Source organism: Emydura macquarii, unplaced genomic scaffold, assembly GCF_026122565.2.
Source record: "Emydura macquarii macquarii isolate MOO-44397 ecotype Brisbane River unplaced genomic scaffold, CSIRO-AGI_Emac_v2 contig_1692, whole genome shotgun sequence".
Lineage (NCBI taxonomy): Eukaryota > Metazoa > Chordata > Testudines > Chelidae > Emydura > Emydura macquarii.
Genome location: NW_027131829.1, coordinates 1,834,449 through 2,408,943, shown reverse-complemented (window position 1 = coordinate 2,408,943; position 574,495 = coordinate 1,834,449). Strand labels below are relative to the sequence as shown.

The 574,495-nt window shown below is 47.1% G+C and overlaps 6 protein-coding genes and 2 long non-coding RNA genes across 10 annotated transcripts; 4 read left to right on the top strand and 4 right to left on the bottom strand.

Annotated features, from left to right (window-relative positions):
• Nucleotides 1-952: 952 nt before the first annotated feature.
• On the bottom strand, nt 953-28,229 carry ITGA2B (integrin subunit alpha 2b). Its single transcript, XM_067556271.1, has 30 exons — nt 28,033-28,229; nt 26,286-26,416; nt 25,839-25,936; nt 25,229-25,394; nt 24,985-25,034; nt 24,703-24,748; nt 24,153-24,278; nt 23,694-23,741; nt 23,104-23,147; nt 22,592-22,651; nt 21,897-21,949; nt 20,897-21,108; nt 20,079-20,252; nt 19,664-19,709; nt 19,098-19,202; nt 18,899-18,954; nt 18,455-18,606; nt 17,905-18,030; nt 17,618-17,685; nt 17,114-17,261; nt 16,546-16,638; nt 16,039-16,118; nt 15,399-15,479; nt 15,010-15,097; nt 11,485-11,637; nt 10,311-10,439; nt 9,698-9,811; nt 8,123-8,224; nt 7,235-7,357; nt 953-1,954 (listed from the first exon to the last, which is right to left on the bottom strand). The coding sequence occupies exons 1-30, from the start codon at nt 28,227-28,229 to the stop codon at nt 1,853-1,855; spliced, it is 3,171 nt and encodes a 1,056-aa protein (XP_067412372.1). The 3' UTR covers nt 953-1,852.
• Nucleotides 28,230-35,800: 7,571 nt separating this feature from the next.
• On the bottom strand, nt 35,801-115,160 carry GPATCH8 (G-patch domain containing 8). Its single transcript, XM_067556270.1, is given in 9 exon segments — nt 35,801-41,014; nt 41,016-42,387; nt 42,883-43,013; nt 53,941-54,084; nt 59,577-59,663; nt 60,132-60,199; nt 74,583-74,655; nt 84,895-84,969; nt 114,956-115,160. Coding segments are annotated over 9 exon segments (4,479 nt in total). The 5' UTR covers nt 115,001-115,160; the 3' UTR covers nt 35,801-38,530.
• A 39,960-nt stretch (nt 115,161-155,120) lies between these two features.
• Nucleotides 155,121-156,417, bottom strand: LOC137158492 (uncharacterized). The gene is made up of 2 exons (XR_010921434.1): nt 156,245-156,417; nt 155,121-155,710 (listed from the first exon to the last, which is right to left on the bottom strand). It is a non-coding gene; the product is annotated as an uncharacterized lncRNA (long non-coding RNA).
• An 857-nt stretch (nt 156,418-157,274) lies between these two features.
• On the top strand, nt 157,275-159,394 carry FZD2 (frizzled class receptor 2). Its single transcript, XM_067556269.1, has one exon. The coding sequence runs from the start codon at nt 157,588-157,590 to the stop codon at nt 159,268-159,270; it is 1,683 nt and encodes a 560-aa protein (XP_067412370.1). The 5' UTR covers nt 157,275-157,587; the 3' UTR covers nt 159,271-159,394.
• Nucleotides 159,395-256,932: 97,538 nt separating this feature from the next.
• PSMD11 (proteasome 26S subunit, non-ATPase 11) lies at nt 256,933-281,575 on the top strand. Its single transcript, XM_067556268.1, has 14 exons — nt 256,933-257,090; nt 260,451-260,552; nt 265,865-265,989; nt 268,317-268,388; nt 268,758-268,815; nt 269,257-269,451; nt 270,547-270,691; nt 271,067-271,127; nt 273,255-273,317; nt 274,536-274,661; nt 275,496-275,531; nt 277,818-277,869; nt 279,915-280,057; nt 280,192-281,575. Exons 1-13 carry the CDS (start codon nt 257,000-257,002, stop codon nt 280,055-280,057), a joined length of 1,269 nt encoding a protein of 422 aa, XP_067412369.1. The 5' UTR covers nt 256,933-256,999; the 3' UTR covers nt 280,192-281,575.
• A 12,117-nt stretch (nt 281,576-293,692) lies between these two features.
• Nucleotides 293,693-298,341, top strand: CDK5R1 (cyclin dependent kinase 5 regulatory subunit 1). The gene has a single exon (XM_067556267.1). The coding sequence runs from the start codon at nt 294,076-294,078 to the stop codon at nt 294,976-294,978; it is 903 nt and encodes a 300-aa protein (XP_067412368.1). The 5' UTR covers nt 293,693-294,075; the 3' UTR covers nt 294,979-298,341.
• A 121-nt stretch (nt 298,342-298,462) lies between these two features.
• On the bottom strand, nt 298,463-564,938 carry MYO1D (myosin ID). 3 transcript variants are annotated; one of them, XM_067556265.1, is made up of 22 exons: nt 564,674-564,938; nt 500,521-500,729; nt 499,570-499,663; nt 497,712-497,877; nt 495,714-495,767; nt 489,475-489,570; nt 487,150-487,266; nt 486,185-486,388; nt 484,525-484,670; nt 484,319-484,433; nt 482,809-482,979; nt 471,999-472,069; nt 470,711-470,785; nt 466,633-466,765; nt 453,845-454,011; nt 449,382-449,589; nt 428,251-428,474; nt 427,516-427,660; nt 426,730-426,834; nt 409,489-409,602; nt 403,715-403,869; nt 298,463-302,158 (listed from the first exon to the last, which is right to left on the bottom strand). In XM_067556265.1, the coding sequence occupies exons 1-22, from the start codon at nt 564,766-564,768 to the stop codon at nt 302,002-302,004; spliced, it is 3,021 nt and encodes a 1,006-aa protein (XP_067412366.1). In that variant the 5' UTR covers nt 564,769-564,938; the 3' UTR covers nt 298,463-302,001. The 3 variants fall into 3 exon arrangements, with proteins under 3 accessions (XP_067412366.1, XP_067412365.1, XP_067412367.1); XM_067556264.1 differs by lacking the exon at nt 298,463-302,158 and adding an exon at nt 383,731-384,000; XM_067556266.1 differs by lacking the exons at nt 298,463-302,158; nt 403,715-403,869; nt 409,489-409,602; ... (1 more) ...; nt 427,516-427,660; nt 428,251-428,474 and adding an exon at nt 447,354-447,601.
• LOC137158488 (uncharacterized) lies at nt 392,258-401,536 on the top strand. The gene is made up of 3 exons (XR_010921433.1): nt 392,258-392,390; nt 396,756-396,861; nt 401,400-401,536. It is a non-coding gene; the product is annotated as an uncharacterized lncRNA (long non-coding RNA).
• Nucleotides 564,939-574,495: the final 9,557 nt, after the last annotated feature.

Sequence of the window (574,495 nt, the reverse complement as noted above, 5' to 3'; positions counted from 1 at the left end):
AGCGGGATGGGTTACCTTTGCGTTGTCGTGGGCGGCATCAGGGCTGTTCTCACTCTGGGCGCTGCTGTTTGAGGTGCTCTGGACAAGCGTTCATGATTTCTGGCAGGGCTGAGCACACCCCCCTCCCTCCCAGGCACTGACAGCTGTGGGCTCCCCCGGCCCCGGGACGGGGGGAGGCCGTGGCATCAGCTGGAGCCCTGGAAATGGGGACAGGTGGACGCAGAGGCCGCCGGGCAGCGTGGTGGCCGCAGTTTGCCGCTTGGGCTCACGGCCCTTGTGCCAGCGGCCGGGACTCGGCGGCAGGTTGCCGCGGCGAAGGATGAATGCCCGGACCCATGGCAACCCAAAGCTAGGCCCGGAGCCAATCCCAGCCCTTGCCACCAGCCCAGCCCCAGGCCCTCTGGTCGCTAAGGGGCAGGCCTGGCCACGCTGCCACGCAGCCCTTGTGCAGGGCAGCCAGCCCTGCGCCCCAGCACTGACTAGCGCCACCCTGCAGCTTCCTGCCCAGCCCCTGGCGTAGTGGGGGGGGGGGTCACTGCTCCCGAACAGGGCCGAGCCGTCCCGCTCAGAAAGGGCCCGTGGTGGAGCTTGAGGAGGGCAGACCTCCATGTGGGGCCTGGAGTGGGGCTCGGCTTTCCCCCCAACTCCCCACTTTCCCTTGGGCCTGAGCAGGGTTTAGCCTTGGCCCCCCCACTTCCATCCCCCTCCCTCACTCCCCGGCCTCCATCCCAGCATGCAGTGGGGGCTGGTGACAAAGGGCTGAGGAAAAGCCTCGGCTCCCTCTGGATGCTAGCACCGCTGCCCTGCCCGGGAGGGTCCCACCGGCACCCCCACGACACCCCACTCCCAGCCAGGCTGCACCGTGATCTGCTCCCCCCGCCCGCAGGGCAGGAAAGGACGCAGAGGGAGAGGGTGCTGGGAGCACGTTTATTGCAAGCCGGAAGCCGCAGGAGGGAGGCGATAATTCCCCGCTCCCCAGGAACAGGGCCTGTGATGTAGGAGCAGTGGGTGGGGGGATGGGAGAGGCCCCCCTGGCTCCCCAAAGAGGGCAGCTGGGGGCGTGGGGCTCTGCCTTCCATGGGTGGGGCCTCGTCTGCTATTTGACTCCCCTAGGGCTGATTGAGCATCTGCCAGGGGTGGAAATGGCCGTGCGGCTCTAAGGAGAGGCGTGCTGGGGCGCCAGCTGCCTTGCTCAGGGCACCGGCTCCAGGTCCAGCTGGTCTGCCAGGTTTGGGGTCAGGAAGGAATTTCCCCCAGGGCAGATGGGCAGGGACCCTGGGGGTTTTCCACCTTCCTCTGCAGCATGGGGGGGGGTGGATCTGTCACCTCGTCAATTCCCTGCCACACCTCAGGGGCCCCTTGGTCTCTCCTGGTCTCTGCCAGCTCTGGGCTCAGGGATGCCTTTTTCCTTTGCCTCTGTGACGCTGTCTCAGCCCCCCCCGTGGTCCCACACCCCTGAATGCTGGGGGGCAGGACTGAGACCCCAGCTGGGAGGGCGTTCCCAGGGGCTGAGCTGCATGGCATGGCGGGCAGGCAGGTCCCTCCAGTACCAGGACACGGCCTAGGGCAGGGTCCAGCCCAGGCCCCTGGGCTCATCGCTGCCCTTGGCAGAGTGTGGCAGTGGGGAGAGGAGATGGCTGTAGACGGGACCCCCTCGGGCATGGGAGCAGCAGCTGGTGGGGGCAGGGGGGCGCATATTACAGGAGGAGCTGGGGGGCAGGAGCTGTCTGTCTGTTGCAGGCATCAGCTCTGCTTGTCCTTGCTGCTCAGGGAAGGGGTCCTGGGCAGGGTCTGGATGGGCAGGAGGCAGTGACGGGAGCACAATGGGGGGACCAGTCCAGAGGGGCGCCCCCTACTGGCCCCTCTCTGTGCATGGCTCCCCAGTCTCATCTCTCGTTAGCTCCTCCTCCTCATCATCATCCATGGGCGGCCGGGTCCTCTTGAAAAACCCCATCTGGGAGAGAGGGAACCAGTGACGTCAGGGCCCTGAAAACGGCCCAGATCCCCCCACAACACCCCCAAACAGCTCAGCCCCTCTACAACAACCCCCCACACAGCCCAGCCCTCTGAACAACACCCCCCCACACACTCACACCCCCACAGCTCAGTCCCTCAACAACATCCCCACAGCCCAGCCCCCTGCAACACCCCCAAACAGCTCAGCCCCCCACGACACCCCACACACAGCCCAGCCCCCAAGCAGCCCCCCAATGGCCTGCTCCCCCAAACGGCCCAGACCCCCAGACCTTCCAAATGATGTGCCTCCCCCCAATGCCCACAAACACCTCTCCAAGAGCAGCCCCCCAACGCCCCCACTGCAGATCCTGGCCTGGAATCTGACTATGAACTCCTCTGCCACTCCCATCCTCAGGTTTGTCCTGCTCTGACCCTTGGCCCTGACTGCCCTTGCCCGGATCCGGACAGTTTGCCTGGACCACCCTGACCTATGGTGAAGGCTTTTCCCTGGGGGGACATGGAGGCAGCAGCATGCCCAGGGGGCACTGGAGATGCCCGAAGGGGCCAACCTCTCCCAGGGGGAGATCCCCGCACTTGGAGCCCAACTACCGCAGCTCACAACAGAGAGCCAAGCTCCACCCAGCTGCATGCTGCAAACGCGGCACTGCGGGCCCAGCTGGCACAGCACGCCGCCGAGAACAAGAGGCTGTGGGAGCGGGCGGCCCAGCTGCAGGACGAGCACGCTGCCTTATGGGCACGCTCTGTGGCCGCACACCCAGGTCCAGTTCCCCAGCCCCCCTCCCAGATGTCTCAATGGGGACTACCAAACATTCAGGAGTGTTGGTAATCAATGGAACCTGCTGTTTCTACTCAGCCCCATCCTACCCCACTGACCATGCAAAAGCAGGACTGATGGAGATGCGTTGGACTGGGCCTCGCCCCTACTAGAACGATCAAGCCTGATGCTTTTACATGGGGATGCCTTCCTCCAGGCGTTTTCTACCATATTTGCTGATCCCCACCAGGTCTGCACAGCAGAGGCAGCCCTGTGCCAACTCCAGCAGGAGCAGGGACCGGCCTCCTCCTACGCCGCCTGCTTTTGGTCACTTGTCTCCAACGCTGAGTGGAATGAAGCAGCCCAGCTCTACCGGTTTTTGTGGGGGCTGTGTAAAAAGAAGCTAGCTGGTGTGGGGGGACCCCGACTGACCGAGATGGCTTCATCAGCCTTGTCATATGCATCAACAACAGGCTCAGCGAGCGACGTGAGGAAAGAAAGGGTCCGTGTTACTGCCTGACCGGTAACCCTTGGTACCTGTCGCCAACCTGGACCCCATCCCCGACCATGTGGCTCCTGAGGAAGCGGAGCGTGATTGCCAACACAGGCTGGGTTTCTACTGTGGAGGGTCTGCCCATGTTCTTGCCCACTCCAAGTGCTGGCATGACGCAGTTCAGGAAATGACCATGCCAGTGGCCAGCAGAGAGGGTTGGCCTGGGTGAGCCGCAAGTTAATGCCCCCTACTCCTCACCGAGGCATGTCCCAGCACCCCTTGCATCTTAACCTCCAGTGCCTCTGTGTCCTGGAGAACCTCACCGAACCCCAATTCCTGAGCAGCGGACAACTTCATGGATGCTGCTGCAGCCCAAGCCCTGGGTATTCCAGTTCAACCAAAGACTGTCCTCAACCTAGTGCAAACTACGGATGGCTCACTCCATCATCGGTGTCATCGGAGCCAATGACACAGGCGATGGTGCCTCTGGAAGTTGCCTTTCAGGACCACCGGGAGATCCTCCAGTTTGGGACAATCTGCTCACCACACTTCCACATAATCCTTGGCATTTCATGGCTGGTGGCTCATAATGACACACACACCCTTTGGCATGAGCACCAGGTTAGCTTCTGCTCCAAGATCTGCCAGCAAGTCTGCCTACGGGCACCATCTGACAAACCCCAGAACCTAGACACATGTCCCTGGGGCCTGGCCATGGTTCAGGTGGCACCACCACCAGAGTTAACTTTGGCACTGTCCCCTAAATACAGCAACTATGGAGACATCTTCGAGAAGAAGAATGCCAACACCACACTGCACCACTCTACGGGATAATGACTGCCCGATTGAGCTGCAACCAGGGGCCAAGGAGCCATTTGGCCATATCTACATGATATTGGAACCCTACCTGGCTGATCTGCATTCCTGTCTCCAGGAGAATCCAGCCAAGGGCTTCATATGGCCATCTACCTCTCCTGCCAGGGCCCCAGTTCTACTTGTTAAAAACAAAGGTGGAACCCTCGCCTATGCATAGATTACTGGCCCTCAATCATGTTACCATCAGGAATCAATACCGCTTCCACTCAACCCAGAACTACTGGATTGTGTGCAATCAGCCCAGGTATTCACAGAACTCGACCTATAGGGGGCTTATAACCTGGTTTGTATCCAAGCTGGGAATGAGTGGAAAATGGCTTTTCGAATCCAGTACAGCCACTATGAATACCTGGTAATGCCATTTGGCCTTACAAACGCCCCTGCAGCATTTCAGCATTTTGTGACCGAAGTCTTCCATGACATTCTAGTCCAGTACCGCACAGTCTACCTAGATGATAACCTCATCTTCTCTGAGGATCCTGAGAAACACGCCCAGCATGTCTGTTGAGTCCTGAAATAGCTCTGCCAACATGACCTGTATGCAAAGCTGGAAATGTGCTGCTTCGACCAAGAGTGGAGTTCCTAGGCTACATCTTGTCCCCCAAGGGCCTCGGAATGGATCCCAAGAAGGTGGGGCGGTATGGACCTGGGTGCTCTTCCAAAACATGAAGGACCTGCAATGCTTCCTGAGGTTCACTAACCTTTATAAATGCATCAGCTCTGGGTTTTCAGGCCACCTTGCCCCATTGACAGTACTTTGCAAAAACACCACCTCCACCTGGTCTCCGGAGGCCCCACAAGCATATGACTGGCTTATGATAACCTTTAAAAGTGCTCCAATCCCGATCCCTTCTGACCCATCCTGACCCTTGGTCATCAAGACTGATGCCTCCAATGTGGCAATTAGGGCCATGCTTTCTCAAAAACATGGTCCCCAACAGCACCTCAACCCTTGCACCTGCTATTTATGGAGACTCACTCCAGCCAAACAGAATTACAAAATTCTATATAAGTTGCTTCCAACCATCAAGGTAGCCTTCGAAGAGTGGCACTGCTATCTGGAGGGTGCTTGGTATCCACTGCAGGTCTACACGGAACAGAAAAACATAGAGTGCCTCTGCCGACCCAAAGCATTGAACCAGAGGCAGCTTCGCTGGGCCCTGTTCTTTACACGCTTCAGTTTCACCATCACATGCCTCCAGGGAATCCAGACCAAGACCGCTGAGGCCTTGTCCTGAAAAGGGGAATATCTCACCAGCCAGGAGCCCCCCATGTGGCTTGTCTCCATGTGTTCTTAAGCTGCAGAACTTTCTGGATGCTATAATTCCCCAGAACCTCATGTCACTGATCCACTCAGCTATGGAGAAGGAACTCAAGATAGCAAGCGAGGGCTAACACCAGGTCCAGGACAGTTTGCTCTATGTCAAGGGCCGCTTGGATATTATATCCTCCCACCCCACCAGTTAGAGGTCCTGTGGCTCTATCATGGCTCACCACTAGCAGGCCATCTGCGGTGCCTCAAGACTCTCTGTTTGGCCGCTCACTCCTTCCGATGGCCTCGAATGCACACTGCCGTAACTGCACTCGGTTGTTGATTCCTGTGAGACGTGCACCTGCCCCAAGATGCTGTGCTCAAAACCCTATGACACCTGACTGCCTTCTGAGACCTCACAGCCATTACCCTGGACTTCATAGTTGAGTTCCCCATGGCTAACAGGCACACTGTAGTCCTCATTGTGGTCGATCAGTTGGCAAAAATGGCCCATGACATCCCCACTGTGCACCTGCCCTCTGCAGAAGAGACAGCCCAGCTCCTGGTGACTCATATCATCTGCCTCCATGGGCTCCCAGAGCACATCACAACTGACCGGGGTCCGCAGTTCATGTCACGGTTTTGCTTGTGGCCTGCACTTACACATCCAATGCCTGTCGCCCACAAACTGACAGCCAGTCCGAGCGAGGGACTTGGCCATTAGAACAATACTTGCACTGCTTCATGAATTTCCATCCACACAAATGCTCAAGCCTCCTACCACACGCAGAGTTTGCTCACAACGCTGACCATGTCTCCCCAGGCAGAGTCAGTTCTATGCCGACTGTGGCTTCCACCCTCATCTCCACCCAGCCATGCCCATCAACTCCACCAATCCTGCAGCCGCTGATGGCATGCAGCAGATCCATAAGGTCCAAGAACTCCAGGCCCACCTGGACAAGGCCAAGGAGGACTGGAAGTGGTATGCTAACCGCCAGTGTCCAGAAGGCCCTGCATTCACCTCTGGGCAAAAAGTGTAACTCTCAGCCCAAAACCTCCAGACCAGCCGGTCGTGTCTGGACCTCCGATGCCTCAGGCCACACTCCAGCAGCCAGACAATCAGCCCAGGGACCGGGACGCTTCAGTTACCTAGATCCCTCAAAATACACCCAGTGTTTTGTGATCCTCGCTACATCCCTACGCTGACAGCCCTTTCGCTCACCGGGCTCAACCCCTGCCCTCTCCAGCGTGCAAGGACGTGAGGAGTATGTGGTCCATGAGACGCTGGAGTCCAGAATCAGACACGGCTCTCTCTGGTGCCTCATCGACTGAGGGCTGCGGCCCAGATGGGCGATCCCGGGAGCCCACGTCCGTGCCCCCAACCTTGTGGCAGCCTCCCAACAAACCCAGGCTGGCAGGGGGCACCCCTACCAGGCTGGGGGTAGAACGTAAAGCCCTGCAGGTCTAGAACCCAGACTGCCAGGCGGCTGTCATCTCCAGGCTGTCACCCGGCAGCAGCTGTAACCAGCTTGCGTGCTGCTGCCCACGACCCGCTGTGGACACTGGCCACAGGCAGTCCTGCCTCAGGGGGTCTGGTAGGCAGAGCCTGAGGGGCTCCCTGCCCTATATAACCCCAAGGGGCGCCCCAGGAAACAGCCTGGATCTCCCGCAGCTGCCCCAACCGTCTCTGCTCCTAACTGCTGGCTTTGACCCAGACCTTGACCCCTGGTATCGACCCTGGCCTGGAGCCTGACTGCAAACTCCTCCGCTTCTCCCAGCCCCAGGTTTGGCCCTGCTCTGACCCTTGGGCCTGACTGACGCCGGGAGCCCAGCCCCGGCTGGGCTAATATGGCTGTGCTGGCAGCTGGCGCCGGGCCCTCACCTTCCACATGGCGCAGATGAAGATGGCCAGGAGCAAGAGCCCGGCCAGCCCGGCCAGCACCACCCACCAGGTGGGAATCTCCTTCTCCGCATCCGGGCTTATGCGAACCACCTCCGTGTCGGCCTGGGGAGGGACAGCCATGTCAGTGCCCTGTGGAGGGGGCAGAGAGGCGGGGGGCCAAGAGGGGCCTGGGCCCTGAGAGGGGCTGCAAGGGGGACGCCCCACCAGCCCAAATGACCACAGTTACCATGACGACAGGCTGGGCTCCCCCATCCCCAGCCGGCTTAGCAGGTGGCTCAGAGTCTCTGCTCCGTTCCCCACATGCAATATGGTACCAGGCACCCCCCAATCTGCCCCACGGTGCAGGCACTGGGGAACTGCAGGCAGTGCAGACCGCAGGACGGGGTGCTCTCGCCCACGCCCTCTGTGCCCCACTCATTTGTCCCCGGGTCCAGCCCGAGGTGCTAGTTATGCTCTCTGCCAGCCCACCATGCCCTGGGCCTTAGAGACCTCGGCTCCCCCTGCCCATGGGGCCACCCCGTCACCGCCAGCTCCCCCATGAGTCTTCGGGGTGGGGCCCCAGCCCTAGGTCCGTCCCGACAGCACCCCCTTGCCAAGTGCTGGGGTGTGTGGCTCTCTTGGTCGGCCTTCGGTCTCTGGCTGCCAGGAGCCAGGTGCGGAGCAAGGGGCACCAGAGCAAATCGGTATCTGCGGGGCCCCAGGGTCAGCCCCAGCAGGGTGCTCTAGGTCTAACAGAACCAGCCCAGCTGAGCCAGACTGGCGCTCGGCCAGCCCATCCCCCAGCCCAGAGCAGGGGGCCACCAGTGGCTCCTCCCACTGGCCATGCCCCCCCGGCCTCCGGCAACCCATCCTCCCCCCAGGCCATACCGTGGCATGTCCGCTGGGCAGCACTTCGGGCTGGATCCGGTAGGGCATGGCGGAGACGTTGAACCAGGCCCGCGACTGGATGATGAACTGGTCCAGGGGCCGCTGTGCAGGAGAGAGCCCCGGGGGGCAGCAGGAGTGGCCCATCGGTCACTGGCAAGGCTGGCGTGCCAGGGACCTGCCCAGGCCTGCCGTGACTGAGTGCCTGCGAGGGGCTGAATGCCCGCCACGGCAGTTCGGTGCTGGGCCCAGGAGGCAGCTGGCTCTGGGGTGGGCTGACACTGGAGCAGGGCTGTGACTCCACCAGCCTCCAATGCCCTGTGCCATGCTGTGCAAGGGAAGCCGGGCAGCCAGGCCTCTGCCAATCCAAAGGGAGATGACGGGGCATCTCCAAGCACCAGGGGACTCGCTCCCCCAGAGCTGCTGCCCAGCGCATCCTGCCCTGCTGCATGATATTGCAGCAGGGAGCCCGGACTCCTGGGTTCTATCCCCAGCTCGGCAACAGACTCGCTGTGTGAGCATGGGCCAGTCACCTAAACCTGGTCCTTGGGACCTGCCAGGTACCAGCAGCCGGAACGATGGGTGCCAGCGTTCCTGAAAACCCGGCCTGTCACTGCTCGGTGACTCAGTTTCCCCCGCTGCCAGCCTCCACCCCAGGGCCCCTGACAAAGCAGGTGTGTGCAGCACGTCTGGCTCTGCGATTCCCAGAGGGCCAGAGCTCGGGGAGCCGTACTGCCGGGCGGGGCTCACATGCCAGCAGCGGGCACCGGTCCCAGAGGCATCCGCTTCCTGGGACAAACCTCGAGGGCCCATTCTGCTCCCCCCTCAGTCCAGGGAGCCTCCAGCACAGTTCCGGGGCCCTCTGGACTGAGACGGCCGCCCAAACCCGATCACCTGGAATTCCATGGCCTGTAAACACTGGGCCGAGGTGGACTAATGTCCTGTGCAGCCTTGGAGCGGTACTGGGGGGCCCTGCTGTGCTCAGGCAGCATGTTCAGCCTGGAGGGGACCCCACTCACCCTGGGGGGGGGAGGCAGGCGGATAGGTAGATGGATCCTACTTCCCCTGATGGGGCCGGGCGAGCAGGGAGACCCTGCTCATATGAGGGCTCTGAGCGGAGCAAATCGTTGATTTTTTGGCCTGGGAGCCAAACTGCAAAAATCGGGGGCGGGGGGAGATTAGTTTTGGGCTGGAGCAAAGCTGAAGTTTTGGGCGTTTCTTACCAAAACGAGAAACACCAAGCGCAGGGCGTGTCCAGACGGACACCTGCCCCCGGCCTGGCTGCTGCAGAGTGGCACTGACGCAGGCACGTCAATTTCACACACCAGGAACCGGGGCACCAGGGGTTGCGGTTCTGAGCCAAGCCTGGCTTGGGGACTGCCTGGGGCTGGGAAAACCAGGCCTGCCTGCCGGACTCCAGCTGGGGTCCTCAGGGCTCCCAGGCTCCCTGCCGCAGAGCTGTGGACCCTGGACAGCCAGCAGATTTCCAACAGACTCTCGCCTCGACTGGGTCAGGTCTGCAATAGAGTCGACAAAACCTTTCACGTTTCCGACCGGAGCCACTGCCACGGCGCCCACCTTCCTGAGGCTCTGCATCCACACGACGGAGCGCACGGTCACCATGGCGCGCTGCTCCTTCTCCAGCATCTCCACCTTGCATAGCACGCTGGCACAGGCCTGGCTGCTGCAGTTCTGCGACAAGATGGAGCGACTCACCCCTTGTTGTGCCCCTGGCCCCGCCCCCTGTGCCCCTGGCCCCGCGCCCCTGTGCCCCTGACCCCGCCCCCTGTGCCTTGGCCCCGCCCCCTGCACCACGAGCCCCGCCTCTGCACCACTGGCCAGCTGCAGGGTTTAGATCCAGAGCCTGCGGCTGGGAGCTAACTTGTCCCCATCCATATCTACATCCTCCTCCCCTCTGAAACAGGGAGATCTCAGATGTTGCTCCAGCATCGGAGCTGGCCTTGAGGTGCGTGGCCGCTGGGGGTGCAGACACGTAGCTGTCTCCCCTGACAGCACGGTCCCTCCTGCCCACACCATCTGCCTGGTCTCCCAACCATGCTAGGTGCAGGCCCCAAACTGCCCTCTGACCTACACCCACGCCTCTCGTGATTGTCTCTGCACAGCCCTGGGCCGGGCAGGCACCCGCTGGGGCAGGATCTCCTGGCAGAGACACCCCCTTCTCCTTGCTTACCACCAGGGTGGGCTCCCTCAGAGTGGCTGGGCCTGGCTCAGCCTTGTCCACCTCCCGTCTCTCCCGTCGGTGGGACAGCAGGTAGCTCGCGTTGTGGTCAGGGGGGACCGTGGGCTTCCAGATCTCCAGCTGGAATGAGAGGAGACACAGCCTCATCTCTGCATCCCAGTGACATGGCGATGGACCCTATGGACTTGCCTCCATGCAAAGCCAGCTCTGGGATTTCTCGGTCCCCCTCTGCCCCAGCACACACACACACACACACACACACACACACCCCCCCCCGGCCTGGGAAGACCCACCGGAAGCGGCCCAGTGGCACCTGAGCTGGGCGAAATGCGGGATTTCCAGTTCATGGGGATTTTTGATATTTGGAAATTTCCCTCAAACTGCAAATTGCTAGTTGCTAAAAAATGCCAGTGCTGGGTTTCCAAACCAAAATCTGCTCCCCAACCGCAGCCCCTGACTGAAACTGACAGGCCAGTTGTCAGTTTCACAGCTGCTGTTCAGAGGTGAGCAGCAGGGAAAGTGACAAGACTCATGTCCATCTATTTCTCTCAGCAGCTGCCACATGGACTGCCCCAGGGCTGGGGACCCCGGGGCTCCCCCGTTCTGGGGCTAGTCCACCTGGCAGGGCTACTGCAGGACTGCCAAGCCTGGGCTCCTTACCAACCCACTGGGAATCCACCAGCTTTCTGTGGAAACACTGCCTCCAACAAATCAGCATTTGCCATCTAAACTCGGCTTCATCACAAACCTCCGACCAGCTCCACTCAGGGCTCTCCCCCGTGGCACAGTGGGGACAGGATGGCTCTGCCAGCTCCACATCTCGGCCTTATGGGCTGGCGGCTGGCTGGGAGTGTGAGATTGGAGCCGCTTTGCCTGCTGGCGCCTGGGACCGTCCCAGGGCAGATCCTGCACCAGAGCCTGGCAGGTGCATTCTGGCCACACGCTCCAGCTCATCTGTCCCCACCTCCCTTTGGGCCCCACGCAGCCTGCGCTGCCCCCACTGTGGCTCGTGGAGGGGCAGGCGCCTGACAACAGATCTGGAAGCTGGGGTGGCCGAGAGCGGCGAGGGGCCTCTCTGCTAGTGCTGGAGCCCATGGCCTGGCTGGGACCGTCACCCCCCCACCCCTGGTGCAGCGGCTTGCCCGGGCGGGATCCCCGCTCCTACCCCCAGAGGGTTGAGCCCCGTGGGGCTGGAGCAGTTGATCTTCCCCTCCGTGCTGAGCTCCAACATGTACAGCAGGAAGTCGTCGTCGAGCTGGCTCGGGAACTCCACCTGCAGCTCCACCCGGCTCACGGTGCCCGGGCCCTGGTTGTGCAGCTTCAGAGAGGAGAGGGGAAGGGACGAGAGAGGATTCAGGCTGGTCAGGGAGTGGGGGGGGGGGGGCTGCGCTGGAGTGTGGGGTGGGGGGGTCCCAGCCATGCCGTGCCTGTGCCGTGTCAGTGTTTCGCAGCCCTTTGTGCAACCCTGAAACACCTGTTTGCTCAGCTCTGCGCAGCGTGTGCCCGGGGAGCTACGAATGGCTGGGAGCGGGGGGAGGGCATTGGAGAGCCAGGGGCGGAGGGGGGTGCGCAGTGTGGACGGGGTATGGACATGGCTCCCCCAGCCACAGCCCTGCAGCGAGCGGTAAAAGGGGGGAACACTGCAGGGGAGCCAGGAGTCGAGGAAGGATTGCCTCCTCCTTCTCTAATGGGGTCCTTCCCCACCCGAGTTGGGGGCGTCTACACTGCAAAACAACCCCTTGGCAGCGAGCCGCAGAGCCCAGATCAGGCTCTGGGCCGAAAGTAGCAGTGTAGCCGTTGGGGCGGAGCTGGAGCCTGGGCTGTGAAATCCAGCGAAGGGGTGAGCTCAGAGCGGGAACATCCACGACCCTCTTTAGCCCCATAGCACGTGCTGGAGTCAGTTGACTCAGACTCAGACTCGCTGCTGCGTGGGTTTGGGGGGGAGTAGAGGGTTTGCTGTGTAGACGTAAGATCGGCCACACTGGGTCAGAGCCATTTTCTGTCTAGTCCAGGATCCTGTCTCTGACTGTGGCCAGAGAGGCTCCCGGGGAATAAACAGAACAGGGCAATTAGTGAGTGATCTGTCTCATCATCCAGGGTCAGCTTCTGGCCGCCTGAGGTTTAGGGACACCCAGAGCCTGGGGTTGCGTCCCTGACTGGCTTGGCTAACAGCCACTGATGGAGCTGTCCTCCATTCACTTATCTCCTTCTTCTCTGAACCCTGCTATACTTTTGGCCTTCACAACGTCCCCTGGCAGTGAGTTCCACAGGTTGACTGTGCGTCCGGTGAAGAAATACTTCCTTCTGTTTGTTTCAAACCTGCTGCCTAGTCATGTCATTAGGTGACCCCTGGTTTGTGTGTTATGAGAAGGAGTAAATAACATTTCCCTATTCACTTTCTCCACACCAGTCAAGATTTTATATAGCGGCACTGTGATATCTTCTGTCATCATCTCTCCATTTCCTAATGATTCCCAACATTCTGGTCGTTTTTTTGCCTGCCGCTGCACATGGAGTGGCTGTTGTCAGAGAACTAACCACAATGACTCCAAGATCTCTTGCTTGAGCGGTAACCGCTAATTTAGACCCTGTCGTTTTATATGTTTAGTTGGGATTATGTTTCCTAATGTGCAGCACTTTGCATTTATCAGCACTGAATTTCATCTGCCGTTTCGTTGCCCAGTCACCCAGTTCTGTCAGATCCCTTTGTGACTCTGCGCAGTCTGCTTTGGACTTAACTGTCTTGAGTAATTTTGTATCATCTGCAAATTTTGCCATCTCACTGTTTACCTCTTTTTCTAGACTAAGGTGAACAGCCTTGGTAAGGCCACATTTGGAGTATTGTGTCCAGTTATGGGGCCCCCACTACAGGAAGGATGTGAACAAGTTGGAGAGAGTCCAGCGAAGGGTAACAATAATGATTAGGGGGCTGGAGCACAAGACGTATGAGGAGAGGCTGAGGGAAGTAGGCTTGTTTAGTCTGCAGAAGAGAAGAGTGAGGGGGGATTTGATAGCAGCCTTTAACTACCGGAAAGGGGGTTCCAGGGAGGATGGGGCTAGGCTATTCTCGGTGGTGGCAGATGACAGAACAAGGAGCAACGGTCTCTAGTTGCAGTGGGGGAAGGTCTAGGTTGGACATTAGGAAAAGGTTTTTCCCTAGGCGGGTGGTGAAGCACTGGAATGGGTTACCTAGGGAGGTGGTGGCATCTCCATTGTTAGAGGTTTTTAAGGCCCGGCCTGATAAAGCCTGGCTGGGATGGTTTAGCTGGGGTTGGTCCTGCTTTGAGCAGGGGGTTGGACTAGATACCTCCTGGGGTCCCTTCCAACCCTCATCTTCTATGAGTCTGTGATTCTATGGTCCCAGTACAGACCCCTGGGGGACCCTGCAATTTACCTCTCTCCGTTCTGAAAACGGACCATTTATTCCTACCCTTTCTTTCCTGTTCTGAACCAGTCACTGAGCCAGGAGCGACCTTCCCTCTTGTCCCAGGACAGCTTGTTTTGCTTAACAGCCCTTGCTGAGGGAGCTTGTGCCATGACCTCCCCTGGGGGCTGAGCTCTGTCTACACCACAGCTGCCCCCCCCCCCGGCGGCAAATACTGCCTTCTCGCCCCCGTGCTGAGTGGGCGCAGCCTAGGGCTGGCGTGCTGTGCTGGGCACTTCGTGAACAGCCTGCATGGGCGGGGCAGAGAAATGTGCAGGGCAGGACGATGAACCGGTTATCAAGGGCAGCCAGCGCGTCACTGGGGGCTGTGAACTGGGAGAAGGAAGGGGGGGTCTGGACGCCCAGGGTCCCAGCGGGGTGACACCTTCCTCCCTCCCCTCCACACCTGGGGCTGGCTGGGCGATGCTGCTGCTTGGGAAAAGCTTTACAGGGCCGGGACACGAAGCTGCTGTAAATAACATGCCCTGGGGGGGGCGTGCGGCCGAGCGGTGAGGATGGCTCGTGACGGGACAGCCAGGGAAAGGGGGCGTGCCCGGGCCACTGCCCCAGCACTGACAGTGCCAGCGGGTGCATGCGAGGGCAGGATGGTTCAGAGCATGTGCGCAAGCGCATGAGTGTGTGTGCGTGGGGGGGTGTGTCAGCACGTGTGTGTAGGTGAACCAGTGCATGTGTGAGTGTAACAGCACGTGTGGGTGTCAACCAGCCTGGGTGTGTACCAGCGCGTGTGTGCGTACCAATGCACGTGGGTGTGTGTAGCAGTGCATGTGTGCGGTGTGCACCAGTGTGTGTGAGGAGGGGTGTGTGTGCAGGAGGCTGACACTTGGAGTCAGGCCGGCCGGGCGTGGGGGAGGCTCTTTGAGCAGCCTGTTCCCAGCTGGCTCCGTGGGGCACGGTGGTGCCAGGGCCCCGGTGCCAGGCTCTGCTCTGCGCTGGCTGGGCACAAACCCAGCCTGGCCGCCAGCTCCCCCACCTGCCTGCCCGGCTTCCGCTGCCCTTCTGCATCCCTGGCTGAGCCTGGTCGCCCCCCACAAGCCCAGCCCCTTTGCCGGCCCTCGAAGCCAGGTGCCCCCGGGCCACCCCAGGCACCAGCGGGGCAGGGGCAGCGTTTGCCCCAGGGGCCGGTGTTGTAACTTGCTGCCATGGGCGGTGGGGCCTGGCTGTGGGTGCCTCCGGCAGGGCCACTCAGGGGGGCAGGACTGGGGGTCACTGGGGGGAAGGAGGCCCCCCCACGCTGTGGGACCGTACCTGGTAGACGTGTTCCACCTTGGGCCCGGGCCCCTCCAGCTGCGCCGAGCCCTCCAGGGGCAGCACCACGGTGGCTGGCAGCGAGTTCCTGCGGGAGCCAAGGGGGGCAGGCTGAGGACACCCCCTTCCGAGCGCCGGGCACCTGCTCGTCCCCCCCCCACACACACGCGGCGTGGACCCCAGCCCAGACGGGCAGCTGGAGGGCACCGGCTGGCACTGAAGGGGGCGCACAGACAGTACCACCGCATGGGCCCCACGTGCCAGACCAGGCAGGCTCAGCCACGGCCCATCCTGCCACGCCCCGTGTCCCAGCCGCGCCAGGGAACCCCCCCCCCAGGGCACCAGGACCCGTATGCCCACCCCATGCCCCGGGACCGCTGCCCGCTCACCCTCGCAGGTCTAGCTGCGCCGCCGCCTTGATGGGGATCTGCACCTGCTCCACGTTGCTGTGGGGGTTGTGGCTGTTCTTGCTGCGACCACAGAGGGGGAAAAGGCAGGTGAGCCGCGGCGCCGGGCGCGGGGCACTGCTGGGAAGGAGCCGGGCAGAGGCGACGGGAGCTAGTGGGCACAGCAGGGGAGGGGGACTCCTGGGTCCTGGTCCTGTCCTGGGAGGGAGCACGGGCTAGTGGCCCGAGTGGGCCCCTGGGCCCCAGGACTCCTGGGTTCTATTCCTGGTTCCTCCGCTCCCAGCCCTGAGACAGCCCAGCTCCCAGGAGCCTCGCGGGGTAACGTTCGCAAAGCGCGTTGTGATCCCAAGCCAGGGACAGCCCATGCCCCGGGAACCTTCCCGCGCTCCGGGCTCAGGGCCTGGGGCAGGGGGGCGGGAGCAGAGCAGGCTGATCTAGCTGGGCCCCCCTGCCCTGGCTCTGCCCCGGCGTGAGCGAGGACAAGGAGGGGGGGTGAAAGGATCTTCCGCCTCCATGAGCTCTTCCCAGGCGGGCCCGCAGGGGCTGGTGCAACGTTTCAGGGAGCCAGGCGCTCGCCAGGCCCCGCCACTCCACGTGGGGGGCCGGGGGGTGGCTCCGTCACCTCCTCAACTGCAGCTGGAAGTCGATGGCGTTGCCGGCGTCCTCGAGGTTACTGACGCTGAGCACCATGTCCACGGCGATCTGCGGGGGGAGCGGGGAGCTGGGGTCGGCCTGGCCAGAGAGCACGCTGCGGGCACAGGCCACGCCTTGGCCGGGCAAACACGCCAAGCCTCTTCCCAGCGACCCAGGGCAGCTCCCGGGTGTGCGGACGCCACGGTGACGGGCACCACAGACACGCCCCAGGGGACGTGCTATGTCCGGGCAGGGAGCCCCGGGCTGGAGTGTGGGGCCAAGCCAGGGCAATCCCAGTTGTGGGGCAGGAGTTCGGGGCACCAGGGCATTACCTCCACCCCCGACGGGCAGCTCCAGGCACCGGGAGCCCGGTGTGTTATCACCAGCTGGACGGGGGGGGGTCCTTCTGCCAGGGGCACGTCACCCGAGGGAGGGGCAGCCCAGAGGGGGTGGCCACGATGGGCAGCGCATGTGGCAGGGAGGAACTGCCCCCTACCTTGGCACCGCTCTTCATGGGGTTCCCCACCTCGCAGATCACCACGTGCGTCTCGTTTTCCTTCTTGGGGTTACAGATCAGCTTCTCCAGACCCTGCGGCCAGGCGGGGTGCAAGGCAGAGGGTCACCGTGGGGCTAGTGGGGAGGGCTGGGGGCATTCACCAGGGGAGATGGGGAGCATGGTGCTACACGGGGCCCGGACACACCGGTGGGGGGAGCTCCCCCTCCCAGGTGCGGCCTGCTCGGGACCACTTCACATCATGTAGAGTGAGTGCAGCGTTCCCAGCAGGATAACAGCCTACCACTGCAGCCGGCTAAGGGAGCGGCGGAGGGGGAAGCCGGAGGTGCAGGGTTCAAACCCTGCTGACGACCCGGGGCAGATGCAGCGGCAGAGCCTGTCTGCCCCAGGTGATGGAGGCGCCCAGGGGGCCTGTGAATGCACCTGCAGTGGGGCATCACCAGGGGCCGCTGGAGAGCGGCGGCAAGTGGCGGTGCCCCCAGGGGCAAGCAGATCCCTGCACCCAGATTCTCTGCCGCAGGGGGAGGTGCCACGGGGAGCCCGCCCGTACCTGGACGTTGCTGGTGGCTTTCTGGTAGTGGGCATCGCGCGGCAGCTGCACCCGCAGCTCGACCTCAAAGGCGCCTTCGCCCGTGTTGGTGGCATTGGCCACGATGTGAACCAGGTTCTCAGCGCCCAGGAACAGCTGCTGCACGGGCCTGGGAGACGGAGGGAAGCAGCCTGAGCCCGGGCCTGACGCAGGGGGATCAAGGGCTGGGCCAGTGGGAGCCGCCTACGCTGCGCGGCAGCCAACAGAAGCAGCCCAAAAGGGGACCAGGGCCAATGGCAAAGGGGCCATTCCAAGTCCTAGGGAGCGGCTGGTTGGCTCGGCCCATCGGCCACCTGTCCTGCCACTGCCGGCCGAATCGCCCCCAGGGCACCAAATTCTGCAAGGTGCCAGGGAAGGAAATTCCTTCCTGACCCCCAGCCAGTGCCCAGCGCCTGCCCGGCAGCCTGAGGATTGAACTTGGCTTGATCCCGGCCTGAGCCTGCAGTAGCCCGGAGAGGCACTTACGTGTGGGCCGAGAGCCGCAGATCTGGGATGCAGACGTTGTCCTCGCCGCAGTCCAGCACGATGCGCGTCTGGGGGCGAAGCGGAACACAAAGCAGCTGGTCAGCCTCACACGCAGCGGTGCCAAATGGCACCAGCCCTGGCACCTCTCGGGCCGGGAGAGCCCAGAGTGGGCGAGGGAAGGCAGAGGGCAGGGCAGGATTGAGGGGCACTGGCAGAGCTGGGGGGAGCCCAGGGCTGGGATAGCCGGGGTACGGGTGGGGAGTGAGGGGGACGCTGGGCTGACACACCTGCTCCTGAACCACCGTCTGCCCAGACAGCGCCAGCCCCAGCTCTTCAGCGCCCGGCCCAGCCGCTAGGGTCAGCGTCAGGCTTATGACGATGGGGCTCAGCTTATCCTTGAAATCAGCCTCGTCCTGGAGCGGGAGAGAGCGATGAGGAAGGCCTGGGAGATTCCCGGGTCTGGCCCTGGGAGACCAGCCCTCCCTCCCCCTGCAGCTCTCAGCCCAGGCACACTCGTCAACCCTTCCTGCTGGGCCTCCCCGGCCCAGCCCCCGTCCCGCCGGCAGCCGCAGCCCGGGCTCTGGGCCTCAGTTACCTCCCTGCTGGCCAGGAGGACAGAATAGTGACCACGTGGGAATTCTTGGTAATATTTGTGTCCCCGAGACGTGCCTCAGTTTCCCCTGGAGGCTGCAGGGCTGCCTGGTTGTGTGAGAGCTGGGGCCCGGCACCAACCCTGTGGGGCCCTGAGCAGGGGACTGGACAGGAGCCGCCCTGAGACGCCTGCAGGAGCCCTGGCTACGGAGCAGCCCCCGCCCCGAGCCCGTCGTGCTGCCGTACCCGCAGGTAGGCCATGAGGCTGTGGCAGACGTGCGGCGCCTCCCGCGACAGCAGCAGCTGCAGGCTCTGGTTTGCCTGGCGCGTCTCCAGCATGGCTACCCGTCGCCCCGACCGCGGCTTCAGCCGGTCCAGCTGCAGGTCGCCCGCCAGCCCTGCGGAGCGGAGGGTCAGGGCGGGAGGGGCAGCCCCAGTGCCCCTCATCACCTGGTTCCCGATGCCAACATCCCCGGACCCCCGGCTCCCACACCACCCCCTGACCCCCAGCCCCACAGCGCCCCCAGCACCCAGCCCTTGCACTCATGCCACATCCTGACCCCCAGCCCCACAGCGCCCCCGGCACCCAGCCCCACAGCGCCCCCGGCACCAGCCCTGGCACCCACGCCACACCCTGACCCCCGGCCCCCAGCCCCACGCCGCCCCCTGGCCCCCAGCGCTGGCACTTACGGACAGTGTCCGGGAGGCTCTTCCCTGAGACGCCGACGCACAGCTTGACAGGGAAGCTGCGGGGAATGACACGGGCTGGTGAGGCCTTTGCCAGGGATTTGTGGGGCAGGGGCGCACAGGGCAGACCCGGCAGCCACCTGGGCCCTCAGCCCCACCCCAGCACCTGTGGCGGCCCCCCCCCCCGTCCCCCTTTGCTCACCAGCTGAGAAGGGTCCTGGAGCCGGGCACGGTGCACGTCTTCTCCTCGGGGTTCAGCACGTCGGGCACAGACAGCTGGCTCCCGGCCACCACCACGGGCTGGGCTCTGCGGGCACCAAGCGAGTCAAACCCAGGGGCAGCGGCTCCTTGGGGCTGTTACATGCCAGGGGCCAGGCGGGCAGGGAGAGGGCCGTGCCAGCCCTGGGGTAGGCAGGAAGGACTCCCCTGGGGTCAGAGCTGGGCCCAGCCCAGCCGTGAGGAGCAACAACCCCCGGGCTTGAAGGCTGGCACAGACCTTGCCCGCTGGCAGAGCAGACGCTCCGTGGGGCAGGCAGCAGCAGCAGTAGGTTGTTATCCCCACAGGGCGAGACAGGTGCCGTGTGGAGGCTGGCAGGGCCTGCCCGCGCCAAGGGGAGGGTGTGGGGAGAAGGAGCTGGGTCTGTGCCAGCCGCCTGCCCTGCAGCTGGGAGCCCAGGCACCAGGGGGGAGGCACAGAGCCAGCCCCGGGCACTCGCCCACCCAGCCAGCCCCGGGCACTCGCCCACCCAGCCAGCCCCGGGCACTCACCTGTACACGGCCACCTGGCCAGCCCCGAACGCCCCGACCAGCACATCTGGGGGCACAAACCAAGGGTCACGCGGGGCTGCACGGGGCGGGCACAAGCTCCTGCAGGCTCAGCCGTGTGGCAGCGCTGCCGGCAGGGGTCATGGGCGGGAGCAAGCAGGGTGGCACCCGCCCGCCGGGCCCAGAGCCCCACCTGCCAGGGACGGGTGCTCAGCATTTCTCGGGGGACAGCGCCCGGCATGGGAGGGGGGCCCAGAGGGCAGGGACCAGCCCGGGAGGGGGGCCCAGAGGGCAGGCAACAGTGCCTGGCACGGGAGAGGGCCCAGAGGCAACTGAGGGCGGTGGAGGCTGGGTCCCCTTCCCCCTCCCAACACGCTCAGCTCCCTCCCCGAGGGGCCCGTGCCCGGGGCTGCCGTACCCGGGTACCCGTTGGCGTCGATGTCGGTGGCTCCCCGCACAGCGAAGCCGAAGGCGGCAGGGCCGGGGAAGGGGCTTTCCAGGACCTGGGCCGGGGCCGTCTGCAGCCCCTCGCTCTGCCCGCGGAAGATGAGCACACGGCCGCTCCCAGCGAAGGGAGCCCCCACCGCCACGTCTGGGGGGAAAAACACGGCGGTGCCCACGAGCCGGGCCCGGCCAGAGCCGCTGAGCACCGGGCACGGCTGGTTCGGGGCCAAGTCGCTCCTTGCGTTGGGGGGCAGGATCCCACCCTCGGGGGCAGTGACCGGCCCCAGACGTTACACATGCACTGGGATGGGATCCAGAGCTCAGGGTGTCATGTCTAGTGGTTAGAGCGGGGACAGGGCGGGGAGCCAGGATGCCTGGGTTCTATCCCCGGCTCTGGGAGGGGCGTGGAGCCTGGTGGGTTAGAGCAGGGGGAGGGGCTGAGAGTCAGGACCGTCCCCGGCTCTGCTACTGACTGCGGCCAGGAGCAGCTCATCGCTCTTTGCCTCAGTTTCCCCAGCTACACAGTGGGGCTCAGAGCATCTCTGCCACCTCCCGACCTCCCAGTGATTCTGTCCCACAGACGCCGCTTGGCCGTCGCCCCACTCTGTCCCGCCAGCTCCCCTGGGGTCAGCCTTGGGTTGACTGGCCCCCTGCCCCAGACCCACCCAGTCTCATATCCCGTGGGGGGGTTTCTGTGCAAACCCCCTGCCCCACGGAGCTAAGGGAGCAGCTCCCCTCGCCAGCAGCATTAGCAGGCTGGCATCCCGGGGGCCGCGCCAGGCTGGGCGTTACCGACGTAACCGTCCTGGTCCAGGTCTCCCACGGGCGCGATGGACATGCCGAAGCGGCCATAGACGTCTGTGCCAGTCAGGGTCTGCCAAGGGGTGTGGTAGGGGTGGGGCCCCCAGCGCCGCAGGTACAGGTAGACGCGCCCCACCTCGTAGAGTTTGCGGTCGGCGCGGCGCTCCATGTACAGCGGGGCCCCCACCAGGACGTCGTCCTTCCTGGGGACAGAGGGGGCAGGTCTCACGCACGGGGGGGGGGCCCTGCCCGTCCCGCTCCGGGCTCTGCCCCCCGCAAGGGGCCGTGGGAGGGGAGAGCAGGCGAGGATGGTCTCCGGCCCTCGGGGTGCGGCTAACACTAGTTTGGGTTGATGCCCCTGGGCGTGGCCGCGCCCTGGACTCTGTCCGTCTGTCTGTCCCCCGCCCACTCAGGCCCCAGGTTCCCGCCAGGCCAAGCCGGGCCTTATGCTGGGGGCTGGGGTTACCCCTCAACCCGGCTCTTCTCTTGGGGAGCTGGGGTGCCCCTGCCCGCCCCCCCCCCCCGGCGCCAGGCTTTGCCAGCCGCAGTGCAGGCTGGTGGGCACCAGGTGGCGGCAGAAGCCCAGTGTGGGGGGAAGTGGGGAGCCGGACAAGCCCCGTTGGCGACCTGGGGCCAGGCCAGGCGGGCGAGCGGTGCCTGCAGCTCTCTGGGCCGGGCCAAGGGGCGCCAGGGAGTGCCCGGCGATGCCCCCGGCCCCGGCGCTGAAGGAAGGAGGCGGGCGGGGGTCCGGCGCCGCAGGGCGGTGCTGCGGGCATGGGCACAGCGGGGCGGGAAAGCTCCTGGGAGCGCCGGGTCCCTGAGCCGGGCTGGATCCCGGCACCCCTCCCGCACGGGGCCGGGTGCCCCTGCCAGTGCCCAGGGCGGGCGAGCTGAGGGAAGGGGCCTCGCCGCTGCGCCTCCGGGGACCCGCGCCCGGGCCGTGCTTGGGGGGGACTGGCTGAGTGCCAGCGCGCGCCAGCCTCCGCCTTACCCGTCGCCGTTAACGTCCGCGACTGCCACCGTGTGACCGAAGTAGGACGCCAGCTGCAAGACATGGGGGGGAAGGTGGGGGCCATGCTGGGCTGGCCCAGGCCCAGGCCCCCAGCCCCATGGCCCCCCAGCCCCGCGGCCCCCCAGCGCTGCGCCGATTCTTGGATTTCCGTGTTTCCAGTGCGGGGGGACGGACGCTCGCTGCGGTACAGACGGGCACCACGCAGGCAGGGGCCAGGCGAGCTGCCCCACCCCCGACCTGCAGCCCCTGTCCCAGCCGGGGCCTCTCTCGCTCACAGACTGGTAGCCAAGGGCCAACTTTTCGAGGTGATTCGGGAGCCCGAGTTTTTGGGGAGCCCAGTGGGAGACCCCGGACTGGGAGCGGGGCCCTTTGGGGCTGGATCTCCCTTGGGGCAGTGTGGGGGAAGGGCCCCACCGGATGGCCTGCGAGGCCTAGCACCCGTCTGTTGGGGGGATGCTGTGCCCTGCCCCTCGGGATCCAGCCCCCGGCCCGGCCCCCAACTCCCATCCACCCAACACCCTGAGGGGGGCCAGACGGGGCCGAGCCACCCACCTGCCACACGGGCTGAGGCACAAAGCTGGCGCAGAGGGCACCGGTGGGGGGTGGATGCCGGGGGGTGGTGGTGAAGGGGGGTGGATGTGTGGGGCAGTGGGGGGTGGGGAGGGCGGTGGTACCTGCTCACTCGGGATGCTCTGCACCAGCTGCAGGGACTTCCTGACGCTGAAGATCTCGACCTGCCGTGGGGAGACACAAATCAGCCCGGAGGGAGATGGGGGCTGCTCCCCGCGGCAGTGGGGAGATGTGGGGCTGTTCTTCTCGTGTCTCCCTGTCAGCTCCCTGGGGGGCCTGTTCCGGGCGGAGGAGCCGGGAGCCCAGCAGAGGGGCCGGCCCAGCCACTTGCCCCCCAACACAGGGCGCTGGGGGTTGAGGGGTCTCTGGGCCCCCCATGGTTGCAGGAAGGAACCTGCTGCCCCCCAACCTGGAGCCTGCGGCGCCACCTGCAGGGCAGGGCAGGAATTACACCCATGAGAGCAGGGACCCTGGGAGCTCTGCGCCCCCAGTCGGACACAGCGGGGGGAGGGGGGGAAATGCCCCCGACTCAGACCTCCTGGACCAGGCAGGGAAGCAGCCAGTGCTTGGGCAGGGATGGTGCCAGCACGTGGCTGGGCCCTGCCCCGACACTCACCTCGCCCAAGGTCGTCCTCTTATTGGGGACACCCACCACAATCTCTGCGAAGGAAACACAAGAGTCCCCACGTCTCTGGCACAGCGAGCCCCGCCCTCCACCCCCTGAGTCCCCCCTGGGGGGGGGCTGAAAGGAGCATACGGGGGCCGGGGGGGTGCAGGGACAGGTGTGGCCCCTCTCCGGGCAGGGCTGGCGCTGGCTGGCTCCGCCAAGCCCTGCTCGGCTCTGGGCCGTGACACAGATCTGCCTCGTCAGGCAGCCCTGGCCATGCAGCGAGCCGGGCAGCCGGGGGCATGGGGCGCCCCGGGCAAGGCTGGGATGGGAAGGCGGGTACAATCGGATGCAGCCCTGGGACTGGAGGGCTGTGCCCAGCTGGCGGGCGCGATGGGCAGAGACTCCCTGGCTCTAAGCCATTGCTGGGGGCACAGGCTCCCTTTGCCCGGGGGCGGCAGCTGGCGAGGAGGTGCCCTGGCCCACCCTTCTGCCAGCCCTGAGATGGTCACTGTGGGCATGGCTGGGCGCTCTACTGTTGCCCACAGAGCCCAGCTGGCGGCCTTGGGGTGGGGGGGGCACAGAGCAGATCCCCGTACCTGGGGTGGCGGGGTCCCCGTCGAACTCCCCCACGGCCACCGAGTACCCTGCAGAGAGAGGCAGCGGGTTAACCCTTGGAGCGCCCCTGACTGGCACACGGGGGAGCCGCCAGCGGCTAGAGGAGGGGGGCTGGGAGCCAGGACTCCTGGGTTCTCTCCCGGGTTCTGGGAGGGGAGTGGGTCTGGTGGTTAGAGCGGGGGTGGGGCTGGGAGCCAGGACTCCTGGGTTCTCTCCCGGGTTCTGGGAGGAGAGTGGGGCCTGGTGGTTAGAGTGGGGGGGGGGCTGGGAGCCAGGACTCCTGGGTTCTCTCCCGGGTTCTGGGAGGGGAGTGGGGCCTGGTGGTTAGAGCGGGGCACCTGGCCTCTGCCAATGCCCTCCTGGGCGCCCCGGGGCGGGCGGTCGGTCTCTGCCATGCCCAGGCGCGAGGCAGGCAGGCTGCTGGGGGTGGCTGCGCTCACCTCGGTAGGCGTCGTCGTAGTCCTGGTACACGTCCTCTGTGACCCACTCCGGGGCCACCGACCGCAGCAGGGCGCTCCTGGGGATGTGGGACACGACCGACGACAGATTGGCCGAGTAGATCAGCCCTGGGGGAACGGCCAGGATCAGCCAGCTGGTGGGAGGGGGGGAACTCCAGGGCTGGGGGTCACCGAGCAAGGGGGGCTGCTTTGACTGGCATTTCCCACGTGCCACGGGCAGCTCCCTGCCGGGAAGGCAACGCTCCAAGCGTTGGGGGTCTGGAGCTCGTCCCCCACCAGGGCCCTAGGCCCAGCCGGCCACGACGGGCCCCCACGAGGCCCACGCCCTCGGACGGGCTGGCCTCGGAGCCGTGCAGGAGGCCAGGGTCGGTGCCAGCCCCCTGCCCCCGGGGCACAGGCAGCCGGGGTGCCCCCAGGGAGCTGAGGTGAGGAGGGGGCAGTTGCCACGGCACCACAGGCGTGGTAGCCATGCCAAGGGGCACTGGGCTCCCCAAAGCCCCCCGGATCCCTCCAGGGCCCAGGGAGCCCTTACCCACGAAGTAGTATCCTCCTGGGGCGCCCAGCACCAGCCTGCCAGCCTGCAAGGGAACGGCACAGCCCGAGTCAGCGCCCGCCCGGAGACACCCCAGGGGCACCCGGCATGCCCCCCATGGGCACGCGCACCCCCCCTCCATGGATGCGCACACACCTCCACAGGTACGTGCACACACACACCTCCATGCACACACAACCCCATGGGCACAACACCCAGACGCACACCGCCAGGGACACACACACACACCTGTGCACCGCCCCCCCGCCTGGCCACACTCACCTGGGTGATGGCAGCACTGAAGCCGACCTCGCAGTACCGCTTGTCGTTGGCTGTGGAGAGGGGCGCGGGGCAGCGTTAGCGCCACGCTCCATGGGGCCGGGGGGGCTCCGGCCTCAGGGGCAGGGAATTGCCATGGCCACGGGAGGGTGGGCGTCGGGGGTGGGGGTCCGGCATGGCCGAGGGGTGGGCGTCGGGGGCAGGGGACCGGCGTGGCCGAGGGGGGCAGGGGCCAGCCATCGCTCACCGTTGTTCATCTGCCGGTAGGCGGCCGTCATGAGGAGGCTGCGGCAGGGCGAGTACTCGACAAAGCTGCGCAGGCCCTCGGTGGCCACGAAGCAGGTGCCCACGGGCGTCTTGGAGGCCTGGGCCTGGCCTTCAAAGGCATTCCAGTGCTGCAGGGGGGCGCAGGCCTGGCAGGGCGACAGGACACTCAGTGCCACCCAGCTTCCTGCCCCTCACCCGGCCAGGCCCCGCTGCCCCCCAGTGCTGCTGGGGTCCCAGGGCGGGGCGGGGAGGGAACTTCCCATCACTGGGCACAGCTCCCCCTGCCCTGGCCTCCAGCCCACAACTAACCACCAGCGCCCACGGCACTAAGGGCAGGACAGACGCAGCACTGAAATGCAGCCACCTCTGGGGCAGAGCGTGGCAGAAAGTTAACAGCACACAGTAACTGAGCACCAGAAGAACTGGACCCCCCCAAGCAGCCAGGGCACGTTCGCTCCCACGCCCTCCGGGATGCCCCCAAAGGCCTCCCAGCCCAGCCCGACCCTGCGAAGCGGTGGGTCGCCAGGCTGCATTGGCACAGTCAGCAGCACGGGCCGGGCCCCGGATCACCCGCCCGCCCGGGCACCCACCACAACGTTTCCGTTCCAGCTGCTCACGGAGGCTCCGAACCACTGGTGAGATTTGTAGTTCTGCAGCTGCAGGGATCCCCTGGTCTTGGTCTGGTCCCCTGGGGGCGCAGGTAGGTCAGCGCGGGCCAGGCCGCAGCCCCCCGACAAACACTGGGGAGCTCCCTCGTGCCCCCCCAGATCCACCACCCACCCCGTCCCCGCCTGAGAGCCCCACCCTCCAATCTCCACCCTGCCCCACTCCTTCCCCTGAGCCCTGGGGGGGGCAGCCCTTCTCTGGACCCCCCCGTCTCCACACACACACACCCTAGCACACCCTCCGCCCCACAGCCTTCCCCCCAGTGCTCCCTCTGCCCTATGGCAGGAGGGGCCATCCCCCACCTTCCCCCCCCCAGCGCCCCCTCTGCCCGCCCGGAGCCGGGCGTCTCTGCCCGCCCGGAGCGCCTTCACCTTTCGGATCAAACGCGATGACGCTGCACTGGCTCCCGCCGGCTGCCCAGGGGCACAGGTACACGGCTCCGGCCTCCGCCACGCCCGGCTGTGAGGTGTTGGCCCGGGGCGCGCCCACCACCAGGTTCATGCTGTGGGCACGGGGGGGGGCGGCTGTCAGGGCAGGGCCCCTGGCGCAGGTGGGTGTGGGCTGGGCTCCGGGCACCTGGCTTTGGGGTGTCAGCTAGCTCGGCTCCCCCTCCCGCAGCCCGTTGCCTCGGACAGAGACTGTCCGAAGCCCCCAGAGTGTCACAGCTGGGATCGTCCCGTCACCCTCACAGCGCCGGCTCCGCCTCAGCTCCCAGGACCCCCCTGATCTCCCCCAGGGCATCCCATGGCCTGGGAGCAGCCCCGGGGACGCCTGACCCCTCCCAGCTGCTGGGACACTGAGCGACCTGCCCTGGGGCTCGGCCCTGGGCCGGGGGCCACTGCTCTGAGCCCAACGAGCCCCGGCCGGCCAGGACGCCATCAGCAGCGGGAGCCACAGGAGGGAAAGGGCAGGAGCTTAGTGTTAGACACGTGCACACACGCCACACACACGTGTGCATGCAGCTCACACACACATTCCACGCGTGCACACACACAGCTCACACACGTGCACGCACACATTACACGCATGCACACACACAGCTCATACACGTGCACGCGGGCACGCACACATTACACGCATACAGCTCACACACGTGCACGCACACATTACACGCATGCCCACACATCACACATGCACATGCCACACGTGCAGGCACACATCAGACCTGTGCGCACACAGCCATGCATGCATCACATGCACAAACACACGCCCACATCACACACACACATGCACAGACACACACACACGTCACATGCATGCGTTTGTACACACCACACCGAGGCAGCAGTGCCACTGGCGCACACGGGTGTGGGTCTTTGTGTAGGAGCATTTCACACCCATGAAAGGCAGGAGACCCACGGGGGTGGGGGAGCCCAGGAGGCTGCGAAGGCTGGGGGGGGGCACACTCTGGGGGGGCTGATTTGTGTGCTTGCAGTTTGCCAGGGGAAGGCAGGCGTGATCCTGGGGGCAGAGCGTGGGGAGGGTGTGGGGGCAGCAGAGGCCCCAGCAGAGGGGGCAGGGGAGGGAGGAGCCATTGTCCCAGCCTAGCAGTGAGCGTGGGGGGGGGGGGGGAGAGCAACGGGGAGCAAGCCTGGGGGGGCGCCCCCTCTTGCCGGCTGAGCCAGGGCTCAGAGGCAGCGACGGGGCTGGCGCGGTGCCAACAGCGGGCATGTGCTGCCAAGGCCCCGGGCACAGGGGGGCTAGAAATGGGCCACGCCAACGCCCCACACCTGGCCAGTCGCCGTCCTGAACCCTTTGCTGGCCAGGTGTAAACACCCCTTGGGCCACAAACCGGAGCGACCGGACTCGCTCAGAAGGGGCAGAGCCAGAAACTCCCGGCGCACCGGCGTTCCCTGGGGGGGCGGGATGCAGGGCGCGGGGGGGCCTGGACCCCCTACGGGGCTTTGGACGGGAACAGAAATCCACCCTCGTCTCCCCTCTCTCCTGACCCATCCCACGCCCTCGTCCCCCATTTACTCTACTCAACTTACGCCCCATCCCCCACCCCTTCACCCCCGTTCCCACGCTCAACACCGCCCCCCCCCCCTGACATTCCCGCGCTTGCCTCGGGCAGGTGGGGGCAGGTGGGGCGGGCAGGGCCCAGCCCCTGGCACTCACCCGCCTTTGCTGTCCTGGACGAAGTCCAGGGCGAAGCCGAAGTAGCTGCGGGCGGGCCCGGTGTAGACGGTGGGACGGTCCGAGCGCAAGTTGAGGGCTCGGGCCGGCCGCAGCCCCGGGGGAGCCAGCAGCACCTGGGCCCAGCACCAGAGCCAGAGCGGTGGCAGTGCCAGCCACGGTCCCTGGGCTCCAGCCATCGCCCTGGCACCGTCCCTCCTGTGCGTCGATGCCCTGGGCAGCGCCTCCGAGAGAACGGCCCAGCCAGCCCCGGCTCCAGCCCTTATCAGGCCAGGCCCAGCCCCAACCCCCCGGGGCCCTTATCAGAGGGGAAGCAGCCGCGTCCGGCAGGCCCTGGGGGCGCCCGTCTGAGGGGAGCTGCCCGGCCGCGGCCCAGGGAAGTGGAAGCAGGAGGCAGGGCCCGTGGGTGTTCCCTGGCGCTGGGGGCCCGGGCAGCGCACGGCACGGACAGGGAGCCCGGGGCCAAGGCTGCCCCGTGGGGCGGAGACCGACACGGGACCTGGCGCGGGTCTATCGCACGGACCCGTCTAGCGCAGGGAGCGTCTGCACCCTGGAATCCCGACGGGGGATCCAAACCCACCCCAAGAAACGCCCCGCGTGGGACGTCGCCGGGCCCGGGGCGTGACACGCTTCAGCAAGCGTTTCTCGAGGGACCCGGCCAAGCCAGAGCTGGGCTAGTCCCGGCTGAGGCACGTCGGGGGCCAGCCGGAGGGGAAACCTGCTGCAGGGGCCGAGCCAGACTCTGCCCGGCAGAGATGGGGTGGGACGTGTGGGGTGATTATCCCACAGCCGAGCCTGCAGTGTCAGAGCCGGGCCGGGGGCTGCCCTCCTGAGTAGATCAGCCCCAGGCGCCGCCTCTCGCACTCGCCACAGGGCGGCGCCACCGCACGGGGCCGGCGGAGGAGCGTTGCCCCGAGCCCCCGGTGATTTGGGGTCCCCAGCTTGAGGCACCCCCAGGGGCCTGCTCTGGCCAGCAGGCCTGGCTCCTTGTCCCCCGAGGGAGCCAGGCTCACCCAGCCCCATCTCCCCGTCCCATGGCTCTCAGCGCCCTGCGGGGGGGGGCATTCCCGGCGGGCACTGGAGGCAGGGGCTTGCTCAAGGTCACACGGGGCCGAGCCGGGAACCGCTCCCCGTAGCTCCTGGACCCAGGCGAGACTAGCCCCCAGGCCTGGCCTGGCCTTCCCCCGGGAACACCGCCAGCGCGGACAGCAGGGGCGGCCTGGAGACCCTTCCCTGGAGCAGCAGCACCCGGCTCCGGGGGCAGGCGAGCTGCCGGCCGGGCAGGGGACAGGCTGCCCCGGTGCCCTGGGATCCCGGCTCAGGACCAGGCTCTCGCACCAGGAGTCACACGAGGCCCCTGGGCCGGGGAGAAGCCACTGGCCCAGCAGCTACCATCCCGGCAGGCCCAGAGCAGGCTGGGTCTTCGCAGATGCACCAAGGCAAAGCCTGAGGCTGGAGTCGGGGTGTCCCTGTCGTCATCCCGGCCCCCCCCCAGGCAGCTGCATTGCTGCCAGCACTAGAGGTCCCGCAGCACCGTGTGCGGGGCAAAGGGGCCGCTGTGCCAATCAGGTTCTCCTTCCCCTCCCAGCCCAAAGAACCCCCTGATCTCATGCTCCACCCCAGAGGTGGCTGAGTCTCAGGGGGGTTGTGTCTATGGGGTGAGGCTGTGTCTAGGGGGTACTCTCACGCTCCGCCCCAGAGGTGGCTGAGTCTCAGGGGGGTTGTGTCTATGGGGTGAGGCTGTGTCTAGGGGGTACTCTCACGCTCCGCCCCAGAGGTGGCTGTGTTTCAGGGGTCAGATCAAACCCCCACAGCCGAGGCTGAAGCACACCAAGGACACAGAGCCCGGCACATGGACAGTGCTATGGGCTGAGTTGTGGGTTTGGAGCCCTGGCGCCTGGGTGGCCTCGTGCCCCGAGCGGGACGGGGGTTATGGGGCAGGAGAGCTGACTCCCACTGCCCTGGAAGCTGCAGGGAGGATTCTCCAGCCAAGGCAGGGGGAGGCAATCGCTCTCGGGCCTGTAAAACCCAGCGGGGCTGATGATTCCCTCTAAGGCGCCCAGTTCCTGTGCCAGCCCCAGTTAACTATAACCCCTGCACCCCCCGCCCGGCTGGTGAGAGATAGCACAGCACGGGACGCCTATCGCTCCACTCCAGCCGGCTTCTGCGTAGGCAAAGCGGAAACCTCAGTGCAGCGGGGAAGGCAGGAGCGACTGGCCCAGCACCAGTAGTTGCTGGAGGAATCGGTTCTGTTTTTAAATAGGTCCCCCTCGTGCTGTGCACGTCCCCGTTTTCCAGCTGGGTCACTCGGAGCAGCCAAGCCCCATGGGCAGGACCCCGGACCAGGAGAAAGAGACTTGGGCTCTATCCCAGCTGTGCCACTGACCTACCGGGTGACCTTGGGCAAGTCCCTTCACCTCCCTGAGCTCTTATTTCTACTCCCACCCTGGGCGTGTGGGGAGGACACCCTGTGCAGTGTGGCCTGATCACACGGGGGACTTCCACTGCCAGGCTTTTGTGTAGTAATAAAAAGGTGCTTGTGCCGGGGGAAACTAAGGCACAGAGTGGGGCAGTGACTTGCCTTGTGTCACGCAGCAGGCCCGGGGCAGAGCAAGGAACAGACCCCACGAGCGTGGATTTCTAGTCCCCTGCTAACCCAGCGATGCAGCACACGCAGCAGCATGGGCGAAAGAGCAACCGGGACCAGCCCTGCCCCTGCCCCTCTCCATGCTGGCCCCCTTCCCCCATGCATGGCCGGGCCGGTCAATCTGCCAGGGCAGGCAGGGGGCGGCTCGAAACCACCATAACAGACGCCAGCCGCCCAACAGGCTAAGCCAGGGCTGCTGAGCCGCGGGGACAAGCCGTGCGCCCTGCAGGGTGCCCCGGTCCCGCCGTGCGAGGAGCTGCCCAGCCGACGTGCTGCCACCCCCTGCCTGGAGCACCGTGCGGGGACTCGCCCGCCCTGGGCCCAGCACAGCAGCTCCCCGCGCTGGGCGCCAGGGTGGGACCAAGGCCCAGGTCCTGCTGCAGCGACCGAGGGAGGGCCCGGCCCAGGGACGGGGGGTCACTTTCCTCCCCCCACTCGCCAGCGCTGGGAAATGCTGGCTTCCCCGCCAGCAAGCGCCAAGCGGACTCTGCACAGCCCGCGCCGGGGCAAATGGGACCCAGGAGACGGCGGGCGGGTACCAGGCACAAGGTGCCCATGAGACGCCCGGGGCAGCCAGGCCTTTGCAGGAGAGCGGAAGGACAGGGAGGTTGTGGGGCGCTCCCCCGCCCCAGGGCTGGGCTAAGGCATGCCGCTGCTTGCTGGGAAACATGGCAAAGCGGAGCAGGGGCCGGTGGGCGGCCAGCGTGTAGGAGCTGCGAGCAGGGGGCCGGAGGGCGCAGGGTGGAGGCAGCCGGCAGGCGAGGACCTGAGGCTACGGCACTTATGAGAGCGCAGGGGGCCTGGCCGTTGCCCGGGGGCGTGCAGAGGCTGCAGTCGGTACAGACAGCCTGAGGGGCTGAGATGCCCTCCCCCCCCCTTCCCTGCTCCCGCAAGAGGCAGCAGCCGGGCCCACGCAGCCGGCACTGTTCTAGTGCTCAGCCAGAACCCAGCCCTTCGCCCCCGGCCTGAGCGCCAAGCTGGGCACCGAAGGGGGGATTGAAAAGCAGCAGCGTAATGCAGGAGGGATAGTGCCAGCCTGAGCCATGGCACAGCCCAGCAGACAAGCAAGGGGCTGGTTTTCTTTCCCAGGGGATGGAGGGAGCTTTGGCTGCAAACTCCCCGTCCACGTGCGTACGCGGGAGGGACGGCAGGAGAACGGGATGCAAACGAGGCCCGTGGCCAGTGCGAGGCGCAGCCATGCTGCCTATGCAGGGTGCGACTGGGGCGTCCTGGCGCCATGGGGCGGCTGCTGGCATCGCCGAGCCGGGGCAGAAACGAGCTCTCCGGCACGGGCCTGGTGACGTGACTGTGCAATGGAGGCAGGCGGCTGCAGGCCAGCCCGAGTCTCTCCCCACCGCCCCCGCCCCCCGAGAACGGTTTTTATTTAGGAGAGATTAAACTCCGCCCCCCTCCCCTCCTTCCCCACATGCAGGCAGGCCAGGCTTCCCGCAGCAGGGAGGCCGGAGGCAGGCTGGAACTGAGACGGGAACCCAGGCAGGTTGCTTTACCCGCAGGCAGCAGCTACCCGCAGGCGGTGCCAGGGATGCAGCTGGGGGAGCGTCTGGGCCTGACGCTTTCTATACACTCCCTGTGACGGCCCGGGCCCAGCGGCTGCGTGTGCAAAGGCAGCTCTGTGGGGCCAGCTGGGACCGTGGCCTGGGCTTCGGTAAGAGGCAAAGAACGTCTCACCCCCCCCTTAGCCCGGGACCAAGTGCCCCGAGCGAGAGCAGCGAACTATTCAGCAGCGCCTCTGCCGGGGTCAAGCTCCCCAGCCCGGGTGCATCTGTTCCTGCATGTGAAGCTGCCCGGGCATGGCCCTCGCCTACACGCAGAGGCTGAGACAGGGGGACTCGTGGCGGAGATCTCAGCCTCCCCGTGGTGGGCTCTGAACTGGACGTGAACGCCTCGGGTGCCCGATCCACCCCACGCCTGGGCCTGCACTCAGCCACGGAGCAGCCTACAGCCCCCCCGCCCCAGGCCACGTTCAGGCGCTTTAGGTGCAGACGGCAGCAATTCATTCCACTTCCCCCATCCCACCCACCAACATCCCTTAGGGAAACCGGTCCTCGCCTCGGGAACAAGCTTCGCATGGGAGCGGCCGCAGCAGCGAGAAAGGCGGCTCTCCACCCTCGCACTCCAGGCCCTGCACCGGCCACACCATTACCAGCCCGTGACAAACGGCCGAGGGGAAGGCTGGTGAGAACGGCGCCATTAGAGAGGGGTGGGGCAACTCACCTACGGGGGGGCAGGAAAAAGCGGCGTTAAGCAGAACCTGGTTTCTGGAAGACAACACTCCTTCCTGGGAGCTGTCATTCCAGGGAGCAGCAATTTGTATCTTCACTGTTTATTATCAACCTGGAGCAGCCATTTCGCCTGGACTCCCTGCGTGGGTTGTTTTAAATGGCAATGAGCAACTCTTTGGGCAGTAAACCCTGACTGTAGACGTCTGGCAGGCGTGGTCTAGAGCACGAGTCTCCAACCTTTCTCCAGCTGAAGACCCCTGAACAAGTTTGAATGGAGATGTGGAGCCCTTTGGTCTAGAGCCTCCAGAAACGCCCTCAAAGAATAGGAACATAAAGCCTGAGGGGTTCAGATAAGCAACGAAACTTGGAAACTGACCCACGCTTGGAGGAAGATGAGAAGCAATTGCTAAAAGCCAAGATGATGTGAGAATTACCACTTCCATGGCACCCTTGGGGAATAAAGGAAATCACACTTGTCTGCACCTTCTTCCAGCCCAACCATCTGGATCTGGCTCCTACTCCAGATTAAGTACACCACACGGCTCTGGCAAGTACTGAATGCAACTGGAACATATTGCAACAGCTCTCTCCCCTTCAGCCGGGCTGTTTGCATGGTCACTTGGTCATAGAGATGGAAATCTCTGTTCATCAATTTAATGCACCAAGTCAGGAGCTGCTGGGAACAGCCCTTCCAAAATGGTTTGAAAGGCTGCCCACTGAAAGCAACATCTGTGGCTAAGGAATGATCCTCTCTACCGGCTCGGCCCAAAGACGACGTGAAAGGCCCACGCTTGTGTAGGATCATGGTAAATCTCTACTGAAACGGGGGTTGTGCTAAAGGTCTGGAACTGCAGGAGCCACACGCCCACTTCACACACACATTGTGCTACAGGGTAAGGCCAAGGCAGCGTCTCACGCCTTCCCCAGCTGCTGAACACATGAGCCATAGCCTCCCCTGCTCCAGAGTGGGAGGATGGACTGAACAGCCTCATTTTGAAGCCTGATCTGGATGAGACATTTCTGACATGCTGGGACCGGTGTGAAGCTGGAGACAGCCCATAAAAAAACGCTAGCACATTTCTCCAAACAAGCCACCCTTCAGAGGAATTTCCATCTTTCTCAGCTGCATTTGGCCACATTAAAAACTGGGCATCTGACCACCATGCTCTCATCTGAGTCCCACCACTGGACTAATGCTGGGTGCCTGAAGACATCTCGCTCCGTACTAAGCTTTGAGCTGGCTGTTTCTCCCCCCATACAGGAGGGAACCCAGCTCTGCCCCTAATCTAAGGTTTGCCTGCCATCACGTAGCAGCTGGCTCAAGCCTTCCATAAACTTCCAGAACCTGAGGGCTGTAATTTAGAGCCAGCCTGGCCCGGTGGAGGGTGTGACCATGAGGGGCATTTTCAGAAGGAAAATCTCTCCCCCTCTGCAGCCTAACGTACTAAGAAACAGGAGCAGCTGAAAGCCTAAAGAAAGCAACATCTTTGGTTAAGGAATGATCAGTTTGGGCTTGTTATCTGTCGCCTCCCCATCTCTACACACCAGAGACAAACACATTAATGGTAGGAAGTGTGGCGGTGTTACATGTGTGGAAAAGATTCACACCTCCATCTGTTGTAAAGTGGTAGCAGGGCACCAATCAGGCAGGGCACCAATCAGTATGGAGACTGCAGCTGAGATTTTTCTGCACGTGGAATTTCAGCATAAATTTGGACGGGTATGAAGAACGCCTTCCCTTCCCCCTTCATGCCAAGGAGGCCAGAGACCACATTTACCAACTGCATCCTACAACATGCGGTAGGAAACACTTGTGCTCACTGAACAGCGAGCACTGGAACTCAGGTGTGGCTTGACAAAGCCCTGGCTGGGATGATTTGGATGGGGTTGGTCCTGCTTTGAGCAGGGGGTTGGACTAGATACCTCCTGAGGGCCCTTCCACTTCTGATCTTCTATGATTCTATGAACGAGCAGTTCTTCTTTCTAGCAGTGGTCTCAATACAGCTCTGTTGCAATGAACATTTAAAATAGATGAATTTCAGACTACCGAGAATGCTAAAGGACAACCAAAATTCCTTCCCCCCTCTCAAATTGCTCCATTTTCATCTCTTGCGATGCCATTGCATTACTCCTCCATTCAGCCAGTCTCAGAGTCATCAAAAGCTGAAATTGTAATGAAATGTAAGATGAAAACCCCAAACTTTTAGGTCTTTATACAATAAAACTGCCAGAAAGGGCAGCACCCCAATTTTCTTTTGTGTCACCTTTAACCCAAGCAAAGAGGGTGGGTTAATTTAGAGGGCAGAATCCCAGCTAAGCATCTCTTTGTAAACCATATTCCTGCTTAACAAGTCAGGCCTACAAAGTCATGGCATTAGAGTCAAAGCAGCGAGCCACGAGATGGAGAAAGGGGTCTGCGAAATCCTCGATACGACACACGGTAATTAAAGGACAAACCAACAGTTAGGAAAACTGGATGGCTGAGAGGAAGTGTGCTAAGGCACAGATCCATCCAATCTTCTCAATTGCGAGCTCCAATCTCACCCAGGTAAGGGAAAACTACTCTAGTCTCATGGACGTTAGAACAAAAACTCCCTCCACACAGGTCACTAACGCCAGTGGCTAAAACCATCACGTTAAGTGGCAAGGTCTTTTGGCAATTTCAGGGTAATGGAGACCAAACACTGCTCTCTGCTTCAGAGCTGGTTTCTCCATGTCAAGATTGTCACAGCCTGATGCAATCTTGCTGCACCTGTCCTGTTGATTGAAGAAATCCGATTTCATGTCACCTTGTCAGGCTTCTTTCATCAGTCCCGAGGTGCTCAGAAAACAAGGGTATCTGGCTGAAACTTGATTTTGACTAAAAATTTTCCAATTAACTAAAAAAATAATGTCCTTGTTGGGTGAGTCAATTCCGAGCGGTCTGAGAGGATCTTCCCTTTAGGAAAGCAATGGCAATGTGCTACGCCCTACTAAGATTAACCATCAGCCGCAAGAGCTTGTCCTGCGTTTTGAGGAAGGACTGAACCATTTTTCCACAAATCATTGGTTTATTAGAAAGTTTCTTTCCCCTCATTGTACAGCATATATATATATCTTATGTGACAAAGTTAAATACAGCCTGTTTTATGCTTGGTGAGTAATGATAGGGTAATTATTTTTTAGCACTATTCTGGAAGTCAAACCACCCCCCGCCCCCCAACTGCAATGTGTAAGGTGCAAGAACTGAATCTAGAAGCTAATGAAGCTCAGCATGGAAACATTAATACTGTATGATAAATATTTACATACATTAAAAAATTGAGTCCCTTTATTTTAACAGGTAATTTTTCCAGTGCTCTTTGTTCACAATGCAAACCTCTCTCTTTTAAATAGTGAGGAATCTCAGGGCTTCAAATCCTTTGAATTGACAACCAGGTGTCCCAGTTCTACAGTTCTCAGGGAAGCGGGGAGGCCAGGGAAGAACAGGAATGCTAGTTGCTTCCTCTCAGAGCACACTTGCCTTGCTTTGGGTCTGACAGAGCACAGCATGAAATCTGGCCGCATTTCCAATCCTGACCACAAGGTAGTTACTGTGAACTGTGCTGGAAAGCAGGGCTCCATGCTCTCACACGTCTGAAAACGGCACTAAAATAAAGAGACCAAACTTTAACTCCTCCAAACCAAGCAGGCGAGGAGCCCCTGTTTTAGGGTTGATGCAATGGGAATAGCTATTCAGCTCAGGGTCATAACTTCCATAGTTAGGAGTCCCTAAAGTAAAGGGGGTGATATGTGAATGAACGAAGAAATCCCTTCAGAAAAAAAAAAAATCACAGGCAGAAGGAGTCTGAATGAATTAGTGATCAACCAAAAACCTCTCTCTAAAAATAAAAAGGCATATTTTTTAAGCTAAAGGTTTTTTTCTCATTGGAATAGTGGACTTGTGCTTGAACAGCAGCTAGGGTGACATCTGCAAGTCAGTGGTTCAAACCCAGGAATGAACATGGCATTTTGTTCTATATGGGACATAACCCAATTTCCTGACACTCCTGAATCTTCTATCAGTGTCAGTTCCTATGAAGCTGGCAGCTTAGCCACACCACAAGCATGCAATATATGCCTATGTTGCTTCCATCTGTACAGCATTTTACAAATCCAGCAATCACCACCTTCCAATGTGATGCACTTCATTAGCTGTTAGCATCAGTGTTTTCAATGCACCTCATTTATTCCAAATCTCACATTTTTCTTCTGCAAAATGCTAAATGAAGATTTTTTTTTTACATTTTATAGTACATAAAAACTTCAAAAATACATGAGCTTGATAAAATATACATGCTTAGTCATTTTGTATCTAGCCGAAACGATAAGTTTAACCTTTACAAGTGTCTTATTTCAACTACAGCTAACATATTTACACAAAAGCCACCAGAACAAGTACCACTAAAAGAACTGGTTGTAAAAAATATTATTGCAGTATACTACAAATATGTAACCTTTGTTATGAGAGCTACAAAAAGCAGCATTTTTACGTTTACAGAGTTCAGTGCAAGTCTTTACATTTAAAAAAATCCTATAAATTAATAAAGAAACATCAATATTACAGAGGAAAGAATACACTTTACATAGTCTGGTTAATTTCTCCAGATTGTTATTGGTTCCAGTCCTCCATATTGCTTCAACTAATGAAGGGATTTTTCCTTTCATTCTCTTTCAAATGCATCTTTTTTACAATACTTCAGGAGACAGGAGTATGACACACCTCTCTCAGGAGTACAGTGGTCAAAGCCTAGACCAAAGTCACAAGCTAGCAATCTGAAAACACCTCTCTGTTTCACAATATACAAAAGGCTTCGTTCAGCATGCGAACCTCACCTGGGCGCAGAATGTTAGCGCAGGATGGAGAAGTGTTCCAAGCTTTGAACATATTTAGCTCTTTTGTTCAGTTAAGTTTTAAAACTAAATCCTATTTCCACCTCACTGCTCACGTACGACAGTGGTGTATCTGACATCAGGTACCGAGGACTCTTCTGCCATGTCTGCAGACTGGTCACTGCCCCAGCAAAACCAAGAGTGGCCATGCCCTTCCAGCGAACTCCCCTCGGCAGGACACACAGCTGTCAGTTATTGAATGTTTTACACATGCTGCATCACTGATTACGACCAGGATTCAATCATGTAGACCATTTTAATTAGATGACCTCATTAAACGGATTTGAGAGAGAGACTGCCATTAGAGCCAGAGTAGAAACATTGTATGTAATTTACAAGAAGGCAGAAAGAAGATGAATAAAAATGTAAGAATACAGGGGAAAAAGCCTTTCACAAAGCATCTTGTCTGTCTGAATTTGAGATGATTCATCTGGGACATGATGGTGCTACATAAATGTTCTCTCCACTGTGGGAACGTGAGAAAATCCCTAATAGTAAAGAAATGCACACAACACTCACAAAACTAGACTGCTGCACCATCTGTATGGCTTTCAAGCCATACCCCACTTCCTTGGCTGTGAAGAGTGAAAGGAAATTCTCAGGTCTCACCTGTCAGCTGGATCCCCTTCACCCCCTTTTCGAAATGCGCAAAGTTCTCTGAGGTTGGTTCACTTTCTTTTCATGTGCCATGACTGGGAGGGTGCTGTAAGTCCTGACCTGAGAAAATGGGGTGCAGCAAAGGGTGAAGATGTAAAGCAGTAGCAGCTGCAGCAGCAGCTGGTCGAGGGGCAAGAAGTGTGGGATAAAGAGCGTGTGGAACGGGGTGAAAGGTAAAGGGACCTGGATGGATAGCAGATGCAGGAATGATATGGATGGGATGACTGGTTAGAAACGTAGCAGGGTGTCCTGGAATAATGGAGTGGGTTAAATGAGACAACGAAATGGGTGTCAAGTGTGGCTGGGGTATATGATGAACCTGAGCAAGCGGCTGGGGGTGAGGGTGTGGGTGAATCCCGATGGCTGCGGCGGCGGCAGCAGCATGGTGCTGCAGGATGGCATGCTGCACAGTGGTGATTGAGGTTGCAGAGGCAGCTGCCGGCTGCTGAATGTGGATAGGTTGCAGAGCAGGTGCTGCTGGCGCCAGCGCTGCTGAAGCAGGAAAGGTCTTGACCTGCTTGGCTAGAAGCTGTTGCTGGATGTGCTGCTGAGCTGCTTGCTGAAGCTTACTGTACTTCTCCATTTCTTCAGGTGTGAAAGTGATTGGCTGGCTCTCAAGCGGTGCCAGGGAGGAATCTTCTGCTCCTTCTGGTTCTCCTTCAGCGCTTGGCTCCCCACACTGAGTCACGTAACCAGGAAAGTGGTCAACATCTGGAACTAATGGCAGCATGCTGGTTTCTACAGGGACAGGCTGATTCCCACTGTCCACTGGTTCTAGAGCATCGCCATCACTGGGATCAGAGAGAGAGTTGTGCGGCACAATTAGATCTCCAGAACTGCAGCACTTGGGAAGCGCCTGTGGCTCGAGAGGAATTGGTGGCATTTCCACACAAGGTTCGTCGTGTTTCTTTTCTTCCAGAGGTTTGTCCTGCAGCACCATCACCACCTCCTCCAGCAGAGCCTGGCCTGCTAGCTGACTCTCTCCGCTGCCCTGCGAAACTTCCTCAGCCTCTGACAGCTCCTGTTCCCCACCTCTCTCTAGTCCAGACTCGTCAGATCTCTTTGTGTTTGGTTTTCGGATTGTAGGGAGCTTTCCAATTAAAGGGAGGACTGGTTTGTTGCCTAACGAGGGAGGAAGCTTAGGGCCAAAGTACCCCTGTGGAGGGTCTTTAAGTTTTATCCCAACCTTGTTTGCCCCTGCGAGCATTTCATCATTAGCATTGGGCTTCTTTTCAACCTTCCTGGACTGGACCTTCTCTAGCAGAAGTTTTGCTGTGACGGAGTTCTTTTCTTCTAGACCACAGTCACCCTCAGAAGCTTTCCCCAAGCCAGAACTGCAGCTATTTTGGGGGAGGAAGCTGGCTGCCTTTGTTTCATCTCCCCTGCTCTCTTTTTTCAAAGACCCTTCGCCTCGGCCTGCTCTGAAATAGTGAGGAGACTGTGAGCGATATATTTTGGATCTGATGAAGTCTCTTCGCCCAGATCTCCTATCTTCCGGGCTCTCGTGGTCTCGAGAGCCCTTTCTTGAGAGAGACCTCTGCGAATGGCTCCTAGTGCTACGGCTGCGTTCTCTGCTGTAGCTCCGGCTCCGTTTCCAGCTGCGTCCAGTTATGCTTCGACTTCTCTTGCTTCGACTGCGACTGCAACTGCTGCTCCGTGTTCTACCCCGGCTTCTTGTTCTTGACCGTCCCCTAGTGTGGGTTCGGCTCCTGCTTCGACTTCTAGACCTGCTTCTACTTAGACTGTAGTCATCTTCGGAGGAGGAGTACTTGTGCCTTTTTGATCTGCGTTTTGAGCTGTTGTAGTCAGAATCATCCTCTGAGTCATGAGACCTCTTTGAATGACACCTTGATCTGTCACTGTAGTCACTATAGCTATCGTCTGAATAACTTCTCCTGTGACTATACCTACTGTGGTCTGAAGAAGCATCAGAACTCGTTGAGTACGACCTTCTAGAAGAATGCCTTCGCCCTGATCTGGAACGGCTTCTGGAGTGATCGCTACCGGAATCATAGTCATCACTGTATTGTGACACTGATTTCTGTCGAAAGTGTTTCCGGTGAGAGCCTTCATCACTGTCATAGTCCCCACTACTCTGTCGGCTCCTGTGGCTGGGCCTGCCAAGAGAAGGAGCAGAACACCGCCTCCTGGAGGCAGAAGACAATTGCTGCAGGTCAGCCTTGTGTTTTTTGCTGCTGTGCTCTTGGGAAGAGTTACTAGTGTCTTCTTTTTTGCTACTGGTCCCCTCTTCTGCAGAAAGAACCTTTCTCTGAGGGTCCTGGGAGCAGTGTTTTCTCTTCTGTAAATGGCTCCCATCGTCAGGCACTTCAGGTTTCAGCACCTGCTCAGATTCAGTAGGAAGAGCGGTTTTGCTTCTTTTGTGTTTGTGTTTTTTCCGTTTCTTGGGTTTCTCCTCCCCCATGTCAGTTTTTCGGCTTTTCTCTTCAGCTTCTTCTTTGTGTTTACGTTTGTGCCTGCTGGACTTTTTGTGCTTCTTTTTTTTTTTTATGTTTGTGGGATTTCCCAGCCTTGTCTTTTTTGTTGGTTAGAGTTTTATTACTGTCATCTGCGTCTTCCAGTTTGCTAGCACCTGCCAAGTTGAACTCCTGCTTGCTCTGGGTACCACAGACAGACATGGGTTTATTGTCTGGTTTTACAGCTGAGCTGTTAGCTGTGCTTCCTCTTTCCTTGCTTTTGCTTACATCACTAAACTCTGTGGACTGTAGATTTTCCTTAGAAAGACCTAATGTGTCCTTAGGTTTTTCTGCCCCTTTAGCTTTAGCATCTTTGTTACGTGACAGCTTAAAATCAAAATACAGGGGATTACAACTGTACGAAACAGACGGCTCTGCCCTAGTGAATATCAGCAGTTCTGAAGGCCACTGCAAAGTGGTGCTTTCATCTTTACTCAAAACTGGGAAAAAGGGTCCCACTGGATGCTTTGGTCCCTTGATGACTTCTTTACCACTTGGGACAGGCTGAATGGCTTCTTCAGCAGTGTCTTCTTCTGGGGGGTTGCTTTCTGTAGCCTGCTTGCTTTCCTGTACACTTGCATTTTCTGAAATTTCTTTTTTTTCTAATTTGCTTCTCTGATCCGTAAGTTCAGTTGTATTTGGCTCCTTCGGCAGCACAGTGCATTCAGCAACTTTTTCGATGTGCCTGCCAGCTTTGGGTTTTGGAGAATTACTCTTTTTACTTTCACGTACAATTTTTTTGCTCGCATTTTCTGCTTCCATTTGCTCTGTGGACTTCATGAAAAGCAGGAACTGAAAGTTAGGTTTTACTTTACAATGAGCCGGGGGAATATAATGATAATATTCTGGCTCTACCGGCATTGGCCCATCTTCTCTTCTCATCTTTTTTAACTTAGATAGTGTAGTGGCAAGAGAGCCGTTGTCTTTTTCGTGCTGGTCATCGTCTTCAACTCTGTTTTCAGGACTGTGTGTGTTCTCGGCCTCACCAGCCTTCTGCAAAGTTCCTTGATCGGAGGAGGCTCTATCATCAGTTTTTGTTCCATCTGTAGGACTTGATTCCTCCACATGGTCCTTGAAAACAGATGCTATTGACTCGAGCTTTACTGGAGCCTTCTTGGCAAATGAGAATGACACTCCTATCTTCTGCAGTGGAGTTCCCAAATTATTCTTAATGCCAAAACTGATTGCCTGTGTTGCCTGGACTGGCATTTGACCTGACGCAACAGTGCTGCTGACTTGTCCAGTATTAAGAATGATCCCTCTGTCCAGGGGTATTTCTGTGGCCTGGCTAGAAGTTGTTTGGATGGAAGAACTGCTGTTAGCTGCCAAATCATTATCATCATCACCACCTTCTTCATCTACAGCCACAGTGGTAGGTTTGAACATGGGCCCACTTCCAGGAGCACTACAGAATTGTTTAAAATAGAGGGGGAAGGCTGATTAGAGAGATTCACACAAGATTAATAGGTGGCTTCATGCCTCAATGTCAATAATCTCGCTCCTACCCAGGCTTAATTTTTAATGCCCCCTATGCCTGTTATTAGCATAATTAAGTATATGGTAAATATATTAAAACAATGGCTTTACTCCCTTTACAAGGTAATTTTTACCCAATACTGCCTAATGTCTTGCATTATATGTAGTACTATAAAGAGTTGTGGGATACAACTGGTATGAAAGACAAATACAACTGTTTTGCATAGTGATTAATTTACTCATCTGAAGGTTAATGGAAAAAGGCAATCTGAGGTGCAAATTCGCAAATACATCACTTAGCACTTGGGTTCAGCTACACAGCAGCAAGAATGATGTCACAAGCAGTAGTTTCTGTAACCTTTTTGTCTCAGACGAAACCCATTCGTGCGCTGTCTAGCCATGGCCAGAGAGCTCTACCACTCACCATTCCAGCTGCTTTCTCTGCTCAGCCAGTTCGTGTAGACGCCGGAGAGCTCTCTCTTGCTTCTTCTCATCTTTACGTGATCTTGAAGAGACATTGCGAGCAAATTCCCTTTGCTTGAGATCTTTCAATCTCTGCGGTAAAAGACAATACGAGAGATTCAGATGAAAATGGTAACCGAATCAGTGCCTTAAAGTGTTTCTCTGGTGTAGCACTGGAAAGTGTTTTATCATCCCACCCCACCACCAATCAGTAAAAATGTATTGAGCTAGGATGGAGTGACACTATCCCAGCTTAACAAGCCAAATGGAACACATTGCCATCCTCCCAGAAGCTAAATGGAAAGACAACTGTTGATCACTTTTGGCTACTACTTCACATCTCATATCTGCATTTCCAATCAGTGTTTATACATTTTCTTTAGCATGTACAATAAAGCTGATTTCAAAGCAACAAGCAAATTCTGGAAGGAAAAGAATGACTTTACTCTGCCGTTCTTGCAGGGTGCAAATATATTTGACAGTGCATTACAGAAGTCTTGATAGTATGCGCCAAAGAACGAAAAGGGATTAGCTAGTGTAGAACAGTTATTCAGGTACATATCTCGAAAAGCAATGTACAAATTACAGTGGTGTATGTGTGCGCACCAGAACTGTACTCATTATGAAAGTGATTGTTTAATCATACAAAATGGAATACACCTTTCTAGCATGAGCAGTAACTCACTTTCCTGTATATAGTGTTTGGACAGTGTGCAAAAACTTCCAATATTAGCAAGAATGAAGCATAGCCTTGCCAGTTGCTTAGTAAGTCCACTGAAAAAAGAATCAGAAGTGGCACTGGCTACCCGAGAGGCACGGACTCGAAGCTTGGGGTGGAATGGGGAAATAGAGCTAAGTCCAAGTAGTTTAACATTTTCGACATAGCATGCGACTTTCAAAGCCCCTAAGGGAGCTTGATTCCCAAAGCCCATTAGTTTTAGCAGGAATTGGGTATCCAAATCTCTTGGGCAGCTTTGAAAGATCTCAGTCAAACCTTAGGGGAAAAAATTTCCACTGATTAGCATGTAAAAATACATAAATTAGTTTAGGAGTCTTGTCCTGATCAACAGAGGAAAAACAACATGTTGTGGCCAAGATTTTCAAAAGGGACTAGTGATTTTGGCTACCTGTTTTTTGGTGCCCAGTTTGAGATTTTAAAAAGACCTGATTTTCAGAAGGTGCTGTGCATTTGCCCTCTGAAAAACAGACCCCTGGAAACTGTGTCACGTTGAGCGCCTAAAAATTGGGGCCCTCAAGAATCAGTAGTCACTTTTGAAAATTCTTGGCCTACAAGTTAACAACAATTGTTTAATTCAAAATATAACCTTTACAAAAGGCAATTTCTTGATTAGAACAGAACTGCATATAAATATTCTTCACATGCTAGGATCTGAAAATCCATCAAACGGATCAAGTTTGAGGAATTGATCTGACCCAATGTAAAGTGAACATTGCTTTGTGAAAAAGATGAAGATTTGACAAGACAGGGGCATTCTCTTACCTAATATTTACTAAATGTGATTGAGCATTACCAAAATCAGAAGGGAGGACACGCGCACACACACACAAAATAAAAAAAAAGAAAGAAAGAGAAATACAGCTACAGACACTAGTAGAAAGAAACTCACTCTTGTGATCTGGACTCCAAAATTAGAAGGATTTGCTTTCAACACATCAGCTGAAAATGTCACATCACAAAGAAAAAAGAAAGTAAAAATATAACAAGAGTGGAAAAGAGGAAAAAATAAAAGCAAGCATTACTACACAAGCTCTCAGTGCATCTGCACACTATTATATTGAATAAGGAGCTGATCCATCAAAGCGAAAAGGTTGTTTCAGGGATAAGAGGGAGGGAAGGCACGTACATACACACAGACATAGCAATGATCCCACCTGGAATGATGACTACTTTTGCCAGGATGAAAAGGGCTTAGGGTTTTTTCAGGAGGTATGTTAATAATTTAATGGTAAATTTCTTTCTAAAGGAAGAACAGGCTAAGCAATGGTATCAGCTTTTTCATGCCTATTTAAACTATTTATCTAAATTCTCCAGGAAGTTAAAAGTCACCAACAGCTGGCAAAACAATTTAACTGGGGTTTGATGCCAAGTTTTGGGATTTTTCATCCATTTGGAGAAAAAATGATCCAACTATTTACAATAAAACAAATTACAACTTTTCACTTTGTATGAGTAAATGGAGGGTGCAAACCAGAAACCCACTGCCATTCTCCAGATGTGGCTTTAACCCACCTTTGGAATGTAAAGAAGGCTCACTAGAGTCACAGTTCAAATCTGATGCAGTTGCTTACAGCATAATCCTGTTTTCATTACATCATACTATTTAAGCAGAACAACTACTGCTTCCTTCAACGTTGCTCCTTTCCACCACACCACCACTTTTGATTTTGAAGTGAAAAATACTCAACTTGGATGAAGAGTGTGAATATTTGCATCTGTGATTTAGGTCTTGAATCTGTGCCCACAGAAGTCAATGGCAAAACTCCCACTGATTTCAACGGGGCATGATCAGAACAGGAAGTGCAATATCACTATATTATACTAATATATTGCAGACTATGTAAAGAAAGGCAATTACAGCTAGATGACCTGATCCTTTAGCTGTGATTTGGGTAGACGACTGTAATTAACAACTCTGTTTTCAAGAGTCAAACCTACAGTGTCCTAAAAACTGTACTCCCCCAACCTTCAGAATAAGGGCTTGTTCACACTTACCCGGAAATTCAGCGGCAGTCGACGGGAGTTACGCAAACCACGCAGAGTAGTTTGCGTAACTCCCGTCGACTGCTTTTGCGCGCTGTTCACATTGCTCAGGGCTACGCTAGTTGAGGGGGTGGACTTATTCGGGTCTCACTGACTGCTCAATCAATCATGAAAGATCGATCTGGCGGCGGCAAATAAAAACTTCTGTGTATTGTCAACTATTCTCAACCAGCGAGAAATTCTAAGCAAATATTAGTGCACTGGGACATTCGTTTACAGTATGTTCTTGATACTGTAACCTGTGAATACTGGACTACAGAACATGTGCATACTTCCTTTAATACCAACAAACTATGGCCATGTTAATCTTAATGTAATTCAGCAACTCTACAAATTTACTTTATTAGCTGGATGTGAGGATGATCTAACACATAGCTTTAGCATTTTAAACTCTCCCACAATAGCACTGTACCACCCCTCTCCAGGACTGTACCGAATGAGATGTAAAATGAGGAACATTATGTAGTTAGTTTCTCTGGCTGACCTAATATGTATTAGTAAATTATGAAAGATGCTTTTTCAAGCAAAAACAAAGTTTGGAAGTAGTCAAATGCCAAGAAACCTAGGTAAATTGCTAACAAGTTTACTTGCATACAAGTAACTAAGGAAAAAACAAAAGACCAATTTGTAAACCTCTAAAAACAAATTACTATAGAAACAAGATCCAAAAGTCCTGGTTCACAGGCAGTTTGGTAAGTGCAGAGCAACTTGTGGAGTGGTCTTATACAAAGTCCTGACATGGAAAGAACAATTAGCCCTTCCTTTCCAAGTCCAGAACTGAACTAGGTAGCACTTATGAACGCAACAATGGATGATCAGTCAATGGAATTACAATACTAATAAAGCCACCCACCCAAACAAATAATTGGGTTAGGGAAAAACAAAAATGTCTAGGCCTAATTCTAAGGGAATCCATTATTATGGGATGCCAATTTAAATTTTTCAACATGCAAGGGCTCAACTTTCAGAGAAAGCTATTCAATAAACAATCTGCCTTATACTAAAGCAAACATTTTCCCCCTCTAAAATCCCTAAACAAATGTTCATCTTAATTCGAATGTCCCTAAACTGCAATGTGTGTATGCTCATCAACAAGAACATCACTCCTTTCTTTAATACTGATTAATGACAGAGACTTTTCTGTTGTGAGCTTTACTAAACCAAATTACAATTCCATGCTGTAAGAGGATTTAGAGATCAGGAAATAATTTTTTCCTGAAAAAAGGCACCATTTGAGGAACTGGCTTTCCAAAGAACCAGAAATGCTTTCCAAGGAGCAATACACTTAGTGACCTACTTCAGAATGAAAGTTCAGAGTATTAAACTAAGAGTATTATTCATCACTTTATTAATTAAACTGCAGTAATGGTTATACTGAGAGACCACTTTCACAAAATCGCACAAACTGGCCAGTCAAAAAACACACAAGTCCCCAGGCCTTGAAATGAATTCTACCGGAATTTATTTACTTCAGCTGAATAAGGCACTCAGACTGGACTGAGGAGAACATCACAATACATTTTGAAATGCTTCTTCATCCCATGGGTTTGGTGCTGTTTTCATCCACAGTCACTAGGCTCATCTTGGATGAAGACTGTGAATATTTGCATCTGTGATTTAGGTCTTGCATCTGTGCCCACAGAAGGCAATGGCAAAACTCCCACTGATTTCAATGTGGCATGATCAGAACAGATTTATTAGAGCTCGATAGCTACCATAGTAACCTGATGTAGAGAGAGAAGCATGGTAAAGGAGTGTGTCTTAGGACGCCATGAGATCCCGGCACTTAAAGCAACTAACATTTCTACAAAATATGCCCAGAGACTTCTCAAACTAGCTCAAACAGGCTGCATTCCTGGATGATTTTAAATTTATGCTACATACAAGATTCTGGATATATGCCCATCACAGACATATAAAGAAGAGTGAGTCAAGGCAAACAGCTGCTCAGCAGAGTATATAAGAAGGAATAGTAAAATCAGAATTCTTACTCATTAAGTTACTAAAACATTCCAGGCTGAAGTTTACTTTACACCATTTAATCTGATATTTATCTTATTACGGCACAAAGACACTTGGACCAAAACAATTTGTTTAGTCTGCTGAGGATTTATTTTCAGATTAGAACACTTAGGACAGAAGAAACTGGAGATCAAGAAAATGCTTCCATGTAACTGAGGTCCCTGAAGATGCTGATGAGAAAATGTCTGCAAAAGCAGTTCCCTGACACTGAACTCAAATAATAAAAAAAACGGGGAACTGAAGTTTAAAGTGCACTGTTTCTTAGCTTCAAGCCCAATGCTAAATGAATTCTCTGACCAATTTTTGTTGACCAGCCTACACAATTTCATTGATTAAAACCCCATTTAACTGGTGTTAAATACTAAGGAAAATGATAAATGTTAGTAGAGCAGAAAGACCACTGCACCACGCAGCAGAAAGAAACGTGCTCCATGTGCAGTGTCCTAAAAGGACAGGATCATAGAATCATAGATGATGAAGGCTGGAAGGGACCCCAAGTGGTCATCTAGTCCCACCCCCTGCTCAAAGCTCAGGATAGTTGAGTATTCCATGGCAAGTCTTGTCTTCAAAAGGGAGGGCCCCAAAATGTTCATGTGAGGACTGCACTGAAATTTGCAGATTTACTTAAAACAGAAGGCAACTCATGCAACAGTATGATCTGATTAGAGCACCTACTCCTCCCAGGCTGCCTTCATCGCTCTGCCAACCGCTATTAAATAAAATCAGTGTACTTTTCAGTATATGCCAGCAGATACTGGTTTTCTGAATCTTTCACCCGGGTTCTCTTGTTTGTTCTGTATTATAGAAGCTTCCGGGAGAGAACTACATTCTCTGTCAGTCATTGTGCATCTGTTTAGAGGTTCTGTGTATCATTTCAGAAAAATGATTATAACATTGTACTTGTTATTTCACACTCATCTAACAAGACAGGTATTTTTGCATCAACTCGTGTGTTAGACTAGACTTCAGTGGTGGCACAGACAAGGTGTCACGGAAGTGGATTTTTGTTTCAACTCAATCTCTCCCTTCACATCTCATTTTCAATTTATGAAAATTACTCCTAAGGCTAAGGGAATACACACACTGTGACACTGAAAGCTACTGTCCCTCAAGAAGCAGATATTCTTAGTATTCACAAAGCAACAAATTCCACATGTTGCATAGACTATGTCATAGTTCTGTTGTATGCCCAGACCAGTGGGGGATCCAATTCTGCTAAAAAAATTCCCATTTTATATATGGAATAAAATGCAGAGACACAGAGGGAAGAGCATCAGTGCATTGACAGAACTAACAAAATAGCCTTCCAAAATGTGTTTATTCATAACCCTTCTTTCACACACCCTCTTCCCCCACAGTTGGTTCCAAGATACTTGTTTCGTTTTGAGAGCAATCAATTACTGTTTGCCAGAGTTTCTACTTTATAACATACAATATTGAGTATCTTCAGGATATTCTCTTCACTGTGTGAAGTCCTCTGCACTTGAGTTCTATTTGAAAGCAGATACATGCGAAAGAGCATGAGTAAACTTTTCTCCTCTCTCTCCACAACTGAGATGCATGCATGATTTTGCTTCAGATTATTCAAGCCATCATGAAATTGAATGGTAATGCAAGCACAAGAAAATTACATACACAAACTCATTTCCAGCATCTGAAACAAATAAGAGATTGACTCATGGACAAAATCTTCTACAGAATTTCACTTTTGTTAAGTTTTTTCCTTTTGCAATCAGAGCTCCTCATGGAAATGTATTCCCTATGACTTCTTGTAAATCAATTGAAATTAAGAGGTGAATCCAAACAAGGCATAAGTAAATATTTATACAGCACTTTACATCTCCAAAATGTCACGAGACTATTTAATAGAAAAAGGTAAACAAGGGAGACATCTAGGAATATATTCTGATGAAACTTAGAACTCCTATAGTTGGCTCAGCCCAAATCCTCAAGCGAATTCACCTACAATGTTTTCTACATGTTGAACAATTTTACCCAGGAGGGCAACAAAACCAGTAAAATGCTTTCCCTCTTACTCGGCATACTGGCGATGGAAAACTGACTAGTAGATATTAGAGTTCAGGAAATATGTTACAAGTATCATGAAGCATGATAAATGCTATGTTACAGAAGTTAAAAGTTCCTGGAGTCAAATGAGAGGATGATTTAAAAAAAAGTGCAGAAATGATGTAAGATTTAAGAGGGTTCCAGGGTCAGGCATTTTGAAAAGCTGTAGTGTATGATCATACACAATTCAGAAGATGGAGGATCCTTGTCTGATCTGATGGTCATCAATCTTCCATGACTTATTAAAATAGGGATAGGGCCCTACGAAAGCAGAACATAGTCCATTTTTGCTTCTTAATGTAAATAAAAAATATTTCACCTCAGAGGCTAGACAGCTACATGCACCATGCCAAGCCACAGAAAACTGGTTTAATTCAAAGGTGACTGATGTAACCGCAGAAAAAGAAATCTGCCACCTCCATAAAACACAAGGGTTTTGGTGAGCTCCCTAGAATGCCTAATGGCATTGAGTTAAAATGAATTCTATGATGGGTTCTTCTTCTATATTAACCTAAGTCAGCCGCTAACCACTACAAAAGTTTTTCTTTCATCTACCCTCTCTTTTTTAATCTGAACTTGTAATAAAAGGCTGTCGTCAGGATGTCTACAGCTTCAGAGCTGGGGCAGTTCGCAAGTTACCATTTACTTCTGGTTGCCAAACCTAACAGCTCTCCCCTCATTTAAAAATCTCCATTAAAAATGACAGTAGCTTTCTGTGGTACAAAGCAAAATTGACATATCTATGGTAATAACCCTTTTTAACTGCACTTTGAATGTACACAAAGAGGCTTAATTTATTGTCATTTTCTCCCTTCTGTATGCATATAGGTTGCCATAAGAAGTCTTCTCAAACTTTTCCTCAGAGGAATTTATTACTCTAAGGATGGGGTTATACTCTTTAAAATATCCATTACATCTTTTCTTATTTTCAAATGTTAACCTTATTTTTAAGGACAAAGTGTCAAAGCCTTTAAGTGTTACTTCCCAGATATTCTGGTTAAAAATGTAGGGAATTAAACTGGTCAATGGGCTTTGGCAGTAACAGGAACATGTATTTCAAAATTTAATGCACGATTCAAAATCTGAAAAACTGCCGTTTCCAGATAGAGAATTCCTGGTGTTCTGAAGTTGGTTGTGCTGTTAGAGAAGTCAAATATATCCCCCCATTAACAAATCAACATAACCAGGACTTCCCCTTTAGAGTTTTAATGTTGACAACTTGGTGGTAGGTCCACAATTTACTGGGTAGGGATCAATACACTTACCTATTGTCCCTGATTCGCAATAATCCTGAGTTCCTTCCTGGAATACAAGACAGTGTCTTTATATCTTGGGAATAGCAGGGGATTTAGGGATGGAAGATCTATTTAATAGGAATAAACTAATGTCCACTGAGCAGTTTAAGAAATAACCAAACTGCCATCTTAAAGCAAAGACTACTCCCAAAGGAATTACATTATGGAAAATGTAAACTAAAGTTACTCTCAAGAATTTCTCCCTCTCATACATCCGTTCACTGCTGCCAGATATTGTCAGGCATACCAAACTCCAGTGACAATAGTAGCTTGGCATGTTTATCACTAATGATGCTGTGGGGTCTTGTTTTCCCAGCAATAAAGCTAATGGAAAATACAAGTTCTCAGCCTATGTTTTATACTCAAGTTTTAGTTGAGAAGAAAAATGATCCAAAGCAAGTCTGGATTAGGAATTCAAGTCTGCAAGTGCTTTATTTAATCTCTGTCCTCTACATATTCTGGAAATAGGCAGAAGGTGATTCACCTGAACTGTATCAGAATCTAATTCCCCTTGAGTCTTCTCTTTTCCTATTGGAATCTCTCCGCTTTATGGAATCAGACAATAATAAGTCAATCACCATTCTTAATAATCACATGCACAAGTCAATGTTCAAGAAGAATATTTGCTTTGATCTTCTTTACATCACTTTGCTTCCTTGACTGATCAAAGACGATTCTAGGAAATCTGAACTGGCAATATACCTTATACTGTGACATCAAAACCACAGACTAGTACTTTAAAAGCTATCTCAGAATTAAGGATAAATCTGTCTATTAGAAGTGACCTCACCTTCAATTGTAATTAATAAAGGCAATGGGCCATGCTTAGATATAGTTATCTAATTTCAATTATTCCCAGGCAGTTTCAAGTTCACTGCTACACTCAGATCTTCTAACATGATCACCTGCACTTTAACACTGCACAAGCTGAACAAGCCAATCTCCTAAATGCAGCTTGATTTCTTCTGTCCTTAACTTTCTATAGATGACTTGCCAAGCTGTTTATTAGATGATTTCCCATAAAAAACAAAAAAATCTGAAGGCTCATGAGCTCCAGGACCCATTTAATACTGGTGTAACAGCTGCAGATTATCCAGTGGTATCATCCATTCAGATGACCAACACCAAAGAGTTTATCACCAAAAGCAGAAATCCATTTGTCTGGATGAGAAGACTGGGCCAGCATAAAGTTTCCCCAAGAACTTTTGCTTCTGCCATCTTGTTCTCGCACACCTAGGTGGACAGTTCTTCCACCAGCATGAGGTTGGCCTGTGCTCTGCAGGTCAGTTTTTCCTTCATAAGTATCTCTAAGCAGTGGCTGAAACATACACTGTCAATTCAGTCACTCTCCTGTAGATCTCTCTGCTGTTAATTGTTCAGATACACGGTTATCAAGAGCTGCCATTAATAAGATATCATCATATTGAAAGATATGGTATTAAACGGGTCCTTCCAGCTGCCATACTAATGCATGCCATGCACTCAAATTTCAGCCAAACTGATGAAAAGTCCAAACTATATTAAATCAGAAGATTGCAACAACTCCATCTATTAGCAGGTTTGTGTGTCTAGTAACTTAGTCAAAATAGCCCTTGTATAGCTGTTTTCCATGATACAGTTGAAACTCACTAATTTGTACTTGGTTAGCCTGTAAACCTCATAATTCACTGCGATTCTTTGCTATTGTTTTCTGAGAATTGAGGAGTGCTGTGGTGGGGGTCTTATATTATTGAGACTTCATTACTTTTTAAAAAAATATACTGAATTTATTAAGTATCATCAAATTCTACACTTAAATGAACAAAGTATATTTTGTGATGCAGTCTTCTTAGTTTTAAAATTGTATTTGTCTCTCACTTGCTCTTTTATAAAAGCCAGTGATCCACAATATACCCCCAACCATCAGCACAAATTAATGATGTTCTATTAGATGTAATATTACAGAAGACAAGAAACTCTTCCCTCTGACAAATTATATCTATACACAGAGTTGTTGTTGTAGCTGTGTTGGTCCCAAGATATTAAAAAGAGAAGGTGGGTGAGGTAGTACCTTTTATTGGACCAACTTCTGTTGATGAGACAGAGAGGCTTTCGAGATACACAGAGCTCTTCTTCAGCTTGTCTCTTTCACCAACAGAAGTTGGTTCAATATATTACCTCACCCACCTGATCCATCTATAGACAAGACATTTAAAACAGAAAGTTATGCAATGCCTAAAACTCAGTAATCAGTCAAAAGTGTCTGAAGATACTGTTAGGCCTGAACTTTTAGTAATAAATGTACAGCAAGATATCTATACATATCACAACAACACAGGCTGCCTTTTGAAATTCAGTCTGTTTCAACATAGAAAATTGTTTAGTATTGGCCAACTCAGTGGAGTTACAGGACTTGGATATTACTTTTAATGCCTTTTTCCTTGCTGCAGTGGCCATTCTTTTGATAAAACCTATGATGATCTCCCAAATTCACTATTTTCTATTCCATTTTCAGTCTAGTATGTGAAACAAGATATCCCAATGATTGGAACTTGCCATAGGGCCTATTACTTGGACTTCAGAAGTGCCAATGCTCATTCCAAAGCATGGATGAATTCAGTGGGAACCATTCATATCCATCTAATCTAGTCTAACTGCAGCCTGCTCCTGAACATGGCTAGCTCAAAGCTTAGCCATTTGAAGCAAGCAGTTACATTTCTTTCAATGACTATTCCATTGTTGGCAATGGGACACATCACAACCAATGCAGCAAGCAGCTACTCCTGGAGAGAGAGGGATATTCACGATATTAACCCGCAAGAGCTCTGCAATGAGAATATCATGGTATTTATTTGCACTGCCAACAGCAGTTTACCTGTTTGTGAGCATGGTCATAAGAGTTTATGTGGTTGTCAAACTCTTGATGTTTTTGATACTGTTTATCGCAGAGTTCACAGTAAAAGTTTGCTCGGAGGTCTTCCAGGGCCTTGGCAATTGCCTTTTCTTTGTCGACATAATCCTGCAATATTAATGATTGTATCGTTAAGTATCGTTAAGTGTCCTGTAAAATAAACAATGAAGCTGTATATTTCCATTAAGGAAAAAAGCCTTTGTATGAAAACCTTAACATGATGCTGATTGAAGTATAAACTTTGTTTGAGAGCTATGTAATGGTACACCCCAGGCTCTCCTACAAACTAAAAGATACGTGAGGACTTTAATTAATAATTTTTTTTAAAAATCTGGCCTTTATATGTGCCACATCAGAAACCAGTATTCTTATAAAGCACTGCATGCCTTATTTGTTAATCAGTCACATGCTCACCACTGTACAGAACAGCACTTTCATTGAGGAATTTACCATTTAGAAGAGGGAACAAACATTTGCAGTTCTGTAGCAGGGACAGACAAATCAATCACAACAGATGGTCTAAGCTCAGAGGATGGTTGTTTTTTGCACTGGGATAGAGCCCACTGTACCAGGTTCTCTCCTCTCATAATACAAATCCTAATCAAGCCAATTAATCTCACAGCTCAAAACCCACTGCAAAGACCATGTTTAACTCCATGGTGCTCCACTCAGGGTCTGCTGGGAACAGCCTTCAAGGCAGCTTTCGTACTATACATCAGTGATTTGGTCACCAGTTATTTGATGGCTAGCCAAAGTGGCCGCAGTATTTATTCTGAAATGTAGTTTTGAGCTGGACCTTCTACTGGAAATGAAAGGCCAATCTGTGATTAATTAAAACCCTGGGCCTAAACCATCCTACTTCACAGACTAAATTATTTCAGTTGGTACATTTAATACCAATACCAAAACCAAGAATGATTTTAAGAAGTTTTGCCCTTTAGGAGCTGAAAAGAATGTGTTTATTTCAAGCAAGACTGATTGGAAACTTTTGTACTACCATATATTGAAGAATTTATTTCCCATACGTTACAGGACAAAGCACGCAATATCAACAATATTGTACCTGGTATATTCACTGTAACTACTAAAAACTGGGATAAAACAAACCATAAGCTTTCTGAAGAGTGAAAGTGCACTGTAACACCTTGGAAACGGTACCTGCAAAAACTTAATCGGCATAAAATGAAATCCAAAGTCTAATGCAAATTTCTGCATTATAGCACAAGCTTTAGCACCACTAGAGAGTAGGGTTTGCTGGCATTTCCGAAAATGAAATCCTATTTTTCACTGTTTTAAAAAAAAAACCCACCTCTGTCCTGCATTCAAAGTTAGTATAAAAATCTCTGTCTGGGAGCAATGGCTGCAGTTGGCTAGACTGCCAATTAGTTTGTACTTTCATCATGTTCTGAATGATAACAAATGTATATGTGCATTTTTGTTAATATCTAGTGAAGTTATTACGTCTAAAACTAATACTGGAGCATGAGAGACTAGTGCTCAAACTGAATTTCGATTTCACGAAGGATTCCCGGTAACAATCGACTTTTTAACCACCAGCTAAGGGATTCGAAATATCAGTTTTAAATTAGAAACACTGGGCTAAGTTCACCACTGGAATAAGCAGGCACTACTCCACTGAAGTTACTGAAATTGTGCCTGCCAATGCATGTGGACTTCTAGGGCTTACACCGTTCAAAACATCATGTCAAATTTATGCTGGGTCCTGTCCATAGTGAGCAGTGGCCACCAACCTTCCCCAGCAAAGCAACTCTCTTCAGCTGTTACAGATTTGTGAGAGGGTAAAATAATGGAAGAAATATTAAGATTATTATATGTCAGAGTGCTATATGCCTAAGTGTATCCAGGGAAGAAAATGGCCACTGGAGTTCAGGATTGAGGGATGCAACCCAGCACAATTCAAATGAAAGCTTATTCTCATTTGATTAATTATAAACTTGAACCAGGAACGTTGCATCACAAAACAGTAGCTTCACTTAATGATCTGACACAGATTCTCCATAGCTGTAAGAACCAGGAAGCCAGATATTCTCTTGAATGTCCATCAACTACAGTACGGTGGATAGATTATTGCATTCCCTCAATCCTGACCTGCAAATGTCATCCACAATGTGCTTATACACACACGCATTCTATTTTGCTTATCAAGCTTTATATATTATACATAAAAATGACATTAAAAGAACATTAAGGTCGCAACTTAATGAGGCCTCATTATGATTAAATCTTTTCATGACCGAAACCTCAGTCAGTGCACAGGATGGATGGTGCACAGTGAATAGGCAGCTATGCAATATTTGTTTTTATCCTCATCATTCAGTTTGTAACCCTATGTCTTATTTACTGCACAACATCCAAAACCTGTTCTAAATATGGAAGTAATTGTCTCATTGGGTTTTATCATCACTTTAGTATCTGAGTTCTTCACTAACATTAATGAAATTATCTTTAAAATACCTCTGTCAAGTAAAAATAGCATTACCCACATTTTACAGATACAGAATTGAGGAAACAGAGATTAAGGCTATAAATGTTAACTGTCCACTGATTTTGGATGCCCAATCTGAGACACATAGGGCCTGATTTTTTTTTTTTTTTTTTTTTTTTTTTTTTTTTTAAGAGTACTTGATATTTTTACAGCACTTTATATGCTCAAAGCAGTTTTCATCTTGAAAGATTATTTTTGCCAAAATTATAACTTCAAGATTGAGAAGGGGTTTCTAAACAAAGCTTCCATTCTGAACTACAGTGAGTCTAATGCCCTGCGATAATCATGCATTTATTTATTTATGTGAGAAGAGAAACCTTCTCAGACTTCATCTGCACCAGCTGTTTGCTCCCGCTCTGAAGTTAAATTTGTAACCTCAATCCTTTCTACCACAAACCAGTTATGATGTCACTAAACAAGCTTATGATTCTTTACGGGGAATAAACACCTGGTGCAGATGAGCTCGGAGTCCTTATGCTAATATCCTTGAAGAACAGAAAACATAGGAAATACAAAAACCACCAGTATACTTGCAAAACTGCTTCTAAATACACTGGCTAAAATTTTCAGCAACAAAAATTGACTCCTGATGTGTGAATTATGTTTTTTAAACTGTTAAAGGTGAGCATTATACAGCTTGACATGTTACTATATTGCAAGATTAAGTTCAAATATTTCTTAGAGCACATGGGAAAAAATCCTCACTAAGACCTTATTGTTACAAGGTATTAGGATTTCTTTTTAAAAGGGATTTTGAACATTTAGGTAAACATCTAAGTCCCAGCTTCAATATGAAGAATGTGTCTATTATCTAAGGCCACTGATAATGAAAAAAGAAAGGGTTTCAGTTGGGAGCTGTTCAATATGAAGACACTAGAAAAGGAAAGCAACACAACATGAGGTTTGGAAAACAATAGCATTTAAAGTTCTGCTTCTGAAGCCATGAGCACACTTCCTCCTCTGAATAAAAATGTTTAAAAAAGGTTAAAAAGTATCCTGTGGGCAAACAATATAATTCTTCAAATAGTCCTGTTCAGAATCTACACCAGGGAAAAAAGTAAACAAGAGTTTCTTGCTTCACTTTTGGATGGAGAGCTATCTAAAATTCCTTTGGGACTCCATGAACGGCTAATAATAATATGGCCACAGTTGGCAATTACATAATGGCTTACGCTAAAGCAGTGAAACAATTGTCCTTGGGAAGACTTCCACTGATTAATTCAGAAATGCAATGGCCTAGCGACAAAGCATGCTAATAAAACAAATCTGTTGGGAGAAACTGTCAGCGCTCTCGATAACTGTTTCTTAAAGAACATGCTCTGAATGTTGGCAAAAAGATAGATTTAAAAGTGTTACAAAAGCAATACACATTCAATTGCAAAAGCAACACATGCATTCAATTGCATTTGTAAAGATAATAAGAAAAACTCTAGCTAAGAACTCTGCTATAAAAACGGCAATGCAGAATAAGACAAGACATCATTACACATAATTCAAAGAGAAGGGCTTCCTACCCACCAATTTGTAATGAAGATATAAATTGTAGCCTACAGCTATTGCTGCCTGCAGATCCTTGGCAGCACAACTTGGGGTATATTGTAGGGAAACCACCACCCAGGAAAACAGACTCCAGTTTTTAGTCACACATTGCTAATGTCTGCACTGAAACTCCACTCCTTGTGCAGTGTGCGAATGCTTTGTCAGACAGCATGACACACCAAAATGAAAGACGAGGACTTTTTTACTATATTAAAGTAGAAATTTGCCAAACGGACATAACAAAACAACATACTGTTTACCATAATCTGCATCTGACCATTTAAAAACAAACTATCCTTTTAAATATGACAAAAGACATGTTTAACTCCACTTCAGTTCAGAACTTACAGTCATTTTAAAATATAATTAACATGCCATTCATTTTTTATAATGATCAAATATCACAGCAGTTTGTGTAACAGGCACGTTACGGTCTTAATTTAGTAAAGAAAAACAATGAAAGAGGGAGCATACAGCTATTACAGTTGAATAAACTAATTTCAGTGTTACCTATCTCACCAATGAAGTGATAAATATTTTATAATTGACATGGCTTTGTTTTACTTTGATGCAGTTGGAACTCTGTCCACCACTCCCAAAAGCATCAAACTTTAGGTAAAATTGATGCCTTAACTCTAGCATCTGCTACTTTTCTTCCTCCTCATCACCTCTGATGTCCCAGGACAGCTGAATGAGCAAGCTTCTCCAAGATTTAATGTGCTACACAGGAAAGTAAGCAGAAGAAGGGATATGGAACAGCACAATACCTTGGAGACAACACACTATCCACTGGCCTCAAAACAGGAAAGTTAGTTGTTGCTCCTGAACCCAGATACACTGTAAGGCAGCATGTTCAGTGCCAGTAGGGTGGTCCAATTTTATTATTAAAAACACAGCAGCTCCTTGGCTTGCTAAACACACAGGCTTTTGCAGACTACATAACAGGAAAAGTTCTTGCTTCAGAACTGACTGTTTATTGGCAGCATATAAACATTCAATAAATGTTTAGTACACCAGAGCAGTGTGCTGACTTCTAAATAAAAACAGCGTTTATGCTACATTACAGTGATATTCCATCTACTGAGGGAATCAGAGGTAATACAAAGATCTACTCTGTTTCCCAGTTGACAAATGTTAATATAAACTCCACCTGTTGATTTTGCACTAATCAGCCCTCTGGTGGCATGTTCAGCAGAAAGGCCAAGGGCTACTAAACGGACACTTCTTTTTTACAGATGGGCCTTCCAGGTCAGGGATGAGGCACAGTGGTAGGGGCTGTGTTGTGAAAGCTTGCATTGCTGCTGCTCATGCTGTAGCTGTTCTGTGACTAAACAGAGGACCTTAAATTGGCAATGCAGCCAGTACAACACTTTTCAGCAGAACAGCATTTATATTAAAGAAAAAGGTATCAGCAAAGCACAAGTTTTTATACAAGCAAGGGGTAAACTAACTAAACTAACTAGTGCCGAATGACCAGACTGCTGTGTCCTAGCAGAACTAAGTCTCTCCCATTTGGCCCATAGAAACTCAGGCATCAGTGTGTTCATTTAAGTACCTTGTACTTCTGCCTCAGCTCTTCGGTGTCTTCTTTCTCCACCTCCAGTACACGCCTCCGTTCAGTGGCATCTTCGGCATAATCAAGCTTAGCAACAAGAACAGATGCAATTACTCCTAGAAATTCCTGGTGGTACCCAAATAGCCAAGAAATTGTCATTTATTCAACTGTTTGAAAACACAACCTTTGTGAGCGTTGTGCTTTACTTTCCTTGCTTTGTCATCCCTTCGTCTACAAAACAGTTCTTTCATCTTTCCCATGCTGGTGGTTCCCAGCAGACACATCCACTGCCAGTGATGGACTTAGCTTTATGGAAATCCATCTCTCACAGTCAAGGAATTACAGAAAAGACTCCAGGCCTCAAAAATCAGGTAACCACGGGTGACTAGAGGATGTGTTTTGAGGAGAAAACTTTTCCTACAATGCAGATTTTAGGCTTTTCTCCAGCTTTGTTGCTCGAAGTTCTTACTTTTACACCACTCTCCAGTTGCACGCATGGAGCAAATGTAAATTGAGCAATGCATTTTAGAATAAGATGGATCAGGATCAACTTACCTCCATTTCCATCCGGCCCATGCCCATGACATCATACTTGACGACGATAGGGATTGGATCTGTTCTACCTGTAACAGGAACACACAAACAAGGTGAGAGGCCAAGCCCATGCCAACATGGGCTCACTTTACACATTAGGTTTGGGTGGTTAGAGATCTTGCCTTGGAGTGCAGAGACCAGAAAGCTACAGTGAACCAAACACAAGCCATTCTCACAGCTTACATCCAAACCTGCTTCTCTTAGCTCCAAACCTGTTATGGTTAAGTGTACTCATGAGCTCTCCGGTGCTTGTTACTGGGATTCTCAGAACATTAACCAGTTATGCAAAATGAACTTGTGGTTAATGTTGAACATTGCCAAGTCCTGGCACCAGGAGTTTAAAAGGATCTAAAAATGAACTTTTCCTCATTACTCTGACACTATTATATCATAATCTTGATCTCCTGACCCACCAGTGGAAAAACAAGTACTAAACATGATTTATTGTACAACCACATTAATAGACACTTAAGACTTAGTAAAAATTGAAAAAAATCTCCCTCCCACCAAGTTTCACACCTTACTAAGTCAAAAAAATTAACTGATGCCATGGTAGGCCAGAATTCTTTCATCAGAAAATGAACACTAGTTCCAGAACAGGTATTTAATCACAACTGCTTCCTAATGTTCCCACTAAGAACTGTTCCATCACTTACTGTGTAATCTGTAAGCTGTGAAAAGGACTAGTTGCGAAGAAAATTGACTTTGAACTAATCAAACTATGCTGGAGATTTTTACATATCTTTAATCCACTCATAACCAGCCAAACAAAGCAAAATGGGGCAGACAAGCACTTTACTACCACAGCTTTTTTACATCACAACTTGCGCTGTTTGTTGTGATGTAAGCCCACTGAAAAATACTTACCTTATCCGGTGCATACCTTGAGTAAAAAAACAGAATGTTTACTTCCCTTATTATTATTCTTGGGTCGGTGTAAACAATTGTTTTGTTATACACACATATACACATATTATACCTTTGGGCTAAAAGTTCTACAGTTTTAATCATGCCATAATTAAGACGCTATTTCAATCCACATGCACAAGATAAGGCTTAGTTTTTAAAACCACCTCAAAAAAGCCTTTGATTTACATCAAGTTTCTCTGTACTCCAAGGGAAACTCTTTTTAGCTCCTTCAAAAACTATTAATCCATGGATCTCCAACTCCACAGGGACATCAAAGAGACCCTAAGGATTGTTAAAGACATGTATTTTTAATAATTAAACAAGGAAATAAGTATGAGTAATTTTAGACGTGTCTTTAATGTTAACTGCGTTTTTAAGTACATAAGCCCAGAGATTGTTTATATTGGCACATTACAAGTCCAAAGATAAAAATATTTATTAAGCCATCTCAGCTAGCCCAAAATAGCTTTTAAAATGCAACTTTCATGTACGAATTTAACAGTAAAATTTTCACCCTGAAAATGTCTCTCTTACGCCCAATGGTATAATAAGTAAGCAGTGACTGCAATCTTTAGCAAAAGGACCAAATTAAAGACAGGTTATAAAAATGACTTCCTAGGTGTAATATCACTTTCATAACGTCTCAGCCAGGGATTTACTGGTAAACGGTAGACCCAATAGAATGATTGAGAACAAGAATTTTTTTGTTTTGTTTTCCAGTTTTTGTTTTGCTTCTGCAAGAATCGTGATCTTTATCTGCAAACTTATTACCTCGGTAAACCCCTGTATACAAACAATGAATCAGTACTTTTGCCTTCTAAGGCAGTCAAAGTTTTTAAAATTCATAAATTGCAGTAGCAAGTGCTAGTGCCCGTCATGTTGGGGAAAATCACGTTTGGACAGTATTAATTTTATGTTTAAACTGATTTTTTGGCAGTTCTAACACAAACAGAAACAACCCTTCTTAGCAATACCCTTTAATGAACAAGGATCAGACAAGTGCGCATAAAGAAAGGAAAGGAAATGAAAGACCAAGCAGAAGGATGAAGGCTACAACAGAGAAAGTAAGCCTAACATATTGGTGCACTGATGACAAAGGAGTAATTCAGTCTGAAAATAAAAAATTACCACTGCTAAGTTTACCATCACCACAACAAGTCCAGGATCAAAACGCTGTAAAAAAGAAACACCATTTGTTAGGCAGAAACCATTAGGGGCAGAAAATAGGCCGTTTGTAGTAGGCAGACAGGATGGGTTAACGGCTTCTTCCTCACCCCTCCAACCAGCCCCACTGCCACACTTCTTCCTGTGGAATGGGGAGATGAGAGGTGCTCACTTTTGAGCCACTACTGATTGTTTTCACAACTGCTCTCACCTACGATTTACCAGGTGGGGGAAGACATTTAGCTCCTGGTGATGAATCAATTTTAAACGATGCAGCATTTTTTCAAATTAAAAAGTGCAGATCAGATAATTAAAATATTTTAAAGGGCATCCCATAAAGGTATGGTGTGTTCATACAAGAGAAGGGAGAGTGATGCCTTGGTTTAAATGTAACCATGCTATTTCATTAGGCATGAGTGCTTGCTGCTTCTGGCAGCTGGCCAATCAGGCTGAGCAGCTTGGGGTCTGACTGGCAAGCGCCAGGTACCAGAGTTTGAGCACAAACTGTAACTAGGTGCAATGGTGACTGCTTCGATCGCCCAAATAATAAAGGCATGACCAATGGTTTAGGGGGAGTGCAACATGCTGCCAGGTAGAAGCCCAGCATTTGGCGCCCCAGCTCTGAGCCCGCAGGAGCTAGGAGAGACTTGTTGCATGTCCCAGTAAGCCACTTTGGCTGACGGCAGAGAAATGTACTGACTAGCTTGGGAACAAAAACACATCTAACCACGCTGACTGCCATGTGGAGCCTGGTGGGAACGGGGCAGAGAACAGTCAAAGGGGAAAAGTGAAGGATCGCTGACGACCAGCTCAAGACAAATAAACGCGTCATAGGCTAGCTCACACCATGTGATCTTAACTCAAATCTATGACTGCTTGTGAAATGGTTATCTCCTTAGATCTGCTTTTAGTTCCTCCCCTGAACCATTTCTAGATAGGCCAGTACCACTTCAAAGGGATTGCTGTTGACCTTTCAAGAAAGTGCAGGAACTCAAGCTGTTATATCGCTATCTAGGATTGAAACAGCTACCACACCAACAACTAGTTCACTCCAGAAGGTAAATCATACAGAAGACAAAATCTTACATCCTCCCCAAACAAACAGAAAAGTTGTAGCATCTCCAGAACTAAGTCACGATCCCTTGTCTTTCAGATTGGTCACATCTTCCTTGCTATGAATCCTAAACCACAATAGGGCATAGGAACGCCCTGGCACAGGTTTACTGCAGAATTCCCAATGGAGGAAGGGAAAAGCAAATAATGTTCAAGAGCTATACTCTAGAAAGGTCAATCTCTTAAATTAAAGTAAATGCTAGATGTTTAATTATTTCCTTGTTTCAAGAATGCAAGTGGCATTTCAGAACTGGTTAGGAAAGCCAAAGATTTGGGGTCCTCTCCCGCAAAAGAACAGGACTTCACTCCACACCTCTGAAAATTGCTCATCCTTTAAATCTGTACTGCAAGTTACATTTCTTACTGAGGCACTGCATCTGCTCAGTGATCTGCAAATGTCTGAAAGATAGTCCAACAAGCGTGGGGGGGAGGAAATGGATTGAAGGAAGACACCTTGCAGAGTCTCAGTAGGTGTTTCAATTCCTCTGAATTCAGTATTTATTTCTTAAAGGAATAAATAAAGTCACTAGCAAACTATCTAATACCGTTTACTAGTATGACTTTTGTTCAACAAAAATTTTGGAAGGGATATTAAATCTTATGCTTCAAGGTTTAAGCCACTCTCTTAATTAACCAGGATGAGACCTGTTGTCGGGGGCAGGCAGATTACCCCCATATCTGATACTGGAGGGTTCCTGCATCTTCCTCTGAAGCACTTGGTGCTGGCCACTGTCGGAGACCAGATACTTGACTAGATGACCTCGAGACTGATCCAGCCTGGCAATTCCTGTGTTCCTAATATTATGCTGATTTATTTCTAACATATCAGTGAGAACCATTGCAGCTAATGGATAAAAATATCCCCTCAACGTTTTGCACTGAAACACTGACTGGTATTAACCTACTAGAGGTTCAAAAAATGAGATACCCCATGGGAACTAACTCAGATCCCACCAGGTCTTGTAAATAATTTTTATAGTAATATGCAATGTCTGATGGCTTCCATTAAAAAAATTAGGTTTAATATAAAAATCAGGATGTTCCAGCTAGCATACATGAAAATATCAGGAGAGCTATTCCTGATCAGGTTTTCATGCCACTTAATCAAATATGGTCTCATTATAAACCCTTTAATGCCTGGTATGATCATCATCATATTCAGCAAAAGGTTACTGACCTGGTCCTGATTGCCATATGCCACTCTTAAGTAGACTTTCTGTTAACCACTTGATACCAAGAGTCTAGGATTTCTGCCACAAAGTGCATTAGTAGTTCATACCATAAGTCTTCTCCACACAGGATAATTTTAAAAAATAACCAATGTGCATAGCTATACTATAAAACAGAAGATGAACACATTGAGTACAGAAGATTTTTTGCTTTTGTTAATTCTCATACAACTAATTAAAACAAAACTGGAGATCAGATGTGTTTTTCAGGGAGTTCTAAATTGCATGTTCTTAAAAAGTATTAAAACTTGGAAACATGGTGAAAGCTAAGAAGCAAAACTGTCTAAAGGTAGCTTTGAAAACTGTAGTGTGCTTGAAAATGGTATCATTAGGTTCTATGTTTATTGTGTCAATTAACTGAATTGAATTTGCACAACCCAGAAGTTTTGAACTACTCATGCCACAAACTCAACGTGGTTCTGAAAGCCAAACTAGCTGTCACAGTCATGCATGAGCACTAGTATTAATGATTCTTTGGGATTAGACCACTAACTACTAGGCCACCCTGCCACTAAAATAAGATTTGAAAGAGTAAAGAAGGATTTTATTTTCATCGCTGCAGAGAGATTTTATTTTTTTATTCTAATATAAGGATTTTGCAAGCACTTAGGACTCGTGTGTCTGTAATACTTATATGACCACAAATGTGCTGCTAATTCCGATTCTCTCATCTTGCCAGTAAGGGACAAACGGGGGGTGGCGGGGTGGCACAGTCCATTCTTGCTGCAGGGCAAGCCTTCAGATATTCAACTCCTCCTCCTGCTGGTCAACAAGAAGCAGTATTACTGAGTTCAGAAGAGCACCATTTACTTCATTAACTCTTGGTGTGGTCAGTGAAACACAAAGAAGCAGATTTTAAAAAGGCAAACCTTTTTTAATAAGGTGCACAGATATGATCTAGCCCAAGCATGAGCTCCAGTCCAAATCACAAAACCCTGCAATGAAGGTCATATAACCTGGGAGGCATACCACAGTAGGCATGCATGTCTATTTGGAGTGTATTGAGTATTCTTTTGCCTATATAGAATATAAGCTCTTCGGGGAAGCAGCAGGGTCTTCCTTTGTGTCTTGTACAATTGTGAGCACCTTGCTGATACTTGGTAAGTACAGAGCCAAACCATGGCTGTGTGGGTTTGAGACTACTTTGCAGGGGTGTGGGGCACTTCATCTGTGGCCAAAACCAGCCATTTGCAAAATTTTACTGTACTATGAATGGCTCTGACAGGCCCAAAGAACAACCATGTCTAATATTAGGACAAGAGACGATATTTCTCTCCATTATGATGTACTCATGTCACTAAAAGAATAATGGTTCATTTAGTATACTGTGTTCAGAGGATCCACAAAACCATTACTCCTAGGGGAATTCTGTGCCAAAAAACTAAAAATTCTGCATATTTTATTTGTCAAAATAACACTACATAATCATGTCAGTTTCAATTATTTTGGCAATTTATTTCAAAATACCTGTCAGCAAGCACATCTGCAACAATACAGACAGAAAAGATTCCCCCAGGAGTCAAGAGTTAAAGAAACCCCTATGACAACCCAGTTCCTGTTTCTCTGCCCCCTTGCCGCGGGGCCCTCCCCAGGCCCAGACACCTGCACCTCCTCCGCCCCAGAGCCCAGTCGCAGGGCCAGCAACTCGCACCCTTCCCCACACCCCCAGAGCCCTGCCATCCATACCCCTTTCCACTGTAACCTAGAGACTTGCACCCCCTCCCTCCACAGAGGGAGAAACAGCCTGATGCTGGGTCCTGGGCTTGTATGGACTTTCCTGCACACCGCCTCCTTCCTTCAGGGTGTGTTGGAAATTGCAGCTGCCGTGAATCTTCCAGCTCCATCTCCCTCCCCCTGGCATCCTCGTCTATTTGTGAGCTGGGCCCTGCTGACTCCAGCAGCCCCTAATGGCGGCCAGCAGCTCTGCAGTGGTAATTCTACGGGGAAAAAGGAAATTCTGCACAGGACATTAAGTCTGCATAAATTCTGCACTGTGCAGTGGCACAGAATTCCCCCAGGAGTAAACCATACTCCATCATTAAGAGAAGGGTCTTGTACATTATTAACCAAACAACAGTGCCAGTAGTTCTGCTCGCATAAGGGGGCTCAGACCTGATGCATCAAGTCAAATCTCCCTTTGGGCCCTGTAATAGCTCATGTATTTTGACACAGTAATGGAGACAGCTATTGTAATAGGAAATTTTCAAAGTTGTATTTTCTAGTATCTTTACTTCCTAATTTTAAACAGGAATCTATTAAAAGCATTTAGGTTGCAATGTCACGCACCTGGAAATTAGAATATGCCAGAATTTAGGCTGCCCTCACAACCTTAATTCTGCTGCTGGAGATATGCCTTTTGATACAGTTCTTCATTACATACTATTTCTTTTCCTACAAGTCCTCTGCCTCATTTAGTGCCCAGGAAAGACAATGCTCTGGGAATAAGGCAGCAGTTTAATATTTTTATCCTCATAATTCATAATTAAGGATCCGATTTGGTCACGGAGATCATGGATTCCGTGACTTTCTGTGACTTCTAGGGCAAGGCTGGAATCACTGACCGGCCCCAGCCAGCCCTGGGGCCGCTGATCAGCTGGCCAGCCGTAGAGCCATTTATTGTCCATGACCTGTCCATACTTTTACTAAAAATACCTGTGACAGAATCTTAACCTTATTCATAATGCATGCTTTATTTATTTCACAGCAGAGCAGCAACAAGTACTAAATTATTCATTGCCTCGTGGTCTTTTTCTAGGGAGCTCATCACTCTAGTATTTGAGGACCTCACAAACTTTTTCCCCCGTTGTGAGATGACAGTATTTTTACCTCCATTTTACACATGGGAAGCTGAGAAATACTTTCCTGACACCATTCAATGAATCAGTGACAGAGCCAGGACTAGAATTCAGGACCTCTGGCCTCATTTCGGCAGACCACACTACTTTACTGTCAGATGTGATGAGCATCCACAGCTCCCATTACTTGCGAAGAGCAAGAGTTGTTCCAGCAACCGTCACAGGCAGAAAGAAGGAACTGAGCAGCGCCTCATATACCGCAGCATGTGCGCGGGGCTCCAGGAGGCACCAGAGCCGACCCTACGGGGTCTGCTAAGGGGAAAAAAGTTCCGGGAACCGTGCACTCTGGCATGCGCTCACCTATATTGGAATGGACATGAGCAATCACTTGAAGTAGAATGTGGCATTAGTGACTTGTGGACCAAAAGATGGGAGGCAGGCAGAGAACTGATTTCTCCTGTGAAGCATTCACCTACCTTAATCACAAGACCTTCTTTCTCTTCCTGCAGTTCCACCTTGCTCTCTATACAACTTTTGATCTACTCGTGTTAATAAAAGCTTCAATCAATACACAACGGCAATTCTTTCCTTTAGCACCATTCTCCCAGTGCTCTGAATGAGAAAAGGGTCCTGTACAAAAACCAGGCCTCGTCTATACACAGTTTTTGTACTGACTTAGTAGCAATCTTGTATATAAAAACTATCATAATGCATATGCACAATGGGCAGAAGTTAGGTTGCACAGGCAACCTAAATCCTGACATTTTCTAACTTTCAAGTGCTTGACTTTGCAACCTAAATAGCATTCTTTTAACAGTTGTATATGTAATTTACTAGGTCTTTATAAAAGGAAAAAGCTAAAAATGCTTTGTTATGTGCCGCTGTAACACCCCCCCCCCCCTCCCCACTCCATGCAACATCACTAAGGTTTGAACCATGAACCTTCAGCACAAATTGAGCTACAGGAATATTAGCGGGGCAGCTGGCGAAGGCAATTTTTCCTGGGGAAAGGAGTGGAACTCTGGTGAAGGAGCTCATGGCCCAAAGATGAGGATTGGTTACGAGGTGCTACGTGCTAGGGCCAGAACAGTGGGCTATCTAAGGGAGCCCAGCATGGTGGCTCTTTCCCCAGATACCAGAGAGGCAGTCTGCTCCTGGGATTCCCAGTGCAGTGTGTGCTGCTGCTGCGAAGGCAGGTATGTCTGGCCTTTTAGAATATTCATATTCAGTTATTTTGACATGATGCCAAAATGTTGCTGATAACAAGCAACAAAAATAAAATGATTTTCCACAGTATCTCAACTAAACTGAATGGAATTTCATGGGAAACAGAAAAGGCATTTCTCAGGGCCCAGGGCTTTCTCCCTATTGCATGCAAAGAAGGTGTTGGAGCTTCCCCTCGCTGGCAAAAGGTCTCCATTTTATAACAAAGTATTAGGAAACCTAAATACTACTAGTTCCTTCTATAATAACTGAACAATGAACTGACTTAAGCAAGGAACCTTGAAGTTATAAGGCTGCACTTTCCTCAATGCATCCCCCATCAATTATAACCACCAAATATTTGAGCCACCTAGGTAACCGACTTGAGAAGAGACACATCACTAGGTGCTGCGAAGTCACCTTTAAATGATCACCTGCATATTAAACCCATTCTCCGTTTTCTATAGCGTCTTCCCACAGAATCTCAAATCAAGTTCAAGCTCTTGGTTCTTATTTTCAAGGCACTCGCCAGTTTAGATGAAGACTGGTTGAAAATTTTGCTCCTCTGGCCCAATGGAACTCTGCAAGAAGGGTAGCTCATCTGTATGAGGGTCAGAACTTTCCTAAGGGTTGGTCCAAGATAGTGAAATTAACACCTTCCTCCCCCTGCAAGAATGAAGGACCATCACAAACTTTACCGCCGTCTGGCCCCAGCGTGTGACATTTCCTTGACAGTGTTTTTTCTAACAAATACATAGCAACATACATATTTTAAAAAACACCCTACCAAAACAAGACACTCTACTGCACATACGTCTTCAGGGGAGGGGATGAGAGAACACGCAAAACATGACGTGTTTGTCACTTCATGCACACTACTGGAAGGCACTCAGACACTATGGTGATGAGCACAGTATAAGAAACTATATGGGACAGAATGTAGCTAACTATTTCCATGGCAACATCAAAAGAGCACAAAGGAGCTGCCTCAGCCTCACACAAGACTATTTGAGAAGCAAATATACTTAAGCACTCCAGAGGCCCATATTTTTAATAGACAAAACTCCCTTCTCAACCAAACAAGCAAAACCAAAATGATTTGACTAAGCAGAAAGGTATTAACTTACACTAACAACTGTTACACTGACAAAGTTATCAGTTAGCTAATGATTAGCACAGCAAGATACTAAATTCTGATTCATGTATCTCTAAGAGGCACTAGATTAATATTCTCTTGTACAAAACATATGAAAGTCAACAGCTAGATCTGGTATTTATAATTGAGTGGGAACTGTTTAAACCAACACTATTACAAACTTCAGGGTTGCTAGCTACTCAAATTGCAATACTATGTGTAAATGTAGGCAGTTTTTAGTGAAGAGAAGCTTAACATGACTGGAACCTTGAATATTTTTCTTGAAGACATTAATTTCTGTGTGCTGCATAGAAAGCAGTTAAGAAAATCCATGTGCTGCTAATAAAAATACTTAAAATAGGTAAATCTATTAAAGAAATGTTGAAAGATCGTTATAATTATGACACTGTGCTCACAAAAGCAACTGGACAATGGCAAAGTTATTCAGGCATAAACCTGTGGCAGGTACTCTCTAGGCAAAGTCAGTAAATACTTCTGTAGAATCAACATTTATATGACAAGAACAGATCACCTGAGCCATCCAGACTGATTATCTGCATTTTCCAGATTGCTCAGAGCATTTCAGCCAGTATTTTACTCACTGGTTCTCAACCTCTTCCATTCCATGATCCCATGTTACTACAGAAATGTTTTGCTACCCCTGAATTGAGTATTTTCTCTCAAACTGCTTTTGTGATCCTATACACCCTCTAACAGAATAGATTCTCAACTTCGCGGAGACAGCGCACTGTTCCTCTGAGATGGTTAGTTGGCTTCAAGCATTCACTACCACTGGGAAAACCTGTTCTTCCCTCTCTAGATTCCACTTAGCCTCCGCACAGTCCTGTTCTGGATCTCATGCTTTGCTTTTCTGATTAATTCTGAATCCTTCATCTGTGCTTAGTCCTCTCCTATTCAGTCTCACTTAGCACTTTTTCAATGTCTCAAAATGACAATCAGCGGGAGCCCCTGTCATATTCCTATTTTGTATCTTTATGGAGATTTGTTCCTGTTCTGAGTTTACTGACTAGGTATTTATTGGTGATCTAACTTCTTTTCAACTAGCCCAAGTCCCTGAGTCATCTCCTACGCACACCCACACCTCACTCCTCTCTCTCCAAGAAAAAAAAGGAGAAATGGCTTACAATTGCCACGATGTTGCTCATGACAAAACCACCCTTATTCAATCTTGGCAGCAAACTACCTCCCAAAGTCACTCTTCGCTTTCAGTTCTGAAGATGCTGCTAGGCAACTGATGGGCTCTATTCTGGTTTGTTTTTCGTGTTTGCTGGCTATTGGTCTGGCTAACATGCCATTACTGTGTATAATAATGAAACCTGTTTGCCAAAAGATATGTCAGCATGAGAGAGATATAGGGATGAGGGGACAAATGCCCCTGCTGAATCTGTATATGTATTCTTTGAGCCAAACAAGTGTTAAATGGTCAGCTTTATAACGTCAACAGGCTCAGAGGTGGCAGCCCTATTGATGGCAGATATTTGATATATCCAGTATGTTTTCTTATTTTAAATCTAATATTTTAAATACTTAAATTAAGAAAAGATATATTCTAACCTTATGAAAGTCTTTTCAGGACAGTACTCTTCGAACACTAAACTTGTGAACTGTCACTTTAATGGGGACATCTGACAGAAATGTTTGCTCATGCAAGCAATTCGGGATTTCCTATCAGCATTACAAAAACAGCTGCTGAGGTAGTTGCCAAGGAGCTGATATCTTGTAACTGTCATTTTATAACTCCACTGTGCACAGTGTTGTCCTGTTTTAGGAACTTTGTGGACAATGATCTATCATATGGAAGAACTGGTACTACAACAGCTGCAGTTAATTCCACCACTGGCAATTGGCAAGTGTGAATCTGAGGACTCCCAGATACTATCCAGGCAGGGAAGATGCAAAATTATGCACTCTCAACTTGCTAGTTTTGAACCATGTTACAAACAGAGGAAGCCAACAAATCTCAGAGGCACAACTCTATAGAAGCATATAAAACTGTTCTTAAAGGAACTCGGGAGGAAGGGATGGGTGAAAATAATTTAATGACCCCACCTGAGGAGGTATAACATTTAATGATTGGCAGGGATATTGTGACATACACCTATTCCCCACTTTGTTAACTGGACGTGAGGGGAAGCTCTTGCTCAGAGGCCTAGAATCAGACTTCTAAAAACTACATAAAAATGAAAACGCATGTTGCTAAATATCAACTTTGTAACCTGCAGAAGTCAATACAGACAGAAAGTCGTCCCAGCTGATAATACATGCAAAGTTAGCCTGGCAATATGGTTAGGTTTATTAGTTCTCAAGTGTTTCTTAGAGCCTTAGACAATGTAAAAGCCACTGAACATGTTATGCACTTTCACGATGTGCTGTCGTGTCCTGAGCCAAATCTGGTGTATCACAGGGTAGGATGCCTATGAAGGACAGGTGTCTGTTGACACAATCCAGCCATCGTGTTTTAGGTCTTCCAGGGGGTATTTTTCATCCTGCTTTCATTGGGTCAAAGTCAAAGATGATTCTTGCAGGGAGGTTGCCTAGGCATTCAGAGTAGATGGCCTCAGAGAGTGTTGGGTGACCATTTGAGAGAGCGGGACTTGGCAGTAGAAGCAAAAGAAATATTCAAAAACCTTTGAGAGCTGGTCCCTTCTAAAAATGCCAAATACAGGTGTGTTAAGCTGCACCCATAACTGCTCATGGTAAGGGACAGTCAAAAACTGGATCGCCTCTGACTATTTCAGCTAAACCTGATGATGGCCATAGAATGTCATTATAACGTTTAGTTCCATTTACAAATTGGTTTAGCTGCTAAACTCTGCACTAAGCAAAGAGTCAGCATAGATAAGGTAACCAGCGCTCTGTTTCTCTTATCCCTAACATGCTTGGAAACCTGCTCCGCTCATTTTTGTCTGTCTGTTTTTCTAGTGATTCTCCTTCCATCTTCAGTGGTTTTACTTCTGAAGCTTACAAAGCAAGTTTGAAGGTAGGCCCTGCCACTTCTTTTCCTGGATGTTCCTATTTAATTTTTGGATGATCTAAAATTCAAGTAAAAACAAAGGAAAAAAAATAATTTGACAGTGAGATAAAAATACTCAAAATGAACAGTGTCAGTGCCATGGACGCTTTGTACAAGTTTTTGTTAGCCATCGCCATGAGGGAGGGACATTAATATCACCATCATATATCGATCAAGCGAAATGAGCAAAAAGCTCTCCTCCCCTCCACTACCAGAGCTCCTGTTTATGTTCTCAATAGACAACAATTCTTTGCACTTCTATAGCACTTTCAGCCACGAATTTCCACTTGCTCAGAAAAGCATGCATTAAGACTCACCACCACCAGACATGGCTCAGACTGGGTAGGATGGTTTTCCCCCTTCACTTTAATTACAAAGGAAGAGGGAGATGTGAGAGTAGCCCCATGACTTAGATCCACAATTTCCCTGCAACTCCAAATGTCAGTTTCAATTACCACCTGAGATTTGAATATACATCAGCAAAAGGCAGGGAGAAGATTCAAAGGCTCACAATCTATGCTGTCCAAATCTCAGTCTACATAAGAATTAAAAAGTTAAGATGCATGTGGGAAACCTATGGAGGCCCCAGTCCACCGTGGCACCCCCTCCCCTACTCCTAGGCATCTACTTTTAAACTCAATGGCAGTGGGGGGTATATCTAGCTTCATCTCTGAGCCCTGGAGTCTCTATTTATTTGTGAAACACAATGAAGTCTTGGGCATAACAGGAACAGATTAGATCAAAACTTTTGTGTGAACTCCATTCCAATATGAAGCCCATGGTATGTCAATTACAACAGGTTCCTGAACTGTGGCTACAACACTATCACAAGAGGATTGTATAAATACCATGCTGTAACTAGAGAAAACTGAGTTTAAACTGAAACCATGTTAGAGAAAATGAAAAGGATTTTGATCACTGGATGCAGCCTTGTTTATGTACACATCGTAGAAATGAAAGGGTTCTAACTTCCCCAGGCTTTTAGTATTCATTTCCACAGTTCAAAAGGACTTAATTCCTCCCCAATAGCCTCCAGCAGCAAAGAACACTTATCTCTAGTGGGGTAATTGTACAGATATGGGGCCCCAAACTGCAAAATCCTAGGTCTTTACCAAATTAATAAGGACCTTGGCAAACCACATAAGTAGCTAGAGCCAATTTTTCCCCTCAATTAAACAGGCTTCTCTAATGTAACTGGTGAAAGAATTTGGACTAGGCACAGCAAGAGAACTAAAGAAGCTTATTGGTACCAACTAGCACCAAAAATATCTGAAACAGACTTGTTATTCCCATAGCAACTATATCGCTTGAATTATGGAAATTAGTAAAGTTCTTGAAAGAAATAAGCATCTCCCCTCCATATGCAACCTCTGCCACCATTTCAATCTTCAGTGGGCCCCTTCACTTGCCTTCTAATGGCTTCTGACTCCATTGTGAAATGTTCACAGAAGTCATTACATCTAATTTTTATTTGCAAGTTCCCTTTAACACCAAACATCTGCATGCTCCAGCCATACAAATATCGATGTAATTTTAGAAGCTGCACAAACTACCTGTGACTAGGTAGGAAGTTAATTCCTCTCCCTCCAAAAACATCAAAATAAGGTGATTCACACAAACCTACATCACACACACACCTGTAGATTTAAGTGAAGGAGCAGCTTTCATTTGCAAATTGCTAAACATGAAAATTTAACAATGCATTTCTTTTGGATACATTACCATTTGGGGGCAAAAATCTAAACTAGAAACAAACAGCAGAAATAATTAACAATTAAAAAAATAATCTGGTGTTGAATTGGTTTCTCAAATACAAACTTTAGAACTTACCCTGCATTGATTTTCCCAATCCCTGGCCCAGCTTCCACCCATGTTTCTGGAGTAAGCGGTGTCCAATATTGTCCTGACAGACAGAACAGAGAAAACAAACCAAAAATATTCCAATAATATATTCTTCCCTTCCCACTGACATTTAAACATGAGACGAGCAAGAGATTTTCTACGTATGTGCATGCAAAAAAAATAAATAAATGCTACTAAAAAGGCAATATATGCCCAATAAAAGGGAAGACAATGTCAAAAAATTGCTGGCTAGAATTTTTCAAGGGGGACAGGGTATTGGGGAGGGTCACTTTCTGATGGTGTGCTGGGCAACTTTTGTGCATAACATTTAAAATAAAAAAAGCAATGTGGGAGAAAATAAAGTGTACCAATAAAAAAATTGACACTAAAAAGCATTAAAAAGCATAAAATCAAGCTATTTATACAATTATATCCATCACCTAGACAGCACCACTTTAAGATTGTTTTTGTAAAGAAAATCTACATCGTGTTTAGTCATTTTGTTTGTGTGTCAGGCTTTTATAATACTGAGTAAGTTGTAAGTGCAAGACTGCCCCACCACTAGAAACCAAAACACAATCATAGCAAAATCCAGGCTAGACTTGATTGGGTTTTTTTTTATATATATGTATATATATAAACTAGCATGCAGCCAATATTAAACTGAAAAAAACAGTGAGGTTAGTAAAACAAAAAAAGATCAATTAAATAAAATAAAATGAGCTCAAGCACAGACTGGGTGATGCATTTCACATGTACTCTAACAAAAATACTACGATGTTAGAATGAAACAGGCCTAGCAATAAGTTAACAGCAAGGAACCATTAGTGCATGTAGGGGAACCAATAAGCATAATGTCTCATCTTCCTAAAGAAAAAAGCTATTTCATGATGAAATAAAGTGAAAGGTATGGGTGCAGCAATAAATGTCAGCTTTTGACTGGGGCTAAAGAAAAAGTGTTCATTATGTTTTACAAAAGAGTCATTCCCAGAAAAGGAAATACAAGAAAGAACATAAGAATGGCCATATTGGGTCAGAGCAATGGTCCGTCTAGCCCAGTATCCTTCTTCTGAAGCGTCTGGCACTGTCGGAGGGAATAAACAGAACAGGCAATTTATCGAGTGATCCATCTCCCTGTCATACAGGCCAGCTTCTAAAAGTCATATGTTTAGAGACACCCAGAGCATGGGGTTCAGTCCCTGACTATCCTGGCTAATAGCTACTGATGGACTTATCCTCCATGAACTTAAGTAATTCTTTTTTGAATCCAGTTATACCTTTGGCCTGAACAACATCCCCTGGCAGTGAGTTCCACAGGTTGATTGTGTGTTGTGTGAAAATGTACTTCCTTATGTTTGTTTTAAACCTGCTGTCTATTAATTTCATTGGGCGACCCCGGTTCGTGTGTGATGTGAAGGGGTAAACAATACTTCTTTATTCACTCTCTCCACACTATACATGATTTTATAGACCTCATATCTAGTCATCTCTTTTCTAAATTGAACAGTCCCAGTCTTTTCAATCTCTCCTCATTTGGAAGTTGTTCCTTACCCCATATCATTCTGTTGCCCTTCTCTGAACTTTTTCCAATTCTAATATATCTTTTTTGAGATGGGGTGACCAGAACTGCATGCAGTATTCAAGGCATGAGTGCACCTTGGGTTTATATAGTGGCCTTATGATATTTTTTCATCTTACTATCTATCCCTTTACTAATGGTTTCTAACATTGTTAGATTTTTTGATTGCCACAGCACACTGAGCAGATGTTTTTAGAGAACTATCCATGATGACTCCAAAATCTCTTTCCTGAATGGTAACAGCTAATTTAGACCCCATCATTTTGTATGTAGAGGTGGGATTATGTTTCCCAATGTGCATTATTTTGCATTTACCAACATTGAAATTCATTTGCCATTTTCTTGCCCAGTCACCCAGTTAAGTGAGATCCCTTTGTAACTCTTTGCAGTCAGCTTTGGACTTAACTATCTTGAGTAATTCTGTATCGTCTGCCAACTGTGCCATCTCACTGTTTATCCCCTTTTCCAGATTATCTCTGAATATGGTGAACAGCACTGGTCCTAGTACAGATCCGTGGAGGACCCTGCTATTGACCTCTCTCCATTGTGAAAACTGACCATTTATTCATACCCTTTGCTTCCTATATTTTAACCAGTTACTGATCCATGAGCAGACCTTCCCTCTTACTCCATCACTGCTTACTTTGCTTAAGAGCCTTTGGTGAGTGACCTGGTTAAATGCTTTCTGAAAGTCCAAATACACTATTGTTCACTCGATCCCTTTTGTCCACATATTTGTGGACACTCTCAAAGAATTCTAATAGATTGGTGAGGCACGATTTCCCTTTACAAAAGCCACGTTGACTCTCTCCCAATGTATTGTGTTCCTTTGATAATTCTGTTCTTTACTATAGTTTCAATCAATTTGCCTGGTAATGAAGTTAGGCCTACTGGCCTGTAATTGCCAGGATCACCTCTAGAACCTTTTACAAAAAAATTCTTTAAACTCAATACGCTGTTTGCTGACAAATTCTTTAACTATGCAACAACCCTTTACAACTCATGATATTACAGAATATCTTGAGTTGTAATGAGTTGTCTGGTTGTGACACTGAATGATGCATTGTATCCTAAAGAGAACTAATAAAAATGCTACCATTTTAGTTTAATTCAATAATAAAGTATTAAACAAAAACCCCAAGTCAGAACAGCAGTGTTTTACACTCATTCCTCACTGGTGTAAATGATTGAATAATGTGCACGCCAATGATGCATCAGACCTAAAGAGCACAAGAGTTTGAGATTTACAGTGTGCATGGATGCATTTCCCACCCCCTCAAAAAATTCTAGTGAATAGAACCCTTTGTCTTCTGTTCTGTGGGTAAAACGAGACATTTTAGTCTCACTTGTGTTTTTTCAAGACAAGAATGTACAACAATGTCCTTCCCACCCTATGGGATCTCTCTACTACTACTGAAGCAGTAGTTAGTACTACATTAAAAAACAAGGGAGAGGAGTATGATATGCCAGGATATAAATGTTTAAATCGGTATGAGTGAAAGAGAAAATGAACAACAAATATGGTTTCTAACTATGAATACTACAAAAGAGCATTTTAGACTTTAAGGTTTATAAAAACTTACCTGTGAGTGTAACTGCTGCAGATCATTTATGCCACAGACACACAATTGCATGTTCCTCTTGTAAAATGGGGCCACAGGTCAATTATTTTGTGGATTATTACACTCTAATTGTTCTTTCTACGGTAACATATTAACTGTATCTGACAAAGGATTATGGGAATCAGATTTAAAAAACTGATGCTGACAAAAATGGCTGCATTTTTAAAAAGGACAAGAACTACCATACAATCTTTTGTTAAGAGGAGATGAGACATTGTGCTGACTGTGTTGTGTTATGAATGCACTAAAATAAACAGACAGATGAAGCAGTATGCTATTTCCAAAAGCAGTGCAAGTGGAGTGAAAGCATTTCCATACGAACCTGGCTTTAAAAACTGGGCTGTCAAAAGAACAGTTAAATGTAACACAAAGTAAGAAACTGTCCAATCACTAATGGTAGTTTTTCTTTTGCTTTGTTTTCAATTCACTGCTTGCAAGTAATGAATTTATTAAAAAAGAGTGAAAGCATAAAATAAATTTAACAAGTCAAGACCGGCTGGGAGATTCAAGAGTGGTGTGTTGTGACTGACACAGTGAAGGGGTAAACAAATGTTAAAGGGGAAAAAAGAAAAATTCAGAAGGGTTATACACATTAGCACCACTTTTACAAAAACCACTCAAGAGGATGGTCATGTTTATTCAACTTGCAACAAGCTGAAAATTATGACTTCAAGCCTACATCTTACTGTATCTCAGTTCCCAGGAAAAAGGTGGCATTTTCCCCCAATACCATCAAATGTCTAGATATCTTCTGATATAAAATTATTTAAATTCACAATTTTTGGCACTGAATAAGCAGTGAAATTGCTGGACAGTTAAAAACAGTCAACTGAAAGGGCATCTTTCCTTTTGCAGTTGTGAAGATAACATTCCTACGGGTCAGATATTAAATTCCAGTGGGGCCTACACCCTGAAGAGATTATTGATGATCCCCTCCCATTTTTCACCTATCCCTTCATTGCACTAGAGCTGAGGAAGACTGGCAGGAACTCTCTTCACAGTTTAAATGCTGCCCTTAAAATTAGCGGTTGAATTGCTAGGGTCAGAAATGGGATCCGAGCTAGTGTAGCTTTGCAGAGCTACTAGCTCTTATTGGCCTCTGGAGCGAGAGGCAATACTAATCAGATCGGAAGCTCTCACAGAACATTGTAGATAGGCTGTTGGCTTGTGATCTTCTTCTGGAATAATAATATATTAACTTTGTTCACCTCTAGGGGAATCCCTTTTACTTACAGAGGTCTTCTAAGCAGTTGCACTGGTTCCCAAATATGCCATTGGCCAGTCTAAGGAAACAACTCCGTCCTCAGAGCACAGGCAGACCTTACTCTTATAACTCACTAGCGATGTCACTTGAGAGCTCCTTGTAGCAGTCACATTAAAAGCTGTCAAGTCGGCCAAATGAACAAAATCAATCAATATGTGTTGGAGTTCACTGATACAGTAGAATCCACACAGGCAACTAAGACCTAGAGTAACTAGTTTTGTATGCAACAGCCAGGCTAATTATTTTCTTAGTAGCCAATTATGTGGTGCCACATGTAACAGATTAGTGAATGGTTGACAGTATCTCTTAATGTCTTTTCTGCTAAGGTATTTTAACATTACTTTGACACTTATACAGCACATTTCACCCCAAGATCAGAAATCTCTAACAAAAGAGTGATCATTCCCATTTCTCAGATGGGGAACTATTTTCAAAGGGGCTTAAATGATTTAGAACCCTACATCTCACTGAAAGTCAATGGAACTAAGTCACTTGGCTAAAATCACTTTTAAAATTTTTATCTCAAATGACTTGTCCAAGAGGAAACAGTCAGGAGTGCCCCACAGAACAGAGCCCAGGTTTCCCAATTCCGTCTTGTGCTCAAACCACTGAACAAGACTGCCTTATTTAATTACTTTTCACGTGTCCCACTGATTTTTGATCATGGTTCCTGTAGTCAGAGTTTCCAGCAGTGGTCCCGGCAGATATAAAGTGACTCGAAGGATTTTGACAGCATTGTGTGAGAAATATTATAACTAATGATTTCAACTAATAGATGTTGAACTGTTCAACTGTTACAAATATGCCAAAAGTTAATTTTGCCTAACACTGCTTCCTCCTCCCAAGGTTTCCCCCCCCCTCCAGAGCCATTCCTTTTTTACTATTAACCTTTCAGCATAGACAAGAACCATACATCACTTGAGTGGATTGTAAGCTGTGCTGACTGTGTATGAAGTTATCTATAAGCAAGGACTGGGTGCCACTGTGTGAACCCATGCAAACAAGAGGTTGTAAAGATTCCCAACACAAAACCTATAGCTCACTACAGATGACACAATGAAAACTAGAGAGAAAAGCCAAACAGTAATGCTACACCATTCAGCTTCAATACGCACATTATTTATAGCGCTGGTCACATATGGCTACTGCTAAATGTCAAATCAGCAGCCTTATCAGGTTACACTTTGGAACGAGTGGAGTCCACAGATCTGCACAGATATGCAATGTGACAAAAGCCAACTTCACAAGCTATTGTAGACTTCTAGATGAGAGGACTGAATTGTGATCTTCAACAAGTAACAACTGGAGTCTGAACCCCTGCAGTTTTAAAGAGCCTATTTAGGCAACTGAACAGAACTATATAGGAAAAGGATATTCGTTAGTTATGACAAGGACAAACTAACAAAAAGCTTAAGAGTAAGTGAATGATGTGCAGTCTCACTTCCAACCTGTTACAAAGACAACTTGATTTAACTCTGACGTTCTGCATACTGTGTGTAGTGGGAGAGGAGGATGGGTTTTTATGTAGTCACTAAGGCTACTACTGAACTCCTGAAGTCATATTACCATGACAAAAAACGAAAATTGTCTTCAACAAGTTTCCTTAGTAAAGCATAACTAGTATAAAGACAATAAGGATTCTAGTAAATCAGCAGTACTTGGTAACTGCCCACTCCACAACCTGGACATAGTGCACTTTCCTAGAATGTTTCACATCAAATGTGTGCAGCTCATTATGTAGCTGAAAATCAGACTGCTTGTTTCAAAACTTAGAAGATGCTGAGCGCAAAAGTTCCCATTCACTTTAGCAGGAGTTGTGAGTGCCCAGAAACTTTTAAAACAGGACAAAAGTTTTGTAAAAAGTTAACCGCTTCTCTTTTTTTTTTTTTTTTAATCTGATTACAGTTCCATAGCCACTAGATTTGTAAATATGACCAATGACTACCTGCACTTTTTCATAAATCTATACTGAATATTTTCTTCCTTTTATGAAACAGAATAGTTGGTTCTCATTTAGCCCAACAAAAATTATTTTTCTTTAAAAAATGTCTTCTAATAAAAAAAACTTTCAAGTAATTAAATATTATAAATATATTTTCCTGTTTTAGTTTGAAGGAAAAATAAACCTTGATATCGTCTCACTAACTTGTAACATTTTGGAACCTGAAGTCCTCTTAAGGCTTTATCTTTATTGTTCTATCTCTGACTTCCAAACCTCTAGCTTGCTCTAATTCTACTTTTCCATAAGAAGAAATATCTTGGTTACATTCTTATCATGCCACGGTCTAGAGACATCTCTGGCCTACAATAGCAGTACAATGCAGGATTTCCATGTTCACTAGCTGCTGCAGACAGCTTTTTTTAAATATCTAGTACAGTAATTCAAAACACAGTTAAACAGTGTAATGATCTGTAGACTCCCAAACCTATGAGATTCCAGCCACCTTTGAGTTGCATGCTGTAGCAGTACAGTCAGCATCTCTCAACAGATAATGCTGCAGAGATGGATCTAAATTCAGCAGTGATAATCAAAATGTATGCTCCAAACAAAGCCTTTCTTCCTAGGGATTTCCAAAAGTGGTCTACAGTTACTAGGTTTCAAATAGTTTTCAGATTCCTAGAAGATCTGAAAAGCTTTTAAAGAAATCCACTTATTTTTAGTAGGATGTACTTAAACTACTGCTAAAAACAAGAGTTTTCTTTTCTTTTTAAAGACACTTAGAGGTTCATGTGCAGTTTCCATTGTAATAAATGGCAAAACTTGCATTGACTTAGTGGTGCAGGATTGGGTTCTTAGTGTTGCTACCAGCTAAATTTCTTTCTGAAAGATGAGTTGAAACACTAACAGAGAATTGTCTAAGATCATAAATCATGAATACAACACATGGGTAAACTTCAAAATTGCAAATACAGCACATTTTAAAATTAAATATTTGAAAATTATTTCCTCGTACTTACCTCTCATGATCTAAGTTCATGGTTGTTACTCTTTCTTCTGGAAGAGCTAATGATATAACACACCCAAAGCAGAGAAAGAAATATGATGCCCCACACTGCTTTAGGTGTGAGATCCAACTCTTGCAGGAGGAATACAGAATCCTAAACTCTGGGTTTAGCAGGTAAAAAACCCACTACATTTCCTTAAAATGTATTTGTAATTTTGCAATTTGAAGGTTTACAAATGTACTCAGTTAAACAATTTGGGAGTTTAAGGAATTTTTAATAATTTCAGCCTATGTAACAAATTATATTAAACTTAATAGCCGAAGATCGTCTTAAACACCAACAACATATTTAGTGGAGAGGACAGAAATATGATCTACTTCTTTGAAAAGTTTAAACGAGAGTCCTGTGTTGCAGCCCACAAAAGCTTATGCCCGCAGGAATTTGTTAGTCTTTAAGGTGCTACAGGACTCATGTTGTTTTTGCTGTAAACAGACTAACACGGCTACCCCTTTGAAAAGTTTGGTTCTTAACCTAAAAACAGGTCCTTTAATTTTCCCTTTTTTAAAATTCCTGTCTCCATAAAAAAAAATTTTTTTTAAAGCCTATCTCCCCAAAAATAATTACTACCCAGTCCTCTCATAAAGATAAACTATGAAGATACAGTATCAGACAATTGCTAAATATTTTTGGGGCAATAAATATTTTATTATAAAAACACACACCTAACCCAATATACTATCATACATTTTTTTTTAGTAGTCTGTCTTCTAAAGTATATATTTTTCTCTCTTTGATGCTACATAACCCAATTCCTGCATTCCCAAATATTTAAGCTTTTTTTTTAAGCCTAGCTTCCTACAGATGGAAGAAAAAAATGTAACCAACTGGGTCCTAGGGTAAGAACCATTTTGGGGTTTTTTGGTCCGTTCTCCCCCATTCCTCCAATCCCTCAAAAAAGGCAGATGATGTTCTTGTCTTCTCCACCAAATGTGTTCTTAAATTTTAGTCATGAGACTTAGAATTGAGTTCATTTTATATATTAATATAAAAATCTGCCCATGTTAAAGTATTTAGATTTGATCATGTCCCTATATTTGGACTACAATGTGTGCAAGAATAATAAATACTTGTGCTGTAATTTAACCTAAGTTTTCTGCTGCTGTTCAAAACCCTTAAACTTCAGCAGATGATCATATACACTGTCACCCAGAGTAACTTTATTCCTAGGCATTGTGTACATCATATGCTTACATTTTCTGTATAATTTTATATGTCTGACTATTCCATAATAATGGTCAGAAGAGGTTTAAATTGTGAACATACATGCACTATTTTAATTCGTCACCCACAGGTTTTGTTCCTCTATTGTGGAATAAAACACTTGTAAAAATAAGATTTTGATCGAGTCTGTAGCTAACATTTGACTAATCTGTCTAGTGATAATTCCCAATGTAGTACAGAATAGAGCACCAGCTCTTCCTCATGACAGTTACACAGGGAAGTATGCCTGGCATGTCAATTAAGATTCTCATGTCACAATACAAGATTGAACTATTCAGCAGAACCTCGAATGCAAATTCCCCCCTCTGCAGCATTATCTCATGCGTCATCAATTACTGCCATGCCTAAATCTAGCATCATGCCAGCACATTAAGACAATAGGTACTGTATGCAGTGTTCACTGGACCAGAAGAACAGAAATAAGAAGGGGAAAAGGAAACCCTAAAGAAATTAAAAAAGGCAGACCGTGCAATACAAACCAGATCATGGCTGCTTAGCTAATATGGGCCAACTGCTGCGGAAGAAAAATGTCGAACACCCCAAGTTGTGTAAATTTCTGTAAACATCTAAACACGCACACAGACACACACAACACCAACCTACATAGGAATGTAAATATATATTGATCCTTTGCTAACATGATGGTTTAAAAAGTGCACATTAAAGTGATGAAACTTCAGAGACAATTTTAGTTTCTTTAGGGAAAAAGGTATATGAAAAGTGCTAATCTTTAACAAACATCTAGCCTATATCAGAACACCATTAAGCTTCCCTTTATTTTTCCAACAAAGGCTTCATGCCACTAAGAGTATAGCTGAATATTTGCAGCTAAGCACTAATGTTAAATGCTGAGCTTCCAGGAGACATTTAGGCAGCATAATAAAATGTATTACTGTACATCTGAAACTAGTAAATGATACTGTGCAAAGAAAAAGTTAAAAGATCCAGAAGCTTATAAGAAAAGCTACTCAAAAAGCAACCTTTCCCCATTCTACAGTTTGATATTATTAATCACCATACCTAATTCAACAAAATAAAATGACATTTTAAAAACTGCACGGGAATGTTGTTTTTATGTGAAATACAATTTTCTGGGCAAGTTTAATATATTAGTACTGAAGCATATCAATTAAAATTCAGTTCTCCTCATTGCTAATGCTAATTCTAGCATTTATTAAGTTGTTATGCACACTAGTTGATAATCTGACTATTCAGGAAATGTAAGATAAAAGGATCAAAATATATTTTACTCCTGTCTTTCATTAGGTTCATAAAAATAAACTAACTTCTCAATAAAAAATTAATATTTAACAAACTAACTTTCCACAAATCATGTATTATTTCAATTAGTTTCTCAAATATCAAGATGAACTTTTTTTTTTTTTTTTTTTTACAGTACCCTGGATTATAGAAAGCACTATTGAACGATTAAAGTCCAGGCCCACTTAACATTAATGCAGGACATGCAAGCATATTAGAAAAGAATATCCCTGAACTGCTATTTCCACACTAGTGCCTGCCCTGACAAATTTAACTGCATTCACATCAATTCCCATCCAATCACTGCCTAGTCTGCTGGTGGGCTGACGGTGATTATGTTTATCTTACCGATTCTATTGGCTTGTCTAGGGATGCCTGTTCAATCTCCAAGTGTCCTTCTTCATATTGATCAAAATGATTACCCTGCAAAAGAAGATTTTTGTTATTTCTCTATAGTAATCAAGACATTTCCCAAAACTATGCCATTCCCACTCTTACGATATAAATTGAGCCCCAAACTAATTATACTTTATATAGATTAGACAGCAAAAGAAATCAACTAATTAAATAAGACTCAATTAGAACATAAAAATGACAATCAGATGTAAACCTAGCTATGCTGGACTGATGACCTTCATAAACTAGGAAGGTTTCCAAATGCCAGACAACTATTTAAGCTGACACCACATGCTACTTTTACTAAAATAAGTGAAAATGCTGATATCGAGAAACGTTGTGATGGAGAAAATAACGTGGGATAAAAATCACAGGAAAATTAAAATGACTTTTACAAACAATGGATACAGTCCACAAAGGCACAGATGGAGTGCATCACTGAAATCTGCAACTGGATGAATCTAAACTGCTTGAAATTGAATCTCAGCTGAAACAAAGTTACACACATTGTTTCAAATAGAAAATGTGAGCTAAAAACCATCTCCAATCTTTGTGAGTCACTTCAGAAAACTAACATAGGTCATTATCGTCAAAAGGCTACTGTTAGAAATTCAAGTATCCGTTCTCATCAAGGCAAGATTTTGTTCTTCTAAAGCAAATCACCAGGTTAAAGCTGTATCTCTTCTCTTGTGGATCCGACCACCATACCACTTGCCCTTTTTGACATCAGGATTGAACTGCTACAATGTACCTTGTGGGCTACCAAAGAGGCTGATTTGTTGCCTGCAGATAGATCAGAATGATACCTCAATTGCCTGGGGTTGGCAGAAGGGCTTATCTGTCTACCTACCATTTCCTCCTCTGCACTGCCTGCCAAGACATGGATAAAGTGTAACAGTTTGGTTATCAAGGGAAATGGTCAACTTGAAATCTAGTCAATTTCACAAGAACTTCCCCTTCCAACTATATTTTCCTATAGTTAAAAACGACCCTCCACCCTGCAGCTGTATGAAAAACCCATAAGAACACGGGAAACACTGACTATGCAGAGAGTGTTATCAAATATGATGAAAAATAAAGAAAAATACTAGTCCAATCTCCGTTGCAGTAACCCCAGCTATTAGCTACTAATTTGTAAAAAAGTTTTAAAAATCCAAGTGAAGTGTAATTTTTAAGATGACTGTTACCCATCGATATTTGAAGCTTTTAACAGACAGAATCCCATGTCATCTTGAACTCCCGGACAACTAAATACTCATTGCCTTAGATGTTACGGGGCTTTCAGACTTGCAGGAGTAGAAGCAGCACTGTTCATCTCTTTGCCTGCACAGCCCTGGAATTGGTTGAATACCCTGACTACTGACTTTGCAACAGCGGGGCGGGGCGTGTGTGTGTGTGGAAATCAACCTCAATCTGGTTTTTATTTCCAAAACCCTTCAACATGGCACATTAAACTGATATATTTTATACTTCTGTTTTTACTGCATCTAGGATCAGTCACAGACATCAAATATCATAACATTAAATCTTTAATGAAAGTACACAAACTTTTTTAATTATACCATAAACAACAATTTACACACACATTCCAAATAATTGACATTTGTGGCAACCTGGTAAAAAGGCAACATTAAACTGACCATATTTTATCTGAATTCTCTCCCTATCTTCTGTTGACTCAAGCTGTGTCACAAAGGGCGCTTTTCCTATTTTATAGCGCCATTTAATTACCTCTGATTAAAGCTTCACTGTAAATGAGCTCCAAAGTGACAAAATAAAGGCTGTGTATAAAAAGCAACATTATTCGACTCATAACCACCAAATCCTAATCCCACACTTCCTCTTCTTATAAAGATCATTAACATGCAAAGCTAGCATGATAGTGTGGCCCCATTAAAGCAATGACAAAATTCCCATCTACTTCAATGGCTCCAGGATTTCACACCTAGTGTCAAAATCCACCGAGATCCCATCTGATGAAATATCCTACATCCAACTCTTTCTTATCCCTTCTCCTGTCTGGTCTTTCTAAAGACTCAGACTTTAAGGCCAGATGGGACCACTGTGATCATCTAGTTGACCTCCTGCACATCACAGACCACAGTTTTCTATAAGACTCACTCCTCACTCCTCAACTGGGCTGTAAACCACTGTTGCTGCTGCAGCCTAAAATGTTTCCTCACCCCTGGAGGAGTTTACAGCCAGGAGCGAAACATGGCCCTCAAATCCTTAAGGCCATGCAACCTGACATCCGTCTGGTCAGAGAAGAGAGTCATGCGATCAAAGGGGAGGTCCTGGATGGATTGCTGGACCTCCGCCGACAGGCCAGATGATTGCAACCATGGGGCCCTCCTCATGGACACCACCGACACCATGGCTCTGGCGGCTGAGTCTGCAGCGTCAGAGGCCGCCTGGAGAGAGGCCCAGGCTACTGATTCGCCCTCCACAAGGATGGTCAAGAACTCTTTTTTCCGACTCCTGGGGCAAGGAGCCCACAAACTCAGCCATTGAGTGCCATATGTTAAAATCATATCTCCCCAGAAATGCTTGCTGGTTCCATATGCAAAGTCGGAGGCTAGCAGCTGAATAAATTTTGCATCCAAAGAGATCCAGTTTCTTTGCCTCCTTAGAGGTTGAGCTCGACTGCCCCATCTATCCCTCTCATTGGCTGCTGACACTACCAACAATCCTGGGGACGGGTGGGAGTAGAGATACTCAAAGCCTTTAGCAGGCACACAGTATTTTTTCTCCACCTGTTTGGATGTTGGGGGCAATGAAGAGGGTTCTGCCATAGGGCCTTCATCAATTTGATGACCCTTCGTGGATAGGGAGGGCCACTCTAGAGGGGGCCATTGCTGCTAGTCAGCCAGCTCCTTTAGCTCCTCCACCTCCAAGCCCAGATTGGCTGCTACCTGTTTGAGAAGCTCTTGGTGGGCACTAAAATAATTCTGGGGAAACTGTGGTGGAAGGTCCCATTACTGCCTCATCAGGTAATGAGGATGCCAGTAGGGGAAGAGTAGGTGACTGTTCTCCTGCCACCAGGGTCTCCTCCTCCAGACAGAAGAAACACCGGTCACCTGTCTGGCCCAGCTCATCATCAGAATCTGGGGGCAGGTGAGACACCGTTGCAGAGCGTATTTCTGAAGTCCTTGAAACAGACCTATGCTGGACCCCCAGAACTGTTGGAAACCCCCATGGGTTCCAAAATTGCCAAGATCCAGTCCATTGAGTTGGCAGCCAGGAGCCCAGTGGTGGGGCATGGAGAAACCTGGTGGCTGTGGCTGGGTACCCATGGTCTCTGCGGGAGGTCCTTCATCTTCCTCCAACTCCAAACCAGAGGACCATGGCGGTGCTGATCTTGCCTCTGGTTCGTTGGGGAGCCAGACACGGTGCTCCGATGCTATGGAGCAGCCCCGAGATTCTGGTGATTGGTACCAGGATTCCCTGGGCTGCCAATGTGCTGGCAAACACCACCTCAAGTCCAGGGATCGGTGCCGGGATCCCAATGTTCTCTACTGGAGGTCTGGTGACCAGTACTGAGAGTCTGGAAAGCTGCACGTGGAGTCCAGTCTGTGGCTACTGCGCAGCGGTGATTGATTAGGTGCCAACAACTGTTGTTGAGGCATCTGTGGGCACCACAGAGATGGTAAGTGGCACTGGAGATCTGAGTGGGCCATCATGGGCTTGCCCTAGGACCCTCTCTTGGCCAATTGGCTCGGCACGGTGTCTCAGTGTGCGGGTCTGTCATCCCGAGGGGTGGGCAGTACTGGGAGTACCAGTAAGACTGCTGCTGCCTGGAAGACTTTGGGGGTGGAAATCACTATTAGGTGCCGAGGGACTCAGCCACTACCAGGTATAGAAAGTGGGTCCTGAGGTGGGCTGGGAGCTCTATGGGATAAGGCCACAGCTGCCCTGAGTTCCGGAGAAGACAAGCAACCCAACATGGGTCCACTCCCAAATTGCTCCACTTAAGTGGGGAGCACCCTCTTTCGGCATGTGTAGTCTTCTTATGCTGTTTCTTCAGCACCAGTGATGGTGATTGGTGCTGTCTTGAGCTTGGTGCCAGGGGAGTGCTTCAGATAGTCACAGATGTACCAGGCGCTGAATCCGAGTGGCCAGGCTCAGACATCGGTCTGAGGGCCGACTCCATCAGGAGCGCTCTCACCCTGATGTCTCAGGCCTTCTTTATATGGAGTCTAAAATTTCTGCAGATCCTGCACTTGTTCCGAAGATGAACCTCACCCAGGCACTTGAGACAGCTCTGGTGATGGTCGTTCACAGCCATAGGTTTTCTGCAGGATAGGCAAGGCTTGAAGCCCATGAACCAGGGCATGCCCTGTCTCCAGGCCTGGCCCGTGAGTGAGGAGCACTCTAGAAACTACTAAAACTAATAAATACTAAACAACTAAAAGTCTATCTAATTTCTGAAACTATATACGCTAGTACAAGAACCACTGGGACTGCTTGCCAAGGCAAGGATGTTCTAGCACCATCATATGCAGTAAGAAGGAACTGGGGTGAAGGGGGGAGGCAGCAGCAGCATCCTATATAACAGCACAAACCTGCCACTGCAGAGAGCACTAGAACCGGCCATACAGTTAGTACTAAGGGAAAAATATCTGACACTGGTGCATGTGGCATGCACACACCCATGCCCCAGGAGAAAGGTGAAAAATCCCCAGGGGCCTGAAGGAAAATTCCTTCCTGACCCCAAACATAGCAATCAGTTAGACCCTATCATTTTTTATGTATAGTTGGGATTATGTTTTCCAATGTGCATTGCTTTGCATTTACCAGCATTGAATTTCATCTGCCATTTTCTTGCCCAGTTACCCAGTTAAGTGAGATCTCTTTGTAGTCAGCTTTGGACTTAACTATCTTGAGAATTTTGTATCATCTGCACCTCACTGTTTACCCTCTTTTCCAGATCATTTATGAAAATGCTGAACAGCACTGGTCCCTGTACAGATCCTTGGTGGACCCTGCTATTGACGTCTCTCCATAAACTGACCATTTATTCCTACCCTTTGTTTCCTATATTTTAGCCAGTTACTAATTCATGAGAGGATCTCCCCTCTTATCCCATGACTGCTTACTTTGCTTAACAGCCTTTGTTGTGGGATCTTGTCAAAGGCTTTCCAAAAGTCCAAGTACACCATATCCACTGAATCACCCTTATCCACATGTTTGAATGTCTCTAAGAAATAGACTGGTGAGGCATCATTTCCCTATACAAAAGCCGTGCTGACTCTTCCTCAGTGTGTCCTCTTCCTCTTCAAGTGTTCCTCACATCTTTCAAGTGTCATCACATCATTCAAACATCTGATACTTCTGTTTTTTACTGTAGTTTCAACCATTTTGCATGGTACTGAAGTTAGGCTTATTGGCCTGCAATTGCCAGGATTGCCTCCGGAGTCTTTTTGAAACACTGGCGTTACATTAGCTACCTTCCATTCATCTGGGATAGTGGCTGATTTAAGCGGTAGGTTACATACCACAGTTAGTAGTTTTGCAATTTTATAGGTGTTCCTTCAGGACTCTTGGGTGAATACCATCTGTCCTGGTGATTTATTACTGTTTAATTAATCAATTTGTTCCAAAACCTTCTCCACTGACACCTCAATCTGGGACTGTTCCTCAAATTTGTCCCCAAAAAGAATGGCTCAGGTGTAGAAATTTCCTTCATATCCATTACCGCATTAGGTCCTGGTTCAACATAATACTTAAGCACATACTCAATTTTAGCACAAGAAGTCCTGTTGACTTTTGTGGGACTAGGAACCAAGGTGAATTGATTTAAATCACCAATTTTAACCATGATTTAAATCACCAAGAAGGAAACCTCTATTTTAAATAATCTATTTCATTAGTGCTATATTTATATTACAGTTATTTTACCAAAGATATGTTGATTCTCATTCATTATTAATAATCATTAAAACATGTTGATTTGCAACTAAATATAGACTTTACACGGGTTCTTCTTTAGATGTATCTTCTCTAGAAGGATATACTATGTCTATACACTCTATTTTAACTACATCATCTAACATACATTTATTCAGTTTCTTAATTGTTTACATTTTTGATATTTTTATTTACTAGATTGTTTAATTTTTTATTTGTGATTTGCATCAAGTTTAATTTGGATGGAAATTCAAATTCAATTAAAAATGCACAAAAACAGCATTTTAAAAACATTTTTATTAGTGAACTAAACTACCTTAAATGTGCTAGAACATAAGAAAAAAACTTATAAAAAAGTTTATAAAAACGTATTTTACATTTAAAATTAAGGAAGTATCATCTATAGTTGGTCACCATGTCCTTCAAGACGTTAAAAGTAGTTGACCTCACCCTCACACCTAATTTTTATGCGTAGATTGGAAAAGGAAAACAAGCTTTATTGCTTTCTTCACCACCAGTTGGTTTCTTAACTTTGAATGAACTAGCCATTGAGATGAACTAGTTGAATAAACTGAAATGAAGAAAATATTTTCTCTGCACCTGTAGAAGAGGCCACTGCTATCAAAAGCTGGTTTAGCACTTCAAACTCCGATTCCAGGTGCTTAGCCGGTGACTTCCAGCACTTCAGTGGTTGACTTTTTTAAAGACTTGCAGCAAATATGTACTACTATTTAATATTATTTCATTTAAATTATTGTAATAGATTATAATGTTAGGCCTTAACATAGGTTGTTATAATTTCACATTTAATTTTAAATAAGTTTATTAAAAACCTAAAAATACAAAAAATACAAAAACTTGTATTTAATGTAAATTTTAATATCTGGATTTTTTTTATCACTGATTTTTATCCATCCTGCTAGGTATGTAACTATGGTACCTTGCTTAGTTAGGGCCTTAATTTCTGAGTCTCTTCGCAGTACCTGAAGTCAGCATCTATGTGACTTGTGTTGTAATGTGATGGACATTTTTTCCTCAGGTATTCTCTGTCCACTCACTTCAGATCTAATGTCCTTGCAACGTCAATCAAACTTTGTCATTAATCAGAACATTCATGTAAATGTGAGCTCTGGAGTTGAATGAAGGTCAGCTAAATGAAGAAATTTAAAACTGACAAAAGAGATTTGACATTTTGCTTTCACATCCTGCATGATCATTCCTTTTTGTTATGGGTTTCTCACTTATAAATGAGAGAAACTATGCTTCAAGGCTAGACATCGCCGGTTAAAGTCAGAATGACAACATTTAAAACATTTTTCCTTTTGAGACAAAGCACTTCTGAAATAACATTTGGACAATATAAGAGCATTAATTTAAGAAATCACTCATTCACATCACTTAAATGTGCATTATATTATGTTCAGAATAGTTATAACATTTTAATATAATATATGTTTAGGCAGGATATAAAAAACAATACAGTCACTAATAGCCAAACGATCCAGATAGCCCTGAAGCAGTCAGAGGAGAATACCTACTTCACCCATTCAATTAATGGCACTGAGCCCAGGGGCCAGACTTGGTGCTGGACAAATGCAAGGGGAGAAAATGCCTAAGTGTGAGAGAGGGGGAGGTGTATTTTCCCTTTCCACCATGGTTTTGGAGACATTTCTGAGAGGCTAGTCAAGCCTAATGGTATTTGTGTAGCAGTGGATTCTTCAGCTGTGCTCCCTTGCATATTACTGTGAAAGCAGCTGTCATAATTCAGGGCTTTGTAACTTAGTGGAGCAGCACCAGTTGATCTACCAAGGGGCCTGCTACAGCTATGAGAGATGGGGCTGAATTTATTTCATGGCATATACAGAGTCAATTAAGGTGGTTCACTGATAAATGGACTTAGACCAACAAATTCCCGTCACATAGCCATTTCCTGGCAACAGTTTTGTCACTACTAATAAAAGATCTTGGAGTCATCGGGGATAGTTCTGTGAAAACATCTGCAGTAGCAGTCAAAAAAGCTAACAATGTTAAGAACCATAAGCCAGAAAATATTAAATGACACTATATAAATCTTTGAATGCTGTGTATAGTTCTGGTCCTCCCATCTCAAAAAGAGATATTACGACTGGAAAAAGTATAGAGAAGGGCAACAAACAATTAGGGGTATGGAACATCTTCCATTTGAGGAGAGATTAAAAAGACTGGGACTGTTCATCTTAGAAAAGAGACCATTAAGGGGGGATATCATGGAGGTCTATAAAATCATGAATGGTGTGGATGAAGTGAATAGGGAAGTGTTTTTATCCCTTCACATAACACAAGAACCAGAGGTCACCCAATGAAATTAATAAGCAGCAGTTTTAAAACAAATTTAAGGAAGTACTTCACACAACACACAGTCAACTTGTGAAATCTATTGTCAGAGACTATTGTGAAGGCCAAAAGCATAGCTAGGTTCAAAAAAGAATTAGACAAGTTCATGGGGTATAGGTCCATCAATGCCTATTAGTCAAGACAGTCAGGGAAACAAACCCATGTTCTGGGTGTCCCTAAACTCTGACTGCTAGAAGCTGGGACTAGACGACAGGAGATGGATCATTCGATAATTGCCCTGTTCTGTTCATTCCCTCTGAATCACCTGGCACTGGCCACTGTCAGAAGACAGGATACTGGGCTAGATGGACCATTGGTCTGACCCAGCATGGCAATTCTTGTAGTTCTTATGTTCTTAATGCAAAGCAGGGTAAATAACATAGTGCTGAGCTGGTAAAACAGCCATAATTGATGTTCTACAAATTGCAATGGCTTGCCTTCACAGTAATCAGCAGAAGAAAAGCCTTTTCCTGCAAAAAAGCCTCACCAGGCTCATCATCACTATTTTCTACATCGCACGGGAAAGGAACATATAACTGGCAACCTAAAAACCTACTACAGAACCACTGCACCTGGAGTATCAGAAAAAGAACACTGCAGAACTACAAAAATTCTATTTTAAAAAATAGAATTAAAAAAACTTTAGTAAAATTAGTAAAAAAAAAACCAGTGTACCTTTTAAACGGACGTTAACTATCCATTAGTTCAACACAAATAAACCGCAAACTGCCATGGATGAATTCCTACCACATCCTTCTGGCTGCCAAACTGGCAAATTAGCAGTCACCAAAAGGCAAAAATTCACACATTTTTTTAACCAGACTTGTTACTCCACCTATCACTTAACCAAATCTATTTATTGCTTCTGAAAAAATCCAGGTTAAATAATGTTGCAAGATGGGGGTCGTATCAAATACCTTCACATCATGACCCCGTTAATCTCTGACTGCAATTAACCACGTGAGAGACCAAATCTGACAATATGCACTGAGACTGTAATAGAAGATAAATGTCAACACAAACAGCTCCTTTCATGGCCTCAGCCAAAGACGTCACTCATCAGTTTCAGTGTGAGGAAGGATTGTCTGCAGAGAAGGCTGGCATTCTTGCTGACATGAAAGCAGACATCATGTGCTTGCTAAAGAGAGAGAGACACACACACACACACACACAAAACAGCAGCAAACATTCCCTTGTATGTATATTGCTGCAAACAGACAAACATTTATGGCAGTAAGACACTTATACATGACAAAAGACTGGTGAAAAACCCTGCAGTAAGCCACCGTGAAATTTATCATGGCTGAACTTGATCAAAGATCAGTAGTCTGTTTACAAACCACCAAGTGAACAGTTTGCATGACCAAGTGACTTTCCTCTTCCAGAAAAACCCTATCTTGTCATAGGCGACTTCAACAGTCACACCACTATCTCGGGATACCCTAATAGGAAAGAAGCTGAAAAGTGAGCAACAAACAACTTGACTTTGCTCTATGATTTCCAAGACATATGTACCTTCCAAAGCACAAAATGGAACAATCCTGACCTAGCCTATGTTACTTCTGAAAATGCAGGCAACTTCAGAAGCGATCCCAGATCACAGCATAGACCAGTGCAAGTGACAATAGGGGCTGCAGAAAAACCCAGGAAAACAAAGGCTGAGATTCAGCTTCAGAAACGCTGACTGGGAAGGTTTTACCTTTGAATTGGATGAATCCGTCTATAACATTACTCTGACACATGAGCACTGTGGAGAATTTGTTCCCCTGGCATGGAAGGCTGCCCAAAAGCACATCCATAGGGGATGTTGGACACTATATGTACCTGAGCTTTCAAAACAGACAAGCCAACAATGAGAGAGATACTCAGAAATGTTTGACCTGGATATCTTCAGTGAAGAAGCCACCACTGGGCTCAGGGAATGCTTATGAGAAAGACTGGAAGGAAGCAGCACAACCACTGGAAAGAGTTGATTGAAACATCAAACCCGTGCCATAATAGCAAAAAAGCATGGGCCAGTATTCACAAGCTGAATCCTAATGGACAGCCACCAAGCTGCATTGCTGAAGTCTCTCCCATCCAAGTGGTACACCAACTCATCCTAAATGGTAAATCAGCCCCTAAAGCAAAGCACAGAATGAAACACGTTAAGCAGTAACTTTGCTCACTCTTCAGAGACTGCAAAGTCCACAATGAGCCCATGAACTCACAGAAGCTGTCAATGACACTCCTGACATGTGGAAAGGCAGCTGGTATATCTAAAACTATTACTACACTTTGGGATGAGAGCAGGGAGGTGGCTGCTTGACTTCAATTCCTTCATGAAACAATGCAGAAACCCAGGCTGTGGAGACAAACCAACGCACTACTCAAACAACATCAAGTCCTAACTCTGTAGAGTTATCACTCAACATCCTTATTCTATTTTATAGCTTGCGGGCTGAGCAGAACGGTTACTTACCTTGTAACTGTTGTTCTTCAAGATGTGTTGCTCATGTCCATTCTGAATGTAGGTGTGCGCACACCACATGCACCAGTGCTGGAAGCTTTTTCCCCTAGCGGTACCCATAGGGCCGGCTCTAATGCCCTCTGCAGCAGCATGCGTATGCACTCGCATATATGGCGCTACCTCCCCCTTCCTCTCAGTTCCTTCTTGCCAGAACTCCGACAGAGGGGATGGAGGGTGGGTTGTGGAATGGACAGGAGCAACACATCTCGAAGAACAGTTACGAGGTAAGTAACCATTCTGTTTTTCGAGTGCTTGCTCATGTCCATTCTGAATGTAGGTGACTCACCAGCTGTACCTCCAGAGGTGGGCGGAGTTCGTGGCTGTGAAGACTGCAGAATCGCTCTCTCGAATCCCGCGTCATCTCGAGCTTGCTGCGTGGTGGCATAGTGGGATGTGAAGGTATGCACAGACGACCACATAGTGGCCCAACAAATATCCTTAATAGGTACATGTGCCAGGTAGGCCGCCGAAGACACCTGAGCTCTAGTGGAATGAGCTGACAGGAATGCTGGAGGCACGGCCCTGGCATGTTCATAACAGGCGCGAATGCAGGCTGTGATCCAGGATGACATTTGCTGCGAGGAAACGGGTTTGCACTTCATCCTATCTGCAACTGCCACACAGAACTGTGTGGAGGGGCGGAATGATCTGGTCCTATCGATGTAGAAGGCCAGAGCCCTCCTTACATCAAGTGAGTGCAGACGCATCTCTTTATCAGAGCTATGAGGTTTAGGGAAGAATACCGGCAAAAAGATGTCCTGGTTAACATAAAAGTAGGAGATGACCTTAGGGAGGAATGCCGGGTGGGGGCAGAGCCGGACTTTATCCTTGAAAAACACCATATAAGGCAGCTCTGAGGTCAGAGCCTTAATCTCCGAAACACTGTGTGCAGAAGTGATTGCTACCAAGAACGCCACCTTCCACGAGAGATGCATGAGCAAGCAGGAGGCCAACAATTTGAAGGGCAGAGCTGTGAGCCAAGACAGGACAAGGTTCAGGTCCCATTGGGCAACTGGCTCCCTAATCTGAAGGAAGAGTCTTTCCAGCCCTTGAGAAATCTAGAAATCATTGTATGAGAGAAGACCAATCTGCCCTGAATCGGTGGGTGGAATGCCGATATTGCTGCTAGGTGGACTTTCACCGATGAAAAGGCTAATCTCCCTTTTTCAAATGAAGCAGGTAGTCCAGGATCATCTGTATAGAAGACTTCGTCGGCGACACCTTGTGATTGGCCGCCCAGCAGTTGAAGTGTTTCCACTTTGCTAGGCAGGACGCTCTAGTGGAAGGCTTTCTGCTTTCCAGCAGCACTCTGGACCTGGGCCAAACAGTGTCGCTTTTCTCCGCACAGCCACGCAGCAGCCAAGCTGTCAGATGTAAGGAGGCTAGGTCTGGGTGAAGCAGTCGGCCGTTTTTCTGGGAGATGAGATCCAGGCGCAGCAGTAGAGACCACGGCTGAGCCACAGAGAGATCTAGCAGCATCCCAAACCAGTGCTGGCGAGGCCACTCCAGGGCTACCAGAATGATTCGAGCTTTGTCTCTCTTGACTTTCCTCAGGACTCTGTGCACCAACAGTATCAGGGGAAATCCTTACATGAACCCCACCCCCCGACCACGAGAGTAGAAACGCATCTGACAGGGAGCCATCCTCCGACCCCATCAGAGAACAGAAGCGGGCACATTTTCTGTTCACCCTGTGGCAAACAGGTCACCCAGGAAACTCTCCATCTTTGGAAGATGCAGTTGGCTACCTCCTGGTGGAGTGACCAATCATGGTGAGAGCAAAAGGATCTGCTCAAACAATCTTCCAGGATATTCTTCAGATCCGGCAGATGGACCGTTTCCAGGATAATGTTGTGCTCCACACAAAAGTCCCAGAGACATATGGCTTCCTGGCATAGGGCTGGGGACCTGGCTCCTCCTTGCCTGTTGATATAATACATTGCTGCTGTGTTGTCCATGAGTACTCTCATTATCCTGTTGGACAGATGAGGCCGAAACACCTCGCATGCCAGCCTGATGGCTCTGAGCTCCTTGACATTTATATGCACACTCAGCTCCTCCCTGGACCAGCGACCTGGCGGTCCCCATCCGAGGTCCGAGGCATCCGAGACCAGGGACCGTGTCGGCCTCGGAGCCACAAAGGGAATTCCTGCAAGTACCTGACTGGGGTTTGTCCGCCACTCTAGAGAGGTAAGTATGTGGGAGGGGATTGTGACCACCCTGTCCAGGGGATGTCTTGACAGAGAATATACCACAGCCAGCCACATCTGGAGCGGCCACAAGCATAGCCTCGCATGACAGATCACGTAGGTACAAGCCACCATATGTCCTAGCAGGCTGAGGCATACCCTCGCCATGTAACCAGGTAGCCACTTAGGCAGGCTATAATCTTTGTCATTGCTTGGAATCTGGTGGCAGGCAGCAGTGCTCTGGCTTGTACAGAGCCTAGATTGGCCCCACAAACTCTATTCTCTGAACCAGAATGAGTAATGACTTCTGTTCATTTATTAACAGGCCCAGCAACTGGCACGTCTCTCACAATCTGCACGTTTCAATGGACTTCCTCCCTCGAGCGGCCTCTGATCAGCCTATTGTCCAGGTACGGGGAAAACCTGCACCCTTTTGCACCAGAGGTGGGCCCCTGCCACTGCCATACACTTGGTAAAAACGCAGGGAGCAGTGCAAAGACCAAATGATAGAACCGCAAATTGGAAATGCTGCACACTTACTGTACACCACAGGAACCTCCTGTGGCCTGGGAAGATGGTGATATGGAAGTAAGCGTCCTTTAAATCGAGGGCAGCAAACCAGTCGCCCAGATCCAGCGAGAGAATGATGGCTGCTAAGGAGACCATGCTAAACTTTAACCTTTTGAGAAACTTGTTCAGGGCCCGCAGGTCTAATAGGGGCCTGAGGCCCCCTTTCGCTTTGGGGATCAGAAAGTACCTTGAGTAGAACCCTTTTCCCCTCAGGTTGTGATGAACTTTCTCCACCGCCCCTAACTGTATGAAGGCTTGAACCTCCTGGACGAGGAGTTGCTCGTGAGAGGGGTCCCTGAAGAGGCACAGGGAAGGAGGGTGGGATCGAAGTGAACTGAAGCATGTAGCCAGTAGCCACCATGTTCAAAACCCAGAGGTCTGACGTAATTGCCCTGCAGGCCAGGAGGAAGAGGCAAGGTGGGGGGCAAACTGGATCTCAGATATGAACTGCTCAGTCGTCCTCGGGCGCACCTTCAAAAGCATTTCTTTCCACCTGAGGAATGGCAGCTTGGGCCTGGCTTCGAGAATGATGCCGGTGAATTCCCCACCGGCGCTTGTAACCTCTGTTTTGTCTCCTCTAGGGCTTTCCTCTGGACTGTCCTCTGAAGCACTGCTGCTGTGAAGGCCTGAAGTGCCTTCTTGATCAGGAAGGGGTATAAAGGCCCAAAAATCGCAACAAGGCCCTAGAGTACTCTAGACCATGCAGCCTGGAGTCAGTTTGGTCTGCGAACAGAGCAGCAGCATCACACGGGAGGTCCTGGATGGAGTGTTGTACCTCCGTCGAGAGACCAGATGACTGGAGCCACGAGGCCCTCCTCATAGACATTGAGGAAGCCATCGCCCATGCTGCCAAGTCCGCTGCGTCTGAAGCTGCCTGTAGTGAGGCCCTGGCCACAGTCCTACCCTCCTCCAGGATGGCCTTGAACTCCTGCTTTGAGGGCTGGGGGAGGGAATCTGTGAATTTCTTGAGCAACTACCATATGTTAAGGTGGTATTGCCCCAGCAACGCCTGATGGTTAGCTACCCTTCGCTGCAAGCTTGCCGTTGAATAAATTTTCCGTCCAAATAAGTCCATCTTTTTTGTCTCTTTATTCTTTGGCGTAGAGCTCATTTGCCCTTGCCTGTCTCACTCGTTTGCCATCATGACCACCAACGAGCCCGGAGCCAGATGGGAATACAAATATTCAAATCCCTTAGTGAGCACATAATATTTTTCTGTGCCTGCTTGGATGTGGGGGGCAGAGACGCTGGAGTTTGCCACAAGGCCTTAGCCAGTTTGACCACTCCACCATGCACAGGGAGGGCCACTCTAGAAGGAGTTGCGGATACCAGGACTCCAAAGAGTTCATCCACCAGTTCTTTGAGCACCTCAATCTTAAGGCCCAGGTTAGCCGCTACCCTTCTCAGCAGGTCCCGACGTGCCCTATCATCATCCAGGCCCCAGGAAGGATGAGGCTGGCAGTTGAGGGGGTGTGGGCACCTCTTCCCAAGATGGGGTAGCCATCGATGGGCTGCCTGACAACAATGCCTCATAGTTTGGGTCAACGTCTACAGTCAGTGCCGTAGTGATGTCCTTTGAGGAATGTGGCACCGAAGCGCCCATAAAGGAGAGTGGATATGGTATCATGGGGTGGGGGAACCCCCGGGGTTCCAGTACTGCCAGGGTCCAGACCACTGTCCTTGCATCCATCCCCCCTTCTATGGCAGCAGGGGGGCAGGCATAGGTGGCTTCATAGCTTGTCTCCTCAGGAGAAGTACTACTTCATCTCCCGAGCTCGAGGAAGAACACTCCAGTGACCACTGGGGTGCCGACCTAGTTTGTTTATCTGACTCCCGGCGTCAAAAATCCGGTGCTAGGGAGCAGTGACCGGAGCCGGATCATTGTTGATGCCGCGATCTCATCTTGTCCTTGGATTTCCTATAAGGACTCGCGCAGTGCCGCAGCTTCGGTGCTCTGATGCGTGCTGGCGATACACAACACCTGGGGCTCGGAGAGCTTCAGGATCCCGAAGAGTGCCGACACTCGGTGGATCGGTGCTGATGTCCCAGGGATTGGGGCCTATTACTCAGCAACCAGTGGCTCGACCTGGATCAGTCCTGGGGCGACTCCGGTGACTGGTGCCAAGAGCTTGACGAGCACCTGGAGGCCTGCAAAAAGCAGCCTGCAGATGAGGGCCAGGGCCGTTATGCCAATGTCTGCATCCCCCTCTGTGAACCCTCGGTTGTGGTGTCCACTCCTTGGTGCACTGCTCTACCCTCTCGTGGCATAGGCGGCACCAGCGAGACCAACAGGTTCCTCATCGTCCGGAACGCCTCAGGTGTGGAAGGGACCAACAAGTAGTGCGGGCCTCTGCCGCTCCCCAGAGTCAGCGCGAGTACCCATCCAGGCGAAGACCCTTTCTGGGCTAACTCCGGCTTCTTTGAGGCTCTCTCAGCCAGCTTCGGCACTGGCAAATGCTCCCTCTCCAAGTGCATCTTCTTCTGGCACTTCTTCGGCACTGGGGATGACAAATGGTGTCGGGGGAGCTCCGACACCAGCAGAGTATTTTCAACAAGGCCACGGTACTCGATCCAGAGTCCAATCTCGGCTCCGATGCCGGTCTGAGTGCTGCTTCCATCAGCAGGGCCTTAAGTCTTATATCTCGGTCCTTCTTGGTACTCTTACAAATTTTGTACTTAGCAGAGAGGTGGGCTTTCCCCAAGCACCTCAGACAACTTTGATGTGGGTCGCTCAGTGGCATAAGCTTCTTACAAGCAGCGCATGGCTTGAATCACGGGGACTGGGGCATGCCCCGACCCTAGGAGCTTCCTTAGCTGCGAACCTAGCTAAATAATAACTTTCTAGAACTTTAGAACCAGTGTATATAGTTTCAAATAGATAGAAAATCACTAGGAAGACGGAGGCTTGCGAGAGCAAGAGAGTCGTTCCAGCACCATCACAGGCAGTAAGAAGGAACTGAGAGGGAGGAGGCTGGCAGCGCCATATATGCGAGTTTATTATTTTGTTCCAGTTCTGAGGATATTTTGATACGTCTACTGCAGCTTCCATCTAGCACTCTAGCTCTGTGGTAGAGAGCAGGCTCAGTGTGATTAGCATGTAGAGCGTTCTGTGGGGCTGGAGAACGGTCAGTGCAGATGGAACGTTCAGGGATTTTGATACCAAGCCTCTAATGAGCACTATTGAGCATTTGCAAATGACAATTTTCAGAGGCCTTGTATCTCAGGAAAAACAAGGTGCATTTCCTTGGGTATACCAAAAGGTACCTCTGACCCAGGACCATGTTTGCCAAGTTTCAACTTCCTGCTCCAGACCCTAGATATAGAGTTCTTCAAAGAAATGGCTGAAAGAACTTTCCAACATTGGTGAGGCAACCTATTTTTTAAACAACTTAATTCTCAGAAATCGCTGAAATGGTTTTGCAGTCTCAAAAGGATCTAGTCTTTGAAGATGCTCTCTCAACTAGTTTCTTTGAGCTTTGTGAATGGTGCTTAGCCCAAGACGAACGGAGTGTCCAAAAGAGACTGACAAGGAGCAGCCATTTTGAGAAGATCTGATAGAGTCTAAATGATTCCATTCTAGTTCAGAGGGCTAACAAACCCAAGGCCTGTGGGTTTTCAGTCTGGTCAACGGCTATCATGTCTCACCTAATTTACCACTATAAATTAATAATTGCAGCTGAGGGATGCATATCATAGACTCATAGAAATGTGGGGCTGAAAGGAACCTTGAGAACTCAAGTCCAGCCACCTGCGCTGAGGCAGGCTAATAAACCTAGACCATCCCTGACAGGTGTTTGTCCAACCTGTTCTTAAAAACCTCCAGTAAACACCCTTGGAAGCCTGGTTCAGAGATTAGTTACCCATAGAGTCAGAAAATTGTTCTTAATACAGCCTAAATCTCCCTTACTGCAGATTAAGCCTAATACTTCTTGCCCTACCTTCAGCGGACATGGAGAACAATCATTCACAGCCCTCTTTATAACAGCCCTTAACATATCTGAATACTGTTAACTGGTCCCCCTCAATAGTCTTTTCTGAAGACTAAACATGCCCAGTTGTTTTAATCTTTCCTCACAGGTTGAGTTTTCTAAGCCTTTTATCACTTTTTTCTTGCTCTCCTCTGGACTCTCCCCCATTTGTCCACAACCTTCTTAATGTCTGGCACCCAGAACTGGACACAGTCCTGCAGCTGAGGCCACACCAGTGCTGAGTAGATTGGGATAATTACTTCCCACGTCTTACATATGACGTCCCTGTTAAAATATCCCAGAATATTAGCCTTTTTGGCAACTGCATCACATTGTTGACTCTCATTCAATTTTGTGATCCCAGAGACCCTTTTTCAGAGGTACTACCACCTAGTCAATTATTCTCCCATTTTGTAGTTGTGCATTTGATTTTTTATTCCTAGATGAACTACTCTGCAATTGTCTGTGTTGAATTTCATCTTGTTGAATTCAGACCAATTCGGCAGCGTTATTCTGAATTCTAATCCTGTCCTCCAAAGTACTTGCAACCCTTCCCAATTTGGTGCTACCTGCAACTTTTATAAGTTCCAGAGAGGCAGCCATGTTAGTCTGTATACAGCAAAAACAACAGGAGTCCTATAGCACCTCAAAGACTAACAAATTTCTGCGGGCATAAGCTTTTGTGGGCTGCAACTGATGCATCTGATGAAGTGGGTTGCAGCCCACGAAAGCTTATGCCCGCAGAAATTTGTTAGTCTAAGGTGCTACAGGACTCTCATTGTTTTAACTTTTATAAGGATACTCCCCACTTCATTATCAAAGTCAATAATGAAAATATTGACTAGTAGCAGACCCAAGACTGACCCTTGTGGGACCCCACTAGATTCACTATCAAACTGGGAGAGTGTATCATTCATAATTATTCTGAGTGTAGTCTTTCAACTAGTTATGCACTCACCTTAAAGTAATTTCACCTAGCCTACATTTCTTTAGTTTACTTATGAGAATGTCACGTGGGACTGTGTCAAAAGCCTTACTAAAAATCAAGATGTATCATTTCTACTGCTTCCCTCCATCCATCTGCAGGGCCAGAAACCCTGTCAAAGAAGGAAATTAGATGGGTCATGATTTGTTCCTGAAAAATTCATGTTGCCTATTGCTTACAAACCTATTATCCTCTAGCTGCTTATAACCGATTGTTTAATAATTTGTTCCAGTATCTTTCCAGGTATCGAACTTAGGTTGACTGGTCTAAAATTCCTCAGGTCCTTTGTTTCCCTTTTTAAAGACAGGTACAAGGTTAGTCCTTCTCAAGTCCTCTGGGACCTAACCCATCCTCCATGAGCTCTCCAAGATAACTGCTTATGATTCTAGGATTGCTTCAGCTAGTTCTTAAGTACCCTACGATGAATTTTTTCAGGCCCCACTGTCTTGAATACATATAACTTACCTAAATACCTGTTCTCTCCTTATTTTAGCTTGTGTTCCTTCCTCCATGTTGTTACTAATATTAATTGATGAGTATCCTGTCACCGTTAACCTTTTTAGTGAAGATTGAAGCAAAATGGGCATTATTTTGGCCCCTCAGCCTTCTTGATGTCATCAGTTATCTCTCTCTTGCCGTGGAAGTAGAGGACCTACATTTTCCTGGGGGGGGGGGAGGGGAGACTCCTAATCTATTTAAAGAATCTCTTCTTACCGCCTTTTGTGTCCCTAGCTAGTGTCACTCATTTGATGCCTCAGCCATTCAGATTTTCTCCCTACATTCTTGTGCTACTCTTGACTTCCTCTTTAACGATTTGTCCATGTTTCTACTTTTTGTAGGATTTCTTTTTGATTTTCAGGTGATTAGAGCTCCTGTGCTATATTGGCCTCTCACTATTCTTCCTATCTTTCTCTCATATCAGAATAGTTTGCAGTTATGCCTTTAATATTGTTTACCTAAGAAACTGCCAGCTCTCCTGAACTCCTTTTTCCCCTTAGATTCGCTTCCCATGGGAACTTTACCTACTAGTTCCGATTTTGCTGATGTCTGCTTTTTCGAAGTCCTTTGTTCTTATTCTGCTGCTCTCACTCCTTCCTTTCCTTAGAATCATGAAATCTATCGCTGCATGATCACTTTCACCCAATTTGTCTTCCACCTTCAGGATTCACAACATTCCCCCTTCTTGGCCAGAATCAAGTCTAAAATGGCAGTTCCCTGGTTACTTGCTCCATCTTCTGAAACAAAAAGTTATCCTCAATACATTCCAAGAATTTACTGGAAATTTTGTGCTTTGCCACATGACTTTTCCAACTGCTGTCCAAGACGTTCAAGTCCCCCATTACTACCACATATTGTGTTTTGGTTATTTCTGCTATTTGTTCTAGAAATGTCTCACCTACCTCCTTGTTCTGATTTGGTGGTCTATAGTAGACCCCTATTGTGGTATCACCCCTATTTTTTTTTAATCCCTTCAACTGGTCTGCCTCCTCTCCTTCTGGACCTCAGAACAACTAATACTTTTGATAAATGATGCAACACCTCCTCCCTTTTCAGGACAATTCTCTTCTGATCCTAGGGAAGAGAGATAAGACCATAAATCTGCATCCAGGAGAGCAGAGTTCCAAGGGGGTGAAACTTTTTTCTTTCTTTTTTTTTTTAAGTCAGACAGAGAGCAAGTATGGATAATTTCAGGTTAAAGGAGACAAGTGATGGAAAACAGGGGCTTATAATGGAAAGCATTAAGTTATATTAACTGTGAGCATCTCTATGAGCTCTATTATATATGAAGCCCTCTTGAAAGTAGTTTTTGGGCTGATTTATACTTAAAGAAGATGGCTAAAACTAGTGAATTACAATAATTAGTCAGCTCTTTATCACACAGACACACACCAGAATAAAAAACTACTGGTTTTACAACTTCACCTGTTAAGTGCAAGCTACCTGTTTAAAACAACTGCCTGCAATTTCAAAATTAACAGAGCTTTATGCAGCTCCTACAAGCTAAGTCAGATCATGATGGTCCACAGTTGGATGGGAGATCTCCAAAAACCTAACTGATGCAGGAAGTAGTGGTGGTGTTATATAAATATGTCACATCTAGAGACGTGTGAAATAACCTACTTCTAGACATTGTTTTCCTTGTGAGTCTTCTGGAACACTAGTTATCTAGTCAGAGTAATAGATATTACTCTTTAAAAAGAAAAATTAAACTCAACCAATGAAGGCAAATGTATCTCATTCATCGCCTGCATTAGAACTACTCAGTATTCTTAAAAGCCAAGTAACTTCTATTGTTATATATAAAAACATAATAAAAGGCATCTATGCTAAGATTGCATTGGGACCTGGAAATATTTTGGTAAAGCCTCACAGAATAATACTGGACATCTCTTTCCTTTAGTCTCCTGAAATCATGTGAATATACCAGATGGCTTAACTTGTCCTTTTCTAACATAGAAAAAAAAAAAACAATGCAGAAGGCAACAGCTAGTTTTCTTATGCCCTCCAGGGCATTTTTTATTAAAATACATTGCTTTGTTTCGGTTGTAAATAAACAGTGTACAAGTATTGACAATGCATACCTATGGACAAAAAAATTAAAAATATACATGCAGTCAGGTTTTATTGAAAGCTGCAGCAAGCATTTGAATGTTAGGTAAGTGTATATACCATAATTACATTTTGAGAGTGCTTAAAACTCAAGAGAATTGTAATACAACAAAAGCAATCAAATCACTTAAGATTCAGTATGAATTTAAAATGCCAGTTTCTTTGGGAGCACCTTGTAATTACCTATTTAAGATGATGACACTGTTGAAATTACAAAACAATCTGAAGTAAAAAACGACCATGTGATGAACTGAAGAAATTAAATTTCAGTGAATAAGCAGCAAGAGAAATCAGCACTATTAGAACAGACTCATATGTTGAAAAAGGTTGAGACCCATAGGCTAGAAAAATGCATTATTACACATATTCAGGTACAAAACTGTCCAGATGAAAAAAGCAACTTATAGTCTATTTGAGACATGCAGGAGCTTCTGAGCAAGGGACTGGAAGCCAGGACCTTGAGTACGTTTCTTTGCCTCTCTATGGTTCAACTACCATAGTGTAAAATGGTGATAATGCTTTGTCTTGACAAATACCCACCCTTCACTTACCAATTGCAAGACAGTATTTGCAACTGGTGTGTGCAGCAAGGTAGATCAAAATTGACTTTAAAAAAAAGATTTTTAAAGGATTTTTTTTTTAAATTAGGTGTGTTTTTTTAACTTAAATCTGATATTTTATTGAAATTAAATATATTTTTCTTTTTCAAAATGAACCTACTTAATTAAATTCATTTTAGTTTATTCAGCTAGTTTAATGAGAAGTTGACTGGGAGTTGAAAAAAGCAAGAATCCTCACTTTCCTCTTTCAACCAACAAATAAAAATGAGGGGTGTGAGGGTGAAATCTACTAGTTCTAAAATGATAAGTTCTAAAAAATCCACATTGCCACACTGGATTACTGATCTATGGGGAACATGCCAGGAAGAGAGGCTGTTTCTTGTCCTTCCCTCAGTCCTGTCCCTGAACTTTCAGAGACATAACTCTGCACAGCTCAAGTACAGGGGGAGCCACTCCACTTGCCCATGTCTGTGGCCTATGCTGGGACCTAATTATGTCCTCTCAGTTTGTAGATGCAGACTGGAGAAAATTATCCTGTGAATTTCCTTGCAGTAGCAGCCTGGAGAAAAGCTATCAATGGATGTTCCAACACATAATCCATGATCAGTCACGAGCTGTTCAAGGATATAAAAATCAAATGTTTGGTTTCGTCAGCACAGCCGCTAAGAACTAAACAAAAATTCAAGCCACTTACAACGTTAAAACATTAAAAGACTAGATTCAAAACTAAAGGGTGCTCAACTCTTACTGATGTCCAGAAAATAAGACTGCCTGAGCCACTTGGAAACAAAATGAATCGCTGCTTCTTGTACTCTTGACAAATCTGTCCATTTAAAAAAAAAAAATCTAATATCCATTCATATATGGTCAATGTCTTGTGTTTTACTGAATCTTCTAAAATCAGCAGGTCTGGCAGAAGTAGAGAAAGTAAGAACAGTTCTGTTCTCAGATGGCTCAGACATCTTATCTCAGGACAGATTCAATCATCTCAGCCTCAGCGTGACAATGAAAATTGAAACAAATTAACCACATTTCTACAAAATGATGAAAACTTTCGTTCTGATTAATGAAAAGACGTGTTCTGATAACAGAGCATATCTGATTGCCTCTTTTGAAGGAGCAAGGAGACGTGTCAAACAACTTGTGTAGTCTATCGGGCTAGTGATGGAGGTAGGCTAGTTATGTAAGTAATACCTATAAGCAAAGGAAATTATTCTAGAGGCGCACCCAGGATTACATGGCCTGCAATTCCTGAGCTTCAGTGGGGAGTGAAAAGGAGAATACAGGAAAATGAATTCACTGAAAATCTGTGCATAATTTAAAGCTCTCAGGCAGAGTAATTTCTGGTGATATGGAAGCATACGTCTTATCAGTTTTTCGACTTATATAGTATCTATCATTCACAGACAGATTCACAACCATTAATTAAATCCCTGTACCACCTTTTATTTGTGTCACTCCAGTAGAAGTACAAGAACTGTGTTTCATATATATAATTACTGCAACAGGATTGGGTATTCTAAAGGCTATCAACCATAAAATCCTTTTAAGGTACAAGTTAGCATAATCGACAGCTACAACTGCATGGTTACCACAAAATACAATAGTTTGCAAGTTTATCTCCACTTTGGGGAAGCCCTGTCGGCTAAGACCACCATGCATTTTGGGAAATTAAAAATTCAGTGATTCCACAACAGCATGGCACACCTTATTGTGACTTTCTGCTATAACCACAGAACCCAACTTGTCAATAGCCCAGTCTAAAATAATGCCCTTGGGAGAAGAAAAATAAAAGTTTTAGGGAGAAAAAGCAAATAATCTGCTTTACAAGAGGATCTTCATATCTTATAGGAAAATGTGATCTATTAAGGCTACTTTGCCCTTTAATAGCCTATTTGCGCAAATAAATTCCATAAAATATTCCCAAATAAATGTGTAACTAGTATACTACTATACATTCATATTTGCCGGCCCACCCTAGCCTGCACTGGTCAAACAAATCACATTAGCACTACTCTATCAACAATGCTTAAACATGTTTCATGGGAGAAGTGATAAGATGTAGCATTTGCAGGGCTGAGATCTGGAGGATGGAGGTTACACCTCCTGGGGCACCCTTACAGGGGTAAACCCACCTTTCACCCACCCTCCACTCTGCTCCCAACTGGACACTTTCCATCACCTGTAACAGGCAGTGGGAGTGGCTGTCACTGGCAATGAAGGGCTGCACTGGGAGGAAGTGAATCCTTTTTACTATTTCCCCTGCACTGCCTAGTTCTCGTAAGTCTGTTTTGCTGATACTGTTATAGTGGCTTTATGTCTGGAAGGCTTTTTTGCAAAATCTCTAGGGATATCCTTTCTTTTCACTCCAATACCATTTCCACTCTGAGCTGAGGGGGCAGGGTCTCTTCCCATCCCCTTCTTAGCTATCTTCTGGGAGAAAGAGAGGTCTAAGTGATAAAATTAAGGGAACTGGGACTCCTTAATTTTATTCTCAGCTCTTCAAGTTCTGCGTCCTTGGCCAAGTCACTTAACTTGGAGCACCATTTCCCTGTTTCTGAAATTAGTAATATTTTGGCTCCATTACCCTTAACCAACAAATCCCCTCAGTTTCATTTCCTGATTTTTTTCTGAGCGGGGCATTGGGAATACTTTGAGAATACAAAGTAGTTGATCTGCACCTTTTGTGCAAATTTCCATGCTACCCTACAAAATGCAGAAATGATATACTATGAAATATTTTGTTTAGAAATGCAAGAGTCAAATGTAGCCGTCTTGGAATTATTTACATTACATTGCATAGATAAACCTCTGCGAACACACTCACCTCACTAGTTTCATTCTTAACAGCCTAAATCCCAGACTATACCTGTGCTGTGTCATCCCTCAGCCCCACAACCATTTCCTGCCCTCTCTGGAATTTCTGCCCTATTTTCAATAAAACCATTAAAGTTTATAATCTACGTTTATCATTCTTTCAGTCCCCTTGACAGCTTCCCCAGCAACTCTCCTCTCTCTCCTGCCCTGACGGATGCAGGAGCCATTTCAGGCCCTATTTTCCTGCAGTTCCCAATGCCTTCCTCCCTTCTCTCATCCCACAATACTTCCTCGAACTGATGCTTGGCTCTGTCTTCGTCACACCAGCTGCCAACCACCCTTTTTTTCCTCCCCTCCAGGTTACTTCTACTTCCATTCCAATCAGCTCTGGGCCTGCTCCTGCAGCCATCACCTTAGTCACACTCAAATTCATCTTCATCCAGCACCATGCTCCCTCTAACCAATTTCTGAGTTGATACCCATCTCTCTCAGCAACCCTGCTCCACAGACCCCATTAGCCATTTTCCACAGCCTCCAGTTTATTAATATCTATTCCTCTCCTGCTCTCAGCCCACTCCTTCCTGAACTGACCTCACTCCAATCTTTAACTGTTTTCTACCACCCAGTCAACAATTTTGCTTCACTTTCTCACTGTGCGCATCTAACCAATCCCCAACTCCAACCCTCCTCTGTAATCCATTTCCTCTGCAGAGTATCTACAAAGAAAGTCCAGACACCACGCAGACTTCCTCTAAATTTCCTCCTTTGTCAATTGTGAATTGCTAAGCAGCTCTCTTGACTTATCCCAACTGGAGAGTCCCTCCAATTTCTTTCCAAGAAAAAGCCTTACCATTTACAGAGAATTTCCCTATACTGTTTCTCTTCATATACCCTTTGGCCTCATCCCTATCTCCAAAGTATCCCTCCTACTCTCTTCCAAACCATTAAGTATTCCCTTGACCTTCTTACATACTCCCACTGCCTCCACTTCCTCTACCAACTCTTTTTCAGGATCTTCTGCAATGCAGCGTCTGCTTCCTCCATTTGAAGACTATCACCAAGATCCCAAATAAGGTGCTCACAGCCAAGTCTCAGGACCGCCTCCATGACCCCTCTGTCATTTTTATCATCCCATGTGGTAAAATGCCTATTTTAGATTGTATGATCTTTGGAGAAAAGTCTTGCCTTTATCAAGCTCATTGATGGCACCACAGACTAGTAATAATGACAAGAGACCAAAGTAACAGCTGTTATTAGCTGACAAACTACATTGATGGCTATGGTGATGCACCTTCTTACATTACTAGAAAATTTGGCCCCAAATCTCTAAAATATTTTTTTAAACATTAACTGATTCGACAGCAGTCCACACTTAAAGGCATTCAGCAAAAATCCAGGCATCTGCTTTCTAAATTACCAAGCAATCCAATGCTCAACAAAATAAATTAGATTTTTACCCTTATACACTACAGAAATTCATAGATCCTGACACTAAATTTGTTCTGGTTGCTGCAACCTGTATGAAAAATACTTTTAAAATAGCCATCGGAAACCATTTGAGAAGTCTTAGTGTAGATTAGCTTCTAAGGAAAATATTTCCAAAAAATTAATTTAGCTACCACACTAAAGTATTCAGGGAAGGAGGTTATTTTCATTTTGATTTTAAGATCATTACTGCATATTGCTTATTAAAAAAATGAATAAAGTGCAGGCTGGCACGTTTTTATATATACACTCAACTACAATGTAACTTTTCACTGTAATTTGCAATTAAAACATTCAAAATATTGAGTTGCTTCCGCTTCTACTGACTTTACTCCACTTTAATCTTATACCTGGACTGGCCCTAATCAGAGATCTGCTCTCTTTTTGACATTACTGGCTATACATTCTCCCAGCCTGGCCAGATCCGAGGAATGAGGTGGTAAGAGGATGTGTTGAGACAATTTTCATAAATGAAAATGTCTCACCAATCTACAAAATTCCTTCCTTAACAGGAAAACAAGAAAACTGCAAGGATCGAAAAAGTTGTAGAACCCATGATTTTAGGGTCTGAGCAATTTCTTTGGCTGAATTCTGCAATATTCATGTTCCAGACTGTTTTCAAAAGACATCAACAAATAGAAATCTGCCTCAAACCAAAAGGTAGAAATCCACCCCAACGCATCCCATTCCCCTCAGAAAGGAACTTCAAAGCCTAATTGTATCATTTAAATATTAGGTATTTCCAATTTTTTTTAAATGGAGAAAGAAAACGAGGAAATTATGCAAAAAACCTGTGTTAAGGCAGTATTAAGAGCACATGATTAAAATTCACAGTCAAAAAATGCAAGAGCTGACAATCCAACAGCCAAGTCAAGTCAACTAGGTTTGCCCATTTTATTTTCCATTCCTATTGTTACTATCTAAACACACAACTTAACATGTTTTATGTAGTAAAACATATATAATTACATATAGGATACACAGCATGACTGAATTACTGTTGTATTTCCTGGGTGTTTTTAAGTTTGTAATCTTAATGATGCATTAACTAGATTTGTGTGGGTTTTGATTTGTTGTTTGTACACAGTCTTCAGGCTACTTGGATGAAAGGCACTATATAAGTGCAAAACATCATTTCAAGAACCTTAAATCAACGTAAAGATGACCTCATAAGTAAAAGCTAATCAATACATGCTCTCTAATTGACATTCACCATCAATAATTCTTACATTGTATGTTTTATTATAAACTAGAATCTGTCGTCATGCTTTGGCTAGGGGATACAAATTGTTATTCCCTGCAAAACAGTAATGCCAATTCCTTTTTAAAATACATCTTCATTTACTTTCAAACTGTATTAAAAATTCAGTGTAACATATAGCAGCAAATGTTAATTTTACAGAAGTATCAATGAATTTTTATACTAATTAAAGGATGCTCTTTCCCTATATGGTTAGGGACCTTAGCACATGCTGAAGACAGCTGGAGAACAGTGGAGGTTTCTTTTTGCTTTCCCCAAATAGAACTGTGAATACCATTCTGTAAGAAAGCAGGAAACAAGTTCAGAAGCAGATGAGAATGTTAGGTAATCCAGTCAGGAAACTGAACAGCCTCTCATTAGAAATCCTGATCTGTTGTAGCATTCATCATGAACAACAGAATCAAAATGACCAAAGAAGAAAGCCAGTTTAGACACATACTGGTTTGTTGTTTTGAAGGAGAAACTAAGATGAGTGAATTTCTGAATATCTTCATTGTCAGTGTTTAGGTCTTCTCTTCACAATGTTTACCTATCCTTAATTGTTTCGGTATGTGTGTTGATGGTCACGTGGAAATGTATTCCACGTTTGCTAACATGAGTTTAAAGAATTCTATCTTAACTCCTCGATACTCAATTTCCTATTATTTAAATTGTACCCATTCCTAGTTTAACTTCCTTCCACCTGCAATGTTAAATTCCTCAAGTCTTGTTCCACTTCATAATTTGAATTCTTTCATTAGGTCACCTTGTCAGCCTCTAGAAACATCTTTAGCCTTTAAGTATGCTGTTAAAAACTACAATCATCCCAAATTACAACTTCTCCACAAAATATTCCCCATGCCTCCCAATGAAAAACTGAAAAGTGAAAGACCATATTCTACATTAGGGAAAAAAGCACAGTAATTTCTTTTGAACTGAATTCTCCGTTAATAAATCCCAGTATGCCTTTACATAAGGCTCATGGCTGCAAGGATTTTTAACAATTGTTTTCCTGCTCAATATGCTGTATAAATGTTCCTGTGTACGCTCTATTTTGTCTACTGCGCTCAGACTTATTTTACAGTTATCTATGCTAAACTGCATTTTCCATTTACTGCCCCAGTTACCTAAAGATCCCAAATCCCTCTTAATCTGGTTGCCTGCACACAGCTATTTTCATACTTCACTAAAAAAGGACCTGCAGTCCTATGAAAAACACTGAGTGCCAGTATTGATCCCCGACCCAAATTACTGTTGCCAGGATATGCAGCAGTAATGCAGTAGTTTCTTTGAGATTCAGAGGGTTCATTTTATGCAGGGAACAGGCAAACTCTCTTTAGTCTTATTATTCAATATTTTCCACAGTGACATTGCTCAACAGAAAGATATTTGAAAGAGCAAGTGTTGACAGATTTTAAGGCTCACTTCAGAAAGATATCTAGCTAATATACAATGTTTTGTACATGAATACTTAATATTTCCAAGAAAAAAACAATTGTAAATTATTTACCCCTATTCCAGAAACATCAAAATACACATACCCAATTACAGTTTCCCTGTGGAAATTTCAACGCCTGTCCTCAGATTATGTTCAGTGTTCATTAGAATTTTATTCATAAAGCATCTCACTACCATGGCAATCCAGCAAACATTTAAAACAATATAAAAATCAAGAACTAAACAGCCAAACAAAGCATCAAGTAAATCATTAATTAGCCAGATCAGGTAACACATTTCTGAAGCACCATTTCTAAACCCCTCCTGCCTCACATCAACACTGACCCTCTCCAGGTAGCTATGCCCCTGCTGTAGGCACAACCACATCCTGGGAGGCAGGTGGTATTTCTCTGAGGACTGGAAATCAGGATTTGGAAAGGTGACATGGGTGTTCTCAAGCCACTGCAGCTGACAAGGATCCCAACTTCCAGTATCATGGCCTGGAGGGAAGCGATGGGGGCACAGGCTGGTGATACCTGGACACACCCGCGCTAGGCTCCGGGCGGGGGGGGGGGAAGGGCGCAGAAGCCGGTGCCCCCCCCCCCCGCTGGGCTCCTGGGGGGGGGGGGCGCAGAAGGGCGCAGGAAGGGCGCGGGCCGGTGCCCCCCCCGGGCTGGGCCCGCAGAGGCCGGTGCCCCCCCCGCTGAGCTCCTGGGGGGAGGAAGGGCGCAGAGGCCGGTGCCCCCCCCGCTAAGCTCCTGGGGGGGAGGAAGGGCGCAGAGGCCGGTGCCCCCCCCGGGCTGGGCTCCTGGGGGGAGGAGGAAGGGCGCAGAGGCCGGTGCCCCCCCCGCTGGGCTGGGGGGAGGAAGGGCGCTCCTGGGGGGGCTAGAAGGGCGCAGAGGCCGGTGCCCCCCCCGGGCTGGGCTCCTGGGGGGATGAAGGGCGCAGAGGCCGGTGCCCCCCCGGGCTGGGCTCCTGGGGGGAGGAAGGGCGCAGAGGCCGGTGCCCCCCCCGGGCTGGGCTCCGGGGGGGAGGAAGGGCGCAGAGGCCGGTGCCCCCCCCCCCGCGCTGGGCTCCTGGGGGGAGGAAGGGCGCAGAGGCCGGTGCCCCCCCCGGGCTGGGCTCCTGGGGGTTGGAAGGGCGCAGAGGCCGGTGCCCCCCCCCCCCGCGCTGGGCTCCTGGGGCTCCGCAGGGGGTGCCCCCCCCCCCCGCGCTGGGCTCCTGGGGGGGAAGGGCGCAGAGGCCGGTGCCCCCCCCCGGCTGCGGCAAGGCGCCCATGCCAGGACCAGTCCCCCCGCAATCGCCACGATCCGCCCACAAAACGCCCCCCGCCGGGTGGGGGGAGGGGCGGGCCGGGCGTTACCTGGAAGTCCCTGTCCTCGTTGAAGCGGGAGAACCTGTCCGCCATTTTCTGCTGCCGTCTCCTCCGCAGCCAGGCCGCCGCCTCCGCCCGGCTCGCTCGGCCCCTCAGCGCCGCCCCGCCCGCTCGCGAGAGCGCGCCTGCGCGGCCCGAGCGCCTCTCTCCAGCTTCTGTGCGCAAGCGCGCTGAGCGTAGGGGCTGCCGCAGGAGCTGGGGGTGGGGGCGGTGTTGCTCTCCTGCCCTGGGGGGGAGCTGGCTGGGGCGAGGGAGTGGGAAGCAGAGGGAGGGGAATAGGGGAAGTGGTTACTGGGCAGTGTGGCCTTGTCTGGCTTTCACAGCTCCACCTTCCCGTTGCAGTTGTCAGTGGTGTTATTACAAATCATCTGTAGCATTTAGCACCCCAGCTGTAGACGTGGGCCCACTGCGCTAGGTGCTGTACAAACAGAACAAAAAGGCAGGCCCTGCCCCGAAGGGCTGACAATCTAGCGCTAGTCTGGGTTGCTGCTCTGATTTTTTTTTTTTACTATCGTATCTAATGCTGACCAGTCTAGATGACACAGTGGAAATGTGTGGAAAGCCTGAATGTAGACACAGCCTGCATGCTAAGTTGTTTAAGGTGGAAGGAAATGAGAGAGCAAAGTAAACTGATAATGGATCTATGCACCTTAAAATCATTTGTGTAAAAAAAAAAAAAAAGATGGGAGAGAAAATGTTGATGGTGAAAGCAGATGGTGAAGCCGACTCAGGAATAGAAACTGTCTTGAGGAGAGAGAAAGGGAGGGAGGGCAATATGCTCTCCCAACCATCCGAAAGCTGGCTGGGGAGGGGCACCAAGAGAAGAGGAGGAACCTGCTGCCCAGTACAGTAACACACATTTGAGCTGATAAACTGAAGATAAGAGGCTTATTGCTAGGCAGAGCTTTCTGGCCTATGAGCTTTGGAGACACCTGCAGGTGCTGTGCAGAGGAAGGAATTGGAGGCTGTTAAGGTCCTGTCTCATTGGCATAAGGCTGTATCTGTGTGCTCTTCTGCCAAGATTTTCAGGGGGCCTCTGGTGCTGAAGAAAGATGCCAGGATCCCTGATGTTCAGCTGCGGAGGGAACAACCCAGAACCTTTGGACCACATGCCCATTATTAGTAGTAGTAGTAGTAGTGTGTCATTGCATATCTTTGTCAGTCCAGCACAATGCCCGGCCGTATATGTTGTAAATTGCTGTCTATCCAGAAGTGATCAGCTTACTTCCCTGCCTTCACTCAAGTCTCTCCACAAGACACTTCTGAGATAACTCAGCACTGATAAGATACCCAGGCAGCCAAGGTAACCCTGTGATTGTACTGCTGCCGTTCCAGCTGACACTCTCATTGGATCTGGGGATTGTGCCCTTAGTTTTATTTCCTAAGGTGCCTGCAACCACAGCACACAGGCCGTATGGCAGCACTGAGGTAAATATTCAGCTGCAGCTCCCATATCTGGTGAGTCCCAGAGACGGTGTTAACGATCACAGGGGGGGTGAGAGGTGCAGGACTATTTCCAGCACTCCTCTGTATGGTATTTCAGAGGGTCTGTGCTGCTACACAACCTCAGCTCGGGCTGCTGCAGGAGGCCAACTGGGAGGCAGGAACTGGCAGCCTGGAGATCCGGTCACTCCCATGTCCCGCCTGTGACAGCGCCAGGCGCTGCAGAGGGAGGGCCGCAGACCCTGCATTGGGCAGGCGGGCGATAACTGCCCCCCCCCCCCCCAACACGCTGGCGCCGCCCCCCGCAGGGGAATAAAAGCCGTGAGGTGATGCGGGGCTGCCTGGTGCGCATGAGCAACGCTTCCGTGACTGTGCACATGCGCAGCGGCGCGCGGCCTCACTGCAGGGCTATCTAACGTACGGCAACTGCGCGCGCGACGGGAAGAGACGCGCACGCGCGTTAGGCGGTTCTTCCGACCACGACGCGAGCTGATAGGGCCTGCTGCTGTCTCCTGCGCGTGCGCAGCACGGGCTAGACGAAGGGGCAAGGGAGGATAGGTTAGGGTTACGTTCCAAGTACGGAGGCCGTGCTGAGGCCGGGCGGCGGGCGGGAAAGCGCAGCTTCGCCCCGTGTCGCCCCACTGGCCTGAGGAACCGACTCAAGCCGCGTCACGAGCGCGACCCCGGCTCTGGCTCTGTCACGTGCACGAGCCAATCGGGCTCCTCTACGGTTTGAGTGATAGCAGTAAAACCCAATAGGCGGCTGGGATTGGTCGGCAGCCCTTGGGACCAGGCGGTTGGCCCCGCCCCTCGGTGCGTGGGGAGCGAACTCGTTTGCGGGGGGAGTGCGCATGCGCACACTCACCCTCTGGTCTGACGGGCTTTCACAAGGGACAAAGAGGTCAAAGGTCATCCCCCTACTGAGGTGGGGGGGGGAAAGAACCCAGGCGTCCCGGCATCTGACTTCCCATCCCCCCCACCTCTGATCTCTAATCCCTGCTCCCCTCCTTGGAGTATGAGAGAACCCAGGCGTCCGACCCCCCATCCTCTGCCCCCACAGCACAGAGAACCCAGGCGTCCTGCTTAGGGCAGCTCCGCTTCCCTTCCAGCCAGTGGCTCGCAAGGGAGGGACGGGCTGGCCTTTGGCTGCCCTACCCCAGCTGGGGCCAGGTGTGCGCCTTGCAGCCTGGTGAATGGGAGGTGACCTTTCCCCTGCCTCCGAGCACGACTCCAGCCCACGGCCTGCAGCCTAAGGCAGCCTGGCAGGTTACGCTCCCGCCGGACCAGGACAAGGGACCCTTTTCTGATGAGCCCCTGATGGCTTTTTTCTTGGTGTTCTTTCAGTTTCATTTCCGCCATGATCAAGGTGGGAAGGAAGAGTTTGGACCAGGCTTGGAGACACGTGACCGTTCCCCGATTTGTACAGTGCAGTGTTCTGTGCTGCACTCCCTTCCTGTGCTGGGTGGGGGATCAAATCATCTTTGAGTTTTTATTTTATTTATTATGTTTCTTACAGCAGTGCTTAGGGGCCAGATGAGATTGGGCCTGCTGTGCTGAGCACTGTGTGATCATCCCAACGCTTTACAACAAATAGAATGGTCTTCTGCATGTGACATCTCCGTTTCTCCCTTTCACTATGCAGGCTGTTTGTTTCCAGGACGCTGCAAGCTCCCATTGTGTCTGTCTGTCTCTTCTGAGTCCACGGCAGCAGGACACTCAGATTCCATCTGTTTCTCCCGAAAGAGGGAAACTGGATGAGGGACTTGACAGAAACCCTGCTTCCTAAATTGCACTTGCAGGTCACCCCTCGTGGCTTTGCTGAGGAATGGCATGTACAGGCTATTACACCGAATAAATACTCTGCTACCTTTTTAAGAAATCTGCAGGGCCAGTCCCTTGTGCCAGTTGTCTTGTTTGAAAAAACAACACCTTTTTGAAATCTCTGGCCCACAGCACATAACTCACCTGCATTACAAAATCGCCTTTCACTGCATGGTCACTGTGGTGGACCCCCTGCCTTCGGTGCACGGGTGGCAGCCTAAATAATATTCTTCTTTGTCTTTGTAATTATTTATTTCCTCAGTGCCCCAAACCCTAGATCTTGGACACGCTGCTGAAGCTTTAACAAGTCTGGCGGGAACATTTCCTGCCTTGTCAGTGAGTGAGATTCTCCCTGGGAGAATCTTCTCTTCTTCTCCTCCCCTCCCCATCCTTCCCAGTACCAGCTCTTCAGACTTCTCACTGAAACTGGGCAGGCTCTGGTGGGAGGTGGGGGACAGTTCAGCCCTGTTTCTGAGTGCTGCTAGAGCAGCTGGCTGGGAGGACAGACTGTGTCAGACTCAGGACCACTCTACCTAATGCAGCCCCCACAATGATAGGAGGAACCAGCCTGCGTGAGCTAAATCCTGACCTGTGGTTACCACCCTTCTCTTACCAGGCCTCTGCATTTCTGGGGGGATCTGCAGAGCAACAGTCTGCAGCACAGCCCAAAGAGTTGAGGGTGGGGTGGGGAGCAGATGCCCCACGTGTAACAGACTCAGTCTGCATTAATGGGTGTGTGACAGAGATCTCTGGGCCAGTAAGGCCCCGCTGCCACCACCGCACAGGTAGAGACTAACTGTTTGCTTCTTGCAGCCCTGGCTAGGAGCTCATATTGGCCTCTGTGTCTGAGGCTCTTCCTACACTTTATTTTGAATCTTGGGAGATTTCCATTCGAGGGGCCCAAGCTTTGGCTCTCTGAGCAAGAGGCTCGCCCAAGCCACCTCCAGCTGCTCAGTGAGCTAGGCGCTTTACTGCGGCGCTTGGGAGACAAGACATGGCCCCAACCTTATGAGATTACAGCCTGGGCATGCAAACGTGAAGGCCTGCAGGCCCAGATCCCCAAAGATATTTAGGCTCTTAGTTCCCACAGAAATCAATGGGAGTTGGGCACATCAGTACCACCAAGGATCTGGGCTGCAGTTCTTAATGCTGAAAGCAGGACCATCCAAGCCAGTGGAAGCCTCTGAGGGGTTGTGAGTGGTGTTCTCAGTCATGACGGTTTGTGGGATTTGACCAACAGAAAGAAGAGAGAACAGAGAGAAGAGGGGACGGGGCAAGGAGGGCCGAGGGTTACGGCAGTAAGATCCACTGAGGCATCTGAACTCCAGACGATGGCAGTAAAGGTGACTTTCAAAGTCCCATTTCTTCTTAAACTGTGTCTGCTCACAAGGCTGGCCTGTCTGCCCAGCACGTGGATAAATGGCTACACAGGGCACCAGGCAGGAGTGAATTAGCTCCTAGCAGTTCAAAGGAAGCCCTCCCCACTACCCCATTGCCCTGCTTTCCCCAGAGCCTTCCTGTGGGGCTATAGGTAACAACACTGATCTTGCTAACGCATTGTTCACCTCCTGGAATAGCTGTGCCGTGCTGGCACACCCTCCCCTGGTTCGAAGGGGGCGCAATGTGTCTACCCTAGGGGGTTGCTCCGTTTTCGCTGCAGCAGCATAGCTGTGTCAGTGCGAACAGAGCCAGAGGCGGCACTTTGGATGTTCTGCCACTACAGCCTTTAGCTACTCAGCAAATTATGCCCCAGAGCCTGCCCACGGCAGGGAGAGTCGTCTGAACGGCTGGTGCCAGAGAAGCTGCTTCTTCCCATTCGGGTAGTCAAGGATTTCTGGGGAAAAACCTAACCGCAGCTGCTTCCCTCCCTCTCTGCCAGCGCCAGGAGAGCTGCACTCAGGAGCGGACTGTGGTGCCAAAGGGAGAAGCACCCACCTACTTACAGAAATGAGGGTTTTCATGTTTTCAGTCACACACGTTACTGGAAGTCCAGAACACTATTGAACGTTATAGGACTGTTTGTGTACAGACTCCTTGGGAGAAGGAACGTAAGAAGTGTGAAGCTAGTGCCCCCTAAGGACTCGGAAACAAAAAAGCAAATGAAAAGAACCCAGCATTTTTCTTTTCTTTCCTTCTCTTCATTTCATGACTGTCAGGTGCAGAACTCAGGTTTTTGACTATTTGTGGCCATCGATCTGTTTTCGGGTCGTATAACTTTATCTAGTAACAATTGCCATAGAAATGTACCTTTGGGAAGGATTTCATACAAGACAGATACTCAAAGGCATCTGGTGGGATTTTTCAAAAGCACCCGGCTGCTTTGAGCCTTGAAAACTCTGTCCGGCGGTGACCATTTGGGAACCAAATTCTACACACAAGTGATGACATGAATAAGAACAAGGGTGCTGGATAGCAAGGGAAAATAACAGTTGACAAAGGCAATCCCCATTGGTGGATTAAAGGAAACTGACAACGTTTTGACATCAGCCCAGGCAAGCAGTCAGCCTCGGCGTCATCTGATCCCAAAGAATAAACTTGTGCATTAAAAAAAATGAAAAAAGCACAAAAATGGAGCATTAAAGCCCAGTGTGGCCGTACGAGCAGGAAGGGCTGTCCCAGGAAAACTGAGCGGTGAGTGTTCAAGCTACGAGCAGCGGTTCACACTGTAAATGACTCTTGCTGTTCGAAACCCCAGTTAACGAGCACGCCGCCATCGAGCAGCACAATGCTGGTAGGTGAAGGGTGAAGTGCGAGGAGTAAAACAAAGAACATTTCCAAAAGTCAGTCTTTTAAAGGCGTGGAACTCCGTTTCCAGCAGCTTGCAGGGAAAGATCATCATAGAATCACAGGGTTGGAAGGGACCTCAGGAGGTATCTAATCCAACCCCTGCTCAAAGATGTCTGGCTCGGGCAAAGAGAACAGCAGCCGAGGCTGTGAGGGTGGCACAGACACGTCGCCTGATGAGGGATCTTGTTAACCGCTGACCAGGGCCGTTTTCGGAGGGGGTGGATGCCAAATATTTCACTGACTCAAGCTTCCGTTAGCAGCTCAGTGCATCCCACCAGGCAGGGAAGCGTGGCCTGGTCCAGCCTTGAGATGAGCCATGCCCCTGGGAAGCAGCTGCTCGGTTGCACGGCCCTGTCCCCGACACCGTTTTTTTGCAGCCGATTTAGGTGGCGCCCCCGTCTGTGGTAAGCGTTAGCCCCTCTGCCCTGCCCTGGCCTGCTCTCCCCTCTGCCACCGTCTGGCAGCGCATCTCCCCATTGGTAACCCCACCTTCTGCCCTGGTCCCTGATGTCGCCCCTCGGCCCCTTTCCGTCCCCTGTCGCCGGCTCTTTGACCCGCCTGGGCAGTCAGTCTTGCCCTGCACAGACTCTGCCCGTCCCTCCCTCCGATGTGCCCGCGGCCCCCTCCAGCCCCAGGAGCATCGGGGAGCAGATTGTAATCCTAGGACACGGCAGGGTGAGGGCAGCGGCTTGGGCAGACGTTACTGAGCATGCTTAGAAGGCAGCAAATTCTGCCAGGCAGGGCTTTGTGACACCCAGCACCCAGCAAGACCAGCCCCCCCCCAGCCCCCCGCTTTCCCAGCACCAAGACGCCTTCGCCACCAGAGGGGGCTGTTGGTCCACCATGGGCCCTCCCGCCTGCAGACGGCACCGCCTACCCGGGAGACGGCCAGTGTGCGACCCTGGGCTTGCCTGGACGGGACCCTGCCCGCTCCCCTGGGAGGTCACGGCCAGCTGTCTGAGCAGCCCCGCTCCCAGAAAGCGGCGGATCGACCCAGGCCGTGCCCTTCGCCCCCGAGGCAGGCTGGGCACTGAACGGGCATCACACCTTTGTTCCTGCGTGACGAGGGGCCCCGGTGCCTCTGGGATCCAGCCGGTGCCACCCGGAAGCAGGAGGGAGCAGCGTGCCGGGTCCAGGACTCTGCTGCCGGGAGAGGAGTCCGTCTGCACAGCTGGGCTGCTCGGTGCAGACAGGGCCCGTAGCCCAGGCGCCGGGCAGCTCATGGTTATATGCTTGGTCCACGCCGCAGCCGGGCGGGAGCTGAGAATGAATCTGGCCCATGTCTCCAGAGTGGCAAAGACTGGGACATGCGTGCCCGGCCCGCCCTAGGAGAGGCCCCAGCTGGGGGGCTGTGGGTCGGGTTGAGGAGTGCGGGCAGAGCCCTGTGTGTGGCAGGCTCCAGGATGGACAGAGCAGTGGGGCTGCAGGTCAGGACTGAGGAAGGACTGCACACGCCCTGCCGAGCAGCTCCCCACTTTTATAAACACCTGCTGAGAGGATCCCTTGGTAGCTCTGAACTTTCTCTTCTGTCCCAGGTCAGAGACGCCCAGGCTCCGGGTGTTCCTAAACCTCAGGCTGCCCGAAGCTGGGACGGGACGCCGGGGGATGGGCTCGCTCGCTAATTCCCCTGCTCTGTTCACTGCCTCTGAAGCACACGGGGCATTGGCCGCAGGCAGGACACGGGGCTAGCTGGACCATTGGTCTCACCTCGTGTGGCCATTCTTCCGAGACGAGAACAGTGACCATGGGAGATCAAACCCCCGCCAGATGCTGAGGCCATGGTGATCCAGCCACGGGCAGGAGCTGACCCTGCTCTGCCCAGCGGCTGCTCCCGTTCACGCAGCATCATGATTTTAGCATGAGTCTCCCCAGAGCTGGTGTGAACGGCCCCGCTCCGGGAGTCGGCGACTGTTTCGTTTCAATGCAGGGGAGCTGCTACCCCAGTGGGTCCAGAGTAGAGCTGGAACCCATGAGGGACACAAGCAGGCCCCAGATGTATTGTTTTCATCCATTTCTGGATTTTCTGGGCCCAGCGGGTGATTTGGGAGCTCTGGGGCCGGCGCCCAGGCGAGTCGGGAGGGGCGGCTTTGGCATCAGAGCAGCTGGAGCAGCACAAGCGATGCTGGGATCAGGCCAGGGACAGGTTGGCTGGATGGAAGGGCTGGACGGGTTAACTCAGCGGCAAAGACTCCATGAAGGAAATCAGGCCAACGGGCGGCTGAGTTGGAGCAGGAGGACGGGGAGCGAAGGAGGGTCTGGGCTGACCCAGGGGAGGCAGTTTCCTAAGCAAAGACGCCGACGGAGCCATTGAAAGGCCGGCTGACTGCCCGGTGCCGTGCGGTGCAGCAGGGAGCGACCTGCCCTGCCGGGAAGGGAAAGGGGCGCAGGCATTGCACGCTCCGATCCCTTTGGTTCCTTGCCCACGGCCCATCCAGCGCCTTTCCAGCAGGGATCTCAAAGCTCTTGACAGCAAGTGTCTCCCCCTCCCAGGGCCTCAGTTTCCCCCACTGTAGAGGGGGTGAATGGGGCTCAGCAGGGAGCAGTGAAGGGTCGTCCCCCAGGCTGAGTCCCCTGCACTGGAGCCAGGGCTCCTGGCCAGTGACCCCTTGGGCTGCCCCAGGGCAGGAGCACCTGTTACTGCCCTTTGTACCCTGATAGCCGAGATCTCCTGGCCTCCCACCCCCCTCCAGCACCCTTGGGCCCAGGAGATCCCCTCCCCGGCCCCCAGGCGTTCCCAGTCTATGAATTACCCTGCTGGAGGCAAAGTAACAGGCGATTTTCTGCTCTGCACAGAGGCTCCCCCCATGCCCAGCGCTGCCGCAGCTCTGCCCAGCGCCCCTCTGCAGAGACGGGAATGGGGGGTGAGGGGGGCTGCCCAGCAGGGACCGGGGTAAGCCAAGCGGAGCTCACACCCCATCCCCTAAATGTACTGGTATTTAGCACCCAGCACCTTGGATTTCTGCCCAAAGCCCCCCCATGGCACAGCGCCACCGGTCCACCCTGTTGGCAGGAACCCCTCCCGCCCAGCCCCATCCCCGCAGCACCTCGGCTTCCCGGCAGGACTGCCCCACAAGGGCTGACCCAGTGAGCCTGCCTAGCTTGTCAGAGCGGGGGCAAGATGCAGCTTCCCCGAGGGGCTGGTGCTCAGGTACCCCAGAGCGGAGCATGGTGGAAATAACTAGAGACAGAGCTCGGAGCAGCCCCCACCCGCCTGCCCCACCAGGGCCAGGCCACCCTTGGGGGGTGGGGGAGACATGGGGTACCCAGCTGGGGCCCCCGCTGTGCACGGCAAAACCACCCTTCGCTGGGCCAGGACTCGCCACACGCCCAGGTGAGTTTGCCCTGTGAGTGTGCATGTGCGTGTGTGTGCACTTGGCATGGCCACGTGTGTGCACCTTGTGTATCCGTTTCTGTGAGATGGGGCTGAGCAGTGGGTGTGTTTGGGGAGATCTTTCTATCCCACACAGCCACCTGCCCACCCAGCCACCGCCTGTCTCCTACCCCTTGCACACCCACCCATCTAGCTACCTACCCCGGCACGCCCACCCATCTAGCTACCTACCCCTTGCACACCCACCCATCTAGCTACCTACCCCTTGCACACCCACCCATCGATCTGCCCACCCCTTGCACACCCGCCTGCCGGAGCGCATCGCCTCGCTGGATCTGCATCCTGGTTTATGCTGCAGTTCGGCTCCTTTCACACTCGCCCTGCCCGCCGGTGGGGGTCACTCAGAAGAAAGGTCCATCCACCCCCCCCCCCCCATCAGTGCTCTGCCACTCCCCTGCTGCAGGGCTGCGGGGGTAACGCCGAGGGCGCCCGTCAGGAGGGGCCCGCGGGGGGCAAAGCTCCAGGGAGATGCACAGAACTGCTAACTGCGAGGCAATGACGCCCCTTTGTCCAGCGGAGGGGGAGCCGGATCTGCGCTGCCACAGGCTGAGGGACCTTTGAGCCGAGGCCGGGGTCTGTGAGGCCTGGCGAGACCCCTCTTTCCAGGGAGAGCCCTCGTGTGGGGCCAGGAGTGCGGCCGGGCGGGGGCCGGAGCCATGAGCAGCTCGTGTTTGCTGCTGTCTGCGGGGGAGGGCTGGGGGGCTGGGCAAGGCCACGAAATGAAGGCCTTACCTCTGCCCCCCCCACCCCTCCTCCACCCACTTTGCCATCCCCTCCCCACGCGCCTCCTTGCGGGCCCCATGCCCCAGTGCCCCCTCCCCAGAGTTCCCTGGCCCAGGCCCCTGTGCCCCCCAGGCCCTCGTTCCCCCTCCCCACACCCCCTCCTCCCCACAGCCCCTGACACTTTACAGGGCTCCAGCTCTGCAACTGGTCTGCCCCACAGCGCTGGGGGCGGTGTGTGGGGGGGGTTCCAACCCATGAGCTCTCCTGCCTGGCGGGGGGCAGTGGCAGTGTGTGTGTCACTCGTTCCCTCCTCCCCCCCCCGTCCCTTCCTGTGAGAAAATGCCTGGGCCGAATGGGGGGAGGCTGGGTCCTCTCTGGCCCAGCAAGGAGACCCCCCAGGAGGCAGCTCAGGGCCCCACACCCCAGCCGTCTGCAGTGGGCTCAGGTCTCCCCATGTCATGCCGGGCCCTGGCTCCCTTCTGCCCCGGCTGACTCGGCTCTGCGGAGGCTGCGCCAGCCGGAATAGGTGGGACGCCCTCGCCCGGGCCTGCAGCGCCTCCTCTCACCGCTCTCGCCCTTGCGGGTGGGACGGGGCACGTCCCAGCCCGGCCACACCAGTTCTCAGAGCATCAGGTCCCGCTGGTGCGGGGCCCTTACTGGTCATTGTGACGGGCTGCCCAGTGAGCTCCCAGCAACACTTGGTCGGGAGCAGCGTGTCCCCATAGCCCCTGTTTGCAGACGGAGAAACTGAGGCACAGAGGCTCACTAACTCACTCCAACGTCACTGAACCCCAGGCAATGCCAGAGCTGGGAACAGAACCCAGGAGTCTGACTCCCAGTCCCCTGCCCGAACCACTGGGCACCACTGCCCAGCTCTCTGGAGACAGCCCGTTGTCTCGGAAGGCCGTGTGCCCACATGCATGCAGCACAAGGTACGTGCCAGCTGCACCCATCTCCCAGCCTGACCCTGCCCCGGGCACAGGCCGGACAGGGACAAAGAGCGGTGGTGACATGTCATGAGGCCAGTTTCCCACTCCCCCACCCACCAATCCCCCCATGACCTCCCTCCTGACCCCCCCACCCACCAACACCCCGACCTCCCTCCTGACCCCCACAACAACCCTCTGACCTACCTCCTGACCCACCCACCCACCCACGACCTCCCTCCTGACCCCCCACCTACCGATTTCCCCCCGAACTGCCCCCCACCTCCTAACCTACCTCCCTACCCCAGCCCATCAGTGTAGCGTCAGGCCACCAGGACAACGCTAACGCTCTTGGGGCTCCTGTGCCGCCCTGCGAGCCTCTGCCACCAGCACTCAGCTGGGTCATGTACCCAGGCTGCAGCTGGCAGGGCTGACCCGGTTTTCACCTCCCTTGTCTGCCCCTATTTACGGCTGTGATGCTGGCGAGCGCCAGGGCAGATGTGTTGCACCTCAGAGAGCCGGGGGAGGGAGCCGTCCCATGGGCCAGAGATGGCCCTGCCCTCCGGCCCACTCGTTCCCATCAGCCCCGAGCAGCCCACATGGAAAGCTTGATTGCACGTGGCTGGGCCCTGGACGCATCCGGTTCCCCCAACCCCTTCCGAGACTTGCCCCAGGTCCCAGAGCGCCTGTGCCCAGCAGGGCTGGGGCTGGAAGCCAGGCCTCTGTGCTCCACCCATTAGTCAAGCCAGCCCCTGCTCGTCCGTTTGCATCTGTCCTGTTGGTTCAGGAACGCAGCCCCTATGTGAAGAGCTGTTGGCGTCGCCCCCCGCCTCGCGCCAGGGCTCTCCACACTGCCAGGAACGGGAGAGAGGCAGCCAGCCGCCCACTGCATAGTCCCGCGGCGCCGGGGACAGCGCCGGCTCCGAGCAGGACGTAGGCAGATGGGACTTGTGGGCAGTCTGCGCTCCGCTGGAATACGTGGGGACACAGCTCTACCGGCTCCGGGACAGTCCCAGGCGGCTCGTCTCGCTCATGCTCGGCTTTGGCTGCTGGTTTGTTCCAAGGGTCCAGGAAGGTGGGTGTGGGCAGGGCGCCGGGCTGGCCCGTGGCTGCCCCGGGGTCACTTCCCTGGTCTGCCCTGGCCTCCCTGCACGACGGGCAAACCAGGGGCCCTCTCTGCGCTTACAGGTTTTGCTGGCATCGCTGTTGGTTAGGAGCGTGAGATCCCCCCCCCCCTCGCCCCGACCAAGTCCCGCTCTGCTGGCAAACGCCCCAGTGTAGACACAGTTATGCCGGGCGGGTAAAAGCTCTGTGGCCAAAGCACACCTGCCACCCCGGCTGAGTCTCCACGCGAAGGGACCCTTGCCAGTGCAGACCGGGCCTTAGCGTCTGCGGCCCTTAGCCCCCCCGATCTCCCCTAGGAGATCCCCCGCCACCTTGCAGAACATCTTCCAGGAAGCAGCAGCTCGGTCCTTACTCACCTGGGCTGGATCAGAACCGGCAGCCTGCTAAAGAGTGGGGGAACCTCCCCCGATCCCAGCGACAATTCCCCGGGCCGCCCGCTCTCCTTCAGCCCTTTGGGGAATGGTTCCCACATGGAGGTGAAACAGGGAGACGAGACGTTCCTTCCGCCAGCTGCTCGGGAAACACGGGCAGGTTTGCGGCACGTCTTTGTCATGAAAACCCCCAGCAAACCCACCGCGGGCTGCCTGGCAGCTCCCTCGCCCCAAACCTCCCCATCTTCACGTGCAAAACCCGTCAGAGCCCCAGCCTGTCGGTCCCTCCTGGGCAGGACTGAAAATAACGTGGCCTTCTGACAGCAACAGCTGTGGCCCCGGGGCCAGTGAATGCAAAGGGGAAAAGGGCAGGAGAGATTTCTGCAATCTCTTTAACTAGCCCCAGGGGCCTCTCCTGCTCCCAGCTCTTTGTTCTCGCCCTCGGTGGCCCCCTCCCGGAGAGCCAGCTCGCATCCCCCGGGTGTTTCGGCTCACGGGTCCCTGCTCTGGTGCACAATGTTGCTGCGGTTGGGTTTCCCCGAACGCAGCTTTTGAATCCAAGCACGTCTCCGGCGCAGTTCCCAAGGGAGCCCAGCCCCACGCCCGCGTCTCCCCTGCTACGGGTGTTGTCGCTGTGATTTGCGTGTGACGTGGCGGGGCCGGTTCCTGGGGTGCCCCACCCGACAGCAGGGTGCTGCCTGCCTTTCCTGGGCCCGATCCGCAGCCCCGGGTAGTCAACGGGAGCCTTTCCGCTGAGCCCCCCCCCGTGGACTTTGAATCGGGGCCTCCTCGCAGGAGGGCAGCCCCAGCCCAGCGCCGAGATCAGGGCCATGGCAGGCAGATGAGGGGTCAGAAGGTCTGGCCGTACCCCGCCCTCCGGCCCTCTCGCCTTCCCAGGCAAGCCCCACGCCCAGCATGCAGCAGCATGGAGGCCAGGGCCGAGCCTGCGCTAATTAGGCCTCGGCGGCTGCCTCTCTCGCTGGTCCCCCCGGCCCTCCCCAAAGGCCCCTAATCCATCCCTCGCAGCGGGAGGCGCCTAAGCTGCCTTTTCAATCCCCTTCCTCCGCACGCCAGGCTCTGGGCACTTTCAATGCCGGCCCTGGCAGGAGACGTGTCAGACAAGCTGGAGGGATCCCTCCCCTGCCAGGAAGGTCAAGGTGTGCTTAAGCCAGCTTCCCTCTCACACAATCCCCGGGCGGGGAGCGCGGGCGCCAGCGTGCCAGCCCCTCCTGGCTGGAGGCTCACCCCGCTGGGCTGGCGGGGCAGGGAAGGACAAACAACAGCGGCAGCCCGAAGAAAGCTGGTTTGTTCCCCTCCAGGATGGGCTGGAGAGGATCCCGCCAAGCTGGCGATGGGGCCTGAGCCCTGTTCTGAGCTGCCCCCCGAGAACTGGGGTTTCTGCACAGCCAGCTGCCCAGGGCACAGCGTCGGCAGGACGGGCCATCTCTCGGGGAGGGGTGTCACCGAACGCCCACCCGCCCAGCGCTGCGGGGGAGGCAGGCCGGGCAGGGCATGCGGGGGGCCTCCGTCAGGACTACTGGGCAAAAGAGGCAGCCCCGGGTCGGGGAAGCTGGGGAGCAGGTCTGGGAGGAGTTACCGTTAACATAAGGGAGAACGGATACGGGAAGGGAGGGGCCTGCCATGAACCCACACCCCTGCAAGCCCTGGTGTGGAGCAGCCCTGAGACGGGGGTGATGCGCCCACCCTCTGTCCCTTTCGCCCGTCCCCTGCCTGGCATCGACCGCAGAGGAAAGGGACTGTAAAATCACAGCGACAATTAACACTGCTGGGGACAGGGCTTGGGAGGGTGGGGTCGTGCAGAGCTTTGTTTACGTGTAGGACCTAGAGTAATGGCTGTGCTTTGTTTTGACTGAGCTGTTCTGTGCTGGGATTGGAAGGAGTAAGGGCACTCTGCTGCTAAGAACTTCCTTAGTCCAGGTACCATGAACTCCCCCCAGGACGGGCTGGCCAGCGTGAGCTCTGGGCCATCTAGCAATGCCCAGGATCACCGCCGTCTCAGGGTCCATCCCAGGCCGCGGAAGGACTGGACACACTCTGGGGATGATGATGTTTTAATCCCCCTCTCAGCCCCGGCACAGCCACCCCCATCATCCCGCCTGGGACTCTCCATGGAGACCAGCAGACGTGGCTGCAGATCAGCCAGAGAAGCTACAGAGAAGCCGGCCCTGGTGCAGCACTCAGAGCCAGGGTATGGGGCGGAGGGGGGATTCGGAGGGTAATTCCCACCGCAACAATTTACCCAGGGACTTGCTGCACTCTCCATCACTTGGGAACTAAGGCTGGCCTGGAAGTCTTTCTCTCACTCTGTGCAGGATCCAGTTTGATACAAACTCCATCCCAGTGCAGTCCACTCCCACGCAAGGCTCTGGGCACCCCTGGCACTTCAGCTGCATTTCAAGTCAATTCGAGGAGTCGGCCTAGGCAGGGCGAGCGCTGCAGCTGCGAGCAGGGTCTGAATGAGTTCTCCCCTGCCATCCAGCGATGAGCTGGGGGAGACGACTGCAGGGACTGGCCTGGTTTGCGCAGACACCACGCCCGCTCTGCCTCGGTGCGCAGCATGACGGGGCTGCTTTGCCACATCTGGCTGGTGCTGGGTTGCAAGTCCCTGTGTTACTGGGGGGCTGGGGTAATAAGGGTTGTTACCTTTGTGTGAATAAAGGGCAGCAGAACTGTGCTTGGCATGCCTAGACTGAGGGACTCACCCTCACGTGAACTGCGCTTGCTAGGCGGGGGGCAGAGGTGCCAAGGCCCAGCGGAAGGCGGGGGAGGCAAGTGTTTTTATCTGGTGGCGTGGGGTCTGTCTAAGGTTTTGGGCACCTTTGACCCTCCTGACTGTGTAATGACCGAGCTGCTTAGGACTCTTCAAGTGTCTTTTGTTGTCGATCATTAGAGCTGAGATCACCGATAACCAGGTCTGAGCATCAGACCTGCTAAGGGACAGTGTCTTCGGTGAAAGAGACTCCCCACTGCCCAGCCTGCACTAGCAGGGAGGGACCCCCACTCACTGCTCAAATCACCCAGAGCTGCGTCAAGCCGTGGGATCTCAAGAGACTGCAGAGGCTGCGGTGGCAGAGCAGCGGATGGCGAGCGAGCAGGTGGCGGAGTGGCTGATGGCGTGGTGAGCAGGCAGCTGGCGAAGCAGGCGGCTGACCAGTGGAGCGAGCTAGGTGCCTTCCTCCCCTAACCCTCCCCCCGGGTGGGAGGCGAACTCACACAGATGCACCTCTGAACTCTGGGTCTTCACTGACCAAGGACAGCAACTGGGAGTGGGGTGGGGTGGAGGGAGACGGGAGGGGCACGTTGAAGGAACTTTTGTTGGTTGGACTTTCTCACAGCAAGGTGAGAACTGAGGCAAAGGACACTGCCCAGCGTACTCGGTGGTGGCTGCTTTGCTCATGGTTTTATGCTTCTGAATCCTGCGTGCGGTGTTTTCCCCAAGTTAATGCCGGGTTACTTTCCCCTTTTTACGACAAGTTTCTTTTCTACACGCACACTCAGTGCTTGCGAGAGGGGAAGTCTGCCCAGCGGATGGTGTGTCATCGTCCCAGGTTACTGGGCGGGGGCTGGTTCTGTGTTGTTTTGATGAAATGGAACTGCTAGATATTGAACCCGGCCCCGGTTGCCACTGACTCCACTTGGCAGAAGGGTTACACGAGCGTTCCCACCTTGCCAACCAGCTCCGGTGTCTGTCAGAGGCAGGTAAGGCCCAGCAATGGCCAGGGTGTACATGGCTTGGGTTTGGTCCTGTGTCCATACGTCATTCCTGTCTGCTCCTGACCTGGCTGGTCTATTCTGGGCCTCAGGAACCTCCAGTTTCTCAGGGCTGTCAGGCTGGGGACATCACCCCTGCTCTAGACCGTGGGAACTGGCTCGCGGCTCTCAGCTAACGAGACATGGGGCAGCCACACTTCCCCATCAAGTAGCCGAGGTACGGTGGGGGGCCAATATGCCGCCCAGGTCAGAGTCCTTCCTGCCGACTTGCCCACAGCCCGGCGAGCGTTGTGGTGCCAGCTGCATATCTCACATGCCCAGGAGTGTTCCTCTGCCCACGCCTGGGCACCTGGCCACCTCCCAGCAGGTCATCTGCGCCGCGCCTCAACACGGGCAACCTCTGCCAGGCTGTGGGCTGGCATTCAGCTGCTCCTCAGCCTGCACAGAGGATCCTCTTTGTCGGAGCCGTCCTGGCCTGCCCCGGGCCGGAGCTGTTCATGGCTCCCTGACAGATCCCAGGGCGCAGCAGGGGCAGACCAGGCCATTCTCACTCGGAGCTCTTGGTTTGCGGGCCTTGTCACTCCGCGGTGCAGCCTGTGTCTGCCAGAAGGTGAGACTTCGCAGGGCTACGTGGCGGGCCCGACACCGCCCTGACTGTGCAGAGTCTGCCCGGGGGACCCGCCTTGCGTGCTCCAACAGCTGCACTGGTGGAGAACAGCCACTGTCCTCTGGGCTGGGGTCTCCCCTCCCCACCCCCTGACACAGCCACCGCTGGGCCTGCATTGCCAAGACCTCCAGCTACATGGACAACAGGATGAAAGACAAGTGCAAAGTACTTCGCTTGGCACAGCTGCAAATGGGGAATGACCGGCCAGAGGCAGGACTGCGGGAAAGGGCCTGGGGCCGACAGTGGGTCACGAACTGTGCATGAGCCAGCGCTGCGATGCGGTTGTGACGAAGTCTAATGCCATTCTGGGGTGTGTTAGCCAGAGTGGTGCATGAAAGACCCGGCAGGTCAATGTCCTGCTCTGCTCGGCACTGGTGAGGCCTCAGCTGGAGTCTGGGGTCCAGTGGTGGGTACCGCACTTTGGGAGAGACATGGACACACTGGAGAGCAACAAAAACGATCAAAGGTTTAATAAACCCGACCTGTCAGGAAAGGCTGAAAAACCTGGGCATGTTTAGTCTTGAGAAGAGAAGACTGAGGGGGGACGTGAGAACCGTCTTCAGCAGCGTGAAGGGCTGTTGTAAAGAGGACGGTGATCAACTGTCCTCCACGTCCACTGGAGGTAGGACAGGAAGCGATGGGCTTAATCTGCAGCAAGGGAGATTTAGGTAAGACATTAGGAAGAACTTCCTGATCGAAGGGGAGTTAAGCTCTGGACCAGGCTTCCAGGGGAGGTTGGGGGATCCCCGTCACTGGAGGTTTCTAAGAACCGGCTGGACAAACCCCTGTCAGGGACGGTTTAGCTTTACTTGGTCCTGCCTCAGCGCGGGGGCTGCGCTTGGTGGCCCCTCGAGGGCCCTCCAGCCCCACGTTTCTGTGGCATCTGGAACAGCAGGGAGTCCAGGCTCTGTATCCGCTCCCTGGAGCTCAGGGCAGTGCGAGGGGTCCTCTCACCTGCCCCATAGCATCCCGTGGTGCTCACAGACACCAGCCCGGCCAGAGATAGCGCTGCCGAGCAGGGGGGAGCACGCTCTTGGCTTGTATCCAGAAGCGCAACAACATGTCGGCTGCGGTACATCCCGAACCAGCACACGCAGCAGCGCTGTACTGTGCAGAGGAGGACGTGGGGGGAACTTGCTCGGCGGGAGACCTCAGGAGACCTCAGCGGTGGCCCGTGCACAGTTTCACAAAAGGAGCCGCTTCTTCGTCTCCACACCCAGCCCCAGGGAGCATTCGGAGACGAGCAGTCTCAGCTATGTTTCTGCCGGCCTGGAGCCATCACCTGCCGTCCTCCTGCCCTCCCATCCCCAGGTGCCCAGGGTCCGGCCGGACGGAGCCAGCATCACATCACCAGCCCCGCAGTGCAGCTCGTACCCCCAACAGGAGACACGGTGCTGGCAAAATCCCCCTAGCCCACGTAGCTGCCTCTGCTCTGGGGCTTTTGCTATCACAGCGGTGTCGGCTGGGGGTGGGAGGCGGGTCACACTCTAACACAAGTCAGCAAGGCTGGCAAAACGCTCCAGTGGAGGACAATTACTGGAGAGGAATCTCACAATTCCACAACCGGGGACGCTGCACCCCCTGCCCCCAAACATGTCTTACACTCACACACACACGCACTGCACACACGGCCATGCCACACACACGCACACACGCACCACACACATGGCCATGCCACATGCACCGCACACACATATATGCCACACACACACGCACCGCACACACACACACACACACACACACGTGCCACACACCTCCCTCACACAAAGGCCTGCCTTTCCTGAGGGTCTGCATACATCTCCTTCACAGATTTCTTACACACACACACACATCCACGTCCAGGCCACACACACACATCACACAAAAGGGTCCTTTCCTGAGGGGCGGCACACACGTGCCACACTCACACACAAACACATGCATCACGCACACACGCACACAAACCTTCTATACACTCACACACACATGCATCGCACACGCACACGCACCCTCCCAACATTTCCTGCACACCCCCCCCACACCTGACACTGCCCCTCCTCCCCGACTCCCATTAGCCCCTATGTTTGTTAGCAGCACTGTCCCTTGGGGGTGGCAGTGGGAGAGGGGGCCAGGAGCTGTTCCCTGTGGCTCCGGGTCACGGTGGGGCCCGCTGAAGGCCCGGCATGTCTCCTCATTTCCATAGCAATGAGCCCCATTCTCCGCCGCCCTGGCACACACAGCTGGCCAGGCCTTTTGTGATGGGTTTTAATTAAAGGCTCTTAAGTAGGAGACAAAGGCGGTGGGGGGGGGTCGCTCTCCTCCCAGGGACCGGCACCAGAAATGTGGGGAACCACCCAGCGCACCTCACATGCCACTTTCCTCCCCGGCCCAGCCCACCGGTGCGGCCCCGGTGAAGGCCCCCCCCCTGCCCCAGGGCAGAGCAGCACGGGAGGCACCTGCCGTCCAGGTTGCCGCAGGCAGGGGCGGCGTTGGAGGTGCCCACCTGGGCATTCCCTGCCCCGGGACGTTCTGCCGCTGAGCCGGGGACCCCGTGCACCATGCCAAGCTGATGTGGCTGGTTCCCCCCCAGCCCCTTGCCTCACCCTGCAGGGGGGTGCTGATGGATTTGGTATGGGCCGCCCCTCTCCAGGCAGAGGAGAGGCAAGATCTGACCGGCCTCCCCCCACCACGCCCTCGCCCCTGCCTCCACGGCTCCTCTGTCGCTTCCAAGCACAGTGACAATTGTCTGCTCCAGCGTGTCTCATCTGGAGTCTGGGGAGGGGCACCAGACAGGCCGGGGTGCACTGCATTGCCCCAGGCGGCCCACACCCAGTTCTCCGTGGCGGGGGATCTCGGAGCAGCTGCTTCCTCTTTCGGGACCAAGCAGAGGGGAAGGGGGGCAGGAAGGGGATTGTTGAGTTGGGGGGCTGGATTCCCTGCCCTGCCTCCTGGGGGCGCTGCAGGCAGAGGGGTGGAGATAGGACAGGGATGTGGGGGAGCTGGTTCTATGGGGGAGACACAGAAGGACGTTTTGAGAGGCAGTAAGTCGTGGTCCATGCTTCCGCCCCAGAGCAGTTTGAGAGGGAGCGGGGGGCTGGGCATCAGGACTTCTGGGCTGTCTTCTCAGCTCTCCCATTCCCCCTCTGTGCCTCAGTTTACCCCCTGGAGTTGAAGTGAATGACTGGATGCTTGCATAGCGCTCCGAGCTCCGGCCTGCCCTGCAGAGGGAAAAGGATGGCTGTGAAAGGCAGACGGAAACTCGGTGCCAGGCGCCCATTCCTGGGCATGTCCCTGTGGGGCTACGCAGCGCCCCCAGTATGCAGGAAAGTGCCCCCTCACCAGAAGGCTGGCCACTGACTGCTTACCCTGGTGACAGTGCCATGGGCGAGCTCACCAAGCAGGATGGCTACTGCCGGCCAGGGGCACTGAGATGCCCAGCCTTAGCCGCCCCCAATCCCGGGCCCTCCTGGGAGAGAGATCTCAGGGCAGCGGCACTCATGTTTCAGTCGTGGGTTGCTCTTCTCCCTGATTCAGCAGTGAGTGAGCGGTGGGTCCCGGCACATCCCGGCCTGGCCTCCTCTTCACAGGACGCTGCGGGAACCCCTTCTGCTTAGCGCTGTGGGAAGCACTGGGTGGCCGTGCGGGATCTGGCCAGAACCCAGTGAGGGGGCGTCAGCCGTTGTCCCAGCCCACGGAAGCGGTGGCGGGGTGGTGCTGTGCACACATAACATTCTCGGAATTCCTTTGCACTTCCTGTCCCAACCTGACGTTGCTGTGTGCGGTTCCACAGAGGCTGCCTCCCACCCCAGATGCAGCTTCATGGCAGTGAGTCTCCTCTCTCCGGGCTGGAGATTGCATGATGAAAGATGCCATCGGGCTGGCAGAGGGTCACGTTCTCTTTCCCTTTGCTCCCAGACACTGTCAGCATTGTGGCAGCCCTCAATTAACCCGCCTCCGGGGGCTGCCAGAATCAAAGCGCTCTTCAAATCCGGTCCAGCCCCTGGTAACTCAGGGCTGGGGAGTCCCAATGCAAATAGACGGCTCTGCTTTCACGCTCCAAAGAGTCGGGGAGGGGGCGTCTCTGCTGCAGGTGAGAAAGTGGCCGGCACCCCAACATTGAAACAGAATCAAAACTCAGACACTCCCCTTGGCATTAAAAATCTACTGCCTGCAAACTGGGAGAGCTGTGTTCTGGTCACTGCCCCGCACTGTGCCTCAGTTTCCCCAGCTATGAACTAGGGAGGATGCTTGCCCACTGCTGGGGTGTCGATGGCTGTAAAGTGCGTGGAGGCCTCTGGATGGAAGGTGCAGGGCATATGCAAAGACCTGTGCTACGCAGACAGGGGTAGAACAGGTGAGATCAGACACCCGGGAACACCTCCCTCTGCGCCGCAGCCCCATGTCCCATTGGTCGCTTTCTCCTCTTCACACCTCCCCCTCAGCAACATCCCCCTTCACACACCCCCACTGGAGCGTGGGGGAGGCACTGGTCCTGGCCACTTCTTATTTCACCCACACCGCTTCGCCACGTCCCGCGCGAGGGGCTGGCCTGGCAGCATGGCACCATCATCGGGGAGCCAAGCCCTTTTGTTCTTCCTGGGGTGCCCAGTCCCCAGACTCCAGCTGGCGGGAAGAAAACAGCCCTGACGGAGATCAAAGCCCGCTCCAAGCCCGCAGGCTCTCAGCCACGCAGAGGAGTGGCGAGAGAATGTGACCCGGGGGATGGAGACACCATGGTACACAGCAGGGAGGAAAGTTCAGGGCATCTCCCGGGGCTGATAAGGACTTGTTTTGTTCTTGCCTTTCATCCCTGGATCAGGAGGCAGAAGCCGGCCTGTTTTCCTTCTTCAGCGCATGGATTTCTGATAGCATGCCCCTGGGTGACCCAGCTTCTCCCCCACCCTGGGGGCGATACCAGCCCTGGGCGTTGCTGTGACACAAGGTGTCTTGCTAAGGAACCTACTAGAAGGGAAACGGGTGGGAGCGAGGGGCAGGGGTGATTTCCTCCCGACGGTTCAGATTCAGCCCCCTGAGGTGGGCTGGGGTTTTACCAGCCCAAGAGACACACAATTCACAGGCCCACCGGCCCAACAGGGAGCCAGTGGCAGGTAGACAGCACGTCTGGTCCAGCTCCCCTGGGCATAGCCTGGATGCCCTTCTCAGCCCCACAGAATGGGGAGGCTGCTGATGGAGCTACAGCCATTTGAGGGGGCAGCGCAGGGCTGAGGGGGGAAGGGACTGTGGTGGAAGCAGGCAAAGCATCATGCCATAGACTCCGCTTGTACATCCTACCCCTCTCCCCCACCCCTGCCTGCCTCCTCTGCTCAGACTGCCAGCTCATTCTGGCGGTGTGCAGCACCAAGCACAAAGGGGCCGTGATCTCAGCTGACCCTAAGCATAGCCGTAATTAACATACTAATAATAAATGCAGCCACCTCTGGGAGTTCGACCCAGCACTCGGTGTTACAGTGGGCAGAGGACACTCCTGCTCTCACAGAGGGACTTCTAGTTAGAGAGCCCAGCCCTATCACTGGACTGGGATCCCGCGGGTCCTGCAGGACCTGTTGCCATAACAACGGGAGCAGGTAAAATGTGTTTTGTTGCGGGCGGGATGGGGTGGCCAAAAAACCCAGGCTGAGGGATTTTGTGGGAAAACGCAAAATCTTGTGTCAGTTTGTCCTAAAGAGAATTTCAGCAATGTCAAGCGAGTTTTAATTTCTTTTGAAATAAAGGTTTTAATACTTAAATGTAAGCAAGGGATAGACAGAGAGTTGATGTCTTTTACAAGAGGAGTTAAAGTATTTTAACTTGGTTTAAGCAAAGTTTGTTTTATTCTTTTAGTGGTAAAAATTGTGTCTGAATTCCGTCTGTATATATAATATATGAACTGAGCGGGTTGGGGGTTTTGGGGTGGTTTTTTTTTGAGTAGCATGGGGGAATCTGTCTCTCTTGTGGGATTAGCAGGATCTAAGGTTTTTGGGGGTGGAAGTGGAATAAAAGTGCAAGAAACAATGTGGAAGCAGGTGGGCATGTGAGTGGGTATCACGGGGCGGGAGCGGGATTTAAAAACTAGTCCCATGAAGAGATCTACTTCTAATGTCTGCACAGGAACTCAAGAAGTGCCGGACTAGATCAGACCTGAGATCCTCCCACTCCAGGATCCTGCCTCTGACAGTGGCCAGCACTAAATGCTTCAAGGAAAGGTGCAAGAACCCACACTGGGCAGCTGTGAGGTAATGCGCTCCCCACAGTAGGCCTCATCCCAGTGTCTGGTAGTTCAGAGATGGGTTTGAGTCCTGAAGCAGGATGTTTAATATCCCTTCCAAGGTGGAGATTCTTGCATTCAGAGAAATGTCCGATCCCCTTTTGAATCATGCTATGCTCTTGGCCTCATTGGCGTCCTACGGCAAGGAGTTCCACAGGTGAATTACACTTGGAGTGACAGAATATTTCCTTTCATTGGCTTTGGATGTCTCGTCTTTTAAGGTCACCGAATGTGCCTTTGTTCTTGTGCTGTGAGAGGGGAGAACAGAGACTCCCAATCTCCCTTCTCTAGGCTGGTCATTATTTATAGAATTTTACCACGTCCCCTCATTCATCTCCTTTCTAAGGTAACAATCCCAGTTGTTTCCATCTCTCTGCACAGGAGAGTTTTCCCAGGCCCTTCTCTGAACTCTTCCTGTTCTGCAATGTCCTCTTGGAGAAGGGGTGACCCATGCTGCAGTGTGCAGGCCAGGCTGCCCCATTGCGTAGACTAATGGCGTTTTAACATTCTCTGTATTGTTCTTCAGCTCACTCCTGATGCATCTCGTTTGCTTTTGCACCCCCAGCCGCACATGGAGTGGAGGTCTCTATGGAGCTGCCGACAGGGGGCCCAGGTCCCCTCCCTGAATTGAAGCAAGCCCCCCAGTCGGTGGGTGAGAAGCGCATGGCGACGGTTGACAAGTTCCAGGCTGAGAGGCCCATATGGGCCGACCTGGGTCCATCTATCACCCCGGGATGAGTGTGCCCTGCATGTCTCGTGGTTCTAGCGGACAGAGAGACAGGACTCCCGGTACCGGAAGGGGGTGGGGTAGTGGGGGGGATGGGAGGCTCAGGACTCCTGGGTTCTCATCTCAGCGCTGGTAATGGTCTTTCTTAAAGACTCTCTGCAGAGCAGGGCTGACACAGAGGGTCCTTCCGGGGGCAATGTTACCTATAAAACTCCTGGAGCCCTTCGGCTGAGAAGGACAAAGGGCTGTTATTTGAGCCTTCACACCAGTTTCATATTCAGCCCCCCCAGTCCCAGGGACATTGCCCCCCGCCCCAGTACAGGCTGGCTCTGGCATCCTGGAGTCCCAGCTCCTGGACCCCCTCTTCCCCCCGCTCCGCTGCTTTCTCTCCCCTGCACAGCATCACTTCCCACCGGATTCTCTGGGAAACCCTGCCTTGGCAGAGGAGACCTTGCCACTGGAGCTTGGATCTGTTGCTCCCTTCCCCCCCCAGTCCCCAAATCCCCCTGCTCCCCTCCCCCTCTCTGCCCCTGCCCCTGGCAGAGGCCTGGCCCCAGGAAGTCACCCTTTTGCTGGGAGCTGTTAAGCGAGCCCAGGGGGCAGGGAGCCAGGGGTGGGGCGGGCGCAGGCTCTGGGCGTTAATCCCTGATGAGGTCTGTTTGTAGTTCAGATGCTTGTAATTCCAGACCCAGCGGGCCTGCTCCGAGGGGGAGGGAGGGTGCCTCCGGCTCCAGTGTAAACGCTGCTCTCCAAGGGCAGGGGCAGGGCCCGGGCCCCACTGAAATCAGCCACCTGCAGCTCAGAGACGGACCCTGTCTGGGGGGTGATGGAGTCCAATGGACCCGGCGCTGGGCTGAGCGTCTGGAAACCTGAGCTCTAGGCCTGGCTCCGGCCTGCCGGGCGACCCTGGGCCAGTCCCTTCCCCCTCTGGGCCTTTGTCCCACCCGCCTGGTGGGCTGGGAGCTCCTGGGCAGGGCCTGGCTCTGCCAGGGTGCACGTGCAGTGCCTGGCACAACCTGGCCTGATCTCAGCTGGGGGCGGCTGGGTGCCATGGCAATAGCTGAATGCTTGGCCCTCACTCACCCCCATTGCTAACCCAGCCTGAGCCCCTGGGGGCAGCCATGTCAGCAGCTTTAGCAACACCCACGAGCTGCTGCCATCCTCTGCATCCCCGGGCGCAGGCCTGCTCAGGACAGGGATGTTACGGGCGGGCCCAGAGGCTCCAGTCATGGCGCGGGCCCCCATCACCATCATGTCTGAGCCCCCATAACGTGCCCCCTGCTAGTCCCATTGCACAGAGGGGCCCCTGAGCCCAGGGAGACGTGCTCAGGCAGTCTGTGACAGACAGGGAACTGGCCCAGCTCTGACAAGTCCCAGGTTAACAGGCTCGGCGCTGGGCCATCCTTCCGCCGTGCTGGGAGCCGCTCAGACATCGAATAAAATGTCCCTGCCCCAAAGGGAAAACGCCTGAGCCTTGACTGCCCGTAACCCTTCCCTCCGAGCACTCCCAGCCTGGGTAAAACAACGGGCGGGGGGCTGCCTCCGACTCGTGGGTAACCTTGGACAAAGGGGCTCCTGTCTGTGCCTCCACGCCTGAGCTGAGCTCCCAGGGCGCTAGGGGCAGCTGCCCCAGGGCTGAGGGCTGTCTAGGAACCTCCACGTCATGGTCTGGTCAGGCCGTGAGCTCCCCAGGGCAGGGCCAGTCTCCTCGACCCGGTTTACACGCAGCCTTCGCACTCGGCTTGTCGTCTCTTCCACGGATGTAGTTACGCTGGTACATGCCTAGCGTGGCTGTGGTTTATACCAGGATAAAGGCGCCTGTGAGCAGAATACCTTATTCTCCATCCTGAGGGGAATCCCTGTTCCAGAATGCGGCACCTTTATACGATATAACGGCCTCCGCTCGAGGGGCATTGTACCGCGTTCATTGGGCTGGGTCCAGTTAAAGCAGTGCCCTTCATGTGTGCAGACAAGGCCTTACAATTTGCGGGTGTGCAGCTCCCATCACAACAGGGGCCTGGTCTCAGCCAGGGCCTCCGTATGCTGATACCAACGATAGATTCGTTGACAGAGTCCAAGGCAGAGGGGACCATCATAATCGGCCTGTCTGATCTCTTTACAGCACAAGCCAGAGAGCCCCACCGAGGGGTTCTAGCATCAACTCATGTACTAGTTTGGCCAGAAGGTACCTTTGAGGCAACTTTCAGCATCAGGTCTTTAATCCACACAGTGTCATACGCAGCTGACAGGCCGACAAATACTGCGCCCGTCTTTAATGACACTGAGTCGCGGGATATCTCACAGATAAGAGATGACTTCAGGGAACTCAGAACCATGCCGAAGAAGATTGTCCAACTGATCTTCTCTGAGACCCTTCCTGTCCCATGAGCTAAGGAAGACAAAAGGCAGAAGATTCTGGGAGTGAAGCACAGGCTAGGTGAGTGATGGAGGGTTTGGGTTTGGTGGAACATTGGTCCACCTTCTATGGGGAGAGGAGGTGGCAGAGTTTGGATGACCTCCACCTCATTAGAAGGGGAATGAGTCTCCTGGGGGCCAGGCTGGCTAGAGAAGTCAGGAGGGGATTAGACTAATAGCAACCAGGGAGGGGAAAGGAGGAAAGATCTGAGCACTCAGCACAAAATCAAGATGTTGAAAACAAAATTATGGGAGGAACCAAAGGACACGAAGAGAAGAAATTCCTGAGCTGCCTCTACACCAGTGCGAGGAGCCTGCAAAACAAAGCAGAGGAAGTGGAATTTCTCGTTTATGAGCATAACTGCGGTGTCGCTGGTATCGCTGACACCTGATGGGATGATTCACGTGACTGGACTGTTCATCTCAGTGGCTGTTTGCGGTGTAGTTGTAGCCATGTCGGTCCCGGGATATTAAAGAGACAAGGTGGGTGAGGAAACATCTGTCATTGGACCAACTTCTGTTGGTGAGAGAGATAAATACCCCGAGAGAACTTGCTTCAGTATGGAAATAAAACCCTCTGACCACACCCCCAACCCACACTTCATGGGGACCCCATCCTGAATGAAATCTCTCCTGAACCCCCATTTCAAGCCTTCAAAAAAAACCCACTTCTCCAAGCTCATCATCAGAAGCAAGCTCCCCACAGACCAGGAGACACCAATTCAACACAGCACCAGACCTGGCCAGAACAAGAGGTGCAAAACCTGCAGCCCTATCTCCACTGCTACGATGATCAGCACCCCCCACCACATACCTTTCAGGATCTATGGATCTATCCCACCAGAGAGATGGACCTCATCTAGTGCACTCAATGTCCCAGTGACAAGTATGCGGGTGAAACCAGACAAGCACGACGCACAGGAAAACGATAAAAGATAAAAACACCCTGTCACCTGTGGGCAAACGCTTTTCACAGAGCGATCACTCTGTCCCTTTCAGTCCTCGTCCTCAAAGGAAACCCGCACAACACTTTCAAAAGACGAGCCTGGGAGCTTAAATTTATAACTTTGCTCCACACCAAAAATCATGGACTCAACAGAGGTACTGGATTTATGGCTTATTGCAACAATCTGTAGCTGACCCCTTCTTTTTGTTCTGTGACTACAGAGGTGTTAACGGGCCACTCTACCTCGAATGGTCCCTTACAACACGTGCTAACCACTCACATTAAACACTCTGTTCCACCTTGCATTTAGCTGATGCTCGGAGCACCTTTCCCAATGGAAGAGCTCAGAAACCTTGTCTCACAACAGAAGTCGGGCCATTAAAAGATATTCCCTTCCCCTGCTGGTCTCTCTAATATCCTATATAACCTATTTAGGAAGGATTGCTTGGAGGAAGAGGGGTGGATGGGAGGGGAGAGGCATTCTACCAAAAATGGCATTATCTGCTTCTGAGTCATTGAAAACTCGGGAGAAAATGATCCTGAATGCTTGAACTTAGGATCAATGTCCTAACAGAGCAAGCACAGGATGGGGGTACTAGTTGGTGTCTGCGTCAGACCACCGAGTCACACTAGGGAACGGGATGACCAGCTCCTTATCCACCTATCTACAATGTGTAGGAAACAAAAGCTACCTGATGATGGGGACTTCAATCTGAGTGACACGTGCTGGAGGTTTCATGCTGCCAGGACTAAAACATCCTTGGAATTTCTAAACGTTAATTGGAAGGCCTCAAAGCACATTACAGAGCTGGGTAGGTGTCATCATTAATCCCCTTTTACAGATGGGGAAACTGAGGCACGGAGAGGGCTGTGACTTGCCCAGGATCACACAGGGAGTCACTGCAGAGCCAGAAATAGAACCCAGGAGTCCTGACTCCCAGTCTCTCCTGCTGAACCCCCTAGGCACCACTGCTTCCCAGACCGTGACCCCACTGCTGCATGTGGCTGGGGTTCTTAAACAGCCCCCGGGTGCCAGTCTACACCAGGCTGGAGTGTCACAGATCTCCACGCAGCTTTGCTGCAGGTGCGCCTCAGCGCCAGGGCCTGCCACAGCCACACAATGTGACGGGGCCTGAGGCTTCCAGCGAGCAAAAAGAGAAGCAACTCTTGGTGCAGGACCCCGCTGAGCACGATTGTAACTCCGCTGGACTCTGCAACCGCAGTGAGCTAACGTCAGATCTGTGCAGGGCTCACGTGTCCAGTGCTTACAGCAGGGGATCGGGCGCCAGGTCTCCTGGGTTCTAGTCCCCGCTCTCACGAACTCACTGTGTGACTTTGGCCAGGTTGCTCCCTCTCTCTGTGGCGTAGCTACCCTGTCTGTAAACGGGCATGATACAGGGATTCAGCGGGCAGGTGCTGGGCAGGGGGCTGTGCCCGGGGTAAGAGTTGATTTCCAGAGAGTAGCTGTTGCTGAAGTATGTGGAACTGCCCAAAGCCTTTTCCAGCCTATAAATAGTTCCCTCTAATCTGCCCTTGGGTGTTTGTGTCTCTGTGTACTTTACAAAACTGAGCACAGAGGAATTTCACTGGGAAGCCTGGTGTGGGGTGGGGGTGGGGCAATTTTCTGCCATATGGGACAGGAAAAATGGGCTGGGGCTGGGCCTGGGCCTGGACTCCAATCCCTACTGCCAACAGCCCCCAAACAAGCCAGGCTGGGACGCGCGTGGCTCTGGCCCAGCTGGCACTGGATCCACACGCGGCAAACCCGGCTCCCCCCACAGCCACTCGCTGGAAGGCCGAGGTCGCCACCACGCACGGCATCACTTCGGTTCCATGCCCTCCCGGTTTGTCTCTGCGTCCTGGCAAGCCCCGTTCCCCCCCCGAGTCAGGCACCCCCTGGTGCACAGCGTGGCCTGCCCTGGATGCCCCGTCTCCGGCCCATCCCTACTTCACCCAGAGAAAGGAGCTGTCACCCTTACTGGAAACATTACTGCAGCTGTGCTCCCCCCACCCCCACCCTTCCCTGTGCTCCCCACACCCCCCACTCCGGCCGGCCACCACACCAGGGTCAGGGAGGGCCCTGCCCTTGCACAGTGGAGATACCAGTGGGGAGCTGAGCCTGGGGAGCTGAGCCTGGGGAGCTGCCCTTCCAGCCCCCATTTCACATGCATCCCCCGCCACACCCCAGGCATCTCCCCATTCCCCCCCCCCCCATCCCAGGTCTCTCCCTGCCCTGTCTGCAGATTCAAGGCCAGGGTGGGGCTGTGGAGGAACAAGCCCGGGGCCAGGACTCCATGCCCACCCCAGGACCAAGGCCTGGGCTCAGACATTCCCTCGAGCTGGCAGGTTAGGCTCACACGGGGTAGAGCAGTGCGCTCTCTCCCAGGCCCCCCAGCCACCCCCCACTGGCTCCGTGTCTCCCTGACTCACAGCCCCGTCCTGCCCTGGCAGAACAAGAGACCAGGGGTCTGAGCTCCCGCCTCATGGGGAAAAGCCCATCTCGGTCCAGCAGCCAGCTCGGAAGGAGCAGGAGGCCCCCACACCATGGCCGGAGTCGTTCCTGGCCTGCAGGAGAAGCCGCGGACCCCACCACCATCCTGATCAAGGGGCAGCAGAGAAAAGACAGTGTCAAATCCCTGTAGCATGAAGGATTTCGCTGACCCAGTTCTGCCCCCAGAATCCCCCCCCAGTCCCTATCCCCGTCCCCTTACTACTCAGCGAGGGTCAGTGGAGTTCCACAAGGTAGACGCCAGCAAGGAGGCAGCGTTTCCTAGTGGTTGGAACAGTGGCCTGGAAACCAGGCTCTCCTGGCTTCCGCTCCCAGCTCTGGAGGAGGGGCTCGCAGACAAGCGCTGAAAACAAGTGAATTCTGGGTTGGGCCGAAACGTCCCGTGGGCGGAAAGTTCCGACAAACCCATTTAGAAACAAGACTGAGCCCAGGAGCCCGAGCTCCAGGGCTTCCAGTTCAGCCTTAGGCCCCCGGTTCCCCATCAGCACGAGATCCCAGGGCTCCCTGCTGCCGAGGCGGGAGCCAAGCCAGGGCTTCCAGGTGCCCAATTGGGCAGCAGTGAGCCCAGAAGCGCTGGAGGCCCAAGCCCGGGGCATTCCACGTGGTGGGGTTGGCCTAGAGCCACAGCCCCTGGCAGCCCCGGCTCCTGGTGAGCTGGCCCGGAGCCAGGCAGGTTTCCAACGGCGTCTTGCCCGTTTTCCACTGGAAGTTCGTTGACACGGGAACATCCCCAGCCAGTTCTGCTGTGCAGGGATCAGCCAGAGTTCTGTTCCTGGCGCTGCCACATACCCCCCCCCCTCCGTGGCCTTGAGCAAATCCTTGCCACCTGCTGTGTGCCTCAGTTTCCCCGGGAGCCCCTTGGGGGGGATGGCACTTCCCCCGCCTTTGTAAGGCGCTCAGAGGCTGATGGCAGAAGAGCGTGAGATTGGCACAAAGCGTTAATCATTTACACAGCCCTGCTTCCCCCGCGCTGCCGGGGACGATGCTGCGCCTGGCGTGCGGAGAAGCCGACGTTAGCTGGCTCGCTGTGCTCTTACACCGGGGGAGCCGTCGCACTCACCGCCTGCACAGCACCACCTTCGCTCCTGCCCCCTTCCCGCAGCTGCCGAGCAGCCGCGCATCCGCTCGCATGGTTTATTTATAGCCCCAGGCGAGGGAGGGGGAATTCCTCCAGGGCCCGTTCCCTCCGCGCGGTGGGATCCTTTCAGAGGCAGACAGGATCTGGGAATGCCTGGGAAGGGATTCCCGGCCATTTGCCCAGAGATTCCTGGGTGTGTTTCCTGGCCCATGGAGTGGGGCATGTTAAGGGGTCCTGCTGGAGGGCACCTCTTGTTGTTCTTTAGACTGAGGAAGCCCCCAAGCTGGGACGCAGATGGCCCAGCCGCCTGCTCTCCGGACCGTGGTCCTTCAGCTTGAGCCTTTCCCTGGAAAGCTGGTCTTGCCCTGAAATTGAATCTCCTCCCCACCCCACGCCAGCCGCCCACTCCCAAGTTCCCGTGCCCCAGGGCTGCTCCACCCCACCAGTGCTTGCCCCACGCCAGCCGCCCCAGGCCCAGGTTCCCGTGGCCCAGGGCTATTCCAGTTGGATTGCATTGGACAGCGTTAGGCCAGGGTACAAAGCAGTCACATGACCGCCGTTAGGTTATTAAAGGTTTTGGCTCTTTAAAACTCGGCTGAGCAAATTTGATCTCGGCAGGGAGGATGCAGAGCTGACTAACTCCTTTAATTAGGACCTCCAGCCCTCCCCCCCGGCTCCCAATTTCCCATCATCCCACCCCTCCCAGCCTGAGCTCCCCTCCCCCAAAAGAAATGTCCGTTTCCCTGATCTCTCCAGGGCTGGCAGCGGGGGAGAGAATTCCAGGGCCTCGCCGGACAAGCGCAGCTGCCTGCCCACAGCAAAGGGCTGGCTTGTCCCTCGCTTTCTGTCCGGCAGCCTCGACTGGGTCATATGAGGCCCCTCAGCTGTTCTGCTGAGCCAGGACAGCAACTGGGGCAGGGGGTGAGACGGTAAATTTGATTAACTAGTCGCATGGAGATTAATCTCGCCGCTGACTCACAGCCACAGGGCTGTGGTTAGAGGAAATGTGGGCAGACGACCAGAACCCCAGATCCAAACGCTCCCAACGCTCCGGGAGCTTGGATCCAGAGTTGAACTTTCACAGCTGGGCTCCGGGCCGACGTCAGGATGGACGGGTGGGTCGGCTAAAGCTGCCTGCAAGGAGATTCCTTCCGATCCACACACAGACGGCCCAATTCCCCAGAGTTCAGCGCCCATTTAGGCACCTAAATAAAGGCGGGTTTTGCCAAAGGAGCTCAGCTCCCAACCTGCACCTGGACGGGCTGAGATCTCCGGCGAAATCTGGCCTCTGATTTACGTGCCTAAAAGGGAGTTGAAGTGTTTGGAAAAGTCTGGCCTTAGTGAGCATAATGTGGGATAAGGGGGTGGGAGTGGAGTTTGCGTCAGTCTTTCGGGAGGAGAGCTATTACCAGCAAAAGGCACTGAGCAGCCTTCAGCTTCCAGTCATGGCGGGGCTTCCCCGGCTCTCCCTGGTCCCTGCTGGAGCAGGTGAGTTATGTCTCATGAAAGTAAGAAGCATCCAAGTAAAGGGGTAACCCCCCCTTGCCTCGGCCTGTGATGCTGCTTTCCTCCATGCAGCCTTTCTCTCTGGGGCTCCTGGTCGAGCTGGGCTGGACCTTTTCGGTTTGCCTCGCCCGTGTGGTTGGTGTCTCCAGGGAGGTTTGGTGTTTAGGGGGCCTGACTGGGGGGGAAAAGGTGGGAAGTCACCTGGCAGCACTGGGGCGGGGGACAGCTTGTTAGAAAATGGAAAACAAGGGGAAAAAATTAGCTACGCCCCAAACCCAACCATCTGTCAGTCTCTTTCAATAAATAGGATCATTTTGTACCTTCTTCACTCGCAAACCAACCCCCCAAGGATCCTGTTCTCCAGGGAGGGGAGTTGAAACCTTTACGGAAAGTTTGCGATGCAAAGTTCTTTGCAGCCGACAATCGAGTCCCGTGAGAAGCAGGCACCAGGTCCTGCCTCGTGTGTTGCCAGAGTAAAAGAAGCACAGCTTGGGAAATGCCCTGGGACATGGGATCTCCTGTGACCGAACAGAGCCGGGTTTTATCAGCCAGGGCGTTTCAGACAACAGGGGCTTAGTGCGGCCTGTCTGATCATGAGTCACCCTCTCTGCTTTCCTTTGTCTGTGCAGATCTAGTAGCTCGTCCTAAAGACAACAGGAGAATCTGCCAGTATTTTCGCTTCTGGGAGCTAGACTGACCTGGACTTGAGGGGGGCTGAACTTGATGACCTCTCGAGTTTCCTTCCAGTCCCACATTTCTATGGTCGCGTGAAAGTGAATGTAGGCCCGCCCACTGAGTGTGTCTTGCAGATGATGCCACAAAAGCCAAGGTACCTGCTCTGCATGGACATTTTTAGGGCACTTTTGGTGAAGGCTGCGGTTTACCCCAGTGGCCCTAGCGTCCCAGCGTCCTTAGCCACGCTGCCCCCATTCTCACCTCCCCTTTATGCACTTTGCAAACTGCCACTTCCCGCGGCGGAGGTGGCTGCAGCGGTGCCATGTCCAGCCTGCTCAGTGCAAGCCTGACTTTTGCCAGGATTGTTTCTGGGTCCTCCCCCACACCGTTGTCTGTAAGAACTCTGGGCTCAGTGGGGTGAAAGGTGCAAGACTGGCTGAAACCAGAAACTTTTCTCCGACCCCCACTGAACTGTGGATTATTGGACTGGATGGAGCCCGGATCTTACCCACACCTGGGTTCTGGGTTCTGTAAAACCAGATCCAGCATCCCCGGCTCCTCTCTACAATATATTCTTGGTGTGAAAATCCATTGCATTGGACAGAAAATGTGGATTTAGGGTTAATATGCTTTGATTAAACAATAGGAGCTGGATTTCTCTTTCAGGAGCTATTACTTAGATTGTCAGCTCATGGGGGCAGGGCCATTGTTCTGTGTCCGTACAGCGCCTAGCACAGTAACTGAGGCTCCTAGGCATTACTGCAATTCAAATTAACTAATTAATTAATAATCTTTGAAAGCAGAGCTGTAATCATGTCATTTGCTAATCACCAGACAGCAACGTTCAGCATAGAGATCCCCACTACAATTTGCAAGCAATGGCTGCAGGAATCGCTTTGTTCCTCATTGAAACGCCAACTGCTCTGGGGTGGAAAGGAACAGCTGCTTAAAGATGAGTTTGTGGTGGACAATCTAGATTTGTGGCCTTTTTTGCTTCTTTGTTGTACATAAAGAAACACTCAAAAGTGTGGTTTTTTTAAACCTTGGAATTATTAGTAACACTGAGTCTGGTCTTGCTGCCTATTGCAGGACTTTTCCTTGCAGGACCCAGAGAAATGGCCTGAGAGCTTTCTCTCCTCTCTGAGGGGCATATGGGGGAGCTTCAGTTTTTAACACAGTGAACTTTTCTTCCAAGTGTTTCTTGGGCATTTGAGTTATGAATGAGTTAAAAACCAAACTGCATTTTAGACAGTCTGAACAAGAAAATCCCTCCCCATCTCAGTTAACCAGTTTTCACTTCCTGGGGAGCCATGATGTTATAGTCCCACCAGCTCTCTTCCAGGAAAAACAAGACTCAGATTTCTCATGAAAAACAACATGTTTTGGGTTTTATTTATGCATCATGAAGAAGCAAAAAGGGACAATCCACACCCCCACCCCGATCTTCTTCTCTTCCCCTATACTCCCATTCACAGCAGTACTTCACAGGGGTTTAAAGCTAGGAATTCCAGAGGCGCGGCGGCAGCTAATTGTCCAAACCCCATTGAAATGCAGTGGAAGTTGGACACCTGACCTGACTCCTTTAGGTCCCTCTGAAAACTTCAGCCTAAAATACCAAGGTCCTGGTGTTTCTGGGTGGCTAGTGATTGTGGGTGCCTCAGTATTAGCATGTCCAACCGGAGGGACCTTAAAGGGGCCTTGTTTTCAGAGGGCAGGTGCCCAGCACCCCTACAATCCAGGATTCAAACGAGGCAGGAATCTTGTATCCAGCTGGAACTGTAGGAGAAGGGGCTATGAGGGAGGCAACATGTGTATAGCTGGGAATTTTGCCATCCCACGTCCCCCAAAAAGAAGCAAGCAAGCTCTTCCCCCTTCCGCCGGGGGGTTGCATTAGACTAACGTGCAAGGCAGCAGCTGCTGGGGGATGGGGCGGGCTGACACCAGCCAGAATCTGCTCTGGGAGCTGCTGTTGTTTGTCTGATCGGGGAGCAGCCCTCAGTGGGGCAAGCGGACACGGGGCCGCGGGCGTTGCCACCACCGGCATGGCTCTGGGCTGGCATTTCAGGCTCTCTTTGACAATCGCATGCCAACCGGCAGGTTTGAGCCAGGGCCGCAGCACACGGCTGGCTTGCAGGGGAGCCAGGGGCTGGGCGAACGGGATCAGAGCAGAACCCCGGGCTCCTGCACAGTGTCCTGCGGAAACATGAGCAGCCTTGAAATGCAGCCGGGGGGCCGCGGGAGGATGTGGAGCGCCCGCCCCTCCTCCCACAGGAAGCAGGCCCCCACCAGCGGTAACGTGGACAGGGTCGCTAATCCGCGGGGTGCAAGCCTCTCTCCAGTCCTCACATGGCGAGCCCCGGGAGGGAAGCAAACCCAGCAGCTCTGCCTCCACACAGCGGGAGCGGGCCCATCCCAGGAGCCAGCCGGGATCCAGAGCCTGCTCCCGCTCTGCCCCTGCACGGCCGGTGACTAGCTTCTTCCAGCAGCCAGCCGTCAGTCCAGCCCCAAGTCACCGGGGTGGGTCTGACCGGGATTTGCCCCGTGGCCAAGCCCTGTCCCCAGTGCGGTCAGCAGGGCCAGGATCTGCCCTGAGGTCCATGTCCTTCCTCGGGGCATCTCCGCTGCATCCCCCTTTGCTCCCTGAGGCCAGGGACTTTCTGTCTGTGCCAGGCCACACCCCGGCTGAGCTCCAAGGGGGGCCCCGCGACCCTCTCCCATCCCCGGAGCTGACAGCTCTCCTGCTGGGACGCTGGGCACGGCAGGGTAAGGCGGTGCCATTGCCAGGGGCCGGAGGTGCACTAGCGGGGTGGCCGTCTCTGCACGGAGCCTGGGGTGGGTGCGTGTAACGATGGCCATGGGCCCTCAGAGGAAGGGGCCTGGCCCCTCTGTCGTCCCCCCCTGCGGGCACCCCCAGGCCGGTGTCTTCTGCCCCCTCACGGCCTGGCAAGCCTCTGGCTCCCTGGAAACAGGTCTCCTGCGTCAGCGCTCGGAGGAGTGCAGCCACGTGCACACGACGCCAAGCGCGGCTCAGGGACCAGGGGCCGGGCGAGAGCGTCGCCTGGGCCCCGGGAGGAACAGCAGGGAGTGGGGGGAGGGAGTGGGGGATCCCCTCCCCCGGCCTGGCCCATCACCCCCTACTCCAGTAACGCGGGGGAGGGGATCCTCTCTGCAATGGCTCTCTTGCCCCACACTCTGACCGCACCGGCGAAGCGAGGTGCTAGGGGTGTCGCGTCATTGCAGCTCCCACGCCCGGGGACTCTCCACGTTCCCCCCCAGGTCTGAGGGGGCTGTGGGGCGCCAGGGGGCAGAGCCCCTCTGGAGCGGAGCTGGCCGGCGGGCGGGGGGCAGCGCGCGGCTCCAGCCGTAAATCAGAGTTTGTCTCGAAGTATCGAGTTCCCCGCGTCTTTGATTTCTGGAGCCCCCCCTCTCCCCTCTGCCCCTCCCCCAGGAGCCGCACGATGGTTTCAATTACTCTCTGAAAAGCAGTGGGGCCTCTTTTTCAAGCCAGCCTGGGTTTCTCTGACTCACAACAAAAGCTTAAGTTACAGGAAAGAGAGAGGCAGGGAGGGAGGGAGGCAGAGAGAGAAAAGTTAGGAGAGAAAGAAACAGGCGAGGAGGAAAGGAAAGGAAAGGACCCCCCCCCCTCCAAAAAAAAAAAAAAAAGAAAGAAAGAAAAAGAACAGAAAGCAAAGGCTCTGCTGAAGCAAACAAATAACCAGGTGCCTGAATGAGCTAAAGCGGCCGCTTTAAACCCCGGCGACGCAGGGGGGAGAGGGGAAAGCCGTGCCCGTTTGTTTGCAAACTGTCCTGATGTCCAAGAGGCAAAACTACGATGCAACAGAAAACTCCAGCCCTCAGAAAGGCCTCGGCCGGCAGCCTCCTGGCTTCCCTCCCCCTCCCCACTTGCAGCCTGGGCAGCAGCAACAGTTACGGCCCGTGCCCAGGGTGTGGGCATGCAGCTGCATCACCGGGATCTCCACCCACCACAAAACAGCATCAGCCGCCAGCCGCCACGATGCAGCCCAGACAGTGAGCTGCTGCACGGACTGGAGAAAACCCTGGTGCCCGCCATGCCTCTGCCCATCACACCCCCTCCTCACTGCAGTCACTTTGCTCTGGCATGACCGGGGCAGGGAGCCCTGCAGGCTCCTCTCAGCCCATCATGCTGCTGCAGGCACAAAGTCAGCTCGGCACAGCCCTAGCCTCGAGGGCCCTGCCTCGGGATGTGCTTCGGGGGCAGGAAGCAGCGTGGCCAGCGTCCCCAGGCTAGGCGAGGCGCAAACCCTACCCCAGCCAGGGGCTGCGCTGCCACAGAGAGGGCTGTGGCCTGGGAGCTCACCTGGCCAGTCTTCCTGCTCCCATGGAAACCAAGGGGCCCTTTGTCATTGATGTCACCAGAGGCCAGGCCCTGCCCTGATGTCCAAGAGACAGAACGCAATGGAGAATAACTCCTCCGGTCCTGATGCTGCTCTCTGAGCCAGTGCCAGGGCCAGCTTTGAGTTCTCCGGTGAATGCAGTGCCTGTGCAAAGCACGGGCCTGACCGCTCCTCTAGCCACAGACCGGTACAGCATCGGCAGCTGCAGCACCTAGGCTGGCGGCTCTCTGGGGCAAGGACCATTGGTGTTCTGTGTTTGTACAGCACCTAGCACAGTGGAGCCCTGGTCTGGGGCCCCCAGGTGCTACCGCAATACACATAATAGATAATGTACAGCACCTAGCACAGGCGGGCCCTGTTCCATGACTGAGCCACCCAGGCGCTACCGTGGTACACCTAATAGATAACGTACAGCACCCAGCACCATTAATAATAACAGTTGTGCCAGTGTTCCCCTGCTGCCCTGCCCAGGAACCCGCCTCTGTGGCAGAGCCCCTTCCAGAGACCAGGCTCCGTGGCCAATCCAGTCTGCAGCTCACCTGCTGAAACTGCCAGCCAGGATTCCTAGTCACGGTGGAGAGGGCGAGTCAGCTAGGGACTGGTCCATGAGCCCTGACCCTTTTCAGCTTTGGATTCCTTGACTCGGGGGGCTTTGTCCCATCTCCGTCCAGTGGGACTGTGGTCCCTAAATTACCCGTTGGAAAGAGAAAGGCCCTTGAAGCGTATCCATCAGAGAGTCTCTCAGCAGCAAGTTCTTGATGTACGGAGTCACACCATGATTTCTGGGTAAGGTTAAATTATAAACTCTTTGCTCGTCATTTGCCAGACGCTTGTGCAGAGCCCAGCACAGAGGGGCCCAGAGCTGATGTGAGGTTCATCTGCAGTATAAATGTTTACTAGTGATAGGGGCGGTGGTAAGAGATCTCGGGTAACATTAGTGGAAACAGAAGTGCTCATCTGTGTGTCATAGACTCTGTATGGTTAACAGAAATTCTCCTTTAGCTCAAGTGGCTGGGGACTGTGCTCTTGGAGCGGGAGGATCTGAGTTTTACCCCCATGGCTGCTGTGAAATCCTGAGTGGCCACAGTGCCTACCCCAGACGTGCTGACGGGAGACTCGCCGGAGGGTTACGTCAGGGCTGTGACGTGGGTCTCAGATCCTTGGGTAAAATGGGGTGATTAGACACTGACCTGCAATTTCCCAAACTCCCAGTCCACCCCCTGGCGGACAATGAAACAGGTTGGGCTGGTGAGTCCGGCATTAGACTGAGATGGCTTCAATTCCCAGCTCTGAGCCAGCTTCCCCGTGGGACCTCGGGCACATCAGGTGGGGCCAGCTTTTCAAAGGAGCTCGGCAGACGACGCCTGCCCACCTGGAGCCAGAAGAGCTCAGCTCCCAACTAGGCGCCCACACAAGGGCCCGAGGTGCCAAAGAGCCGACCACCCAGCGGGCTGGTTCGGACGCCCGGCCCCGGCTCTCTCGGCCCCCCACTCCAGCAGAGGGATGGGGACACATCCTTGGTCTCTCTCATCTCTTTGGGGCAGGGAGTGTCTCTTACACACCAGAGTCTTGATCTCCTTGGGGCTGCTGCTGTTCAGCTTAATAACGAGGCCTGGAGAACAGAAAACGTGCCTTCGCTGGCTGAGCCTGGCTCCCGAGTCGCGGTAGCAGGGAACGTGGTCCATCTTCAGCTGTGGATCAGAGGAGACCTGGAGGAAAAGGGAAGGCGCCTGCGTGAGGGGCGAGGGCTGAGTGGCCACAGTGCTTGGAGGCTTAAAGAGAGTCAAGTTGCAAGGGGCAAAAACAGGCTGAGAAAATGATCGGCCCCAGCCCTGCCCCGAGGGTGGAGAAGGGGGAGTTTGGGAACGTGGCTAGGGGAGGAGGAAGGCGAGAAGGCACGTTGCAGCCATGGAGATGCTGAATGGGGGCGCGAAGAAGCAAGAGACAAGGATGAAGCGCTGGGTCCGTCAGTGGGGGGGCGCAGGGGGCCCTCGGCGAGGTGCCTTTCTACACACACCAGGGGAAGGCAAATGAGCCCAGCCTCCAGCAGAGCCTTCTGGCCAGGTCCTGAGATCTGCGCCCAGCCCCAGGCACTTGTGAAAGGGAGCGATGCTTGGAAATCCGGGCGCCTGCCAAGGCCTGCAGCACCTCTGAGGGGTCCTGCTGCACGCCCGCCCTCCCCCCCGAGGGCTGAAATTTCACTCCAAAACGAGCCATGGGAAAAGTTTTCCCCACATAAACCTCACCCCTGGGGTAAAACACCCAGCAACCCGCGCAGCCAGCTCCTGTCATCCTGCGAGTGCCGGAACAGGCAACTCTGCTCCACTCGGCAATGGCTCAACTAAATCAGTACAAATCCCGAAGGGGCCGGCTCCCCGCTGGAGAAGGCAGAGCACCCCTCTGCAGGGACTCCCCCGGGTCCTGACCAGTGTGGGGAGCAGGCGGGAGGGGGTCACTGTAGGACTGCTCCCCCCAGGCACTGTTCACCGGTAAGAGAAGGGTTCAGAGTAGGGTGACCAGATGTCCCGATTTTATAGGGACAGTACCAATATTCGGGTGCCTGTTACCCCCCACCCCCAACTCCATTTTTCACACTTGCTCTCCTCGCCACTGGACACAGCTTCACTATCTGGACCAGCGTGATTTGGCCCCGTTTAGGAGACGGATAAACCAGAGCCAGAAACTAGTCTGAAAACGCAGGGGCTTCCTTTCTCCACCCCGTTTGCAATCGGGAGCTCCTCTGGATGCGGAGCTCCGAGTCCAGACAGAATTTCTATGCCAAAGCGGCTGCCCCTCGGCACCTTCCGAGTGAAAGCGCCAAGGAAAAGAAACGGCGCAAACACCTCATGTTGGGCTGTGGGTCTGGGGCGCTAAAAGCTCAGCCTGGAGTGGGCTGGCACAACTCGAGGTGAGAGTGATTCCCAGACTCCTCTTTACAGAGGCGATAGAGGGAGATAATAAGGAGCAATGCAAGGAGATTGCGAGGAGATAAACCAGAGACCCTTCATTACTGAAAGCTCCATTGCATCCTTTCCCCCCGCCCCCCCATTTAAAATAATCCCCATTACTCGGAGTGTCTTTGCAAAGTTGGGCAATCAGTACATTCACAGTGCCAGTTAATCCTGTCAGATCGCAGGGCAGACATCCCCTTAGCAGAAACCCGACCAATATCAGATGTAGGATTGATTCATTTCTTGCAGCAAAAATCCCCCAGACTCAAAGGCTTTGCTCCCAGATGCGGACAGGCTCCCGCAGTAAAACTTTTCACAGCCCTCAACTGCCTAGAAAAAAAAGGAGAAGTGATTAACTTTAGTTTAAGACCTACTTGTTAATGTGCCTAAACTTTGCTTTGCATAATTAAGATTTACTCTGGGAGCAGCAGTCTCTTTCCTTTAAGGCTGTGTCCCAACCCTCCTCCCCCCTCTGCCCCCAAGCTCTCCAGCTTGCTCACAGCAACATGGTAAAGAATTTTCTCACTTTGAGGTGCCACCGAAAAAAAGGGACCATAATGGAGTTCTTTGTTAGCGAAAAGGGACAATTATGTGGCAGTGAACAACCTAGCCATTAAAGAGAGTCTTAAAGAGACAGAGCCCCATTTCACAGAGGGCTTTTGGGGGGGTGAGGCTCGAGTATAAACACTTCCAAAATGTTTTAAAATAAATAATTATATCTGATATGGAGGTATAGATCATCAGGCACGTGCGTCTTTACACACAGACACACATCCAATTCTCCCTCTGTGTTTACATCTGTTAGGTTAGCGATATAAGAACCATGCAGACTCCGGTCTATATGGTCCAGATCCTGCAACGTACATTGCTTCACGGATCATCCCCTGCACAGTCCCGGGTCAGGCCAGCATGTAGAGCTAGTTCTGCTTCTCCAAAGGTAGGTGCTTAACTTTCTCCCTGGCTCTCCCAGTGCAGCACGTTAAGCACGTGCCCAGTCTCTGCAGAATCAGGACCTAAAATAGTGATCTTTTTAAAAAAAAAAAAAATCTGTGAGCTGTCCCAATATTTTATAATCCCCCAATAATTTAAGAAAAATATATACAATTGTGTGTGTGTGTGTATATATATATATATATACAATTGTAAACCTGGATGCTGGGGGGGGGGGAAGGTGAATGATGATTTCAAAGGGATTTTACAAATGGATTTTCCTACAAATGTCGCTCTTTAAAGGGTGCAGGCCGAAATCCAGTCGGTGTGTGGAAGGGTTTTATCCCTAGGGAAAGCAGCACAGGGAGAGACAGAGAAAGCGAAAAAAAACCAGCCAGCCCCGAAAGAGGAAACTTGGGAAAGGGGGAACTGACAGTGTCTGTGGGTCTGTCTCTGCAGCGAGAGAGCTGAGCCGACTGGGATGGTGGCGAAGGACTGAAAACACCCAAACTTCTGCTGCAATTCACGGACGCCCTGGCCCGGCGCTGGCAACGTGCGGGCTGGTGTGTGCTGTCGCTAGGAAAGTTTGCGTGTGTGTGTGTGTGTGTGTCTGCGCGCGTTTCGCAACGTGCAGCTCAGGACCCCGTCTCCAGTGGCGGGGCAGGGGCGTTTCCGGCCCGGGCGATCAGTGGAGCTGCAAAAATCACCATCGGGCCGGCGCTTGATACGAACTCGCCCCTTTAAAGAAGCCGAGTCGAGGGGCGGCGTTCCCGGCCTCTCCTCTCCGAGCTCATTAGGCTGCGGTTGACCAATCCTGCCCTCGGGGCTGGGCCCGGCGTTTGAATCTGATTGGGCCAGAGGAAATTTTGGGAAGGGGCTTGAGGGCCCGGGCCAGGCTGTTTCAAGGCCCCCGGGGGGGCGGAAAGGGAGGCGGGGGCTGGCCGGCCGGGCGGGGGCGGGTGGATTCTGCGCGCTCCGGGCTGGGGGGCCCCCTTGAAACCGGCTAATTGGGGCTGAGGGGGGCTGGAGGGAGCCGCACAAAGGAGGCAGGCAGCGCCGGGACTGGGCTCGCCGCTCCGGCTGCGGGCAGGGCAGGGCAGGGCAGGGCAGGGCGCCCGGCGGCTGTCCCGGGACTCGGCTGCAGACTCCAGCCCCAACTTGGCCGGGCCCAGGAGCGGCGCGGCTGGAGGCTCGGCTCGGCTGGGCTCGGCGCGGCGCAGCGCTCGTCTGTCCTGCCGGCGGCGGCCGCGTTCGCTGAGCTCCGGGGCGGCGGCACCATGCGCCCGTCCAGCGTCCTGCACCGCCTGGCCTCGCTGCTGCTCTGGTTGAACGTGCTGGGTCGGGGCCGGGGCCAGTTCCACGGCGAGAAGGGCATCTCCATCCCGGACCACGGCTTCTGCCAGCCCATCTCCATCCCGCTCTGCACCGACATCGCCTACAACCAGACCATCATGCCCAACCTGCTGGGCCACACCAACCAGGAGGACGCCGGCCTGGAGGTGCACCAGTTCTACCCGCTGGTCAAGGTGCAGTGCTCGCCCGAGCTCAAGTTCTTCCTCTGCTCCATGTACGCGCCGGTGTGCACGGTGCTGGAGCAGGCCATCCCGCCCTGCCGCTCCATCTGCGAGCGGGCCCGCCAGGGCTGCGAGGCGCTGATGAACAAGTTCGGCTTCCAGTGGCCCGAGCGGCTGCGCTGCGAGAACTTCCCCCGCCACGGGGCCGAGCAGATCTGCGTGGGGCAGAACCACTCGGAGGAAGGCGGCGGCGGCGGCTCTCCGGCCCTGCTCACCAGCGCCGCCCCGCTGGCCGGCCAAGGTACTGCCGGCGCGCCGCGCTACGCCAGCGCCGAGCACCCCTTCCACTGCCCGCGGGCCCTCAAAGTGCCGGCCTACCTCAACTACCAGTTCCTGGGCGAGAAGGACTGCGCCGCCCCCTGCGAGCCGGCCCGGCCGGACGGCTACATGTTCTTCACCCAGGACGAGGTGCGCTTCGCCCGCCTCTGGATCCTGGTCTGGTCCGTCCTCTGCTGCGCCTCCACCTTCTTCACCGTCACCACCTACCTGGTGGACATGCAGCGCTTCCGCTACCCGGAGCGGCCCATCATCTTCCTGTCGGGCTGCTACACCATGGTCTCGGTGGCCTACATCGCCGGCTTCGTGCTGCAGGAGCGGGCCGTCTGCAACGAGCGCTTCGCCGAGGACGGCTACCGCACGGTGGTGCAGGGCACCAAGAAGGAAGGCTGCACCATCCTCTTCATGATGCTCTACTTCTTCGGCATGGCCAGCTCCATCTGGTGGGTCATCCTCTCGCTCACCTGGTTCCTGGCCGCCGGCATGAAGTGGGGCCACGAGGCCATCGAGGCCAACTCGCAGTACTTCCACCTGGCCGCCTGGGCCGTGCCGGCCGTCAAGACCATCACCATCCTGGCGCTGGGGCAGGTGGACGGCGACCTGCTGAGCGGCGTCTGCTTCGTCGGCCTGCACGGCCTGGACCCGCTGCGCGGCTTCGTGCTGGCCCCGCTCTTCGTCTACCTCTTCATCGGCACCTCCTTCCTGCTGGCCGGCTTCGTCTCGCTCTTCCGCATCCGCACCATCATGAAGCACGGCGGCACCAAGACGGAGAAGCTGGAGCGGCTGATGGTGCGCATCGGCGTCTTCAGCGTCCTCTACACGGTCCCCGCCACCATCGTCATCGCCTGCTACTTCTACGAGCAGGCCTTCCGCGAGCACTGGGAGCGCAGCTGGGTCAGCCAACACTGCAAGGGCCTGGCCATCCCCTGCCCGCTGCACTACACGGCCCGCATGAGCCCGGACTTCACCGTCTACATGATCAAGTACCTCATGACCCTCATCGTGGGCATCACCTCCGGCTTCTGGATCTGGTCCGGCAAGACGCTGCACTCCTGGAGGAAGTTCTACACCCGCCTCACCAACAGCAAGCACGGCGAGACCACGGTGTGAAGAAGGGGGCTCGGAGAGGGACTGGCCCCCACGCCCAGGCAGGAGCCGGTGGGGAGACGCTGACCCAGGCAGAAGGGGGGAGAAGGGGAGAGAGAGGGGGAGGGAAAAGTATTTAAAACAAACTTTTTTTTTTTTAAATTAAAATCTAAACCACCTTTGATTTAGGTTTATTAACGTCTAAGGGTGTCTTGTAATTAAAACTTGTAAATAGCCTTTGTAAATTTAATTATATATTTCTATTTAAAAAACAAAACAAAACACACCGAGATCCAGAAACTCTCCGGCAGGAGGAGGATGGCTCTCCCCCTCTCTTTGGTACTAAAGTATTGGGGGTTTAGTTTTTTGTTTTTTTTTCTTTCTCTGACTTGGCAATATCTTCCCTCTAAATGGAGCCATAGAGACTGATTTTCTGTTTGTGTTGGCTGTGGGGGAACATTTTCAGTTGAACTTCCATAAAAGCCAGATCTGTAATCACTTTTCCCCTGATGTGGAGATTATGGAAGCTGTTCTGTATTAAAGGCAGACTTGGATACGTTTTAAAAAAAAAAAATTCCCCTTTTTTCTCTTTTGGAAGTTTACCAAGAAGTTTTTTTTATATATGAAGAGACTTATTAAGGGGTTGCCTCCCCCTTTTATCCCAGCAGCGGACCGGAGAGAGTGGGGTGGACTGGCTATGAAGATCTTTTAATGGTTATTTTTCTAAAGCTCTCATTCTGCCCAACTAGAAACTCCACTGAAGGCACATGGAATTGATTCAGGAAGAAATCAAACCCCAGTTCAGTGCTTTTTTTTTTTTTTTTAAATCAACACCCTCTGTTTAACTAGAGGTGCCTCCCTTTCTCCTCAAAACTACTTTTTACATTGTACGTTTCTTTATTCCAAAAGGCTCTGTACAGAAGTTTTTTTTCCTAAACTACATTTCCTTATTAAGCAGTTGTGTTCTTTGCAAGTACAAGTGAGTTTTAAAAAAAAGTCAAAAAGCCCAAACCCCGCTTCTGAGGTTCCCCCCCTAAATCAAGAGCTGTAATCCAAATGATAAACATTAGCAACTGAAAGTCAAGATTTTTGTGCTCTGGTGCTTTCATTCAGGTAGGCATCATTTTAAGCAATCAGTGGGTTGAAAAGGATCATTTTACTTATTTGGGGGGGTGGGGGAAGGGGAAGTGAGATCTCTTTTTAAAGTTAGTGCTCGCAAAAAAAAACAAAAACCCAGAAGGGTTACTGTGCCTTTTAAATGTTTGCTGAAGTGTTCTGGAATCCTCCTATATCTGAAAACTCATAGAAAGTTTAACAGATTTTTCTGTGAAATAAAGGTGAAACTCTCTTTTGTAACTCCATGTTTAGAAGTGATGTGGTGGGTAAATGCCTGTTGCAGAATTCCAAATCTGTCCTTTTATGACTTAAAAAAAAAAAGTTCTGGGATTTGCAAACATATTACAACTTTTTAAAAATTCTAACCATTTTTGTGGCTTACTGCACAAACCATCACCCAAGAAGAAAAATATATAGTCTTAGATTTTAAAAATTCCACTGCATACTTAGAACGCTTTCCCTAATAACTACAGTTTTAGAACCGAGATGGAAGCATTAAAATTAAATGTATGGACACTGCCCCTCTTATCAAAAAATGTTGGCTTCAGTCCTATTTTCCACTAATCGGAGAACATATAAATGTTTTCATGTGGAAGATTTTTAATTCTCTTGCCTTGTTTTTACAATTTTTAAGGGGAAGGGAATTTGATTTATTTCTTTGCCACCATATCAACTATACTAGTTTGCTAGCCTCTCTGTGTATTTTGGAGAGGAATTGGGAGGGGGAGTGTATGGGGTGGCAATCAAGACATTGTAATGGACTGTACTGATAAGAGGAATATTTATATGAAATTCCTTACCTCTTAGGTTTAAAAATAAAAACAAAAACCCAAACGTATACTAGAAATAACTGGCTCCTAGCTTGAACTCTCCTTAATTTTACTTGGTAGATTTCAGATCCTTAGGGCTGGTTTGATCAAAATCAACAAAAATTGGCTTCCCTCCGCACAATTAAGTGTCTCAATGGTAAATGGAGTCTGTTCGCCAAACAGCTTTAATCACACAGTGTATAAGATCATAGTTAAAACAACACAAAGCTGGGGTAGGATACAAAATAGTTAAACTGCAAAACTGTGTGTGTCTCCACTATAGATTGCGGGGGAAGGAAAACACTCCTTGGACCTGGTTTAATTTTCCAATGACATGTAGGGGAAATATCAGGGCTTTTTTTGTTTTTGTTTTTTCCCCCTTTTTTTTTTTTCCCTTTTTGTGGTTTGGAAAAGGGATCTGAAGAGCAGGCTCAAGTATTTAAAAAGTATGTGAAGAGTCAACACGTTCGTGTGTTGGTTGTCTGCTGCTGTTAATATCTACCGAAAATTTTTAATCACGGTGGTTTTGATTTACTTATATTCCTTCCTGCAGGGGGAAGAGTGCCCGTGGAGGCACCTAGATGCCAGTGTAAGCCGGGAGAGAGGGTGGTGAGGACACTGACATAAAAAGAAGGGGTGTTGAGGCTGGTAAATTTTAACCTCCATATTTGATTTTTAACCTATTTAACTTCACCCTCCTGGGTTGAAGAGGACTGTAGGCAGGAGTTTGGGAACATCTTGTAATGGCATGTGTGCTTGTCTCAAACGCCAAAGTAAGGGGGGAGACTGTCCTAAAGGGAACCAGATGAGAATGGTAAGCTGTGAACATGTGTCCTGTATCAAACTGGTCCTGGTAGATAAAGGAGAAATACATTCCAGCTGTCTTTTGTGCCCTGGTCATTATTAAAGAGAAGGGGAGGGAGGGTGGCTCGCTCCTGGAAATGCAACCTTCCATGTGGCTTAGATGGTTTTTCCTGAGCCAGCACAAGTATATCCCTTGACTAAAAGCCAGATCCGTGGTGGCCAAGACTTTCAGAAGTCACTAGTGATTCGGGGGGAGGGGGTTTCCACACCTTCTGGGGGCCTGATTTTTGGAACCACCCTCTGAAAATGGGGGGCCTTGTCAGGTGTCTTCCAGGAGGCCCCCCCAAATCACCAGTCATTTAAAAATCCTGCCCCGAGCCCCTGGATTTGCCTGTTGAAAGGGAACGGTTTAAAACTGGCTCCTCCCTTCGCGGCCAAGGTTCTGTGCTGCTGACACTAGGAATGCAGCTCTTTGCTGTGCTGAGGTGTCAGCGGTATCCTGGGCCCCGGGGCCTGAGCTCTGCTGTTGACAGATGAGGAGCCTTCCCCTTCACTCTTGGAAAATGCCTGTGTTTGTGCACTTTGAAAGCAGCCATGTTCATCAGCTGATCTCCCAGGCAGCTGGTTCTTGTTGTTCTGTTGCAGGAAGGCATTTCGGTTTACCCCTAAGAAGATAGATTACACCCAACCCCGCTTTCACATCCTTTGTTTTTCCACAGACAAAATGTCCTGTGCCAATCACTAGGGGAGGTAGGGAGATGCAAACTCTTCGCCCAAGGATCGCAGGATCTGTGGTGGTGGTGGTGGGGGGGTTAAAGCTTTCTAGGGCCCCAGCTTAGAAAAGCAGACCAGGAAGGGCTGTTTCTTCAGAAAAGTTTGCATTGTGCTACCTTCTTTGTGATCTTTATTGGGCCGCCCCTGCAGCCTCCTCTTGGGGTTTGGCTAGTGAATTCAGTTGCACCATCATTTCCACCCCACAAGACTCAGTGCCAGCAGGGCCCATAGTTCTCAATGGACGCTGCTGGGTGCTGAGGACTGTGAAAACCTGTCCCAAAACTGCAGGGCTGGGAAGGAAGCCGCTTCAGTCCTTGCTTACCAGTTTTCTGTAAACACTTCTCATGTTCTAGGGCTCTTAGCCATCTAATTTTAACCAAATCATTCATTATGGAGCTGAAGTTTGCCATGGACCGACCCTACCTTGTGACTAAATACAAGGGCCTTTCACATGAACTTTTTTTTTTTTTTTTTGGAAAGGTTAAAGTTGAATTGGATGGCTTCCTTTTTTTAATGGGAACGGGGGAGGGTTTGTTCCCTGTTAAGTGTGGAAAGTTGACAGCCTGGCTTTGAAATGGAGATTTTTCCCTTAAAACTCTCAAGACAAGCAGAAATCTGCTCAATGCATTAAAGATCCCAGCTGTTGTGGAGTAGGAAAAGACTAGAAAGTTTCATCTAGTCTTGGAAGAAATGTCCCCCGATTCACTGGGCGGGGAAGGGGAGCGTCGGTCGGTCTCTGTGCTATCCGGGCGCTGCACAGGCCAGGAATGATTTTAAATAAATAAATAAATTCCTTTGCACCAGACGGGAGACTGCCCAGGCGGGCAGACAAAAAGCCCTTCTTTAAATGACTCGGTTACGAATCGGTGCTCGGAGGCTCAGGAGGGCAATCTGATCTGTTTAATAAACACACCACTTTTTTTTCCAGACAGAAAAAAACTGGCTCTGGGCTGGGAGGAACCTCAACCCTGACGTGAAGTTGCCAGTGCTGTGAGCAGCTGCAATGGGGGGGGGGGTGTGGTTGGGGGGGTTTGATAACGGGAAGTTGGAATTCAACCCTTACTACCTAGGATTTTGTTTGATGTCATTGTCACAGCATCCAAGGGCCTAGATAGCAGCCTGGTGCATCTGTCTCCTATATAGGGCTCCATTCCTGCCAGCTTCCCCACTTCAGTGGGGCTCCCCCCAGGGGCACAGGGGGCCGGCCCTGGGAAGCAGTTTGCGGGACTAGCCCTAAAAGGTCTATGTGGAGCCATCAGTCTTTCAGCCAGAGCCCTCCCCTGAAATAAAGTTGAGGACGTGAGTGGCCAACGCTCAGTGCTGCTGCTTCAATAAATAAAAATAACACCATGGGGGTAGGTGGGGGAGGGGATGGGGCCTCTTGTTTGCATGGTGGGGGAGGGCAGCCTGGGGAATGGGGGTGGAGGGGGGATGCACCATGTGCGTTGCTTTTTTTTAAACCAGAGTGGGAGAGACAGGGATGCTGCACTCCAGCGCCTGCCGAAGTGGGGTCCCTTTGATGTGAACTAATTAGGCCTGCTATGTTTTCACAGCTGGTTTAGTATGGCTGGGCTCTGCAGAAGTCAATTAAAGTGTGCCTTCAACCCCCCCCCCCTTCCAAATCAAATACCCTGACTGATACTAAACACCCCCCCACAGGCCCACGGAGAACCTCCAACTCATCACACAGTTGTTCATAATGAAAGAAACTAACCACTCGAGCGGAAAGACCCAGCAGGTTTTTCTGCGGCTGAATATTTGAATCCAGATAATGTATGTAAATTGTAACCTTTTTATCTAATCTGTGGGAGGGACGTATTGAGTTCTTAAAGAGATGGGGTCAGGATGAGGGGAGCTGTAAAGGAGTGCAGCTGTATATTTACCTAAAAGTGTTTTAGAGCAGAAATCCTTCTCCAACGAGAAGACCGTGTATCTATCATAACCCAGTGGTAACAATTCATCACAGGCTGACACTGTGCCTAGAACATTTTAATGAGTGCTATTTTTTTAATTAGTAAGTGTGATTGTCTTTAAATGACACAAGTGTGTGTTTAAAAAAATAAATAAGTTTCCCCGTGTCCTGCTCCGTGTTATTTCGTGGTTCTCCAACTCTCCAAGAGCTGCAGGCTGGAATGATCACCCAGTGTGCAGCAGCAATTAGACCATGATGTGGCTTGTGGCATGCTGCAGACTCTTCAGAGTGTGGGTAGCTTTATGCAGGAGAGCAGCTGCTTACATGAGTAAAGTTCTGTGGATGTTTAAGGGCTTATCCACACGGGCAGAGCTAGACTGGCCCACGTACTGCTTGGCTAGAGCTGTACTGGTATAACGTGGGTAGTTATTGTGTTCTAGCTAGACTGGCTAATTACCCAGTGTAGACAGACTCTGAGTGTTTGCAAGGTTGGCACTTTATGCTTGCGAGTACCTCCGGTGGGGTGTATAAATATAGTTAGTTCTGTGTAAGTGTTTGCAGGATCATGGTCTGTATTTGTGCAATAAAACCCTTCTCTTCCCCCACAAAGGAATTTCTTACAGAGATAGATAGGTCATAACATCTAATAGGTCTATCAGTGCCTGAAATAACTTGAATGGCAGGGACTGACTAGTAAACGTAAGATGCATTTCCCAAATACATGTTTCCATGGTAAAGGGCAGCAATCTAATCCGTTGTGTCGGTTCTCACCTCCTGCCAGGTAAGGCGCTCTCTTTTTTTTTTTTTGGTGTAATAAGCGCCTGAGCTCAGGCTCATTGACATCAGTAAGCGTCAGTACTGCCTTTGGATCAGGCCCTAAGGGAGATTCACACACGCTGTCCTGAGCGCTCAATCCAGTTGCCATAGAAAAGTTCAGCTGACTTCAAATGGGAGTGGGATCTGGCTCGGAGAACACTGGAGAGAGACAACACTAAAAGGGTCAGATCCATCCCTGATATAATTCTAGTCATAAGTTCATTAATTCCAAGGCCAGAAAGAACCATTGTGATCATTCAATCTGACCTCCTGTGTAACGCAGGCCATAGTTCTGCTCCAAAATAATTCCCAGAGCAGATCTTTTAGAAAAACATCCAATCTTGATTTTAAAATTGCCAGCGATGGAGAATCCACTATGACCCTTGGTAGGTTGTTGCAATGGTTAATTACCCTCCCTCTTAACAAATTACACCTTATTTCCAGTCCTAATTTGTCTAGCTTCAATTTCCAGCCATTGGATCATGTGAGACCTTTGCTAGATTGAAGAGCCCATTATCAAATATTTATTCCCAATGCAGCTACTTATAAACTGTGATCACATCACAGTTAAACTAAACAGATCTAATCCTTTAGTCATTCTCACGGTTCTTCTCTGAATCCTCTTCAATTTATCAATATTCTTCTTGAATTGTGGATGCCACAACTGGACACAATATTCCATTAGCAATTGCATCCATGCTGAATACAGAGGTAAAATAACCTCTGCTAGTCAAGATTCCCTGTTTATGCATCCCAGGTTCACATTAGCTGTCTTGGCCACATCACACCAGGAGATCATGTTCAGCTGGTTACCCATTACCACCCCCAGATCTTTTTCAGAGGCGCTGCTTCCCAGGATAGAGTCCCCCATCCTGTAAGTACGGCCTACATTCTTTGTTCCTAGATGTGTACATTTACATTTAACCATATTAAAATGCATATTGTTTACTTTCACCCCGCTCACCAGGCAATCCAGATTACTTTGTATCAGTGAGCTGTCCTCTTCATTATTTACCACTCTCTCAATGTTTGTGTCATTTGCAAACTTTATCAGTGATGATTTTGGTTTTTTTTCCAGGTCATTAATAAAAAGGTTAAATAGTATATGGCCAAGTATCGATCCCTGCAGGACCACACTGCAAACACACCCACTCAATGATGATTCTGTTTACAGTTGCATTTGGAGACCTATCAGTTAGCCAGTTTTTAATCCATTTAATGTGTGCTATGTTAATTTTGTATCATTTAGTTTTCTAATCAAACTTTTGTGCAGTACCAAGTCAAATGTCTTTCAGAAGTCTGAGGCCTGGTCTACACTAGCAAATTAGGTCAGTATAACTAAGTTGCTCAGGAGTGTAGATTTTTCACACTGAATGACTCAGTTAAACCGATCTAACCTTTGGTGTAGACAGCCCTAGATTGATGGAAGAATTCTCCCAATCTTGTAATCTCATCAAAAAAGGATATCCAGTTAGGCTGCCAGGATCTGTTTTCTATAAACCTATATCGATTGGCATTACTTACATTACCCTCCTTTAATTCTTTATTTATCAATTCCCATACCAGCTGCTCCATTATCTTGCCCGAGAGTGATGTCAGACTGACAGGCCTATAATTATCTGGGTCATCCCATTTACCCTTTATAAATATTGGCACAACATTAGCTTCCAGTCTTCTGGAATTTTCAGTGTTCCAAGACTTATTGAAAATCAGCATTAATGGTCCAGCGAGCTTCTCAGCCCGCTCTTTTAAAACTCTTGGATGCAAATTATCAGGACCTGCTGGTTTTAAAATGTTTAACTTGAGAGCTGCTATTTAACATCCTCCCAAGATACGATTGGAATGGAGAGAGTTTTACCATCCTCATCATCACCACATGATATCCACTTTGAAACTGGATTAAGCTAAACAGTTTTTCCAGATTAGCTGCTCTGCTTTAAATTCACACCCTATGTTATTCCAGAATAACTTTCTTGTGTAGACCCACAATCACTAGGAAACTTTTGAAAGTTTTGGCCAGTCTGGCTTTTCTTAATTCCTGCTATATACTTGGTGCTTTCATGTGTCTCTAACCATTATACACTATTAGCTGGTTAATTCTCCCACTACTCCGGGATGGTGGGCAGTCTTTATGAGAGAACAGGGCTAGATTGTGTCTGTGTGAATCTCTGGCTCACGGTCCTTATCAAACCCCTACTGCCAGCAGATGATGATTTGAGCAGTCGGCAGTGACTGATTGTTCGGAGGTGAGGGGTGGGCAGAAAGCCCTGCGAGCTTTTTTAAGTCCCTCTCTGGAAATAAGACCCATGGAATAGGGCTGTCCTTTTGCCCCTTTGTTATCAATAATGACCTTTCCCCCAACTCGGTCTGTGTGGGAGCGTCACTGCTGAGCATCTGAGGGCGTTCTCCCGCCGCGGCTAGCCAAGTAGACCGGTCACGGCTATTTCTACATGTGAATATTAGTCATGTGTTGATGTGTTAATTAACACAATTGCAGATTCGAGTGTCGACATATCCAGGAGCAAACAGTTATGGAAATCCGCACAATTTACAATCAGGTTAATTAATATGTGTTAATTAACAAATCAGGGCATAGCTAGAAGTTCCCTTGTGTTATCTACGGTTTCTCAGGGCAGGTCTGACAGACATGTTTGTAAAAACAAACCCTCGCTCTTCACAAAGGTGGTCAGTGTCGTTAGCCATTATTTCACTGGGGGAAACTGAGGCACGGAGCAAGGCAGGGACTTGCCCCAGGTCACCCTACGGGCCCGTGGCAGGGCTGGGAATAGACTCCAGCTCTCTGGAGTCCCAGTCTACCCCACTAGGCTGTACTACTGCTCATTCTGCTGCCAGCTCCGGGGGGGAAGGACTCCTCATGTCTCAGTGTAGACAAGACCACAGCGAGTCCATAGCTATTGACATCCCACTGGGAGCAGAGTGAAAATCTCAGACTGTTTTGGTGCTTCTCACCTCCAGCTGCTGCGGACCATCGCAGGGGAGTTAGACCAGAAATCTCCCCTTGGCTTTAGCCCCCCAAAGGTGAAAACTGCTATGCTAGTTAACTGGAGACTTTGCTTGGGAAATCTGGCTCCACTCAGCGATGCAGGGCGTACCAACCCCTGCCCAAGCGCCTTCCACCCTAACCCCGCCGAGATCGGAAGGAGGGTTGGAGGGCTCTGCCGAAGGGCTAGGAGAGTAGGAGGAAATGCGACCAGGTTTGGAGCTAGAAACCAGCCTTTGGGAAAGGTGGGGAAAGAATCAGCGCTTTGGGGTGGGGCACAGTTGAAATCTCACTGCACCGCTTCCTTCAGAGCAAGCAAACTGGCATTTTTTAATGGTGCAGAGAAACAATAGGGGGCAGATGGTGGCAGGGTTAAACCCTATTCCTCTCCAGCACCCGAGTTGAGTCCTGTCCTCCACCCAGTGTCCCTTATGTCTGTGCAACGAATGCGTTGAGACCTGGTCTGTCTGGACTTCCAGCTCCATCCACTCCAGAGCAACGCCTCCCAGCCCAAGAAACCCAGGCCTTTGTCTGTAGAAGCTACAGAGCTTCAGGCAGCCTGATGGTCGTGGATGCAGCTGGCCTGTCCCGTCACAGAGGCCTTTAATGTGACATGGACTTGCTGAGACGCTAAACTCCCCAAGTTTGCTTAATCTAAGTCAGGGCGGCACTCTCCAGGAAACCTCCCCATGCCCCCCCTGTCCTGTCCCGGCCCCCTCCCTGCGCAGTGATGTTCAGAGGCAGTGTAGAGAATAGCGAAAGAGACCCACACAACCCAGCTAAGCAGCAGAACCAGCCCAGCAACAGAAGAAGCATGGCTTCACGATGTGGAATGCCACCAGCTCCAGTGGCCTGGATTGTCTGCACCCACCCAGGGGGCGACTGACTCCATGAGGGTGATGGCAGCGGGGGGGCTGGGTAGGAACCAGAGCTGTGATAAGAGATCCCATCTCGCCTGAGAGGGGATGGGGTTTGAAAACAATCTCTGCAGATAAGATGCCTGTTTACTTTGTCAGACTGGATCTGACCCCACATTGTGACGGTCACAGGCAGTTTTCACAGCAATCAGCGAGGATCCAAAGCCTGACCCCCCAGTAGCTAGCCGTTGGCTTAAGCGCTGAAGCTGGGGGCTTTCTAGCCCAGCCACATCTCTGAGCGTCTCCTGATATTTGCTGTTATAGAACTAGCTGCGCTGGCTCTCCATGGACACACGCGATCCCAGCATGTGACTTCAATGCAGCTAGATCCTAGACACGTGGCAATGTGGGGCTGGAAGGGATCTCAAGAGGTCACCAAGTCCAGGTCCCTGTGCTGAGGCAAGGGTGCAGCCTGGTTCGGAGCATGGCTGCCCGGCACGTTTGAGGTCTAGAGCTATTCCCAGCAGCTGAGAATCACGTCCAGATTCTTCAAAAGCAGAAACCCCAGCCCGTGTCTCTGATGAACGTGACTCCACTGCTCTCCGGAGCACATCCCCCGACTTGGGGGCAGGGCAGTGTTTTCTAGCTGTCCGTACTGCAGCCGATCCTGGCTGGGTCCCCCAGACGCCACAGCGGTGCAAAGACTAGTAGCAGTACAACGAAGGGCCGGGTGCCGAGCCGGATTCTGTTCTGCAGAGCTGGATCTGAATCCTCGCAGGTAACTGGAGCTCACGTTGTGTTTGTCTCATTGTTGGCTTCCCAGCCAGCTGGGCTCCAAATGCCTGTGCAGAGAACGGGGGGACTCGTTACACAGGTAAGAGCAACTTGTTAGAATGCTATGCCCTCCACAGGCTAATCCATGCTTCCTGGAGTCAGTGGCAGAGATGGAAAGAAACCTGGGACTCCAGATGCTTCTGCTCTAACCACCAGCCCCCACTCCCCTCCCAGAGCTGGAGACAGGACCTCCTAGGGCCTCATACTCCCGGCTCTAACTGCAGGATAATTGTAAGTAACACTAGGTGACAGGGCCCGTTAAGTAGAGCAGGGTTTGGTTCATGTCCTCTGCATTGGCTAAGCAGTGCAACAGACCCTTTGATTGCATTTTCCTTGTGGGGAGAGAGGGGACTGGCACTTGGGGTGGAGTTAGGACCCCAGGCTCGCTTCTCCAGTCTGTCAGGGGGCGGGTGTCTAGTGGTTAAAGCAATGGAGTAGGCGTCGGGACGCCAGGGCCTATTCTTGGCTCAGTCACGGGCTTGCTGTGTGGTCTTTGGCAGGTCTCTGTGGCCCAGATTTGCAGAATGCAGCACCCCCGCTGGAGTCAATGAGAGTGTCTGAAAAATCAGGCTGGGTGCCGCTTTGTGCCTCAGTTTCCCCCTCTTTACAGTGGGACTCATGAGAGCTCTTCCCCTTCGGGAAATGCTTTGCAACCCTTAGGTGAGTGGCCATGTATAGAACAGCTGGGATTTGTCACTTTCCCCAGGAGAGGGATGGGTCCCTGAAAGCCCCGTCTGGAGGCGCTCCAAGGGCCCCTTTGAAAAGGCATCACACCCTGGTGCATAAAATGCATCCCCCCTCCCCTGAGTTAGCTGAAGGGCGTGTCCACACTGCAGCTGGGAGTGAGCGCCCCTGCCCGGGGCGACAGACACATGCCATCTGTTTCAGCTAGCACACCAAACCGGGCAGAGTGGAGGCTGCGGTCTGGGCGGTGGCACGGCTAGCGGCTGGAGCTCACCCAGGGGGCTGGGGGAGCTGGAACTGGGGCAGCTGGCCAGTTGCCACAACCTCTTTTTGGCCCACTAGTTCACCTGGGTCCCTCTACACGAGCCGGGAGGCACGCTCGGCGCTGCAGGGGTAGCCGTCCCCGAAGCACCATCCGCCCTGCCCTGGGCTTACGGGGGCCCAGGCCTTTCAGCCAGCTCCCGACCACAACTGGCCTGGGGAAATTGCATCCGATTGTGACTTTGCTTTTGTGTGCTGGGGGCTGTGCTGACTCAGCTGCAGGGGCGAAGCCCAGGCTGTGAACCCCACCCCCCTCCAGCAACCTGGTCCTGGTCCTGTCTCTTTAAATATGTAAAGTAGCTCATCACCCAGGACAATGCGCTGCTGTTAATCCCTTCACAAAAGGTGTCAATGGGCTGCATGACAGGGGGGGAGCAGAATAGAGCTACCTGGGGGGGGGGGGGGGCTGGGCAAGCAGCCCCGAGGCTAGTGGCCTGGATCTCCTTGCACAGGGCCAGCTGGTGTGTAACACAGGGGAGCGGAGGCTTTGTGGAGCAGGGGGAAGGCAGGGCCAGTCAGACTCCGGCCAGAGCCCCAGGATATCTTGCTTTGGTGCACGCCTGGGAACCCCAGAGTGAAAGGCGCAGCGAGCCCCTCGGGTGCTTAGCCCCTCGCCCGCTGAGGTCAGCGCCACTACCCGGTTTTTACAGATGGGGAAACCGAGGCACAGAGCAGGGCAGAGACTTGCCTTCAGTCACCTGGTGAGTCAGTGGCAGCGTTTGGAGCACGAGCCCTTGTACCGCAGCAGTGCCTGGAGATCCCAGCTGCACTGGGCCGGGCCCCGTACGGACTCAGCGGGGGACAGCCCCTGCCCCAAAGAACTCACGATCCAAACGGACCGAGCGTGGAAGGGAACCCAGGCTCGCACACAGTGACATGCCAGATGTCACGCAGTCCGTCAGTGGCGGAGCTGGGAAGAGAACCCAGGAGTCCTGCCTCCCACTTCTCCCCTTCAGATACAAGCCAGGGGCGCAGAGGCCCGTGGCGCTGTTTGGAGCCGAGCGGGGTAGCGCAGACACGGCGTGCGGAGGTTCCTGTTGCTCTGTAACATGCTGCACTGCAAGAGTGACCGTTGTGCCCGGCCGAGGGGCAAGGTAGGCCGTACACGTGAGCAGGGCTGGAAGGAGCCGGAGCTCGGACTGTGTGTGTGACGGGGCCTGTCCATGTGCTCCCCACGGCGTGGATGGGTGTGACTCAGGGTCTGCGTAATTTGGGATTCAGCCACACTGCGGCAATCAAAGACCCACGGCTGGCCCGGGTCAGCTCACGGGACTTGGGGCTGAGGGGCTGTCCAACGGCAGTGTAGGGCTGGAGCCTGGGTTTTAAGACCCCACGCGGATCCCAATGCTGAGCTGACCCGGGCCAGCCGCAGCTGTGCCCTGGGTCTTTTATTGCAGTGCAGATGGACCCGTAGCGTCACACACGTCTCTCTGCCGAGGTGCATAAGGGCCCCGCTCACTGTAGATCTCAGCATCTTCCTCCCAGTACTGGACAGCATTTTATGTGTTACCCTAGACGGTGAATTCTTCGGAGTCAGGCCTGAATCATGTCCCGTGTGTTTGTACAGGGCCCAGGGGGCCTCTGGCTGCTCCTGGTAAGAATTCTTAATGAAGCATTGCAACGCCTACTGAGGTGGGTCAGAACTGTCCCCATTGAATAGATGGGGAAACTGAGGCACAGACATACAGCGAGGCCTTGGCAGAGCTAGGAATAGAACTCAGGAGTCCTGGCTCTTGCTGCCCAGCTCTAACCACTAGGCCACATTCCTGTCCAGAGCCAGGAATAGAATGCAGAAGCTTTCATGGACAATCTCTGAACTTACCACTAGCCCACGCTCCCTCCCAGACATAGAACCCAGGACACAAGCTGGACACACTCCCGGTCCGGCCTACATCGACTTCTCCCAGTGCAGTGGCTGTGCAGAGCATGGGGCTGCGCGGGGTCGGGGTCCCGTCTCGGGGAAAGGGCTGGAAGGGGGAGACGAGTGGGGGGCATCAAGCTCCAGCCGAGCAGCGAGTGAAAGTAACTGTCCAGAGGGAGCGTTGCACAAGGTGCTGCCTGTCTGGGTAAATAGCCTGGCGCAGACTGGGCAGTTCTCCAGTCCGTGCAGGACAGAAACCTGCCTGGCACAGCACGTGGAACCAAGGGCCTGTCTGCCCCGGCGCGTGAAGCTGCCGATCCCCTAGGTGCCAAATCAGCTACCCAGCCCCTGCCCACCTGCTGCTAGCGGCACTGCCGCTGGGGAGCCAGCGCCACCGGGTGACGACGGGGCCTCGGACAGCTCATCCGGGCCTGAGGCTGCTTCTGGGGGCACCAGTGCCAGCCCCTCCGGGCGATCCAGGCCTACACCCACCAGGGAGGGACCCGCGCCCCAGGCAGACGGGTGCTGTTCCCAACACTCCTGGGGCGATAGGAGAGCCCGTTGGGGGGCAGAGGAATGGGAGGGTCGCCAGTACCCCTCAGGGAACGCTGCCTCCACGGAGCCTGGCTGCCAGGGGAGGGGCTCACCTTCCTCGCCCCGAATTCTCCTGCGCTGCCTGCTCTCTCTGGTCTCACTTTCTTTTTCTCATTCTCTCTCTTTGTTTCTCTCCCCCTCCTTCCCCCTCTTCTCTTTCACCCAGGCCCCCTCCTTTCCCGGGATCCCCCCCTCCCGTTCCAAATTTTGCACAGAGCTGAGCCAAGGATAGCATCAGCAAGTGGGGAGGGGGGGGGAGCTGAGAACAAAGCCTTTTGGGGGGGACTGTTTCCTTTCCTCAAACAGCTCCAGACGCCAACGCGCTCTCGCACGCCGCGTGCACTTCGCTGGAGCACGGCTCGGCCGCGGGAGCGGGCTCACACCTCGGGGAGGGGGAGGGGTGTCAGTCTGCCCTGGGCCGGGCGTGTGAGGCGTGTTTGGGGGTCCGGGGGGTGGAGGAGGGGGTGGAAGTGAGGGAGGAAGAAGAGAGAGGCAGTGGCGTGGAGGGGCGCGTGGGCGCTGGGGATCCGGCAGCAGAAGGGAAGCGGGGATGGGGCAGAGCGGGAGGACGTGTCCACATTCCAGAGCGTGTTCCCCAGAGCAGCCGCAGGCCGGAGCCGGGCAGAGGAGGCGTGTGCCTCAGATGGCCAGCACTGTGTGAACGTGCACAAAGCCACACGCGCTCACAGAGGGGCACACGCATGGACACACAACTCACAGAGACACACCCAGACACACAACTCACAGAGACGTATATATACTCAGACACAACACACAGACAGACACACACAGACAGACACACACACACACATACACCGAGACATACAACTCACAGAGAGGCACATGGAGACACACACACAGACACACCTAGACATACACCTCACAGACATACACACACACACACGCACACACAGAGACACACACAAATGCACAACTCACAGAGACACACACAGACACACACACATACACCGAGACATACAACTCACAGAGAGGCACATGGAGACACACACAGACACACCTAGACATACACCTCACAGACATACACACATGCACACACAGAGACGCACACAAATGCACAACTCACAGAGACACACACAGACACACACACATACACCGAGACATACAACTCACAGAGAGGCACATGGAGACACACACACAGACACACCTAGACATACACCTCACAGACATACACACACACACAGACATACCTAGGCACCCAACTCACAGAGACATGTGCACAATGATACCTTGGAACACAGCAAGACACAAAACTGAGCTGAACACACACAGGGACACATTATAACACACCCTAAACCAGACACACGCACATGCACAAACTCTGACACATCCGGGCAGAGAAAAAATCTTACATGTGGTCACCAAACACAACCAGGGCCTTCCCCTGTGTGCGCACACACACACACACACACACACACACACACACACACACACACACACACACACACACACACACACACGCTGGTGTTAAAGGCTGCCCCACATGGCAAAGCAGAGGGTTCAGTCTCCGACTCCGAGTTATGCCCCTGGCTCTGGGTCCAGCTGCTCAGTGGCTCCATCTCTGTGAATCGCAGGCCGGCCCCTCTGCTCCGGCAGCCTGCTCCCCCCGCTGCAGATCCTGCCGCCCCTGCCTCCAAGTGCCCCCGGATTCCACAGCAGCAATAAAAAGCCTCCCCACCTTCCAGGCATGCTGCCCTCTGTGTCCCACCACCTGCCTAGCCTGCGGTAATAGGGCTGGAGTTCCCCAGGGGGCCTGGCAAGGCCCTATTGTCAGGAGCGCGGGGCTTGTATGTGACCTAGGCAGTACGGCCCAATGGCTAGAGCCCGAGAGCCAGGACACCTGGGTTCTGTTCCTAGCTGTGGGAAAAGAGGGAGGTCGAGGGGTTAAAGCGAGCGACAGAGAGCCAGGAATGCTGGGCTCTGCTCCCAGCCCTTGCCCTGGTGTCCTTGGGCAAGTCCCGCGCCGGCTGTGAAAAGGGGCGACTGGTACTTCTCCACCTCCGCGGAGCGCCGGGCGTGCTTGGGAAGCACAGCGCTAGCTGCCTGGGAGCCTCGTCGCAGGACATCAAAGCCGATCTGTCCGGCCCTAGCGTTTGCTCACGAGATTATTGCATTGTGGCGCATCAGCACGCTGCAGGCGGGGGAGTACAAGGTCCTGCCCTGAAGCCCTTACGGGCCAAACACCGGCGTCTCCCCAAGGCGGTGACTGCAGCCGCGAATGAATTCCCCAGGGCCCCGCTCTGACCGTTTCCGTGCTGCTGGTGCACAGACGCCCCAGAAAGCGAGCGTGAAACCTGCCTGTTCGAGGGACTTGGCTGACAGCAGTTTGGACAGCCTGCACCCCTTGCCGGAGCCCTGGGACAGATGGAGCCAGACGAGGGGATCCCCAGCAGGTCCCACGTGAGTCCCGCTGCCCGTCATGAATTGGAACGTTAACAAGCAGGGACAGGCCCCCAGGCCCCTCACCATGGGGCTGGCATGGAGGCAGCAAAATGAGCCAGGGTCCTGACACACGCTACCGTGCTCAGGAGGAACAGGAGCCCCCCGCATCTCACAGCAAGGCTGCGCGTGGGGCCCAGAACGGCAAAGGTTCAACAATGATGATGCTCCACTGATCTTACTTAGTTGTTCCGGACCCCAAAACGGCTCCTTCCCAAATCCCCTCCAGCAGCTCCTGGATAGGCGCTCTGCCCTCATCCAGCTGCTGACTCCCTGTGCGACTGCAGGCAAGTCACGCTGTCGCTCTCTGCCTCAGTTTCCCCATTTGTAACGTGAAGCTAATCGTAGGCCCCTCCCTCAAAGCTGTGGTGAGGGGATAGAGCCCAACCAGGGGCGAGGTCAGAGCAGTACTAGTGAGATAACACTCACATTTCTAGACACTCCAACTGGGACCAGCGCCTGATTGTGCTAGGGGCTGTACAAACATGTAGTTAGAAACAGGTCTTAGAGATCTTACAACCTAAACAGACAAAGGGTAGAAGGGGAGCCAGAGGCCCAGCAAGGGGCCAAGGTCACCCAGCAGGCCGGGGCAGAGCTGGCACCAGAACCCAGCTCTCCTGACTCCCAGCCCACTGCTTGGTCCACTAGCGCTTTCTGCGGCCCATGGGCCGAGCAAGCAGCGTGTGGCTGGCACCAGGCAGCCGGGTCTGGGCCCTGTGTGGAGGGGAGACCTGCCCCTGGTTCTGAACGCAGGCAGCGGAGGTCTTTGAACCAGGGAGCCCAGCAGGTGGCTTAGGCGGAAGCCAGCCCAAGTGGCTCCCTAGAGGGATGTGGCCCCGCTGCAGTCCAGCCTGGGGGCTCGGCCTCCCGCAGCCCCGCTCGGGCGCCCTCCCAGCAGAAGCTCCCTGCTCGGGCCTTGTTTTCTGCCGGCCTCTCCGGAGGGAACAGAGCCACCCTGTGCGCGCCAGGCTCCCCGCCCCCAGCCAGCTTCCACACGTTTGTTAGCACTCGATAAGGATCTATTTGAAGGCCGTTCAAGCCCCTGGACAGATTCCAGAGGAGACATGCAGGCGCGCTGGCTAAATTCGGATCCCTGCCTGCACAGCTCTTAAAGGAGAAGAGCCCCGCGCCGCCTGGGCCAGAAATCCCCCCCGCCCCTGCCAGCGTGCACACGGGCCGACCGCCCGGCCCGCTTCCTGCGCCGGCTGTGCGGGAGAGTCTCCGGGAACGACTGCCACGTAGACGGAGCGCTGCAGGAGGGTCTGCAGGGCTGGGAACGTCACCAGCCTACTCAAACGGGCAGTCACTGGCCACGCCAGGTTCTGGGGTCATTGCCTACGGGGACTCCGGCCGGGAGCGCCCCCCTGCAGCCAGGGCTCTTGCCCCACGTCCCACAGCTCCCCCTACAGGGAGAGGCCAGAACTGGTGGAGCTGGGAGCTCCCCCCCTGCAGCCAGGGCTCTTGCCCCACACCCCACAGCGCCCCCTACTGGAAGAGGCTGGGGTAGCTGGGAGTGCCCCCCACAGTCAGCGCCCCTGCTCTGCTCCCCACAGCACCCCCTGCTGGGAGAAGCCAGGGCTGGTGTAGCCGGGAGCTCCCCCTATAGCTGGTGCTCCTGCCCTACGTCCCACAGCGCCCCCTGCTGGGAGAGGCCAGAACTGGTGTAGCCGGGAGCTACCCCCCCTGCAGCCAGAGCTCCTGCCCCACGTCCCACAGCGCCCCCTGCTGGGAGAGGCCAGAACTGGTGTAGCCGGGAGCTACCCCCCCTGCAGCCAGGGTTCCTGCCCCACACCCCACAGCGCCCCCTACTGGGACAGGTCGGGGTAGCTGGGAGTGTCCCCCACAGTCAGTGCCCCTGCCCCGCTCCCCGCAGCGCCCCCTGCTGGGACAGGCCGGGGCTGGTGTAGCCGGGAGCTCCCCCCACTGCCTGGGCCGTTGCACCGTTTGTACCTGGCGTGACTTTCCCTCTCTTTTGTGTTTCTTGGAAGCAGAGGAGGAGGCCCTGCGCCCTCCCCCTCCCCCCGAACCGCCCCCAAAGACTGAAGGAGAAACTCGCCGCCCAATGAGCCGTCAGCCTGTGGTTTGGCAGGCGAGGCCAGGGTCCCGCTCCCAGCATGCCCTGCTTCGTCCCCTGGGTGCTCACCTGAAGGCAAACAATGTTGGAATGGAGGGCGCCCCTCTCCAGGCTCCGGGCTGGGTTGCTGGATTTCCGGCGCAGCTGTCACGGGGGGGGGGGGAGGGGTGGAATTCGGCTGGGGCCGGGGCCTGGACTGTGCAGGCGAGAGGCGGCTCCCGGAGACAGAGCAGGCTCTGAATTCTGGGAATGTTTTTGCAGCTGGAGTCTGTTAGGGGAGGTCTCCTTGGCTTTATTAATCCCAGCCCTCGTCCTCGGGAAGAGCGGGAGCCCCCCGCATGCCTGCGCAGGCGTGCGTGGGCGTGGGGGCGGGCCTCTGTGCACACACGTGGGTGGGGTGCCTGCGCGGCTCGCTCTGACGGGGGGGGGGAGGGGGTGGCGCCGGCGTGTGCATGTGTGGCCGGGCACGTGGGCGGGGGGCACGGGCACACGTGTGCGGAGCTGTGCACGCCCACGCACGGCCGCGGGTGGGTGAGTGCGTGCTGCTAGCAAGGAGCCGTCCGTGGGTGAATGGCCCCGGGGGGGGCAGAGCACACCCCCCCTCCTTTCTGACTGTGGAAAGAGTTCCTGTGGCCTCAGCCGTCAGGCCCGTCAGCCTCCCCCTTCTTTAGAGCCATGCCACGGGAGAGAACCTAAAAGACGCCCCCACGGCTCCATGTCCTGAGCTCCAGCGCCCCTCTCGCCGGCGCTGGTACACACGGGTACCCGCTCTGAACGCTCCCAGCCTGGTGCGGGCATGCCCAGAACACGCTGTGTGTGCAGGCCGGTACCTCAGGGACCAAACCCAGTATTCCTGGCCCCCCAAGGACAAGCCCCGAGGCCGGGGTTGGTCAGAATTCCTGGAATAAGGATCAGGCTCTGTCCTCTGTGTGATCCAACCACTAGAGGGAGACATGGTCCTCGGCACTGATCCAGCATCGCCTGGACCGAGAGGCTCACACCAGATGGGCAGGCGCACTGATGCACACCCACGACGGGAAGGGACCGATGCTCATGACACAGCGTAGAAAGCCACCATGACGGTACCAGCAGCACGCACGGTCCACGTGCGCAGGCAGGACTCACACGCACACGTATCACCTGCGCCCCGGGGCAAGCTAGCTTCAGAATAGAGGGGTGAGTCTTCCTGGTGCGCATGCTGGGACGTGCTGGCGACCTCACGCTGGCTAGCAGCCTGCCCGCATGCTCCTGGCCAGGGGTTTCTGCTGCTTGGCTGTGCAAATGCCTCCTGATTGTGAGATGGCCAAGAGGGCCCAAACCCCCCGGATTTATTCAGGGTGAAGGTGGGGGGAGGGAATGCCTCCCCCTCCACCTGTCTGTCAAACCCACCTGTTTTGTCTTCTCATCTACTTAGATTTTTAAACTCTTTGGGCCAGTGATGATCTTTTCACTGACGCACCGTACAGCGCCTGGCACGCCGAGGTCCCAGCAGAACCATTAGGTGCTAGTGGACGCCAAATAGCGGGGAGTAAGAGTCGGTTATTAATCATTAATTGGCAGTAATTACAAGCACACCCCAGCTTCGCTGATAACAGTGTTCAGATTGTGCGTGGCGTTTGTGTGACGTATAAAGCAACAGATGCAAATAACTAACGAGCTGCCAAGAACTGGACTGGGCTTGCACGTGGGCCACCTTGAGTTCTGGTCATGGCAACTTTCACAAGCCACTGCCTCATTGCTCGGGTAGGAGACACCCAGAAAAACCCCGTCAGCCCTCGAAAGTGGGGCTGGAGAGTTGATAATGCGCATGCTTGCCCTGAACTGCTGGGCGAGGGGATGGCTCTCTCCTGAATGAGAGGCAGAACCAAGGTCGTGGCCCTGGGTGGGCATTAAAAAAAATCCACGGTCCGTGTTGCGAGCACCGGGATGTTAACCGGAGTGTCCTGGCCACATTCCAACATTCTGCCCGGTGACATTCCTGCAGCACGGCCAAGTGGGATTCTTCTCCACTTCCTGTCCTAAACGGCTGGCTAGTGGCGCTGTGCTTCATCTCAGAGGTGGATGAAATGCTCCCAATGTGTACTATGCACAGGCCTGGGAATGCGGCCTACCCCGTGGCTGACAGGCACTGCACAAGGGTCCTTTGTTATTCCTAAGCCGCACTGGGAATCTGGACACGTTCGTCAGATAAAATGGCCCAGAACAATTTCTTCTCTTATTACAATTCCATTTTTCCTTCTCTTCACACGAGAGCAATGGAGAAGCAAAGGCGACTGGGAGGCGGGAATGCCCCAGCACCGCCGTTTAACCCTCACGGTGGAGTCTGGGTCCAGAGCCCTGAATCTGCTGTGAACAGGGCTTTTGTTTGACTCACACTCTTTTGCCCTTTGGAGTGTCCCAACCGGCTCTAAGAGCATTACTTAACGCAGCCTCCCAACCCCCCAACCCACCTGGAAGCGGCTCCGTTTTATTATCTTCATTTGCTAGCTGGAGAAAGGAGACGTAGTGAGGGGAAGGGGCTTGCTCAGCGTCACACAGCCGGTCGGTGCAGCGCTGGGAACAGAACCCAGGCATCCCGGCTCCTAGACTGGTGGAGAAGCAAGCCACTCAAGCAGACACGGGGATCAATATCCCACCATAGTCCAGCTCTGTTTCCATTCTTCTGGCTCCTGGAGGCAGAATTGCTGGTGCTGGGAAGTTTGCAATGCTCAGTACTGGTGGGGCCCCAGGCTGGGTTGCTGGGGGCTGCAGTCTCCCTGCCCGAGCTCTGTATAAGCAGGTAGCTCCAGCCAAAATAGCACCGCACAAAAGCTGCCTGGTCGAGGACTGCAGCTCCGGGGGCTCCTGCCAAGCGGGTGGGAGACGCTGATTGAGAGACCGAGTGCCAGGCTTTGCTGGGGCCATGGCAGGGAAAGGAAACACGGGGACGCTCAGGGTGTTTGGGGGAAGGGGTGAAACAGGTGTGGTGGGGCAGGTGAATGGGACATCCTGGATGGGAGACATTTGTGTGTGTCTGTGAGCATCGAGGAGAACTTGTGTGTGTCTCTGTGTGTGCATCTCGCTGCATGTGTGCACTAGTGTGTTACTCGGAGTGGGCGCAGCTGTGGTGCTACCTCTCGAAGGCAGCAGGGCTGGGAGCTGACCGGGGGGCAGAGGGTTCCCAGCGCCTGGGGGAAGCTGTTGTGTTTAGTGGTAGGATCGTGGGGACGGCCTGGATACAGCCGCGATAATGGAGCCGCGAGGATGTCCGACTGAGCCCAGCTACTCTGAATGCAACAACTATCACACTCCAAACACACACAGGCATGCAAACACATGTACACACACACACTCTCCTGTGTACACCCAGCTACACACATGCACTGAAAGCACACACAGGTGCAGATGCTCACCTCCATGCATGCACACAAGTACACTTACACACACGTACGTGTATACACAGGCACACTCGTGCAAAGACACACACACGTCTGCTCCTCGAGGCGCCTGCACTCCTGCACTCAACATGCGCTTCCAGGGCGGGACCCTAAGGTCCGTTTCAACGGGATCATTTACCAGGCAGGATGGCTGCGGTCCCCTTCCTGAAAGCCTCCCCTACCCTCCCCGTGGGGCCTGGCCGTTGCCCAGTAAGACTGCTCTGCTGAGCCAGGGGTGTGTGTGCTCCTGGCCATTCGCGTGAGTTGCCCCACCCGGGGGACGGGAGGTTTCCAACGTCTCCCTGTTTATTTCGTGCTAGTGAAAAATGCCCTGGCAGAAGCCGGCGGGGGGGAGGGGCCCTGCCTCTCCCTGCTCCCTCCCGACCCTCTGCTCCCACTAGCACTTATTGCTCAGGTATTTGGGGGGTTCACCCCCATTGTAACTGCAGTGAGTTCATCCAGCACCTCCCCTGTCCTGGGCCCCGGTTCCTTCCCCAGCAGCCCAATGGGAGGAAGTTTCTCTTCAGAGGCCTCTGTGTGTGTTTGTTAGTGTAAGGCCCTGGGGATGAGTGCATTAGAGTTCACATGCGAGTGTGAGTCCACGCAGCTGTGAGCGTCTGCAAGACCACGTGTGTCGGCAGGAAGCACAGTGTGAAACCTCAGATACGAGCATGAGGCCATGCGGGAATGGGAGAGGCTGTGTGTGTGTGTGTGTGTGAAAGTCCACATCTATGTGAGTGTGTGTGACATGTATGAGAGGCTGTGTGTGTGTGTGTGTGTGTGTGTGTGTGTGAAAGTCCACATCTATGTGAGTGTGTGTGACGTGTGTGTGTGTGTGAAAGTCTGCGTGGGCCTGGATTTTCTAGGTCTGAGCACCCCCTGATGTGAGGTGGAGCTGATGGCACTTCTGAAAAGCAGATGTGTGTGAGTGACAGTGTGTGTGTGTGTGTGTGCGTGTGTGTCTGGACCCCGGCTATGAGTGCAGCAGGGGCATATATGCAAGTATCTGTGTGTGTTGATGAGAGTCCACTTTGTGTGCGACAGGCTGCGCGCGGGAGTGTGTACTGTTTGCACAAGCACACTGCTGTGTGTGTGAGTTCTGGTGTGCACAGAGAGCGTGGGCGGCCCTGGCCTCCAACCCACACGTGCTTCTGCACTTGCTGTGGGGCTCAGCCCTGTGCTGCAAACACTGCCCTGACCCGTGGGGCTCTGTACACAGCCGGGCCAGCGTGCAGGCAGCAGGAAACGTTGATTTAAATGTGACCCCGAAGGCCCGAGCAGCAGGCAGTGTGCTTTCTCCCATGGCCTTGCCTCGCTCGCTCCTCTGGTGCCGGGGCAGAGCTGCTACCCCCCCACTCCCAGTGACGATCAGGAACCCAGATCAGCTCCTCCTTCTGCACATGGTGGAGACGCACCTCCAGTCCGCTCCATCCCGCCGCGGCCCATGGCTTCCCTCCGGCCTCAGGCTGCGGGAAAAAACAATGCATGTTCCCCGGCAGAGACCTAGTCAAGGCAGGCCTGCTTGCTTGCTTCCTTATGGATAGAAGCCCCCCTACTTGTGTCCCACCCCTGGCACAGAGCTGCCTGGCTTAAATGGGGACCAGTTCTAGGGTATGAAGACCATATTCAATGCAATTTCTACCCACTCCCTTCTCTTCTGTTTCTCCACTGGAGCCCCGGCCCACGAGTCACTCCAAAACGGCCTAGCGAGTCGGACTTTGACATACCAGGTGCTTGAGTGGGTGGGAAATGGGGCCCTTTGCCAGTCCCCAGCACGTGGCCCTGCCTGGTGGGGCAGGAGGGGGCGCCTTGCCCTCCTTTGCCCGAGATTCTGTGAGCTCGGGAGGTATCTAAATGTTCCTGACTGGAAGGGGGGGGGTTGCACAAGACAAAGCAACGTAGAAGAAGCGAGAGGACGGGGCAATCATGCCCCCAAATCCCCGCCACATGGCCTGTGCCCACGGCAGCAGCTCCTTGTTTGGCGGCTGCCGTTGGGAAAGGCGGTTGTATTCCAAATGTCTGGCCGTTTCTCCGGTTTCTGGCCATGGAGAAGCAGAGTCCCTGCTGTAACAAAGACCAGCTGCTCCGGTGCTGCATGCTGTTTATAGCCCTTCCCTTTGTGCATGAGATCTGCCCTGCAGCCCATCACTTCTCAGGGCAGGGACATTCCCACAGGGGCTGCCCTTCACTCTGTGCTGGACTGGAACCGGGCCTAGCTGACAATATCTTGTGCATAGCAACTTTCATCTGGCCTGGTCTCCAAGCCTCTTGCCAGCCACTTCGATGGGAACCACTTCCCCCACCACCGAAAGCAGCCACCTCTGAGGTGCAACATGGCAGCTGTTGAGCACAGTTTAGGACAGGAAGTGATGAAAGCCGTCTTCAGATGAAAATGTGGCAGGAAATCAAGGCGGCAGAATGTAGCCACTTGAGTTGGCGTTGGGCTGAGACCCGGGAAGTAACACGTCTGAGCTGAATGACAACGTAACAGTCCCGTGGAGCGGCGGTGTCTCAGGAGTGTCGGTGGCTGGCCACGTGTCTCTCCGTGCCACATGTCCCTGTCTGTAAAATGGGGACCGGACAATACCTCCCAGGGAGACAGGGAGGCTTGATCAGTGACTGCGAGCGCTTTGGGGGAGGCACCTGTCTGCCAATGTGTGGATGATGGTGCCCCTGCGGGAGCACCGGCGGGCACAGGGGGAAGAGACTGGCCAACACCCCAAGCCCTGTCTCCCACAACAGAGCAGATCACCGAGTGTTTCTTCAGCCCCATCCGTCTAGGGACCACCGCACAATTCACAGACACTGACGAGCTCAGCTGGGCAGGTTATTGTTATCGCCATGTGACAGATGGGGAAACTGAGGCACAAAGAGGGGACCAGTGCCTTGCCCGAAGTCACACACGGCTCCAGCTCAGGCTCCCTGTAGCTCTGGCTTTTACCCTGACTGCTCCCTCTGCGGGAAGGAAGCGGCTGTTTCTCTTCTCTATTTAAAGGCCCAAATGACGACCAGCCTCTCAGTCACTGCGCTGTGACAAAGCGATTTAAACTGAGAGGAGCACTAGGGGCACAGGCCAGGCTGCCACCTCCGAGGCACAAAAACCCGAGGCATCCAGGATGATCCTGAGCCCATAAAACTGGCCAGCTGGCAGCGTGCACTGAGCACCCGGATGGATTTCCCAGGGCAGCTCCCTCAAGAAAGGGATGGTCCTGCGGGAACCTGCCCAGGTGGCTACCAAAGTTACCCAGGTACCAAAGCTCTTCTTGAAATTGCGTGCGTCCCATCACGTGTCAGTCATTCCGCAGCACAGGTCAATCCAACACTGAGAGAGACACCCCATTCGCATTCACACAGCGCAGGGGCACGGCAGTCAGTCATCCAGCACCATGACAACAGAATACAGTCAGAGCATCAGGTTACAATGCCCAGTACGCTACAGTTCCACTAAAGACACATGCCGTCAGTACAGTCCCAGTACAGTCATTGAGCAAAGCGCGTTTACAGCATCATGCAGCAGAGTCCTGTAGTACAATCACACTCCAGCTGCGATTTATTATAGACATCCCTGCAGCCCACAGTACAGTCAGCGGAAGTACAGCCGGCGTGTGCGTTGCTGCGGTACAGTTACAGCGAGCCACAGCACAGGTCAGTCACAACCAAGCACACCATGTTACAACAGCATTGCCAGTCCCAAACGTTACAAAATCACAAGCCATGGCCAAAAATCGTGAGATTGGCTTAAAAATCATGAGATCTAAAAAACCCCCAAAACCAGCTGTTGGGTTCTTTGCGTCGGGGTGTCTGAGCCTTCAGGGCACACTTTGGTCACATTTTCAAACTTTTTGCTGTGACCACTTACTTTTAAAAAAATGAAAGCCAAGGTTTTTATGTAATCTCAGGACTCTGGGAGCTGGGGATTTACGGAAAACCCCCAAATAATGCAAGACTTGTGATAAAATCGCATGTATTGGCAGCACTATTGTAAAAAACCTCCCCGTGGGTGTGCCAGGAATCCATGAGCTCTTCACGCCCATGGCTTTGTCTTGGCATCCTTTGACAAGCCAGAACCCATCTCCCTACTCGCTCTCCAGACTTGCCCTCACAGAAACCCAAAGAGGCTGTGGAACTACAGGAAAATCCTTGAACAAATTCATCTTGGGAGGCTGTTTGAACCCTTTGGGTTTATTTCTGAGGCATGATCAGAACCAAGACGTCAGCCAGAGACAGGAACCATTCTCCTTCAGATCAGACATAAACCTGACCTCCTGCCCGTCCATGGCAATGAAAGACACTTAGCACCTTTTGCCGTTGCTGGAACATTTGCCCAGCTGTCCTGCTCAAATCCCAGCATGGTTAATTGCATTCTACTCCCCTAATCCCCCCTCTGCACTTTCCAATGGTTTCGTCTTCACTTCCCATTCTAGGAGCGTTACGGCTGTTAAACAGCTGCCGGGTTTCACCCCAGAAGCAGCTGCCTTTCAGGGGTGGACACGGTGATCCTGTGTGTAGTTTGTACGTCAGTTTGTTCAGCTCTTAGCATGCTTTGAGAGCCTCTTGTTGTTAAGGGAGCAATAGCCACGTGAGATGTTATTATTCTATCAGTTTAATGACCTAAATGGCCAGGAAATGACAGGGCATTTCACCATAAAAAACCCTCATGTTTAGTAATAAGCATTCTCAGTTTAATAGGTGCCCTGTAGACACTGCTGCTATACCGCAAACGCGTACAGCAGCAAGACCTTTGCGGCCATCTCTTCCTAGCTATGTAAATCCCTTATTAATCTCCGGCAATATCAATAAATAGCGTTTTCCCCACAGCTTTTGCTGGAGGCCCTCAGAACACTTTATAAAGACGGCTTTATTGTGCGCGGGGTGTTGCCATGCTGACGGGATCTCGGAGGGTGGCGTTCCCGTGGCGCTGTCCGCAGGCTGCATTCCCACTGGCCAGGGCAATGCCAGCATCCCCACCGGTGCCTGGGGCCCTGCCTGCCCGGCTGGTGCCAGCATGGCCTGTGTGGCCTCTGCCCTTGGCCTGCTGAGCTGGGTCGAGGGGTTTTTGGGCGGAGTCGAGGCCCCTGTCTGTCTTTGGCAGTGACACCTCACAATAGCCCCACGAGCCCCACGCTGGGGGATGAAGGGGTCAAGAACAGCCTCCAAGGCCTTGCCCACACCTGCTGGGCCTGCGCACACTGGAGGCTGGCTCAAAAGGGAGCAGCTTAGCTGAGTCGGCTGGGCCGAGTGGGGAGCCGTCGTGCACTGCAAGCTCCTGTGGAGAAACCACTGGGCTGCACGCAGCCAGGAGCGGGCCCCACTGCTCAGCCGCCATGGGCCCTTCGCGTCACAGAGGCTGTGGCTCATAGAGGGAGACCCTCCGGAGCGTGACCAGAGAGACCTCCGGGGGCATCCAGAAACTGACCAGAGGCACCCACGAGGAACCAAAGCGGGGGTAGGGAGTGGCCCAGGGAACGGGCGAACGGGCGCCCACTCCAACCACATATTTGAGCTGTTACTCACAGAGTCCTGGACTGGAACCAGGTGGAGCAGAGAGGCCCAGCTTCCCCTACTCTCACACACCGGCTCTCGCCGCAGGGTTGTGCTGCCGGGTTCAGACTTCAACCCCCTGACCCTCCCCAGTGACACCCCAGAATCACCCCCCCAAGTGACACTGTAACAGTGACACCCCACTCACAATAACCCCTCCGAGTGACACCCCAAAGAATCACCCCCCAGAATGACACTGTAGTAATGTCACCCCACTCCCAATAACCCCCGAGTGACACCCCTGAGTTACACTACAACAGCGACATTCCACTCACAATAACTCCCGAGTGACACCCCAGAATGACCCACCTCAGAATGCCGGTCAGTGCTATTGTTGCAGTGACCTCCCCTCCGAGTGATGCTTGGAGATGCTCCGAGTGATGCACTGATCACCCTAGCGCCATGGCACCCCGCGTGACCCCTCAGTTCAGCCTGCCTGCAATGGCTGATGTTCCCATTCTCAGGGGCAGGGACTCTGGTGGATGAACACTTGAAAATCTGGCCCCTGGGGTGTGGTAGGACAGGTGTGTGTGTGGGGGGGAGAGATCTGTGTGTGTGTGATTCTGCGTGAGATTATGTGAGGCTGTGGGGTGTGGACGTGGTTGAGGTTGTGTGGAAGTGTGTGAGATTGTATATGTGTATCTTTGTGTGCTCTGAGGTGGTGTGTGAGATTTTATGTGCATCTCTGAGTGTATGCAGCTGTCTGTGCACTGTGGTGTGTATGTGTGGTTGAAGATGTGTGTTGTGGGAATATGTGTGTGTGTAGGAGATTGTGTATAGAGCAGAAGACTTACTTCTTGTGACTTGCTTACAACATTCCTGCTAATACATCCCAGAAAGAGGTTTGCGTTTTTTGCAACCGAGTTACACTTTTGACTCATATTTAGCTTGTGATCCCCTGACCCCCAGATCCCTTTCCTCAGCGCTAGGAGTCACTGCCTAGGGAGTCACTGCCCGTTTTGTAAGTGTGAAACTGTTTGTTCCTTCCTAAGTGGAGTACTTTGCATTTGTCCTTATTGAATTTCATCCTATTTACTTCAGACCATTTCTCCAGTTTCTCCAGATCATTTTGAATTTTAATCCTATCCTCCAAAGCACTTGCAACCCCTCCTACCTTGGTATCATCTGCAAACGTTGTAAGGGTACTCTCTATGCCATTATCTGTATCATTGATGAAGATATTGAACAGAACTGGATCTAGAACTGATCCTTGCGGATCCCACTCCATATTCCCTTCCAACTTGACTGTGAACCACTGATCACTCTCTGGGAACGGTTTTCCAATCAATTATTCACCCACCTTATAGTAGGTCCGTCTAGGCTGTATTTCCCAATTTGTTTATGAGATGCTTATGCAAGGCAGTATCAAAAGCCTCACTAAAATCAAGCTATACCACATCTACCGCTTCTCCCTATCCACCAGGCTTCTTACCCTGTCAAAGAAAGCCATTAAGTTGGTTTGACATGATTTGTTCTTGACACATCCATGCTGACTGTTACTTATCACCTTATTGTCTTCTAGGTGTTTGCAGATTGATTGCTTCATTATTTGCTCCATTCTCTAGCTCCGGGTACTGAAGTTATGATGACCGGTCTGCAATTCCTTAAATTATCCTTATTCCCCATTTTATAGATTGACGCTATATTGGCCCTTTTCCAGTCCTCTGGAATCTCTCCCGTCTTCCATGACTTTTCAAAGACAATCGCTAATGGCTCAGATATCTCCTTCATCAACTCCTTGAACATTCTAGGAGGGATTTCATCAGGCCCTGGTGAGCTGAAGACATTTAATGTGTCTAAGTAATTTTTAACTTGTTCTTTCCCTATTTTAGCCTCTGACCCTACCTCATTTTCACTGACCTTCATTAAGTTAAATGTCCAATTGCCACTAAAGTTTTTGCTGAAAACTGAAACAAAAAAGTCATTTAGCATTTCTGCCATTTCCACATTTTCTGTTATTGTTTCCCCCTCATTGAGCAATGGGCCTACCCTGTCCTTGGTCTTCCGCTTGCTTCTAATGTATTTGTAGAATGTTTTCTTGTTCCCTTTATGTCTCTAGTGAGTTTAATCTCGTTTTCTGCCTTGGCCTTTCTAACTTTGTCCCTACAGACTCGTGTTATTTGTTTATATTCATCCTTTGTAATTTGACCTAGTTTCCACTTTTTGTAGAAGTCTTTTTTGAGTTTCAGCTCATTGAAGATCTCCTGGTGAAGCCAGGGTGGTCTCTTGCCATATTTCCTATCTTTCCTATGCAATGAGATAGTTTGCTCTTGTGTCCTTAATAATGTCTCTTTGAAAAACTGCCAACTCTCTTGAACTGTTTTTCCCTTTAGACGTGCTTCCTATGGGATCTTACTACCAACTCCCTTAGTTGGCTGAAGTCTGCCTTCTTGAAATCTGTTATCTTTACTGGCTGTTTTCCATCCTACCATTCCTTAGAATCATGAACTCTATCATTTCATGATCTCTTTCACCCAAGCTGCCTTCCACTTTCAAATTCTCAGCCACTTCCTCTCTATTTGTCAAAATCAAACCTAGAACAGTTTCTCCCCTACTAGCTTTCTCCACCTTCTGAAATAAAAAATTGCCTCCAATCCATTCCAAGAACTTGTTGCGTAACCTGTGCCCTGCTGTGTTATTTTCCCAACAGATGTTGAGTAGCTGAAGTCCCCCATCACCACCAAGTCCTGTGCTTTAGATGATTTTGTTAGTTGTTTAAAAAAAGCCTCATCCACCTCTTCTCCCTGGTCAGGTCATCTATAGTAGACCCCTCCCATGACATCACCCTCGTTTTTTACCCCTTTTATCCTTACCCAGAGACTTTCAACAAGTCTGTCTCCTATTTCCATCTCAACCTCAGTCCAGCTGTGTACATCTTTGCTAGACAAGGCAACACCTCCTCCCTTTCTTCCCTGCCTGTCCTTCCTGAGCAAGCTGTGCCCTTCTGTGCCAATAGTCCAGCCATGTGTATTATCCCACCAAGTCAGTCGTGATACCAGCTATGTCATAGTTGTGTTTATTAACTAGCATTTCAACTTCTTCCATACTTCCGGCATTAGTATACCAACATCCAAGATACGGATTTGATTTCCCCTCTGTGTTCCTTCGTGTCTCCTCCCTTATCCTTACCCTTATCACAGCCCATGCTCCCCGAGACACTGACCCGTCTCCCAGGTCTTCATGGTTGTGACTTACCTGGTGGCTTTTGTCACCTGCCTCCTTTGAACCTAGTTTAAAGCCCTCCTCACTAGGTTAGCCAGTCTGTATCCAAACATGCTCTTCCTCGATAGGTGAACCCCATCTCTGCTCGGCAGTCCTTCTTCCCGGAACAACATCCCGCGGTCAAGGAAGCCAAATCCCTCCTGGCGATCCATCCTTGCAGCCAGGCATTCACCTCTGCCTGGGCCCCTATCCTTGACCAGAAGGATCGAAGAGAACACCACCTGCGCCCCCAGCTCCTTCATGTCTATTACCCAACCATCCCCAGAAACCCACACTCAATACTCACTAGTGCGCCATCCAGATGCAGCCACCTCTGGGGATGAATATGACAGCAGTTTAACAGCACCACCCAACGTCAGCAGCACTGAACAACAAGGTAGGACAGGAAGTGATGAATGCTATATAGACAATTGAAACTCTGGGGAAATTTAGGAAGGCCAAATATAATTACCCAGTTGGCATCTATCCAGAACATCTTCAACCTTGTGAAAACACCCTGGGATCTTTAATGAATGTGGGTGATGAGGACCTTGGTTCTATGTCTTACCTGAACAACGTACAGTGTAGCAATTAGTGCACAAAAGCACCCTGTTATACACACTGTGTATAAAATAAAATATAAAACACTGGTGCCACCATTAATCCTGCCATGCTTTTCATGATTGGTATTTGTGACACCATCCCCCTCTTTCTGTCCAGCCATAGCATGCCCATCACCATGGTCTCAGACCCCATTTGAAACAACATGTAGGCTAAAAAGCACCCCAAAGTGACTAGATGCATACTGAAAAAAACATTCACACGGGCACGTGATTGAATTCACCAGTACATCAGTTTCATTCCCTTTCCAGCCCTTTGTGTGTAATTGAGTGTGACTGGCATGGATGCACTTAGAAATTTTGAATTAATCTGTTCAGCAACTCATAGCAATGGTCTGCGTGGCCCAGCAGCTGGGATCTAGACCAGGAGTTGCCAACTCTGCTAGTAGCCAGTGGGGTGATCTGGATGCTTTACCTCAGTTTCTCTGCGCACCCATGGCTGTTAACATTGGAGCAGTATTGCCAGACCACTCATGCTGAAAAATTTAGAGTCTGTCTCCAAAAATGTCTGGCTTAAAAATCATGAGATTTAAATAAAACCAAATTTGGGCTTGTTTTTCTTTGCCTGGTGGTTTCTGAGAAGCTTTACTCTGCAGCCAGCAGGTCTAGAAACATTTTTAATGAATGCTGAGATTCTCAATTATTCACATGACTCCAGGAGCTGGAGCTTTGGTCAGGGACTGTATGTACAGCACCTAGCACAATGGCGCCCTGATTTGGACTGTGGCCTCTAGGCAATATCTAATAATAAAGAAGATTTTCCATCTGCTTTCTCAGATCCTTTTCATAGGAAGTCTGATTATCATGGCAAATATCAGGCTCACCCAATCAGGGAACAGAAACAATACCATGTGACTTATGCAACCATTTACAATTGGCCAACATCAGTGAAATGTTGAATTTTGAACAAACAGCCACTGAATTAAAACATTAAAAAAATCTGTTGAATAATTTGAAATAAATGAATATGAGAAAATTGTGATTTGTTCACAGATGGGGTAAAAAAGGCAACGTTTGTCAAGTAAATAATTCCTTAGGATCATTTGCTCACACTGCGCTCAGTATTGCACACTCCAAGCATTCAAAAACTAACGTTCTGATCCCCCCTAAACTCATGAGATTCATTTAAAAATCATGAGATTTTTAAAAAATAAGGAAAAAAATTTTTTTCTTTGCCTTCTGTTCTTTGAACTTTTAGAGTCACAGTCGTGTCGCATTTTCATGCTTCTCCCCACCACCCCAGGGCTAGCAACTGACTTTTACTAAATGAAATCTGAGATGCTCACAAAATAACGTGACTCCAGGAGCTGGGGTTTTAGGCAAAGCATCAAATAGTGCAAAATCTGCAGGAAAACCCTGAGAGTTGGCAGCAGGTCGAGTGCAGCATGCCTGCCTTCGTGATGAGACGGGGCAGGGCAGGTCGCAGGCTACTTACCCTGGCCCCTGCCGAGAATGTCTGTGGTTATGTCAGTGAGGAACAGGGGCTGGCAGGGGAAGGGAGCCAGAGAGTGGTGAGGTCTGAGGGGCACAGCTGATGTTGGCACCATCCCCATTGCTTGGTTTAAGAGCTCTCTGGGGAACTCTCCTGGGGATGTGGCTGGCTGGCTCGTTCTGCTCCGAGTCCCCCCGCGCCCCGACAACAGGGGACTCAGGCCCTCTGACTGCCACCAAAAGGGCTCGTCCCAGGGTTCCCTCTGTCTCGCTGAAGGTCTGGGGAAGCTTAGGAGAGTTGAGCGCTATAATCAGGGAAATTATCCTTTAAAGGGGGAGGCATGTACACCTTGCCTTTCTTCCGTCCTCCCTTGACAGGATAGTGCCCCCCGGAGGTGGGTTTAAAAAAAAACCCCTACATCGTCCCTTCCTGATTCAGAGACATCTCCAACCAGACGCCAGAGATGTCTCCCGCAGAGATGCCAAGGCGGCTGATGGCCCCATGTTACCTGGCGGGGCAGGGACGGGGTACGTGCCAGGGCGGAATGGCGGGGGGAGCTCTCTCCCTGCTGCAGCCGAACTGTGCACACACAGAGCGCTTCATTCGGTAGGGTTGTCTGTCTGGCACCTTCCAGCAGCATGGAATTCACACTCACACAGCAAGGAAAGGGAAGAACAAATGTCAACAGAGCGCTAGGATTTTTGCAGCCCATCAAACTGGCTTTGGTTTGGAACAAACTGCGTCAGGCAAGCAACGGTTAGGAATAAATTGACCCTCCAACAAAGGCAGAATTCTTAGGCCTTAGGGTAGGAGGGCCAAAGTCCCTCGCTCTCTGTTACTCTGCCTGCATATTTCAGAGTCTGCCCAGCAGCTCTCAGGGATGTCTCAGATCCAGAGGGGCCCATGGAAAAACTCAGCTGGTTTCTGAGCCCTCGGGTCCTGCCAGAACCAGGGCCACAGCACAAGGTGGTTCAGAACCTTCTTCTCAGCTCTCCTCGGGAAATGGCCCGTACCAGTGTTTCCTGTCCTGGGATAAAAAGAGCAATGAGTCAGAAAGCAATAAAGAAATGTTTTTCTTCCTGGCCAGGCCGAGTTAACAGCGTGTGGTCTGCACTGGGAGGTTTGCACAGGTTGGAGTTATTCACTGCAACACGTTGGTGCTGCGTCTGGCACGTGCGCCCGTCTAGGGGGAAGGTGAACAGCAGCGACGGCTTTCAGAGGGTTCCTGACCCATCGCGCTGGGAATATACAGCCCCACATGGTCCTCTGTCTCCCAGCTCGCTGCCCCAGGCTGTACATGCTCACAGGCACACGCACCCTCACTGGCTCAAACACACCATCAGGAATTCACACTCATTTGTTTGCACACTCACTCACGAAACACTTTTCCCCCTGACTGCCAGTCCCGGAATCTAACACAATTGTACACACTCAACTGTCACTCAGATGTTCCCTCAGGCACACACCTGCTCAAACACACACACACGTGCCCCCATTCACACGCCCAGTCACTTATGCATAGTCAATTGTTCACTCGTCCTCTCATTCACTCAGACAATCACACACACACGCCTGTCCGCCCTGACACACACTGAATCTAACTTACAAGAAATTAATTAGAGAGACATGGTGGGGGAGGGAATTTCTTATATTGGACCAAGCCACACAGAGCTTTTCTGCCAGACTGGGGGAGGCGCTCCCGGGTCACAGCTAAATGCCAGGTGGAACTGTCTGTCTGTCCCACCAAGAGAAGTTGGTCCAGTAACAGATATTCCCTCATCCACCTTGTCTCTAACATCCTGGGACCAACATGGCATCAGCTGTTCTGTCAGTTCATCACACACTCAGACACACACATTCATGTAGCCTTTCACTTACATGTTCAGTCACTGCCATGCGCTCCCCCTCACTGACACGCAGGTTCACACTCGCCTTTGTTCACACCCCTGGGCCAGCTTTCCAAGTGTTTAACATGCACCCAGTGCGCCGAGCTGTTAGGGAAATCTGGCTGTATTCTTGTCCCTTTGTCGTTCAGGAACGCCATTCAGGTCTCACATCCTCAGCCGCGCACACAAGCATTCACACCAGAACTCTCACACTCCCTCAGGTACTCGCACGCTCACACTCCTGTCCATGCACATTTGTGCACATGGGGCCTGATTCAGGGCCCTTTCGAACCAACTGGAAGCCTTCTGTTGACACCCATGGGCTTTGAATTGGGCACCTACCACTGATGAGTTAGGTGCCTAAATACCTTTGAGGATCTGGGCCCTGGTGCCTGGGTGTGTCAGTCACTGCTCCCGTGGGAGCACCAGAGCCTGCAGGCCTGTGTCCCGCACCGTGTCCTCTCTTCCTGCTCCTCACTGCTTGGGGTCGGGCTGCCGGGGCCTGGGCAGTGCTCCAATCTGGGCAGAGGCCCGAGGCGCTGTCGGAGGGGCAGCACGATGCCGTGTGCGTCTCTCTTCCTCACCCGTAGCCCTGCCAGTCCTGCTGCCTCCAGGCCAGGTCTGGCACCAGCCCGGCTCTCTGGACGATCCCGCCCCATCTCCACAGAAGGGTGATAGCTCCGTCGTCGCGCCCCGGGGTTTATTCCTGAAGCATTGACCCGAGGTCGCCCTGAGGGTTGGATCAGGCTCCGGCGCCCTGAGCTTTGCTCTCACATAGATGCCTCCATGCAGCCTACAGGGGGGAATGGCTCCAAGAGGCCAGAGCCCGCGGGGTCCTTGTGCCCAGGCATGGCAGTTACGCAGCAGTGTGTGTGTATGTGTGTGTGTGTGTATGTGTGTGTATGTGTGTGGGGGGGGCGATTCTCACTGCGGCTGAATCAGTGCAATCAGGCTGATATTTTGCATTCCTCTAACAGCTTCCGCCTGAGGCACCCCAGACGCTTTACAAACATTGACTATTCACAGTCCCCCCGCCAAGAAGCGGCCCAGGATTATCCTTCCTGTTTTACAGATGGGGAAACTGAGGCACAGATAGACTTTAAGCAACTCACCCAAGATCACACAGTGAGTCAAAGGTAGAGATGAGAATAGAACCCAGGAGTCCTGACTCCCAGCCCACCTGCTCTAACCACTAGACCCCACTCCTACCCACTGATGGGACTAGATCCCAGGAGCCCCCTGCTGTGTTTGTCGCTTGTTACTGTTCTGTGGGGTCCTACAGAATATGACCCATCCACACCTCCGTTCGCTTGCCTTTTTACTCTGAAAGATGCTGATAAAGACGCCCTGTTCAAACAGCAAAATGACAACGGTTATTAATGACGCTGAATAACAGCTCAGTGGAGATTCTCGCACACCTGGCCAGGCTTGAGAGACACTCAAATGTCTGGGGTGGCGGTGGGGAGGAACCGTGCAGCCAACAAGCTCCCAGCCAGCTCCTGCGAGGTGCAGCGCACCTTCCACATGCACTGGCATTGACTGTCAGCTGAGATCCCCTGACACCCGGCAGGAGCCAGCCCAAAGGGATCTGGGAAATGGCTGGGGTGAGAGACTGGCTCCGATCTGCCCACTGGGATTCGGCGGGTACCAATCCCTGGGTAGCTGTCGGACACTCAGCTGCTTCCTGGTCCTGGATTTAACCTCCCATTCTCCCAGCCTGCACATCCATTGTCAGCTGCCCCATCCCAGCTGGCCCCGTGCGGCTGTCCAGATCAGGTTTGGTGGTGGTGGGGGGAAGCTGGATCTTCGGCACATCCCTTTGATGCACCAAAAGGGGGGCAGAGCCCGCTGGTCGGGCCCACCGTAAGCTGAGACGGCAGCTCCTGCCCCAAGTGGCACATGAAAGGAATTCTTCGGGCCCATTCAGAAAAACAAAATGCTGCGGGGGACCAGAGGCTTTCATCAGCTGGGCTGAGGCAGGGCCTTCTGGTGAGAGGTCCTGATTTTCTGCCCCGAGGGACTTGATAGTGTTTGTATCTAGTCTGCAGGCCCCCCAACCTCAGCCTGACGGGGATCTGGGCTCTCTGCTGCTTATGGACCCCACAGCTGCTTCTGCTTGTGCTGAATTCACTGCCCCCAGAAAATCCCATCTCCGCCCACCTCATGCCACTTAGAGAGTCAGTCTTCTTTCTTTGCACCCTCTGAGACTCTCTGCTCCAGGGTCACCAGCCCAAAGCATTGGAGCACTTGTGCTCCAGCCCCCTAATTATTTTTGTTGCTCTCTGCTCCAATTTGTCCACATCCTTTCTGTAGCAGGGGGCCCAAAACTGGACACAGTACTCCAAATGTGGTCTCACCAGTGCCGAATAGAGGGGAATAATCACTTCCCATGATCTGCTGGCAATGCTCCCACCAATGCAGCCCAATATGCTATTAGTCTTCTTGGCAATAGGACACACTGCTGACTCCTATCCAGCTTCTTATCCACTGTAACCCCCAGGTCCTTTTCTGCAGATCTGCTGCCTAGCCCGTCGGTCCCCCCAGTCTGCAGCTGTGCATGGGATTCTTCTGTCCTAAGTGCAGGACTCTGTTGAATCTCCTCAGATTTCTTTTGGCCTAATCATCCAGTTTGTCTAGGTCACTCTGTATCCTATCCCTGCTCTCCAGTATATCTACTACTCCCCCCAGCTTGGTGTCATCTGCAAATCTACCCCATCCTCCAGATCATTAATGAAGATGTTGAACAAAACCAGCCCCAGGACCAACCCCTGGGGCACTCTGCTTGTGACCAGCTGCCAACTAGACATGGAGCCATTGATCACTACCTGTTGAGCCCGATGGTCTATCCAGCTCTCTACCCACCTTATAGTCCATTCATCCAACCCATACTTCTTTAACTTTCTGATAAGAATACTGTGGGAGACGGTATCAAAAGCTTTGCTAAAGTCAAGGTATATCATGCCCACCGCTTTCCCCACATCCACAGAGCCTGTCAGCTCTTCATAGAAGGCAATCAGGTTGGTCAGGCATGACTTGCCCTTGGTGAATCCACGCTGACTGTTCCTGATCACCTTCCTCTCTTCCAAGTGCCTTAAAATGGATTCGTTGAGGACCTGCTCCATGATTTTTCCAGGGACTGAGCTGATGCTGACTAATCTGTAGTTCCCCGGATCCTCCTTTTTCCCTTTTCTGAAGATGGGCACTAGATTTGCCTTTTTCCAGTCATCCGGGACCTCCCCCACGAGTGAGCCTGAGACTCGGGTGTCTGCGTGCTCCGTCCAGTCACCGGGCTGCCTTGCAAACCTGCGGGCGGGCAGGCATGCGTTCCACAGCGTCATTGGGACACGTGACACGGCCCCCGCCCTGCGCCCCAGTGGCACTGGCGGTTGAGAGGGGCAGCAGCATCTCGGCAGAGAGGGCTGTTCTGGACCCACGCTCGCGCACCCCCGGGTGGAGGCTGTGGCCTGTCAGAGTCAATTGATGCCATCTGTGCGCTGCGAGGCTGGAGGTGCAGGCTGGGCTGGGCCGGGCGAGCGCTGGCTGGGAACCGGCTCAGGCCGTTTGCTGTCTTGGAGGTACAGGGCTGGGCTAGGATCCGGGCCAGGAGCCGGCCAGGCGTGCCTGGGGCTCGGTACGCGGTGTGAGCAGCAGCACCAGGAGGCCTGGGAGTTGCTCAGAGTGGCTGGGAGCAGGACGTCGCACCTGGCTGGGGACATGAGACCCCGGCCCAAGACTAGCGGGCTGTATGTGCGGGCCAGAGCTGAGAAGTGGCCTGAGACAGCTGCGGGAGGTGTAACCCGGGCCTGGCTGGTAATTAGGCTTGATAGGTGGGGTGAGCACATGTGGGGGAGACCTCGGTATGTGGGCAAAGCCCAGGGCGGGCAGGGGCACCAGGAAAGCCAAGATGGGTGGGCGAGTGGATCTCCTGGAGGAGGAAAAACCTCCATCTCCTCGTGGAGCTGAGCCAACCGCTTCGCGGCGGCCATGGCCGAGCCGGATGGGGAACCGGATCGGGGGACTCCTTCGACTGCGCGCGCCGGGATGCGCTGCTGGGCGTGAGGAGCAGAAGGGCCAGGCCCCACTGCGAGGAGAAACCTCTTGGAACGGGTGACACATGCCCGGCTCCCGGGACAGACGGCTCCCCGGGCGCCTGGTGGGGAGACGGGGGATGTGACACGCACGGCCAGGCTGCTGAGGTCTCCCTGGGGAAAGTGACTCAGCTCCAGCTGATTTGGCAGGGGGAGGGATGGTTCAGCCTTTGCACTATAGGCCCCGTCATGTAGACAGGGCCTCTCCAGCTCCCCATTTATGCTTCCCTTTGCTATTTCTCTCCCCCAACCCTCTGCCTTAGTCTGTCGCAGGCCGACCAGCGTCCCTGGTTAACCTCACACTGTTTCCAGGCAGCCTTTTAAGCCCCCAGGGCCCCTCATTCTGTCCTCGGGGTGGTGGAAGGCACATGAGTAACTGAACACACAAGGGGGACCCTGCACTTTCAAGGGTATTGCTCCTGCCTCCCCATAGCAGTACGAGATCAGTGTTGAGGGACCTGGGATTCATGGTGTGATGCAGCGTAGGGAAGGACGTGTGTAGCCCATGGCCCCTGCACCATGCATGAGTGACCCTTGTACTTTTGCACCAGGATGGGAGTCGTGAACGTGATGTTGAATAGAAGAGCGGGAGAACAGAAAGTCTAGACCCGCCCCAGACAGGACAGAGCTGGAGACACAGAGTTGCCTGCAGTCATCTGGGAAATAGTCTTTCCTGATGAAAAATAGAAATTCATTTGATGTCATTTTTCTTTTCCAAATGGCAGAGAGACCTGGGGTTGGGGTTCAACGGCGAGCCACGCGTAATAGTATTGGAGTCACCCGGCGGGGCTGCGGCGGCGTTCTTTTTAACCGAATATAAAGGCAGTGAGATGGTGGAGAAGAGCCGGGAATCGCGGGGCAGCTCTGTGTGTGTTACCGGTTCGATTGTGCGCTCAGTGCCGGCGGCTGTCTGATGGAATCACTCTCAGAGCTGCTGCCTGCAGAGTACAGCCATGCAAAGCAAATATAAAATAGCGCATGGCAGCAGAAACATTACAGCATCTCCAGCGCCTCCATTCCTCACACTGGGGCCCAACGTCATGGTCCTTGGGCACCCATAACTCCTACAGTTACAGTTTGGCAGGGCCTGGCCCAGAGGGGCGTTCTCAGGGATATGGAGCCCTAGAGCCTGTTACTACTCATACGCCTCCGTCCTTACAGAGCTCTTCTCCACTGAGGATCTCAAAGCACTTTACAAAGTGGGTTAGTCTCAGTATTCTCATTTTACAGCTGGGGAAACTGAGGCACAGAAGGTGGACAGGACTTAGCCACAGCCACACAGAGAGTTAGAGCCGGGAAGCGCAGCCAAACATCCTGCCTTCACGCACTGCGCCATGCTGCCATGGTAACGCAGCCCTTGGATCTCGTGTTCTTGGAGCTGCTTGGAGCTGTAGGGCCAGGTACATAGAGCGGCTCAGTGGGCCGGGCCCACGTTGGGTGCTGAGCTTTGAAAGTCTGGCCCTCGGTGCCTTTGGCCCTCCCTCGGCAGAAGTGGGTGGGGAGAGAAGTAGAGGCAAGTTGCAGCCTCTGTGCCATGGGGAGAGCCTGCCCGCTGTGGGGCTGCTTCCAGGAGGGGAGGGGAGAGAAGGTGCAGGGGAGCGGAGCTGGGGTGGTGAGCCAGTGCTGGCATCCATCTGTCTATGCTGGAGCCAGAGGCAGCAGCTGTTTAAACGCCCCCAGAACCCCAGTTTCTTCCCCAACCGCACGAGACGGGCGGGGCCAGCAGTTTGTTTCTTGTGGTTAAGTAGGAAGCAATTTGCGTTTTGGAACGTGTTCCAGTGTTTAGTAGCTGGGGGCGGAGACGGCTTCTGTGCCCGCCTGCCCCTCTTCGACGGTCCCCCATCCTCTACCCTCTGGGGATCCCCCTTCCTCACCTTCTGGCTGACTCCCCTATTGGGACGGTACCGGTGTCAGCCCAGCCCTGCTGCCTCGCTCTGGGGAAAAGCTGGTCTGGCCCAGGGAGGTGCAGGGAGCGGGACAGCCTGCGGCTAGAGCAGCTGTAATTATTATCATGGTTAATTTCCTAATTGCTGACAACTGCGCTGGTGGGGTGTGCTCAGCTCAGCTTGTCTGCTGAGCAGGGATGGGCCGGGCTTGAGTGCTCTGCTGTGCTGGCCGGGGACTTGTGGAGATGCGCTGGGCAGGGGATCGGACTGGCCTCAGGCTGCTTTGTGTAAGGGCTAGGCCTGGGGCGGTGAAGTCAGGAGCGAGATCTGGAGCAGGACATGCAGGAGCCAGGACCGTGGGAGCAGGGGTTGGAGCTGCTGTGACGCTGACCCCGGGAGTGGCGGTAACCGGGCTGCAGGGGCTGTTTCCTTGTGGCGGTGCTATCTCCCTTGGCCCTGCTCTCCCAGCCACACTGGGGCTTCTCCATGCCATGGCTCCATCCTTTCTCCCAGCTGGTCAGAGACGAGGCAGACTTGCACCTTCCAGTGTAGGGAGCAGCCCCCTGCTTTGCCGGCTTCACTCCCTGAAAGGGCCCTTCCCCCTTGGAGAACCCCGCAGAGCAGCTGCCGGGTAATATCACTCCTTTGACTTGTCATTATCTCCTGGCCAGCTGTGCTTTTGTCTGGGATCCCCAAATGCTACCAGCAGAGGGGTTTTTTCGTTGCTGGTTTTGGGGTGGGGGCTGAACTGCCATGGCATTGGGGGCATAGCCAGATAAATCCCCCCAAGGCCCATCTCCCTGCTCACGCTCTGCTGGGACAAGGGGGTGAGCTAATATCTCTGCTGGGCGGCTGAGAGAGGCCAGGTGTGTGTGTGGATGTCCCATTGTTCCTTGCAGCTGTCTGCTCCTCGACTGCATCCCTTGGGCCCTGGGCAGTGATGAGATGCCGTGCTCAGCTGCTGTCTGCGAAGGGTGGCATGCTGGAAGAGTTCATGCTGAGGGGGTGCTCAGCTGCACCCCAGAAGCCCCTGGCCCAGGCTGAACCAGCCCAACTTTCTCCCCAGAACTCCAGCTGGACCTGGAACTTTGAGACATTTGTCCACTTCCCCCGGCTGCGATGGGAAGGGGTAAAAGAGGGGGCAAGAGGCTGGCCCCGTGCTGTGGCTGACCCGGCTGGGTCCTGGGAGCCTCAATGCACAGGTCCTCAGAGCAGATTGGCAGATCTGAACCCAACCTGCCCAGCGCCTTCTGAGCAGCACCCGGTTCTGATCAGGATGCCGGGGACAGTTGCTGCAGCCTAGCTTCCCCCGGACCCGCAGGCAGCCAGCAGGTACATTGAAAATGTGTCTGCTGTCCCGGCAGGTGATACAGACTTAATGATACCCCCAGAATGAGATATTCACAACCCCTGTCAGCGCCCCAGGGAGCACTGCTATGCGGTCCGTGCGCCTTTCACGGCCACCAGCTACAGCCCACCCAGCAGTGCCAGGAAGAGAACCTGGCACCTTAGACACCCAAGCCACAGACCACCCCTACCTAACGTGGGGGTAAATCCCCGCCCACCAGGGCAGTGTTGTGAGTTCTATGTTCTGTAGGCTGCAGCCACTAGTGGGCGACATAATCCCAAATACGTGACATTGCAGCCAGTGGGGGGCAGTGGTTTCTCTCGCCGTGACACGTACACATAGGCACCCAATCCAAGCAGTACTGGTAGGAGGCCAGAGACGTGTTTGTACAGCAGAGGGCCAGGAAGGCACATTATGGGGGGGAAAGACCCCTGAATATCTTTGCTTCCAAACCCTAGCCCCACTAGGTTGGCTTCAGCTGGCTCAGAAGCTTGGGTCAAGACTGTGTTTTAGGATTGAATGATTAAAGCCGCGCGGGGTAACATTAAGTTCTCCAATCCCCAGGTCATTCCCCTGGCTAGCTCCGGCCAGGCCTGCCCCCAGCGCTCTGCACCAATGCCCTTGATGTGCTTCCAGCTCAGGGCATGGCCCTCGCAGGCTGTTTATGTCCCTCCTGCTGCATCGGCTCATTTATTTGGGCATAAATCATTCTCTCGCTGACGCGGGAATAAACATTCTCATGAGAAAAGGGGAAGCGAAGGGCTTCCCAAGGCAGCGGCCCCGCGGACAGAGCCCAGACACGCAGCCAGGGAAAGACGGGAAGGCACAGCCCGACCAGCCCTATGGAAAGGCTCAGGGGTGCGTGACTCCTCTAGGCCAGGTGCTAATGTCCCAACAGGGCTGAAAATATGCTGCCTGCTCTCAGCCGCCACCGCTGCCCTGCGGCATCGCATCCCAACGTGCAGCAGCTCCTGACCAGGGTGCAAACCCCACCAGCTGCACGCAGGAAAGGGGGGCTGCAGGGGAGCCCCAGCCACCCTCAGCCCCACTCTCCCAGCACCACGGTAGGCAGCCCCCTGCAGTCAATGCTGCTGCTCCCAGACGGGCAGGTGTGAGCTGCCCTCCCCCAGCCTTGTATCTCCCCTCACCCCCCCTCTGTCTCCTCTTTGTTCTCAAAGGCAGGAGCAGAGACCAGGTCTGGCAGGAGGAAGGGAGCCCCGGCCCTACGATGGGGAGGGGCCATGACAGGATGTGTGGGGGGGTGCAGCTCTCTGTCACGCCCCTGCAGAAGCACCTTTCCCCTGCCTTGGCCCCCCTGCCCAGCACTGCTCTTCTCTGGACCCACAGGGCACGTCCCAGTCAGGCTGGAAGGCAGCTGGCATGGGGCAGTGGAGTTGTTAAGGGGAGATGCAGGCGGTGGGGGCGACACCTCACCTGGGCCGTTTGGCCTGTGGCTCCTGCTGCAGGGTTCCCAACAGTCCCGTGTTACCAGGGAGGTCCCTAAGGTAAGCAAAAAAATTGCCCGTCCCATGGTAACCCAGTGCAGGCGCCTTTGAGCCCGTGTGTCAGCCAGGAGGGAGCAGGCTGGCCCGCCCCTCTGCACAGCGCCCCGCTGCTGCCGGGTTGGCAACTTGAAAGGCCACCCAGATCTGGTCCAGCCACAGGCATAGCCTCCGCCATGCGCGAGCGCTGGCACCGGCCCCAGGACCAGCGCTGGAGCTGCTGGAGGCCAAGAACAAGATCCCGGATGACGGCACCATTTTCAGCAGAGGTAAGAGCTGGAGAGCTTTCTTCCTCCTCCTCCTCCTTGTTCCATGCATGGTCACCCCCTCACTCCAGCCACACGCAAGAGCCAGGCCACGCACCAGGCACCCATGGCTCTCAGACGTGCCCACTGCAGCCAGCCGGCCCTTCCGTAACTGGCCAGGCCAGGCCAGGAACGGGAGAGCCCCAGTGCGGTGACACTGGGCAGCACAGGCTGGGAGCTAGGGAGCCAGAGGGAACCACAAAGTCTGTCTGTCCAGCAGCCCCAATGCAGAATCCCCGTTATATTCAGTATATGAGCCTTGTCTCTTCTCCGCACATCTCAGCATCTTGGCTCATCCGGGCCCCGTGAATGCCCAGTGCCAGTCGTTCCAGAGCATCCCAAGCTTCCTTCCAAACTCCGGCCCCATTTCTGCATCCCCCACTCAGCCAAAACACTGCCTGGCCACAATGGCCGTTTCTCCTGGAAAAGGGGCCGGGGGGTTTCCCAGGAAGCACTTTGCTTGGCTCCACAACGGGTGTCAGCTCTGGGGTGGGACGCAACAGTTCTTCAGCAGCAAAGCCACACTGCGATTGAGGGCAGGAGGGGGTGAACAGGAATCTTGCTAGCCAATAGGAACTGTGGGGTGGAGGTGGGGGTTCCTATTGCTAGCCAATATGAACTGCGGATTTAGTGTGTATGAATGTAACCCTCAACACTGAAATTTGGCCAGGAGAGTGGGGGAACAGGAACACCACAATTTGTCCCCTGGAGTCAGGACTTGCAATGTTGTATCTAGGGATGGAGCCCCTCCACCCAGAAAAAGATCCAGGGTAGGGGGCCAAATGTAGCCACCTGTGTACCTAGCAGTGCCAGAAACAGTGGGAACTTCAGACAATCCTGAGGCTGCAGCAATCCAGACTGTGTAGGCAGAAATGTCAATGGCAAGAAAAATACATCTGGGTAAAACCAGCCAGTGGTGATTTTGGTAAAGCCTTCTGTACTTTGTACTGAGGTTAATTCACTATCAGGCAAGGAGGTGAAACTGACCTAAGATAACACACAGCAACTGAGGGCCAGAAGAAACACACACAGGCCAAAGGTATGGCAAATATTAGTGAATTCTTTGTCTCTTCAAACACTGAAAGTGACAGAATTGCATCATGTGAAATGGCAGCTCTTTGACGGCTTAGTTACAACAGCACGGACTGAGGCAATCAGCGTACTAGTGAAATGTTTCTCGATTCAAATGCTGCTAATAAATTGTCCACTGGAAAAATCAGAACAGAGCTATCAATGATCAGTGGTTTGGCCCAACGTCTGTGTGGGATTGTTTCAGGACTTTATTACCACCTGAACAGCCCAGTGATTTCTCTGTAGAGAGCGATGCTTGTAATAAAAGGAACAGAAAGTTGTTTCCAATGTTCTTCAGACAGCGTTCAGTCCTGGGGAAGAAAAGTAACAGGGGTTTCAATAGGATAGTCCTTGGGATCTGCTCCAGACCCCAGGATCTGATTGGGGTATGGATAGAGACCTCTTTCATGTTTTAAATGAAATAAATACATCTGGGAATTGTGTGATTTTGGGAGACTTTAATTTCCCAGCTATAGGTTGGAGGACAAGTGCTGCTAATAATGGTAGGGCCCAGATATTCTGGGAGGTGATAGCTGACAGATTTCTTCTTCAAACAATCACTGGACCAACGAGAGGTGATGCCTTTTTAGATTGAGCTTTCGTAAGTAGCGAGGACCACATGGAAGAACTGGTTGTAAAGGACAACCTTGGTTCGAGTTATTGTGAGTTGTCAGTCTAAACTAAATGGAAGGCTAAACAAAAACAGGCCTGCAACTAGGGTCCTTGATTTCAAAAGGGCAAACTTTAAAAAATAAAGGGAAGTAGATGGGGAAGTGGACTGGAGTGAAGAGCTCAAGGATCTGAATATGGAGAAGGCTTGGAATTACTTTAAGTCAAAGTTGCAGAAAGTCTCTGAAACCTGCATCCCAGGCAAGGGGAAAACCATCATAGGGAAGAGTTGCAGACCAAGCTGGATGAGTGAGCATCTCAAAGAGGGGATGAAGAGAAAGCAGAAAGCCTACAAGGAGTGGAAGAAGGGAAGGATTAGCAAGGAAAGCTACCTCTTGGAGGTCAGAAAGTGTAGGGGGAAAGTGAGAATTGCCAAAAGCCAAGCAAAGAGTTGGACTTTGCAAAGGAATTTTAACCCAACAGTAAAAGGGTTTTAAGTCATATAAATACATTTTTTTAAAAACCAAGGAAAGAAGAAGTGGGACCCCTAAGCACTGAGGGTGGGGTGGGAATAAAGATAATCTAGGTTCGGCTCAACACGTAAAGGAATATTTTGCCTCTGTTTTTAAAACGAGTAAAGAGCTTGAGGGCAGTGGGCGAGGGGCTATTGGGAATGAGGACATGGAACTAGAAACCCGACTCAAACAGCTTCTTGGGAGCGAATCGGTGGCACTGGATAATCTCCATCCCCAAATATTAAAGGAACTGGCGCATGAGACTGCAAGGATTTTTAAGGAATCCATAAAGTCCGGGGTTGCACCTATGGCAGGAGAAGTGCAAATATAGAACCCGTGTCACACCGTCAGCAGTGGCTCGCAAACTTCATTGCCAAGCTGAGGGCAGACTGTGACAAACCAGGACATAAACCCCAAACGGCTTGTGAGTTCTCTAGTTAGATTTCTCCAGCCAAGTCTCACGTGTGAGCTCCTCAAACACTGTTACAGCCTTAACATGGAGTCACAGACAGTTCCGCTTGGGCACTCCAGTCTCTCTTGCCACCCGGGCAAGCCTGCTTTTGTGATAGATGTTCTGTTACACCAAACATCACAACAATATTCAGGTTATTCCCAGTCCCAAAGCACCAGTCACTTACCCAGGTCAGTTGTATCTCAGATCTCAAACCAGAGACAACGCCTGTAGCCAATCATGTAAACAACTAACTAAATAAAAGTTATTTACAAGGTTAAAGCAGATAAAAGTACACACACAAATGATTTACGGTCTTAAGTTTCAAAAGGTAATAGTAGCTGTTGTAATATGCAAGATCTCTATATGTCCTGGGCTAATTAGGATTTGGATTAGGGCTAATCCAAGCCTGGGATCCCTTGCTTATGCTTAGAAATATTGCTTTCTCCAAATTCCAAGCAGCATAGTGATAGCAATTTCTCCTTAGCAGGGATTTTTATTCCCTTCCTACAGTGTTCAAGCTGTGATGGGACAGTGGCTTGTGCTTTTTGCCTCTTCTTGGGTGTGTGGGAAGCAATCAACAAAGTTTTGTTCACTGATGTTCCACAATGGTTTGTCTGGTGTCTACAGGTCTTCTTTGGTTAGGGAAGAGAGGACACCTCTTATGGTTAACTAGTATTTCACATATGGTAATGCTTCTCTCCTGACTGGTGGAAGGGGGAAGGGTTTACAGTTCTAGCCAAACTTTCCATAGTTACAGAGCAAACACTTCAATATTACCTTATAACACGGGACACACATATTATAAGTAAGATAAATACATGCAGCATCCTACAAACATGTCATAAAGTCAAAGCACTAAACACATTTTTATAAACCTAATACCTATTTTAACAATACTAACAGACAGGTGTGAAAGCCGAGTTTCCAGCCATGCATTTGTCAGTGTTCAGTGAGACCCAGTAGCCTTGGCATGAGCTGGCACCTGGTCTGCCAGTGTCACAACATGTATTTAAGAAAGGAAAAAATCATGATCCAGGAAACTGCAGGCCCGTTAGTTTGACCTCAATTGTATGCAAGGTCTTAGAACCAATTTTGAAAGAGAGAGTAGTTGAGGACACTCAGGTAACAGTAATTGGGATAAAATACAACATGGTCTTACAAAAGATAGATTGTGGCAGACCAATCTGATCTCTTTCTTTGAGAGATAATTGATTTTATAGACAAAGGAAATGCAGTAGATCTAATCTACCTGGATTTCAGGAAGGCTTTTGATACAGTCCCACATGGGAAATTATTAGTTAAATAGGAGAAGATGGGGATTAATATGAGAATTGAAAAGGGTGTAAGGAACTGGTTAAAGGGGTGGCCACAACAGTTCACACTGAAAAATGAACTGGAGGGAGCTCACTAGTGGAGTTTCTCAGGGATTGGTCTTGGGACCAATCTTATTTAACATTTTCATTAGTGACCTTGGCACAAAAAGTGGGCGTGTGCTAATACAGTTTGCAGAAGACACAAAGTTGGGAGGTCTTTCTAACACGGAGGAGGACCGGAATATCATACAAATGCACAAATACAGAGTGGGGATAACTGGCTTGGCAGCAGCACTGCGGAGAAGGATTTGGGAGTTGTGACAGATCACAACCTCGACATAAGTCACCAATGCGATGCTGTTGCAAAAAAAGCAAAGGCAGTGTTTGCTTACATTAACAGAGGCATAGAATGCAAGTCACAGGAGGTGATAGTGCTGCTCTATTCAGCGCTGGAGTACTGTGTCCAATTTTGGTCATCAATGTATAGAAAGAATGCAGAGAAACTGGAAAGAATCCGGAGGCAAGCGACAAAGATGATCAAAGGGATGGAATGCAAGCCAGATGGGCAAAGGCTGAAGGAACTGGGTATGTTTAGTTTGGAAAAGAGAAGATTAAGGGGCGACATGATGGCGGTCTTCAAATTCTTGGAAGGCTGCCATAAAGAAGATGGAGAAAAGTTGTTCTCTCTTGCCACAGAGGGCAGGACAAGAGGCAATTGGTTTGAACTCCAGCATAGCAGTTTTAGATTAAATCTCAAGAAAAACTTCCTAACTGTAAGAAGAGTAGGACAATGGAACAGACGGCCTAGGGAGGTTGTGGAAGCTCCTTCCCTGGAGGTGTTCAAAAGGAGGCTGGATAGCCACCTGGCTTGGATGGTTTAGACACAACAAATCAGCAGGGGGTTAGACTGGATGACCCTTGCGGTTCTTTCTACCCCTATGGTTCTATGATTTGTGATAAAGTCAGGCCAGAGGGCCTCAAAAGGGCATACCAGGGCCAGGATGTAAGCCCAAGAATGCCAAAAGCCCTTTTTCCTGCAAGCAGAGGAAAGATGATTGCAGGGCAATTAGAGACACCTGGACCCAATGAAGGGCTAGTCCAGGTGTACTTAAACCCTGCCTCCCCTAGCAGGAGGGGGGAAGCACAGGAGAAGGAAGCTGCCAGAAGGCTGGAGGAGCCCCAGCAGGAGGAGCCCCAGCAAGGTACTTCCCTGGGGAGGTGGGGTGACCGGTGACTCCCTGGCCCACTACAAGGGGCAGAAGCGTGGGACCCACTAGGGGGAAGCTGGATGTTTGCCACAGATTCTATGGAGATTTGGATGACCATGAAAACTGGAGTAATAGAAATGGGATGAAATTTAACAGTGCAAAATTCAAGGTCATGCACTTAGGGACTAAGAACAAGAATTTCTGCTATAAGAACGGCCATACTGGGTCAGACCAATGGTCCATCTAGCCCAGTAGCCTGTCTTCCAACAGTGGCCAATGCCAGGTGCTTCAGAGGGAATGAACAGAATAGGTCATCAAGTGATCCATCCAATGTGCGCTGTCTGGATTAGGGGTGACCATTTATAATATTATTTAACATCAATTTGACAAAATTGCAATAAATATCTTACAAGCTATGCCATGTCAGAGACCATGAGAAAAGTTATAATTTGCTAAGCATGATGAAATTGTTTATGTGTATGTATTGTCTTTGTGCTGTAAGTTATGGATACGTGTGATAGAGCTGTACCCAAACACTTGTGCTGTGCTACTGGGTTACACCCCATGCAGGCAGAGTAGTTTCAGCATTGACGAATCCTCGAGGGCCATTACCTTTACAATGAGCCATGGAAGAGAAGCCAGGATGGCACCTATGAGTCAATAGGACATGTATGGGCCATGCCTGTGCTCAGGGGGACTGCAAGTACCTTTCCCTGCCCATGTGCTGTGAGCTTGTATTTGAAACAAGCCACATGGCAGACCAGAGACTATAAAAGGCAGCTGCACCATCTCCATCTTGTCTTCATTCCTGCTTCCTGGAGCAACTCATCTACATCTGAAGCTGTGAAACAAAGAATTGAGCCCCATCCAGGTACTGGATGTACACCAGAGTCACTGCACAAGCCTGTAACACCACAGTTCTGTTGAGAATCTGAGATATATGGAATTTGAAGTAATTTGTGTGTATGCGATTGCTTTAATCATTTAACATTTCTCTTCTTATTTGTTTCTTTCCTTTAAAATAAACCTTTAGTTTAGTTACTGAAGGACTGGCTGGCAGTGTGGGATTTGGGGTAAGACCAACATTTATATTGATCTGGTGCTGTGGCTGACTTTTTGGGGAACAGGAAAAGATTTTTGGTAAAGGGAGTAAAGCTTTAATAACTGATCTCTTTACTGGATCTAGTTGCTAATTGGGGGCGAAAGACTGAAATTCAATAAAGGGGCTGTGTAACTTCTTGGCTTTAGCTCCTTGATAACCAGTGTGGGCGATCAGGAGCACTGTTTGTGACTGGCTGGGGAATCTGCAGTGTTAGCCACCAGTTTGGGAGAATCTGTTCTCCTTTTGCAGCCTGTCCTGACCTTGGCATTTTCAGGTGGGCTACCCAGGGCACGGACAGGTCACACCCTGTCGCCCATTCTCAGCTTCTGGCAATAGAGCCTAGGGACACTTCAGAATATGGCTTTGCATCCCTGCCCTCCTAGCTAATAGCCATTGATGGACCTGTCCTCCATGAACTTATCTAGTTCTTTTTTGAACCCTGTTATAGTCTTTGCCTTCACAAAATCCTCTGGCCAGGAGTTCCACAGGTTGACTGTGAGTTGTGTGAAGAAATACTTCCTTTCATTCATTTTAAACCTGCTGCCTATTAATTTCATTAGTTGTTGTGTTATGAGAAGGAGTAAATAACACTTCCTTATTCATTTTCTTCACACCAGTCATGATTTTATGTACCTCTATCATATTCCCTCTTTAGTCATCTCTTTTCCAAGCTGAAAAGTCCCAGTCTTATTATGGAAGCTGTTCCATACCCCTAATCATTTTTGTTGCCTTTTTCTGTACCTTTTCCAATTCCAATATATCTTTTTTGAGATGGGGCAACCAGATCTGTACTCGGTATTCAAGATGTGGGCATACCATGGATTTATTTAGAAGCAATAAGCTGGAGACTTACAAGTTGGAAGTGACAGAGGAGAGAAAGACCTGGACATACATTTAGGGACTAAAAACAAGAATTTCTGCTATAAGCTGGGGATGCATCAGTTAGAAGTGACAGAGGAGGAGAAGGACCTGCGCGTATTGGTTGGTCACAGGATGACTATGAGCTGTCAGTGTGATGTGGCCGCGAAAAAGGCTAATGAAAACCTAGGATACATTAAACGAGGTATTTCCAGTAGAGAGAGGGAGGTGTTAGCACCGTTATACAAGGCATCAGTCAGACCTCATCTGGAATACTGTGTGCAGTTCTGGTCTCCCATGTTTAAGAAAGATGAATTCAAACTGGAACAAGTGCAGAGAAGGGCGACTAGGCTGAGCTGAGGAACAGAAAACCTGCCTTATGAGAGGAGACTCAAAGAGCTTGGCTTGTTTAGCCTAACAAAATGAAGGCTGAGGGGCAATATGATTGCTGTCTATAAATACATCAGAGGGATAAACGTCAGGGAGGGAGAGGAGTTATTTAAGTTAAGGGTCAATGCTGGCACAAGAACAAATGGATAGAAACTGGCCATTAATAAGTCTGAGGCTTGAAATTAGACAAAGATTTCTAAACATCAGAGGAGTGAAGTTCTGGAACAGCCTCCCAAGGACAGTCATGGGGGCAAGGCTGTTTCAAGGCTGAACTTGATAAGTGCATAGAGAGGAGGGGTTGATGACTGCACTTAGCAAATATCTCCACTGGCCGGAGGTGGGACGCTAGCTGGGGAGGGTGTGACACCCTGACGGGGACCCCCAAATCGATGTGACGCCCTGCTACCCCTCTCAGCCTCAGCAAGTGGGAGCTTTGCTGCAGCGAAGCCAAGGAGCGACTCCCTGACATCCCAGCTTCTCTGCCTTGCCAGCAAATCCCCCAGCCCAAACCTTGCCTAGCAGGGAAGTCAGTGGATTCCAGCCACCGGGTGCCCTGGAGATAGCTCTCTGTAATGCACAGCCCCTATCCCTGTAGGTGCCCCAAGATATTACCGTATTTCCCCATGTATAAGATGCACCTTAATTTTGGGGCCCAAAATTTGAAAAAACATGTATTACGGTAAAAAAAAATCTACAACCACTGTATAAGACGCACCCAGTTTTTAGACCCCAAATTTTTCGAAAAAAGGTGCGTCTTATACATGGGAAAATACGATAAGTCGCTGCTCCTTTAAAGAGATGGAAACAGCAGCTTGTTATCTTGACTGGAGTGAACAGTCCCCTCAATTCAGTCAAAGCACTGGGTTGGGCTAGATAGACAGTAGAACAAGTGCATTTCATCTGAAAGAGACAGGGTTTAAGTGAGGTCAGGTATAGGGCTGATGACAGAAAGGGTTAATACAAACAAAACTAAAATACGCTTTCTAATGGCTAAGGCCTAATTTGACAAGCAGCTGGTTTTGTTCAGGGTACTTTCCTCACCAATCTTCCTTTCCCAGCAGGGGCTCACTAACTTTTAATCCAGATCCCCCCAGAGTCCAAATGGCTGGTTTTCCGTCTCCTCAGGTGAAGGATAGCTGAGAGGTTCGCTCCCCATCTCTCAATAGTCCAGTGTATTCTTTTGAAATGCATCCCCAGATAAAGCTGCTTTTCCCAGCAGGGCATGGAGGCCAGGCACATGCCACATGGAGCCTCCAGGCTATCTTCTCCTTCACTGGTGATTTTACGGTGCAAATGTTCTCTTCCTGCAACCTCTGATACGAACAAATAACTCACTGAATTTAGCCAGATCTGGTTTGAGGAGAAAACCTGTTGATCAGCTCCCCTAGACATGCCTAGTTTAAACGCCTTTTAGTTGTAATTTCAGCACATCGGCATAATCCTTTGTGGGTTGGCCTTACATACAATACACAAGAATATTAATGATCAATGAATGCCAGGGTCCCTGGGGTGCAACCTGGAATTGGGTTACCACTCTGCCCCCTTAATTCCAGGTTGCACCCCAGGGACCCTGGCATGCTGTGCTAGTGACAAGCAGCCAACCCCTAGCAGGTAGAGTCCCACGCCCAGCTTTATCACGTGCATGATCCCAGAGCCACTTACGAATCACAGAGAGAGGCATCAGCCAATCTCCCAGTTCCCAGCCTTGCACCCCAGGACTGCACCATCCTGCCCTGGTCAGACGCCTGACCAGTGTAAATTTATTACCCAATCCACCCCTCTCTCAGTGCGGAGAGGACACACAGCAGCCTTTGTAAACTGAGCTGAGATTTTCTGAGGACTTCAAGCAAAGCACACTGTTTTAGGTAAAATATAAAAGGGATTTATTAACTACAGAGAGAGAGATTATAAATGATTATAAGTGGGTGGCATAAAAGGTCAGAGATAGTTACCAAAGAAAATAAAAGATAAACGCACACTCTAAATCCGAAACCTCATTATACTAGGCAGTATTTAGATCAAGCAGTTTTCTTATCACACAAGCTACTCCCACAGGCCTGGGAGCAGTCTTCTCAGTTCCTTGTCTTCCCAGCATCCTTGTTGCTTCCAGCATAGGTGGGGGAGGAGAAAGGCCAAAGCATGATGCCACTGTCCCCATTTTATATCCTTAGTGCATGTGCCTGGAAGACACTAGCCCAGACATGTCCTGTTGGGCTTTGCTGAGTCACGGGGTTGACCAATCCCCCTGGTGTTGTCTTGTGCAACTGAGTCCCAGAGTTGAGCAATGGCCATTGTGTGATGCTTGCACAACTGTTACTGAATTGTAAATCCCTTGTTTACAACTCCCCTGCTGATTAAGACTGATGACCTCATTTGTTGCTGTCGCTGGAGAGCTAGCATTAGAGACTCTCAAACTCACAACTATTTTAGTAACAACCATACAGCAAAATCCCATCACTTGATACACACTAACGACACACATATTTTGACGGAACAATGGGTTTCAGCAGATCATGACCTATCATAAGACATCTCACATGGCCTGCTTTGTATGAAATATCACAACCATATATGAATGATGAATATGGGTATTGCAGGCTGTTGCTTTGAGGTCCAGTGTCTCACACAGTCATCGTGCTGTAAAGAACTGCCTAGAGAAACACCAGCGTAACAGTAATTGTGGTACTGCATACTCTGTGGATAATGCCAGTGTGAACTATGGCAAACACAACTTGGTATCTGAGTTATGTGCTGAAAATGTCCATGCCCTGAAGGTGAACTGCCCTGCACATGCAGCCCACAATATTCGCAAACATGCGAGTGACCCGCTGTCAGGTGACATAGAAACGACGGTGTTGAAAATATAGATCCATTTCTCTGTGTCCACAAAGTGCAGAGAAGAACTCAGAAGTGTTTTGTGTTGATGGAAATGGAACAGAAAGAAGTCCTGAGACATGTGAGTACAAGATGGCTGTCCCTTATCCCAGCAGTTGACCGACTTTTGAGAAACTGGCCAGCAATTACAGCCTGCTTCAAGTCACTAGGGGAGTCTTTCCCAGTAGCTTTAAAGAAAATATTTCCTGAAGATGGTGAGTATACCTGCATGGTGGAGATTTCCATGTTTATTTTCCACAATGTGTCTTGTGTCTGATGAACTTGTGAGGAAGTTGGAGGAACCAGAGCTCCACATTACTGAGATGTGCACAGAGATGCACTGTTTGAAGATGTAGATGGTAAACCAGAAAGAGGATTGTTGGTTTGGAGTCAAAGCCAAACAACTAATGGAAAAACTGCCACCACAACAAAAGGGGAAGGAAAGCAAGATTTCATTAAGTCTTTCATTAAGTTTTCTGACTCTGTGCTTTTGTACATTGCTAATTGGCTCAGTTTCTCTTTTGACAACATAATGATGAAGCTGAAAGCCATTGACTTTGATGAGAAGGCTGCTTCTCAGACCTTGCAAAGGTAACGGAAGCACTCACAATGAAGGAAATCATAAACGTGGATCAGCTCTCTGAGGAATTCTGCACCAGGCCAGATGTGATTGAAATTACGAGAAAGGACATTTTGAAGCCTGTCAGTGAAGAGGGGTCGGATGGAAAAGAAAATCTGAAAAACTTGTTCCAAATTGTGGTGTTTGTACTTAGTGTACAAGGATCAAATGGGTTTGTAGGAAGGATTTTTTCCTTGATGAGGAATAAATGGTCTGATGAACAGAGCAGATGCAATGAACTCCCAGTTCTCCTGCAAAGATTTCTTCATCTCTGTACAACAGGATCAGAAGTTGCTGCGTGCTGCAAAAAGTAGCAAAAATAGCCCTGGCAAATGTGGTGAGTGCTGCTTATTGCTATTATTATTTTATTATGGGTAAGCGACAGACTCCTCAAGCCTGGTGAGTCGCCATCCCTGAAAAGAAAATCCGTACCTCTCCGCCATGCCGGCCTGGGGGGCGTTCAGAAACCTGTGCCATGTTTTTGAAATACAACATTGGCAGCGCTGCTCTCCTGCCCCTGGGGGGGGGGACGATGCACAGACTCCCTGTGCCCCCAGTGGGGGCCATTGCAGAGGGGAGTGGCCAGAGTAGAGGGCAGTGTGGGGAGCGCCCCATGGTGATGGGCTCCCAACAGCGCATTCTGCCCCATTTGCTCCATGTCAGCCAAATGGCCCGAGAGCTGGGAGAGTTGACTCCACAGATTCCCAGTTCTCTCCCCTTCCTCCCAGTTATCCCTGGACATCCTCCCTGTGCAGCTGCTCTCCCACCCTTAGGAGCTGGGATCCTCCCCTCTTTCCGAAAGGGACCTGGAGCCGGGATTTCCAGCCAGCCAGCGGTGCATGGCCGTGAGGCAGTGCGTGCAAGCCCATAAGCCTGGCCGAGGGGAGCACAGTCACACTCCCGCAGCCTCCTCTTCCCCCGTCAGCCGCAGTGGCAGAGGAGAACACAGCCCCAGGGTCAGGGGCTTTTGAAGCAGAAGGTCGGAGGTCAGGGAGAGCCATATTGGCCCCATTGTCCGGGGTCAGGGAGGGTGGTCGGGGGCTGCTGAGACAAGAGACCCGTGCCTGGATTGTCTCAGGGCCGCCGAGCCAGGAAGAGCCTTTTGGTGTCTGTTACAGCAGGGCTGAGGCTTGGCTCTGACCCCTAAGCCCCCCAGGAACCCAGGAGAGAATTCCACATTGGGGTAGGGGTCTGGGGAAATGCCCCCCCCCCTCCGAACAGGCAATTGTCAGGTCCCTTGGCCCATGGGGGCTGCTTCTTCCTCCCCACTCAGCTCTGTGCAGGACTGGGTGAGACCCTGGTGCCCAGGAGGGGAGGGGCGCTGAGGGGGCAGAATAGCTTAGGGCCACCCTGGCTCTCCTCTGAGGGCATCAGGAGGGCGCCTCAGTGTCTCCCCTCAGCTCCAGCAACCAACTCAGGCCAGCTTTTCATAAGGGGCCCTGGCACAGAGGCCTGAGCTGCAGAGCCCGGGGCCTGCTTTCAATCTAGGGGCGCTGGCTGCCATGGGCCTAGCACCTCGGAAAATCAGGCCCACGTTGGACTCCCAGGTATTGAGGGTCCCTGGATCCGAGGCTGCTCTGGCTCTGGTGCAGATTCCTTCCCGCCAGTGACCCACTGCCCTGCAGCCCCCTGCAACACCCCGCTTTCTCGGCAGGCGCCTCGTCCCTCTCTGCAGGACGCTGACCGGCAACAAAGGCTTCCTGGGGGGGATGGTGCAGTCAGCCTCTTCCTTCAGCAAAGGAGGGCACGGTGGCTGGGATACTGCTGTCGCTTGCTGGAGATGGTCTTTATTGCAGTTTGAGTAAGGGAAACTAGAAATCACGATTCCTCAGTTCTCATCCCAGCCCTGAGGGTGCGGTGGGCTGAGTGGTCAGAGAAAGCAGGGGATGTCCATTCCAGACAGAAACAGATCCTGGCTCCCAGTTCAGTGCTCTGGCCACTGGCCCCTTGCAGCAGGTTTTGAGATCCTTTCCGCTGCATGTCCCAGACACAGAGGGAGGCCCCAGCTCAGCGCCCTCCCATCGCCAGCCACACACTGCAGCTTTGCCCAGTCTTAGCAGCCTCACTAGGGCATGGTGTCCGCCGACGTCGCTGTGTTTCATTCATTTTATTTGCCTGTTTATTTATTTGCTCCTCTCTATTGTTTCTGGCAGATTTCTTGGCCGCAGAATGAATGTTTCCTCCCTCAGCAGTTGTCTCCTTGTCCAGCTGGCAGCCGGGCAGCCCTTCCTGCCCTGGGGGGGTTCTGAAATTCCTGTCTTTGCGTAAAAGCTTTGCCGCTTTAATTCTGCAAAGCCTCTCCGGTGCAGATGTAGTTTGACTGGGATAGCCGTGCTCATAGTGGTGGCCTTTGTTCTGACCCAGGAAGCAACATAAGAAAGATAGCCAGATAAAGCCCCTCATGCTGGTTATAACAGTGTCAAAACTGGGGCTTTGCCCAGCGTAACTATGATGGCGCAAACTCTCGGCCCTAGCAGACATAGATCTACCTGTAAGTGCAGAGCAGGCCACACGACTCAGGGCAGCGTTTGGGGGGGTTCTTCCTTCAAAACCAGGAATGCAAAACCAGATAATCCATAATAGCTCGACACTGCCAGTATGCAATGAGCTCACAGTGTGTCGGTGTCACTGCCCCACACTGCCAGCGTGAGGCGCTCACACAGCTTGTTGGTGTCACTGCCTGGCACAGCCACCGAGGGGCGCTCACACAGTGTGTATTGGTGTCACTGCCCGGCACAGCCAGCGGGGGGCGCTCACACAGGGTATGTTGGGGAAGAGGAAGCTGTGTTGCTGAGGGTAAATCTGTCCCCCCAGCATGCCTGTTGCCCCACGCCTCAGGCGAATGGCCCGTTGGCCCGTGTCCCTTTCAAGGGCCCCTGCCTGCCCTGAGAGAGGTGGGCTGAGCTGGCCGTGGATCTGCAGCGGGCGGGAGAGTGGGTGCTGGGTGGTAGTCGCTGTCTCTGCTGCAGGGGCCCTGCCCTGCCCTGCAGCCGGCCCGAGATTTTGGGCTCTGGGTGGGATCATTGTGTGCGGCTCCCGAAAGCCACCTGCTCTGCTGGCGGGATGCAGAATTCCCGTGGTCTCCATGTGCGCCATGTGGCCGGGGGCGCTGGCTGCGGGAGCGGCCACCCTTGTGGGAATTGTACGTCGGACCTCCCAGCCATTCCTGGGCATTCCTGCAGCGACGCGTTGGCTGCGTCTGCGTCACTCGCCGTCCTGTCCAGATGGCAACTCCAGTAACTCCAAATCCCCCCTCTCCCCCCGGCCCAGCCGCGTGACAGCTGTGTCTGTGGTGCTGCTGTGAGCTGTTAACATCTGCCATGCCAGCCCAGATGTGGCTGCATTTCAGTGGTGGTGTATCTTCAGGAGGCCGTGGGTCTACAGCTGCTTTAGAAACCTGGGATGTCGGTGCTGGAGGGGGGAGGGGGTCATCCTCTCCGAGCCTCAGTTTCCCCATCTGTAAATCGGGGACTGTGACCCCAAGGGCACATGTGGGTCGCTATGCAGCCTCGGAGTGGCCACGAGGGTGAAACTCTCCTGTCACTCACTGAGCAGCGCCCCTGGCCAGCCTGTGTGAGGAAGCTGGCAGCTTTGTCTCGCTGTGGTGGGTCTGACTGTCCGACCCTGCATTCCTCTCCCTCCAGCCAGGACCCCCCAGCCCCTGCGCCGAGGGGAACGGTCTGAGCTGCAGCCCAGTCCGGGCCAGGCAGGTGGCTGGACGCAGCTGTGGGACAGGGGCTTGTGGAGTCAGTTGGCCAGGGGCTGCGTGAACTTGCGCCTGAACTTTTGTCTCCCCCTTGCCCTGGCAGTGCGGGGCGTTTCCCCGTGTCCCACAGGCCGGGCGGAGTCAGCGGGGAGGGGGCTCCCGATTCCTGGGGTGCCGGAGCAGCTGCCCGGGAGGAGAAGGGAAGAGAAGAAAGCAGCATGTTTACAAGTGGTTTGTTCTGGATCGGCAAAGAGGAACATTCCTGTCCAGCCCTCCCTGCTGGGCGTCTCGGTATCAGCAGGGCACCGGGCCAGGCGGGTGGGACGGAGGCAGCTCTCCTAGAGCGCATGGGCCAGGCAGCAGCACCGGGGGGCGGGAGGGTGCCCTGGCATGGCAGCGCTGGGCAATGCCCAGGCAGAGGGAGAGACGGACCCTGTCCCAAGGAGCCTACGCTAAAACGGACATGGGAGGGAACCCCCCAGCTCTGACTGGCCTCAGGTCACACAGCAGGTGCTGGCCCCCACGTCTCCCCTGTGGCAGGCCAGGTGCTAGCCACCGAGGAGCCGCCCCTTACAAACAGCCCTCTGCCCTCCTGGCAGCTCGCCTCCAGGAACCTTCCCAGCACTCGGCGAAGGCCGGCGGCCACCGGAGCGACTCCGCTGTGGTAGGTGCGAAGCTGGGCCACAGACGGGATCCAGCTGCTGGTGGAAGCTGCTTCTCGCACCCAGTCGTGGGCTGGACGAGGCTGCTGCTAATCACCAGCTGAGAATCCCCTGCGGTCTCTAGGCTGGCAGGATTCAAGCAATGGAGGACTCTGGGGCAGCCAGACGCAGGGACCTGGGGAACTGGGAGCTGCAAGGCACGCAGAGTGAGCTGGGAAACAGAACAGCACGAGCTGTGTGTCCTGACTGCTGCAGAGAACTGAGCCCAAGGCCTGATCCTCCAGGGGTGTAAACTGAGCAGTTCCACTGGAGCCATGATTTTTCCAGAGACTGAGGTGAGGCTGACCGGTCTGAAGTTCCCCAAATCCGCCTTCCCTTTTTTGAAGATGGGCACCAGATTTGCTTTTTTCCAGTCATCCGGGACCTCCCCCAATCATCACGAGCTTTCAAAGATAATGGCCAAGGGCTCTGCAACCACATCAGCCAACTCCCTCAGCACCCTCAAGTGCATTGCATCCAGCCCCATGGACTTGTGCATGTCCAGCCTTTCTAAATAGCCCTGGACCTGTTCTTCCACCACTGAGGTTGCTCACCTCCTTTCCATACTGTGCCGCCCAGTGCAGTAGTCTGGGAGCTGACCTTCTCTGTGAAGACAGAGGCAAAAAAGGCATTGAGTACCTCAGCTTTCTCCACATCCTCTGTCACTAGGTTGCCTCCCCCATTCTGTAAGGGGCCCACACTTTTCCTAATCTTCCTCTTGTTGCTAACATTCCTGTAGAAACCCTTCTTGTTCCCCTTCACGTCCTTGCTAGCTGCAACTCCAATTGTGCTTTGGCCTTCCTGATTTCATTCCTGAACATTCAAGCAGTATTTTTATACTCCTCCCTAGTCATCTGACCAAGCTTCCACCTCTTGTAAGCTTCTTTTTTGTGTTGAAGCTCCCCAAAGACTTCTTTGTTAAGCCAAGCTGGACGCCTACCATATTTGCTATTCTTTCTGCACATCGGGATGGTTTGTTCCTGTGCCCTCAATAAGGTCTCTTTAAAATACAGCCAGCTCTCTTGTATTCCTTTCCCCCTCATATTAACCTCCCAGGGGACCCTGCCCATCAGCTCCCTGAGGGAATCAAAGTCTGCTTTTCTGAAGTCCATGGTCCGTATCCTGCTGTTCTCCTTTCTTCCTTTTGTCAGGATCCTGAACCCAACCATCTCATGGTCACTGCTGCCCAGGTCTATCCACCAGGACATATCCATTGTTGCTCTCACCTCTAAACTGAACCCAGAGACTATCAACAGGCTTACTGGAGCTCAGAGCCTCCACCCTTTCTCTCCTGCCTGTCCTTCCTGAACAGTTTATACCATCCATGGCAGTGCTCCAGTCGTGTGAGTTACTCCACCAAGTCTCGGTTATTCCAATCACATCATAGTTCCTTGACTCTGCCAGGACTTCCAGTTCCTCCTGCTCGTTTCCCAGGCTTCTTGTGTTCGTGTACAGACACCTAAGATCACTGGCCGATTGCTCTATTTCTTCAGTATGAATCAGGAGGCCTCCCCTGTTGCATCCACCTCCTTGCGCTTCCTCCTGGTGTCCCACTTACTCCGGGCTTAGGTCCCCGTTCCCCATCGCACCTAGTTTAAAGCCTCCTCACGAGGTTAGCCAGCCTGTCTGCGAAGATACTCTCCCTCTCTTGGTTAGGTGAGTCCCGTCTCTTCCTAGCAATCCTTCTTCCTGGAACAACATCCCATGATCAAAGAATCCAAAGCTCTCCCTCCAACACCATCTGTGTAACCACGCATTTACTTCCGCAGTTCGATGGTCTGTACCTGGGCCTTTTCCTTCACCAGGGAGGATGGACGAGAACACCACTTGTGCCTCAAACTCCTTTATCCTTCTTCCCAGAGCCACGTAGTCTGCAGTGATCCAATCAGGGTCATTCTTGGCAATGTCATTAGTGCCCCCATGGGGAAGTAGGAAGAGTAGCGCTCCGAGGGCTGGATGGGTCTTGTCAGACTCTGTCACATCCTGAATCCTAGCTCCAGGCAAGCAGCACACATCTCGAGTTTCCCGGTCCGGACGCAGATGGATGGCTCCGTCCCCCTTAGGAGGGAGTCCCCGACCACCACCACCCGTCTCTTCCCCTTGGGAGTGGTTGTTGTGGAACCCCCATCCCTAGGACAATGCATCCCATGCTTTCCGATCGACGGGGCCTCCTTCTCATCCCTTCTCTCAGATGAATCGTCCACACCATTCTCCGCCGTAGCACCTGTGCAGAGAGCCTGAAAACGACTGCTTCCCTCGGTCTGCTTTGGGAGTACCTGGGTTCTCTTCGTTCTTCGGAGGTCACGTGCTGCCAGTTTTCTTCCCCATTCTCCAGTCTGCCCTGCACTGCCCTCTCTGGTTCTTTCCATGCTGCGTCTGCAGTAACGAATCGTGACTCCTATCCAGAAAGTCTTTGTTTTCTCCGATGCAACGCAGGGCTGATAGTTGGGTCTCTGGCCCTTTAACCTTTTCTTCCAAGACCAGCTTGCACTTCCTGCAGATGAAGTCACTTCTGTCCTCTGAAAGGAAGACAAGCATGGAAACTGTCAAACAGGCCCTGCTACTGGCACCAGTCACACAACTGGGCTCTCAGATACTCACCCCTCTAGCACACAACACAGCCCCCATAAGTAGCACTCACCTTGGCGCCGCTCAGACAGTTCAGCCCTACAGCTCTGCCGGTGTTCCTCAATCCCGACCCGCAGCCCCCTACTATCCCGGCCCTGGTCTGCCCTTTGCACGCACGCTGCTGCTGCCCTTCAGGTCACCAGAGGTGACAGCTCGGTTTGTTAATCCCGTGGGGGCCACGTATGGCTCCCCACAAGGAACCAGAACAAATCCCCTCCCCCCAGCACTTTGGGCCACAGGGGCAGCACCCCGGTGCTGCTGCCCGGCCACCTGCCAGCTCCCTGGGCATCGCGCCACGCACTGCAGGGAACCAAACCCAGGGGCCTCTGCCCCGGCTCATCGCAGCCCCATGGCACTGGCCAGGCTGGCACCAAGGCCCTGAGGGAACTGCTGGGTGCAGGGGCGCCTGTGCCCACGGGCACTGTCAGCTCTGGGGCAGGCCCAGCCGCAGGGAGGGGGCAGAGGAGGGAGCGGGGCTGATCAGGGCAAGAGAGGGTGACACGTGGGCAGTCGTGCACCCGGCTATTCAGTGACCTAGCAGAGCCCCGGTGGGGCCACTGCCGCAGGGACACATTGGCCCCCACGGCCCCCCAGCAGGGGAAACAACCAGCCTCCTCTCAGCCCCCCCGTCCCCACCCCCGGGCTGAATGTGGCTCATTACGGCTAGAACCGGGCCAGTGGGGGAGGGGGCCCTGAAACTGTGAGACCAAAGGCGGAGGTCAGGGCTGGGCACCAGGGACACAGGCCCCTCTGCCCCCCACCCTCCCCGGGTCGCCAGCTCTGGGGCGCGGCACCACGGGCAGCCACGGTCACTGTCCTGGGCAACGATTCGGGACCCATCAACTCCACCCGCACAGCGTCTCTGCACATGCACTGTCGGCCTCTCAGCCCTGACACACCCGCCGCCCAGTGACACACACAGACACACACCACCCACACACCCGCCGCCCCAGTGACACACACATACACACCACCCACACACACCCGCCGCCCACACACCCGCCGCCCCAGTGACACACACATACACACCACCCACACACCCCCGCCGCCCACACACACACACAGACACACACCACCCACACACACCCGCCGCCCACACACCCACCGCCCAGTGACACACACATACACACACCAACCTGCCACCCAGACACCCGCCGCCCACACACCAGCCACCACACACACACCGCCCACACACACACACATACACACACCACCCACACACACCCGCCGCCCACACACCCACCGCCCACACACCCACAGCCACGGTGACACACACATACACACACCACACACACACACACACACACACACACCACCCACACAGCCGCCGCCCACACACCGGCAGCCCGAGTGTCTCACACACACACCTGCTATCCACACACAGGAGCAATCTAACCTTTGTCTAGCCTGGCCTTCTCTCTCACACACACACCACAGCCACAATCACACTTGCACAGTCTCTCTCTCACACTCCCTGCCCAGTGCACACCGGTGACACCACTCAAGGCTGTCAGACACTGTCACAAGCGCAGCGTCGTTGTCTTCCTCTCCCGCACAGCCCAGCCGCTGTTGCCCTCGCAGACGCACACCGCGCACACCCATCTGTCGGCGGGGCCGGCGAGGTAGGTTCCAAAGAGGAAAAGCTGGAGCCGTTTCCTGTCAGTGCTAATTAAAACCAGCTTGGTTTGCCTGCGAGGTAAAGGCGCCGGAGAGGGAAGAGGGGGTCACCCTGACGTTGGTTTGCCGAGACCGTTTGGGCGCCCCGGGTCTGTGCCAAGAGACTCAGCCACGCCTGGAGGCTGCCAGCCCCCGGGGGCCCAGACCAGTGGGCAGAGAGTGAGACCAGGAGGGAGCAGAGAGCGCTGATGGGGGGACTGGGCTGGTGCAGCCCCCCACAGCCCCCTGTCGCTGCTCCCTGAGGAAGGCCGAGTCTCAGCTCTGCGAATGCTGCTGCCGGCGCTGGGCAGACAAGGGGCCCAGCCCAAGGGTCTGACAGGCCCAGCCCCCGGCAAAGGGGCCTTTACGTCCCCAGTGGCTCTAGGCTAGATTCTCTGCGGCCCCACGGGCTCTGCCCTCCTCAGCTCCCCACACTGGGTTTGCAGAGGCAAAGCCATCAGCCCCAATGCTGGCAGGGTGGTGCTGGGAACCCTCTGTGACCCTTGCCCCTTTCAGTCAGCGCCGGCCCAGAGCCGTGGAGTGAGACGCAGGCAGCCAGGTGGGTGCGCGTGTCACGGTCTGCAGTGAACGTGGGTGTGGCAACCCTAGGGCCTTGGCCTAATCCCAGCACGGCTCAGACGTGGGCAGTGTTGCTGTGTGGCTGTTACGCAGCTGCCAGGACTCGCCCCAGAGGTGGCTGCATTTCTCAAACACTGAGTACGTCGGAATCCTTTGGGGTGACCCAGGAGGTTTTATGCCGTTACCGTTCTGAGCAGCTGGGCGAGGCAGACGATAGCATAGGAAGGGCAAGGTGGTGCTTGGGGGGAAAGCTCTCTGGCTCCGGGGTGCTTCTGCTCCAGGCTGCAGATTGGCCTGGAAATAGACCCTAGATCCATTGGTTTGATTTGTGCCGGGTGAGTGTGTAACCTGCTGGCAGAGTGTCCCAGGTTCCCCTCCAGTAGCTGCTCCACTAGTGGGTAAGAGCCTACTACTGCTGACAGCTAATGGAGGCCCTCCTATAGCTCAGGTACAGGTGTGATGCTGCCGGTTCAAGCCCTGGCGAGGTTAGGCTGCAGCTCAGTCCCCTCCAGGCGTCACTCCCAGCTCTTTACTGGGCCAGGACTTTTCCGGCCTCATCTGCTCTGCACGGACAGTTCAGCTCTCACGGGCTTTGCTGCCATGCTGTGCGCCACCTGCTGCCCTCCCCAGAAGTGGCTGCATTTCAGAGGGCTGAGCCCAGGGGGCAGTGGAAGGTGCCAGTCGCACCCCTGTTGTGCCCACCCAGGGTCTCTGTGAGGTATCTTGGGGGCGGGGCAATGACTGCGCTGACACCCCTCGGGGTGGGGGGGCAGTGCTCAGTGCAGTGAGATGGGGAGACACCTCAGGGAGCTGGGAGCCAAGGGGAATCGTTCGGTCTGAAGGGAGGGACGATGGGGGAGCCAGAGACACGCCCGATGGAGAAGGGAGGGAGCAGCCCGGGGCGAGGGGCCGTCAGGGTCTGCCAGGGTTTGTTCCATGGCTTTTCTCCCTCCCCCAGCAGCGGCTGGTGGTTTATTTTCCTTAGGAAGCTTCCTGAAATGGGAGACCGGGTTTCCTCACACACTCTGACCCGCTGCACCCCCAGCCAGCTCTGCACCCCCTTGCCACACAGCACTGCGCACAGCCACTGCACGGCACTGCACACACCCCACCCATGCACTGCACGGCACTGCACACACCCCACCCACCCACACCCCACCCATGCACTGCACGGCACTGCACACACCCCACCCACCCACTGCACAGACCTGCTGCTTGGCCGGGACATGCCAGGGGTCGGGAGGCTGCAGCTGCCCTGTGGCACTGTGCAGGGGGCAGAGCAGCAACAGCACCGGGCCAGGGTGGTGGAGAAGACCCGCCACGGAGGCTGGAGCTGACACACACATGCCCCCCACCCCTGCTGAGCCGGGCTGGGTGCTGAAGGCTTTCACCGGGCAGGAAAGGGCCCGCGGTGGAGGGACGCAGCTGCTCATCTCGTGACGCTGTTTGCGGCTGAGCCGTTCTCTCACCACCGAGCACGCCCCAGTGCACCCTGAGACTCCAGGAGCGCCTGGCCAGAGCCCCCCAGCACTGGGTCTGGTACCTGGGTTCTGGGGGACGGCCCAACACGAAGCAGTGCATTGTGGGATGGAACAGGGGGGAAGCATCTGAACTGGGGCTGTGGGGTCCCCAGCCATGGGGGGAAACGCTGGAGCCAGCATGGAGCCAGCATGGACCCAGCCGGACCTGAGCCAGAGCCTGGGGTGCGGCTAGGACCCTCCGAGTTGCCCGTGAAGGCCCAAGGGGCAGCGCCGGCTTTACGTATTCTGCCACCCTAGGCAAAATAAACAGCTGCCCGCCCCACCCTCCCACCGAGGAGAAATGTGAGTATCCTGCAGAGCGAGCGAATTGACAAGAAAGCCAGGGGCAGCTGGAGCCGGCTCCGGGAGGGGACGGGGCAGCTGCTGCCCACTGCCAGCAGTGACACGGGCGGCTGCCGCCGGGCTCCTGGCTGGGCACCGGGACTGGGTGGGTCTTTACGTTTTGCCACCCTCGGCAATTGCCTACTTCTCCTATGGGCAGAGCCATGTGAGCCCCAGGGACGGCCTGGGCTTGGCACCCGCTTCTGACTGGCCAGGAGCTTCCAGACTGGCTTAGCCCGAAGCCCAGGGCTGCAGACAGAGGAGGGAGCTGTCCGGCGTGCCCGGCTCCGCTACGGGGGGCCGCGACCCTTCTTCTCCCGGAGCAGGGCTCTGTGGTTCTGGCCCCAGGGACTTTGCAGCAGGAAGGGGCTGGGGCAGGTCCCGCTCTCCCAGGGATGCAGACGGAGGCTCCGGGGCTGGAGGGAGGGTGGACGAACCCCTCCTGCCGGCTGGCTCCTCTAGGGCCGTTTGTGCATGAGAAAGCCACCCGCCAAACTGTCAGCCTTGGGAGGGGAAGTAGCTGGGGACCTGCGGGGCCCAGTGGGGAGCTGAGAGGCTCCGCTTTAGAATAGCTGAGGGGGTGATTGCCGGCCACCCCACCCCATTGCTACACGCCGTTACCCAACCAGGAGACTGGGCGGGCCTGTCTCAGTCACACTGAGCCTGGCCCGTGGACCTGGCTCTCCCGGCACTGGCTAACACCCCCTCCCGCCAGCCCAATGGCTATCACTCCAAGGGCGGGTGGCCCTTTAATTTCATCAGTCTAAGACCCCCCAGCTGTGCAGCGACACCTGGCCTGCACTACTGACAAGGCCTCCGGCTCTGTGGGGGTGCGGAGCCATCTGGGATCAGAGCAGTAACGACAGCAGCCCTTAGTACCCCCCTCCCACCCTCCACCGGGACAGCACCGGACACGCTGCAGCCAGGGCTGTCCCCCCGGCAGTTGCCGTGGGGCGGGTAGTTATTATTCTCCCCCTTACACAGAGAGGAAAGAGGCACAGAGTGAGGCCGCGGCTTCCCCAGGGTCAAATCATTGCCCCGGCTAGGCCTGGAACCCAGGAGTCCTGACACCAACCCCCGTGCGTGACCCTCAGGCCGTGCTCCCCCCCCCCCAGTTTGTGGCTGTTATATATTCGGATCTTGTCTCTTTTAGCACCTTGTAGCAGACACACGCACTGGGTCCCGCCAGGGCCGGCCCTAGATGAAACGGCGCCCCAGGTGAAGAGGATCTTTGGTGCCCCCCCACGTATCCACGCGAGCCTGGCTGACAAGATTCGAGGCGGTTCGAGGACAACGTCCTTCCCAGAACGTCTGGAGGGGTCCACGAGATTCGCCAAAGGTCCAGAACGTTTCAGGAGGTTCGTGACTAATCAAGCCACGTGCGGGATACCCGAAACGTTTCGCTTCAGACACTCGCTTGTCCCTTTGTCGCTAACAACACAAACACCCCCCGAGCCCGGTGACCCAAGCAGACGTCTCCCCTAAATCCGGCCTTGGCCTTGTTTCTAAACAGCCGCGCCGTGGGCCTGCCGGGCTGCCAGAGTCCAGGGGCGGGAGCCGGCTGTCCGCTTCAGTCAAGCGGGGCCTGGACCCACTCCACAAACTGCAAACTTTGGGGTCCTGTGGGTCAGGGTCTAGCGCTAAACTCCACACCTCACTCCACGAGGGACCGAACCGGAGACACTGAGCCCACGTCCGACTCCTCCAGACTTTGGGGCCAGACTCAAACCCAAACTTCCCATTTTGGGGCCAGTGCTGCTACGTAGGGCCCCCTCTTTTGGGCTATGAGCCTGACAGACAGCAGCGCCAGCTGGCCCTTCGCTACAGAGCGAGGAGCACTAGAAATCCCATCGACAGACAGACAGACAGGTCATAGGGCCGAAACACCCCCTGGTTACTGACTCAGATCTCAGTTACTGTCCTTTGTCTCACATAACAGACAATGGTCATATCATTTCCTAGAAGAAAAGGCGCCCCAATCTCAGACTCAGGGGTTTCCCCTTTGCTCTGCCCCTCAAAGATCCCGTGTCGATGCCCAGTGGCCCGGGAAGCTCATCAGCGCCGCTCTGGTGGAGGTGGAGGGGTTACTTCTGCAGCACCGCCAATCCCAGGGCCGAAGAGACGTTCTGCGACGCTCTTCCTGGCCGGCAGTGAACGAAGCGAGGCCCAGACCGGCCAGCCGGCCCCCAGATCGACCGATTATTAGAAACATACTCTCTGAAGATTAACAACCAAACAAGGAATGTGTGTCCCTGACACAGCTGCTGAGCCTCAGCGAATGTGGTTTTAATCATCGGCTGTTGTTATTGCGCTAACATAAATAAGTGCCTTGTTAAATCTCCACGCACGGCCTGACTGCTGCTGTCTGAGCCCCGCCCCCAGGGATCCCAGCACAGCAGAGCCGGGGATGGCCAGGTACAGTGCATGGGGGGCGCTGCTGGATGCGCCGGGCTGGGCCCGTCAGAATACACCTGCGGGCTGCTATCTGGGGCACACCCCTTGGAAGGTGCCTGCCCTGCTGCCCAGTATGCCAGGCACGTCCCCATTCTGCACGGAGCCAAGGGGACGATGGTGGGCCCCAGCCCCAGCGGGTGCAGGCGGCCCATCGGGAGCTCACTCCTAGGGCAGTCTGGAGCTGTCTGAGCTGCGGTCGGGTGGGGGGAGGGTTCTGGCCCCGTCCTCACCTGCCCCTGGATGTGCTCAGGTTGGGAAGCTCTTTGGATTGTGTTTGCGGGACCCCTTTCCCAGCCTGCCCCAGGGAGATGCTGGAGAAGAACTCAGCCCTTGTCTGTCTGCACTACCCAAATCCTTCCCGGCTGGCAGCGGGGTAGGAATGGGGCTCCTGGCCTCTGCGGGAAGGCCCCTAATCCTGCTCCAAGCCCCTGGGATGCGCTGGTTGCAACCTGTGAGTTCCACGGGCATTTCAGGAGCGACTGACCCTGTGCGTGGGGTTGTCACTCAGTCAGCCCCGAAGTGCAGGTCCAGGAGCAGCCAAACTTTGCTTGTCTGTGGGGCCTGGGGGACTTTGGGTTCAACGTCAGAGGCTGAGGAGGCCGGGGGTAGGGTGTTATCCCACGTGGGACCCCAGGAGCTGCCAGCCTGGGAAAGAGTTTATGGAGAGTGGCTCCCCAAGAGACCCGTGGAATGAGATCTTGTGCAGGGAGGGGGGGACTCCTCGGTGTGGAGAGGCCAGTAAGTTAAAGCAGGTAAGCATGAACCTGGGCCAATTGTTGTCCATGTCCACTGCTGGTGAGGCAAGAAGCAATGGGCTTAATCTGCAGCAAGGGAGATTTAGGTTAGACATTAGGAAACCCTTTCTAACCATCAGGGAGAGGCGAGCTCCGCACCAGGCTTCCAAGGGCGGTTGGGGGATCCCCGTCGCTGGACAAACCCCTGTCACGGACGGTCTAGGTTTACTTGGTCCTGCCTCGGCGCAAGGGGCTGGACTTGGTGACCTCCCGAGGTCCCCTCCAGCCCCACGTTTCTGTGAATCTGTGACTGTGAGGCTGCCTGGCCATGCCTGGGTCAGTGGAGAATGGTTAATGGAGTCCAGTGGGTGTCACAATGCGGGGAGCATGGGCAAGGCGGAGTCACCGGCTGGCAAATCCACCCCTGTGTCCAGGTGAGGGCCCCTCGGCACATCCAGGGAGCAAGGGAGCCAATCCAGAGCAGTGCCGGGCCCCTGAATCAATGGAGGGCAAGGCCTTGGGGAGGAGCGGGCCATCCCAACCAGGAGACACTGGAGACTGGGTCCCACTCGGGGAGTGTCCACCCACAGCCAGAGCCCCCAAACCTCACAGAGCCAGAACCCCAAACCACACAGAACTAGAACCCGCCATCCTCACAGAACCAGAACCACCAACCACATGGAGCCAGAACCCCCCCAACATCACAGAGCCAAAATCCCAAACCACACAGACCCAGAACCCTCCACCCTCACAGAACCAGAACAGCCTGAGCAGAATCTGCAGGGCCCCCACAGCCACACTGCATTCACATTGCAGGCCAGGGTTAGCAGGGACCCCGGTGTAACCAAGAGCTGTAGATGGGTGTGAATGGGAGCAGCTGGGCCGGCCAAGAAGCCACATGACAAGAGAGGACAGTGGCATGCATCAGAGAGACCACCGTGTCCAGAGAGAAGGAGACGGGGGGGATGCAGAGGAAGGGGAGGAATTGGAGCGGGGATCCTGTCAGAGCCCCACAAGAACAAGGGGAAAGGCAAGCCCAGACGCAGGAAGAGATGTGGAGCAGAGGGGGGCGTCGTGAGGCCTGTGAGGGGCATGAAGCCAGGTGGTGGGACTCATGGCAGATGGATGGGGAAATGCTGCCCTGTCCATCCGCGGTGCAGTAACCCCCTGGGTATAGAGCACTCAGCACCAGGAATGAGCTCCCAGCTTTCATCCTCACCTGGATCTCTGGGCTGGGCCCAGGGGGGCGGCCATCTGCCGGGGAGGTCACTGGGATGGGAAAATCTAACAGGAGAATCTGATACCACGTCCAGTCTCATTTCATACTGGTTTAACCGGCATAAGGGGCATTCCAGCGAGCCTGGAGCCAGTGCGCACACATCAGACATGTCCATATCACCCCAGCCCGGATGGCCCTGCCCAGCCCCTTTGTCAGGAGTCCCAGCAGAGGAAGTCCGGGGGGTGATGCTAGGCGCTCTGTACATCCAGGTCAGTTTCCCCACGTGGGCTGCATAAGGGGACGGAAGAGAGCAGCTCGGGGCTGTTTCAATTTTGCTCGCCTATAAAATAAGGGACTTGCCCCAAAAACAGGCATCTAGACCTTGAGGCCACCTTCTAATCAGCAGCGGTAACTTTGTCACATCCGAGCTGCTTCCCAAGCCTCCATGCAGAGTACAGCACGGACTGTGTCGAGCCCGGTGAGTGCCAGGGTGACCAGGAAGGTTACATGGGAGTGGAACGTGCTTAGGCGGGTGGGCAAAGGGGACAGGCTCTAGCGATGGATTTGTCTGAGGTGCGCATTGCATAGTTATGTGTCTGTAAAACGAGGGAGATGAGATTCAGAGTGACCTGAAAGTGCTCGGTTCTGTTTTGTTAAGAATGTGTTTTTAGGCGAATGTTGATTTTTAAGTGGTAGCTGGTAAACATGGCCAATAATTAAGTTAAAACAAAAAATCATAGAATCGTAGAAGATGAGGGTTGGAATGGACCTCAAGAGGTCATCTAGTCCCAGCCCCTGCTCAAAGCAGGACCAACCCCAACTAAATCATCCCAGCCAGGGCTTTGTCAAGCTGCAGCTTAAAAACCTCTAGGGGTGGAGATTTCACCACCTCCCCAGGTAACCCATTCCAGTGCTTCACCACCCGCCTAGGGAAAAAGTCTTTCCTCATATCCAACCTAGACCTCCCCCACTGCAACTTGAGACCATTGCTCCTTGTTCTGTCATCTACTACCATTGAGAACAGCCTAGCCCCATCCTCCCTGGAACCCCCTTTCAGGTAGTTAAAGGCTGCTATCAAATCCCCCCTCACTCTTCTCTTCTGCAGACTAAACAAGCCTAGTTCCTTCAGCCTCTCCTCATAAGTCCTGTGCTCCAGCCCCCTCATCATTTTCATTGCCCCCCGCTGGACTCTCTCCAACTTGTCCACATCCTTCCTGGAGTGGGGGGCCCAAAACTGGACACAATACTCCAAATGCAGCCTCACCAATGCCGAATAGAGGGGCATAATCACTTCCCTCCATCTGCTGGCAATTCTCCTACTAATGCAGCCCAATATGCTATTAGCCTTCTTGACAACCAGGGCACACTGCTGACTTATATCCGGCTTCTTGTCCACTGTAAGCCCCAGGTCCTTTTCTGCAGAACTGCTGCCTAGCCCGTCGGTCCCCAGTCTGTAGCTGTGCATGGGATTCTTCCATCCTAAGTGCAGGACTCTGCACTTGTTGATCCTTCTCAGATTTCTTTTGGCCCAATCCTCCAATCTGTCTAGGTCCCTCTGTATCCTATCCCTACCCTCCAGCGTATCTACCACTCGCCCCAGCTTAGTGTCATCTGTAAACTTGCTGAGGGCGCAATCCACCCCATCCTCCAGATCGAAGGGTGATTAAATAAGGAAGGTACACTCTATTTGTGATTTCACCTTTACTGTAATTTAAGAACCACTAGCAATCGGTAAGTCCAGAAGTTAGAGCTACACCCATTATTAATAGGATGGAGCCCCTTGCCACTCCAAATATAGAAGTCACACTATGCCTCTGGTGGGGGAGGGGAAGCACACACCCCTGCTGCCCACGTGGTGGTGGCCTGTCCTGAGTCTCCAGATCTGCATCTTCCCCCAGCACACGGATCACACGGAAACTCTTCCTAACGGAGAGAGGAGAAACGGGAACTGCAAGATCTCTCAGTATGACCCACGTCCTGGGCAGGGGGGCTGGGCCTGTGGCTATGGGCTACTGGGCCTGTGGCTCTGTCACAGCCTCCCTGCCAGACCTCGGGTGCCAAACAATGGCGGGTTCAGCACCCACGGTGGGGTCCAGATTTTCAGATGTGCTCAGCGCCCTGCAGGGCCACATAGAGGGGCTGGGCTACGGGGGCTGGAATCTGAGCTACGAGCTGGCTGGCTCCTCTTCCTGCTAACACCCTCCTGGAGAAGGGCTCAGCACACCAGGAGCCCCTTGGGCTAGTGGCCAGATCTTGCCGCCTCTGCAGTCAATGGCAAAAATCTCCGATTGGGATAAGTGCTTGGCATTTTTTATTGGTATCATGGTGGCTCCTGGGGACCCCAGTCAAGGCTCAGGCCCCAGCGTGCTAGCCAGCACTGGTCCAAAGGCAGCATCCTGCTCCATACTAAGCCCTTCACGGGACGTTACTGGTCTCTCCAGGCAGGCTGCTGTTGACACCTTTCTCAAGAACTAGTGTGTGAACGTAAGGTGCCTAGAACAGTGAGAGGGGATGAGGCGAAGGAGTGACACCCACAGGCAGAAAACTGGGTAAATAAATACATGCAGGGACCCCAGTTCGGTTATCAGTTATGTGCCCAGCACACACAGAGAGAAGCCAGATAAAAACATCAAATCCTCTTGCTGGAAGGTTGCAACGTAACACTGTTTTATTTGCGAGACTTCAGAACAGTAACACACAAGAAGGCCAAAACAGAGAGAGAGAAAACAGGCTGCTTCCTAAAACAGAGGCACAACTCAACCCACCCTGCTCTAGGCTGGCTTTCTGCTGCTCCCAGATCCCACGCTTCCTTCAAAGCTCCCTGCCTGCAAGCTGGAGCAGGTAAACCCCAGACCTTTAAAATGATAGCGCGGCGTTTGCTCCACAATTTTCCGTTCACCACATTATGGAGTGCAGTTCCTCTGGGATCCCTGCCATGCCTGATGGTGGGGCCGATTTTCAGCTCCCCAGCACGTGCAGGCCCCCGGCCGGTCTAATTCAGGCGCTCTGAAGAAAGCACTTCAGTTTTCTACCTGCACCCGCAGCCCTGGGTAGAGAGGACCCTGTCTTCACCAGCTCAGTGACCAGCGCATTTCAATCTAGAGGCTGCCAGCTTGGGCTGCAGGATCTAAATTTCCCTCTTAAAAGAAAAAATAACTTTTTTCTAGCACTTATAAGACCTGAGTGTGAGCATTGCAGGGAGGTTGCCTGAGCCTGAAACAAGAGCTCAGAGAGGTGCGACTGGCCTCCTTCACCTCTACGGACCATTAACGCTGACCTGACGAGGAATGGGGCTGATTCAGCTGTCATCGTCGTTAACTATTTCACTGCTGTTCAAAGCAGGGGAGAAAGGAGGAGGATGCCCCGCCTACAAAGAGTGAGTTGGTTTAGTGTCTTCAGTGGCTGGAGCTTGGTTTGTGGGTGGGGCTTGGAAGAGTTTCCCATATTCATATGCTGCAGGGTGCTGAGGAGGGGGGTGGAGCGTGTCCTGCCGAGCACATGTGCTCCTCAGTAGGGATTGGGGGTAGGATGACAAGAAGCAGAGAAGCTTTCCAGGAAATTAGGGTCTGGAAGCCTCAAACCTCTACATCTGCTGCAGAGGTCTGAGCTTCCCCCTACGCCTGCCCAGCTGGGGAGAGGGGAGGGATAAATCCTTAGGCAGTCTCCAACTGGATGTGGGGCAAGAGGTAGGGCCAGCCCCGATTTGTGGGGGCCTGGGCAAAGTGATACTCGCAGAGCACCATCCATTTCAGACCAGGCTCCACTCCACATCCATAACTACCGCCCCACCCCTACCTCCTGACTGCCACTGTGGGGACTGCCTGCTGCGTGCGAGGCTCCGGGCGTGCATATGGAGCTGGGTTGCCAGGAGATGGCACCGAAGAGCAACGCTCCAAGCAAGGGAAGGCGCCAAGGGCTACATTCCCAAAGGTACGTAGGCATTGCAGCACCTACCTGCTAGATGCCCTGCCACCTGGTGCAATCCCCAGCGCGGAGCTAGGTGCCCAGTTCCCCACCCGCTGTGTGGGTGTGACGCTCCCCGGGGGTACCAGGCTTGTGCGGCACCTTGCCACCATCTGCCCTTCACGTGAGGAAGCCTTAGCTGGGCCTGCCGGGGGTCAGCTCCCTGACTCCACTGGCCACGGGCAACGCAAGCCCTGCACTCTAGGCCTCACAGGCCCTGCTGTCTATCTCCACCCCTGAGCCCCCCTGGGAGGATTCAGCCCCTGACCCACTGGAGACTCGCAGTAGGCACAGACGCACTGCTCCCCAAGAAGCAGCGCAGCCCCACTTGCCAGTTTCACTCCAGATCATCTCTCTGCTTCACTGAGATCCGGTTATAGTGGAAACAGGAGCCATTTATTTAACAAAGTGCAGCGATTCAAATGACAGCACGCAGACGTATTGGAAACAAGCGATTACATCTCAGATAAACTCATGGCACGCGTTCTAGAGCCTAGACTCGCTCAGCTGGATACAGATCTGCCCTTCGCAGCAGCGTTCACCCAGAGTATCACAGCCAGGGTGGGCTGTGATCTTCTGTTCATAAGCCAGTCACGCTATCAGCTTGCCTTCTTGGGGAATGACCCAGGGTGCACCTCCAGATGTACCCCAACAATCCACTGCCCTTACCAGGAACAGGGGCCCTTCCTGCTGTTTATTTCTTCCTGAAAATTTCCTCTCTTGAAGATTTCACAACCTCTTCATCAGCATTTGGCTGTGAAAAATAGGCATCCACTGGGAGACGCACAACACCCACTCCACACATGGCCAGACAGGGGACTAAGTGACTGTCACCTCCTGCTTAAAAAGAACCCCCTCATTACCTGCCTTAAGAACATCATTTCCAGCACGTGCGTTTCACAGTGACTATGGTGACCGGTGGGCTTCTGGCTCTCCATACAACCTCGACTGCCAGCCTTTAGTGAATTACTAGCCGACCCAGGGCCCTTTGCCAGCTGGCACCCAGAGAGTCCGGGTCACACAGGGCAGCTAAGACTGTGGTGCTCAGAAGCCAGCAAGCTGAGCAGGGAGCCGCGCTAAGCCAGCCAGGGGTGAATTGCAGAGGAGAGGGGTGGGGCTTAAACCCCGAGCCTCAGAAGTATTTAGGTGCCTAATTCCCACTGATCTGGACCTTAGGTTTTTGATTGATGGGCCGGAGGGAGGCACCTCCCTCTGCTGGGACTTCTCAGCCATTAACCTTCTCCTGCAATCGGGCACCGGAGCCAGGTCAGCTGGGCCCTAGCAGATGAGACCCAGACCCTCCTTGTAACATACCGGAGATAGAGGGCTGCCCCAGAACACTCAGTAGCCTGCCAGTCAGAGCACGCTCCTGGCACGTGGGACACCTGGTTTCCAGCCCCTGCTCTGCCTGATTTGCATGAGAGACTTTAATACAGGTCTCCTACATCCCAGGGGAGCGCCCCCAGCTGTAGCTAGTGGGCAGGGCTCTCTCAATCTCTCCTGTCTAGGTTGTCCTGCTTTGTATAACTAATTAGCTATTCTTTGGCCCAGAGAGAGAGAGAGCAAACAGTGGGTCGTGTAACCCGGCGGTCAGGGCATTCATCTGGAATGTGGGTTCAAGTCCCTCCTCCAAATCAGGGAGAGTGGGGAGCCAAATCCAGTTGGTTCATGTGAATGCCCTGACCACTAGGCTAGTGGGTATTTGGAGGAAGCACTGGCTTTCCCCCAGCTGGCTTTGGCGGGGGTTGGACATGCTCAGATCCTAATGGATCAGGCTCCACTGGTGAGATCGGCAGGGGTTCACCATGCGGAGAACCTTGCTTCAGGACCACTGGGCTTGGCGTTCCAAGCAGCACATTAGCTGTGGGGTGGAGTCCAGACATGCGTGGCTTCGTTCACACCGACCAGCGGAAACTTGGGCACCTCTGGGGCTAGGGAGCAGCTGAGCTTAAATATTGGACTTTGGCAACTAAAGAACTTTGTGGGTGTAGCCCAGCTCTGAGCTGCTGTCCTGCAGACGGGGACTGGGGCTCTGGGAGGTGGGTTGGGGTTGCATGAAGCAGAGGGTTCCCGGAAGCACACAGGGGGCCCTATAGGTCCGCACAGGTCATCCACTCTGCTGTCGGGACAGCACACCAAAGGCGTGGAGAGGCTGGTGGAGTCTGACTGCATTTCACCTCTGCTGCGGTCGGGCCCTGCGCGGGAACCGGGGGTCTTGCGCCTCTTCCACCTCCAGCGGGCGTCTGCTGGGGACAAATATTTACCATGTTTCCAGGGCAACACACTGATGGGCCTGTTGCAGAACACAGCCCGGTGGATTGACATCAGCTACTTCGGGGAACCCCCCTGCCCGGCGTCGCACCACCTCCCCCAGCTCTGGCCGCCATAGAAGGAGCGTCTGAAAAATAAACATCAGATAAGAGCAACAGTCGGGATTTTAAGAAGACAGCGGAGCCAGCGCTGAGGTTTAGGCCAAGGATCAGGCTGAGCGGACACGGCGCTGGCTAGGCCAAAGGTCCGGTTTTCTCAGCAGTGTTGTGCAACCCAGCTCCGTGTCCTTGCAACACCCTCGCCCCTGCCCCGCTGCACCCCCCACTCAGAGCAGGGGCGGAGCCTGAAGTACAAAGGACTCATGGCTGAGCCCTGAAAGATGCAATTAGCCCAAGGCATGCCAGCTTTGCCCTCCCCTGAGCCCAGCCTGGGGTCTGGACACAGACTCTTGCTATGGGGTGGGGGATTGTGCATGGCAGCTCTGCCCTAGAGTCGTAGAGTATAAGGCCCAGAGGGGACCCCCAGCTCGGCCAGTCTGACCTGTACATCACAGGCCACCAGCCCACCAGCATCCGCACACTCAGGCCCAATGACGGGCGGGCAAGGGGGGCAATTGCCCAGGGGCCTGGGAGATTTAAAAGGGCCCAGGCTTCTGCCCATGGCCCCGCCCCACTGCTCGCTGCATTGCTCCTTCCCCCACCCCACTCAGCCCCCCACGAGTGGGGAGGGACGCAGCAGGGAGAGGACTGGGGCAGAGCAGACTGGAGTGTGGAAGGGGCGGGATGGATTGTTCTACCCTGGGGCTTGCAAATGCTGCCCACGGTCCTGCGCACACTAACCCAACCATTGAAATTAACCCAACGTATCACAGCCCTCAGAGAACTAAATTATCACGTGCCACAGGCAGAGAACAGGGGCCAAGGTGCACCAGTGCCCGAGGTCCGCACAATGGCAGGAAATTGGTGAAGTGAGATATACCAAGAAAATCTTGGCAAGTGACCCTGACTCCACGCTGCAGAGGAAGGTCAAAAAAACCTCAAGATTCCTGCCAATCTCACCTGGTGGGAAATTCCTTCCTGACCCCACCCCAACTCTATCCTGGGAGGCAGTAACCCTGAACAAGATTTGGGGGTTGTGGTGGATGATCAGCTGAACGTGAGCTCCCAGGGCAATGTTGTGGCCAAGATGGCTAATGAAGTCCTTGGATGCATAAACGGGAATCTTGAGACGAACAGAGAGGTTATTTTAACTCTGTATTTGGCACTGGTGCGACCGCTGCTGGAATCGTGTGTCCAGTTCTGCTGTCCGCAATTCAACAAGGATGTTGAAAAATTGGAGGGTTCAGAGAAGAGTCATGAAACTGATTAAAGGATTAGACCTGCCTTAGTGACAGCCTCAAATAGCTCAGTCTATTTAGCTTAGCAAAGAGAGGGTTCAGCTAAACCAATGTAAACAGGAAGTAAGGCGTATATTTTTAGCAGTGAAAATAATTAACCATTGGGACAATTTACCAAAGTCGTGAGGGACTTTCCATCACAGATCGTTTTTAAATCAAGGTAGGATGTTTTTCTAACAGATCTGCTCTAGGAATTATTTCAGGGCAGGTCTCTGGCCTGTGCTATGCAGGAGACCAGACTAGATGGTCACAGCGGGCCCTTCTGGCCTTGTAATTCTCTGGATTCTATGACTACGATGAACAGTCAGACTCTGAGGATGTGAGCAAAAACCAGCCAGCCAAGCACCTGTGCCACCTCAGAGCCCTGACCCTCCCCATCCAACATCCTATCTCCATCTGGGGCCATTCCTGATTCTTCAAAGGAAGGAGACCAAAAAATCCCCAAACCCCAAAATACACGCGGGGGAGGGAATCCCTTCCTGACCCCTGCAGGTGACTAGGTGAAGCCCTGAAGCATGAACTTTTAGGAGCATAAGGACATAAACTGGAAGCCCTGCCCCCCACCATCATACGATCATACAATCTCATGCATAAATTTGTCCTGCTCTCTCTTAAAACTAATTAAGTTGTTTGTCTCCACAGCTCCTCTGGGGAAGCTGTTCCAGAACCTTCTGATGGTTAGAAACCTTCTAATTTCCAGCCTGGATTTGTTCATGGCCAGTTTATCCCCAGTTGTTCTTGTGCCAACATTGTCCTTCAGCATCAATGGCTCTTCGCCCTCCCTGGCGTGTACCCCGAGGTATTTATACGAGCAATCAGCCTTCTCAGCCTTTGGTTTCCCAGACTAAACAAGCCAAGCACTTCCAGTTTCTTCTCTGAAGGTTGGCTCTCCATACCCTGATCATCCTAGGAGCCCTTCTCAGCACCTGTTCCAATTCGAATTCACCTTTCTTGAACATGGGTGACCAGAATGGCAGTGTTCCAGATGAGCTCTCCCCAGTGCCTTGTACCAACGTTTCTCTCTCTGCTGGAAATGCCTCGCCTGATACATCCTAGGATCTCACGTGCCTTTTTCACAGCTGCATCACATAGGTGGCTCATAGTCAGCCTGGAATCGACCCACACACGCAGGTCTCTCTCCTTCTCTGTTGCTTCTGACTGATGAGTCCCCAGCTCATAACAGAAATTCTTATTATTAGATCCTCAGTGCATGACCTTGCACTTTGTGCTATTACATTTCATCCCATTTCTGTCACTGCGTCTTCAAGGTCATCCAGATCTTCCGGTACAATATTCGGATCTTCCTCTGTCATAGTTTCATGACTTGCTGCATCCCCTGCTTCTTAATTCTCTGGACCAGGAGGCTGCCCATGGACTGAGCTGCCATATAGATCGGGGGCTCTACATGGCTATGGGGCTCTGTGTGCACCCCAGACCCTTCTCCTAGCCCTGCGTTCTACACCTGCCCTTATTTTTCCTTCCTCATCAGCCCCTGGGGGAGGAATGAAAGGATTCCAGACCCCACATCTGAGCACACCCCCGAGCAGATGCCCTACCCTAGAAGAAAATTCTCACCCCAAAGCATCCACCCTGAGGCTGTTGCTCTGGCTGGACTATTGCTAAAGTTGAGTTTATCCTTAATCAATAAGCCAGGAGCAGGAGGCCCTCGAAGGACGTGCTGGGTCTGTCTCAGGCTGGAGGAGCCTTGCTGAGAGGAAGGGCAGACGCACAGAGGCTCCAAACGGGGACCGACGGCTGCGTCCCAGACTGCACCTCCCCACCCCGAGCCCGAAAATCTGTTTCCAATTACCCGGGCTGCACGAGGAGCGGCAGGAAATTCAGGGTGGCGTAGGCCTGGCTGGTGGGGACGCTGGGCTCGGCCTTCACTTCAGGGTGTAAACGGGCTCCCCGCCCAGTGAAATTGGCTCCCAGGCATGAGAGCTGGAGGGCTGCGCCAGGCCCAGGCGGGAGGAGTAGAGGGCAATAGTGCAGGACGGGGGGTGGGAGCCGCTTAAAGGGACACCCTTTATTATCCCTTGCTATTGTGTGTGTTAGTGAATTTGCGCTCTGTTGTTGCAACCTGTCCCAGCAGTGGTTGGTGCCATGGGGAATGGGGCTTGGAGAACTCCCAGCAGGGGGTGCTAGCGGGAGCGGGGCAGGAGAGCTAGCTGTGGGGGCAGGGGTGCTCCCAGTTCCTCCAGTCCCAGCCTTTCCCAGCAGGGTGCATTGTAGGGAGTCCCGTTCACCCTTAACGCAGCTCCCTTGTGCATTATGACACAGGCTGAATGACACGATTACATACTATTTCTCCAGGACCCCTGCCTCGTTCAGTGCTCCGAGGGATGCACAAGGCGAATTAAGGCTTCACGGGCAACAGCAAATGAGGCATTTCCTAACTTTCGAGTGCCTGTCTTTGCAACCTAACTAACCCGCTTGTAATGGCGTTTTTGTGTATAATATAGAGTGTGTGGGTGTGCGTGTGCACGTGTAAGTATGTGCAGATACTTACCATTTTCCAGCACTTTTATATCCCCATACACAGAGGTTTCTTGAAGCGATCACAATAGTGGTGTGTAATGTCATACTGCAAGCCTGATGGAGAACAGCAGTTTGTGAAATGTTTACCCTAGAGTTAAATATTTGTTTGAAATAGTAAAGGCTGGAACAGCTGGCAAGTAACAGCTCACAGGGGGGATCCGTCCAAGTGTGTTTGTGATCAACTTCCCCCCAAGCCAATCAAAGCCATGGAAGTTGGACCTTAGAAGATTTGGAAGGTGCAGGCAAAAGACACAAACAGATTTCACTTGGCAACAAAGAATGTGGAATGAAAAAGGAAGCTGGTGTTCAAAGCAAATCAAAGAGAAACTGCTTGGGAGGGTTGGGAAACAGTTTTCAGTCCGGCCTCTTCCTTGGAGATTTCAGAGGTTACACAGGAGTGATGAGGTGAGGCAGGCGACTGGGGAGGAAGTGAGTGCTGGCTCCAGCTGATATTCACAGCTCCTCAGCTTGCACATTTGGAAAGAGATGCAAAGAGCAACATCAAAAAAATAACACAAGAGACAAGAGAATGGAAAATGCCTGGAATGCATTAGAGGGCTCAGAACATGAAGGGGGAAGGGAGGGCAAAATATGCGGAGATAGAAGGAGGTGAACTGCAAGGGCTGGGAGTGGAGGAAGCAGGCCACGAGCTAGAGGGTCAGCTGGTGAGGATCCCTGAAACAGGGACAAACCCGGATTGCCCCTTCCACTGGCAAAAGGGAGGAAATCTCACATGATCCATCGGGGACGTGGTACAAGCCCCACAGACCCTGTTGAGCCCAAGGAACCAAGGTAAGGCCAGGGCCATCTGCAGTGCCGACTGGAAATCAGGTTCACGTTTGCAGCAGTACGGGTAACTAACAGTTCACCCAGGGTTGGGCTGGATTCTGCATCGCTGGCCATGTTTAAGATTGGATGATTTTCTAAAAGATCTGCTGTAGTTCAAGCAGGACTCAACTCAGGGAAACCCTCTGGCCTGTGTAGTGCAGGAGGTCAGTCTAGGATGATCACAACGGTCCCTTCTGGCTTTAAGATCTATGAATCTATCCAGGCATCCATGTCTCTGCAGTAGCTCCGCGTGCTCCTTGGCACCCTGGCGCTAGAGCCATGCTGCCTGGGACTCCCCTGCCTGCAGTTGCATCAATGACCTCCTTTAAAGGAGATCTCCACCATGGGGGGGAGGGAATGAAATGAAATCCCATTGAAATGAAGGAGCTGGTACTGAGTAAGGACTTTGTGAAATAGATAGAGAGATAGATATTACATTTAACCTCATCATTTCAAATCCAAGGTGGTTCAAAGCCCCATGTATTCAGGGCCTTTATAAACATCCACTGAGAATGCCTAGGAGCCTTGGAAATTAAACCCCAATAGGGAAAGACGTCTGCCTGCCCTGACTGCCGCTGGTCTAGCGAAGACTTTGCCTGCAGCACCCTCTGTTGCCCGTTTGAAGTCACAGCAACGGGGTGTAGCTATCGCAGAAAAACAAAACCTCAGGCCAAGAGAAATGTTTTAAGTAACTAACTAACTAATAATAATAATTAATAATAACAAGAAATTAATTAATAGTGGGTCAAGCATTTCTAGAACAAATAACAGAAATCTCTAAAACAAAAGACCTGGTAGTAATAAGGGACTTTTACAACCCAGCCATCTGTTGGAAAAGCAAGACGGCAAAACACAAAATCTCCAATAAGTTATTGGAATATGTTTGGGACAACTTCTTGTTTCAGAAGGTGGAAGAAGTAACCTGGGGACAGCCATTTGAGACTTGATTCTGAATTCTTCTCTGTATGGCTGATGTAGATGTAGAGAAACAACGATAATTTTACATTCTGACTAAGAGGGAGGAATTGGTTGTGAATCGAAGGTGGAAGGGAACTTGGGTGACAGTGATCATGCAGTGACAGGCCGTCTGTCTTGGCTAGTTTAGACACAACAAATCCTGCATCTTGGCAGGGGGTTAGACTAGATGACTCTTGGGGTCCCTTCTAACTCTGTGGTTCTATGGTTCATGATTCTGAGGAAAGGAAGGTGTGACAACGCAGAATAAAGATAATAGGATTCCAAACAAGCAGACTTTAACAAACTCAGAAGAGTGGTAGCAAGGTCTCACGGGAAGAAAATCTAAGAGAAAAAGGAGTTCAGGGGAGGTGGTAGTTTCTTAAAGAGACGGTATTAAAGGCACAACATCAAACTGCCCTGATATGAAGCAAAGACAAAATAGCAAGAGACCCAACATGGCTGCATGAGGCGCTCTCTAATGAAATGAAAATCAGCAAGGAATCCTACAGTAAGTGGAAACACAGACAAGTCGCTAAGGAGGAGTAAAAAAGAACAGCACAAGCATATAGGGACAAAATCAGAACGGCTAAGGCACCGAATGATTTACAGCTAGCAAGGGACACAAAAGGCAGTAAGAACAGTATCTAGAAATACATCAGAAAGGAGCGTGGAGATCCACTACTTAGCAGGGAAGGAGAGCTAATAACAGGGGACACCAAGAAGGCTGTGGTGTTTAATGCCTCTTTTGCTTCAGTCTTCACTAAAAAGGTGAATTGTGACCAGATGCTTAACACAATTAATATTAACAAGGGCAAAGGAACACAAGGCAGAATAGGGTAAGAACAGATTAAAGAATATTTAGATAAATTAAATGTATTCAAGACAGCAGGGCCTGCTGAAATTCACTCTGGGTACTTAAGGAACTAGATGAAGGAATCTTGGAACCATTAACGATTATCTTGGAGGACGGGTGAGATCCCAGAAGACTGGGGAAGGTCAAACAATTTAAAAAGAGGAACAAAGAGGACCTGGGGAATTACAGACCAGCCAGCCTAACTTCGATACCTGGAAAGATGCTGGAAGAAATGATCAAACAACCAGTCTGTCGGCACTGAAAAGATAACAGGGTTAGAAGGCACAGCCAACATGGATTTGTTAAGAACAAATTATGCGAAACCAACCTAAATTCCTTCTTTGACAGGGTAACTGGCTTAGTGGATGGGGGAAGAAATAGACGTGATGTATCTTGATTTTTAGTAAGGCTTTTGACACAGTCCCACATGACCTTCTCATAAGCAAACGAAAGAAATGTGTCTAGATGAAATTACCATCCAGGCTGTGTCCCAATTCATGGCAACTGCACCTGTGTTTGCCCTTGGCGGCTCAGTGAGGGCATCGGATCTCAAGCTTCTGTCTCCCTGGTCATTGCCCTTCTTGGGTGGAGACCTGGGTCTCCCTCCCTCCTGACCAGGGCATTTCCAGGCTGAACCGTTCCCTGTCTTCACTCTCTTGTTCACAGCACAAGACACTCTGCCTACGTGGCCCTGCTTGCTTTCTCTTCCAAGCTTAATAACCGAGTAACCGCCAAGCGTTACAAGGTGCCACGCAGCACATGGACTCGTAAGGTGAAAGTGGTGCAGAGAAAACACAGTAAGAACAATAAAAGAACCTACACGCAGGCTAATAAGCTTACCAGAGATCACTCCCCAGCTGTCTCCAGCTTGGGGTCTGGCAGGTGTGTCCTTCAACCCTCCCCCCAAGTGGTCTCTTTTGTTGTGACCAATTCATAACAGCCTCAGCTCGGAACTAATACCCAGTCTTATTGGGCCTCAGTAGGCAAAGTCCTTCCAACCCTTCCCTAAGGATTCAGGCCCTCCGTGAACGATAGGTCCTATCTGTTTCCTGAATCAGGCCCTGAGTCAGCTTCATAGAATCCTAGAAGATGAGGGTTGGAAGGGACCTCAGGAGGTATCTAGTCCAACCCCTGCTCAAAGCAGGACCAACCTCAGCTAAATCATCCCAGCCAGGGCTTTGTCAAGTCGCAGCTTAAAAACCTCTAAGCATGGAGATTCCACCACCTCCCTAGGTAACCCATTGCAGTGCTTCACCACTCGCCTAGGGAAAAAGTTTTTCCTAATGTCCAACCTAGATCTTCCCCCACTGCAACTTGAGACCATTGCTCCTTGTTCTGTCATCTGCCACCACTGAGAACAGCCTAGCCCCATCCTCCCTGGAACCCCCTTTCAGGTAGTTAAAGGCTGCTATCAAATCCCCCCTCATTCTTCTCTCTGCAGACTAAACAAGCCTAGTTCCATCAGCCTCTCCTCATAAGTCCTGTGCTCCAGCCCCCTAATCATTTTTATTGCCCTCCGCTGGACTCTCTCCAATTTGTCCACAGCTTCAACTCGGACTATTTATTCAAAAGCCCTTTTTTTGCCTGTTGGTCCCCTGGAGAATCCAGCCTGGGGCTTTGAACCGCCCAGCTCTGAAGGCAGAGCAGCCGTGAAGCATCCTGCAGCCGGGGAGGTACCTGGAGGTGGCTTTGATCTTCCACCCAGAGCGGTCACGCAGGGGAAAAAAAAGTCCTGTCCCTCCCCAGCCTGGCCTGGCAGCTGGAGCCGGTGCACCGTAGGAGCCCCTGGCTGGGGCACTCCCAGCCTGCCCCTCCCCTCTCCAATAGCTACGTTCACGGGGGCGGTCTGATTTCACGGTCCATGATGTGTTTTTCATGGCCGTCAATTTGGTAGGGCCCTACTCATTGTCCAAATTGATAGAAATGCAAAGAGTTAAAAACGGGCTTAATTAGTAACAGATAAACTGGATTTTTAAATTTCCCACCTTGTTAATAACCTGCAGCATGCAGAGAGAAATGTGTTTGCTGATGCTATTCATCCATTCAAACGTCATGCATCAGTCAGAACAATCCCAGTGATCATCCCAGAATACAGTACAATGAACCATTCCACCCAGGCCTGTTCCCATCCCCAGTGTAGACATCTCCCTTGTCATCCCATGGAAGAGGTAAATAGGTGCAGAGTTCATCTCCCATCCTCCCTTCCGTCTGCTCGTGTCACCCTAATACTAACTGATTGGCCGGGGCACCACAAGCGGTGTCAGTCGCTGCAGGATGGGTCCTGGAACTGCAGTGCAGTAAGAAGTGCACCTCCCATGCTGGGGTACACGTCCCTCTGAGCCCCTGGGCCAGGCGAGTTCTGCTTCCGCTTCCACCCCCACAGGTACCATTACAGCATGACCGATCACCCTGAAAACACCTATTTGGGGCTTTTCCCACCCTCAGGTGGGTATCACGAGTCTAGCAGTACGCTTTACCTGAGCTGTCTCACACCCACGGGAGTTCTGACTCACAACACTTTTCAGCCATGCCTCAGTTTCCCCACTCCCAGCAGGAACTTTGACCACAGACACAGTCAGCACTGACTTAGCATCCCCGGAGAGGATAGAGCTCACCCCCTTGGCCACTGGGTCTGGTCTTCGCATCTGAGCCCAATGGAGTTAACCCTGTTCCATCATTCCCCTATAACACCTCAAACACAATATCCCCCAAGACCCTACAGACCTTCCCAGACCTTCTTTGGCATCCAGTCCAGCTCAGGCTACAGGCAGAGAGACGGGGCTCACGACAGAGACTCTCCCCCTGCATCTGTTTGCCTCCCAGGACCTGTTTGGGGTGCGTTGCAGGGTTTGACCAGGGGATGGGTTGTTCTGGTGTCCTGCCACCCCACTGGGGTCTGGCTGTATTCGACACTCTAGCATTCAGCATGACATATGCACAGAAGGTTGGGCTGTGAATTCAGTGCCAGGCACCTTATACTCTCCACCCGCTGTTTGTACTCATAGGGTTAGCCTCCTATGCCTGTGGGGCAGCCTCCTGGACCCCTCTGGCTGGGCTGCCACAAAGTGAATCTGCTGTGGGGCAAAGCACAAAGCTCTGGCCATTGGGAAGCCCAGTGAGCTGAAGCGGCTGGGGGAACTCCACGGCCAGGGACGGAGGATGTGAGAGCTGTTCTCAGGAGCCGGCATGGGGGGCAGAAAGTTATCCCCTAAGTAAAATGACCCATATTGGAGCATAGATCCTGGACGATGGCCCTGGCATGGAGGGCTGCAGGGTGAATCTCAACGCCATGCCAGTGCGCTCAGTGACAGAACTGGGGGTTTCCCCTTCGCTGACTGACACAGCCAAGCTGAGGGTGGCTTAGTGACTGAGGGGACATCCCCAGACTGCTTTGTTACAATACTTTGAGATGTGATAACGTTGTGTGTTCAGGGGATGGTTACTGGGGCCCGGCGTGCCCTGGAAAAGTGGGGTGTGGAGCCCTGCCCCACGGATCAGCAGCGGCGCTGTGAATGCTGGCCTGCCCCAGGAACACTGACTGGCACGGAGTGAGCCCCTCGGAGAAACTGCCCTCCCAGCGCTGCGGCTAGTAGAGAGAGGGCAGGAAAACCCCCTAGTTCCCTGTGCAAGCTGTCCTGGGAAGGAGGGACAGCGCGAGCAGCAGGAGAGGACATGCAGGGACACAGCAGGCCGAGAGACGGAGCTCAGGGAAGTTGCACAGGCCCCTGGAGCTGCCTGATGGTGGCCTCCTCTGAGCAGGCCCCACATTGCACATGAGGATCAGCTGAACCCCACAGGGAAGGAGGCCCTGATGGCAGCTGCCTGTTGCAGATCAAAGGGGGGTGCTGCTGATGAAGCTGATTGTGCATAACAATGTGGCAGAGATTTCCTGCCTCTCCCACCACCACCCCCTAGACTGCAGGAGGGGTCTCCACCCCCAGGTAGGGGCAGCAGTTTGGAACTGAACTCAGTCCGAGCAAGGGGAGGAGCCTCCACCACCCCAGTTATGAAGGCAGAGGGAGATCTCAGCCAGCAGTGGCTGTAAGAGATTTGCAGAGCCATCACCAAGCGACACAGAGACTTTTGTGGCTGCCTGCGGAGGGGTGCCATACCTTCTTGTAAATATCAGCCATTACCACCCGGTGCCAGCCATCCCTGTTAGGGCTTTTTAGTTAGCAGGGGAAACATATTTTCCCAGCTGTCCTACTTTGTACCTCAATCTCAGGGCAGAATTAAATCAGTAAGTTATTGAAACCCATCGGCATTAAGAATGTCCCTAAACCATCTTCGGAGTTATGATTTCTATCCACATTTTTGTCCCTAGAACGTGCTGTTTTAATGTAATTGATGTGTCCAAGTTTCTCCTGGTGGGTAGGGAGGGAAATGTTCTTACCTTACATCCTGGTAGAGCTATTCGTTTGGCTTTTATAGGTGCCGGATCCCTCACTGGTTCAGACTAGCTAACGTCTAAAGCATTAATAACCTGCATGCTTGTAAAGTGGAGCGTTTCCACTGTGCTTTTTTTAATTGGAGCTCATATGGACTTGAGATTTGTTCACTGTGAGTTAAAGAAAATGTGGTGATTTTTTTTTTTTTGGACTGTCCTGAGTGTGTTGTGCCACTTGGCTTTCTCTGGAAAAGCAACAATGGAAGAAAACATCATTGTAAAGTTTTTTAAAAGAATTATAAGAATTAGCTGCATTAAAAACAAAGCCAATTAGCTTCACTTTAATATTTATAGCTCTACCATTAATCTGTACTAATCATAAGGCCAAACTCCCCTCTAGCGTGACTCCTGGGACATCAGTGGAGGCACACAAAGCAGGAATTTGGCCTAGACTGTTTTATACCTACAGGAATCCTCCTCTATGAATGATACAGTTATCCCTTCACCAGCTGTACATTAGAGGGATTGTTTTCGGTCCTCCTCCAGTCAATGAAGAACAAACACCCACATGACAAAGAAGTGCGACATATCAGCGGGCTTGAGTCCCCAGTTCAGCCACGCCTGGTGAGAGCCAATGCAGGGCCAGGTTTTCAAGGGCTTGGTATCCGATGCGCACCCCAGGTGCTGAGCTGTTTGGAAATTCTGGCCATTAGTATCCAATCCTGCAGCAATGTTTAGCTTTACTATTGACTTCAATGGGCACAGGATTTAGCTCTAAATGAAGCCAGTCAGACCCTAGTCCTGCATGTGCGCAGAGCTACATCATGCCAAAGCACTTGCAGGGTTGGGGCACAAGTTAGTACCAACTGCGGTGTTGGTTCCTTTCGTGAGTGGACCCTTTTCCACTGGGAATAGAGCTGAGACTCACCAAGCTCAGTTCACTAATGCCAGCAGATGATAACAGGCTTTGGATAAAGTTGGTCTTTTCTGCACTATCACCTGCAGTGAAAATGCCAAAAGGAAAAGAGAGTGAGGGGGAAATAAAATCTGTCTAAAAATCTTATACCTTATATAAATACATAAAATGAAAGCACACAGGTGCTTTATTCAGGAGTGAAATACTATCCTGCGTCAACCCTATGCCTTATGGATTCTCTGAAATACCAGACCGGTTTCCTCTGATCTCACCAGACTTACAGCCTCAAATGACCTTTTCCAGTTCATATTTTCATGGGGAAAAAAACCCTATAAACCAGTCACGCTTGCTTATTGAAACTGGAATTTGGAAATGGAGCTACCCAGTGGGATTTTTTTGTATCATCCCAAGAGAAACTTTTTGAGTTTCTTCAATCCTTCGGCAGATCAACATGTGTTTTATACAAGCACCAGCGCGCTAAGGATGGAAGTCCTGTGCTCTGTGCATCAAGCCACCTAGGAGACTAGCTGTATAAACTGCTTCCTCATGTACAATTTCATGTTATTATTAGCAAGATTCCTGGCTGGATAATAAAAGGCTTGACTCACATGGTGAGCCCCAAAGGAGAACAGTCATTTCTTTAAAAGAAGCCTCCTCTGAGTGAAATATTTGCTTGGAGTTGTATTTATATCCAGTAGGAGAGTCTTCTAGTCTAGTGGCTCTCCGCCTTTTGCCACCTGGGGCCTAAAAATTAGTTTTGATGTCTTACCATGACCCAAAATCCCATAATCCTTTGTGTCTGAAAAGGATTGTGGGATTGAAGTCATGGCAAGAAACTTCCGTGGGGTTTGGACTGCTGGGTAGGGAGATGCTGCCTACTGGGTAGAAATGTACTGGGGGGGGGGGAATTGCTGGGTGAGGTTGCTGGGAGAAGGGCTGGTGAAGGGTGCTGGATGGAACAGTTGTTGGGTGTGTTTCACTCTTTCCCCTTGACCACACAACACTCAGCTCCAAGGGAAGAGCTGCTTCCAGATGTGGTGTGCGAGGGACATGGGTATTAACGTAGTGACAGAGCTAAGTGGTTCCAAGATACTGAATACCCCTGACCCAGGAAGGCATTCTCATGACCCTTGTTGTCGTTTTGAAAGAAAAAATAGTTCTATTATTTTTTATGGGTTTAGTTACAAATTAATAAAAAGCAAACTTAAAATTAAATGAACTTCTAACTAAAACCACTAAACTTTTACTAATTAAACTAAGAGCAAAAAAATTTTAAAGTACATCAGCAGCAGGAAACCTGCCAAACAAACAGTGGTGCGATTGGATGACCAAGGTGCTAAAAGACCACTCAGGGAAGAGAAGGCCATTGAAAAGAAGCTACATGATTGCATTATATTCACCGCAGAGGATGTGGGGGAGAACCCCACACATAAACCATTATTTTTAGGTGACAAGTCTGAGGAACTGTCCCAGATTCAGGCGTCAATAGAGGAGATTGGAACAAATTGAAAATTAAACAGTAGTAAATCACCAGGAGCAGATGGCATTCACCCAAAAGTTCTGAAGGAACTCAAATATGAAATTGCAGAACTCGTAACTGTGGTATATATCCTGTTGCTTAAGTCAGCCTCTGCATCAGATGATTGGAGAGTAGCTCATGTAATGCCGATTTTTAAAAAAGGCTCTCGAGGTGATCCTGGTGATTACAGGCCAATCAGCCTAACTTCAGTGCCAGGCAAACTGGTTGAAACTATAGTGAAGAACACAATTATCGGACACGTAAATGAACACGATATGTTGAGAAAGAGTAAACACAGCTTTATAAAGGGAAATCAGGCCTCACCAATCTACTATAATTCTGTGTGGGAGTCAACAAGAATATGGACAAGAGTGATTGATCCTGTTGATATAGTGTACTTGGACTTTCAGAAAGCTTTTGACAGGGTTCTACACCAAAGGCTCTTAAGCAAAGAAGCAGTCATGGGATAACGGATAAAGTCCTCTTGTGATGCTATATGAAGCATGAATGACCATTTATAATATTATTGATACCAAAATTACAAAATTGCAATGAATCTTACAAGATATGCCATGTAAGATATCATTGGAAAAGTTATAATTTGCTGGGTATGATAATCTTGTTCATATCATCTTTGTATTGTGAGTTATAAATATGTGTGATATATCTGTATCTAAAACTTGTGCTGTGCTACTGAGCGATACCCCCACATAGATTAGCATCAGCACCATCCAGCCTGCTTGATGGCCCATCAAGGGCAATCAGCTATACAGTGTGTCCAGGGAAAGAAGCTATGCCTATGAGTCAGCAGGACAGGTAGGGACATGTCTGTTGATAGGGGTCTCCAAGTGCTTTTCGATGCCCATGTACTGTGAGCTTGTGTTTGGGACAAGCCACATGGCAAGTGGTATAAAAGGCAGCTGCACCATCTCCATCTTGTCTTCACTCCTGCTTCTTACCTGTGGATCAATTACTCTACAGCTGAAGCTGTGAACAAAGGACTCACGGACCCATCCAGGTACTGGATGTGCTCCAGAGGAATTTCACAAGCCAGCAAACTCACCAGTACTGCTGAAAATCTTGAAGTCTGATTGCTTTAATTATTTAACATCTCTCATCTTGTTTGTTTCTTTTCTTTTGTAATAAATGTTTAGTATTAGACACTGTGACGGGGCCAGCCCTGACGGCTATAGGAGGGTGCTGGAAGGCATATATATCAGCCCCACGCTTAGCAAATCCTTGTTCCCTGGGTGATCCAGCTGGGGCCACTCCAGGGCAATTAGGCCAATTACGCCAATCAGGCCAGCTGGGGCCAATCAAGGAGCTTGCCCCAGCAGTTAAAAGCCTCCCAGTCAGGCAGATGGGGGCAGCTGAGAGGGAGTTGAGTGAGGAGCGGAGTAGAGCTGCTACAAGGCGTGGAGTCAGTGGAGGAGCAGAGCAGAGCAGAGCTGCTGCTGCAAGGTGTGGAGTCGGTGGAGGAGCCAGTGTGGGTGTGGCGAGAGCACCCAGCCACGGGAGGTAAGAAGGAGCCTGTCCAACCAAGACCAGAGGACGCCGGCCCCAAAGAGCCTGAAGGAGGACCACAAGCTGGGGGGGCTACAGACGAGTGACCCAGGGAAGGTAGTAGCCCTTGGACTAAGTTGTTTGAGGTTACTCCTCGCAGGGTCCCTGGGTCGGGGCCCAGGGTACAGGGTGGGACCGGGCCCTCCCCCAGCTCCCACCCAGCCACACCACCAGCATAGCCGTAAGGAGCGCAAACCCACGGGGCCAAACAGGCCCACCTCGCCACAATACTAAAGGATTGTCTGGCAGCATGATATTTTGGGTAAGATCCAAACTAATGTTGATCTGGCCCATGTGGCTGACCCTTTGGGGAATCAGGAGCACTGTTTGTGACTGGTTGGTAAATGTAACTTCAGTGTTGGCCACCAGTTTTGGGAGAATCTGCTCTCCTTTTTGCAGACCTCCCTGACCTTGGCATTTTCAAGTGGGCTACCCTAGACACATCAGGTCACACCTCTCCTGGATCAATAACTAGTTAAAAGATAGGGAACAAAGGGAGGAATAAATGGTCCATTTTCACAATAAAGAGAAGTAAATAGCCAGGTCCTCCAAGGATCTCTGCTGGGACCTGAGCTGTTCAACATATTCATAAATGATCTGGAAAAAGGAGTAACCAGTGAGATGGCAACATTTGCAGATGATACAAAATTACTCAAAACTGAAGAGTTGCAAAGGGATCTCATGAAACTGGGTGACTGGGCAACCAAATGGCAGATGAAATTCAATGTTGAAAAATGCACATTGGAAAACATTATCCCAACTCTACATACAAAATGATGGGATCTAAATTAGTTGTTACCACTGAAGAAAAAGATCTTGGAGTCATTGCTGATAGTTCTCGGAAAACATCTGTTCAATGTGCAATGGCAGTCAACAAAGCTAGGAACCATTAAGAAAGGATTAGATAAAACAGAAAATATCATAATGCCGCTATATAAATCCATGGTATGCCCACACCTTGAATACTGCGTGCAGTTCTGGCTGTCCCATCTCAAAAAAGATATATTAGAACTGAAAAGGTGCACAGACAAGCAACAAAAATGATTAAGGTATGGAAAAGCTTCCATGTGAGGAGAGATTAAAAAGACTGGGACTGTTCAGCTTAGAAAAGAGACGACTGAGATATGACAGAGGACAATAAAATTATGAATGGCATAGAGAAAGTGAATAGGCACATGCTTACCCCTTCACACAACAAGAGATCTAGAGGTCATCTGATGAAAATAATAGGCAGCAGGTTTAAAAGAAAAGGAAGCACTTCTTCACACAACACACAGTCAACCTGTGGAACTCGTTGCCAACAATAACTGACCAAATTATTGGATCGACACCATTAAGACTTAAATAATGAAGTTAACATAACACACAGTCAATTCTTTATGCATACTTAACCCTGGAAGTCTAAGGAGATGTAGATTGTTTCTCAGCCCAAGGAAGCAATACCCAGACTCCTTCAAGGTTGTCATTTCCTGAATGACTTCTACATTCCATGGAATGATTAACAACTTCTGACTTCCCTTTGGTAGCAGATTGCTGTATACAGGCACTTTTTATATTCCAGGGTGACACAAAGTGATTTAAGGTAGAATTTACTTTAGAATTAAGATACGGCTATGCATACATGCACTTACACATTCTCTCTCTTCCTCACCTGAAAAGTGTTAGAGAAAAATCAATTTAAAAAATGGAAGCGTCCCTGCTAGGTAGATTGCAAAAAGAAGAACAAAAAATGACAATGTTATGTAAAAGAAGAAAAGGCGAACTCTGTAGCTTGCTGGTCTTGGAAGCACTTTGAAAAAGGAGCTACCCAGTGGCACTTTTTGGATCATCCCAAGAGAAGCATTCTGAGTTTCTTCAGTCCTTTAGCAGACCAACACGTGTTTTATACAAGCACCAGCGCATTAAGGATGGATGTCCAATGCTCTGTGCGTCAAGACACTTGGAGACTAGCGAGGCTCTGAACGCACCGCCACGGCCAGCAGCAGCGCAGAAGTAAGGGTGGCAATGGGGGGCTACGTTTGCTGTGAAAAGTGGTATTTGCATGTTTGTTAGTATCGTTTTTCACAGCAGACTTGCTATTGCAGACTTCACAGCAGATTTGCTAGCTGGTTGGGGGGCTGTAAAATGTGATATGAACAAACATACGAATGTCACTTTTCACTGCTGACTTACTAGCGCCTCATTGCCACTCCTACTTCTGCACTACCGCTGGCAGCAGGCACTGACTTCACAGCTGCACGACCAGAGAGTGGCGGCTACTAGCCAGCTGCCCAGCTCTGAAGGCAGCGGTGCCGCCAGCAGCAGCAAGAACTGCGGAAGTACGGGTGAATGCCATACCATGCCACTCTTAGTTCTGCATAATGTTTGACCTCTGCACTCGGAAGGGTGGCTATGCGGGGGCTAAGGCAAATTTTGGGGTGACTACAGCCCCCTGGCACTACCCCTGCGTGTGTCTGTTAAATTATAAATTACATTTTTTTTTGGCCAATCTCAGTATTCTGATTGGTCTGTGGTTTAACACAGCTCTTCAGCTGCTGAATAATTGAGTCTTCTAATGTTGTCTCAGTCCCACCTTTTTAGTCTCAAGACGACAAACCTGCACGAACGACACTACAACTCCCAGAGACAATTTCCTTAAAGTGGTGATAATACAAATACATATTTTATTTAAGAACAACGATCACTGCATTATACATTTACAATACTTTTTAAAGTAAACACACTACATTGCAACAGAAAGGTGTAATTTTCTAAAACACTAGATTTAAATGATATATTTTATAGCAATTGCTCTCTGTTTCGTGCATGTACTCGTGACCTCTATATAGTAACTTCGCAACCCCCAGTTTAAGAGCCCCTGTTCTGTATATTCCTGGATCTTCAAAGTTGCAATTACAGTTCACTCTACCCAATGGCACCTCCCTGGAGATCTTCTGAGAAAATGAAGGCATCACAAGTCTCTTACCCCAGTAATGTGGTTCAACCCAGGTTGAGGATGGTTGAACCTGACCTTTTGCCAGTTTGGAAAGTATCAATGCTTACTAGCAAAATATGTCACTGAACCACAAACACAGTTGTATTCCAAAATATATGATAAACATGGGAACAAGAGGAGATGACTCCACAGATGCAGTTTTGGGGTGTGCAACCTGCACCACCCATGATCACCCTTCTAGCATAATTGTGTGTTGTTTACTGCAAGCTATGTCATGTAAGGTGTTTTTGGAATGCTCATGACGTACTGAGCATTACTGTTATAATAATGTGTTTGTTGCAATGTTGTGTGTATGATTATGAGGCTTCACTATGCGATATTCTCAAAGATGTGTCTCCTGGCTTGAAACAGATCCAGGCACAACTCTCCAAGAGCAGAGGGGCAGTTCGCACCTCATTAAGGCTTGTATAGAACAAATCCAGTTTGGCATTCCAGGAACAAAGGACTGGCCTAGATGTCAACAAGGGAACCAAGATAAGGTGCTGCTCACTGACTCAGGACATGGATAAAACCATACATGGGACATTGTTTGTCACCGACCCAGAAGGGGGGGAGGGGGAGGTGAAGCCCTAGGGGGGAGAAGGAATGTTTTAAAAAGGGGCGACATTTACCACGCTCTCTCTTCCACCTCCATTTACAAACACCACCAAGCAATTGAAGTGCTGACCAAAGGGGAGAACCTGGCTAAAGGAGAATCAGCCAGCCTGTGGTGAGAAACACCTGAGTTTGTAAGGTTGCAGGGAGTGTTAAGCTTAGTTTAGAATGTGTTTTGCTTTTGTTTATCTTGACTAAATCTGACTTACTTTCCTCTGACTTATAATCACTTAAAATCCTTCTGTAGTTTAATACATTTGTTTGTTTATTTTACCTGCAGCAGTGCATTTGGTTTCAGGTGTGTGGGAAACACCACTGGAAGTAACAAGGCTGGTGCATATCAATTTCTTTGTTAAATTGACGAACATAGGAGCTTGCAATGTTCAGTGGGCAGCACTGGACCTTGTAAGACTGAAGTTCTTAAGGTTGCATCTGGGACTGGGGGTACTAGCTGGGGTCATTCTGTTGCATAACCTAAAGAGTGTCTGGCTAGAAGCACTTGCTCACTGAGTTGGGCAACTTGCTTGCTGGAGGTTGTGCATGAACCACTGGGGAGTACTTCTCACAGCAAAGCAGATAAGACAGGCTCCAGGAGTGAGGGATTGGGGTGACACGGCAATTCACCAGCCCAGATTGCACTAGGGGAATGTCACATGGGGATCCCTCCTTTATGGGGGTATGGGTGGTAATGCTCCTCTAGCCTACTACACATGTTCATGGGCCTGTTCAACGATCTAATGTGCTACTGTCATATGAATAATAATTCTCTCTCTAAACAGATCCAACCAGTAGGAGAAGTGAGTGAAGGCAATGTCTCAGAAGCAGTCTTTAGGGCACAAGTGACGGGGTGGTAAGGCTTTACAATCTGGGATGGTTTGGGTGGAGTAGGCTCCATGTTTGAGCATATAGGCACCTCCTGTTTGCTATTTATGCCCTAAACCCAAGTTTTGCCTTAACAAAGAGAAGGTGCAGACTTTCTCCTACCATGCTCCTGAGCTCTATTCCCAAAGTGTTCGTAGCATCTGAGGGTAGAGTGCTAGTATGTGTGTATTGACATATTGGGACGTTGCTCCAAGAGGGCAGAGTTACAGTTGCACTGGGGGGTGGCATGTAATTTAACTTGGTATTTCCTGGTTTTCAGCGGTTACAGTTTAGCTCCTGTCCACGTTCTGGAAGTCCATGAAGCACCAGTGGGCAACCTGAAGTCCATATTAATGAAGTTTTGGGGCATTTAATTATTCCTGGTTCTCAACATTCCTCTGCTGTGTAGCAACTAGCTGTGGAACCCCTTGGCAGATCCACGAAGAAGATAATAGCCTTCTACTGTTACCAGTTACTCCATTAGCTCTGCGATCACAGATTGTGTGGTGGCTCAGGAGCTCTTATCCTGCTGATGGCCCAAGTGGGGGTCAACATGGTTTCACGGGATGACATTTTTGGTTTTTTAATTTTTAAAAAGCCTTAGGGAATTACAGTAACGAATGCATTCCAAGGACATGATTTAGGTTGCAAAGTCAAGTACTCAAACGTTAGGAAACGCCAGCACTGGAGCTGCCCATGCAACCTCAATTCAGCCCCCTTGTGCGCAAGCATTGAGAGACTGTCTTAACTGCATGTAACCCAGGCTAATGGATCTGACGAAAAAGGGAGCCAGGCTTGTTGCCGGGTAGATTCGAGATGGGGAAGACTCCCCCGGCCTATTCTGCCCTGAAAGGGGTTTGCCAAACTCCTCTGGAAGAGAGCAAGTGGACTTAGAAACATCAAGGAGGGCCCCTGGCGCCACGGGGACTGTTTCCACTGGCAGTAATGTCTATCGCTGCCGCCGAGGGCGAATCTGCCTCGTCATCACCTTGCCGCCCTCGAGCAATGACTCATCATGGCACATGGGGTCCTCCACATGACGGGGCCCACCAGTGGGGAATAAACTGGACTCTCTCACCCCCCAGAGCTCCCCTCACCACCCCACAGAGCCCTCCTCACCACCACCACCACCCCACAGAGCCCCCTCACCCAACCCCAGGCCCCATACCACTGCCCCCCCCCAAAGCCCCCCTGACCCAGCCCCGCCCCCCCAGAGTCCCTCTCACCCAGCCCCGCCCCCATACCACCGCCCCAGAATATTTCACGAGAGGCCCCCCCCCCCCGGCCGAGGACTACATCTCCCGGCATGCCCCGCCGGGGCGGGAAGGGGCTGGTGCTTCCGGCCGGCTCTTTCCGGGCCGGCCTCCCCCTCGCGGCGGCGTGAGGAGTGGAGGAGGGAGCGGAGCGAGCGAGCGGCTAAGATGGCGGCGGCGGCGGTGTTGGAGTTCCAGCGCGCCCAGTCCCTGCTCTCCACCGACCGCGAGGCCTCCATCGGGATCCTGCACTCCATCGGTGAGCGGCCCGGCGCCGGCGGCGGGGCCGGCCCACTGCCCGCTCTCCCCGGCCCGGCCCGGCCCGGCCCGGCGGCGCGGGGGAGCCGGCCGTGCCGGCTGCTGACTCACGGCGGGAGCTGGGGGGCGCCAGGCCGCAGCCCGCGGGGGAGCGGGGGAAGCGGCCGAGGGGAGCGAGGCCCCGTCCGCCCCAGGCTCCCTGCGGCTGCTGATTCACGCTGGGCCCGGCGCCGTCCCCTGGCCGGGCAGCGCGTGCGGCTCGGCTCGGCGGAGCTGTGGGGCCGGGGGCGAAAGGGGTCCCGGCTCCGCTCCTGTCGGCGGGGGGCGGGGGTGACCCGCCGCTGTCTTTCTCCCCGGGGCAGGCCCCTCTCCGCCGCCGGCTGGGGCTGACATTTCCCCGCCGCCCCCGGCTCGCAGACCGGGCTCCGGGAAGAGGGGGGACCGGCTTGCCCGTGCCCCGAGCCCCAGCCCTCGCAGCGCTTTCCCCGGCCCGATCGCGGAGGGGGACCCCCTGCTGGCCGCCCGCTCGCCGCCCGCTCGCCCACTGGCCGTGGAGCACTCGCCCGCCCGGTCCCCGTCAGCTGGCGAGTGACGGCTCGGAAGGGAGCGAGCGGGATCCCCATGTCTGCGGTGACCACGTTACAACACGGCGCTCGTCTCTCCCCGCCGTCGGGCCAGTGGCTCTGCTTTCTGCGGATCTGGGTGGAGAGCGGCCCGGGTCTGTTCCTGTGTCCCTGACACCCACTGCTTGCTGGAGTATCCGGCGGGGCGCGGGGGAGGAAAAGACATGACAAGAGATCCTGCCCTAACTAACCTGCAGCTGGCTGCTGAGGGTACAGCTGATTCTGTGTAGTTACTCCTGTAGGGACTATGTCCTGAGGAGTGCATGGCCAAGTCTTGGGTCCTTGTGCAGGTAGGAGGATGGCAGCATCAGTTGATGAGTAATCTCAATACAAGTGTGTGTGTCAATGTGGCCCTTGAACCCAGGCTGAGCAAGTGCCCCTACTTTTAGTGCTGGCCGGATTTGCAGTTGGTTCTGTGTAGGGGAGAGAATACAATTTGTGGATTACGTACTAATGCTTTAGAGAGCATTTTTTCTTCATAGAGTGCAAATTCAATGTGTCAATTTGTGTGGGGAGCAAATGCTGTTTTGCTGCATCTCTGTGCTTGAAAGTTTCTTCGTAGAAAGAGAGAGAAACTGTTACTTACACCTTGGATGTTACTATACAGCTCATGCTGTGCTGGTGTAGTTTAGAACTGGGAAAGCTATACAATTGTCAGATTGGAAAAATCCATGAACACTAATTCATGCTGACCATGATGAACAGTGTTTCCCACTGGCAACTTGTGAGAATCCACTTATAGGGTCTGTTCAGGTTTTCGGTTTCCATCTCTGTAGCATGCGAGTGCTGTAGTAAGTTAGGTCAGCAGAGGGGTGTCTGTCGTAGTCTCTAGTGTCTGCCACCCTTAAGGTCTAAGGAGCTCTGCTGGAAGTATGTTTTCCTTGTATAGTATAAAATATATTGCTACTCGAATTGCCTTTTAATGCTTCTCAGTGCAAAAATAACCTGAGGTGAAAGTGTTGGTAATGTTGAGTGCCAAACAAAGCATACATAAAAACAGTTGAACTGGAGTCCTAGATTCTGGCTGAAGAAATACTTTAGAACTCTTCAGGAGAACTGTGTTTTTTGTTTCACCTCCATCTGCACAGGATGCATCCTGTCTACACTGCAACTACAACTGTCACGGGCGGGGACTGTTTCAAGGATTTAGCAGAGTCTGGGACATGCCAACACTACAAAATGGAACAGTTGGCTTTTGTCAGGGGACAACCATATTTAACTCAGGTCCCAAGAATGTATTTGTAATGTAGATCATGGGATACGGGGAAAAGAAGCCTTAAAGGTGAACAGCCAAACAAATTAGTAATTCTGGATTGTTTATAATAGGTGACTTATTTCTAAGGATAGGCTTTGAATAAATACTGATGCTATGCGTTTGGTAGTTAAATGTCTCTTTGGCTACTGTATAGATCTCAAAATAGACCTCTCAGATGGGTATTCTGCAGGTGGTGAACTACAAGTTAAAAAGGAGACACTGGAAGGAAACACATGGGGAAAATATATAATGTCTCTTGTTGTTCATTGGTGACCTGGATGAGGTCCACACTGTAAACTAAATAATACCCGCATTTGTGTGATCTGATTTTAGGGTTAGGGTGGCCTGGGACGCTTGCTTATCCTATGTTGATGTTAACTATAGATGTGACACTAGTTAATTACTACTTGGTGTTTTCCAGTCTGTCAAACATATCTATGGCTTCTTGTCAAGTCAGTTTAGTCAAAAATAATAACAAATGATACCACCAGCTATCAGCTCAGAGATGTGACAAGCTGTAGTAGACTAATTTTTTTTTAAGGCAGTGGGTATTTCTTTTATTATAATTAGATATTCTGTGCTGGGGAGAACAAAATTACTTTGCTTATGATACTGAGCATATTAAGTTACTGGGGCTTACGGTCTTGTCCAGTGGTGTGAGAAGTAGGAACTTCTGAATTCTAATCCCAGCTGTAGTGATGGGCACGTAAGGAACCCCAGTTTTGTAGTCTCAATCAAGTAAATCCCCTCGCCCTTCTGTTGCCTCATCTGTAAGATAGGGATACTTGCTTGTCTCTCAGTTTTTGGAGTTTTAATAGTTGTAAAGCACGAAGTAGTAGCAGAGAGTATGAAAACCTTTATGAGGAGAGGCAGCTCCAACTTTTGCGACTGAGAGCCTGCAATGCTTGCAGTATCTGACATGCGAGTAAACAAAGATTAATTTTACAACTTCATGTAGCCTTAGCATTATTTTTGTTGTCAAGCTTTGGCCAAGTGATTGCAATATAATACACGAGCACTAAGAACAAGGATCCGAACGCCAAGCAATAAGGGAGTATTTTTAATTTTTTTTTAAGCATTTTTACCCAGCTTGCAGGTTCTACGCTTGAGATGTCACCATTTAGAAGATGTCACTTATTAGAACCATCTTTATGGTGCAACAAGAGATGATTGTTTTAGAACAGTCCTTCTTTAACAGCTGGAAAGGGCTTAGTGACACCACTTTATGAATCTTAAATCTGACCTGTTTTCAGGACATGAGAAATTTTGTCAGATAGATGTAACTTTTTTTCTAAAATATAGATAACTGTTTTTAAGCTTTCTAAAACCAAGTACCGAACATTTCTCTGTAATAAATATTCCAGCCAGATTGATTCCACTGTTACCTGACGCTCTAGTTGGTTTCTGGAAAGAAGTGAAAAACTTCACTAATTGTGTAGATTCTGTGTTTTGATTGAAATAGTATTATTGAACTTTCTTCTAGTGAAGCGTGATGTCCAGGAAAATGATGAGGAGGCAGTACAAGTCAAAGAGCAGAGCATCCTGGAACTGGGGACGCTTCTTGCCAAGACTGGACAAGCAGAAGGTAAGCCCGAGATCCGACTAACTGGAGTTCTTGTAACAGGCAACGTATACACAAGTTCATGAGTCTGTAGGGAGACGCAAACATAGGAGTAGAGCTGGGGTGGGGGAAGCTACTTCCCATCCTGTGAGGTTTTTGAGATTTCAAAACTCTTTTCCATTCTGAAATTGGACGAAAATTCAATCTGAAATTTTGGCAAACCAATAAATCTTGAAACAAAAAAACCAAACCAAAACAAAAAGAACCCAACACCCTCCCTTTCACATTGGGGATTTCAACCTTTTAAAAAAGAAACTTACATTTAATATAAATTCAACTAGTTCAACATGAAAAGTTATTCTGAATAAAAAACCCAAAAATTTTCATTGAGAAAATGTTGAAACAGGACATTTCAATTATTTAAATTGGTTTTTCAAACATTTTTGAATTGGGAGGTTGTTTTGACAAATTAACATTTACCAATGGAAAAACATCTTAGAAAATTTCCAATCAGCTCTGTGTAAGAGAAGATTTGACAGTCTTCCTTTTGTGGATGTATGAAAGAAGAGGAATGGGTGAAATGTCTCTAAATCAGTGATGGTTTGGTTCAGTTATATTCCTATCTTTAGTTTCCCTGGAAAGTTCTAAGATTATATGCTTGTTACTGTGAGAGTTCAGCAGTCTTGTGTTGGAGAATTTCTTGAGTGCCTGTCACCCTGAAGGCATTCACAAATTGATACACCAACTTCAGACAAAGATCACTCCATCTACTGCGGATACACAGCCGTAGTGTAGCCAGGCAGCTGTTTGACAGTGCACAACAATAATTCAGGACATAAAGTGAAGCATGTGGTGTTGTGGTTTTTTAAACAAACTAAAGCTGTTTGGAAAGCGTAGGTGAACAGAATGTAAATAACTAAGTTGGAGTTTAACTCTGCTGTCCTGGTCAACATCCCAATCTCTTATAAAAAGTGCTGAGGGGTCTTAAATAACAATTGATCAAAATGTCAATTTTAAGTCTATTCTGCAAGTCAGGTGTTTTATTCCCTATTTTACATAAATAAGTACATATTTTGGCTTTGTTTATATGTTGGTATTAGTTATGTCTAAGTACTCTGGACATTTGCCACATCTTGATTTGCAATTGAACATAGCTTGTGGCAGAGTGAATTGTTTCCAGTATTGCCCTAAATGCAGAGAAATTGTTCCTTTCTGAACTGGTGGCTAAAGACACCAATACCAAATTAGATCCCTCTTTTAAGAGAGAGAGAGAGGCGGGGGGTGGGGAAATTAGCAGAGTTAGTTGTGGAGAAAATTGAATAAACTGTTCTGGCATTGCTGATTCATAAAAGTTTGAGATAGGAGATGTTACATATAACATAACGCACTTAGGATGACGATCCAGGATGGCTAATTAATGGGATTACCATGAAACCAAAATACTTTTCAGATGGGACTAGTCCTAAATTCATAAATTGGTGCTTGACTGAACATTAGGATTTCATATACCAGATGCCCATTAGTGAGAACTGTAAACCTACTTCAGCAAAGATGCTCTGAAAGATTGGGAAGGAAGAGAGGATTTGCTAGCACTCAGAGAAGCTCATTTTGTGCACACACCTGGATCAGGACAGGCTGAGAGTATTGTGCTTCCCAGAGCTCTGCTTGGAGGCTGAGGGAGGGAGGAAGAAAGAGATGATGTCTTTTTCTACTCCTCACCATGGTGGACTGCATCAGTCCTGTGGAAATGACTCTGCCACTTTTTCTCTGTCATCTTCTTTGTGAAGATATTGAAATTGAAAGGGTGTATGTAAATTATTCTTATGCCAATTTAGGATCTAGGCCTATCTTGTGCCTTCTTCCAGGTCATTTTTATGTAAGATATGCTAATTTTTCACAGCAGACTGGGGTAAAATACCCCCTTCAGTCTAAGGGTCTACTCTTACACCTCTGAATTTGACCCCCACATTTTTGTTCTGCTGCTTAAAAATAGTGATATTTTCAAGAATCTCATCAGTGTCATTGTGTTATAAACAGGAGGAATGAAACTGATTGAATTTATAAATTTTGCTCTGCTACTTGCACTTTCCAGAGGAAATTTTCCTCTTGCCATTGGTATTGCTCTTTACTCCCCCAAAAAACTTTGGTGAAAAGAGGATTTTAAAAGCAGACAGAAAATTAGTTACAACTACTGCAAAACACATTGCAGCCAAAGATTTATAGCAAGCCAACCACACTGATAGACCCCAAAATCCCTCAGGGATCAATGATTCCTAGTTTCCTGACTGGGAACCCAATGCTCTTTGTGCTGTAATGTTTGTGGAGTCGCACCCGAAATGTCTCCAGTACTACTGTCGGAAGTGCTATGCAAAGTTTGCTCTTTACACTCCCTAGAACCCAATATCTCTTGCAAATTCTGGACAATAGTTAAAAATCCTAGGGGTGGATTGAGATTATTGTAATTTCCTAGAGAAGTGTTCTATAGATCACAGACACAACAAGAGTTTAGGAAAGGAAGGCAAAGCCTGATTTTGTAGGGCTTGAAAGTTAAAACTGTCTGTCATAACACTAAACTGCTGTCAACATAAAATAAATTAGTAGTCTCTTCCTAATGGACAAATGTTCTTGTTGCATAAAGCATTGCTGCAATTGACCCGTTGTCTGCCAAGGCAGATGACAAGAACTAACGGGCATAGGGACTAACTTGCCCCTACATCAATCCAGTCTTACACTGTTGCTTATCACTGTCGGATTGGCGTGATTCCCGCAGGTCAGGGATTTGGTGCATGGCCCTGCAGTGTGTGTAGTTGCCTTTTTCCTGAAACTGAGCAGGAGACTTCATATTTCAAGGCTGCTGTTCACCACTTGTCTGGGGCTGTCAGTCACTCCCGCCTTACCAACACTGTGCTTACTTAAAGCACTAAAAATAGTTGGCAGTAATTTCAAGGGGAAAGAAATTTCTGAACTCACAGCTTGTGGGTATGAATTTGTAATCCCTTCGCCACAAGTTAGTAAAATATATAGATTTATTTGTCTTGCTCTCAGTGACTCTACATTCTAGGCCTCCTTTTGAATCCGGTCTCTAGGGAAATAAAACTTGATATGCATTATCAGGTGGGGTTTGGGCAAGGCTATTTGAAATCAGGTGCAGTATTTATGTTCACTGAATGTTTATTCTGAAAATCCTGTTTTTTAGGAATTTTGGCCTATTAGCATTCTGCACCTTTGTGCAGAAGATAAGGGTTTGAGTTGTTCCTGCCCAGCAGGGGATGCTGCAGAGGCATCGTGCCCAGGAGATGAGGTAGTGCCTTGCAATACTTTAGAAACTGATGGATTTTGAAGGGAAGTACTTAAGAAGACAAGGAATTGCTGGGTAATTTAGTCACATGACCTAAAGCCAAGCATGCTTGAGCATGTCTGTAAGGAAATGGGTTTTGCCTGATATGTTCAGTGGGAAAACACTGGTGCTGGCTGCATCAGAGAGCCAGGAAGAACGTAGTGTCTTCATGCCATCATTGCATCTGCTGTGTCCCTTCTGCCTGTGTGCTCCCTTCCTCCCAAGCTCCAGAGGCAGCCCTTTTAATGTTAGAGATTTTTATTCTGTGTCTGGCAAACTTTTTATTTGTTGTGGCACTGGGAGAAGAGACCATTGTCAGCTTGTTACTGTCATGATGGGTTGTATTTGTTATGAGACAAGCCGCTGAAGAGAGATCTTTGCCTTGAGCAGGGTGCTTTGTAGACACATTCACAACTTTGCCAGGCAGGGTGTGTTGTAGACACACTCACAACTTATCATGCCCAAGTTTTATTACAAGATAGAAAACACAAAGCCTGCCTTGGACATGAAGGGACACTTAAGATTAATACGTTTCATGTGTGCTAAAATGATCTCTTTCCCATGCATAGAAATGGTAATATACCACTTTTACCAAGTGGAATAGAATCCCTTAAATTAAACATGGGATAGAATTCAATATGTTAATCTGGTTTGTGATGTAATTATTGATTTAAGGGTTTAAAAATAAACACATGTGAACTCCCCCAAAGGTATGAGGAAACAATCTACACATTCTCAGAGCTGGGGGAATTTTTATGCAATAACACAAAATATAGAAATACATTCAGCATTAAAGAACATTGTTTCTTGACTATCCTTATTGGATGCCCCAAAAACCTGAAATGTATGAGAAGCAGCAATAACTTAATGCACTTCGTATAGTAATTTCAATAATGAGATTTTTAAAAATATCTTTATCCAATTCTTGGATTTCAGCTTTCTCCTTTTTTGGTTTAAAGTAAGAATTAAGATGTGTAAAGTGCTTATCAGGTATCTTATGCAAATGATCAATAATACACTACAATTGTATAGTCCATAGCTGTGCCATTTCTTACTGTCAGATACATGTGTACATTAAGCAATGTCAGATGTGGTCAATATCTGGATGGGAGATTTAAGATTGGGATCTATAATGACAAGAGCAGTGCTGTTAACTCAGAGTCCTGACAAAATTCTGAGTGGTAACTTGGCTCTAAATCCTTCAGGTAGTTCAGCTGGATATGTCTTCTCTTCCTCTAATAAACTGGTGTGCTGTTGCAGTGTGGGATTGAATGGTCTAGCTGTCACATTCCATCCCAGTGTACGATTAAGTGGTCTGTATTGTAGTCCATATCTGTTGGGGCTTTACTACACTAAGTTGAGATGCACTATATAAGTGTAAATGAAGATATAAACTAATAAGCAGAGCAGAAAATTAGTTTACTAGAAAATAAGTTAAGAACTAAAATAATGCACGTTAGAAAATGTGTGCAAAATCATGTTCATAGCTATTCTTCCTGTTGAGAATGAATATTATGCTGTGAATCTGACCTGTCTCTCATGGTAGTGGGTGAGGGAGAGTACATTAAACAATAGCAGATAAAGATACACTTAAAACACAAACTCCATTGCCCTTAACATTGGCAAAGTGCTTTGAGAAGAGCCGTAAAACACATCTTAGGTAAGTATTGTATGCTTTTATAAATAGACCAACTGAGTGGTTTGCCAGAAGTCCTGTAATTGGTTACCATCAGAACCACTAATAGAACCCAGAAGTCTTGGCTTCCAGTCGCTGATTTAACTACTAGACACACTTCCTTGGGAATCATTTACCACTGACTTTCAGGAAATATGTTGATAGACTGCTTTTTTTTTTTTTTTTTTAAAAGCATTTGATGTAATAATATTGCAGTATGTAAACGTAGTGAGTACCCAGATTGCAATATAATGTTTGACTATTGTGTGTCTTGTATTCTGAATGCCCAAATGTTCTTTCATGGCTCATTTGTCCTGAATACAGAACTTGGAGGACTTCTGAAGTATGTTCGACCCTTCTTGAATTCCATCAGCAAAGCAAAGGCAGCCCGTTTAGTCCGATCTCTCCTCGATCTGTTCCTCGATATGGAGGCAGCTACAGGACAGGAGGTGAGACCCTTTGAATTCAGATAGGAGCTCGTTCCTCAAAGGCTCGCAGCCTCACCATGCTAGGAACGAAGTCATTCTTAGCTTGGATTGTCTAAACTTTTGAGAATCATGTACATTTAACAGCAGGCAACAGTTTTAGTAATGTTATATAGGGGATCAGAGTGTTACACGAAAGGTGCAATATACCTGTTCCAAGAAGCTCAGTCTGTCAATTCTCTGTTTAATGTAGCTTGCATCTTTCAAGGAGACTGCCTCAGCCAAATAGATCTCATCAGTGGGAAAAATTTCACAGTATTCAGCCTTAGACCATGTCTACACTAGTACTTATGTCAGCAAAACTTTTGTCACTTGAGTGTAAACCTCCCTCCCCTCTGAGCAACATCAGTGTTGCCAGCATAAGCACTCGTGTGCACAGTATTAGTTGACAGGAGATATCAGCACAATGTGGCTACACGAGCACTTTTACAGCAGCACAGCTGTATCGGTATAGCTGTGCTGCTATATGTTTGTAAGAGTAGGCATGGTTAAGTTTCATCCCATTTGATTTGGCTCCCTTAGGCTGGCTTTCCTGGGCTAAGTGGCTGATTCAGACAGTTTGAGGGGGTGTGTGCCACCAGCTTATGAATACCCTCAAGCTGGGTGACTGTAGAGTTTGGTACAGCCGATGCTTTCTGCTAGCATGGGCTAGCAAGGAAGTGAGGATGGGGGACTGGGAAAAATCCTGAGCAACTTGTTCAGACAGGCTTGTGCACGTTCAAATAGCTGGAGAAATAAAGTCCAGAAGGGAAGGATGCTGAGAGGCAGATATCCCCCCACTGATTAAGCTAGCACAGTACTATCATCATTGATTAATTATTTGCTGCTCTGCCCTTGTGGTGTATATATCATGCCACAGTTTCTTGAGAGATCTAGGAGAAACAGTAGTAGCACTGGAGCTGGGGAGATATGTTAACACTTGGGGATTTCTTCATAACCATGAGATCTACAACTAGCGGTAAATATGCCCAATAGACGGCGATGGGATGTTAGATGGGGTGGGTTCTGAGTTCTTTCCAAGGTCTGGTTGGTAAGCCTTGCCCACATGCTCAAGGTTTAGCTGATTGTCATATTTGGGATCAGGAAGGAATTTTCCTCCAGAGCAGATTGGCAGAGAGCTTGCTGATTTTTCACCCCCCTCTGCAGTGTGGGGCACGGGTCACTTGCTGGTGGATTCTCTGTACCTTGAAATCTTTAAATCATTATTTGAGGATTTCAGGAACTCAGTCATAGGTTAAGGGTCTATTACAGGAGTGGGTGGGTGAGGTTCTGTGGCCTGCGTTATGCAGGAGGTCAGACTAGATGATCATAATGGTCCCTTCTGACCTTAAAGTCTGAGTCTATCTAGAGTGATGCTTAATTTTCTGCTCAGTCTGTGGCAACAGACCCCTGGGTAGTTCCTCCTCACTTGCTCTAACAGACAGGATGACACCTCTGCAGTTGTCTGGCTGTCATTTTGTGTCCGCAGATTTTGTTTGAATCAATAAAACTAAAGTCCAGCCATGTCTTTTGCAGCAGGGGCTTACCTGTGGGAACAAGAGCATTTTGCTCTCAGTGGGAGAAACCTCCACTGTTGCAGCAAAGTGAGAATGACACATTTCATCTCTGTATAGCCCTGTTGAAACTACAAGATACTTATAGAGAAACTCTAGCTTATCCTGTAGGTGTTTTCAATAAATGTAATATACAGTAGCAGACGATGAGCAATCATAACATTAGTCACTAACTTATCTTGTGTCTTAAGTAGTTTATATTCTAAACATAGCCATTTTATCTCCATTCTTGTAACATTCCCATAAGGTTATAGCATCAGGCTTAAATGCGTGCCTCCTGCTTGATTCCTGCTGTAATCCTCATTTTACAGAAGTCACACAACTTTGATACTCACGAGGTGGGATGTGCAGTAAATTGTACCTACTGTGAGGCTGTTTTTAGTTGTGTATGATCCAAAGGTCAAAGTTGACTGAAACACAGAGGATAAGTGTGTCATGGTTGACTGAAATCCTTTGCTTCTGAGGTCACTAACTTAAACCCGCATCTCATTTCACCCAGGTTAGTATTAGTCTGTAACAGATAACTTGATATTTAGCATAGGCCTTTGGACCTATATGGTAAGATTTGCCTTATTGGCCTAAACAGTGCTATGGAAATCAGCATCGACTTGTTTCCATTTTATTTTTCTTGTCACTGCCGTGTATAGAACAGTGATTGAGTTATTTAGGTTGGATCATCTTCTTGTAACACAGAAAATGGGACAAGAGGTTCTTAAATTTTCTCTTGTTCCCCTTCAGGTCGATCTGTGCTTAGAATGTATTGAATGGGCCAAATCTGAGAAGAGGACTTTCCTACGCCAAGCTCTGGAGGTATGTATGTGTGGATGCAAAGTCTGTGGTGGTATCTTCCGCTGGACTGTATTTGGTGTTTGTAAATGTAGGGAGGTTTTGTTATGTTATCCACATCAATGCAAGTGACAAGGCAACATGATTCATCTAAGATTTGTTGCTCTTTAAAGGGCAACTTGGCCAGAGACTTTTCTTGGTGGGAGAGAATTTTACCAGTTGAGTTTAGATCCAGCAGAGCTTCCAGATAGCATTTGGGATTAGATAGTACAAAGCAGAACATTAACATAGTGAAATCAGTGCAAATTAGTAAGAATTAGCACGTTTCATTTAGCAAAATCTATGCTACCTTTCTCTGACTTTCCTCACAGCAATTCTTTTTCTCTTCTGCAGGCAAGGCTGGTGTCTTTGTACTTTGATACTAAGAGGTATCAAGAGGCATTGCAACTAGGTAAGTTGCCTCTAGGTGGCAATAGTTCACTGCTTCCAGAGACTGACATGGGGGATGATGAGTTATATTATTATATGAGGACAGTTGGGTCCCTACTAAACTGGTCCAAAGACATTACATTCTAAGTGCGGTATCAAATCTACCACCTTAATATGGTCTCCTAGTCTCCTGTCTGCAATGAAGAACTGTCCCTAGCTTTTTCATATCCCACTTTGATCCAAGACTATTGCACTCTGGATCCAGACTGAACTAATGCTTCCCTTCCTCCCTTTTTATTTATTTATTTTTCTTAGACCCACACAGTGTGGGCAGGAAAACTCTGGACACTTCCAGACACTGAACCGCTGAAAAGGAGCACTACTTTGGGGAAGGAGGTGTTGTCCATTGACCAAAAAGAGCTGTTTGGAACAAGTTACAAATGTTGTTTACGTCTCTTGTCAGGATCTCAGCTTCTGCGGGAGTTGAAAAAGATGGATGACAAGGCTCTGTTGGTTGAAGTGCAGCTATTAGAAAGCAAGACATACCATGCTCTGAGTAATCTGCCAAAAGCAAGAGCAGCTTTAACCTCTGCACGAACTACAGCTAATGCAATCTATTGCCCACCCAAACTGCAGGCAGCTCTGGACATGCAGTCAGGTAAAACATGTCAAGGAAAGGGGTGGTCCAGCACTAGTGGACTGTGCATCCATGGACAGTGATGTGGCTTCTCTGTCCGCAGCAGCTAGTTGGTACATCGTGTTCCCACAATTGTAGTGCTGGCATCGTGACCCAGTTTGCAAACATTTGAGAGTTGCTCAGAAGTGATCTAGGTAACTATTCCTCAACCCTCTGTTCTTCTCAGAGTTGGGATGTGGAGACTCATGCTTTCTGAAACCACTTCCATTGCTGTAATGTTTTTGGGAGTGGCAACACTGCATAGACACCAAACCCTGAACATTCAGAAAACATGAGTACCAACTTCCCCCCATCACTCCCAAATGAGTGGTTTTAATAATAAATTCTGGGTTTTTTCTTTGCCTTCTAGCTCTTGAACCTAGTGGGTGCACTTGTTTACACTTTCGAGCTTCCCTCGGCAGCCATGAAGGCTGGAAACTCTTTAAATGAAAGCGTAGATTGTTATGTAATCACTGGACTTCAGGAGCTGGAACTTGAAATAAAACACAAAATATCATGAGATTCATAATAAAATCTCATGAGTCAGCAACCATGCATAGTACTTAGAGAAGAGCAAACTGCCATTTGCGGTTGCCAGCTGCAGATTTCCCTATTTCAATCTGGTGATAAATTCATGCAGCAGTTTAGTTGTTCGCAATCTCTGTCTAACCAGGCAAAGCTCATTAAGTAATCGTTTATACTAATGAGCTTAGGAAGATGCCTTTAACCTGCAGTTCCAGTGGTCCCTTAACTTTTGCAGTGTATACCACTTGGAGAAGCTTGTGCTGTAGACATTATCTAAACAATAGAGGTGGTGCAACACAAAACTAGCCAATGCTGAAATTAATCTTGCTAGACCCACAATTTTATGCAGGTTTTTCTGGATTTGCTGTCTGTTTTACTCTACTTGGAAGCGAGGACTAGGGTTTATAGGATTTTGAGAAGAAGTGAGCTTAAAGGAAAAGGACCCCTTGCAGTAAAGTGCAACATGCGTCATTAAGCAGCCACACTTTCATCTGCCTCTGGCTGAATTTAGAACCGAGTTTGACTTCTGCCTGTTTGTTCCTTTCTCAACAGGTATTATCCACGCAGCGGAAGAAAAGGACTGGAAAACAGCCTACTCATATTTTTATGAGGCGTTTGAGGGATACGATTCAATTGATAGCCCAAAAGCCATCACTGCATTGAAATACATGTTGCTGTGCAAAATCATGCTCAACACGTAGGTGGCATATAGGTTCTGGGAAGAACACTTACATTTAAACAGGAAAGGAATTGCCTATACAAATCTCATAGCTAATCAAAGAACTGAAGCAATCACTAATTCAGTGCTTCTGTGTCTTTAATGTTTGAGCCATGGTAATCTCCTAAGTGTCTCCTGGGAATGCCAGATTCTTATTCGAAATTAAGTCCCAAGACATTTTAGTTTTCTAATGGAAAACTTGAGTTAGATGATCATGATGAATACTTATGTGGCGGCATGTGTGAGTCAGGAAGTATGTGGCACAGTTGAAAAGGTAACTCTGTTAACGCCTGTATCTAGAAGCACAGCGACACTTGTTGAGTAAATGCTCTTTTTCTCCCTTTCTCTCTCCAGCCCAGAGGATGTGCAGGCGTTAGTGAGTGGGAAGCTCGCTCTGCGGTATGCAGGAAGACAGGTATAGAAAACTCTCTAAGCTTTTCAGTCTTCATTCATTGTGTGTCTCTCTCGGATAAAACTAGATGATCACTGGATACAAGTGTGTATTCATACTTGAAACTCGTTACTTTACAAACAATCTACTTGCCTGCATACTAAAGAATTTCTAAGCACCCTGAGCCGACCCTGCGTTGGTATAAATCAGTAAAACTCCATTGACTTTGCAGATACACCAACTCACTTCAGCTGAGGCACTGGCCCGTTATTTGTCAGTTCACTTACTCTGTGTTAGTCTCCTCATCCCCTATATTGTTAAATGCTGGTTTGGGCTGCTGATGGGCCTGATCCTGTAATGGAAACTGAGGGCAACTCAGCACATTGACGTAGCACCTTGCAGGCATGGGCCCAGCACGTATGTCTGCATGTGTAATGGTTCTGGCTCACCTCGAAAACCCCTCTTCATATGGAAACAGCTGGAGCAGTTCTTGAGAGTTCCAAAGGTGAAGCTGAGCAGTTAGCGTCTTAGAACAAACAGGACTTTTTATTTAAATGAAACAACGTGGGAATTTCCATGCCGTTCTTTAAATATGGTGGCACTTTTTTCAAAGCAAATGATCACCAGTGCCCAGGCTTACTCTTAAAATAACTAACCCACCTGTAGCACTAGGCGTGATCCTGCAATAACAGACCACCCTCATGCTGTGATGGGGTGTAGGCTGAACACCGGACTAAGAGCCGGGAAGTCCTAAAGCCTGATCTATTGACACCCTCTGTGGCCTCGATAATCACATTAACTGCTCTGCCTCAGTTTCCCCATCTATTAAAGGGAGCTAATGCACTCCATCTCACGGGATTGTGAGGGCTGTGCACTAAAAGAGGATTATGGTAAGTACTGATTTTTGATAAGATGGAGTACCAGTTTCAGGGAGGATAGAGGAGAGAATCTTTCTAAAATTTTGAAGGCTTTCTTGTCGGTGCCTCATTTCTAAATAAATCCAGTCTTTCCTACCCAGCAATCATACTGGGTCCGTCCATGTTCCGTGGCACAAGATACTGCTGGATATTCATGTGTTGTGTCCCACCCCATCTCCCTTCCCATCACCACTCCAACACAATCATGGTATCTGAGTACTTCAAATATTACTTCCCTATCTCACAGGGAGTATTATCTCCATTTAATAAATAGGGAAACCGACACAGGGGAAATGAACTGCGCAAGGCCACACACTGAGTTAGCAGAAGATGTGAGAGCACAACCCCATGTTCCCTGACTCCCAATCAGTGCCCTAACCACTAGACCACACTGCCCTTCTAATGCAGCTATGCTGCTTGGGTAATGCTGATTACACTGTTTGAAAGCTGGAAACATGAGTTTCCAAGTTAAAGTATGAGTTTGTTTGGGAGAGTGTTAAAATGTGGTCAGAATTAAGTGGGATTGGGGAGGAAGCAGAGTAAATTGTTAATTAGGATGGTGTGATTTGAAAGTGAATCCTCGCAATATGGTAGGCCTAGAAATGCTTTATCAGAGCCATTTTTATAAGTACTGATCCTCAACTCTAACATGCAAAGTAATGTTTCAGTCCTTGTTTCTGTCTGCAGTTTTCCTTCCCTACAGTTGCTGGGATGATTAGATATAAAAAATTCTCTTTCATGCAGGAAGTGCTTCCTGTGATACAGCCTATGTTAGTAGTACTTCTAGTGACGCCCCTCTCCATCACCAACTTGAGACAGCACAACCGAGGTGTGAAATGTGATTAAACTGGCTAAAAATACCTAAATTTGCAGCTTCTGAAGAAAATGCTGAAATGTGCATCTTGCAAAATTTTAGTTGAAGTTACTCCCTACATGAAACATTTGATGGGAATTGTTGACTTTTGCTGCTGTTCTCAAACATTACAGAACTCCAATTCCTTGCTAACATGTAGTTGTTCTGATACCAAGTGACCTGCAACTGTTTGGTTTTTTCCTTCCTCTGTGGTCAGCTGATGTTGTGTGTTTATGGAATTAAACTGACACAATACTTTGTTGCAAAGGGAACATTCCCTCTTTTTGTCTATTAAGAATTTTCTCTGTGCTCCATACAGCTGGCATAAGGTTTTCCTGGGCACCCCTAAATACTGACACCGGCTCCATTTTCTCTCTGCAGACAGAAGCTTTAAAGTGTGTGGCACAGGCCAGTAAGAATCGGTCACTGGCGGACTTTGAAAAGGTAAGTGAGCGAGAAGACGGCAGATGGGAAGAGGCTGCATGTTAGTTGTCCAGAGACCTGTGTGAAAAGTTAGACGTTTTAGTGCTTATGATGGGGCCAAGTAATAGCAGAGAGAATGTTGTTGGGGTATTTGCCTGAGTTTGAAAACTAACTTCATTTTGACCATGTTTGTGACTCACGTTTGCTTTCCATGAACAATTAAGTAGTCTAAAGCGGGAATATTTGCCGAAAGACCATTTTAAATTGTCTAGTTGATGGTAGCCTTCGTGCTGTTCTGGTTCAGTACCGCATGATTTGCATAACATGAATTTTGAAGTCTGAATGCTCATAAAAAACTGTTTGCTATTTGTGTGAAAAGGGAGGAAACTTGCAAACACTTGAGAATTTTGCATTATTCAGCACATCCCAACAGAGGTAAAACTTGACAAATTATCACATTAGAGCAGAACAGAGCAAGTTCCTATGCTGAAGGACACAGCAGTGATCCTAATGCTCTGTACGCGTGCCCCCATCAACAGAAGTGCATCCTGCTTGTGACCTTCTGCACCCTGTGGCTATTCAAGTAGTTGGTCTTTGCTGAGCAGGGAGCTACTATGTTATGGAAGTGTTTAGATGGGAACTTGTATTCACTGGGGATTAGGCTGAAGCCTATAGACTCAAGTCACTTGTACTGTAAGATGTCCACTTCAGTGGCTAGTATCCCCGTCCTTTCTTCATTCTCCCCATTCCCGCATTAAATATTCCTCTCTTGTAAACCTGGAGAAACCAAATACCTGCTCAGATTTCCCATTTGGATACTTGGATACCTTTTAAAAAAAAATCAGTCTCCCTGGACTGGAGCCTTTCTAAAGAATCTTCAGGAAGAAAATGAAAGTTGAGGGGAGAGGAAGCCAATAACAGGACGCTACCCTGTCATGCCAAACCTCTCAAAGAGGAGAGCAAATGCAGTTGCTTACCCAAGCCTCTGGGTCACGTCATTATTAAGAATTTGCAGAAAGATACTAACCAGCGAAGTGCTTGAAAATCATTAGGCTTAGGTGTCGGACAGCGACCTTCTGGCTAAGGCAGTGTGCAGTCTCAGTTTAACATTGGGTACCATGCTGCGGGTAAGGAGGGCTATAGTCTGCCCTGACAGGAGTTTGGACATGACCCAATGGGTCTCCTGCTGTCATTGCCAACTCTAAGCCTAATTGTGTGTTCCCAACATGTCTTCTGTAGGCTCTGACAGATTATAAGGTGGAGCTCAGGGATGACCCCATCATAAACACTCATTTGGCTAAACTCTATGATAATTTATTGGAACAAAATCTCATCCGAGTCATTGAACCCTTTTCCAGAGTACAGGTAAGTGTTTTTTTTCCTCCAGCATGTACACCAGCGTGCTGACACTTGGCAGCTTTTTTCCCCTCATCCTTGGTGTGTTAGCTTCGTAGACACAAGCAGCGACCTGCTAGGTGAAATACTCTGCACTGGAGGGAGTCTCTTGACTCACTCAAATCAGTTCTGCTGGCCACTTGGTGGACTGGCACTTGAGTCCATAAGCCATCATCTTCAGCAGCAGACTGCTGGCTTCTAAAGGGCTGGTGGGGACCTGGAGCCTCCAGAACTGTCAGACATACTCTATTTCAGTTTCTCACTGGGCTGTAGATGGGCATGTTTGTAATGCCTTGATTGGCAGAGTTTGACTCTAAGAGTCAGGCAGGGTGAGGCTGGAATAACACCAACCTTAAATCTAGATTGAGTGGTTGAAGTCGTGAAATGGTGACTCAGCTGTTTGGTTCATGGTCTGTCCCCCTTTCGTTAGAATTGTATTGTAATCTGAAATCTAAATGAGATGAAACAAAGGAACCCATCTGGGGTAAAAACGAGAGTCCTGTAGCACCTTAAAGACTAACAAATTTCTGCAGGCATAAGCTTTCATGGGCTGCAACCCACTTTGTCAGATGCAGCCCACGAAAGCTAATGCCCGCAGAAATGTGTTAGTCTTTAAGGTGCTACAGGACTCTTGTTTTTGCTGTATACAGACTAACACGGCTACCCCCCTGGAACTGTTCATCTGGGGTAGATGGCTGGAATATTGAGTTGTCATGTAGAAAGGCCCCATACTTTGTTCTGTAGTAAAGGCAAAGCTAAAGATTGACTTCCCGTATCTGTATTGGTTTTTCTCTCCCTTTATAGATGGAACACATATCCAGCCTCATCAAACTCTCAAAGGTAAGAATATCACTAGAAATCTATGGGATAGTTTAGTAAAGAGTGTGAAGAAACCGAGGGGGAAAAATGACCCCCATGAAATAATTCAGTGCATTAAACCTCCAGGTAGAGCAAATGGCTCTGTCCAGATTCCCCCGGGTGACAGGGTGCACTCACCTCTCGTGAGGGCTTCTGTCAGCTGGGTATGGTGCTGCAATCTTCTCCTGGTGCCCACTGTAAGTGGCCTACGTCCCTATGCAGGTCTTCAGTGGCTCAGCCCTCTGGCCAAGCCCCACACACAGTAGGCATGAATGAACCCCTTCCAGGGTAACAAAAGTCCAACAAGGACCATTGTTGTGCCCTTGTTAATGTCTTCCGCCCTGTCTCCTGGCTCAGACTAGAAGAGTCTGAGAACTAACTTTGTTCTGCCCTGCCCTGGTATAGAGTGCTGCCCCAGGACTTTCTCCCTGGAGTCTTTTTCTTCACTGAGTCTCATTGCCTCAGTTCTCCAGCCAGATCTTCTCAAGTTCAGTCCCCATCCAGGGAGCGGTCCAGTAACCAAGAGTTCCCCAGACAGTCAGTCTGCCCTTACCAGGGCGCTCAACTCCATCCCTGATCCCTTTAAATTCCAGTCCTTTGCTTGGGCTTCTGAATGAGCCCCGTATCCCCTTCTTGGGTCTTAGGCCGCTTCCCTAGTGGCGGGTGGGGGAACCCGGGCCCACCCACTACTCCAGGTCACAATCCATGGACCCTATAAATAGCAGCCACATATTGCTTCCTTTGCTTGGTTGCTGCTACATTCCCTGGTCCTCTTCCCACCTGGCCTTTTTACCTCTGTCCATTACCTTAGGACTGCTGCCCTTCTCACTCCCACGTTTAGCTAATGCAGCCCATCAACGTTGGCTCCCTTTGGCTAAAGCGGAGCACCTTTCCGTGTACCTCTGGTCCCAGCCAGGACCTGACCTGCTCAGGCCCTGCAGCTCCTTTTATCTGAACCTTCTGAGCTCTGATTGTCTGCTTCTGTGCAGCCTCTCTAGGCAGGCCTGGAAGACCCAGCTTCACTGCTCCTTTCCTGGGGTGGGGGGTGGTAGGACCAGAAAACCTCCAGCAAGGGGCCTCAGAGGGCCTGGTGCCCCCCATCATGCACCCTCTTAAGGGGGTTCATGTAGGACACTTGCAATGTACATTCACTTAGGAATGATAAGATATTCTTACCTTCTCCCCTCCCTAGGCCCTGTTCCCTGCCACTCCCACTGCCTGCTGACTCTTCTGTGTTTTGGAAAGTCTGAAGGAGCCTCCCTATAAAGTACTGTAGAGTTTTCCATGCTCAGTGACCCCCTCACTGACTCTGGTCTAGCCCTTCTTAGTTCAGCTGGGCAGCAAACGGCAGTACATGATATAACTATCATGAAATAGCTGGGAGGAAGCCCTCTAGAAAGCTCCTTGACTTGAAAAGCTTTTAAAAGGTAGTGGGCCAAACCACTTGGTCCGTTGGCTGGCGTTTCACCAGGGATGAATGTGACTGTCACTGTGACTGTACAGATCCCCAGCTCTGCCAACTTCCCGTATTGCGTAAAGGAGACTCTGGGCAAAATTTCAACTGGTTTAAGTCTTATTAAAAATGCTCCTCTTGCTCTCAGGGGGCCCCAGAAGTGCCCTTCCCCCAAATTGTCAGAGAGGCGCAGCTGCCATATCCGATGGTGGATCGAGAATCTCTTACTCCTGGCCACAGAGTAGCTGGCACCCTACAACCTCATTTCCGAACAGTGTACTCGTTCGCTCCACCCTTGGATGCTAGCACACACTGGATATTGTTAGTGAGGGAACATGAACATCCTTAATTATATGCCTGCGTTCTACCAAAATAGCAGAGTGGAAAGCAAAGACCTGACTCCCAGTGGGCCACTTGCTGGCTGTAGTAGGTCAAAGTATTGATGGCTGTATATGAAGCTGAGCTAACTAGATGCTTGCTGAATCAAGCAGGAATTCTCCAAACCCCCAGTGATCTCAGTATGTATGAAATGAAGGTTGTCCTGTATTTTGTGAAGTGAGAAGGCAACAGGTCACTTGGGAACTCCAAGATTTGCTAAAAGGTGGTTCCTGGTCTTGGCTGCTTTGCCTAAACTTTACTGTAGTATCCAAGCTAGTCTGTACATGAGATCTGACTTTCAAAGATATTCAATGACAAATGTTGAAACATTGCTTGGAAGCTCCTATCTTTATATCCTGTCAGAGCTGTGGGTTGAGGGTGGTAAAATCCACTGATCTGCAATTAGCTTCAAGAGGTGGTTTCGATTTCAATTTCAGGCTGATGTGGAAAGGAAACTGTCTCAGATGATCCTGGACAAGAAATTTCATGGTAAGTCTCTGCCTGTTGGGTCTTGCCCATACTTCCACTCCATTTTTAGATGAACAAGTGAAAGAGGCTTATCCACATTCTCCTCTTAACTGCTGCCTCTCTCCAAATCTTAAGCATATGTCCTAGTGTGTTATCACTTGAACCCCAGGGGATGCCGACAGGCATAGAAAGCTAATGGAGACACACAGGGGAGAATAATGAAAGGACTACGGGCTGTATCTCTGAGGTCCTGAGCACTTGCTATTTTGGGAGCTGTAGATGTTCAGCCGCTCTCTGACCCACCTTGCTCTGACTTCCCTTGTGAGACCAACTGGATAGTGAGAGCTTCCATTGGTGCACTGCACGCTCAGTAGCGGCTTCCACTCAAAGCCAGAACTTCTTTGCTAGCTCCTGGCAACGGGCCTCCTGATAGTCACTAGAGCTGAGGGTCGCTCTTTCATCAATATTATGCCTGAGGGTTAATGCCTACTGAATAAGAAACCTCTTAACGTTCTCTGTTAGCAACTTCAAAAAATAAGCTTTGGCTGGTAACAGAACAAATCTTCCTGGCCTCTTTGAAAGCTTAGGAAGAAGTGGCAACATTAAATCATAACTTCCTGGGGCCCTGTGACTTGCCTTAGCTGCACCTGTGTGTGTGTTTAAGGGTAGTTGTGAGAGTAGCTGATAAGCTGTTGCTGTCTTGGGCCCCGTGTTGGAAAAGGTCCATGATAGCTGAAGCAGCTGCCTCACATAATCCTTCATCTGAATGAGCTGGTCCGTTGACAACCATGGATGGTGCATAGAACTTGGCTCCAGGTAACCTTGCTCTTCAAAGTGCGCCAGGGCCCAGTGGCAGAACTATTCTGGCAATTGCGGGAGGAGGGAGAATTGACAACATTCCTGGTGCCACAAGGAAATCTGAAAAGACCCAAAAGTTCAGCTGAGTTCAGGAGGGGAGGAAGGATGATGTGGTTGGGGTACTGGAGACCGGCATTCACTCCTTAACTGTCCCCCAGACTCTCTTTGTGATCTTAGACAAGTCATTTAATCTTTCAGTTCCCTATCTGTGGAATGGAGATAATCCTTCCTTTATCTTATCTATTTAGACAGTAAGTTTCTGGGCTGGGACTGCCTCTTATTATGTATGTGTGTAGCACATAACACTGCAAGGTCATGATCTTGGTTGGGGCTTGTACTAAGCCTCGAGTAAGCAGCTGCATTCTCCTTTCCTGAGTGCCCTGTACAAAAAATCCTACTGGCACAGCTGGGCAGAATGAACAGGGGCTAGGTCTGTGGAAAAGCCATGTTGGTTAGAGAATGATTGAAGCGTTGTGGAAACCAAATACAAAAGGTATAGAAAATACCTTTATTGGTAAAGGAATCAAGAAGATGACAGGTAAATATCCCAGCTGCTGGAGAGACAATCTCTCAGACCCACTGTACTTATACTGATGATTGGAGTTGGGTTGGAGATCCCACTGAATGAGAGATTTGAAGGCTGCTCTTGCACAAAGGAGGCTTCCAGAGTGCTGCCTTCTGTTTCCCCTATTCCAGATCCCCTGCAATGTTGCGAAAGTGTTGCAAAGAGCACGTTAGCCAGGTGCTGGGTTAGGACTGGGAAGCCGGGTCAGAGGCAGTCCTGATGCCTTTCCTTTATACATGCTCTGCTAGACTTACTGGTCTCTCTAGCACGTGTTCAGCTGAAACTTGGAAGGCAGGGAACCATTTTTAATAAATAAAATCTTTCCACCAAAGCACTTGCTTTGTGTTGTAGAACCACACCCCAAACTGTAAAACCACCTTCTCTAATATGAGGTCCTAGGGGTGAGAGAAACGCTAGGGGCAACAATGGTCACAAACACCTGTTGGAGGGGCAAGGGCCAGATGTTTAACGTGGGGCGACAGGGCCTGGATTCGCCACTGGAAGCAAATTCCACACCCTGGAGGCCACCACAGCAAAGGCACAAAGTCTGACCTGAAACTTGATGACTGGATCCCTTGAAGACAGGAAAAGTCTGTCGAGCTCGCACGTGCACTGCTGGGTAACCAGAGCTTTGTGTTTGTAGGGATCCTCGACCAAGGGGAAGGAGTCCTGATTATCTTTGATGAGCCGCCAGTAGACAAAACTTACGAAGCTGCCCTTGAGACTATTCAGAATATGAGCAAAGTAGTGGATTCGCTCTACAACAAAGCCAAGAAGCTAACATAGGTGAGTGGGTATGAGGAGCTGATGCACATGACTGCTCGGGTTCATCTCCTTTGGTCCCCAAGCCTAGGTACAGTGTGTGCCTATGGTTCTCACTTCCTTCCCCTTGACTGACGGGTGGCTCTTTTCTCTTGCAGAGCTGACTTTGCTAGCTGTCATTTGGAGAGTGTGTGTGACAGGAGAGTGAAACCTTTGGGAAAATGCTAGGAGACTTTTTTCTTTGTTCTACTTTTCGCTCGGAAAGTTTTTAAACGTCCTCATCCGGTGCATCTTGTATTCCATACGATGCGTGTTCCAGTTTCCATGTAACGTTTACTGGCCAAACTTTGTATCGGGGGGGGAAATATTGTTTAAAAAAAAGAGGGATTCTAAATAAAAAAGAAAAAGGCTTACACTACCTAAACGTGCTTTCCACTTCCTGAGGGATGTCAGACAGAGTAAAGCAGGGGCAAGGTTTTGATCATCACTAGCTACCCAGCTGCTAAGGAAACAGTTAGTTTCATCTCTTCCCTCTACTCTAAAATCAGACACTTACTGACCGTGTATAAGAAGCCAAGTTTTAGTCCATTTGTACTGAACCAAAAAAACCCTTCTGTATAGACTGCTGGTTAATTTCTAAATCTTCACTAAGACCTTTAATCCCCCCCAAGCAACGCCATAGTGACTCCCAGAAGCTCACACCTAGGGAGCCTACTTCAGAATTGCCACTGTGCTAGATCAGCTCAAAGTGTAGACGTAACGGCAGCACCTGACTAGATTGTTAAACCACGTTCTAACAAAGGGAACAGCACGGGTTTTCTCTGGAGACCTGTATTGCATGCTATTGTTTTAAAATAGACTAGACTCTAAGTGTTTTAATCCTCACTCCCACCCCCACCCCGGCATTGTTGGGAAGAACAAATAAGCAGGTGTTCTCTAAGTATTCACCTCCCTGTGAGAGCCGAACATTGTCCAAATGGGAAGGCAATCTGCAAGTATAGGCACCGATTAGATTGTCATTATTTACCTCTGCCATACAGTGTATTTTTCCTTAAACATCTGATGTAAGACGAATGAGCCCCTCTGGAATGAGCTTGTGTACGCTCACTAGTTACCGTTTCAAAGTGAAATACATGGGAGGTGGAGCACTGTGTATTCCAGCATGTTTCATTTTATGGTGAGATTACTAGCAAGGTTTTAACGCAATTTGGGCCGTGTAAGCTTCTGCATCTCTTTCCCCTCTGTCTCCCTTTCTCTCTCCCGCTCCATGTTTTCTTACTAAATTTATATTTTGTAAAAGGATTCTGTTTATCAAGAGATATTTTGCCTTCACACTAAATCTTAGACTGGCTGATTTTTCTGCTTTCTGTCCACATATTTTAACTTTCTCTGGTATTTTTTTAAACTCTCCATCTCATCCGGTCAGTCACTGTTTGGGTTTTTGGCACCATCAATATCAAATGTACAAACGGTTCTTGCTAACCAACACCAGGTATATCTGATGTTCAGATGAGTTCCAATAAAGTAATTTTTTTTTCAAAACCTGTCTCCTGTCTTCAGCTGGTGAGGCAGAGAACATACATATTTGGTGATGTTTCTTTTGGCCAGGGGGAGTACAGCTTACAAAGCAAGCTGCACATCCATTCAAAATACAATACAAACTTGTTAGATGAAAGGAGAATATTTCTTTCTGACCACTAAAGCTTGAGCGATCATTTTTCAAGAAGCATCATGTGGGTCTGCAAAGCAAAATAACTTTGTTTACCTGGAATTGTTTGACCGTGCCTTTTTAACCTTCCTGGAAATGAAGCCAAACTTTGGAAAGCATAATAATGCAGCAGTTCAGAGACTTTTTCTTTTAAGGCCACAAGAGATCTTTATTATAATTCCATGTGATCTGCATAACAGCATGGATTTACTGGGTGAAATTCTTGCATCAAGCCCATCACATCTGGTTGCGCTAGAACATATCTTTTAGGAAGAGTTTTGATTTAAAGACTTCAACTGATGATGGATCCATCGCATCTGTAGGTAAGTTGTTTAATTACCCTAATGGTTAAAAAATGTGCTTATGTCTTGTCTGAATTTCAGCTTCCCATCACTGGCTCCTGTGATGCTTTTATCTGCTTGATTAAAGAGTATTCTACTATCACATCTTCTCATGTGTGTATTTCTAGACCATGATCAAATCATCCCTTAACCTTTTCTTGAATAAGCTAAATAGCTTGGATATGTAAATGTTGCCTTCTGTATATTTTCTGTTTCCTATTTTGCTGCATCATTTCTACCAACTGCATCTGAGGAAGTGAGCTGAGGCTCACGAAAGCTTATGCCTGCTGAAATTAAATTTGTTAGTCTTTAAAGTGCTACAGAACTCACATTGTTTTTGCTAAATAGCTTGAGGTTCCTAAGTTTCACTGAGGAAGGCTTTCTGGACCTCAAATCGTTCTCATGGTGCTTTTCTGAACCCTTTCCAATTTACACACTTTCAAAAGGATGTTGGTACACCAGAACTAGATACAGTATTTTAGTAATGATCTCATAAGTGCGTAGTTAATATTATCTCCCTATTCCGAGTTAATATTCCCTTACTTATACATCCAAGGATCACATTAGCTCACTTAGCCATCGCATCAGACTAGGAGCTTTGTTCAGTCTGTTATAAGATTGCCAACCTTCCAGAATTTTCCAGGAATTAAAGATTAATTAAAGCTTGTCATGTGATGAAACCTCCAGGAATACGTCCAACCAAAATTGGCAATTGTAGTTGGTTGCCCACCATGACCTTTTTAGGGTCAGTGCTTTCCAGATACAGTTCTCCATTTGTAAGATCATCCAACCAGCCTGAACTCTTACTGTGTGCCTATCTGGTACTTAGTTAGTTGTGCATAAAATGGATCTGGTTTACTAAATTATCTTAACTGCACCTCATTTGCAAGGTTTAAGTGGGTTTTTTGAGTGAAACCTTGAATCTGCATTTCCAGGCTTTCCAAAGGAATTTTAAAATTGTAATGGTCTCTTAAGGCACTTCCCAAGACGTCCAGTGACCTGTCACCTACTGTAATGCCAACTGAATGAAGCTTTTCATCTGGGATTAGTGTAGTTTTGATTTACTCTAGGCCACTCTTAAGCAGAGAGCCCACAAACTGCGGTGTCTTTGGAAAACTAAACCTACTAATAGAAATTTGTAGGCTAATATGAGGGGGAAAGGAATCCAAGAGAGCTGGCTGTATTTTAAAGAAACCTTATAGAGGGTGCAGGAACAAACCATCCCGATGTGCAGAAAGAATAGCAAATATGGTAGGCGTCCAGCTTGGCTTAACAAAGAAGTCTTTGGTGAGCTTAAACACAAAAAAGCTTACAAGAAGTGGAAGCTTCGTCAGATCACTAGGGAGGATTATAAAAATACTGCTCAAACCTGCAGGAATGAAATCAGGAAGGCCAAAGCCCAATTGGAGTTGAAGCTAGCAAGGAATGTGAAAGGGAACAAGAAGGGTTTCTACAGGTATATTACCAACAAGAGGAAGATTAGGGAAAGTGTGGGCCCCTTACAGAATGGGGGAGGCAGCCTAGTGATGGAGGATGTGGAAAAAGCCGAGGTACTCAATGCCTTTTTTGCCTTTGTCTTCACAGACGAGGTCAGCTCCCAGACTACTGCAGTGGGCAGCACAGAATGGGGAGAGGTGAACATCCCTCAGTGCTGAAGGAACAGGTTCAGGACTATTTAGAAAGGCTGGACATACACAAGTCCATGGGGCCGGATGTAATGCATCCTAGGGTTCTGAGGGAATTGGCTGAGGGAATGATTGCAGAGCCGTTGGCTATTATCTTTGAAAGCTCATGGCAATTGGGTTGAAGTCCCTGATGATTGGAAAAAGGCAAACATAGTGCCCATCTTCAAGAAAGGGAAGAAAGAGGATCCAGGGTACTACAAACTAATCAGCCTCACCTCAATCCCTGGAAAAATCATGGAGCAGGTCCTCAACAAATCCATTTTAAGGCACTTGGAAGAGAGGAAGGTGATGAGGCACAATCAACATGGATTCACCAAGGGCAAGTCATGCCTGACCAACCTGATTGCCTTCTATGAAGAGGTGACTGGCTCTGTGGATGTGGTGAAAAGCGGTGGGCATGATATACCTTGACTTTAGCAAAGCTTTGGATACAGTCTCCCACAGTATTCTTATCAGCAAGTTAAAGAAGTGTGGGTTGGATGAATGGACTATAAGGTGGATAGAGAGCTGGATAGACCATCGGGCTCAACAGGTAGCGATCAATGGCTCGACGTCTAGCTGGCAGTCGGTCACAAGCGGAGTGCCCCAGGGGTCGGTGCTGGGGTTGATTTTGTTCAACATCTTCATTAATGATCTGCAGGATGGGGTAGATTGCACCCTCAGCAAGTTTGCAGATGACAGTAAGCTGGGGGAGTGGTAGATACCCTGGAAGGTAGGGATAGGATACAAAAGGACCTAGACAAACTGGAAGATTGGGCCAAAAGAAATCTGATGAGGTTCAAGTGCAGAATCCTGCACTTAGGACGGAAGAATCCCATGCACAGCCAAAGATTGCTAAGCAGCAGCTCTGCAGAAAAGGACCTGGGGGTTACAGTGGATAAGAAGCTGGATATGAATCAGCAGTGTGCCCTGGTTGTCAAGAAGACTAATAGCATATTGGGCTGCATTAGTAGGAGCATTGCCAGCAGATGGAGGGAAGTGATTATTCCCCTCTATTCGGCATTGGTGAGGCCACATTTGAAGTATTGTGTCCAGTTTTGGGCCCCCCATTGCAAAAAGAATGTGGACAAGTTGGAGAGAGTCCAGCGGAGGGCAACAAAAATGATTAGGGGGCTCGAGCACAGGACTTCTGAGGAGAGGCTGAGGGAACTAGACTTGTTTAGTCTGCAGAAGAGAAGAATGAGGGGGGGGATTTGATAAAAGCCTTGAACTACCTGAAAGGGGGTTCCAGGGAGGATGGGGCTAGGCTGTTCTCAGTGGTGGCAGATGACAGAACAAGGAGTAATGGTCTCAAGTTGCAGGGCGGGAGGTCTAGGTTGGATATTAGGAAAAGGTTTTTCCCTAGGAGGGCGGTGAAGCACTGGAATGGGTTACCTAGGGAGGTGGTGGAATCTCCATCTGTAGAGGTTTTTAAGCTGCAGCTTGACAAAGCCCTGGCTGGGATGGTTTAGCTGAGGTTAGTCCTGCTTTGAGCAGGGGGTTGGACTAGATGACCTCCTGAAGTCCCTTCCAACTCTAATATTCTATGATCTATAAGGAGTGGAATAGGAAATACTGAGGTTATATAAAATGTGTGGTATGCCGTTACCTGGGGCACAGTGTTCCATTCTAGTCACCAGATCTCAAAGGATAAAACACAAAATATAATTAAAAAAATAAAGCGGACAAGTGATTAGAGGAATAGAAACTCCTTCTTTGGGAAGAGGCTGAAAAAGATCAGGAGTCTCTTTAAGTGTCAAACTCTGGGAGAACCTTTGTCATGGGGTAGTTAAAGCTCCATTCGGTTTGGCACACAGTGGGAGTTAATCTGCCGTGTGTAGTTTTTAGTAGGAAAAAGTTTCCTGCATTTGCCCGAAGTATTAGTGCAGTATGTGAGTAAATCGTGAATTTTCGGAAGCATTTCAAGAAATCTGTTGGCTTCCAAGTTCCAATAAATAAAAATTAACCTCACAGCTTGTCTCTTTTTCAAGTTGCTTTGATTAAACTATATAGTATAGAAAATAAAGACTTCACAGTGCAAGTTTAATGCTTGCCTGGATTATGTCATTTTGGTAAATTCGGGGGGAAAAACAAACTTAGTCATACCCAAATTTCTATGCTCTTTTTAAATGGCGTAAAGGTCCACTCTTGAATCAGCTGAAAAATAGTTTGGAAGTTGTTTGAAAAAACTTTCTTTATTTGTTGAAAAACTCTTCTTCCAATAAATTGCGATAAGAACTTTTTTCAGAAAAAAAGTTCAACGTTTAGAAAACAATTTTTGACACCAGCTTTGTTCATCTTCTTTTGAGCCAGCTGTGTTCTTTGGGATCTTATTCTGGGCATAAATCATTACTTAGCATGTTTGCCGATTTAAACAGGCAACAACCACAACCACCCTGGAACGTGAACATACAAACAGTGAGCTGGGGCAGGGCATGTTCCTCTCTCTTACACCTAATACTGCTCCTAAAAAGCAAAGAAATGAAGAGTTAATGCTTGCCACCACTGTTGCCTTTACTCCTCATCCATAGACATACACCTCCCCATCAGCATAATTCCATATACCACACTCATCACTCTCCCCCCCGTTGGGGCCGCCTGCCTTCCAGCATTCCATCCCTGAGCCCTGGAGGGTGCAGGTGAGTGATGGGATTTTACTGACACACACTGCTGTGTTTTGTGTATTAATTAATAGAGAATAAACCAGGCATTCCTGTTCCTCCTAGTATGAGAATACGACACTTGGTTCAATTGAAAGGCAGCAAATGTAAACTCTCAAAGGAAACACTTTCACAATATCTAACGTGGAATTCATTGTCATATGATATATGAGGCCAAGAGTTTAGCTGGATTCAAAAAAGGATCTGATGTTAAATAACTGAGGCTGTTCTTGTCCATATTTAGGTTAAAATTACGGCCCAGTGGTAGCGACGGCATAGTTAAACTGAAAAGCTTTGCTCAACCTTAGGTGATTTTTTTCCTCCCTAAATACTCTGCTCTACAATCTCTATGTACCCTCAGATTATCTTGAAAACTGCTATGGTGGTTTGGGGCTGGGGCTGAGGTTGGGGGTGCAAACAAGACCACCTAGAGAAGGGATTCTTTCAGAGCTACCTCCCAAGGGAACGTTTGTTTTTTTTTCCCTCCGTGTTCTGTGTTTTGTGAGCAACTGGCTCAAACTTCAGCATCACTTTGCTCCAAAGCGAGGTTACCCAATTGGACTCAGAGGGTGCCCCAAACCCAGCACCACGGCAGGGAAGCAATCTCTTAAACCATTCTGCTTCTTCAAGTGCGTGCTCATGTCCATTCCACTATCAGTGTGTGCACGCCTCCCTGCACGGTTACCTGGAACTTTTTTCCCCTTAGCAGATCCCGTAGGGCTGGCTCTGGAGCCCCGAGCACATGCCGTGGTATATGAGGTGCTGCCGCCCCTACGCCCCCTCAGTTCTTTCTTTCCACCCGTGATAGTTGCTGGAACTAGCCTTGCTCACAGCAAGTTCTATTCCCCTTGTTTGGACTTGTTTTGTAGTCTGAGTTTAGTTTTAGTTAAGTGTAGTTCGAGATAAGGCAGACCCTGCTGGGACTTCGCGTGGCCGGGCCATGCCCTGGTTGCTGGGCTTCAAGCCATGTGCCTCCTGCGGGAAGGCCTTCCCGCTCAGCGACCCCCAGGACAGCTGCCTTAAGTGCCTGGGGGAAACCCAAAGAAAAAACAAGTGCAAAATCTGCAAGGCTTTCAAACCGAGGACTCAAAAGGACTGAGAAGTCGAAAGCCCTGCTGATGGAGGCAGCGCTCTGCCCGGCGTCTGAGCCAACCCGCTCCGCCTCACTACTGAGTGTGACTTTGGTACAGAGCGCACCGTCGGCACCGCCCTCGACCCAGCACTGTGCAATGTCACCGGTACCAAAGAGGAAGCAGAGTGCGGACGCTCCCCTGCGCTGTCAGTACAGGCAGGGTTGAGTACGGAGATGCACTGAACTCGGCCTGTCGAGACTCTTTCTCCGGTGCCTGCATCTCCGGTTAGGGAGCCTCCCCTGACTCCTGGGAGTGGGAGAGTGCCCCTGCCGACGCTGTCAAGACCGGAGGCTTTTCAGGCAGCAAGAGCCTTGTTGGCCTTGCCTACACCACCTGCGGCCCCCCCCTCCGCCGAGGGAGAAGGGGCCGGTGTCACAGGGGAAACCCGCGTTGGGTCACCCTGAATGGAGGAGATCATCCCCAGTACGGGGAGGAAGATTTCTGCCGGATGGTCACTTAGGGTAGAGCAGAATCATTCCAGGTCAGCATCGTCAAGCCAACCTGCACCGACACGGGACGTGGAGTCTTCTTCTCGGCGCCGATGCCCATCCCCGGCACTGGAGGCAGCACAAGCCAGGAGGCAGCATTAGTCGAGGTCTGCTAGGCGGTGCTCGGACAACTCCCGCTCGCCGGTACCGAGGAGTTGGCCCGCACCAAGGCGGCGCAGAACCCAGTCGCCAGAGTCAGGCTCGGTACCGAGGAGTTTGGGACGGCGCCGACCTCGGTCACCGAAGGCTTCTGCAGAGCTGCAAGGCAAGTGGCGTTGGAATTCGTCGGTACCGAGACAACGCTCCAGTACTTCTAGCTCTTCAGAACGCGACCCCGCTCGTGGCCACATCATCTCTTCACGCCAGGTGAATGCTGTGCAGGTCGGCACCCCCAGCCTGCCTTGCCCCCGGGGGCTGGCCCACGCGGGGCCTCCTTTTGGAAGCGAGTGCTGGATGTGATTCCAAGACGGTTCCACATCCTTCACATGGCCCCCGTGCAGCCTGACACTGTCCCGCCAGGGCCCGCGTTATAGGCACTGCGGTGTGCGGGACGGGGAGCCGGGGAGAACAGGGCTGCTCCAGGAGGGACTTGCTGCCGCAGAGCAGCTGAGAGGCCGATGCGAGAGTCCTCGCCAGGCGGAAATGGTTCTGTGCTGGGAGAGGGCTGGCCCGCGCACTGGAACCAGAGCGGCGTGGTGCATCCCGCAGGCCTTAAGTGCCGAGAGCAGGGGACAATACCCATTGAAATGGACGGGGCAAGTCACACCCCTGCAAACCTCCTGGGCTGCAGAGAGGGGGGCCGTGCCCCTTCCCCCTACACTCTGTCTCCAGCTGGGACAGACACTCTGCAGTTCTCCTCCCATCTCCCTGGCAGCCTCCAGCTGGTAACGTTCCTAGTAACCTCTTTGCTACCACCCTCCCTCTTCCCCCTGGCCCCACCAGCCTGTCTAGGGCACAGAGGGGCCAGGAGGAGGGTGGAACTGGAGACCAGCTGTGCCCGGGAAGTCCTCTGGTGCCGCCTCCCACACGGACCCATGCCCCACCTCTGATAAGTCTTTCAGGGGGTCTGGAGTAGGTGACACTGTCTCCCTGACTTTTTCTAATCCAAGCTAAACGTGACCTCTTGCCACGTCAAGGCGGGTCGGTGTGTTTCCCTAATGCTCTTGTGACCCCTCTTGCACACGCGTGCGAAGAATACAGCCCGCAGCTCTGCCGGAGAGGGGCCTGGCTCAAAGCCGACGGGGGAGGGAAATGTTAGCTTCACGCTATATGTCCTGCCTTCAGAGGCTTTCAAGTTTAGCCACCCTCCGTGCTGCTGCAAGCGCCCAGGCACCCCTGAAAAGGCTGTGGCAATGGCTGCATGTGTGAGGATTAGAAATGCTGCTTCAGGCCCTCAGCCGCTCACTGGCTTACAGGGTCAGGAAGGAATTATTCCTTAAGGGCACGTGAGGCTGTTACCGTGTTTCTTGCACCTCTTCTGAAGCAGCTGCTGCTGGCTGGCAGTGGAGACCAGGAAATGGGGCCAACGGTGTCCTGGGCCCCATCTGAGTAAGATGGGAGGAAGGATTTAAACCATCCCCTGCAACTTCTTCCACCTGAAGCCAGCTGGGGAGTGATGCTGACTGTAACCAACAGATGCAAATAGCTTAAGTGGTGCAAAGGCAATACCGAAAAGCACTGGGGTCTGGCAGGCCAGGCATGCCCGGTAAAGCAGGGCCCAGTAACCTGACAGGCCCACGCTGACACCTTCAGTGGATTACATAATCTGCAGTGCTGTGAAAGGCCTCGGGGTGTCACTGCACGTCAGTAAATGTCTGCAAACCAGGGGCTCGTTTGTTGTGGCAGCGGCTGGACAGAGAATCGGGGCTTTCGGGGCTGTCCCTGGAACTGGCCAGTCCCTGCGGCTGGGCGGACCTGAGTCATGCAGTGAGCGCAGTGCAGGCGGAAGGGCCACGCTGCGTCACAAGGCCACCCTGGCAGCCCCCCGCAGACAAAGGGCAAAGATGTGCTAGGAAGGGAACCAGCTGCTGCCCTCCCCCACCTCTGATTATCCTGCCCGCCCGGTTACGTGTAAAGGGTTTGATCTGCCCGTAGCGTGTTTAAAAGGTGTCACTCTTTCAAGTGGTGCTAGCAAGCGCCTTAAGCCTCAAGTGGCTCTCTGCTGAAGCATGCTCAGAAATGTGTGTGTCGTCCTAGTGCCTGGAAAGCTGGAAATGAACCTGCCCCACGTCAGCGCCCCAGCTGGATGACCAGACAGAGAACGTCACCGGCGTGTGACTGGCAGACGGGGTGTTGTGAAGTAAGGCGGGGTTAGGCGGTGCTGGGTGCGATTTTAATCTCAACGCGCCGCCCTCCCAGAGGAGCCGGCACCTATGCAGTGCTGTGCCGCTTTCTGAAACCCTCTTCGTGTCACGCACTCTGGCTTCCATAACCATGCCACGGGACCACGGAGGCGGGTGCTGGGTCAAACCTTTGCTGCAGACTGTGACTGACACATGCTTTAGTAAAAACACGGCTGTAGTAGGGGGTCTTACTGGGCCTAAACCGTGCCAGAAGCAGAACACGAGAGGGTCCGTGTCTATCTCAATTCCAAGGGCCGTGCAAGCTCCATACGCTGCAGGGTTTAATACTTCCCCAGGACTTTACGTACGTGCGCACTGGTGATGAATCAGGCACACACCGGCAGCTAGACAGACACAGCGGGGCCGGCACACTCTCCTAGTCTAGACCGAGTTATACCGACATAAACATCCTTTTATCGCTTACGTCACGCGGGGACCTGGTACAGGCGAGACCAGGCCAAGCACTAGCAGTTCCCCGCGTGAAATACGCAATCCCAGCAAAAGGACGTTTGTTGGTCTAAATCCAGCTAGACTAAGGCGGTTGCCAGATAGAGAACTGCCACCCAGCCAGCCCACCCTGCCACTGCGTTGTGGTGCCGCCGAAGGTCTAGTGTGGACCTGGCCCTCCCTCGGTGGAGCCTTCGGACAGCGAGTGAACGAACCCAGAGCCAGTATTTTCTGCAAGGCATCCCGGCTGGGAGCGATGGCTGGGACCAGCTGGGCATGATGTTACCCTCAGCAGGGGCTGGGGGACGCTGTTATTCAAGCGCTGTGTGTTTTGTTTTAGATATTTTGCTAAAGCGATGGGGCTATTGTCTCATCCCAACCTATTCCCCCCCCCCCTGCAATCCCAGGGCTCAAACCAAACCACAGGGTAACCACCAGCACCCCCCATGCCTGTGCCAACCTCTGCTTGTGTCCCACGAGAGTGCCCACCACCAGGCAAGAGACTGTTGTGTCTCAGGGTTTGTTTGTGCAACTCTTGTGTAATACTCCGGTCCTGTGGTTGGCTGACATTTGCAGGAACTTCCCTCACACCATCACATGCCTACGATTCGCTCAGGCCTTTAACCTCAGTCTGTTTCCTGCTGAGCACGGCCTCCTGCACGGTCGGACGGGTAATGTGTGACCTGCGCGCATGAGGCACAGGGCTCTAGGAACCAGCCCAGTTAGCTAAAACGAGGCCTGGCATGTTTAGTTTCCATTTCACACATTGCTTTCCCATGAGTGTGGGGCGGGGCTGGTCAGGAAAGAGGCTGTAAAACACAGCAGCGTGTCACTCCCCAGCACTGCTTGTTTACTGAACTAGGGCCAGGGGGGCCTGTCGGGCTCTACTAGTGGTAGCAATGGTGGAGGTGATATTTAGACACAGTGCAGACATTTCAACGCCCTGGGATTTCCCCATCTCACCACAGGTTGGCTACACGACACAGCTGGGAAACTCCAGCGGCCTGTCTACACTACCAGGAGAGCTGAGCTAGCAATCCGAATCCGTCTAGTGTAAAGCAGCCCCAGTCTGACCATCAGGAGGAGCGGCTGGGCTTGTTTAATAGGACTGATCACCAGCCCATGTGGCTTTAAGGCCAGCGTGCATGGTACGAGAAACGTTTGCTGGTGTTATCCTGTCACGGTGGGGGTTGGGGTTCTGCTTTGGTTAAATGACATTACTGTACCGGCACAAGCCCGAGTGTAGATGGCGTTACAGTGGCATGAACGGCCTGTTGCTGGGACAGTGTATTTAACGTGGAGCCCTGGTATTCGCTCTGCCCCAAACGCACATTTTTGCTAGTAAAACCTGGAGCTCCCCGAGGCGGGTTGGCCGGCGTAGCACTACTGGCAAACCCTGGCTAATGTCGATCTGGCCTTCCTCTCGCTTGCTCTTCGTCACCCTACAGAGCCGCAGCAGAGCTTCGTCACCCTACAGAGCTACAGCAGCTGTGAGATGGAGGTCACCAACGCCTGGGAGTGGCCAGGAGTTTTAGCGAAAGGTTGATCGACATAAACGTCCGGGCGAAGACGTGATGGTGACATTGTGGATTTTCAGCTGGAAGGGGGTTAGAAAAACCAGTTTTGATGGTGTAACCGGAACCCAGTTTTGAGCTGGAATAACTGGGAATGAACTCAGGGCGTCAGGCTGTCCGAGTCACTCTCTTGTCTCATTCCCGTCTTGCACACCTACGGGGAGAGTGATACTTCAGGAATGGGGGAGGATGACAAGCACCTTACTTCCCCCGCTGCTGGGCTGGAGCGACGGCTGCTTCCCAGAACCAAAGCACGTCATGACACCACGGCATGAGTCAGATGCTGCCTCAGCCCTCACCCCGGCGAGGCTTTGGGATTTTGCAAGTCGTACATGTAGTTAATCCAGGACAGCTTGGGGTTTTGTTTTCATAATAAACAGGTTTCCCTGCCTGCCAGCCTTATGGCAGTACGCAGCGCAGCTGTAGTGTGTCACTCCCAGGATGTCAGCGAGACTAGGTGGAGGTAGAGGAAGGGTGAGGGGGTTGGGACAAGAGGTGCTGGGGGGTGGGTGGAGCTCAGCAGACACTGCTCAAAACACCTGGCCTTGTCCATGGGGCCTGGCTGCCTGGGCCTTGTCTACACCGGTAGCTAGATTCCACTCAGGGCAGGGGTGAAGTTAAGGCACCCTGGCCGTTCCGGAAGGCGCATGCCCACCCGTGGACTGAAGCAGAGCGGCTCCAGAGTCCTGCCCTTGTAGACGAGCCCTTTGGTGCCCGCCGCTCCTGGAAAACCATCTCCCGCAAGGCGGCAGGGGAGGATAATGGACATGGGTGACCTGCTGGGTGGGCAAGCAAGGGGCGCTCACTCAGGAGCAGGGCAGCAGCTGCACACAGGCAGGGCTTGGACCACATCTGGCGTCACTCTGTATGAATGGCTGGGCTCTACATTCAGAACCTGCCTTAATCTGGATTAACCTACAGGCGGAGGAAGCCGGCGGCAGCAGATCTCGGGGGCTGGGGGGAAGCAGCGGCTCAGGGTCCCGCAGGCTGCGACTGTCCCTTTGCCGAGCGCCCGCAGCCCCGACCTCCCTGCAGGGGCCGGCTCCAGCCGGGGGCGCCTTTCCCAGCGTCCCCCCCCGGCCTAGAGGCGGTGCGCGGGGCAGGACATTCACCCACCCGGCGCAGCTGGGCCAGGCGCAGGCGCGGGGCAGGTCCCTGCCTGGCTCCAGACACCGGCCGTGCCCCCAGCTGCTCCCTTTCCCCGGCCCGGCCCCGGCTCCTCTCCCCGGCTCCTCGGGGCAGGGACCAGCTCCAGCGCCGGGGCCCGGCCCGTGTCTCCCGCCCCCGGCTGGGCTCGGCTCGGCGCGGGGCGGGGCCGGGGCGGGGCCAGGCGCCGCGTGTGGCTCCGGCTCCGGCTCGCAGCCTCCATCCAGCGCGCCGCGGTCGGAGACACCGAGACAGCGACCGAGCGCAGCCGCCGCCGGAGCCGCCGGAGCCTCCCGCGGACACGGAGCCCGGCGCCCGCTGCGGCCGGGCCGGGGGTGGGGCGGGGGCGGCTTGAGCTGCCGCAGGGCAGCGGCTCCGGCGGGGCCGCCCCGCTCCGTCCCCCCCGCCCGGCCCCGCCAGGAGCGGAGCCGCCGCCGGCCCCGGGCGCCTCGGATGCGGCGGGGCCGGATCCGGAGCTGAGCGCGGCGGATCCGGTTTGACTCCGGTTCGGCCCGGTTCCGGCCCGGCGGCGCTGAGCCATGGGCACGGTGCTCTCGCTCTCCCCCAGCTACCGCAAGGCGCCGCTGTGCGAGGATGGCGCGGCGGCCGGCGGCCCCTACGCGGCGGGGCCCGGCTCCAAGGCGGCCAAGGAGCGCGGCCTGCGGCGCCACCCGCTGCTGGCGGCGCTGCCCTGGAAGCGGCTGGCCGCCGTCTCGGCGCGCAAGAAGCAGGCCAAGAAGGTGCAGCCGGGCAGCGTCTCGCAGCTGAACAGCGAGAACCTGCGCAAGTCGCTCTCCTGCGCCAACCTCGCCAGCTGCGCCCAGCCCCCGGCCCAGCCCCCGGCCCCGCCGCCGCCGCTCTCCGGCTCCAAGAGCAGCGCCGCCGCCTCCTCCGGCCGCAAGGCGCCCCCCGTGCCCGGCGCGGCCGGCACCCCCAAGCGGGTCATCGTCCAGGCCTCCACCAGCGAGCTGCTGCGCTGCCTGGGCGAGTTCCTCTGCCGCCGCTGCTACCGCCTGAAGCACCTGTCGCCCAGCGAGCCCGTGCTCTGGCTGCGCAGCGTGGACCGCTCGCTGCTGCTGCAGGGCTGGCAGGACCAGGGCTTCATCACCCCGGCCAACGTGGTCTTCCTCTACATGCTCTGCCGGGACGTCATCTCGGCCGAGCTGGCCAGCGACCACGAGCTGCAGGCCGTGCTGCTCACCTGCCTGTACCTCTCCTACTCCTACATGGGCAACGAGATCTCCTACCCGCTCAAGCCCTTCCTGGTGGAGAGCTGCAAGGAGGCCTTCTGGGACCGCTGCCTCTCGGTCATCAGCCTCATGAGCCCCAAGATGCTGCAGATCAACGCCGACCCGCACTACTTCACCCAGGTCTTCGCCGACCTGAAGAACCAGTGCGGCCAGGAGGAGAAGAGCCGGCTCCTCATCGGGCTGGACCGGTGAGCGGCCCCCCCTCCCCGCCCTGGGAGCGGGCCACCGGTGGGTGACTCGACGTGTCGGACGCAGGGGGAGGTTGGGTGGACCTTGGAAAGGGCAGCGGAGCCCCCCATTCCTTTGAACACTGACAGGCCGGGCCTGGCCTCCAGCAGCTCTGCAGCCCCGGGGGCTGGTTTTGACGCTGTTGTTTGGTTTCTGTGGCTGCATGGAGGAGACACGGTGCTGTGCCCGCCCTGGGGAACCTGGCCGTAGCCAGGGTGGAGCAGGAGCGCCCTGTGTGCGGGGCTGGCTCGGCTGCCCCTTGGCCCAGACAGTAGCTGCCAGAGGCATTTATCTACGCAAAAGTCTTCACGCTTCTGAGCAGGGACTTCAACAAATGACCGGAAGGAAACGCAGGAGTTCGCTTTCTTCACAGGAACGGTGGCGTGTGAATGGGGTAATCCAGTGGGTTCTTGACCATCCGGCATGTCACGAAGGGATCCCGTGCGTGAAACCTGGCGGCTGTTCAGAGCTGCACAAACTAAGAGAATTAACCTTAGAAAGAATCCGTATCAAGCGCCACGAGGGACTTTTATTGCATGTAACATAGAGGTAGCTGGGACAGGCCGAGTGGGGGGAAGAGGTGCCATTGCACACACCTTGGACTGCGACTCACAGGTTTAATTCGAACAATTCCCAGATTAGGAAAAGGGAACGCCCAGCCTCACGCTGGCAAAACAGTGTCTCACAGGCGTGGCAGCATCAGTCATTAGCAGTAGGGACCTACCAAATTCACAGTCCGTTTGGGTCCATTTCAGGGCTAGGGGGTTTTAAAATGAGTCAGTTTCACATCTCAGATGTTTACATCTGAAATGTCAGTGTTGTAACAGTGGGGGTCCTGACCCAAAATGGCGTTGTGGGGGTTGCAAAGCCGTTGGGCCGGGGGAGTGTGTGTTGCAGGATTGCCACCCTCACAGCCATGGAGCTTCCTGCAGCGGGAGGTGGTTCCTGGAGGTGGAGATTGGTCTGATCTTCCCCCATGCTGCTGGGAGCGCCTCCGCCAGGGGTTCCTAGCCGCTAGTCCGGGCTGGGCTGGGGAGGGGCAGGCCCCTCTCCTGGTGCAGGGGAAGAGGAAGTTCTGTCCCTCCCCAGCCTGGCCCGGACTAGCAGCTGGAGCCCTGGCCGGGGAGCTCCCAGCCCTGCCCTCCAGTAGCTAGATTTCACGGGGGAGGGCTGATTTCACGGTCTGTCATGGCTGTGAATTTGGTAGGGCCCTAATGATCAGTGATGCAGCCCGAGGTAAAGGGCGAGTTTGGAATGCTGCCGCCCCGTCAAGGCGCCCAAGTGGTGAGGGAGCCAGGCTGGGCTTGATGTGAGCCAGCACCTGTGGATACCTGGGTATTGCTGCTGGCCAGTACAGTGACTCTCTGCAGCCCACCCTGGGCCTGTCCCAACGGGGCGGCTGTTAGTCCAGCCGTGGTTTCTGAACGGCGGACGTCGTGGTCTCACTTTCGGGTTTAATGGCAGTATCAGTTGCTTTCCCCAGTCTACATGGTCCCGCTTTGTGGAATTTGGCCTATTTAACATTCTGCCCCTTACCGCTGCCAGCCTCTGCTGTTAGCCTGAGGCTGCAGCATCTTTAAATAAACATGGGGGGGAAAGAGGCTGTTAAAATAATTTCAGACAGAAAAAGCTCATCACCATGTGGACCGGGGGGGCGGGGCTTGTCGCCTACTCTAGAAATATTAATGCCTCCGTCATTGGCTTAGCATCCTGCTAATTGAGTTTAATGATGTCATTTAAGAGACCCAGGGGCCTGGGTCTAGGTGCTAACACCCACTTTAGTGCTACTGAGAAGTGAAGTCACTTTTGAGTGGAAGTTCATAGGTAATCGTATCCTCGGGTTTTACAGCTTCTTCTAGTGCCAATGTGGAAGAAAACTCAGCCTAGCGTTTCATTGCATGTAATATGGCTGCAGATGAAGACTGGTCAGAAATCTCTACAAGCTTCTTCAAATCCAGCACTGGGGCTTAAGGATGCTGGCATTCTAGTGGTGCGGAGGGCAGCTGGGCTTTCTATTTAACGGGGGTAGAGCAGATGGCTGCTGATTTGAGCAGCAAGCACATTTTGAAATGTAGAGGAACAGAAAGCTGTGAAATTAAAGGTCTGGCCTTGAGAGGAGCTGGTCTTGGAAATAAAGAGAGAGCCTGCATTGTCTCTGAAGCGAGGCCCAAATCTGAGCCATTAGTGACCATAAATTAACACTTCTTCAGACACAGAGCTGGGAAGGAAATCCACTGCGACTTGATCAGTGCTGGGGGCGAGGGGAAAGTAAGGCCTATGAGACTCCAGCAAAAGCAGGGGGAAAATAAAATTCTCCTCTTGGGCTTTGTACGTATTTGTCTCAGCTCCCTCCATTACAGAGTTGCTGTTCTAAATGGATGGTGTAAAATGTGGCAATGTGATGGGAAGCTCACCTTGTTCCTAGGGTGGCTGAACATGTCAGATCCTAGATAGCTCAAGGTAGTGTAATAACTGACTGGATTCCAACTTTGTGTCTGGGAGAGTGTCTCCCCCTCCCCCCTCTTATTTATTTTGAAAAAGGAGATTCAAGTGGTTCTGGATTAAGGGAAATAAAATGCTACTGTATCATGACATCAATGTGAAATGTATTGTTCCCATAAGTATTGTGTTAAGGATCAACTGATATACTTGAGTGTGCAAGCAATGAAAGAAATTTACATGCTGCTATAAAGAAAACTTTTAGAACAAAAAAAATACTAACCTACAAAAAAAAAACCCTTCTTTATTCGTTCATCATTGCTTTGACAGTGATATTGTGCATGCAAACGGCATTGTGTGTCTTCAGCAAACAAAAGCAATCTTACAACTGATGGCTGTAAAAATTACACCCATGCACAAAAAACAAAACAAAAAAACCCACAAAAATAGTTCGGTATTTGAGTTAGCATTTTTCTCATCAGAGCAGGGGACTCATAGGTTCTTCTTACTGTGCACAGTTCTTAGTTTAAACAGTCGTTAAAATTGCAAATGCAAACAAAAAAATAACGTGCCATTTTTTTTCACTTGAAATTCTTCATAGATGTACATTTGAAACGGCTAATTATACATATATATGTATGTTGGTTTTTTTAGTGCAATCTCTTCGGTAGATCTTTGTTGACCAAACTGGTGGGTATCGTTACTTATGTTACTTATTAATTTATTTGTCTCATTTTGTATGTGTGTACAGTGTGTTTGTAAGTATGTGTGGTTTATAATCCGACAGACAGTCACGAAGCTCAGTGTGCCTGTAAGTTAACCCCCAACCCTTATTTTTATTTATTTTTGTACCGTGCTGATTAAATAAAATGCACTGACCATCCATTACATGGAAGTCTTTTGTAGCCGAGTCTTTTATGCAACAGCATAAGACACCTTTAAATGATTCATGCCATTGGAAAATAAGTGGATTTACCTGAACAAAAGAGGACTTAATACAGGCGCTGCTAGTCTTAATCATGTTTAAGTCATTGTGCGACAGCCAAGAGCAAAGCTGTGAACCCAATCTCCTGTAAAGGGAGGAGACTAGATAGTTCACTCTTTTGAAGGAAATTAGCCAGACGGGCAGAGGAGCGACGTGGCCTTCCTCTCTTGGCCCATCAGAAGCTGGGCAAAGATGCCTCTCTCACTGGTCCATGTGCATCTGGGGAGTAAACAAGGATAAGGAGTGTACATGCCATGGGGCGAGGAGGAGGTGCTGAATCATACAGCGAGTCTGTCATGCTCACCCAGCTGTGCGCCTGCAAATGCACTGTGGGTTGCTGGTCTCGCTAGTCGTACAGTGAATTGGTTTGGTTCGGTTTAATTAGGGCAAGTCACTGATAGAAATCCTCATGTTTCCTGTTCTGTGTGATGCGCTGAGCCAATGGCAGTTTACCGGGGGGGCTCTGGCTGGGCTATTCCCATTGTTTGTCACCCACATTCAGATACACGAGATCTCAGCAGCAGCTGCTGAGGAAGTGGTAAAGAAATGAGCAAGCCAGGAAATTAAAAGCTCATTACAGTCCCCAACTCCACTGAGGCATGTTTAACAAACAGCTTCTGTAACATCAAGGCCTGCACTAAGGACCGGTTGGGCCATCACCAGAACAGTGTTAAAGGCCAGCACTGCTACATAACCAGAGGTCACATTCACATGCAGGACTGGATGGATGATTGAAGCTCTGAAGCCACTACGTGAAACATCACCCGGCTCCAATACAACGTTTCAGGAAAAATCTCGGCAGAAAAACAAATGCTTCTCTCCAGTGTGACTTTGATCTTTCCACTATAAGCGAGGGAGACCAGAAACAGGGCGGTGCAACTAATAGTGCTTTTATTTATTACAGTGAATTATGTAAACAAAAACCCCAATTTCATAATAGCAGGGCTTTTCCCTTTAATATATTACAATATCAGCTACTTCAAAAAGGTTCATTGCATTACTGCCCCAGGCTTAAAATCAGCATACAATTTAGAAATAATTAATTTATGGGAAAAAACAGGATTATATATAAACCAGACCAGGCACAAAATAATGTATTTAATTTAATAAAGACATACAATATCCCCACCGCGTAGTGTGAGAGATTTCCTGAACACGGAGTTTACTCTTTTCCAGCATGATTCTATACAACCATTTCGGTGGAGGGATACTGTACGAAAGTGCTAATTAAAACTCTTGCCACTAAGTGGGCTACTACACTAGGGCTAGCGGGGAGGCACTTGGGCAACTACATGCAAAAAGTGCAAATGGAAAGGCCCGGCGGCTAGGGAGGGCTCGCCTGTTCTTCTGCTTTGTAGGGATTAGTACACAATAAAATCTTCCCTCCGAGCACAAATTCTAAAACAGCCTGAGAACTGGCATTCTCCACGTGAGGTGCAGCAAAAGCCAGAGCGTAAGTAGAACAAGAGGTAAAGGCCCCGTATCAATACCCTGTCTGCGTATATACACACGCTCGCCTCCGTACTGCTCTGGGGGGGCAGGCTCTGGTAAAGCAGCCACCAATGGTTAACCTGCATCGGAGCAAGAGCCACAAATTGCTTCTGCCCAAAGGATCAGGGGGGATCTGAAAGGGCCACGAGAAATCCCAGGCTGCAGGATCTCTCCTGGCCGTCCAGTACAGCAAAAAATGAGCATGAGCAGGTGCCAGGGTGGCTCTGGGGACTCCTGCTCCTTAATGACAACGGGCTGCTCGAGGGGGGTAGAGGCCACTGCAATCGTGTGCTGTGCAGCAGGGGAAGGGAGGGAGCAGCCACAGGAAGGGGCTTTGCCACAGGGACTCTGGCAAACACAAAACGGGACGTTAAGCTTGTTGCAATTAAACGCAGTTCTGTAGCTTCCAGTTAACCTCGGAGTCTCCCTGGCAGTAGCTGGGCAGAAACACTGCTGTGACCCACGTCCCCTGCCCTTGGTCCTTGGGCTGGCTTTGTATTCACTATGGAGCTGGAGTGCTGGATGCCCTTGAATAGGGTAAATGCCTCTTCGGGGCCTTTTGTTCTGGCTGCTAAAACATACGGACCGGAGAGCTAAACAGATGCTCCAGTTGCATGCCCGCAATGAAGCCGGAGATGGGCGGTCCCTAAGACGACTCTTTGGTTCAGATCACCAGGCAGGCCTTGTCCAGCGTGGCAGACTGGATTCCCGCCTGAGCAGAGATAGTCGCAGTAGCCAAAATGGCACATTGCCGCCCCCAGTTAAATACCACGGAGGAATCCTGACATACAATCCACCGCCATTAAACGAAAAGCTCGTTGGGAATTCTGGCAAAGAGGAGAATGGAGAAACCGCAAAGATTGCAGCTTCCTAAAACCAGTGCTTCTTACCAACACGGAGCACTGCACACACGGTTACAGGGGCCAGACCGAAGCCGGGTATGCACCATCTGCTAAGTATGATGCCACCAGAAAGGCCAGAGAGGAAGCTCAGAGAGGGCTCCACTGCCTTGTGCTGATGGTTGAGGAGGATCTAGATGAAGCTGTACAAGAGGAACAGGCTCTACCTTGAAAAACAGGGTTTGTGCATTTCACTCTCTGCTGGGACAGGACTGCCCAGAGTCAGAGTGTACCTAGTGCAAAGCTCAGGAGACCCACTCCTCCAACGCTTCCTGCACACACAGTGCGTAGCTCCTCCAAAGGAAATCTCGCCTGACCCCAACCGTGCAGAGCAGCCAGCACTCACCACAGCCCTCACTGCACCATGTTGCTAGGGCTGAGATCACATGGGCCACGCCAGGGTTCTGGGTCAGGCTGGGACTCCAGAGGGTTTAGGAAGCAGGCATCACTTAGGAAAGGCAAATGTGCTATATGGCAAATGTACCTTAAAGCCCTTGGCATCTTGGCTTGCACCCTGCTCCCCGCCGAGCTCCCTCATTTCAGGCTCCTCGCTGCCTTCCAGGGAAAACAGCTGCATTTATCAGTACCCGCACCAATCACACGAGCGCTGGTTGGGAGGAGTGTTGGATCTATGCCTTCCTCAAGGAAATCCAGCCCTTTGCAAACACAGGTCCCTTTTTAAGGGAAATTCGGACTTCCTAAATCAAGTTATGTCAGGACTTCTTTCCCGAGCCCCAATCTTTGTCCTTCCACCAGAGGCAGAACAATATTGTGAAACTGAGACGTGGAGATAAACTCAGAGGGGAACCTGGGAGAGGATTAGCAGCGCAAGGGGAAGCGGGGAAGCAAGGTGTAGCAGTGCCCATATATCTATGCTCTCTGCTGAACAGCTCAGAAGCAGTTTGCTGAGTCCAGCTCTGCTTTCTAAGACGGGTACAGCTGGTTGGCCATTTTAAGCCCTGCTGGATGTGGCAGAGAAACTCTCTCTTGAATTTGGGCTGGATAAACCTCTAGCTTTAGAGATCTGTTTAGGTGCATGACGGCAAGTCACAGCTGAGCATTTCTAAATTAATTTCCTCGAAAAGTTCAAGACACAGGGAGTGCAACCTATGCCCTGGTCTCTCTCCTTTCCCATGCTCCTTTCAAGGGCTCTCAGCTCAAATGGAGGTGATGCTAATTTCCTGGCACACAGAGGATGAAACCTGAACTATTCTTGGTGAAGTCTGGCTGTGACTGGTTGATCCTGGTTTCCACGGAGACCGTGCATTTTCTGCCATGCAGGCTGCACTGGACCGGGTTGGTAGCATTGACCTGCAGATGGCGTTTCTCACTGTAGAGCAAAAGGAAAACAAGAGCATTAGGAGATGCAGCCAGAAATTGCCTAGATTACCTGCTGAAGAGTCGTTGCAGGGTCTGTCATATAGTTACACGGTTAGCAACAAACTTCCTTGACTTATCTCCTCCGTAACCACGTCCAATACAGACCCACACAGCTCACTTCTCAGCAGCTTTGAGGTCCCTGATCAGAACAGCTATGGAAAACACAGCTAAAGCGCTTCCTTTTCGCTAGATTCCATCAGAGTAGACAATGGCCTGGTCTACTGATCAGAGCACAGAGCCGAAGGCAGGAACTACACAGTTCTAATCCCAGCTCTGAGAATGGCTTCCTGTGGGGACTCAGCAAGTGCCTGCCTCCCTATACCTTTTACTTCTCAATGTAACTCTCACCCAAAGGTCACCTGTTTGCATGGAACAGGGCAGCATGTCCACTCCAGACATTTGTATGTAGGAAAAAGGAAGAGCTCCTGGAAAAACACTTGCTAGGAACATCACAGGGTTCTCCCACCATGTCATGCCTGCTCAGGGGGCTATCCAGTGAGGAGCTGGTCTCAGTCCAGTCCAGACAAGAGTCTGCAGCACAAACATCACCAGCACCATCAATTATCCCTTTTGCTGGGGGATTTAGCAGGAAAGCCAAGAATGAGCCATGGAGACAGGAAAATTATGGTGTACTGGTTAGAGCACAGCGCTGGGGCTCCGAAGACCTGAGGTCTATTCCTCGCTCTGCCACTGGCCTGCTAGATGACCTTGGGCAAAACGCTTCACCTCTCTATGCCTCAGTTTCTCTGTCTGTAAAACCAGATAACGATATTAACTTCATTTGTAAAGTGCTTTGAGATCTATGGATAAAAGCACTATGAGACCTCGGGATTATCACCACCTCTGAATTTTCATTCTGATGCCCTGCATGTTCAACAGCCTGACCTGTGAAGTGTGCCCCTTCTTCCCAGCGCATGGAGACAGACCGATAGATTTTGGCTGCGTTCAGGTGCCAGGAATTCACCAGCATTCTCTGTCCCCATAAACCATGCAGGAGCCCAGCCCTGGATTTCACCAGACCAGTAGCTTCCAAAGCTGACAATGTACTACCCAGAAAGGTAAGCATGAACCACTGACCAGAGATACTTGTTGTCACAGAACTTTGGGGATACGAGAAATTTCCCAGCTTTTTAATTCTAAACTCAGCTTTGATGTTAAAGACGATTCAATCCAGAATGCAAGTATTAAGACTCCAAGGCAAAAAATGTTCCCTGGGTAGGACAGACTATTGGGCATGAAGAGGTAAATTCACACCGAGTTTTCCTCTCTCCTGTCCACTCTGTGCCTGGTGGCCAGAGCTGTGGAATATACAAAGCAATTCGTATTCCGCAATGGGAGGAGGATCCCAACCCATACAAAAGGAAGAGGCCCTGCTTGCTGCCGATGCAGCCCGTTCTGCAATGCCCTGGTCTAGGCAGAAGGGTATTGCTCCTCCAGTGCTTAGTCAATTGTGTGGGTCAAGGCCCACATCGCTGCCTTACAGGAAACTCAAGGCGTTTCCTGCACGAGGTGGCTGAATCCCTTGCAGAGTGGTGGATCTGCCTGAGGCCTCTCAGGCCCCTTGCAATGCATGCTTTTATCCCCCTGGCTACATGTCATGGATCCACAGGATATGCTGTGCCTCCAACCTTTACACCATAGCTCTGAGAGGATAGGGTACCCTTGAGTACTGGGCCTCCATTTATTGTTTTGCAAGGGGCAGACCTCTATGGCTTTGCTACTCTGAGATTGGGTCTCTGGCTTCAGCACCTCTTTCTTGCTGTGGTTCTCCAGTGGGTCCAAACGAGTTTAGAGCCTCAGTGGAGACTTACCCTCTTCGGAGCCATACAACCAGCAGATGTGTGCAGCAACTGGGGGCTGTCTTTTCCAAACAAGCCAGCCAAACTACAGTATTTTGGGGTTCTTCGGTTAGAATGGAAAAGCCAGGCTTACGCACACGTCCATACTGGTGGCGCTGTCTGCCTCTCTGGCCCAAACGATGCTTGGAGAGCCACGTTTGAAGGCCAGGTTGGGAGTTTGGACTACAGGTGGGTTAAGCAGAGTCACTGCTCTCAGGAACTGAATTATCTCAGTGAGGAACGGACGTTTACACAGACCACTAACGATGGCGAACACCTGGCGCGTCAACATTTCGGACTCATTCTCCAACAACTGCAATTCCTCTTTCACTTTGGCTGCTCTCCTAGTAGCCTATGGTCTCAGTTTACTTCTCTCAGCTTTCCCATTGTTAGCTTAGCAGGTTTGGGTAAAGGATTGGGCCTTATCTCGGAATCCCCTTCCATACTATTCAAGTCAGAGGGGGCTTCAGCTGCATTTAAACCAGGCCTGAAACCACGGCAATCAGGTTCACTATGATTTGCTCCTCAGGATCTTCGTCCCTGTTTTCACCAGCAGTGAAAAGACAGCCCAATGGTCACCCCCAGGAAAGAGCAGGGACTGCTTGCGCTCCGGGATCACGTCTCTGTGAAGAGGTGCGAACGGCCCAGGATAAGGGAGCTGAATGTTTGGAGGGACTTGGGTGAACAGAGTCTGGATCCTGTGACACTGGCCCCTGCACACAGCCAAAATCTAGTTATCGGCCTCCACAGTCTTTGCCAGGCTCTGATTGTGACGGCTTTGGGGAGTCAATACTGGCTGGGTTACAGGGCAGTTTGCCTGTGAGGATTGTCCATTGTTCCCCTGAGCTGGTCACTTTTTAAGTACAAACTTGGGAGAAAATAAATAAAAAAACAAGTACAAGTTTATCAAAAAATCAGAGACATTAACGTGTCAAATGACTTGAAACCAGTTATCACAGAATCCCGCCTTTATACACCGAGCAACACATACACATTGGACAAATGATACATTCAACAGGGCTGCCTGCGATCAATGAAGGATGTGAAATCTGGATTCATTCTATGTGACATCATTGCAAATGTCACTTCTGGCCTTAAAACCTATGAATCTAAGAAAGCGATTGGTCTGACGTCCAGTGTAACACAACCCAGAGAATTTCACCCCGTGATTCCTGCAGTGATTCTATTTGAGCAAGAGCGTCTCTTTCAGAGTGACATCCAACCTGATTTAGAGACTTCTAGTGACAGAGAATCCACCAAACCCCTTGGTAAGTGGTTCCAATGGTTACTAATCCTCACTTAAAACCCTGTGCCTTGTCTCTTGTCTGAATGTGTCTAGCTTCAGCTTCCAGCCACTGGAAATTGTTCTGTCTTTGTCTGTTAGACTAAAAAGTCCTTTTTGGTATTTCCACTAATGTGGGCTATTAACTATTTTGTTGCCACAACTTCTGTTCAAAGAGGAATTCGCCAATGCACCTGAAAGAGCACTTTGTCCCATGAACCACATATGTTAGAAAGCACCCAAGTGATTAACAAGTTAATGACTTAAAAAAATATATAGTGATTCTATTTACAGGCGAGGTACTAGCAGGACAACTGGAAGCAGCACATAAAGCCCTCATGTTGTTCCAGGTATTTAATACTTATTCAGTCTTGACTCAGTGAGAAGCAGCTAAAATCCCTACTTAATTTGCTATTTTTACCATGGCTTAGCAGAACTAGCCGTATACACTGAAAAGCCTCTTCACTCATATCCAGTAGGTAAGACAGGCTATTAACAATTATCAAACACGTTGGCCTCTAACTCTGCTGACACTCAGAGGGGTAACCCACCCCAAATAGGGCAAAGAATCTCATTAGCCCTCCTCTCCATGAGAAAGGAAGGAAGATTTTGTGAAGAGGGTCCCAGGCCTGGGAGTCAGAAGACCTGGGTTCTATTCCAAGCTCCATCAGACTTCCTGCATGATCTTCGTAATGAGACGTAATCCTCCTGTACCTCAGTTTTCCCTTATGTGAAATGGGGATAATGATACCTATCTCAGAGGGGTACTGGGAGCCTCACCTAACAGTTGTTCATACAGCATGTTGCTGTGCTTGGATGAGACACACCAGAGAAGCATACTCGAGACAGATTCCTGTGGAGCACTCCAAGCAGCTGGTTGTAGGATTTTTTTGTTTTTATTTTTTGCAGCCCAGTAAATTTTTCCCTCCCAAGGAGATCCAACCTGCTTTGCTCTGCTCTCTACAATAGCATAGTACCCATTAAATAGCGTTTTCAGCATTTCTAGCTGGCTTCATACAAATGATTTCAAATCAATACAACCTCATGGTGATAAATCACTAATCCTGAATGCTTTTGTTAGCATTATATGGTCAGAAGAGACTGCAGGTTTTTCCAAGAGATGTGTTGTTGGAAGGAGTGTATGGCTCTTAAATACCATTCAGCCAACGCATCCACTTTTTGGGATTGTCCAATCCTGTCCTCAGCCTCCCCGCTGGGCAAAGCAGCCTTGAGAATCCCCCTCGCACAGTAACAGGTCAGGGTGCCAACGTACCAAGGCCCTCCCAATACTCCTGCGGTCTGTCAATACGCTGATGAGTAACAGCATGAAAAAAACGTCAGCAGCATCACCCCTGTTCTGGCAGTGGCAGAAAGGGGAGATGGCAGCTGCTAGCAGCCTGAGGTAAGATGGTTTATTCACTGACTGAAAGGCAGAAAACAGCTGTCTTCTTTAGTCAATAAATCAAAGCATCTTCCAGAGCCCATTGGAACAGCTCGATTTTATCAGCATGCATGTTATTGACTGCTCTAAATACTGCGTCCTAGGGCCCAGAGGAAGGTAAATCTTCTATTCCCCAGTCTCCCGCAGAGCCTGGCTCTCCAAAGGAGAGGAGAGACAGAAATGATGATTGGCTGTAAGAGTTTTGGGCGATGGGTGGACAATGCGTATTTCACAGGTTAGTACAACACCTAATGACGATGCCCTTTGGGGTGGCTGGTATCTGGCAGGTCAGATTGAGCTGGGATATAGATGTTGTCCAGGCCAGTGAAAGGTCTCGCTTCCACAGTCATTCTCTGGCTAAAGGATTGTTCAGTCCTTCAAACAGGAAAGCCTAACTCTAAATAAACCCCATGCTACATTGCTCCCAGCCTTCCCTAGTAATAAAACAATTCACGCATGAAAAGCTCCAATAAGATGTAATTAAGAAGAGCACTCACACTAGTCAAGCCCTAATTTACAGTCTGGAAATACAGAGGTGAGGTTATCATCCTGTCTCAAAATCACAGAACCACAGGGTTAGAAGGGACTGCAAGGATCATCTAGTCTAACCCCCTGCCAAGATGCAGGATTTGGTGCATCTAAACCATCCAAGCCAGGTGCCTATCCAGCCTCCTTTTGAAAATCTCCAGCAAAGGAGCTTCCACAACCTCCCTAGGCCGTCTGTGCCATTGTCCTGCTGTTCTTACAGGTAGGAAGTTTTTCCTGAGATTTAATCTAAATCTGCTATGCTGGAGCCCCATCTCTGTCCCAGTTCTTACACATTGGCAGCATCTTCAATGATTGAGGAATGTTCCTGAATTGGTTCATTATTTAAAAAAAAAAAAAAAAAAAAAAAAATTGACCTGGACCATGGAGAAGTTTTAGAAACAATGCTGCTTTTTAACAAAATTGCCTGGTGCTGTCTAGTGCCATCCTAGGACTTGACAGTGCTTTAGAACAATCCCCTTCCACAGAGGAAAACAAGTGTCACTCAGAGAAGTCAAGTGCCCTGCCCAGGCTTCCACAGGTTAGTGGCAGAATCAAGAACTGAATCCAGGCCTCTTGCCCCGGATCCTCCTGTATCTCTGGCCAGTGAAAGCACACAGAACTTGCATGGAGCTCAAACGTCAGTGTATGATTGTTAAGTGCTATGTGGGTGCTAATGCTATAGTCTCTGGTTCAAGAAAGGCCACTGGATTCAAATCTATTACGTATCATTACTCAAGCCTGATTTCTTAGTAAGAATGACTTCAAAGCTAATATCCTCTGTGCTCCAGGGAACCTAATTAACCTGTACCTTGTGTTCTGAAGGGGAACTGTAAAGCTGGAGCAACCTATAGCTGTGCCCTTCATCAGAACCCACTCTCTGCCCTACATCCATTCTGCAACTGTTTTCCATTTCTGCCACTCCCCGTAGATGATCTTCTTGTGCCTGCAGAAAGCATGTACCCCAGAGGTCAGACAGCAGGATGAGGGACAGATTTCACAGCCATGAGTAGGCTGATCATTACTGATCTGCAAGAAAAGATTGCTCCAAAGCACTTTCCTCGAGGTCACTAACCCCTCCACAGGCCCTGTGGAGTGTTCCATCACCAGATCCTACACTCTCTGTACACAGTGACTCCCCTACTAACCCACACACCGTGACTAAAGGCTGCCCCAAAATATTTCCAAACACTGTTAGTAGAATTCTGCTCCACACCTTTATGGAATTAGTTCTGGCTTTCAGTCAGCTCCCTGAGTGGCTATTTAAGGCAGGTTTGGCAGTGTCTCATGAGATTTAACTCAAGCGTGAATGGAAGTAACACCCCTGCCTTTTCTTTGCCATGAGGAGACACTGCTGATGAGGAAGAAGTGAAAGATGCTGCTGCAGTGCATCTTTCACCTTTCAGGGAATAAAACTAATTTGGTTATTGGCGAACATGAGGGGAATGCAAATCCTTGCAATCAGGGCATGAAGTAATCCTGCAGGAGTGTGAAGGAAGAAAGTGAGCTCTCATGGGCAACAGGGAACAAACCCAGCAACATTCCGGCCTTGCCAAGAAGGCTACAGGATACATTTTATCTTTGGCGTCAGATGAAGGTCTTGGTGTTTTGCGAAAACACTGAGGTCCTTCTGTCTAACGGCAGACAGTACTTTTGGATTGAGACACTCTTTCTCATCACATCTTGGCAGTACAAGTGACAGCTACTGATCTTAGCTGGTTGTATGGGGGCTTTCTTCTATTTGGATTTAATGGCTCAGTGAACTCTGCAGGATTCAGTGACTTTTCCTTCATCTGCTCCAAATCATCATGGCATGAAAAGTGCCTTTCTCAGATGACTTACCTTCATCTCTGCTCTAGCCCGTATTTCCTTGTGCTCATTAGAGAAACAAACGGCAAGCAGAGGCAATTGCTCGCTGGGTGAAAGCACATACGTTTACCTTATGAGTAGTAGCCGTACGTGCATTTAAGGATCAGATTCTAAACGCAATGTGTGGTTGAGACTATAGTGCAAAGAAAAGAGGTTTAAACTTATTAGGCACTTCGGAACATTTTGGGGACGAGGGAGCCTATATGGAAGGGATGGGGCTCCATCTTAACGAAAGTGGAATCAGATGGCTGGCGCGTGAAATTAAGGTTTTGATCGAGTGTTTAAACTGTGAGCTGGGAGGGGGCCGAGGGAAAGACATGAGCTAAAGAGTACATAAATCGGACAGAGATATCTGTCAACAATATCACTAATACAAAGATATCCAATAAATGGTATGAAATAAAACTGAACAAGAGCAGGGATGGGAAAAGATCAGATGAAATTTCTGTGAGAACAGCAGGGTGTCAGACTGAGATAAATAAAAACAGGGACATGGTAAAACGTCTGTGTATGAAGGTGAGAAGCTTAAAATCAAAAATAGGTGAACTAGAATGCCGTGCAATGAATGAGGCTTTTGATATATTAGGCATTATGGAAACTTGGTAGAACAACAAAAATAAACGAGCTATTGTAATTCATGGCTATAAACTACACAGGATGGACAGATTAGGCCAAAGAGATGGGGGAACACCGCAGTTCCTAAAATAGTCTATAGACTCTAGCAAGATAAAAATTCTAAATGGAGAAGACGACACAGCTGAATCCATATGGATACAAATTCCAAGCTGAAAGAATGTAAATATGTTAGTAGACAGAGACAGAAACTGAGTGCACAATGCTGAGAGGGGTAAAAGAGGCAGCAAACGCTAACCAAATAATAAAAATGGGGAGACTTCAACTACCTGCCTTTAAACTAGTCAAAAAGCACAATGGGACACATTTTAGAGAAGCGATTCCTTGACACCCAGAATGAGGGGTTCAATGATCTACAGGGGAGGTAAGGAACAGAACATGACAGTGTCACTGAACTTGCGAGAGAGAGTTTCCAATATAGTGAGGGAGCTAGTTGAAAAGGCCTCAAAGGCAAAAGTAAAGAAAGTCAAATCCTTAGATGTGACATGAATGCTGCCTAAGGAACCAGAGCAGAGTCCCAGAAGGCAGGCAAACCTCTGGACAAAAAGGCAATTTGGAAGGCAAGGAGTGAGCCAGTCTGGCTTACTAAATAGCAAGGTTGGGAGGTTATTCAAGCCAAACAGAGTTTCTTCAAAATTCAAAAATGTAACCCCAGTGAAGGAGATAAACAAGAGCAGAAATTACAGCAGGTGATATGCAAGAAGGAAATTAGGGGAGCCAAGATGGATTTCAAAGAGCAGATAGCTAAAGTAGATCAGAAACAGGAAGCCTGCAAAAGAACCCCTGGGACAGCTGGATCACCAGCAGGGAGCAATTAAGAAAGATAATGACATTGCTGAAAAGCTAAAGGACACTTTTACAGAAGTCTTCACCACAGAGAATGTTGGGAAATCCCTACACTGGACCTGCTCTTTTCTGTTAATCGAGATAAGGTGCTATCAGAGTTTGAGAGGTCAGAAGAGGAGGTTTTGGAGCAATTGACTATTTAAAAAGCAATAGAAGTCACCAGGCCAAATGATCCATCCAAGAGTTCTAAAGAAGCTTAGCTATGAAGTCACTGAGCTGCTAACAAAAATATGCACTATAATTAAAAACAGCTACTGTACCAGAGGACTTAAAGTACAATATTATACCGATATTTAAAATAGGAATTGTCCCACGTGTGACTACTGCAGGATTTTTTGCACCTTCAGAGGCAGGATATTGGCTAGTCTGGCTAAAAGTAATTCCCATGACAAAAACAAATGCACAAAGACACTGACTGTGATAATTTAGCAGTGTCACGATAAGTTTGAACAGATACAAGAAACTCATGGGAATTAGTTGTGTTCTGACACTGACCGTGATTTCTTGATGTGCAGTTCATAGTGAGGGTATGCATGTACAATGTTGTGTTACTGAGATCAAAAAAACATGATGGATCCTCTTTGATGTGATCCTGATGCTCGAGTGAGGAGAGAAAGGGTAACACAGGAGAGGCACTCTCTGAGCTCAACTCAAACCTGCCAAAAATGGCCCAAATAATTAGTTTTCTTCTTCCATGTATCTATAGTACATGACATCTCCAGTCCACCCTCTGCTTTAGCTGGTTATATAAAATATACTTCTTGGCATGTCTGGGCACTGAGGGGCATGAATATGGTGAAAGGTGTGGGATTGATGGCCCTGTAATCTGAAAAGCTCTTGAATATTCCCAGGAGTACAAAGCATAGTTAACAACAGTGCAAACTTTTCCCTCTCTGTTCTTTCTAGGGGCAAGGATCCTTGCTTGGATCCTGGGAATGCCAGGATTTCCAGGGGCTGCGGCAGCTCACCAGGTGGACCACTCCAGAGCTGGGGCTGCATCCCCTCAGACATTTCAATGTGGTTTTGGTTTTGTTCTAAATCAGAATGAAACCAAATTCCAGAAGAGTGAAATCCTCCATGAGATGGGATCCTTTTCTTCACCCAGCTGTAATGAAAATACACTGGGCAGTACAATAAGGGTTACCAGCCCACAGGAGGATGAAGGATGACTGACTGGCAGCCAACTACTTTGATAGATAACTTCGTGTCTTCTTTGTCCCCATAGAAAGTCTTGCACAAACTTGCCAGTCAGAATAAGGGAAAGATCTCAGCCGTGAAAGGGCTGTAGTTTCTTGTTTAAACATACTCTCCAAACCAAGCCATCAATGTCCTGTCTGAAATTGGGTTTTGTATAATTCTAAACTTCTCCGCCTTCTCCATTTAGCTCTAAATAGAAGTAATAAGAAGCTGTGGATAAGAGTGGAATAATTGGAAATTATTTCTCTGGTTCAAACCACTCCTCTCCGCTAACACTTTCAAGGCAACTAGGTGGCCACATTTGTTTTTGACTAACATATGTAATGTTTGCATATTCTGAAAGCATGCGTGAGGCTGAATACAAGTTCACACAAGGGGTTATGCTGACATCCTAAACCACAGAGAGGTTTCAAAATCTGCCTTGTGAAACGCTGCTTTGAGCTTTCACACAGTGAAACAGGATGTTTTAACGAAAAGTTACTGGATTTGAGAGATAAGTGTCTGCTTGCATTTTAGTGCCTAGCTCCATAAAATAATATTCGCTGACAACTGGTGTTAATCTGGGTGAAAGCTGAGAAATGGATGTGAGAATAAAAAAAAGTATCTATATCTGAATGAAGGAAAACGTGAGACATACACAGAAGCTACATGTCCATTGTAGAAGGGCAGAGTGGATGCTTTCAGGTATTTTAATGCCAAGTCAGGTCAGCTGGGTTCAAGGTGACTTTAACTGGCTCTTCCACATGGTGTGACATTTTCTATTTGGAGCCAGGCAACACTTGAAGCTGTGAAATTCCTTTCTGCCTTTGAAAGCAGCAAAGAAACTGTTTCTAATCTGATCTTTGTACCCAAATATCTCTTGATCAGGCAAGTCATCTCTGCACTACAGGAAGTAGATTTTGAGTGATCCAGAATTGAATGATCATGCTACAAGCTGTAACTGCACATTGAATTCCACCATATGAATACATGGTACAGTATATCATGATTGTACGCTTTGGACAAATAGAGCACCTTCCACCAGAGGATTTCAAAGCATGTTGCAAATAATAATGAATTCAATTTCTCATTACAGGTAGAGCAGATGCAGAGAGTTTAAGTGGCTGACCCAAAGTCATACAAATCAATAGCAAAGCAAGTTATCAGGACACCAATCTGCCGGCTCCTAGTCCAATGTCTTAGCACAAGACTCTTTCTTTTTATTTATGTATAAGCTACAAAAGTCACTTGTTCAATACGTAGCTTGCTCTTCCTGCTGTCCTAAGAACTGTTCATTTAGTTCTGTTTCAGGCCGCGGTACTCAGCCTATCATGGTGGCTGCAAGAAACATGGAACTCCACTCGCATTCATCTTAGGACCATCACAAAATGCCTGCATCTGAAGATGCTGCTGACAGCAGCTGCCACAATGCTGCAGTGCTTTTGTCATATCATATCTGTGGTAGATCCAGCCGCTTTACCTGCTTGAACTTAATGTCGGGGGCACCACAACCAAATGGAACAAACAAGACAACTGTTTTATAAAGTGAACGAGCCAAAGGTGCTTGAAAGTCACAGCACTTTTAATATTTGCAGCTATTCAAAGGAGGAGTATGACTGACTTGCTTCTGGGCATAAGACGACAACCCACTGGCATCAGGAAAGGAGATGCCCCTCCTCCACGTTCCCATTACAGCACTGGGTGGCTCACCTTTGTTTGAAACCCCAGGCATTGTCACAGCCAGAGGCTGAATAAGACAAACCAATGGTCTAATCTGGTGAGGAAAGTGGCAGGATACCGGAACAAGGCAGACCAACCGTTTAATCTAATATTTACATTTGAATCAGTTGGGAGGAGGGAAAAAGACCTCAGAAGCAGTAAGGAGGATTCAGTTCCTATTCCAGCTGTGACAGACAGATAGCATGCGCTGGGATCGGAGAGCCTCCTTGAAAACAGGAGTACGTGTGTGTCAGTAACACAGGCGCTGTCTTTTGGAGCAGGCAAGGTCAAGCTACAGGGTCTTACAATGGAGAGTACAACACTGGAAAAAACCTGTTACTCTATCTAGAGGAAGCATGGATAAGGCATTTCACGTCAAGGCAGTACATGGGTGGAATACTGGACTGCAAGCATGGGGAATGAGGATGCACAGCATTTCTCTCCCTCTTGTAAACCTTAACATAGAAATCAAAATTGAACATGATCAAACTGTATTGCGTAAAATTCGGGAGCGGGTCACAAAGAGACTAGATAAAGCCTCATTCTGTAGTTAAACTGGGTCAAAAGCCTCATATGCTAAACTGCCAGTATTTAAGATGAAGCAAGCACCTATCCTCTCCGCCGTCTCTAATCTGACTGGCACAATCAGATGGGAGAGCTTTGCTTTGGGAATCTAAGCTCAGTTATAAAATATACTCTCATCTCATTACTGCATTTTGGTTATTAATAGAAAAGCCCTCCCTCCCCACACGCCAAGTGCCCACATGCTGGGACAATAGAAGCAAAGGAGGCATTTCAGTCAGCGTGTTCCACATCTGCAGAACAGAAAGGCAGTGTTATGCTAAGACATTTTTAAAACAGTACATTCCTTTTCAGACACTCACTGCAGGCTGCTCCTGTTAAAACTGAAGATTCAGCTATACCCTTCAGATGAAGGATCCTGTATAGATTTCCTGTTTCCTGGAATATCTTCAGCACATCAGAACATGACATGATTTATTCCCTAACAGACAAGTGTTCTCTAGAGTGGTCAAACATTTTACGACAGAACATTTTCCTGTTGGAAAATGTCATTTCATTGAAGTTGACAAGTTCCTCAGGAACATGTTGATTCTGATGTTTTGTTTTTTTAAAAAAAATCTAAACAAAACACTTCAAGAAGGTTGAAATGTTCTATTTTGACCTTATCAGAATGGTAGGTTTTGATTTTTCATTTTGAAATATAATTTATGATATAAATACAATAAAAAAATAAAACACAATTTAAAAAGTCAAAAGTGAAACAAAGGGTTTCAACTGACCTGTCACCCATTTTTTGGAAAAATGCTGTTTTGTGGACAGTTCCAGCTTTTTGTTCCAATTCAGCATGAAAAAAACGTGAAATGTCAGAACGTCCCATGGAATAGAAATGCTGGTTCCCAGCTAGTTCTAGTGCTCACATCCCAGAACCTGTCAGGTCAATTCACACCTTAGTGGGCAGTAACAGCAAGACCAACAGCAACTGAGTGAGTGTGAGGGTTGCACTGCTGCTACCACCAGAGGATACCTGTAACCATGGCCCCTTTCCTACGCAGCACTCTAGCACAGCATAACATGCTAGGGAATCCATAATATGCAGAACTGCCTCTTCTCACTGCCCCCGTATCTGATCCCTTCTGCATTGTGTTTGATATTGAATTCAATTTATTTTATGCTCCCCATAAACATGCCAACATGCTGGAGATTTATGTATTGAAAATGAGCAAATGACATGTTGGACTTGGTGTGGGAAGTAGTTTGTGTGTCGATACCTGGAAGGGGGTCTCCCCTGTCTTTCCCTTCATCTTTTGGACACCTGCTACTTATCATATGCCACTACATTTCCAACAACCATGGGAAGTCTCTGACATCTTGATGTTGTGCTAAAATGTTCAGCAACAAAAAAGTTAATTTTGACATTTAAATGACAATCATTAGGTTCCAGGATCAACACCACACACTTGTTTTGGGATGTCTGCAGACTCAGTAAGATACTATTGCCTTGGTTACACTTGATTCCATAGAATCACTATTATGAAACAATTAAAAAATGATCCATAGTTAAGAGACAATTTAAATGGTTGCATATATCCAGCGATCTCGCTATCAAAAGATCAGTGATTAGGCAGACAATGGCAGCAGGTGACAGTTTGCACTGCCTCTGCTTGTGCTATGCTTGTTCTGTGGATAAACAGTATTTTACTTAGAAATTCAGGTTACACATTGCAATGGCTACTACCATGTCTTCATTTTCTAGCTAAATTGTCCTAATTCTTGAAACCTTCTAATAACTTCCATTGGATACAGCAGTCATATTTTCCATGATATTTCTTTTGAGTCCTAGGGAAGCATTATGAATCACTTCTCATTCCCACTTTCTGCTCTCTACTCGTCTCAAATGTTGCAATCAGAGGCTTGATAGCAAGGTTGCTAATTCAATGAACCAGCTATACCAGAAATATATGAATCAAGACCCTTTGGTCTAGAAAGATTAAGTTCAGAGCATCAACTAATGACAGGAATCCTGCACTATAAATGCATACACAGATAGATAAAATAAAGACACCCAGGAAGATGAATGAAGGCCTGTTTCCAGGCTGTGAAGTCATCAACCCTGATTAAAATATATGTCAGATCTGGAATGACCTTTCAGACGTGAGGCTAGCAGCCTGCTTAGAGGATGACTGTGAAACAGACTGCAGCATGGACTTACAATAGGTACAAGGAATCTACAGAATGGGAAACCCCATGTAGAAATTTGAGAAAATGACTGCAAATACACTTTCCTACCACACACAGTGGAACTAGAACATTTTGACTGTATCTGGGACGTGTCATCAGACCCCTAGATAGATTAGAGATGCAAGGTTTTGCCTTCCAAGATCACAGGAATATAGGGCCACTCAACCATCTGTCACCAAAGATTGCGTGCAGGGCAATGATTTTCCAGTACTAAACAGCCATCACCAACAGTTACTGAATTCTGTATGGCACACAACGTGTGGAAGCTATGCCACATTGAAGTGCTTATATCACTGCACTTACCCAGACGATTTCCCTCTAAAGTGGAAATAATTTATGATCCTGCTGAATGATAACCATCATCCCAGATTTCCCCATCAGCAGCTGCAGAGCAGTCACTGAAATAGATGCAGCACTTCCCGAAACCTAGACCAGTTTGATGTCCAAAATGAAAGTGATGACAGCTGCCATGCAGCCTCAGTTAAGTTCTCCTTTTGAAGGGCTTTGGACAGGGGCTTTGTATGATTGTTTTAATTGCATGCTAATATAAACTGGACTGTGATTTTGAAATGGTTCCCCCCCTTTGCTCTTTTCTATCATTGCTTCTGATCCAGTTCTCTGTATGAAATCCATGGAAGACATACGATAGATGGGCATTGGACAGCTGGCAAACTGCTGAGGCAGAAGCTGCAAGCTGGATTTCTGTTGGACATCTTTTTGGAGAGTTTAGTGTAGTGATGGCCAGGGAGTTATGAAAACACAGGGTAGGCGTGGGGACCAAAGCCAACAGAACTGCAGTACAAGAGGACTTTAAAAAAAACCCAAACAATATCAATATCACACCCACACCACACACAGAGCGCTACAGCCCCACACACGGCTTTGAAAGGGCTGCTGCTAAATGATGTGGACTTACAACCCTCTGTAGCTGTTCTGCTGTAGGCCCTTCTTCCATTGCCTACAACAGCAGAGTCTGGAAGTTCTGGCTATGCTCCCAACCTGCAGCCAGGGAAATCTTGAGCTACTGTGTAAGTTAAGAGTGCTGCCTCCATTATTTTCTGTATGCATCTTGGTTGAGGTCATTAGAGCTGAAGTAGAAAGTTTAACGGGAGAATTCTGACATCCTGGAGGACATTTGTTGCCAGTTGAGTTTACCCAACAACACAACATCCTTCAGCTAGGAAATGATTCACGTTGCTCCCTTTAAATAATGTGGGAGTGAACGCAAAGGGGAGAGAGTCAAAATGGAGGAAACGACTGCTTTTAGCACTACCGCTCGCTCAGTCGCTATAGCAACCTGTATATTAATTATTACATCTGCTGCTTCATTTCTGCCAGCCAACCAGAGGGCGGGACTGACATGCTGGATGTGTCAGGTTAAAAAAAAACCACTATAGAGATGGTTACATCTACTGCCTCTGATTACTGTTTAGTGCATCATTTTACAACCCCATTACACACACTAATTCTGAAATTATTCTCCCCCTCCTCCCAGAGGCCCTGTCTAAATTAAGCTTTTCTACCCAAAGCTTTTAGTTCTTGCAGCCACCAGTTCAGTTCCACCCACTGTAGCAACAGCAGAAGTGTAGAGGAGGTACACTCAGCCACAGGAGTTTTAATCACTGTCACACTGACCTGCTTTAAGCTGGGTTAGAGGACACCATGCATAATATACCAGATGTCTCCTGATGCCCTGTCTGCACTAGTTCGTCCAGTGGTGAAACTGAACCGATGATAGCACTGGTGGGAAATCTTTGGCAAAAAAACCTCAGGTAGACACCCCCTTTGGTCTGTCTTTTACCTGCAATGTGATAATTTTTGATTTGACACCAGTAAGATTCTTTTTCGGGGGAGAGGAATTTACATGTTCTGTTAATGGTGAACAGAAATATAGAAAATTCTAATGCATATCTCTGCTCTTTCCATGTAGCACTATCCTCCTCTCTGGTCCTTCACACAATCTCACTACTGCTGGTGCAAGAGCGGTCTCTACTTTCCAGTTCCTCCAAAGTGGATCACCTGCTGTGAATCACACTTACTGTGACCATCTCTCTATTACCACCTCTGATCTGAAAACCTATTTTCCTCCCTTGCCTATGCCATTGAATAGAAAACAGCTTCGTTAATTTCTCTATTTTTTATTAATTGGCATCGTTTGTATGAAAGATGCTGTAGAAAATAGGAGCATTGTTGCATATTCCTTTACAACGTCCATTCTAGGCAGAAATATCCCAGAAAAAAGGTCACACAAACTCATCTTCCCCATGTGATGCAACATTTCATCATCAATAGGAAGTGAAACAGTCAGTTTAATAGATACTAAGCAGTTTAAGGGCACACAAAGGTTTTCCCTGATCATGCAGGAAAGCCAGTATCACAGGCAGTTAGCCTTAGACAACTAGGAAGTCATTTCTGAAGCCTAACCGTAAATATTATCAAAGGCAAGAGTCAGAGGGGTGTGGTGTGCCTGAGCCCGTGCCGGTTTATCAAGTGCATTACACTGTGTGGAGAGTGCGTGAGAAAGACAACCCCTCCTTTTCTAGGAGTCTGATTACTACACTGCATTCAGCTTGGGAAACAGAATCACCCTTGCTGGATTTAACCCAGCGCTGAGGAGTCGGGCTCAAGTCTCACTCTGTAAAAAAAAATGCTCTCTCCAGTTTGACCAAAATAAACTTTTATTGAAGACAATGATTTTCCAGCTCATGACTTTCAGGTTTGCCCAGCTTGAAGCTACTTTGATTGTGAATTCTTCATGGACCTGTCTATTATTATATCCGATCATTTTTTGAGGCTTGGTCTACATGTGGAATTTATACTGACCGAAGCCCCAGAGCAGACATGCTATGTCAGCGGGAAGGCTTCTCCTGTTGACATAGCTCCTGCTTCTCCCGGAGGTGTAGCTCGCGTGTTTGCTAAGTGCTGCGGTGGCGCAGTTGTATCCATGCAGCTGCACTGCAAGTGTAAACAAGCCCTGAGTGCCCACAATGTGCTAGGTGACTCTCAAAGCCAAGACAACTTACAGCACTAATAGAACAAGGCAGGGGGAGGGTCCTGGGTGGACAAGGGGATGACGAGAGAGAGAGGGGCTGACAAGTGACAAGAAACTTCACACAATTACTCAAGGTAAGGACACCGTGAGTGTTCCATTATATTTAGGGTTTGCTTTTTAAACTGCCACTTTCCCTCCCCTTGGACTCCTTGCAGTTGATCGCCCAGAAGGGACCTTTCAGAGGAGCGTAACAAGGTGAGTTAAGCACTCTGGCAGGATTTCAGGAGGGTTTTCTAAGCTTAAGGGGAAGCACAGGCAGTGGCATGGGTGCATTTATGAGAAAAGGAGAAAGGCTGGTGTCACTGACTGAACAGAAAGGATGGGAGAGGAACACAAAGAGACTAGGGCCTGGTCTACACTGACAATGTAGGTTGACAGAATGCGGCTTACGTCGACCACATAAAGCATGCATCTCCACTGGCATGTCAGTTCCGCCGGCCTAAATCGCAGTAAATTTGACTTAATAAAACCACCTCCGCAAGTGGCGTAGTGCTGAAGTTGAATTGTGAGGGTCAAATGAGTGTCAGTGTAGGCAGAGCACAACGTAAATTGATGTCATTTGCCTCCGGGAGGTATCCCATAATGCTCCGTTGTGACAGCTCTGGACATTCACACTCTGCTGTGCCACGGCCACGTAGACAGGAAACAGCCCCTCTCCTGAAGCCCCAGGAAAGTTTGAATTCCCATCTCCTGTTTGGTCAGCATGGAGAGAGCTTTGTAGCTGAACTGCTCATGGCGACTGCACGCCCCAAACGCACTCCAGCATGGAGTCGACCTGATGTCTTGGAGCTCATCAGCCTGTGGGGCAGAGTCTGTTTTGGCTCAGCTCCGAACCAGCAAAAGGAATTTGGATATCTACTAGAAGATATCGCATGATATAGTGGAGAAGGGCCACAACAGGAACACGCAGCAGTGCTGTGTTAACATCAAAGAGCTGAGGCAGGCAGATCAGAAAAGTAGGGAGGCAAAGAGTCATTCTGGCTCGTCACCAAAGACATGCCACTTTTATGAGGAGCTGCATGTGATTCTTGGTGGTGACCCCACCACTTGTACCACCACGCAGCATAGACACCTCCGCAGAATCCCAGTCCAGGATGAATGAGGAAGACTCTGTGGATGAGGAGGATGAGAACAGGGGGCAGGAGAGCGGGGTATTCATTCTCCCTGAGAGCCAGGACCTGTTTGTTACCCCAGAGCAGCCCAGCTGGACACAGGACAGTGTGACTGATGCTGGGGAAGGCACATCTGGTGAGTGTGTATAGCAAATCGCATTTCTGTGGTTATAGACCCAGTCCAGCTAAGTATTTCTTGGAAAAAAAGGAGTTTGTGTTTTTGTGGGGATGGGCTTCCTGGGTGTTGATCCACTTAAGCAGAGGATTACCCCCGGAACAGACTATTTATGTGCACAAGGATGCTCTGAGAATCCTCCATGGATATCTCCAGGAAACTTTCAAGTAGGTACTCTGCAATCCTTTGCAGAAGGTTTCTGAGGAGGGCAACCTTATTTCTTCCACCATGGTAGGACACTTTCCCCTGCCACTCTGCTATTAAATGAACAGGCATCATTGTGGAACACAGCATAGCAGCATAAGGGCCAGGCCTGTACCCAGATGCTTGCAGCAAATCTTCCCTTTCACCTCTGTTACCCTCAGGAGACTGATCTCACACATGGTTATCTAGGGAAGATGGTGCAAATTTACAGTACCTGAACAATATAGTCACTGCGTGTTATTCCCCTGCCATAGATGGTGTCCTGGGCCCCAAAACAGATGATTTCTAGCCATGATAAAGGGGAGCCCAGTGATTCTGTTCCTTGGTTAAGTGTGGATTGGGGAGTTTAGTGCTACAGAGACTTCCCTATAATGGATGCAAGGGCCCGTTACTTACCATGGCTGGAATGCCACTCCGACCTGTGCAATAGGTACAGATTGGTATGCAGATCTGGCTTTGCCTTGTGAATATGAAGGGGAGTTCTTTTTACATTGTAACATTTCTTTTCATCCATCGGCTCAGCTAACAATGGAAACTTTGTGCTTTGCTTTCCTTACAGTAGACACCTTGGCCTTCACCCCCTGTTTCTACTCCTGCATAGTGCCTTTCCCAGATTAGAAGGCAAAAAAAAGACACCTTGGGATGACATGTTCAACGAACTAATGAATGCCTCTGTGGCTGCTGACACAGATCTCAGAGCCTGGAGGATGTCATTGTCAGAAAAACTGAACATGGACATGGAAAACAAATCAGCCCAGGAGCAGGAGTGTGCAATGCAACAGGAGATGTTGCGTATCATGAGGGATCAGTCAGACATGCTGAGGCATCTGGTAGAGCTCCAGGAAGAGCAGCGGCAGGACAGACTCCCTCTGCAGTCACTGCACAATGCTCAACCAACAAGCTGATTCCCAGCTCCCACCACCAAGCACTCCAGGAGGAGGTTGAGCAGGATGAAGTAGGTGCTCCATTCCACACTGGTGCAGGGGAGCAGAAAGAGGCGATGGCCTCTTTAAGAACTGGGAATGTGCATGCTTTGCTGTTTGCACAGTCACACTTTGCTCTGGATGCCCAAGCAGCCTTATGAGAAAGTTAAATTATCATCCTTGCCCCCCACTCTAATGAATCACCAATAAAATATTTCTGCTTTAATAAACATTATTCTTTATTCATTGAGAGCTCGGGGACAGCTGGAAGGGAAAGAAAGGGAGGGGAACGATGGGGCGAGAGTGAGGGATGGGAAAGGAAGACACAGCACTGACAGAGACGTACGTTACTGTGATTCATTGCAAAAATGGGTTTTCAATGCTTCCGTGAGGCGCAGCACTCTGTGGTTTGCTCTCAGCATAGCACTGCTATCTGGCTACTCAAAATTTGCAGTCAGCCTATCAGCCTCCATGACCCAACCCTGCAGGAACTTTCCCCCCCTTTTTTTCACACACATTACGGAGCACACAGCAGGCAGAGATAACAGTAGGGATGCTGCATTCACTGAGGTCTAACTTAGTGAGCAAACTGCGCCATCTTGCCTTTGAGTGGCCAAATGCACTTTCCACCACCATTCTGCATTTGCTGAGCCTATTATTGAAATGCTCTTTCTCACTGTCCAGTGTCGGGCTTCATTAGCCAGGGGAGCAAGGGATAGGCAGGATCACTATTGGTGTTTCAACATTGTCAATATTTATTTTTTGGTCAAGGAAGAAAGTGCCCGCCTGATCTTTTTTAACAGACCTGAGTTCCTAAAGATGTGTGCGTCATGCACCTTTCCAGACCACCCCACACTGATGTCGGTGAAACATCCCCTGTGATCCACAAGGGCCTGCAACACCATTGAGAAGTATCCCTTTTGGCTTATGTATCTGTGGCAAGGTGATTTGGTGCTAAGATAGGGCGTCCCATCAATTGCCCTGCCACAGTTTGGGAACCCCATTGCAGCAAACCCATCCACTATGTCCTGCACATTTCCCAAAGTCACTATCCTTCTTAGCAGAAGTCTATTGATGGCACTACACACTTGCATCACAGCAGCTCCTATGGTGGATTCCCAACTGACCGGAAGCAGTCTGGGGTTGCTAGCTTCCACAGAGCGATGGCCACTTGCTTCTCCACTGTCAGAGCAGGTCTCAAGTGAGTATTCATGCGCTTCAGGGCTGGGGACAGCCTTGCGCAAAGTTCAGTGAAAGTGGCCTTTCACATACAAAAGTTCTACAGCCACTGCTCATCATCCCACACCTTCATAACGATGCGATACTACTAGTCTCTGCTTGTTTCATGGGACCAGAAGCGGCACTCTACTGACTGAAGATGCTGCATGACAGCATGCGGCAAATGGGAACTGTTTCGCTCTATGGCTTGTAGCAGGGCGGCTTCAGTAACATTGCAATTTTCAGTGCTGTGGCTCCTGTCTCGCCCCTGAAAATACTGCAGGATAAGTCGGGAGGTGTTTGTGATGCTCACAACGATAACGCACAGCTGAGCGGGCTCCATGTCTCTCTGGCAATGGCATCTGCACGGCAGAGAGGGCAAAAAAATGTTCGTCTGTTTGTTTTGGACAAGAGGGGAGAGGGAGGAAGCACGTTGCATCATGGGAGGATGACAACCTTCCCAAAAGGCACTGCGGGTAGTTGCATTGTGGGATAGCTACCCATGGTGCACTGCTCTGATTATTGATGCAAGCGCGGCTGGTGGGAATGCAAACCCCCGATGCAAAGGGATCACACACCTCCAACTTTGTAAGTTCGGCGGGTGAAAGTTGACTGAAATTAAATCGACTTCACTCTGCAGTGGACATACCCTAGGGCCTTGGAAAAACGGACAATACAGAGCAATGGGGAAGCCAGTGAAGTGATTTTGTAGGGGTGTCTGCTGTTGAATTATTATGCCACAAGTTGCCCTCCATTGCTGCCACTGGTGAGAGTGCTAGAGTAGACGGATCCAACTGGCTGCCAAGGTGTTAAGCACAATATTTAACCATATTCAGAGCAGGTTACAGCAGTTTTTGAAGTGCCATTTGCTGCTAATACTCTGTCTACACCAAGTTTCACCAGCAGCAGCAATGATTGGAGAGCAAACCAGAAGTACCAGTGAGACATTTTAGCAACAATTTCCTACTGAGAAACTAGGTCAAAGATATGAGTGTCATGCTCAAATTGACTGATAAGTAAGATGTTGGCGGTAGCATTTTGGATGGATTAGAAGAGGTTGAAGGGAAATTGCAGTAATTGAGGTAGCAGATGAGGATGTGGAGAGGCAATATGGGAGGCGGGGGTTCAGAAATGTTATGGAGAAAGAAGCAACAAGACATGGCCTAACTTGACTGTAAAGTGTCATAAGAAGATTCCAGAATTGTCTCTGTCTGTGTCACTCTGCAACCTAGAATGTGTGTGGAGTCAGCATGAAGCTATGGAAACAGCTGCAGGCATGGTTGAGAGCTCTGTGTGTTTAGAATATCATCACTGGGATTCATGGTCTGTTACTGTCCAATTTTAAAGATCTCAGCCACTTTGACTTTATGAATTACATTTGTGCAGTGTGTGTGTGACAGGATGAGCTTACCCTGCACCGATCAGGAAAGAGTTAAATCCACACTATAGGCAGCAGAAGTCTCCCCTCCCCCCAAGCTGTGCTGGGCATGCTCCAACTGCTGCCCCAGTATAAAAGGGAGCAGCCCAGCTCATTCCAGGTGGACCACTGAGGAGGAAGGAAGCCTGGTGGAGGCCCTGAGCAGGGAGCTGCTTCAGCCCTGAGCTGAGGGAACCAGAGGCCTGAACAAAGACACACTGGCCATGGCCGACTGCCCAGAGTCAGATGTCCAGGGAGTTACTGGTGCCACAAAACCTGAAGGCTTCAACAAGATGCAGATGACTGCATCAGGAAGCACAATAGGAAGCATCCCAGGGAGATGGAGTGAGTGGTATCTCCCCCCTGAAGATAGGTGAGTGTGTTGCAGTGGGATCCCTGCTTACCAGGGTGGTGACCACCCCTGTCACAGACAGAGCCCTGGGCGGGATGTGGTGGAGATGGGCAGAAATGTAGAAGTAAACTGATTAACTTTTTTGTAGAAGAACAAATGGGTAGGATGGAGGCTGTGAAGAAAGGTTTCTCTGCAGAAACCCCCCACTGAAGGAAAATCCAGCAGCAGATAGAGAATAGTTATGAAACAAAGTCTTCTACAGTGCAGAACAGTGCCACACAAGTGAAAAATAATACATGTAAAACAGGAATGAAACTTTGAGCTCCTTAGGCCCTCCAGGGAATTATCACAGCCGGATAACATTAAAACAAAGTGACAGCTGGCACTCTAGGTGTTTGGTACCAGCCCTGGGCTTTCTAAAAAACAACAAACCAAACACTTAAAAAAAACCCATTCTCATAACTGAATCATTAAAGGCAACCTATTTCCAGGCCAAAGGACACCTAGGAATACTGAACTTGCTTCCATATATTTCCTAAAATGAGACTCTCCAACTTACAGCTTGAAATAGGTCATTAATAGTTAGAGACACCCTACCTACCCTTCCCCCAACCTACAATAGCCATCTTTCAGAGGATGATCCCAAAGTATACTTATGGGGATTCTACCCATGTACCTGGAAGGAGATACATTAAATCCTGATGCCGTGTAAATTGATAAACTGATCTTTGTGTCAGCAAAATAATGGCCAAGAATGTAAATGGTCCCTACAGGGGAAAAATCCCTCGACGTGAAGTACAGTGGGGAAAAGAATTGGGTGAAGGTATAAAGGGATTGTTTTAATTTGGGGATCAATCAATCAATCACAAAGATCCAATTACTTCCGCTATTGATGGTTAGTTTTCTAACTGCACTGCTAAAAATCCTAAATATTGCATAGATGGGAATAATGGAAAATGAAGGGAGTCTCTAAGCTGTCTAAAGAGATCTGTGCATGAATCCAGAATGGTGGGTGAATGAGCCAGCTTTATTTCAGTGGTGTTTGCTGAGATGCTCCATGGTGATCCCAACATCACTTACACTGAATAAAAAAAGCTGGGAAGTTATAGTCCAGGAATAAAAATCCTGGCATTTCTGTTCCTTTTATTGTTCCAGCTGTCTCCTTCACTGATAAATTAGCACAATTCACAAAGGCAGCTTGCTGTGAAGAAACAACTATGTCTCATTTAAATAACTGACCTATTTCTGCTCTTGCTCTGCCTAATTTACTCAACAAGAAGTTTGGATTTGCAGAAGTGGCTGAAAGAAAATCTGCTTTGACTCACATGTAAACACTGTCACCTGTGGCAAAGCCAACAGAAAACAGTGCACAAGAAAGCAAAATGACTTTTCTGAACATGAAAGAACTTCCACTGATGGGGAAAGTGTCACTTTACTAAGAATCAAGCAATTTTTGGTTGGGCGCTTGGCACCTGATGCTGACTGAGGGATTAACTTTGAGGTTCCAGAGTTCCCCACAGCATACAGGTTTGGTTTTGGCCCATGTAAACAACCAGAATACTAAATGAAAGCAAGGTACTGGCAAATCGGCAATTTCACTGAGATTCAAAGATAAAAATACGTGTCTTTTGAGAATTAATGTATCTTGTAAAACAGAAGTCCACTCCACTCAAATGAGAGCTCTACATTTTGTTTGTTTTGCAGGATTAGAACAAGAGGTATAGTCAATATTTCTGTGCAACAGCATTGAAATGTGTGGATTTTTTTTTATTTCCGTGTTCATGTGAATATACTTAAGGATATTACAATTTATGCATGTGTGACTAGCTGCTATAGTTGGTTAAGTGACCTGTAAACAGCATGTGACTACTTCCTGCTGTCTGCAAAGCTACTTCCTGTTTGGTATGCAGGAGGGGTCATACCGAACAGGAAGTATGTATTTATGTTAGCTGTGCTATTGCTCTGCTGGTCACTTTCAAATAATCATTAGGGCACACCACCCTGCTTTAGTGAAAGGAAAGGAGAAAAGACATCTCAAAATTAAATTAAGAGAAAAGTTGTACAGAGGAAAAGGTAACAATTTAGGTGTCCCGCTCCTTCACCAAACTGCATGTTGCCTGTGTACCCCACAGCAACAGAAGAAACAGGTTTCAGGATGCAAGCTTTGGAATACAGACACGTTACTAGGCACAGTAAAATGCCTTTAACTACCATCTGGCACAGTTCTTATGCTCAGCTGAAAGAACTGATCCTCCGTCCTATCTCCACCTGCAGTACAGGGGAGAGTTTTTAGTTAAATGCTATTTCTGCTGATGAGCCTCCTTCCTAGCCACCCCCGACCTTCTGCTTCATGTAGATTGGAACCATTGCCAAAAGCTGTAATTACTGGCAGTGACAGACAGCACCACCACTAGTTTCTCTGCAGCAAGTCCCATAATGCTGCCACTACACCTGCCTGGGATTGCAAGGTTGATTTGGGCCCACCGTTCTTTTGGATTCAACCCACACCCCCTACTTCCCAGATATACAGCTCTCCAAACAGGACAACCTCTGGCGGCACTAAGTTGATCTAAAAAATAGACATGTCAATTTGTTCCCCTTCAGAAACCTACAGAATGAAAAGGTCATTTTCGGAGTCTGAAGCAATCAGTCTTTCTAATCCTGTACTGCAAAGGGCTGGGATATCGGTGTTTTATTCCTAGGTTTGCTACAGATGTCCCATTTGAACTGGGCAAAATCTCCCCCGCAATTGTGTCTCGTTCCTCTGTCTGTAACATGGGTAGCTACCTACCTCACAGGAATATTTCAAGGGTCACTTCATTAATATTTGAACTCCTCCAAAGGAAGAGTGCCAGAGAGAGGCACAGCATTGAAGTTTCATCTAATGTTGTTCAGAGCTGCCAAGCAGTGGCCTGGGCACCATTAATATCTACGTTTGGATGGAAGGTGCCAGAGAAGTCAAAAATATCAGTGGTGCAGGCAGGAGGCAGCGGATTTGCACACTGGGTGTTGAAGAGTTCACTACATCCACTAAATGCTAGCAAAGATAAAACCATTTACAAACCCAATATCTGTAAGTCTCAAGCATTCAGTATTAACTCTTTTTAATGCAGCCATTCCAGCTGAGGAAAACACCCCCCTCCTGTTTCTAATCAGCTTCCACCCTCCTTTGGGCTTACCAGAGTTAAATCTGCCACATTGCTCACTGCGATAAATTGAAAAATTGAGCCGCGAATTGGGGAAATGAATTGCAAAGCAAATGCCTCCACCAGTAATAGATTAACTCTTTGTTCCAAGGCTATCACAGTACGTCAAGAGGCTCCCTGAAAAATGCTCTGTGTTTTGTGGAGAGCTATTGCAGTGACAAGATAAGCTGCCGGCAATTTGTGAAATAATCGCTGAGAATAGAAACATCCCCCTCCACCTTTTGCAGCACTGTCTGCATGCACACCAAGTGATGAGCTCGACTGCAGACTCACCAATGAATCTCATCGATACATTGCGTGCAAAAGAATGACCCTATGGCGTCCAGGAAATTGTTCATATATTTTTTAAATATTGAAGCAAACGTTCTGTAAAACAAAGTATGTATTTTTATGTAGCAGAAAAGACCCGGCTCTTAACAATGGAGATTGGACAGTGGACGGGGAGGGCCAAGGATCTGAGGTGGCACTGAGCGCTCCCTCTCTCAGGTGCTTGACTGGCTGGTTCTTGCTCACAAGCTCAAGGTCTAAACGATTGCCATGTGTGGAGTGGGGAAAGAATATCCCCCCCAGGTCAGATGGGCCATGAGCTGGGAGGTTTTCGCCTTTCTCTGCAGTGTGAGAGTGCAGATCACTTGCCAGGATTATCTGGGTATGTCTCACTTCATCGTTTCCCTGACACTGCAGGTGCCTCAGCCTTTGGTGCAGCTTGGTCCCTCCTATTCTCTGCCTGTGGCATGTAACAGTCTAGTCTGCAGTGGGCTGTAATATTTTGGTTGTTGGGTTTAGTGTATGGGTGCTGGGTACCGTTGGTAGCCTGTGCTTATCCAGGGAGTCAGATCAGATGATCCAGAATGCAAAATGCATTTCTCTGGCGGGGATGATTTAGCTGAGGTTAGTTCTGCTTTGAGCAGGGGGTTGGACTAGATGACCGCCTGACGTCCCTTCCAACTCTAAGCTTCTATGATACTATGGTGATTCCTTTCAGGCTTAATCTCTAAAATTCTACTACTCCAAAGTAAGAAAGCTTTTCTTTGCAGTTATGGAGGTAATACTTGGGGGCTGGCTGCAGATTGGCATGGTAATCTTAACCTTGTCATAAGGCAGATTCTCCTCTTACATAGTCTCTGACAACCTCCCTTCCCATCTGTTATAGGGTGCATCACTGCCCTTCCCTTTTGCAACCACAACTTTTCCAACTACATCAATTACTTATATGGAAAAGTAATAGATTTGTAGTTTCTTTTAATGCAATTTAGCAGCTGGAAGCAAGGAGGTGGTGGCAGAATCATGTGATCAGCCAGCTGTCTTCAAGTCACAAGCAAGAGCTCCCTGGACCACAGCTGGGAACTTCAACTTTTGCACAAGACTAACATCCTCATGTCGAACACACACCAAAATTTCAAAGGGTCAGAGTGAGTCTACAGAAATTACCCTTGAGGAAGAGGGATTTTACTATGTCACAAAGCCTTTTACTTCTCTTCCCTGATCAGCTCTCTCTTGGTACATATGCTGCACTCATCACCATGGTATCTATGCACTAAAAGATGCTCAAGTTCAACCAGCAGTAATGGGCTTGCTGCAGCAATCAGTAGGTGAAATTCTATGGCTTGTGCAATGCTGGTGGTTAGACTAAGATGATCATAATAGTTCCTTTGGGCCTTTAAATCTGTGTGAAACTCTGTAGAAGATTTTTTTAAAGAAAGGATATGCCTTACAGTCTCTTTCTGATTAAAATCCTGCCATCTGTACTGATAGACAACAGGTCTATTCACACCATTAGATACAAAAGAGTTTATAGCTCATACGTAAGCTGCCAAGTTTTGTGCAGATCTGTGCATGGACATTTGATTCAAGTTATTTAGTGAGCTAATTTGCAAATCTACATACAACCAGAAACTTTCAGCTTATAAAAGCGTGGATTTATTGCTCTTGGAAGGTATTGGCTTGATAGTCCTGGCAAATGAAGTCCTCCGTTTATTTACAGGACATCAGCAGGGCAAGCTTCATACACACACTGCTCTGCCAGCATGTCCCAGCCCGGATCTTGGGAGGGAGATGGGGGGAGCTAAGGACTTCCTCTCTGGACTTAACTTATACTAACTGGAGAGTTTTCAAAATGTGTGGTCCCTATCTGTATTCCACTCCATGTGCCTGGAGACGAAGAATTCTGAAAGCAGTGTCAATTGGTCTGTGCATGTGCCCTTGCTCTTCTCATGACTCCAATTGAGGAGATAAAGGGCAGAACGTCTGATCACCTCTCCAGTTCCTGCTCTACCACGAATGATCTGAAGCAGAGGGGCAGGAGGATGATAGAGGAATACAAATACAGACCACATATCTTGAAGAAACTCCAGTAAGTATATCAGTAAGTTACTCTCTCTTCTTTGAGTGTCAGTCCCTATGTATATTCCAATGTTGGTGACTGACTGACAAGTAGAAGGAGGGTGTGAGGATGCTGGTGACAGAGTTGTTTAAAGGACCGCTGTCCCAAAAAATGCATCAGCAGAAGGGTCCTGTACTAAAGCACAACGCCTTGTGTGTGTGTGGCTGGAACTCCACATGGCTGCTTTGCAAATGACAAGCCAAGGTATTCCCGAAGTGATGCCACTTGTGTTCTTGTAGAATGAGCCCTTACCCATTGAGGGGGAGGGAGATGAGTCAACTGAGAGTGTAAGATACATCCTAAGATCCATTTAGAGATCTTCAGAGGATATAGCATGACCACAGACACTTTCTACTATGGAGAAACAGTCTGGGAGATTTTCTGACTAGCTTTGTCCTTTACAGGTAAGAGACTAAGGCTTGTCTCACGTTGAGGGAATGAAGTCTCCTTTCTTCTTCAGATGTATGTGGTTTCAAACTCCCTCCCCCCCCGCCCCCATAAATGGGACTGACTGATTCAGATGAAATTCCAAAACAACTTTGTGGGTCAACTTAGGATGTAAATACAATGAAATGTTGCCTTTCTGGAATATGGAGTAAGGCAGATCTGCCATCAGTGCTCTGAGCTCACGCAACCTAATGGTTGAGATGATGGCTACCAGAAATGCAAAATTCATCTATATAAGAGACATGGAACATGTAACTAGTAGTTCCAAGGGCGGGTGATGAGTATCAAAAGAATAAGGTTTAAGTCCCATTGAGGAGGAGTTTTCTTTACTGGTGGAAAGGTTCTAACTAGGTCCTTCCAGAACCTGGTAGTTAATGGGTGAGCGAGAATTGATTAATTATGTGAGGGTGGGTGGCACCCAGCAATTGCTGCCACGTGGAGCTATAAAGAGTTGATAGAAAGACCAGCTGTTTTGAGGGAAGGAAGATCGTCCATAATAATGGGAAAACCCACAGCTTCTGGGGATATACACTTCTATGCCCAGATAAAGAAACGCTTCCACTAGGCTAAGTAGCATTTCCTAGTGGAATCTTTTAGACTATTAGTAAGTATGCTTTACACAGCTTTAGAGCATGAAGGTCCTAGAATTGATGCCCAGTCAAAAGCCATGCCCCAGATGGAGTGAACTGGGGGTCGGGATGCTTGATTCTATCCTTCCCTGGGTCAAGAGACTGGAAAGGGGTTAAATATTGATTGGAACTAAGACAATATGAGTAGGAGATTTGAAAACCAAAACTATCTGGGTCAGTTGGAGGCAATGAGGATGACTCGTGCTTTTTCCTGACAAATTTTCCATATGACCCATGGTAGGCGCAGCAAGTGGGGGAAGCCATAGTTCAGATGAGCTGACCACTGGAGGAGCGTGTCACCCTAAGAATGAAGCCCTACAGCTCATTTGAAGTAATATATGTTGCATTTCCTGTTCATTTGGGAAGTGAAGAGGTCCTTCGTGGGGACTCCCCATAGCACAAAAACACTGCTTAGCACAGAGTCGTGTAGCTTCCACTTGTGGTTGATAGCAAAGTGCCTGCTGAAGGAGGAGTCTGCTGGCACATTTTGATTCTTTGGAAAGTAAACTGCTGAAAGGGTGATTCAATTGCTGATGCACCAGTTCCATAGACTGACTGCTTCTGCATACGGGACTAGATCTCGCTCATCCCTGCCTATTGATGTAAAAGACAGTCATCTCACTGTCCGACATGAGGACGTGGTGACAATGGATGAATGGGAGAAAGGCTTTCCAACCCTCTCGGACTGCCCACAATTCCAGAATGTTCATGTGCATCCTGGCCTCTTGGGATGTCCAAGTACCTTGTGCTGTGTGGCTGTCCCTGTGGGCTTCCCAGCCTAAGAGGAATGCATCTGTGATGATTGTCCTGTCTGGTGAGAGGGAAAAAAAGGAATGTTCATATACTTGGTGGTGATTTTTCCACAATGGTAGAGATGACATTACCTTCGTGAGAACTGTTACTATGGTGTTCACAGACTGTTTGTGTGGTGAGTACATTGTCTGAAGCCAGTAGGCAATGAAGATGGAGTCTGGTGAACGGTGTGATGCAAGTGCATGAAGTCATATGTCCCAAGAGAGAGAGACAAATTTTGACTGATGTTCGAGGGTTGTTCATGAGGTTTATGATTTATGAGGTTGTTCATCACTTGGAAGCTGTCCATTGGCAGATAAGCCTGTGCCATGACTAAATTTCATTGGAGCATTCCTAAATTCAAAGTCTGCTGGAGTCAAGACAGACTTTTCCAAGTTTATGCTGACCCCTAGGGAAGACAGGAGCTGAAGCTATTGACTTGTAGGCTTTGTCACTTGTCTGGGCAACAGGAAGGTAGTTGTTGAGATAGAATGCTCCTATTCGGCCTAAGTATCTTCCTCTATCTTGAAAATGGTTAGGACCCAGCATGAATCTGAGAAAACGTCAGAGGATGGGGTGAATGTCCATGTGACAGTATGTGTCCTTCATACTGAGAGCTGTAAACCACATGCCCTTTCCAGGGATGGGATTATAAATGCCAGTGTGGCCAAGCAAAATTTCAGTTTGTGAATAAAGCAGTCAAGATGGCAGAAATCAAGGATAGGTCTCTGGCTGCCTGACTATTTGGGTATTATAAAATATGTTGAGTTAAAAACCCTTTCCTTGGTGCCAAAGAGGAACCTGATCTATTTCTCCTTGTTGGGAGGAGGGATTCTGCTTTGAAAATTTCTTGAGAATGGCCCCTGAAGAGCAGAAATTGAGGTTTTGGAAGGGGCAGGGAGGTCAATTTGATTGCATAGCCAGATTGCATGATGTTTTACACCCACTTGTCCATTATTATTGCACTCCAGATGTGGAAAAAGAGTGCTAGATGACCCTCAAAGGACACACAGGAATTGGCAGGTGGTGGCAACACTGGTTTGCAACTCTTGACCTCTTATCAAAAATATTGTGTAGCCAGGAGCTAGGGTTGGAAGAAGATGTTGCTGCAGAAGATGAAGGGAAATGACACTTCTGAACACTTTGCCTCTTATGGGGTGGCTAATAAGGCCACTGGTGATAAAATTATTGAGCCATCAGTCTAGGTTTGTATGCCTGCCTGAGGAACTTCCTCTTTAGGGCAGGGGTATATATTCCCAGGGAGTGGAGGGGGCTCTTGAGTCCTTCAGAGTATATCAGGACTCATGTCTTTTGGTTAAAGAGGTCGATTTCATAGAAGGACAGGACCTTTACAGTGTTCTGGCCCTTCTCTGGAAGCCCCAAAGCATGAAGCCATGATTCATGGCACATCAAAGTGGCAGTTGTCATTGATCTTGAAGATGTGTCTGCTGCCTCTACTGCTGATTGAAGGGCAGTCCTGGCAACCAACTTGCCTTCCTCAATGAGAGCCTGGAATGCAGCTCTATTTTACTGGGGAAGTTTGTCTATCAAGTCCATGAATTTAGGATAGTTCAGGTTTATTATACCTTGCCAATGGTGCTTGACAATTGGTTATTCTGAACTGAAGGCTAATCCAATTTAAGACTTTCAGTTCCCAATAAATCTAGGTTTTTACCCTCTTTGTCAGCTAAAGCAGACCTAGGATCTTCTGCCTAGATTTCTCCATGGCAGCCTGGACAATCAAACCGTTAGGAGAAGGATGAGAGAAGAGAAATTCCACCCCTTTAGATGGGACAAAGTAGCATTTTTCTGTCCTGTTAGGTGCACGGGTGCAAGTGGCTGGGACACGCCAGATTGCTCTGGCTGGTTCCAGAATGGCTTCATTAGCAGGAAGCGTTATTCTGCTGTCATATGGAAGGTTAGAGTTGTACTGACTTCCTAGCAGTCTATGTCAATTCTGCAGGGTGGTGCAGATCCTACAGTCCCCAATATGACCAGTAAGATGGATCAAATGGTGGTTGTGAAGGTCCTCATGGCACAGGGTTCCAACAGCTCCAAGAGAGGTGCAAGGTGGAGGTTGGCTCCAGACTACTCTGTCTCCTCTCTGGGAAGGTACATCACGGAAGAAGGGACGTTGGTTCCTCAGGTGGTTCTAAGTCTCCCGAGGGAGAAAATACCGATTCTGGATCCATTGGCTGAACCAATGGTTCCACTACAGGGAAATCATAGCGGGATAATGGGATGAGGGACAGACTCCTCCCAAAAGCTGAATTTCCAGGTGGAGTCAGGACCTCCATCACTAGGAAAGGACCTGATGGAAATGGAGATTGGCGTCAAGGAGAGGAAAAATGGCATCAGATGGAGCATAAGATTCTGTTCTCCCTGGAGTGTGACAGTTCCTGTCTGCCCAAAACAATGGAGCCAGAGCAGATGCCGTTTGTGCCACAGTCAGGCAAGGTAAAGCTGGTACTGTTGGTGTCTGAAGGTCCCAATTTTTGTTGATGCCACTGGTTCCTGCTGTTTAGGCTTAACTGGTACGGGAGGAACCAATGTTGCTGGAGTGCAGTCTGGTACCAGTGGAGGACTAGATTTGTGGGCTTCCCCATCATGACCCTGAGACTTAGGACATTCTAAGTCCTCATGGGCTGAGCGGAAAGACTTGGTTGACTTCAGCAGGGTCATATTTGACTTTTAGAAGTGGACTTAGAAGAGGATTTGCTCTCACGTTTGTGAGAATGCTCCCTGCCTTCCTGATAACTCTGACGGGGGAACTGTGGAAGCAGATTCCTTCGCTCCAAAGTCAGACGTTGTGACAGGAGGACTCTCATTGCTGACCTGCTTCTAATGGCATAGCTAATGTTGCTTGGGGACCTGAGTTCCTACACAGGCATAAAAACTCCTTTTGGTGGTGTACTCTGCCAGTGGGTTACACAACTATTTTTGAGATTGCACTGGACTGTTGGGTTTCCTAGGTTCTACCCCTGGCCTTGGGAGCAAAGTGGGTTAGTAGTGGTTAGAAAAGTTGTTACAGATAACATAAACAAGCTTTGTTTTGGCACACTGATTTGGCACAAGATAGATTTGGCACATTGATTCTGAAAGGCTGTGTGGGTAAGTGGATGAGACTTGACTGTAATATTAGAGACATGGGTTCTATTCCCAGCTCTGCCAGAAATCATCTTTTGCAATCCCAATTACGTTATTTGTAAATAGGAAGAATGATAGTTGTTTGCCTCTCATTGTAGGGATAAGGCCTTCAGTGACAAAAGTTGTGAATGATACAGAGAAATTCACAGCATTCTATAAAAGAGATAAGGCCAGAACCCAGGATATCTCCTGGGTCCCAGACCACTGCAATTTATCTTGAGCCATTTCACAGGAAACTGGGTGATATTTTACCTAAGATACAGGCTTGTCAAATGCATAGTGTCACACAAAATGCATGACATTTGGTTAGCTGGCTCATATTTTCACATTCCAGTCAGGTTAATTTGTAGAACTTATCCTAAAGTAACTTCAATTTTGACAGTGGCTTGACCCAGCTTGTCTTCCCCCACTCTGTCAACTCCCCACTAAGATGCACATAGAATCATAGAATATTAGAGTTGGAAGGGACCTCAGGAGGTATCTAGTCCAACCCCCTGCTCAAAGCAGGACTAACCTCAGCTATATCATCCCAGCCAGGGCTTTGTCAAGCCGCAGCTTAAAAACCTCTAAGGATGGAGATTCCACCACCTCCCTAGGTAACCCATTCCAGTGCTTCACCACCCTCCTAGGGAAAAACTTTTTCCTAATGTCCAACCTAGACCTCCCCAACTGCAACTTGAGACCGTTGCTCCTTGTTCTGTCATCTGCCACCACTGAGAACAGCCTAGCCCCATCCTCCCTGGAACCCCCTTTCAGGTAGTTGAAGGCTGCTATCAAATCCCCCCTCATTCTTCTCTTTTGCAGACTAAACAAGCCCAGTTCCCTCAGCCTCTCCCCATAAGGCATTTGCTCCAGCCCCCTAATCATTTTTGTTGCCCTCCGCTGCACTCTCTCCAACTTTTCCACATCCTTTTTGTAGTGGGGGGCCCAAAACTGGACACAATATTCTAAATGCGGCCTCACCAATGCCGAATAGAGGGGAATAATCACTTCCCGTGACCTGCTGGCAATGCCCTTCCTAATGCAGCCCAATATGCTGTTAGCCTTCTTGACAACCAGGGCACACTGCTGACTCATATCCAGCTTTTTATCCACTGTAACCCCAGGTCCTTTTCTGCAGAGCTGCTGCCCAGTTCGTTGGTCCCCAGTCTATAGCTGTGCATGGGATTCTTCCTTCCTAAGTGGAGGACTCTGCACTTATCTTTGTTGAACCTCATTAGATTTCTTTTGGCCCAATCCTCCAGTTTGTTTAGGTCACTCTGTATCCTATCCCTACCTTCCAGGGTATCTACCACTCCCCCCAGCTTAGTGTCGTCTGCAAAGAAACACAATGCAGGACTAGATAACTGTGTGTTCAAAGAGGAGAAAAATCTTCATTTACTTCAACTTGATGCTGAAAGAGGTCAGCTCCTCTTAGAACTGCCTGAAAAAGCCACGTTGATAAGAATTGTGAAAAACGTTACTGTGGAATAATTAAAAATGATCTAGATCGGATTTGCAGCAGGACATTATAGTACATCTGAAGCTGTCACACAGCTGTTTTATGGACTACAAGTTTCAGTTTAGACCTCACAATCACTTAAAGAAAGCTCTAAACTGTAACAGAGCTGAAATTAGTTTGTGCTGGTTTATAATCTACTATTTGCTTTGGCAACAACAAATGCACTCGCTTCCTATTGAAGTAGGAGCCATATCCACTTACACTCCTGCGCAATCTGTCACAAAACCTTCAAACTGCCCTGACGCTTGTATGATCCCAACTGAGTTTCTAGAACAGCATAAATGGAGTCTTCCCATCTGCAGGGTTTTCTTTGTGTTGCCATTTAGTGGAACAAAACAGGAGAGAGTCCATTCAAACAGGCACTATTTTCCCTCCACCTGCACACGCTTGTCCTGTTTCAAGTGCAGCGCTACATTCAGAAAAGAAGCCACAAACCACACCATATAGACTCTGCACACCACTATGCACAAAGACTAAGAGGCAACATTTTGTAGTTTTCGAAGAACACCGTATGTTTCATACATTTCTCCAAGTGAGGCGCATTGTGGGAACTAACAGTATCTGATGCTATTAGACTTTTCAATACACCAGGTTATTAATGTGTGTAGAACTCTGCCCATCTGTATTTTACAGGGAGGTCAAGAGTGTGAGCCATCTCTTGCAATGTGATCACAAGTAGAGTAGCAGCTTTCAGAGAAAAGGATTATTCAGAATTTCTCTTCACTGGATATATGCAAAAACTAGAGCGGTCCAGTAGGAAAGAATCCCAGAGAGATCTTCATTGCCTTATATTGTAAGATTAAGACTGGCAATAGTAGACCTTTTCTTCTCCCCACAAATCACCTTTATCCTTTTGAGAAAGGAGGGACAAGCAGGGTCTAGATTTTTCTCTGTATTCTCCTGTTCTCTCCCTCCCTTTCACTCAAGACTTCAGGCTGTTTTTCCAGCTCTAGAGGACTGACCAGAACTCTCTGCAGCCCACCAATACTGCTCAGAGCAGCCCGAGTCATTCCCCTGAGGATAAAAACCACACACTGCCCCTCACAGAACTCCCAACCCCCTTTCTGACCTAGGAAGCGAGAGCAGCATTGAATCTTGGTCTCTGGCCTGCAGAATGGGAGCCTTATTAGGTCACCAGTCTGCTCTCCCCAGCACCGGGTCAAGAAGAAAGTTTTATTAATATAGCAAATGCTGCTAATAACTTATGAAGCCATACTTTCTTCTTATCAGTGGCTCAGAACCAGTGTTTGGAAAATGTTAACTTGTCTTGAAAGAATTTGTGCAAGGTTCTACCTGCCAGACCCTTTGTACTAACAGTTTTTCCTACAGTACTTTTTAGCAGCTGATCTCAAATCACCAGAGTTAGTACGTAGTGCTCCAGACTATTTACAAGTAGCAACTTCAAGTTTTCAGATGGTCTAGAGACACCACCAGCTTGGGGTGTCTACCCTGTTCTCCAACAGTCTGCCTTCAGGCAGGCACTCACGGTCGTGAGCCACCCCGGACGGCACAACAATCCTCTCCTCTGCCGATGCAGCGTCTAGAGATAGCAGCTGCTAAAGCCAAGTTGGAAATGAATTGGGGAAATGACTTATAGTAACTATAATCGCCACAGTCTCCAATCATCCTTCTCCTTCCTTTGATGAAACACTCCATCAAAATACGCCGCTTCTCACATTCTCCAGTTAGGACTCATTGGATCAAGCACATTCCTTGAACGTTATCCGTATTACAGCACATGGAATTTGCTCTTTGCAGAACTTATGGTTACCTTCTAAGAGAAGAATCCTGCTAGGTATTTCCACCTTTCATTTGTCAAGAAAAAAGACTGAATTTGGGATCAGTCCCAGGGGCAGAATATTCCCTCCCAGGGGTGCTGAAAGCCACTGAACAAAACTGTAAACCCTGTATATGGTGGAAACCATTTCAAGCCAGGGGGAGCTGCTGCACCCCCAGCACCCCTAGTTCCAGCACCCCTGTTCCCTCCTATTCATGAAGAAGTGGTAACCTACAGACAGACTGCAAATTCTGCAACCCAAGGATGATGTAGGCAAAAGAGGATCTAAAAAGATAGCTTCTGCTTCATCCTGCCTGACTTTCTAGAGACTCAAGAGAAGAAGGGCTGGAGGAAAAGCATCTCCTACCTCTCCTCCACAGTTCCATTAGGAACACAGCCATCGCTACTGGTAATGGATAAAATAATGTGTGGAAGCAAGCTGCTTTTGCTGAGCTCCCATGGCAAACCCCTCCTCACTGGGGACCCCATACTGGTAGAGTGTTAGCTAAATACACTGGAAAACAAAGCGACTTCCCTCCCGCTGGCGTAGGTAACGTCTACATTGAAGCGCTGCAGCAGCACAGCTGCAGCTATGCCACTGTAGCAGTTTAAGTGTAGACATAACCTTAGTTAAGCCAGACACCCTGTGTAGCCAGATATTTTGGTTTAAGAACAGCTATTTAGTTCAAGTGAATTCTTTACTAGCAAGTTAAAATTAAATAAGTCACTTAACCCAAAATAACAAGGTTTTGCGCTGGTTTAACTAAACTGGTTTTTAAACTGATTTTAGGTAATTGATGCAACTTTCTTGTATAGACAAGTTCTAAATCTGGCTATAAAAGTGCTCAGAGCTGCTGGGGAGAAGGGGAAGGGAACAGAATGTAAAGGAAAGTGATGCAGGGTTGCTCTGGAGTGTGATTTTCATTAGAGTAGTAAAGGCAGATGGGTGCTGAAGAAGTGTGGCCAGAAGACAGAGACGAGTGACGGAGCAGGACTCTGCCTGAATGAGCTGGAGAGGGATCAAGGAGAATGAAGCAGGATCAGGAGTCAGAAAGGGTTCCGACAGGAAATGGTTGTCCTAAAATCAGCTTCTACTACTCAGTGCTGTCCAACAAACGCCACAAAACACACCCAGCACAAACTCCTCTTTAATTAGCCATTAAATTTAATTTGCATTTGCGCTAATTAGAAACGACTCACCATCACTATACAGAGAAAACAAAGGGCAATGGGCAGACAGGCCTACAAAGACAACCTGAGATTACAGCAAGCATTTGCTTCTAAAACATTCCTTCTGGTTCATTTTACACCATCTTTGTGCAGTATGTTTGGCATGTCTCCTATTCTTCCACATGCTCCCTCTGTGGAGTTCTTAAAGGCAAAGTACAACTCCTCCCCCATGCCCCTCCCACTCAGTGTGTTTACTGTAGTTTCTCTGAGAGAGAAGGTCAGCTCATTACAGAAAACTCTGTGAGCACAGATCTGTCTCCAGATCACATCATACAGGGGCAATACTGATGGTGTACTTGGCTGTCAGGCACTTACCATGATATCTGTTTTGCATCATGCTGCGTCCCATTTGATTGCTAGCCCTACCCAGGCCCTTGAATGGCTTTTTAAATAGTGAATGCTGATGATCAGTAACAGAACTTAAAACAAATCAATTTTTGCTTCATTTACCTGCCAGGCACAATCAACATCGAGGGGGAAGGGCAAAACAGACTCAGATTTGGTCATTTTTAGGTCTACCCATAGTCAGTAAATTGTCTTTTTACAGAAATGTTGCTATTCCCTGGACAATGGGACTAGCTACTTTGATTGTAAATTCTTTGGAGCATTCTTTGTTCTGTTTGTACAACACGTAGCCCAACGGGTTCCTCATAGACTTTAAGATCAGAAGGGACCCTCATGATCATCTAGTCGGACTTCCTGCACATTGCAGACCACAGAACCTCACCCACCGACTCCTGTAACGGGCTTCTAATCTCTGGCTGAATTACTAAAGTCCTCAAATTATGGTTTAAAGACTTCAAGTTAGAGAGAATCCACTATTTACACTAGTTTCAAGATGCAAGCGACCTGTGCCCCATGCCACAGAGGAAGGCAAAACCCTCCCACCCCATCCCCCCAGCATCTTCCTACATGACTAGGGCTCCAGGGCTCTGTAATAGTACAAATACATAAAACGACTACTTGGATCACTCGGCTTCCCTGCCTTTTGTTTACCTAGTTAGATTGCAGAATGCCTTAGTTGTCTGCAGAACAACCAAGATTGTACGACACAAGAAACAAGACAACCTACAATGATCTCTGATGGGGTTTTTTGCATCTATCTGTGAAGCATCTGGTACTGGCCACTGTTGGAAGCAGTATTCTGAAATAAATCATTGGTCTGATCCAGTCTGGCAGTTCGTGTTCCTATATGTTTGAAGGAAATGGTGGGGAGAAGAAAAAATTATGCCCCAGTCTTACCTTTGATTTTTTTAACACCTTCCATGTCAGACAGTTTTCACAGTGGGTGCTTCCCTGTCTCCAGAGTAACTAGAGGCAGATCATATATATATATATATATATATTTAAGTCTGGTCTTAGGACCAACCCTCAGGAAGAACTCCAGAACAACAGCTTCCAAAACTGAGAAATATTATCTATATAAAAGTTTTTTTAGAGAGTGCTATTTAACTCAAGCCAATTGCAGCAGAGCCTTGATGGGAAATTTCAGGATTTCCTAGAGGACTGTTCTTTCCTTTCAAATTACTATGGGAGGGTGGAAGGATTCAACTTTACTACGTAGAAATTGAAAAGGGACTTACAGATTACTGTGGCACCCCGTCTGTAATAGCTTTCTACCAGGCGCTGCATCAGCAGAGGAGAGGATTGTCACACTGTCCAGGGGGTCGCTCACAACTGTGAGTGCCGACCTCAGGACAGACTGTCAGAAAACAGGGCAGACACACCAAGCTGGTGGTGTGTTCTATAATTAGATTTCATCAAGCCAGTAACAAATGTGAACTATACCAGTCTTACCATAAAGTAAGAGACAGTCCCCTTAGACTCTCCAATCTATCTTGCCACCCAGACAAACTGGACTTTGTGATAAAGGATTTCTTACATCAAACATCACACCACATTCAGATTGCTCCTCGTCCCAAAAGACCAGTCAGTCACTTACCGCAGATCAATTGCTACTCTAGATCTTACACTAAAGAGAATGCTGGTAGGGAAAACGAGAGTTATTGAGAGGTTGAAGATAGTAAAATATATGTACAGGTGAGTCACAGTCTGTAATCCCAAATGGTGGCAGTGATGTAATAAACCCAGTTTCCCAAAAGTTTTTTCATGGTTCCCAGATTGTCTCTGGTGATCTCTGCTTTGCATCTGGTACACTTCCCTATGAGAGTCCAAACAGTTCAGAGATGCAGGATCTTTCCTGGAATCCATACTTAGAGTTTCTTCTCACAGAAAACTATCTGCCAGTGTCACTCCCCACCTGGGCGTCTCCTTTGAGGATGGAGAGGGAGGAAGGCATTTTGAGTCTTTGAGCTGGGATCAGTACACACAATGGCCACTTGCTTTGAAATTAGCACTTTTCTGTTAAAGTTCTTCCTTTGCATTCCACAAGGCTTCTCTCTAGTTTCATGGTTATTTAGTTACAGGGCGATACACACTGTAAATGTTTGCTATTCCATTAGAACGGGGATACAGATAAGTGAAAACAATGCAAGTAACAACCCACTAGTTCTCATGACGTTTAAACACCAAATACACTCATACATTTAACAATCACTTTGATCTATACTAATACACATGTGAATTGGCCTGGGGCTCTGGCATGAGCTGGCACCTGGTCTGCCAGCATCACAAGGATGTTGACTCTACACAGTGTTTTGAGAAAGTGTGGATGGAAGAGCAAGTAGTGGCCTTGCAAACATCATCTGATGTGTGCAATCTCTCTACCCAGGAAATTATTGCTCCTTTCATGGACTGAGCAATAATGGGAGGAACTGTACCTGAGACTCATCTTTACCCTGTATATTGTATACACCTTTACCCCGTTAATGACCTTGTCTGCATCCAACTTATGCCCTTCTATTTCCTTAAGATATTTGAATTCAGACAGGATGAAGACAATACCACTTCTATATAGAACAGGAAGATTATAGTGACCTTGGGAATGAAGGCCTGCCAAAGATAGAATATGTTCAACTGAGGTTCCATTACAAGCAGGCCAAACTCCAAAATATCCCCGATCATGGAGGTGACAAGTAGGCAAGATGCTTTTAGTGAGAAGGATGTAGAGAACCACTGACTGATAAGCTAGAAAGGTGGTTTTATCACGGCTTGCAGCACACAGCTCACAGTTGGACAGGAATCTGCATATTATCGGAGGATAGGTGAGAATGGTGGTCCTCAGGAATCTTTTACGGGACAGTGATGAGACTCATGGATTACTTACAGTGCAATGCACTTGCAAGCACAGACTTGTCTTTCCCAAGTGCTGCCTTTGAGCTGAATGGTCAGGACCTCTAGTGAAAACTCTAGAATGCCCTTCCGTGATTGACTATGCCCTAATGTGTCTCTTGTAAGACTGACTGTTAAACCTCATACAAGTGATTTATAGACATCAGTTGTGATTTTCCTACAAGATGTTAGGAGTGTGTTTATCATCACCTTAGTGATTACTGTTTCCCTGAGGACCTGGATGCAAATACGTTCATCAAAACAACCTGACCTGTGATGCTCTAAAGGACGGGTTGGTCTAGACCGCATTCCCTTGGGTCTAAATGCAGCTTGATGAGCTGGGTAACCTTGATTTTCTATGTCTTTAACATGTAAAATCCTGAAGAATAGAATGAAAGCTGCTACCCCAGGGTCTGATCAAGGCTGCTGCCCTGAGCAGTGATGAAGGTTTTCTACCTTCTTAGCAGAACTGACTTGTGAAGAGGACCCGATGAGAAGGTAATCGAGATAAGGGGAGACATATACAAACACATACCCCTTTTACATGAAAGGAAGTAGGATTATAATCTTTGTGAATGTCTGTGTGATTCATAGATTTTCAAGACAGAAGGGATGGAACATTACAATCATCTAGTCTGTCTGACTGCATAACATAAGTCACAGAATTTCACCACATGTTCAAACCTTAACTTCTGGTTAAACTAGAGTATTTTTTAGAAAGGTATCGAATCCTGTTTTAAGGACTTCAAGTGACACAGAATCCATCACATTCCTAGAAAAGATGTGCCAATGGTTAATTATTAGTGTCAGCCTGATGATTCTGACTGGAAGGAAGGACGGACTTTATTCCGTTGTCCAAGGCATCAGTGACTGCTTTGCCTGAATCACTTCACCCCAAGCTCCCTGCTGCTTGGTCTTAGCTGAGTACAGGCTGACTACTCAGAACGAGGAAGGAGCCAGAGCTGTTAGAGACAAATAACTTGAACCAACTGGCTGCAGGAGCAGCTGGCAACTTTTATAATAGCGGAGGCATTGAAGGTAAACAGTTTGGAGGTGCAGGTGCTCTGCAACCTTTAACCATCTCAGCATCGATCTTGCCAACAAACCAGCTGGGAGCAGAGTTGCCCTGCAGCCTGCTCAGCTGCCTTAACACCTACCTTGCTAGTGCATTGGCTGGGAGCCTCACATTTGCCCTGGGAGTTTAGCTGTTGTGTGTGTGGAGGGAACCGGGGGGGGGGGGGGGGGGGGGGGGGGGGGGGGGGGGGGGGGTGAGAATTGCTGGAGAATGTTTCTTTTTGCTTTCCATTGCTGTCTGCCTGCCATTTATGAGGGCAAGGGGCTGTCTTCAAACTTTCCCCAGGAAGCCAAAAAAAGTTTGAGTTTAGCAATTCTGAGGAGAAAAATGTCAAAGCCAATAACGAAATGGCAAGGAATTTAGTTAAGTTTTACAAATCTTGTGAAAGTTTTCCTGCAAAGGGAGAACAGGAGACTGCTGCCTGTGCAGTTGTGGAGATAGACAACTCTGGAGAGTTCTTTCACAGGTGGGATAAAACCAAGCTCACAGCTAAGATCTGGTCTTCCCTCTCTTGCTTTGGAGACAAGGAACAACCACTGGAAAGAATGACATGGAGAAAAGGCACCTTTTGCCCCTGTTGAGCCTCTCCTCAACAGAAGTAACAAAATCCATTTCTAGTGGGTTTTATTCCACAGATGCTACTGCCATACAACAGCGTCCTAAATATACCAGGCCACTTTGATCAGCTGCAATGGTCAGACACTTCCTGGCATATGGAGATTTGCAGCTTCTGAGAAAGTGGAAATTTTATTTCCAATTGCTTTATTTTTAAACATGCACAGATCTGTCACAACACCTGCTGTTCCCTTTCTGACTGTAGAACAGCAGCTGGGCGGTGGGGTTCAATAAACTACACTGTTTCATTTCCCTTTGTGTACATTCCCCCACCCACATCAAGCATGTGTCAAAGCGTTCAATCATACTAACACACACTTCTATTCAGGGTCATGCACTGGGGGGGGGGGGGGGGCAAGCAAGGGCATGGGCGCCCCACATAATCATTGGGGACACAGAACTCCTATGGTGGTGGTGGGGGTAGGAGGAGAGCAAGCTCCTCCTGGCCAGAGGGGAAGAATGAGCTCCTGCCCCGCGGGGTCAGGGTGGAAGGAAGGAAGAGTGAGCTCTTGCTGGGGTCAGGGGCAGGGCACAGAATGTGTCCCCCGAAAGAGGTCGAAGATAAATTTCTGCACACACCCTGCTTCTATTTCTTCTGAGGTCAGAACATGTAGAGATAAAGTGAGAAAGGCCAAAAGCCAAGTAGAGTTGGACCTGGCAAAGGGAATGAAAACCAAAAGTAAAAGGTTCTATAGCCATATAAATAGGAAGAAAACCAAGAAAGACGACACGGGACTGCTAAGCACTGAGGATGGGGTGGAGGTTAAGGATAATCTAGGCATGGCCGAATATCTAAACAAATACTTTGCCTCCATTTTGAATGAGGCGAATGATGATCTTGGGGACACTGGTAGGGAGGCTAGTGGGAATAAGGATATGGAGGTAGAAATTACCACATCCGAGGTAGAAGCCAAACTCGAACAGTTTAATGGGACTGAATCAGGGAGGGAGAGGCAGATAATCTCCATCCAAGAGTATTAAAGGAACTAGTACATGAAATTGCAAGCCCATTAGCAAGGATTTATAATGAACCTGTAAACTCAGGGGCTGTACTGTATGACTGGAGAATTGCTAACTTAGTTCCCATTTTTAAGAAAGGGAAAAAAGGTGACCTGGGTAATTACAGGCCTGTTAGTTTGACCTCAGTAGTATGCAAAACATTTTGAAAGAGAAAGTAGTTAAGAGCATTGAGGTTAACGGTAATTGGGATAAAATACAACATGGCTTTACATAAGGTAGATCGTGCCAGACCAACCTGATCTTCTTTTCTGAGAAGATAACAGATTTTTTAGACAAAGGGAATGCAGTGGATCTAATTTACCTAGATTTCAGTAAGGCATTTTATACAGTTCCACATGGGGAATTATTAATTAAATTGGAAAAGATGGGGATTAATATGAAAACTGAAAGGCGAATAAAGAAGTGGTTAAAGGGGAGACTACAACGGGTCATACTGAAAGGTGAACTGTCAGGCTTGAGAGAGGTTACTAGTGGAGTTCCTCAGGGATCAGTCTTGGGACCGATCTTATTTAACCTTTTTATTACTGACCTTGGCACAAAAAGTGGGAATGTGCTAATAAAGTTTGCAGATGACACAAAGTTGGGAGGTGTTGCCAATACAGAGAAGGATCAGGATATCATACAGGAAGATCTGGATGACCTTGTAAACTGGAGTAATAGAAATAGGATGAAATTTAATAGTGGAAAGTCCAAGGTCATGCATTTAGGGACTAACAACAAGAATTTCCGCTATAAGCTGGAGACACATCAGTTGGAAGTGACAGAGGAAGAGAGGGACCTGTGCGTATGGATTGGTCACAGGATGACTATGAGCTGCCAATGTGATGTGGCTGTGAAAAAAGCTAATGCAGTCCTTGGATGCATCAGACGAGGTTTTTCCAGTAGAGGTAGGGAGGTGTTAGTACCATTATACCAGGCGCTGGCGAGACCTCATCTGGAATACTGTGTGCAGTTCTGGTCCCCCATGTTTAAGAAAGATGAATTCAAACTGGAACAGGTGCAGAGAAGGGCTACTAGGATGATCCGAGGAATGGAAAACCTGCCTTATTAAAGGAGACTCAAAGAGCTTGGCTTATTTAGCCTAACCAAAAGAAGGCTGAGGGGAGATATGATTGCTCTCTATAAATACAGCAAAGGGATAAATACCAGGGAGGGAGAGGAATTATTTAAGTTCAGCACCAATGTGGACACAAGAACTAATAGATATAAACTGGCCATCAAGAAGTTTAGACTTGAAATTAGACAAAGGTTTCTAACCATCAGAGGAGTGAAGTTCTGGAACAGTCTTCCAACGGGAGCAGTGGGGGCAAAACACCTAGCTGGCTTCAAAATTGAGCTTGATACATTTATGGAGGGGATGGTATGATGGGACAGTCTAGTTTGGCAGTTGACTGATCTTTAACTACTGGTGGTAGATATGCCAATGGCTTGTGAAGGGATGTTACATGGGGTGGGTTCTGAGTTACTGCAGAGAATTTTTTCTGGGTGTCTGGCTGGTGAGTCTTGCCCACATGCTCAGGGTTTAACTGATCGCCATATTTGGAGTTGGGAAGGAATTTCCCCCAGGGCAGGTTGGCAAAGGCTCTGGGGATTTTTTGCCTTCCTCTGTAGCATGGGGCACAACTCACCTGCTGGTGGATTCTCTGTATCTTAAAGTCTTTAAACCATGATTTGAGGACTTTAATAACTCAGTCGTAGGTTAGAGGTTTATTACAGGAGTGGGTGGGTGAGGTTCTGTGGCCTGCGTTGTGCAGGAGGTCAGACTAAATGATCTTATCGGTCCCTTCTGACCTTAGCGTCTATGAGGGAAGGAAGGGCAGAAGGACATGGGAAAACTAGAAATTAATATTAAGTTTTGGCATTTGTTGAAAAAAAAAAGCAACAGCAAAAAATAATGTAGCCTATCTACCATCAACTGTTTCTTGCATTCACTCATCTTTTGCTAGAAAGCTTCCTATATTATTGAAGCCTCCATTGATTGTATGGCTCAGCCATTCATTCTATGCCTGGGACTTCCTGCTCTGTTTTCCCAAGTCTCTCCCCATTCCAATTCACATTACTAGAAGGTGCCATTTAATTACCTGAATACTTTGCATTTAGAGCACCAGTGCAAAGAGACTGGTTTCCATGGCACATTACTTCTGGTATTTTAAGCAACTGACATTTATTCATTAGGCACCTCAGTTCTTCTTTGGGTTACACAAGTTGTTTTCATTTCCATATTTTGACCTTCAGCCTTAGCGTTCATTATATTAAATGCACAAAACTAGAGGGAGTCGAATGTTGTGCTGGACAGCTCCAACTCTCAGATCAGGAAACGGAAAGAGGAATGCTAACTACCATGCTGAAAAACCTGGGTGTTTAATAGCATAATAATAAACAGAGAATAACCTTTAGGTGTTAATGTAAATGTTACATTTAACAAGAGAAGAAGAAAAGAAAACAAGATACTGGCGCATGCTATGTGGCTGAGTTAATGCTGCCAGAGCAACCTTATGTTATGCATCTCTCACACACCTGCATGTAGTGTTTTCTTTACATATTTTTCATTGCAGTATGGATGTGTACCACCAAATATAAAAGACGAACAATGTGGAACAGATAACATCATCAGAGCCATCTTAACTGTTGAACTTCATGACCTGATCTTGATGAGTTAAATTTCATCTTTTCTCATTAACTCTAGTTTTTCCACATTTAAGTCTTTTTCCCTTTTAAATAAAAGAAAATTAAGGAGATATTCACCGTGGGTCGCTTACCAGATCCTCTAGCTCTACCAGTAAACACTGTAGTTTACTGCGTTAACAAATGAACAGTTAGTCAACTGCACATATTTATGCATATAAATGTTTGCCTATGTACCTAATGAAAAATAATCTACTCTGCACGCCTTTTGTGCAATTTTCAATTAAACAAAAACTAGTTTGTAACCAAGCAAGCATCAGTCATGAACTACTGACCTGCAAAGTTTTAGAACTTGAGCTGGTTTTGCTCTAGCCTGATCTAAAAAAATATTATTTCCCCTCTATCCTAAAAGAGATCTTCAGGCAGAAACTAAGCATAGAAAATTCAGCCTAAAGTTGAATGTTTCATGAAAGTCACAGGAAATACTGATGTAAAAATTTGTTGACAGAGCAGAATTAGTGGAAGAAAGATCAATACAGTGCTGCAGACGGCCATATTAGGAAGCTTTTTCTTTCAAACTACCGGTAAAGCACAGATGCAGTTCTCGCTGAAATGCTTAGCTAAAAATCCAAGGATGAGCATCTCAGCTATGCAAACAGAGTGCTAAGGTAGTGGGGCAAGTAAAATAGCCATGTAGTCCAGAAAGAAGAATTTAGTACAGGCTCAGGCAATGGGGAACGTTCTCTGCTGGGGAAAGCACAGCTTCTTGACATAGGTATGTTTGAAAGGCTGGTGTATTCATTTATTAGGCTCAGTTAATCCAGCACTAGCTGTATCATGCTTTATCTTCATGGCATGCCACATGTTCTAACTTGTAATGCAAAGAGTTCCAGAGAAGAGTTATGATGAATCTAAGGTGCATCACTTCTTTTGTGACAAGAAACCTACCTATTCTCTGTTGCAACGTGTTGCTAGCGATACTCACTGGTCAAATCAGACATGCTAAACTAATCTGAAGGCAAAAAAGTTATGTAGTCAAAACACAAACGTATTGCCAGTGTGGAGGGAGCGCACACAAATCATTCACTTGAGGTTAGCACACGGGTGAAAGTAAAGGCCATGCAAAGAGCCAAAAGAAGATAACTAAGGCAATACAGTAACATTGTACGGATAGTGCAGACATGCACATCCTCATTCCTACTGTTAAAGCCACATTCCCCTGCCCTGCCACTAGCACAGCAAAATTGGACTCAGGAACACTGAGAAATGTATTCACTGAGCTAATGTGAGGAGGCCAGTGAACTCATCTTCTATCTAAGCATGAAAATATGATGAAGAAGGAGACAGTAATGTAAGTGGATACATAGGAGTCTGAAATCACGCACAATAAAATAGATAGCACTAAAGAAAAATTAAAATTAGTCACTCCAGCATGCCCAGTTTTTCTGTAATTACTGAAACCTGAGGTGAGTGTTTATTTCCTTATTTTCAGAAAGGTATTATCCTTTGCCTACATGTCTCAACGCATCTTATTAGAAGATGCACTATAAATAACCTGTATGACCTTCTTACATGAAGTGTACCCTACTGCAATTCCTCAGAAGAGCCACAGTCAGTAAGCATATTGTTTCTTGTTTTCTTTATTCTTTGACAGTAAGTTCAATGCTGAAATCACAGGTGTAGCAAAGCCCGTTAAATATTTATGGCTGTCCCTGAGACTCGCCAATAAAATTTTAAAAGAAAAAAATCTCTGGGTTTTAAATCATGTTTATGTTAGGAAATCAGCCACTGATGCGACTTTATAGCCGTGCTCAGAGATAACCTTTTTTTTTTTTTAAGTGCTATTTTCTAATTTCTGTGCAATCCGAAGATCCTGTCATCATCTCCTGTTGCAGCTGCATGTGCTGAGGGGGAGTTTTTGGAGCACTGAGTAATTTCCATATTAAGATTTTCTCTTTAGTGCAATGTACCGAAGCTTATATTCTAAAAATAAGGAAGTAACTGTGCTCCTTCCAACCCACGAGAAAAACAGACTAGCTACATATACAATCTCCCCTCCCCCGCCCTACTGAGCCACAATAAATCTGTATCAACATTCTGAGTCTGGAAACGGGGGGGTGGTTTCCCCATCTCTTCACTTCTACTGAAGCCTTCATCCAAACACGACGTGGTTTATAAATGGCTCCTTCTGCACTGACTGCTACCTTGCTGGGGCTGCAGCAGCAGCAGCTCATCCACTTTCATGTTTTCCTTTGGAATTCAGTAATGAACTCATTAAATCACCAACTTGGTGTGACAGGAAGTCATTCAGATGCTGATGCTGTTGCCATGGAAACCATTACTCTGCTCAGGAGATCCTCTGCCTCCAGTGCAATGGCCCCATAATTACTGTCACCTCAAATCACATGTAGAGGAGCTGCAGGTCCATGCATGCACCATCCAGAGGTTGGCATACAAAGAAACTCCATTTTTGCTTTCAAATGGACAAACCCTTATTGTGTCAGTATTTTTAGCTAATACTTTCACTTCAACCCATCCCCCTCCTAATCCTTCTATACTGGCTGTTTTCCAGAAGGTTTCCTAGAAAGGCTGAAACAAAAGATGCTCCTTGGATATATAACAAGGATGCTCTCAAAGGATTAACATTCCTTCTGCCCTCTGTTTTTAAAAAGCATGTTCAGGTGATCCCCCAGGATGCTCAGCTTCTAGTGGTTTTGACCAAAACCTAATTCTGATTCTGCCGTCCAGCTTGAAAGGCATTTGCTGTCTGAGGCAATAGCTCTAATTTGACCTACTAGAGAGCTGAATGTGACATCTGGAAGATGTATTCCTGCCTGAGGTTTCACTTGCACTAATTAACCTGTGCTCCAGCCCACAGTGGATAAAAACTGAGGATTTAAACAATCACATGTTAAGATTGTTAAAATTTCAATTAAAATTTAAGTTCACACTCTGAAGGCTTAAACTCACTTAGTATAGGGTAATTTAAATAAAGAGTCCATTTAATTCACTGATTAATGAAGTGGAATGTATCAAACACATCTGTCAGTATCAATACAGCTGCTGGTAGAGATGCAATGTTTACATACAGAGGATAAATACTACAGTGTTTAGATTAAAAATGGCAATGAATTACTTTATACTGGGTAGTTTCATAATCTAACTTCTATCCGCCACACAGATCTAATCTAACACTACAAATAAAAACCTACAGTCCAAAATACTGACATGTTCATTTCCTACTGTAGAAGAGTAAATCCTGCATGCCAGTCCTGACAATTAGTATTATCTGGCTGCATTGGGATGCATATACAGAGATAACCACTGTAATATTGTCATGCTGAGATATAGATTGTCAACAGTTATGAGTACTAATAACATTCAAGTGAATGCCAGGATCATAACAGGAGATGTCCGGATCAATCATGGTTATAACACAGGGATAGTATAAACTGGTCCCAGGCACAGCAGGTATATTAAAACTGTCATGAGAAGGCAGTGAAACATTTGCATGAGCTGAACATTTTAGGGTTTAACTAGTGAGGGTATGAAACTGCATTGAGCCATCCCTCCCAATCCTCCACCTCCTGTTCCAATGAAACACACACTGCTGTATCATTTCTATTCATTTCCAAAGCCACATTGGCTAAGTCATGGGAGAACAGCGGCCTTTCTTCACGTGTCATTTCTGACATGCCACTACAGAATGTGCACCGTGACACAGCTCTCTCAGTATGTTTAGTGCTGTAAAAACTAAGATGCCACGAATCAGAATTTTAACTTATTTCCTGCATTCCTGTCAGCCAGTCACCCCTACCCCTGCCAAGCACCAAGCCTCCAGGGCTCAATTGACAAGCTGCGTGGCAAGCTAAAGGCTGGGGATGTGGAAATTGACAGTAGCTTGAAAGACATACAGGCAGTTTGTCAGAGATTTCTATTTGTACAATTTTATAGTAACCTTTTAAAATACATGCTGGTAACAACCTCCACCATACCAAGTCTCTGGATTGAAAGGAAAATCTTTCAGACACATTGCAGCATGCCTCACATTGACTGACACAGCGTCAGCAGAACAAGTGTGTTGTGTTTAAGCTCTCTCTACTTTCCTTATTCTGTGTCTTTCGGCATTATTTAGGGCACTCCTTCCCTGAGCACATACAGGACCAAACTTGTAGCGTAGTGAAGCGCTGCTCCAGATGCATGCAACAGTAGTGCAAAGCACCAAGCCAGCCCCTTGTGCTGCCAATGGCTACTATCCTGGGACTCATCTAGTCCATCCTGATACACTTGCCCCTAATGCTCCCTCCCTGTTAGCAGAAAATACTCTCAAGAAAATGTAGGTTTCAACTGGTGTTAAAATTGGTGGGTTCATTCTAAATTCAATCCCACACCCTATATCTGATGGTATTCTAGTAATAGCTCGCTGTATACTATTCAAAATGCCAATGACATATACCATACTTCAAGGTGTAACAACAGTAGCTGAATGGCAAGAATTGAGAGTAGTGCTTCTATTTTCAGTTTCTGTAAATTGTGTAACCACAGACTCTCACACCACTTGACTGAACCAGCTATTCAAGATGAAAAAGGCATCTCCTGGGTGCTCCATTTCAGAACCCTGCTCACTGGCATGAAACCTACAGCTGTCAATTACAATCACTTCTGATTTAACTATCCTTCACGTGAGTTCTCCCAAGCCACTGCTCCTCTTTGACAGATTTCACGTCACTAATTCTCTGCTATGCTGCTGAAAGTACCCAAGGGTTTCAGGATGTCACAATCTCTCAGGATCTAGACATGAAGCTTCCCTTATGAACCACTGATTCCGTTTTCCCCAGACAATGATTTTCCACTAATTTGGAAGGAAAGATTCTTTTCTTTCCAGTTCCACTCTGTATTCTCACACAGAGTTGTCATGCCAGTATCATCCAAAACACCACATTATTGCAAATAAATTACTGAATACAATTTGCAAATTGGTCATATCTAGTGAGTGTATCTTTATTGTATCTAATTGCCTTGGTCATGGGGTGGGAGAGATAGAGAAGGAAGGGCAAAGATATTTGGTAGGAAATAGACAAAACCAAAAAATAATTTAAAGGATGCTATTATGCTCACTGGTTTAAGACATTAACCTAGTTCCTTTCAACTCTTGGAGATGCTAAATCAATCATTAGATCACCAATAACAAGCCTCACACATAACCTCTAAGTGTTGCCACAAGGGATGAAGTCCTGGAGAAGTTCACCTCTAATGGAAAGGTCAGTCACGAGAGAGTTGGCCATTGATGTCAGTCTCCCCAACCTACAGTGGCTAATCAAAGCAAAACTTCAGGAATGTTGACAAGGCAACTGTTGCCCTACAGTGAATTTGGAAGGGGTTGCTGACAAAGGAACACTCTTATCAAAACCTCTCTTTCATGATTTCATTCCCTGTCCTTCATATTCATTAACTCTTCTTGCAGATAAGAATCCACAGATTTAATTTACAGAAAACAAGGTTATAATCTTTCCCATCCCATTACCAAATGAAAATATGATTACAGATCATTCCTAATTATTTCCAATCTGATTGCTCATAAAAATTAAAGACAGATATTACTGGCTAAAACTAGGCACAGCATGAGCAAAGCAGACAGTCCTACTCTGCGCCAGGCCTGCTGTACCAATCCTGGAAAGAACAGAGGGGGAGAACTCCTCTAGTTGTAGCTGTGCAGTGTGAAAAATCACCAATAGCATCAAAGATGATAACAAAACGAAATTTAATTTTTGACCCAAATCCAGGAATCCAGAAGGGAAGGGCTAAGGCATTAATCCTTACCACGTCCTAGGATTCTACTTTAGATCTCTTCTTATATAAAGAAATGGAAGAGACCTATTAGCAGAACTCATCCTCGTCTGGGCAAAACAAGGCCCCTCCATTAGAGGAAGGATCAGATATTAAGCTAATACTATACTGTACCTGGACCAGAGAAGAGGAAGTGGCAAGTGATCTTTAAATTGAGCACAGGCAGTGACTATATTAGCTCTCTGGCACCAGGTGAAGTGGAAATTTAACATTCATACGTTTTGCATTAGTGCACTGCAGGTTAGCAACATCTGATGTCAAATAGCTAATATGTCAATGAGGCTAAGGGAGCCAGAGGAATACAGGGAGAATGTGAGGAGAATGACAAGCCTTTTGCCTTTCTAGTTGGTTTGCAAGAAGCAGCTCTTTTATTTCCTCCTTTTGAAATTCATTACGTGAGCTCTTCTCTACTGCAGGATAAACATTAAGTCAGCACTTGATAGTGTATTGTCATCACCGGCCCACACCTGTGGTTTGTAAACAGCCAACAAACCTCTTTGTAGTCAACTGTACTTTCAAGAGTGACAACACCTGCTGACATTAAACAGAAAGATGTTTGCTTCAACTGAGACAGGTTTAGCAATCAACCTCTTTTCCATTTACAGCAAGAATGCCCATGAAGCTGGGGAAAGAACGCAGCTACACAATGGGCACCATGCTGTGATGCCTCCCTCTTCATTTTTATGCTCCCACTATTTCTTCCTTCAGTATACTTTCTGTTTAAAGATTTATCTATTCCCCTCTTAAATACACTGATTATACCTTGCTCAGGGTAATAAATCAACATAATTTGGGACTTAATGCCTTATGCATATTGTGGGATATTCCAGCTGAATAATTACTTGAGAAAGAGTCTGCCACAAAGAACCAATGGGAAGACAAGGATAAGGCATTGTTGATGGTTGAGACTTATTGTCAAAGTAACTTATTCTATACATTACCTAGACATTTTTTAATCGAGTGTGTAATGTGGCAAAATCTTTAAACAAAATATGGGGCGAATGTATAACCATACCCCAAACTTCGTTAAGTTACACATTCTCAAGTGCAATTCCTATCAAAGCAATCACTAAAAATCATGGACATAATCAGGTAGGGCCTTATTAAACATCCTCAGTTAAAATCCATCTGCAATGAAGCCTTGCCTACACACACGTTTATACCAACTAAATAAACCCTTTTAGCTAAACCAGTGCAAACACCCATGTGGTCAGATCTACACTACACATTTTTGCTAGCATAGCTATTTTAGTCAGATGAGCTGTGATTTGTCGCTGACATAGCTGTGGTGGCAAAAGACCCTAATACAGAGGCAGCTATATTGGCAAAATTGCATCTACACGAGGAATGTTTGTTCCTAGCATAGCCTCAGCCTACATGTGATTTATTTCAGATTGGTTTTACCCTGTTACTGATCAATTTACCTAAAGAGAAATAAGACACACCAAAATAAGGGAGTCAACCACAGGTGTTCGCACAGGTTTAACTAGTTTTAAAATCACACTTGTAGTTAAGATAGTGCAGCTCTTCATGTAGACAAACATTAATACTATCTAGGTACGTGGCATAGCTGTCATCACCATAATATCTGACTCCTCAGCTCCACATACTTGTCTTCATTTCCACTCCCATCTCCAAAGCATACACCCAATTCCCCAAAACCAGTCAAAAGCAAAACCTTAGCTCCAACCTCAGTAAGAGTTAGCTACTTTATCAACAGAGAACACACTTCTAAAATGGAAGTATTTCTACCCAAAAAATATTCTGAGGTCAGAGTTAAGGTTGCGTGTTGAGTGCGATTTTGACTAATTGGACGTGTGCATGCTAGTAGCAATATGTTGGAAATGAATGGGAATTTGTTGTGGAGTCTGCGTGTTTGAGTGTTATACCACCAGATCTGATGGGTTGGGACTCCTGGTGAACTTCAGCAGGTCGACAGGAGGCTGGCTGAAGGGATGAGGAAAATAATGGATTGGAGCGTATGGGCAGGTACCTACAGTGAGGTTGGCAAGGGGCTATAGCTTGGAAGGAAGGCTAGACAGTGGGGCTGAGTAGCTGAGGTTCATACCAGGGACTGTCTGGGGAAGGAGCAAGTGGGAACTGGTTAAAGGAGAGACTACAATGGGTCACATTGGAAGGTGAACGGTCAGGCTGGAGGGAGGTTACTAGTGGAGTTCCTCAGGGATCGGTCTTGGGACTGATCTTATTTAACCTTTTTATTACTGACCTTGGCACAAAAAGTGAGGAATGGAAAACCTGCCTTATGAGAGGAGACTCAAAGAGTTTGGCTTATTTAGCCTAACCAAAAGAAGGCTGAGGGGAGATATGATTGCTCTCTATAAATACATTAAAGCGATAAATACCAGGGAGTGAGAGGAGTTATTTAAGTTCAGCACCAACGTGGACACAAGAACTAATGGATATAAACTGGCCATCAGGAAGTTTAGACTTGAAATTAGACGCAGGTTTCTAATCATCAGAGGACCAAAGTTCTGGAACAGCCTTCCAAGGGGAGCAGTGGGAGCAAGAAACCTAGCTGGCTTCAAGACTGAGCTTGATAAGTTTATGGAAGGGATGGTATGATGGGACAGCCTAGTTTGGCAATTGACTGATCTTAGATTACTAGCGGTAAATATGTCCAATGGCCTGTGGTGGGATGTTAGATGTGGTGGGTTCTGAGTTACTACAGAAAATTCTTTCTGGGTGTCTGGCTGGTGAGTCTTGCCCACATGCTCAGGGTTTAACTGATCGCCATATTTGGGGTCGGGAAGCAATTTTCCCCAGGGCAGATTGGCAAAGGCTCTGGGGATTTTTCACCTTCCTCTGTAGCATGGGGCACAGGTCACTTGCTGGTGGATTCTCTGTACCTTGAAGTCGTTAAATCGTTATTTGGGGACTTTAGTAACTCAGTCATAGGTCAGGGGTTTATTACAGGAGTGGGTGGGTGAGGTTCTGTGGCCTGCGTTGTGCAGGAGGTCAGACTAAATGATCTTATTGGTCCCTTCTGACCTTATAGTCTCTGAGCATTGTATAAGGGAAATGGACAGCAAAGAATCTGTGTTCTGTCAGCCTCTGGCTAAAAATGAAAGTTGTGGCTAAGAAACCCAGTAACTTATGTATACTTGATTTTTTAACCTGCTCAGTTACACTATGCTGGCATTTGATAAAGACTGAAGAACAGAGCTAAATCTGGAGTTTGTCACTTTTGATATTGAGATATCATAGAGACTTGAAAAGTCAGAATCTTTGAGAAAATTTAAAAAGGAACAATTTAACATTGTTTAGAATTCTGCAAATATGACTAAGGAGACTGGCAGTTACCTAGAAAATGAGTGTGTCCTCTGAAACAGTTCATCTTTGAGACGGGTGTATAGGTTTTCATCTTTACAGCATTAAACTCTGCTTTAAATGGGAATCTCAATGCAGCCCACACTAAGAAGCCGCTAGAGCTCCTCCATAACACAGATACTTCAAGCTCAATGACTTACATAGACAGAAATCTCAAGGAAACCTTTTCCTCTGAACATTATGGTTCTGTCAGATCTCCTATTAGATATTTATTCTCAAGAATTTATTAGAACTTTGCAGTAAAAATTCTCTCCAAACTAACATTTGGTTAATTTATTGCGATCATTTAATTACATGGCCAGAACGGAGGACCCAAAAGGGAAGCCAAGATGTCAGGGGAAGACATCCCCTGAACAGAAACATCAATTAGAAACCTGTTTCAGAGGCAGACTGTTTTTATATAGATCTCCCTCTAGGAAGCCATCCAAAAACAATCTAGGTCAGCATTTGGCCACTCCGCTGCCCTAGTTTCACACCCTGTACTTAGCTATGATTACTGCTATGCTATAAAGTGAACATGTTGCTATTAGCGACAACATACATGTGAGATTCTAAACTGACATGAAGCTATATTAGCACAGAATCAAGCAGTCCTATATGATACATAGATGTAGGTAAGTCTGCCAGTGTCCCAGGGAATTAGATTTTACAAATAGTCAGTGATCTGAAACTGTCCCAGCTGTGTGCTGCATCTGCTGTACCTTGAACGACTTAGGTGTGTGCATTAGAATGTAAATTTCCTGACTTCTGGAGGCCCCATTAACACCCATAATAGTAAAGGAGTGTTTGGCAGTCTTACTCCTTTCCTCTTACATATAACTATGAACAAAAAATCCACTCTAGCTCACAATGGATGGCCTAGTGGATAGAACACTAAATTGGGGCTCAGAAGGCCTGGATTCAATTCCTGGTTCAGCCACACACTTCCTTAGACGTCACAGGAACAGTTGGAGGCTCAGGGCTTATCTACACTTGAAATGCCGCTGTAGCATTGTGGCTGCACTGGGTAGTGCTTCAGTCTAGATACTATCTACGCTGCTGGGAGGGGTACTTAGGTTCTTATACCACACCTATCACCAAGGCATCTGAGCACCTTGTAAAGTATTATTCCCATTTCACAGACTGGGAAATGGTGGCAGGGAGAGGGAAAGCCAGCAAACAGTAGCGTTGGTTACTGCCATCATGTAGCTTTACATATGCTCACTGGCACAGCTGCCAGGCTGCTACATGGCTGAGTTGTGCCCTCAGTTGCTGTACATTTCCTGTCCCCTCCTAGGACCTTAAATAGGCGGCCAGGATTCCCAGCCAGTGTTGTGACATGAGGTAGGAGTGCGCTAGCCACACTATCACACGTTTGGGACAAGGTTTCGTTTTAAAACCCCCTTTTTTGCATGGCTGATGTGCCGGTGAGCATATGTAAAGCGACACGGTAGCAGCAACGAATGCTACTGTTCACCGGCTTTCCTGCTCCATGCCACCATGTCCCAGTCTGCAAAACTGGAATAATACTTTACAGGGTACTCAGCTGTCATGGTGATAGGTGAGGTATAAAAACCTAAATACTCCTCCCATTGGCACAGATAGTGTCTACAATGAAGGCAACCCCTTCCCACTGCAGCTGGTCATGAGTAGCGCTCTGCAGCATGCAGCCCAGCTGTGAGAACGGGCAGTGCTCAGTTTACAGCTAGCTCAAGCCTTCCTAAAAAAAGACTTTTTTTTTTTACCTTGGGGTAACTAATGCATATGAGCTATCCTGAGATAAAACCACAGCAAATGTATTTCCGTTTTACTGAAAGGTGAACTAGGTCAGGTCAGCCCCGGGCATGGGCAGAATGCTGCTTCTGCCTCGTTTACCCCACTGTGTCTAAATGACACAAACAGAGGCTTTAAAAATGGAGTAACAGGATTTGAAACACTCTGTAACACCTAGACTTTGTCTACAGTAAAATTTAAAGATGTGATGTTAGCTTGAGCTAGTTAGTGCAGTGTTGTTGGAGCCAGCAGTGTTAGTCCCAGGATATTAGAGAAACAAGGTGGGGGAGGGAATATCTTTTATTGGATCAACTTCTGGTGGTGAACTCTGAAGAAGAGGTCTGGGTACACTCGAAAAGCTGGTCTCTCTCACCCACAGAAGTTAGTCCAATAAAAGATATTCCCTCACCCACCTTGAGCTAACACAATCTAACACCCTCAAAAGCTCTAGTTAAGACAAAGCAAGCTGCATTTTAACTCAACCAGAATAGCACAAGCTAAAGCATCAGAAGCCTTGTCTTGACTTTTAGAGGGTGTGGTGTCACACTGCTAATGTGACCTACCACCACCCCACTACCACCAGTGCAAATCTCTGTTCTTTCATAATGAAAATGTGCCAGGTGACGCTTAATCTCTGCAGATCCTATAATGCCTCTGATTTTAGAAGATCTCATCTGAATGACCTGCACATGCAGTACACTGCATGGAACGCCAAAGGATGTATTAACCTTACTGGGATGTGAATCTGTGGCTCCAGGGAGACTTGGGTGTTTCACACTGGACCATACCATGCACACACTCACCCTAAAATTGTCACAGGACTAGCAAGGCAAAATAGAACATTTCTGAGGCTCTCAGTGTGACAGCTCAGTGACTAAATCTTTTGCTGACTGTGATTTTTCCTTTTCCAGTTGTTAGTGAGAGGAGGTGACATTGCTGAGGCTTAGCGTCAGTGAAGCTGAGTTCCTATTATCAGGCTGCATGCTCGTGTCAAACTCACATGAACTGTAACTGGAAAGTTTGCACCAATTCAGGGTGGCTGAGTTCATCTACTGCCCCTAAACCAATAGTAAAGGTCTTTCCCTCACCTCTTCCTCTACAGGATGAGTCAGGTCAACTCTCCCAATATGATCTATGCAAAGAATTCTGGGAAAAGACTTGAAAGAACATTTCCCCAAAGAATCTCTCTATAAGAAAAACAAAACACATGGAGGGGGTGGATGGCTCTAGGAACCGATCTAAGTTAATTGCCTGCAGCTAGAGAGCTCAAAACTGGTCCAACTAGATGACAACTGTTATCATTACAGGTGACGGCTTTTTGGGGCTGTTGCAAAATGAATAGGTGGTGTCAGTCTGGCTCCTGGTGGACAGGTATCCACAGCTCAAGTCATCCTAACTAGCATCTTATTGGCCACCTCAGGAAAAGACCCAAGATTGAGATTACCATAGTGACTGAACTAAACTCCTGTTCCAGAGAGAAGTCCCTTTAAGTCAGGATCGAGGCACACTGACAATGAGTTGTGTGAGGGAAACTGTCATCGCTTCTGGCTATTCTGTACCTGATATGCTATTTTAATCATTAGGGCTGTCAAACTAACACCTTTCATGAACACTAAATCACTGACAATGATCTATACATACATGGTTAACATGTTTTCATTTTGAGGTAGCTAGGAAGCAAGTTTTTCTTGATGGTCCCACATCCAGAATGCGGTGCAAGGAACTGGGGCCATTTCCATAAACTCCCTTTACCTGCTTTAAGAGAGATCCATAGCAGATATACAACATGGGTAAGTGACAGAAAATAAGGAGCACATCCCTTCCCCAATACAAGCTTGTCTTTTGAGCACATATAAAGGGGACAGCAATAGGGGAAAAATCATTGGTGTACTTAATTGGGAATTGAATTATTTTGTATTAACTAATTTGTTATCCAGACTTTCTACCTAAGAAATCTAATATTTAATAGCCTCTGAATAACATCTGTGTTAAATGATATATTACGCCATTTACATGTAGAAACACTTTATGCAAGGCGTCTTATGGATTGGGGAATATTAATTGATACTGGGGGCTCTAGAAGATTAAATGAAAGGGAAGATGACAGGGAGATAAGAGACTTCTGCTAATCAGTGCCAAATAACCCATTTCTCAATATTAAATGTGCTGCATACAATTTCTTTTAGGAGCACACAGTCACCAGACAATACACGGCTGTAACGTCATCTGTGTTATATCCAAGATCCTTCTTGCTAATGGCCGCCAGCATAAGTAGTGCCATTCAGCTTTAGGAAGAGATTGAAGTGGTAAATCAACCGGTTACACAGTATTGATTCCTGTTTGTACTGGTTTTTTTAAAGGATGCTTAATCTAGTCCAACCCAAATTCACTCACAAGGACATATGTCTGTGTAGTCCAACTGCCAATATCCTGCACCATAATCTGACAAGATGATGCAGAGCATGCACTTATGTAGAGATTTCCATCCTTTAAAAGGAAGGATAGGATAGTCTATTGCTGTGAAGCACTGTGGTGGGATAAAACCTTCATTTCACCTCTTGTTTCATTTGTACATGCCACATCAATACTGCTCCAGGGAAAAACAATGATAATACGTGCCAAACTCCCGTGACACTTGAGAAGTGGCGCAAACTCCTGGACTCTACTAATCTGGCTGTGGCACTCTGATTCCAATGATATCTAATGCAATATCTGCTTTACAGAGACAACTAATCATGTATAATCTCTTCCCACCCCACTGATTTCCTACAGCATGCAACAACCACAGGGGGCGGCAGAATGGGAAGCTATTCAAAAGAGCCGCACCACCTCCCTAATGAATCAGCAGTGTGCAACACCAATGGTATTAAATTGTTTTCATGTTTGTGCTTTCCCTGCCAGCTTCTCCTCAGGGCTTTGTGGGAAACAGAAAATTACCTACAGTAGGTTCCACTTTAAGCTGGCACCCAAGTCAGGAAGTGAATATGCCTCCCTAGATGCTTCCCAGTGGTATTACTAGTATATTAAAGCTAATTAGTTGAATTACAGAATATACAATTTGCCCCCTTTTTTGGCCCATTTTCCTCAACTGTTACTGAAGCCTCCAGCTTGTGAATCATAGAATATTAGAGTTGGAAGGGACCTCAGGAGGTCATCTAGTCCAACCCCCTGCTCAAAGTAAGACTAACTTCAGCTATATCATTCCAGCCAGGGCTTTGTCAAGCCTCAGCTTAAAAACCTCTAAAGATAGAGATTCCACCACCTCTCTAGGTAACCCATTCCAGTGCTTCACCACCCTCCTAGTGAAAAACTTTTTCCTAATGTCCAACCTAGACCTCCCCAACTGCAACTTGAGACCGTTGCTCCTTGTTCTGTCATCTGCCACCACCGAGAACAGCTTAGCCCCATCCTCCCTGGAACCCCCTTTCAGGTAGTTAAAGGCCGCTATCAAATCCCCCCTCATTCTTCTCTTTTGCAGACTAAACAAGCCCAGTTCCCTCAGCCTCTCCTCATAAGTCCTGTGCTCCAGCCCCCTAATCATTTTTGTTGCCCTCCGCTGGACTCTCTCCAACTTGTCCACATCCTTTTTGTAGTGGGGGGCCAAAACTGGACACAATATTCTAAATGCGGCCTCACCAATGCCGAATAGAGGGGAATAATCACTTCCCGCGTCCTGCTGGCAATGCCCCTCCTAATGCAGCCCAATATGCTATTAGCCTTCTTGACAACCAGGGCACACTGCTGACTCATATCCAGCTTTTTATCCACTGTTACCCCCAGGTCCTTTTCTGCAGAAGAGAAGAAAGAAAGAGCTTGTGATCCACAGTGCAGTAAACGCAGCAATGCAGAGCTACTTGTGGGAGGGATGGGAAAAGATGCCCTACTGTCAGACATTTGCGGTGGTGTGGGAGAAATGAAATCTCTAGCATGAAGGGCTTGGTAAGAAACCAGAACTATCTGGGTTACACGTTCATTTTATTTTTATTACATGCATGTTTAGGCCTGTAGAATTTTCGGTTGCCAAGAGATGGAGACGTCAAACTGTGGTGATTTTTCTGTTTATTTCATTTGTTAAACATTTGTTTAAATTCTAATTAAAATTCTAAAGTTTTTAATTTTACAGTCACTGAAAAAATAAGAAATGTTTTATGTATAATTTGATGAGAAATTGCCATTTTTGGGGTAGGCCAAGTAACTGAACTACCTTGAGGAATTTTGTGTAGATGTTTATAATAAAAGTTATCAACAGGGTATTTATTTTAAAGGCAACACCAATTTATTTGAAATTAAGACATTCTAGTATTGGTGATGATAATTCAAATGAATGCACCGTTTATCCACTCTGGTAAGTGTGGACACACCCAGATGGTGGAAGCATGTACAGAATTATTTCCTTCACTGCTCCTGTCCATTTTATTCCTAAATGTGGGCAATCAAATTCTGCTCTCTTCTGAAGTGGATTTGCCCAATGAGAAATTAGTGTTTTTATTGGGGGCGGAAATGGAGAGAAGAAACATATGCGCTATCTGCATTTCACATGTGTTGATTGCCACAGGGGGGCTGGATTTCTAACCGACTACCAGTGACCACATGCTTTTCTACAGTCCCGTTTTCTTACAAACAAAAGATATCATAGTATCTTTCAAATATTGTTCTACAATTCCAATATTCAGCTCTTCCTGAAGCATTTTCAGAAAAATTACACTGACCAGTAACATCCCAGGCCTCAGTGACTATTGCTCAGGCATTCTCTACTAACTGGTTAGATGCTGGACATTCTGAGATTTAACTGCATCTCCTGAAGCATCAGCACTGTCTGCATTCACAAGACAAAGGCTTCTGAGCAGTGAGACAAACAAACAGAGTGAGGTATCACAGCTAAAAGCCTAAACGATGTAATCAAAAATAAAACATTTCTGATGTTCATAAACTGTTAAACAAATGAGGTCCGTGGTTTGTGTTCATTATTCTGCTAACAATCCCTCACACTGCCAGCCAGTATTATAGCGCACCCATTAAAAGAGGATGAGGAAAGAGGATTTTAAGTAGGTCACCAGTAAATATGAGCATGGCAGCTCTTTTTGCTGTTTTTGTTTGCTGGCAACCAGTGGAGTCCTTATCTAAAAGGAATGCTAGTGCTTGAAAAAAACAAAGGATATAAAGTAAGGTAGGCAGAAATCTGAAGTGAGACCTACTCTGTAAACCACTACCTTTTAGAGCCAAACCTTTTACCCCTTGACAGTCATCTCAGCCAACATCAGCTCACGAATAGGTGTTATCCCAGAAGTGGTATTAGGGTTTTAGAGGCCCCCCCAAGAACACCTGCTTTGAATACATGCTGGAGCAGCTATTTTGGGATAGTCGTCTTCTTCGTATGGCTGATGTAGACACAGAACAACCACATTACACAGTTAGCATTGAGGGCTGATGTGGGGGAAACTGGAGGGGAGCAAGGTTACCCCAGAGTAGGTTAGTGAGAGACATCAGTCCCCTGAGGAGCTGGTGAAGTATTTGAATTTAACAAGTCTGGAGCAAAGGCCTCTTCCATTTGCAGTCCTTCCCTCCATCCCACCCTTCACGTCCTTGCCTCCAGCGCCCCCCTTCAATTCAAGGGAAATCTCACAACAATCACAAGGACGTTCTTCCAATCCCCACATCTGCCTCCTGCCTATGTCGCTGCCCACTGGGGTCCTCTCTTGTGGTCTCTCCTCTTCCCCCTCTCGTTCTCTCCAGAGGCTCTGATGCTCACCCTGTCAGCTGTGTGTAAAAAAGGGGGTGCATTCCTGAGCATGTAGAATGGTTGGGGAGCAGAATTAAGCTTGCCACTTGCTGCTTCTTCCCTATTGTCACCATCTGCTCTAGGCTCCTACTGCAGTAAGAAACAGAGCCACAGCCAGCAGCAGGCAGAACGGTGAACAGGAACAGGACAGGCAACCTCAGGGAAGGACAAAGATGCAAAGTAAGAAGAAGAGCTTCCCCGTGGGGACCAACTCACAGCAAAAAAGACAACCCTGGTAGGGAAGACAGGTAGGCAAGGCTGCATCTGACATGTGCGGTAAAACCTATCTTGTTTCTGGATGGGGTTGTTGTTCACACTTCATCCAAAGTGTGTTTATACATATAATTTTACAATGAAGTACTCATCTACCAAAATTTTTCTCCGCTTGCCCCTAAAGAATCCAAATGGACTGTAGGAGGGTTTAACAATACACTGTATACACACAGGTGAGACATTCATTATAATTTATTACATACAGTCCGCTCCCCACGAAAAAATAGTTTCATTACTTTACATTTTCAAGGCTATTACAATAAAACTGGGACCAGAGACATCCTGTATGTACATACTCACATGGTGGAAAGCTCTGAGAGTACACTATGCTCCGGATCAACTGCAGCTACAGAAAACAGGGTTACTTACCAGTAACTGTTGTTCTTCGAGATGTGTTGCTCATATCCATTCCAATTAGGTGTGTGCGCGCCCCGTGCACAGATTCCCGGAACCTTTTTCCTTAGCACACCCGCAGGGCCGGGTACGGCGCCCCCTGGAGTGCCGCGCTCATGTCGCGGTATATAGGGCACCGCCGGCCCCGCAGGTCCCCAGTTCCTTCTTTCCGCCTCTGACGGTTGCTGGAACTTCTGCCCCTTGCTATTGCAAGCAGCAGTCCTTAGCTTATCTTCTTGGTCAACCATTACCGTACCCGGCCCTGCGGGTGTGCTAAGGAAAAAGGTTCCGGGAATCTGTGCACGGGGCGCACACACACCTAATTGGAATGCATATGAGCAATCACTCGAAGATAGAACCCACATTTTTCTGACTAATGCTACCGGTTATGTGTAAGTGTGCCCTGAACTAGTGGTGCTTAACCTTGAGGGTTATTCATTTGGATTGGCACCAACGTATTTCTAAGGAAGTCTCCCGCTCTGCTCCTCTCTTGAAAGAAAGAGCTTTCGGAGAGCAAGTCAAGGGAAAATACAAGAAGCATTTCCCTTTGGTTTAAGACAGCTTTGTATACTTAGTCAGCTGTTCATATTTGCAGATGTTCATCGCAGAGGATAGGACTGTGGTCAGACAGACAAAGAGTGGACTTCTTTGAGTTCTGCAGTGTTCACTGGTGCTTTACAACATGCTGTCTAGGATATAAACCAAGGTTTGAAATATTCAAGTCCTCCTTTATGGACAAGCAGAGAAGAAGGCATAGCCTAATGGTCCAAGGATGGGAATGAGAGTCAGGATCCCCAGAGTACTATTTGCAGCTTTCATGTGGCCTTTGGACAAGACACGACACTTTGGGTCAGATTTTTGAGTGTGCTCTGCTCTCACTGAGGGACCTAAATAAAGATCAGATTTTCAAGGGTGTGCCAGCTCTCTGTAGCTCCATTTGCTGGCTCTTTTGAAAATCCAGTTCCCACTATGGGTGCTGAATACCGACTGGCCCCCTAGGCTCTGCACACCTCAATTTTCCCATTAGTGAAAACAGAATCATCCTTCATGGACCTTACAAGGGTGTAGGAGGTGTTAAAAATTCAGAATGATCTGGACAAACTGGAGAAATGGTCTGAAGTAAATAGGGTGAAATTTATAAGGACAAACACAAAGTACTCCACTTATGAAGGAACAATCAATAAGTTGCACGTATACAAAATGGGAAATGACTCCCTAAGAAAGAGCACTGCGAAAAGGATTCTGGGGGTCAGTGATCCCAAACTAATTATGAGTCAGCAGTGTTAAAAAAGCAAACATCATTCTGGGATGTATTAGCAGGAATGTTGTAAGCAAGTCACAAGAAATAATTCCGCTCTATTCCACGCTGGTTAGTCCTCAACTGGAGTGCTGTGTCCAGTTCTGAGAGCCGCATTTCAGGACAGATGTGGACAAATTGGAAAAAGTCCAGAGAAGAGCAACAAAATGGTTAAAGGTTTAGAAAACATGACCTACGAGGGAAGATTGAAAAAACTGGGTTTGTTTAGTATGGAGAAGAGAAGACTGAGGGGGGACATGGTAACAGTTTTCAAGTACATAAAAGGTTGTTACAAGGAGGAGGGAGAAAAAATGTTCTCATTAGCCACTGAGGACAGGACAAGCAATGGGCTTAAATTGCAGCAAGGGCAGTTTAATTTGGACATCAGGAAAAACTTCCTAATTGTCAGAGTAGTTAAGAACTGGAACAAATTGCCTAGGGAGGTTGTGGAATCTCCATCACTGGAGACTTTTAAGAGCAGGTTAGACAAACACCTGTCTGGGATGGTCTAGATGACCTCTCGAGGTCCTTTCCAGTCCTATGATTCTATGTTTAATTTGGAAAAGAGGACATTAAGGGGGATATGATAGCAGTCTTCAAATACTTGAAAGGCTGCCATAAAAAAAGATGGAGAAAAATTGTTCTCTTTTGCAACAGAGGGCAGGAAAGAGGCAACGGGTTTAAATTACAGCATACCAGATTAAGATTAAATCTCAGGAAAAATTTCCTCACTATTAGAACAATGGGACAATGGAACAGATTGCCTAGAGAGGTTGTGAAAACTCCTTCACTGGAGGTTTTCAAAAGAAGGCTGGGTAGTCATCTGTCTTGGATGGTTTAGATTCAACAAATCCTGCATCTTTGCCAAGGGTTAAACTAGATGACCCTTGTGGTCCCTTCTAACCTTATGGTTCTATTGGAGTTTTACCAGTGATTTCAACAGGGCCAGAATTTCACCATGTGTTTTCTTGGACAAATCACTAAATGCCTCAGCATTCTCATTTTAAAAATAGAGATAACACTTGCCTACCTCAAAGGGATTATGAGGATTAATGTTTGTAAGGCTGTAGGTAAATGCTAAGTACCAGGACCTCAGTAATTTCCAAGATGCCAGCAGAAGCATTAGAAATATAATTGTACAGGGTATTGAAGGTGGGTGATGGACGAGAGTCTTAAATACTATACATCACTCCAAGGAGGAACTCCGTACAAACATCCAAAAATCTCCACATTACTCTCACCTGGTATTGGCTTGTCCTGGCACAGACACACACTAACAGTCACTAACACACACTAAATACAGTTGCAGCATTGAGGGACAAGACTTCACTATTAAGATTATGTGCTGAAGATGGCTTTAGTCAAAAATCCTGGCTAAGGAGTGTAAAATGGGGATTTCCACAACAATAGAACAATGTTACTTCCCTCCTTTTGGTTTGCTTTAACCTTCAGTTATACAGCAGGGAAACTTCCTAGACAGTAGTTCGTTACTCATAGGTTATTGCTGTGCTTCAGACAGCGGTAAACAGCTCAAAACATTCTCTTCCTAAGTCAAATGAAGGGGTTTTCCAAGATAAGGAGGAATATCTATATTAAGATTTTTAAAAGCCCTGCTCAGATGAGAGAGCCAAAAGGGGAAAGAAATGAGCTCCTGTCCATATACTCAGCAACTGCTCTCTAAGTCTTTGAGTAATAATGATCAAGGCCTAATGTAGTTTTTCCTGGGATTAGTGACTTTCATGGAGAATTGAGGGACTAAAATGACACCAACACACATTGACCCAAACCATGAGAGGACACTGGGATTACACTTTCAATTAATACCAAAAACACTTACCTAAAACAGTGTTACACTAGCATAAAAAGTTATAGTAGGATGAGGCACTTTACTGGAGAGACACTAGAGTAGTGGAGAAAACATTGTCCCCAGACCCAGATACTCCACTGAGCAGCATAATAGAAGAACCTCAAGAGGTAACATAACAGCCACCAGCGGTTCAGTCTGCAAGCACTGGCAGGAGGGATTTTCAAAAACAAATAACTAAGCAGCACATACCCCACTAGCTCACTTCGGTTCTTTTGAAAATCCCTCCCTGCATAAGTAGAACAGCTTCTCAGCTGAGATGATGGTTCTGCTTCATGCTTGTGAAAAAATATAAAAATGCAACAAAATTCACGTTTCTGCTACACGGATTTAATATTTTGCTGTTGGCGAGCCCTCTCCAATCTCCCCAAAGCCAGCTCCAGACAACACATCCTCGTGGCTCTTCCCTTGTAGTATGTTGTCTTAGAGAAGTGCTCTACTTCTTAGAGAAGGAACATGCCGTCTGAGCATTATATAAGGATTGTAATTATACACTTTGCTCTACATTTTCTCAAGTGCCTAATGATTTTGGTTGCCCAAATTGAGACATTTTAAAGGGATCTGATATTCAGAAAGTCCTGAGAACCCAGCTGCTGAAAAATCAGGTCTCTTCAGGGCATCTCAAATTGTGCCCCCGTTGTCCCAATCAAGGCATCCAGAACCACTGGTCACTTTCAAAAACAGGCGTTCATGCTCAAGGAGAAGTTAAACACTGCACAGCATATCACAGAACTATAAACTAAAGTAGGAAACAGCTGACGGATCAAGCAGGAGGAAAGAGAAGGAGAAGCAAATGCCTCTGTTTGGCTATGACATCACCCTAAGTGTCTTTCTTAAGGGGGTTTTAAGAACTCTTACAAAATTATCGCTACTTAGCTTTCAGGCTCAAGCAGAATATAGCAGGGAGATAAGCTACTCATGATCTAGTTTGTGCCATCCCACTGAATTCCCACTCACTTCTATTTTATAAGAAATTAATAGAAAAAGAAGAGTGTATAAGGAAGCCAATATTTTAGACTCACTCCTCAAATCATGTGATTAGCTATATCTGAATTTTTTTAATATGAATTTCACTTAATAAAACAGTACAGGCTTTTCTCTCGCAAACATGCTTTTTTAAAACACAAGGTTAAAAACTTCAATATAGGTTTTACATAGAATTTAAAGTTTATCTCGCTTAAGAAATAAAAATCACTGGGCAGCAGTGACCATGAGATGGTCGAGTTCAGGATCCTGACAAAAGAAAGGAAGGAGAGCAGCAGAATATGGACCCTGGACTTCAGAAAAGCAGACTTCAACTACCTCGGGGAACTGATGGGCAGGATCCCCTGGGAGGCTAATATGAGGGGGAAAGGAGTCCAGGAGAGCTGGCTGTATTTTAAAGAAATCTTATTGAGGGTGCAGGAACGAACCATCCCGATGTACAGAAAGAATAGCAAACGTGGTAGCGACCAGCTTGGCTTAAAAGAGAAATCTTCGGTGAGCTTAAACTCAAAAAGGAAGCTTACAAGAAGCGGAAACTTGGACAGATGATCAGGGAGGAGAATAAAAATATTGCTTGAGCATGCAGGAGTGAAATCAGGAAGGCCAAAGCACAACTGGAGTTGCAGCTAGCAAGGGATATGAAGGGCAACAAGAAGGGTTTCTATAGGTATGTTAGCAACAAGAAGGCGGTCAGGGAAAGTGTGGGCCCCTTAAAGAATGGGGCAGGCAACCTAGTGACAGATGATGTGGAAGAAGCTGAGGTACTCAATGCTGTTCTTGCCTCTGTCTTCACAGACAAGGTCAGCTCCCAGACTACTGCACTGGCAGCACAGTATGGGAAGGATGTGAACAGCCCTCAGTGGTGAAAGAAAAGGTTCAGGACTATTTAGAAAGGTTGGACATACACAAGTTCATGGGGCTGGATGCAATGCGTCCGAGGGTGCTGAGGGAGTTGGCTGATGTGATTGCAGAACCACTGGCCATTATCTTTGAAAACTCGAGGTGATTGGGAGAGGTCCCAGACGATTGGAAAAAGGCAAACATAGTGCCCATCTTTAAAAAAGGGAAGGAGGAGGATGTGGGGAACTACAGACCAGTCAGCCTCACCTCAGTCCCTGGAAAAATCATGGAGCAGGTCCCTCAAGGAATCCATTTTGAAGCGCTTGAAGGAGAAGAAGGTGATCAGGAACAGTCAGCATGGATTCATGAAGGGCAAGTCATGCCTGATCAATCCTAATTGTCTATTATTCCATTTTTTTTTAAATGCTTATCTAAAAATAGTTTTCTAAATCCAAATTTAGGCAGCTAAGTGAGCAATATCCTGATTTCAGAGGGAACTGCTGCGTGCTCACGTTTTAGGTATTCAGGTGATTAACAAAGGTCTGATGGTCTTAATTTTTCAGACGTGGCTAGTGATCTTTGGGAGATCTTACTGTATGAAGTTTATGTATCATAGATTCATAGAATCATAGAAGGTTAGGGTTGGAACGGACTTTAGGAGGTCATTTAGTCCAACCCCCTGCTCAGAGCACGGCCAATCCCAACTAAATCATCCCAGCCAGGGCTTTGTCAAGTTGCATCTTAAAAACCTCTAAGGATGGAGATTCCACCTCCTCCCCTAGGTAACCCATTCCAGAACTTCACCACCCTCCTGGTGAAAAACTTTTCCCTAATGTCCAACCTAGACCGCCCCCACTGCAACTTGAGACCATTGCTCCTTGTTCTGTCATCTGCCACCACTGAAAACAGCCTAGTTCCATCCTTCCTGGAACCCCCTTTCAGGTAGTTAAAGGCTGCTATCAAATCCTCCCTCACTCTTTTCTTCTACAGGCTAAACAAGCCTTGTTCCCTCAGCCTCTCCTCATAAGTCTTGTGCTCCAGCCTCCTAATTTGCTGTACTTCTCCAAAAAAAAAAACTTCAAAAACAGTCTTGAAAGAGAAACTGCTGAGTTAGAAATTATCTGCAAACTTGACACATTCAAGCTGGATTTAAACAGGGATTTGGAATGACTCTCTCATTACAAGAAGTAATTTGCTCTGATGACCCATTCTCACCTCCAACTCAATGGTTGTCATTAAGCCTCAAGTACCCAGCTTCTATCCACCTACCCCATTGTTATCTATGCCTTTGGATATGTAAATGTTGCCTTCCATATGTTTCCTATTTTGCTGTATCATTTCTACCAACTGCATCTGAGTAAGTGAGCTGAGGCTCACGAAAGCTTATGCCTACTGAAATTAAATTTGTTAGTCTTTAAAGTGCTACAGAACTCATGTTATTTTGTCTGTATACAGACTAACACAGCTACCCCTCTGGAACTCTAATAATTTTTGTTGCCCTCTGCTGGACTCTCAAATTTGTCCACATCCTTCCTGTAGTGGGGGGCCCAAAGCTGGACACAGTACTCCAAATGTGGCCTCACCAGTGCCAAATAGAGGGGAATAATCACTTCCTTTGATCTGCTGGCAATGCTCCTACTAATGCAGCCCAATATGCTGTTAACCTTCTTGGCAATAAGGGCACATTGTTGACTCATGTCCAGTTTCTTGTTCACTGTAGCCCCCAGGTCCTTTTCTGCTGAACTGCTGCCTAGCCTATCGGTCCCCAGTCTGTGGCAGTGCATGCGATTCTTTCGTCCTAAGTGCAGGACTCTGCACTTGTCCTTGTTGAACCTCATCAGATTTCTTTTGGCCCAATCCTCTAATTTGTCTAAGTCACTCTGTATCCTATCCCTACCTTCCAGCGTATCTACCACTCCTCCAGCTTAGTGTCATCTGCAAACTTGCTGAGGGTGCAATCCATCCCATCCTCCAGATCATTAATGATGTTGAACAAAGCTGGCCCCAGCACCAACCCCTGGGGCACTCCACTTGTTACCAGCTGCCAATTAGACATGGAGCCATTGATCACTACCCGTTGAGCCCGATCTAGCCAGCTCTCTATCCATCTTATAGTCCATTCATCCAACCCATACGTCTTTAACTTGCTGATAAGAATACTGTGGGAGACGGTATCAAAAGCTTTGCTAAACTCAAGGTTTATCATGTCCACTGCTTTTCCCCACATCCACAGAGCCAGTCATCTCATCATAGAAGGCAATCAAGTTGGTCAGGCATGACTTTTCTTTGGTAAATCCATGCTGACTGTTCCAGATCAACTTCCTCTCTTCCAATTGCCTCAAAATGGATTCCTTGAGGACCTGCTCCATGATTTTTCCAGGGACTGAGGTGAGGCTGACTGTTCTGTAGTTCCCTGGATCCTCCTCCTTCCTGTTTCTGAAGATGGGCATATATTTGCCTTTTTCCAATCATCTGGGGCTCCCTCAATCACCACAAGGTTTCAAAGATAATGACCAATGGCTCTGCAGTCACATCAGCCAACTCCCTCAGCACCCTCGGATGCATGGCATCCGGCCCCATGGACTTGTGCATGTCCAGCCTTTTCTAAATAGTCCTGGGGGCCAGAGGTTGTATATAATTCCATGGGGGAGGGGGACCATACCTTTCCACAAATTCTGAGCAGTAGGGGGCACTTAGGCAAATTCACTCAGGTTGTAACACCTCAAGAGGTACCATCTACTGGTTCAAACTGGATTTTCCAGAGACCAACAGTCAAAGAAAAGACTTTTGAATAAGTAGCCTGAATTTAAACGGACTCAGGGCCTTCTTTTGATCCAACAAACTCAAAGGAACTTCTGTCCAAGGGAGGGCCCAAGCCTTTCTGGGAAGGGCAGAAAGGACTTTGGCCTACAGAGGTCCCACTTATAAGACTGATGGGTGCTTGTTAGAGCTAGGGCTGTTATGAACTTGTAACTACAGAAAAACCCCTTCATAGGGTCTGAAGGACTGACTCCTATCAGAGACACTGCTGGAGTTGTGTATATGACTGAGGTGATCTCTGGTAAGCTCATTAGTAAGTGTGAAGATTCTTTTCTTGTTTTTAATGTGTTTTCTCTGTAATGCTTTCACCTTAAGAATAAATGTGCTTGCTTAAAAAGGGCTGTGTGGCAACTCATAACTGCTAGCAATTAGAACGTTCATGGCCTCAGAAGAGTAAGCAAAGCGCTGATGCCGGTCTGGTTTGCTGGGAATAACACAGTGTGGGCAGTGGAACGTGCAGAGAGAGAGAGAGAGATGTGGGTTTCTGCTCAAGAGGTGACAACTGAGGAGCCTAGACATTTTTACAAAGGCTGCAGAAGTGATCCCTGCAATTACAGGCTGGTAAGCCTAACGTCAGCACCAGGCAAATGGGTTGAAACGATAACAGAGAACAGAATTATCAGACACACAGACAAACATGATATGTCGGGGAAGAGTCAACATGGTTTTTGTACAGTGAAATCATGCCTCACTGATCACTAGAATTCTTTGCGAGGGTCAACAAGCATGTGGACAAGGGTGATCCAGTGGATATGGTGTACTTGGATTTTCAGAAAGCCTTTGACAAGATCCCTCACAAAAGGTTCTTAAGCAAATGAAGCTGTCATGGGATAAGAGGGAAGGTCCTCTCTTGGATCAGTAACTGGTTAAAAGTTAGGAAACAAAGGGTAGGAATAAATGGTCAGTTTTCAGAATGGAGAGAAGTAAATAGTGGTGCCCCCACCAGGGGTCTGTACTGGGACCTGTGCTGTTCAACATATTCATAAACGATCTGGAAAAAAGGTGAACAGTGAGATGACAAAATTTGCAGATAATACAAAACTACTCAAGATAGCTAAGTCTAAAGCAGACTGCGAAGGTTACAAAGGGATCTCACAAAACTGGGTGACAAAATGGCAGATGAAATTCAATGTTGATAAAAGCAAAGTGATGCACATTGGAAAACATAATCCCAACTATACATACAAAATGATGGGTTCTAAATTAGCTGTTATCATTCAAGAAAGAGATTTTGGAGTCATTGTGGCTAGTTCTCTGATAACATCCACTCAGTGTGCAGTGGCAGTCAAAAAAGCTAACAGAATGTTAGGAATTATTATGAAAAGGGACAGATAATAAGACAGAAAATATCCTATCGCCTTTTCATAAATCCATGGTATGCCCACTTCTTGAATACTCTGTGCAGGTCTGGTCCATTAGGGTTATGGAAAAGCTTTCATATGAAGAGAGATTAATAAGACTGGGACTTTTCAGCTTGGAAAAGAAACAACTAAGGGGGGATATGATAGAGATCTATAAAATCATAAATGGTGTGGAGAAAGTAAATAAGGAAGTGTTATTTACTCCTTCTCATAACACAAGAACTAGGGGGTCCCCAAAATAAATGACTAGGCAGCAGATTTAAAACAAACAGGAGGAAGCATTTTTTCACACAATGCACAATCAACCTGTGGAATTCCTTGACAGAGGATGCTGTGAAGGCCAAGACTATAACAGGGTTCAAAAAAGAACTAGATAAGTTCATGGAGGACAGGTCCATCAATGGCTATTAACCAGATGGGCAGAGATTGCTGTTTACCTGAAGTTGGGAATGGGTGATGGTATGGATCACTCGAAGATTACCACTGTCAGAAGACAGGATATTGAGCTAGATGGACCATTGGTCTGACCCAGTATGGCCATTCCTGTATTCTTGGAATGGATGAAGTTGCCCTGAACTGTGACACCTAATAAACAACTTGTGGCCTTAATTTTTCAGAGGGTGACTAGTGATTCTGGTTCTAAGATCTAAGAAACTTTAATAGGATTCAATTTTTGTAAGGTGGGCACTCAGAACATTCTGAAAATCAGGCCCTTTAGGGTGTCTCAAAGCGAGACATCAAATATCACTCATCAGTGTTGAAAATGGAAGCCTCAGAAGCATAACTTTGGGTAACTATTTCTGAAAAAGTGAAATGAAACTGCCAGGTATGAACTAGGGGAAAGCAAATGTACAAGATGCATATTAGTTTTTATTAAAGCTGCTATTCAGCTGGAAACCCAGAGTTTTATTGTATTTATACGCTTTGTAATACCTGCTGTTCTCCCAGGAAAATCATATAAGGAGTAATAGAAACCCTAAGAAAATATCTCCCACACAAAGTTTACCCAATACTAAAAAATGTCAACAGGAAGCTTGAAGCAGTGAAAAAATATCCAAGTTTAGTAGGCTGGGTGTCCCTAAGGTTTTATTGTAGATCCTCACCCTATTAAAATGTCAAGTGAAAATCTTGAAATGTTGAGACTTTTTTGTTGTTGCCTTTTTAAAAAGTGCCTCTTGTTTCATATTTAACAAATTCCTCTTAAAATAGGAAATGTATGGTTAAGAGACACTGAAGAGTTGAAATTTATGTTTGCAAATGGATTGCTGGTCCATAATGCTTCAGGAATAGTGGCCAATTAAGGTCTTTTTGTTTGAAATTATAGGATACTCAGGGCAGGAACCCTATAAAATGTGTGTCATTATAAACAAAGAGGTGGTGAAGACATCACCTTGTTATACTAATGCTTCGCACCCCTTATAAAGTACTTTTTATCTTCAAAAGCCTTGCAAGCATAATTTATTAATCCTTAACCACTCTGGCTATGCATACATTAGAGACCTTAGAGCGGCACAACTGTACCATTTGGTCTTGCATGTAGCTTTCCATTTCCATTTTAAAGATAGGTAAATTGCAGCACAGAGATTAAATGACTGGCCCAAGGACTTAAAAGAGACCGTGGAAGAACAGTAATTAAAAACACCAAGTTCCTGGCTCCCAGCTTCTGTGCACATTCCATAACTCCTGTGTCTAACCCCCATCTTTTTTTTTAAATGCTGTAACAAAAATTAAACAATGTTTTGAAAGCGTAAGGTAAGATCTACAAACTAAGCCAGAGTATCTAAAAGTCAATTCTTCTGTCCAATAACTTTCACAGCAAATCTTTAATGTGTAAGATTTTTAATATCCCTTTGACTAAAAACAAGAACCAGATGGCAACAATTCCAAGCCCCCAAATAAAACAGAAATAGATGTTTTATATGTCTGAGATTGATGAAATGCTGAGGTTCCCAGCACACAGACAGGCAAATGCCAGGACAGCTGCTCAGGGCAGATGGGTCCTTTGACAGCTTGATAATGCTGACTTGCTGGTGAATCTAAACCATGGTAAGGGCAGCCAACTTAGGACCATCTGTTTGCTAGAGGGGAAAGGCTCCTGGAACAGCAAGTAGCCACTGCTCTGGTTGAGAAATAAACCAACAGCAGGATCAGCAGCATTTATAACCTTTGCTTTAGAGCTACATAAAGCTGACAAGACACACAACAGTACTGTATTCTATTTCAGATGTAACTTGGGATTTGTACATCAGTGCTATAAACTATACTGTACATTTAGAAGCATTTTCCTCTGTGTCTATTTATGCACATACAGCTAGAACTACTTAAAGGGAAATTGCTGTTTAGTTTCACTTGTTACTTTTGACAACCTAGACCTTGGAGTCCAGAAGCTCCACCTGGGAGGCAATAAGTTTTGGGGAAAGGATGTTGCACACTTTAAAAAAAACCCCATTATAGCGTTAGCACCTAGGTGCTATTTACAAACATTATTCATGGAACTATTTAAGTAAAAAAGCTTGAAGGTCTCCTCTCATTTGGATTGGGCCAAATCCTGCACTGACTGAATTCAACACAAAATTCACAGGCTTGAATGGGATTAGGACATGGGTCCAGGGGCAGTCTGAGGAAGGAAAAGCCTGACCAGTAAAGCCTGTTTATGATCAAAAGGATATTATATAACTTATATGGTAAGGGGCTGCAATCAAAGTTATTAGACATAAAACCTGACTTAGCCTGCAAGATAAGTATCAAATTAAGCGTTGTTTAAGTTTTGCAGTAATCATCTTGAAAGCACAAAACCCCTGACTTGCTAAAAGAGAGGTAGGTAATAAAGAGGGGCTACACACAGCAGAACGTTTTGTCCTCAAGACAAGAACTGCATAGGTCATACCACTATGAGCTCATTGCAGAGAAAATTAACACTATTAGGGAATTTGTAGACTTGAAAGGATTAGATTTTTTTTGGTAAATGTTGGTAAACACTGATTTCACTGCAGACACCCAAATGGAGGAACAAATATCTCCATCAATAACAGACATTTACAGTTAAGCAAAGTAAGAAAAATGCTGCTTGAGAACGTATTAGTTTGATTTAAGGATATTTATTTGTATAGTTTGATGTGATGCTGACAATTTGCGTTTTAGTGTTTATAAACTTTAACCTCAACATCTACTGTCATTAAATAATTATTGTTGGACTCTCTTATTGTCTGACTCCCAACCCTAATTTCCTGCAACCATCAACATTTAAATTGATAAGAATCCAAAAAGGTTTAAAAATAAATCACTAGTATCCATCAAAATTATAAAAAAATAAAAATCAAATTCTGCCAAGACTAGTAATTTTGTATCTTGCTCACAACACAGCTTTAGCTTCTGATAAAATCTTTCCATTCAAGTTCAAGAGGTTAGTTTATTTTATCTACGAATACTGTGCACTCAAGAGAATCCTTTGTCTCTATGAAAACTGGAACGAAACAACTGAATTCTGCTACCTTCTAGTGGTGATATCATGATGCTGATTTTGAAGAGATGAAATGATCCTTAAGATATCAAATAAATTAGTTTTGATGGGTGGCTCCCTTAGAAAAGCAGATAGCATCAATGGCTGAAAAAACCCTTCTCAAGGTACAAACTGAAAGGGATGTTAGAACATAGCATGTTAAGAATTGTCACTTCCTGTGAAAGCTAGAACTCCTTTTCAATTTCCAAATCAGACTCTGAAAGTGACACTTTTTAATCCATGCACTTAATTTTCTCAAGAATCACAAGTATAGAGAACAGAGACTAGACAAATTTGCACAGGGCTTAACTATCTTCAGAAATCTTCTTGGTGATAAAGAAAGCTATAATCAAATTATTCTAGAAATTTTTTCCAAGAAACTAAGATTTAAACTAGCCTAAAATAATATTAATCCAATAGTTGGACCAGTTTTTGCCAGTTTGTACATTTGTCCCACAGACAACTGTACATGTACATAAAATGTCATTTCAATTTTATTACCTCCCTCTGCTCCCCATAACTTCTGTTGGATAAAGGGTTGAATAACTGGTCTTAGAAAGGTTACAATGAAACTCAAGTAGAGTTCAGGTTCCCAATTTTGTTTTGTTAAAAAGGGAAGGAAGGGCAAGAGCTTTACAAATCTAATACTAATAGAAATGTTTTATAAATAAAAATATGGTTTCTCCACCCTACAAAAAATCCAGGGAGGGTTTAGGACGTTATTCACTTGTAGTACTAGAAACCCTAACACAGCTATATTCTGCAGGACACCTGAGAACCGAAACGGAAATTGATCATAATCGAAAGTAAAACTGAGTAATCTTATTTCACTATCAATACTAAGGGAAATGAAAACTCCCTCTCCCTCCAAAAAAAAACCCCAATAAAATGATTAAGAGTTTTAATAATTTACAGTGCTAACAGATTTAAAAGTAGTTTGTTTCAACTTTGGTTTTCTCAAGCACTGCTGAACTCCATTTGTCCTCATCTATGCTACTAAAATTCCCTAGTTCAGATAGGGTCTTGCAGTAATCAGCTGTGGTTTGGCTGCATACATCTGACACTCATTGTCTGTAATGTGTAATTTTCCTAGTGCATGCAAAGCTTAAGTGACAGATTAATTTGGCACCACAAACTCTAAGGCCCTTCCTTTTGTGTGGAGATTTTCTGCCATTACAAGATGGTTATTTCCTTGGAGTGACAACTGCTCATTAACAAGACAACACTACATTCATTTTTAGACAATGCGGGCTAATGTTTCTTCCTGTCCAAAGAGACATGAACATTATTATCAATATTATACACAAAAAAGGTTAAAAGAACATTAAAGCTGCAAAGTCAAGTGCTCAAAAGTTGGCCTTAAATCTGGCACTTGCTGGCTGTGCAACCTTAATTCGGCACCATTGTGCACATGTAGTATGATACAGTCTTTAATTACATGTTCACGTGCTATCTTTTCCACAGGACCTTGTGGTATTCAGTGCATACGATGAAGTTACTATTGGAATGAGTCAGGGTTGTGTACTGAAGGAGATGGTCTGTAGGATCCCATGGTTAAGGCACTTGAATGACAACCTAGAGACCTGGATTCTATCCCTGTCTCTGCCACAGAGTTTCTGTGTGATGTCAAATCACAAACCCAACTTTTCAAATGTGGTCACTAATTGTTTGTTCCTCATTTTCTGGGTGCCTAACCTTGTTCTTGGAAACAGCTGAACTATTTTCATTGACATTTTCTGGGGGGAAAAAACCAGACTAAGGCAGACACCCAAGGTAGAAATTTTCAGCCCAAACAGTTAAAATCTGGCAAAATTATAAGAAAATGAAAACTGTCTTAAGGGAAGTGTTAGGTGACCTTAACAACAGGCAACGTTACCAGCCCCACTTACAATTCTCCTTAAAGAGACCGTTTTCAATGGTTTAAGTACCAAGGAAGAGTTGCTGTTTTACCCCTTAAGGTATGCATATGATAATCCATCAGCCTTGCCTACACAAGAAAGTTGTACCATTTTAATAAAAGGGACCATTTCAAACAGATGAAACAATTCTGCACAACTCTCTCATGTAAGACAAGACATTGATTCCAAAATGAGGTCTTTGAGGCTTGTCTTGATATTTTACCTGGGCAACATCTGGAAATTCTGGGGGGCAAAAGTCATAAAAATGGAAAAAATAGACATTTAAAAAACAGTTATTAATTAAAAAAATAAATCGGGGACCTCCTTGTCAGTGCTAAACTGTGGGCATGATTTTTAACTGAAGTTTACCTGAAATACAAAAATGGTTAAGATTAGAACCAAGTAAATAATGGATTTTTCAGTTTTGAGGCTGAACCAAAAAAATCTGGTTCAAATTCAACTCAAAATAATTTAAAAAAAAATTTTTTTTAAATCATTTTGAGTTGGCCAAACTGTTTCGGGTTGACTCTAAATCATTTTTGTTTTGTTTCTTTTAATTCGTTTCAAGTCTACTAAAACATTTTGGTTGATTCTAAACTAATTTTATTTTTTAGCTTTTTTCATTTCCAATCAGGTATTTTTCACCTTTGCGTTTTTTTTAAATAGGCCAAATTTGAAAATGAAATGCCATTTCGAAACAAAATACTTTGAATTTTTCAAAAACTTTCAGCCAAAATTATTCACTGAATTTGAACAAAATTTGCAAATAGTTTTGGAGCCCTGAAAAATGCATTTTTCAGCAAAAATTTTATTTGCTGCATTTTTTTCTGCTGCACTCTAGTTAAGATCCAGTAGTGCTGTCTTCTGTTATTCATAACATTCCTGTGTGAAATTCTCCTTTCAATCTGGCAAATGCCTAAACAGTTGTATTTTTAATTAAGAATCATCAAGTTGTCAGTACTTCTCGGGCTTCTCCCTGAACCTTACTATTCAGATACCAATCTACACTCTGCTCCATGGACTGACTTTAAAACCTCTCACTTAAAATGTGTTTGCAAAGCTTTGTTTGCAATAACTTTAAATGTCATTTATATTGTTATGGATGGCAAAGAATAGAAAGAACACTTGTCAATTCCTTTGTTTATACCAAACTTGTTTAATCTCCTGAAACTGCCTGCAATTCTGGTTTTTCTTTGCTCTCAAGTAGCAATTAATGTAGGCTATTATGGTTAAGACTATGCCCCACTCCTAAACAATTATAAACTAACAGAGAAAGCCTTTAACACAGGAAGAACAGTCAGCATTGCAGACACTTTCATTCTGTATTTTATCTCATGATAATTTCTACAGTATATATGCAGCTAACCTTTGTTAATGTTGCTAAAAACCATTCAAGGGTAGGCCATTACACCAAACAGCCTGAATTTTCAGAAACCTTTTAACTACCTTATGCCCTGTCTACACTAATAGTAGAAGCGTGCAAGTTGAAATGGTCATTTGGAAATGTACAGGAGGCCTTCTTAACCAGAATCAGAGCTAGATGGTTTTCTGAATCCTTTGAAGCAGAGATGATAGCAACAGGAATGAAGGTCTTGTGGTTAAGAAATTGGACTTGGATGCAGGAGACCTGAGATCAATTTCTGGCTCTCTCAAACTTCCCGTGACATTGGGCAAACCTCAGACTCCTTACCTGTACAGTGATAGTGCGCTCTCATCCTTTGTCTTGTCTATTTAGATTGTAAGATCTATGGGTCAGGGACTATCTATGCGTACATACAGTACCTAGCACAACGGAGCCTTGATCTCAGTTAGGGCCTCTGGTGCTATCATAATTCAAACAGCTACAGTACCATAGGGAAACCGAGAATATTTCCATATTCACTAAGGGCGAAATTCATCCCATTGCACAGGGCCTTACACAAGCCTCACTTCACATGTTAACATGGGATGTACGTGGTGCACTGGACATCATCCAGGCTCTCATCCCAAGGTAACGTTGAATGGCTGTTGGCAGCTACACATTTTTTCCAAATATACTTCAGATATTTAAGATACTGGTAAAAGGAAAGGGATTTCATTCAACCTGTCCCATCTTTTCTGCTTTCAGAACCAACACTAACTTGCTAAGAATCTAAAACTCTGAGACTCAAGATTTGGCGCTCCTGTGATATTTTCTACCAACTCAGCTCATACTGAGTGTGTATTTAGAAGTGAATCACATTCGGAAGTACACACTACCACTTATGTCACTCAGTAGTGTGAATAAGCCACCCCCTCTGCAGGGCCCAAGCATAATTTTTTCAGGCCCAGTATAATCTTGTAACACAGGCCCCCTCCCACACACATACCACAATCCTTCATCCCATGCATACAATCTCATGAGCCATGAAAATGTTTTGCCTCGTGGTAATGGGGGTTGCAGCCTCTGGGTCCTGGTAAAGTGTACCCTTCCCCCCCCCCCCCCAATGTGGGGGCCCTGCTCCCCTGAGCAATTTAAGTTACAATGACCTAAGCGCCAGCGTGGACAGAGCTTCTTCTGGCCACACAGCTACCGCTTCTCACGGAGGTGCTTTGATTATGCTGATAGGAGAGCTCCCCCACATCAGCACAGAGTATCTTCACTATAGGTCTAGATGCCACTGTAGCATTTCTAGTGTAGACTAGCCCTTCTTTATGATTTGCTAGGTGCCATAAACTTCTGTAAATCAAAATGCTTTTGATATTTACAACCACCATACTCAATCTCTTTGCTAATCATGACAAGCTATAACTGCACTGAACATCTTTAACATCCCAAATGTCTCTTGGCTTCTACACTAGGTTGGTCAAAAACATCAAAATCTATGCTCACCATGGACAACAGAACTGCCATCAATAGGAGTAAAACTTGAGCGGGCAGCAGATTTTCTCAAGCGGTCTCGTAGCTCGGGAACTTCTGTCCCTGAGATGTAAGAGTGACCACAATAGATCTCCCTCAAGATCAAAAATGTCATAACTTGTCTTATACTTCAAGTGTCAGCTCTCAAGGGCAGGGACTGTCCTTTTGTTGTGGACACACTACCAGCTACAATGAAGCCCCGGTCTACAATTGGGCCTCCATGTGGTATTGCAATATAAAACCAGCACCACAATTTGTGTCTTGGCCTGTCCATCATAAGTAATGATTCTTATTAATATTAATGATTGATAATAAATTACCTGCCCATAAGAGGGAGAAAAAGTTTTCACCGACTTCTTTGGCAAGGTGCTCCAATGCCAAGGTGATGAATGCAGTCTAAAATGTCTGCAGGGACTGGACGGTTAGGGTCACCTCTAACTGGGCTCTAATAGTCCTCCAGTGCTTCTGTATGACGCTCAACAACTGCCATATCTCATTGCTGAAAAAGCTCATCTCAACCCTGTCTTAGAACTAGAGACAAAATTCCTGCCAGTTTTTAGCAGCATCTTACACAATTCAAGCATTTCTGCCTATTCCCTCTCCACTCCAAGTCAGTGATGGCAGACTAATGATGCTCCAAATGAGACCCAATGCGAGCTGCGAATTCCACTGGCATGTACGCTGAACAAAGTGCCAAGCCGCAGGAAAGGGGAGTTCTGAAAAGGGGGGAGGAGTTGGGCTGAAAGAGAAGGAAGGGAAAGAAGAACTTGCATTAAAGCTGGCCCAAACTATTCCTTTCCTGTTAGTGACTCCAGCCCAGAAACGCTTACCGTGATTGTTACAAAGGCTTTAACAGGTTCAGTGGGAACACAAGTAACTTTCAGTCATTCTTGGGTGTGTAGCCAAACACAATGATCTCCAGAAAGGTGACATTTTAAACAGAAACATGTGAAATAAGGCTATGTCTACACTACCCAGCAGTTTGGACTATGGAGAGGTGAATATCAGTGTGCACCAAATTGCTGCACTGTAACTCCTCTGTGTGGATGTTGAGGGTGCAAACTAAAAGGTTCCTAGTTTGCATTATTGTAGAACCTTTTAGTTCACACATGCACATGGGGGAGTTACTGCAGAGCACATTAGTGCGTACTGCTTTTCAGATCCCTATAGTCTGAACTGCGGGGTAGTGTAGACGTAACCTACATTAAGCAGCCTAGCAGGTTATCAGAGGAATAACCTACAGTCTTTAGAAATGGGCACTAGCAATTATGTTCCATGTGTGGCTCTCCATCCGTTTTCATTTACAGTGACCAGCATGACTCAGTATTGCTAATCACATTAAAGCACTCTGTCTTGTCCCCTGCCTTGGATTGCTTTTAAAGTTTTGATCATGTGCCCTGTAATTCTTTTGTGAATGACACTACATACCACAAGTACATTTGGGTTTGCTTTAACTGGCTTCTTCTCAGGCATTGTCTTCAACAGGAAAAAAGGTGTGTCCTTAGCTCAAGTCAGCATGAGGTAAAAATCTCATGGCAGACAAGCCAGTCTGTAGCTTTCACATGATTCATAGACTATAAAGCCAGAAGGGACCATTGTGATTAACTAGTCTGACCTCTTAAATAACACAGGCCCATAGGTCTTCCTAGTTAGCAGGTTGAGGTAAACTTAGGCTCCCCTGTAAGTTAATTCAACCTGCTAACTTGTAGGAAAACTTCAAACTGCATGGTCATCATTAGGGTTTTACCTCTTGTTGGTTAACGCAGATGGAATACTGGATGATGTATTGTATTACCAAATCCATCCGGAGTGTCACTTCACCTTTATGAAAATCAGGTGTAGTTCCATGCTACCAGCTCTGACATGCTTCTGAAGGAGATGATTGCCTCCCTCCCCCCACCCAAAGAAACAAAAAACAAATATTTGGGGCACAAAGCGGAAATAGAGTGTAGTGGTTCGAAGGACCGTATATTCAAAGCACAAAGGACCATGTTTGAATTCCATGCTGGGAACCTATGGACTGCTCCAGAGATTGCATACATGCCATTAGATGCTCGCAGAGTCGCCAAACTCCTGAGTAGCCCACTGATCTCAAGTCCTTCCTCTCAGCTTCCCTTCTGTTGGTTTTAGCAATGGTGGGTTTCAGTAAAGGACTGGGCCATTGCTCAGAATCCCTTTCCATACCAATAGTGAAAGAAGGCTCCAGCTGCATTCTGACCAGGTCTGAGGAAGAGGCAATATGGGTCACCATGGCTCATTCCCTCAGGATCTTCATTTTAGTCAGTAGCTGAATGGGAGGAAGAGAATAAAGAAGGGCCAATGGCCAACCCTGGGAGACAGCACCAGCAGCCTCTGCTCTGGGATCTCATCTCCTTGTGAAGAACCTCATTTTTGGATCACACGAGTTGCAAATGATCCAGAATGGGAAGGCTGAACGTGTGTCACTTTGTAGATGCTGCAGATTCCGGACTATGTAGCCCCATCCCCTGGTCTAAAGTCCCTCCTGCTGGGCCAGTCTGCTGACATGTTTTCATTTATGCGAATGGCTTCGACGGGGCTTAGGTGTCAGGAAATTAGTTATTTTGTGGAACACGTGTGATCTCATCCCCACTAGCGATCGTTACATGCCATGCCTGTGGTGCTGTTGGTGTGGAGTAGGACACGGAGATGACAGATGACTTGTTGGAAGTGAAGAGCACCTAACCTGATGAAGGTCTCTCAGAGGTTTCTTGCTCTAACTCTGATATGAATCGATAATTCTCCTTCCTGGCGGGAGGATGAGCTAGATGAGGGAAAGGGAAGGTGGTGAAGGTCTTTTCCTCATTTTTATGATTCTTGGCTTCCTTCTGTTTGTGCCACAAGCTCTTCATGGGAGAGGATATAAGCCAAGACATGTGGAGAGACTGACCTCCTGTTTTCTTCCTGGGGTTATGCCAATGACTGGTGTCTAGTGGTCAGGGCAGGAGTTGGAAACTGTGGCCCAGGGTCAGAGGCCAGATGTCAGCACCAAGGGTCAGAACAGGGTTATCTGGAGTGAGGAAAGGCAGGGTCAGGGCTGGGTCCAAAGCAGGGAACAAGCAGGGACAGGAGCTATCACACCCACAGGCACATGCTTTCATCAGTCACTAAACTGCTGCTGCTGGGCTTAAGAGCCAGTCTGCTGACACTTCCAGCCAATCAGGCGGTGTAGCCGATCAGGCAGCCTACTCCAGGTCAGACCTCTCTGTCCCTATGACCCTTCGGAGCCGGCCTTTTCATCTTAGAAGGAGCAGAAGCATCCCAGGCAGCTCTGCTTTTTTGGCTTGTTTCCAAATCTGGAAAACTGCCAAGCTGGGGCTTGTTATTTTTGTGGGGAGGATGGGGAAGGGGGAGAATGAAGGGGGAGAAAGAATCACAAAGCCTCATCACAAGCAGAGCACCTCGGTCTGATATTGGCCTGGGCTCTGGGCAGAGAACGCTGGTGAATTCCAGGAAGGGGTGATCCTTGCTCCTGCACGCTGCCAAATCTACTGGTCTGCCTCCATGTCCCATGAAGAAGCATGCCCCACAGTTCAGTTTGTTGGATGAGGGGAGGGTGGGGATACATGAGAAGGAAGGAATAAAATGGGGGGGGGGAAGTTACTCTTGGAGATTGGATGGAATCACTGGTAGCCATCTCTAGAGTAGCAGGTCTTCACTGGTGAGGTACAACTCAGGAGGGGGTTATGAGGGCTTCCCCAGTGGGTTGCACCCATAAGCTGAGAAATCAGCTAAAATCAGCAGTATTCAGCAGCAGTCTGGTGGCGGGAGGAAGGAATGACTCTTCTTCACCTGCTGTTGATCCCCCACCCTTCACCCACTCCCAGAGCAGCTCTTAGTCCCTCTTTCCCAGCACAGAAAGGGCTCAGAACCAGTGCCCGAAGGGACAGAACAGACAACTTCGCAGCCTCTCAAAACAGTACTTCCCCTGCCCTGGAGTGAGCACTGAGCAGACACAGGATAAGAAGAGGAAAGAAAATCATCCCCCACAACCTCCGCTCCCACTGGTCTTCTCCATAGCACCATTTTGGATATACAATCAACAGCATGGTTACGGTAGAACAATTGTTCTGTGGCTCAAAGCTCACATTCCGTTGCTTTGTGCAATATGGTGGGATGCATGAGGGTTTTTCAGCCATTTGATGGGTTGAGAGCCAAAAAGAGAGTTAAAAACCACAGCCCTAGAGAACCTCAGCTGGCTCCCCCATCACTTTTACTGAGAAACTGAGTAACGTCACTTAACGGTTGTGTTATTTAAAAAAGGAGAAATCTCTAGAGGGTAAAACAACCTGCATTAACAATTCAGGTCCCTTAGCAGGAGTAAACATCTCACTAACATCTTACCAAGTTAACAAGGTTTCCATTTCAAAACTGTATTATTGCTGTTTGACCCAGATATGCACCATGTTAGTTTTATGCCACGTTAATGTCAAACAATTTGCTGAGCGTGAACAAGAAACTTGAAGGTTTGAAAAAAATCTTTATGAAAGCTGAGTTCTCTCTGCTAGGTAATGTCATATGCACAGAAGAAATCAGACAAAAAAAGCAAACTGAAAAAATAAATTCCATCATGTGGCACCATATGAACACCAACACGGGGTCATCAGCAGGGCTGGAACCTGTAGATCCACTGCATATCTCTGCCATTGGAGGTAAGGAAGCAACTGACAGCAGTAGTAGGTTGTAATCCTCTGTGGGACCAGCACTAGAGGGGGATGGGACATACTTTGCCTGTGGATTTCAGAGATATTTGCTGACAGCAAAGGAGTGGTGACACAAGAATCTGGACTCTGGAGTCTAGTGGTCACAGACTTTGGCCTGTTTCCTCCAAGCTTGACCCCGTCTGCCCCATCCCCATCCCTGGCTCCTCATCTCAGCCCCATTCTCCTTGCTACCTAGGAACCAGTCTCCACTTTTCAGGTGTCTCATCTTACTCCCAGGCTCATTGCTCGGGAAGCCCTAATCTCCCCCTCAGGATTCCCCATTCCAGTCTCCTTGCCCAGGCAGGCCCAATTCCTTGCCTCTGCTCCCAGTCTTCCTCCCTGAAGTCCTCCTCCAATCTCAGTCTCTCCACCTCCTCTCCAGATCATTTCTCAGTATCCCCCATCCCGGGTTGTTTGCCCTAGTCTCTACCTCAACAGCCACAGTACCCCTCCCCACCTTCTCAGCAGGTCTGTCTCTCCTTACCCCTCTCTCTGGTTCCCAGTCCCAATCTCCTTGTCCAGCAAACCCCAGTCTTCCTCCTAGCTTCTTGTTCAATCTCAGTGTTCTCACACTCCCCAGCTAGCTTGGCCTACAACGGCATGTGGCCCATCTGCAACTGCTAGTAGCAAATATCCCAACAGCTGGGGATGGGACACTGGATGGGAAGGGCTCTGAATTACTACAGTGAATTCTTTCCCAGGTGTCTGGCTGGTGGGTCTTGCTGACATGCTCAGGGTTGAACTGATCACTATTTTCGGGGTTGGAAAGGAATTTCCCCCAGGTCAATTTGGCAGAGATCCTGGGGGATTTTCGCCTTCCTCTGCAGCAGGGGGCCTGGGTCACTTACAGGTTTAAACTAGTGTAAATGGTGGATTCTCTGTAGTCTTGAAGTCTTTAATTGTGGATTTCAGTAACTCAGCCAGAGGTTATGGGCCTAATGCAGGAGTGGGGGATGAGGTTCTGTGTCCTGTGATGTGCAGGAGGTCAGACTGGATGATCACAGTGGTCCCTTCTGACCTTATGGTCTATGAGTCCCCCCGTTTCCCTCACCAACTCCCAATCACAACCTCTTTGCCCAGCTAGGTTAACCTCCCCGTCGCAAGCTCCTACTCCCAGCTGCCAGGGGAGAAGGAGACTTTCTTGTCCAGTTAGTACCAATCTCCACTTCCCAAAATTCCCATCTCACTAGGCTCCTTGTCTCAAACTATTCTTTTCCCTGCCCCCTCATCTGGCTCTTGTCCCCTCTGCCATGGTTTGGCTGCTTCTGTTCCACAACACCTGGGTGCCAAAAGGGAATCCCTGAGAGCACAATAGAGACAGGCTCCCTGCTCTCAGTTCTGGTGTCCAACCCACCTTGAATTTTCTTGGCAGCCTTTAACACATCTCCACTGAACACGTGCAGCATGATTTTCAGAGGCTTGTAATTCAGCCAAATGTTTGTGGATTTTTTACGGGGAAGGCAAAAGGCACACTCCCTGACAGAAGCCGCCTCTCCCTGCCAAATTTCAAATCCCTGTTCCAAAGCATGGAGGAATTAGAACTTCTTAACAGAACAGTTGCAAGAATTTAACATTGCAAAACATTTTCCCCAAACCTCATTCTCTGAAACCACTGAACTATTTTTGCAGACACTTTTCAAAAATTTCAGCCTGAGAAACACCAGCATGGAAAATTTCAGCCCAAATAGTTTAAGAGCTTGGCAAAGGTGTAAGAAACTGAAAGCAAACTCTTACAATGAAAAACATCAAGCACCTTTAACTACAGGGGTTGCTGCCAGCTCTGCCTATAATATCCACATGAACACAGCTACCATATTAATATAATGTGGCAGAGTGATACATAAACACAACTTGCAAGTTAAATATCCATTGTTCATTTATGTCCATAGACTTGAGTAAGCAGAGGAATGAAAGTAGTAATTAAGAATTCCAACATATAAACTGTTTGAAACCTAGTTCAAAGGAACTATAATTAAATTAACCTTGCTTCTTATATCTGCAAAATGGTATTTAATCTGGAGTGACTGTGTACACTGAGCCTTTAAAAAAAAAAACTTGATTAAAAAAAGATTCCAGCACTCATACCAAGGTGGTCAGGAAATACTTTTTTTGCCCCATGCAGGGACCTCTCCCACCATTTTCTTTTACAGCTAGTGGAAACATATCCTCAGCTGCCACAAGTGTGGAGTGTATCAAGTGTGAAGGACTGCTCTGAAGTCACATTACAGGGTCACTATCAAACTGGAGATTTCACGGCTGGATCTGCGCTCTTTTCATGGCCACCTCTTCACAGGCACCACAGAGAAACATAATACTTGCCAACTGCACGCAGTGATTTTCAGCTAACAACAGTTTAATGAGGAACTCTCTCAAGCAATGGGTCAGTTAATCCCTTTCACAGAGAGGATATTTTTACTTCTAGAAAACTGAAGCCAGTGGAGAAAAGATAGTATTTCCTTTTATTTATTTGGATGTGTAGGCTTTGCTTTGATAGGGGAAGTCCTGGTGTTGTGATGAATATTTAAGGACAGAAACTTACACTCTTCCCCTATGAGATGTGATCACTATTAACTAGTTATTTGTATTGGCATGTCGGAAAAGGGATGGCTGGTGACCCAGCTTTCATATTTGACTGGCAGTGCAGACAGGTGCCATCTGAAACATCAAGTGAGATGGATACTTTGCGTATCCAAGGGAAGACCAAAAGACAAGTATTTGCCTACCATTCTAAAATATTTGCAGAATTATCTGGGTAATAGGAAGCCAAGACAGGGCTTATTTTTAGATTTAGATGTTTTCCAGTTAAATCAAGGAAAAAATGGGTACAAGCAAAAAAAGTTATACCATTATCTGACGTATATAATATTTTTAAACTGTCATCTATGTATAGTATTCTCTTGCTATGAGGAAACATCTCTCACACATTTAACTATGCTGGATATATGACAACTTGGGACACCTGATTATCTACCATACGGCATATCTAGCACAAAGAGAACACCAATAGGGAGTATATGAATGTCCATAAGGGCACAGGATCTGAAGTATAGTCAATACATGGAAAATTCACTAACTTCTCAGCTGTTCCCAAGATTAGGGAATTTTAAATAATGTGGATGTTTAACAGATTAAACAGGATTAGGCATAGTTGGGAAAAGGTCTGTCTATATTCAGACACCAGTTTGAGAGCCGGTACCCAAGCAATTTCACATGACTCCAAGAAAAGAAAGTATCACAGTCTATGGTACTACTTTTCACAATCCCCAATAAGGCTTAGAGGACAAAATACATGTTAAGCTATAAATCAATTGAAGATAGTGAACAGTAGATTAAAAATCACACAAATTTCACAGCAGGTAATTTGTCCGATACAACTTTTTATAAAAATATTTGATTTCGGATCGTCTCACACATTATACAACTTTGGGGACACTGCGCTCATAATACACCTTCCTGCTCTGCAGTGTCATGGCAGTGACATCACTAACAGCATGGCAGATTTAGGGTACCCCAATATCTGACAGCATTAGGTATTCTGCCATCTTGGATCCACCAGGAAAGACTGAATCTTTGTGGCTGCTTTTCAGAATTCTGAAGCTTTATTATGAATTTATACTATGCTCAAGCTCCTGTCAAATGAGCTGTATCATCCCATCTCAGATAACCTATTTAAAACATAATTTTCAATTCAAATGGTGAGGAGGGGCTGGAAGGGCTTACTCTGCAGAGTGAATCCAAGATAGCAATCCACTGACAACCACTGAAAGCTGAGTTCTGCTCCCCTGCCTCATTTCCTCTAACACAGTACACAAATTTTGCAATAAACCAGATACACACTTATATTTATTGATAAGAAAAGTGTCATAGCAAAACTTCTCAAAAGGCAAAAGTCAATCCTGGATTTGATGATGCCAAATATGGATTCCTGCCAAAGGCCAACTCTGCGAGTCACAAAAGCTCCAGTGCTCTGGTCCCCTTGCCCTACGGTTCTGCACACAAATGGCTGACACCAGCCACCACAACAGCCAAAGCCAGCCAAGACGACGCTTGCTGCTCTGCCTCCAAATCCCTCAACACCCACCTGAAGAGACAGAGCAGCTGAAGCGCAAGACTCAGCAGCTCGCTTGAATTCTTCTTTAGGAGACTGGTGGAATCTGAAGCATTCTGCAGCTTTCCTCCCCGGGGATATTCATGGAAATGGGGAGTTAGTGCATTCTGCTCACACCCCCATCTCCCCGAGAAGGCACTGATGAAGAGAAAGGACATTCTGCACTATTCTTTCCCTGAAGATTATGAAGGAATGGGGGAACTGTGAATTACAGAGAATAACTTTGGAAAGTCTATCCCCTTCCTTCAACACTGCTCCTGTCAGGGAAAGAGAGACCGCTCTACAATCCTTTTGTAACAGGTAAATCAATGCCAAACAAATCAAGGCATTTATTAGAACAAGAACTGACTCGCTCGGAGGGCAAAGGCAGTCAAAATATTGTCCATAATTTATTTTCACATACTGTACTATATTATCTGTTATATGATCCAGCATTTTTTGTGCAATGCATCCAAAATAGGGCGACCACCTGTTCTGAATCTCTCTGTATAGGATTAGTTTGCAGGAGGTTTAGAAATGCCAAACTAGACTTAGACAAGGAAGATAGTCTGTGTCAAGAGATGGTGATGATATACTGCAATTCAGCTGTGAGACGGAGGCCCTTTGGTGGCTCACTGCTCTGTGTCAGCAGCTTTGTGTGGGTAGACATAGTCACTACACCTAATACACTGCTGTCATAATCTGTGTTTAAAATGTGTCATGTAGGATAGCATTGGAAAATTAATAACTCACTGACCATTAATATTCTTGCATAATTGATGTACAGGGTGTGCAAAGAGTTATGAATATGTGCTAGAATTATGTTCTTAAAATGTGCGCGGCAAGCAATGCATTAGTTCAGTCTGTTCAAGACAATTGAATCTGTATTTGCCTGGCTGATCAGCCTGGTTGCCTGGCAGAGACAATGAAGGGGGTATTTACATAAAGGTTAAACAAAGCCATCAAGCTAACAAGGGGAGAAAGTAATGACTCTGCTATCACCAGCATGGGAAGAAACAGCATAAAGTCTTCACCAGACTGCAGAGCGTCTCTTCCCAGAAGGAAAAAAGGAAGTGTATCTGGAAATACATTTGATTGGACTATAAAGATAGAGAGTCTGTACCCCAAACAATAAGCAATTGAATCAACGGACTGTATACAATCTTACTGTATTATAGAAGTGTATCAAGTAAGGTCTTTTATCCTGTGATGCACCATTGAGAAATGCATGTATTAATACTATATCCGAAATTATGAATATTCACTAATATTATACTTCAACATCGGACCAAACAAAGGGAGAGAAACTGGTTCTCTTCTAGACAGGAGGGAAGGCAGCTATTTATCCTATCTCCTATGTAAACTAATCATGGTGGAAGCAAAACAATGGAAGCCTTATTTACATACAAATCAGCAGGGGGATGGGAAAGAACAGCATAAAGGTATCCTGCATCTGGGGACAAGACAGTGGGTTTAGGAAGATATAAGGAGAGAGAAAAAGCCATCTTGGCATCCATCACTGACAGATAACAAGGGGTCAGAACTCTCGCAAGCTGAGAAAGATGGGTCCTTCGAGCAAGGGGTTGAAGTCACTTGGAACTGAATATAGGTGAGAAACCTTCATAGGCAAAGGTCTTTCACGTAGGGAGACAAGAAAAAGCAGCCGCTTATATCATTGTGGAAGGTCCTGGCTGAGAGAAAGTCATCCATTGCTGGAAATAAAAAGACTGGTAAGAAATCTACCTTGAACCAAGGCTGTAGCTTATTGAACAAAGTCTTAGCCACTAAAAAGTGTATTTTATTTTCATTTGCTTATAACCATTTTGTCTTTCCCCCTTGTGCCCGCACTCACTTAAAACTTCCTTTTGATTTTTGTATTAAATATATTTGTTTTACTTTTAATCTAAACCAACCCAGTGCTGTGTTTGAACAGAAGTGATTTTTAACTCCAGTTAAAGTAATAAGCTGTCCTTTTGTCTCTTTAAAGGAGCAATGAACAGTATTAATTCTCTGAGTTTTCCAGGAGAGGGCTGGACAGATGGTTCAGGACAGATGGTTCTGGTGAAAGTAGAGACTGGGGGTGTGTTTGGCAAATCCTGAAAGTAGTAGGCAAGACTGATAGAGACCAGGGTGAGGTTCTTGTATGGTAGGCAGGCTGCTGGGGTCAGAGTGCTGAACCAGGGGTGCATAGCATACAGACACTCAGGGAACTTGACTGTGGGTTGTCAGTGTCCAGGCTGAGAGTCACAGCAGCCGAGCTTTTAAGATACCTAGAGTTGCAGGCCAGGCAGTGACAACCCCTCACTAGTCTAGGTTGCACCCCAAAATGTTACATCATCACATCATTTCATGATACAGGGAAAAGAGCAAAGACAGAACGCATAGTCCTAGAGCAATATTCAGTCTACACAACCCAGAAAGCAAAACCAAATTGAACTGGGTATAAGAGGGGAAAAATAACGTTTTAACTTAGCCTTAAACAAAACATTACATACCTGATGAACCAAACAAGTCAGAACATTCCAGATTCAAAGGCATCACACTTACCACCAGGTAATTGCACCTTCAGAGCATATCTAAATTATCAGAAGTCATGTAATGTAACATTTTAGAACACAGACTAGTACCTGCTGCACTTGTACTAAGTCATTATCACACATAGGAATAGATTAAACCAACAACATTTACTAACATTATAAAGCAGACATATGAATTTACTGCAAATATGTCTTTACCTAACAAAGGAATCCTTGAGTCTGGAGACTGACTGATGGACTAACCATGGCTGTTTGGACATGGTTAACCCAGTCAGTTGTCCTGACTAGATTCTTCTGTGTGAGAGAAAACACGGTGCAAGAAAGTAGCAAGATAACACTGTACACATCAAGCACAAAGTGATCTACAGACATGAAGAGAAAGCTGAAAAACTGAAGAGAAATAAAGTTGAAATACAAATTAAGATCATAGTCCCTAGAAGTGATCGTTTGCAACTCCCACATGGCTCAAAGCATGTCCCGGCCCTGAATATGCATCCTTTGGCAAACAGAAGCCAAAGGACCAGGGACCTTAGAACCAGCTAGTGAAGTATCCTGGATATTATTTCACTCTTTTAGACACCTTATTATACAAGAAAAAGGAACAGTTACATACTGTAACTGCATCACATCTCCAAGAACCACAGACATGTATTTCACTTAGGTGTACGCCTGGTTCAAATGAAACTGAGAGACTACTTTGGACAAAAATTTTGGATGTGGTCATAAAATTACGTTGCCTTTGGAGAAGTGTGTGTACGGAGGCCCTCCATTAGAGTCTGCAACTCGTACACCCTCTTTGCGGACGTAATTGCTACCAGGAACATGGTTTTCTGACCAGAGGGGCAGTGGACAAGATGCTAGGGGCTCAAATACAGGATCCATTAGAGTCACCAAAACAGTGTTTAGGTCCCACAAAGGGACCGGTTCTCGGACCGGAGGATAGAGACAGAGAAGCCCTCTCGTCACCATAGCATTGGAGAAGACTGACATTCTTAAGGGCCATTCATGCATCTCTGGACCCTGTCCAGTGTTGAGTCCGGACGGTCGGAGGGGTTGAGTCCCTTCCTCAAGGAACCTGAGGGTGAGGTCGAGAGGATAATCGGTGCGGGTGAGAGCCACGCTGAAGGGTATCTCATCCCTAGATCTGAGTTCTCTTCCACCCTCCCATTAGGGCTCGGCTTGAAGCTGACAGGGACCCTTCAAGTGAGGAAAGCCTCTGAATGGCAAGTCCAACTGCAACCTCCTCGTGGTGAGAGTTGGTAACTGGTGGAGAACCAGGCTGATTGTGGAGGGCGAATCCCCCCCCCCTTTGGGGAGGGATGGGGTGGGCATCCCCAACATCTCTGCTCCCCTGGTAAGGGTGAGACTCCCCTAGGCATGGATTAGTCCCCCCTGGCAACGGGTAGCTTCCCCCTGGTAAGGGTAAGTTCCCCCTGTGGAGGGTTATATCTTTTAATTATGGAGAATAATGAATATGAATTTTATACCAAATTGGCGCTGGGTAAACAACACCCCCGCCAGTGGCTTTGATGCCCCAGCCAGTAGTGTAAAATATGTTAGGGGAATAATTCGTAGAGCTGGACCGTTGCTCTCTCCTCATTCTACGGAAAGAATAAAAGAGGGAGGGACCGGTTTTATGGATGCACAAAATCTCCAAGATGGAGAGGTAAAAAATGTTCCGGAGGAACAAGACTATTTTAGTGAGAGCCAGGTTTTAGATTTTACATTTTTACTGATGGTTTTTACTAATATTTTATATTAGTGACTCAGAGATAGACAATCTTAAATCGAGCTTTTATGATAAATATTTAAGTTCATTTAATGATCTGTATTTTATTGATTCAAGTAATTTTAATATTTTACAAAATGTACAAACTGATTTTACAGAAATAGATAAAATCATCCGTTAAAATATTAATATAGATCTTAGTAGGATAGGTAGGTTGAAGGATAGCAGCTTGCATAAAGTATTTTATTTAGAGTATCCTGTCGATTGTTTTAATTGTCCTATATGTCCTCAAATTTTATCTACCTTTGGTAAATGGGCTAAATATATTAACGTTGTACATAAAAGTATGGCCATTAGAGTGGTATGCAAGAAATGTGGCAAGCACTCTCAGTATCACAGTATCGCTTGTCATTACCCCAGGTGCACATCCAAGGAGGTGGACAACTCAAATAGGAAATACACCTGTACGGTCTGTTTCCATACAAGATCAGGGCTGAGTCAGCACATCAGACACAGACATCCCATGGTAAGAAACGAACAAAGAAAAGAAGCTAGAGTGGTGAGAAAAGCTATTCGCTCTTGAGTTGGACTGAGGCTGAAATTGAAATGTTACTCCAGCTCGAAATTAAATATGCTGGAATTAGAAATATTAATAAATGTATAGAAGGAGAATTAAAGACCAAAACCAACAAGCAGATATCAGATAAGAGGAGAGACTTGGCCAAAAAGAAGGTAAAGAGTGAAAATGATTTACAAGTTTGGGGGGGGGGAGGGGGATATTTTAGAAGATTTACCCCCACGGGAAAAGATAAAGTCATTGAAAGATCAGATTTTAATTGATATAGTTTTAAAGTCTTGTGGGGGGGAGGGAGGGGGAAATGGTGTGCAGATTTTAGATAACTTAGATTTTATAGAAAAGCAGTTAACTGGACCCGCAACGGCAGCTGTAGGGTGGGGTATGTTAGAGGAGTTGTGTAAATTATTGATGACTCCCCAAGAAAAGGAAGGTAATTTGGAAGTTAGTATTGGAGTTCATAATAAACAGGTGATAGGAGGGAAAGGATGTGGAAAAGGGGATAGGCCTCCAACAAGTTTTAAAAGAAAATATGCATCAAAAAAGGCTAAGTTTAGATTTTACCAAACATTATTTGAGAAAGATTAAAAAAAGATTAGCAAGATTATTATGGGTGAACCTGATAAAGCCAAATGTAGTATTCCATTACAAGAAATTGAATTATATTATAAGGATATATTAGATAAGATTGGACATGGAAACACTAGAGGGTGGCCACCAGTAAAGGAAAAAGCGGATAATGAGGTCTTAAATAATCCAATATCGACAGATGAAATTAGGGAAGCCTTGAGAGAAATTAGGAAAACTAGTGCCCCTTGCCCAGGTAGAGTCAAAGTTAGTGACCTATGGGATCTTTTTAATATAGACACCCGCATTTTAACAAAGATTTTTAACATATGGTTTTTAAATAAGCAAGTCCCTGAATGTTTTAAAGGAAATCGAACTATTTTAATTCCAAAGGTACAGGATCCCCAGGCGTTAAAGAAAATATCTTCCTGAAGGCCCCTGACTATAGGCTCTGTATGGGTGAGACTATATACTAAAATTTTAACTAAAAGACTATCTATGGCGGTTAAATTATGCCCTAAGCAAAAAGGTTTTATATCTGCTCCTGGGTGTGAAGAGAATATTTCAATATTAGAAAAATTAATTAAAGGAGCTAAAAGAAATGGGGATGAAATTGCTGTAGTTTTCGTAAATCTTGCCAAAGCATTTGATTCAGTGGGGCATGGCCATATTTTAAAGGGTTTAAAAAGATTTGGTGTTTGTGAGAATTTTTTTAGAGATAATTAGGGATTTGTACACCATCGTTTTACTAAGATTTGTGTGGGTGAGGATAGTACAGATTCTATTTTAATTAGAAGTGGGGTTAAACAGGGACATCCTTTTTCCCCAATTTTATTTAACATAGCTATGGATCCCCTTTTAAATAGATTAGAGAACGATGGTAGTAGATTTTTAGTTCAGGGAAGGAAGATTACAACACTAGCTTTTTGCTGATGTTATCGTAATTTTAAGTAGCTCATATGAGGGAATGATTAATAATTTAAAAATTTTAGATTATTTTTGTAAGAATTCTAGTCTAAAGGTTAATGTTAAAAAGACGAAGGGTTTCCACATTTTACTAGGTAATGATACATATGTGGTTAATCCTAAAGGAAAATGGGGACTAGGAGACCATTTTATTGATTACATTCAACCTGGAGAAACAAAGATATTTAGGAGCTAGAATAGATCCATGGGTAGGTGAGGCTAATATATCCCCCAAAGAGAAGTTAATAGAATGGTGTGATAATTTATGTAAAGCTCCTCTAAAACCAGCTAAAAAATTGATAATTTTAAAAACATATGTTTTAACTAGATTTTTTTATGATTTGCTTTTAATTGAGCCACCATTTTATGTTTTAAATGAATTGGATATTTTAGTTAGAAAAGTTCTTAAAAATATTTTGTGTCTCCCACAATGTGTTACTGATGGATTATTTTATGCTAGAATTAGGAATGGGGGTTTAGCGATGACAAAATTTAGTGTGCAAATACCTAATACGTTGATCCGAAAGTGGAGAAGACATATTGTCTCCAGCGATGATTGGATTGATTTGTCCTTTTTATACGCTGGAGAAAATTTGATTGAAAAAATTTTAACATATAGTGCGAGTACTGCTAACCCCAAGACATGGCGAAAAGAGTTTTTTAGATGGAGTGGATTGAGGTGTTAGGGAATAGGGATTAAATATTTTAAGAATGATTTTATTACTAATTAGTTTTTAAAATATCCATGTTTGGCCAAGTCCTCCTTTTTGATTACTGCGTTACAAATGAGAGCGAATGTATTTCCACCAGGGAGACTCTAGCAAGAGGAAGAAATAAGGAAGGTGCTTTATGTAGATGGTGCGGAAAGGTTAAAGAAACTATTCCGCACATTTCAGGGTAACGTATTAAGACGAAGGACGTGAGAATTAATAGACATAATAGAATTGTGAAAGTGTTAATTGACAAAGTGAGTAAAGTGGGATGTAAGATATGGGTTCAGCCTTACCTTCGAAATAAAGAGGGTAGGCGTAGAAAACCAGATAGTATCATCGAGAAAGAAGGTATTGTTACTGTTGTGGATGTAACTGTGCAATGGGAGGACAATGTCGACAGTATGGAAGCAGCCCATATTGAGAAAGCAGAGTACTATTCCGAGTTGGAGGAGGACGTGAAAAAGATCACAGGAGGTAAGATCATTCACTTTCTTGGGTTTGTAGCTGGGGCAAGGGGCAAGTGGAGTGAGCATAATGACGAGATTTTTAAAATTTTAGGTATAGATAGATGTAAAAATTTTAAAGAGAGTATTTGTAGGCTTGCCATGTATGCCACGGCCGATACGTTGGCTCTTTTTAGTGAAAAGCAGTGATTCCGGAGAATAATTTCATGTATCCTGCTAATTTTAGATATATTTAATTCTCCATATTCAAAATTTTAATTATGGGCTTTAGTTATCAATACTACTGTCCCATTGGCCATCATTTATCTGTCCTTATATATATATATATATATATATATATATATATATATAGGTTTTAATTTAATAAATATTTATAGGTTAGATTTTAGAGACTATTTTTAAGTTACTGAATACTGGATTGGACTGCAGACTGGCCGCAGAGTAACCAGGAAAGGACAGGTATTTACACCTGTACAAATGCACCCCCTCCCCCTCATTCTACAAGGGATGCATCAGTCATGAGGAATGCTGCTGGTAGCATCTGGAAGAAGGGACTCCCTTTGTCAACATTGGCTGAGTTCCTCCACCATTTCAAGGAGTCTCTGACCCTGGAGGACAGCGACAGTGGCCTTTGGAGAGAGTCTTGATTTGACTCTGTATACAAGCCAAACAATATCTGGAGGCATCGCATGTGAAACTTGGCATGTGGGATTACCATGGTGCTGTCTGCCATATGCCTCAAAATTTGGAGATAACACTTGCGAGCTGTGTTGAGCTATGTCTGTAAGAGATACCAATGATAGGAACCTATCCTGAGGAAGGAAGGCTTTGGCCTATAGAGCATCCAGGTTGCCCCTATGAACTCCAGACTTTGGACTGGTGTAAGGGTTAACTTCTGGGTACTGATTTGTAGGCATAGCTCCCTGAATGAGTGTACTGTGTGCTCGGTGTCTCAATGAGCCTTCAGTCATCCAGGTAGGGGTAGATCATAATCCCTCAAGAGCGTAGATGAGTGGCTACTACTGGGAAAACTTTGGAGAACACTCTCGGAGCTGAAGACAGTCCAAAGGGTAGGACTCTGTATGGGTAATGATGGTTTCTTAGGTAAACCTTAGGAAGCATTTGTGAGCCAGTAATATTGCGATGTGGAAATAGGCATCCTGTAGGTCCAGGGCCAAAAACCAGTCTCCCTGATCCATTGAGGAAATGATCATTGACAAGGTAACTATCTTGAATTTCTGAGCTTTGATAAACTTGTTGAAAGCTCTGAGGTCTAAGATGGGTCTCCAACATCCCTTTCTTTTCGGTATTAGGAAATAGTAGAACTCTTTACCCCATAGATGTTGAGGTATTGGTTCTGTGGCACCTAACTGCAGGAGGTAGTCTATCTCTTGCCATAGAAGACTCTCATGAGAAGGGTCCCTGAAGAGAGATGGAGAAGGGTGATGTGGAGGGTTTAGGGAGGCGAAGTTGACGGAGTAACCAAGGTTGATGATTTCCAGACCCATTTTTCTGTGGTTATGTACTCCCAGCTACTGCGGAATGCTACCAAGAGATGGCCAAATGGGGTAGATAGTTAGGAGTGGTCTTGCGGCACCATGACCTGCCTTTCAAAAGTGTTTTTGAGCGGATAGTTGAGTAGAGGGATGGGCCCCCAAAGGTTTGCGCTTATAGAATTTATTTCTCTTTCTCTGAAGCTCGTAATTGTGTTGATGTGTATATTGGGACGAAAACTCTCTCTGATTGTATTGACCACTAAACAGTCTCTTTTGTCCTCGAGTGTAGATAACCAGGGACCTGAGAGTAGCCCTCAAAACTTTCAGGGAATGGAGCAAAGCGTTGGTTTTCTATGTGAAGAGATTTATGCCTTCAAAGGGAAGGTCCTCAACGGTTGTCTGCACCTCCTTTGGGAACCCTGAAAGATGGAGCCACAACACTCACCTCATCACCACCTCCATGGAGATGGTCCTGGCTGTCGTATTAGCCACATCAAGGACCGATTGTAGGGCTATCTTTGCCATCAACTGTCCCTCTTGGACAGTGGCCTTGAAAGAGTCCTGAGAGGTTTCTGGCAATTTCTTAATAAAATCATTGAGTCTATTATAGTTGGCGTAGTCATACTTGACCAGTAATGCCTAATAGTTGGCAATTCTGAATTGCAGGGAGGCTGAGTATGCCTTCCTGCTGAAAAGGTGTAGGCACTTCCAGTCCATCATATGGCATTTCTGGAATGATGCTGCCGACCTTGTGAGTTGACCAAGTCCACCACGATGGAGCTGGGGTGGTGGGTGGGTAAAGAGGAACTTTGAGTTCCTGGCAGTGACACCTGCTTGCAGGTTGGGGCTATTGAAGCTGGGGTTTGCCATACAGCCTTGGCTGAGTCCAGGATGGCCTGATTGACTGGCAGGGCAATTTTGAGGTAGCTGAGGCATGTAGAATGTTTATCAGCTCATGCTGGGTGTCTTGCACCTCCTCCAGACGTACATGGAGGGTGCCGCTACCCTTTTTGCCTGAAACTGCCTGAAGTCATCTGCCAAAAATGGTGCTGATGGCATGACTGCGTCATTGGGGGGACAAGGAAGATATGGCCTTGGGTACAACCTCTTCCTCCATCCCCCCCTCCTGTTCTTGGATATCTTGAACTGAGGCTTGTGATGCTGCGGCTGAGGGAGGATCCTGTTTCATGCTTGGCGTGCCTGAGGCTGGTTGCAAGTGTGCTGCCCAGGCATCCCAATAAGGCCATTGTGGCATAGGGCTTAGTGGAGGTGCCCATACCAGGATGGTGGCGCTGCCATCTGGTGATATATTCCCAGAGCCTATTGGTAATGGGTCCTGTAGGAGCCTGGAGGGAGTACATAGAGCCCTCATCTGGCTCATTCTCTGATCCCTCGCCCAACAATGGCGGGGCAGGATATAGCTATGGGGAACTGTCCCTTGATTGGCTTCTGGAACTCTGTTACCAGGGTGCAGAATGTGGGGGCCCTCTCAGGTTGTCTGGTCTTCAGACTGCGGGCCATATCAGTACCAACCGCCCCAGCGTCGGTGAGAGGGATCTCGCCTGTGCAGACCTCTCTGGTGCCAAATGAGCCAGTGTCGCTGGTGGTACCGAAAGGGAATTGCATACTGGGAGTGTCTTAGGGTGTTTACCATGGTCCTTTCATACTGTGGCCAATGGGCCTGTGGGCTTATCAGCGGTACCTGATGGTCTACAGGAGGCCTGGGCACTGAATTGTCTCGGTACCAGGGAAGGGTCAGAAGTACTCCACTGTCCCATATGCCAGCACCAGTTCCGTGCTAGTCCACACTTTTCCTGAGGGAGGTGGAAGAGTTGCCCCAAGATCTGGAGGTGTCTCAATTTGTCTTATATGACCTTTTGCTCGGTACGATCAACAGAGAATGGCTCCTCCATTTCTTCGGAAAGACATCTGTTCCAGAACGTGAAGCGGCAGTGCTCATGGAGCCCAAGGGTGATCTTCAATCTGATGACAGCCTCAGTACCAGATAAGGTTGCATGGCCTGTTCGAGCAGGTGCTGCTTGAGGCAAAGGTCCCGAGCCATGTGAGTTCTTTTTTTGAATGATCTACAGATCGTGCAATGCTCCTTGAATTGGGCCTCACTGAGATTGATCTCCACATGTGGTGCTTGCTCTCTGTTGGGGATTGTTCCTCCACACGAAGGACAATGTGTAAACCCTGGTGAGGGCATCACTGGAGAAAGACTACTAGCTAACACTAACTACATACAATAAGAAACTAGACTAAGACTATCTATGAGCTTGAGTGTACAACCATGGTCAACAAGGAACCGAAGGGTGTCAGGGTGTCACTGCCTCATATAGCCAGGGGAGGGGCCACAGTCATAAGGTGCGAGGGCTACCCCTCTACAGGTACTGCTATGCAAAAATCTCTGGTTCTGGTGCCTTGGGCACACACACACCTAAGTGGAATACACATCTGCGCCTACTTGAAGAATTGCTGCTCATCTATAAATACAGCATAATAAGTTAGCACTGATACAAAGCAAGTTCATCAAACAACTCTAAGGGAAGTCACAGATCTGATGAGCTGGACTCTGAATCCTCAAAAGAAAACTGACCTCCTGAAGTGGATTGCCAGAACTCCAATCAGCTCCCCGATTCTGCTTTCATTAGTTGGCTGACTGCTGAAGAGACAGACAATGAGGTCTTTGTTATCCTTTGTGTGGAAGACCACAAGTTGATCCTTTCCATTGGAGACACTCAATCCCGTCAACTGCAGAGAGAAAGCACAGAGTAGTTTTATGGCACACACCTTAGTAACTTTCCTCCACTAATAATATACCTTTCCCGTCTTTAATATTGGTCATCTACGTCAGTCCACTACTCCATCATTTCCGGATTCAGCTTTGAAGGGATCACAGAATTAAAGTTATCAAGCTTGGCTTTTTCAATGCGCCTCCTGACAGCCCAGAAAAATGCAAGGCAAGGAAGGGAAGATTGAAAGTACACATTACCCTGGAAGCCAGCAGTTGACGTAAAGGACAGGAATCGACTCCGGAGACCTTACTCAGTCTGGCCCAACTCTCTGTGGGATTACTAGTGGTATTTATTATTGGTATTATCATAGCACCTAGGAGCCCTAGTCATTGACCAAGACTCCACTCATTTAAGTGCTGTGCCCCCTTCTGACACTGGAGGAGCCTGTTTCCAATTGTTACGGGTGCCTACCACCAAGTATCTTTGGATGGATACCATTATGCCAGGTGGCAGCAGGCCCCCAATCCTGATTTTCCTTTTCAAAGGAAACGAGCAGCAGAATGATAGCACGGCTGAGAGTGGTTTTTTCCCTCTCAAGTGAACAATCTAATGAAGCCCTTTGTATTTAACAATATGCAGATAATACAAAAATGAAATTTACTAAGAGCCTTGCCATCTTGATACAGAACTTAAGGTGGAGACCCGGTGAAGCAGCAATGACTGCAGGAGACTTCGTTATTATTTGTATTACCATAGTGTTTAGGAGCCCCATGGAGCAGGGTCACATCGTGCTAAGTGCTGTACAAAAAAAGGACCGGCCCTGAAAAACTAGGCTTCTAGTTCAATGAAATTCAATTTACCTCAGGTAAGTAATTTCTATTGTACAGCATCACAAACACACAGGGCACATTACAAGAAAGCATAAAAACTTGTCCCATCTGATACCATGGTAGAAGGAAGACATCACTGAAAAGGAAGCAGACTTTAGCAGTGGTGATTTGGATACACTGGAGGTATTCATGTGAATTTAAATATATAACTATACACAATGAAATTCCTGTAGGTAACCAAGACTGAATGTTTCCAAGATTTAAGGAAAAAGGAAAATCAAGAGACCCCAAGAAACACTTAACAAGTTGGTGTAAAAAAAACCCCAAGTAAACTCCACAAAGATAGGCTACAGCAGACATTCATCTCTGGATATTTAGCTTCTGCAAGCCTCAAAAGGGATTGCAGAGGAATGTGCACATCCTCTAAAAACAGGGGGGGGGGGGAATATATGATAAGCATAATACTGATGGAACCTGAAAATCTCATGGCCTTCTTTTCTAAAAGAATTTCCTTCTACAAACTCCCATCTCCTGTGATCGAATATTAGCACTAATCCAGTCAGAGACTACTTCGTACCCTCAGAAGACTGACCAGATTTTCAGAACTGGTCAGGATGCATCATGCATTAAGCTTAACAATCCCAATACTTTTTCACAAAATGGTATTTCTAGAATCCTCCCACAAGGCCAGTGAAAGGCTTAACACTGCTGTGGCAATCCCCCAGAATTATATGTAATGAACATCACAGAAGCTGCCACTAAATTTTGGAGATACCTCTGGCACAAAAGAGCCCTGGACTATTCACCATTTTCAGAGGTATCCATGCTGTACTGATCTGAGATAGCTCACTGCTTCTGGACTAAGCTTTCAGAGTAACTATACAGACCCATTTGAATATTTCAAATACCCAGCAGAGATCTCTGGCACACAACAGGATTTTATTCTCCACTACCCACTATACTTAAAGATTATAAAACAAGTTACACTTTATGCATGGAAATTGTCAGCTACCTGGGTGTACGGTGTCCCTTCTAATTAATTTCCATGTTTAAATATCATGCCAGAGCTCACAATAGAGCCCCATGGATCAGTGCTAGCTGGGCTTTAAATGTGCATCTAATGGGAAAAAAGGATGAATTGAAATCAATGAATTTTAAAAGCCTGTTTAAAAATTAATAATGAACTGAGCTGCTTTAGGAGGTACAGTCCTTGAACAAAGAATTCTCTTGTTTTTCTATTTCAGGCTTAAAAAATTAAAACCAAATCTTGAACACAGTGCATAAAAAGGAAAGATAATTGTCTCACTATGTACCAAGAATGGCAATCGTTCAGTTTTCCTGGATGTTAGCTCTAAAGGTCAGAAAAACTCAAAACCCTAAAAGTCTGTCCTTTGTTTATCATAAACATACGTACATACACTACGAAAGGTAGCCAAAATAGAGAGATTCCTTCTCCTGCCATCTTGAAAGATCAGTCCCTCCTCCCCCCCCCAGGGGAGAGTAAAATGAATGCTGCTTTAAAACTATTACCTTAACACTCTCTTTATAGCAGAATCTCAAAATAGAAACACTTTAATCCAGACAAGGCTGTAATAGATTGGGAGCAAGGAAGACGTCTCTGAAACAAAACCAACAAAATTCTGTGCATTTCTCCCTTTTTCAGCGAGCTTTAAGGGTTTTTTCTGCCTACATTTCATTAAAAACTCAAGACGTGTGTGCATAATAATGTATGTTTCCAGAGTAATTAATGCCAGATTCCTCAATGTCTAGCATATTCAAACAAACATGGTTTGTAATTCCATGCACAAAATCAAAGACTTCTTTTGAAGAGACAAGAAAACAATACAAATTCCAGGATCTGAATTGCATTAATCAGTCATACATTAAGGGACAGTCTTTGCCATCACATATGAGCAATAAGCAGTTAAAGGAGATGGGAAATTACAGGATGGCTTCTTGAGCTAACAGCAAATTCATGGGTAGCACCAGACATCAGCTGACTGTCTCCAGTGAGATTTCCATGGAAACACCATCCCTAGGGATGTTGCCATGTTGATAGGGTGCTTTAGAAATGTTGATAGTGAGTATTGCTGGCAGGCAGATGAATTTCAGCTGGGTTCACCTTCTACATATGAGAAGGGCAATCCATCTTCCACATGAACATATACCTTTCTAGCAAAGAACATTTAATAGTGTAAGCACAGAGGCTGGTGTAATTATTATCCATTTATTTCTTTAAAACATCCACACCAATTCAAAGAACTGTGTTTTCACCAAAGAAAATCACTGGTATCATTAATTAGCTACTTATACCACCTCCCTCATGAAAATATACACCGATATTGAAAATATACGCTGCTATTGAAAAAACCATGTGTGCCGAAAAATGAGAACTACGCTACACAGCTGAAATGGTAAGGGACAAACATTCAGATCACTAGATAAGGTATAAAACAAATCTACAAATGAAAAGAAAAAACGGATGGGCTTGTGCAAAAATCACAGGCATGGGTTTAGTTTAGGGAGCCCCATAAACCAGAAAACAAAACATTTCACATATCGTGTCTCAATCATCTAAACTTTGCATTCTCTTCTCCTCACTCCCCATTCCTGCTGGATGCCAGCGGGTCAACAGTAAATCAGTATGGCCAGGATTCAGGCAGCACGCCCCAGCACTGTGCTGCAATTTTTTTTGGCCCTTTTCAAATATTCCCCCGAGTCACTCACTGAGCTAAAAACTTATATAAAGAGGGACCCAGGATTGCAAAGCAGTGATTTACTGTTAAGGTGTTTGAAGAAGACATGTTCACATAAAGCATTTCCAATACAGAACAGTAACATTCTGAGGTCTCTATGCTTCACAGAACATTTTCATTTTGCCCCATTCCCCCTCTTACGAAATACTCCAAGTTCTCTTCATGATTGTTTAGATTGAGGAGATATCTACCACTGAATTTGTAGGTATTCAAAAGAGTGCAATATCCACAAACACAGAAACATTAACTGCTTCAAAGCTGGATAAGATGCAAACTAAATCTAGCCAGTGCCCTTAGCAAGCACTACCAGGAAGTCCTCACTCTGTTCATATGAATGGCTGTTCTATTTAAAACATGCATTTTACGGGATGAACTGCAACAAGATATTCCCACCCACAAATGTATTTTCCAGGCACCTTGCACAAGACTGTACATCTGACTTATTTGTAACTTTCAATTTTTAAAACATTCAGAAGTTTCAGAACAAACCGTTCTATGCTCAGGCTACTAGCTGTCAGCATGAAGGCACAGAACATTATTGCAGAATAATATGGTCTCCCTCTGCTAGAGGAATGCAGAGACAAGGCTTAGCCGTTAATATTTATCTTCGAAAAAGGTTTAATGTCAAACACTTCTTTCGAAAGCAGGATGACGGTGGTCACGTGATATATGTGGACATATTTCAGTTACCAACATAGCAAGTTACTTGTACTGATCTAACCATTTTGTTTGAGACAACGAGACAGCATACTCACTACAACCTTAATGAAAATTTGGTTTCTGATTGATTTAGGGATCAGATTCATTTTGATTCCTTCAAACTAAAATAAAAGCCAGCAACCTGCTTCTAAAGTAGTTTGCTTTTTAGATACCCCTTGTATTTTAATAAGTTGATTTGGGTTGGCTGGAGTCAGCCATCTAACAGACAAACCTGCCGACAATTTCATTTTGTACAATTAGGAGATAATGGAACAGAACTTCAGCCCAGGAAAATGCCCCAGAGCTACTACATAAACTTAAGAGGCAATGCAGAGGTCTGTTTTCAAAGCAGGAAACACTGATGCCACAAAAATGCTCTATGGCAATAGCTATTCTTATTAGAATAAGTGGCTAATGCAGGCAGATTTTACTCCATTAAGCAGTGAGTCACACTAGGGTGTGTGTTCATGAGCCAATAGCGCACTTCTTGGCTGGTGGAAGGGGAAAGCATGCAGCGGGGCTGGATGGGGATAAAAGGACCGATGTTAAAGATGCTGGAGGGAGCTACTAACTATGGCTACGTTTGCAGCCAAATTTTTACTCACTCCCCATTTTGACTGTCATTTACAAATACGGGTACATTCAGCAGGACTCTGTACAGCTGTGACATTCCCAAAGGAGCCCAACCAAACCTTGGAGTTTTGTTGTAACGATAGAATCTTTATCTTAGGCTGCACAAACTAAGTAGCAGCAAATCAGCTCAAAGGGACACTGGAGAGCTAAAAGGGCAGCTCTTTCCATCCTTTCTCCACCAGTGATAATCTGCTGCTTTGTCAGAGTGAGCTAAGTCTCTGCTCGCCTGAGGGTCAGATACGCCGATTCAGTTCAAAATTTGGCTTTGGTAAGATTTATATGAAATAGTAAACAAAGAGCGTTCAAACATGAAGGACCAAAGAAACCCACAAAGGCATGGAAATTCTGAGTTAGAGCTGCTGTGACCTTCTAACCTCACTGTTCAGGACCATGATAATTCAGTGCACTGTATGGAAACAATAGCACAATTTGAAGAGGAAAACATAACGAGGAGTTTGGTTTCTGGCCTTTATATTATGTATTGGAATTAAAAGGAACAACATTATTTAGCAGTCTCAAAGGTACTTAAGCACTTAAATAGTGCATTACATCTTCAAAGTGCTTTTCAGACATTAAACATGCAAAGGTAGGTATTATCTCAATTTTATAGGTGGGGAAACTGAATCAATTAAATGCTTTGCTCAAGATCAGAGGGAGTGTGTGTCCGAGCCTGAGATTAGAACCCTGAAGTCATTGGATTCCAGTCCTCATACTTACATTGTAAAGCGGGATGGTCTTCATCACCTTGTAATGCTTCATAGGATCCATTTTATAAAGGTGTCGATCAGTGATGAAAATTGCACGGTCCTCCACCTTATTAAAGCGATTTACCTGGAAAAAAGAAAATTCCCACAGATGGAGTCACACGAATTGCTTCATGTTGCTTGAAACGATCAAAATTTATTGTATCAAGTTACTACATATGTAAGTGCACCTAACAGAATTTAAAGAGGTTTAACATTTGCTTCAAAAATTCTATGCCACACCTGGGATGTGGAGCTATAACATGTAAATATCTTCATCAACTTTAAAGCAACAATGGTGTTTTAGTCTCCAAGGGTATCAGGTAGCTCCATATCTTCAGATTCTCCTGCTCAGACACATTACTATAGTAATCACTTTTCAACCTCACTGGTTGCTAACAAGAGTCCAACAGGACCTGAAATTAACTGGATACATGTCAAAGCACTAAAGTGACCATCCTTAGAAATGCACGGGAGGTTAGTTCATTTTAAGCTAAACTCATCACAATTCTATCCTAGTAGGATACTGTCTGTATGAATGAACACTCAGAATAAGGGGATCCCGCTGAAAGTTGATCTTAATGCATGATCTATTGAAGGATGGCTTCAGAACAATGATAAAAAGCATTTTTCTGAAGTGGCTACATTAAGTTTTCCTGGTGTGGATCATTGCTGAACCTTACCTCACCTCCCCGTTGGTTACTATACTGAATTTCTCACCACACCAATAGGATGGAATGAAGAGGGCATCAACCCTCTGACTGTATCAACACACAGTCTTCCCAGTCTAGTAGTGTCTGCATCTCTAAATATTGTATAGCACAGAAGAGCAGATTGTCAACTATCAACCTGTCTTAATTCATGCATGTTACAATAATCATGGGAAATTTACTGGTTTTGTGCCATCAAGGCAACAGGAAAATAGACTACTTTATTAATAAAAGGACAAACTAATCTAATACACTAGGAGTAAAAGGTGGAATTTAACACTAAGCTACTTAAAATGACCACAAAATGATATTTTCTCCTCTAATTCTGAAGATTCTCTTTTCTGCATTCACTTTTGCCCACCTGAAAGGTCCCAAATGGTCCCAGCTAGAATTCCTCCAGCACAAAACAACACCTAAATCAGCCAAAGGGCTTGCTATTGCAATACAAAGCATCTCTGTTGAGCTGCTCACATAGTTTTGCTATCCATTAAAATAGCTACTGTACCGAGGATTTGAGAATAACAAGTATACCTAGACATAAAAATGTTCTAGGTGTGATCTAAGGAAGTGAAGACCAGTAAACAAACGTACCCATTACAGATACAAGGCTAAAGCAATAATTAAAAATAGAATAAACACCTTTGAAAACCAGGGTCTAATCAGATAGGGTCTCACAAGCATGGTTTCTGCAAAGGGAAAATAGCATCTCACCAATTTGTTAAAATTCTTTGAATGTGTCAATCAAATAGTGCCTAGAAGAGAACAGGCTGCCATAAGGGGAGGTTATTCACCAGTAACCGGAAGTTCTCCAATGTGTGTGGACTGTGGGTCATGCATGTGCACCATGCACCCAGAGCCAGAATTTGCTGTCCTACGCTTGTGAACTGGTTTACCTTGTGCCTCCATACAAGGGGATAAAGGGCTGGGCGGATAGACCACCTCTCTAGTTCCTTCTCTACCACGAATCAGATAAGATCTGAAGCACAGAGGAAGCAGGGCAGTAGTGGAATACAGATGTGTGGTCCCTATCTAGTTACAGGTCAGTACCTCCCCTTCTTCGAGTGATGGCCCCTATTGTATTCCACTGTGGGTGACTGAAAAGCAGTACCTGAGTAGGAGGAAAGTGTGAGGATGTAAATGGTAGAGCTGAGCAGAGGACCACCTTCCCAAAGGAGGCATCAGCAGAGGAGTCCTGCACCAAGGCATAATGTCTCAGGTGAACGGAGCCCCATGTGGCCTCTTTACAGATGTCAAAAAGAGATACCTCCTGAAGTGATGCCATAGTTGTTGTTTGTGTTCTGATGAAATGAGCTCTTACCCTTGGGTTCAGAAGGGAAGGTTCAATAGCTGATAAAATAGAACGCAGCCAAAGATCCATTTGGAGATTCTCTGGGTAGAGATGGTGTGCACCCTGATTCTTTCTGCTATAGAAATGAACAGTCTTGGGGACTTCCTAATTGGTTTTGTCCACCAAACATTAAGAGAGTGGAGTCTGTTCCTCTGAGGAAGCGAGAGTTTTGAGAAGAACACAGGTAAGTGAACTGAATGGTTAAGGAGAAAGTCGAAACTATTTTAGAGTGAATTTGGCATGTTGACACAAAGAAACTGTATTCTTATGAAATATAGTGTAAGGAGGATCTGCCATCATTGCTCCAAGCTCACCAATGCATCTAGCTGAGGGGATGGCTACAAAAAAAGCAGCCTTCATGGAAAGGAGAGACATGGAACAAGAAGCTAAAGGTTCAAATGGGAGCCTTGTAAGTATTGAACGCGCAAGGTTTAAATACCACTGGGGAACAGGCGTCTGAATAAGCAGGAAGATTCTGATTAAGCCTTTCCAGAATCTATTGGTCAGTGGATGTGCAAAGAATGAGTATGCTTGAGAAGGTGGATGGTATGCAATGACTCCTGCCAACTGGACTAGCAAGGAGCTGATGGACAAGCCTGATGTCTTCAAAGAGAGTATATAGTCCAAGATGAGAGGAATATCTGCAGTTCCTGGAAAAATGCCTCTTTGATGTGCTCAAGAAGAAAAGCACTTCCATTTAGCTAGGTAACATCTTCCAGTAGAGTCCTTCCTACTCTTAGAGAGGATGTCTCGCATGGCTGTGGAGCATGGATATTTTAATGACAATGTCCATCCAAATACCAAGCCCTGAGGTGGAGCAAGTGCAGATTGAGGTGCTTGATCTTGCTGTTTCACTGGGTCAGGAACTCTGGAAACATTGGGAAGATGATTGGTAGCTGGGATAACATGCATAGGAGATTGGGAAACAAAAACTGTCTGGGCCAGAAGGGGACGATGGTGGGAGGAGGGAAGGCATAGCTGAACTGGTCAAATCAAGGAAGAAGCAGAGTGCCCCACAGGAGGGACAACCTAGGGCTCCTCTGGAATAATATGTCATGCATTTCCTGTTTGATAGAGAGGTGAACAGATCCCTGGTTGGGGTTCCCCGTAGAGTGAAAATATTGTGCAATACCAAGCTGCAGGTGCTCCCACTCATGGTTGACTGTGAAATTTCTGCTGAAAGTCTGCAAGCACATTTTGCTTTGCTGGAAGGTAGACTGCCAATAGGATGATTTGATTGCTGATACACCAACTCCTGACTGCTTTTGCACACAGGAAGGCGGTTTTCGCTCCTCCCTGGTTTTTGATGTAGAAGACAGTCGTAATGTCTGACATTATGAGGGTTAGCGTGGATGAACGGAAGAAAGGACTCGCTATTCCAAAAAGGAGCAGCCTGTACTGGAAATGGTCAGAGCCCATCATGACTCTGAGGAAGTCTGTGAGCCGGATGAACATCTATGTGAAAGCAGCTGTCCATTTCAAGAGCTGTAAACCACATGCCATTTTCTAAAGATGGAATTACAGATGCCAATGTGACCACACGAGCTTATGAATGAAGCGATTGAGATGGTGGAGGATGAATATTGGTCTCCAACCGCCCTTCTTTTTGCGTACCAGGAAGTAAGTTGAGTAAAACCCTCTCTCCCTTGGTATTGAAAAGGAATGTATTCTATCATTCCTCACTGCAATAAGGAGTTCATCTCCCATTTGAGAATACTTAGGGGATGGGGAGGGGGGTTTTGGAGGAGGTAGCGATGCAAATTATCATATAGCCAGTGTGGATGATGTTCAGCAACAACTTGTTCGTTGTTATCGCACTCCAGGTTTTGAAAGAGTGCTAGATGACCCCCAAATGGTGCTTGGGTGTTGGGCTGTTGGGCTCAGTGTTTCGTGGCTCTTGAGCTCCCATCAAAAAGAACATCAAGCCAGGGGCTGAGTTTGAGATGCAGAGCCTATTGCAGAGGGTGTAGAGAAGCAGGACTTTTGAGCCCTCTGTTTCTGGAGCGATGGTTCAGAAGGTCTCTGATGGAAAAACTGTTGAGCCATGTGTTAGGTGTGAACAATGGATGTTGAAACTTCCTCTTGGGGCAGACGTGTATATCCCCAATGAGCAGAGGGTAGCCCTGGAGTCCTTCAGTCCATCCATCTTCTGGTTGAAAAAGTGCGATTCATCAAAGAGGAGGTCTTTGATGGTGTTCTGGACCTCCCTAGTAAGCCCTTATGCATGGAACCAGGACTTCCTGCACATGAGGGCAGTAGTCATATCTCTGGAGGAAGTATCAGTGGCATCAATTGCAGATTGGAGAATTGTCTTGGCTATCAGTTTGCCTTCATCTATTGGAGCTTGGGACGAGCTTTGTCCTGCTGCAGAAGGCTGTCAGTAAACTCCACAAACTTGGTATAGTTCAGGAGATCGTATTTAGCCATTTGTGCCTGGTAATTGGGTATCCTTAACTGGAGACTAGATGATGAGAAGTCCTCTCTCCCCAAAAGATACAGGCTTTTGACCTCTTTATCAGTAGGAATAGACCAGGGATGTTGCTGTCTAGCTTGTTCAGAAGCGGCCTGGACTACCTACCAGTGAGTTGGGAGCGGAGTGAGACAAAAATTCTGCTCCTTTGGCCAACACATAATAATGCTTCTCACCCTTTTTGGGGTGGAAGTGCACATGGCAAGAGCGTGCCAAACTGTCCTAGCTGGCTCCAATATGGCTTCTTTAATGGAGAGAGCTATTAAGTTGGACCTAGTTGACTGCAGGATGTCTACGAGTTTGCTCTGGGAGTCCTGGACCTCTTTGAGAGGAATCTGAATTCTCCAGCAACTTGGTGAAGGTGGTCTTGGAACTGTCTGAAGTCATGGGGATGGCAGAGGGGTATGTACAACTGCTTCATCTAGAGATGAAGATGGCAGTCTTACTGATTCCAGCAAAACCACCAGATCTTTTGCTTAAGAACGTTCCTCTCATTTTTTGTCAAATCCGCAGGCAGATCTGAGTGTCCCCTTAATGGGAGACAATGGGTCATGACTCTACTGGTCCCAAGACCCCCAAACTGGACAGTAGGAGAGGTCAATAGGTGGTCACGAGGACCCCTATGGCATGGGGTACCAATGGCTGAGTTGAATGAGGTGGAGGCTGGTCCAAAACCAGCACAGGTCTTTTGGACAGTGAAGAATATGTTGGCTAAGGGAAAAAAGGTTCATCGGGAGGTTCAGAATCTTCCAATGAAGAGAAGGCTGATTCCAGTTCAGATGGCAGTAGTGTTGGTGCCACTGGAGGAGAACCGTATTCCATGTGTGGGTCAAGCAAACTCTTTCCATTGGTTGACTCCTCTGGTGGTAGTATTATTTCTCTGAAGACGGAAGAAGGGATTCTGGATACAGGAGAGAAAAATGTCCTGTGGAGAGGCAACGGTTTCAGATCTCCCCAGCATGAGGGAGGTTCTACTTGTTTGAGCCACTGGGGCCAGTGAGGAAGACTATGCCTGAAATTGACGATGATTGGTCTTTGTCGGTGCCAAAGGATTCTGGTGTTTGGGAGGTGCTAAAAATGACGGTACTGATGGATCATGATCCAAGTATCAAACTAGCCCAATGCTTATGGGCTTTCTTGCCATGCCTCTGGATTTAGGAGGTAGTAAAGTTTCATGGGCAAAGCTGGTGGTCTTGGTTAGAGCCAAATCAGACATTTTTTTAAGTGGATTTAGAGGAAGACAGTCTCATGCTTATGAAACTGCTTCCTGGATTCCCAACAAGATCCCGCTGGGAAATTTGTGGGAAGTAGATCCCCCGCACCAGAGACAAACTTTGCAGCAGGAGGCGCACTCCTTGAATCAGGCCAATGTACTGGGATGTTCCCCAGCCTGGGTCCAATTGGGGCCTCATGGCCTTCTCCATGACATATTTGCAGAGATGAAGTTCCTGCCCTTCTCAGTTATGGTTGGGGAACAATTGGCAGATACTGCACCTCACCATGATGTGGGCTTCCCCACGGCAATACAGGCAGCACTGGTGGTCATCACTGACTGAGAAGGATCACTGACAGGAAGTGCAGAGTTTGAAGCCCAGTGTCCTGGGCATTGTCCGGTGCCCAAACAGAGTCTGGACAGGTGGTGGGAGTAAGTTCTCTGGGAAGCTAAACACTAATAGATCTATAAAAAATACTAAAATGTAGACTGAAAAAACTGTTAAAACTATTTATAAAACTAGATCTAATTTTTATTTTATAGGATGAAGCTGAAACTACAGACACTGAAGATTTCAATCCAGACCATGTGGTGGTGAGAAGGAAGTGGAGAGGCAGTCAGTCTGCCCCACCCTTTATCCCCTCACATGGAGGCATGAGAACCAAGGTGGATGTGTGGACCAACAGACACTACTTTCAAGTTCTCTGGCTCCGGATGCATGTGTAACCTACATTGGACTACAATAGGGAGCCATCACTCTCCAAGAAGAATTTAGAGACTTTCAAAAGGACTTTGACCAGGTCTTTGACAAGAGGCTACTAAAGAAACTAAGTAGTAATGGGGTGAGAGGCAAAGCATTGTCATGGATCACAAATTGGCTAAGAGATTGATATCATGGCAAAAGATGAACAGCATGGTGGATGCCTGAAGATTGTGTATTCAGTTTGGTGTTTAATATAGTTATTAAGCATCTGGAAAGGGGCATGAGCAGTGAGGTAGCAAGGTTTATAGATGATAAAGTTACTTAGGTTAATGAAGTTCAGAGAGATGTAACCAAGCTAGAGGAATGGGCTGCACAATGACTAATAAAGTACAATGTTGGTAAATGCAAAGTAACGCTTACTGGAGGAAAGAATTGACCTGAGCTCAATTTTGGATACTCATTGAAGACTGTGGCTCAATGCACAACTGCAGTGTAAAGCAAACAAAGTGTCTGGATGCATTTGGATTGGAGTAGAAGAAGATAATCTGGAAAACATGCCATATAAAGCACCGGTGTGGCCTCATCTGGTTACCATGTGCAATTAGAGGGGGGGTTTAGAGACAATAAATTACTAGCTCTGGAAAAACGCTCATATGAAAAGACTGAAAAAAAGTGGGATTATTTTCCTCAGAAAGGTGATGAATAAAAGGGGACACACAAAGCATATATCATACTGAATGAGCTAGAAAAGGTACCTTGGGAGCTTCTGCTCAATATATCCCGGAACACACGTCCAAGGGGACATTCAATGAAACTGACATTTCACTGAAAGAAACTGGAAAATTCAAATGATACTTTTTATGTAAGGTATAAACTGTGCAGCTCATTGCCATGGGACATTATTGAGGAAAATAATTTAGCAAGGTTTACCAAGGATTGGACATTTATACGGATAACAAGAATATCCAGAATTCTAATAATTCATGCTAACATTAACTTTGGAAGGATATTAAACCTCATATTTCAGGGTTTAAGACACCTTAAGAAAATTTCTTGCTCCTTTCTCTGAAGCTGGGCACTATTGGCGTCAGAATAACTGAACTAAATGGACCATGGGTCTGATCCACTATGGCAATTCCTATAGTCCCTCTTTAGCAACTCCAGCAGCTGTTAGCTGGGATTGGGAAATGTGCCCTTGTCTTGCAAGCTGCACAGAACACTAACAAATCAAAGTGCGCCACAAACTCCCTTTCCCGAGTATGCTGTACATGTCGTTTTTAACATTCACACTGAACAATAAGCCCAGCTGTAACAAGCTGAGAGATGTCCAGATAAGAAAGTACAGTAACTTGTTTCACAGGAAGAGCCTTCTCTTAAAATTAATGCCCTTTTCTGGACTTAAACAATCAATACTTTATTTGTTTCCTGTAGCTTCAGCATGCACATGTAGATTAAACAGGCTCATGTGTAAGGTGGTTTTGTTTTGATCAACACTTCCTAAAGGGCATTTTCATTTTGGGAGGTTTTCTCCAAATGCTTGAAAAGATATAAAAATGCCAATGCATTAAAGACAACACCATTGTTTTGTTGGTGCTCTAATGGAGTAAAGATAGGTCTATATGTTCTCAGCTACAGTTTTTTATACCTCATAGTGAGCACTCTCTTCTAGCTTGTGCTCTCTGCACCAAGCCAGGTAATTTCCTACATTATTTATATTTTCACTGAGTCAAATGAGAATCAAGACTTGCTCTTCTTCAGTTACAATTTTGTTATCTTAAGTTTCAATCCAAGGAGGTGGCTTGGCTTCCTAATTTTTTTTGTTGAGGAAAAGCAAAGGTCTCGTTTTACGATAGAGAAACTCAAAGTTCTCTAGTTCTCCAGCAGATGTGGCAGAGTACGGCAAGCAGGGAGGAGCTGCACTTTGGTGTTGCAAACTGATAAAAGAGTATCCTCTATAGGACAGCCTCGGGCCTCAGTTGGGGTGGGGGGAAGAGAGTGCACTTTCTATGGGAGGGAGTGGGTTTTGCTTCCCAAGTGATCTTGCTCTCTGCAGATAATAAGAAAATCTTATGGTGGATTTCACCTCACAGGCGTCTTGTTTTCCCACCCTCTCCCTGAACCATCAGCAGATTCAGGAGCCCCAAACCCTAATCTTTCATGTACAGAAAAGATTCACATTTTTCCATATGCAGAAATAAACTGCCTCAGAAATACCAAGTGCAGCTCACTAGTGCTGCAGCAGTTATTAAACTTCAAAGTACTTCCCTTCACATTTCATTCAGGCTCATTCATGCTGAGTTGATGAAATGAAGGCCACATGCACACACATGGGGTTAAAATTCAAAGAGCTCAGCAGTGTGTCATTTACACCACAACAGCACTGAGTCCAGGGGGCAGATCCTCAGCTAAATGGTGAAAACTGCCATTGCTCCTGGGAAGTCGAGGGAGCTATGACAATTAACACCAGCCAAGGAACTGCCCTAAAGAACTGTAAAATGGATTGAATAGCCTACAACAGAACCTCAAGACAGATATGGTCAAATGGGTAAATCCTATTTATTTTTTGAACTCTGAGGCTCTATTAATTTGCTGAGACCGCCCACCATTGTATCTTGTATCCCAAAAACCTTTTGAGATCGTTATTAATAAAATTAACTGCACCCCTAAAGCACTTCCTATCTCAAAGTACTTTAAACATTAAAGAATTTGACTGACACAGGTGTTAACTCTTCAGTCCCGGCCTGAAGAGAGTTTGCAGACAGTTTATGAACCCCAGTAATCCAGGTTTAACAGAGTGCTGACATAAACTTAACGACTGCAACGCAGACACAACTCTACTAATGTCCACACCACACTCTACAGCGGCAAAGCTACAGTGTTGTCACTGTAGTGCCATATTTTAGACACTTGCTTGAGAGCTGGTAGCCAGGTTGACAGAAGAATTCTTCCATCAGTCTAGCAGTGTCCATAATGGGACTTAGGTTAACTTAATTATGATTCACCAGGGAGTGAATTTTTCACATCCCTGAGCGACATATTTAGGCCGAACTAAGTTTTAGGTGTAGACAACAGCTCCCATAAGAATGCTCTGAAGATCATTACAGACTTTTGTGTGCTGACACCAAATCGCAATACATGTGAGAATAACTTGTTTATGGACAGCTAAAGGAAGGGGGAAACTAGTTAGAAAGAATTTTATAATTCATATTTTATATACAACTGTTTAGCAGTAGAAAAGTAAAGTCTCTCTGTTTGACAACACAAGCTGGTCCTCTGACTACACTGACAGTTCCTGTCCTTTTGGGGAACAGAATCCTGTAGCCTGCATCCTAGATCAGGGGAGCCTCCTTGGTTCTGAAGTTGTCAGCCTGGATGGGGATCCATCACTGTAGCCTGAGAAATGGTTTCTGATGCCAGATGTGTGAGAAACAGGAGACATACAACAGTTCCGCACTTATCACTCATTGCTTATCAACTGGAGTAGCTAGGGGATGGGTGGAACTGGCTCAGGGGATTGCTAATATGATATGGAGCTGTTTGCCTCTACAGTAGGTTATCTGTTGTAACCAACTCAATGGGAACTGAAAATGATCACCATCTGTAGAATGTTCAGTGGTGTGTCTAAAATAAATTTGGCACTTTTAGTCCAGTCCGATGTTCCAAAAAATCACAACTAAAGTGAGCTCCATTTCAGAAGTGATTCCAAGGATATAATGGTTTTGGAGACTGAATCTATTATCTTGCAAGGTGGTCATTCCAGAACAGGGTTGAGGGAATATGGACAGGGAGTGAGAGAAACAGGAAATGTCACTGTTGTAAACAGAAATCTTAGACTCTGAAATCTAGCACCATTCAGTCCTGAAAAGGTTTAAGGAATAAATCTAAGATGACCTTTCTACAGTTCGTGTTCTGGCAAGACAGGGAAAAACACCAACAGATGCAGAAACATCATTTGTTTAATTATCATGTGCAGCTGTTCAAGTTAAAAGTCATATCAAACATGCTTCTCTAATTCAAAAAAATCACTTCTCTGGGCTTAAGAAAGCACTAATGATTATAAACCTCGTAATTCTAACCTGGATGCAAACACAAAAATCAAACTGATACAGGACCAACACATGTAGTGGGAAAACGCACACAAGGCAAATTCAGGGATTATCCCAGTCTAGGTGACAGCGTGGTCAAAATGCTGCCTCCAGTCCCATTGTTCCATGGTCTGTGGGACAAAGAGCCTGCTGTGGAAATGCTGCTTTTAAAAAAGCATTATTCGTCTTCCTCTGCTTCCCTTCTTCACCATCCTCCCTCGAACTGGCTCCCTCTCAAACATAGATGAAAATATTTTTCTCCCAAACAGCATGTCCACGGAATATTTTCCAATCTTCTCCTTAGAAGTAACGGTGGTGGCTTGCAATCAGAAATAAAACAGCTACAGTGTGGTAAAGATAATTGGTATCACTGATGAGTAATTCACATATTAACAGCTCCTGCTATGGCATCAATCTCCAGGATTGGCATTAACTGGAACTGCAGAGGCAGAATTATAATCATGTGTATTCTACAACATCAATAAATAACAAAACCTGTGAAGAATGAGGTTCTGAATCCAAAAAACAAACAGCGGCAATCTTTCACTGATGGATTCCACTTTATTATTTAGTGAGGCAAAAGTAGTGACCATCAAGACACTTAAAACGACAACTAAGAAGCTATTTCACATTTCCAGCTGATGGGTTTTTTAGCTAATCTACTGCACTGACTTCTGAAATTTACCTTTCAATTCATAAATTAGGTAACAGTGAAAACTGCTGTTGGTTCCTTTAAATGAACTGACTTTACACAAAACATGTTCGTAGGCATGGTTTATCACCATTATAGAAATATAATGGTGTTAAAAACCATTTTATCCTGCCTAGCACTGCTTTCACATTGAACATTTTCCAATTATTCACACCATACATCCCTACACAACTCAGATGTGGTGACTTTTACTGTGACAAAGAAGCTTAAAGTCCAGTAAAAACGTCCTGCACTTTGGCTCAGCTTCCAGGCTTGTGACCCGGACAGATATGCCTCACATTAATCAACACTTTTGCCACTAGGAAGCAGCATTGCTGCTCCACCTTAAAGCTTGCAATGGATCCGTTTTCTGAAAACAGTTGTAAGCAAAGGGTTTCTCACCACCCTTCAGCTGGTATTGGAAACAGCTGAACAGCTCAGCCATGTCTAATGACGAAAATTTACAAATCCCCGCTAATTCCAACTACAGCTGGATGGGAAACAGCTTTCCAATCCTGGGAAAAGTGGGGAGATTCAGAAAATTTCCACCCCCAAAATCAAATTTTTTCACTTACTGAAAACAAAACAAAAAAAAAGGGGGGGGGGGAAGTGGGTCAACTGAACCATTTCTTTTCTGACCTTTAATTTTTATGTATTTATTTATTTTTACTTTACTTATCTTAAATTTCAAAACAAAGTCATTTCAAACCAAAACCAATTTTGTTTTGAAACTTTTTTCCAACCCCCCCAAAAAAAAGAGTTTTTGAAATTATAGATTTGTCAAAAACCTACCCTTTCCCAACAAACAGGTTCAGTTTCAATGACTTGGTATTTTCCAATGAAAAATGTTTCATCAGAAAAATTCCCAATCAGTTCTAGTTACAATGCTGATACAGCTGACTAGGTGGGAGCCTTAAAGTAGATGCAGGCAAAGCTGTTTTCAGTACAATTATTAAAAGCACGATTGAAACCTGGTTTGCAGAATCTCAGTCACACTTTCTGTAATGGTGCAGGCAGGACAAAAAGCTGAAACGTGATAGACTCTGCAAGCCAAGTTTCAATCATGATTTCAGTAACTGTGCTGATAACGGTTTTGTCTCATCTGTGCTAAAAGTTCTCAGCTTTGGTTCAACTTGCTGCTGTCACTTTCTTTGGCTGTCTACACTGCAGCTGGACGTGTGTTTTCCAGTCAGGATAGTCAGACTCATCCTAGCTATGGCTCAAGCTAGTGCAAAAAAAGCAGTGTGGACACTGCAGCGCCAGCAGAGGTTTGGGGTAGAACTGCTCCCCTAGGTCCAAGCTAGCCCAAGCTGCCGCCAGCTGTCAACATCAGCATTGCTATTTCTAGGACGCTAGCTCAAGCTAAGCTACCCTGAGTCTGTTTACCCAGGCTAGGACGCACACTCCCAGTCGCAGTGTAGATGTATTATTTGGGGCCTCATACAGGAAGAGGAGGGTGGTGAAGCACTGGAATGGGTTACCTAGAGAGGTGGTGGAATCTCCATCTTTAGAGGTTTTTAAGCTGCAGCTTGACAAAGCCCTGGCTGGGATGATATAGCTGAGGTTAGTCCTGCTTTGAGCAGGGGTTGGACTAGATACCTCCTGAGGTCCCTTCCAACTCTATGATTCTAAGACCCGTACTCTTCAACTAGATGATGTCTGACAGATCCTCAAGAATGGGAGCAAGGAAATGAGAGAACATATTCTTAAGACTGTATATAAATTCTGCTGCAGTACAAATCTTCCACTCATGGGTTTCCATTGCTCATGATTTCAAGAATTCTAACACAACATTCCTTAATTGACCATCTGCATGGAGAATGAAGTCTGATCTAAACTCCATAAAATTAAGTCACCAACAATTTAACCTTTCAAAAATGATGAAAATGTTACTGATAAACTATTAAAACTGTGAAGGAGAACCAGAATATGACATTTCTATAATTCCATTCTCCCTTCAGTATTTTCCAATTACCGCTTGGGCTTGCTTTCAAAAGCATAGTTGATAAGATGCAGCTTTCTTCATCACTGAAAGCACTGAAATGACCTTCAGTTTCTGGATGGGAGAAAGGGTGCTGCATTTTGCACTCATTATAAGCAACAGCGGTAGAGTCTTTGGCTACTCTATCTCCCTGCATTCCAAGGACTGCATTCACTATTATTAAAGCGATGAGACACTGATGCAACAAAACTAAACGAAACTGGGAACAGCAATCTTTTAATACTTGTGGCACCAGGAACGTAGGGGTAAAGTCTATAGGGACAAAAGGTCTATTTGTGTTCACTCCTGTGAATTCTTTCCACATATCACAACCAAAAGGAATCTGCCCATTTATAAAAATCTCAAATGTTATCCTATTTGAGTTTTTAAATGGTTCTTTGCCTGCTTGTAATTACTAAATAGAATGAGGTACTAATCTTTGCTATTTTAGAAAATTGATTTCCTCTGTCCTTGGATGTTAGATTGTTGCCAAAAGCTGAATCAGGCGAGAGAGAGAGAGAGAGTGTGTGTGAAAGGCATAAGAAGCATTTAAGAAGCTTAAAAGTTGCATAACAGTAAGGAAAATTAAACTCTGCAAAATGCCCATGGTGTACATACACCCTGCAACAGTTCCTGCCACCTCTAACATTCATTCTGCTTCTATTCAAAACCATTGTCTGAAGTATTCACATTGTGCTTTTATGGTTAAAAAGGTAAGAAAGCAATCTATGTTCAAATCCACTATTTTAGCTGAAAAATCCTAGTAAACGAGTTAGTAATACACTCCTACACTAATCCAGACACATTCTTTCTAAAGCTCCACGAAATTTGAAAAATAGCAATTTTCAATAATAACGGGCTCAGAAATAACACGCTTAGGCCTGGTCTACACTTCAGAGTTAGGTCGACGTAAGGCAGTTTAGGTCGACCTAATTATGTAGGAGTCTCCACTACAACGTTCCTCCCACTGCTAAACCCACCTGCTACATCAACTTAATAAATTCACCACAGGGAGAGGCGTAGTGCTTAAATCAATGTAGTCAGGGCGACGCAGTGTCAGTGTAGACATTGCATTGCTTACGTCTACTTTAGCAGTCTTGAGGAGGTGTCCCACAACGTCCCACCATGACTGCTCTGGTCACCTTTCTGAACTCTGCTGTCCGAGTACACAGGTGCATGCCCCTCCCCTTTTAAAGACGTAGGAATGTTTGAAATTCCATTTCCTGTTTGCTTGGTGTGGAGAGCTAACATAGCAACTGCCCCACTGACCATGCCAGCTCCAGGCCTGCCTTGGAGCACACCAGAGGTGGTGGATCTCCTGGATCGGTGGGGAGAGGAGGCTGTGCAGTCACAGCTCAAATCCAGCTGTAGAAACTCCAGCATATATGGCCAGATCGCACAGGACATGGTGGAGAAGGGCTACGCCAGGGACTCGCAGCAGTGCCGTGTGAAAATCAAGGCTGACGCAGGTGTACCAGAAGGCAAGTAGGCAAACAGTTACTCTGGTGTGGAGCCACAGACATGTTGCTTCTACGAGGATCCTTGACAACGATCCCACCTCCACCGCCAAGCGCCCTGGGGATATTTCGAGGGAGATGGAGTTGAACTAGTTGGGAAGTTGACTCCTGAGCTGCCTCTCTGGATCGTGCTGCCAGCAGGCAATCGAAGATGAGGACTCATTGCCACCAAAGGTGAGCTGCTAACACGGAGAACACCATTGTGAAGACTTGTGGAGCAGTGGTAAGTCTGAATGGGAGAACCTTGTATTGGAAGTGACAGTGACCAACCATGAACCCAAGGAAACGTTTTGGATCACATGCATGTCTATATGAAAACAAGCATCTTGCATGTTGAGAGCTGTAAACCACATGCCTTTTTCTAGGGAAGGGATGATTGCCACCAATGTGACCCTGCTGAACTTTGGCTTGCGAATTTATCAGTTGAGGTGTCTGAGGTCTAGGATTGGTTTCCATTCTCCTTTCTTCTTGATAACCAAGATGTAATTGGAGTAGAACCTTGTGCCCTGTAGATGCGCAGGGAGTGGCTCAACTGCCCCTCTCCCAGGGAGTCCACCTCCAGAATAAGGGTACTGCTGTAGAGTGGCTCCTGGGGTGAAATCAGGGTGGGTGATGTTGTGGAGGCAGTGCCATAACTCAATGGTGTAGCCGCATCGAATAACACTGAGGACCCACTTGTTTGTTGTGACAGAACTCAAGGTTGACAAGAAGAGTTTGAGGTGACCCCAAATGGGATGGTGGCTTCAGGCGTTGGGTTGTGAAGTGGCCAACAGCTCTTTAGTGGTGGTCAGAAATTCTGTTTATGCACCAATAGAGACAGATGCGTGGAGGGTTGTGCCGAAGCGACAGGCGGGCAGACTCTGTGGGTCTTAGTTCACTTCTGTGGGGGTTCATAAGTGCGTTGGTGGTAGAATTGAGAGGTTCTATAACACTGCATGGAAGATGGGCAATAATACTTGCATTTTGGCACTGACCTAAATATACCTAGGGACCGTAATGTACTCTAGACTCCTTTAGCATCTTTTGATTGAAAAGGTGTGATTCACTGAAGGGAAGATCTTCAATCATGTTTTGAACTCCCTTGGGGAAACCTGAGGAGTGCAGCGAGGATTCCCTCCTCATGGTGATTCCAGTGACCAAAGTACACAAGGATGTATCTGTAGCGTAAACCGCAGCGTGCAGTATCGACCTTGTGAGTAATTTGCCTTCTTCTATATCAGCCTGGAATTCAGTGTGATCCTATTTCAGTAGCTTGTCAAGGAAATTGGCATGTGTTCATAATGTAAGAAGTCATATTTGGCCATTAAGTCCAAATTGTTCGAGATCCAGAATTGCAGCCCAGCTGAGGAGAAAACTTTTTGGTCCCTGCTTCCATGGCTTGTGGTTAGGCCCTGACGTGGAGTCCGTAGCACTGGTACCAGTGGAGTTAGCCTGCGTATCCATGGCAGGAGGTGTGCTCCTGGATTGCTCATGGTCGATGTATGGGAGGTCCCACAGCCAGAGTCCACCTGGAGTGCCGCAGCAACCTCCATGAGGTGCTTCTTTAAATGGAGAGCTCTGCCTTCATGTGTATGGGCAGGGAAGGAGAGGCAGACAGTGCACCTGGAAGGAATGTGGGCTTCCCCCAAACAGAAGAAACAACGGTGGTGCTAGTCATTGAGGGAGAACAAGCAAGGGCAGGAAGCAGACCTTGAATCCAGGCCTCTTCTTCATACTCCAGTACCCAAACCCAGAAGCTGGAGTGGGGGAGGGAGAGACTGGAGGAGGAGGAGAACGCCGAAGCAGTGCCTGCTCACAAAAGTTTTTTAATAAAACAAGAAAGTCCTTAGTAGGTGTGAAACTGTAGAAGCAACGTCCCAAGTCCAGAGAAATCACAGAACTTTCAAAAACAAAAAAGTTACCACAGAAGACCATGGAGGGTCCTGCCTATGTGCAAGTGTGGGAGGTTATTGACTGTTTGGTGGGAAACCGCATGAGCAATAACCCCAGTCTGTAACCCCCCAAATTATTTTAGAAACAGTAAACTACTACTTCAGACTTAAAAAATACTGAGTTAAGTAAGAAATAAAATGATTTTCAGCAATATACGTCACCAAGGACAAGAGGACAGCAGGAGCTCCGACTCAGATCACGTGTGTAGTGAGAAGGAAATGGAGATGCGATTGGTCCACCCTGCCCTTTATTGCCTCATGCAAAACCATGAGGCAGTGCTAGGGCACATGTGCAGACCAATGGACACCACTACTGTCAAAAGATCCGGCTTCGGGCACATGGCACATGTGCATTACCCTCAGTGGAATACAATAGGGACCAGCACTCAAAGAAGAAGATTAGATGACAGAGCTGGTCTGAATTCAAATCTTTTCTCCTCATCCTTAGCATCAGAAAACTTCACTTCAGCCACAAGAAAAAGAGTCTGTGGCATTTCCATTCCCAGCCCAGCTTTTGACTTTTTGTAGACTTCTCTCCTCCTTTCTCAACAACTCATTCTGTTTACCTTGCGGACGTGACATGAGAAGAGCACATTCATGTATTTGTCCTTCCTCTTCAACTCATTGGCAACATTGATGAAAGAGCCTGTGTTCTGAGTGTTATCTGGTTTCTGGAAGAGCAAACAAAGACAGGCACATAATTTTTCTTAATTACTAAACAGAGCAATCAGGCTTTGTCAAGCGGGGCCTGACGGAATTGCAAGCTCACCAAGAAGTCTGTAATACACTCCCTTATCAGGAGACTACATCAGTCATTTCCTTGCAGTATAGAAACACAGCATCTTGAGTTTTACAGGCTTTTCTAAAGGACCTTTTAGAAAAAAAGTGCTTAAGGGGAAAAAGAAGGATGTAATAAGCTTTAGCTACTTTTGAGGAAGACACATTAGAAGATTTCCACTGTGTTCTCAGAGGCAGACAGTTTAATATTTTTCTCTGCCTAGTCCTTTTCAAACTTTCACTCTAACTACTGCAATTTTATTCTCATGTTGTATCTTTAGCCACTTGAAGAGTCAACTGGTGGTATTAATTGGTATCTTGATTAATAATGCTTCCAAGAATAATTTGAATAAGGTTTGGTATTTACAAAATTGTAGCTCTTAACATAGTAAAAGTTGGAAGCTTTTTGAAATGATTTACAGACTACTCAGTGGAGGAGTTCAAATGCATTTATTTTTTAGAACATGCACAGTTTTCAGACTCCTCCCTCCTGATTCCCTTAGGCCCAACCATGGAAGCTGTCCCCTGTTTACCTGCACCAATTGAAGAGGGAACATTTCTATCACGGCACTTACCGATGCAATATAGTTACCCTCCCAGGCTCTTTGTAGTCCCATATCTGCTCTGTGACCCTTCAGCAATTCCACAGCAGCAACCTTAGCCCTGAGCTGAGGCAGATCTTCTGGTGGGATGCTCTTGATGAGCACATTTGCTCTCCACCTGAAAAAAGAAAATCTAATCAACTTCAAAGTTGATCTGCGCCCCATACTAAGACCCACCTTCCACCATCAGCTTAACAAGGAGACAAATCTGGAACCTTACCTGACTTACACTGGGAGGATCAGGGAGCTGCCATTAATCAAGTCAAGTAATTTGTCAAGCAACATGCTGAAAGTGACTTTGTAAGAGATGGCACACACAGTTCCATGTTTGTTGTCTCCAGTTCCCCAGTAAAATCGTTTTCTACCTGCTAGTCCTGTAACCGTGTCCTGGCATCCAAGAACCATGCTGGGCTGTTAGCACATTACCATTAATAAAGAATCTGCAAGCCAAATTCTTAGCTCAGCTATCCCATTTTCCTTTAATGACAGAATTGACCCAGCAATTGGAACTCAGTTAACTGTTGATATGAAAACAGGACTAAAGCCTACTTCACTCTTACTGTTTGTATTATAGTAACACTCCAAAGCTTTAACTAAAATTGGGACCTGGTTGTAAAACTCTTCAGGGCTGGGCTTGTCTAGCACAATCTAAACGGACAAGCCAAACAAAGATAGAAAGGGAAACAGAGGTGGGGGTTTTTCCTGTACCTGCGATAAATTGCCTGCAGTGATTCTTCTAATCGGTGCAGCACTTTCGGAGGGTTGGGCCACTTCACGTGCTTTCCATAATCCTTCATGGACTTCACGTTGTGGAAGCGCCGGGTGACCTCACGGATGTAGGACTTCACTTTGTAGCGGCGATAGTACTTGATTATTGTGAGGGCAGCCCGTGTCCTCTTATAGCGAAGGCGGGCTAGTGTGCCCCTCCAGACCTAGAGAGGAGGAAGAGTTGAGATTTTTAATAGAAAGCCATTAAATCACTTACCTTCATGTTCTGTTCTGATCCAAATTCTGTGGCTTTTTGCATGGAAGAAAAAAAATGCAGTGATGCAGTTTTTTTTTTGGGGCGGGGGGGGGGGGCGGGAGGGAGGATTCGCTTTTCTGTAAAGTTTTAATTCAGTCAAAACCCCCATTATACAGAGGTTAATCCCAGAGCTGATTCCATTCTTAAAATTTTGCTCCCTAAATACATAAAGTTGATTAAAAGTCCATGTCAACTAGAAAAGTCCCTCACCAAAGGCTCTTAAGCAAAGTAAGCTGCCAAGGAATAAGAGGGAAGGTCCTCTCCTGCATCAGTAACTGGTTAAAGACAGGAAACAAAGGGTAGGAATAAATGGTTAGCTTTCAGAATGGAGAGAGGTAAATAATGCTGTCCCCCAGGGGTCTGTACTAGGACCAGTACTGTTCAACATATTCATAAACGATGTGGAAAACGGGATAAACAGTGAGGTGGCAATATTTGTAGATGATACAAAAGTACAAAGCAGAAAGTGAAGAGTTACAAAGGATCTCACAAAACTGAGTGACGGGCAACAAAATGGCAAATGAAATTCAATACTGCAAAATGCAAAGTAATGAATACTGAAAAACAACCCCAACTACATACACAAAATGATGGAATCTAAATTAGCAGTTATCACTGAAGAAAGACATCTTGGAATCATTGTGGATAGTTCTCTGAAAACATCCACCCAACATTGCAGTCAACATTGACTGCAGTGGCAGTCAAAAAAGCTAGCACAATGTTAGGAACCATTATGAAAAAGGTAAGACCGAAAGTATCACAATGCCTCTTTATATCCATGGTATGCCTACATCTTGAATTCTGTATTCAGTTCTGGTTGCCCCATCTCAAAAAAGATATATAAGAATTGGAAAAAGTACAGAGAAGGGTTAAAAAAAAAGATTAAGGATATGGAATAGCTTCCATATGAGGATAGATTAAAAAGACTGGGACTGTTCAGCTGGGAAAAGATGACGAAGAAAGGATATGACAAAGGTCTATAAAATCATGAATGGTGAAGAGAAACTGAAGAAAATATTATTTACCCCTTCACATAACATACAAATCAGGGGTCACCCAATGAAATAATAGGCAGTACGTTTAAAACAAACATAAGGAAGTACTCCTTCACACAACACACAAGTCAACCTGTGGAACTCATTGCCGGGAATGTTGTGAAGGCCAAAAGTATAACTGGGTTAAAAAAGAATTAGACAGCTATTGATGGACCTATCCTCAATTAACCTATTAGCCATGATGGTCAGGGATGAAACTCCATACTCTGGGTGCCCCTAAGCCTTGAACTGCCAAATGCTAGCACTGGATGACAGGGTATGGATCACTCAATGATTGCCCTGTTCTTTTCATTCCTTCTGAAGCATCTGGCACCAGCCACTTTTGAAATACAAGATACTGGGCTAGATGGACCATTGGCGTGACCCAGTATGGTCATTCTTATGTCCAGGAAACCTCTCAGCCAGCTCTTTTAAAAAACTCTGATTCCTGGAGTTGGTTCTATTTCTATCAATGTAATCCAAAGCAAAATCTTAACTCCTCTGCTTGAAAACATGGGGGTACTAGCACGTCTCAAAGAAAAGGTTGCCAGAATTTTAACATTGCAGAACCCTCATCTCAGTTGCAGAAACAGCTAAGCCATTTTGGCTGAAACTTTTAAAAAAAACAATTCAATCTCAGACATCTGGCATGAAAAATTTCAACCCAACCTGTTAAAGTATGTCAATGTTATAAACAACTGAAAATGGGATCTCATAACGAGAAGTATCAGGCAACATTAATAGGCAGTGCTACTAACCTCATCTATAATTAACCTCCAAATGATTGTCTTCTGTTTTCTCCTCTTTTTAGAATGTAAACTCATGGGGACCCTTTGACTTTTTATGTCTGTCTTATACTATGGTGAGCACATAGTTAACACTTAAAATAAGAGACTACCAGATAGCCAGCGGAGAGCAATAGCATTAAGTCATTACTGACCCAGACTGGATCTGAACTGGTGGCCTAGAGATGGAAGGCTCTATATCAGGGGTTCTCAGACTTTATTTGCTGAGACCCCCCCCTTTGAAAATGTTTTAAGCTGTGATGACCCTGCTATGCCATGCCATCCTTACTAGCCATGCGTGGGGGCTGACAGCTCATGACCCCTCCCTAATAACCTTATGACCCCCCCCCGTTTGAGAACCCCTGCTCTATATCATTAGCAGTCTTTTGATCCATACAGTGCCTCATTCACACACACACACACACACACACACACACACACACAAAATATACAAGAGAAAAATAAATTTTAATATCTAACCAATCATTAATATGAGGTAAAGCAGTTCGACAGAAAGGGAAAATAAACCTTAAGGGACCATCTTGAAATATACTAATATTTTCCAAGGCTGTCTCCACTATTTGTTCTATGCATCCTAACAATAAGTACAATCGCACCCTTGAAAATGAATTTATAAACAATACCATAGTCAGATTAAAAACAACCATTAATCTAATTTTAAGAAATGTTCTTAACTCCTACAACATAATAAAATTACTGCTGATAATCTACAGACACACACAGTAGCAGAACAAAAACAAATAGTTTTAAGGTACAGCATGACACCGTTTATTAGACTTCCAGTTAAGTGCAGCTTGCTCACGTCCCAAGAGTGTACATGCAGTCTCTGTAAAATCTTTGTAAATACGGTGGTATTGGAGAAAAGTCCTAGTGAAGCACCACTTGTCACCGGCTTCTTTTCCAGATGCCATATCATGTACTCCTTACTCTTAGGATGCAAGTGGAAATCTTTAATGGATCTCCAAGGCTATATACCACACAAAATAGGGAAACTCCCAGGCTTGTCAAACTTAAAACAAGGGCCCAGGGTTGCAATTCAGATTGCCTCAGAGAATACAGAATAAACAGATTAGTCAAACAGATGCATTTTGGCAGCATGCCTTCAAGATGGACCTTATTGTAAATAAACTCCTTTATGCAGTACAGAGATGATTGGAGTGCAGATTGATGTATACTGTGTATAAGAACCAAACCTGGAAATAAAAAGAGGATAATAAAGAAAAAGTCATGCTGACTAGATAACAAAATCTAGACAACAAAAGGCTTAGTTACAAAAAGCTGAATGTGAAGATAGAGAATCATCTCTCTTTGGGATTTCATCACTCCAAATGATGGCATCTATAGGTCGACGGAAAGAGTAAAAACCAAGCACTGTCCCCTCCAATCACTCTCTGGAGCTCACAAGCCAAGTTACAGGATGTCTGGTTTAAAAAAGTCGACAACGTATGAGTAAAGTATGCCATTTATAAGTGCCCTTTCAATTTTTATTGTAAAATATTTATACAAGATATATGTAACCTGTATTAACAAAGCAAATGCTATTAGACAAATTTTCTCAGCTATTTTATGACTAGATAGAGCCTTGTCAAATTCAAGACAGACCCATAGTTAACCCCCAATTGCTTGGAATAGTAAGATCAGAGTTAGGGGGTGAAATCCTGGCCCTTTTGAAGCCAATGCAAAACCTGCCATTGACTTCAGCAGGACCAGGAGATCACCCCAGATGTCTGAGTCAGATTGGAGAGCTGCTTGAAGACCATTACTTCTATGATTCCACATCAGACTGAGAAATAGTATAAAATTTGATAAAATTGGTAGATAGATGGAAATCTATGGACCTTTATAACTAAAGATTATGAATTTAATTTGCATTTTCCTTCCTCTCATAAAGACGAGTGGCAGAAAGCCTATTGCTCGAGACAGACATTTAAATCTAAACTGAACAAAGCACTAATAAATGTATAACAGGGCACAATCTTGTGCTGGCCAAAGAAGGAACTAGACAACTTAATACTGAAACTTTACGTGTATCTTTTGCAAAGAATAAATGAGAATTAGAGCTATAAAAATATAAGCTAAAGAAAAATTGTGTATCAACTTTCTAGCTTCCTGTGCAACAGGGAGGAAGTAGAAATTAAGAACAAAGAACTCACCTATAAAGCTTTCCAAATATTATAAAAGGACACCAAAAACTTATCAATGTGTGCAGGGAACACTACTGTGCACGCTACAGAGGGATTTTACAATGCTGTTTGTTTAGGCTACAAAGGGATTTTACACAACTAAATTACTTGTATTCTTGTTAGTATTTCTCATTTTTATATTAAATTTTTAAAATTAGATTGGTCTGATTTTAGCTTCTCAGCCTCGATATTATGGATGAGTTAGAAAAGAATCTTATTTGCTGTATTTATATTTTTAATCTGTTAGAGCCATGGGATGTCAAGAAAAAATGTAACGGATTGCCCTTGATGTTACATGGAAGCTGCATCATTGTAGAGGTTGGCTTTACAAAATGTAAGCCAACATTATCAAGCAATTATTACTGCAAGCAGTATCACAAAATGGCTACAAATATCAGCCTTCCTAATCTAATTACCCAGATGAGGCACATCCCTGGGCTATGTTCACAGCCAACTATCAATGAAGAGCATGTCTCTGAGTCAAGCTGTCCAGACTACAAGAATTCATCCCTACTAAAGACCTTTTAATTGACAAAACTGTAGCTTCTCTGCTGCACCATAAGCCAGGGCAAAAGTAAGATTGTAGGAAAAGGCTTCTGTCAGTAAGTAGAACCGCATTTTTGCATGAATATACCTTTGATTAGTTTTAGTTAACACTATTTTTGGAGAGCAGTGGGGTTCCATTTTTACGTTGGCTTGAGAGGAGTCTGTCACACTGATGTCAGAGCTCCAACGGCCAGCAAATTGCCGGGCAATTGAGCAGCAGAAGTAATATCAGTCTACTGTGTAAAAATGGGGCAACTAACCCTACACCGTACAGAGATTAGGCTATGACAGCTGCGGACAAATATTTCTTGTTCAGCAGCCAGTTTATGCACCCTCAGCACTAGGTGGTAGTATAGATTGTGATGTGTTACATGTCTGCAAGTCACTTGGGGTGAATTCACTTATGAAACAAATCAGCTGGGAGAAACTGTTTAATGAGAAAAATGTGAATGATAATTGAGGACTGTTTAAACACTTTACTAGATGCCCAAAAAGTCACAATCCCACAATCAAGGAATAAGGCTGTATTGGTTAAAAACCAACTCAGTTTAGAGAGGAAGTGAAAGTGCTATAAAAAATTTAAAAATAATATATAATAAATGAAAGGAAGGGAAAGATGATAATAATGAATATAAATTAGAAGCTAATAATTACAGAAAATTGCTTCCCTTATCAAAGGGACATAAGAAGAAATATACAGTCAGCAAAGTTAAGGACAATAAGGAGCAATTTAAGTATGTTAGGAACAAAAAGACTCCTAATACTAGTATTGGTCCATTACTAGACGCAATGGCAGAATTATCAATAATAATAATGCAGAAAAGGCAGACATGTTCAATAAATATTTCTGTTCTGTAGTTGGGAAAAACAAATGATATGGTCATGTGATGAAGAAATACTTTGCATTCCAACAGTAAATCAGGAGGATGTTAAACAGCAGCTACTAAAGCCAGACATTTTTAAATCAACCGGTCCAGGTAACTTGCACCCAAGAGTTTTAAAAAAGCTGGTTGAGGAGCTTGCTGAACCATTAATGTTGATTTTCAGTAAGTCTTGGATCACTGGGGAAACTCCAGGAGACTGGAAGACAGTTAATGTGACTATATTTAAAAAGGGTAAACGGGATGACCTAGGTAATTATAGGCTTGTCAATCTGACATCGATCTCAGGTAAGATAATGTAAGGGCTGATATGAGATTCAATGAATAAAGAATTAAAGGAGAATACTATAATTAATATCAATCAACATGAGTTCATGGAAAATAGATCTTGTCAGAGTAACCTGATTTTTTTTTTTTTATTAGATTACAAGTTTAGTTGATAAAAGTAATAGTGCTGACATAATATACTTTGACTTGGTACAGCATAACATTTTGATTAAAAAAATAGAATATAAAATTAACATGGCACACATTAGATGGATTAAAAGCTGGCTAACAGATAGGTCTCAAAATGTAATCATAAATGGGGAATCATCATTGATTGGGTATGTTTCTAGAGGAATCCCACAGGGATCCATTTTTGGTCCCATGTTCGTTATTTAACATGTAAAAGGTACATGATCACAATGGTCCTTTCTGGTCTTGGAATCTGTCTGTTTAGGGTACAGTGGCTGTGACATGGGAAATGAGTCATTTTCCCCTTTATGAGTGTGTGGCAGGAGTCCTCTCAAATTGTATTGATTCAAACAATTGTTTCTTACTCAGGTACATTCAGCACTAAATCTAAGAATACATCAAGGTCAGTTTGTACAGACAATTGTGCTGTGCACAAAAGCGATAATCTAATATGTACGATATTCCACATTCATATTCCAATTGTATGCTGCCATCATAATCAAGTGAAAAAAATGCTATTCAAAAGCCACAAAGGCTGCTGTAATTCACTCTTTATGCTTTAGAAAGGATTCAATAATCAACTTCTTTCTCAAACTGCTATAATTTATTGAGCAGCTTTTATCTTGTACAGGATCCAAGCTTCTGCTAGATCAAGCCGGCATTTTCAACACCTGAGTCGGGCACAATTTGTGGATGTAGAACATATACATCTGAAAATCAAGATATGTGCTACAGTTCCTACTAGCAGCCGTTATAAAGTATTCCCCTGGCAACATGTTTGATGATGCTGAAATAGTTATCACCTTCTGGTTTTCCCTTCTCAAAGCAAATATTTTTAGGTAAATGTAATTACACTTTTTGATTTTTTTTAATTAAAGAGCTTGTCCAAGAGCCATAAGAACTTGTACAGAAATTAAAATGTACAATCCATACAAAACTACAAGAACCTTACGTACTGTATCTTCTGAACAGTGTATAAAATATAGCATAATTCACGTTTTACTTTAACGCACAATCTACATCCTATTTCTTTGTAAAATGTGTGTTAAAATGCATGCTCATAGGTGTGGTGGTCTTCTCAATCATAGCAAGCGAGTTAACAAAAGGTGTGTTCAGGCACGCCTTCAAAGTTTGAACTGAAATTCAGCAAATCTTTATCAAAATTCACACAACTAAAACAAACCTAATCCAGATTAAGCCCACCTTCACAACCATAAAAACCAAAATTAAATATCCTGTTCTAGAGGCTCCAGCCTTCCCATACCTCTAATTCCCCCCCCCCCCCCCCCAAAAAAAAAAAAAACACCCAAGAAAATAGATAAGCCTTGCAGAGTGCCTGGAAGATCATAAATTTGGGCTATTTTGGCTGTAGGGTAGCAACAGCATCTCAGTCTTGAATCTTTCATAGATCTGGATTTGGCAAAACACTATATAATTTCAGCCAATATAAAACGACTCATTAAACCCAGGAGATGATGCTATCCAAACACACAAACAAGCACAAAGTGTATTTTAAATTTAAAAAACAAACCAAGCCTTTGTAAATTAAATACCAGTGTCTTGCTGCTGAGTGGTGCTGAAGGTACATGAATCTTGGAGAAACAGTTCATGCTTGTTATAGCCTGACACACTCCCTCCCACAAGACCTCCCTCACATTTGCCTGAACTGTTTCATGATCAATATTTCATGCTGCCCTCGTATAAGTGCCCGCAAGGCATCCAAACTGAGAAGAATAAAAAAACACCCCATAAATGTGAACCTTGCAGCACAGATTCTGAAAGGTCTCAAAACGGGAGATGTTATTAAACATTTAAGTCAAAATTGCAGCACAGAAGTCGCAGGCAGGGCTGTATCTAAAATGCCTTTGAATACCATGTGTTAAAGAATAAATGCTCAGACCTGAAGCTGGGTTTTAATTATGTGATTTCCATTGTGCTCCAAAGACGTCATCTTCTTGAAGACAAGGGATAGGGTGGAATGGACAATACTCAGCCCTCTGGCCACTTGCATGCACAATTTGTGACAAATTTCTGCAATTTCAAATATAGAATCAAAGCAGGTAAAATATGGTATTAAAAGTTTTATATATGTATTTCAATGTCCACAATTCTAATGACTCATCTCCATTACAGGGGGAGGACTTATAAACAACAAGTGGAAAAATCACCTGATTTACACATGTGCCAACTTCCACTGCCTCACATCAAGAAGTGGGCATTGTACATTCTATATTTCTACTAAAAAGAAAGGATTTCACTAGAGAAAGAACTGTGAATGGAAGGGTCACACGCAGAAGATTAATTTGGTTATATTCTGATATTGCATCGTATGATAAATCTGTTCCCTCTTACAAGTATTGAATAAATCATTTCGTTTGGTTACATGTACAGTATGCATCATGCTTTGTATGAAATATGGAATTGAGAGCATTAAAATCCATGGCAACATGAATGTTCCGCTTCTCAGCAAATATACCTAGCAAAAAGCCAAGGTTTTAATAAATGGCATATCTTCAAGGTTCAAACTGTACCTTCACTGTAATATATAATCAAAAGAGGTCTTTCCATTACACCCCAAGGAGTTTACTACATGCTGGTACTCTTAAGATTACCCTGTAAATGGGGACACTACTGTGAAAAACAGTCCCGCCTATTATTGCTTCTCGCACTGTTTCTGCAGAATGTTCAGTTCCTACTAGTCAGGAAAGACAAACCCCAGAAGAAGAGAGCATACACAGGTCTCCTACATTAAGTAACAAGAGCCATTTTCAATCTTCAAAACATGTCTATTAACAATTTCCCTCCCAGCTCTAGTTTTATAGAGCTGGGCGGAAAGTTATTTTCCCATCCTGCCAATTTCCACAATTTCCACAATAGCAAGAAATTCCCAAATCAAGATAAAAGTCAAAATTTTGAAAATTTTATGAACCAAAAATCCAAAAAAAGATTCATGTCAGTCAAAATGTTTGGTTTCAATTTTGACCATTTGTATTGATTTATTTACTATAATTACCTTAATTTCAAAACAAAAAGTCATTTCAGATTGAAAACTGGAATTGTTAGTTAAGAACATCAACAATTTTCACGTTTAAAAATTTGTCAAAACCGACCCTTTCCCACAAAAAGTTTAGTTTTAATAAATCTGCATTTTCCAACAAAAAATGTTGACAAAAAGTTCCCGAACACCTGTAGTTCAAATCGTCACATCTACCGAATATTATTCAGCAAGCAGCTGTAAGAAGGTTTGTCTTCACTAGGTAATGTGAATGGAATTAATCAATACTGTAAGCAGTTGAGTTAGCTGAATATGATTATCAATAATCATGTTTATTACAGTAGGATCTAAGATCCAACCAAGAATGGGACTCCATTGTGCTAAGTATTGTACAAACACATAGTGGTCCTGCCACAAAAAACGTACAATCTAAACAGAAAGACAGGATGGGGGAAGGGGTGTAACACAAGCAAAGTGAACAATGTTGGCAACAAAAGTCATGTTCATTCTTAAAGTTAGGAGGGGGATCAGCTAAATGGAAAGAAAAGGCAAGGGAGTGAGGGAAATAGGGCAGGGAAGAAGAAGGTAAGAGGGGCAGGTGTGGAGTGATGCTGAGTGAAGAAACTGGGAAACACTAGGGGGGAGAGAGTTGGAGCAAACAGCTCAGGTCAGAGAAAATCCAGTGGTCCTTACTTGGGCTACTTCTGCTCGTACCGGCTGGAGTCTCTGGCTGGCTCTTCTCTACAGTTTTCCCTCAAGGACACGTGGAAGGAGCAAGGTTTGTCGATGTAGCTGTATCTACCAGCAAACCCTCCTAATGTAAATGCAGCTTATACTGGCAATAAAATGCTTTTGCTGGCATAGCTTGTGCTGGTTCCCTGAGCAAAATAAGCTCTACATGCAAAAGGACTTATGCCAGTATATCTGCATCTGCACTTGGGCTTTTGACAGTGAACAAATGTCAAAAAAAGTCACACTCCTAACCAATACTATTATATGCGCAAAAGTTTCTAGGGTAAACCTAGCTTTAAGTGCCTAAGTCACTTAGGCACTTTTGAAAATGTTACCAATGACAAAGGTCAGCATTGTCAGATAGTTGTGGTTATACCCTGGCCCCAGCAACACTTAATCCTGGTTCACTGGCCATGCAAAACATTATTTGCCCTCGTTTACACTGACCAGCAGTGGACAGCAGAGCCTCCCCACCCCCCCTGGAAAATTTTGAATTTTTGGCAAAATATTTTTTGAAAACCATGTTGTTTTGATCTGGAAATACTGCCACAGTGTAGTTTGGGTGTTTTGTGCTCTATTCTCCTCTATAGGCTAGAAGCCCTGGTCAGAATGTGTCTCCCATGATGCGCCATGGTCTCTGCTCTTGGAGAGGGTAGAGCAACATGATAAATGTAGTCCAGCTGGGAAGCCCAGCCCATGAAGGAAAATTGGGACATGAAACAAACAAACTACAACCCCCATAGGGAATGGTAGCAACATACCTAAATCAAGTATTTTGGTCTTTGGCCATTTTAAAAAAAAAAAAATTTTTTTAATGAAAAAATTGAAATTTTCTGCAAAAGTCAGACTATTCACAAACATTTTTGTTTAGGTGTAAACCCAATTTTCCATCCTTAATTTTGTTGAAACATAAGACCTACTACTACAAGACAAGCCTGTGGGTGGAATGGATGGAAGAGGTAGGGGAGAATCAATCATGCTGCCCCAGTTGTACTGCCTATCTGGAGAGGTATGGTTGGGATTTTAGTGTTCAGATACCCCTTTGACTATCTTACCATGTGGGCTTCCTATGTCCAAGAACCAAATGACTAATTACTTTCCTTTTGTCTCATCAGGAATTCCTTTTAAGGAATCCTTGACACACGTGTAGTGTCACCCATGGAATAACCTGTGTAAAACTAGAAAACCTAGAAGACACAGGTTGAATGGATGAATGACAAATCTGTTTCTTGACAACTTAGAAATCAGTGCCTGGATTTTATCATGCCATTTCTGCATTAGGAAAATAATGTCCCTGTTATCTCAAGTCCTACCTGGATAGTCATTTAAGAGGGGACCAGGAAGCTCTATGTTTATCACAAATTCATAGCCTGAAGCATGGAGAGTGCTCCCTGGATACCCTCTGCTAATGCTCTGAGGAGTGCATTCTCTGAAAATGGGTGCGGACAAGTACCCCAACTCCTCACTCAAGCTATTATCACTACTGATACCATGTAAAGTCTGGAAGGGGAGGATTGACCAAAGGGTGATAGTTTATATTGCTCAAGGCAGTCTCCTTAAGCTAATCAGAAGTAGTTGCCAGTGACTTGGCCTTACTGATATATAGCAATAAGCATTTGCCAGGTCCCCAACACTGGGCCTCCTGGAGAGACTGCAGCAACAGCAGAAACTAGAGCCTCCATCCTGAATTCAATCATTTTTATCAGCCTGTTCAGCCTCTTGAGAACACCTTTCTGATCATGAAGAATATAGAGTTGAGCTCTGAACACTCATCTTAAAGGATGAGTTCTTATTACTTCTAGTAGCTCTTGGAGAGGAGTTTTTCTTTTGGACTGTGTGATGTTTCTTATCTCTCTAGGTTGCTCTTGTGGACTCATAGTCTTCTTGGAACTCAGTGCAGCGAGAGCATTCCGGCTTGTCTGGGTTCTCAGCTACCACTTTCCCCCAAACAGGATTCCACCTGAGAATTCTCAGGCACAAAAAGTTCACTTTGATTAATATCCACCATCCAGAGTTTAAACCAGAGAAGATGCTAGGTCACTGAATTAGTTGCCATGAGTCTTTCTACAAGCTTCCTGGGTCTGTCTTACACCATAGAAATTTACAAAACTAGTCCCACTAGGTCAGTTGAAATGGCAGCTCCTGGAATTTTTACCACCATGTTGATTAAGCCCGATTTTCAAGTTAAGTTTGTCTTTGGCCACACGTCAATTAAACTACACCAATTCATCTATACCAGTTGTCTACAATGAGTAATTCTAATCATTACACAAAGCTTGAAGGGGTTTTGAGATGTAATAGATAAGTGATAGTTTTGAAATGAAAAACTCAAGGCACCAAGGAAGACTGCTATCTTCAGTGAAGACAATAGAGATGAACAGGTGTAACTGAGGACAGTATTTAGCACTCAGAATCTATTTCTGATCCAACATAAATCATAAAGAGCCTAGTTTAGTTGTTGGACACCAGGTTGAGATCACTGAGCGAGGCCTTCCAAAAATCTATTTTAAAAAGTGAGCAAATGCAAGAAGGTATCTGAGGGCTTGATGACAAGCCCTCAGCATAGAGGAAATGTGCTCTCCAGGGTTGTGAACTCTAAAGTGCACCAACGTGTTGCGCATTATTTGATATGTGCAGACCCAGCTGGTGCGCTTTAATGTAGTGCTGTTTGAAACAGTGTGTTGAAGTGTGCGAGGGAGCCGTTCATGGAGGACTGTGTGTAAGTGCTGCTGGACAGATGGCATGCAGAGGATCCCAATCCTGCATTATTGAGCACACTGTGGTGAAGCCGCAAGTTACTCCAGCCCACCAGCAAAACGAGGCCTGGTAAGGTAGCTGAGGACCTCATTAGCATGATGAGGATCGTTCTTGAGCCCATGTCTCCTTAGATAATCCCATTCTCTGCCAACTTTCCATTACATTTAACTCTGCCCTTGAGAGGAAACAGATACAGAGGGGCTTGAGACTAGCTGCTTTCTCTATGCCAAGGATACTCCTTGTGCTTAACCTTACTTGACCCCACACACAGGAACTGCATGAACTTGCACTGAAGCACGATCACCCTGCATCTCCTGCTCCTCATTGCCTAAGGACTCACGGGATCAAGGCCTAGACATATGCTGTAAATCTGTGCATAATTATGTACATATATCCATCTCTACCCAATCCTCATGAACACACATTCTCTCTCATAAAACGGTAATTGTGTTGAGACTGTTGATGGTAAACCCGTTACATCACCTTTTATTTGGGTCACTGAGCAGAAGCCCTTGTCAGATTACCACTGCCGATTCATAATCTGACATGAAAATGCCTTCTTTGTCAGAATAAAAGCTTCCCTGTGTGGTTAATGTTTCCTAGCACGCTTTGCTTTAAGGACTCATGGGGACTGAGAAGAAAGGGAAGGTGAAACATTAAATTATGACAAGTCAGCCATGGTTCTCTTTCCTACTCTTCCCCACTGAGCACAGGGAATGTTGCTATGGTAACAACAGCTGCAGGGTTGTGAGTGACAGATCTCCGGAGAGGACTGTCTGGGAACTAGAATGCCTCAAGTGAAAACAAATGCTGCCAGTGCAAGCTGTTAGAATATACAAAGGCAAGGATAATTTGAAGGCTGAAGTTCTGTGCATTAGGAGCAAGTGTTAACACACACCTCTGCTTCCAAGGTATGCAACAGGAAATTCTTTCCCAAGATACTGGGGCTTCCTTTAGGTTAAGTGTAGGTGTCTTGGACCTGGGATCATTTCATTATAGCAATGGCTGTCATATTGATGTACCAAATTTACTGCCTTGATAATCACACATCACCAGGGCAATTAACCAAGAGCTGCTTTCAAGTGCATAAATCACCAGCCTCCCAGCTTGGGAGTGGGGAAGAGGAGAGAGATCTGCATTTAAGAGGAAAAATAAAAATGAAGACAACATAGATAGAGAGCACAAGTGTACAAGATGTCAGGAATGAAATAGGATGTGGGATGAGCAAAGAGTGAATTCAAGGAAGAAAGCAGATTTAGGGTTATGATAATTTATCATCTTGGCTTTATCCCAGCCTTGCTCAATTTTATTTGCCCATTCTTTTTTCTTTTTTTTTTTAAATGGGCAAGTAACAATTCTTTCCCATCACATCAAAGACAGCGTAAGTAGGTTTTGTGCCTGGACTGGATACATTTTCTGGGCAATTTTGCAATACTACCTTAAGCATAAGTATTTTAAAGAACTGACTGGAAAGAATAGCTGCTGGGTTATAATGTAAGGTTAATCCCTGCATCCCCAGGAAAGATTTACTGAAGTGATAACTATGTGAAGGTATAATACTCTGATACACTTACACAGAAGTAGTGCACTAACCTGTATTGAAATTTGATTATTATGCGTTTTCATTAAAAACTAGAATGATTTAAAATTAACACGGCACACATTAAATGAAATAAAAGCTGGCTAACCGATAGATCTCAAAATTTAATTGTAAATGGGGAATCATTGAAGAGGTGTGTGTTTTTAGTGGGATCCCACAAGGATGGGTTCTTGGTCCTATACCATTTAACATTTTTATCAATGACCTGGAAGGAGAGAGAAGCTCACTGATAAAGTTTGCAGACAACACAAAAAATGGAGAAGAGATAAATTATAAAAAAGGAACAGGTCACTGACACAGAATGATCTGGATTGCTCGGTAAATTGGGTACAAGCAAACAATATGCATTTTAATATGATTAAATGTAAATGTTTACATCTAGGAACAAAGAATGTAAGCAATACTTCCACAATGGCGGACTCTATCACAGGAAGCAGTGGCTCTGAAAAAGATTTGGTGGTCATGGTGAGAAAACTGCTGAACGTGAGCGCCCAGTGGCCAAAACCAATGCAATCCCTGAATGCATAAATGGGGGATCTTGAGGAGGAGTAGAGAGGTTATTTTACCTCTGCATTTGGCACTGGTGTGACTGCCACTAGAATCCTGTGCCTGATTCTGGTGACCACAATTCCAGAAGAATGTTGATAAATTGCAGAGGGTTCAGAGAAGAGCAGCGAGAATGATCAAAGGATTAGAAAACCTGCCTTCTAGTGACAGATTCAAGGAACTCTATCTATTTATCCTAACAAAGAGAAGTTTATGGATGATTTGATTACAGTCTTTAAGGACCTAAATGGGGGACAAATATTTTACAATGGGCTCTTCAGTCTAGCAGAGAAAGGAATAACACGATCCAACGGCTGGAATTCAAATCTAGACAAATTCAGACCAGAAACAAGACATACATTTTTGACCATGAGGGTAATAAACCATTGAAACAACTTACCACAGGTTATTATGGATTCTCCATCACTGACAATTTTCAAATCAAGATTGGATGTTTTTCTAAAAGATACACTCTAGGAATTATTTTGGGGACGTTCTCTGGCCTGTGTTATACAGGAGGTCAGACTAAATGATCACAATGGTCCCTTCTGGCCTTGGAGACTATGAATCTATACCATGCATACTTGCAGGACAGGCATCTCTGTTTACTGAAAAAAATTCCATCAGCTAACCCATTTGGGAAAGTGCTATTGAGGGGGGAATACCCAAAGATAGAGTCCTTGTGACAACAGTTCTGGTTACAGTAGAACAGCTCATTTTTTCCCAAAAAGGTTAATCATGGTGACAGAAAGACCATAACTACAATAAATAACTTCAAAAGGTGCTTCCTGAGAAGTACTGATCTTCCTGACTAGTGAGTGTGAAATCATCCTTCAAGTTGTGTCACAGACTCACTGTCAAAAAGATTTGTTTTGTTTTGTTTTCAAACAGAGCTGACTAACACACGCTAACTATCTCACTAACATCCTACTCGGGTGCTGGAACTAGTCAGCAGCACTCCCTGGGTTGAAACCATTTCCATCATATAAAGGGTTTGCAGTTCACTTCAAAGGCCGTAAGCACCCACACTATAAAAATTGTTCCAAAACCACTGATCCTAGTGGACATTAGGCACCTGTAGTTTTTACCATGAAGTAAATACTCTTGGTCATAGGTAATCTTGCCTAGCTACATCTCAGTAAAAACTACAGGTATGATCAACGAGAGTTCTGTGGCACTTTAAAGACTAACAAATTTAATTTTTGTAGGCATAAGCTTTCATGAGACTCAGCTCACTTCGTCAGATGCAGAGGTAGAATGATACAGTAAATAGAAAACATAGATATACAAGTGCATAGAGAACAATGGGGGAGGTGGATGAAAGCCGGGTACTTGAGGGCTAATGACAGTCATTGAGTAGGAGGTGAGAACGGGTGTTTCCACTATAATTTTACAATGTGATAGCTAATCTGCATTAGTTATCCCATGTTAAACACACTTTTTTTTTAAAGCAATGAAGACAAAAAAAAATGTCTCAAGGATAGAAGACACCAATGGAATGGAATATTTTGCTTTGATTGTCACCATCATGCTGTTGGTCACGTTGTTACCATAATCCAATATAAATGAATTCATAACTAGCTTATTAACAACCATTTAATAATGCAAAAATTAGCATTGTTATTTTAAGGTTGAGAAGTCGTGCACTTTAGAGGTTTCTGTACTAACAACCACCACCCTGTCTATTGTACCATAATGCCATTTAACATAAATGGTAAGAGATTATGATGTACATTTAAAGAACAAAATAGGAAGCAAAAATACTGTATGCAATGTGGGGTTTGTTTTTTGCAAATAAGCCCCCGGCATTTAAAAAGAGAACAGCAACACAAACAGACCACAACTTGTGGTAGCCTTAAAACCAGAATGAAAAGTTTTACTAAAATACATGAGTGTGCACATTAAAAATTCCAGACTAATTGTCTGGATAATTTGAAATCAAATTTGGCTTTTCCGGTTATTCAGAATTGCCTATAATAATGGCAAAGGAAAGTTTGTAAATTCAGTTTGAGTTTTGCTCTCGTGTAGTTTAACAGAGTTAACAACAAGGTGAAACATTTTTACTTACATAATGCAAACTTTTGAAAGTGTCTAGTGTAATAAAAAAGGTTAATTTAAATAACACATTTTTTACTTAGAAACAAACAATCTAGCTCCTAATACCTTCCCCTCTAATTTAGTTTTCCTTCCTCCCCACGAAAATACAATCACTTTGTGTTCATTGGCTGTGCTGCTTACTCTTCCCCTAATGTGTCAAAAAAAGAGATTATGATTTCAGGTAAGGAATATGCAGCAAGAATCAAGTCTTCATGAAAGTATCCTTTATAATGAAAAGCTGGAGGAAAATACAGGAATTGTCATATGAAAGCACAAACTGCCTCAATATTTTTCTGAGCTGTCAATGAGGCCTCAATGCATCTTTAAGTTTCAGTTTGTTATGTTGACTATTCTCTTCCTTCTCCTCTGCCAATCTGCAAGTGCCCCATCTGCTGGTAAACACACAGGACTGGCATATGAAAATGACAAGAGCTGTCGGAATTGTAAACATAAGAGAATGAGGCTGAAGACTAAAATAAGGGGAAACAGAAAGGAAATGTGTTATAAGAAACACGGACTTTCTATACAGATTTCACATTGTACGAGGTATTTAGTTACATTACTTTAATAAACATCAAGCCAGAATATGTTCCTTTCCTGATGAGCTGACAGGAGGCATTATTGATTCATTAGCATTTCTTGCCTTTCGCTGGAAGAGCCAGGATTCTAAACAGCTTCTTCTTAGCACTTTGCAAGTCTCATCTCTTTTGGAAGCAATTTGAATAAACTAATAAAAAGAGGGGTGAATCAGAAAGGGGGTATGAGTTTCAGACATGGAACTTGGATCACACGCTACTTCAATGATTCCTTTATGTTTTTTATAGATAACTTGACAGCTTGCAGAGCATTCTGGTAATTGAAGTAGCTTGTATTTCCCCCAGATCTCAGGTAAATATTTGTAACTTATCAGGCAAATTAAAATTTCACACAAGTTTTTCATGGGGTTGTGGAGTAAACTAACAAAAAATACTCAACAGCCAGTCCTATCTCTTTCAGAAGCATGCTCCAGAAATAAAAATATTACTGTATTAGGATGTTTATAACAGATATTGTTTTATATCTTAATACACAGCCAGTTCCAAGCCCAACTGAAAAAGGAGTAGGGTTGGCATCAGCCAGCCACAAAAGTCTGCCATAAACTGACCCTATGGGTATGTCTACACTGCAATTAAATACCTGCAGCTGGCCTGTGCCAGCTGTCTTGAGCTTCCCTATCTTGCCCAACACTAGATGTCTACACTGCAGTTTTATAGACCTAGAACTCGAGCCCCTCAGCTCACATGGGGGCCAGTCACAGGCATTTAATTGCAGTGCAGACATACCTTCTTAGTCCTCAAATGAATGAAGAAAATAAAGGAGTATTCTAGAGACGACACACAGTGCCTCCACCTGACTGTTGTGGAAAATAGGCAAAGGTTATGATACAACTTCGGACAAGTGCAATTATAGAAGCTAGCCCAGAAAAGTAAGATCATACTAGCAATTTGGAATGTTAGCATGCTTACTGGCCATAGCATGGAGCTGGTAGAGACACTGAAGAGAAGGAAGGGATCCAGGAAACAAAATGGAAAGGGGAGACTTTAAATGTACTACTTGTATACTACTAGTATCCATTTAAAAAGGCCTCCATAGATGCACTGCCACTCTACCCAATCTCTTAAATCTCACTCAGAGGGAGAGGTAATTTCACAAACCCAAGTGAACACAGAGGTTTTCCAGGGATTAGTGGTTTATTATGTTTTATTAAGGAGAATTAATGAACTGCATGCAGTGTACATGCAAATGATTTACAAAGACTATAATGACAATACCTTCTGCTCATACAGCACTTTTCACCCTCAAAGTACTGTATAGAACAAAATGTCCATTGCAGGTAGACAAATAAGTATTAGCCCCATTTTCTAGATGAGGAGATACACAGATTAAGTAATTTGCTCATCACACCTCAGTAAATTAGCAGCAGAAACAGGATTAGAAATCAGGACATGCGGACTCCAAATCCTATGCTCAAAGCTATGCCGCTTCTCAGTACACAGCCTATTACAGAGTCCCCCTCCCGAGGCTACTCTCGGGGTTCACATGCATGTTATTTCAGGTGTGCTTGGTGGGTCTAGCCTTTGCCATTTTTCCTCAGTCAACTTAAAACAAAACCAATAAAAATATACTAAAAATGAAGAATCAGAATTAGCCAGTTTATAGTTTGACGCACATCATATACCAGACACCCAGCAGCAGCATTCTGCTAATCCCCCAATATCTCCTACAGTCAAAAAACAGGCTCAATGTTTCCAAATTCATCTATTTTATTTCTGTAAGCAAAGGACAATTTATTTACTTCTGCTCTCTTCCAGGTCCATCACGGCCAGTACAGGTGAAGTGAAAGGTTGAAATTTTGGTCTTTTCTGTACATTGATAAGGAAACACACCTTAGAAAAACAGACTGAAACTGCTATCAAGTTTTAGGCTATGCGTGTAACAGGCTCTAACTGCAGTAAGCGACCACAGTGCATACACAACATTTCCACGTAAGAGTGTAGATCTGTCTGTTTTATTGCAGACACACTTGAGGATTTTTATTACCTTTCAATACTAGTAATCTTTTCATCCAGACCAAATTCATCTTCCATTTCCCTCAACCATTTATTCAGAAACAGAAATTTATACATCAACATTTGTCAGCAATGCGTTCTCCCTGTAACTTGTTAACTACAGGGAAACCCAAATAGCTCATCTTCCAACGATAAGGAGAAATAGTCACTGAACATAGTGGCCTTGGATTCGCAAGTATGTTAGAAATTATTCATTCAAAGAAATGTTATGAATCTAAAAAGGTTTAATTTAGTCTCTCTTGCAAACTTCACTAGAGAAATAAAATTTTTCATTCATGGGTCATTTACAAAGTAGTTTACAAAGCGTTTGAAGTCTCTCTAAAAATGGGTACATTTCTATGCTTTATGTATCTCTACTTGTACTTTCCAGCACCCAAATTTCAGTGGTTTCTATCCTCCACTGGACAAACAAGAATCAAAGGCTCTGTTTATATGTCCCCAACTCCAATCATGGGAATGTGTCACTTGCAAGACCTACTTCTTTCAAAGTCTTGCCTTTTAGGGAAATTGCTTAGCAACACTTTAACGTTAGCCTCAGGTGTATTTTTCAAGAAATGTTTTTTAGTTTCTCTACAGTTGCAGAAGACAGAGGCTGCTCCACTTACATAAAAGCCAGTGGTATAACACACACAGATGGCATCTGGACAGTTTTCCCAGAGTAATAAAGGCCCGTTAGGAATTAAACAATGCAATGCAGGGAATCTGAATTAATTTGATCAGTCCCTGACTTTTCAAGTTAACTGGACACTGTCATAGACAAATGGAATTTTCAAGTAGGAAGGAAATTTGTCCCGCTAAAACAGAGGGCCCTGTTAGCCATAGGAGACGACTGCCATGTACATGCCAGCACATGCTCATCTGGGATGCAGGAAACCAGGACTCTGACTGTAACCCAGCTCTTCCATAAAGCATTGGAGCTTTTTCCTGATTTACACTGTCTATGTTACAAAGCCAGAGAGTTTCTACTGGAGTAGTCCAAGAAACTCCTGAAAATAATTCAGTAGATAGTTAAGTCATTTAAGTAGAAAGAGATTACAAATTTCTATTACTTAGAGGAACATCTTCCATAAGTAAGAGCATCATGTATCTCTGGCCTTTCCCCCTTGGTTAGACCATGTCAATGTAGTGCCCTGACACTCCAGAGCCATTCTGCTGTGACTTCAGTAGTAACAGAATGTCAAAGCTATTTACCCTACGGAAAACACACAGGCCCCCGAGTCAAACCACATGTTCTGTGTGAACCTCTGGGCAAGGTGCTTTAGATTTACCTATAAATATTCTCTAAGTCTCAAAAAGACCTACTTTCACTGGAGATCTTACATTTTGTAAGGGTATACACATCATGTTTACACGTTCCACAGAGCACACATTATAACATATCAGGGCTCACTGGATTCTAGCTCATCATTTTATGTAGCAAAGTACAGAAAAAGCTGAATAGTAAACTGACTCCATTAAAGCTTTGTGCAGACTCATCACCTCTGTGAGATTATCTTGGGAAGGTTTGGTAGAGACAGGTGGTGTTTTATGAACCCTAAACTGAGGTTTATCAGTACATTAAAACCAACTTTACCTTCTGTAGGAAGAGGACGATTCTGATAAGCATCCTGGCATGCAGTTCCTCCAAGGTGAAGAGCGTCCGCGGAGTCCGGATGAAAATCTTGGTCTTCCCATAGGCTACATCGTTCTGAAACCCAGAGCACTCAATCAGTTTCTTCACAGCTTCTTTGTCTGAAGAGAGGTCATGGTTTGGCCAAGTAAATTCTGAGATCATCTTGTACCTGGGTTAACACAAAAAAATCCATCATCACCTTCCCATCTCTGCTCTCAAGCCCGACCCTTAAACATATTTTAGAGTTTATCTTTTAGATCAAGATTATTTCTGTTCACTGATGGCTGTAAGAGCGTAGATATTCTATGGCTGGGATGGGATTCCATGAGAAGTACAAAAAGGAACATAAGCAGCAGAGTTGAGGATGGATGATTCGAGGAATTCCAGTAAGAACTACCCTAGGGAGGGCTTCACTTCACTTAAATAAGAACAGATACAACCTGGCAGAGCCCACCCACAGATGCTTGCAGGATGAGCAGATCCACCACTCAATTAAAGTTATTTCTAAACTTTTCATTTTAACAGTTTTTAAACATTTGCTAAGTAAAAACCCTTCAGTTCAACTTTCTTCTTTGTAGAAGTCAACAGAAATCGAACTATGTACTTCATATTTATTCAGAAAACCTGGACTTTTTAAAAATACTGCACTCATCTCCTGCCCATCATTTCTGTACCATCCCCAGCCTAGCTTCATTACACAAGAAAATGGCAGGCAGCTGATCATAGACTCATAGACTTTAAGGTCAGAAAGGATCATTATTATAATCTTTCTAGTCTGATCTCCTGCACAATGCAGGCCACAGAACCTCACCCACCCACTCCTAACCTATGAATGAGTTACTGAAGTCTTCAAATAATGGTTTAAACTAAGACTTCAAGGTACAGAGGATTCACCAGCAAGTGACCCGTGACCCATGCTGCAGAGGAAGGTGAAAAAAACCCAGGGCTCTGCCAATCTGCCCTGGGGAAAAATTCCTTCCCGACCCCAGATATGGCGATCAGTTAAACCCTGAGCATGTAGGCAAGACTCACCAGCTGGACACCCAGAAAGAATTCTATGAGTCTATGATCATCAAGTAGGTTGGTCCAAGAACTGTTCTCCTTTATCAGGCATTTAATTACTCACTTACCCAAACTCCCTATACACAAAGTAATGCTGAACTGTTCTCTGCTTTTAACCACTGTGAATCAAACAGGAAAATAATCAGATCCGACTCTGCTCTGCCATAGTGTCTGATATATTTGAGAAGTGCTGATTGGATGAACAAATTTCTGCAAGGGAGCAACAATGAATTTTCTACATATGATTTACAGACTTAATCAATAATGCAATAGGCAATTTCACCATAACAATATTATCCATATTCATATTCCAAAGAAAACACATTCAGCAGTTTTAACTATTTGCCTATTTAAAAACTGATGACCTGAGAAGTCAGAATTCAAACCCAATTTCTAGGCATGCATTTTTTTCAGTTGGCAAGCTAATTCAGAAATAAATGTTAGATGGACAACCATAAAATTGGTGTCACAACCTTAGAAAACCTCTTTGTAGGAAATATGGTCTAATATAAATTGCTGGTGTTTATTCAATAATAAAAAAGAGGGTAATAAACTGACCAGAATAATGCTATACAAATTACATACAATATTGTCACTATTGAAATTAACCTCTGAACAAACTGTTGACAGCAAAAAACACTTGCTGTGGCACATGGTTTGAAGCAGAGTGACAGAAGGCACAACATGCTTGTTTATTAAGAGTATGCTCAAATATAAAAAAGCTGACATTTAAAAAAAACCCTTAGTCTCAAAGTGAAGGGAGTTTGCATTTATATGTGGATGGGCTCAGAGCTCACTCAAATAAATCTACATGCAGTACATAAATATTTTACACACACATACCAAAACCCTTTCACTTGGTTTCAGATCTCTGCTCTATTCCCAGTGGAAAAACGTTTCTGCTATAATTAATTCACTGGGATATGAAATGGAAAAAATCTTTCACCTCAAGACATTTCACATTAGAGGAGGAGACAATCAGGGTGACAGAGAAAATCCGCCTTTTGTTAAGCAGACCTGATGGGGCCAGACAAGAAGAATAAAATGTCAACTCTAAAATCCGTACAACAAGGCAGAGGAACATTTTATGAAAGAAGTGGACAAAATTAAAATCCCCAGAGGAGACAGGGCTGCATCAACAAAGGAGATCCACCATTTAGACAACATTACAGGTATCAATTTAATGCAGGCCATTTTTACGCTCATTCTCTCAGGCAGTTGCTACAACTGGTAGGTAGTATTAACATTGTCAAAATGCTGCAGGCTTTCCATCTCTCCAGCAGCATGTGCAGCGCCAGGTCACTAATTCCTTTCCTGAGGCAAAAAGTATGACCCCGATCCCCTAGCAAGTCAAAATCCCAAAACCTTACTGCTAATTATAATGAAGCAGGACCCGGAATAAATCTGCTGCCTGACGGCACAGCTCTTCCCCTCCCCCATGCCTAAAGATCTCAACAGCCTTCAAGGTCATCCATACGTTAAACATCCTCCGCTGCGCTCCTTTGTTTTTCGCTCCCCTTCATTTTTAACTATAGAAGGAAAGAGAAATAGGAAAGGTTGCTGTTTAAAACCTACAATCCTCAATGGAAGTCTCCTGAAATTCAGGCAGAAGATCTGCTGATAAACTCTGGGTTTGAACATGAAGCAAGAGATTTTTATCACCACGATGCAGTTGGTGGGGTTTCCAGTGCTATTTTCATGCCACACTTAATATTGCTTTAGAAGAGGCATTAGAGCTGGGAATGTCAATAACGAATATGTTTGATTATATCCTCAAGAAACCAGGCTCACGGGCACCATCTTTCCCCCAAAATACCAAGCCATTGGATTTTTGGTAATTTAGATGTTAAAACCAATAAGCAACACGCAAGCATCTAATGACAACATACTGATTTCAAGATGCATTTTACCCAAAGGCGCCAATAAAACCAAGTGAAAACAGATTGACTGTGGGATAGAACTAAATATGTTTGGTCTTAATTTACTGTATTAGGCCAGGTTCTGGGATCTCTAGTCAGCTCTTAAATAATCAGACTCACTGTGACTGCAGTGGGCACTTTCCTGCATATAGAATAAAGAGAGTCAGGAAGTCAAGATATAGTATGTTAATTATTGTTTCTCTCTCTTTCATTAATAAAAGTGAAATATCAGCTGTGTTGGAGTGTTTTAGGGCTAAGAGCACAAATTTCCTCTGCTATTTTATACTGAAAGGAACTTTTAACTTGAAAAAGTGGATAACCAATGCTAAACCAATGGTATGGAATACAAGTACAATATCCAAGACCTTACACCTGAAATATTTTGGATCTATTCCAAACCCATGGTTCTACAGAAGCAATGTGACAATGGGTTAAAAGGTTGTACCAGTTGCTATACATGAATCTAGTTTTCCAGCTATTAGCTTCATTTTGCTCTCAGACATACTGGAGTTTATTACATATCCACTAAACAGTAGCTGCCTGTCCAAGCATAAGAGCAGATTTTAATGGATTCCTGATGATGTGCACGTGTGTGACTGAGGGCAGAATCAAGCCATAAAATTGTATGGATGTTGAAAAGTTACAGTTCGAGACAAAAATGAAGTACAGTAAATACTATTTGTTGATCCATACCCTTCTGTTACAGGAAATATATGGTCAAAGCCAGATCAGTCATTAGGAACAGAGCTCTTACAATCCTATCCCTCTTTCCAACACCTGCTTACATACAGTTTTCATTCTTCCCATACTCGGGATCAGTTTTGCACCTGCTTGAATGAGGGAATCAAAAACCAAAACCCAATTCAATGATCCACCAGCAAGTTGCTGAAATTCTTGCTATGCACAGTATCTTACATATCCCCTAAGAAAGGAAACTCTTGCTATACGTCTCCAAAAATGTAAGTCAATATTTAGAAGAGAAAAACCAAAAGACATAATTTAATTCTGTATCTAGGACTAATTTTTGTGGGGAAGAGCTTCACTGTCCATTAACGATACTAAGACAGTAACAGAACACTGGTTCAGTCTGGTCGGGGTCCTGGTGTTTTCATCCCCGCTGTTTATACAGGGTGGAAGGTGTAGGCCTTCGAGAATGCACCCCTCAGTCTGTACATCTGCTGCCATATCAGGCTGAAACAGCCAGCATCCTTCTGTGACCAACAGTGTTTTATCCAAGCCACTAGTAGGTGCTCAAAAAACAAACAGTATATGCTCACCATTCATGACTCAGGATCACCAGACTAAAGGACTCTATTCTTACATATCACAGAGAAGGCAAATCATTAGATTGTGCACGTCATCCAATACCCTGAAAAGCCAGCAAATAGCTCAAAATAAATAAATAAATAAATAAATAAAAGCATGCACCAATTCCTGTCTCACCTGTGAAGAAACTTCTCATACGTTTGGCGGTAGGCAAATCCTGCCCTTCGGACCCTGACATTCTCCAGAAGTCCAAGGTATTCCACCTGATGCCTGCAGCGTTGTTCATCAAACAGCTGTGATGACTTCTTATCATTGGGCTTAATGCAACGGACATAATATGGCTCCTACAGGGACAAATCAAAAACAATGACTTACACAGAGCTAAGAACTTTGTGAAGGATGCAATGTGCTAAGTAAAACGAATGAATAGTTAAAAGTAAGTATGCATTCTCCTAAACAGCCCGCCTTTGAATGTGAACACGATACAACATATTAACTGAAATTTTCTGTTCACTTACAAAGAGGAAACGACAAAGCTACTGTCACTGAGGAGCATTTGGGGTAATAAAGCGAGCAGGGGACACAAGTTTGCAAGGCATAAGTATAGACAAATTAAGGGGTCCCAGTGCAATAATGAATCACTGGCATACAGACATGGGCCTTTGAAAAGTATGGAATCAGATTCCCCTAACTGGTCCAAAGAGGTGCAAATGGACCCCCTGCACTCCAGGAGAACTTTACCCCAACGGGGGAGAGAGTTATGTTTCACCACTCGCCTTCATAGATTCCACCAGGGGAGTAAAACTATAGTTGCCAACACGAGTTCTGCCAACTGAGGCTGCTTCGCAATCCACTTTTCAGGGGGTCACCTCACACTGACATAACTTTTCTCTAACAGACCCTGAGACTCTGGCTTACCCCTCACTTGACTGGACCACATCTCAAACACCACTGGGTAAATTCCAGCTCAGGCTCTTATATATGCCATTCCAGCAGCATATAGGGGCCATGAAGGTTCCACAACTAGCAAGGGAAGAATTCTTCTGGAACAGAGAATACAAAGAGCCACCTTACGCTGCCAAACACGGCACCTGGTAGAGGGCATACTGGAAGGGGGGCCTCTGTAGGGCTGAGTGCCATGGAAACTCTGAACTACACTGGGCTGTAGAATAGCCCATAGACTTCTTGAATAAGGCTGCAGCCAAGTAAGGAAGCTTCTGGGGCTGCTCCATGTTACACTGGCAGCTGTATCCGCCTCCAGAATGCTCAGAATCAAAGCAGCACAAAGGTGGCTTTAAGTTATTTCGCCATGCCCTCTCCAAGCAGTCATCCTGTATTGCTTCTCCTGCAAGAGACAACACAGAAACCATTCTCCCTGTCTCAGAATCCCTCCAATGATGACTCCTAGCCAACCTAAAACACAGATGACTGATCCCTCCCAGCACGTTCCCATTTGACTCCTTTAGCTTTGCAAACAATTGTGTCTCGATTTTTCATTAATTCCTTTCCACCACCCCAATCTGTGCCTTTTTTCTCATGCTGCCCCTACTTATGGAATGCAATCCCCATTTCAATATGTCAAGCCAAAGTTCTTGATGCTAAAATTTCTGCAAGTCCCAAAAGAAGCAAGTTTATAATTAAACACACACAAACTAAATAATCCCAATCCCTCAATTTTCCAGGGAGTTTCATATTCCTCTAGTATATCTTTAAACCTGCAAAGTATGCAGGGCAAGGATTATCTTCATATTTGTGTATGTACAGCACCAAGCATATTATTGGTATTAAACAAACAAGAAGCAGCCAAGGTGAACAAGATTTATGAGTTTCATTAAGGAAATTTAGATAATCCATCTATATGATGCCAGATTGAAGAGAATTGGTAACATTCATTCATCAACATTAAGTCTGAACTGTGATAAGTTATTCTTATACTGAGAGAGGAAAATACATAAGTGTTCTCCCTGTGTGAAGGAAGAGAGAGCACTATGAACAGTTTACACATTTTACAACCATACTTCTGTAGGATTTTCTTGTTTGGAATGTCTTAGTAAAATGAATGTAAATCCATCTACACTTTGAACCTTGCACCTCTTCAAAAGGATGAAACATTCTTATTTTTAAAATAGGAGTCATGTAGCCAAGAGTAACTTTGTGGAAAAAATCCTTGCCTGGAAACAAATGGGTGGCAAAGGCACAGTCTTCATAAGATCTAGCTCACATGTCATCAACAAAGTATTCAGTTATTTATTATCTGGATTGATTTTTTTTTAAACTATGTATCAGTGTAATCTTTATTCATGTTTAAGCTATGTCTAAACTCATAGAGGAGGCCATGTGACCATCTGCGAGATAGCGGATTTCACCCCATGCACCTGGGGTCTACTGCCTTGGTGCAGCACTTTGGTCTCTAAGTTTATGTGGTTTGCAGATAGGTTGGTGAAGGCAGGCTGAACAAGTGGATGATTAACTCTAAGATTTCCTTATTAAGGCACCATTTGGAATTGTTCCCCTTATGCCTGCTGAATCAGTTCGCCTTTTGGGTCAGGTCTCCCTTTATGTGAACTGTCCTGAGAGAAAGGAGTGAATGCTCTGCTCAGAAGCTGGGACTGGATGACAGGGGATGGATCACTCGGTAAATTGTGCTGTTCTGTTCATTCCCTCTGAAGCATCTGGCACTGGCCACGGTTGGAAGACAGGATGCTGGGCTAGATGGACCATAGTCTGACCTATCATGGCCACTGTTATGTTCTTATGCCCACTGCATTATTTCCATCACTTCAGTGTGCAGCACTGAGCTTCTTGCTCCCCACCAGCTGTTCTCTTACGCAACTGTGGTCATGTTGTCTGACTGATTCAGGATGTGGTTCCCCTCATCTCAACTGCTCTTAGTTATAGGAGGTTTATACCATGCGTCTTTTCCTCTGGATTCCAGATATGTTGAGCTGCTTGGGACCCCCAAATGTGCTCCCCAACCCTCCAGGCTGGCATCGGTTATGAGGACCAGGGGATCTGGAAGGCACATGGGTATCCTTTTATGGACGTTGCCCTCAGCTGACCACCATTTAAAAGAGTTGATTGTGTGTGCCAGAACTTTCATTTGATATTTCATATGTTCCTGGGAGTGGTCCCATACCTTTAAGATGAAGCTGTAAAGGTGCCTATTGTGTGACTGCACCCAGGGAGTGATCCCTTTGCAGGACGGGGAGGCCAAGCACTTGAAGGCTCAGTGTTATAGTGGGCTTCTTGTAATTCTTTGCATTCTTCCAAAGCAGTGAAAGGAGGTCCTGAATCTTCTGGAACCTCTCCAGAGTTGGCTATATCCTTGCTATCAAGATGTCTATGGAAATGGGGAAGGTGACTATCTGCTCAGCAGTGCTTGCCTCTCCAATCCTGCCTGCATTCCTTCCTGCACAAGAGAGTGACTGAAGTGTCCCTGAAGTGACCGGGCTACATCCTCTCCCAGAGCCAGCCAAGCTCCGCAGCAGGACGCAGAAAGAGATGGAGGTCTGACCTCCTCTGAAAGTTCAAACACAGTCACAGGACCCAGATGGGAACTGGAAAGACACGTTACTGAATTAAACTGTTAGTCTGAAAACTTGAATGCAAGTTTGCAATTTCCCTCAAAGCAACTCTGCAACAGGGAGGCCTGGCCAACCCACCAGCAGGCAGAAAACACTAGAGGGAACTTCGGGAGGCAGACATTCTCCTGCTGCCAGTGACTGCCAGGGCTGGGTCGGCTCCTAAGCTGCATGCAGGCTGAAGGACCCGTTGTGATGGATCTGTGGACCGGAGCTCAATGAAGAATGAGTTGGGTTAAATCCAGTTCCAACATCGTAAGTTTCCACAACACAAAAAAATAAAAGCAGGAAGTAATTAACATCCTTGTTATGAGAGACATCAAGGATGGAATGGACCATGGAGACAATAGTGGCCCTTCCAGGTCCAAGTTCAAGCACATTGGCAGGGCACAGCTTGGAAACATGCCCTATTTTACCAAGTCTGAAGAAAGGACACTGGTCTCCAGTGCTGTCAGGTACACCCTTCACAGCACTTGGAGATCTTACACACAGTTGGAGTTTAACACCCTTAAACCTACATTTATTTAAACATTCTACAGCTGAGAAATCCAGAAAGGTCAGCATGAGAGAGACTGCTAAACCTGTCTTGGGATCTCTCTTTATAGCATCAGGATAATACCTTTATTTTGAATTTTTTGGAATTATTTTGTTTTAAAGCTCAATGATGTTTCAAAATAGTTTTTGTACTTCATAATGGCCAGTAATTACTATCCCAGTACCATAGATTACTGGGGTAAACTCTGCAATGGATACTTCAACATTAACATTACTGTCGATTTGATTTTTATAGGGGTAGGTATCTGACTCCCATTACTGTAGCATCTGAGCCCTTCACACAATCCTTAGCACATTTATCCTCTGTGAAGTAGGGAGGAATTATACTCTCTGTTTTACAGATGGAAAACTGAGGCACAAAGACTTGACAAGTGACTTGCCCAGTTTCAAATCCTAGCCCTCTAACCACTGGATTAGCCTTCGTCTGCATGAAAGTTTCTTCATTTCTTCACGTCTAGTTTTGAAAGTGTCTCGTCTACTGTTTGTAGCTAATTACCTGAGACATGCTTAGACCCTCTGACAAAAGATGCAAAAAGGAAACATTTGCACTAGATTAGTCACAGTGATGGAACTGTAAACATACTAGAGAGGAAGCCTGTCACACGGGATTCAAGGGAAAGCTAAGAGTGGAGAGGAGGAAAAATTCAGAGGGAGAGATGGAGAGGCTGGAACAAAGGAAGGGTTTCAAAAGAGCAGTTGGTCCCAGAATAGCTCATCATTCATCGTAACAAGCGCTCTTGTTTTGGAAAGGAAAGGAAAGGAAGGACCCAAGTGATCAGCCAAACAAGACCAAATACTCAAGAGGAAAGCATGGGAAGATAACATTTGTCAAGCACACTCCTTTATGTGGCAGCTACATTAATCAGCCTAGAGACATTTTAAAAAGATGCAATTGAAGACACCTTTCCATATCTTTCATTTTCCTTTTTCCAGTGCAATAGAAGTATGTTTAACAATCCTAGGTTTCTATCCCAGGACTCTCCTAGTGCATGTTTGGAAGGGGACAGTAGATTAAGTATTTAATCTGCGGTAATATTAAGAGCCACCACTTAGATTCAGTGTGGTCCAAAAATAAGTTACACAATCTCAAATACCTAGGCAAAAATGAAGAACTGAACACCCTTTGAATTAGGAGTCTTAGCTATCCAGCCAGTAGACTTTTAGCAAAGGTAGGTGTGAGGTTTTAAAGGTACGTTTTACAACTGGGAAAAAAGAAATGGATTGTCTGTCTTATGTATATCACCTTGTAGATTTGATAGAATTTTCTGTTAAAATTAATTCAGTGTTTATGGATAGCTTTTGCACAGTACATGATAAACACCTCTAAAAAAAGCAGTTACCTACCTGTAACTGATGTTCTTCGAGATGTGTTGCTCATGTCCATGCCAAGTAGGTGTGCTCGCACCATGTGCACAGTTCACTGGAAAGTTTTCCCTCAGAAGTACCCTTCGGGTCAGCTCTGGTGCACCTCTATGGAGCTATATATAGGGGCCCGCCGACCCTCCGCCTCCTCAGTTCCTTCTTGCTGGTTGGCTCTGACAGAGGGGTAGGCAGGTGGGTCTTGGAATGGACATGAGCAACACATTTCGAAGAACACCAGTTACAGGTAGGTAACTGCTTTTTCTTCAAGTGCTTGCTCATGTCATTTCCAAGTAGGTGATTCCCCAGCCAAACCAAGGAGGTGGGGTCGGAGCTCAGTTAACTACAGATTGGAGTACTGCTCTTCCGAACGCAGCATTGTCTCTGGCCTGTCGGGTAATCACGTAATGTGCAGCAAAAGTATAGATGTTGTATCACGCGACTGCTCTGCAGAGGTCCTGAATTGGTACTTGGGCCAGATAAGCTGTCGAAGAAGCCTGAGCTATTGTCAAATGTGCCGTAAGCTTAGGAGCCGGCACTTTCACGAAGTCATAGCAGGTCCTGATGCAGGAAGTAATCCATGAAGAAATTTTCTGGGAAGAAACCGGAAGATCCTTCATCCTTTCTGCAGCACCACAAAGAGCTGGGTGGTCTTTCTGGGTGGTCTTTCGTTCTCTCCATATAAAAGACCAATGCCCTTCTGACATCCAGTGAATGTAGCCTGCATTCCCGACTGCTAGCATGTGGCTTCGGGTAGAAGACTGGAAGGAAGATATCTCGGTTTACAAGAAACTGGACCACCACCTTTGGTAGAAACGATGGGTGGGGACGGAGTTGAACCTTATCCTTAAAGAACATGGTTCCGACGTGAGTGCCCTGAGTTTGGAGACCCTCCTGGCTGAAGTGATGGCTACTAAAAACACCACTTTCCAGGATAAATATGATAGAAAGCACATTGCAAGAGGCTCGAATGGAGATCCTGTCAACTGTGAGAGAACAAAATTGAGATCCCATGGAGGGACTAGTTGATGAGTTGGAGGATATAGTCTGTCTAGGCCCTTCAGAAACCACGACATGAGTGCATTTGTAAAATTTGAGCGACCTGCGTCCCCTGGATAGAAGGCTGAAATGGCTGCCAGCTGTACCTTAACTGATGACTGTGCCATGCCCTGCTGTTTTAGGGGAAACAGGTAATCAAGGATCGCAGGAATAGGAGCCGACTGAGCCCGGATGTTCCTTTGCATGACCCAGGCCGTGAACCTTTTCCACTTAGCCAGATAGGGCCACTTGTGGAGGGCTTCCTACTGCCTAAGAGCACCTCCCTCACTGGCTCTGAGCATGCCAGCTCCAGCGGGTTCAACCATGGAGCTTCCAGGTCTTGAGGTGAATGGAGCCACTGTTGGGGTGGAGAAGTGCCCCGTGATCCTGCGTAATGAGATCTGGTAGCAGTGGAAGGATGACTGGAGCGTCTACCGAGAGGTTGAGCAGCATGGTGTACCAGTGCTGTCGAAACCAGGCTGGCACTATCAGGATCACTGATGCACTGTCCTGCTTGATCTTTTGCAAAACCCTGAGAATGAGTTGGGTAGATGGAAAGGCCTAGAACAACTGACCAGTCCACGGGAAGAGAAAAGCATCCGTATCGAACCAGGGCTATGCTTCTGAAAGGAGCAAAACTGGAGGCAAACTTCCTGTTGGACCTGGTGGCAAAACTGTCATCCCCTAAACTAAGCCTCAGACAAATGAACTGATTTGCAAAGCTACGAACAGAGCCCACATTATCTATTCATCCCATGCTCACTCTTCTGTTGCCTGGACACATGACTTCAAGCCCTGTGTTTAAGCCACAAGTCCTTCCTTTTCCTCCCCAAAATTTCAGAATTCCGGTTTTTATTAAGAAAAAAACAGGATTAAACTAGAATGTATGGGAAACAATTAGACTCATCTTTGAAAAAAGTGGCCATTTAAGTATATTGGAAAGTTCTAATATGTATTAGAGCTTTGTTCGAATTGACACAGATTTGGTCTCTAAAATGACCACATTAAAAAAAAAATCATAAATTTAGTAATTACCAACAAGCATAATGCACTTCAACACTCTTTTGCCCATTCAGTTATGTTCTCTTATTTTCCTCTGGGCAATAGCTAATTTCTTATATGACACCAGCATCACGGCTGCAAAAAAGCTGTCCATGTTATTTGTTACATTAATTAGCAATTACTCTTTGTGTGAAAAGATAAATGCTTTATGAAAGTTTCTCTGGTTTTTGTTTGTTGTTGTGATTGGGTTGGTTTGTTTGTTTCTTCTTTCCCTTTTTGTCCTCTACTCACTATCAGTCAAGTTTGAATGAACAGAATTCCACTTAGGCAGCAAAGCACGTGATGGAGTGCACCAAGACGTTTTTCTCATGAAGCCCAGAACCATTTCAACCTGACTCTCAACAACATCTGCAGACTTTTAAAACTATAGCCCTGGAGAAAGCTTCTTCCAATCAGAAAAGTGAAAATTTAAGAACTGAAGCCAAGGTTTAAAGATTTAAGTTCTTCTAGAGACTCAATGGCTCAGGGAATCAAGGCTTTCCCCAGATCAAAACTGGTTCTGCTGGCTTCTAGTGGGAGCTCCCCCTACTTTCACAGGTGTCCTGGCTGGAGCTGAATCCCATGCACCATCAGGCTATGGAGCCACAGTTCAAGCACTTCTAAGGTTAGAAAACTCTAGCCAATGTATTACTGCATAGAGTACACTTCACTTCTGTATTCAGATCCAAGTCATCTCCTATCACTGTATCTCGTGTGCCAACAATATCCCGATTACTTATCAAATAACACTAATAGTGGTAGCAGAAAATTTGGTAAGGTTTATGTTATCAACCAGTGTCTCACTGTGCTCAATGATCATCTTGTTTGAAACCCTGAATTAAGTGTCGTGTCCGAGCCAGTTCCATAGAAATGCAGGGCTCAAAAGGTCCTCATGTCAATGACCAGGCTTGATTCCGTTATATTGTTTTTATGTGAAATACCCTTATTCTTTTGGTACGTGACAAACCGCCACAGCAGTTTCTGTGAGGCTTTGCATTTTGGGTATGTAAGGTGATCTGTTCACTATTGATAAGTTTGTTTGAAACCACCATTTGTTTGTCCGAAATTAATATCAACTAATATTGATTATCCTGTTTGTAAAGTTACGAAAGATCATCCTGTGAAACTGTTGCTATTGTTGAAGTACACATGCCAGAGCCAACGGTCAGAGTCGGAATCAGGAATCCAAGCCAAGGGTCAGGACTGAGTTACCTGGAGCGAGAGATCAGGACAAGAAACATGCAGAAGCCATCGCAGCCAGGGGTGAATGCTTTAAGCAGCTGCCGAACTGTTTCTGCTGCTAGGCTGAAGTGCCAGTCTGCTGACTCTTCCAACTGATCAGAAAGGGGAACTAATAAGGCACCTATTACAGGACAGCTGCACTCATTAGGCACAAGCAAGTAAAGCTAGACCATCCCTGACAGGTGTTTGTCCAACCTCTTCTTAAAAATCTCCAATGATGGCAATTGCACAACCTCCCTTAGAAGCCTATACCAGAGCTTGATAGTTAGGTTAGATATTAGGAAACCCTTTCTAAGTCTCCCATACTGCAGATTAAGCCCATTATTCTTTTCCTACCTCTAGTGAACATGCAGAACAACTGATCACCATTCTCTTCAAATATGTTAAGAGCTGTTCAAGACTTATCCATCTCAATCTTCTTTTCTCAAGGCTAAGCATGCCCAGTGTTTAGAAATCATATGATTTAGAAATGCCCCAGAGAGCGTATTACCCAACCGTGTGGACAAGCCCTTAGATGACTGAGATGAATCTATGCAAAGCTCTCCATATAAATCCACTCCTAACAAACATTAATGCTTGCACGAGACAGATAAAAGATATAAACCAAAACGGTTTAAAAACAAAGGTCTGGAACAAAGGTTCTTGAATATTGCATTAATTAAAACAGTACAACAGCACTTAAATATGGTATTGTATTCTGAAATCCTTTCATTTTAAGTCTTCACCAAACAAAGGTAAATAGAGAAGCCAAAAATTTTTACACTAAATATAGTGCAGCAAATAAATCCAAGGAGATGATACAACTGAAAACCACTAGCCAGTCCCATGAGGGCTATTCTGATCATGAGGACTATTCTGATCATGCTAAGTTTTATGACTAGCCTTCTCCTTAATAAGGAAGGAGTAGAGTGATGGAGTAAATTCTGGCAGCAGCAATTTGCACTGTTAATAGTTTCCTGAGAGTCAGACACATAGGTACTTAAACAAGTCAGTTTGATAACTGTAAAGGAATTATATTTTAATTGCTGGGGAGTTCTAGTTGTGTAACTAATCATTTATATAGGTGGGGAGCGGGGCTATCATGTGTATTAAAGGCTAATAAAACAGACTTCTAAAAACTAGCCTAATGTGATCTTAGTAGAATTAAAATGAAAGATTTGCAAAGTTCATTTTAGTAAGGCCCATGACATTCTCATAAACTAGGGAAATGTGTTCTACAAAATACAACTGGATGAAAGTCCACACTCAGAGAAGTTGTCAATGTTTTGCTGTCAAACTGGGAGCGAATATTAGTGGGGTCCCACAGGGGGATCAGTCCCGGGTCAGATATTTCATTCATGACTTGGATAATGGAGTGGAAAGTATGCTTATAAAATTTGTGGACCACACCAAACTTGGAGGAGCTGCCATCTTTTTGGAGGACAGGATTAGAATTCAAAACAACATTGACAAATTAGAGAGTTGGTCTGACAGCAACAAGATGAAATTCAATGAAGTGCAAAGTCAAATGCACAACTACAAAATGGAAATAACTGGCTAGGTGAAAGTACTGCTGAAAAAGATCTGGTGGCTATAGTGGATCACAAATTAAACATGAGTGAACCATGTGATGCAGTTGCAAAAAAGGCTAATATTCTGGGGTGTATTAACAGGAGTGTCGTATATGAGACACCTAAGGTAACTGTCCTGCTCTTCTCAGTACTGGTGAGGCCTCAGCTGAGTACTGTGTTCAATTCAGAGTACAATACTTTAGAAAAGATGCCGATAAATTGGAGAGAGTCCAGAGAAGACCAACAAAGATGAAATGTTTAGAAAACCTCACCTATGCTTTTTGAAACAGTACTATGTTAAAGCACCCTACAGAAATTTTTAGTGTGCACCAGTCGAGTGTATAGAGGCAGTGTAATACTTTCTATTTTTCAACACAGTTTGGCCAGGGCACAAAACTGTTCCTAGGCCCCTTTGAATTTTTCTACCTACTCTATTTATATATTGTCCAGCTTTGTGATTTCAGAAGATTCATGTTTACATCTTCTGGCTTGCGTCTGCTTCTGTGGATTATCATTAACATAAATTAGAAACAATGAAGGTATCTGCCCAATTCTATTCCAAGTGAGTATTTCTAATGCATTTCTGAACTCATCTATTGCTATGTGTAGCTGTAAGAACCTCTACTATTCAAGACATCCTGGTTCAAATTTTGTTCTTTGGCAACATTTTCAAAAGCATTTAAGTGATTTAGGAGCTTAAGTCCCATCAGGTTTTAGGTTCCTAGTCATTTAAGTGCTTTTGATAATTTTTACCTCTTACACCTTTATTTTTCTACAATCAGTTTTAACAAGAGTTCTCTCTCCCCTCTCTTCCCCAAGTCAACTACAGCTAACAGAATAATTTCTCAGATAAAGTCCACTATCTTAAATGGGGCTTCCCAGCTTCAAATTCTGAGGAGGAAAAATCTATTTGCCCCTTTTCAATCAAAGAAAGGCTTTTTGGGGATGGGAGATGAAGGTTCAGGCCAAAAATCGTGTTCAAATAGAGAACAGTCTTTCAGCCTTACCTATGGAGTTACCCATGATTCCATAATAAGACAGGTGGATGGGTATTCCTTTAAAATGTAAGACTAAGTGAATTTAGTGCCCAGGGTGTCATGTTAGCTGTCTCAGAAATTGAAAGCCTCAAAAGCATAAGCACGGGCAATCCTTGTGTGTCCCCTCTAGCATAATCCTGACTTGGAGGGACCCCAAGTGTCTGAGGGTGTGAAAGGACTTCTGTCCATACTCCTTTCCATCTTTAGGTTTTCTGTTGAGGCTGCTGAAAAGATTATCAATTGTTATAAAAATCTGCATGATGTTAACTGGTCCAAGACCACCAACCTTTCACATATGCCAGCCAGCCTGCAAGGACTAATGAATTTTGGTCACTACTGACTTGGGATGGATTCCAAAGGATAACCTAGAAGTTAGACTCCATCGCCCATTATAAACATGAGCCACCCAATGCACTAATGCAGGTGATCGATATTGTACACCTTTAATATACTATTTCTTATAACATATTTAGGAATAAAGGTGGTTTCTCTTTCCTGTGTACACTGTCATTACAACATAACTGTATTCTGACTGACTAATGTAGCAGCTATTAACACTCTAGAAAAGCTGGAAAAATAGAAGATATTAACTTGGAGACAGCATGACATTACTGCCACAGAAGCAAAAGTGAAAATAGCATTTTTAAAATTATTGCAATCAGTTCCTCTTATTATAGCAGTAATGACGTTAGTACAAAGCATTTCACTGGGGTTAACAACAGCTCCACGTTAATGGCTCTCCTCCGCACTTTGGGCCATCATCTCCTCCCAGGCAGTCATTAATCCCCAGAAAATATTTGGAGACTTGATCATTATTGCTTCATTATTCGAAGTGTATTAATATATTTTAGCAGCATCCAAGGTCCCTTGCCCCCTTATTTGAGGGCAGTCACCCTTCATTATTCCTGTCCATGTATTATAAATCTACCTGATATCAATAATTGCCAGACACCTATCACTTCTTAATGCTCTCTCGACCACACAAGTCAACATTGCCCCGAAGCTCAAGTGTGCTGCACTGCAGTGTCCACATTCTGACGTCAGCCACTAGCCTAAACGTCTCTACCTTGGTTACAGTTCCCAAGCCAACTACATTTCAGGTAAGAACCACCTCCCTTCCCCATCTCTCTGACATCAAGAAGAAAATCTCTCAATTTTTTCTTTATTTTGCTTCCACGCAAGTCATCCCTTGTACTGAAAGACATAAATTAAACTAAAAAAAAAAAAAAAAAAAGGATACTTCCCAGCATTACACTCAACAAACTTCAAGAGCTTTGCTAAAGGTAAGGAGTATTTGCTTAGCATAGTAACAACTACTTATGACCGGCCAATCTTCATGTATAGCTAAAAAAGAACATTGACCACAGGTTAAACCAAAATCCACTTCCGTACATAGAAATGGCTGCTGGCCTCAATAACCGGGCTTAAACTGGAGGCAAAAATAATACGATATTGATAAACTTGGAACTCTAAACCAGGAAGTGCATAGACACACTGCAGAGAAGATCTATACATCGCTATAATCAAAAGTCAGAATTGATTTTGAGACAATAAATCATTACCTTCGATGCCAGGTTGTCTACTAGTGCAATCATGGAGTTCTTAAAAAGGGTAGCAGCAGTCAAGGGTCGCTTGGTCACTTCTGTGATACTCAATTTACCTTCAGGCCACATCATCTTCAACACAGAATTGGAGCTACAAGCCAAGGTTAAAGGAAGTTAATTAACTTATGGTGCAAGGTTATTACTGAATATATTGGTAGTAGGCAAGCACATATTCTCCTAGTTAGATAATGGTAGAGTGAAAAGTGGTTTTGAGAGATTTTCTCTTCATCGTCATTAGTCTAGACAGCACAGATCTATGCATAAGAGAAGGCCCAAAATTAAAATCAGTAACCTAAGAAATTAATATGAAACACTGCACAACCCACCCCTCTCTCTAAGATATATAGTATTTTATACCAAACTAATATATCCTGCACAAATTATACTTTTATTAAAAATAAAGCAAAAAAATATAAACCAATTTTACACTTTAACCTACAATATCTCAGTCAGAAATACAGGGTAAAAATAAACTACGTCACAATTACACTCATGTCTTTAACAAGCTTATACATAGCTGATCCATCATTGGGCACTACAGAAGGGAGCGGAGAGAGAGGAAAGTACAAGTGGTTGTCTTGGAGAGATCTTTTCTGCCTCACAAGCAAGGAAAGATACACAGAAGACAATGGATGTAAACTGCTGCTAGGTGAGTGGAATAAAGTAGAGGGTTTGGGTTCGTGGAACATTGGGCCCCCTTCTTTGGAGAGATGAGGCTGTGCAATTTGGACAGCCTCCACCCCAGCAGCAGGAGAAGCAATACCCCTGGTGATAGACTAGCTTGACTGACTGGGCATTAAACTAGCCACAAAAGGGGAGGCTGTTAATGAATAACTAATACAAATATAAACATGAACCACGCTCAAGGCATCATGAATATGAAGAACCAGGATATTAAGGGACATAAAGAGAATACAATTATTTAACTGCCTATATATTGATGGCAGAAGCTTGGGCAGAAAGATGAGAAATTAGTTTATTTAAAAAAAAAAAAAACAGACATCATTGGTATTACTAAAATCTCGCAGTAATCACATGATCAGTATGTAAAAAATAACTAGATACAAACTGCAGCCACTAGTAAAGCAACCTAGTTTCTAAGTTAGATAATTATCTATAATTCTTAGAAACTATCACAAGAAATGTAGTAGAAAGTGAAAACCTAAGCCACAAGGCCCAGTATAATGGGCCAGGGCCTGAGTTTGAGCCAAGGCAGCTGTTAAGTCCTGTTATTATGAAGCCAAATTAGCAGAAATTAGAAATTACAGAAACTGGCAAGAACAGAGCTGGTATTTCAGACATACACATTTCTAAAGAAATGCTAGGCACAGAACACGCAAGCACATTTCAGACCATTTTGATACCAGGAATGGTACAACCTCATTCCTTAAAGATAACAAGGACATACTTCTCCCTCCAAGGTTAAGATAACAATATGATAAAGATATTTTGATCAAATCATTTTGTGCAAAGTAAAGAGTGGTATTTTGCCATATCAGAGGGTGGTAACTACATGTCAGAGGCAATATGAAACTTGTTTGTATTAGTGTATAAAAGTAAAGGAAGTGTCTTTGGCTGGCCAAGTGAGGAACAGAGAGTTCCGCCGTTTACTGAGCCAGTCCATTGTCACAGGCATACATGTATTAAGTGTACTAGTAGCGCGTATAGGGCGCTTTTTACCATGTGTTATCGGCAATAAACCAGGCTCTGTACCTTCATTACTGAAACAGATCTCTGGTCTTATTGGGTAATCCAATCGTGGTTTGCTATGTTAGATATTTGTGCAAAGCTGGGACAGCATACACAATGGGAGAACACACACTCAGCCAACACTTGACAAGAAGAAGTATTACAACCAACTAAAGGAAATTCTATATTACACTTCCTTCTGATAGATAAAGATGACTGATCACTGAAGTAAAAGTTAGTTGTTGCTTAAATGCAATGATCAGTTACATTCGTGTGCCAGTAGAATAGAGCAAAAACCTGTAATATGTATTTGACACTATAAAAAGGCCAAACTCTTAAAGCCAAAAACAAGAAAAACTGTTTGGGTAGGAAAAACAAAAAACAAAAAAACCCACAGTTGAGTGATAATAAAGTGTTCTTAAACAACTCCTGATTTAGGTGCTGAAAACACTCAATTCCAGATGTGAAAGGCTTCTTCAGTTAAAAAATCCTATTAAAATATTCATAAAAAGGGAAAAGGAGAAATTGAGAGCAATGACTAAAAATTATTAATTATAAAATGCAGACAATTAATAAAAGAAGAAAAGGTATCAATGAAAAAAATCTATGGCTAGTAAGGTTAAGGACAGTAAGAAATTATATTTAAAAAAATAATAAGGAACAAAAAAATTCCAAGCAGAAGAACAGGTCCATTATTAGATAGGATGATACAGTTGTCAATGATATAGAAAAAGAAGAAGTGTTCCTTAATGTGTCTGTCCTGTATTTGGAAAGAAGCTGGACAGTATAGTCACATTTTAAGTGATAATGAAACACTTTCTATTCTAACAAGGCAGAGTATTAAACAGCATCCACCAAAGTTAAACATTTTAAATAAGGACCTGATAACCTGAATCACACATCTTTAAGGAATTGGCAGATGAGCTTGCTGAGCCACTTACGTTGATATTTGACAAATCTTGGAATTCTGGGGAAGTTGCAGAAGACAGGAAAATAGCTAATGTATCAGTATTTAAAACAGGTAAACAGGATGACCAGGTAACCACAAGCTGGCTAGCCTAACTGCGACCTCAGACAAAATCATGGGAAGCTGATATGGGATGCACTCAGTAAAGAATGGCAGCATAATTAACGCAAATTAACATGGTTTTATGGAAAACAGGTCTTATGAAACTAACTTTGATGAGATTACAAGTTTGGTTGACTAAAGTTAACTGTGTAGACATATATAAGACTTTCTGATTAAAAATGGATACTACACAGAATCAATGTAGCACATTTAATGAATTAAAACTAATCAGCAGATGCCAGAAAAATTATAAATGGGGAATTCTTCACCCAATGGGGCTGCTTCCAGTAGCATCCCACAAGGGTTTCTTGGACCAATGCTATTCTATATTTCTCAGTGATTCAAAAGAAAGTTTAAATGATTTCTGGCAAGTTTGCAAATGACACAAAGACTGGGGGAATAGGAGCATGTCCACTGCACAGAGCGACCTGGATCGCTTGGTAAGTGGAGTCGAAGCATGCATTTTAAGACAGCCAAAGAGATGGGATGGGGGACTGGATTCTGGAAAGCAGCAACTGTAGAAGGGAATTAGAATCACAATTAACTGAACATGAGCTCCTACTGCAGGATGGCAGCTGAGATAGCTAATGTGATCCTTTGATGTACGAGCAGGGGAAACATTGACAAGTAAGGAGGAGTCATTACTGCTGTAGGAAACATTAGTGAGACCGTTCCTGCATACGTGTGCTGTGCTGGTGCCCACACTTCCAAATGGATGCTGACAAATTAGAAAGGGTTCAGAAAAGAGCTACAAGAACAATGTGAGGTCTAGAAAACCTGACTTACAGCAAGGGGCTAAAGAAACTCAATATAGTTCATCCAAGAGATTGTTACGAGGTAATTTGATCAAGGTCAACATGAAGATTTCCTATTGTAAAGGGCTTCTTAATTCAACAGACATAGGCATAACCAGATCTAGGGCTTGAAGCTGAAATTAGACAAATTCAGACGAGAAAGAAGACACTTTTGTTTACACCTCCGGTAATTAATCATTGAAACTGTTTACCTGGCAATCTGGTGGATTTTCTATCACTTGAAACCTTTAAATCATGATTGGATGTTATCCTAGAAAAGTTATGATCTAGCACCTCCAGAAATGATGGGCTTTATGCAGAAGTTACTGGCTGAAATTCTCTGGCTGTGTATGCATGATGTACTACATGATCAGAAAGGTTCTTCTAGTCTTAAAAATCTCAGAATTAGACTATAACAAAATATTATGACATAATACAAAATAGTGTACAAAAGAAAGTTGGCTGATTAAAGCTTTGTTCCTACCTGTTATACATTAGACGTTTGAAGTCTTGGAATAAAGTGTCCTTGTTTTTGTCAATAAATCCAGTGACTGAATATCTATGAAAGAGAAAAATAGTCAAATGTCACCACGGCCAGCTTCTGGATATTTAGTACTATGAGCCTATGTGCACCAACATAGAATCACATACAAGGGAAGAAGTGTGGCCAGTGGGTGGGACTGGGAGACAAGGAACACGCTCATTCTCAGATCTGCACTACCTTGCCATATATCCTCTGAGTAAATCACTTCATCTATGTGGCTTAGTTTCTCCATCTCTAAAATGGAAATAATGCTTCCCTAACTTGAGAATGCTTTAAAATCTACAGATGAGAAACAATAAGAATTATTTCATTCAACAAACTGGGGACCCTAGTACTGTCTTGCAGGTGCTTTCACAATTCACTTCTGTCCTCTTAGATTCACAAGCTTTCCAGCCATTAGCAAGCAGTGCACAAGTTTCAACCACAGAGGTATCACCTAGTTCTTTTTCCTTTAGCTACCAGAGAAACTTGGCTGCTTTAAAGTCAGCTGTGTCTATCAATAACTATATTAGCAGAGGCACCACAAAAAATCCACCTTCACGTAATGGACTCCATAAAGAGTGGATTGGTCACCTTTATAAAGTCCGAAATTGTTCCAACATTAATGTATGTTAGGTATTGTCTTTAAAAAAAAAAGTGGACTGATTTAATGATTGTTTTAAGGCTTTTCTACACCAAGAAATATACCAAAATAATTATTCTGAAGTAACTCCCCATGTCAACACTCTTATTCTGGAATAACAGTGCCTTTGTCCAATATATTTTAATCCACATCCAAAATAATTATTCCAAAATAGCTACTTTGGTAAAATGTTTAAGTGCAGAAAAGCCCTTAAAAGATTTAGTGTGATGCTAACTCCTTGTGTGAACACTCGTTTCAGTTTAAGGGAGCCCTATTTTATTTCAATTTATCTTAAATTGATTCTTTATCCATTTCAAACTAAATTGATATGGCATTGAACAGATTTCTTAAGACAGTACAGCTTTCTTGTATAGACAAGGCCTAAGCTTCTCTTAGGAAACTTCATTTTTCTTTCCCCACCATCCTTCATATTCTGTCCTTAACTTCCAAGAAGACAACTGTAGCAACATGTAGCAAGAACAAGCATTACACTGATTTAATTTTAAATCTGGTGCATTTATCACATAGAAATCAGAACACAGTATAGTTTAAAGCTGGCCAAGAACAAGTAGAAGGTGCACCTTCTGATACAGAAAATAAACTCACATAACATCTCCTGCATAGTGCTTAATCCGGAAGTCTCTATCAAACTCCAGGATCTTGTCTGCCGCACAAAGCTAAAATAAATCACACATTTGTTAAAAGGAAGGCATTAAGTGTAAGCATTGAAATCCCAAAAATTTCAGGGCAGAGCAGTTTTTAGATTTCACCTTGTATTACAACAAACTGGAAATGTAAAAGTACTTCAGTTTTCTACAGATACAAAACACCCTGTATTTTTATCCAGATTTTTTTGGATAAATAAAACAGAGACATAAAAACAAATCAAGTTTCAAGAGCCAGATTTTTTTTAATTAGTCACTGACACTTCCAAAAACTGTTCCTTCTTTATTAATAATATGGGCATGGGAACAGAATGGCTGTGATCTGTGTTCCATCTGCTCCTACTTATTCCTTCATGGCATCATAATCATCTCCAAAGCAACCTAACATGGCATCACTAGACTCAGGATGACTGAAGTATAAGGTATTTATAAAGCATCAGTCAATCTGTCCCACCAATAATCAGACACATGATGGGTGATACAGTATCTTTTATTGGACCAACTGCTGTTGGTGAATTAGACAAGCCTTCGAGCTACACAGAGCTCTTCTTCAGGTCTGGGAAATGTATTCAGAGTGTCACAGCTAAATACGAGGTGGAATAGATTGTTCAGCATAAGTAAACACATTTCAAGGAACCATTCAAGGGGAAATGGCCCATTAACACCCCTCCAGTCACAGTCAAGGGAGGGGATGGAGAAAAAAGCATTGAGGGGGTGGGGGGCGGGAGGGGGGGGATGTTAGTGGGTTACAGATTGTTGTAGTAAGTCATAAATCCAGTGTCTATTCAGTCCATGATTTTCAGTGTCTACCAATGTTATGAATTTAAGTTCCCAGGCTCGTGTTTTGAAAGTGTTCTACAGATTTCCTTTGAGTATGAGGTCCCACCAATAACCGGCAGCCAATAAACACACAAACTAGAACTTTCACAGTTCTGCCAGGGTGCTCACTGATGGCCAAAGCTATTCTCTGTTGCCATAGAACACTCCTAAATGCATCGTGTTAGGCTATGTCTACACTGAAGACCTTACAGCGGCACATCTGTACCACTGCAGCTGCGCTGCTGTAAGGTCTCCTGCATAGTTGCTCTATGTTGACAGGAGAGAGCTCTCCTGTCAGCATAATTAAACCGCTCCCAACAAACAGTGGTGGAGTGTCTCCTGCCGACATAGAACACTGGCACTTCTGTCACTGTAACTTACGTCAGTCAGGGTGTATTTTTTTCATACCCCATAGCCACAAAAGTGCTAGTGTAGACAGTTTTAGATTCTTGTGCGGCAAAGGAGGTATATAAACAGCCCACAACACAGACATCACTAGCATCTAAAAGAAAACGCAGATAGGTTTAAAAGAGCTGTCCTAAAAGTGCTGGAACTAGAAAATGGAAGCGACAGCACATTAGTTAGAAGCACAAGAAAGAATTCTCACCGCAAACAAGACCACAAGGCTGAAACATCCAGCAGCCATGCTTCACACATGAAGGATAATCCAATTTGACTACACCTTTTAAATTGGTGCACTAGTTTCATTTTTAAGGGTGCTCTTTTTGGCAGTTTCGTTGGTCCTTGGGGAAGGACCTAATAAGATGCATCTCCAATTCTTATTTGGTTTTGTATCTTTCCTTCCTATTTCTTTACGAAGCACTAGCCTGGCTTTCTGCAGTCTGTCAATCTAACCGTGCTTGCCAGCAAAAAATATTTAGAAAGCCAAGTCTGGCAAAGAAAACCTGAGAAATGACTGGCAATACAGGATTGCAAAAGAGCTGTTCCCTTCTTTTTCAAACCTCTTTCAATGCACATCTTATCCTTTTTTGCTTGCTACTTTGCCATCAAAACATACATCAACTTCAAAAGTAAACTGCTACCGCCCTCAGCTTCGCTCCACTCTGCAGAGGTAGGTCAAGGCAAGGCAGCTTACATCAACCTAATTCTGTAAGCGTCTGCACTGAAATGTCTCTTCTGCCAACATAACTTGCCTGCTACACTGACTTAACGCCACCCCCGCAAGAGACGTAGAGCTCACCTTGATGCAGTTAGGTCAAGGCAGCGTAAGTGTAGACACTGCATTGCTTACATCAACTGCTGCTGCCTTTCGGAAGCTGTCCCACAATACCCCATGCTGACAGTTAAATGGGTGCAAGCGCTCCTGATGAGGAGGTGCGCTGCCAACCCAAGGAGCGTAGTGTGGACAGGCAAAAGTGATGTAATTACTGCGGTGGCTGTACATCGACTTAACTTAGGTCGACATAATTTTGTAGTGTAGATATACCCAGAGACTAGTAGTGCTAATGCTATTTCATGGTTTGACGGATATTAAGCAGCACCCATTCTCTTAGGAAACTAAGTACATCAGCTCCGTGAAATTCACTGCCTTGAACTGGCAGAGTATTGGTAGAACCATAAACTGCTAGCTGGTTAACTATGGGATCTTCTTCTTGAGTCCTCAAACTGCTTCCTGCACTCTGCCAGGTCACTGGGAGAGCATTCATACTCAAGCAGATGGCACTGTAGGAGATGCTTCATGTGATGAGGCTGTCTGCCACAGGCACAGGTATTGAGGCCCGTAACATAGCTCCACTTGATCACTGCGTCTCTAGACTGGCCGACTCCAGTGCAGAGTTGATTAACACAACGCTAGATAGAGCTGATCTGCTCTGAATGGTAGGTGCTCCACTGGTGGGAGCCAGAGTGCAGAGACTACAGGGTCATTCTCTACTCATTTGCCGTAACTGAAACCTTGGGTTTAACAGTGGCAAGAAAACTTTGTTGTGACTTCAGTCAACTCAGAGTCAGTGTTATATCATATAGCAGATGTCTTAGATCTGTGCATTGTCTTGTGCACTCTACTCTACTAGCAATTTCTTAATGTACATCAGGAGAAGCAATACCTGCAAGCACGTAGAGATGGTTGACATGAGTAGGTTTAAGACTTCCCGTAATATAGTGAGAGGTGGCGTTAAGTACAGGGTATAGTTTCTTTCCATGAGGGGATTGTGTCCACACTGCACAGGCATACACAGCAAAGGAATAGCAAAGTGCCAGTGCAGTTGATCACAAAGTGGATGGGTTCTGCACCCAATTCTGATGTAAAAAATGGTTACTAACCTTCGGTAACTGTTGTTCTTTGAGATGTGTTGCTCATGTCCATTCCATGGTAAGTGTGTGCATGCCGCGTGCACTGTTGCCGGAGATCTTTTCTTACAGGTATCTGTAGGGCTGGCTTTAATGCCCTCTGAAGTTGTGTGCATATGCATCGGTATAAGGAGTGCTGCTGGCCCCACATCCTCTCAATTTCTTCTTGCTGGTAACTCCGACAGAGGGGAAGGAGGGTGGGTCATGGAATTGACATGAGCAACACATCTCGAAGATTAGTAACTGTTTTTCTTCTTCGATGTCCATTCCATGCTAGGTGAGTCACAAGCAGTACCCCCAGAGGTAGCCACGGAGTTCATGGATGGGCTGACGGCAACACTGCTCTGCCAAAACTGGCATCATCTCAGACCTATTGGATGACAGCGTAGTGGGTTGCGAAGGTATGAACCGATGACTTGAGGGTGGTGGGGGGTTCTCAAAACTGAAGGTAGAGTCTTTCCAGCCTCTTGAGAAACCTGACCATCATCTCGCGGGAGAACACTGATCTGCCACTCAGGGGAGGATGGAAGGCTGAGATGGCTGCTAAATGAATCTTAATAGATAAAAGAGCTAGACCTTGAGGCGTTAGGTGGAGCAGATAGTCCAAGACGGATTGCAGAGAAGATTGGGATGGACAGAGATTCCATTCAGAGGCCCAACATGTGAAACGTTTCCACTTAGCCAGGTGGGTAGCCCTGGTGGAAGGCTTTCTACTAACTAGCAAGACCTGCCAAACCTGATCCGAGCAGTCTTGCTCTTTGGGGCTCAACCATGCAGCAATCATGCAGTCAGGTGAAGGGAGGCAAGAGTCAGGTGAAGCAACCTGCCATAGTCTTGTAAGGTCAGGTCCAAGTGGAAGGGGAGCATGAGCAGCACTGCCACTGAGTGGTCCAGGAGCATGCCGGACCAATCCTGGCGTGGCCATGCTGGTGCTATCAGGATAACCTTTGCCTTGTCCCATTTGATATTTAGGAGAACCTTGTGAACCAAGGCAATTGGAGGGAAGGCTTACAGTAGATGGTCTGCTCACGAGAGCAGGAAGGCATTGAAGAGGGAGCCCCACTGTGCCCACGCAACGAGCAGAACTGATGTCATTTCCTGTTCTGCCTGGTGGCAAATAGGTCCACTGGGGAGGCCCCCACCTCAGTAAAATGACACTGACGACCTCCGCATGAAGAGACCACTTGTGGTGAGAGGAAAAGACTCTACTGAGGTGAACTGCCAGCTCGTTTCAAGCTCCGAGGAGAAGTGCCACCTTGAGGTGAATGGCATGTTTCATGCAGAATTCCCACAGCCACAGGACCTCCTGGCACAATGCCAAAGATTGGGCCCCTCCCTGCTTGTTGATGTCAAACATGGATGTGGTGTTGTCTGTCCGAACCTGCACTACCTTGCCTGAGATCTGGGGAAGGAACATTTGGCAAGCTAAACATACCACCCTTAGTTCCCTGACATTTAGATGTAGGGAGAGTTCTTCTTGGGACCAGAGGCCCTGGGTCCTGAGGTTACCAACGTGGGCTCGCCACCCTAGGTCTGATGTGTCTGACATTAAGGCTTCCACTGGCTGAGGGGCAGCAAAGGTATCCCCTTCATTACTGATCCTGAGACTTTCCACCAGGTCAAGGAAACAAGGAACAGAGGCAGGACCGTGAGTACTGAGTCTACATGGTGTCTGCTCGGGGAGTAGACTGACACCAGACACCACGTCAGTACGTGCCACCATGTGTCCCAATGGTTTGAGGCAGACTCAAGCCATCGTTATTGGGTGACCCATGACATTGGATATCAGGTCTGACATAGTCTGGAATCAACTCCTCCGCAATGCTCTGGCTTGGGTCAAGTCAAGCACTGCTCCAATTAATTCTATTCCCTGGACCGAGATCAGAGATGACTTTTGCTCGTTTATCAGTAAACCCAGTACTTGGAAGATGGTGCTGTGCTGTATCTGAGTGTGTGACCAACCTTTGATCAGCCAGTCACCAAGGTATGGGTAGACTTGCATGGCTCAAAGACTGAGGAAAGCTGCTATGACCATCATAGACTTCATGAAAACCCCCGGGGCTGCAAACTGGCTGAAGGGAAGGGGGTGAACTGGAAGTGCCGATGATGCACCACAAACCTGAGAAATTGTTTGTGGCAACAGAAGATAGAGAAGTGAAAAAAGACAGTTACTTACCTGTAACTGCTGTTCTTCAAGATGTGTTGTTCATGTCCATTCCATTGTAGGTGTGCGTACGTCACGGTTATCGGAACTTTTTTCCCTTTAGCAGCTCCCACAGGGCTGGCTCCGGTGCCCCATGGAGCCATACAAATGTGCCGTGGCATAGGAGGCGCTGCCAGCCCTAAGGCCCCTCAGTTCCTTCTTGCCGCAGCTCCGGGAGCAGAGACAGGGGGGTGGATCATGGAATAGACATGAGCAACACATCTCGAAGAACAGCAGTTACAGGTAAGTAACCGTCTTTTCTTCTTGCTCATGTTCATTCCATTGTAAGTGACTCAAGTAACACCTTGGAGGTGGGCCAGAGATATGAATGCACTGCCTGCAGCACTGCTCTGCCGAAGCTCATGTCGTCCCATGCCTGCTGCGTACAACGATGGCATAGTGGGACATGAAGATGTGTGCCAACAACCAGGTGGCAGATGTCCTGCAGATGTCTTGTACCAGCACGCTTGCTAGGAAGGCTGTAGATGAGCTCTGGTTGAATGGGCTGTAATTATCCCTGGAAGCGGCACTTTTGCTTGCTCATAGCAGAACTTGATGATGCAGGAAGTTATCCGTGATGAGATGCTCTGGGCAGAAACAGGTAAGTCTTTCATCCAGTCAGCTACTGTGATGAAGAGTTGTGTAGATCTCCAGAACGATCTCATGCACTCAATGTAGAATGCCAACTCCCGTCAGCGGGGCTGCCTCGGACGCTCCTATTGTCCAGTGCCTGGCGTTGGAGGAGCAATGACCCCATCTGCGGGCGCTCCGGCGCTCTGGAGAACGGCTCCTCGGCGTTGTCAAACGCGAAGATGATGACATCTGGCGCCGGTGCTGGGAACGGTACTGATGCGGGGAGTCATGCTCCAACTGCGAGCTGGAACATCTGGAGCATTGCCTGGGCACCGATGACTTATGGCGCCACTTCCCTCTTGGTGCCGAGTCAGCCTCTGGCGACCAGGTTCTGCACCATCTCGGTGTGGGCGAACTACTTGGTGCCAGGGAGTGGTGCCAACTTTCTTCAGGGGAGTGAGCTCGTGCAGGCAACCCCGAGATTGGGGTCCAGTGCCAAATGGGAAGGAGTAGTAGGCTGTCACTCAGACCACAAAGAAGGAGCGGTGTGAGGAAGATTCCGGTACCAGGGGTAAACTGCCAAGCATTCCAGTAGGGTCATAGCATTGGCCAGCAACCCGCTGGCCACATGCCCACTAGAGGATGGCACCAAAGCTCAGTGGGGTGTAGGCTGGGAACCGATGGTGATCTTTTGGCGATACATAGGATTCCCTTCGGACTCCAAAGAGGATTCTCAACAACCACAGTGGAGCAGTACCCACTTCCACCTCCAGATGGTGGCCAGGGTTCCGGGGATCGTTGGCATGCTGGGGTTTGGGACCCTGGAATGAAGTGAAGCTCGTCCCTGGATGATGCCCAGGGACCCAATGCCAGGAAGACACCTGACACTCCCTGTTCCTTGCTGCTATCGGAACTCGGGGGTGGCAGATGCCCCACTGGGGTTGGAGGGATTGGAAAAGAAAGAAGGTCTCTAGCTGCCTGAAAGGCCTCTGGAGTCAATGGCACCATCAGATCGCTGATACTGCAGCAATTTTCCACTCTTGGTGAAGGGCCCTGTACCGGACTCAATGCCCTCAGCAAAGTCGACGGTGCCAACATGAGTCCAGGGTAGCAGAGTGGCCCAGCATGGGTCTCGCTTCTTCCCCTCGCTTGTCTCCTCTTCTGCACCAGCAAGCATGCTCTGTCAGCACGGTGCTTGTTGTGGTTCTTCCTCGGTACCGGGGATGGAGAACAGTGCCCGGAAGAGTTCAGTGGCAGAGGAGCACTTTGCATTGACGCAGAGGTACTCTGCAGAACTGGAGCAACTCAGCTCTGAGACAGGTCTAAGGGTGGCTCCCATGAGGATAGCCTTTAGCTTGATGTCTCGATCCTTTTCAGTGCACAGTTTGAAGTCCTGGCAGATTTGGCATTTGACTTTTACGTGAGTTTCCCCCAAGCACATCAAGCAACTGGAGTGCGGGTCACTCCTGGGCATAGGCACAGTTTGAAGCCCGGGGACTGGACCATACCTAGTGTCTGGGATGAAAAGTCCCTTGATGATAGGAACTATATACACTAACACTACTTGCAAAACTATACACACGAAACTATTAGCACTACGAATGAAGAAAGCCCGAAATCACTGGGAAGAAGCCTTGCCAGAGCAAGAAAGGCTCGTTGCAGCAACCATCACAAATGGTAAGAAGGAACTGAAAGGGTGCGGGGCCAGCGGCACCCCTTATACCAGCGCATATGCATGCGGCTCCAAAGGGTGCTAGAGATGGCCCTACGGATACCACTAGGGGAAAAATCTCTGGAAACAGTGCACGTGGCGCATGCACAACTAGCATGGAATGGACATGAGCAAGCAGTTGAAGAACCACCAGTTTGCTAAGATCGTTGTTTCATATGCTAACCTTGGCTTTTGTTTTCTTGATGAGGACTCTAACGAGCGTGAGGTCAAGAACACCACCAAGGTATACAGGATTTATGGAATGAGTAAATTTCATCCCAAATCAGCTATGGGACTATGGAATTAGTCGTGTATTGTGAATATTAATGCTAAGTATCACTGCACTCAGTGACTCACGGTAGAAGTATGTCTGACTGTATTAATGGAATGTGTATGTGTTTTAGTTTTACTGCCTTAGTACATAAGATAGTAGATGTAAATAGGAAATGTTTACATCTGAGCATACTACACCTAGCTAGCACTAAACACAAACCACAACTGAAATGAATAAAAGGCAGCATGGTCAAAGAACATGAGCATGCTACTGAGTTGTAAAACCACCTCTGCCACCAGCTCACTGTGACCTTTGGCAAGTCACTTCACCTGCCTCTGAGAATCTCCCAACATTTAAAGTTCATTTAGAAATTCACTGCCGGTTGCCCATCAGTGCACCTGACCCTCTTACACCCATAAGATGAATCAATTACAAAACAGAATCTAAGACAGACTCTTGTTCATTGGGGATAATACTACTTACATCACAGGTGTTGTGAGCAATAATTAATTTTCATGCAGAACTATGTTGTTAGGTGATTCTGAGAAGAAAGTCTCAACAAGATGTACATTTTTTGCTCTAAGGATAGTACATTTTTGCTATCTAAATATTTATTCACACAGTGAAAATCTTGGATTTATCCTAGTTTGTCTGGGTTTCACCAGAATAACCAGGACAACCAAGCAGAAAGCAGTGGATTGGATATGCAGTACATAAACTAGGACACTACTATTTAGGGCATAGCAGCCCCTTAGACATTATCCACACTGATGCGGAGTGCAACATACTGTAGAGGGGGACAGTGAAGTATTAACCGTGAGGCTGGAAAACAGGCGCTATTCCCAGAACATATCGGCACATGTATTTTAACTCTTTAAGAACATCTTCCTCAATATCTTTAATTTACACAGTACTTTATGCTAAGACTTTACCTGACAGACACCCACAAGATTTTGACTGCAGTCCACAAAAGCAAGTAAATAAGTGGAAGCAAAATGAAACCAGGTTTTTATTTATAATTTAAAATATGAAAGATGGAAACAGCTCAGACTCTTATTGAGTGGTAACTGGAGGAAGCAACAGCCAGTAAGAAAGATATTCCAGGTATTAGTGAGAAGAATGATATTTGCAGGGTGCAAGAGGTCAGAAGAAGAAACAAGATGTTGAGGATTTTATGGGTCAAAACCTTCAAGGTAATATTGATTTACACTAGCTGATATTATTGTTTTTTCCACCAATAATTAATATAACTGGCTATACATGAGGCAGAGCTCTTTTTAAAAAAATTTATTCCTTGTTTTCTCATTTAGTCTGTGCTAATATAGAATATCCTGAAAATGCCACTCCCTGCTGAGGAATACTGGTATCAGCACTACATTATACTTTTCAATGTTTCCTAGACAGTGAAGAAACTCCTGCAGGCAGTGGTTCAGGCAGTTGTCTTTCCCATTTATAGGCCCTCACTCCTTGTCAAATTCACTTCCCCCCACATCAGCACATTATACCAGCAGCTCTCATCTCCATGGATAGCCACTTGCTGGTGGCCTCTGCAGAGAAGAGATGAAGGAACAAACAGGCCACCGAGAATGAACTCTCTTCCCTTGGGCTTAGGTATATTGGCAGGGTAGCACTGGGGATCTGGACTATTGTTGCTCATGCTATACCTTTCTGCAAATACAAGACTTCATTCCTCATACCACTGAGACTGGCACCATTCACAAGCATTATTAACAACAAAGTAGTGAATTTGGATGCAAATTCTTTAGCCTCAACTATGCACGATGGACATAACACTTCAACACACTGAGTAAACTCATAGCCATTTACTCATCATATTTGAAGTATTCATAGCAAATGCCCCTACCTTCACTGCACAGCAATCCTGCAGTTTAGTGCTGACAGTGAGACTATTGTTTGCTGTTTATCAAAATATTGTGTACAGAAGTTTAGCTGACAGCTACACTCCAAGTGAAGTGTGCTTAAGGATAAGTCAGAGCTGAATGAAAATCACTTTTTATTTTACTTCCATTTCATTCCTCAGTAAAACAAGCAAGATCCAGCTTCTCCTATTGTTTGAATTCAGAGTCTCTGGAGACAGTCTCTAGCATATTTCTTATACGAGTATGCTAAGGTTATATTCCTGCTCTATATACAAAGCTGTGCAGTGGAGAAGACAGTATTCTAATGAATAAATTTCAAATACAATCTCTCAGTGAAAAGACATCAGTAAACTAAAGGACATTATTCAATATGAGTGGTTTTCAAATTTATCAGGCCAGTAATCTCTTTTTAAAATACTACCAAGCAACAAATAAAGTCTTTTAACTGGTATGTCACACCAAAAACAAAGCAAATCAAAAGGGTCTGGAGGATTATCAGTACCATTTAAGGTGAGCACGTTTTGTAGCCAGTGAGGGTGAAGATTATATAGCTATAATAAAGCAGAAATGTGAGCCATTTTCACTGCCACTGTGTATTTAAGCTGGTTGAGTAGGAAACAGTCACATGAACTGGAACTGTGCACCTATTGGTTATAAATGACATCATGATATGTCAAGACAAGTTCATGCTCCCCATTTTCCCTTGAAATAAAATCCACAGCATTGACCATACTTTAGCTCCCTCTTCTGGATACAAAGCTCTATAACATTCATCAACTAATTCTAAACTAGAGAACTTGATTGGCTGCATAAGTACAGAAATTCTATGCACAGCAGGAGACATTTACGTTTTATTCTAGAAAAGGGCCTTCTTCTATTCAAGTCACTGCCCGAGTGCTTTTCATTATCCCATTTAGAATGATAGAGCATATGCTGCATGTGAAGGGAGGTGGGTTCTGATTACACAGATGAACAGGTTACCTTTCTGCTGGAGAAATGTGCATGTTTCCCCAGTTTGTTATTCAGTGCCTCAAGGAACATCTCATCGGTGACTTTTCCAACATTCATGCAGGCGTCATCCAGAATAGCAATGATCCCTTTGTGCTGCTGCTCCACCAGATCTACAATGATCTGGTTGTTGAAGTAATCAATCTGCAGAATACAAAAGAACAAATATTTACAGGTCTTCTCTGACTAGTGAGTGAGAAAGAATGGATGAACAAACAACACCCAGATCTATGCACATAGTAACCAGACAGGGAGAATTGTGCGCAATACAGTTTTATTAACTGTTTAATAAAGAAACTAAACTGAGAAGCACAAGAAACTAAACTGTCTCTGCATAGTAGTGCAGTGCTCAACAGTTTCATTCTACAGAACACTTTGGGAGAGTTTCTTTCCTCCTAGACTTCTGCCTCCCCAAAATATCCCACTGCTTGTTTTGCAAAACGTGCCATTCCGTGGGCCACTGATGCTCCTTAGACCATAATTTGAGATCCACTGAGGTAGTGAAAGTAAAATATACCTACAAAGTGTAATGAAAATTGATGCTTCCCACACAGATCTATTCATTATCTGAAAATATGCTGGACTGCAGACCATATATTCAGACTTCCTTTTCTAACTAAGAGAAGTGTTCTTGTAACAGGTACTCATGTCCAAATTCCATCCCTTACTCGGGTCTGGGGACTGAAAACAGTAATTGTATCAGGATTAGATTTTATTAAAGCAAGCAAAAAAAAAAAAAAAAAAAAAACCCTAGTCATTAGCATTAAAAAGTAGGTGTAACTCTGTTCAGTTACGCCAGTGGAAACCCCATTGATTCAAGCTGGAAGATAAACATAACCGAGAATTTGGCCCAGTATCTGGCTCTTCCTCTTACAGCACAGGAGTTCTGTAAACATTACTTTCATCACCAACATTCAAGTCTAAAAACAAAAAATTCCTTGAAATGAATTCCTATGAGAGATTTCCCCATTACATTTTCATAACTACTCATAAAGCCTGATCTATGCAATCATAGATCAGATTTTTCATCAATGAAATTTGCCACTGATTTTCTATAGTACAGGATCAGGATTGTAATGCCTATACAATCCTAATCAGCATCTTCTAATCAAAATCCTATTTTACAATGCCACTTAGAAAGGATCAATTTCAAAGAATCTTTCTACTTGAACACCTGTTCAAGTGGACAAAGTACCTATCACGCCATTTACAACTGTAGTCAGAGAGAGCCCACAAAATGTTGTCATACACATAGAACTACTCAGTTTCCAAAACCATGGCACATGCAGAAAGGCTGTCATACACGTATTTTCAGTTTGCTTCTTTCAGAGTCTGATTTATGGATAACAGGCCTGATGCCGCAGCTGCTCTGGACACAAAGCTCCTACTGATTTTGATGGGAATTTACACAGCAAGCAACTTCAGTCTAGGCCCTATAATGGTACACTGGATTCAAACAGAGCCCCGCTGCCAATTCACTCACATGCTTCCAGGGAATCCCCTCTCGCTGGTACTCCTCCTGTTCTTGCTTTAGAACTAGCTGAATAAAAAGCTGCTGCAGCTTTTCATTGCAGTAATTAATGCAGAACTGCTCAAAACTACAAAAATAAAGTTGAGAAAGAGAATTGATTAGTTTTTCATTTGAGGAAAGACGAATCATCAGTTTCTTTCTCTAGCAATGCAGCTTGCCTGTTGTTGTCGAAGATCTCAAAGCCATAGATATCCAGGACTCCAATGACTGTGTTTTTCCCGTGGATTGTGGTGTCATAGTTCTTCACCTCAATGACGTTATTGATGTGTGTCACAATCCAACAGAAAAGGCGCTCATATATAGCCTGCAAGTATAACAAACACTGGGCTACATTTCTGATCTCTCTCATAACTGATGTAGCTGTATTTCTGTCAGGTCTCTATACTAGTGTCTGTAATAGCTTTGTTCAAGATTTGTTTTCAGATTAAACCATATTCAATGGTAAAAATCCTGCTAAAATTAAACAGATCAAAAAAAGTCTGAGAAACTTCTATTCTTTCCATATATCACAAGCAAGGTCATTTTCTGTCTTCAGAATCTAATCACTCAAATTAGTGACACCTGTGCTAAGCAGCTATGGCAGTGTAACAACCTTAAAAGGACACTCAAGTTGACAGGTCCACATGTTAGTCCTTACCCAATACCACCGTAACTCCCTCCATTCCTTCTTCCCACAATTAAAATAAATGTGAGTAGTTAAGTGTTCTCCCAATAGTCCGCCAGTATCACTCTTCCAAATGAGGCTGTTGTCATTGCCCAACAACCAAAGGTGTTGAATTTTTATGATCTTCAACATGTGTCTAAGGATGTCATACCATTCCACTGCAGACAGCTAGAACAATAAAAAATCTTGCCCTCTCCATCTCATTCATAGCATTTCCATTGTATGAAGTCATAAGCTAACACAGAAGAGGCTTCCAAGGTCTTGGCAAACCAGTAGTCAAAATTGTTTTGTGGGTTGCCTTCCAAGGGGAGCAGCGGGAGCAAAACACCTAGCTGGCTTCAAGACTGAACTTGATAAGTTTATGGAGGGGGTGGTATGATAGGACAGCCTAATTTGGCAATTAACTGATCTTTGACTACTAGCAGTAAATATGCCCAATGGCCAGCAATGGGATGTTAGATGGGGTGGGTTCTGAGTTACTACAGAGAATTCTTTCCAGGTATCTGGGTGGTGAGTCTTGCCTACATGGCTCAGGGTTTAGCTGATTGCCATATTTGGGGTCAGGAAGGAATTTTCCCCTAGGGCAGATTGGCAGAGACCCTGGGGGTTTTTCACTTTCCTCTGCAGCATGGGGCCTGGGTCACTTGCTGGGGGATTCTCTGTATCTTGAAGTCTTTAAACCATTATTTGAGGACTTCAATAACTCAGTCATAAGTTAGGGGTCTATTAAAGGAGTGGGTGGGTGAGGTTCTGTGGCCTGTGTTATGTAGGAGGTCAGACTAGATGATCAAAATGGTCCCTTCTGACCTTAAAGTCTATGAGTCTATAAGCTCATAGACAAAATTCTAAGTTTGCTGCACCATCAATTTAGAAAGATAAGTCATTCACTATGTGAACATTTTAAAAATATACACTGAGGAGGACACATCCAGAATAACAGCCCCAAAACTTAGCGACCCTCTCTTACAACTTCACTGGGTATCTGCAGTCTTTGCTGCACCATATGCTACATAGATTTCCAACGCTGAAATACTTTCACTCACCCACAGGCTCCTCCCACTGGTGAAATTAAAGAGCAAAACCTGAGGCATGGGTTTGAGACACTGCTGCATGACAAACTAGCATAAACTTGTAGACACCGAATTCAGACTCACCTTTGCAAAGGCATCTCTACCATAGGTGGCTTCCTGCTCTGTATGCTGCTTGTCAATGACATCCCGGCCTGTAGCCACAGTTCGAAAAAGCAGGGCCTTTTCCACCATGTCAGACTTTGTCGACAGCAAGTCTGCAATGACTGACACAACCTTCCCATTTTCAATCACAGGTGTATCGCCATCTACTGAAAACTTCAAATTCCCCTGTAGCAAGTAGTGAAAGACAAGATTTGCTCAGTATGCCTCTGGCTGAGAACACTGTCAGCAATGCTGACGTAGGCACTTCATTTCCAGGGATTGATTTGTTATTCAGTTCATCAACAAATGAAACACCCATTAGCACATTACTAAAGTCGGACAAAGTTGTGCTCAGTTGTGTATGTGCCACTCCTAACTTTAACAGAAGCAGCACACCCATGACCAAGAGAAAAAATTGATCTTTAGTGTTTAGCAGGATTCAAGGAACAAAGTTATGACAAACTAATTCACATGAAGTTTAATCAAGCAAAGACTGTTACAAGTCAGGAGTCTAGAGAGGAGTTGGAATTAAAACACACTAAGCAAAACCCACAGTTTATTTATACTTATCCCTTCCATCTTCACTACAGCTCACCACCAAGTGATAGAATGTAGTTTCCAGTTTAATAATATCACCAGAAAAACAGACATGAAGATTAATGAGCCAATAGTCTGAATTATTTTGGGGAAATGTTATGTCCTGTGTTATACAGGAGGTGAGACTAGATGATCACGATGGTCACACAGGGGAATTTGACCCACTACTGGCAGGCAGGAATAGTGTTGACTTTTCCAACCAAACAACACTTCCAACTGCTTCTGGATAGAAAAACCCCAACTCAACTGTTGAAGTCACACAGTAATACAAACAAGTAATACAGCCTGGCCGCCCTGCCATTGCCATCCTGGAAGAACAGCCTGCGCAAACCCACATGCAGACAACTCACCAAGTGAAGGATGGCAGCCAAAATTTTGTAGACAGTCTGAATTTCCTCTGGTTTGAAGCCTATCACTTTCATCGCATCTGCCACTGCTTTGAACTCTGCACCATCATTGATAGAACACTGAGGAAAATGGAGATGTATTTGATTTAGTAACTTTCATACTCTAGAATATAAAGCAGCACCATGGTACAGCTTTAGGGACCCGATGTGGCAGCCATTATGCAATGACCATCAGTCACGGAAGTGTTACTAAAAAAATCTGCCCAGAACAGTAGGTCACAGTCACTATCTTATTTATCACATACCAAAAGAACTTCAGTTATTTAGGTTGAAAAATCAACCACTCAAAAGTTAAGAAATGCCAGTTTTACCCATGAATTTAATTATGCCTCCTTTGTACATCGGTCCTATAATCTGAAAGAAGCTGGGGACCTATGGAAATAGTATGTGATCATGCAATTAAAGACCATTACAATGCATATGCACAAGGAAGCCAATTATGGTTGTGCAGGTTCCTAGCTTTCAACTACTTGACTCTGCAACCTAAACAGCACTTTTAACACAGGAAATTACTTACACAAAACTGTTCTCTCTCTTCTATTTAAAGGAAAAAGGCATGTACAACTAAAAACTCTCCCGTCATGCATCAGAAACGCTTGAGATACAAGACTAGTTGGCAGAAGCAATACACTTATCCAGAAAGCGATATGAAATGCTGGATCCTGGCTCTTTCCCCTCAACACACCCTCCCTGCCACCCCAAAGAACTGGATGAGCTCTGTCCTATATGGTGCCTCCAGACGGGATGGGAGTTTACCCGCCTGGCTCCAGCAGTTCAGTGGTGGTAAGCCTAGTCTGGTTCCTACTCCATGTGGTGCAAGAACCAGAGGGGCCATGGGTCACTGAGACCATGTGCCGGGTCCAGGGGCCAAAGGGGATGTGCCCAAACCTGTTCTTTCCACCCCCTGCTACTAAAGCAACTCTTGCAGCTGCCAGGATTTGCCAGTATAGTGTCCGCTGCTACCGCTGCCTGTCCATAGAACGTTCATGTGTCCAGTTAATTCAGCACACTATCAAAATGTGAAGTATACAAGCAAGATATGTGAAAATCTATCTTGTATGTGAAGCATACAAGCAAGAGAAGGGAAAAGGAGATATTTAACAGTTTATAACACAGCAAAAGTAGAACAGATTTTCATGAAACAGAGAAGCCATTTTCCTACCATGGGGTCACATCCTCCCTGAACATCAAAAGCCTGCTGCAAACCACAGAGAGGTGAGACCATCTCAAAGAAAAGTTTGCAAGAATCCTTCTTAATGAAAAGTGTTAGGCATCCTAAATATAGGGTTTGCTACCATAATCCTGGAAAAGACCTCTGGAACGCATTCCAAATGAAATGGCCGAGTTGAAAAAGCTTCCATCCACAGGCAAAATAGGAGAATTGTCTCTGGGACGATAAAATGGAAATGTGAAGGTGTGTCTCCTTCAGGTTCTTGTTCAAATGTTTCAGACAGACAGAGCCCTGCTCTGTTTGTTCTGCTTTGCTGAGGGTAGAAATAAGTGATGTACAACCTTTGATGGGGAAGAGTTATTAACCTGTTCCATAACCCAATACTACACTATCCTAACACAAACTATTAACGAGTACCAACTACATACAAATGTAAAATGAAGGAAATTTGCAGGAGCAAGATACGCAACAACTGTCACGGGCAGTAAGAAGGAACTGATGAGGAGATTGGGAGTGGCTTTATCCTTTATAACACCATGCAGCAGCAGGCAGCAGCAGAGGGTGCATGGACCACCCTGATGGGTACCGCTAAGGGGAAAATCTCTGATGATAATGCACTGGACATGCACAAACCTCAAGCTGAATGGACAGTACAACCACTTGAAGAAGATCAGGTTGTATCACTGATCTAAAGGAGATGCCATGAATGGCGTGAGATAGAAAATAGGTCAAAACTGTGCATGCACTGGGAACCAATTTGTTTGGGGGTCTGCTCTCAATAACCAAAGCCCCACATGCCCATAGGAAACTAATCTGTGTGAAGTCACTTAGACCATAAGCTGTTAAGATTGATTCTTAGAGACCCCTTCCAGCCTGCCTGTACTGGGCTGTTTGCCCTCTCATCACCACACTGCCAGCTGCTGCAGGAAGGAAGCAGCAACAAAGCACAGCACCCCACCACAGCAGTCTTTTAGTTTGTGGCTGGAATTCTCCACTCATCTTATGATATCTTCCGAGGGAATTATGAGCAAGGATGTACAGCTAAAATCAATGTACCCCAGATGCATTTACAACTTTAGAACAACCCGCACCCTCACCTTTAATTGCGCTCCAGTCCGGATATAGCTGTAGGCAGAGCAATCTTTCTGAAGATGTAGAGAACGTAGTATCTGATCAGAACCTCCCTGGAGAAGCTGTGCAAATAGTATTTTAAAAAACACCAATAAAAAAAAAACCAAAAACCCATCATCCAATACGTTCACAATTGGTAATATGTTCACAATTGGTGTAATATAATAAGTTACTCATTTACTGCAGTTTTGAATACGTTCTGATCCTTCTTCCTCATGCATGGTGAGCATGACCACAACTTTCTATTTCCATTACTCATATGCAAACAGCTGTGGCCACTGAAGCAAGTAAGCATCTCGCAGTGGATTTTCCAGTCATAGGGAAAGGCTGTGTAAGCACTGTGGCTATGATGTACACAAGCCTCCCGTTACAGAGCCAAAAACACCTTCAAGGTGATTGCCTTTAAGGCTGCTAAAGCAACAATCTTAAAAAGAGAGGGTTACTTAACTTGTGCAGTAAACTGAGATTCTTCGAGATGTCCCCCCCGTGGGTGCTCCACTCTAGGTGTTGGCATGTCCTCGATCGGAGATTTTTGCCAGCAGCACTCGTCTGGGTTGTGCATGCACCGTCCCCGTCTCGTGGCACTGTTGGCACCTTTTTCAGTGCACGCGACCCAACCCCCTGTTCCTTTCGACCGTGGAGCCCTAACCATTGACTCTGAAGTAGAGGGGAAAGGGTGAATAGTGGAGAACCCACAGGGACACAGATCTCGAAGGACTTCAGTTACTGCACAAGTAGTGTCCCTGTGGGTGTTCCACTCTAGGTGACCCTTGAGCAGTGCCCTCATTTGGCAGAGAGAACTTCGGGGAGGGGGGAGTGTAAATATGTGGGTATACGCTGGGAATACCTGTCATGAAACGTTTCACAATTGGATGTGTAAAAATTGATTTGTCGTCTATGTGGTTGTGGAAGATGCTGATGGCTGTTATATGTACCTTGAGAGTCTTAATCAAAGGTTTTGCTTCTTTTAGGTTGAGAAGATAGTCAAGAATGGTTGTGATTTGTGGCAGAGACCGGATTCATTTGGCACAGTGTGATGAACCTGCACCATTTTTTAAGGTAAGTTTTCCTGGTAGCAGGTTTCCTGCTGTTTAACGATGTGTGTTTTACTGGTTCTGAACATTGTAGTTTTGCTTGTCGGAACCAATTAGGAGCCAGGCTGTCAGATGTAACTTCTTCAGGTCGGGATGAAGGGTACACCCCTTGTCTTGAGATAGGAGATCCCTGAGGAATGGTAGAGAGATTAGTTTGCATGCTGACATTTGCATCAGGTAAGTAAACCGTGTTTGTCTGGGCCGCAATGAAGCTATCATTATTACTCTTGCTTTGTCTTTGCGTATTTTGTGTAAGGTTCTGGATATCAGTGGGATGGGTGGGAATGCATAGAGTAGATCCGCATTCCAGTCGAGGAGGAATGCATTCCCCCATCGATCCTTTTCCTAACCCCGCTCTTGAGCAGAAGTAGCGGCATTTGCAATTCTGAGTTGTGGCATATAAATCAATTTTGGGGTAGCCCCATTGTTGACATATGTTTTTCAGGATTCTGTTGTGTAACTCCCACTCGTGATTGAAGCCAAAGTGCCTGCTGAGGATGTCTGCGGTGGTGTTCTGAATGCCAGGTAAGTAGTTCGCTGAGATGCTGATGTGGCGTATACACCAATTCCATAGTTTTATCGCTTCTGTGAATAGCGAGATGGATCTTGCTCCTTCTTGTCCATTGATGTAAAACATGCACACGATGCTGTCCATCATTATCTTTATGGATTTGTTCATTATAATGAGTAGGAAGTGGAGACACGCATTGCGGACCATGCATAGTTCTAGCAGATTTATGTGAAGATTTGTTTCCTCTGGTATAATGTGTTTTTGCAGGTATGCTCCCCAGCCCATTAGGGATGCATCCATAGTTATCATGATTGAGGGTGTTTCTCATGTGAATGGGACATCTGATATTAAGTTCGTGGATTGTGTCCAACATTTGACTTTGTTTGGCATAGTCAGCATCTTGTGTAGTGAGTGTTTTTGTGGTCTGTACACTATCAAGAGCCATAGTTGTAGGGCTCACATATGTAGTCATGCATGTTGCACTACAAAAGTGGTGGCCACCATATGTCCTGGGATTTGGAGATGTGTGGACAGTTACGGTCGGGCTGTTTTCTATTGTGGATTGCAGGTTCACTATGGCATTGAATCTGTGCTTTGGTAGTGATGCCCTGGCTGTGCAGGAGTCTAGGTATGCCCCTATGAACTCTATCTGCTGCACAGGTTTTAGGATGGACTTCTTGTCGTTTATCATCAACCCTAGATTCTGAAAGAACGTCCTTGTAATTTGTACCACTTGAATGGCCTGTAGTCGGATTCATGCCTTTATAAGACAATCAGCCAGGTAAGGCAATATGGTTATCCCCTGTCTGCGTAAGTATGCTGATACAATGGCAAGCACTTTGGAAAACATCCTTGGGGCAGTGGAGAGACTGAAGGGTAGCACCGCGTATTGGTAGTGATTGATTCCTAGTGTAAACCTTAGGAATCTTCTGTGTGCTGGATGAATAGTGACGTGGAAATATGCATCTTGAAAGTCGAGGGCTGCAAACCAGTCCCCCTGCTCTAGAGCTGCTCGTTGCAGTAGACAGTGACCATCCTGCATGTTTGCACCTTTATGAACTTGTTCAACCTTCTGAGGTCTAAAATTGGTCTCCAACCTCCATTCTTCCTTTGGGTCAGGAAGTAATGGAAATAAAAACCTCTGCCCCAGTGTTGAGGTGGGACATCTTCTATGGCACCTATTTGTAATAGGTGTTCGACCTTCTGTTGTAGTAGGTACTCGTGAGATGGGTCCCTCAAGAGGGACTGGAAGGGAGGTTGGGTAGTAGGTTTGGAGATGAAGGGGATAATATATCCTGATCGGACAATTTCTAAGACCCATCTGTCCGTTGTAATGTTTGCCCAAGTTTGGTAGAACAGGCGCAGCTGATGTTGAAAAGTATGGTATTTTTTCAGCATTTCTGGCTCTGGAAACTGGAGGAGGTCGAGCAGGCCCTCAACCAAAACTTCAAAATTGAGGCTTCGGGGGGACAGTCTGAGATGTTGATGGCTGCTGGTTTGGTTGTCTACGTCGTTGAGGTCTTTGTCTGTTTCGAGGTGGGTCATATCGTCTGTATTGCGTCTGATGTTGGTATTTGGAATTACAAGGTTGATACCTAAATGATTTTCTCCTTGTTGCAGGTGTATTTATCCCAAAGGTGCAGAGTGTGGCCCAAGAATCTTTCATGATATGCATGACTTCGTCCATTTTCTCCGCAAATAGATTCACTTTGTCGAACAGAAGATCCTCGATTTTGGCCTGTAGCTGTTTGGGTAGCACTGCAGAGTGGAACCATGATGATCTGCGCATAACAATCGTGGTTGCAACTGTTCTGGCCGCGGTGTCCGCAATGTCGAGGGAGGCTTGTAGCACAGTCCTTGCAACTAACTCTCTCTCTTTTATGAGTGATTGAAATTGTTCTTATTGTCAATAAATTCTGATTTTTTCGTATGGTTGTTCTGGTTATAATTAGATAAGAGCACCATGTAACTTGCCACTCTTAGCTGTTGAGTTGCAAAGGTGTTTACTTTTCTGCCCATTAAGTCCATTTGCTTGTCATCCTTATCTTGTGGCATGGACTTATGGTGATGTTGCTTACCCTTCTGGTTAGCTGCCTCTACAACTAGAGAGTTAGGTGTTGGTTGGTAAAAAGGAATTCTGTGACCTTGGTGAGTACATAGTATTTTTTGTCAGCCCTTTTGCAGGTGGTTGATATTTGCCAGATGTTATTGGCCAGTTCCAGGAGGGTGTCATCCATAGGGAGAGAGATTTTGGACGAAGCTGATGTCTGTCTGAAGAATCTTGAGCAGTTTGTACTGTGATCTGGCGACTTCTTGAAGTGGGATCTTTAGGTTGTCCGCTACTCTCTTAAAGAGGTCCTGAAACTGCTTAAAATCATCAGCAGTAGGAGGAGGTGGAGGGATAACAGAGGAGAGGAGGATGAACTGTGTGCTGTTGGTGTTGTTTCCTGCTGCACTTTTTCCTCCAAAGGTTGAGGTACAACACCTGTTGGAATGAATCTTGTTGGCGATCTGTTTCTATGTTTGTGAGAGGTAGATGACCTACTGTGAGAGGTAGAGTACGTAGATCAGGTATCCCAACCAGGTCACTGCATATGGTAGGGAACTGGTGGCCCAAACCATGGGGGTCCCATCCATGGATGTGTTGGGGGTCTGTGGTGTGGTTGATGTTTGACTGCCTGCCCCTTAGGTGAAGAATGTTAGGAGAGAATGTCGCCTCTTCCCCATGGTAGTCATCATCACTGGAGAACAATAGAGGAGAAATAGGTTTGTCCTGGTTGAAGTGCACCGGGGAGATATCAGTGCCATATAGTGGTGATAGAGGGGAAGCTGTTAAAAATTCCTCCTCTGATTCGTGGTGCGGACATGTCTCTGTGTATTTTCTTGGTGCTGTCGTTGGTGCCAGTGCCGAGATCGGGTCTGTGTCAGGGATAGGCGCCGTCAGTGTCGAAGATGATACTAGCGCCAATGTAGCGGTGCCAGTGAATGTCAGTGCCGTAAGATTTGTCGGTGCTGGGGTTTCTGTCAGTGCCGAAATTATGGTGGTTTTCACTGTTCTATGGACCATTGATTTTGACAGTACCATCTTGGAGTGGGAATGGTAAGATTTGCCTCTGGCTCCATATCGGAGCTATGAGGGTCCTTTGATGTCGTCGTGACCGTCATACCTGAGGAACCTGTAGCCTCTTTCATATTAGTTATTTTACCCTTTGTGGGTGGTGATCTCTTTTTTCCATGGTCAGTGTCAAGCAGAGTTGAGTGTCTTTTCCTGCTGGGGTTTTCCTATGAGTATTTGCTTTGTCCAGGGTCAGAAGCAGGTCTGAGGGATCTCTCCATAAGAATAAGCTTCAGGCTCAGGTCTCTATCACACCTGGTTCTGGCCTTCAGGTTTTTACAATGGGGACATTTTTGGGAGATGTGTCCCTCACCGAGGCATCTAATGCACTTTGTGTGCCCGTCAGATGCTGGCATTGCGTCCTTGCAGGAGGTGCATCATTTGAAGCCAGGTGAGCCTGGCATGTTGCACCATCCTGGGGAAGGGGAAAAACTAACTCAACCTAAAGGGTAAGGTAAGTGAAGAAAAACATTATTTATTTATTTATTTTTAAAACAGGGAAGGACTGGGGTTAACTAGAGAAAACTACAAAAAACTGACTAAACTTTCTATGTGAAAACTAACAACTGAAGTTCTCTAATCGAGCTCTGAGAAACTGCTGGAGGCTCCGTCTTAGACCGCAGACGATTGAGAAGGAACTGAGAGGGTCGGGTTGCACGTGCTGAAAGGCACCAACAGCGCCGGGAGACGGCGCATGCGTGATCCGGACGAGCACTGTAAGCAAAAAACTCCAACTGAGGAGCCAACGCCTAGAGTACAGCGCCCACAGGGACACTACTCAAAGAAAAACAAGTCAAAACCTCTGCACCAGAGCGACATCATACAGATGTTTTCAGGCAAGCATGCAGGAGCAAACACTTGTAATTTCCCAAGGAAATATCTTCATATTGCCACATGTTGGAAAGTAACTGCCATATACATACCATGGTGGCATATATCAACACCTGTGTTGAACAAAATAAAAGCAGGTATGTTGACCATTTTCTTTACAAAGAGATATGATGAGGGGCATCTCCTTTCCAGCAGAGCTACAGAGGCATCAGCCTACCACAAACAATACTGAAAAGCACTGAAGTAAAAATATGAAGATAAGATATAAATGCACTCAGTGCCATGAAACTAGCTCCATCCAAATTACAGAAGTTTCATTAGAAAGGAGGACATTAGCTGTACTGCAAATGAAGTATTAATCCAAAGTCCAGGTATAATACCATGTGCTCATAAGTACTAGTAAGTTTACAAATGTGTTAATAAATGTGAGAATGAGGAAGCGTATTTCACCTTTCCATGGTCCCCTCTCCAAAATTAGGCATCTTCAACCAACTGAGAAATGTTAATGGCAGAAAACTGCCCCAGGATGTGATAACACAGAGCACCCCTTTACAAAATGCATTCAAGAAGGAATGTGTTAATTGCTTTGCCTGTACGGTCTGTGAGAGGAACGAGTCAGCTAATTTCCATGTGTTTGAGTATGCAAACACTAACCTGATAAAAAGAGTGAAAGCTTCGTTCTCCTGGCTGCTGCACAATCACTCGGGACTGTGGAAAAGCAATACAAAGAGATGTATTTTTTTTTTAGACACTGGTAGTATGCTTCTTAAATATCTCATCTTGGACTGCCAGTCAATGCAATAATTCACTATCATTACCAAAATCCTGCTAGCACTTTTTATCCTGCAATTGTACTGCTGATTATCATTGCTAGCTGTGTATGACACAAGGGAATCCCTGTCCCATGGTGTTTACAGCTCAGTCCTACACAGGTCATGCCATTACACAAACAGGCTATTTTTAAAGTTGACATTCCCTGTGGTGACCATGGTAATTGCTTACATGCAAACTCATAGGAAATTCTTTATTATTAGCATCTAATATGATTTACCAGCTGAAATAGGACACAGCACTATGTGACCACCAGCAAATGCTCTGTGGATCACAGTTTGGGAACCCTTGTGGTAAACGTCTGCTAATATACCAGAACAGATAAAGCAGTAGCACCAAGCCACAGTTCAAGTTATGCCTCACTTCTAACCCAAGACCAATGTTGATAGGAGCAAGTGGCATTCAGATCTTCACAGAATCTTAATTAGTCCCAGAGCAGTGTAAGACTGAGGGGAATTAACTACAGTGGAACTTCACATTCACAGTAGTAACTCAGAACCTTTGCCAACTATAGAACTGCAAATTAATGAGTAAGTAAAGGCAGGGGTCATTGATACCGCATGACAAAATGTATACTCTGAGTAGCGTAATTTAGTTGTGTTTAAATCCTTAATTAGCTGGAGAAGCATAGAACATTTTGTAACAATAAAACCTCACTACAGAGCCATCTCTTGCTATTAAATCTTTGCTCAGAAGTAGAGTGAAACAAGTAGGTTTCCTATGAGAATTACCAGGATTGTGGATTAGCAAAAAGGCAGTGAGAATTAAGGAGGTGGCTGCTGTAAATATGATGGTTTGTATGATCATGAAAGTTTAGCTGACTTAAGATCAGACCTCTATATGCAGCAATGGAAAGTCATTGCCTGCCTTCATCAGCCAATTGGGTGAACACTAAACCTTCAAAATAACATGCTTTTTAACAGAAACAGGAACTTAGCATAGGGCAGTCAAACACATTTTATAAAAAGCCTTATAATTTAGAGCCATTGCAATTAGTACAAAATGTTTTGCCCTAGTGTGTCTCTAGGGTCAAAGCAGTACATATTAAAGACTAAACACAACAAAATGTTTATTCTGGAGCTAGGTTTCAGAGAAAGAGACAGAAGTTTTAAAAAGTTACCAGATGCTGTCAAATCTGTACATGAAAACCAAACTTCTCTCAAACATATAAAGAATAAAAATAAGTTAGCCCAGGTTCTAAAAAGGAGTTTTATATATAAAAATGGTTTTAACCAACATAGTTTAAAATGACATGAAAGACATTGTTTCCATCAGTCTCCTGGAATATGTAATAAAAGTTAACAGATGATCATGCAGAACTATGGCAGTTGTTCAATGCAATATTTCTAAAACCACACCACTACTCGCAGTTACACAGAAATCTTCATAACTTATTCTTGACCAGTAAGACCTCAGAGCAAGAACTGCTGTGGGAAGCAATTTTATAAATGTTTAATTAATCTCAGATTTTATTCTGGATACAAAGCACAGATAAAATATTCTGAAATCTTTTTATTTATTCCTCAAGTTCTATGATGGAATGAGCTCTGAAAACAATGGTTTCAAGGTATTTCTGTGTTGCAACAAATTAGTGGTGGTGCTTTGACAGTTTCTTAATTTTAGCTACCATACCTTTATTGATTCTGGAGCAAAATTTAAGACGTAGATCTGAAGTGAAAAAGTCATCATATGATGGGTATTCAACGAACTACACGAAGTGAGTTCAGGAGGGAAACATTTAAAATGGCAAATGCTATCTTTTACAAATAATAATCTTTTATTGGAAGATAGGCTAGCACTCTACAGTAGAACTCCGCTTACCTTTTCTAGTAAGTAGTTATTGATATGCCCACCTATCGGGTCTCCTTTGAAATCAAAGTTGATATCCATGTATTTTCCAAATCTGCTGGAGTTGTCATTACGGTTGGTTCTGGCATTGCCAAAGGCCTCTAACACACAGTTGGATTTCAACAACATGTTCTTCACTCTAGTACAGATATGCAGAAAAGGCAAGAGAACAACACAAGTCTAGGCAGTATGTTCCTAAATTTCTAGTGTAATCCTTTTCCATACATAAATCATGCTTTTAGGAGGGCTTTAGTAACAGCAAGGTTGTATTCTATAAGAAGGTTCAAGTGTGTCTCCTGATTTATAGATTCTAAGGCCAGAAGAGAGCATTGTGATCATTTAGTCTGACCACCTGTATAATACAGGCCAAACAACTTTTCCAAAATAACTCCTAGAGTGCATCTTTTTGAAAAACATCCAATCTTGATTTAAAAATTGTCAAGGATGGAGAATTGACTATGACTCTTGGTGAATTTTTCCAATGGTTAATTACTCTCACCATTAAGAATTTACACCTTATTTCCAGTTTGAATTTGTCTAGCTTCAAATTCCAGCTCCTGGATCATGTTATACCGATCTCTGCTAGATTGAATAAGCCATTATTAAATATTTTTTCCCAGGTAAATACTTATACACTGTAATCAAGTTGCTCCTTAACCTTCTTTTTATTAAGCTAAATAGATTCAAAGAGCTCAATCTCTTGCTATAAGGCATGTTATCTAATCCTTCAGTCATTCCTGTGGCTCTTCTCTGAACCTCTCCCATTTTTCGGCACCCTGCTTGAATTGTGGACACAGGAACTGGACACAGTATTCCAGCAGTGGTCACACCAGAGCCAAATATAGGAGTAACTTCTCTATTCCTACTTGAGATTCCCCTATTTATGCATTCCAGGATTGTGTTAGCTGTTTTGACCACTGTGTTACACTGGATCTCATGTTCAGCTGATTATCCACCATGACTCCCAAATCTTTTCCAGAGTCACTCCTTCCCGGGGTAGAGTTCCCCATGCCCTAAATTCTTTGATCCTGGATGTATACATTTAGCTGCACTCAAACACATTATTGTTAATCCATCACTTATTTCCCATAACCAGGGGTCTACTTTAGACAAATAAGAGTATGCACTGCTAGTACTCTGGAAAATCAGCTGGGAACTTTTAGTAACAATTCCTAGACATGAATGGGGAACTGGAGATTGAGCTTTTTCATTGGAGAGGCTTTGGGTGTAGAATTTGACTCCTCAGTTAGTCTGTCTAAATTTGAGAATGCATTCCTGAAATACTCATCTAATCACTAGGTTTCTTGCATGGAGGGAAGGTTGTTCGAGTTTGTTCCAAGATGGGAGTTTAATTTGCTTTGTAAAAGTATGCCATATTCATTTATTTGAAGACTTTTATACTTGTACTCAATATGCCTGATGGGCATATTTAGAAATTCATGAACATAAAATGTTGGACTAAAGTTAGAGTGTATTCCTTTTGTTCAACATCCCATGTGTCGTGAATTGAGTGTACAAGTACATTTAGTTCCATGAAGTTTGTCTGATAGCTCAACAGAAACTTAATTTCAGGGCAATTGTTTACAATTTCAAGTGCAACAGCTTGAGTTATACTCCCAACACTTTTAACCAATTATCTGTTAGCAATTAATCTATGTTCCAAAAGTTTTCTGTAAGTCAAAACTTTACCGCAGGAAAGGATGAATTGCTATGAAAACTCCATGCAATTATAAAAAAGAAGAAAGAAGATATGTATATCAAGAGTGCTCAGTACCATGGTATCTGAACACAAAGCTATTTTTTTCCCCTTAAGTTTCTGTAAAGCCCTTACCTTTCAACCTCCGCTCTCCGACTGGGATTGGTGATGGCTGCTATGTATTGCATGATGTATTTACTAGCCTCGGTTTTCCCAGCCCCACTCTCACCTGAGGACACAAACAGCAAAGTAGTACCATAAACTAAGAAGATTTTTTTTTTTTTTAAATCATGGTAAATCATTGATCGTTGCAATCATGTCATTCTGCTTCGATGGCTTCTCTACCCTTTCTTATTTATTTGAGGTATGAGCTGTTTTTGATACCAATGTATCCTTGCCTGGTTGCCAATATTATGCTAACTTAAAACCAGTAATGATATAAAAGATTTTACAGGTTTGTAAGGCCTAACAGGCAGAGGATCAAAAGGGATATTGTTAGAGGGAAAAGTTGGCATGCAGTGACTTACTGGCAGCAATGCTGAGAACTGTAATACAAGAGACAATTGTTCAGCTATCTTGGGTCTCTTGCTCCACAGGCTGCTAGAGCATAGGGACACCATGGAAACTACGTGCCAGGATCTGGATGGCAATAGTTCACTGTATAAGCATCTCCCCCACTGTTTAGACTCATGACAAACAATTAGTTTTGGCCATCAAAACACCAGACAAACACTAACCGAAATCATCTAATGTGGAAGAGTCAGTCCCCAAGAAAAGATGGGACTAAATGTTACAGATTTTTTCCGAACAAGTCTTCACCCAACTGTGGGTGTAAGAAGAAAGGGACTCATGTTCAAGCCACCACCACACAATATCATGTATCCATAATGAATTTAATCTATAAATTCTTCAATTAGATAATTGTATTTGAATTGTATAGATGCACATGCAGGCTCATATGCAAATTAATGTCTTAAACATAATGAATAATATGTAACATTAGCCAAATCGTTCTACTTTGCTTTCCTTGCTTGATTTTCACAAGGAGGTCAAATGGTCCTCGTGTTGTGAGAAGTTCCAGCTTACCTGATATTACAATGCAGGTGTCTTTTGATCGTCTCTTCATGGCCTTGTAAGCAGCATCGGCAATGGCAAAGAGGTGGGGAGGCCTCTCATATAGTTCCCGTCCTTTGTACTGCTCAATCATGTCATGACCATAAATGTTCAAGCTTTTGTAAGGGTTCACAGAAACCACCACTTCACCAATAAACGTGTAGATCCGTCCTTTATCAAACCTGCCCAAGGAGAGCCAAAGGGGAAGGGGAGAAATTAGTCAAATATAATCATTCAGAATTTGTATTCTGCATCCAAGATGCTCATCTGATTATACAGTCACTGATCCAAATATTTTTCACTAACTTACAATACAATAAAACACTACTAATGAAAAGCTCTCTATTCAGCACGTGATACATCAACATGTCATTCCAGATGTTCAGATAACAGGACTGACTATGAATCAAGACGGACTTTAAATCAAATGCTACTTACAGAAATTACCACCATTACGGTTTCACCTGCAAATGTTTGATAAAGATTTGCCTGCTGATTATTACTGCAAAACTGATCAAGTATGTGACAACGTGGTGAAGTAATATCTTTTACTGGAGCACTTCTGTTGGTGAAAGACAAACTTTCAAGCTTCACAGGTGACCTGAAGAAGAGTTCTGGGAAGCTCGAAAGCTAGTCCCTTCCACCAACAGAAATGGGTCCAACAAAAGATATTACTTCACCTATCTTGCAAACATAAATTTAGGACCAAAGATTATGCCTTTGTTCCGCACACATACTAACCCAGGCTTTCAGCATTTATTTCAGATATTTCTATTACAGCTTGTGATCTACCATGACAGAATTTGCTGCAGACATTTTACCCAGTTTGGAGTAAATTTTAAATCAACGCTTGAATTCAACAGAGCAAAGATGTATAAAAAACACTGGGGTTTCCAATCCACCTGCCTCAAAATAAACTAGACTTAGAAGGTTTTGCTTTCAGATGTTAAGTTCTGAGGACCTTAGACACTGCATGACCCAGCAAGATGCACAGAAATCTGGGAGCCAGAACGAGAGCTCTGGAGACAGTTGCAGGAGGGGAAGTGGTGAGAAGACAGTGAATTAACCTACAACTCAGAAAAAAAAAAATCAAACTTTCAACCCTAGTGATTGTTTCCATTCAAAAGGAGCTTTTCACAATGAGGAGCTTAGAGTGGAGCTACAGCCCTGATGTGTAACTGAAATTTGAAAACTATCAAGTCTCGGAAGAGTATATAAAAGGTGGTAGCTACAACTAAGATCAACCAATCAACACTCAAAAACAAAAAACAATCAGAGGCACCAGTTTTCCTTGTGGAGAGATGAATAAAAGTAGTCTGGAGTTTCTACACAGACATTTTTAAGAAGCGGGGCACATTTCCAAAAAACAAGAAATTTTTCAAGTACTCCTTAACCAGTCCAGTTGCCTCCTGTGTACTCCCTCATGGCTGAGGTTCATGCTACAGGCAGCCTGCCTCCGTTTCCATTCTTGCATTGATCAAATAAACTTCACTTCAGCCTTTTTCTTGGTCTCCTCCTTGTGGACTGGGTTTACTAATATAAAATAAACCCCCAAAAGTCCATTCATAACTCACACAACATAAGGTTTCTCTTCCTCCTCCCAGATCTTCTTGCCAGGAGAGGTTTGCAGTCCCTCCCCTGCTTGATTAGGGTCTCTCCTTAGCTCCCCTACCTAGAGAGCTTTCCTCACTCTGCAGGCTGCTGCAACTTCCTGCTCCTTTTATATTGGAATCATCTGCTTCCTGTCAGGTGAGGCTCCGATCCCATAGCCACCATGCTCTCCAGCCCAGGCCAACCACCCTGTTACATACTTATGCCTCGCATTTTGTAAAAATGTTTTTCTCTGGCTAAATAGAGCCCACGTGAATCGTTTCAGATTGTTAACTGAGGAAATTAAAGGTTTTCGTGTTTTCTTTTTGTTTTTGGAAGGGGAGGGATCATGGAAGTTAATAAATCTATTTACAAACTTAGCTATGTGGTCTCAGCTTGTGGCCTTTTAAGTAGCGAGCAGTTTGTAATTTGTGTTATCACACTACAACACTAGGTGGCATCGTAACACTTTTTATAAGCAGCAAAGCAAGAGATTTCAGGATTGTCTGCGGACTGTAGCAGAATTATGAGATTTCTCTCTAAAAATGCATTGTCATGTCTTTACCACAAAGGAGAAATTTGACTGATTTTTCCACTGCTTATTTAAGAAAGTAATACTAAATGGAGTAAAGTAGAAATTACAGTGCGCACACTGCATCAGTCCCTGAGCTGGAGTCTTGCTGGGTTCACATTCTTCAGCTTTACTGCACACCAAATAAAGTATGGTGATGCAGCAGATCAGTTTCTAAAAAGTTCAGCTTGTATCACCAATTGTACAGTGTTTGTCATGCCAGGACCACTAAATTGAACGTGGTCCAGATCAGCACCCTCCTCATTAGGGAGCTGAAAATCCAAAGCAATGTTTTGCAGCTCATACCCATATTTAATTTTTTTTTGGCAGGGGGACAGAGAGTACTTTGAAGGTAACTCAGAATTAAGGATTTACTTGAAAAATGAATAATTTTGTAATTAGCAGTAAGACTGCAATATATTGGCTTCCACTCAAATGCTGTGATAGAAACAACTGATTATACATAAAAGAAACTTGATGGATGGCCGCTGTGATACTGAATAGCAGTTTCAATTGTGGTACAAAATATAGGATCCCATCACCAACTCATAAATACCAGTTTACATGCAAAGAACCCAGAAGGAAGCCGCACCCATAAGGTAAGCGTCACTGGACTCAGCTGTGGTGGTTTCCAATCCCTAACTTTTATTTTGTACAAATACAAGAAGTTTGGAGGCATGATCTTGGGCAGAAACCCAAACTATTTAACACTTTTGAAGCTGATAATTTGTCAGCAGGGGAGTTTCAGATTTGTATCATCTACATTTCCAGTTGAGAGGCAGGTTTCTGCTTCAGAAAAGGTTTCTGCTTCCTGTAGTAGGAAAAGACTAGAAAGACTAGTAGATTTTGTTTAGAAGAGAGACAAGGACATTAAAATGAAAGGGGATAGAGCTTAAACGCTCTGTCCAGCTACTGAAAGTTATATAATTTGTTACTTGATGACGACGTCAAAGTATTGGGTGCTTAAAAAAAAGTCAGGACAACATTGGTCAACAGGAATAGCTCTTTTGATTTTGAAAAGACCCCTGGTAGGCCTTCCCTGAATCTTATGGCTGCACCTCTCAGAACATGTACACACTGGCTAAGCAAAAGAATCTTCTAGCATTTTTATTTTTTTATTTAGTAATGTTCCTTCCATGCTAACAAAGTTGTGACTTCTTTGGCGGCCAGGAATCCTTGGGAAGCAAAGTATATTCTTCATTACCCTGCTGACCTTTTCCAGGAGGTATACCAACTGGATCCTTGTCTTTCCAGACAAATTACTCTGGGGTTTTGCAGCTGCTTCTTTCACATCATCCTCCCTCTCCCAATATAATTTGATTTCCTTCTTCACAGCTTCTGAAGATTTTGTACTTTGCCCTTTGTCTACGAAGCCCAGAGGCACTCTTTATGTGCTTCAGTGAAGGGGCAGAAAACCAAAACAGCCCGCTATAGGGGAGCTTCTTGGTACAGGCAGATGACAGCCAACAATCTACTGATCTGCTTCACACAAGAAATCCACTTCCTGGGCACTACAATACAAATAAAGGATGGTCACATTAATACCACCCTATACCGAAAACCAACTGACCTCAATGCATATCTTCATGCCTCCATCTTCCACCCTGGACACATTACACGATCCACTGTCTACAGCCAAGCCCTAAGATACAACCAGATTTGCTCGATCCCTCAGACAGAGACAAACACCTAGAGGATCTCTATGAAACATTCCTAAAACTACAATACCCATCTGGGGAGGTGAAAAAACAAACTGACAGAGCCAGACGGGTACCCAGAAGTCACCTACTACAGGACAGACCCAACAAAGAAAACAACAGAACACCACTGGCCATCACCTACAGTCCCCAGCTAAAATCTCTCCAACACATCATTAAGGATCTACAACCTATCCTAGCAGATGATCCCTCACTCGCTCAGGCAGTGGGCGGCAGGCCTATCCTTGCTTACAGACAGCCCCCCAACCTGAAGCAAATACTCACCAGCAACCGTACACCATACAACCAGAACACTAACCCAGAAACCTAACCCTGCAACAAACCCCGTTGCCAGCTCTGCCTGCACATTGACTCTAGTGACACCATCACAGGTCCTAACCACAAGAGACACAACATAAGGAGCTCATTCACCTGCACATCAACTAATGTGATATACACCATCATGTGCCAGCAATGCCTCTCTGCCATGTACATTGGCCAAACTGGACTGTCCCTACGCAAAAGAATAAATGGACACAAATCAGACATAAAAAATGGTTACATCCATAAACCAGTCGGAGAGCACTTCAATCTCCCAGGACACTCTGTAGCTGACTTGAAAGTTGCCATACTTCTACAAAAAAACTTCAAAAACAGACTTCAGCGAGAAACTGCAGAGCTGGAACTCATATTCAAACTTGACACAATCAAACTGGGTCTGAATAGAGACTTGGAATGGTTCTCTCATTACAAGAAGTAATTGTCACTGTTCACACATTCTCACCTTCTAATCAATGGTTGTGAATAGGCCTCATCTACTCTAACTGAATGGACTTTGCTAACACCTACCCTCCCCATTGCTGTTCCTTACCCTTGGATGTATATATATACCCCCTATCTGATTTCTATTTCTTGCATCTGACGAGGTGGGCTGCAGCTCACAAAAGCTTATGCCTGCAGAAATTAAATTTGTTAGTCTTTAAAGTGCTACAGAACTCTCGTTGTTTTTGACCTGCTTCAGAAGCCTCCCTTTCAGCTGGAAGTTTAAACAAACCCCTGCTGACAAAGCAATTCTCAACTTTAAAAATGTTAAAACTGTAGTACTTTGTCACATACAACAAATTCATACACTTGCTATTTCCCAGGTGATCCCAAGGTGGAAAAGCTCTCAGGATGCTGGCTCAGATAGGTAGAGGAGGCACAGGAGGAGAGATCAGAGGAGGATCTCCCTCAGGGCTCTCTCAAGGAAATGCATGACTCACCATGAAGGGTATCTTACATGAAGGGTATCTGAATTCATCATGGATATTTCTATCCAACATTTAAGTTCTTAATACTTGAGTTAGAATTATACTAGGTACTGCAGAGTTGTGTTCCTAAACTATGAGCTTTCCTTCTTCGCCCCTCCTTGTTGATAAAGCCTCTTTTCATCAGACAGCGTAGCTCTGCGCTGCGGCAAGCCAAGAACAGCAATGGCTGTTTTCCTAGCTGCATTTCTTTGGTTGCGGTTCTTCTCGGGTAAGAAAAAATAAGAACTTGTGAAAGAATAAAAAATAATCTATGACGCCTGCAGTGCAAACTGGAAGATTCAAGCAACATAAGATTCCCTATTCAACTGTACTGCAAGATCACGCAAAATACCGGTTCCAGGTCCATTCAGAACTTTATTACAAAGCTTGTAATTGGAAATATCCTCTGCCAACTGCATGCACATCAACATGTCCGTTGTCTTAAATAATCTAATACTGCGCATGTAACACAGTAGTGGATTTTTTATTATTAAAAGCCAACAGAATGGCATTTCTGTGAAGATGAACTCTGTATATACCTGCACATAAGCGACTCACCCACAGTCATGCCTTTTCCTGTGGATTTACATCACTTCCAATAACAATAAGCTGGGTTCTCGCCTAAAAGATGTAGCATTTTCCGGTAACAGGTTATGTTTCCATAAAGAATTTCTGTATCTAGTAATCTGCTTCAGTATTTTCTGGGTCCCTCTAATATCCTGAGACTGACACGGCTACAATTACACTGCAAATTTTCCAGGTTCTCAGCCTGCTACTATAAGATTTAAGATCCAGTGGCCATTAAGGGAAGTCGTAATATTTTACCCCAGTGTAAATATTTTGCATAAGGATCAGGAATGCTGGGTCTGTTTTTTAAATTAAATCTTTATACCATTGAGATTTTTGACAAAGTAAATGAATATGAACACGTAAGCCACAAAAACAAGACCGATTAAATTGATAGAAACAAAGGTGCAGGAGAAAAGAGTGACACAGAGGAGGGAGAGACTTTATTACTATTCAGGATAATGAGGAATCATTCCTCTTCCCTACTAGTCTGACTATTTTGGTTCAAGTTAAAAAAAAACATTAAATAGTGAACTTAATGCAATGAAAAGAGTTCCCTGAATACCAAACACACAGAACATATGTAAGGCTATTTTAAGAGTCAGCTATTCTGTGAGATCCTGAGTCAGTACTTGAAAGGAAGAAAACTTTACAGGTTAGTGCATGGTAATTTTTTTTTAATAAGTCAAAGTAACTTCTTTTCCCAAAGAATAGTGAATCCCATTACACACTCAAGAGAAAACCAGGTATTCATGGATCTATCTACCATAGAAAGAGGCATTACAGCAAACAGAAAACTGCTGAGGTTCTTAATAACGGACCCACCACCAGAATGTGCTAATGTTTAGCTCTCAGTAGTTGAAAACTAGGATTCCTCCCAGCTGACAAATGCTACAGTTAAAAATAAAATACTGTTCTTATTGAGGCAATTTTAAACACACTCAGTACAAATAAAGAAAAAGTTAGTTGGCAAGGGCTAGACCCATATTTCAAAACATCTGCAGAATACAGACTGTTAAAGAAAGGTACCATACCATGCAACCCCTCTCCAAATGCTCCAGTTAGAACAGTAATTCTAAAGGCTACAACACTGCTCCCCGGCACTGAAAGTGAGGTAGAACCATTCATGCTGAGTGGGACCATCAAGTGATAACCTGACTCTGTGGGATTACTCTTTATAGAATCCAGTTGATTTTTGGAGATTGTTAACATGAAGAATAACATTATAAATGTACTGATTTTGCAGAGCTAGATTATTTTCTCACTATTAGCCAAGTTCTAACATTTTCATTTATCAAGAGACACATTTTGCTAGCCCCATCTAGCCAACTGTCCAGTATTTGAGGGGTGTGGGGGGGACTGCATTCTTATGACTAAGAAAAGCATCCCAGAATAAAGTCACCTGGTCATCTGATTTGAATTCATCTTCTTAAAAGAACTGATATGCGCAGACATTATCATCAGTTTCTATTTGGTTTGTGGGAAGAAGGCTGTCTTGTTGAGATTCATTCACTACACCTCTGGGCAGAGTGTGTCTTATACAATGTTCTGTTTTACACATATACAAACATTAATGGTTAAACTGCTATTCCAAAGTGCAAGACCCAATACATCTACTCAATCTTGTCCTTTCCTCCACCACATCAGACAAACAACTTCAGAAATAGAGCAGCTATCACCACATGAAGCTCCTCTTAAACCACCAGTGAAGATTTACTTTCAGTTTAACACTGCTTACGTGCTTTACAGTAAGGTTATAAACGGTTTATAAGGGGCTAATAAACTGTGGAAGTTATAAGCACATTACAGATATGAGTAGTGTGTGCACCAGAAATTGTTATAAGCATATCAGTAGAAGGTCTTATAGGTATTTTAAAAGAATGTGAGCTGTTATACTCTCACATTTGATTTATTAAAACATTAATCATTAGCCCTTTATAAACTATAAATGGAACATATAATACTAGTGTGATCCCTTTACTTCCCTTTTTCTCCTTACCATCCCAATGTATAGGAGGAAAGGTGATCCCAGAGGTTAAGGCGCTAGTACAGGACTCAGCAGATGCGGGTTCAAGTCCCTGTTCTGCCACAGACTTCCTGTGTGACCTTGGACTTGGACACAAAAGTCTCTGTGCCTCATGTCCCAATCTGTACAAAGGGGATAACAGTACCTTCCTACTGTGGGGGTTATACATGAAGGGGTTATGAAGATAAATACATTTAAAAGATTGTGAGATAATCAGACCCTATGATAAGGGGGACCGATAAGTGTAGATATAGGTATGCTTATTCCAGAGACCATTGCCTTTACCACAGTAATCAGAATAATCCCTACTAAATGTCATGCTTAGCTTGCAAAGGGAAAAATGAAAAAAAATCCTTAAACCATCAAGACGTTGCATTTTTAGAAGTACGCGCTACTGCAACATTCATCTCACAGCACACACATGTAAGTTGACAGAAGTTCACTGAAAACAGGGGATTTTCTCCTTGCGGGGACAACCAAACAAAGCTTGAAAAATTAGTTTTTGTGTAGAATTTGAACATATCAAATACTCTAAGTGCTACATATTGTTAAAGAAAGGCTGTGGGTTGGTGATTGAAAAATAACTTTATGACCAAATACTTGTTAAGCTTAAGCTGAATCTACCCAGTTCTTATGACTAGCCTAGACTAGCCCTAAAAGTATTTTTAAAAACATGTTAGCTAAAACAAACATTTTAAAACTCTACTGTAGGTTGGGCAAGTTGTATGTTAACACATTAGCAAGTTGAGGACAGATTCGACTTGTCAATAGAGAAACCTGATTTATTAAACTATACTTTGACAATGAAATACCACATACACACTATTTTTTAATAAATTAGACATGTATAGCCATCTATCTGGACTTAAATCAACAACAGATGGTCCCCTCATGCTTCTGAAGAAATGTAACTGGACTGGTTAAATGGCCTTCTGTATTCCTCTAAGATGCAAGTGCAGTTTTCCATATGTAATTCCAGTCCTCTTTCACAATATTAAGCACCATTTCAAGGTTTACCTAAAAAAATGTAAGCTTGTCTCTCAAGCAGACACACAGGAATTAAGTTCAAGTCTTACAGTAAACTGTTCATGAATCATGTTAATGCAAATAATCCATAAACCAAGAGAATTGAGACTGAAATAGAAGAAGAATGGGGAAATATTTTGCCAATACTTTCTCCTTACTACAGTTAAAAATAAAGTCAAGTCACTATTACCACCTTTGCACCTAGAAAAAACAGTCCAAGTCCTGATAGCATTCTTAATATGCCCCAAATGATTTAATTCATACCATAAATCAATTTCAAATCTAGGTATTGCTGGTGGAATGTGCTCAAGAAAATCTACCTCTTCACTTAACTGAAACAGTTCAGAACCAGGCAAGTTAAAATGTTGCCAATCTAATAAAATAGGAAATGCCATTCGTTGTTCATGCTGCACCACTCCTTTCCTGTATGGGATGGAACAGAAAGGGCACAGCAAGACATAAGTAATTCATTCATCTGCAACTTTCACAATGAACTGCTAAGAAACAGGATAAAGTCTCCTGTGAAGGGCATACACCAGGAAGGCTACACAGAAGCACAGTAAACTTTACCAGTGATTCCCACAGAAAATAAATTAAACTGAACTGCAGTGCCACAGCCTTTTCATCATGCATCCAGTCATATTACAGCAAGGACTCATTTTACAAGGCTGACTTAGTTCTCACACACCATCAATTCTTACACATTTATATAGCCGACTTTGCAAGCCATACAGATATGGTAAGAAGATTAGCAATAGAGAAGAGACAATATCAAGCTGTTGAGCCTCTTCTATGTCTAATTACAGTTTTCACAATGGCTGAATAGAAACTCAAGTTCTGAAATCTATACAGTAATCATCACGAATTATGGTCTGATTCCCTTTCAAAGACAGTCAGGCTAGAAACTGGAATATTTACTAAAGCCCTTTCCCTAAAAATAACCTACAAACTACTAACCTGGTAGTGGGGAGAAAAAAAAAAAAAGCTAAACCACTAAACATAGGTGACACTGAATACTTTCATTTCTGTTTGCATCAATGGGCAGCATGAGCTGTCCCTCCCCCATATTTAGGGCAGCACTAGAAAACTTTTTGGTACAAATCAGGGTTTTTGTTTTTAACACTTATTTAGCTATAGATTTCCTATTTGCTGTATCATTTGTACCAACTGCATCTGAAGAAGTGAGCTGAGGCTAACGAAAGTTTATGCCTACTGAAATTAAATTTGTTAGTCTTTAAAGTGCTACAGAACTCTTGTTGTTTTTGCTATATTAATATTTTATTAGCTAGGAAGTACATACATGATGTCTGTATTAGTAGTATACTGTGCTAGAATGATACCAAAATAGCAAGGCACACATTAAATGGGTTAAAAACTAGCTAACTGATAAATCTCCAAACATAACTGTAAAAGGGGAATCCTCACAGAGTGAGTGTGTTTCCAGAGGGGTCCCACAGGGATCAGCTAATCGTATACCTATAGGAACAAAGAATGTAGACCATACTTACAGGATGGAGGACTAACATGGGAAGCAGTGACTCCGAAAAAGATTAAAGGGTCATGATGGATAATCAGGTGAACATGAGATTCCAATGTGACACTGTGGCCAAAAAAGCTAATGCGATCCTGGGACACAAACAAGGAAGCCTTCAGTAGGAGTAGAGAGGTTATTTTATCTCTGTATTTGGCACTAGTGTGACTGCTGCTGAAATACTGTGTCCAGTTCTGGTGTCCACAATTCCAGAAGGATGTTCATAAATTGGAGAGGGTTCACGAAGTGCCACGAGAATGACTTAAGGATAAGAAAACATGCCTTACAGTGAAACTCAAGGAGCTCAATCTAGTGAGGATAACAAAGAGTAGGTTAAGGGGTGACTATTACAGTCTGTAAGTACCTATAGAAAGGGAACAAATATTTGATAATGATCTCTTCAATCTTATAGACAAAAGTGTAACGCAGTCCAATGGCTGGAAGCTGAAACTGGACAAATCCAGACTGGAAATATGGTATAAGATTTTAACAGTGAGGATAATTAATAATTGGAACAACTTATCAAGAGTCATGGTTGATTCTCCATCCTTAATTTTTAAATCAAGATTGAATGTTTTTCTAAAAGACCTGCTCTAGAAATTATTTTGGGGAAGTTCTATAGCTTATGTTATACAGGTGGTCAGCTAGATGATCACAACAGTCCCTTCTGGCCTTGGAATTGATGAATCATACATGCACTTCTTCTGAACTGAGACAAAGAACATTCTTCTTGAACTCTCACACCATGGTCACTTACATTCTTACATATGCACTCATGAGAATTAATTTTCCAATACTGGACAATTACAGACATTAACAGATATTAAACCAAACACACACCACACTCTAAATAATACAAGAGATCCACAAAGAGGAAATGAAGTCAAGGATTACTACCAATGAAATGGACAGAAAAGCCATTTGTAAGAAGGTAGAGCTGTGCATCACTACCTTAGACCCCCATTAAGCACTCAGATGCAGTAGTCAACATTACCAATGTTAGAGTGGCACCACCATAAGCCAATATCGATGACAACTGGGATTTCCCAAATGCAAAAATTTGAATGAAGCTAGCCCATAGAGTTCTAGGACACAATATCCAGGAATGCAAAGACATTGGCAGCAATAAAATAATGTACATGTTAGTCCAAAAAGGCCTTATCTATTCAAGAATGAAAAGCTTAGAAGCAGACATCAGGTTGACATCAAAATAATTTCATCATGAGTTGACTCCTGTACCAAAATCAATGTTCACTGACTCTGCTGGCATGAAGATTGCCAAGAAACAAACTGCAAACAAAGGTGCCAACTAGACATACTTCACAAGAAATCACCTTCACGGTCACTGACTGTTCAGCAGTTCTTTGGACAGTACACTTGGCAGCAAGTGGTACCATCAAGGGCTTTGTGACAAATTTTAGCATCTGCACTGTACACAAGCTAGCAGGTGATGTATCTGTCAAAGACAGGATGTACAACTGTCAACAAAATTTAGTAGAACTACCGAAGAAAAATGGGCATCAATTTGAGTGTACACCTACCTCCACAGAAAGTTGTCTTGATGGTTACCAAGAGTTGATTGACATCATTTGTACAAAACTCATTCAAGACAAGAAGTTGTACCAATGAGACACATTGAAGCACAAGCTAGTTATCACAGGCAGACAATACCCCAATAAAAATAAACCAGGGAGGTGTGGCAATCAGAAGATATGGCCAATCACACATTTGTACAACAAATGGATATAGTTGCAAAAGAAAAGCCAGTAGGAATGTCAGTATTATCAGATGACACTGACACATTTGTCTTACTCCTGCACCGTTACCTTGAACAGAACCTAACGTCTTTATTATGGAATCTTTAGTTCAAGAGAGAGCTATAACTCACACCTGTGCTAATGCATGGCAGAAATAATGGGAAGAGAAAATTGGTGAAGATACCACATCAACACCAAAGCTCAGCTCCTCACTGCCACCAAGCAAAGCATATATAGAAAATGTAAAATTAGCACATTTTCAGGCATCTGTGTGGAAAAGTGCTTTGGATCCATACACACCATCAACTGGATTCACTGCAATATGGATCGATATGCAACAAGTTCCAAGTCTGTTTCCAAAACTGTACCAGATAATTTGAAATTAATCAAGCGCTCTTGTAAAAGCGATATACCTTGTAAATCTATGAGATATGGATGTAACCGTGCCAAACTACCATGTACCATATTCTGCACATGCCAAGGAGATGCGGTGTGTTACAACCCAACAAAATCAGCTTTGGCATTAGCAGATGAAAACAACGTTGACAATTAAGCAACCTGTATTACTCACACCAGGACAAAAATGTAGTCTGAATGAGAAAGAACACTGGTAATCATTTATAATGATTCCAATTGAAATATTTGGTTAAAGTTATTATAATTTTGTTGAATCTATATTTATAATGTGTAGAATATTTTTCACATTAAAAATAGTTGATGTATCAAATGAGAAGTGAGGACCATGCTATTACTCAACCCCCTTCTTCACTCACACCTATTATTCAAATATGTATTGTTTCTGATTGATACCGCAAATGTCAATACATGTGTTTCACGTATTAGAACCCTTCTGCCTTGATTCTGCATGCCCCAAATCATGCACACTCTGATTATGGATGGTGTTGGTAAGGATGATATGAAGTGTCAATATTTCAAAGTGCGCAACTGCCAGAGTGTGATCAAGCAGATTCTTAAAACGTGTGGCTTTGAAATACAGACTATACAAAAAAAACCCTGTATCGTCCCTAAAGCAAGCTTAACCAGAGTGTCTGCCAGATGATCAGTGCACATCAGAGACGGTACCTATAACTATTAAGACAGAGCTTTAAAAAGAGCAGCAAACTAGAAGTAATCCTCATACACATAAGAAATTGAGATCATGCCCTTTATTCAACCCTCACCTCATGCCCAGACATGATCCGGGCAATATGAAGAAAATTTCTTCACATCATCATTGCTTGTGATATTATCAGTTCATCCCAGTATCCTTGTACAGGGGCATAATTGGCATAAGGACTGCTGTATTAACAAAAGCCAGCAAAGACCAAGAGCATTTTTGACAATACATATAACTAAAGTAGTATACATCCTCCTAATTTAAAAACATTTATACTGCAGGAGCATTCAGGCTACATGATATGTTGCTGTTTAAATAAAACCTCTGTTTACCAACGTTACCCTCAAAAGCCATGGTATAATTAGAGCATTAGAAAAGTTCTTTGTAGAGATTTAGAGACTCCTTTTGCTGTCAGCTGGGCACTAGCTATTGATGCTCAGATGCTTTGTTGTTCTGTTATAAAGAAATATTCTGCTTGTGTTAAACTCAGACCCAGTACGGATCTGTGGACATTGCTGGAAACTCCTGAATACAGCATTGTTTTGAGTCAGGCCTTTTTGATGCAAGATCTAGCTTAGTTCAAAACACGCAAGGATCATCTTCCAGGGGTGAAACACTGTATGCTTTTCTGTGATCACTCCAAAGGGCTCAGACTTTTAGTAACTAATACTACAAAATGAAATGTGCAGAGCTGTCCTATAAACTGCTGCAGGCCAGACACAGAAGCTGGTACAACATGATGCAATTTTATTTTTGTATATTTGGGGTTTGTTTCTTTTTAATCAGGCAGATGAATTGCTTATTACTGTCAACTGCATTGGTGATCAGCTGTAGCAGCTCACCTAAGCGTGAACATCTGTAGCATACCGTGGGTCTCCGGCACCCGGGGGCCATACTTACATCGGTCCCCCCGTCAGTGGCAGCACCCTGCAGAGGGGAGGGATCTGCCAACCCGTTTTCTGCTCTCCCCCACTCCCGTCCGTCCCCGTCCCCCCCCCACACACACACCCCCATCAGCAGCAGTGCCCCAGGGGAGGTGGGTCTGTGGGCCCGTGTCTCACTCTTCCCCCACTCTTGCCCATCAGCAGCAACCGCAGCATGGGCATTGCCCCGCCGGGGTGTGTGTGTTTGCAGGCCCATTTCCCGCTCTCCCCCCGCTGTGGGGGCAGCAGGGGCTGCCCGGCAGCAGGGGGGGGGGCATGACGGGCTCTGGTACCCACGGCTCCTTGCGTCCAGTGCAGAGGTGGAGGGGCCGGGAATATGCCCCAGCTGCCTGCGACAGCTGGCTGCCTCCAAGGGCCTGGCCAATGCCTCCTCCCCAGGATGGTGCCTGGGGCCATGGTCCCCCTACCTCCCATCCGTACGCCACTGGTAGCACAATGTCCTCCTTAAGAGATAGGATAATTTACAGCCCTGTTTTACATCATGATACTAGACATTACAGTGTAGATTTTTAAATTGCACCTGTGTGTGGTTGGTTTTTTGTTTGTTTTTTAAACACAGTATATGGGGACCTAAAAGCCAAACACACAAGGTCTCAGCTTTAATTGGCCTAGCAAGCACATTAGACTACCAATGGAGGGACCACATTTAAGGCCCCAATTCAGGGTCCAAATCTGCAGGTGAAGGAGCAAGTACTAACAGATACACTGCTACAAGACAGCCCACAGAACACCGCTGACACTATTTCCTAAGGGACAGATACTGTTCACTTCAGTCTACTGACTTGGCTAAAAGGCAGACACAGGCAATGGAGGAGAGGACCTAGAAAATGCAAAAACAAAGCAAACACTTTTTACTAGGACATACTTGCTGACTTTTCAGCTTGCAAAGCACAGAACACTTGCATTCTGCACAGCTGCAGCAGTCAGTTTTTCCCTTTTATACAGTGTATAGTGCACACCAGTGATGTACATCGGCAATCAAGGAGTTTTTCAGTCCTTCGGAAAGACCTTCATGATATTTGTTAAAGGCAAACCAAACTGACAGTGCAGTGAGACTGTCTCAAGAAAATGCATTTCACCACCTATTTCATTTACCATCTCCAGCATCAGCAACTCTGGAATCAGAACCCTCTTTGACTGAAAAAAGTGGTAGCAAATGTCAAGTAAAAAGACTATAAGAGTAAAACAAAACATTGGAACCAGTGCTAGAAAGGCCTAGGAAATACTCAACCTACTCAAATCCAAATTTATTTTTCCAGTTAAAGATCTGCTAATACTTTATGGGAAGTTTTGATCTAGAAATAGAGTATCATTTTTCTTAATTCACTTCACTTTTTCATGATTTTGATTGAAAGTAATAAACCTGACCTTACAGACTGCTCCTGTGAAAGAGGTGATAATGTCACAACTGTTACAACTCCTAGAAGGGAATAAAGAACCGAAGAGGAGAACTCTTAAAGCTAAATGTTTTTGCATACAAACATACATGACAACAGGAAACCTGCCTGTTCATCTGAATAATGGCAAACAAGGGCTAATCTGCACTTAAAACTTACAGCAGCACAGTTATATCGGTACAGCTGTGCCACTGGGAGAGCGCTTGTGGAGCCACGTTTGTCGATAGGAGAGAGCTTTCCCACTGACGTAATAAAACCACCGAAATGAGCAGCGGTAGTTATGTTGGAGCCCTCATAGTGCTGTGCTCACTAGCCCTTATGCCAGCAAAATTTATGTCACTCAAAGATGTGGGGAAAAAAACCCTGATCAACAAAAGTTTTGTTGGCGTAAGTGCTAGGGTAGACAAGGCCTAAGAGATGAAGCAACAGTTGAGTCCAATCCACACTCAAATATCCATTCTGATTTCCAATACCGGCACTGGTATTCAGGACAATAGTTGTATGCCCTATTTCTCACTTCTTTTTTTTTTAATTAATGTAGTGATTACAATCTTAGATTAAAGTCTCAAAAATGAAATAACTGAGGAAAATCCAGATTAGAAAACGTACCTGTATTCAACACACTTTGTATTTGGAGCATTTCACCTTAAAACACTATGAAGGAAAATGATTATCAAATGGAAGGGATGACCCACATCTTCTGTGTGTTCCTGATTTATCATCATTCACACACTGGCCAAATTAGGGATGTAACAAGATAAATGTTTAAACGGTGGTTTAATGGTTTAGCAAATTAATCAAACATTTAAAGGAGAGGGCAGGGGGAAGGCTCTTTCCAGAGAGTGTGAGCCACCCAGCTGAGGGGGTTTCTGCTCAGCCAGCATGGGAGGGCAGGACCACTGGGTTGGCTCCTCCCCAGAGCCTCAGCCGCCCAGCTGTGGTGGCTACTCTGCCAGCATGGGAGGGAGGGGCACTGGGCTGGCTCATCCTGGACAAGCAGCCCAGCTGCAGCAGCACCAGATCCTGTGCTGTGGAGAGGAACCTGCTGGGCTCAGTCATTAACTGAGTAACTCGGTCAATTACTCCCCCAGTCATCAACACATTAACTCTTTAACTCTCCCATTCTTAACCATTTCATTTTCACTTTTAAACAATAAAGAGTATTTATATAGCTGGGATGCAATGTGTGTCATTATTTAAGCTTACAAAGGTAGCAAGTCATAGCAGTAAATCAGCAAACACTTAACAGGCTGACTTGCACTACTTTTGGTTTTGCCTCCAAGAGTCAACCCCAGATGATTCTGCATAGCTTCCCTTCCCCCCAACTGAACTTCACAGTGGAAGGAGCTCAGAGGGTTAACCCTTTAAACGTTCTATATTTAAACGGCTTACTCATTAACCAAGTTTTGACATCCCTACTTCAAATGCCAACTGTATTATGTGCTCAAGCAACAACAGTTCAACAGAAGTTAATTAGCAGATCAGTTTAAAAAAAAAGATTTATTTAAAATATTTATTCTTAATTGTTAATTAAATTTTAAAATGTTAATTAGAATTTATTTACATTTGCTAGCTTTGTGCTGCTCACTTTTAGTCTTGAATTGCTAATACAGATGTTTTGTACTTGTTTAGTTTCCGAATTGCTAGGAGAACTTATGATTGTAGAGAGATTTTTCTATTAAAAATTTCCCTTTTAAAAGTGCTCATCTGTGCTGAAAAAGACAAGTTCAGAGCTTCATTAATAACCTTATAGTGAGAACACCATAAACAAAGGTAAAACTGAGAAGCGGTCTGTGCAATATTTGCAACCAATACCACCTTCTTCTATATTTTCTGTATTTTCGTGCTGTTTTTTTACTCCACACGCTCTCCTTTGCTGCAGAGACATGGAGCCAGCTCAACTCTGCACTATTATTGTGAGCATCACAAATACATCGCGGCTTATCATCGAGTATTTTCCAAGTAGAGCAAGAAGCCAAAGCACAGGCAACAGCGATGACACCGAGGCTGCCCTGCTACAAGCCATCAAGCAGAACAATTCCCAATTGCTAGGGAAACAAGCACGGACTGGTGGACCACATCGTTATGCAGCTGTGGGATGATGACCAGTGGCTGCAGAACGTTCGTATGCGAAAGGCAACTTTCCTTGAACTGTGCTCGGAGCTGGCCCCATCCCTGAAGCACGTGAATACTCGCTTGAGACAAGCTCTGACGGTGGAGAAGAGAGTCGCCATCGCTCTGTGGAAGCTGACAACCCCAGACTGTTACCGCCTGGTTGGGAAACAAAGCCCTCGGTTGAGGAGCATTATGGAGAGGCTGCAGCGGGACTCTGTCCTGCCTCTGCTCCTCTTGAAGCTCCACAAGCCACCGGAGCATGTCTGCCTGGTCCCGCATGATTCGCAGCATCTCCTGCATGGTACTGCGATCATGCTCCTGCATTTCTCTGCAACTCTCCCTGTCCATGTCCATATTCTGGGACAAGGTCAGCCACCACACTCTTTGCTCCATCTCTGCGGCCACTGAGGCGTTCATGAGCTCGCCAAACATGTCATCTTTTGGTTTTTTTCCCCTCTTTCTAATCTGTGATAGTCTTTCCGCAGCATTTGTTGAGGGTGGGGCCAAGGCTGAAGTGTCTACAGAAGGAAAAAAAAAATTCACAAGGTAGCCATTGTTAGAGTGAAGAAAATGATAACTGCAACAATGTAGACAACACTCCCCATGCAGTGCACAGGGCAAAGACAGACCCTCATTCCAATCCTAACATCCCAGAAGGGTCGGCTCACTGTGCCCTTACAGAGATGGTAAGCCAGGGGATCTGCGAACAGCGGGGGTGTATGTGTGTGTGTGAGAGAGAGAGAGAGAATATAGTCTCTGCTTTAACCAAATAAAAGTAAGTTTCCGTGAGATATCAACTGATGATTATCGGAGCATATCTCATCACATAAACAAACTGTTCCCTGGGTAACCGCCCAGTACAGTCACTGAAACACCTGAAATCCCCATCATGCTCTCCCCTTCCCACAATGTAAAAGGACAGAACTGATTAGAAGAAGAAAAAAAAAAATACTCACCAGATGTGCCTTTCCCAGGATCATTAGTGCTGTCCTGTGTGCTGCTGGACTGCTGTGGGGTCAGGAATATGTCCTGACTTTCAGGGGGAACGGACACCCCGCTCTCCTGCACCCTGCTCTCTTCAGCCTCCTCCTAGTCCATGGAGTCCTCATCATTGTCCATGGACTGTGACCTAGCAGAGGTATCGATGCTGTGGGGCAGCACCATGGTGGGATCGCCACTGAGAATTGCATGCACCTCATCGTAGAAGCGGCATGTTTTGGGCGAGGAGCCAGAACGGCTGTTAGCTTCCCTGGCTTTCTGATACGACTGACGGAGCTCCTTGATCTTCACGTGGCACTGCTGTGCATCCCTCGTGTCCCTCCTCCAGCATGCCCTGGGATATCTTCCCATAAATGTCCAGATTCCTTTTGCTGGCTCTGAGCTGAGCCAGAACGGACTCCTCGCCCCACAGCCCGACGAGATCTAAGACCTCTGGTCGACTCCATGCTGGAGCGCGTTTGGGCTTTGCAGTAGCCATGAGGAGAACAGTGACAAAGCTCTCTCCACACTGGCAGCACAGGAAATGAACATTCAAATTTTCCCAGGGCTTGAGGGGAGGGGACATTTCCAGGTAGCATGACCACAGTACAGCACAGTGCGAATGGCCAGAGCAGTCACAATGGGGCATTGTGGGATACCTCCCGGAGGGCAATAAAGTCGATTTAAGTGAAGTTGTGTCTACACTGACACTAAATCGAACCAATAAATTCAAATTAGGTGCTACGCCACTTGCAGAGGTGGTCTTATTAAATCGACTTTTGCCATGACTTAAGTCGACTTAACTGTAGTGCCAGTAAAGTAAGTGACTTTACGTCGACCTCCATCACCAGTGTAGACCAGGCCTTAGATGCATAAATAAAGATTTAAGAGCTCAGCTGAGCTACTATTTTTGGAAAGTTTGACTTGTGTATATACACAGTTCACACAAAGTTAACTTATTGAAAGTCTAAACTTTTCATTGTTAACACTGAAAATTGTTTTGACGCAACAAGGGTCTCATGCCACTACCTTCATAAAATTACCATTTTAGCCATAGATGCTGCAAACTCTTATGCACATCTGTAACTTCAGTGGGACTATTTGTATCCTTGAAGCCAATGGGGTTATTCATGTGAGCAAAACTGAATATCTGCTTCAGGGTTCTCAGGATTAGGGCCTTCCTTTTCATTGCTGGGTTTACTTAGAGCGGTTTTATAAATTCAGATAAGATACCTGCCAGTAGTGGTTTATTTGTTTTAAACTTGTAACAGCACAAATTCTCAAATGAGTTGTGTGCAAACCCCTCAATCTGATTTAAATTAATGGGCTTTTTGAGAAGTTTATTTTTTTTAAAAAGTCAACGATTTAACACCTAGAAGTGTTGAGTTTTTCTTAAGCCTATTAGTTCAGACTAATCAAATGATCAGTCTTTACCTTCTGATTTACCATAACTTGTAATAATCATTAAAACTTAATAACTCAGCTCAACAGAGCCTCATTTCTCTGGAATCCCATAAACTCCTCCATAATCTCCTCAAACTATAACTTCAACTAACAAAGCTGTGCCATTTCTTCACCATATTCATTTGCTCTTATATTATTTATATACACAACTCCTAGCCTTCTTCCATTTTGTCTTTTAGATTGTATGCCCTCTGGGGGGGCAGGGATCACTTATCTATATTACACAATGGGCCCCAATCCCAACTGAAGCCTTTGGTCACTACCATAATATAAAATACTTAATAATGACAACAGCACAGTAATCCTGTACCTATTCTTCACAGTTTGTTCCCAACCACTGACTGCTATCCCTCAAAGCAGGCTTTTGGTTAGATGATTTCGCCAAACCTGTACTTCAGAACTAAAAACCCTCCCTTTCATCACAGAAGTAGATAACGTCATGGAGGATCGATCCATCAATGGCTATTAGCCAGGATAGGCAGGGATAGCTGTTTGCCAGTGGCTGGGAATGGCTGACAGGATGGATCATTTGACGATTACTTGTTCTGTTCATTCCCTCTGAAGCATCTGACACTGTTGGAAGACAGGATACTGAGCTAGATGGAACATTGGTCTGACCCAGTATGGCAGTTCTTATGTTCTTATGTAGTAAATATTAACTGCAGGCTTCACTAAGGGCACAACAGAGGAAAAATGTAATGTGTCCTGCTAAGCAAAACGGATGCAATGCTAATAGGGAAAATATGTCTCTGTAAAAATAAACATTACCACATTTCTGACAAGTTCTGAAAGCAACCCCTTGTTTTTAAAATAACCACTATTTCAGTCCACCCCAACTTAACTTTGATTTTGTTCACAGTGCAGCAAAGCAGAAAAGAAGAGTCACATCACGCTCTATCAGCACAAAGTTGCAATGATCACAGCACACAAAACAAAGTCAGTGAACACATGCATAATGAGTTTTCATGCCAAAGTGGAAGGGAACTTACTTACTAACTCAGCTCAAAGAAGAAAAATGTTTTAAAATTGCGTAAGTGTGGTTCTGCATAAGCTATACCAAAAATAGAAGTTTTGGTGAGGGGTATTTAGAAGAGATATTGGTCCAGTACTAAATTTTCAAAATTGATAGAATCACAGAACCACAATAATTTACATTCCCTGCCAGTGCTCTAATACATAGCCAAAGCACGAATCACCTGCCACTAGAAACCAGCAAGACAGATTCTAATTTTACTGGAAGTGCTGAGGAGGAAAAGGATGGTAGTTTATTAAAAGATGATGCCAGGTTAATAAAAAAACAGATCATTCTATTCAATACCTCTGATTGTGATGTGTAAATAATGCAGAAAGCCTTAAGTGTGAGGCTCAATTTACCTCAGAACTCATCTAGCCTCAGATTCCTACAAATGGTAACATTGGCGAGGGTAACAAACAGAATATCCCTCCTCTTCGCACCAAAAACCCATCCCAGACATTTTATGTAGAAGTTACAAAATTAAAATCACAGTGTACACACATACTTATGGTTGGAGTTCTCTCTCTTGTATGTTAGAAGGGGAGGCGGTAGCATCTCATATATTTAGATTGCCTAATACTTTCCATTATAAAAAATGATTTTGACTTTTTTGAGAATGTTATACCTTCACTGTTCTCAGCAGACCTCTGAAATTTGATAGGGACGAAGTCCTGAAGTCAGAGAAGTGCCTTTGCTTTATCCCATGAATTTGTTCAGTTTTGGCTCAGACATAAGCCCATCTCCCACTCATGCTGACAAAATATTTGTCCCACATCACCATATATCGCCCCAGTGCAGAGGGGCAAGACATTTTCTATCTTTGAATGTACTATTAATTGTTCTGCTGAAATAAGCAGGCTTTTCCCTGCCTGGGGTGGCAAAAGAAAATCTAGCTATTAACATTTATGAATATACAGGCATCTCATAACAGTTATTGCATGCAATGCACTAGAGTGTTTCTCTTTTTCACAAAATCTGATGAATACTTGGGTGATCAGTCATAGAACCCGCTCAGAAAGTGTGCCTACTGCCTCTTGAGATAAAGGAATACAGAGTTATAGATGAAGAGGATTGAAGTGCTTCATTCACAGCACTTTCACAGAATGCCAACCCAATCATTAGAAATCTTGGCTTTGTCAAAAGGCAAGTGGAATGTATTTACTAAATGACTCCTTTCCTCCATAAATATTCAATAGCTACTTACAGGAAGAAACATAAAACTTAGTTATTTCCTGTTTGCTTCTTTATCGTTTGTTCTCCTTTTCAAAGTAGTTTGATACTTAAGAATGGCTATAGTCATCTTGAGCAACCACATCTTGGTCCTATTACACAAAGTGAAGGCTGGCATAGGTGGCTCATTGAAATATTCCCATACAAAACACTTCAGTAATTTTGGTCTAATGTTGCTACAATCTATAGTTCATCAATGCAAACCAACAAATGCAAAGAAATAAGCAGATAAGTCATTCAATATTTTCTGTCATAGAATCATAGAAGAATAGAGTTGGAAGGGACCTCAGGAGGTATCTAGTCCAACCCCCTGCTCAAAAAGCAGGACTAACCTCAGCTAAATCATCCCAGCCAGGCCTTTGTCAAACCGCAGCTTATAAACTGATTCCACCACCTCTCTAGGTAACCCATTCCAGTGCTTCACCACCCTCCTGGTGAAAAACTTTTTCCTAATATCCAACCTAGACCTCCCCCACTGCAACTTGAGACCATTGCTCCTTGTTTTGTCATCTGCCACCGCTAAGAACAGTCTAGCTCCATCCTCCCTGGAACCCCCTTTCAGGTAGTTAAAGGCTGCTATCAAATCTCCCCTCATTCTTCTCTTTTGCAGACTAAACAAGCCTAGCTCCCTCAGCCTTTCCTCATGAGTCTTGTGCTCCAGCCCCCTAATCATTTTCGTTGCCCTCCACTGGACTCTTTCCAACTTGTCCACATCCTTTTTGTACTGGGGGGGCCCAAAACTGGACACAATACTCCAAATGCGGCCTCAACAATGCCAAATAGAGGGGAATAATCACTTCCCTCAATCTGCTGGCAATGCTCCTACTAATGCAGCCCAATATGCTATTAGTCTTCTTGACAACCAGGGCACACTGCTGACTCATATCCAGCTTCTTATCCACTGCAACCCCCAGGTCCTTTCTGCAGGTCCTTTTCTTCCACTCCACCCACCAATTCGCATTCTCAACCTCAACTTAGGCCTGGTGTACACTACAGAGTTGGGTCAACGTACGCCTGCTTGTGTTGACCTCACTCTGTAATTGTCTAATCAGTTCCCACTGATGTAACTCACCCACTGCACCAACTTAGGCCTTGTTTACACTAGCACTTATGGTTTTATAATGTCTTTCCCGTTGACATAACATGGCTACACAAGCGCTCTTACAGCAGCACAGCCTTACTGATTCAGCTGTGACACTAAGTTATAAGTGTTAATTAGCCCTTAATGACTCCGCCTCCACAAGAGGCACAGTGTTTAGGTGAATGTAGTAAGGTTGATACAGTGGCAGCGTCTACACTGAGTTGCTTACATCGACTGTTGCTACCTTTCAGAAGCCATCCCACAAAGCCCCACTGACAATTAAATTGGTGCAAGCGCTCCTGGTGAGGACGCACACCGCCAACCCAAGGAGGGTAGTGTGGACGTCAGCCATCACAGTAACATAGGTCGACTTATTTTTCCAGTGTAGACAAGGCCTAAGCCGACGGGAGAAAGGTTTCCTGCTGATTTAATTAATCCCACCCCTGAGCCACATAAATTATACTGACATACGTGGTAGTGTAGACATAGCCTAAGTGTTAGGAGTAGACCAGGCCTAAATCCAACCTACTGTTTATCAGAAAGATCATCCTCCCTGCTACTGCTTCTCCTTCATGCTGTTAAACTCTGTGCTTTTAAAGCAACTTCACCCTTCGGTGAAACTCTTGCGGTTTGCCAAAAGGGAGTTAGAGTCCAACAGCTCTGAGCGTGTCTGTCACACCAGGACTACCACTGAGTAGGGTGAAAAGACAGGTATAGAAAAACACTCATGATATCCTCAATCTCTATACTCCCCCCCACTCCATGGCCTCAAAACCCATGACTCTCTTCCTCTTGGAGAGGCATATAGGAGTGTATGTGGCTAAAATATCTGAGGAATGAGTGAGATTGTTGTAATAATCAATCACTCCACGATTTTCAGTGTCTAGCGAAATAATGAATTTAAGCTCCCAGGTTCATCTTTGAAAGTGTCATGCAGGTTTCCTTTGAGGATGAGGACTGACAGATCAGATATAGAGTGATCGCTTTGTGAAAAAAGTGCTTACCCGCAGCTAATGGTGTTTTTGCCTTTTATCATTTTCCCGTGAGAGTTCTTTTGAGAGCATAGTGATTGTCTGGTTTCACATGCACAGGTGTTATTGGGGCATTTAGTGCATTGGACGAGGTATATCACATGTTGTTATAGATATGTATAAGGATCCATAGATCTTGAAAGGTGTGTTTGGGGATGTGTTGATCATTGTAGCAATGGAGATATGGCTGCAGATTTTTCATCTGTTGCTCTCATCGGGTTTGGTGCTGCTTCAAGTTGATGTGTCCTGGTCTGTGGTGAGCTTGCTTCTGATGATGAGCCTGTAGAGGTGGAGGGTTGTTTGAAGGCCAGAAGTGGGGATTCAGGAAAGATTTCTTTCTGGGTAGGGTCCCCATCGAGTCTGGGTTGTAGTTGTTTGATTATGTCCCATATGGGTTCTAGTGTGGGGTGGTAGGTGACAACTAGGGGTGTACAGTCAGAGGGAGTTTTATTTCTGTCCTGAAGCAGGTTCTCTTGGCATATTTGGGTGGCCCGTCCCATGATGCGATCTACTTCTCCGGCAGGCTTATTACAACAATTGTAACCCATTATCCCCCTTTTTGTCCTATGACTGCAGAGATGTCAATGGGCCCCTCTACTTTGAATGGTCCCTTACAATATGTGCTAACTGCTTTTGCTAAAACAATCTGTTCTACCTTGCATTTAGATATGACACTGGGAGTACCTTTCCCAGACCTGAAGAAGAGTTCTGTGTAGCTCAAAAACTCTCTCTCACCTCAGAAGTTGGTCTAATAAAAGATATTACCTCACCCATCCTGTTTCTCAAATATGCTGGCACCAACACAGCTGCAACTACACAGCATACATGGTCATATCATGTTTATAGTTACCATGGAATTACCATTCAGCTGTACAAGTGAGCATACTGCTGTTTGGGCATGACTTTTCCAAGCCACTAAGAGAGCCCAAAAATAAGAAAATTGCTAAATTTCACTGAATACCACCAAGTTCCTCCAACCCAAAGCTACAATTCAACTCCCATTACTATTTAAAAAATGAGCAAATTGGAGGTTGTTTACCTAACAAGGGTTATTAGTGAATTAACCTATTTTATTTCTCCTTTACTAACAATCTACTGCTCTTAGAATTTTTGTTTGATTTGGGTTTTTTTGTTAGGTTGGGCTCCCTCTTCATCTCCCCCTCCCCCTTTTTTTTTAAACTTTTTCATACGTTAAGGAATGGGCAACTCTTGGTCCCCACACCTCTGTAGAAACAGCAGCAGAAGACTGCCACTAACACAGTGTCTAGTAGCAATTTTCAGGACCTCTGACTGTTGCACTGCCACCACTGCTAGCAAGGATGCAGGACTAGTGCAGACAGGGCTTAGATATTTAAGCACCTGTGATCTAGATCTGCTGTGTGCAGTGTTAGGTACTGGTGAGAATGCTAAAGGTAGTCTATGCTAGTGTTCCCCACCGTTGCTAGCACCAGTGGAGCTGAACAGATAATGAGAAAATCTTGAGTGCATTGAACTAAACAGCAAAGCAAATGTTCATTTAATATTGTTCGTATGTAGTCCACAGATTGCTAAGCCAATAGTATTTGGTTAGCAAATTCATGTTTATGTCAGAGAAGAGATTCAGAGGAACAAAATGGCCTTCATTACAGTAGTGGCAAAGTGAGGAGAAACAGCAGAGGAAGTTTACTAGCTGTGACCATGAAACTAAACAGATAAGCCAGCAGGATTTTTGGCATCAGTTAAATTGGTATCAAAGTATTTCAACTGATATAAAATTAATGAACAAGGCATCCAAACTCTCCTTTACATTTCAATGGAGAGTCTGAAGTCTAAAGAGATTTGCGTGCCAGAGAAGTGCAGAAGTGCATATACAGAAGTGCAGTGGATTACTAGGCATTTCCTTCTTCACCACTGGCATTGGACAATCTATAATAATAATAAAAAAGTAGGAATTGAAAAGAACAAGTGTCTTTTGTAGTTCTCTGAAAAAAATAAGCCAAGTGCAGTAAAAATAGCTGCAAACTAATAGCTTTCCAGTGAACTGGTTCCAATGATGGATGGTCACAAAAACAGAAAAGGCTGTACACTATGGTATACCAAAACAGCTGAACTTGAATAAGGTCTCCTATAACATTTGCTTAATTCTGAAAGTCAGAATCTTGACAAACTGGTCCAACGTTTGTACAGCCAGTACCACAAGAACAAGCTGTCTCCTCTGTTCCTCTGATGAGAAATGCAGATATCTCAAACATTTTGATATCCAATACAAATCTGATTTTTGTGAAGGAAGTTTGGTTAAGATATTGGTTCTCACCCAGGGATATGCCTGGGGGTATGGAGAGGTCTTCTAGGGGGTACATCAACTTATCTAGATGTTTGCTAAGTTTTACAACAGGCTACATAAAAAGCACAAGCAAAGTCACTACAAACTAAAATTTCATACAATGATTTGTTTGTAGTGCTCTATATTCTATACACTGAAATTTAAGTTCTGTATTTATATTCCAATAGTATTATTTCATAATTACATGGTAAATATTCAGTAACAGTGCGCTGTGACACTTCTGTATTTTTATGCCTGATTTCGTAAGCAAGTAGTTTTAAGTGAGATGAAACTTGGGGTACACAAAACAAATCAGACTCTTGAAAGGAGTACAGCAGTCTGGAAAGGTTGAGAACCTCTGGTTTAAGAGACTTAATTAAAGCATTAACGCCTAGGACCATAAAAACTCCTAAACAGGAAAAACATTTGGCAAATTAATTCATGCCCTATGGCTAAAAAGTCCTTTTACACACACGTATGTGATTTGAATGTGTTCATTGCATTCCAGAAAGAGATGTTAAAATTCAGGGGTTTATATATCTGCTGCTACTTTACAGGTCACAGTAATTACTTTTTTGTTCAAAGGTTCAATCCTGTCACCATCCCACATGAAACACTCCTATAGGTATGAAAAGCTATGTGCAGATGAATGGCAGGCATGGACACTAGAATAATTTACAATGAAAGGTGATCATTGTATTGTGATGATCTACAGTGGTTTTATCATAATATACACTCAGTCTTGGGATATATCTAAGGCAAGCCATATATGTCACCTTGGCCCTAGTTGAATATCCCTCAAAACCCTTATATATGTTGATTTTCCTTTAACATTCAATACAAAGTCTGATCCATCTGGACAGCCATTGCCTAGTGATAGCCTTACCTTTGTCATCCCCATATTCTACAAATGGATTAGAAGCTTTCCTGCACTCTTTTGATCTATTTAGGTAAGAGGCTTAAGTATCAAACATTTGTAATCTCACCCTCCAGATTCTGAGGGGGGTGGGTGGGAAAGAAGTCTGATAGAACAACTGTTTGAGTCAGGTGCAGATCAAACCCCACTTTAGACAAAATGTTAAGGTAAGAACATAAGAAAAACTTAACCTTTGTTAGAGACTAACTAGGGAGGGTCAGCTTGTAGTTCACTCCACTAGCCAGGGTTATAGCTATAATAATTGCAACCTGAACGGAGAGAGAATATAAAAAACACTTGTCCATGCACCAATAGGAGTGGCCTTTGAAAGATGCCGTAACAGATCGGACCTTCGGTTTAGGGTACTGCAGGGACTTTTTCCGATTGATGATTCCCCCTAAGCAGGAGTCACCTAAAGAAAAATCTGATGCATCTAAAGTATGTTTTCAGAAGATGCTTGGCACTAAAACTTATCGTAACATTTCCTTCTATGCTCCATGCTACTCTTCTGTCTCACCAATGGGGGCACAAGCATTCTGCTTTTACAGCTATTGTCTTGGATAGTCCCTTCTTAGTGCAGATATCAGTCACCTGTCTCGTTCCTGAGAGCTTAATATGCCACAGTTTTGCCTTATGAAGACTAAACCACTGCTGTTTAAAGACTGACAATCTGTTCTGCTATGGCAACAAGGTAAGGAAAAACAGTTTACACATTGCTTCACTGTCTAAGGCCTTATCTATGAGCTTGTCTGTTTGGAAGGGATTTTACAGACTTTTTTAAGGCACTGGAAGCTACATAAATTAACAGGCAATTAACCTTCTGCAAATGAATATTTTGAACTCTGATTCTATCCTCCTCTAACATTAAGTAGTGCAAGCATTTCAACGAAAAGCCTAACGGTCCTCCTGAAGGAAAAAATAATTAGCAAATAATCTGTACATTCTACATACACTAACCCATTACCTTGTCCTGATTCCTAACTAGACGAACAAATAAATAAAAGGAAAATGAGATGACAAGATGCGTGCAAATTAATGGAGATGTACTGTCAAAAAAATTGGGGGATCATAAGACCTGTTGAATTCAGTGGCTATTAGATAAAATCCTAAGTAGCCTAAATAAATTACAATACTTCATAATGACTGTGTCCCATCCAAGTCTTATTCTTTTTATGTATGGATATAATGGACCGGGAAACTAGAGAAGTGTGCTGCTTGCCTGGAGCTAGGATTCAGGATGTGATGGAGAGACTGCCAAGACTCATCAAGTCCTCAGACCGCTACCCCTTCCTACTTCCCCACATGGGCACCAATGACACTGCCAAGAACGATCTTGAGCGGATCACTGTGGACTATGTGGCTCTGGGAAAAGGATAAAGGAGTTTGAAGCACAAGTGGTGTTCTCATCCAACCTCCCTGTTGAAGGAAAAGGTCCAGGTAGGGACCGTCGCATTGCGGAAGTAAATGCCTGGTTACGCAGGTGGTGTTGATGAGAGGGCTTTGGATTCTTTGATCATGGGATGTTCTTCCAGGAAGAAGGATAACTAGGAAGAGACGGGATTCACCTAACGAAGAGAGGGAAGCGTATCTTTGCGGACAGGCTGGCTAACCTAGTGAGGACAGCTTTAAACTAGGTTCGATGGGAGATGGAGACCTAAGCCCAAAGGTAAGTGGGGAAGTGGGACACCACAAGGAAGCAGAAGGAGGAGAATGCAGCAGGGGAGGCCTCCTGATTCATACTGAGAAATTAGGGCAATCAGCTAGTTATCTCAAGTGCCTATACACAAATGCAAGAAGCCTGGGAAACAAACAGGAGGAACTGGAAGTCCTGGCACAGTCACGAAACTATGACATGACTGGAATAACAGACTTGGTGGAGTAACACAACTGGAGCACTGTCGTGCATGGGTATAAGCTGTTCAGGAAGGACAGGCAGGGGCAAAAGGGTGGAGGAGTTGCACTGTATGTAAGAGAGCACTATGATTGCTCTGAGCTCCAGTATGAAACTGGAGATAAGCGAGTTGAGTCTCTCTGGGCTAAGCCTAGAAGCAAGAACAATAAGGGTGATATCGTGGTGGATGCCTGTTACAGACCACCAGACCAGGAAGATGAGGCTTTCTTCAGTCAAGTAGGGAAAGTTTCCAGGTCACAGGACCTGATTCTCATGGGGGACTTCAATCACCCTGACATCTGCTGAGCAATACAGAAGAGCACAAACAATCCAGGAAGTTTTTGGATAGTGTTGCAGACAACTTCCTGGTGCAAGTGCTGAAGCAACAAACTAGGGGTCGTGCATCTCTTGACCTGCTGCTCACAAACAGGGAAGATTTGGTAGGGGAAGTAGAAGTGGGTGGCAACGTGGGCAGCAGTGACCATGAGATGGTCGAGTTCAGGATCCTGACAAAAGGAAGAAAGGAGAACAGCAGGATACGGACCATGGACTTCAGAAAAGCAGACTTGGACTCCCTGAGGGAGCTGATGGGCAGGATCCCCTGGGAGGCTAATATGAGGGGCAAAGGAAACCAAGAGAGCTGGCTGTATTTTAAAGAAACGTTACTGAGGGCACAGGAACAAACCATCCCGATGTGCAGAAAGAATAGCAAATATGGTAGGAGCCCAGCTTGGCTTAACAAAGAAGTCTTTGGTGAACTTAAACACAAAAAAGAAGCTTACAAGAAGTGGAAGCTTGGTCAGATGACTAGGGAGGATTATAAAAATACTGCTGGAACATGCAGGAATGAAATCAGGAAGGCCAAAGCACAAATTGGAGTTACAGCTAGCAAGGGACGTGAAGGGGAAGAAGAAGGGTTTTCTACAGGTATGTTACCACCAAGAGGAAGATTAGGGAAAGTGTGGGCCCCTTACAGAATGGGGCAGGCAACCTGGTGACAGAGGATATGGAGAAACCTGAGGTACTCAATGCCTTTTTTGCCTCTGTCTTCACAGACAAGGTCAGTTCCCAGACTACTGCACTGGGCGGCACAGAATGGGGAGGAGGCGAACATCCCGCAGTGCTGAAGGAACAGGTCCAAGACTATTTAGAAAGATTGGACATACACAAGTCCATGGGGCCAGATGCAATGCACCCGAGAGTGCTGAGGGAGTTGGCTGATGTGATTTCAGAGCCATTGGCTATTATCTTTGAAAGCTCATGGCAATTGGGGGAGGTCCCTGATGACTGGAAAAAAGCAAATCTAGTGCCCATCTTCAAGAAAGGGAGGAAAGAGGATCCAGGGAACAACAGACCGCTCAGCCTCACCTCAATCCCTGGAAAAATCATGGAGCAGGTCCTCAAGGAATCCATTTTAAGGCACTTGGAAAAGAGGAAGGTGATCAGGAACAGTCAACATGGATTCACCAAGGGAAAGTCATTCCTGACCAACCTGATTGCTTTCTATGAAGAGGTGACTGGCTCTGTGGATGTGGGGGAAGCGGTGGATGCGATATACCTTGACTTTAGCAAAGCTTTTGATGCTGTCTCTCACAGTATTCCTATCAGCAAGTTAAAGAAGTATGGGTTGGATGAATGGACTATAAAATGGATAGAGAGATGGCTAGAGCATAGGGCTCAATGAGTAGTGATCAATGGCTCCATGTCTAGCTGGCAGCCGGTCACAAGCGGAGTGCCCTAGGGGTCGATGCTGGGACCGTTTTTGTTCAACATCTTCATTAATGATCTAGAGGATGGGGTAGATTGCACCCTCAGCAAGTTTGCAGATGACACTAAGCTAGAGGAAGTGGTAGATGCCCTGGAAGGTAGGGATAGGATATAGAAGGACCTAAACAAACTGGAGGATTGGGCCAAAAGAAATCTGATAAGGTTCAACAAGGACAAGTGCAGAGTCCTGCACTTTGGATGGAAGAATCCCAGACACCGCTATAAACTGGGGACCGATGAGCTAGGCAGCAGTTCTGCAGAAAATGACCTGGGGGTTACAGTGGATAAAAAGCGTGATATGAGTCAGCAGTGTGCCCTGGCTGCCAAGAAGGCTAATAGCATATTGGGCTGCATTAGTAGGAGCATTGCCAGCAGATCAAGGGAAGTGATTATTCCCCTCTATTCAGCATTGGTGAGGCCGCATTTGGAGTATTGTGTCCAGTTTTGGGCCCCCCACTACAAAAAGGATGTGGACAAGTTGGAGAGAGCCCAGCGGAGGGCAACCAAAATGATTAGGGGGCTGGAGCACAAGACTTATGAGGAGAAGCTGATGGAACTAGGCTCGTTTAGTCTGCAAAAGAGAAGAATGAGGGAAGATTTGATAGCAGCCTTTAATTACCTGAAAGGGGGTTCCAGGGAGGATGGAGCTAGGCTGTTCTCAGTGGTGGCAGATGACAGAACAAGGAGCAATGGTCTCAAATTGCAGTGGAGGAGATCTAGGTTGGACGTTAGGAAAAAGTTTTCACTAGGAGGGTGGTGAAGCATTGGAGAGGTGGTGGAATCTCCATCTTTAGAGGTTTTTAAGTTGCGGCTTGACAAAACCCTCGCTGGGATTATTTAGCTGAGGTTAGTCCTGCTCTGAGCAGGGGGTTGGACTAGATGACCTCCTGAGGTCCCTTCCAAGTCTATGATTCTGTGATAATCCTAGCAAATGAAAGTCATATCACTGGAAGACAAACCTTGCCAAAATTCCAAACTGTTTCACTAGCATAGTCATATCTGCCCTTGGAGGAGGAACTGAATTTGATACCACAAAGCTACCTTCACATAATATGGGCTTTATCCACATTAACAAAAGAAAATAAGTTTAACTTAAGATGGTCTAAATGGAACAACTGTGTTAAGACAACCTCTCTTCACAACAACACTAAACTCTGGAAACTAGTTCAGAAGTGTTTTGCAGGAGATGTGGAATTATGGACCAAGGTAAAAAAATTCCTACCTGATAACTGTCTTTCTGCATCAGGAACATGCCAGTTTAGCTCATCATATTTGGGGGGAAAATCTAAATGTGGGAATTGTATGCAGGTTAATCTAGACTCCTCTTTGGTGGATGCAGACTACCACATCTAAAAAGATACTGGTAGTCATTCTGAATTGGCATAATCCTGATCCAGCAATAGGAGGAGCAGACAAAGCAACATCCAGAATTGTGCCTTAGTCACCACCAATAATGGAGAGCAAGACAGAAGAACCAGGGGAAATGGAATTACTGCCTATAACATATTAACAGCTCTGATGTTTAAGGAACGATGATGGTCTAAATGGGATGAAATTAAAACCACTGATATAACTGTTACACTATATATACATACCGTAATTCAACCTACACTACTTCCACTCTACTTTATTCCCGTCTGCTACTTTCTCTTTTAGACAGGATGTAAGAAAATAACTTTTGTACTAAGAATACAAACAAAAATGCAAAGTTAGTACAAATTTGTCAGTAGGGAGCTGGCAAGACAGTGCCATAACAATAAATAGCATTATGCCAGCATAGATTCATAGATTAGAAAGCCAGAAGAGAACATGTAAACATCTAGTCTGACCTCCTCCATAACACATGCCATAGGACTTCTCCATACTCATTCCTGTTTGAAGTAGAGCTTCATCCAATCATTTCAATTTTTCCTCTTTTTTACATTTAAACAACTAGTTAAAAACTTATCTAAATCCATTTCTCCATATTTAATCTTATTAAAAAAATAAACGACATGCAAATCTAGGCCATGATACTGCAATGAGTTCTGTGCAAATAAACTCCTGTTCCCAGATAGAGCCCTAATAAGGTCAACAGGATTCCCTGAGGGTACAGGGAGATCAAGCGCAGGTAGAGCACATTGCAGGCTGGAGACCTAGGTTTGTAATTACACTATATTTACACAGGTTATCTTGCTCAGAGTCCTGTTATGTAGAGAAGATGCATATCAGTAAACTAATCTCCTTTTGGCCATCAAGAACAGGATATGAAGAAATACAAGGAATGCAAATTAACTGCCACTTTCTAAAATCAAGACTTAACTTGTATCCATATCCATTTTGAAATACCACCACGGGGTTCTTAATGGTTTGGATTTCTTTAATCTGAAGGAACTATGCAAACTGCACTTCTGATCCCTCTTGGTCTTCCTCAGAGCACCCTCTCTTAAAATCTCAAACCATTCCCTCTTTCTTGGCAAAGAATTGCATGATTCTCCCACTCTTGGGTGAGTTGCTGGGCTGCAGCCCCCTGTGTTTCAGCTGTGGCCACTTCAGCAGGCTTGACTTAGCTCAAACTCTGCAGCTCCATTTTTTTCCTCCAGGGCAATATCCGTTCAATCAAAGACCAAACAGCTTCCTTAAAGCAAAGGATCATTTGTTTAGAACAAAATTGTTTCAGAGAAAACATCTTAAAAACAACAAAACAGCCTACGTGCATGTCTGCTTTCCGAGCGTCTTAGCATTTTTCTCATGGAGACCCTGGAAGGACTAACGCCCTATAGACACTTCTGCAGAGTCTCCTACTGTGGCACCTTCTCGCCATGTCAGAACTCTGACATTCTCGACAGCCCCTGGGCAATCCACCTCCTTTCACAGGAATCAAGACACTTTGCCCTTGGATCTGGCAACACAAAGGTTTACAACACTTGGAGACAAGATACAGGATTTCTGATGCTAATAGCTGCCCCATCCTCTTTCAGCGTGTACCACAAGTTCTTATCTGGAAAGCTGTTGTATTCCTTCTTCCCACAGTCCCAATATAAGTAAGGCCAATACATCGATACAGGAAATATTCCTAACCAACATGAACTTCCCCCTCACTGCCCAGCTCTCACACAGTGTTCATAAAATTGTTACCTCATTTTTCGTAACATTATTACACACCAGCTCACATCTGTCGCAACAATTTACCTCAAAGCAGACTTTACAAGGGGAATGTCAAAATATCATTACATAGAGAGGTGTTGCCAAGTGTCACTATGTTTTAGAATTTTATTGGTCAACGTTTTATCTTCAAAAAGACACATCTGCAGGAAGTGTTTATTTGTGAGTCTGATATTCTAATCTTTCCCTTTGTGTGTGTGACAGGACAGTGTGCCTCATGCTACACTGACATCCGGTGCAGCTCAGCTAGCATCAGGAGTTTTTGAGAACAGGCCATAACTCACTGAGTCTGTAATATGTATTGCCAGCTCACATTAAAGAGGAAGGACACTGCAGGCCAGTAGAGCTTAAGTTTTAATTACCGGCACCATTTTTGTTCAAAAGGAAGAACATTCACATATCTCTTGTCCACAAACCTGTGCACTGCATTCCTGAGAGCAGGCAGGACGGCCTCTCCAGTGCGCTGATATTTATCAGACCTCACTTTCTATCTCCTGCTTGCCCAAGTGGACAGAGCACAACACACACACTCACAAAGAAACCACTGGGTTTTTTATAGAAGGTATTTGGAATGCTGCAGCATATGTTTTGAGAAAAGTTTCTTAAATAATAAGACAGTATATAAAATATTAAGGGAAGAAAAATGTTATTCTTATGACTCTTCAGGGTATTGATGCGTTGAGCGGTAGCCATGACTGACTTTTACATGGTTTCTCCATCTGCCAACATGAATTTACTGCCATTTAAGGTTGTTAAAATTCTTCCCAAGTTAATCATTGCTCTCTACTGAAACATCTACCCAAAATGACTGCTTTGCTAACGTTGGCTAGACCACTGCATTATGCAGCCACAGGCCATTCAGACACACTGCACTTACATGAGCATATGCCAACCAAGCAGGGTAAAGCAGCAGTGGTAGAAACAATTGGACCTTTTAAGGGTGGAGTAGAGCTAGTAATCATAGTAAAGCAGCACCCATCCCACTGCCATTGTGAAACCATCAATCTGACCTATCATTTAGCAAGTGACTTAATGTTAAAAACATTGCCCTACCCAAAAACTGCTCCAATTCCAACAAAAGAAAATTAAGATGTATTCATTCTCCCTGTCTTAAGGCGGTGTCCACTACCAGACACCCTGTCATAGAAGCCTCTGGATAGCACCAAAAGGTTATGATAGAGAATCCCTTCTAGGATACTACAGCCTTGTCTACACAGGGAATTATTCCTGATCAACTTCATTTGTGTACACTTTTATTCCACAGTATAAGTGTCTTATTCCAAATGAGCTAATTCAGAATAAGCATGCCCACACATGAAGTTAATCAGGAACAGTTAATTTTAAATTCACACCCTACCTTATTCCACATTAAACGAGGCCTAAATTATGCCTACAGTATTTATGGTAGTTTCTTTAGGGAGCAACCCTTAACAGAATCATTGGAGTCCCTCATGATATTAACCTACATTCTGGACACTCCTGCTTAAAAGTACAGTTTTCAAAGTCACTTCCTCATTCCCTGATGCCTAAGCATCGCCAATTTGGTCTATATGGTGACCTCTAGGGTAAATAGCCTCCTTTTCAATGCTGCAGCAACTTCAAGGGAACATAAGAACAGTCATAATGGGTCAGATCTATGATGCATCTAGCCCAGCATCCTGTCTTGCAACAGTGGCTAATGCCAGATGCTTCAGAGGTAATGAACAGAACAGGTAATCATCGAGTGATCCATCCCATGTCACCCATCCCCAGCCTCTGGCAAACAGACGCTAGGGACACTTCAGAGCATGGTTTTGCATCCCTGGCCATCCTGGCTAATAGCTATTGATGGACCTGTCCTCCATGAACTTATCTAGGTCTTTTCTGAACCCCGTTATAGTCTTGGTCTTCAAAACATCCTCTGGCAAGGAGTTACACAGGTTAACTGTGTGTTGTGTGAAGAAATACTTCCTTTTGTTCATTTTAAACCTGCTGCCTATTTCTTTCATATGGTGACTTCAATTTCTTGTGTTATGAGGAGTAAATAACACTTCCTTATTTACTTTCTCCACACCACTCATGATTTTATAGATCTTTATCATACCCCTGCCCCGTTAGTTGTCTCTTTCCCAAACTAAGAAGTCCCAGTCTTAGAATCATAGAAGATTAGAGTTAGAAGGGACTTCAGAAGGTCATCTAGTCCAACCCCCTGCTCAAAGCAGGACTAACCTCAGCTATATCATCCCAGCCAGGGCTTTGTCAAGCCACAGCTTAAAAACCTCTAAGGATGAAGATTCCCCCATCTTCCTAGGTAACCCATTCCAGTGCTTCACCACCTTCCTAGTGAAAAACTTTTTCCTAATATCCAAACTAGACCTCCCCCTCTACAACTTGTGACCATTGCTCCATGTTTTGTCATCTACTACCACTGAAAACAGCCTAGCCCCATCCTCCCTGGAACCCCCTTTCAGGTAGTTAAAGGCTGCTATCATTCTGCTCTTTTACAGGCTAAACAAGCCTAGTTCCCTCAGCCTCTCCTCAGAAGTCTTGTGCTCCAGCGCCCTAATCATTTTTGTTGCCCTCCACTGGACTCTCTCCAACTTGCCCACATCCTTTTTGTAGTGGGGGGCCCAAAACTGGACACAATACTCCAATTGCGGCCTCACCAGTGCTGAATAGAGGGGAATAATCACTTCCCTCGATCTGCTGGCAATGCTCCTACTAATGCAGCCCAATATGCTATTATCCTTCTTGGCAACCAGGGCACACTGCCGACTCACATACAGCTTCTTATCCACTGTAACCCCCAGCTCCTTTTCTGCTGAACTGCTGCCTAGTCCGTCCTTCCCCCGTCTGTAGCTGTGCATGGGATTCTTCCGTCCTAAGTGCAGGACTCTGCACTTGTCCTTGTTGAACCTCATCAGATTTATTTTGGTCCAATCCTCCAATTTGTCTAGGTCACTCTGTATCCTATCTACCACTCCTCCTAGCTTAGTGTCATCTGCAACCTTGCTGAGGGTGCAATCTACCCCATTCTCCAGATCATTAATGAAGATGTTGAACAAAACCGGCCCCAGGATCGACCCCTGTGGCACTCTGCTTGTGACTGGTTGCCAGCTAGACATGGAGCCATTGATTACTACCTGCTTGAGCCCTATGCTCTACCAGTTCTTTATCCATTTTATAGTCCATTCATCCAACCCACACTTCTTTAACTTGCTGATAAGAATACTGTGGAAGACTGTATCAAAAGCTTTGCTAAAGTCAAGGTATATCACATCCATTGCTTTCCCCACATCCACTGAGCCAGTCACCTCTTCATAGAAGGCAATCAGGTTGGTCAGGTCTTATTCAGCTCTCCTCATATGGAAGCTGTTTTATATCCCTAAATAATTTTTGTTGCCCTTATCCAATGGCTTTATATCTTTTTTGAGATGGGGTGACCAGATCTGCACACAGTATTCAAGATATGGGCATATCATGGATTTATAAAGAGGCAATATGATATTTTTCTGTCATATTATCTATCCCCTTTCCTAATGATTCCCATCATTCTGGTAGCTTTTTTGCCTGCCGCTGCACATGGAGTGGCTGTTTTCAGAGAACTATCCCCAATGACTCCAAGATTTCTTTGAGTGGTAACCGCTAATTTAGACCCCATCATTGTATATGTATAGTTGGGATTATGTTTTTTAACGTGCATTACTTTGCATTTATCAACATTGAATTTCATCTGCCATTTTGTTGCCCAGGCACCCAGTTTTGTGAGATCCCTTTGTAACTCTTGGGGGACACCATTTACCTTTCTCCATTCTGAAAACTGACCATTTATTCCTGCCCTTTGTTTCCTGTCTTTTAACGTTACTGATCCAGAAGAGGACCTTCCCTCTTATCCCATGACAGCTTGTTGAGGAGGGATCTTGTCAAAGGCTTTCGGAAAATCTAAGTACACTATACCTACTGGATCACTCTTGTCCACATGCTTGTTGACCCTCTCAAAGAATTCTAGTGATTGGTGAGGCATGATTTCCCTTTACAAAAACCATGTTGACTCTTCCCAACAACTCACGTTCATCTATGTGTCTGATAATTCTGTTCTTTACTATAGATTCAACCAATTAGCCTGGTACTGAAGTTAGGCTTACCAGCCAGCAATTGCAGGGATCGCCTCTGATGCCTTTTTAAAAAATTGGTGTCACATTAGCTATTCTCTAGTCATCTGGTACAGAAGCTGATTTAAATGATAGGTTACATACAAAAGTCAGTAGTTCTGCAATTTCATATTTGAGTTCCTTCAGACAGTGACTTTATTAATGTTTGTATATTGTGCTTCATGTTGCGCAAATGAGACATGGCTACAATCTAAGTTTAGCAAGAAAAGCTGCAGAAGGAAAAGACATTAGCAACAAAGTTAGGAGAAAGGGAGGGAGACAGGAAGGAATACTTCACATTGACTGGCAGGGCATGCAACAGGAATGCTACTTACAAATCTCTAGAACTTCTGTTTTAGGGTTTTATACTGCCACACACCACATCGGCGCACTTTCCACCTAAAATAAACAGTGATAACAAATCCCTAGTGGGCTTAATGGAGATTCTGGCACACCTCCCTTTTGGAGATCAAACCTCTGCTTGGGATAGAGGGATGTTTTTTGGTTTTTTCCCCCCCCCCACATATAGTTTATTTTATTTTTTGTTTTGGATGGGTTGGTAGGAGTTTGGGGCATAAGGGGATGTCAAAATCCAATCTTCATATTGTGATGAAAAACACTCTTTGGCACTTCATCTAGCACTTTCGTCCCTACAATGTGCCTGGCATTGCTCACGTTTACAGGAAGACAGTTTACAATCTTATGTAGTAACTCTATTAGTAACATTTCTGTTGCATTCTGTATCACTCAATGACACAGGGTCTACTGAAGGCCACTGCTGTATTTGTCTTTGTCCATCTACATCTGTAACCAGATTGGTAGGCATGCTTATGGTAATTGCCTATGTACACAAGTTAAACACCCAAGTTATTTAAAAATTTGGCTGTTCGTGTCATCAATAGGCTTTTGAATTAGACCCCTGTGACGAAAGTAGAGCTATTCTTGGGGTTTTCTCTGAGTGCTGTGTGCGCGTCTCAGTTTCCCCTAGTTACTCATGTATTTCGGTGATGAGACCCGGGTGTGTGATCATTGCAGAGACCACTAGAGGGCGGATGGGCCTTACCTAGCCACACGTACACACACCTAGCCAGGACCCCCTGCCCTGGCCCAACCAGTTGCAACAGGCTGTGACCAGGAGTGGCGGCCAACTTGCCTGGGAAGGAGACAAAGGACTGGGGGTGGCTGGGGGAAAGAGGCCAGTCCCCCGTGGGGGCCCAGCGGGGAGGGAGCCCCAAGAATGGGACTCTCCAGGTGGTTGCTGCTGTAACTCCTAGTTAAGGCTGATAGCTAGCAAAGTCATTCTATGCTGAGAACCTGAGAACTAACAAACCCTTCTGACTTCTGCTAGCTGTGAATCCCTTCTGACTGCAAGCAAGGCAGGGTACATGGCCCTTTAGGCATGGAAGAACTCCCCGGGACCCACCCAAAAGGGGGTCCCACAGGGGGATTCCAGGTGGAGCAGAAGGACTGAACACTGCAGCACTGGTGTGTGGAGACCCGAGAGGCAGACTCCGAAGCACTAGAGTCCTGACTGGCTGCGTCCTGAGTGGTTCAAGGGCATGATCCCTGTGGGACTCTGTCACAACACCACATTCTGATAGGTTGGGACAGTTCACTCATTGTAAAGCAGTAGCTCTCAACCTTTCCAGACTTCTGTACCCCCTTCAGGAGTCTGATTTGTCTTGTGTACCCCCAAGTTTCACCTCACTTAAAAACAAGTTGCTTACACAATCAGACATAAAAATACAAAAGTGTCACAGCACACTATTACTGAAAAATTGCCTACTTTCTCATTTTTACCACATAATTATCAAATAAATCAATTGGAATATAAATACTGTACTTACATTTCAGTGTACAGAGCAGTATAAACAAGTCATTGTATGAAATGTTAGTTTTTACTGACTTCACTTGTGCTTTTTAATGTAGCCTGTTGTAAAATTAGGCAAATATCTAGATGAATTGATGTACCCTCTGGAAAACCTCTATGAACCCCCAGGGGTATGCGTATCCCTAGTTGAGAACCACTGCTTTTGAGTCTCAGTTTAAGAAAAGCCTGCATGTGTTTACATATGGAACATTAAGTGAATTTTTCTTTTCTTTTTTAAAAAAAAAAGAACAAAACTTTCCGAATCTGTGCATTTTATCTAGCTCCCATAGCAAAGTGGCCAGGAGTTGACTCTCTGGATGAAGAAAAATACTTTGTGGGTGTGTCTACACTGCAATTACACACCCATGGCTGGCCTGTGCCAGTTGACTCTGGCTTATGGGGCTCAAGCTAAGGGGCTGTTTAGTTGCAGTGTAGGTGTTCAGGCTCAGGCCATAGCCCGAATGTCTACACCGCAATTAAATGGCTCCTTAGTCCAAGCCCAAGTCAGCTGGCATGATCCCCTCCCAGATTTTTAATTGCAGTGTAGACATTCCGTGACACCACTCAAAGGGGAGGGATGGGGTATAGAAAGAAAAGTTGCAATGGAAAACAGTTTTGACAGTCATGCTATAGAAATAACCTGCATACAGTACAGCCAAGTCGGGCTTTTTTGTTTTTTAAATAGATGCTAGCACATGTTAACTAGCCTCTAAGATACCTGCAGGGACATTCTTAGATGATTTCCCAATAGCGCAGCTATGCTTACCACTACCAGCAGACTACCTGAGTACTACAAAGTGTTTTACCCTCCTTCTAGACCCAAGTACCTACCATTTTAGTGTATCCACTGCTGATATCCCTATGTCTCTGTTTTCTATCCTGCAATTTATTTTGGCCTATTATTGTTTGCACTGATGCAGCATTTCTGGAAGTGCTCATGCATGCAAATTTCTGTTCTAATTTAACAGTCATATCACGGAAATTTGCCTTTAAAATTGAATAAAGAGATAAATAAGCAACAAAATTTCAACTTAAATTTTCTGGAAGTGGGTGCAACAAAGGAAGGGCAGAGATCAAGAACAAATATCACATTCACTGGTGCTTCAAGTGATAAAATCTCAAACAAATATTCTAGGGCCCTAATTCAACAGCTTCCACAGAGACTCTTATCTTTTTTGCTCTGCAATATAATTTTACAGCTCTTTATAACAGTAACAGCTCTTGTAATGAAAAAAGTGAAAATAGTAAGACCATTGTGCAGGTGGGATAGTCTGAACAGAAATGCTTTCGGGAGAGCTGCTGGATTACCAGTGTTTTATGTAAACCCATCTAGAAAAAGATTCACGTTTACACCTGAAGATGTAAGACCTGAACCATGAATATTTCCCAACATTTAGCAGCCATTCAAAAAAATCCGAGCAGCTGCCATTACTAAAATGAGTCACTGGCCATAGTTTAGCAACACCATGGAAAAGGGAAAATGTAAATAGATCAACAAAATTGTAAAAAGTGGTGGGTTAGTGCCACTGCTCCTAACATATCCCAAAGGTAAGTCTCACCTTAGTTGGTTAGTATTACAGGCATCTGGGGCCAAGGCAGATCCTATGTGAAAGAACTACAGGGCCCAGACACTGGAAGGAGAGTGGAAAATATCATGCTGTTTACAGAATTTAAAAGCTTCTCCCCCTTCTCAGCAACAGTTTGCTTCCTTCTCCTCTGCCTTGGTGATGGTGACGCACACATGTACTGGAGACATAAGGACCCACATATCCTTTGTCTAGTTTTTATACCCTCACCTATGAAATGGTATGCTGTAGGCACCATTCTCCTAACCAAGGGAAACATACACGGACATTGCCTTTGAAGCATCTGAACCAACTTTTTTTATCCATCACAAAGGGTGGATGATAAATGAAGTAAGCAACTTCTCTCCTCTCCCAGGTGACTACGTTGATTGATTCTGCAGCACCTACTTCAGAAGTGAAATGCTACAACAAAAAATGGAAAGTTCTGTCTATACTAGAGCGATTTGTCATTTTTTGTTCAAAAAATTGACAAGTGGCCATTTTTTTTTTAGGGGTTTTTTTTTTTTTATTTCAAGTTTGATGAAAATCAAAGTTTTTCATCAAAAGCTGGGAAGTTTCAATAAAAATTTGAAGAGTTTTTTCAACGCCTTCAAAATATTTTTGTGGTAAATACTATTTTCCCAACCAACTTTAATCTGTACATCAGTTTTAGACCATGTTTAGGAAGGGTAACTCAAATCTACAGTACTCATTGGCATTTCTTCAAAGGGACTTCAGTTTAGTACAGCTCATTAAGATTCAAAGAATTACCTACCAACAGTCAAGAGATGCCTGAAATGTCTCTTACTTATGAAGAGAATGCTTCCTTCAAAGATTTCCATATTACCACACTAAAAACCAAACTAAAAACCTCACACAGAAGGAATGGAATAAAGATCCCTATCATTTATGAATGGCTAGAAATCAGCATGCTCTGAGTGGGGGAACGGGGACTAGAAGAGAGGATTCACCCTGTAAACATTTATATATGCACGCACATGGACATACTTCAATAATTTACACTCTGCTCATTTGTAAAACATCTGTACATAGGCTGCATTAAACACTGTTGCTTTCTTGATGTGATGTCGATCAAACTAAAAAAGAAAAACACTTGACTATCAAGGCCTATTGTCCACAAATTATATGACTAACCCATGATCTTATTTTAGAAAGTCTCCCTGCTAATTTGCCTGCGCTTTGGAAAAGCAAGTAATATGTTTTGAATTACGAAAGGTTACAGGGACATTTTTGTGGTGAATTTGGGCTTTCATTTGCAAAAAAACGCAGTGCTACAGAAACCCTTTTGGAAATAACATTTTTTCATCATTGCTGAACAATTTTCAGTGAAGGTTAATTGCTAAAGAGCTTTTAACGCTGGATGTAAACAGAATACCAGTGCTATTTCTGCCTTTGCAGGCAACAGGAAAATAAGTGTTACTTGATCTTGAAAGAACAAAGCAGTCATTTCTTCACAATATTTTTTAAAGTAAACTGAGACAAGTGAGCCTTCCACACAAGTCAGTTGCTATAATGAGATTTTTCGAAGAAAGCTGAGCCAAAACACTGTGTTCAGGCACCAGTATTCTGGATCCTAACAAAATAAATTGTATCTAAAACTGCTTCATACCTTTCTGGTAGGTTCCTTTAGTCTTTATATTTAGATTCAAAGAGGAACAAATGTCAAACAAGCTAATGTAAACATGAGCTCTAAGATACAGTTTTCTAGCTTCAAAGTAACCAAGTTTATAATACCACTATTCATAATCTAGAAAGCACAGTTAAAGTGTGTTTTGCTATGCATGAGGGACAAAGGTTGTCAAATCTAATCTGTCTCTTTAGAAAGAGAAGACAGAAAAACAAAAAAGGAGTGTTTATTTTTCTTCTAAACAAATGTGCTTTATTTAATCAAACAAAAACATTTTCACTTTATTATTTATATCACTGTAGCATCTAAAAGTGAAAAATCCAGGTCAAAGTCTCATTTATATCGAGATAAGGATAGCCACTGTCAACGTGTACAACTATCAGCATTTCCACAGGCTGATAATCCCAGATTTCGCTGCGTCAGTATAGTACAGAGGACTTCACCCATGATGGAGGCTATGGGGACTGCACAGTGGGAGGGGAAAGTGATTTATTAACTATTGGAAGAGTCCACGGTTAAGGCATGTAATTTCTCTCGACTGGTTAACAAGTGGGCTATCCTGCTGCACAGAAATGTCACAGTAAATTGGATTGCTCAGATTCTTTTTAAAGCACCAGGTTTTGAGTTCATTCTAAAGGCTGCAGGTAGAACAGAATAGTTATTGGTAAAGGCCATGCTAGCTTAATAGCCAGAATAAGGCACGTTTACAGTATGAGATGGGAATTACAAATGAATCTTTGCGAAAATAGCTGAAACTTTCTGCAAAAACAAACAAAGCATCTCAGTTCACTGAAGATTAGCAATATCACCGTCAATATATATATGGTATATAACTGAAGATAACCTTTTCATTGTTAGAAATCTCAGAAGGCTGATCAATGGCACAGCAGAAATTACAGGATATAAACTCTGAAATAGCAAAAGTTTCTTTCATCATTCCATCTAAATACGGTGCGCTGAAATTTTAAAGCACTTAAAAATAAATCCTGGATCTTTGTTTATGGACACTTTACACATGCAAATTTAAAAACACTCTGTATGTGGAGACAAAGATGGAGATAGTGATCATTTTTAAGACTTCTGGTTTAGGTGCACACATGCAATATTATAAACTAATCACTATTGTACTATCGAAGCCATTGAGTCATATAAAGCTTTGACATAAACATATTACTTTGCAGTAAGATGTAACCTAGCCTGCAGAGACATTCACAGAAATAATCATAGTAACAAAAATATTTCAGGGGGGGGGAGGAGGAGAAGGAATATATTACTATATGAAGCTACCTACCATTCTTTATCTGTATTGCAGTAGTGCTTAGAAGCTAAGGTCCCTTTGTGATAGGCACTGAACAAAAAATAAAGTTCTTCTGGGCATTGGCTAAGTGTAAGATGAGAGACAACAGGTGGATACAGACAGATGGGGAGCATGAGCTTAGAGGTGAAGGAAAGGAGGAGGAAGAGATGATAAATGGAGAAGCAGGGGAGTCAAGGGTGGGTTTTTTAGTATGGAAGAAACTAAGGCATAGTTGTATTGAGAGGGGAAGGTCTGAGAAGGGTAAGGGAGATGAGAAGATGGGATGGGGTAACTGGCTGGGAGAGCAAAAGAGAGCCTGTGACAGTGACAACTGAGAAGGGGGGAGAAACTGGGAGGAGGTGGACACACTGGATCTTGTCGGTTATCTCTTTGTGAAAGTCAATAACATTCTGCGAGGAGGGAGTCGAGGAGCGGACGCTGGCAACACATGTCTGGGGCGGGCATGGGATTCAATCTGGATGGAAGAGTAAAGCCGCTCTGCTATGGAAATGGCAGAACTGGAGAAGAGAATTAACTTGTAATGGAAGTCAGCATGGTCTGAATTTCCAGAGATGCTCCACTGCATGAGAGCAGGAAGCAAATTTTAGGGATGAACCAGGCCTGGGGATTGACAAGGCAGAGCATGTGATGGGAGAGAGCAGAGACATCAAGGGTGGAGGACACCAGCATGGAGAGAATCAACAGCTCTGGTCAGTGCAAGAAAGGGAAGAGATGGCAAGAAGGAGATGGCTGAGAGCAGAAGTCTTCAGCATTGATGGACTGCAAGTTACAGAAGGGCCAGATGACAGGGTGAGAGGGAAGGGGCAGATGGGCAGTGCTGACAGACCAGCTAATGATCAGAAAGGGGAATTCAGCAACAGAGAGGTCAGTGTTTGATAAAGACCAGATCACATAAGCAACCACTTTGGTGAGTAGAAAAACTGATCCAGGGTTGCAAGTCAAATTTATAGATTCCAAGACAAGAAGTGGTGGCCGTTGTGATCACCTAGTCTGATCTGTATAACCCTGGCCACACAACTTTCCCAAGATAATTCCTAGAGCACATCTTTTAGAAAAACATCCAATCTTGATTTAAAATTTGTCAGAGATGGAGAATTCACCACAACCTTTGTTAAATTGTTCCAATGGTGAATTACTCTCATGGTTAAAAATTTACACCTTATTTCCAGTCTGATTTGTCTATCTTCAAATTCCAACCACTGGATTGTGTTATACTTTTCTCTACTAGATTGAAGAGACCATTATCAAATATTTGTTCCCCATGTAGGTATTTACAGACTGCAATCAAGTCACCCAATAACCTTCTCTTTGTTAAGCTAAACCAATAGACTCAAGGAGCTCAATCATTATAAGGCATGTTTTCTACTAAACATGTTCATGGCTCTTCTCTAAATGTTCTCCAATTTATCAACATCCTTCTGGAAATGTGAACTGGCCACAATATTCCAGCAGTGATTACACCAGTTCCAAATATAGAGGTAAAATATCCTCTCTACTCCTATTTGAGATTCCCGTTTATGCATCCATGGATTGTGTTAGCCATTTCAGCCAGAACCAGACATGGGACATGGTCAGCTATTTATCTACCATGACCCCCAAACATTTTTCAGAATCACTGCTTCCCAGGATAGAGTCCCCCGTCTTGTAAGTATGGCCTCAGAGAGGATGTGAAGGATAGACAAAGATTAGAATAATGAGATTCCAAGTTTATACATGTTTCCATTTCAGTGGTTGAATCTTAAAAAAAAAATAAACAGACTTACTTGTAGGTAAAGTGGAGGAAATGAGTCTTAAGAAAGCATGTGTATGGGGAGGCTACCACAGTGGATTAGCACAAAATAACTCTGTAATTGCAGAAATACTTTTCTGCGTGGGCTTTTTCCTTTATGTCTCATTAAACAGTTTACGGAAGTGTCACTCCCTATTGGTAGGTGTCTACTATTTTATTTTGTTTTTTGTTCTCTCTTGAAAGTATCCATCACACGCATGTCTGTGCATCGGCTAGGATGTCAGTACCAGGAGGCTTGAGATGGGGTACTGTTAGCACTAGTATGTTAAGAATTTAAAACTACAAGCTATCCCTTAAACGACAGTGTAATTTTCATACATGAATCTAACCTTTTACGTTACACAACTCCCTCATGTTACAAGCATTAGATCACTACATTAAACATCACCTCACCCATGCTGCTATAAATGAACTACTGCAAAATTTTATGCAAAGAAAAGAAAGTATTCATGAAATGCAGAGGCAAAACAGATGCGTGGACGTTTCAGTGAGGTTACCCTTAAGCTAAACATGTACTCACCTCAGGCAAGTTTCACTTTGAACATCTTCTCATCTAATGGCTTGTTCATTGTTCAAAGCTGATCTGTCATCGTTATCTCTTGCATGTAGTGTAGAACTCCATTCAAGCATTCCTTCAGCAACTGTATGTGGCAGACCTCAGCCAGTCCTGTGCATTGTCAGTCAGGAGGTTGAGGGAGACTCATCCTCCTTCGAGGCGGTGGACGGGGCATTCCTCCACAAGATGGTCTGCTGTTTGTATCTCTCCACACCTGCAGGCTACAGTAGCACAAAGGTCCCAGCTGTGCATGCAGGAGTTAAAGCACCCGACACCAGCCCTTAGGCGGTTTAAGCGGGTCCACTCCTTTCGTAGCAGGCTGCAGGCTATGGTGAGGTGGAGATGGGCGGCAGTTGTTGCTGTCTGCCAGGGTGTTGGTCCTTCCCTCCACTCACTCCAGATTTGGCCATTACCTGCCTGTATGAAGGCCTGAGTCGCTCTTATGAAAGGCCTGCGGCTCCTGAGGCGTTGAGCTGCAAGAGGCTGGAAGATCCTTTCATGAAGAGTGTGGAGTAGGCTGTTAGCAGCTTTGAATGCTGCCTGCCTGGTTGCAGCCAGCCGTCTCAGGTGGTGGGGTGGAACACGACAGAATGGGCAATTCGTAAGATGGTGTGGGTCGGCGGCATCCGCTGATAATGCAAAACGCAACATTGAGATGTGCGTCCAGCTTAGGTGTACGTGTACTCCTGCCCCAAGCAGACATTCTGCTGGAGCAGACACAAGTGCCAACGCAGCAGAGCGCAGGATTGTGAAATCCACACCCCAGTCATCCGCACTCTGCAGCAGGTTGATCCGGGCTGCCATTTTCACTACCACTCCATTGATATGATGGCGGAAAGAAAGGGTTCTGTCCAGCTTTCCCCCTAAATAAGTTGAGGTGCTCGAGAATGGCAGGGACGATCCGTTGAGTCGGAAGATGAGCTTTGTTTGCCTCCCCGTTGTTCAGGTGGAAAGCTGAGCAGGTTGTTCTTTGAATGTTAAGGCGAAGCCACCACTTATGATAAAAGATATGCATTGCTTGGATGTCCCTTCCTAAGATCTGTTGCGTGTCCTCAAAAGGCCTTGCTGTAGTAGAGAATGACCATGTCGTTGGCATTCGCCAGTTTCATGCCTGAGGTGTGTGGAAGGTCAGCGGTACAGAGGTTGAAGAGTGCAGGGGCCAAGACTGACTCTTGTGGTACACCATTTTTGAGACGCCTTGTCCAGCTGGACCGTTCGTTGACTGTGATGCAGAAGCAATGGTTGGTGATGATTTCTTATATTACACGTGTCATATGACGGTTTTGGAGACAATTATATAGCTTGAGGAGAAGGCCACTGAGCCAGACAGCATCGTAGGCTGAGGAGAGGCCGATAAACATGGCACCACACTTTTGGTTGGACTCAAAAGCTGCGTCAATATCATCTGTGGCTGCAAGGACCTGATCTTCTGTACTCCTGTTCTTCCTAAAGCCGGCCTGCTCTTCAGGTAAGGCCTGCTCAATCTGTGGCTTAATCCTGTTTAATGTAAGTGTTCCATAAGTTTAAAGGGAACTGACAGGAGGGAAATGGGATGGTAGCTCTTTGGAATCAGTGTTTGGTTCATAGCTATCAATTTCCAAAAACTAAGCTAAAATAAACTTCCTAAGAAGACTGAAAAGTCAGACTTTAATAGTTATATTTGCTACTTGTCCAGTAGACATTTCCTTTTTAAGTGAGATTTATGCCCCTTTCCACTAGCACAGATCCAGTTGGAACCTACCCAAGTTAATAAGCCACATTTGGCTGACTGGAAGGAGTTTTCATTCCATTCATTCCAAATGCTGACACAAGGCAGCTCTTTGGAAACTGAAATATCCTAAAGAAGTCAAGAGAAACTGATAACACTTAATCATTGTCAGCCTGAGCAGAGAGGAGGGACAAGGAGTGGCGGCAGCAGGCATGCCTCTCCAGGAGGAGGAAATACCCATACCAGCCCCCTTTCAGCCCTTCAAGATTGTATATGATCAATACACCATTCCCCATTGCAAGCAAACAAATCCCCACTTACAAGGCAAAGTCTATAAGTAAGAAAAGAAAAGCTTGCTCATCAAGTCTGAATGTTTGTTACTGAATGCACAAAGAAATGCAGCATAAATGTGTATTATTACTTCCTCTGTGGAGAAAAGGATATTTTAATGTCTCCTGGAAGGCCAGAGGATTTCATTTTTCCCCACTTCACCCTTCCAACACGGAAGTCACAGCCATCATTCTTTTGGCTAAAAATAAGATGGGCTCTGAAAGGAGACCTACCACTCAGTCTAACATACAAGATGCCCACTCATTCTAAAGGAGGTTTATTTTAGAGAAGTCAACAGGAGAACAAGAAGTTTACACTTGACATATTGAAAAGATAAACAATGTCAGGTACATAAGTTTAAAACAGCACAAGGGCCCAAGCTGCTGTTAAGGCTGGTTTTCTAACACTGTGAATAAATAAGCATCCAATTCTCTGAAGGCAGGGAGGGACAAGATCACTGAAATCAGATTCTTGAGTGTGGTTTCTTTCAAGCCCATAGAGAGCAGAAGAGCTAAAGGGCATCACTCTCCAGACCCAGAGGACACCAAATTAAAGGCAAAACATCACTCTGCTCTGATGTCTGCTTGGATCCATGGCTCCCACAGTATTTTCAGGACATCACTGCCAACGTCTGGAAACCAAGTTTATTCCTTCCTCAGGGTGGCCAGCAGTGGAATGCAAGCATCTTCTAAACTCTCTGTTCTTACAGTTTGTCGGATCCAAGAATGCTTCAACAAGGATCATAGGTCTGATAAGTTTCAAACCACTGGTCTTTTTTTCATTCACAGACCCCTAAAAAAATTTGAATGGAGGTGTGGATCCATTTGGAAATCTTAGACAGTCTGCAGACCGCCAGGGGTTGAAAACCACTGTTCTATGGTAACAGCAACCTTTTGTGGGCCCCTGAGACAGTCTGCGGACCAGAGATTGAAAACCACTGTGATAGACTATTTAGGCTTAGAGTTCCTTAGATCCAAGACAGCCTAGATGCAGAGTGGATCAATTTGAAGTACTTCGCACAAAGAAGGAGAAAATATCCTTGGCCTGAGCCTTCAACACTTCATCCAAGAGGAGGAGTAAGAGTCTGTTCTCTCTGGAGACAGGCCCAAAAATATAGCATCTATAAAGAGCACCTCCTTGAGCAGTGCCCTTCGGACAACTTATTTATACATTTGAAACCCAGTATTTTGTCTTGACTAGCCCCAACCTCAACCTACATCACACAGATACAGTCAATCAAAATACAGTATTAAATACCTGTGTCTCCTGCACAGACAAGCTTTACCCTTATGATAGTAAATTCCACAGTGCCTGAGGAGCAAATTGTTAACGACAATCTATCCTGGCACTGTAGGTGATCTTTTAGATATTCTGAGCCCAACTCATTGAGCACCCTGAAGATGAAAAACAAAACCTTGAACCTAATTTGATATTCTAAGAGAAGCCAGTACATAGAGCAGATAAGTCTGATGTACTCATGGTAGCCCATGTTGACTAGGAGGTAGTGCTACAAATTCTGCACTAGCTGGAGTTCCATAAGGGTTGATGGCTTCATGCCCACGTCATGCTCATGCTTCAGTCTTAGTATCAACATTAATTATTACATTACTGATCATTTCTTCAGATTGACTGAGTGAAACAGACTAGATAGGAATTGAGAGTTGTGGCAAGGAGACAGGCAGGGAAGACAGACAGAAAAAAGAAAGAATGGGGAAGAAAGAGAATGTGACAATAAGGTATTGAATAAACAATACCTAAACATTTACTATAGAACTGACACATTCTCCCCCTTGATCTCTCTGCGAATCTCTCAGTGATATCAGTGGGTGATCTTACTGTGGATTGAGGAAATATCTGGTCTTATATGTAAAACCAGGCCCAAAGGGCATAAACAAAACTGGAATTTGGCCCTATGCACAGAATGATTTTGACTCCCTGCCAGAGACACTCGGATATAAATCAAATGATCAGTATGGTGGGCAAGCAGGCTAGCCAAACCAATAATTGTTTTTTCTAGTTTTAACTAAGTTTCTAAACACGGTATTAAAACTATCAACTAAAGATAAACAAGGCACAGATCTGGCTCTGACCTACTGCTTGCAGCAGAGGAAGAGAACTGAAAACAGACAGAGTAGCGGTGCTTTGTATAGTCTCACACCTGTGGTTAGGTCTGCAAGGAATCCTGTACATGGACCAAGTGACCACTGCTTTCTAGATGGTTCCAACTGCCAAGGACGGACGGACGGACACACTAAGAGCAAGAATGCACAGAGAATTCTCAGAGGACAAGCCAGATTATTTTTCCAGGCTCCAGCAACAGAGTCAAATTAATATTAACCAATATTACCAGTCTTTCAGAAAATATATGCAAAACCAACATCAGCTCAGAGCCAGTGCCTTAACATACCGCAGCTTTGTAAGAGCGATGTCCTTGCACTACTAGAAGTTGTTAGCACTCAATAAAAAACCCCTGTGTGTATTGCTAATAGACTCTGCCCTGGTCTCGTTACAAAATTATTTTGGTATTACTACGTCGCTCAGAGCTTCTCCCACCAACATAGCTACCGCCTCTTGCAAAGGAGGCATTATTTTGCCGACGGGAAAACTCTCTCCCATCGGCCTATAGCATCCTCACCAGACCCACTACAGCAGCGCAAATGCACCGATGTAGCTCTTCCATTGCAGACTGGCCGTAAGTGTTGCTTTAAGAAGTTAGAAATTAGCATTTGAGCAGACAACTTACAAAAACCACAATAAGTGTTAGACAAACTAAACTGAAGAGCTTGAAAGCAGCCCCGCACCTGATATTATATGCCTGTTTACACTTCACTGCTGTTGTCCTTCCTTTAAGATAAGTGCACTGAAAGTGTCAGACATTAATACAACTGAACAGCAGCTAAACTAGATTTCAAATACCAATGTAATATTGAAGTGTTAGCACAATCCTTTATTTTGGTATTAAAAAATGGTAAAATTTTACTAAGGCCTTCTCTACACTAAAATAATAAGTCGACACATGTCGACTTACAGCCACACTGCTCTCCTTGGGTCGGTGGAGTGCATCCTCACCATCTCTCAGCTCCTTGCCAGGAGCCCACAGGCTCCTGGGCTCCCTGTGGGCTGCCCCCTACGCCCCAGCTTGTAGCTGGGAACCAGCTGCCCTGGACTTGCAGCACCTGAGGCTTCTCTCCCCGGGAGTGGGAACCAGTCACCCCAGCTTTCATGTCAATTTCACCCCCTCCAGGGAGCAGGTGAAATTGACAAGAATGACAGCCCCTCCACAGCTGTAATGGGATGCAGCCTCTACACTGACACATTGCGTCACCCTACCTATGCTGACGAAAGCCCTACGCCTCTCATCGAAGTGGTTTTATTTTGTCAAAAAAAAATAGGGCAGTTTTATCAGTGGGAGGATGATTGCAGTGTGCACACCACCATTTTGTGACAAAAGCTGACTTGTGTCAACAAAACTCTCTAGTGTAGACCAGGCCTAAGAGTTTGCCTGTAGTTGAATTAATCAAAAGGTATTTTTTTAAGCTGATCTTTTAGCCAACATAATGGGAATTTACATCCCATGTGCCTTAGAAGGAAATACTTAAAACGAGCTACTTAAAACGCCCTTTGCATACACAGTAATGTTTGTGAACTCAACTAGGTGGCCAGGAGCAACAAAACAAATGTAAATTAGCACTCAGTGAAAAGCACGCTCCCCCCACTCCTGGACATCACTTGATTCAGATTCTTCCACCTCTCTGAAACTAATGCATGCTATCACCATGAAAGACATGAGATGCACCAATTACTTTCTTTCTAATAAAGGGAAAAGAGTAGTCCATCACAACAGGACAAACAGTTCATCCCTGAGTAGTATGTAGTGTAGTTATAACCATGTCAGTCCCAGGATATTAGAGAGATAAGGTAGGTGAAGTAATATCTGCAGTCATAGGACATAAAGAGGGGTTTAGTGGGTTACAGATTCTTGTAATACGCCATAAATCCAGCGTGTCTGCTCAGGCCATGATTTTTGGTGTACCAGAGTAATGAATTTAAGCTCCCAGCTCATCTCTTAAAAGTGCTGTGCAGGAACGGAAACCTGCACAACTGCATAGGTGTTAATAGGCCACTCTACCTAGAATGGTCCCTTACAATATGTGCTAACTACTTATGCTAAACAATCTGTTCCACCTTGCATTTTGCTGTGACTCTGGGAGTACATTTCCCAGACCAGAAGAGCTCTGCGTAGCTCAAAAGCTTCTCTCTCTAGCCAACAGTAGTTGGTCCAATAAAAGCTAATATATCACCCACCCTGCATCACTGATCTTGACTCTACTTAGAAACTGGAACTAGAAACAAACTAAAACTTCCTTTGGTGATGATTAAGGTTGGATCAGGAGTGCACAAATCTCGGTAGATGTGAGGGGGCCACAAGGCCCTGACCTTCTCCGTGGTCCTGCTCCCCCTCTTCCTTCCAAGATCCCCTCCTGCCCTCTGAGCAGGCCGGAAGTCAGGGCTGGGCCATGGTAAGAGTCGCCCAGGGAGCCCAGGCTGCTGTGGGGAGCCCCAGATCCTCTACCTGCTCTGGGCAGGGGGGCAGGGTGCCTGAGAGCAGCCACTGGCTTGTGTCCCCACCACTCAGGGCATACTATCCAGGGCAGATGGAAGATCTGGAGTTCCCCACAGCAGCTAAGGCTCCCTGGGTGGCTCTCACCATGGCCCGGCTCCAACTTTCAACCAGGCCAGGACCTCGGGCGGGAAGAAGAGCAGGGGCGGGGCCATGGAGAGGGACTGGGCTTCATGGCGAGGGAGGGCTAAAGGCCACCTCAGTCTCCCACCAGGAAGAGGCTGGCGCTGCTGGCAGAGGTTGTGTTTTACAGTTGGGGAGTGGACCACCTCATCAGTTCCCCCGCCACAAAGTGCAGCCCCACTGGTGCTATTTCACACCTGCCTGAGGCTTGCAGTTTGGGAGGGGGCACCACGGCCCCCTGTCCTGCCAAACTACACCTATGTTAAAAGGGGTGGCCATGCCCCTCCCCCAGTTCTGATGTTCCTGATTAGGACATGCCCCACCATGCCAAAAACCTTTGAAGAAAGTTAAACTCCCCTGCATTCCCTGCCATTTTGACACTGTCTACCATGCTGTTGATAACACTGCTTTATGGAATACTGGATTCACTTCCATGTTCAGTTACCAAAAAGCAATAGATGGCCCAACTTCTAATTCACACTCCACCACAAAACCTTAACAGCTACCTCGTTCTCTTGTATCAACATATTAGCCAATATGACTTTCATACAGACCATTCGCTTGGAAAGTTAATCTACCTTAACATTCCTGATGTCATCCTTCTGGTTTGGCATAAAAGTGTGAGTGTGATGAAGCTAAGACATATATCGCTTTTCAGTAGCTGTTGGAGATTAAAATTAAACGTCTTAAAAGTGCATTAGGAACACGGCAAGTAACACGAAAGTGGCAAGGAATGCAGTATAGTTTTCTCTTATTTCCATGCTTTCAAGTTTTTGGACTGGTGGGCTGTGTTCTGACGTAACATTTGCTGTCACTAAATGAAGCTTTTGTCTGTTAAAACACTAGGAAGTTTATACAGGGTTAGCATACCTAGGTAAGAAGGTAGAGGAGTTGCACCTGTCTGAAAATTAGAGGAAGAAACTGGATGCTGAGGCTGCTCCTGGGTGGACTGACCATCTGAATGTTATAATGTCACTGCAGAATACAACAGACTACCCAATTGATGCATTTTTTTTTCAGATAGTGTGGCCTAGTGGAGAGAGCACTGGACTGGGAATCAGGAGACATGGGTTCTATGCCCAGCTTGGTCACTGGCCTGCTGGAGGACCTTAGGCAAGTCACTTCACCTGCTTTTATCTCAATTTCTCCTTCTGTAAAACATGGATAGAGACATTTTTTGTGAAGCACTTCAAGATCTACTGACGAAAAGCACTATATAAGAGCCAAGTATTACTTATAGAAATGAATCATTAACCAGACGAATGCCAACAATGTATAAATGACATTTCATCAATTGTCACATACAGGGCAACGAATGAAACATCACAAACACAGTGTTCCAAATTTCTTGTAAAAGGAATCCAAAAAAAAAAGGTGAGATGCTACAGTGAGTTTCAAAAATGGCCTTGTTATTCTCTGTATCAACCAATTTTTCATCAAACCACCAAAACCTGCCACAATGTTCTAGACTTCATTTTTTTCCTTTTGCCATTTTTATATGGCTTTTGCGAAAATAAAGGTTTTTAACTCCTGTTAAACAGAGATCTTTGTCCCAGCCTTAACCATGCTGTCATGATCAGCTCCAACATCATGTGACCCCTGTAATCCATTAAGTCTGTCCATTAACTGATGTCATACTACAATATTCAGGCAAATTAGTCAGCTTCAACCACTAAAGTTAATTCACCATCAATGCAGGGTGAGGTATTTGGCAGTGTAGATTATCTAGGTATTTATCTAAGCACAGCAAAGTACTAATATTAATACAGAAGAGCGGAGGTTTTATTTTTTGACATTTTTAAAAAGAGAATCATTGGTTTTATAAAGTCCTTTTAATTCAATCTACTGCAAGCCCCTCTGAAAGAACATTAGTTACTATATCAATCTCTATGCAGCCTGACAATACTTAAGCCTAAATTGTCTACCAAAAAGACTTTACTAACAGTGTAATGACACAATCTCCGCTAAAGTGAAATTCATTTGAATTAAGATGGCTGTGAGTATGTTGGTTTCCTTGCAATTGTTTGGAGTACAAAAATCCACTCAAGAATTTTAAAAGAAACTTGCAAATGTACCTGATCAAGAGACTGCACTGCACATGCTAACTCTCTGGAATAAGTATTAATCTAAAAGGGTGGAGAAATGGATGACTGATGGATTGTAAGTAGTACATAAAACCATTCAGTATTAAAGGATTCCAACACAGCCTAAATTAGGCCTTGTCTACACTAGAAAGTGTTGTCGACACAAGTTACAGCAGTGATCAAAAAGCACTGTAATTACAACGCTTGTGCCTGTCCACACAACACTCGTGTTGCCGAAGCACGTCCACAGTTGGTGCGCTAGCATCAACATTGAGATCAGTACACTATGGGCAGCTATCCCACTGTGCAATTCTCTACCATGTGCCGTTAGTTGTGGGAAGGCGGAGAGGATCGCAGTGCATCATGGGTGTGGGCTCAATGTCCCATGATGCAGTGACGTTCATCCCATAATTCCATAGGTTTCCGATTGTGTTTTGTGGCATTTTTCAACAGTCTCAGTTTCCTGAGCAACCATCTTCTCTCTCTGAAGAGATGGATCCTGCACTGCTCTCCACTGTTGTCAGCGTTCTGAACGCATCGCGGCTGGTCATGCAGTATATCATGAGCTCCCAATCAGAACCGGAGTCCGAAGCGCCTGACCTGCTGTGTGCCATGCAAACAAACAATGCCGGATTACTGTTTGCATTCATGGAGCATCTGCTCACAGTGTATTGTTGCTTTTGGACACGTGAAACAAGCACTGAGTGGTGTGATCACATTGTTATGCAGGTATAGGATGACAAGCAGTGGCTGCAGAACTTACAAATGCACAAAGCCATCATCATGGAACTCTGTGCGGAACTCGCCCCTGCCCTGCGGCATAAGGACACCAGAATGAGAGCTGCCCTCAGTGGAAATGTGCGTGGCAATTGCTGTGTAGAAGCTGGCAACTCCAGGCTGCTACCACTGGGTGGCTAATCAGTTTGGAGTTGGGAAGTCCATCGTTGGAGCTGTGTTATCACAAGTGTGCAAGGCTATTAATTGCATTCTGCAACAGAGGCTCTGACTCTGGGCAATGCTCGTCAAACAGTGGGTGGCTTTGCAGCGATGGGATTCCCTAACTGTGGCAGGGCGATAGATAGCACACACAGCTCAATTTTGGCCCCAGACCACCTTGCGACAGAGTAGATCGATAGAAAGGGTTACTTCATTATGGTACTGCAGGCGCTGGTGGATCACTGTGAGCGTTTCACCGACATGAACATGGGCTGGTCAGGGAAGGTGCATGACGCACACATCTTCAGAAACACTGGCCTGTACAGAAAGCTACAAGCAGGGACTTTTTTTTTTTCCTTTTTTTAAACAGACCAAAAGGTTCCAATGGGGGAGGTTGTAATGCCCATAGTGATCCTGGGTGACCCAACCTACCCCTTACTGCCATGGCTCATGAAGCCTTATATGTGCAACCCGGATAGCAGAAGGGAGCGCTTCAATAACAGTCTGAGCAGGTGCCAAATGACCATTGAATGTGCATTTGGCAGATTAAAAAGCTTGCTGGCAATGCCTTTATGGGAGGTTAGACCTAAATGAGAAAAATATTCCCATGGCTATAGCACCTGCGTGTGCTCCATAATATTTGTAAAGCTAAAGGTGAAAAGATTCCCCTGGGTGGAGAACAGAGGTGGATGAATATGAACAACGAGATGTCAGGGCTATTAGAGGGCACAACAGGGGGTCCATTCAAATCAGGGAGGCCTTGAGGAACTATTTTGACAATGAGCACCACTAAGGTGTCTTTGTAAATAGCACTGTGCCATGATATGATTGCTATCCAGCTTGCACTGTGTATCAGTGAGAGGTACAACCACCGTGTGCAATAGACAAAGATTACTTATTCTTCAGAGAGTATGTCTTTATTAAATAACAATTATTCACAACACACACGAAAAGCGGGGCTAGAGGGGAGAAAGCAGTGAGGGGCAGTGTGAGCTATGACAGCTGGGTTTAAGTCCAGTTATCGTGCTGGTAGCTGTCTGAAGGGGTGGAGCGAACAGGGGTATCATGATGGGCCAGGAGTTTGGTAGGAATGTGTGGGTGGAGTTTGGAGAGGGCATGGAAAGCAGTTCTGTATTGGCTGGAAGGGGGGGAGCAAGTGTACCTGAATTCAATCTACAGCATCGACTTTAGCAGCGCCATTTGCTCCTCCATGGCTTTTGTCATGCACTCGTGACCTGCTATCACTTGCTCCTGGTTTTCCTTCCTCTCCTGCCTACCAATTTTCTGATTTTCAGACAGCGTTTCCATGCCCTTTTTCTTTTTTTCCCCACCTCAGAGGACTGGAGGAGTTCTTAGAACATCTATTTGCTTCTCTGTGGTCGATTTCTTATCAGCTGCAAGCACTCAGCAGGTGTGTAGGGGGGTGGGGTTTCCTCGCAAGGACACATCTGTAGAAACACAATAAACAATGAACAGAGAAGCATTATTATGAGTGCAATAACACTGATGCATTAATATAAAATACACCTCTTTCTCACTGTCCCCTGGCAAGCACATAGCTCGACAACCGCCCAGGACGTGGTGAGTTGTGCCAAAAGGAGGGGGGCACTCAAGCAGGGGAAAAAATTCTGGGTGGTTGTTTGGGGTATCAATGCAAGTAGATAGGGTCAAAATTTCAAATTGTGCCATCATTTTCCACAGGTGGGGGCCATAAAAGCCGATATTTCAGTCCTGAGAATAAGCAGGGATGCTAGGGTACATCTCCTCCATGTGAGCAGCTTCAAACCAGGCCCCTATGCTGCTTATCTGTGTGCCGCTCTAGTCTCTGCACAAGTGATTACCAATTGGCACAGGAAAGTGTCCTACTACGGGGGAAGAAACAAAGCAATTCTGCAGAGGAATCTCCAGCAGAAGATTGGCGAGTACCTCCATGAAAGTTTCCTAGAGATCTCCCTGGAGGATTCCAGTGAAATCTCAGTGTCCACTAATGCACTTTTGCGCCGCGCTGCACAGGGGAATGGGAAGAACATGCAAACCCAACTACTCTTGTGCATTTCTATTCCTTCAACCAGCTGTATAATGCCACAAAGCAAAGGACAGCTGTACCTCATGTAACCGAGCAGCACCAGCTTCAAAACATCACCTACCTGAGTTCCACTCTCCTGCATCCTGCACGCCAGAGCTATAGCGCTAAGACTGGCTCGAACCCTCCTGGGTAGAGAAGAGATCTTGACTCCCCACATCACCAAATGACCTGTCCCCTGCTCTCCATCATCATCCAACTCGACCTCATCCACAACTTCTTCGTTGGGATTGAGTCCAGCGTCCGCTGCCCCCAGGCCCGCAGAGGTATCCACGGGTCTCATGGTGCTGAAGGTGTGGTCGCCACTGAGGATGGCTTCCAGCTCCTGAGAGAAGCGGCAGGTCTTTGGCTCTGCACCAGAGCGACGGTTTGACTCCTTAGTGTTTTGGTACCCTTGCTGCAGATCCTTTATTTTCACATGGCACTACAGTGTGTCCCATTCATAGCCCTTCCCCACCATTAAACGAGAAATTCGACCGTAGGTGTCATAGTTCCTTTAGCTAGAGTGGAGCTGGAGGTGCACAGCTGTCTCTCCCCAAATGCCGATGAGATCCAGAAGCCCTGGTATGCTCCAAGCAGGAGAGCGTTTGGTGCATGAAGCCGCCATGGTCAGCTAGGAAGATGAGATGTGAACTCTCCACACCGACCAAGCAGGAAGTGGAATTCCAGAAATTCCTGGGACTTTAAAGGGGTTGGGGTGGATGGCTGCAGGTAAGCGGAGTTCAAAATGATGGCCACAGCAGTCAGGATGGGCAATGTGGGACACTTCCTGCAAGCCATTTATCATGACATAACCAAGCACAGTGTCTACACCGATGCTTTGTCATTAAAATGTTGGCGCAAAAAAGCTCTACTCCTCTCAGCATGATGGTTTTATTTTGTCGCAAAATCAGGGAGTTGGGAAGGAGAGGGGAATTTTGCGGTGGATGTACACAACCACTGTTTTGGCGCAAAAAGCTGACTTTGGTCGACAAAAGTCTCTAGTGTAGACCAGGCCTTAGTAGTAACTAGAAGTGAACATCCAGTAGCTGCTTGATGGCCTGAGTGAAATTACTGTTTCAATATCTCATGGAGAGATCTCCACATCACAAAAATATCATGCACTGAAATTCTGATTGGCTCACAAGAGAATAAGCAAGAAGTGAAATGACATGAAGTCTAAACTCTAATCATTAGAAACAGTCCCAGCAGGTCATAAATAAAGCACATTGGCAAGCTTCACACTGCAGCTATCCCTGCTTGTACCAGTTTTACATATACAGCTAATTCAGATATCCATGTTGTTAATCTAGCACCTTTCACCAGCACTTAATTAACACATTAAAAAGCTGAACAGTGCAACAAAACCATCCGTCTTTCTCCTACTGAAGACATTCTTTGGGAAATGTCCTTGCATGCACTGAAACTGATATGGTTTCCACTCCACCCACATCTGGCTTGCTTGGGAACTAAATCAAGCACAACCTGCCTGGGGCAACCAGTGACCCTGAACAGAAATAGTCTTGTCGGAAGCCAGAATTACGGCACAGCGTGGACCCAGTCCAAGTATAAGTTCTGAACAAACCCACCACTTCAAGTTAATGTGAGTGTAACCAGACAGAATGGAAAAATTATTCCCAGTCTGAGATAAGCATATGCCACAAGCACCAAGACAACACTACTACCATCTAAACACCCTTTTGCAAAGACTTCAAGGAGCTGCACACACCAGCTAGAAGGATATTGTAACTTTCAAAGCTTGCCATTGGATCATCTGAGATTTCAGTCAGAGCTGATCATATCATAAACTTAGCTATATGGCTGTTGATATCACTACTGGAGGAATCAGACAAAGGATAAGAGCCAGAGAAGAAGCTATCCTTAGTTTCTGATCAAGGAAATTTACAGAACCAAAGGAAAAATTGTCTAATGTATAAAATATACAATCTCAATATTTAATACATATTTTCTCTATGTTCAGTATTACCTAAATTAGTGTTTTTATTGTAGCCATCTTTGATACAGACCATAAAATACTTGTACTTATCTGTAACTTTTGTAACTGGAATATTTCACTTATTTGTTTTGTACATTCAGAAAATTAAATACTTTCAATGTAATAGACAAAATGGGTGCTCTTCAGTCTATATTAACATGATCTATGTTAGCATTACATATAAAAAACGACATAAAACATTTAGATTTCAAAGTCAAGCATTGAAAAGTTAGGAAATGCCAGATTTAAGGCTGCCTGCGCAATATTAATTCTGCCTCCACATGCATGCATCCATCCTGTTACAAACTGTTGTTAAATGTGATAAAAAATGCCTATCTTTTTATGTTATATGCTTTATGCTTTTAAGTTCAAAATATATATACAATAGAACAGGCTATTATTTAGACTCATAGGGTCCAGAAGGGACCATTATGATCATCTGGTCTGACATCCTGAACATTACAGGCCACAGAACCTTACCCACCCATTCCTGAAACAGACACGTAACCTCTGGATGGATTACTGAAGTCCTCAAATCATGATTTAAAAACTTCAAGTTATAGAGAATCCACCATTTACACTAGTTTAAAGCTGCAAGTAACCTGCATCTCAGGCTGCAGAGGAAGGTGAACCACCTCCTACCCCCTCAGTCTGCCAATCTGACAGACGGGAAAATTCCTTCCTGACCCCAAACATGATGATCAGTTAGACCATGAGTAGGTGGGCAAGACGCAGTAGCCAGAGACCTGGAAAAGAATTCTCTGTAGTAACTCAGAGCCCTCCCCATCTAGCATTCCATCATTGGCCATTACTGGTATTATTTGATACCATATTGTAATGTATAATTTTATTAATGGGTAACTAGAGATAAGAAGTGTTGATTAAATTTTAAGAAACTGTGGAAAATTAAAAGTTATCTAGAGACTCCAATAATTTGAGGAATTGTCATTGTCAAGCAACCATAAATAGCACTACAAAGACTTCAGACAACATTGTCTATTTTAAATAGAAATGCAATCAGTGAGAAATATACGTAATCATCAACTAAGTTATAAGGAATCTGTTCTATGTTAAATAAGGTGATACATTTCCTTAACATATCAAACAAATGTAAATTGAAAATGTTTATGGTGAAACCTACCAAAATATTGGGAGGCCTAAATGATCAAAGGGCCTGATTTATTGTTTATTTGTATTTACAGACAGACAGTGTAACATATGAAGTGATCCTACTAACTTACAACTGAGGGGAAGGAAATAATCAGGCTCTGGTACAGAGGTATGTACAATTTGTGTTTCATTATTAGTTACTAAAAATATTGGTATTGAATCAAATAGTAAAATGGCCTCGTAGACATAGCACTGGACTGGGACTCAAGAGATCTGGGTTTCTGCTCCCAGCTCTGCTAACTGGCCTTCTGGGTGACCTTCAGCAAATCACCTCTCTTTTACCTCCTTTGTGAAGCGCTTTGAAACACTATTATCTAACCATCTTTATTTTGTCTTCTTTGGCTTTCACAGCCTGCTACCACTTGTGCTCCAGAAATTACTATGTTAGCTGGCAGAGCAGAAGACTCAGCAGGATGATGGGTCCATATGGAGCACTACCATGTCCCAGGGTCCAGAAGGGAGGGCTAAAGGCCAGCAAGTTCCAGAGACAACAACCAGGTCAGAATCAAACCTCCCTCAAACTGATGGAAAGGGGTAAGGTGCATTCCTACCAAGGTGCTGCCTCTGGACTCCATTCAGGGGCTCTCTTTCATACCACCTTCTGATATGAAGAAGGTATGACAAATCTGAAATGTCTCCCACTATCCCCCGGCTGCTGAAAGGAGCTCTCTCTAGCTTCCACACACTCTCCTCCTAACTGCTGCAGAGGCTCTCTGCTACTGTGCTCTTCCCACAGTCTCTTTTCGGGTCCTCCTCTACTCCAGTAAACTCAGTGCAACTTCCTGAAGCGTTCCACATATTTTCTGTATCACCACCAATATAGCATCCAAATGATTAAAAAAAAGACAAAGGTCACTCAGCTCGTCAATACATATGCCAGATAGGCAGAGAAGAATTTACGCATCCTGGGCTTCCTCTGCAACTCATTTGGAAACCAGGAGTCTGGGCATGAGCCTCAGAGCAATTTACCGAGTTTAGTTCTGTTACTGGAAATCTGACATTGATCAGTTTCGCTGCTGCCTGCAGGATTCTTAGCGGCTGTAATTACATCAGGGGTCTTGTCTGGTCATTCTGCTGCCACCTGAGGAAAGTCGTGAGCAGCAGCAAATGTAAGTTTAATACCAGGGAGCAGAAGAGGACTTCGGCTGGAAGCTGTTTACCCACAGAAAGGCGGTGGTGTCTTGTCTACTCGACTGGGAGTCAGGAATTTCCTGGTTTTAATCCTGGCTCTGCCACTGGCTGGCTGGGGCTATGAGCAAATCCAACCTCCCTCTCCCCCGCAATTCCTGCCGCCTGCAAATCGGGATGACACCGACCTACCACCTCCGGGCGTCACCGAGCAGGCGGCGCGTGTAAACGCTCAGGAAAACCAACCGGCAGCGAGATTCCCGAAGCCGGGGGTGAAACAAACTTAGATGAGATGCACCCGCCCAGCCGGCCCGGCACCGGCCGCGCACCCGCCGGACAGACGGACTGTCACCCCGACACCCACAGCGAGGCTGACCGGCCGGGCGCGGTGGGGCCGAACTCCGGCCGGCGCAGAGCCGGCAGCATCGCCACGGCAACGAGCGGCCCCGGCACTCGGCCCCTCGCAGCTCCCGCCGGCGGCCTTCGGGGCAGCGCCAGCGCCGGACCGGGCCGGGCCGGGCGGGGATAGGCGGGGCAGCCCGGCCGGGAGGGGACACCCCCCGCACCGCCCGATCCCGGCCCGGCCCCTCACGCCCCGCTCGCCCCCCTGGCCCCGCACGGCCCCGGCCGGGCCCGCCCCGCTCACCGCAGCCGCAGGTTGGCCATGAACTCGGGCATGGAGACGGCGTCCAGCAGCACGAAGTCCGCCTTGCCGAACTCCAGGCTCTCCTGCTCCGCCATGGCGCCGGCTCGGCTCGGCTCCGGCCCGCGGGCTCCGCTCTGTTGCTCTCCTCTCGGCTCTGCCGGCCTGAGCTGCCGTGCGCGGTCCCCGAGCGTCGCCTCAGCCCCGACCCCGCCCGGCCGCCCCGCCTCACCTGCCGCGCGCCGGGCCCGCCAGGAGCGGGGCGGGGCCTCAGCCCGCCCGGGGTGGAGCCGCGCGCGCGCGGCCCCGCCCCGCCTTCTCCGCCAAGGGCCGGCCGGCAGCGCCCCCTGCCGGCTGCGGCTCAGGCCCCGCACGGCGTGCGCCCGAGCTCCCAGGTCTGGGCACCGGCGCCCCACAGTGCATCTCGGGGGGGGCCCCATCCCCAGGACGCTGCATTCGGGGGGCTGGATCCCGCAGCCACGGGGGGACGCCATCCCCAGCAGCCCACAGTGGGGGAGCTGGATCCTGCAGCCCCAGGGGGATCCCAGATCCCTGCATTGGGGGGCTGTACCCCACCGCATGGGGAGACCCCAGCCCCAGGGCCCCACACGGGAGAGACTGGATCCCACCGCCCTGTAGGACCCCATCCCCAGCACCCACATGGGGGGCTGGATCTTGCAGCCCTGGAGGACCCCATCCATCCCCAGCACTTTTAGGGGAAAGGTTTTTCTATGCTTGGAAACTCACCCAAGCCTACAAAAACTTATTTACCTACTTAATATGGTGCGTATGATCAGTGCCATTGACTTCAGTGTGACTCCGCATGTGAAAAGTTAAACGTGTAAATCTCATATTGGAGCTACTGTCTCTTTAATTGACATCAGGGTCTTTAGGGTGAATCTGCAGGTGAAGTCAATGAGTCAATAAAACAGGCTAACCTCGGTTCTTGGTCTCTGTAGATGGACTTGCTCTTAGCAGTTTTAGTGTAAGGAGTGGTATCTGATAGAAGGCCTGGTAGTACCTAAGTTTGTAGCGCTGGTTCTGCTTTGTAGTTGCTAGGTTCTGTTCGGGTAAGGAAAGCAGTTTTGTGTGATGTCCTGTTGGCAATTATTCTGTGTAGATTCTTATATGGTGCCTATTACTGTAGTATCTGAGTGCCTTCATAGAGCCCATTCAGTAATGGGAATAACAGCTTTGGGGTTTCTCTAAATGCCTTTATCTGTGAGGTGAATTGTAAAAAATCCTTATTATATAGACATTGCAGTGGTAGAAATAGCTAAAATATTATATTAAGAGCAAAGAGACTTGGTTTAAGCCACTCTTGCTTCCAGGGAGTGTTCCCCCCCCCCTCTCAATTTTCCCTCTGTTAGGAGGATTGAGCTGCTCTCAGACTGTATGCAATAAGCTTGCAAATTCCTTTTTTTTTTCTTCTTCTTCTTTCTGTTTGAGGTTGACATTAATAGCAGAAATGCTGCTTTCTTCAGTTCCCGTTCTAAGAAAAAAGATAGACTATGCCAGGGGAGATGTTCTGTGCCTCCGACTCTACAGTAGCAAGAGGAAGGAGGGCTATTCTACCTACATATATAAAGTCCTTAAGCAAGTAAGTCCTGATTCTACAACTGCTACAATAAGAGCTTAGAAAAAAGCAATGAACATATGGGCTTGGAGCTTCGTTTGATAACTGTTGTGGGAGGGTGGGTCAGAGCTTTGCCTGCCCAGCCCCACCCTTCTTGAAAATTATCAGGGGTAGACATAAGGCACTGGTGGCTACAGCCATTCTTAATGTGTGGGTGAGACTTGCTTAGAGCAGGCTTAAATAACATATTTAATCTCGCCTTTAACAAGCTGCAGGAGCACTGTCTACACTAGGGCTCCAAATGCAGCTTATGATGTGAGAGTCTTAAATTACGGTGGTGTAGGCTAGGACTCCTACTGAATTTATTCACTTAAAAACAAACCTGTTCTGGCTCCTGTCTGGGGTACTGATGAAATAAACGTATGCCCCTGACTATGGTTGGTTAGGAAGAGAATTTCTTACTGGCTAAGTAGCAGCTAACTGGAGACAGCTGAGTGACACCCCTGTTTGCCTGACTGTTAATTATCCTGCCTGTGACATACCTGAGTCCCTCTTGCTAGGGGAGCAGGAGGGCTACTACCAGGTACTTGTGATGCTGCTTTTCCTTAAAGATCTTAATGCTTGTGTCTGGGCCATGTGTCAATGGCCAGTGTATGAGGATTTAATGTTGCTAACCAGGGCCTGCCTACTTCCCCAAGCATTAAATCAGTGGGGAGGACACAACAGTGCTTGGGGGTTTTTTTTCCCCCTTGGCTGTGGGGGATGGGGATTGGAGACTCTGAAAATGCCTTCTGCTCTGGGTGGTAAAACACCCTGTTTGACTCCTGTTCAGCCTAAAGCATCTGTGCTCTCCCTCGTAGTGAGTCCTGTACAACAACTTGTTAGAGCTGTACACCTAGAGGGGTCTATGGGGACAAGTGCAAGCCTAGTGCGAGACTCTCCCCTCCCCATTTTGTTAAGCAGCTTCGGCTGGGATTGGGTGAAATCCTGCCACGCTTCTGGAGAAGTGATTTAAGCTTTGATCTATCACTACAGTGAGTACACTGCCCACCGCTGTACTCTTCTGACACCTGGGGGTAGTTTTGTTGCCAGCACAGCTGTTAGACAGACTAATAGAACAGCAACCCCTGCTTTGGCATGGGGAGTGGGAGGTGTTGACTGGTTTGACTAACTTCACGTTGAGAACACCAGGTTTGGTCGGTCACCTAAACGGCTTCATTCTTCTGAGACTGGCTTTTCAGCTCCTTCAAGAGCTGCTTCGTTAAGGGTGCTGAACTTTGCCTCATACCCTTCCAGAACAAGGAAATCAGACTTAAACCACACACCTTAACTTTCCATTTCCTGGTCTAACTCTTCCCACGCACCCTTCTCTGCATGAGTGGAGGTGGCAACAGGCACTGGAAATGCAACAAACCTTTACCCATTGCTTAGAATACCTGTCATTTCCTGTGTGCTCAGCATGGCGGGTGCTGAGTGACTTGCAACTACAACCCTCCAAGATCCTGACTTATGGGCTGAGTCATGCGGGAGATCAGACTGCGACTGCAGTGGAAGTTCTCAAAACTCCCGTTTCCCTGATGGTGCTGATCTCTGCCTCTTGGGGGGCAGATTATGGTGCTCTGATGTTCTTGAGGGCAGTGACTGGAATGGGGGGAATGGCTGAGTTAAGGCTGGGGGGGTGTAGGAGTCACTACCCTAATTGCATTTCCTGGTCTTAAGTCTTTAGTTTCATCCTCTGGAAGGGTGTAAGTCAGTGCTAAGAAACCTTAACTCACCTGTATTGAGCCTCTTTGTTAATGCATAGAAGCCAGGAGTTGAGTCCCTGGTTCCTGATCTAACAACTAGAGAACACCAAGCTTTTTTAAGACTAGTGAGGTGATGCTGAACTTGCCACTACAGTACAGTACTTCTAAGTAAGTGACCTGACATTAATACTCCTCCTCTGGCAGACTCAAGTCACCGGGGTCTCTTGCTGGGCTGCTGATGTCCTTAATTCTCTGGCTAAACCACAGCTGTTTGGGAAAGTTGCATTAGAAGCTGCCAGGATGTCTCTCTACAACAAGAGAAGCCTCATTACCCGCCGAGAGGTCCATGCTGCGATGAAGCTGGTGCTTCTGCATGAGCTCTCCAAGCAAGACCGATATGAGACCATCAAAGCTGTGACCAAGTCCACTGGCTGAAAATGAACTCGTATTAATATGTAATGGTTTTTATGCTTGACGGTTTAATGTATAATAAAGTATTTGTAATATTGCTGCTTTGTGAGGATCCGTTACTGAAATGACTCTCGAGCTGAGGCAGGAAGCATCGATAGCCCTAAACCTATCTACAGGCTCCTGGGAAAACAAGCCTCTGGATTGGTAGTATGGTGGTCAAGTACAACAGGCTCTCAATAAGTCATGCAAGTCTTAGTGCTTGTTCTCTCCTGACCCAGAAGAGGCTGCAGGAAAGCTGCAGAGGTGCCATGTACACCCTCCACCTCCACGTAGACGGGTATCTGTTTCTGGCATGCTAACCATCTCAGTGTGGCTCTTGAGAGGCCACTTGCGCTCCCCTATCCAGGAGGAAGAACCATGGCTTTGATAGTGGGGGGGGGGGGGGGGGGGCTGAGACCCTCACTATTTCGGTTGCTCGAATGGCAAAGGGCGGAAGTGTCTTCAACTATTGCAGTTTGACAGTGGCTCTGAAAGGGATGTAGGACCTGTAGGGGGTGAGTCAGCAGAGGGAAGGGGAAACTTGACTCCCACTCCTGGTCCAGCAGCTGCTTTTCCGAGCATTCTTGGGAAAAATCCGTCTGAATAGCTTCGTCACCACTGAAAGGAGACAGCTGTTGCCTAGTTCCTAATGTGATCGAGTGCTTAGAATAGGGGCTGTGCAGTTAGGGTTGCTGCTCTCTAAAGCTATTTAACCCCATATGCTGACATTCTCCCATACAGAGGGAGGGATTCGACTAGCACTCACTGCTAGATGACTGAAAAGTGCTAAAGTGCATTTAAAAATGACTGAGGGCTGGCCCACTGCAGGAAGTCCTTCCAGAATAAGGCAGGGTGTGAATTTAAAGTGCTCAAGCTATTCTGGAATAACTGTCCCCCTCCCCTCCCCGATCCTGTCTTTGACAATAAAAGTATCAACACATGGCATTTAATGTGCAAGAACTATTCTGGCCTATTAAATTCTGTAGACAAGGTCTTAAGGCTTGTGATTCTGCTCCATAATACAGAGACTCAAGGAGTCAGTCCTGCTAGAGCTGCTGTTGCAAACACTCACCAAGTGGTCTGTCAACCCATGCTTCGATTGGAAGTTCTGGAGCAGGGACTGTCTTGTTCGGTTCATACTGTGCCTTGCACCCTGGTCCGAACACTGAGTAGACACCTAAATGTTGCAGTAAATACAAGAATAACTTGCTGTGCAGCTGTCTAGATTGCTGTGCAGCACCATCAGTGGGGGCAGAGGCTAGCTTACTGTGCTGTACACTATGCTTCCTACCCAAGGCCTTATCACCCTGGAGATGCTGAGACCAGCTTTAGGGGTGAAAGAGATCCGTTTCTGGAGCCCAGATCAATGCTGGACTTTGCTCTGAGTGCCAGTACAAAGGGGAGCTTTATGACGTGACTGTTGGCAACCTACCCTCAACCTCGTAACTCATGTTACAGTCCACTGAAGAGTAAAACATAACTTGGTTGCTACTTTTTTTTTTTTTTAAGTCCTGTAGCACTTTAAAGACTAACAAATTTGATTTCTGCAGACATCAGCTTTCGTGGGCTGTAATCCACTTCATCAGATGCAAGGAATAGAAATCAAATGGGTGGTGGATGGGTGTGTGTATACACATACATATACATCCAAGTTACCCTTGGATGTACAATAATAGGGAGGGTAGGTGTTAGCAGAGTCCAGTCAATTAGAGTAGATGAGGCCTATTCACAACCATTGATTAGAAGGTGAGAATGTGTGAAAAGTGACAATTACTACTTGGAATGGTTCTCTCATTACAAGTCTCTATTCAGACCCAGTTTGAGTCAAGTTTGCATACAAGTTCCAGCTCTGCAGTTTCTCGCTGAAGTCTGTTTTTGAAGTTTTTTTTGAAGAAGTATGACAACTTTCAAGTCAGCTACAGAGTGTCCTGGGAGATTGAAGTGCTCTCCAACTGGCTTATGGATATTACCATTTTTTATGTCTGATTTGTGTCCATTTAGTCTTTTGTGTTGTGACAGTCCGGTTTGGCCAATGTACATGGCAGAGGGGCATTGCTGGCACATGATGGCATATATTACATTAGTAGATGTGCAGGTGAATGAGCTCCTTATGGCGTGGCTGATGTGGTTAGGAGCTGTGATGGTTGCTACTAAGTACCTGAACTTTATCCAATTTGCTCTGCTACGCAGAACCTTGCTCATAATCTCTGAGACAGGCAAACGTGTCAAGACACAAATGTCCATTCCTTTGGGTAAGTGTTTGACCTTAATGGTATCAAGGTCTCTGGCCAGGCTTTGCATGAAGCTGGGACCAGTATTGCTTTTCAGCATGTGTTGGCAATGGAAGCGAAAGCCTTATGTAGGGTTAATGACAATGTGGTAGGCTCAGGATGGTGGAGACTTGCCTTGAACTTACTTCCCTGCTTTGGAGGGTTTGATGGGATGTCTACGTGCGGCCTTAGCTGCCACTAAACAAACCTGTTGGTGGCTAGGGCAGAGGAAGTGGCTGGGCTGGGGAGGTTCCCCAGGGAGAACTTGTGTTACTGAAGCTTCTCCTAGTTGCACGGACCCTGCTGCAGGATGCTGGCAGCTCTTTGCCTTTCCAACACTTTCAGTGGTGAAAAGTTACTGACGATAACTCTGGAGTAGTTAGTAGTGATGACAGCCTATTAGCTGGAGGGAGCCTCTGTGCCTGAGTCTGCCATCACTTGCTTCCTGGAATGAGCCATAGCCACCCCCACGGCAGTGGGAACTGGATACGCTAGGAGCAGCTGCAGCAGCAGGATGCATAGCTGTGCACCACCAGCAGCTCTGCCTTCATGCTGACAGGGGTCAAAGGGAAGGAGCAGAGAAGCACCCTCAGCCCTCCTAGCTTGCCTGTGGATGACAAACACCTGAGCTGTTAGTTTCATTCACCCTGCACAGTTATTTAGATAGGGCCTAGCACCCTCTTGTGGCCTCTAGGTGCAACCAACCATCCTGATGTGCAGAAAGAATAGTAAATGTGGCAGGCGACCAGCTTGGTTTAACAAAAATCTTTGGGGAGCTTAACCACAAAAAGGAAGCTTACAAGAGGTGGAAGCTTGGTCAGATGACCAGGAAGGGGTATAAAAATACTGCTCGAGCATGCAGGAGTGAAATCAGGAAGGCTAAAGCACAACTGGAGTTGCGGCTAGCAAGGGAGGTGAAGCGTAATAAGGGTTTCTAAAGGTACGTTAGTAACAAGAAGAAGGTCAAGGAAAGTGTGGGCCCCTTACAGAATGGGGGAGACAACCTAGTGACAGAGGATGTGGAAAAAGCTGAGGTACTCAATGCTTTTTTTGCATCTGTTGTCACAGACAAGGTCAGCTCTCAGACTACTGCACTGGCAGCACAGTATGGAGAGGAGGTGAGCAGCCCCCAGCGGTGAAAGAACAGGTTCAGGACTATTTAGAAAGATTGGACATGCACAAGTCCATGGGGCTGGATGCAATGCGTCCGAGGGTGCTGTGATAGCAGAGCCCTTGGCCATTATCTTTGAAAGCTCGTGGCAATTGGGGGAGGTTCCTGATGATTGGAAAAAGGCAAACATAGTGCCCATCTTCAAGAAAGGGAAGGAGGTGGATCCGGGGAACTACAGACCGGTCAGTCTCACCTCAATCCCTGGAAAAATCACAGAGCAGGTCCACAAGGAATCCATTTTGAGGCACTTAGAAGAGAGGAAGGTGATCAGGGGCAGTCAGCACGGATTCACCAAGGGGAAGTCATGCCTGACCAACCTGATTGCCTTCTATGAAGAGCTGACTGACTCTGTGGATGTGGGGAAAGTGCTGGGCATGATATACCTTGACTTTAGCAAAGCTTTTGATACTGTCTCCCACAGTATTCTTATCAGCAAGTTAAAGAAGTATGGGTTGGATGAATGGACTATAAGGTGGGTAGACAGCTGGTAGATCATTGGGCTCAACAGGTAGTGATCAATGGCTCCATGTCTAGTTGGCAGCTGGTAACAAGCGGAGTGCCCCAGGGGTCAGTGCTGGGGCTTATTTTGTTCAACATCTTCATCAGTGATCTGGAGGATGGGGTAGACTGCACCCTCAGCAAGTTTGCGGATGACACTAAGCTGGGGGAAGTGGTAGATATCCTGGAAGGTAGGGATAGGACACAGAGTGACCTAAACAAACTGGAGGATTGGGCCAAAAGAAATCTAATGAGGTTCAACAAGGACAAGTGCAGAGTCCTGCACTTAGGATGGAAGAATCCCATGCACAGCTATAGACAGGGGACCGACGAGCTAGGCAGCAGTTCTGCAGAAAAGGACCTGGGGGTTACAGTGGATAAGAAGCTGGATATGAGTCAGCAGTGTGCCCTGGTTGCCAAAAGGCTAACAACATATTGGGCTGCATTAGTAGGAGCATTGCCAGCAGATCGAGGGAAGTGATTGTTCCCCTCTATTTGGTACTGGTGAGGCCACATCTGGAGTGTTGTCATTTTGGGCCCCCCACTACAGGGAGGATGTGGACAAATTGGAGAGAGTCCAGCAGACGGCAATAAAAATGATTAGGAGGCTGGAGCACAGGACTTCTGAGGAGAGGCTGAGGGAACTAGGCTTGTTTAATCTGCAGAAGAGAAGAATGAGGGGGGATTTGATAGCAGCCTTTAACTACCTGAAAGGGGGTTCCAGGGAGGATGGGGCTAGGCTGTTCTCAGTGGTGGCAGATGACAGAACAAGGAGAAATGGTCTCAAGTTGCAGTGGGGGAGGTCTATGTTGGACATTAGGAAAGTTTTTTTCACTAGGCGGGTGGTGAAGCACTGGAATGGGTTCCCTAGGGAGGTGGTGGAATCTCCATCCTTAGATGTTTTTAAGGCCCAGCTTGACAAAGCCCTGGCTGGGATGGTTTTAGTTGGGGTTGGCCCTGCTTTGTGCAGGGGGTTGGACTTGATGACCTCCTGAGGTCCCCTCCAACCGTAATTTTCTAGGATTTATGATTCTACTGCAATTTAAATGCTATTAATAGAACTTTTATCCTATAATAGTCCTAATTGTACCCCCAACCCTATCTTCCTGCTTGGGTCCTTGCCCTGGGTCACTATTTCGTCCTATGAGCAAAGCTGGGTGATGACATTCAGGTAAACAGTTTGTTTGCTGAAGATGCAGTCTGGGGCTGACCAAAACTAAATGTGAAGCTGTCAAAAGGAATCATTTTGACTTTGTCAAATGCAGCACTTTGATCTTGGGAGCTGGATTCACAGGGGGTTTATGTGCCATTCATAAAGGTACAGGAGATGGAGCTACCTCTGTCTCCCTAAGGGGGGACTAAATAAACCCAATATCCCAGGGGTCAGGGTGCTCAACTAGGATGTAGGAAACCCAGGTTCACATCACTGCTCAGGAGCAGGGACTGGAACTGAGGTCTCATGTTTCATAGGGGAGGGTCCTAACCACCAAACTGTTGGCTTTCTGGGGTGGGGCTCTTTAAATCCCTCCTAAGGGAAGCGATTCCACGTTGTATAAAGAATGAAATATTAATGGGAGCAGAGACTGGAAGCCAGGTTCCCCCAGCTGAGGGCCCTAGCCCCCAGCCTAGAGAGTCATTTTCACTCTTTCTCAGGCTCAGTGAATATTCAAGTATTTTATACAAAGTGGAACAGCTACAACAGGAGAAACTCGCTCCAGCATACACCTGTAGCCTGGTGCTTAGGGCACTCTCCTCCGAGGACTGGATCTCCTGCATCCCAGGGAGTGCCCTAACCCTTGGGCTATTAGGTACCTGGAGGCATTGCTGCCTCCTCCTCTTCTAGTTTTGTGAGTGTAGCCCTTAATTTCCTTTGCTTTGATCAAAATGCCCCCAAATGAAACCGTTTGACCCCACGATGGACGTTTTCTGCCTCTGTGGATTTGCCAAAAATTCTGAAGAATTTCATTCAGGTCAAGCAAACCTTTCCCCAGCAAACCAGGAAATCAGTTATTCACCCTCCTCTAGTTCTGAGTTTAATGAAGCTCACCACTCTGCTGCACGGGTTGGGGCGAAAGAGACCAGAACTGGGGCAAATGGAGGGGGAGGAAGCTCCCT

Bases quoted from the DNA above. Each gene is read 5' to 3' on its own strand.
- ITGA2B (XM_067556271.1), bottom strand. From the start codon at position 28,229: ATGGCTGGAGCCCAGGGACCGTGGCTGGCACTGCCACCGCTCTGGCTC. The intron at 25,937-26,285 runs GTGAAGGCGCTC...CTGCGCCCCCAG, and splicing joins CATCGCGTTTGATCCGAAAG to GGGACCAGACCAAGACCAGG. The intron at 18,955-19,097 runs GTGAGCAAAGGG...CATTCCCCGCAG, and splicing joins TCCAGGACCCTTCTCAGCTG to CTTCCCTGTCAAGCTGTGCG.
- FZD2 (XM_067556269.1), top strand. From the start codon at position 157,588: ATGCGCCCGTCCAGCGTCCTGCACCGCCTGGCCTCGCTGCTGCTCTGG.
- PSMD11 (XM_067556268.1), top strand. From the start codon at position 257,000: ATGGCGGCGGCGGCGGTGTTGGAGTTCCAGCGCGCCCAGTCCCTGCTC. The intron at 268,816-269,256 runs GTAAGTTGCCTC...GTCTCTTGTCAG, and splicing joins TCAAGAGGCATTGCAACTAG to GATCTCAGCTTCTGCGGGAG. The intron at 277,870-279,914 runs GTAAGTCTCTGC...TTGTGTTTGTAG, and splicing joins CCTGGACAAGAAATTTCATG to GGATCCTCGACCAAGGGGAA.
- CDK5R1 (XM_067556267.1), top strand. From the start codon at position 294,076: ATGGGCACGGTGCTCTCGCTCTCCCCCAGCTACCGCAAGGCGCCGCTG.
- MYO1D (XM_067556264.1), bottom strand. From the start codon at position 564,768: ATGGCGGAGCAGGAGAGCCTGGAGTTCGGCAAGGCGGACTTCGTGCTG. The intron at 454,012-466,632 runs GTAATGATTTAT...TTGTCCCTGTAG, and splicing joins TAGACAACCTGGCATCGAAG to GAGCCATATTATGTCCGTTG. The intron at 428,475-449,381 runs GTAAAGTTGGTT...CCTCCTCTCTAG, and splicing joins TCGTCCTCTTCCTACAGAAG to GTCTGGAGGGGCACACTAGC.